General features: G+C 43.2%; 9 protein-coding genes across 23 annotated transcripts; 1 reads left to right on the top strand and 8 right to left on the bottom strand.

Moving 5' to 3' along the window:
* Positions 1-144,530: 144,530 nt before the first annotated feature.
* EBF1 (EBF transcription factor 1) lies at positions 144,531-413,561 on the bottom strand. 7 transcript variants are annotated; one of them, XM_059859778.1, is made up of 16 exons: positions 412,631-413,558; positions 411,166-411,322; positions 410,813-410,876; positions 410,571-410,626; positions 401,516-401,589; positions 394,721-394,789; positions 243,882-243,963; positions 235,898-236,039; positions 213,747-213,880; positions 206,022-206,148; positions 175,462-175,550; positions 156,936-157,001; positions 156,184-156,361; positions 154,553-154,732; positions 152,225-152,419; positions 144,531-147,725 (listed from the first exon to the last, which is right to left on the bottom strand). In XM_059859778.1, the coding sequence occupies exons 1-16, from the start codon at positions 412,762-412,764 to the stop codon at positions 147,694-147,696; spliced, it is 1,779 nt and encodes a 592-aa protein (XP_059715761.1). In that variant the 5' UTR covers positions 412,765-413,558; the 3' UTR covers positions 144,531-147,693. The 7 variants fall into 7 exon arrangements, with proteins under 7 accessions (XP_059715761.1, XP_059715762.1, XP_059715763.1 ...); XM_059859779.1 differs by having other exon boundaries at positions 213,747-213,877; XM_059859780.1 differs by having other exon boundaries at positions 235,922-236,039.
* A 14,685-nt stretch (positions 413,562-428,246) lies between these two features.
* On the bottom strand, positions 428,247-472,909 carry RNF145 (ring finger protein 145). Of its 2 annotated transcripts, none has more exons than XM_059859978.1 (11): positions 472,668-472,909; positions 463,411-463,624; positions 454,680-454,788; positions 445,806-445,897; positions 440,742-440,977; positions 437,072-437,247; positions 435,375-435,515; positions 434,153-434,335; positions 432,414-432,561; positions 431,381-431,737; positions 428,247-429,863 (listed from the first exon to the last, which is right to left on the bottom strand). In XM_059859978.1, exons 2-11 carry the CDS (start codon positions 463,592-463,594, stop codon positions 429,435-429,437), a joined length of 2,055 nt encoding a protein of 684 aa, XP_059715961.1. In that variant the 5' UTR covers positions 463,595-463,624; positions 472,668-472,909; the 3' UTR covers positions 428,247-429,434. The 2 variants fall into 2 exon arrangements, with proteins under 2 accessions (XP_059715961.1, XP_059715962.1); XM_059859979.1 differs by lacking the exon at positions 472,668-472,909 and adding an exon at positions 472,392-472,466.
* Positions 472,910-479,901: 6,992 nt separating this feature from the next.
* Positions 479,902-492,772, top strand: UBLCP1 (ubiquitin like domain containing CTD phosphatase 1). 3 transcript variants are annotated; one of them, XM_059860038.1, is made up of 11 exons: positions 479,902-480,030; positions 482,316-482,509; positions 483,354-483,445; positions 483,842-483,927; positions 484,016-484,131; positions 485,184-485,282; positions 486,235-486,272; positions 488,375-488,473; positions 488,902-489,018; positions 490,337-490,464; positions 491,752-492,772. In XM_059860038.1, the coding sequence occupies exons 2-11, from the start codon at positions 482,356-482,358 to the stop codon at positions 491,777-491,779; spliced, it is 957 nt and encodes a 318-aa protein (XP_059716021.1). In that variant the 5' UTR covers positions 479,902-480,030; positions 482,316-482,355; the 3' UTR covers positions 491,780-492,772. The 3 variants fall into 3 exon arrangements, with proteins under 3 accessions (XP_059716021.1, XP_059716022.1, XP_059716023.1); XM_059860039.1 differs by having other exon boundaries at positions 479,921-480,030; positions 482,319-482,509; XM_059860040.1 differs by having other exon boundaries at positions 479,930-479,972.
* A 12,827-nt stretch (positions 492,773-505,599) lies between these two features.
* Positions 505,600-509,856, bottom strand: LOC132334174 (serine protease inhibitor Kazal-type 6-like). Of its 2 annotated transcripts, XM_059860020.1 has the most exons (4): positions 509,681-509,856; positions 507,572-507,603; positions 506,523-506,635; positions 505,600-505,753 (listed from the first exon to the last, which is right to left on the bottom strand). In XM_059860020.1, the coding sequence occupies exons 1-4, from the start codon at positions 509,736-509,738 to the stop codon at positions 505,708-505,710; spliced, it is 249 nt and encodes an 82-aa protein (XP_059716003.1). In that variant the 5' UTR covers positions 509,739-509,856; the 3' UTR covers positions 505,600-505,707. The 2 variants fall into 2 exon arrangements, with proteins under 2 accessions (XP_059716003.1, XP_059716004.1); XM_059860021.1 differs by lacking the exons at positions 507,572-507,603; positions 509,681-509,856 and adding an exon at positions 507,370-507,565.
* Positions 509,857-512,967: 3,111 nt separating this feature from the next.
* On the bottom strand, positions 512,968-517,184 carry LOC132334175 (double-headed protease inhibitor, submandibular gland-like). Its single transcript, XM_059860022.1, has 8 exons — positions 517,034-517,184; positions 516,543-516,565; positions 515,883-516,010; positions 515,581-515,626; positions 514,592-514,719; positions 514,410-514,455; positions 513,617-513,753; positions 512,968-513,145 (listed from the first exon to the last, which is right to left on the bottom strand). The coding sequence occupies exons 1-8, from the start codon at positions 517,089-517,091 to the stop codon at positions 513,100-513,102; spliced, it is 612 nt and encodes a 203-aa protein (XP_059716005.1). The 5' UTR covers positions 517,092-517,184; the 3' UTR covers positions 512,968-513,099.
* Positions 517,185-522,625: 5,441 nt separating this feature from the next.
* Positions 522,626-524,813, bottom strand: LOC132334253 (ovomucoid-like). Its single transcript, XM_059860172.1, has 4 exons — positions 524,658-524,813; positions 523,823-523,845; positions 523,270-523,394; positions 522,626-522,820 (listed from the first exon to the last, which is right to left on the bottom strand). Exons 1-4 carry the CDS (start codon positions 524,710-524,712, stop codon positions 522,775-522,777), a joined length of 249 nt encoding a protein of 82 aa, XP_059716155.1. The 5' UTR covers positions 524,713-524,813; the 3' UTR covers positions 522,626-522,774.
* A 1,616-nt stretch (positions 524,814-526,429) lies between these two features.
* LOC132334173 (ovomucoid-like) lies at positions 526,430-532,066 on the bottom strand. The gene is made up of 8 exons (XM_059860018.1): positions 531,662-532,066; positions 530,681-530,700; positions 529,772-529,908; positions 529,217-529,274; positions 528,819-528,955; positions 528,211-528,271; positions 527,105-527,214; positions 526,430-526,611 (listed from the first exon to the last, which is right to left on the bottom strand). Exons 1-8 carry the CDS (start codon positions 531,714-531,716, stop codon positions 526,566-526,568), a joined length of 624 nt encoding a protein of 207 aa, XP_059716001.1. The 5' UTR covers positions 531,717-532,066; the 3' UTR covers positions 526,430-526,565.
* Positions 532,067-543,659: 11,593 nt separating this feature from the next.
* On the bottom strand, positions 543,660-554,675 carry LOC132334073 (ovoinhibitor-like). The gene is made up of 16 exons (XM_059859785.1): positions 554,544-554,675; positions 553,727-553,746; positions 552,800-552,936; positions 552,565-552,625; positions 551,951-552,084; positions 551,452-551,509; positions 550,351-550,487; positions 549,914-549,974; positions 549,052-549,188; positions 548,524-548,584; positions 546,739-546,872; positions 546,603-546,663; positions 545,167-545,303; positions 544,786-544,846; positions 544,305-544,420; positions 543,660-543,847 (listed from the first exon to the last, which is right to left on the bottom strand). The coding sequence occupies exons 1-16, from the start codon at positions 554,596-554,598 to the stop codon at positions 543,802-543,804; spliced, it is 1,416 nt and encodes a 471-aa protein (XP_059715768.1). The 5' UTR covers positions 554,599-554,675; the 3' UTR covers positions 543,660-543,801.
* Positions 554,676-560,496: 5,821 nt separating this feature from the next.
* On the bottom strand, positions 560,497-576,513 carry LOC132334074 (serine protease inhibitor Kazal-type 5-like). Of its 5 annotated transcripts, none has more exons than XM_059859786.1 (14): positions 576,366-576,513; positions 575,175-575,200; positions 573,974-574,101; positions 573,403-573,469; positions 571,711-571,838; positions 571,575-571,626; positions 569,123-569,253; positions 568,461-568,533; positions 567,921-567,982; positions 567,046-567,127; positions 564,493-564,623; positions 564,063-564,126; positions 561,143-561,195; positions 560,497-560,765 (listed from the first exon to the last, which is right to left on the bottom strand). In XM_059859786.1, exons 1-13 carry the CDS (start codon positions 576,421-576,423, stop codon positions 561,190-561,192), a joined length of 1,008 nt encoding a protein of 335 aa, XP_059715769.1. In that variant the 5' UTR covers positions 576,424-576,513; the 3' UTR covers positions 560,497-560,765; positions 561,143-561,189. The 5 variants fall into 5 exon arrangements, with proteins under 5 accessions (XP_059715769.1, XP_059715770.1, XP_059715771.1 ...); XM_059859787.1 differs by having other exon boundaries at positions 564,493-564,620; XM_059859788.1 differs by lacking the exon at positions 575,175-575,200 and having other exon boundaries at positions 576,366-576,480.
* Between the last annotated feature and the right edge of the window lie 203 nt (positions 576,514-576,716).

The raw sequence follows: 576,716 nt of genomic DNA, 5'->3' as shown, positions 1-576,716 counted from the left end.
TCCCATCATCATTAATCTTAAACTTTATCTCTGATTAGCGCATCAACAAAACAACCTTTTCTTATGCCAGTGGTTGACATGCTGGACACATGTCAGGAAGACATGGGCCATCCATATCTTATCTTGCATTAAGAAGAGTTATCCAGAAATGTACCTTCATTACTGCGACAGCCACGTCAAAAAGAATCGATTTATTGTCAGCGCGTCTGAGCTGACCATGTTAATGGACTCTCCAAACATCTTCTCCTTCTCATTTGTTTCCTACATGCCCATCAAAGAGACAAAGCGAGATGGTTGCCAAGCTCTGGGGAGTGAGGTGTGTGTTCAGAGAATCCATGGCTGCTCCTTGGGCTGCCTGTAATGAAGTGAGACGGGGATGCAGGAAGAGGAATTCAGAAGAGGCTTCTCTAACACTAGGAGACACCTAGAGTAGAACTTCAGCTTCCTCTGCTGCTGTATTTCCTCAAACTTTAACAGTTCTTTTGGGGATTACTTAGCAATGAGGTTGGTTACTCCATTAGTTAGCAATATCTGGAAAGGATTTACCTGCATTTCACCTCTGTGTGTTTACTTGTGGCTCTCTCTGATTCAGCCAAAGGCTTGAAACAGTGGTGCTGAGCACTGCTGTGAAGGAGAGATGTCCTCTGGAGCTGTCAGAAGGTGAATGTTTGATGTTGGGCAGAAGTGTTTTCTCTGTTGTGTCTTTGCCAAGTCAGTCACTGGGAAACCTATTCTGAGAGACTCTGCATTCCTGCTATGAATGAACTCTCCTTTTGCCAAAGTATGACTGGCTGTCTGCTGCTAATCAGTGGTAACAGGATGACCTTTGCGAGTGAATAGAGCAAAAGGCAATTTGTCTTATAGAACTTGTACAACTGTTTTGTTTAATGAAACAACATGATTATAATCTTCCCACAAAGGCACATAAACAATTAGAGTAAATCTCCCTCACATGTTGCTAGGTGTTTACATAACTCATCCTTCTCTCTTATCAAATAATGTGTACAATGCACTCCTGACTCTGGCAGGGCTTGGATCGTGTAAGCTTAATCAGACCTGATAAACAAATGTGTTTCCTATAATGCTGGAAGAGCATCAGCACAAGTCAGCACACATTTATTTATGCACTCAGGTTCTGTTTTGAAAGACTCCCAGTCCGCCAGTGTGTAGTATTTAAAGAACCAGAGGGAATGCAGAAATGGATGCTATTACCAAGGGCATTGTTATTACTCTCTTGGTGCTGCTATATTCTTCAGTCATTCCAAGATATCAGTTTTTGGGCTGAGTTTGTTATTTGAAAGAAGATTGAGAGGGCTAGGTTGCTGGTACTTATTTATTTCAAATTAAAGCTTTCACAGAATTATTCATTAGCAAGCATTTACTAAGCATATACCAGAGAGGGCACAAGAAGATTTCTGCTATCTACTTTATCTACTTTGGTGCTGCCCTGCTTGTCTGATCTTGGTTCATTTAAATGTCATTTCACAGAATGATCAAACTTCTCATAGAACCCTAAGGTCTGTGTCTTAAAAGTTTTCATTTTCTCTCTCTTTTTTTTTTTTCATCTTCCCGATTTATGTGGGGAAACTACAGAAACTACTTTCAGTGCACAGGAAAAGTGTGTTAATGTGCCAACATCAAGTGAATTCCACGAGTCTTCTATTCATTAAACTCCCTCTTCCTCCACATGTAATTTATGTCAGTTCAGTTATGTTCCTCCAGGGTGTGCTACTAAAAGAAAAAAGAAACAGGTATTTAGCCAAAAAGAGGTGTTTTGGGCTCCAGAAATCAACTTGCACCTACTGACAAAGGAGAAACAGACATGTTTGCCAAGAAACAAATAACCAGGCCTATTTTTTTTAGTGAGAGGTATAACATTTACAGTTGGAAGGTTTAACATTTGCATTGTTCTGTAGTGATTTCCCTTTACTAACACATATGCGAAACAAACCCCAGCCCTCTCCCTGTGGTGACCTTGCACATACATGACCCTGCTCTAATACCTTGTGGTGACTTCGTGCCTGTTCAGGACTGTTTGGTGACGAATCTGACCCAGACCTTGGGCCTGAGCACAGCCCTGCAGCTGGGAGTCATTAACTCTGCGCCCAGTTTCTGACTTGGGCTCCTGGAAACTGAAGCTGACTATTGGATAGTGTGAGAGGGACCGAGTCCAGAACTCTTAGCCAAATACAGTAATGTTACAAACAAAGGGCTAAATTACTTCTGTTCATGGAAAAGTACTTTCACTGGGAGCAAAACTCAGATTCCTGTTTCCCTTCTCCTCTGGTTCTGATCCCCTCCCCAAAACCAGCCAAGTCCTTGAAGCCTCAGATTTGGGGGCTGGGGAGAGCTTGGTGAGGCTGGTTTGCTGGGAGAGATCAGGTTGCACAGTGCTCTTTGTTAGACTCTCTAAGTTAATTATGCTAATTGGAGCCCTGAGATTCCTCTAACATGCCATGTTAGAGTTTCCTTCCCCTCTGGCAGAACCAGGACTGGTGCTGTACAAGGCTCTCTGTGGCCGTAGGGATGCAGGAGCAGATGAAGGCTCAAGGAGAGAGAACAGCTGCTGGTCCATCTTGTGATAGGGGGCGAGGAGAAGATGTGCCATGAGAATATCAGAGCCTGTTTTCTGAGGTCCTGGCTGAATCCATGTTCTTCCCTCCATAAATTCTGGCAGGCACTAAAGCCTCATCTATAAAAGAAAGTGAGATACAGAGAAGCTCTAAAGACAGGCTCTGAGTGGGTGGGAGACTTGATTAATTGCAATGTCAGACAAAAAGAGAAGGACATATTTTAAAGTAGCAGCAAGACCTTTCCACTGAAATAAAGTAATTCTTAAATCTGCTCTGCTACATGGGCATTAATCTCGAGTCCCTCCTAGAAAGCCAATGGAGGTGATGAGGGTTGGCAAGGGGAAAGTGAGAACAAGGTCTGCCCTCTCAGTATTGAGAGAAACAGGGTGAAGGAAAGGAATGATGTCCCTTTCTCTGGGGCATTTCATTGACTGACATTTGGATAAACCCCTCGTGCTGGAGCGACCTGCCCTACTCCATCCTTTACAGCCTCTGCTCTTTATGCTCTGGGTGCTTGTTCCACTTGTGCCACTGGTACAAATAACACTTTAAAACTAAATCTTTAAGTCAGAGAACTCCTGAGCTTTTTATTTCTGGTCTTAGGATTTGGAAGATTCATGTAAAAATTAACAGGGAATGCTAATTGTTCCGAATTATCTTCTCAATGGATTTCTTCTAGGGGAGCTCTGATACAGAGCATAGGGAAAATATATGGGAAAAAAATTAACTGTGGGGGTTGCAGTGCCCCTCCCTTCCCATTCCATAAACAGCTACTAAAAGGACAAGAGAGAAAAATCCTTTTTTACTTTTACTAGTTGTGTCCACAGAAGTCCCATTTCTAATCTCTCCTGAGAGGAACTAAGGAGTAACTCCTTGTAATATTTAGCGATTTATAGAGCTGGAGACAGTGAAAGCATTTACTGGTAATGGGGAGCATCATTTGCAACAATTGTCTGCACTTTGAGAAGTTATATGAGTAAAGCTCACTCAACAGCAAATCCCATTCCAGTGTAAACTCTGGAGCAGACTGTTGAAGAGTAAAAATACACTATGGGAGGAAGAAATGTGTTTAATTTCCAAAAACCTTACCCAAACATGTACAGTTTGAGGTTAGAGTCCTTTATTGTTGAAATGGTATTTACCTTGCTAAGGTCTTCTGGTTTTAACTTCTTTTTGACGCTTTTAAGACAAAGCTGGAGATAAACAAGCATGGTTCTGAGATCACTGGTGTCAATGGGAATTGCTTGATTCACTTCAGTAGACTTTGGTGTTGAACTTAAATGGAGAGATCTGAAGTGGGATGAAATCTACAGCCTGTTGAGGCCAGTGGAAACACAGCCACTAATTTTAATAAGTTTTGAACCAGGTGCTGAACACACCAGATGAAGTTTGACTCCTTGGCTTGGTGGAGTTAAATGCATTTGCTCAGTCTTGGGGATCAAACCTTAAAACTGTGCTCAGGAGGAAAACATGCATGTAATGAAAGTCTAATCATCACCAGACAAATCAAACTCCTTAGATTTCAACTGAACTAATCCAAATTGATGGAGAGTCAGTTTGGCCAAATATCTGAACAGCATTTGCCCCTTCAATAGCTATTAATTAAAATGCAGTCCCCAGTCTGAGTTTCTGATTATTGAGATACAGGTTCAGGATGGGCTGATGACACAGTGTGTACTATACATGCTGGAGGAAATGCACAAAAGTGCTCTCCTTTAGCAGTTAATCAGCTTACCACTTCTTGCACAGAAAATGCTATATTCTGGACTGTGATCCTGTCAAATAACCAAAGGGGAAGTGGATTTTCAAATGCTTATTTTATTAATCTTTACATATCGCCTCGCTGGGGCTCCAGGTGCTGAGTGGTTTATAACACTCTAAATTGTAATCATGGATAATTTTTAATCCTGTGCATACATTCCATGCAGCTGAATGGGGATCTCACTGTAAAATGAAGAGCTGCCTACCAGATCTGTTCCTTGTCTCTGGCACAGCAGCACAAAGGAAATTTCCTGCTAACCCATCAAGTCCTTGAATGATTTGTAAAATACCATAGGAGTCTGAGAGCATTTAAAAGGAGGAGAAAGATAGAGAATTGCACGTTCCTGCCCCTGGCACATCAGCTAAGTGGGATCTAATCCAACCACCCCCTGTAGTTAAATGAAGAACTTGACTAATTTTTGGATCAAACCCAGGTAGTGCACTGCCTCACATTAACAGCAGTTCCACTTATGTTTGAGTTGGATTTTCCTGACTTTGTTTCTCTACAGATAGTTCTTTGCTCGAGGCTGGAGGATTTGCAGGCCAACAATATTTGAGTTTTTCACTGTTATCTTCATGTTTCAGGCACATTTTTGCAAGGAACTTAGGGGTGCTGCATTGTGACAATAAGTTTATTCAGTTGGCACAAGAGATATTTATCAAAGGCTTCAGCTCGCCCTCTATTCAACATTTATTAACTCAGGGGTACGAGGTGCAGACCTGGTTCATCTATTGACTGTGGCTTCCTTCCAGCAGAGTAGTGGTATAAATGATGGGTTTTTTTAAATTACAGAAAAGATTGGATATAGTTCTCTCTGACTGAGGAATAAATGTTGGAGGTGGTGGGATGGGGCTGGCAGCTGGCAGGGTTTGGGGAGATGGGGGAGAATTTCATTGCAAATTGAATTTTAAGAGGATCTATGTGATAAAAGGAGGCCTCCTAATGGAGGTTAGTGCTCGTTCCCTGTGAAAAGCCATCAGGGTTTGGATGGCTGGCATTTCTAATTCTGTTAAGTGTCAAAATCGATGCTTGATGGGTCTGTGGGAGCCAGGCAATGGGCAGCCTGTGCTGACAAACCAATCTGGGACAAGAAAGGGACAAGGAAGGGACTTCCCAGAATAAGAGTGAGATGTCTCCTGAAATTTAATTTGCTTAATAAGGTTTTAAAAGCATTAAAAAAAAAAATTAAATAACAGGGCCATTTCTACCCTCCTCCTTAAAATAAACCTCAAGCTTCGTTTGCAGTTTTCCACTTGTAAGCGACACATGTAAGCAAAAGGCCTGTTGTTGCAACCCTGGAATGCTCCCAAGCAAATGATGCTCCTTTATTGAAAGCAAATGAAGAAAAAAGAGACTCTGTCAAGGGGAGAGAACAGTTTAATTGGATTAAAACCTATGAGCATGTACAGTAGGGGAGGAGAAAGCTCCTCTATCCCTGATTCCTGTGGAGAAGGCAAGGAGATTACCGGGGGGTGAAGTGAGATCTGTGCCATGCAGCACAAGCAGCCATCCAAAGGCTGGAGCTAGCCAGCACCAGGGCCCCAGAGGGATTGCTGGTTCCTTTGGGGTGGCTGGGGAGTTCTCCTTGGAAAAGGGTGGCTGGCAGTGCTCATTAGAGGGAGTGCAGCTCTCCTCTGGCACTGAATGCAAATTAAGGAGCAATATTTGTGTTTGTGGTTCATAAGCAGTCAAGTGGTTTGTCCAAAATACATTTTGTTTTTCCTCTAAAGGGGCAGAATGTAGATTCGAGCCTCAGATTTTTTTATGCATTTTAAATGACTCGCTCCAGCCCTGGTCTTTCATCCCCACACTGTTATTGAAAAGAACTCTGAGTTTTGAATTCCTTTTCATGGGCTCTTGAGGAAGCAGGAACTTTGCAGGGGAAGGCACAGCTCTGCTGAACAGCCAAGTTGGGAGAAGGTAGAAAGTCATTTGTTGGGATGTGCAGGGGATAAAACTTGGACAGAGAGGATCTTTGCAAACTCAGTCTTACTGCAAACCCACAGCTAACGATGGTCCAGGATCAAATCATAATATTCCTGAGGTCTCAGGCTGATATCCTAATTCTAGACCAAAATTTCTGAAGGGCTCAACAATTTAGATGCTCCTCTCAGCAATGAGAAAATGTGGGTCCTTAGCCATTTCTGGAATAACTCTTGGAACACAAGGGGAGCCACAGCAATGTTACTCTTCTAAAGCCCAAATCTTAGTGTAAACTGAAATTTTGAGGCCTGGGATGTGGCTGCTGCCCCTCATCTCCTCACTGGCACCAGAAGGAATGGAGGGGGAAACTGGGCCAGGTAATTGCACATCGAGGCAGGGACAGGGAAGCCAGGAAGTTTTTCAGGCTGGGTTGGGGGAAGGGGCTTTGATTTGAATACGAAGAAGCATTTGGAGCCAAACCAGCAGCAGATTGTGGTACCTTCTTAATTCTGTGAGCCACACATGAATGACCTTTTTGTCTGCCTCCGCCTGCCTGCAGTGGGGGGCTCCCCCCCTGCCCTTCCCCACCGCACACACTCATTGATAATATACATGTGCTAAATAGGATTAACTCTCCCTCATCTGCATGAGTTGTTTCTCTCTCTTGGCCACTCTGCCCGGCTTCCCCCTCTCCTCTCCCGCTCCCTGCAGCCCCCCAGCTCCTTCTGGAGCTCCATGTGGGCCTTGTGTGGAGTTTAGCTGGCTCATTGTAGGGCAGCTGGTAATGGGAGCGGGGCTGAAAAGCCGGCTGTCAGGCTCAGTGCTCGGGAAGAATAGGCGGGCGTCTGCTCCGCAGCTTTCCCTTTGATAGAGGAGGATAATCCCTGCTATGAGAAGGCTGAGTCAAATGGAAAGGGAGAGTGAGCCCAGCGCCCTCCCACAGCCCCGGAGCAGCACAAATTGCAAATCCCGGGATTTGAGTGGAGACGGCTCATCCCGCTAAGCACCTTGTGATGAATCCATTTCATCCTGGGGATGGAGGGAGGCAGGGGAGCCGCTCTCTACAGAAGTGCCCTTTCTGCAGCCTGAGCAGAGAGCTGGGAATAGCTCATTTCCCTCCAGGATATGGGACAAGGTGCAGGACTGTGCCCCTTCCCTCGGTGTTTCACCTGGGAGCATTCCCAGCTGCCACAGGCAATGAGCAGTGGGGGGACACCCAGAGATGAACTCGCCCAGCACGGCCAGGATCAGACCTCCCAGGCTGCTTCTCCACCAGCAACCATCCCATTCTTCAAACTGGGAAACCAGTGGGGGGACAGGTCTCAGGGTGTGGGTCTGGGATGTGGCACTGAGTCCTAAGGAAGGTGCATTGGTGTCTGAGGGGCTCCTGCAGCTGGGTTAGGAATGGGGTGTGAGATCCCTGCAGTGGGAGAAGCATCACTGCAGAGATGGGAAATGGGTGTTTGAATATCAGAGCGTGCCAGCTGTGATGGTTTATTGATATCCCATCACTTAGGGAGTTGCCTTAGGAGACAAAACCCCTGGTTCAAAGTCCCCTCTCCAGCTCAAGTAATCTGCAAACTTGAATTCCCACAGTTCAGGTGGAGGCTTTACCCTCGGTCAGGCACTGCTTGGGTTTCTCTGACCATACCTCACTTTCTGCAAAATAGTTTTTGATTTTGAGATGTTCATCTGTCAAGAATTGATGGCTTAAAATTCAATCAGAGAGAAGCCTTTTTCTCTTCTGCATGTAAGTTTTATGGGTCTGGCATTCCCTTGTGTGTACCCAGAGGTTTGAAACATTGTTCAGGCAGGATGTTAAATAATTTTATTCACTGATGTTTACAAAAATCCATGGTTTAGGATGTGGGCCAAGTATTACCATGCTGCTCGGTAACACCCATGGCCCACTGAGAGAAGAGGATGAGGCAGAGCCAGGACAAGAAACAAGAAATATAAACCAGTGAGAAGCAAGCAGGGTTTTTAGCTGAACTTTGCATTTCTTTTGTATATTATGTTAAATCAACTCTTGATCAAGCCAAGAGTGGTTTATCTACTCTTGGTGCATCGAGTCCTTCAGATGTGTTGAGTTTAGTTCCAGATTTAACACTTTGTTCCCTCACATTCTCCAATGCTGAATATTTACCTGTGCTCACTCAACTCTTTTGATGCAAAAAACTTTGGGTTAATGTTTCCACAAAAGGTTTCCTACAAATTCCTTCTGCTACCAACCAGCCTGGGAGGGCAGTGGGAGAAAAGCAATGTTTCAGGGCCTGCTCTTCCACATGGGATCCTAAAATGGAGCAGCATAATAATCAAAAGGGTGGCACAAACCAAGCGTTTGAGAACCTGGAAGGAACTCTTGTTTCCAATTCAGCTTTCAAAAGAGGCAAAAGGCCAAGGGCTTTCACATTATTTATTCCAACCCATTTTCCCATCCTTACTTGAGGCTCAGACAAAAGTGGCCCACGCTGAGGCCTGCAGATGGATTAGCAATCAAGCACGCAGCTGCACATACCTGGCACTGCAGTGTTTGTGCTAGCCAGCCTTCGAAGAGCAGATCTCATTTTTACTTTTTGGGTGCTGGAATGTGGGAGTGGGTGGAAGGGCCAGGATATGAGCAGCCTCCACAGATGTTTCACAAGAAGGAAGTAAATGTATAGTTTAGGCAATCTGATTTACTTGAATCTCCAGATTTGTTTTCTTGGAGGGTTTTTGAGTTTCTTTGAGTTTTGCTGGATTTTCTGGTGGAGGTTTGGGCTATAGCTTATTTTTCAGCATTGATTTTCCTTTATCTCTTTGGGTAGTATTTCTCTCTCTCTTGGGACTGTCCTGATCATACAGAAGTGAGGAGCTGACCCTGCTGCTTGGGCAGTGAGAAATATGGCAGCTCGCCTCCAATGTAAAAGTCTTCATCATGTCAGTGTCACCAACAGATATATCTTTATCATCCTAGATAGACCTTGGAAGCCTTTCCCTAATTAATTTCAAAATGTTAATCATTATTCATAAGGACTGACCCATTGAATACCAGCTAAGTGTGACAGCTCAGTGTGTCACCGTGCTCTGTTAATCCAAGGGAACAGTCTGCTGGACAGTAAACTCCCCTCCAAAGCAACAGAGAGCTCAAAATACTGACAGCAGGTCAGGTAAAATTCGTAGGCTTTTTGGAACTGTGAGCTTAGCTCTGTTGAAAGGTTTGCAGTTGAAACCTGGCCGATGGTGGGCTTGAAACCACACACCCCACACATGGCTCCACCTAGACAAGGAGCACTGCAGAGGCTGCCAGAGTGGAGTGAGATTTCAGTTGAGATTTGGGCTTTTTTCAAATGCATAAATTCAGGGAACAAGGAACAGAGTGAGCTGGAAACAAAAGGCCAGGGGCTGTATTTGCCCAGGGGAATGTGATGCTGAGGTGGGCAGTGGAGTCCATGATGAGGAGCTTTCTGCTGCAGTAGAAATGCCCAGCCCAGCAGGAATGCTTTGCCCCTCTCTGTGCTGAGCAAAGATCTTCCTCCACAAGGATTGCCTCAAGGTGTGCAAGGTGCCCCCTGTGCAGCCAAACCCCTGGCTCTGTGCTCGTGCAGGGCAGCAGAACGTTGCAGGGAAGACGCTGCACGCCTGTGTGCACACAGCAGGTTGTAAAATCCGTGGAAGCCTTTCACAGAACACTGATGGGCAGGCCTCCCTGTAATGCAAAGCAGCCTGTGGTCTGTTTGCACTTGGAAAGCTTGGAAATGGGAGTGAGGTCTGCGTTGGCACAGGGAAAATCCTGAATGCTCACAGCCAGCAGTGCTGGCAGCCGGAGATGATCATTGTCAATAATGTGCAGGAAGATTGTGCTCCATTGTTGTGGTTCATTATTAAATTACATAATTTTCATTTTTTCCATCCTTAAGCTTTACCACTTAAAATGGTTTGTCCTATGCAATCAAATGTGATCCTTGATCCTCGGCTCAAAAACCCAACAACAATGAGAATTCTCTGGAATGGAAAACCAGAAAGAAAATAAAGGGACTCTATAGTAATTCACTTAAATATGTGTGTAGGATCTAACCAAGAGCCTGATACAAAAATACTGAGTGATCTGCATCCAGACCACCACTTTGAAGGCACTGATACAATATCTTGGTGCTAGGTCAGCCTGATCTCCTGACCCCAGGGAAAAATGCCTCTGGCATAAAGTGGGGCAGCAAGCAGGATAATTTTCTCAAGGATTTTACTGGCTCTCTGATGAGAAATTTGATCACCATTTAAGCTCCCCAGTTTAGTATTTGCAATGGATTTCAAGTTTTGACATAGTGGTTCCTGTGGCTTAGATGAAGAGAGGTAACTTTTAAAGTGAAATTCATGCTTGTGATGATGTCAGTGAAAGCCAAGATTTGGATACTCAAATATTATGAGTTCAAAACTGACAGAATGTTTAATTGGTATGATTGCTTTTATAACACGCTAGGAAGCCATGGGGGAACTGAGCTGAGTATTAGAGAGCAGGAAAGAATCTGGACTGACAAGTAACAGCTTTGTCTAAGCCCAGTTATCCTATTCCACCAAGAATTAGTTGCTAATAGGTCCAAGTAAGTACTCAAATATTTTTTTTAAATTTTCCTCATGCCAGAAGCTCTCTGTGGTACATATTCAAGTGTGCTGTGAAATGTTGCTACAACTCATTGCCCTGAGATTTCAGCTAACCACCAGACTCTGCTGTAGTCAATGCCTTTATGGATCCAGTTTGTGTTTGCTTTAATTTGTGGATTTAAATCCAACATCATGTCCTTCACCCCCACTACTAATAACATGTCTCACGGTCTCTGAGTTTGGATTTCCAGCCAAGGTTTGGTTTCTTGGCCTTGCTGTCCTTGTGTGCCAAGGCCTGAGCTGTAGCCTGCCTTTTCCTGGTACTTTCACTTGCCAGAGTCTGGTTTGTGCTGGCCATTGGGAATTGCCTCCTTCCAGGCCAAATCAGAACTGATGAAACCCAGCAATTCTGCATTAAAAACCAAACTGAAACAAGGCAATATTTTTTATTTTTTTTAATTTTTTTGAGGTGCCCTTGACCAATCTGTTTTTGTCAGATAAAGATAACAGGAAATTTGTGTGCTGTCCCAAAAGCAACATCAGAGATTTTATGAGTTTGGGGGTTTTGTTTATCCTTTTTTGATCAGGGAAAACCCAAAATACCCAAAGTGAAGAGAGGAAGTGACAGTGTGAGCCCACACACACTGAGAGGAGGAAGGAGATCCAGGATTTCAGCAGACCAAGCTGAAGGAAGGATTCACTTAAGCCCCAGTGATTCACACTGGAAAAGCTGTTCTACTTTTTCAGCCATTCTTCCCCTTCCCACCTCTTTGTTTGGCTGGTTGTGTTGCTCCTGGGACATCCAGGGTGACAATAAGGCAATTGTTCCTTCAGGAGCAGGCCTCAATGAAACAGTGCAGAAAAAGAGACAAGGCAAGAAAATATGACAAATATTCTGCACTTCAGTGTGGAGTACTGCCATTTCCTAGTGTGTATTCCTGAGAAGAAATATACCCATCAAGATATTTATTTCAAACAGGGAGTTGCCAGTTGTGTTTCTCTTCTTTTTGAGAATCTAAAGCTCAGATCTCTCCCTTGCCTGCCCTGTAAGGAGCAAACACACCCAATATCAATTATGTTTTTAATCTCTAAGACCCAGTCTCCAAATGTGTTTGTGTCTGTGTATACACACGAACTGTTTTGCCTTTGTCTTCCTATCCAAAATGCAAAAGCATCTCAGATGTTGTGATTCCTCCAGGTTCCCCCCCCCCCCCCGTGGGAGGTTGGAAACATGTAACATTATCTTCTAGCTGCCTACTGCCAGTCTCTGAAATTAGCATTTCAGTGACTGAAAGGTAGTTAGTTTCCACACACACACACAAAAAAAAAAAAAAAAAAAAAAAGGAAAAAAAAGAAAAAGGAGGGTTAGTACAAAGCTGACACTAATAGTAGTAGGAGATGAGGCAGAGGGTACAGGACATGTTGGATTACTAAATGAAAACTGGGATTTTACCAGATGTGCTAACAGAATAATGAAAGGCGCCTTTACAAAATTAATTAACTCTTTGAGTTTTTGTAATTAGCTACCTCAAGAAAAAAAAGCCTCACAGGACACGTTAACACAGAGTTAAAGGATAACTCTTTTACTATCCTAAATCTGGGGTTTTTTTCTAAAGTGTTTTAGTTTTTATTTCTGGGATATTCTCCAGATGAACAAGGGCAGAGTAGGTGCTATTGGATGCAAAACTGAGGAACAGCACAGACACTCTGGTCTAATGTTAATTAATGGAGTCTGTTGTTTATGGCTGTCATGCCAACAAATCACTCGTTGCCCAAAAATTAATCATGTCTCCTGAGTGGGGGTGCAGCCCAGGTGGCTTGGCTTCGCCCTTCCAAGAGGGATAGCCAGGGCTGGAGCTGTGTTTTAGCAGCTGGCTTTGCTAGGCTTGGCTCAGAGAGGCAGGATTTGGAGGAGCACTAAGGAAAAAAGTCTGAAGAAAACTTTAGTTCTTTCTCCTTCTATATCAAAAGACTCCATGTTTTCCATGTGGCTGAAGAAATTCCTGTCCCAATTCAGTAACATAAAGCTTCCAGGCTTCTCCTTTTACTATCAGAAAGTTCACATCTCTTGCTGTGGTAGTGGAGAGGGAATTATGGTGGGTGTCTTGGCCTTGGTTCTTTCTTTCCAGCTGAGCTCTGTTCAGAGTCTGTAGCTGGGTAGAAGAGCTGCTCAGTGCTGCTCTTGTGAACAGAAACCTCAGGGAGCTGCCAGGTGCCTGTGGAGGTCAGAGGGACCTTCCCAGTGGCTGCTAGAGCCCCTCAAGAAGCTTCTCGAGTTGGCATTGTGGGGCACCAGTGGTGTCACATCAGACACAGAAAATCAGTGAGACCAACTATCCAAGGAATGACATGCATCAAGGATGGACTTGAGTATCCACACCTGGAAGGGATTTGGTCACTGAAATAAGATCAGATGCAGAGGTGGGAAATCCCTGGGATTTTTCCATTTGTTTTCAGCTTTTTTATTTTAAAATTCTTGAAAAACCTCTAAAATGCCCTGAGTCCAAGTCCATAGGGGAAAGAGAGGAGAGAGAGGAAGGACCATACTTTTGAAATTCCACAAAAGATGTGATGATGTTGAGGGGAGGGATAAAAAAACCCAAACTATTTTTCCTTTTTTTTTTTTTTCTTTTGGTAGGATTGTAACAGTTTTTGACACATGGTGGAGAAATAGTGAATTAGGCAATCCCCATTTGGAGTGGCCTTCTTTCACTTGCTTTCAGCACCATGTGCCCATGGCTTCCTGCAAAGTCTGAAATAGATGTTGGCTCCTCTTCTGGCATCTACCATGGATCACAGCCTGACGTTATCCAGTGTGGGACTGCACAACACAGGGCATTTTACCCCTGCTGGGACAGTGGCTTCCCAGATGGCCAACAGGGACGTGGTGGGGATTGCTTCACTGTCTGAGCTCCAGTTGTGGAGGGAGCAGACATCTGGTAGTGCTGGAGAGTGGATGAACCAAATTCCTCCGTGTCCCTGTGGCCATGGGAGCTGTCAGCCTGCTGTAGGCACCCTCGGGGGGAGCTCTGAATCAGGAGTGCTGAACTCATGGCTAACTTTCAATAATATATTTCTCTTTTTCACTCTTATTTGAAGAAGGTTCTGCCACCTCCCCAGCTTTGCTAGACAATTCCCATCTTCAGTCAGAGTGGCTGCCTTTTTTTGGGAAAGTTTCCCAGGAGGGAAGAGTAGGAACAGAATTTATGTGTTTGAGGTTTTTTTCCTGGACGATTTTTAGACTTGATTTTTGGAGCATTCACAAGGAAAAATTAACAGTCTCTGCTTCTGGGGGATCGGCTGTCTGTCTCTGCCCCCAGACACGCGTAGGATGGTTCTTGCACGCTGGGCTTCAAAGGATGAGACTGGACGCCAGGTTTTTTCGGTCTTCAGTTTGTTTATTATCTCTTATCTAAAAAGTCCTTTTCCCTGCCTGAAGGATCTGACCAACACGGCAGCCAAAGGCACTCTGCCCACCCCTAAGGCGGCCGTATCTTTTATAACAAAAACTACGTATATCATATTTACATTTTTTCCCCAATACCTATTATCTTCGTCACTAAGTACACCCTCATCCCAGACCAATCCACAGGTGCCAACACCACCCCAGAAGATGGAAGACAGGAAGAAGAAGGAAAAGCCTGGTGGCACACCCTGATTCTTCCATCTTGTCTCTACCACCCCCCTGTACCGAAACCCCAAAATTTGTAATTCACCCTATAATAATATCTTCCCTTCACCATTTACACCTGAGTGGTTCCCGCATGTTCCATTTCCTCATACATCGGTGGCACATCTCTAGATGGATCAAAATCAAGCCACCAAGTGCTTTTGGCAACATTCCAGGGCTCCCGAGCCCCCCAAGGGTTCTCTCGGTAGCTCTGGACATCAGGAGTGATGTGCTGAGCTCCCACATCTCCCCCTTCTGTTTGCACAAAAAGCACTTCCTTTGTAATCGAACGTACAATGCGCCGTACACTCAAAAGGATGCATGGTATGAAGATCATGAGAACTGCAAGAATTAACAAAATATAAAATCCTACCTTTAAAAGCTCTCTCCATATGGGAGAAAGATCAAAAAACTTTACCACATCATCAATCTATGATCCAGTGATCTCACCAAGTTTCTCTATGCTGTCTTTTATCTTTTTGATGTTTTCTGTAATTGATTGTGAATGGTCTGAGAGATTCATGCAACACATCCCTGCAAATTCTTCACATCCATGTCCATGGGCAAGCAACAGATAATCGACCGCTGCCCTGTTTTGTAGAGTTGCCTGTCTTACACTGCTCACGTCTTTCAACATGTCACTCAGTGCAAGAGAGACTGATTGAGCATGTTTGCTCAACCAACAACCCATGTGGTCCAATTGAGTTAAGGCCACCCCCGACGCTGTCTGAGGTGAGAAAATTGCTGTCGCAATTCTCCTTGCCTTGTCCCAAGTGTACACTGTATCATCGCAATTTGTGCTATAATGTTGTAATGTTCTTTTTTCTTTACGTTTTGACTTTTTTAGCATTTTTGAATCTGGTGACAACATTGAAATTTTTCCGATGCTGCATGGACCTCCCATTGCATTCGCAGGAACACCATACCAAATTCTGTCCCCGCAAATCAAAAACAATCCCTTTGGCAATTGCACTGGAACTTGGAGTGACCCTGTAGTTGTTACTGTGTTTTTGCACCAAGCTGATGCATTTTTATAATATTCATGATTCGGTGTGACATCAATGGTCTTATTTTTTGCCACACTTAAGATTCCGAATTGCATGCACAATTCCATTGTCATGGACCCAAAAATCTCCAATTCCTGAGGCTCGGTAGAATCCACAGGAAGAAGATGCGTCCAAGCATGCCACTCCGTCACAGGATCTTTAACAACCTGTGAGATTTTGACTGGAGCGTGCCCTGGAATTGGCCATTCGTCCACCGGCATCCCAATCATGCATGCCGAAAATGGACTCCTTGGTCTGGAGTGAGTTAGACAAATACTATCTAAATTCGCTGCTTGAGCTAAAGCTTCCCAGACATTCTTTTTTGGTTGTTTAACTGGCAAATTTGCTTCGTCATTTGAAGCAATCGATGACAAAATGGAACATATGAGAATTACAAACCTTATGATCCCATCCCCGTAACATAACATTGCCATTTTTTCCTCTCAAACCCTTTTTTCTCCCCAAAGAAAGAAAAATCCCCAAAGTCTTTTATTCTTTTGTCTTCTCCGAACTGCTGTTTGTAACTTCAACTTCCTCTTCTGTCTGAGTACTCGTCTCTCTGCTTCCGGAACTGGTGCTTTCCTGCTCTTGCGTCCGGAACGGTTTCACGTGCCGCGCTGACACCCACTTCGGACCTCGCTCTGTGGAAACACAAGCAAAACCCTTGCCCCAAGTGATTAGTCTGAAAGGACCCTCTATTTGTCCTGACTCGGGGTTTCTGACCAAGACTAAAGGATTCTCCCTTAATCTTGCCTGAGAACTGTTCGAAAAATGTCTCAAGATGGGTGGATTGGGCTCTGAGGATGAACTATTAAGAAAGTTCAACACATACAATGCTTTGTTTAACTTCATGTGAGGCGTGGCCTCCGGCTCACCCCTTTTCTGTCTGTCCAGAAGGGATTTCAGGGTATGATGTGTTCTTTCAATGATTGCCTGACCTGTGGGTGAATGTGGAATACCAAACGTGTGTTTGACACCCCACCTTTTCAAGAACTTGTCAAGCACCCTGCCTGTATATGTTGGACCATTATCTGTTTTTATCTCCTGAGGCACGCCTAACGATGCAAATGCTTGCAGGAAATGCCGACAAGCATGATCTGCTGTTTCCCCTGCATGTGCTGAAGCGAAAACTGCTCCCGAGAATGTATCTACTGAAACGTGAACATTTTTGAGCCTCCCGAATGATGGATATTTTGTGACATCTGCCTGCCATAGTTGAAGACTCTGCAGCCCTCGTGGATTGACTGCCCCTGTTGAAGCTGGCGGCTGCACAAGTTGACAGTCTGGACAAGCACTGATGATCTCCCTCGCCTGAGTTTTTGTGAGACGGAAGGATTCCATCAGCGCTTGTGCATTTTGATGAAAAAATGCATGACTTAATTTTGCCTGCTCAAAAATGTCTGGGAGTGTCTGTGAAATGGGCATCGTCAACCTGTCTGCTCGAGCGTTCCCTTCCGCTAGAAATCCCGGAAGTGTTGTGTGAGCCCTGATGTGAGTGATGAAGTATTTATGTTCCCTGCTCGCGCGTACAACCCCTGCCCCGCCTGTGCCTGCGTGCGCAGCGCAATCCGAGCGGACCGCCGCGGCTTGACTTCCGGGTCCTGCATCATCACGCGTATCCTACGTCTACCTACGGGTGCCGCTTGGAGCTCTGCAGTTGCTCCTCGCCCGTTGCCCGCGTCTGACGTGGACGCTGTATTTTGAGAGCCCTTCCCGGACGTCCCGCGGGTCCCGCCCTGCGCGCGCGTCTTTGGCACTGCGCCAGCTGAGGCTGCCGCTGTCGGTGTCGCGCTCACAGCCCCCGCGCCGAAACTCGCGTCCCCCACTGCCTCCGCGCTCCCCCCGCCGCTCGCCGCCGCCGCCGCCGCGCAGCCACGCTCGCCGCGAGAGAGCAATCCCCCCTCCCCCTCCAGTCCCCGTTCGCCCCCCCTTTCCGATTTGGACGCTTTTCCCGTCCCTTTCCCCTGCTGTTTTCGCGAAATGGGGGGGTCTGCCCCTACAGGGCGTTCTTGCCCCTCCAGTTCGCTAGATGAAAATCCTAATTCATCTGGGGTAAGGACCGTATTTGCGTCCGAATCGGAACCCGAACTCCCCGCTGTTTCTGGGGTTTCAGGGCGTTTTGGAGGCTTCCTGGGCTTTCGGGGTAGAGGGATAGAAGGCGGTAAAGCTATTTGCCACTCCCTCTCATCGGGAGCTATTTCCCGCTCCCTCTCATCGGGAGCTATTTCCCGCTCCCTCTCATCGGGAGCTATTTCTCCAGGGCTGGTCGGGACCAGAGACAATCTCTGCTTTGAGCTTTGCTCTCCTCCCCCCGCCCCTGTGGGATTCACAGTTAATGACCTTTTAGCTCTACTTCGGGATCTTGCCATAATTGCCTCTAACATGATCCTTGCTGGAGACAGTAACTTCAAGGCCTTTCCATCACCCTTCGTAGCCAAAAGATAAACATGTCTATTAACTTCTTGCCAGAAACCCGTTTCAAATAACACACGGGTTTCCAGATGTGGGTAATTAAGTCTCACCCACATCAATAAATCTTTGAGTGCTTTCTTAGAAATTCCCTTTGTGTTTGCCTCAGCCACACTTTGTAGTGCGGACAAAACCTCTATTTGTTCCTGGGAGTATGTTTTCCCCATGTTTTTAATTTTTTGACCTTCTTACCGAATTCACGTCGTCAGAGCAGTCCGAAGGCTCCCGGTCTCTGTCCAGCAGGTCACAGGAGATGGGGTCGGAGGCGCCTTTCCAATCCCGGTCCGGGCTGTTCTGGTACGATTTTCCTTCGGCAGAGGTAGAGTGCGATGTCCTTTTTGGCCGCTGTTCCTTCGGATCCCTCTGGCTGTTTTCCCAAGGAGTTATCAGTGGTCTCCTGGGAACCCGTCCAACTCAGGGAGCTGCCCGCCAGCGAGACTGCTTGCTTAACCGCAGTTCTTGATGGCCTTGCAGCACTGCCCTTGCAGCCCAGCTCTGTGGCCCACCTTTGTGGCCCACCTCTGTGGCCCACCCAGGGACCGCCAGGTCTGGGGGATCGGCTGTCTGTCTCTGCCCCCAGACACGCGTAGGATGGTTCTTGCACGCTGGGCTTCAAAGGATGAGACTGGACGCCAGGTTTTTTCGGTCTTCAGTTTGTTTATTATCTCTTATCTAAAAAGTCCTTTTCCCTGCCTGAAGGATCTGACCAACACGGCAGCCAAAGGCACTCTGCCCACCCCTAAGGCGGCCGTATCTTTTATAACAAAAACTACGTATATCATATTTACATTTTTTCCCCAATACCTATTATCTTCGTCACTAAGTACACCCTCATCCCAGACCAATCCACAGGTGCCAACACCACCCCAGAAGATGGAAGACAGGAAGAAGAAGGAAAAGCCTGGTGGCACACCCTGATTCTTCCATCTTGTCTCTACCACCCCCCTGTACCGAAACCCCAAAATTTGTAATTCACCCTATAATAATATCTTCCCTTCACCATTTACACCTGAGTGGTTCCCGCATGTTCCATTTCCTCATACATCGGTGGCACATCTCTAGATGGATCAAAATCAAGCCACCAAGTGCTTTTGGCAACATTCCAGGGCTCCCGAGCCCCCCAAGGGTTCTCTCGGTAGCTCTGGACATCAGGAGTGATGTGCTGAGCTCCCACATCTGCTGATGACTTTGCTTATTTTAAATCAGCAAGGGAGAGGGAGAGAGCAGAGCCCCTGGGCTGGTTCAGGGGCTTTCCTGCAGGCAGTGTCCCCTGGGTTAGGAAATGTGGCTGCTGGGCACTTAGCAGGGGTTGGGTTGTAGTATCCACTGTGCTGGGCTCCTGCAAATAGTTTAAATGGAACCAGTATTATTTGCTTCCAGGGACTTGGAAAGAAATTTTGGGAAAAAGTAGCTTTGTGAAGACTTAAAAAAATTACTTCTCTTGTCCCCCAAAGTATTTAGAAGTCAGAGTAAATATCAGTGCTGTTCTTACAGAGTCCTTCATCTCAGCAGGACCACAAAACTGATGCCAAATTTTAGGCACCCAGTTTGGAAGTGGGTGAGTCAGCTGCAAGATTTGCAGCTCCCACCAGTGTCCCAGACCCAATAAAAACTGGAACTCCAGAGGATGGTTTTTAACCTTCCTTGCCACAATTAAAAATGTTGTATTTAATATTAAATGCACATTCATTTTTAATCCAGAAGCCTGGCTTTCTGTTCTCAAATAACCCATTTGTAATGGGTTCTTCATCCAAGCAGGGGAAAGAAATACTTGGTCTTGGAAGCCAGCTCCATAAAGAAACACAAAGAGCATCTTTCTGAATAGCACACAAGTGTGAAAGGAAACATGCAACTGCTGGAGAAACGGAATCATTTGTACTCAGTGAAGGGAAAAAGAAGAAGAAAAAAAAAAAAGAAAAAGCTTTTGAAAAGGAGATCTGTGACTGAAGCTCTCCAGAACTGTTTAACCTGTTGGGGATATTTAGCAGATGAATTCTGACCCACGTTCTCCACTTTGCTGTGCCCTGTGACAGAGCGACGCAGCATCTGCCGCTTGTGTTCCTCTCCAGACACGCTCACAATGCCGGAGGAAACGGGGGAGAAAATTATGCAAATTGCTCTGAGCAGATTACTTTGACCAGCTGCTCTTCTTCCTCCTCAATCAAAGGTCTGCCTGGGAGAGCCAATCTAGATTATATATGTCAGTCGCACGCTCCGAGGCTGAGCCGCTGCCTCGCCGCTCCTTTTCCCCAAACAGGGACGTTTCTGACAGCGAGGTAAAATGCAAAGCACTGGGGATATCAATTGCTCAAAGGAGGGCACAAGGGGCTGGGAATTCCTTTTGGGTTTTCTGCAGTAGCACCTCGCCATGTCGCTTGCTGTTTTCTCAGGGCTATTCCCAGAGAAAGTGGTTCATCTCCATGCTAACAATTATTGAATTTTATTATTAGGCATGATGAAATGTGGCAGAGAGGGGGAAAAAAATGAGCAAAAAGACTCCCTAGACAGTGTGTTCACGGCATGGCCTTAGGTGATATTATTAAGCACATGGGTTGAAAGCTGAGTAGCTTTACCCTGTGCAGCCAGGGATGCTGCTGGCTTTTTTTTTTTTTTTTTTTTTTTTTGGTTTTTTTTTTTGTGCTTTTGCAAAGTGAAATTTATTCATGAACACAAACTGGAGGCCATCCTGCTGACGTGTGTTTCCAAACCCACCAGACGTGGCCATGACGTCACCCTCAGAAAGACCCAGAGCTCCAGCCATGTCCAGGCTCTCCCTCCCTGCCCTCTCCTGCCACATGCTGCCTACCCTGTGTCTTTAACAGTGCTCAGAGTCCAGAAAAGACTCCACAGCTTCATAAATGATTAATATATTCTTCGTTATAAAAAAAAAAAAAAAGAAGATAAAGAATGCTGCTGCACCAGAGAGCACCTAACCCTGGCAGAAAAAAATACAGTGCTGTCACAATCTGGTGGCAAGCCAGATTTCACTGCCTTAAATCACCATTAAGGTTTTCCCTAAGTTTGATGGAAACTTCACTTTTTTTAATCCCGTATACAAAACAGAGAAAGTCCCATGTTAGCATGTGATAAAACACACACACATAAATATGTGAGCAGAGTGTGGCTGCAGAGCAGTGGGCATGCATCCTCTGGAGGCTGCAGTGCCAGGCAGGGAGCCCTCACTGAGCTTTAGGGAGATTAATAATTCTCATGCCCTAGTTTATTTTTTATTGGTCCTATCTCACGGATTTTTCCCAGTGCCAGAATTGCTGAAGATTTTAGCATTTCAATATGCATCCCCTCCCCTGAATTTCTAATCTGATTCAGCAGGTGCTGAGGACTCACCAAACAGACACAGAGTACCCAGGCCTGGAGCTGCTGTGCTGAGCTGGAGTCTGGAGTGTGTGGTGTCACAGTTTGGCTCACTTTTTAAATGTTTTTCTGCTCTTTGTTCCCCAGTTAATATGGAAGTGGGTATGATTAGTACCAACAAAAAGGGAGTCAAGCCAGCAAATTTTAATAAATGGGGTGAAGATTTGTAAAAAAAGCTCTGTGTGTTGAGATGGTCAAGGCAGTCAGCACAAAGGTGCAGACCCTCCCTGCTTCCCACCATCCCTTGGCAGTGGTGAGAATGACAGTTTTAAAATTTAAATCAGAAAAAATAATTTAAATTTATTAATCATGTGATGGGAAAACTAGAAAAGTTAATGCAACTGAATACTGCATTCTTTTTTTTTTTTCCTTTTCCTGATCTTTAGGTGCTTTTCAAAATGTGTTTCCTCATATTTTTTCTGTGTTTACGACCATGATTTGATTTTAGCAGAAGTAATATTATTGTTCAGAAGTAATATTGTTGTTTATGCTGCTGTTTCATGTACCGTGCCCTTAACTTTCTTTGCAGAAAATGTTTATAAAAAGGAGACAGTGACAAATAAACCCCGCTGCAGGTTTTCCCTGTTATTTCTGGGTTGTAGATCTTGCCTCAGTGTGAGCTGACTGAGGAGTCTGGGGGACTTGCTGCTCTAATTTCTGTTTGCTGCCAGGTAAGTCTGAGCAGCCCCTGCTTGGGGAAAAGCTGCAATTATAGCTGTGATCTTGACACCAGAGTTCACCTGAATTTCAGGAGAAGTTTGTGGAGGTTTGGAAGCTAATGAGCTGCAGCCAGAGCAGGGGGAGAGATCTGCAGCCACTTCTTTGAGGGGGCTGATGTTCCTCAGCTCTGGGTGTTATTCAACCTTTCTGTCTTGCTCTGAGCTCACAGAGTGCACGTCCTCTCTTTATTTCTCCAAGCCTTGGCTCTATTCTGCATTATCAGGGCTGTCTTGTACAAAGAATATTGATGGAATGAAAGTCAGCAGTGAAAAAAAACCCAACAAAACCAGCCCTTGAGATATGATGAATTAGCTGCAATTTCAGTGGTAAAAATGGTCTCTCGTAGCTGGCTATTAACTACACTCTGGTGAATACATTTTCATGCAAGAGATGGTTTGCTATTTCAAAGGAGTCTCATTGAGACTTGATCAAGTTATTTTCAAAAGTTTAAAGTATTATTAGCTGTAAATTCTGCTGCTCAATTTTACAGTCACGTTTTTTTATTTGCTGTTGCTTCTCTGTGTATATTCTGGGTGGGCACTGAAGGAAAAGTGGAGCTGACTACCCTGGAGAAAGGGGAAACACAGAAATGCTTCCCTGGTACTCTGGCTTTAAGGAAGTATGACCTTGTATTTCATAGTGCTGTGGAGAAGCTGGAAATCACTCCCTCACCAGCATGCCTGCTTTTCTAAGCTGCAGCCAGGATTCTCCTTATCTTTCACAGAGCACAGTCACTGATGTGCCATCATGGGTCATTTGTTAAAAAACTCTGTTTGCTATTTTTAATGCTCAGTCAAGAGGAATTATTTTCATTTTATTTTGGTTTTAGATTAACAAGGAAAGGAAAAATCTAGCCAGCATGGTAGCTCAAAAAGTTCAGCAAAATGAATACTGTCAGATCAACGTCTCTAAGAGAGGTAAGAGAGCAGAGGTTGCTGCCTGAGAGCCCATCAGGAAAGGCTGGTCCTGAGCAAGCCTGGGAGATGAACGTTACTGAAGAGCCACTGATCAAAACAATTAATAATTGGCAATTCAGCAGAGTGGCTAATGAGTTCTGTATGGAACAGCTACCACCTCACCTGAAGAAAGAAGTTTCTTTCCAGGTCTGGACTGGCCTGGACTGTTTCTGCAAATGATCTGAGGGCATCGTGGATGCACTAATGCCATCGGAAATTTGAAATCTGTAAGGTATTGGATCATCCTGCATTTACTGTGGCTCTGCAGGGAACCTTAATTACAGAGAGGAAATGACTTGCCGACATTTGCACTTTCCTGCCTTGCCATTGAATTCATCATGGTCAGTGTTTTCCTTGTCTCCTTTCAGTTTACTCGGGCTGTAACCTCAGTGGATCCTTCACTCAACTCCAGCTAGCCCAGGCTGGTGCCTGCTTAGGAGATATCCAAAGGAAAACTCAGCTGGTGAATAATTTCTGTTGAACCAAAATTTTTAGGGACATGTTTTTTAAAAATACAGCAGATCCATGGTAAAATTCTTGTGCATGTTCAATGAGTAAAGGAACAGCAGTAATTTCTGTGCCCTACCTAAGTTCTTGCTCTGGCCTTTCCTGAAACCTGTAATTTCAGGTCGATAAAACTGTACTTCAGTGAACTATGGCTATTTTTTGCTGCTGACAGTTCTTTGTCTTCCATCCCAGAATTTACTGCATTTCACCATGGAATATTTGCTGAACAAATCCCTACACATACAGACAACTGGATGATCACATGAGCTTGTTCATTCTCAGTTCAGTCAAGTCTTAAAATATTGGATCTTGTTTTCATGTCTTGGGGAAGGCACTGACTTAATATGAACATGTCTGTTGAAAAGCAGTTTTGAGTGTGCCCTGTGCCACTGTGGGCAGGAGATGGAAATGGAGACCTGTTCTGCTGCAGCAAGGCTGCCCTGCTGCACCTCTCCTCTTTTCTTTCCTCCAGACATTGCCAGCATCTAAAGGTAATTCTATCATGGTGGCACATGGTTCTCCCTCTTAGGATGCCTTGTGAGTCAGACCCACGTAGGATGTGAATATTTTCTTTTGAAATTGACATCACTGTCCATGGCACTTCCAGGGGCACAGAGCCAACAGTGAGGGAGAGCAGGCTCTGCTCAGCCTGTCACACTGAGCTGCTCCAAGGTTTGTTTGCTAAGTTCCTCCTGACTTCAGTACTGCAGAGTGGTGTGGACTTACCCCATTTCCTTTTCAGATGCACAAGCTGGAGCCAAAGCTGAAATTGTGGATGCAGCTTTTCCTGGCCTGCAGAGTGAGCTGGTTTCACTGGAGCATCATCAAGGGAGGAGAGAACCTGTGTGATCTTAGTCACCCCTAAAGCCCACCTTGATGCTTCTCAGTGAGTCCTCAAATGAAGCAAGTAAGCAAAAGCTTCTCTTATCCCCGTCCTGTAATGCCTTCGCTCTTCTTTCTCTGCCCCCTCCCCAAAATCCCCAGGCAGGCAGTGAAATCCCACAGGCTGCAGGATCAGTGCTCTGCCCTGTTACCAGGTTACCCACCACTAAATCTGCCAGGGACTTGGGGACATTCTCTGTGACTGAACAAGTGACTGCTCTGTCCTGGGGGTATAAATCTAATGCAAGCTTGTCAGCATAAGCCTTGTATATTTATGGGAAGCTTTCAGAGGAGCTGCACGGGATCAGAGCTTCTGTTCAGCTCCAAGGCACAGCATCCCTGGCACGGCTGGGAATGGAGAGCCATGTCCCAGGCACACTCTGCTGCCTCACTGCTGAGCCCTGCAGAGCAGTGATGCATTTGTACTGATTTGTCACTCCTGGAACCGGTGTAAGAGACCTGGAGTGGGAGCATGAAGGATGGAAGTGACACAAGGGTAAGGGCAAGGAACATTCACACTATATTTAGGGCAGAAGCAGATAGTGGTAACAATTGCAAGGATCATATATAATGCAGTAAAACTGTCTGCCTGAAATATAAACAAAAGCCCTTTCCTGAGGCAGTGAGGGGTGATCAGTCATGTTGACAGTCTCCTCAGCTAAGCAGCCAGGACATCTCATTCAGAAGGCATGGACCAAGTGTAGGGCACTGCTGATTCCTTTAAAAGCATCCTGGAAACAGCATCTTTGCTCTGGTGCAGAGGAATGTCTTCTCTCCAGATGTTTTACACAAGCTTCACGAGTGTGTGCTGGCACCTTTGGTGACTCCTATACCCCAAGCAGCATAAGGGTGGTATGTGCCAGGATGCAGCAGAAAATCAGAGAATTTGGCTTCATTTCGAGTGTGTTCAGAATCTGAGCAGCTTGCTCAAGGAGATATCTTGGTCAGCTAGATTGGATCACAAACCAAAACATAATAATTTAACTCCTGGATACATTCATTCTGCTTCTAGGATATTTCCTTTAGCAAGCGAACCAGCAGAATTCTGTTCTGCACAAATATGTCTCAGAACTGAGGAATGGACTCTGCTTTGATCTGTCCTTTCACATATTTTTCTTTCAGCTCACATGGAGTAAATTGAAAAAATTCAATATCCTTCCTATGTTGTTTTTACCCTTTCCCAAGAAATCCCTTTTTGGCCACTCTCAGTGAGAAGATGCTGGCTGGATCTCAGCTAGCACACTTATACCTATATTGAGCTGAGAAGGAAAATTGCTCTGGTTCTTCAAGGAGCAGAAAGGAAGCAGATGGCACCCATTCCTTCCAAGGTAATACCCACATTCTGGAGAGCATCATCTTTTCCAGGCAGCACCAATAAAATAGTGACAGAGACTCTGTGAGCTCCGGACTGCTCCACGTGCTCCCTGTCCTTTGCTAATTCTTTACCTGCTCTAGTTTTAAAAGCCTCAGAAGAATGAAATTCCACTCTGAGATATCCAGATACAATTCAAGAACAAACCCTTCAAAGCGGTAGGAGGAAGGTAAGAGATACAGGGGGAACCTGATCCCCAGGCTGCCTGCACAGGAGGAAGGCATTTGATTGCAGTTTTATTGTTCCTCACGTCAAAACTGATGGACTGCCAGGAACAAGAGGCTGTCCCTGGGGAAAAGTGGCCCAAGGCTGGGCCAACAATGGCTCCTCTGGGTCCAAGAGCAAGTGGCAGGGTGTCCTGTATTGGTTATATGATGCTGGTATCCCCAGTTGATAAACAGAACTGTTTTCTCCCAAAATTTCTCCCAAAATTGCCCTAAACCAGGACACAGGGAGAGGCTGGGGCTGGTGGCAGCTGTGATGCTGCTGTGCATTACTGAGGCTGCCACCAGCAAAGTGCCCCTTCCTATCTGCTCCCAGCCTTGGCTACCAGCCCCTTCATTTACACATGTAATAAATGCACTTGTTAATTAGAAGAAGTAAATATGATGAGCTTTTGATATAGTTCAAAGGAGCAATAGCCAGTTTCTTGATTCCCAGGTTGGCAGCCATCCTTCCTGTGTGCCCCAGAATCAAAGTGCAGCTCTTGCTCCAGCAACTGTCAGGCTTTTTATATCTTTTGATCAAGAGCCTGGCTGCAGAAAGAGGAAAAACCAACACCCAACTGTTTGGATCTTTTCCCCTACAATTATTATCACATCCATTACTCAGCAGAAGCCTGGGATGCCCTTTCATTCTTCCACAAATACTTTCTTTTGGGATTCATTTAAAGTTTCCTTGTGCATGAAGTGGTCACTTGTCAGCCATCCACCTGAAAGGGTGAGGCAGGGAAAGCACAGTCAGCTAAAAAGGAGCCCTGGCTTCAAGCATTTATAATGAATATTGACAAAAAGAGGGGGTGGGGAGGAGTGGGAATCAAAAGCTTGAAAATTGCTGATTAGGCAAAAGCTGACTGCCTCCTGCCTATGGAGAAAATGGCATCATTAGAGGGATGCAACAGGGCTGGCATTATGCAACGCCTGGTCAGGAGCAGGGAACAGCTCAGCAGCAACTCCCACTCGGACCAGAAAGGCAGGAGATTGCCCTTCTGTCTGACTTGTGAAATTTCAGTCCTGGAAAATCCCAGGCTGTGGTGGTCCTCAAACTGCATCACCTCTGTGGTCTGGGCAGCCAGAGGTGCCCCACAGACCAACCCCAGGAGCCCTCAGCAGGCAGGAGTGGGGGATTCTGCCTCCCTGTCCCAATGACAGCAGGCCCTGCCTTAGGGAAGCCGTGGAGTTTGGTGTTCCTCCTCCTTCTCATGTTTTACCCCTAATCTCAGGGTACAAGTGAGCCCCCAGATCAGGTGACTCGAGCATGGACTGGGATGGAGCAGCACCTCGGGCTCCTGGGGCCCTGCAAAGAGCCAGGGGCTGGGGACAGAGTGAGCTGAGATCCTGCTCAGAGCCTTCCCTCTGGTATTTAATGGTGGATAGGGCTGGGGGTGCCAGTGGTGACCAGCCTTTCCTGGCTACCAGGTGCCTCCCAAGTGATGAATGGTGCTCTCAGGCTGCCTGTGTGCACAACCTAAAGGAGAACCAGGGGGGCTGGGGTCTCCTGGTGCTGCTGTGCCGAGAGAGATGGAGATCACTAATTTTTTTTAAACAATCTCCAAGCATTTACTGCAAGTCAGGACTGGAAGGGGAAGCTGCAAAACTGCTTCCCAGCTCCTCTCCTCTGTGCTGAGCAGACCCAGGCCCCTGGGATATGGATTTCAAGAGCAATAAATTCACTCTAAAAATTTAAAGAGGATGACGCAGAAAACTTCAAAAAAACAAGCAAACCAGCTCCACACAATAAAAGCCATTTCTCTCCTCACGTCTCTCTCTAGTTACAGTGTGACACATCAAGGTCAGAGACCCTGTCCCACAGGAGCTTGGCTTTGTGCAGGGTGAGAATCATCCCCCAATGGTGTGTGGTGGCTGATGCTTCTTAATGACAAACTACTTACATAAAACCTAGGATTCTCATCGTGGGACACCATTTTCAGCAAGTGCTCCCTCTCACAGGGCAGGAAGCCCTGAGCTGAAGTGCCTTCAGGGGGTAGGAAGAGTCAAAGAGAGGTTTAACCTGTGATTGCTGCTCCCAGGCCCTGCTCCCGTATCTGACCTCGTCCCTCGTGCCAAGAAGAGCTCCCATCTGCAGCTCAATAAATCACCCATTCGTGCCAGGAGCTTTCTCTATGGCAGAAGCTGAACTCAGCAGCAAGAATAATAATCCATATGTTTGTAATTGTGATTAGCTCCTCTGGAAGATAAAACCCAGAAAGCTCTTCTGGAGCATCACAAGTGTGGCAGCGCTCAGGGCCCCCAGTGCTCTTGGTCAGGAAAGGGGATGGAGCAGGGAGCCCCTCCCTGCCTGGAGCATTTCCACCCCACCAGTCTCCTCCATGGCTTGTTTGGTTTCCCTTGGTTTAGAAAAATATTTTTTTTTTTTTTTTTCTTTAATGCAGTGAGTTTTCTTGTGCGTAGTCTCCTAAATGAATGCACAGGCTGTTTCTGGCATGCTTTAAACCTTCATGCATTTTTAATGATTTACAAGGAAAAGAATTTTTTCTCTCTTTCTGTCTTTCCTTCTATTCCCCCCCTTTTTCTCCTCCTTGATTCCCTTTTTCTTTCCTTATGAAAAAAAAAGTAATGACTTAATACATATCTAGTGGAATTGCTGGTTTGTGGTGACGGTTTTATAATTCCAGGTTCAAGTTTTTTCTATTTAATTATGCACTATAATTCTCATGAACTATAATGCAATAACAAAAGCATGCACCAGGGTTGGCACAAGTCTGTTCTTTATTAGCCTGAGTATGGGTACAGTGCTTTATGTGTGAAATAAAATATTTGGACCTGATGCTGAGTCTGTTTCTTTAGAATTACACTGAGCGCTTCTTCCTTTCAAACACTGAAGCTGAGGCTCTCTGTTCCCTGTCTGGCCTGTTTCTCCCCTGATAAATTCAGTTGTACTTCATTTCATGAAGCCTTATTTGTCTGTAACTGCCTTTGTAATGCCTTAATTGAAGAGGGTTCATACATTAATCTGAAGTCCTCTACAGTATCTTAGTTTATGAAGGTTAAAAGTGATTAACTGATGAAAGGCTGCTTGCTGTAAATATTGACATTTCCCCAACCTGCCAGGATTTTGATTAGCTCCTGAAGTTGCCTTAACATTTTTGTTTATCAGGTTATCAGCATTTCCAAAAGCTTATAAACATAAGGACTTTTCTCATGCCAATTAATGTTTCAGACCCTGAAGGCAGTGCAAAACAATAAATGGTGAGTACATTCATCACCTTTGAGTGGGACTGTGTGTGTAATATTAAGCTTGACTGTAAATATTTGCACAAACGGGACTAATTGTGCAAAAATGATTCTCACAGGCACTGTATTTCCTTTTCATTCACTTTTGACGATACTGTTTGTAAATCATTCTGGTTTTTGGACAGAATACTCTCTGGAGCAAGCAGGACTGCTTTTTACAGCTGCAAATGGTTTATTTGCAGGATTCTGCCTTGCCCAAAAGCAGCTTGGATTTGACAGCAAGTGCTGGTGAACTTTGTAACGTTTGTAGCTGGTGTTTTAGAGAATTCCTCTGAAATCTGCCTTTGGTCCTGGCTCTGACTTCCTCAGCATTTCCAAAAGTGTTGCTGGCAATGAATATTTAACCCTTCTGCTTACCAGAATCTCATCGAGATTAAAAGCTCCTCAGCCTGTAAGAAGTCAGATTTTGTGAGATGGTTACCTTTGAAATGCCTTGGGAGTAGAAAAATGATATCAAAATCATATCAGGTAACTTAAGTAACCTGTCATGCAGCTTTCATAAAAATATGTATATATGTGTGTGTGTGTATGTATATGATATATTTATATGTGTGTGTGTGTGTATATAAAATAAACAAATGAAATGTACCTTTAGCACTCCTTACTGCAAATTTTCTCACAGGTGACCCAGATTCACAAACATGAGGGGAACTCCTCCCAAACACTCAGGAGCATTATCATGGACAATTAACCAGTGTGGCTGGGTGATCCTTGGGCTGGGAACTGTTGGAATGTGCAGAACTGCTGGGAATCTCAGTTAAAAACTCTCCCTGCTCCTTCCCAAGCAGCCCCCAACAGCTCCCAGCTTCTTTATTTTAAATCAAATATTGTTCTTGGGGGTCCAGGATCCATCCTTTGTGTATGTGTTCCCACACACAGATGTGGGGAGGGGGCTGCCTTGTTCTGTATGAATTTTTTTTTTTTATAATCTGTTTTCATGGTTGTGTTTTCCTTTTAAAATGTGTTTTCACCTGCCCAAAAGTCTTTTTTTTAGTGTTTGGGGGTTCTGAAATTCTTCCTAATGAAGGTGAGCTTTCATCTCTGGCCATGAACATGAATAATACTTCTGAAATACTTGCAAGAGAAACAATTTATAATCTAAAAATATTAAGGCAATTATGTTATTCTGGGTTAGGGAAAGTACAAAGTTTGTGCTTCTATTTTTTCCTACCCAAACAATTTCGTATGCATTTTTTCATTTCTGTCATCCTGGTCTGAACTTCTCAAGGGCTTATGTTGCATTAATGGCATGAATGATGAAAATATTAGTTATGGACTCATAAACCTCACCCTGAAGAGCTGTGCCATGTTGCAGACTCACTTGTAAGTGGACAAAGAATTTCACAGCAATTCCCAGAGCCGTGACACCATCAAGGAGCAGTTGCAAAGAAAGCTGTGTGCTGAAATTTGTGGTGAGGCATAAAACCAAAGAATATTTTTTTTGTATTAGGTGACAAATCTAAGAATTATTTGGTTTACCAATATGTCACTGATTCAGAACAATGTTCAGCAAAGAGAGAGATGTGATGGTTTTGACAGAGTTCTGTTGTCCTCCTCCATCCCTGGCTGCATTTCCTGTCCCACAAGCCCTTAGTTTAATCAAACCTTTTTTGTTCCCTCCATGTCATTCCCACTCAACCACAGGAAATAAACATCTGGACACAGACACCCTTCTGTTCCATCAGCCAGGAGTGCAAGCAAGCACCAGGCCAGGTTCTCCAACCAACACATTGTCCCACGTCTCTGGAGAGGAGGAGGGTAAATAAATCCCCTTCTTTTATGTAAAAATGCCATTTGTACTGAAACTGTGCTGGGTTTTAATAAAAGCACTATAAGGTGTGCTGCTTTAATCTTAAGTCGACAATGTCTTTACCTTTTTTTTTGCTACTTGATGTGTTCCTAAGGGTGTGCTGCACATTCAGCTACTGGTTTAGTGCTGACTGAGACTTCTTCATTTTTCAGCTCTCTTTGATACCTGGTTTTCCTACTTTTGTGCTCAGGCTTTAAAGTGAACCCAGCGGCTGAGTGCTGCAAAGGTGGGGTGGCTTCCTAAATTCTCTCCTTGGGCCTTACAGGTGAGTAAAAGATGTGTTGCTGCCTGCTCTGAGGGGTGGGCACTGTAACTGGGTGGGAAAGCTGAAGGCACTGCCAACATCTGCCTGGCATTAGGGCAGGCAGGTTTCAAAGGCACTGAAACTGCCAAGTTCCTCTGGAAGTGAATGGGTGTGTGCCATCCCTTTGAACTCCTTGCAAAATCCAGGCTCTGTTTGCTGGGAAAAGGAAGCTTAACCTTTTTGTGTCAGCTCCACCTCCTTCACGTCTTTATGATGCACTGAAAAGTAATCCTGCACCTCCCTGGAAGAGAGATCTCCCTGAACACCCATCCTGCCAGGATGAGCCACTTCCCTGAGTCACTGCTGCAGAGGCTTCCCCTCCTTTTGACTGAAAGGTGTTTAATGAATTTCATCTGAAATGTATCCTGAATTAGTAACAGCCAGGCAGATGTAGCTATTCTGGTGTTGGGTGTCAAAAAAAAAGTTTAAAAAAACGAAAAAAGGTGCAACTGAGCCCACAACTGAGCCTCTGGAAGGATGAAGCCAAGGGTCTTCCCTGGGAGCAGAGCTTCTCCTCTGCCACTTTGGGTCCCACCCCAGCAGCAGCAGCCCCCTCTATCCCTGTTACCTGGTGCTGGCTTGCAGCACTGTGACACCCCGTGGCATGGCACAGCCAGCCCTGCTGGGATGGATTATTGATGCTGAGGAAATGGGAGTGTTACAAGGGCTTTGTTCAGAGCTGCTGAGCCAAATAACAGTACAGAAGTAGCTAAAAGCAGGGAGTGCCCATAAATTCACAAATGTGCTTGTTTAGCCATTGATTTAGATGTCTGGCCATTTATTCTGGTTGCCCAAACCTCCAGCTGTATTTTTCTTGTATTTGCAATGGTGACTGTAAGTGTTACAGGGAATCATGTGGGGAAAGCAGGACCTCAAAGGCAGCTGCAGAGGAGCATTGCCTGGAAAGCTGCTCTCAGAGCCTAGAGGAGGTAGGGTGGAAAAAAAAGAGATTTGTGTGTCCCCATGAACCTGTCTTCAGCCACCAGGGAAAACAGTGAGCAAATCCTATAGCTAAAGAAATTAAGGTTTTTGGGGCTCCTGTAAATTAACGTAAGCTGGCATCCAAGCTGGAGAGGGTCCCTAAAGGCACACATACCTGCATCAGGCAGGGGTTTCAGCAAACCACAGCCCCCCTGTCCCCCAAAACACTGATTTAGGGAGGCTGTAGGAGTTTGGAGCATGGTTTGGTGGCTGTGCCAGGGTCAGGTCTTTGGAGCCTGAGTCACGCTCCCATAGACTGCATGTGAGCCTCTCCACGGATTTCAGGGCTTTGTATTGGTCCCTTATCTGTGATTAAAACTTTTTTTGAAATGAAACTTGGCAGGAAAGCCAGGTGTGAGTGTTATTCTCCTGGCAGGGAGCCAGTGCAGCCCCTGGTCTCCAAAGGTTGGTGGCCTTGGGTTTTGCACTCCTTTGCCTATTGTTAGAGCAACATCCTTCTGTTTCAGATTGGTTTTTTTTTTTCCTCTTTTTTCTATTTGCAGAAGTGACTGGCCTTGCTGCACACATGGAAGTTTTAATAATTATCCCCAAGCAGCTCTGAGAGTTTTTTAACATGGAAACAAGTTCTACATTACTCGTTAAATTGGTCAAATTTCAATAAAGTCAGGAAAACATCTTGAAAACAGCATGAATATAATTTACAAAGAAAACAATCCAAGCGTTACTGCCAAAGAGTTTTCCAACAGGAAGGAAGAAAGAATTTCTCTTTCCCCCCACACAGAATGACTGTACTGTACGTTAAATTAGTGGTTTTGGGAGTGAAGGAAACCACCACAGGATCCACAATGTTAATAAGAGAGAAGCTGGTACCTGATGTGAGGATAGGTCTTGATTCTTTGTTACCTTCCTAGGTAGGCTGTATGAATCCTGGCTGCCAAAACTCATTCCTGTAAGTACCTCTGCATCAGCTTTTCATCCTAGAGCAGATCTTGCTTGCTGTGTTTTTAAGTGTAGCAGTCAAACTCCATGCAGGGGCTGGAGTCTGGATTCTCAGCAAGCATGTAAGTGCATGAGATGCTCTCTTTCCCCCAATACCACATTGTCCTTTAATTAATCTGCTGAATCAGAGACTGCATGAACCAAGTCCAAACCCGTGGGCTGACCTGTCCCACTGCAAACCTCTCTGGAGTCCTCAGATCAATGAATCTCAGTGCCCAAACCATGGTGCTCTGACCCTGGCTAAAGAGTCTCAGATGAAACCTTTGTGATTTTCCCACTCAGAGTAAAAAGATGGGCAGTGTAGCAGAGCACTGGCAGCAAATATAATGCTTATCTCTTAACAAAGTAAATTCAGAGGCCTACATGCTGTGTTACATGGCCAAGCCATGGAAAGGGGTTTTTACAAGTAGGCACTGACTGGAGGCATTTTTGTTGTAATTGCTTGTACTATCAACTGCACTACCTGAAAGGGAAATATAAACCAGACCCAAACTTGCCTGATGATAGAAGGAGATGTAAAACTACAACTGTGTCTGGTGACCACATTTCGCAATTTTGAGATGCTTTTGCACTGACATGAAAGGTAATCTTTCCAAGTTTTTTGCAATATGAAACTCAGACCTCAAGATTGGGGTCTGGACTGATTGCACATTCTCCCCTTTTGTTAAGAGGTACAAGTTAGTCCACGCTGAACTTCACCAACTTCTCTGCTGAAATCTCATGTGAAATCAAAGTAATTTTTGCAAAAACATTTTTGTTTTGATAAAAGGGTGGTTTTTGCTTTAAAATAACCTCACTAAACCTTTTAATAAGAACAGCTCCAATGCATTTTCCCTGTCAGTTTTGTGAATAACCTTCCCCTGAGGTTCCTTTGCAGCTGATAAAGAATGGGAGAGTGCAAAACCCACAAACACATTTTTGGAAGAGCTGTGCTTTGCAGGAGGCTGCTGCACTGTTTAGTGCATGGCACTTTCAGAAATGTTGTGAGGTTTAATTAACTAAAGCACTTTATCATCATTAGAGGAATGCAGTTCTACGAGGTTATTACAAGACTTTCTAAGGGCAACATCTGTATAGGAAAGAATTAAAATTTCAAACTGGTGACAAACTATTGTTTTGCCACCAATAGCATTGGGGGGAGAAACATGGAATGGGCACAGCTACTTAATTAAATTATTGTGCACTTTTTTCCCTCTTCACTGTTATTTTAACAGCTGTACTCCATCTCTGAGGCATATTTTTCTTTATCTTTGGCCACTTTGTCAGAGTTGGCAGAAGGAATCTTAGGTGGGGTTGTTCTCTTAGTGAATTAAACAATGACCAAAACTTTGCTCATTTCTTCCATCATTATTTCAGATTTCCATGGCTTCATTTTGACTGAGCAATATATGGCTCTGCTCTGGAATATGGGAGCATCTCAAGGACTGTAGGGCCTTCAAGGGCCTGCCTTTTTCCGAAGAGTGTTCAGGGAATGCTCTGTACCATCCACCTACTCACAAAGACAATACCATAAAATGCTTTCACAGCGTTTGAAAGTGCATAGAAGTGCTCAGGTCTATAGTTTGTGCTCAGGTAGAGTAATGCACTGATGAGATGGATTTTATCTGAGCAAGGTAACAATTAGGGGTAGTAAATACTATTTAATTTAAGCTGTTTGCGATCCAAACAGTTCCAGAACTTTCTATTTCTTCATTTTAGTGCCTGGTGACCATGAAGGATTTAATTTGCCAATAGATGCTACAAGTACCAAAGCCACCTCCATCTGCTGCTGTGACAGAATATGATCACAGGAAAAACCCAGGTACTTGCCTTTGCTAATCTCTAAAGTCTCCTTCTGGTAAGTTTGGCAAACTTGGGTGAGAAATCTGTCTTTGAAGCTCACACTTGTATTCAGGGTTTGCTGTTTGCTTGTGTTGGTCTCAGTGCAGAGTGCAGGCAAAGGGGGCAAGGAGCAGGACAGGTAAAAACAGCACAGAGAAATGTCAAGAGAGGAATCTGAGTAGAATTTAAGGAAGCAGAATGCTCAGGCACTGGGAGCAGTGGGAGAAGAGGATCCCAGAAAGTGGGATCATGGGTGCTCTCTGGATTTTTACAGAAAGTGTACTGTACCCCCTGGGATATAGAGGTGATGGCATGGTTAGTTGCTGTCACAGATTTCAGGAATGTCTCAGGAAAACCTTCCCCTCTGGTGCTCAACTGAGCAAAAAAAGAAGGCCAAGTTCAGATGTTTAAGGAGATGCAGGTTGCAGTGCCCTGGTGTCAGCCCTGTTTGCCCTGGGTCAGTGTGGCTGAAGCCTGTTCACTGCACTCCTGACATTGGTTTGTGGCTGCTGAGGTCTTGGGCAGAGGGAGCTCTGTCACAGGGTGTCAGCCACAGTGTGGGATTCCCTTCCTTTCTCTTTCCCTTGCAAAATTTCAAAAACAAATAGTCAAAACCCTCCTGTGCCAGACAGGCTAAACCACCTGCAAGCTGCTCCAGAAAATCTAAAAAATGCCCATGAGTGTGCTGGGCAAGGTTTTGTGGGCCAGCTGGTATGTTTGGTGTTTTCTTAAAGGACTGCAGCAGGACACAGAGCCTTCCCTTTCTCTGACCTCTCCCTCAGCTGCTGACAGCCACAACCCTGTGAGTTAATTCCAGCTGTACACCCAGAGCTGAGTGTTGGCATGGCTGTGAGGAGGGCAACTGCTCAGGTGCTGTGCCACCTGCCCATCTCCAGTAGAAAATCCAGCACTCAGTGCCCAGGTGTGACCAAACCTTCCTGCAGGAACCTCCTCACCCAGTGCCACTTGCTGGTGTCCCTTACTGCTGGTGTGCTGAAGTGTTATGATGATCTTTTGGCAATCTCTGATAGGAGAAATAGGACTCCAATTTAGAGCACAAAGAGAAGGCTCAAGGAATCTATCATTATTAATCCTGCTGTCAGTTTTAATTTTGGGGACATTACCTCACTCAACACTCGTTGGAGAGAGCTGCCAAAAATGGTGATGTCATCATCACCAGGCACATCTGACCCTGGCTGCTGATTGCCAGTGTTGAGTGCAAGTTAATAAATCCCCTGGTACCTGGATACACTCTGGAGTTTTATTACAATGCAGGCATTCCGTGATACCCCAGTAATTAAACAGTCTGGGCAGGAAAGGAACCAAGCCACCATTTTCTCCTGTATAGAGAAATTGTAAAATATAATTGTCGTTCAGGTCAGCTTCGTACAACTGTCATGTAAACCTCTGTCTGGCTTGTGAGGAAAACTTGGATGTAGGTAGAAATTCAAGATGAAATATAAGTGAGAAATCAGATCTGCTTCCCCAGATTGACATTTGTAGAACAAAGTGGCTCCTGACAGTCAGGGCACTCCATCTCCAAGAGCCAGGAACATTTCCATTTCTAGGGAAAACTGCAATTCTAACATCTACATATGGATTTGGGAGTGAGGATCCCACCACTGCTGTGCCTCAGTCTCCCTGCCATGGCTGTGAGCTCCCTGTCATGGGAATTTTGGGTGCTGCTCTCTAGAGCAGCAGAGCATCCAAGTCTGAACCCTGTCTCAAGTCCTGAATAGGAGCCACATAGATTTCTTGTGAGTGAGGGATCTTAGCCCATCTCCAGAGGTAGCCACGAGATGAGACAGACACAGCATTCATAGGGTTGCCACATTCCCATGGCAGTAGCAGCATAACTTCTCCCAAATTTATAGAGCCCATTGAATAAAGGAGCAATTGAAGAAGTCATGTTGATGAAGCAAAGCCTTTGAAAATGGGAGCAGAGCTGGGGACTTTCACACCAGAGAAAGCTTTCAAGTCACGCTTGTTTGGAGCTGACATCTGTTTACCTTTAGAGGTCTATAAATAATATTACCTTTCCTCTTTACTGACTGCTGGAGATGATGCTTTGCTTCTGTTATAGACCCCCTCCTCCTCTAGCTTGATGTTGGTGTTATCTGGCTGAGCAATTTGACATCATCATCATCACAGAGGTTTCTCTATCTCTATAGCAACGTGTGATGATGCCACAAACAGAGGATTATGCAATCTGTGTAGGCTCAGATGGAAGGAGAGGCAGGGCTGGGACTTCTGGTTTAAGCACAAATGTCTCTAATAACAGTTAAGGGAATACAGAAACTTGTTAGCAAAGGAAATGGTTTTTTGTATAAACATTCTCTTTTCCAAGATTTCCTCTGGTGGGAAGGTCCCTCCTTGAAGTCCTCTTATACACATACATGTATTATACATGCACAGTCATAGAAATGCATATTTGTATGTTAATGACTACATGCAAATACATAATCATTCCTAGGATTTGTAGAGGTGTTGCCAGTTCCCTGCTCACCAACTCTAAAGCATCCAGGACCTCCTGAACTTCATCCATCCCAAGCAAAAAGGTGCTCTGAGTCTGCCCAGACCTCAGACTCCCTCTTCATTAAAGGCCTGCCCTGACGGTCCTGTCCTCTGTGGCATCTGGGGACAGTGGTGTCCTTGGCTGGATTGGACTTCTTCTTTGGATTCTCCTTGTTCAGACCCACCCTGGTCTTTTACCAGGTTTTTCCTGTGGTAAAAGCTCAGCAGAAATACAAGGGGAGTTCAGAATCTTTGCCTTCCCAAAAGCTGTTTGGAAAACCCTAAGAAAATTACTTTGTTGCCCTCTCTATGCCTCAGTTTCCCTAACAATAGGGAAAATAAATCTCATTCTTAGGGAGGCACTGAGGATAATTTTGCTCTTGCTTTTGAGTGCCTGACATTTTGGTGAGGGCATCCATGGAGACTTTGGAAAACATGCTAGTTTATCTTATTTTTATTGAACATATGAATGCATCCTATCTAGCACATGTTGTCAGAATCAATAACTGTGTCTTGTTACCAGTTTTTCCATTTATAGCATATTGTCCTGACATAGCTGTAAAACCTCAATGAATATGGTTTTAATAACCCAATGGTATTTAATGTACAATCGCTGTCTTATTAAGTCTAAATTAAATCCTTACTTGAGACACTTAATTTAAAGTGTGACTGATCTTTTCCTGGCCTGGAAGGAGATACTTAAGTGACACTTCTTCCAATTTGGCTACATGGCTGAGAGGGTGGGATTTAAATAATATATTTTGATGATACCACTCATCTGGTTAAGGCTGAATTGCATCATTTTATGAACACTCAGAGACAGGATCAAATTAAACCCAACTTCCCACCAAGTTAACTCAGCTGAGTTTCAGAGCTCAATAGTGCATTCAAAACACACACTTATTGTGACTATCCACTCATCAGCATCTGCTTGGCTTTTCCAAAGGAAAAAATGAACTGCACCATATTTTTCTACTCAGAGCCTCTTGTGGGGTGCCTTTAGAGTTGACAAAGACAAGGCTTACATTCTGCTGTGGGCACACTAATAAAATAAACCTAATAAAATAAACATTACATGCAATAACGATGCTACTAAATCTAAGTTCAATGTGTAGCTAAAGTGTTACCCACAGATCTATTTAGAGTGATTGCCTGGACTCTTTTTCCATCCTTTTCCAACCAAGAATCACATAAACATTTGCTGAATTGAAAGCGTTGTCAGAACCAATGGGAGCTCCACGAGCAATTTTGGCATATGCAGAGCTGGGGAGGGCACTGAGCTCAGGGATAAATGACATGCTGTCACTTCTCTGTGCCAAGGCCACCACTGAAAAATGGCCAGACCTGAGAGTTTGGAAGGAAATTTCTGAACAAAAAAGCCTGGTCAGACCCTGGACAGCATCATGTACGTTGTGTCTGTGCTTTGCGGCTGGGCCACATGATGATCATCAGGTTGGATGAATGCAAATTGTGCAGCTGAAGGTGCACAGGAAAGAAAACACCCTTTAGTACAGGCAGATGTGGAGTTTCAGTTTAATGTCTGGGAACACATGGCACTGGGAACCAGGAGAAGAAGGGGCAGTGGCAGGATTTTCATTTCCCTCTCTTTTTAGCCTCTAGATCTTTGACAGCACTGGTGGAAAGTTGGGCAGGGCCATGAGGACTGTAGCTCTCAGCTCAGATTCTAGCTGCATCTGAAGCTACTCTCTCTGCATTATTTATTGAAAATAAAGTTTGGAATATTTCAGTATAGAGTGGAAGCTTGTAACAAAGCAAAACAAAAGAAAAAAAAAAAAGGAAGGAACGTTCCTAGAATTTCAGAAATCTTTTTATCTGTGTAAAATATTCTGCTAAGCAGTCTCTGTATTTGCTGGCTGCCATGGCTCTTTGGGCGGTCACTGGAAGGATGGAGTTGCTGAAGAAATGTGCCTCCAAAAGGTGCTCTGGACAGGCTCTGATCCATGTCTGTCTCCATATTGAACAAATTTGGTGATTTTTCTCTTTTTTCTAGTTAGCTTGGTAGTGCTGCCTGCTTTTAGAATGAACTTGCTCTTTGCACTACTTCAGGATCTTTATCAAAGCCCTGGCTGCTGGGTTCATGGGGTTGCACAAGAGCTGCTTCTGTCACTCAGAAAACCAAAGAAAAACCCAGCTCCAAGTGGCTTCAGGGGTAGGGTTCAAATTGTGTCCAAAACCAGAGGTCAAGCAGGGGGACAATGCAAGCCTATTCCTCTTTCCAAGAGCCTCAAAGCTCACTGCAAAGTGTTGTCCTGACTGCTCTAGAGGATGGAAAGTGCTTGGAATTGGCAATAGTGCTGAGGTATGCAATGAGGGGCAGGACAAGGGCAGCTCATGGCAAGGGTCCCTCTAAGGTGAGAGGCTCCAAACAGGTGCTGGAGCTCTGTTTGCAGAGTGCTCAGAGCTGTCTCCAAATTAAAACTTAGAGGTTTTCACAATGCCAGTTACTGTGTGCAGCCTCACAAGGGGCTCAGGATAAAGCAGATGTTTTTGCTATACAATCTTCTGAAAATCACAGCCTGTCCTGAAAGCAAGGAGAATGTGCTCAGTTCAACGTCACCACCAGCAGAGCCTAACTGAGGGCAGTATAACACTTCAAGTGAAAATATTTGTGTTCCTATTATGTCTTCCATCCAAGAACTTAATGGCTATTTGGTTCAGCTCAGTCCTGATGATTGATTTCTCCTGGATGCTGGGGTGAGAATTGTTTTAACAGTTTACAGATGGACAAATGAAACAGGGAGGTGTCCAATGCATTGCCCAGCACTGTGAACTAAGCCAGTGGCAGAACAGTTGTATCCCTGTTTGATCCCAGGCAGGTTTAATCCTTCTTTTTTTCAGTCTGTAACAATTTGACTTTTTCCCTAGCATGTGTACAGTTTAATGACTGAATTGCAGCCACAGGAAATGATGAGGCTGAAGACAGTGATGAAGACCTTTCATAGTGATATTTATCCTTCTTGTTCTAAATCTGGAATAATCCTTATTGCAATAATTTCAGTTCTGTGAGATTTATTAGCTTTGCACTGTTGTTGCTGCTGCTGTGTCTGTGTATTTAACAGTCTACCAAATTATTTACTCAAGCTCACAAGTTTTAGGAGCTTTTCCAGGATGAAAGAGAAGGGAAAGTAGTTTGTTCACCCAGGGTGTTTTCTCTGTCCCTCTTTTGTCTATCATTAATTAGGAAGGGTTTCAAGTGATAAAACCAGCTTGTTGTTATAAGTCATCCACATGCTAAATTAAAGTGGGCAAACTGACATGGCAGTTAAACCCTCAAAGCCTGAAATCAATCAATAAAATCTATGGAAAATTACTCCGAGCAAATTAACATACTTTAATACATAAATGCAATTTTTTTTTCCACGTCCTTGCATAAAAACTAGTCAGAAATTTCCTGTGCATCCCAATCTCATCCCAAGACAGGCACCACACACTCTCTCTCCTCTTTCCACCGGCACCTCTTCACAGGAGTCCATAACTCTGCAGTGGTGATGCTGAACAGCAGCTGAACAAGGTTTGTGTTGTGTCTTCAATTTCTGGTAGATTTTCCCCAAAACCTGTCTTTGACTCTTTCCTTAGATGTGACCATTCCAGCCCCGCTGAATGTGCACACAGAGAGGACAAGTGGATGCACAGAGCTTTGAGGAGCAGAGCTGGTGCATCAGAGAGCTTTGCAGAGCAATGGAACTTAATGGTTTCTGGGGGCTGAGGACAAACACCATCCATCTTTCTGTGTGCTCTTGCAAGCACTCAGCATTAATATCTGAGGGCCTTTTAGTGCCACTGAAGAATTTATTCTCACAACACCACTGGGAGAAGGGATTTCAAGGCTTTAATTTCAGTATCAGTAGGAATTTGAGAAACAGAGCCATAGAGCTGTTGCTTTCCACTCAGCTCCTGTCTATGGGTATTGTCAAAAGATTACCAGATGAGATAAATGAACTAGAGAGTGTCCCAAGAATTCTATTCCCTTCCTATGCATCAGTGTTTTGAGGGCTTTAAAGACTTTGAGTGTGTGTAATTGTTTCAGATTTGGGCTAAGTCACCCCAGAGAGAAAGTGCAACAGGCCAAAAAACTGAGGGGTTGGGGTGTTTTTAATTGAATGGTCAAAAGCTGACAGTTTGCTGAAGGAGAAAAGAATCTGAGGTTGTGAAATGCAGGGGTTCATTTCTCTGCCAATAAAGCTCTGGAATGGGATTTCTAGATGTTTCCTATCAATAAATTGTTCTAATAAAATGTTGTCTTTACGCAAATTGAAAATTTTTGCAGGAAAATACTGACTTTGCTGAGTTGCCCCCTCCCCTTGGGAAAATTTAAACAGGGCTTCCTGGCTTCCTGCTGGGAAGATTTTTGCCAATTTTATTTTCTGCCTGAAGGGAGAAAAACAAATTGATGCATGTTTTCCAACAGCCAGCAGAGCTGGGAGGAGGAAGGAAAGGCCAATTGCCCTGGCTGTCTGCCTGCCACACAGCGTGGTCACCTCTGCCCATTGGGCTGGGCAGCACCTACAGAGGCAGGGGTCCTGCAGGGATGCTCTCCAAAACCTACCCAAAATGCTAGTGCCAGTTTGAATGAATGTTAACCTGTTTTAAAAAGCAATTTTTAAACCTCTTGTATTTTTTTTTTTAAGGAGGAAAGGATGCAAATTGGTTTAAATTTTTTTTCTCCCTTTGGAATGGATTTGCACCTTCTGGACTAGTCCCTTCATGCAACAACTACAAGGAAGTTGAAAGGACAGTTGCTTTTGAGAAGTCTACAATACCTTGGCAGCTGGAATTCCATCAGATAAGCAATATTTGATTAATATTGGACACTAGGAGGAGACAAAATGGGATAGTATGGACGTATTGGAAAAGCACTCACAAGAGCTACTCATGGATTTGCAATATTCCAGCATGGGTTGCCAATGCTGCATTAAAATATTGCCTCAAAAGCAATTCCTTAGACCCAGTCCATGATAAGCTGATGAGCAACCCCCTCCTTCTCCATTCCACATATCTCCTTCAATGATATTTCCACCCATCTCCTCTATCTCCAGTGGCCTGAGCAAGGTTAGTTCAAACAAATTTGGAGCAGGGATAAGTATTGCCAATTCAAACCAGGGGTTTTCCAGTCTGTCCCTGGGACTGTCCCCAGGGCAGGGATCCCCTGCTGAAAGATGTCATTTCCACTCTCTCACTTCTAGGTGAGAAGAATCAGGTGAGTGGTGGCAGGGAAAAGCCAGGATAAGGACAGAATCAGGAGGTAAGCAAAAGGTTTGCAGAGCAAGGAAGATTTTGCATTTCTTGTCTCATTTTATTTTACTCCAAATCCTGCCCCAACCTTCCAGGAGGAGGGGGAAGGGCACGGGCTGATTTGCATCTTATGTTACTGCTGACAGTAGGAGGTCTTAATTGGGGCACCAAAGAGCAGGTGTATGCTAACGTTAATCTTCCCTTTCACCTGTCACTCATGCAATGAATGTGATCTCTCCCTCTCATTAGCAGCCCTCTGTCACATGCTGGGGAGCTTTGGAAGGGTCCCTCTGAAACTTGTTGGGATTGATTTTCCTGCCCGTGCTGCGTTATTATTGCCAGACCCCGGACAAGAGCTCCCAGGGAACACATCTGCCCGGTGGAGGTGTGGATAAGCACTGCCTAATGGCCTCAAATTATGTGTGCCTTGTGGAGAAATGATCAGGAATTCGTGTATTGGCCTGATGATAAACAGATAGAGACCAGCTCGTTTCGAAAATAACGCATTGTGCGCTCGAGTGTTGCAGAGATGACCTTAGGAGGAAAGTTAATTTAGCAAAGATACTCAATTTGGTGTTATCTCCAAATGTTGATTCCTGGAATCATTACTCACTCTGTAGTCAGGCAAAACTTCCCTGGATTTCAAGGACTCCAGCTGGAGCCAAGAGGAAATTGGCCTGGGAGAGGATGAAATAGTAACTCCAGAATTTGGACCTCCATCTCTTGCAGTTCACCTATCACAGCCTAATCCTTTGCTTGAGCTGTGCAGAGCATTAGGAAACAGCTCTGAGCAGCCAAGAGCAGCTAAACCTGCTTTGCTTTGCTCTTTGTGCACCCTGAGCTCTGTGTCTTGTGAGGAACCTGCTGTCAGGACAGCGATCTCTGTCTCCCAGCCACACATTTCTCACAAAGAGAAGGGGAGAAAGGCAAATCACCTCGCAAAGAATTTATCTGAGCTTTTCACATTCTTCTAGTGCTGCTCTGGAACACATTCCACTCTGGTTCACCCAGAGGTGAAATAAATAATTATCTTTTTGGGAAAAAATTCACATGGTTAAAAGTATTATATTCTGAGAGCAACAGTTTTTTGGCTGTGAGTGGGATCCAGGGGGATGAGCATCAGCTGCAGCCTGGGTTCTGAGTCAGAGCAGAGTCCCGTGGGAATCACAGCTGCTCCAGGGCTCCAGTGTTGGTTATTTCCTTCAGGATGATGATGACTGGCCTCTTCTTTTATCATTCCCCTCTGTTGTTGGGAGGTGGCTTTCTTTATCATCAGATTCCTTCCAAAAGCAGTAATACTGTGATTCAATAGAATGGAAACCAAGAAACAAACGGGACTGACATATTACATTAGTAATGTAATTTGAGCTCATAGTCTGTATTTTCCTTGCTGAGGTTGGGTCATGGTATGAGACTTCTCTTTTCTGAGTTTGGGGGGAAAAATCCCTGTAATATCTAATTGTATAGCCCTTTTTGGGATAAAATATTCTATATTCAGCTCTCCTGGAGAGGAAAACAAGCACTTTTAGAGGAAAAACCAATATTCTAATAAGTGTGGCAAAAATTGTGACATCCACCCTGCTCTTATAATTTCTCCATTGGACGATGGAAAGCATTTTATCTAATATTCACAACCCTGTTATTGTCTGTCTTTTAGTGAATTTTAATAAATGAATTCTTCAATTCTTGTGTTTACCTAGTGTCCTTCAATCAAGCAATTAAGGGACAAGCACAGAATCAGGAATAACATGATTGATTTTAAGCATATGAATGTTACAGACTTCATAACTGGGCAAAGTGGGACAGTGCCAGACTCAATGAGATACCTACAGTAAGGATGTGCTTTGCCATGATGCTGGATGGGAGGCTAAAATCTCTGTTATTCCAGGCCATGAATGTGTTGTCTTGAAGTGTACAAGCTGCAATTAAGAGCTATTGGATAATAAGTATGCCATGAAAACGTCCTAAACTATTAAAGAGCTGAAGATGATAGTGTGCTTTTAATGTTTCACATAAACCATTTGGGATTTGAAGAACTTTCAGTGCTCGTGACGAAGTTGGACTATATCCTTGCTTGGGTTGAAGGGGAGGAAGAGAAAGAACCCTGAATTAAATTTTTGAGCTTGTCACCCTCCAATTTCTTACATGTTGCTCAATTCTAAACAAGGAAAATAAAATCAGCTTAGTTCATGAGCATATGCTTTTGACTTTTTTTCTTCTTGGAGCCTGTGAATTATTAATAAACTAATTTCTCTTTATAGTTCAATCTTTGGAGACTTAAAGCTCTCACTCAAATGCACTGAACAAGAGGAATGCTTCAGCTGCAATCAGCTCCCATCTTCTCTGGAAATGCTGGCCTTGAGGTATCTTTGAGTCTTTGAAATCAATCTTTTATTCAGCCGGGAATTTCTGATGGCTTGGAGGTCTGGTCTGTTAACTCTGCCTAATGCCCTGTTTAAGTTTGGGGCATTTCTCTCAGATGATTTTCTGCTTTTGCTTCACTGAAGGACTAAGAGCATCCCTCTCTCCCTTCACTACACCCCTCTTTCTTTGTCTCCAAGTGGAAACAAAAATGTTTGTTGGACTTTACAAGTAAGTGGGGGGTGGGATAATCAAGCAAATACCCAAACTGGCACCTTGGTGAGATCTTGTTGAGTTTTCCAAAGCCAGATTGATACAGCTTGATCTCTAGGATCAGGAGTGCAGATGTCAGAGGGATCCCTGTGCTGTCCTGAAGCTTTCTGTCACTCCTGCCTCACCTGAGGGCTTCTCATTCTTGGTTTATCAGTAGCACTACCACAGCTGAGGGAGAGGACAGGGGGAAATCAGGGAGTGAAGGAGGTCAAGGCAAAACCCTGTGTCCGCTAGGATGTGAACAGCCTGCAATAACTGGGCTGTCCAGTTTTGTCTGCTGTCCTCTGGATCCTTTGGACCAAGATTTGGATCATAGAATAACTGTGTAAATTCTTCCATAGAGGGCTAGCATGAACCAGAAATTACAAGACTGGGAGCCTTTTTATTAAAAAATTGTGATTTCTTCTTCCCCAGAGCCTGGGCTGAGAGCTGGACAAACTCATTTCAGTTGTGATCCTGTGAAACAAAAGCTCTCAATGATAAAGCAACATTGTTTGGTCTTTCCATTCTCATGCTTCTAAAAAAAGCCACTAAATAACTGAAAAGGTCCACATGAAATTTAAAAATAGGCCGAGGGACTGGGTTACAAGTCACTGAGCTCCATGTGGTCAAATAAAAACAACTATAGCAAAAAATTACAGTGCTAATTTAAGCTGTACAACAGAATTTCATTAACAGAAATATTTAACTAAAGAAAACCACATTAAGGCATTGGCCTTCATAAAAAAAAATATCCTGTGCAGAGGTGACTTCCCAGTTAAAATTTTTGGGAAAAATATGTGACTCCTGAAAGAAAATTTAAAACAAAACAGTTAAAGAAAAAATGTCAGGATTTCTCTAATGTCTGATGTGTTTCTCTTCCTCTTCTTACTTCTGGGGCTGTTTGAAGACTCTTGATCTCCTTTGTGGTGGAATAAATCTGGAGAAGCTCCACTGGATGCAGAGTTGGTGCTGACTCTGAGCTCTGGTCGTGCAAAGCCATGGTGTGAGCAGGGCTGCTGGTGGCACAGAGGGGCACAGCAGGGTTTTCTGCACAGGATTCATTTTCCAACTCTCTCTGAGCAGCTCTGAAAGGCTGGGAAAACACATCCAAACCTGGGAAAACACATCCAAACCTGGGAAAACACATCCAAACCCAGGAAAGGGAAACATTTCACTCTGCTGCTGTGCAGGGGGATCCCCAGCAAGGCACAAAACCAATTTGATTCCAGCCTCCCATTGAGGTTGATGGGATTTGTGTACCTCAGCCCATGAAGGTCTTTGGGAAATTCCAGCCATGAAGGTTAATTATAAGCCTTTAATTAATCAGACATTCACTGTGGGCTGAAGTGGTCTGGCTGTCTGAGCTCCGGCAGGTCCTTAATTAACACCACTGGGGGCTGGGGAATGGGGTGACTTTGAGGCAGCTGCAGGTCTCTGGTGAAGGCTGAAATGGGCAAGGCTGGAATGCTCAGGATGGGGGCTGGAGATGCTGCCAGGGGGCCAGGGCTGAGCTCTGGGCTGGGGACAGTGATTTGTGCCATCCATGTCTGGTGCAGTCAGTGAATGAGCCCCACTGGGCTCCCCAAGGTGAACAGGAAAAAAATCAAGGTTTCATTATTCCTTATGCATGAACAATTAGAATAACTTGGCAACTGGAATAAAAAATCCAAACTGGCTGGCTTACTTGGTGAAGCTTTTTAAAACTGGCCTTTTAATTTAAAATTGCCTAAAAAATGAGCTAGCAATGAATGGTGTCTCTGAACTTTTTTTCAAAAATGTAAAGAATAATTTTTGAACTACACAAGAATTTATCACCACTTAGGTTTCCCTGGCCAGTTACACTCTCTAACATGTGGCTGGGGCTCTGGAGGTACCTGGGGCAGAGAGGGCCTTGACTCTCTGCAGAATATGGGAATATGGCCTGAGTGAGAATTTCTGGCCTCCCTCAAACCAAAAGCAAAGTAGCATTAACTTCAAGGGATCTGGGATTTCTCTCAAATAATATTATTAGCAATACTTCAATGGTCTTTAACTTAATAAAAACAAAATGGCAGCATTAGAGAGAGATGCTTATGAGGGAATAAAAAAGCCATTTTGTTTCTCCCAAAATTACAGGAACTCTATTTTTTTTTTCTCTACACACACACTGCATTTCTAGTAAGAGGCAGAAATATGATGTAGGAGAAAAAAACTTTTGGTTGATGCACTGAAACATTTTAAACTATACAAATGATGGAAACTGCATCCATGAGAAAACCAGACAGGACTTCTAAAACACTATGAAGCCAACAGAAAAAAATAAAAAAAAAAGAAAATAAATATCCCCATTCCTGGTGGACGCCTGTTTCTTTAAGCAGCTGTTTCTTGTCTCTGAGGTAACAAAGTTGTCATGTGATGCATCTGTTACCATGGCAATAATCTGTAATTGTGCAGAAAATCCACCAAAGTAGCGTGCAAGTCCTTGGTGAATTGGACAGAGAGAAAAATCACCCCTGTGCAAGCCTTGAATTGTTGCTGTTGTGCAACTGCCTTGGCCAAGGCAGCCCAGCTTCACCTCCAGTGAATTTCCTGGATTTCTTCTCTCTGCTGCTGGTGTCCAGTGTTTGTCTGGTGTTTAAACACCCTCCCCAGAGCTGCCCCCACAGCTGGTGGGTCGTGGGCATCTTTTCCACCCTCTCCTGTCACATTCAGGGCATTTTACAGAAAGGATCTGGAAACTGCTGCTGGTTTGGCCAAAGGTGCAAAAACTGTGACTTCTGAGCCATTTCTTCCAAGCACAGGTGGTAAAATGGTATTAAATATTGTGCCCTGCTGCAATTGCAATGGGGAGGACATTCCCATGTTTATTTTATCCCTCTCTCCCAACAGCAGCCCCCAGCATCTCCATTGGCTCTGCCTCCATCAGGATGCGTCGTTTCACCAGCACCTTGGGAACAGCTCCCACACACCCTCAAATATGTGCACACAATATTTGTATTTATATATAATATATAAATTTAAATAAATCTTCTGCTAGCAGGCCAAGTTCAGAATCCTTTAAAACCAACTGAAAATAGAAACACAGAAGGATGGGAAGATGAAATCTGCAGAAGTTTTTGCCCTGCATTAGTCATAAAATAAACTGCTGGAATTTACAAAGAAAATCCTTGAGCATTTTGAGTCATCTGCTCATGATATCATTGGGCTAAAAGTGCTTGCTACTATCCAAATCAAAATGCCAGGGAAATCTCATGAGAATATGCCTCGTGGGCAAATCCCAAAAGGAGAACATCTGGATTTAAGATGCCATTGCCCTGTACTTAACCCTAAGCCACTGAGAAAAATGACTATTCTCCTGCTCTCACTCTCTCTGTGTTATTAGTAAATATTTATACTATACAAGCACCCAAAGGCCTCAAATGAGAGTAGACTTCCATCTTGAGGCTCGTGCAGGCCTAACAGAGAGAGGAGCCCCCTCTGCTCTGCAGGGCTTGCTCCTTGTAGATTTTTCCTCTCAGCTATGGTGAGATGAGCTGCACCATGCCCAGCATCTCAGTTATTGGAATTAGATGAGACCCTCATTTCTTCCACAGGGAAAAAAAATGTGTTTTGTTAAGTGAGCTGAGGCAGCTTAGAATGAGTGAAACTCTTTTGTGCCACACCAGCAGTGCCACCTTTAGCTTTGCCTACCAGGCTCTGACATAGCCTCTTTGCCCTGAGTTAATAACATAAAACTGCTTTGTCTTCCCTTGTGGTGTAGGTGTTAATTAGACTGATGTGGATGATTTAATACCACTCACACTGATCTTCAAGCCTAAAACCAGACCTTCTCAGAACATATGCAGTGAGTAGATTGAAATTCTCTCCCTCCTATGTAAGTCCCTGCCTCTCTTTTAAGGCTGCCACAGGTGATTCACCTGCAGAAGTGGGGCTGCACCTGAGGCTGAAAGGACCTTACAGAAAGTCGTTTGCTCTCTCATGTGTCCTGCAGCTGAACCCAACCCTCCTGGGTGTGTGACCTGAGATCTGCCTTTTCCCATCTCATTTTGAAAGATGGATTCTGACATTTGAGTGGTGGGAGCCTCGTTTGACCATGACCTGAGTCTTCTGCAACCATTTCTGAAGGGGAGGGTTCTGACCCCAGTGTAAACTAGATGGAGCTTCCAAAAATCCATGGCACCTTTGCTCCATACAAACTTCCCTCCAGACTCTTTTGCTTGGTGGTTTCTGGTGAGATGGAAACAGCCCAGCAGCACCCTGGCTGAACCTCCCCATTGCTGGAGGTGTTCCACAGCTGTGCACTCAACACATCTGACACAGGGCAAACACAATTAGCATAGTTAACTGAAATAGGGCTTGGCTCTATTTCTCCAGGGGGCTTTCTTGCTGGGAGCCCTGAGCTTATAAAAGTTTTGTGAAGAGCAGAAGGGATGTGTGCTCCTTGGTGGTGGAGCTTGGTTTCTGTTTGGGAGCAGCATGAGTGCTGCCTGAGGATTATCCCTACCTGTTGTCCCTAAATTCCTCCTTCCCTGGGGAAGCTGAAGAAGAAGTAAGGGGATGGTGTGTCTACATGCTGAATTTGGGAGGCCTCCAAGGGAAAAGATTGATTTGGAGCAACGCAGGGCTGGGTCTTCCTGGGCTTCTCATCTTGGCTCTGCCCTGAGGATCTGTTGCTCCTCTCCCATCCTTTTGCAACTTTCCTGCTGGACATGCTGAGAGTTTTCCCCTCTGGAAAGAGCCCCCTGGAGATGACTCACCACACTCCCCCTGCCCTGTGAGATAGGAAAGCTGGTGTGGCCCCTGTGGGAAGACAAGAAGCAGCAGCCGAAGCAGAGCTGCTCTGAAATAAGTGCTTAGGAATGCTTTGACCTCTTGCTTCACTGATGCACCTTTTTTTTTGTTTTCTTTTTTGTTTGTGGGTTTGTTGCCTTTTTTTTTTTTTTTTTTTTCCAGAGAGAACACTAAAAGATCTGTTTGTACATAGCTCTAATCTGTATGCACACATACAGAGATTCAGCCTGGGCCAGGGCAGAAGAAAGGGGCTCACAGCTTTGCCAGTTGTAGGTGTTTGGGGCTCCAGACAGCTGTGACAAACTGCAGCCTTTTTACTACCTTAGAAAACATAATGGACCACTTTTGTAATTTTAGCTGTAAATGCACTTCTGCTGTATCACAGGACAGTGCTTGAGTATGAGAAAAGAGAGAAATACAAGAAGTGCAGAAATTATGTGGTGACAGGCCAAAGAACAGAGCTTATAACACACCCACGGAGTGTTTCCTGTGAAAACAATATTCTCCTGGTTCTGTTCATGATGCTCTTGCTTGCCTGCTTTAAGGAGTAATTTCTCAGAGCTATATTTTAGATGTTCAGCTCTTGTAAACTCTTCACAGTTTAATACATTGCAGCCTTTCTGTTTGCCAAGCTTGAGTCACTGGATTAAAATTGCAGCCGCCACCACAGCCATCAATGTTTCTGTTAACTTCCCGTCTCCTCTCTTCCCAGGCTCTACCTAATAATGGCAACCTGTGATCCCAGTCTGTGCTGCACAGATGACTAAAGAACATAAAGATCTCAGTCTCTCCACAGTTTGGAAGCAGATAAATAAGGTGAGATCTACGTGTGTCCAACTGCACTCGGGTGAGGTTGCATTGGGCAGCAGAAGTCCTTGTGATGTGTGGTCGTGGGCTGAAAAGAGTGATGAACTCTGATGGTCCTAAGTGTGCACCTGAGGGAGGGATGGCCCTCAGGGAGGGTGTCTGCTGGTCTAACACTGCTGCTGTAGAGCAGGAGCAGACACTGAGATTCCACACGGACTGCAGTGATTGCTGGATCCAGCTGGGAAGGAATTGTCTCCTGGAGGAAATTGGTTGATGTCCTTAAGGATGCAGTGTGGTTTGTAGGGTTGGATCCCCTAAGGAGGGAGATCTCACCTGCTGGATCTCTGCCCTGGCTGGGGCTGAAGGTATTGCTGTTGCTCCTGTTGCTGTCTGACCCATGGGTGGTGGATGTGGCACTGCTGGTGACAAACCATGGGTGCTAAAGGCTCTGTGGAGTGCAAAACTGTGAATGAGGGATGTGATGGCTCCTTCTGGCCTTAAAGCCTGTGAAATGGAAAACTCTGTCTAAAGAAGAGGCTGAGTTGAGGCTGTGTTGGCTCTTATGCTGTTGGTTGATGGTCAGCTGAGACCAGCTGGCAGTGAGGCCATGGTAGAAAAGGCTCAGGAAGAGCTTCATTAGCACAAGTGCCTGCTGATAGCTAAATGCTCTGGAAACTTGTGCAGCAAGGAAGGAGATGGTACCAGGGGGAGCCTGAAAGGCCAAAACTGAGCTTTTGGAGGCCTTGATGTTTGAATAAAGTCACCTGGGGATGCATCGAGCAGAGCTGGGGATGTGGGAGCAGAGGAGGAGCCTTTAAGGTTGTTTAAATCTTTTAGCAGAAATCTCAGGCTATAAACGGAAACATTTCACTCTAAGTCAATAAAACTGATCCAGTTTTTGTTAGAAAAAACCCTCCCATTCAAGCCATTAAAACTAACAGCTCAAATCCCTCAAGGGAGCCAGCTCCACAGGCTTGTGTTTCCATAGGGTTTACTGGCAGATTGCACCAGTTACCTTCCATGCCTAGTTGAAAGGAATGCTGGCCCTTCAGACACATGGTTCTGGTACAGGTCTTCCTAAAAATGTTTGGATTTGTGTGCAGCTTGAGTGCTGGTGGCTAAAGGAGTCCATATGGCTCCACATCAGGGAAATGTGGGGCTACATGTCCTGGGAAATCATCTTGTCTCCACTCTGGGATGCTCATTCTCCAAAGGCTGAGCACCTTGCTGGGTTGGAGATGTGATTGAGCATTGCATCTGTCCCCGCTGGACTTGCTGTGTCCTGCTGGTTGGGGCAGCAGGGAAGGACAGAGCTGCAAATAATGGAGGAGAGGAAAAATAAATCTTTCTAAATCTATAGATGTGGATATCTAGAGACATCTTTACATTCCCCCTCTTCCCTTCCTTCCCAAGCCCTGAGGTTTGGGCATCATGTTTTTCAGAAATCAATCTGTTGGATAATCTGACTGGGAATAAGTAATGCAGCTACACACTTCTGAATACTTATATGTGCAGGATCTGTTTGTTTGATATGCTCCAGTCTCCCTAACATCTGGTTCTAGCCAGTTGCTATCAGCCTCTTGGTTTTATAAGCACTAAATTCACTCAGTTTTTAATGCAGGGAAGAAAAAAAATTACAGCCCAAAGAGCATAACATTTACAAGCATTTTTTGTGGGAGTGGAGACAGGAGGCCAAGTTCTGCTCTCAGACAGAGTCCAGCCTTTGCATTTTTGGGTGGGCCTCCAAAACCATATTTTTTCCTTAGGATGCCTCCTCTTTAGCCAAACTAAACTGATTCCTGTCAGCTATTATCATTTCAGTATGAATGGGTTTGGCATGGAGACTTGAGGGAGGGTCAGCAAGATGGGTTTTTGGGGTGCTCTTTGAAAGCCAGCTGGACTGTGCTACATGCAGGAGGGGTGTGCCTTGGCTTCTGGAAGGGAGCACAGGGGCAGGGTGCTTTTGTGTTTCTGCTGGCCCAGCCTGCCAGTTTTCTCACCTGGTGTCCACGGAGTGCTGCTCAGTAGAGCTGAGGGAGATGAGTTGTCTCCCCCCAAACCATGCTCAGCATCTGGGCCCCACCTCAGGTGTCTCTTTCAGTGCAGCTCTGAACATGCCAGAGAAGACCTGGGTGCTCCAAAGTCAACTGCTCAGGATAAGCAGAGACAACCAAGGCTGGTTTTTTATTGAGCACATATAGCAGTGGAGGATTCAAAGGCACAAGGCTACCTGACAGGCTCATTTGAAATATATCCATAAAAACCCCAAGCATCTCCAAAATCACTGCTGTTAAGCCAGTTGCTGACACAAGCAGAAAATCCATCAATAGTGAGATGTACAAAAACACTCAAACCCTTGGAAAAAACAAATTCATGTTGTCTAAATGCAGTTTACAAAAGGGTTGACCAGTTGCTATCTTGCTGTTGAGCCAAGTTATCTTTTCACTACCACATTCTCTTCCCATTTTGGTGTTCCCCCTCTTAGGTGAGATTTTGAGACCTGAGAACTCTCCCTAAATAATATGAATAATAACTGCCTTGAATAATTGTAATTAGGTTAAAATTAGGTTGTTAAGGTTATCAGAAACATTAGCCATGCTAATTCTAACGTGGATAGCCCATACCAGTGGTCTTGTTTGCTCTGTAAGAGGAGCAGAAATGAGCTTGGGAGGAAAGGGAGATGGCAAACCAGAAATTGCCCATACTTTTAGTCTCTGAAGGGTTGCAATTCACATATGGATGACATTTAACTCAAGAATAATATAATGTAGCTATAAGTGGAATCAATCTGGTCCACTAATTCTGTTTCTGCCTGTTTTGTTTTAAAGGCAAACTTGCTTCACTTTACACATGCCCATAATCGGTAGTTGAGGCAGGTAACCATATGAGCTGCTGGGTAGGGCCTTGTGGGTTTTCTTTTTGGGCCAATACTCACTTTCTGGAAAGGATAAGAGGGAATAGACACACTCCTTGTAGAGGTCCTGCCCTCATGCTCCTGAACTGCCTGGTAATGGTGTGGCACCAATTCAGATCCTGCAGAATTACAGAGAGGTTTCCACGGTTATTTTTTCTGTTGTTACCAAACACTTGAAGCAAGGCTGTGCTGTGGTCATATAGACAGGAAAATGACATCATGCTGAAAACCACTAATCCAAAAGCTTTGGAATCTGAAAGGCAAACCATATTCTAATTAGAAACAAAAAAACCCCCAATGACATTTGAAATGGAGAAATTTCTTGGATTATTATTATTATTTTTAAATCCTCCCCTGGCTTCCCTTCCAGACAAGGCTGTGACAAGTGCATTGGAGCTGATAATAAACACACACCTCTAAGGTCACAGCTAGGATTTTTAATTTAAATAAATAAATAAGGATGAATTTTCCAGTCTCCAGGGATCCAGCACTCAGGAACAAGCTGCACAAAGTGTGTTCTGCAGGGTCAGTGTGGAAGGTGGCTTTTAAATTTTTTTTTCTTTTTCTATTTAGCATAGCAATGTTTTTTCCCTTATTTGAGAACACAAACCAGCCTTATTCTATACTTCTCCCTGCCAGGTTGGAAGGTGGTAACGATAGGCTTTGGGATGGTGATGCTTTGTAGGAATTACTGACAGTGTGGGAAGATACAGAATTACTCACAGCAGCCACACTGTTTTAAGAGGTCAGCAGATGTGACCAGCTCATCCTGCTATGGATGATGAGAGCTGGCCAGAGAAATGTTAAAGAAACCATATTCCACCAGCTGTTGATGTGTCTCTCAGTGCTGCTGAACCTTCTGGAAATGATTCAACTTTGTTTTCAGGGTAAAACAGGGTGGAGGAATTTCAGCAATGTTAAAATTGACTTATTGATACACACAAAATATTTTCTTAATTTGAAACAAAATTTTTTTCAAATTTCTCTCTTAAATTTCTTAGCATTCTGTGGGACCTAGCTGGGAAGTGGTTGAAACAGAAATTAAATATTTTAATCCATAAAATCTGCCTTTTTTTTCTATTTTCCTTAGAAACTTTTGGAGAAAAATGAGTTTTGGGGGAAGAGGAGGGTGTATTCTTTAGAAGACAGCAACACCTAGAGTTCCTAATTATAAGTTCTTTGAAAAATGCACCCTCCATCCTTAAGCCAGGTCACCTCACTTCCAAACTGAGTCAGTCATTTCTCAAATGCAGCAAAGCCTGCCATCACCTCCCCCTCCCCTGTAATTCCCAAAGATGCACTGCAGGCGTTGGTGTCTATGGAGACACTGGAGCTGCTGCTTTGTGTCATCCCCACTCAAGAAATCCTGTTTGAGTGACCCCTTGTTTTTGCAGGATGGGTTACATTGCAAGCAAAGCAAATGGTGCCTCCAGCTCCATCCTCTGCCTCTGCTCCCTTTACTGCTATCCCCATCTGGAGAATAATATAATGAGAATAGTTATAGAGGTTGTTGCAAGGAATCACCTACTATCATGCACCTGCCAACAGGGTGGATTAACTGTCTGGTTCTTTTAGAGACAGAATAAATCCTGACATATTTTGAAAATGTATCCTCACTTCCTTCTGCATTTCTGTTCTGCTCGGTTTCATCTAGGTCATAGCTGGTTTTCTAAAAGTGCCACTATTCATATTGGATTTGCACCTTGCAAGCACCTGCAGGCTTATTGTTTGGCATGGCCTGTTCTTTATTGATTTGATTTTTTTTCTTGCTTTTTCTTTTGTGTTCTGTTTTGTTTTATAACATTTCGTGGTGTAGACAGTGACTTTACGGGTGCTGGGCCAGCCTGCTAATTGGTTTCACATCTCTCTTTGAGGGTGGATTTAGCAGGGGCTTTGCTGGCTCTTGCTTATTTCTTTTTCCCACAGAAATGAAAGTGAGAAGCAGCTCAATAATGTTACAGTGCCATTCATTTCTTCCTGCAACTGCCTCTGTGCAGACCACTGAGATTATTTAGTGGCTGAGAGAGGCCAGGGTTTGTGTGAGGTTCCCTGGACTAAAATAGGAAGACTTTCCCAGTGTCACTGAGGAGAGAGCTGGAGCAAGGCTCACCTGAGTGTTGGATATGAAATGTACAGATGCCTTTAATGGCCAATGCTAGGACACTTTTCATGCCAGTGGGATAAAGCAGATGCTTAGTGCCAGGTGAAGAATATGGGACTCTCTCAGTGGCTGTTGATCCACTTTGAATCAAAACACTCAATTATTTATTTCTTCTGTGTCTCCTTGAGATGTGATGTGAATTTCTGGAGGACCTGTGTTTGGCTGTGATGTGGGGAGGGGCTGTAACAGGAGCCCCAGGGTAGCCTCATGCTTCTACTGTAGGTTGAGCTCAGTCTCACTACCTCTAGATAAAGAAGCCCTCACCCCGAGGGATTGCTGCTCCAGCTCTGACATTAGCCTTAACTTCTCTTTCTAACCTTATCTAATGCAGGCTTTTTAAAAAGTGAAAACCAGATCCTTGTATTTGTTGCAATTAAGTGAAGAAATTATTTATACTTGTGTATTTGTTTACTGGTGTTACTCTTTTGGGAACTAAGCATGTCCCGATAACACTGTGCCTCCAGCTCTGACTTATGTGGCAAGTTGGCTTTTCTAGAGACTATTTCAGAAAATGAATGCCAGGCTTTTATCACTGGTTTACTTTTGCCATCTAATAATGACAATGGTGCTTGGTTATGGGAAACAAAAGTCAGATGAAACAGGACATCCTTGTAATAGCATATGCTGTTCTTCATGGTACTTAAGACACACACGAACAACAATAAAACAACTTTAGGTGAAGGGCCAGTGAATGAGAACACTGGGCTTCATTCTTTCCCTTCAGAATAAATTCCCTTCTGTCTGCAAGCATCTCATTTGCTGTTTGTACAGAAAGTCCTTTGTTAGCCATTTCTCATTACAGCTATTGATAAGGCTTGTCCAAAAACATGCCAAAGTGCTTTTGTAAGTCAGATATTTTACATCAAGCACCAACAGCTAGTAATCATACAGTGGGTCTCTCTTAAAAACTGTTTCACTGTTGCCTTTTTATTTAGATAACATTGCCACGATACTCACAGCAAGGGAATAGTGTGAACACTTCAGTATGGTGTTTGGTTGGAAAAGCAACTGAGAAGGCTTTAACTGTTAGGAAGGAAACTCCACTTTAATTAGCATAATTTCCAATACCACTGCTTGTACAATATAAATGTCTTGTATTATAAGGACATTTGTTTCAATGAAAATAGTCTTGAAGACTGGAGCAACTTTTTTTGTATGTGCCTAAGATAACATTACAGCAAAAGAAATGTGATTAGTATTTTCTCACATTTATACAGCTTTAAGAAATGTGTATGAAAATATTAATAGTTTGTTTATAAATTTGTATATATGCAAAGTAAGTTCTCCCCTCTGAGTTTAATCTTCACACATTTGTTTCCAATTTGCAATTTCAGTGCTTTCCACTATTGTCTATCCATTGCCCATCTAAAATAAGCAGTAATATGGAAAAATGATTGTTGGAAATGGTTATGAGCCATTTCTCATAACTCTAAGCAATGCCAAATGAAACGATTGTGCAAGAGGCTGTAAACAAACAGAATCTACTTTTTCTCACAATGCATAATTAAATTGTGGAGCTCGTTGCCACAGGATGTTGTTGATATCTGCAGCTCAAGGAGCAACCAAGCAAGTGAGTGGAAGCAAAAGTCTCTGAAGGGCCATTAAAGGAGATGACGCAGATGTAGGCTACGGCTCAGGAAGTCCTTAAACCACAAATTGCTTGAAATGGAGAAGATATTGAGAATTTCATACTTGCATCACTTCTTACAAGCTTTCTCTCAAATGCTTATTACTATCCATTTCCAAAGACAGGATGTTGGATGGACCTTTGGCACGACCTGCTCCAACCTTTGCAGTATTGTGCTTGTGTCCCCTGGGGAGCACAAGATGACACATCCTGGAGCGCAGAGAGAGGAACAAGGGGTTTAATTCATGTTAGACACAAAGATATATTTTTTTTCAGGTGTGGAGAGTCTAAAACATCTTATTTTAGGCATATAAGAAATCTGTGAGTCTCCAGTTGCCAAGTACATTGAGCTTAGCCCCTTAAAGCTCAGCTCTTTGGGGAGACAAAACTAGATGATGTTGCATATCAGACTGGAAAATGTTTATTTGCTTGGGAAAAGCCTACAACAGTAGTGTGTGAGAACCACAAGTAGAATAATGTGTTGAGCTGTGGTAAGAGCAGGAGGAGATGGTGACAGCCTGGCTAAGTTCCTCACTACCTCTGCTCTGGTGGCTGTGCTGTGGCTTCAGGTTCTGACTAAATTCAGGTCCCACTAACTTCAACAGCACATCTCCCTCCAAGGGTTTCCTTACTTAAAAAACTTAATCGTGGGCTGAAGAAAGATGAGGCTTTATGGGATCCTTTCCTTTGCTTTAGAAATCTCAGTCTCAGGTACAGAGAAAGGAAGTCACTTCAAGGAGTATTGAATTTTCTGAATTTTTTTTGATTTTTTAGGGAGCATTAGACATTTTCTCTGGCAGTACTTGTGAGGTACAGTAATAAAGATGGTATTTGCTTTTATTTCTAAGTAACACCATGTACCTCCCTTGAAGAACCCAGACAGGTGGATCAGCCCCATCCAGAGTATTTTGTATTGACTTTAAGCAGACCATTTGTGGGGAGCAAAAGACTTTCTCTCCTGAAAATAAATGTTGATCTCCCCTCATTGGATATAAAGCACAACACTTTCATCTTCACTCTCCAGCTGCCAAGGACACCTATGAGCATTTTCCTACCACAGACATTTTGTAGGCAATGTGGAAAACATGTCAGATGCCAAAGGCATTTAAAGAAGGAGCCAATCATGAATAATTCATTTGGAATCCACTATAATGACATTAGTCATAATGAAACCTAAGCTGGTATTAACATGTGCATAGTAGGTACAGAGCTTCCTGAGGAATCACCCTCTATTAGGAGGGGCTCTTAAGGAGAGCTTGGAAAAGGGATATTGTTTCCATCATCATGATGCCCTGCTTCAGGGGTAGTGAGGTCTGATTGTCTCCAGGAAAGTGCACAAGCCATGGTGGCTGTGATCAGTTATGAGGTCTTCAGCCTCTCAGTAATTTTGTGAGCAACTTCCTTTTAAACCACGTGGCAGCTTCTTAGGGCAGCAGCAGATGTGCCGATAGAATTGTCGCTTAGAAAAATAAGTAATCTGACCATATTTCTGTTCCTTTCTTGTTCCTCCATGCAAATGGGGTGGTTTTGTGTCTGCTTCGCAGCTGCTGAGGGACAGAAGAGGTGTTGTGGGGTGATGAGAGAAAGGGTTGCAGTTTTGGGCTGGCCTTTGCCCTGGCCAGTCCACAGGAGACCCCCAGAGAGGTGTGAGATGTTGCTCTGGCACACTGGGTGCTCCTGTGCTGTCATTCACAGTGTGAGAAATTCACTAGGCAAGGAAAAATCTGTCCAGTATAAGTTCAGTAATGAGGTGATCCAGAATCAGACAAGTGTTAAGGATGTGCTTCTGCTGGGTTGAAATCCTGTGATGATCAGGTTTGGGTTTCACCCTAGATATTGAAATAATTGAGCAGTAGGTGTGTGTTTGGAGCTGAGTGTTCTTAACTGGGACTGTGTGAGGGGTAATCAAAGGCAGAGCTGACAAAGGAGATGGTTCACAGGTCACTCTGGTTGAAATATATTTGCATTAAGTTGTTATCAGGGTCAGTCTACAGAACAAGGTGTGAGTGATTCAGAAATGGGCAAAAGGGCTAAAGCACAATAATTTGCTTTGCTCTAGTCAAGACTGTTCTAAATCTCAGCTTTGTCCAGCCAGTGTGAGCTCTTAGTTCACTGGGAGGGCAGGTTTAGAGTCCTATTTTCATCATTCCTTCCATTGCCATAATCCTTATGCTGTGACCACAGAGCCCTTGCTAGAGATGCCCTGACCTGAAAAAGCAATCTGCTCAGCTAATGAACATGCTGCAAAGTGCCATTATGTGACCTTTGCCTCATGAGGTGGAACTAATTAACCAAATTACTAAAATCATAGTAAAACTTAACAATAGTTTCCTAATGCCATTAAGCCCTGAAAGGTGTGTGGTTACACCATCACACGTGCAGCTGTCAGGTGCACCAATGCATCCAGCCCAGCAGACAAAGCCAGCAGGGTGCCACAATGGCATGTTGGAGCCTTCCCTGCTGCAAATTATTTATTTGTGCTTGCTGCATGTCAATAAATATGGCTCTATTTCTCCTGTGTAAGAATTTGCAAAATAAAGGATGGAGGAAAGAAGAGTATTGTTCATCTTCCCTTTATTTTCCTGACACCAGAGCTACAGCTCTGAAAAAAACAAAGGGCCTGACATTTACCATTCATAAATTCTGCAGAAACTGAGATCCAGGCTCTGAAGCTGCAGGAGTGAAAGAATACAGAGTTCATCACCTGCTGACACTTATCTTGAAAGGAGAGTGTCAGAGACAAATCCTGCCAGTTAGGACTGAGTGCCCAAGAGAAGTGTCAGGTTCCAGATCTTTTGCAGCATGAATAAGATAGGTCTTCTATCGTGAGCCTGCAGAGATGCCAGGACCTGCACATGTCTGGGCACAAAAGGGAAAAAGCCTTTTTTTCCTCCTTGAAGATTATGCCAGCTGGGCTTGGTAAGGATCCTGCAGTCATCACAAGGCTGCTCCTCAACCCACCCTGTTCCACACATACCTGAGGCTCTTGAGCATGAAAATTAAGTGAATTTAGGTTTATTTTATTATTATTTTCTTTTTCCTGAAGAAGATCCCAGGTTATGGTACCTGTCAGGAGACTTGTTGGAAAAAAGCTCTCCAAGAAGACAATTCAGAGCACCTCAGCACAATCCCTGCTCTGAGCTGCTCACAGATGAGTTTAACCCTGCTTGTTAATCACAGTGGCAACCTAGAGAGACAAGTCTCTGAGATCAATTACAAATCTTAGGTCTCTAATGACTTCTCCTGACTGGTTTTCTGTTCACATCAGGAAGCTGAACTCATTTGGAGGTGACAGAGGGACTCTGGGTGGATTTCCCATTGCTGGATGAGACTCTGGGTGTGCTCTGGACACCCTGACTTGCTTGGGGACTCTCTGAATCAGCACTGCTGGTGCTCAGGGGTGACCAGTGACTGCTTCCTTCCACACACCCCCAGGAATGCAGAATTTTCCAAGGAGAGCAGAAGTAAATACGAGCATGTCTTCCATCTCAAGAGCTGACCTGTGAGTTATGCCAGGCAAACACGAGTGCTTCAGGGAATTGTAGTTCAGGTTATTATGAAGCACTGAGTAATTGCCTCTGTTTTATCTTCCTCACCTTCCCTGCTAATGATACAACCTATCCCCCAAGGATTTAAACCCATCAGTGTCAGTAAATCCAGGTAATTCCAATAATAATTTTAAACTTCTGTCTGTGTTTGCATTGTCAGAGTTGTGGTATAATCTTTTACTGGATGGTTGCATGATACAGGCAGGGTGTGCTTTGGCAGAGGTGCAACCTGGGTGGGGTTTGTTATGGAGTGAGGGCAAGTGAGGATTTGGATTTCCTTTCTTCTTCTTCATTCCCATGGGAATCTGCTGGAACTTTCTCTCTGCTGCACTCACTTTGCTTAGCTCAGATTGAACTCAACTCCTTGAGATCATTACTTGTGTGCAGTTCTGAGCTACTACTGATTACAAAGAGCATGTGTAGCTGTAAACATCTTTAATTCCAGTAACTTGAAACAGAATAATTAGTGGTTAAACTGAGCTTCACAACAAATTTTTTAAATAGGAATGACTTTCCCAATTTTTCAGATGTTAATTTGTGGTGTGCATGTTATGTGATTTACTGACACAGTGAAATTGTAGCAAAGCCAGAAAATGCTTCCAAGACTCCTATGAGGAGATGAGTGAGCTGTCTCAACAGAGAAATATTTGCACCAAAAATAGAGCTCAGCCAAACATTATTTTGGTGTGGGTAGGAGATTTTCTTACATTTATCATTCTATGGGGAAAACTGTAAGAAAGAAAAGAAACCAGAACATTATTTTAAAATCAATTTATTTTTTTATTTTGAGACTGTAGAAATTATTATTTTCCCACTTTTGCCAGTGATTGTGTTAGAATGAATTGTACTTTGAAAGTGGGAATCTTGTTTCCTTCTTTCATGCCTATAATTTCCAGAGACTACATTATTTTTATTTGTTTCTTGTTCTAAATTGCTATATGCTTTCCTTTCTGCACTTCTGTGAGTCTCTCTATGAGGGATGTTGGGAAAAGATGTTTTGTTAATGTTCTATTAAAGTTCTTTGAGTGGAATATGTTGTCTAGAGAAAGTGTGATATACATTTAATCCTAGATAATGTTGAATATATTTGAATTTGTGTAAATGGCAATAAAAGCTGGTCATCTGTGTAGAACATTTCCAGTAGTCTGGGCTGTCTCCTGCTCCTTGCTTATCTTGTGCTAAGATTCTTAGCACAGCATAAGCCAGCACACTTTTTGGTGCTGGAAGTTTGAGTTTTGTGGTGTACTGGCTGTTTGATGGATTTATTAATCACTTGGAAGGAGGGATTCCTTGCTGTCCTATGGAACTGCATTAGATGAGCTAAGTTTTTATTTTTATTCCCAAACTTCAAGGCACAGTCCCTTTGTGTTGTTCAACACATCAGGCAGGTAAAAATTCTGAATTTTGATTCAAATGAATGCAAGTTCCTTTGCTCATAAGGAATGGCCAATCCATGAGTCAATGGCTTGGTCATCTTGGGAAGAAAATGTCAGGAGCCTCTCTTCACTAAAATTGAGTCATTTATATCTTTTAGTGTTAATGTTTTTTTTTTTTTTTTCTTATCTCTTACAAGATAAGAAAAAAAAGGTGGTTTTTACATTAAGGTGGTTTTACATTTTTACAAGGTGTTTTTTATATTAAGCTGCACAAGTTGCAGTTGCTGCCCTGTGGAATGTTTTCTTGGTACAATGGCATACACTGAAGGGCTGTGCTTTGTAATGCAGCAGAGTACAGGGGTGTATCTATCACTTCATACATGTACTTTGGACAGCCTCACTTTTTATACATATCCTTAGAAAAATGACACTTTTGGTGCTGCCAGCTCAGTGTTGGATTCCCACACTGAGATTTCAAGAGAAGTATTCAATTATGTAGGCACTGTGCTGAGTTCTAGTAGAACTAATAGTGCAAATTCACACGATTTGTGTGAGCGTAATTAATTTTTCAGTTAATGATCCCATTTGTTATGCTTACAGATTCCACATGTGCTTTGTATACAAGGAAACAGTATACATATGGGAGTGCTGCAAAGGCATGCCTCCATGCAGGGTGCTTAAGGCAGTAGAATGGGGTTCCTGGGAAATTTGCTTTAATGGGAATGTCACAGGAAAATGCAAACTATCTGCAGGGACAGGCTCTGAGCTAAGGCAGTCACAGGTAACTTGTCAGCTGTGAGGCAGAACAGTAAAACTGCAAACTTCAGAAGCCATCTCAGGAACTGATAACCATGTGGTGAAGCTCTGCTTATTTGGAATATTATGAGAAACACAGATAAGTGTGTAAGCATAATCAAGTATTTCCTCTTCTGTGTATTGTACGTTTAATGGACCACACAAGATTTTCCCAGAAAATCCTACTTCACAAATGTTTTAAATCCATAAATGCCTGGCGATGACATAGCCATAAAACAGAGCTTTTAAAAATCCTCCATCAAGCGGATCAGTTTTCTGATGCATTATATCAGCAGCATTGATTTAACAATGAAGAATTGATTAGAAAATTGGATTCCAAATTGAACTCTGTGAGTAAATCCAGATCTGTGCTCAGACCTCCGTTTGAACTGGAAGATCTGGAGTGTGCTTGGTTTGGGAAACAGAACCTCTGGTTCTTTGTTGGGACCCTTTTGCTACTGCTAGAGAAGCTGTTTACATGAAATTAAATGAAAATGGTTCCAGGCAGAGCTTAAGAGAAATCCTATTAGACTGCACATCATGTACAGCACGTAGGTATCCTGCCAACACTCAACCATCCTTTGTAACGCAAGTAAGTGTTTGTAACACCTCGATGAGGATGAAACTGTTAAATTTAGGGAAATACCTTTCTGTGTCAGTAGTGAATGAGAGCTCTGAAAGCTTTACATCTCTGCAGTTGCAGATATTTTCTTTCTCAGTGTTAGCCCAGATGGATCCCAGACAGGAAAGACATGCAAAGCTCAGAGATGAAAAGCCCAAACCATGATGTACAGAGAGCATGCTGCTTCCCAGAGCCATGGGTTGTCTTGCAGGTGGTGAAATTCCACCAAAACCCCTGGAGCTTCCCAGCTTCCACTCCTTATGACCACAGCACCTGTGTTTACTGCACAAGCAGCAGCCTGGCTTTAGCTCTGGTCTTTGCAGTGCTGCTGAAGCTCCTTTCCATGGCAAAGTCATCACTGTGACTTTTGGTCCCTCCAAGTCACCATCTCCTCCTGAAGTCCCCCTTTAGATGCAGGGTGGTTTGCCTGTCACAGCTGGCTGCACCAGATCCTCTTGGTGTGACATTTTCCAGCATGAATCAAATCTCCTAACACTAGGCAGGTGGTGTTTGGTTGCAATGATGTCTGTTGCACAACTTTCAGTTCACTTTGTTCAAAATGCCTTCTCTCTCTTTGGGCCAGTGTATTCCCAGCTCCTCTGTGCAGGTTCCAGTTCAAAGAGAAAGTGCAGGAGGTCCTTTGGACAGTAAGGTTTGTAGGCATGACCGTGATCCCACATTTTGGGTGTGAAATGATGGATCTGTAACACTATCAAGGCACAAGGCACCTTTCTTGGTGTGTCAGGGAAGAGCAGAGGTTGCAGAAATCATTTGTCCCTTTAGAAAGGGTGGCCATTTCCTGTGGGAGGGAGTCTGATCCTTCCAGCCCCTCACTCCAGTGCTTCTCCAACAGGTACAAGTGACCTTGGCAACCCAGATGAAAACCTGATAATCAAAAAGCTTTTATTTGCCTCTGCTGGGTGTGGGGTCAGATGACTCAAGGCACCCCAGAGCCCTGCTGTGGTGTGGCTTAATCAGCCCTGTGGCAGCCTGGGGAGATCTGCCCTTTTCCCTGGAAAACTGATGAACCTGATGGATCTTGAGGAGTTCTGTGCAGCTCCGGGTGTGTGTGGTCACACTGCTCACCTTGTACCCTGCTTTGGTAGCAAAATAAGGCTCTGCCAGTGGTGAAAGGCAGGAATTCATTCCTGACCCCATGAGTCACTGTCCTATGTCATGGAGCATGTGGTTTCATCACCCTTGCCATTATTTTACCTTTCAGCTGAGCAGTTACAGGTACCATTAATCTATAAAATAGATGTAGGCAGACAGGAAGACGTCATGTAAAGTCTGCAGAGACACAACCAACAGACACAAAAAGAAAAAGCAAAAAAGCCAGCTTGAAAACATGACCCCAACTTCTTACTGTTGTGTGTTCCAGGAAAATGATTTATTGTTGGCATGTACCCATGTCACACTGGTACTCAGGACTGAGTAAAAGTCACAGTAGTCACTCAGGCCCTTGCTTCTGTCATTGTATTTTCAGATATTTCAGGGAATGAGGTAATGACTTTTAGATCAAGGTCATTTTCAGCTGCATCAATTATTTCACTTTCTCCTGGCAAAAGCATCTGCATACCTCTGCACAATGTGAACTACCAGGCAAACGTTTCACTGGAAAACCTGACTGCTCTCAGCCATACAGAGTGCCTGGTTCATACATTAAATTGGTTAAATCGTGCAAACTTTTACTATGTAACTTAGAAACTGGTATGCAGCAACACTGCATGTTACCAATTTATTGCATTTAAAACAAATTTAAGTGGGTTCCAATGTTCTTAGTCACTGCTACACAAAGGAGAGACCCCATATTTCAAATAACAAGGCTTCAGCAGAGAGATGACGTTAGTGGTGGGTAATAAGCTGAACTATCTATCAAGATATCAAGTATGAAACAGATGGTGAGGAAAAAAAAAGGGTCCAGATACATTTACAAGCCTTTTAACATGCTCACCCATTTAATTCACTGCAAGGTCACAACTTGATGTCTTAGACATGCAATCTTCTCTTCAGCTGGAAATGAAAGCAGGACTTAAAAAAAAAATAGAGAAGACTGTTACAGAAGACTTTGAGGGGTTTAGGAAGTGTTCCTGGGAAAGGAAAATGCCCCACCATCAAATCCTACAGATCTCTGTTTGCTAGCACTGAGTCTCAAATGCATGATTTGTAGACCTGCATCCATTGATTCCTCCAGTGTTTCAGTATATCAGGAGTGATTTGCTGTAATGATTCAGCTCTGAAAAATTCATTTCCCTTTATTTAGGACAGTAGTTTCGTGGGTTAGGAGTGTTCTTGGTTGTATCTCTTGTCTTTGTCCATGAAGATTTGGGGCTAATCAAATGCTCCCCATTAAACCTCTGTAACTCAGTCTGGGTGGGGTTTTCAGCTGGCCACAAAGACCTGCCCTCTTTTCCTTGTGGGCTTCTCCCTCTTACACCCCATTCTTGGATTCTGGCACAATATAACCTGTCTGTACATACTTTCTCACAGCATAGATTAAAATGTTAAAGAACCTCTAGTAAAAGTTATACTTTTAGTTAAAGCCTTCATTCTAGTGGCTGGGGAATTGATGTCAGATGGAAAATGATTTCCCAATGGTTTGGTTTTTGTAGCAAAAGTCTTCAACTTTTATGTAGATAGTCTTTGAAGTTAGAAATTGTTGTTAGACTATCAAATATTGTTTGAGGTGTCACTCAATTTTTTTTCTCCCTCTTTCTATTATGGGAAAGGGATCTTAGCAAAGAATTATTGTGGTAGAAAACGAATGTATGACTGACACTGGAAAGAAAGATGTTTATGGGGCACATACAAAGGGAATTGTTGTGGAACCAAGGCCTGTCAATATAATCTCGGTTAATTCTCCAAGTGTCTGGTTTCTCACTCAAAGTAAGCAGGGTTAAATCTCCAAAGGCACCATACTTGAATATGTCATCCATGGTGCAGAATATTTTCTGAAATGTCTTTCTGCTGGTGTAATTTCATGCTGCTGCTTTATCTGAGTCACACCCGTAGTTTGAGGCAGAGGGTGTGATGGCTTTTTTGGGCTGCAGTTGGCTTGAACCTGCCTACAAAAATCCCCTTCCTTTCCTTTTCCTTGTTTTCTGGATGGGTCTCTGGCCTCCCACCTCCCTTTCTCTGGCCCTGCATGACTCTCCCACCACTGTTTTTGTCTGGAGAAGGGCTGAGCATGGGTCAGACCGATAGGTGGCACACAGGGAGCTCTTAAATGGGCTGGAGAAAAAATATACAAAGAGAAAATGAAAATAACAACATTCCAAATGCCACCGAAAAAAAAAATACAGTTCTGGATGAGTTGGTTTGTTTTCCATCTTCTGTTTCTATATTTCCCTTCTGCTTTTGAAATTACAAACTGATCTGGTTATCCAAATGAGTCATTAACTGCCTGTCCAAAAGTGAATGTGATCCTTCTGTACAGGTATCTGCAGGACTCAGGTAGTGCCTCAGTTTTTTCTATTACCTGCGCTGTTTTAACATCTCCAGCCAAGCACCAAAATCCTGCTTTACTAATAAAATCCTCCTGTCCTAAAGAGCTCACCAGCAAAGTATGAAACTTCAGGCAATCAGATGTTATCAGTGATCAGAAGAGCACAGGGGAAAACTGGGACAGGCATAATCAGCATGATGGTCATCAACAGTACCTGATTTAACAGCAAACTCTAAAAAATGAGTTAAGGGAGTTATAAGTTACCCTATTACAGCAACCATTAGAAGATTCACAAGCTCTAGGAAATGCCTAGTTGCCCTAAATAGCTACAGAAAATGGTGGCTTGGATTTTTACCAATGTTTCCTAATATCTTCAACACCTTCAGTCTTCTTACATAGAGCTGGAGTTCAAATCATCACCTCCTGGAGCAGAGGGCTCAATGACCTTTCCTTTGACTCCTCTTGGTCTTGGATGGTCAGTAAAAAATGCACAAGCCACTCCGCCCCACAGAGGAGACACCAGAGCCTATTTCAGACAAGCCAAGTTGCCACTGTTGAGATATAGAGAGTCCAGAATAATTATGAAAGAAAATCTGGGTCTGTGTAACACCATCCCCGCAGAACCCAAATCACAAATCTTCAGCCCCACTGGAGTTTTGATGGCATCCTCAGTGAGCCTCCTTGGGAAGGAGTGCAGTCAGGCTCTGTATTTTCACATCTCTAAAAGCACAGGAGACAGTCAATAAAAAAGGGATGACTGTCTTGAGATTACCCCCCCTCCTCCATGTTCCAAAGGCGACAGAACAGAGTGGATAGCGAGCAACCTGCTTGCCTTGGGTGCAGATGGCTTTAATTGTCATTCCCAGATGTTCTGCCTCTTGAAGGTCAAATTCACCTTGTATAAATCGGGCTGGTACCATCCAGGGAAAGCACAGACATTTTATTTGAAAAAATGTAATAAAAGAGTGTCCTTCTTTCTTGTTATTTCTTTCCTTGTAAATTTAAAGGGAACAGATTGAGAGGGAGGCCCGGCTGGCACAGGTCATGGTAATGGGATATAGAAGCTTTTGTCTGGAAGATGCGTGTTCAAATCCAGCTCAATATCACTGTGGATGAAACACTGGGGTATTTTGGCTGCTGTAGCTCAGTTGCTGTTACCAGTCCTGGATTCTCACTGCTGCAGTCGACAGTGACTCTGTTAAAACATGGCAGTACAGAGGCTGTGCTCAAAGAGAGGGGCTGGGTGAGACATCCACCAGGAAAGGACACGTGTCCTAAGGCCAGGCACCCAGGGAAGCCAGTGATGCTCTTGTTTTGTGGCAGTGAAAAACTGGCATGTTGTGCGTCTCTCTCACAAATGTGCCAATCTCCACCCCAAAACTTACTTCAGCTTTTCATTTCCCCCTCCTCTCCCACCTCTGTACAAGTCTGGCTCATCAGCTGACTCCACTGGGGTTGGAATCATTTTCCTTCTGTCCAGCAGCACTGATTAGCAGACAGAGGTAGATCCCTGTGCTTTTTGTGTCAATAATGCACAGTGTATTTTTAAAGTGTACTGTAATTAGGTGCAAACACACTGTTGTGTTGGGCATCACCAGATGGGGCTTTTACACATAGTCTGCATGGCTTTTTTTTCTTTTTTTTTTGTTTAAAGGCACATGTGCAAGCTGAGACTCTGGGGAGGGTGTGCTGCAGAGTTGTGTTCAGTTATTTAGGCATCTGTCAAGGCAGCTTTGGAAGCAAGGCTGTTGAGCGAGTATTAAGGTGTAATTTTTCTTGAGCTTGGATTAGAATCAGTTACTCAGACAGGAACCAAGCTTCAGATTTAGATGTCTTCAGATGTCTCAAGCAGCACCATGAAGGCAGAGGCAGACAGAAACAAGATCTCTTTTAAAATCTCAGCCAAAACCTGCATTTTCCCCAGATGACTGTGTATTCCCCTATCATCTTACTGCAGATACAAAAGAAATAAATTTTTAGGGTTGCAGCCTTAGCCTTTGATGGTTTCTTTGGGCAATTTTGGAAGAAAGGAATGAAGATTACACATATGATAAATGTGGATTTTAATGGAGAAACAGCTAGAAATTCTAAAGGTGATTAATTAAAGGAAAATTAAGATCCCATTAAGCAACTGTTCAGAGCAATTTCATGCTGGAAAATTTACTGATTCAAACACAGCACTTTGTAAATACAGGCCATGAGATGAATAGGGAATTTTCCTACATGACATTTATTCCCTTACTTTTCTTGTGGACTGAGAAATTTTGCCTCCATAATCTCAGAAATTCTGAAACCCCAAATATCTTTGATTCATATTCCCATAGTTTATGCTGCAAGCAGATACCACTGGAATGAGATATTTGGAGGCTAATTCAAGATAGTGAGGAAATAGATCAGAGATTTGTTGTGCACACCGGATCCTGGACTGAAAATTGTGTTCAGAGCCAGAAAACTCTATTTACTGCATGCACAGATCCTAAAATGCTGCCTGAGCCCAGGGCTGGGAGAGTAGCAGGAAAAGCAATGCAAGAAAAAGCTGAAAATCTGGTGGAGGCACCATTCCACAAAAAAAAAAGGGATTTTATACAATTTAATGAGTGTGGTGGTATCTTCATGTGAGCATAAGTGAAACTGGGACCAAGGTGAGAGAGACATCTTTGGATGTCCAGGGAAAACTGGGGTTTGTTGTTCAAGTACTTGGTGGTTACCCATGTTCCACCTTTGCTTTACCAGCTGTGCTGGTGAATGAATATTTGTGCAGGTGATTTGCTGGGAGGGGATGGCCATTAGTGAAGGTCTCAATGGTAGAATCACAGAATCATGGAATAGCCTGGCTTCGAGGGAATCTTAAAGATGATCTTGTTCCAAGTCCCTGCTCACAGGCAGGGACACCTTCCACCATCTCAGGTTGCTCCAAGTCTCATCTGTCCTTGGACACTTCCAGGAATGGGGCAGCCACAGCTTCTCAGGGCAACCTGTGCCAGGGCCTCACCACTCTCACAGGGAAGGTTTTGGTCATAATATCTGATGTAAATTCATCCTCTTCTGTTTGAAGCTATTCCTTCTTGTCCTGTCACTATGTGCTCATGGGTTGCTGCAGTGTATTCTTGTGAGTGCTGTCAGGATGAGATTTGGCTGAGAAGTTCAGGAAGAAAGAAAAAAAGAAGGAATCCCAGCTGCTCTCTTGCTGCTCTTTTATGCATTCATGGGGTGAACTCTAATGCTTGGGGTGGGAGTTCTTGTTCCCACCAGCTTTCCCTTAGAGCAGAGCATTCAAAATGAACCACAAGTTGCTTTTCTTCCTGAGCCTTGAATCATATCAGGTAATCTACAGTGCCCAGCCTTTATTTGAGAGGTGTCCTGAGCAGAAATGTCAGCACATGTGGGAAAACAGGAGTGCTGGGGGATGCCTAGACCTGACTCAAGTGGTCAGTGAGCAGCCACTGTGCTCACACCACACTTGGGTTCCTATTTTCACAACAATTTATGGAGTGCTGCAGGGACAGGCTGATTCTTCATGCTCCTTGGGGACATTATTGGCTTTGCTGAGCACTCTTTGCTTTTCTGAGTGTTTTAAAACTGACCTGGAAAAGAACTTGCAACTTTGAAAATTTTTAAACCATCACCAGACCAGCACAGTGGTCGTCAAATGGATTTGAAGCTTTTTTGGGAGGTTCTCATAGGGGTTAACGTTAATCCTTAAAGTTCTCCAACATCTTGGCACATTAATTGTGAAACCACCATGATTTAAACAAGCAAGGAGGAAAATCCAGGATAGAAAGAACTAATAAGTACACAACAAAAATGTTCTGCTCAGCAGTGTGTTTGAGGGGGAGAAAAAAAAAGATACAAAAAATAAAAAACCCAGAAGAAACAGATGTATCTGCCAGAAGTTAAATACACATCTGTTAAGGATGCTCTTCTCATATTTGGGGTCAGAAAAATATGTACAAATGTAGCACCTTGCTGATTGACAGAAAATCCTCAGTTCTGGCACTGAGAATCTTGTTTTCTTGACAGCACTTTGTTTTAAGGCTAGAGGCAGAAAAATGTCTTATGCTTGTCCTTAAACTGGAAGGCCCTTTGTTCAGGATACTTATACCATTTGCAGATAATGATGTGCATTGCAGTTTCAGCTGTCTGCATATGCATTTTTATGTTTTTTTATGACAGCTCTGCGTACTGAACTAAAAGGCCATTTAGAGCTGTCAGGAAGTGACAAGCATTACCCTTTACATTTACAATTCTGTTAGCATGCGTTGTCAGGTGGGCTCACCATTCCACCGACATACGATTTTCTTTGAAACCTATGTATGACTTTAATTTAATACAGCAGCCTCCAAAAAAATAGGAAAAGAGAAAAAAAAAGAACCTTATTAAGATTTCCTTTTCCATTTATCTACTTTTTTTTTCTTTCGTATAGTTCTTTTTTCCTTACTCTTCCTTTCTTTTTACTGTTTTCTTAAGCAAGAAACAGGGAAAGAGACAAAAGTAGCTGTCTAGCCTGGAATACTGCAGCAAGCTCCTCCATTCCAGCCTGTGATGTTACATAGAAAACAGTTGATTTAGTCCATTGACTTAGGAAAAAAAATGCTACCAGCATATGCTAAATATTGAACCAAGCTGTGAAAGTAGGAAGATCAGAACACCTGTAACTTACAGTCTTTACATGAACTACAGTCAAAGTATATTATTTATTTTTTCTTAGCTAAGTCTGCCTAAGACCGCTTTCCATCCCTATGGATCAATTTTGAATGCACTTGGACTGAGTTGCCCACCAGCCTTTTTTTCTGTTGGCACACGTTGCTTTTCAGTAACTGCACTGTAGCAACCTCTCCAAAGTCGTCTTCAGCTTCCAAGCTGTCCCCCAGCTGCACTTTGAGCTGCAACTGATTTATTAATGATATTAACAAGTCTCTACCTGAAAAAAGCCCACTCTTGGAAGCCCCAAGCATCAGAGCTAGCTTTCCTCTGCTGAGTGAGGAGTCCAAGTAGGTGCACACTCAAAGGCAGGGAAACAGAGGCACAGAGCTGAAAGAAAGGTTCAGCTTTATTCTCAGCTGCAGAGAAAGTGGTTAGAAGCATCCAAGTGACAATTAAAGTACAATCTCCATGTGAACAGATTTTTTGGCTGTATTTTTTTATATGGTGATGATATGGATATATTATTTAAGTGCTGACAGTATGTTCAGTCACTCAAAAGCCCCAACAGAAGATGCATCCACAAGGAGCTTGCAGTCCAGGCAGCAGAAACTGCTTAAACTGCACTCTCTGGACTGCAGAAGTTTGTGATGGTTACTGAGGGTTGTGTTTCAGATCAGCACATCAGTATTGGGTGGTTGGAAGGACTCAACAATATTATAAACAACACAAGAGTTTTTCACACTAGGATTTCAGTTTGTCAGTTGGATTTATCCTGAGGACTTTCAGGATGTTCTAAGCAGGGCAGCCCAAATGGCAGGGCCATTAGCTCAGTAAATCCATGTGTTATTGTGTGCAGTGTGGAGAGATGTGTATGGATGGTTTGCAGTTCAAGGAGGCATCGTAAGAATTAAGGATCAGAGCACAGTGTGCTTTGGAGTAAAGCAGCACATGTGGCTACTTTGACATTGAATTCCTTTCCTGTCACTGCATAAAGGCAAACCCCAAACATTATTTTTAAGCAGCTGTTTTTACACGCTCTGGCTGACACATCTGAATCCATGTTTCTATACTTCCTAAGCTCTTCATCTGTCTTGAATATGTGCTACTGATGTGTTCCACACCCAGGCAAGCACAGACTCTCTGAGGTCATCCCTGAGTGTAAGCCATCCTCCCTTCCTCCTGAGGTCCCTCGTTTACAAGGTATTTTTTCCTCTTGCAGTTTGTGGGAATGGACATTGATTTGGGAACTTTGGGTAGGGCAGCTTGATTCCAATTCTCCTGAAGTCAATGACAATATCTTTAGGGAAAGAAAGCCAGATTCTTCAGGCTTGAAGAAGGAAAATGGCAATAAATATCCAACAGCCTCACTGAGGTAAAGCTTGGTGATGTAAAATACTGAGAGAAATGCTCTGAAGGGGCTGCCACAGTGAGGGTGAAGTGTTATTTTACAGTACATCTTCAAAGATACAGGACCATAATATGAGCTCCTGCAGCACCCCTGGGGCCACTGTGAAATTCCCATTGACCTGCAATGAGATCCCCACCTGCTCTCCTCTGAATGCAGGAAGAAAGTTAAGTAGTCTTTTAAAATTTCTGAGTCTTAGTTTGTTCCCTGCTTGTAAGAGGCAAGAACTCTTTGTACCAGCCTCAGCTGCTTCTGCCTGGACTGAGACTTGCTGTACTTGAGAAAAAGGGAATATTCCCATGTATCCATTCCTTCTCCTTTGTCACTAAGATTTTGCCCTAACCTGTAACACTCTGCAGGGACCAATTACATTATTCCAACATAGATGTTTTCCATTAAATGCCTTTACAAGCTTCTCTTATTCTCTTCATAGACATTCTGACTTTATATCAAATTTCAGCTCCTTGCAAGTAAAGTAATAGAGTCTGTATGTGCAAACAATCCTGTGTCTGCCTAGAAATGTGTATATTGTAGGCAAATATTTGTCTTTACAAGGTATCCTTTTATATGGACCAGATTCCTACTTTGCAGGTGCTCATTCCTCAAGGCCATGAAACACTTAGTGTTTATCTTTCTCTATTTTCCTGTGCATTTTCCTACAGCTAATTCTCATACTTCACTTATTGCTTCCCAAGAGCTTAGCTTGCTCCTTACCAAACTACTGCCATTAAATCATTACAATATTCACCCCTTTTTTTACTTTGGAGACTGGAAATTACATCTTGGACACAGTTCTCTAAAACTAGCTCAAAAGTGTGGCCTTGAGACACATTTTCAGAGGTGCTCCAGTGCCAGAGTTTCCTTCTTGTGGAAGCTCCAAACTTTTTGAATTGTTTCAAGATTTTGTTTCTCAGAAGAGAGATTTCTCTGTTCGGAGGTAAAACAAAGCCCCCATACTTTTCTGGATATTTTAATAAGATCTTGTTGATGTGAGCAACTGTCATGGAACAGGTCACAGAGGAGGGCAAGAAGCACTGAGCAGCTCCTCCTCTCCATGAGTGTGTGGGGAAGCAAAGGGAAGAGGGGGACTGTGAGAGTAACTCTGACCTTACAATAAATTCGTTATTATTATCAGGGTAAGCCAGGAGTGCTCTGGAATACCAGACACTTGGGAGTCTCCATTGCCCAGTGTGAACAGGCCACGAGATCGGGCTCAGAGATGCTCCCAGAAGGTTTTTCTCAGATCAAACTGAAGTCCCAGAGGGAAAGCCCCCAAATGAAGAGGTTTCTCCCCAGTCCTTCCCTTTTTTATTCTTCCTGCTTCCCCTGCAGCCTGGAGTAGCCCTAAGCATCTTTTGCAAGGATGAGGACATCCTCTAAGTGAGACTGAGACTGAACTAATTAACATTTCATAGAAGTTCACTAAAAGTCAGGGTTCTCTTTTACTGCTGACCCATCAAAGAGTCTGGTTAAGGCTTTTTGTGACCGGGCCTTTGTGACATCTCAATCTATTAAAGATAAATTGTAATTTTAATTACATCTAGTTTTAACAGGGAGGCACCCATAAACTGTCAAATACACACATAAATAGTGATGATGACTCAGTTATAACGATGTTATATGATCTTTTCTCTTGGAGACACCAGTTAACTTTCATGAAGTGTGGGGGATTTTTTGCAGAAAATCTGAATTATTCATAGGCTCTCCATGGGATCATAGGAATTGCCATGGTGGATCAGATTGCTTGTCCGTCTAGTTCAGTAACCTGTCTCTCACAGTGAGGAGTACAAGACAAGACATTTCAGAGAAGGATCCAAGAAACCTCAGGGACAGCAGCCATAGGATGACCTGCCTGTGGGGAAAATTTCTTCCTCCCTACCTTCCCCTCTGGCAGCTGGTGGGTTGTGTTTGCCCTGCGGCAGGATGGCTTGGATCACGTATTCAGATTTAATCCCATTATTTTTATTTGTTATTTGGATTGCAGCAGTTTCGAGAGGAAGTCAGCTGGGTCAGGTCCCCTGGTTGTAGGCACTGTACAAACACAGGGAAAATGACAGTCCTTGCATAATGCCATTTGTAGCTACTCTTGTTACCCATATTGGCATCTCTACATATTCATTGCTTAAGCTTCCTCTGCAGTTGCTTCAGCAGCTCAGAGAAATTCATCTTGCTGTTTCTCTAGGACTCCTTGAGCCCTGATGGGGTTTTGTTTGTAAACCACTGGTTACAGATTCCCTTACAGGAGGTGCAGCAGAAGAAGCAGCACCGGTGGTGGAAGTGCTTTGGTCCTTCTGAAAGTTTATTAGTCTGAATTAAGAAGAAGGAAAACACCTGACCCCCAAAGTTGTGCTGACATTCACTCTCTCCAGGAGCCTCTTTTCCTCTCTGGAACATGTGCTGAATTCTAAAGCTGAAGTGATTTTTGCTGCAATACCCCACACTTCCAGCTCTCCTCACTCACATTAAGACGCTAAACTTTCCACTCAGTCATGTTGTGGTTTTCTTTCTGTAGCTCCTTTTGCACAAAACTTGTAACCTTATTCCAAAGCTGCTGTTTGATATCTTTATGGCACTATCTAGGAAAAGATACTTTAGCTTCTTTTATCTACAGGCATTGTCCTGTATTCTGCAAAAGAACCCTAATGGAGAGCTCTGAAAATCCATTAGGAAATTGTCCACAGGCAAAGCTTTGTGAGAAGGCAACAGTTCTACTGCACTGCCAGTTCATTCAAAGAAAATCACCCTTCCTAAGGGTGTGTGCATCTATTTCCTGAGTAGGGAGGGAAGTGGACTTTGGTTGGGTTTTGGGTTGGTTCTCTTTCACTGTAGTGTTAAATCTTTGTGCAGAGAGCTGATGAAGCAGTTCCCTGCCTTCTCACTGTCATTACCTCTTTTGTAAATGGTGAGCATTAGCAAACCTTTATTTCCTATCTGATTTTCAATTCAGTTATCAAAAGAAAGAAATTAAGCTCAGAACTTCAAATCATAACAAGAACAAACAAGCCCAATGTTTTAGATATGATTGGTACTGAGAGGAAGAGGGATAGAAATGAAGTCTGAGAGACATGAACTCCTGCAGTGGCTGTAAAATTCCCTTTCAGAGCAAAAGGGGGGAAGTAAAAAAGTCATTCTTCAAGCCCAGTGGAGCTTCCCCCCTCATGAAATTTCAGCAGATTCTGAGCATCCAGCGCACAGACAGCCAATGATTATTTTATAGGTTTACTTATTAAATGATGTGTACCTCCACAGCTTGTCAGAGCAATTAGAGTAACAGATAAGATGGCTGAAGACCCCTTGATGTTAAAACAAAAGGTTGGCATGATGCTCAGAGAGCAGCTCTGGAGCGTGTCCCCTGGGGCTCTCCCCAGGAGTGTGTGGATGCTCAGGATCAGCAGTGTGGGCTTGGCTCTCCCTAGATAATGTGGTCACAGGAACGTGCACTCCTGCTCAATTATTGCTCTTCAGGCCAGCCTGAACCTAGCAGAGTAATGGCTCAACCTTTCTGCACAGAGTGCCTGTGTCCAGCCTCACTCGCTGTCATGAGAGCAGGGGCAGCAGGGTAGAGAAGAATTGGTGTTGCTGATGGGTCTGGGACACTCTGTGTGGGGACAGACATAGTAAAACCTTTATTTGCTTGAAAAGACTGCTCTCTGTTTGCATTTGTATTTCATTTCTGCCTGCTCATTTTCAGGCACTGTTCTATTTATATCCGCATCTTTTGGGAAGGAGAAAATTGCTTTACTTGGACTTTTCAATCGTGATCTTTTCCATATGGGTTGATCTTTGCAATTTTCCAAGTGCAGGTAACTCCTCCTGCAACAGCCAGAACTTCTGTGTGATGGCATTTTGCTGTAAGGAGAGATCCAAAGGTCTTCTGCAAACATTGGCCAAGCACAGCCTTCAGCAATCTCCTTTTGTCCTCTGGAACAACTGACTGGCACACTGAATTTACTGTGGGGTGTTCCTAATGGGTCCCATGCTTGCAAATTGCCTGGTTGATGTAGAACAGAAATTTCTGCACTGTGATCTAAGAATCAGCACTATTTATTTGTACTTGGCAGCAGCCTCAGCCCTGGGCTAAATTCAAGGTCCTGCTGTGATAAGGGCCAGGCAAACACAGTGTCAGCCTGAGTTGCCCCAAGGATCTGCAGCAAGAAGGGAGAAGATGGAGCCAGGGCTGGAGGAAGGCTTTCTGGTGGTCTTGAGAGCACTTGCTGGAGTTCCTCAAAGCTGATTGATCACCCGGTGCTGGCAGGCCTCCTCCTTTCCAGCTGGTAAATGTCATTAAAAGACAGCTAGAAATACATTAAATACTTTCCTAATATTACTTTTCCATGTGATGTGCTGCTGCTGTTGCTGCAGGGAAGCTGATCAAGAATGTGAGAGGAGGTGATATCTGCAGCTCTGGGAAAGGGGGGGATGCCCAGCTCCAGCATTCAGCCCTGATCCACACAGTGCAATAACCTGTGAAGGCAGGGAATTAGTGCAGGAACATTTGCCTGTTGGTTACTACTCACTGATTACTCAATACAAAAAAAGCTTGGCTTTGGGTCTTTGCTCAGCAAATTATGTCATTCTTGTTCACAAAAGAGAGAGCTTGCAGTATGGTTTCTAAATTGAAGCTGGTGTTTCAAAATTAAAAGCAGACAGGGCAGATGTGCCTAGGAGAAATTTATATCCATATCTTTGGGGAATCAGCTAATGGCTCTGCCAGGACTTCAAATCAGCCTTTCCTATGTAGGTCTTGATTGCACCACACCTATACAAGCCACATTGAATAATGTGGAATTAAAATGTTACCAGATATTTCCTTAACTTTGCCATGTGAAAAATGAGGGCAAATGTTGATGAAACCCAGAAATTCCAAGGCTCCAACAACATGATTTAATATTACTCAAGATGATTTTACAAAGAAAGAGAGAGTTCAGAGTCCAAGCGATCATCTCGAGCTTAATAGGCAGACATGTAAGATACTAAAAGATTGATTAGAACCATCTGAAAGTGGAACATATAGTATTACTGATAATTCCTGCAGAGATATTGCAAGGCAGACACGCTTGTTTTGGATCCCAGGTACAGTACAGTGATGCTATATTGTTTTACAGTAAAACTTGGCCAGAGAAGGTCAACGAAAAGTCATTCTTCTCCTTTACCCCAAAAGAGTCGTTTTATGGAAGATGATCAAAATGAGAATCTGCTCTCAGTTTGCAGAGTTCAGAATGGACTCATTTGCTGTTCCTGTTATATTTTCCCATGTTTTCCCCTTTTAGAATCGCCTAATCCAATTTAGGGTTCATTAGTGAATTGGGATATAAGGATGATAAAAATATTAATAAAATCTGAAACATTCACTAAAATAGAATTTTTTAATAAGGTCAAATATATTTGGAAAATGTTTAACTTTCTATAAATGTCACATTATATTCTAAGAAAGAAATTACTTTTTCAAACCTTTGCTAAGACCCTTGCCTGGCTTATATATCACCATTTAACTACATAAATAAAAATATAGTAAATAGGTAGGTGTACATTTGTGGGCTTCTGATGTTAAGCTTCAGCTCCTCTTGCTCTAGGTGGCTGCTGGTTGGAAATGATGGGAATTTAAGGTACCTCATGATTAATTTTCAGGTCTGATTTGCAACCCCTGCAAAGGATGAGGCTTTGCCTCTTGTTTTGAGCATATACATACATCTCATGTTTCATTACCAAAAAAGAAAAATTTTTTTTTTACTATATTTTAAAAATTACTTAGAATGTTCTTAAAATCTCTCCTTAAAAGTTGTGTAGACTTAGCTCTCTGTCAGGGTTGACAGAGGGTGAAGAAAAGCACAAATGCATTTTAAACACACCTAAAAGAGCTTCTTTATACAGTAAAGATATCACAGCTTTAAAGGCAGTTAGCTCAGACCCTTTCTGGGAATCTCTTCTTTCCAATAATATAAAGTTTAGTGAAGTTTCTAACCCTGATGTTTCATGAGAATTTGAATTGTAAATCTGTTCCTGCTTCAGGAGTCAGACTAAATAATCCAGCCATGGGCCTCCAGCCAGTGTGAGTGCTGGGAGGGGAAAAGTTACTGTTAAAAGATGAAAAAAAAAAAAAGAAAAGTAACTATTTCTACAGTGAGGTTTTTTATTATTTTTATTTTATTTTTAAATAGCAGCTGTGTGAATCTGCTGATGGCCTTGGGGAATGGGTTTTGTGGGCACCATGCAGGTGGAGAGAGGAGGCTGTGGAGCCCTGTGTGACCCCAGCACCCAAAATCACACCCTGCCATTGGGATGTCATGTTGTTAGATGTGCCTCTCTGTCCTATCCATCCCTAAATCTGCACCAGGACCTTTGGCACATGCCAAAAGATCCCCCAACCCCTGTTCTGCCACAGAGCAAGCAGCTGTAATGGAGCTGCCTGTGCCTGGTGACAGCTGCTGGCAGTGCCTGGTGCCCCAGATGGGGCTTTTTTGGCAGGCTGAGGGCTGGCCCTGCTCCTATTTTTTTCTGGAGTATGCAGGTCCCTGTAAACAACCCAGGCTATATGGGAGTCCCTGCCATCTTCTCCAGGGTTTTGGGAGCACGGTGCTGGTGCTGGGGTGTGCTCAGAGCAGGGACAGCAGCCCAGCAGGGTTTGTGCTCTTTGGGATGCTGTCCACCCCCAGCTCCAGCACAAGGAGTGCCTGAACCCCCTCACAGCAGGTGCCAGGGTGCTGCAGGCAGTGTCTGTGCCAGGGGAAGGCCAGGGGGTGAGCAGGCTCCCTGCCCTCTCCAGTGGAGACAGCACGGGGATGTGCACATGGCATGGATCAGGGCAGCCTGATCCCACCAGCTCCTCATTGCTACCTCAGGAATGTCCACAGTGGTGAGGATGCCCAAAAGCCATTGAGCCAAGGGGACCTTTAATCCCAGGCAGCAACTGCTCCTCCCTAGGATCAGTCTGCTGATGTTGCTGAAGTAGATCCACAGAGCTGCAGATGGTTTTTGTTTGGTTTTGGTTTGTTTTTTAAGGGCTTTTCATCACCAGGAGAACTGTCAGTAGGGCTGCTGTGAGCACAGAAATGCAGTCACCCAGCTCTGCAGCGTGAGCACTGACTGCTCCTGCTGGCAGCAAGACAGGCTTCAGAAGCCACAGCATGCAGACCCCGGGGCTCTGAGCCTCCTGTTTCATCCTTCAGAGAGCGAGGGGAGGTGTCCCACTGAAGTCTGATGGGAAGAATGCACATGCCCTTTGAGCAGGCAACAAAACCCTGCCAAGCCTTGCAGGCTCGAGAGGATGCGGGTCCAACACGGACTGGAGGTGGGGAAAACCTTCCCAAGCTCCCTGTCTGGAGCAGACAGAGCTAAGGACAAAATGGAACTCTTGTGCCTGACTCAGGGGGTAGCTTATGCACTGGTGACTGTGATGTTGCATGTGACCCCATGGCCCCTCTGCTCCTTCAGCTGCAGAGTTGGTTTGGGCAGGGCTGGCTGGGGGTACCCAGGGCAGAGCACCCTGCCTGAGGATGCTGTGCCATCCTGCTCCTGACCTCCATGGAGATCAGGTGTGACAAAGTGGTTGGTCACATCCTGTTCATTCATTACCTGAGAGACCTGAAGCATGACATAAATCAAAGCAGCCCTGAGGGACCCCTAACTTAGAGTGGGACTGAGGCTGTCCCTTGCATGGGACAAGATGTAGGGAGTTTTGTGATCGTGCCCTCAATCTCTCAGAGCTGTCTCCAGAAAGGAGGATTTGGACAGCAGAAGGGTGATTTTAGACTAGAAAGACTTTTCCAAACTCATAGGACCCCGCTGTTTTCCTATTTATGTTAGTTGTTTTTGGATAACAATATTATTTGCCATTGGTCTTCTGGGAGTGCCACCAACATCATTAATCAAACCCCCAGGCTGCTTACTGGTACCGAAGTATCTGCACTGCATCATCAATCATAAATGCAGCGAAGGGTGGCTCTGGGTACCTAAAGAGAGAGAGAGATAGCATGGTGGGTGAGGGGAAGGAAAAGGAGAGAGGCTTAATTATCCAGTGGTCTTTGGCCCATCGCTCACATTGGAAACATCTCTACAGCTCTATTTTGGTTGCACCTCCCTTTTAAATCTTTGTAAACAGCAGTTAAGATAGAAGGCTTCAATCCGCTGCTCAGGGTACCCCACTGCTTCTCAAGCTATTATTTTAATAAGGCCTATTTTACAATTAAGGCACCATGGGCTTTAAATTACATATAAAATAAAATGTGGAAATTGAAGCATTAAGCGCGTGGCTGCCGTCGGAGGCTGAGCAGCCTCGCATTAAGCAGCTGCCTGATCTTAAATGGGGAGGCAGAAGGGAGAGGGTTTGTGCTGTGCCTCTGGGGAAGGGTATCGCTCGGGGCTGTGATTCCCTGCAGGCTGGGCTGTGTGGGGACCTCACAGAGGTGTTTTTTGCCCTTGCCCTCCTCCCTCAGCTCCGGCAGTGCCTGGCACAGCCTCGTAAAGCCGGCGGTTTTGGTCGCGCTCGCTGCCGCTGCCACAGCGCGCTGCGGTGCGGGGAGCGGCTCCCGCTCCAGATGGTTGTAAAGGTTAACGAGGAATTTATGCAGAGCTATATACAAATCAGACCGAATCTTCTGGCTGGGAACAACAAGCCGCCGACATAAATTCAGTTTTCTGAGCATATGTAGCTTGGTCACTAAGGGAAACTGGAGAATGGCAAGCTGCTCTGCAGAGCGTCACCTCTCGCTGCCGTGGTGGTGGGGAAGGAGCAGCACTGTCTGTGGCACATGAAGGGTCCTGGGGCTGCTGCCTTCTCCTTCTCCTGGATCTTGGCATCCAGCCTTAGGTGTGAGATGGTCAGGGGTCATGGCTTGTGTCACCAGGACCAGCACAGAGGTCAGAGTTTCATGTGTACCCCTCAGGTGGAACTGCCCAGAGTCAAAGCCATCCCAAGGAGGCTCTTTGCTCAGGGCAGGATGTACCCCTAGGATGAGGGGCAAGGAGCTGAGTCTGGCTCTGAGTAGAAGCTCCAGGCTTTCAGCCCTTGCTGGTAAAAGGCTCCAGCATCTCCTGTGAGGGATCAGGAATGCAGGAGCCCCTTCCTCTACCTGTGTGTGTGCAGATCCGTGAGGAAGGGAACAGCTGGCTCAGCAAAGATAAAATTTTAAAACCTACAGAATTTAAATTTCCAGTGAGCACCCAGGAAATGCTTTGTTGATGGCAAGCAGGCACAGCTTTTCACAGCCATATCCCTGCCTGCCTGCACAGACTGTATCTGCCTCTCTGTATACCCTGTGCATGGATGCCCCTGTGCCAGAGGCTCAGGGAAACTCCCTCTGCCACCTTTGGAAGGTGGCCCAGGTCCCACACCTCTCTCCTGGCTGTTCTATTTGCCTTCTTTTCACCAACCACATTGCCTCAGGGCATTTGTCTGCCACCCCACAGAACCAAAACCTCCCTAGTAAGTCCCGTGCCATCACAACCAGTGCTTGTCCTAGAAACAACAGTTGTGATGGCACGGGCCTTACATTTTCATTTACTTGTCTATTTTTTAACTTATAAACAGATCAAGACCAGGGTACAGCAGAGGCAGCTAGTTTCCCCTGTTGTCTTGTTGCATTCAGGAGCCGGTTATTTAGGGGAAAGGGTAACCAGCTGGAATTTAACCTCAGGATTGTGTCATCCCTGCAAGAGCAGGGCAAGGAGAGAGCAGCCTTCTGCTTTGCCTCCTTTGGATCATGAAAATGTTGGCAAACACTCTTCCCACTGAAAAAGAACTGCATACATCTTTGTGCCTTCTGCTGTGCAATAGGACAAAAATAGTGATACTTTTTATGTATTTCACAGAGCATAATACTTAATGTTTCTGGGCATTTTAACTTAAAGCCTCAAGTGCTTCATTGAATTAATCTCTGCTTACTTAAAGTATCTCCTGCTTACAGTTGTCCCCCTTGCCATGCATGCAGCAGAATGGGGCTGTCAGTACTTTCTTGTGGGGGTCTTTCTGGGGGTGCAAGGCATTGACTGGCTGGGCCAGCGGGATGATGCCTGGAGACTTTACTAGGACTCATAAGTGACAAAAATGTTCAGTCCAAGATTCCCCTCCCAATCTCTTTTGCCTCACACAATAATCTGGATATGCAGCAACCTTCTGAGCCTGTTTTCAAGCCCATGCTCCCAGCACACTGACCACCTTCCCTCATCTTTGGGCTTCTCCAGCCCTCTGCAGCTCTCCCTGCTCAGTGTTCCCTCCTGCCCTGCAGCCCTGTCCACAGCCACCCTGGCATGGAACATCCCTGGGATCTGTAGATATATGTGGAACTTACAGATCCAGATCTGACCATCAGCACAGGAAACAATTTCAATCTCTGTGTCTGAGACTCAGAAAAGCCTCCCACGACCACACAAGCTGCTTATTATTGTACAGTGCTCTGGGCCACAAACCAGATTCATAAAGAGCCCAGCTCCACCCTGTCTGGGCTCACAAGGCTTTTGTGGCAGCATCTCTGTCATTTGCAGATGGGCTGGGGGCAGCCTGGAGGAGGTTCCCTGCTTGCAGAGGCACCTCCAGTGGGAACCTCTTCCCCAGGAGTCAATGGCTGACCACAGGTAGCTCTGCTTCTGCCTTCTCTGCCACTTTTCCTCTTTTGCTTCTAAAGGAAACAACAGACTCCATTAAATACCCAACAGCCCTGGCTCCCTCCCCTGGAGCAGTGAGCCCAGGCAGATTTCCAGTGGCCAGCACTTCCAAGCATACTCTAATTTACCAGGCTTGAGGCTTGTCAACCCAAACAAGACTGAGGCTTTCTTTCTGCAGTATTAAAATTAATAAAAAAAAATCATAAATCCTCCTGGCACTGCTGGCTCACACCACTAAGCTATTCCATGCCAGCCCTATTGTTAAAGTGTAAGCATCAGTTTCAATACTGTAATAAAATACTGCATTTGAAATTTTACTGTTCCCCATTAACCTCTTTTTCTCCCTCTCTCCCCCACCTATTACATCATCCCTCTCTCTTCTCCAGCCGGACATTGCTCTGACATAAAACTTGAAACTTCCCCACCTTTCACTTTTCCATTCTTCCCCTTTCTTTCAGAGCCTTTAGCTGTCACTTGTGCAATAGAACAGCTTAGCCAAAGCAATAAAGTGCTACATACCCATCCCCAAACAGCCTGAACAAGTTGACATCCATGCCAAACACCACTGCTTCCCACACTCACACACAAACCCCATCTTGTCCCCAGCCTTGATTCTGCCCAGTGCATTGACTTAAACCCCAGATTTTTCTCTCTGTGCGTGCATTGTCAGCCAGTCTGAAAACAAACCTCTTTCACAACTTCTCCTGCCAAGGGAGTGTTGTTCTTCTTCCTATTTAGTTGTTCTTTCTGCATGAACTGCCAGGTTTTTACTCAGACACAGGCACCAGACGTTCCAGGGACTCCCTGTTTGAGGATGTCTTGTGGTCCCCCAGGACCTCCTCAAATGGCAGCTTCCTGGAGCTCCACCTGAATCCATCAGCACATCATGCCTCAGTTCTCTCCATCTACCAGACTTCTTCCTCTTTGAAATCAGGGGAGCTTCCACAGGAGCTAGGCCAGTATCTGCTGGTTGGGATCTCCATGAATCATCTTGTTTCACTTGTTCCCTCCTTCTTCCCACTCCCCTAACTTGCCTAATAGGAACCACGTGTAAGGGTAGGCAGGGGGTAGCACTGCAGCACCGAGCCAAGAGAAGACTTTTCCAGTCCCAGCACAATAATCCAGTTGCTCAGATCTTGTGGAAGCATTGCCATTGGCTTATCATTTCAGGATACATTGTCCCTGACTTTGCTGCTTACTGTGGGATGAGTCTCCTGTGCAGTTTCAGAAGGTAAAGAATCCAAAGATGGATTTGGGCCAAAACCCAAGAACGGTCTATGAGGAACAGAAAGTCACTTTGATTGAATGATGGTCGAGTTGTCTTTTCACATTCAAAGAATTCAAGTGGATGTTCACTACTGGAACCTAAAAATCCCCTGGGGTTGTCCAGCCTTGCAGACACAAGGACTGGGACAGGATGGGGAGCAGTTTGTCTTGGGTGCCCGAGTGTGTGGCAGGGTGAGGGTGCCCACACTGAGGGTGCTGCTGTCCCAAAGGCTGTCCCCAGCCTCCTGCCCTCAGGCAGCCTGGCTGCCATGCCAATGATACAAAAAAAAATCACTCCATAACCCCAGCCTCAGAATATGCTCTGACAGCAGCAACAATGAAGAGCTTGTGAAAGTGCTGAACTGAGTACTTTTCTATTTTGTGAGGGAAAATTGGGGGCTTTATTTTTTTTTTCCACTTTACCTTCTCTGATTGGTTCTCTTCCACTTTTGGTGTCAAATAAGAAGAAATTTTTTAACGGCTGCTATTTGAGTTTTGTTTATCCTGCATAAAAAATGAGAATTTCTGAATTTTTTTTCTTGTGCAAGAGTTGGGAATATTGAAGACTGGCTGTATTGTGAGCTCTCCCCATTCCTGCATTTTATACACACACACACAGAGTTTCACTGATCTGCCAGTGATCTCGAGCCTACCTAGACGGACCAGGCTCTCTAGGGATGTGTCTGCTGCATCCGCCTCAGGCTTTTCCTGAAGAGAGACAACTAATTGGCAAAAATTATGTTGCATTACGTGTGGTGGCTCTGTGATGTGGACTGCTGTGTGAGGCCTCCCAAACTCCCTGCAAATGCTGTGAGAGCTTGCAGAGCGTGGAGCCAGCAGGGCAGATGTTTGTGCTTTCCATCCTGAGGTGGAGGATTTTAAAGATTTGGGCTGGTGGTTCCAAGCCTGCTTCACAATTAATTCATGAATGAGCCCTGTATGTGAGCTGCACTGTTAATATCAGGGCTGACAACAGACATTCAGGCTTTTCTAATGCACTAATTGATAAGTTTACTTTTAGAGGCTCAAGGGCCTTGTTTGCCTTTCACAGTTTCAGTCCACACACTGTTCTTATTTTGGGCGGAAAAGAGTGCTTTGACATCCAGGGTGAGCTTAGCTACCTGCATGTGTGTGCTTAGCTGGCTTTGCTTCACTTCCAAGCCTCCCCAAGGGTGTAGAGGGGAGAGGGGGGGATGAAGGAGGCGGTGAGTATCGGATTAATTACAGATGCTGGGTTAACTGCAAAAAGCAGCTGAGAAGGAGGAAGCAGGGGAACACAGTCTGACCTCATCCACTCTTTTTTCCAAAAGAAATTAGCAGGTAGACTGTCACAGAGAGGCTGAGAGTGAGACCCCAGCGCTGCTCTGCTGCTTTCAGCAGAGGATGCCAATTCACACGAGCTGAGGTTTAGCCCACAAAGGTTTCATAGCCTGTAAATATAATTTAAGGCAATGGGGGACGAACCATATGTTTGAGAAAAGGGACAGCTTCCCTCCAAACAAACAAATATTGCAACTAATCTAAAACCAAAAATGGCTTATGTGGCTCCTCAGTTCCTTTGTATGATGTGGCAGGAAGGTATTTTGTCCTCATGTGGAGCTTGTCCCATGCCTCTGACCAGTCGTGGCTGAGCAAGGGGACATTTCAGAATTTATTTTCTTTCAGTTGATTCCAACCAGATTGCCCACGCTCTGCTTAATGTAGTGCCTGCTGGAGAAGTGGGACAAATATTCAGTCACATTAAAAATAAACCCAGAAATAGCAGCTGATAAATTTGGATTTTTTTCTCCTATTATTATTTATGGGTGAATCTTGTCAGAGGCATAAATGCAATATCTTTGTAGGCCGATGCTGGGCTTTATATCAAAGCAGTTCTCAGATATACTTCATGTACTCAGCTGCAACTATTATAAGCTATTGCATGTACAGTTAGAGACAAATGATCTCTCCCATGTTTGTCTTAACTTATAAAATGTAGTTGGGTTGCTTGAATTCACTTCCAAACCTCCTGTGTGGGGGGAGTGGGCAAAAGATTTATACCCCTGTAATATAATCAATTCTAAGCATATCTTTAGACAAATAATTTAGAAATCTGTGCAACAAGAAACACCTCTATTAATTTCAGGATACGCTGTTTTATGCATTTTTATGTGCATTGAAGAAAAGGATTAAATTTTATAAAATAAAAGCCCTTACTCTTTAAAGAAAGCAAATTCTAACAAGAACATTTTGAAATAAAATCCCAGAAGGCAACAATCCCTCCAACAATTAAACTGGGAGAAGGTCCCCTGAGGGCAGACCAACAAAATTTAGTAAAAATAATTGCCGTGCTGGGTCCTTGCTCTATTTTAGCTGAGTATAAGCAGACACACAAAAAATAACCTACTGAGAACAAGAACATTCCTACGAGAAGCAGGCAAACAACAGAGCCATGTAACTACCTGGCCACACCGCTCGGCTTTTGCTGGCACGCAACACAGATTTTTATACTTCAGCCAATATAAAATAACAATCAGGCTATTTACAAGGCTCTGCCAAATATTAACCTTATATCCAATTCTCTTCAAACCTTTCAAAGTCTCTAATGTGAACCATGCAAGTTCCTCATTACTTGATCATATTCTGTAACTGCAATGTTATGGGCTAGTTATATTTTTTAAAAGATGGTGTGTTTATGCAAAGATAATGATGCGGTGCATTTTATGCTGAAAAACTCAATAATTAATTAATTTATAATCCCCCTTACTCTTCATCCCCCTCCCTTCAAAAAGAATAAAATAAAAGATTAATTTGCTGGAGAAAACAGGTTCATGTTTGCCCTTAAGACAGAGCACAAAATTACTTTAGCATGTGTACAGCGGTTAAAGCAAGCTAAATGTGGGCATGTCCACAGCCAGGTGAGAGCTATTGTAAAAGAGAGCTGGGGATGAAGAAAGCCCAGAAGTAGCTCTTAAAAACTGAAGGTTGCCTCCAGAAAGCAACATTGGGCTTGCAAGGAGATATGAATGGTGATTAATTGTGAGAAAAAGGCCTTGTGTACAGGGTAGGAAAGGGGCAGAAGGTAGGATGAGGAGGCACAGAGTGATCCTTTAGCCCTTTTCTGTGTCAGACACACATCCCTGGATTTTAAAAGAATAATTTCTGCCTTGCTCAATTTTTGTCAGGGTCTCTTGGAGCTCTTCAGTGATTTAAGGGGATTGTTTGTGGTAGAGGAGGGAGAGTGGGGCCATGGGAGGCTCTGTCCTGTCCATCTCAGGGCTGGGCACTCTGAGGTGACCAGGACAGAGCATGGCCTCAGCTGGTGCCACACTGCTCCAACAATCAGTGCTGCTCCTGCAGTCATCCAGGTGCCCAGGAAGCCACCCTGGCCACTTGTGGGCTGGCTCTGTGCCCTTCTGGCACAGCCTGAACCCAGGAACCTTCACCTTGTGCAGGGAGTGCTTCTTCCCACAGCTCAGTGAGATCTTTCTAATTTGGCTCCTCTTTTCCCTCTAAACATCTGCAAAGATCATTTTGGATATGATCTGCATTGAATACTGGGTTTCTCAGTTTAAAGGGAGCCTTTACGTGTAATTTTTTGAGACACATTTTTACCAGCACTACTTTTAACAATAGGTTACCAGATCCATCACACAATCTGACTAAAAGCCCGTATTTATTTCCCTAATTTTATAAACATTTAATAGGTCCTTATTAAACACATCAGCCAGCATGATTTAATAACACAATCAGTCTAGAAGTTTAAGAAAATTGAAAACAGGATTTGAATGTAATACAGCCACAATTACCGGAGATTATAGGCAATCATTTCCATATGTCTGCAATGGGGAGCTGCTAATCTCTGTTTGCGTGGAGGTGATTTCCTCTGGAACACTTCCCAGCCTTCAACAGCACTAGTGCTGAACAAATTAGATTTGAAAGTCCCCAATTTTATGACTAAGGTAATATACTCTGTGTATTTAGAGAAACACTGATTTCCTATTTTAACTGGCTTCCAAATGCTGGACAGAGACCTCAGCTTCATTTAGTTTGGCTCTGCTAGGTATATGGTAAGAGATTTTTTTTTTTTTAAGGGTCAGCACATGTATTTTTGGGTGTCTCAGAGACACACCACAAGTTCTCTCCATCCACAGGAGCAAAAGAGTTAGCATCCAGTGACATCATGGCTGAGGAATGTGTAGCAATTAGCCCTGCAGTACTGCAGGCAGCCTATGGCCAGGGGACAAGCAGCTCCCTCCTGCTAAACTTTAGGAGTCCTAACACCTTATTCCCTGACCTACCGCTTATGAGATCCTGAATAGCATCACTTGTGTTTTGTGGGAATTCATCTGGTGAACTGGGCTTTTTGTGCCTGCCCTTGGCTCAGCTTTGGCAGTTACTGTTGAAAACAGGGCTGCTGTTGGGAAAGGTTTCCTGTGCAGGGCAGCCAGGAGCTGGGCTGGCTTCAACAGGAGCCAGTGGAGATGGGAGAGCTGCGGGGCACTCAGAGCCTGGGTGTGATGCCTTGAGAAGGCTGACCTAGAACAGGAACTAGATGGAGCTAAAGAATAAAGTAGGGATTTATTAGGAGGACTCAATGGATCCACCTTGAGCAGCACTAGAGCCCAGCCATGGCTACACCCCGGATGAACCCAAAATGGATGACTGGTCATGAGATCTCACACTTTTTAAAGTTTTGGTCCATTAGCATATCAGAGTTAATTGTCCAGTAATAGCTTTAGCCCATGAAGTCCCATCCTTCTTGTTTTTCTCTCTTCGGCCCACGTTGTTTCTGCTCTTGGGTCTGAGATCTGGATCATTTGTCCTTGGTCCACAGCTAGAGAAGGAATTGGTTTTTTCTCCCTACTCTGTGCAGAGAGCTCACCATCCCCTAATATGAAGCTCACACCCACACACTAAAGCAGTACAGAATCTGAAAAATATAAAAGCTAAAACCTGAGGCATCAGGTGTGCCAGGAGCTTTGGGGATGTCAGGAGCCCACCTGGCCTGGTGGCGTCCAAGGCATTTTCAGAATTTGTCACATGATTCGTGTTTATGAACTGTTTGTGCCAGATTCGTAGCTGAGAGCTCTGAATAAGACAGAAATCTGTGGTAGCCAGTAATGAGAGAAGAGCAAAGGAAGGAGTGGATCCCCTGTGTGCAGCACATGTTACTGGTGTGGCTTGTTTCACCTCCCTGGTGCTGGACCATAGAGTTGGGAAAGCCTTGAATGAGCTGTGAGAGAGACAGAGATGGCTCTACTGGGGAGAGGGGAGGGTGCACAGGCAGCTGAGTGTCTGTGCTCTTATCTGGTGAGTGCTTCTATCTGAGAAGCTCACAGCATTCTTGTGCTGTTACAAGAGCCTTTCTTTGTGGGATCTGGCCCTGCAGATGGAGAATGTCCCTCCTCTATTTCACTAAGTCAGAAAGATGATACTTGTGCACTGGTCTAGGAAATGATAAAGGGGATGTTCCTGCTGGAAAGGCTCATTTGTGCCTAGATTATCTCTTTGAGCTGAAGGAGGGGAAAGTGGCCTTTAACAGCCCTAAGCCAGGACTTCAGCATGGGCTTAACTCCATCACTGCTCAAGAAGCACTCAGGCATGTACCTGATATAAAACATATGCCTGATTCACCTTGCCTCCATTCAAGGGGCAGAACAACACACGACATCTGGACACTGACTTGGCTAAAAATGGCACATCCTCTTTCAGTCAAGCATGTAAGGACTTTCCTGAACTGGAACCCTAATCTGAAATTTAGGTTTGAGTTTACTTTATTCATTTTGATCTTAACAAGAGTTAGCAAAATCAGACTGAGAATCTGAAAGAGTAAAAGAAAGAAGGTTGTTTTCACTCTATGGTTGCTAAAAACCCCACAGCAAAACAAAATACCCCCTAAAAAATGACCCAGACTAAAACAACACATACGAGGGAAATGCACAGAGATTAGGAGTTGGGTTGTGGCATTTGTGAGGAAACTTTTAAGGTGACCAGAGTTCAGCACTTTTCAACTGCAGCAGAGAAGTCACCAAAGGGAATTTTGCTACCTGGTGTTCCACTATTACTGTAATGGAAGTGATGAATTCCAAGGTGTAAGAGTGACATATGACATAAAACCTACCATAGGCCAACCTTGGACATAACTGCTGACCCAGACTGAAATTTTCTACAATGAATTAAACAATGACAGGGTTAAGTAGATAAAGATATTAGGTGTGTCCTTTTCCTTTCCAGCAAGCACAGAACAAGCCTGAACTCCTACCACCATATCCATTTGCAAACTTTACTTCTATAATCTTTCCCCATCCTGGTTAGACCAAAAGGAAAAGAACACATTGGCTCTTGTCATAAAATAAATGTACAATCCCTGCACATTACTGCCTTTGTAGTTGCTTTTACCCTGAAAGAGCCCAGCTCTAGTGCACAGTATATTTTTCGTCATAAACTTGCTCATGTATGCATTCCAGATGGCGTGAAGAAGGGGTTCAGGAATTCTGGTGGCAACCGCTAGTATTACGAAAATAAAGGTAGGGCCCAGTTTTATGATGAACCTTGATCTTAAGGAGTTTATAACTAGACTGGCTCCAAGTTATACTTGGAATACATGGATACATTTATTGCATCAGTGGATTCCTTCACCCGCTTAAAAAAAAAAAATTGCCTTGGCTTTTGGGGTTTTTTGTTGTTCTTTTCCTTTTTTCCCCTTTTGAGTGAAGAGGTTGCTTGCAGTTTTCAGATGTTTCATGGCCTTCATTCCATATAAAAAAAGAATTGATTAAAAGGCAGCTGGCAAGACAACAACCCCCTGGATATTGTAATAATTTTCCACTTGGAAACAAAACATTCTTCCACATTCCAACTATCTAGGTTGATTAACTTTGCAAAGCATTATGGTGTACAACAGTGCTAACTCATTTTCTGGTGTATTTTTGATATGAAATATAACCTTTTTCTTAAAATGGTCCATTAATAATCATTTGCATCAATACACAAAAATATGGCAATTAAGGATGCTGGAGTGGTCTATTAAGCTCAACTTTTATGGGAAAAGTTTTTCCTTCGTTTTGTTTTTAAGTTCTTGCCAACAAGAAATATGAGCTCAACCGAAATATGTTTTAGGAAGAGGGAGGTGATAGGCCCCTGTTCAGGAAAGGCTTTCAGCACATGCTTATGTTCCAGTGCTTTCACTGGGATTTAATCACACTCTTAATTTATTTGTGAACAGAGCTGGGGTTTTTATGAGCAAATCTTTACAGTGGACAATTTTTTATGATAACGTGTTTGAGTTTGCTGTAGTCCTGTAAACTGGAATAAGGGTGGCACAGTGTGAGGCAGGAACCAAAGCAGGAAACAGAAGCCAGGGACACGAGGCTGGGCAGGCTGGAGAGCAATGTGGGGATGGACAGTCCATCAGGAGAGAAATCATGGAAAAAGGACCACTGGTGGAGCAGTCCTCTGTGTTACACTGAAGGCAGCAGTAATTTCTTCTGGTTTTTGCAGAAATAAAATCTACTGCAGTTGTGTGGACTATGCATAATCCAGAGGGAACTCACCTCTCCTGGAGGTGGTCATGACACCTTTCTGAGGTGCATTTTGGTTACAACAAGGAGATGGCTTGGTTGTTCCTGGAGATGCTGTTCTCTTTTTCATGATGAAGGGGGAGCTCAGGTGATGGCTCCAGCTGCATGAATCCCATCCCAGCTCTCTGACTTCATAGATCTTCTCTTCTGTTTTCTGTGAAAAAAGGAATCCATCAAAAAAGGCTTTTTACTCCTCTAGGGTAAGGAATGGCCTTATTTAGGAAATTATTTTTTGTTAAGTAGTTGAGTGCTCTACCTTGAAACAATCTCCTGTGGTACCCACGCTACCGAGCATGAAGGAGCTAGGAAGAGGTTTGTCTGTCCATAATCCTCCCTTGATTTCTGATTTGTCTTCTGGGCCATGGCTAAAACATTCAAGCACGTCTTGGAGTAAGACACAAGCGAGTGAGTTAAACATGAGGCAGTAAATATCCTGGCTTGTGTTATTTTTTTGCTCTTTGAACTCCAAAAGCAGTTATTTGTCATTTATTTGATATCCCTTGACAGTAAACATGATGTCTGTGTGGAACTAGCTCCTGATAAGCTCTCCAATAAGGTCAAGACATGCAAACAAATGAAAGCAGCAATAATATAGATGTTAACCATTGCACCCCCCCCCTTTTTTCATAACTTTTTAGCTTGTGCACTACTGTATTTTTGTTGGCAGCATGTGGTACTATTGCTTCTGCAATAATTCCTCTTCATGCACAGCAAACAGAAAGGATTTCAAGCATTTTATTTCTTGTCAGCTTTGATAAATGCAGAACGATTTACCTAAAAGAGAAAAATACCAGGACCAAATTTTTTAAAGCTTCTTTCTTTTTTTCTTCCTTTTTTTTTTTTAATTTTCTTTTTTATTTTTGTCATTCAGAAAGCAAACTGCATTTCTGTAAGCAGACAAACAAACCCAGGTTTTTTTCTGCATAACTTAGAGGCTTGTTCCCTTTGACTCCTGCAGTGATGTCATGGAGCCCAGCTGCTGGGGCAATCCATGATTTCCCTGCTCATGTTTCACCCAGTCATTTCAGGCCCTAATGGAATTACTCTGAGCGAAACCTGGTTATTCATGGTTCAGCTCCTGCATCAGCTGATGCCAGGAACTCTTCTCTGGGATGTGTGGAGGGGGGGTACAGGCAATTCAGGAGATTTTTAAGACTCTTTTCCCTTTTTGTTTACATCAACCCCGATGCAGATCAGCTCACTGTGGGGCTGTGAGGGGTACAGGCATTAAATTGATATTGTCTAATTTTCATTGCTTGGATTCTCAGTGGAATCTTTTGACTCCCCAGCTGATTTTGGGAGCGTTAAGCCTGTCCTGTTGATATTTGGTGCAGTGGAGAGGATTTTGATAACTAGTTTTGAGCAGTTTTGTTGGCTGTTCCTTGCTAACAAAAAGCATTTTGCTCAGGGCTGGTTCTTGGTTCCTCTCTGCACCTCGGTGCAGCACCTTTGCCTGCTGATGCTGAGGTCTTTCATCTGCTAAACATTTTCTTTAAAAAAATGGATGATGTCACTATTATCCTTCCATAGCACCACCAAAATGGGACAGTATTCCCTGATTTAGGGGGGAGAAACTGTTCAGTGCCCTCTCTGAGTGGCTCAATTTCACACATGTCCTCTTCCAGGAGGTTGACCAAAGCACAGGTGGAGTGGTCTGAGCCAGAGCAGAAGAGGTAACAAATAACAGGGGTGTCTGCCCCAGCATATAACCAGCTTGGGCACCTGCAGAGCTTTTTTAGCTGCAGTGTTTTAGAGCCTGAGACGTAATTTATGGAAAAATTAGTGGTTTTTTTTCTGAATTATATAGGCTCTGTATGTTTTCCCATGTAGTAACTGCATAAAATACCTCATTGAATGCTTCCTTGATGTCCCTCATGTCCAACTTTAGCTGATCTGCAGTGTGAATTCTCTGGACTTATAAGAGCTTGAATTTACAACTCCTGTAGTGTCTTCATGGAGTCCTTTTACATGGAATATCCAATTTTTAGGGGGTGTGTGTTGGTATAAATATATAAATGGGAACTTGTCTAATTTTCTTCATCACTGAGGTTTTTTTGGGCTTTTTAATATTGCTGTTATTCTTTACCCACTGCTGAAATATTTTATTTTGTCATTCTTTGTATTCCCATATTGATTGGAGGCATCAGTGAAGACTGAACATGCCAAAGTGTGGAGACAAAGTGCAGGAAGGGGAGCACCTGCATGGGCAGGGGCAGCGAGAAGGCAGCAAGTATAGAAAACCACTCCTCTCACCTTTATTTTTTACTTCTATTAAGGACATGGATATGTTGTGGTTCCTGCAAAGCCAGGAGGGAGATTGGCAGCTGCAGAGTGACTCCATCCAAGAATCAGATGATGGAATTAGAATGATCTGAGTCAGAGATGCATCTCTTTCCCCTGGTTAGCAGCTATGGTGACTGACCTGTGGAGCCCAGCCTGCTCTTCCACCAGCCCTCACTCAGCGTGGACCCTCTCAGCCTGACTCCTTCCCCATTTATTGTGTGGCCCCTGCCCTGTTTTGCAAAAAAAAGAAAAAAGAAAAAAAGAAAAAGATTACTATTAGAAAAAGATGGAGCATGAAGAATTCCAGCCTGGGAGCGGAATGTAAGTGAATTAATCTCTCCTGGTGAGGAGGAAATTATTTTTGTTACTAGCAAAGGTTGTTTTTTCATCGGTATTTTTCTCTCAAAGCTTTCAGGCATCCATCAAAACCCAACAGCTTAATTTCTGTAGATACAATGTTTCACTTTTTAGTTGCCAAATAACCTCATATATTTAATTTTCCAGATTTTTTAGATGCTTTCAGGAAGTTGTCACAAGAGACCCTCCCTGGATAGATTTCTTCTTCCAAGAAAGCCACTTAAAAAAAAAAAAAATCAGAACAAAGATGATTCAAGCAGTTTTGTCCTACCCAGAGACAATGCTGCAGCAAAGCCTTGACTGCCTTTTATTAAACTCAGCCAGAATCTTTCTGGCTCTTTTCATGTGCTGAGGGTGGGGGCATCGATCTGCTGCAGCCTGGCCTGAGCAGGGACCCAAACTTGGTGTTTTTCAGCTGTGCCTGTCCTCTGCTCCCCCTTCCTTTTTTGTTAAATGGGAGCTGGCGTAACAGAGGAGAGGAGCCTGCCAGGAGGGTGTCAGAGTCAGCAATGATCACAATCAGACACTGCAATCAGATTGCTCCTCCATCTCCTAGGAAGAAATAACCATCTGTTTCAGTGGTTACAGGGGGAGAAAAAAGAAAATAAAAAAAGAAAGACAGAGGCATGTCCAGGGTTTTCTGTTTCAAACCTAATGCCTGTCTGGGAACACTGAAATGGGGTTTGGTAGTGGTGGTGCAAGTTCTGGACCAGACGCAAATATCCAGACCTCCCCTAATGTGCAGGAAAATCAGGTATGGTGCTCATGACACTTTAAGTATTTCCATTTTCTTTCTGGGACCTGAGTTGGATGGTAGCCTGAGACATGAATTGAGTAGCCTTAGCCCATCTGGCCTATGGATTTCCACATTTTAATTTTTTTTTTCCCTCCAAAATGCACTGAGAGAAGCCTGTTGCTGTACACTGGAGCTGCTTGGGGTAGGTGGGACCTGCTGCCCCCCCTGTCTGTGCTCCATCCTGCACAGGTGGCTCCACGTTGGCCTCTCTGTGTGATGTCCTCCAAGCCCAGCAAATATTCCAGGCCCCAGAGTGCTACCGTGCATGTAACAAAGGGAAAATTCATTTATTCACTCAGGCAGGTGATGGATAGTCTGTCAATGTTTATACAGTAGACACAAGCCTAATTTTCAGGTATTAGTTGATTAACACTTGAGTCATAGTGTGTGTCCTGTGTCCAGTAATGTGGAACATCAAATGTGTGAAAAAGATTAATAGTGTGCACAGATGTTACTCAGAGGATCAATTTGTCTGGGGTTTGAAGAGGTGGTACCCTGCAGATCAATAGGAAAGGAGAAAATTAGAGTAATATGTTGATAGAAATCCCAGCCGAGTCTATGCATGGCTGGGTTATCTGCTCCAAATACTTTGCTTCTCGTAAAGCCTTTCAAAGGCTGCAACAAAATGTTAAGCACATTCTCCTGTAAATTTTTGTTGTTTCTTACAGACCTACAGCTTCCCCAAACGGCAGGCCCTGACCAAGGGACACAAAGCAGCCCTTGTGCAAGGGGCTGAGCAGCCCAGGAAAACTTTTCCCTGGCATTTTGTGTGAAGAACGCTTCCCTATATTATAAATAGCAGCAGGGAGGAGGGCAATAGAAATAAATGTTGCTCTGTAAATAAGGGATCCAAAGCTGGGCAGTGGAAGGGCTCTCTCTAGATGAGCTCAGCCTCTCCTAAGTTTTAAAGGAGGAGTATTGTGGTACTTATTTCCCTGCAGTCTCTGAAGCCTGCCCAACGGGAAGTGCATGGCAGAAGGATGGGGAAGGTTGGAGCAGGCTCAGGCACTCACACCCCACAGAAGTCCCTGTGCTGCAGGTGGGCTCCCCACCCCCTGACCTGCCTGTGCAGAGAGGCTGTGAGCCCTGAATGCCCTCAGAACAACCTAGAGAGAGCTTTTCTCTGCATGGCAGACCAATGTGCCTTGGATTTAGTGCCTGATTCCAGCAGCAAAGCTCTCCCACCCCTTCACTGTGTGCAGCAGAGGCTCAGGAGCTGCTGGTGTGCCCAGCCCCATTTCCCATCACTGGCACAGCCTCCAAGAAGGTCTGGAAGGGATGGGAAACGGGACAGCAACAGATCCTTGTTATCTTAAAGACCTAAACCATGTCTGGCAAAGCTCTGGTGGGGTCAGTGCAGCCCCACTCCTGCAGGCAGAAGGACACAGCTCCTTCTCGCTGGGGCTGCAGGGATGTGCAGCTGTAAAGTCTGAAAGGAGGCAGAGGTGGTCTGGAATGGCTCTGAGGTGGGTGATCCTGTGGGCAAGGCAGCCCCATCCCATGGGAGGAGTGGGGCTGGACCCCTCCTGTGGGACAGCTGTGGAGCAGGAGCAGCTGGAGCTCAGCCAATGCTGCCAAGGGACACCCAGAGGTTCTGAGTATCTGTTTATCTGTGCTGCTCTGAAATGGTTCCTTGCCACCGAGATAGAAAGCAGCTTTGGACAGAAATTTCAGCCTATGATGGGAATGTCAGCAGTGTTATGCTCTTTCATATTTTTTTTAAGCCTGGCTTTCTGCAAACTGACATATTTACATGCTTGCTTTACAACATTGGCATGGGATTTATGAAATCGCCTTGAAATTAATGTCTATTTCTAACAAATTTAAATTAAAAATGACCATACCCACATGAGAAATAGGATAGGAAATTTAATTTAAGGGAAAGCTGGGAATGTGTATGTTTCTGTTGCATATATTTCAGACTCTTTCTTTCTGTTGCAACCTAATAACATGTGTGAATGAGCACTTGGTCCTTCCAACACAACCTATGGAGGATTGTACTTCTACAAGAAGTTCCTTTGTGAAATTAGCAGGAAAGCTTGGAAATTAGGAATTCCATTTTGCAGCAGATTTTTTGCAGAGATCCAAATCCCAGGGGCCTGGTGCCCCAAAACAGGGGTAAGGAGGGAAAAAAAGGGGCTTCAAACCCCAGGAGAACAGGGTTAGCAGCAAGCAGGACAGCCATGCCTTTTTCCTTACCTCTGCCTTTTTCCTTACTTCTGCCAGGTCCAGGCCAGCCACTCTGTGCAATTAAGAGCCTTTCATATGCTTTAAGAAACAACCACAACTTCCTTGCTGAGGATTGGCATAAGCTGCTCTGGACCATCATAAAACCAGCATATTCTCATTTTTGTCAGCACAGGCAGTAGCAGCTGAGCTTACATGCCCCAGACCAAAGTCCAGAAGCCAGGCTTGGTGATTTGTTTCCTGCACAATATATTTATATAGACAACTAACCCGTCGCTGGTCTGCTGGCAGTTTTGCATTTTCCTTGTAAACTGCTCTTATAAGCTACAACACATCTGGGCATTCTTAATTCTGCCTCTCACTTCATTACCTTTCATAGGAGACTCTGGATTTACAGCAAAAGAATCAATAGTTTGAAAGTTTTAAAAAGTGCAATATTAAAAATTTAAAAGAAAGCAGGAAATCATAGTCTCCATTCAGAGGAGTAAAAAAAAAAACCAAAAAAAAACCAAACCCAAACCAAACAACCCAGCACAAAAACTTTTTCTTTGGGTAAGGATTGGGGCTCACAATTAGTTATCTTCATACAGAGCTGTTGGGGATTTCTTCTAAAATCTGTGTGTGAGCACACTTGGCTTCTGGAATCCACATTAAAAATATTCAAAGAGCTCAGACACAGCACGGTTTGTTGGCAGCATTTATGCAAAGTGGACTCCAGCAAACAATCTGTTGCTGTTTACAGGACTGGAATGAGGGGTTTGGAGGGGAAATGGGGATCTGTGGGCAAATCCTGCTGCCCACTGTGGGCAGGAGCCCCAGCCCAGAGGGACTGACTCCAGCAGAGGATTCGTCCCCTGCTGCAGGATTGCTCTCCCTTGAGCAGATGTAATTGAAATCAGATCTCTGTGCTGCCTCAGGATTCCTCTGGCAGAGCTGGTCCTGGCATTGTTTTCTTTACCATTTTTCCTATTACTGTTAGTAGCAATCACCAGAACAAGGCAGCGAGGGACAGGAGAGAAAAGCAGCATGCTGTGAAATTGTTGAAATAATTCAAAGGTTTCCACAGGAAACATCATCTCCAAGTGCTTGAATGCAGCCTCCCAGATATAAATATAGTGCAGGGAAAGAGAGGGAGGGGGTGAAAAGGAAAGGGAGAAAGAGATTTAGTGATATTAAGAGGCTAAAACAGTACGAGCAGTTTGTAAATTATACAGGCTGCATGCCCTGAGGAGCACTGGAGAGGGGAGCAGAGGGAAGATGTCTCAACAGGGCTGAAACCCAGGTCTGTGCTCTGCAGCACCCTCCTTGCTTTGCTTCACAGGCATCCTTAGACCCCTTCTGGGTTTTTTTCCTTGCAATGATGAAAGTTTGAAAAATAAAAGTTGATTACAGAGCAAACCCGTGCTCGGTTCAAAGGGGATCCTTCAGCACATGCTGAGAGCAGTGTCAATAACATCCATGTATTTATTGATCAATTGATCCTTTCAATCATTCAAGGAAACATTTTGATTTTAGCAGATGGCATTCTTTCAGTGGAGTCCATTCAAACTGATAGTAGCTGTCCCATTTTACTATCTACAGCACAAAAATATGCAATGTTTTTATATTTTCAAATGAAAATATCAGTACAATTATTTTAAGGAACAAAGCCAACTGATTTTCTAAGCCTGGATAAGGAGGTCAAGTTTCCAAATTAATATTTTGGTTCCTAGATGTGGTATATTTAATTTGTAAAGGTGTACATTTTAGGAATGATGAAATAATTCTGCATTAAAGCTAGTTTTAATGAAAAATAGCTATTCAGTTAATCAGAATTTCTCAAAAGCTATAGTTATTCTTTTGAGAGGGAATTTTGGGTTGTTAGAAGATATGGAACAGCTTTCTGGTTTTGAAACCATGATTTTGGAGGTCTTGTAGTTCGGTTGAGCAAGAAGGAGAAATTCTGCACAGAAACATTTTAATGAAAAGTCCTTTTAATTTCCTTACAGCTGCAATTCTGTAACAAGAGGGAGGGGACCTTTCTGCACTCAGTACTTCTGAGGAGCCAAAAAGTCTCCATGCCATCCATGGGAGTAGCTCGCACTTTGGAAATTAGTATTTCATGCTGAACAGCCAAGTCTGAAGCATTTTTCTGACAAAGTTGCCTTGCAAGAGCAGAGATCCCATCTCTCCTCCTGCCTTCAGGAGCCCAGAAATTCCTGGGAGCTCCCTGCACCCCCCAACTGACTCTTTGTCTAAACAAGCTTCAGCTTGGCCCCCTCTCCATCTCTCTAATCCTTTGCATGAAATCATTGCCAGCTACTTGCAATGAATTTGCCATTCTTCAGCTCACAATTGTTGTTGTCAGCTTCACATAACAGTTCATCCCTTTTCTGCTTAATCAGAGGCATTAAATTTCAGGTATTCACTGAAATAGAGAAGAGTTTTGAGGTTTCCAAATAGTTATTTTAATGAATCCTGTGATATTTTTAATGAAGAGGTCAGAAATACATATTTTCTTCTTTTCTAAATGTTAATAAAAGACAGAAAAAGAAAAAAGGGGTGGGGGAAGCAACTTTCCAAAGATTTTAGTCTGGGGACTGGTTGTCCTTTGTGCATCTGTTCAAGTATTTTGTGGTTTGCATTTACGTCTGAATTTGCCCAATTTACAGCTTAAAAAAAAAATCAATAGTAATGTTATATTTTCATGAAACCAGCATTTTTTAACTGAGATCTCATGAGTAAATTAAATTACATCCAAGCTGGATTACATCCAAGTTGGATTGCAGTTGCAGGCCCTGATCCTGCATATGCTTATGCACACGAATATTCACCCTTAGTTTATGCCTTGGGCTAGGACTTGAGAGACCTGGAACCTTGTTCTAGGTCTGCTGTAGCCTTCCTCTCCCCTGGTCCCTCATTTTCCCTAAATCTCAGGTATTACTGTTAAAAAAAAAAAAAAGAAGAGAAAGAGAGAGAAGAGAAGAACTAATATTGACACTTGATTTGATGTTGCATATATTTTTCATATATATTTATGAAATATCACTTTTTCTGGTCATATGTGAGCTATTAAATCACAATATACACCAAATATATGGTAAAACAGGCCTTGTTTGCTATGCTTGTCCCAGACCTTCCTGAAAAGTATTTAGTCTGTGACAGCAAAGCTCCTATTGAAGTTTCACTGCTTTTCCTCTTGTTTTTTGATATCCTGTTGTTCCTACATCCTCCTGCTCCTGGTACAGGCAGACAGACTAAAGTAAACAAGAGCAGGGCTAAATTCTTCCATGCAGGAACCCTCTTTTTAATCTGTGTTTCTAAAGGACTGACAGAGCAGAGTTGCCACATTACAAATACTGATAATAGGGAATAAACTCCAATACAAAGCTTCAGAGAGGCAAAGCTCTGTCAACAAGGAGAACCAGTGGAGCAGGAGGACAGAAATCCGTGGTGCAGCGTGGAGAACAAAATGGCCCATGTGGCTGAAAGCTGATCTTTGCTGTAGGCAGTTCTCTAGGCTATGACATAAGGCTGTACATGAATTAAAAGGGGATCCTAAGCCTTGGAGACAGTAAGTGTGGTTTAATGTGTTATTGCATGTCAGCTGGGCTGCTGTGGCTGCCAGGGTGTCAGCTCAGCTCAGCGCCTTCCACACTGGGCTTGGGGTGGCCACAACACCTTGAGTTGCCCCAAGAGCTCACATAGGGGTGGTTGCCACAGCTGAGGCACCACAGTTTGTTCTGATCCTGTCATTTGGGTTTGTTCCTGATGCCTTTGTGATCTGGGGAGGTCTCAGAAGTAGCTTAAGGGGAACTGGGGAGAAAGAAGGATGTTTATCAGTGTTTGTTTGCAGCAAAATGAAAGAACAGCTTGTCCAGACCTTTAAAACATATGTTGATGAGGGAGTTGGCTAATGAAAGATGGAAATTTCTTGAGAATGTTGGTTTTACTACTCACCATAGTGCAGGGGATAGCACTTATGGAGAATGTGAGCAGGGCTCTAGACATTCTACAACAGACCCTGTGAGGGCAGGGTAGTAAAAATCCAAATCCCTCAAGAGTTCACAGTCAGCAGTGATTACCCAGCCCAAGGGTCTGCAAAGTTGGAATGAAGCACATGAATTAACCCTTCATTGGTGTGGAGACAGCCTAGTGCATGGCATGCACTGAAACCCTTTAGAATGTTCATTGAAGTTAACATGTTCCTTTGCAGTTGGCAATTTTTATTTTAACAATTTTAACAAACTCTGGCCACTTTGCCCCAAAGTGGAATTGAAGTTCATCAGATTAAGTGTCAGGATATAGCAAATCAGTAAATAAACACACTGAAAACAGAGACTATGAAATTAATTTCTCCTTTCTAATTTTCCCCAAAATGTCTCGTAGTATTGCTGTCTGAGACTGAGCTCTGGGAGATAATACAGCTTATCAGATATTCAGCATTAGGTATGCAAAATTATATGCTTATAAACCTCACCATACCATTAGACTTATATGTATATAAAATAACTCCTTTTCTATTTAAAGCCTATGTATCTGATGGATATTTCCCAGTGCATTACATGCCTCTTCTTCCTCACCAAACATCAATGACTGTAGGACACAGACCTCCTTCCCAATCAATGTATGCTTGTCCCCTCCTTCAAAAAAGACCACTATCCTGTGGTGTTTAGGTGAAAAAGCACACCAGAGGATCTTAGAGTGGCTGTGGCAAAAAAAGATCCACTGTGATTTATGCGAGGTGCATTGGGAGCTGTCTGATGTGAAGTCAGCAGATGAAGGGCAATGAATAATTCAGCACCAGGATCCCTCACATCATCTCTCTTCCCATGTTATTGCTGTTTTTACGTAATTGCAAAGTGAAAAATAAATTGATGTCATAAAGAAAGCTGCATCATTTGTCTGGGAGTGCACATAAGAATTAGAGGTGCAGTTCTGCTGCTTTGTGAGCCCTGCATGATGTTACAGAGTGCAAAATTAAAAATGTGTCTTTGTGAACACCTTCTCTAGGGTTAGGTGGGTGTTCCATGACAGCTTTTACATTGGCATTAGTGGCCCTCACTGATGGAGAGTGATGTCTCTGAATTGCTCCCTTCAAGCACTCCAGTGCCATTGCCCTTGCTCTGTGCTTCCCCAGCAAGGCTCTAATGTGGAGCTGGAACTGCATCACAGGGAAATTCTGTTTGCCACACTGCAGACAGAAATAAAGCCAGGGAAAGGAGTCACCTGCCTCTGGGGAGATTTGGAAGGAGAATTTGTGCACCATGCTGTGCTGGTTTACTCTGTGCACCCCAAATAGAGAACTCAACAAAAAGGGTTTGGTCAGTGGGCTCAGTGATTCTGTGCAGCACAGGAAGCTCAGCTGGCTGGGTATGGACACACACATACAGACATCTCCTGCTCTCAGTGTGCTGAATGTTCACAGGAATTGAGCTGAGGAGCCAGTCCAAGGGATGCTTTCATTGCCTGTGGAGCAGGACAATATTTTGTACTGACTCACAAGTTTTAGGTTGTATGAAAACCTCAAAAGCCCCAAAAAGCCTGCAGTTAAGAGTGGAAGTTTAGGAGTTGCCCCTTTCAGAGGCAGGTCTGAAAAGATGATTATGACCAGTAGCAAAGAGACTGGGACAAGGGCTGGGAAAATTTCTGTCTTATTTGTTCCCCTTTTCTAGTGGAGTGCATTATCCATCCCTGGGTTTAAGTGTGGCTCATGCTCTGTGCCCTTCTTGTTGCTATTATTTCATTACTGGAAAGAAAAAAAAAACCCCAGTGTTGGTATATCTCTGTTTTTTAACCTGCATTGTTCCAAAATACACCCTAATGAGCTCCAGCCTCTGATTCCCCTGTCTCCCTTACAAAGCACAGTCCCTCCTCTGCTCTTGACTTTGTCCTTGCCTCACGTCAGCGAGGCTGATGTGAGCAAGTTCTATTTCTTAGGAAAGTTCTGACTCAACAATGTAAGCTTTTCAAAGGAGAATGAATGCAATCTGTGAACTGAATTGGCAATGCAGGCAGATTAGAAGAAATGCTATGCAATACCCAGATCATGCCATTTTAATATCTAAAGATGATTGCTTTCAGGAAGGAGACAATAGGTTTAGCATAGAGGTGACAAAACATATTCTTTTTGCTTTTGCTCTTGGTAAACAAAGTTCTTTCAGAAATGAAATGAAGCTGTATTATGCAACAGGGATGGAAAGGGAAGACATGGCATGGGGGCTGTCTCCCAGCTGGTGAGATAATAGGTATTTATCAGTGGGAACCAGTGGCTGCAGAGACCTTCTCATGCCTTTTGTCTTGCAAGGGCTTCATATTCTTTGAGTTAGGTTGTCAAAACTGAAGGGTTGTGGGTTTGGGGTTTTTTTTTTTCATTTGTATTAATTGGTTTCCCTAAAGTCCAGGTCAGCTGAAAAAGCCTTCAGTTTCAGGGTGAAGCATTGCTCACAAGCAGCATTTAAAGGGTAGCTGGTGAGTGGGAAAGGGAGAGAGATGCTGAAAGGGAAAAGGAAAAGTTTTCCAGGTTCTCAGTAACATGGTGAAGTTTGGCAGAGCTGCAGGAAGGTTGAGATTTGCAATTTTCTCTCCCTATGACATAACAAACTGCAGGTCCAAGGCAGAAATCACTGCAGTGGAAAGTAACAGGAATCAGGAATTATTTTCCTAGCTTAAGCAAAAGAGTCTTTTTTTTTTTTTTTTTTTTTTTTTGTCCAGGATTCAGGGAATTTACTGATAATTGAAACAAAAACTTGCCCATATGAGCAACCCTACAATACTTCTCCATGGAAATACAGAAGTGTCAATGCTCTGAAGTAAGAAGTAAAAAAAGTTTATAGCTAGATTCCAAAGGTACTATTTTAAAAAAGTAATGGTAAAAAAGCCCCACCAATTAAAAAAAACCCACCTACCTGAAAGTGTCCTTTATAATATCTTTTTTAGAAAAATTGCTTTCCCTTCTTGAAAATAAAATAACAATCTTCTCCTGCTCGCCCCCATACCAGCAATCTTGAATATTTTAGAGATTGTAAATAATGAGGACTCAGTTATCTTCATGGAGACGATGATGTTGTTCTTGAAAACACTTAACTGGGGTCTTGGTTTTAAGGAGAAATATTCCTCAGTGCATTCTTGCTGTGAATTGTAAGTGCTGAGTTTCCAAGTATTTCCAAGCACATGCTTCACATTAAAGTGTAGGGCTTTCTTCTAATTTCTCATCCATTAATGGATAAACTCTACTGGGGTTTTGAATGCAAAGACATCAGAAAAACACATGGATAATTTGTTTTAGCTTATAAGCAAAGTTTTCCTGAAGTCACTTGCATGTGTTTTCTTGCAGCTGGTCAGACAAAAAGTAAAGCAGAGCTGCCACTTGAATTCTGTTTTACTGAGTGTGTATTTAACTCTAAGGGACTGTGTAACCCAACATAGGATGTAGGTGAAGAGACTAAGCCAAACCATAGAGGGTCTTGTATTCCTTTGTCTGGTGCTGAATTTCTAGCAGTTCCATGTAAAATTTTGTAGACACTTTCCTGATGTGGATAATAAATCATGTCAAGTGCACATTACCTGGACTGTGCTCTTGGATCTGAGCAGGATAGTGGGGAAAAACTTCTGTCTGATGGCAGAATTGTTTTGCACAAAATATCAGTGGGAAGGACACCCACGAGAACTCAGCAGTTGTGTTCTGGCAAGGTTAATTTGGAAAGCAATCCTATGTTTCCTACAAAGCCTGCTCCAGCTGTTTGGGGAGGGGGCTGGGGAAGGGGTTGTGGTTGTTTTAATGCCTGGATTAATTCTTGAGAAACCCTTTCCATTTGGCCCAATAAGTGCAGCAAAGAGTTGGTGAATTTTTGGACACCAGTGAGCTCACCTGGCTACTGGTTCCAGCTTGGCAGGAGCCCCAGGGATTAAAAAATGCAGTTGCTGACATTCAGAAAAATCTACCAGGACCAACCATCAGTGATGCAGGAACATATTCTTTCTACTTTGATGACATCTGACCAAAACAGGTACAACAGGAGACTGGAGCAGATGCTTTAAACCAGGACTTTATTTCTTCCCTTGCTGTTGTATTACAGCATGACCACAAATTCTGCAGCCCAGGGTGCAGGTTTGAGGCCCCAGCCCGAGTCTCCATGTGCAGCATTTTCACTGATCCTTATCTAGACAAGCAGCTTGTTTTGCTGCTGGGATTATAATCTTCTTCAAGAGATGATCAGCACAACCCATGTTTTTTCCTCCAGCACAAAAATATACGTTAATTAAAAATGTTTTTTAGGCAGCTGGCACTGGTGTGTGAGACTAAAGGGAGTTCAGCACTTCTGGGGGGAGGAAAGGGAATCCCAGTGACAGAAGAGTTTGTAGTTTAAGGTTAACATGAGTGCTGCAAGGTTTTGGGTCTTTTTGTTCATGTTGCTGATAAGTACCATTTAGAATATGACTATTTCAAGGAAATTCTCTTCCAAGAAAACACACACCAAATGAAACTGGAGCAGTTAATTCAAATCTGCAATGTGGTGTACTAATTAGTCTGTAAAAATTAATTAGTCTAAGGAAAAGTAACCTACCCTGGACTAAATTCTTTGGTGACTTCAATGGGAGGAGTGCCTGTGTACCTTGGGGGTGGTGTTTAGATTGCCCTTTGATCTTCACTTCTGGAGCTGAAGGGCCAAACCATATTAAAAATTCATTCTTTGAGCCCATTTTTAAATACAGGCAGCCATTCCTAGAGGCAGCTGCATGCAGCCTGTGGCTGGGGGAAGGATGACACTGCAAACCTTGCAGAAAGCAGCTTCACAGGGCTGGGGACCTTGGCAGTGCTAAAATGCAGTGTCAGACCCTGTAACCCTTCTTCTTCCACCAAACAAGCACCTGATTTCTGTTCTCATGAGAGGAATAAGTGGTGCTGCCTCTTTGTACAGTGAGAATAAAAGGCAAGTTCTGTAAAGGATTGTCCTGTCTTATGCCAGCCTGCCAGGGCATTTGTAGTTAAAGAAAATAGAACATCCCACTGCATCTCAGACTTGTCTGTAGAGATTTGCTAATTTATTTGGGTTTTAATTCTATGTAAATTTTACTCTTCTTTTTCTATTGCTCTAAGTTATTATTTTTCATCTCCTCCAGCCACTCAATTTTGCCCCCATCCCCACGCCAGGGATGACACTCAGGTGTGACAAATGTAGAATCAGCATTTTGTGTGGCAGTGCTCTCGTGGGCAGCAGTCCATGCTATGGAAGAGCAGTGATGAGAATGTTTTAACCCAGTTTCCTTTCAGATGAATTCTCAGCTGGGTTTGCAGGTTTTAAATCTCTCATATTAGGCAACTGACTTCCCTCCCTCAAATGCTTCAATAGCCTGTTGTTATATTTTGCAGAATACCAGGAAGAATTACAAATTTGGATATTTATGTAGTGATAAAGATATTTCACTGTATCTTTGGTGTAGTATTAAATACAGCCTATCAATATTTGATGTACAGGCTGTCATCACTTTTCTGGGAAATGCTGTTATTCCTGTTTTCAGATGACAGGAAACACAAAAATTTCCCACAGAAATTGAGGCTCAGCTACCCAAGGGTTTTTCTGTCTCTGTCTGTGTCACTTGTCCCCAGTGATGAGGGAGAAAGAGAACAGGTTGCAGGCTGAGGAGGTTCCTCATGACCTGTCCTGGTGCCACTCCCTTGCATGGGGAGCTCTGTTGCTTTGTCTTGTAATCTCAGATTTGTGGTCAGGTAGCTCTGAAGAGATGGAGGAGAAAGTTTCTGCTACAGCAGGTAGAAAATGATCCATTACTACTTTGTGTACCTGGCATGGAAAAGTCAGATGGCTGAGGCACATGTGAAAATAAGTATCTTTTCTCAAGGATTGTACCTGACCCAGTCATGGCTGTGCTCTCTGTGAAGGAACACTTCACTAATGTAAAAGAGCTCCCTTTTTGGCCATACATTTTTCTGGTATATATATTTTATTTATTTGATAAAATAAGCCCTATTTGCTCACTTCTGGGGTAATGCAATTTGAGCTCATAACTCTCCCCTCCCCAAAGAGCATCAGGTTGGAGTGGTTTGGGTGATGATCCCATACACTCTGCAGAATCGTGGTTCAAGGGCTTCTTCCCTCTTCTCCTTTGGCAGATAAAGTATTGGATACTGATCCAACATCTTAGGAGAATCATCCTTTTCTTCCTTCACATATCTCCTCAGCTGCTGAGCAGCTGAAGAGCTGACAGAATTAAATTACATTGCTGCTGCTGCTATTAACAAAGAGTAAAGAGAAACTGTTACATCTGGCTCCACTTCTTTGCCAGAGTCTTCATTTAATTGTTTTCTAATTTGAAGAAAACCACAAATGACAAGATGAAACTGCTAGAAATGTAAATACAAGAGTCAAATTGCTCTTGTCAGATTTCTAGTTCACAAACCTTGGTAATGTGATTCTGCATATCTGACCAACAAATAAGGGTCACAGCCCGTGGATGCTGTTGATTTCTCTGTCGAAATTTGCAGTCCCCTCACTGACAGTCACAAAAATGGTTTAGTTTGAAAGAACATGGAGCATGCTGGATTGGAGAAACCAGCCTCTCAGCTGCAGATTTCTTCAGTGCATGCTCCAGGACAGCATTCCTTGGCAGTAAATGGGGAATTTAGATGGAGCTGGGCTGGAAAAGGTTTCATTATTTATTCTCTGCCACTTTTAAAATAATTTTTTCCCTCATCCTTTTAGTCAGGTAGTGGTGAAACGTATTTGAAGAATAAATAAAGTTTCACAGACTGTGGTATGAAGGGTCATCCAATTTTTAAATGCCGGATCATAAGCCAGTAGTTATGCTGAAAAATTTTTTAAAAATAGTACCATTAGTCAAAGATTTTTCTCTAAGAAATCTGCAAAAAGTTTCATTCTCACAGAAGAAATTCAGAGCAAAGTATTCCCCAACAGATTGTTGGTAAGGAATAAAGTTTATCCTTTGGAAAACCCTTAAGAAGGGTGAAGTCCACATTAGCTTTAAAATGCTTTGTTATTCAAAAATAAGAAATTGTCCATTAAAAACCAGAAATGCAAACAAAATCTGCAAGGAAATGTTTCTTCTCCAATTGATGTCTGACCCTTAGAAACAGTCACAGTCCCGAGCTGCACTGGGCAGGTTTACACAGTCAAGCAGCAAAATCAATCACCACTAAAGGCTTCCCTGGCTGAAAGAAATCCCCAGGTAACGTGAGGACTCTTTATTCCTTTACAAATCCGCTGCAGCCTATCAGGGCTGGCAGGGGCTGGCAGAGAGTGACCCTTTGTGAGGCGTCCCCGCTGCAGCTTTCAATGACACAGTTGGCCAAGTGGCTGAAACCCATCCATTTCCTTTGAAGCTGCCCCATTGTGGAGCAGAAGAAGCTCAGTGGGCTGATCCCTCTCTGCTGCACGGGTCAGCTGCCAGGGCGCTGGCAAGGACGGCTCGCTGGGGCTGCAATGTCGTGTGCACAGGGTTATCCAAGTGCTGCTGCTCCAGTCTGGTGGGGCTGGGGTTTGCTTTTTGCCATGGAGCTCTCGCAGCAAAGCTCAGCATTGCTCGTGATGTGACTGAAACACGGGGCTGTGAGAGAGGGGCAGAGCCCTGGGGAGGCAGAAGGGAGCGCAGCCAAGGAGCACCAGTAGAAAGTGCAGCTGTCACAGAAGAGAGAGGAGTTAAAAAGGGAAGGGAAAAAAAAGCCTTGACTGTCCCTCAGGGGCAGGGGCTGCTGTCGTTCCAAATGCCGACAGCTTTCCAAACCTAAACCAAAGCTATAAAATATGAAATATAATGAACAAAAGTTGGCACCCACCCATGTGTAGCTGTCAGCCTAATAAAAACAAAATTATCTGACAGCTGGCACTTAGGTGCTGGGAGATGCCAGCTCTGGACTCCTGCAGAACAGGTCTTTGCCTTTGCCTTCTACTTCTGGGTGTTTGCTAGATTTTAAAATGTGCACCAGAGGGTGAGGAAAGAGTCATCTCCAGCTAAGGCTGACCTTGGGCATCAAAGTGAGCGTCTCCAAACTGTGTGTCCTTCACATTTTCCTGCTTAGAGAGGACAAACAGAAAAGGAGTGTTGGAGGCTGTATGTTACTGTGTTTTGGTTCCACTTCCCCCATCATTTATTTGCTAAGCACTAGACTGAGCTGCTGAGCCAGCCACAGTAAGTGGAACTGACTTACATTTGATGGAGTCAATTTTTACTCTTTGATGGAATCACTTCCAATGGTTTGGTGGCACAAAGCTGGCAATGGACATAGCCCCAAATCAGGGCTCTAGGTGATTTTCTGCAGCAAATCTCAAAAATTAAAACAAGGTATTAGGAGAACACTTAAGGGTCATTCAGAGTGGACTCAAGGAGAAAGGGAGTGACCAGTCTTTCCCTATACCAGTGTTAGGGCATGAATAGATTCTTTCTATATTAATAATTAAATATGTGCAATTAGGAGGATGAGTAGGTCAAAACAGCTGTTGGTGACAGCCCTCCATCTCCAGTTTTTGAGTCAGGGGTTAGATTTGACTGGACTAGGTGTCCTCACATCACATCTGGTGTGAAGGGGTCTGAAGGACCAGGCACTGACCTGGACTTGATGTTCCACGAGAAGTTGAGGGACATTTGGTGTTCCCCTGGGTCATCTCATGTAGTTTATTTCAAATCACGTCTCACTGTTGTGGAGGAACCCCTCAGTGACTGGAAGCAGTGCAGGGTAGATGGGGATGAGGCAAGGAATCCCTTTGGGGCCTGCACTGGGCTGAAACGTGAGCACAGACAAAATCAGGGTCTGCATGACACGTTAAGCAAAGGAGATTTTTGAGAGCAGCGTGTGCCATTTGGGAAGCAACCAGGCTGAGACAGTGGTTTTTAGGCTCACTGGGGAGTCTGGCTCCCAGCTCTGGCAGAGGCAGACTGCTTTCCAAGCCGACACCAGCAGAGTGAGGTACCATGTGTGGGAGGAATCGTGGCAAACCCAGGCCTTTAATTCCAAAGCAATCCTAAGATATTATACCTGCTTTGCGCCCCCACACTCCAGGAATAAATAGCTACCTGCAATTGCATTGCAGGCATATTGTTTTTACATTTTCTCTGAAAACTCTTCCTCATTACAAAGAGTCTACCTTGAGCGTGTCTCACTCTTGGCAAATTGCTGGGTGGAATCTCCCGTGAATCTCCCCCTCTGTAGGTTAGAAAGTATTTGCTCAGTTTTATGAAGGGTGGCCTCTTGATATTCAGTGCAAACAGTCCATCCCTCAGGCACTCCTGGCAAACAGAGAAGGCTTTTGGTAAATGGCAGTGCCCTGCAGAGGGGAGGGAGCAGTTGGTTACAGATACGTGAGGGCACAGAGTGAAGCTTTTCCATGGCAGGGAAAGCACCTCTGTGGCAGAGTACAGCCTCCTTTGCTTGTTTTGGCCATGGTTTAAGGGTCTGGGACTTGCTCCTCTTTTATCAAACTAGATTTTTTCTCAGCTGCTGTGAATTTGTCAGCCATCCCCTCCCAGCTTTCCATGGCACTGAGGGAGTCTGTACCACTCATCCCACACTGGCTGATGGGCTCTGATGGTGATGGAGGCAACAGGCCTCCCATTAGAAAGGCTTAATACTGTGTACATCAGTTATACAGATCATCACAGTAAAAATAAAACCAATGCTGTACTGACAGAATTTGAGAGCATCTCCTGGTGTCATTGTGTCCTACAATATTTGCATTCAAGGCTTCCCAGTTAAGGGAGTTCTGTGAACAGGCACTTACACATGCAGTGCTCCTCTCTTAAATCTGAAGAGAGTGTGGCACTCAGAGAGTGGCCATGAATTGCTGCTCCTTTCTCCTCTGAAACACATCCCCCATGTGCACATCCACACAAGCACATGTAACCCTATCTAGCTATTTAAGAACATATGCATGACCCCAGAGGTCTTCATGGCTGAAAGGAAATTTTCATTACAAATGATCTATGTGAAGACACAATTTGTCATAGCCAGCCTCCTAAGGGTTAGCTGCAATACACATAAATAGGTGTTCTATGCATTGTTTATCTGGCTCTTATGTGTAATTAAGGTTGTTGTAGAAAGATTTGCTTCCAATTCCCTCTGCCTGTGGGTCTGGGGAATGTCTGCTGAGATCCTGCTTCGTGTCACTCACTGCAGTGGGGAGGCTGCTGGAGTTTGCTCTTGTGTATCAATTATATATCTCATGTCAAGATAATAAAGAAGCAAAAATGGAAGTGTCTGTATAGCAAACACGAAGATGCAAGTGAAGCTAAAGGGCCAGCTAATCTGGCCTTAAACCATGGATCCTTTGCACTTACTGGAGTTTTAAACAATAGCCATTTACCTCCTTTCTTCTCACACCTGAGAGAACCTAATTTTTTCACAGAAGATATGATGTGAACCTCAGGGAAGGGAATTTCAACATGGATAGCAGATATGAAATATTGCCAGCGAGGGTGACCAGCCACTAAAACCTGCTCCCATGAGACACAGGAGACATTGCTCCCATGAGATGCTGGTCTCATTTCAGACATTTAAAATCTGGGTTCATGCTAAGGTAGTCATCCAGTATCCCAAAACGGTTAGTGGTGAAGCAGACACCAGCAGAGTCAGTACAGCCAATCTGTCCTGAGATGCACTGAAATCATTGCAGAAGCACCTGCTTTTCTCCACAGACTGCTGCAGGAGACTTAAGGAGTCATTTAGACCAGACAGTTGACTTCTAGAGAGCTGCATTTATATTATGTTGTGTTTGTGTTGCCCATGGAGGCTTTCCAAGACATGCTTTGACTGCAGCCCTGGATCCTGGTTGAGCTGCCTGGATCACTGCAGACTGTAGAGTGTGCAATACAGGACATGAGCCTGGGTAACAGCTTGGATAATCTCAATGGTCTCCCCTTAAAATCTCAGATTGGAAGCCAGGGCCTGGAGTGCAGCACAGAGTTTGAACATCCCACTGAACGAGTCAGAAGTGAGAGAGCAGACATGTGATGCACAGAGGTGCTGTCTGGAGCTGCAGATGCTTTTCCAGACAGGAGATCTGCATATGGGGAGAGCTTGAACAATAGACCATTCAGGAAGGTCTCTCTGGGACAGTTCATGGGCTGTTTTGCCTGCAGAATCTCCTTTGGAGAAGATATTCTTTCCTCACTCGTGCGAGATTGAGACAGAGTAATGCCACTAAAACAATGCCTTAGAAAGACCTTCTAGGGAGGTTCCTCTTTAGTCTTATTTGAAATGTTAGAAGACCAAATTTTTGTGTGTGTTTTTGTTCTGATGATATATTCTTGCAAGGATTCAATCTGTCATCAGAGGGTGTATGAAATTCCCTCTGACAATTATGGGGGTTCCACCCATAGACCAAAAAAAAAAAAAAAAAGAAAAGGGAGAAAGAATGAAAGAACAGCTCCCTGCCTATCAGCAGCCCCAAGCCCCACATTTACCCTGTGCCAAGGGCTGCACAGCATGGAAGTTGCTGTGATCATTCACATCAGGAATCAGGATTGCTGGCTGGGAAGGACTCAGGAGGTTTCTCACAGGCACCCGGACCAGCAGCCCAGCCTGTGCAGGGTTGGGGTGGAACTTGTGCTGCTAGGTCACCCATGGACAGGGCTCCTCCTCCTCCTCACCCCCTCCACGTCCAGCTCCCAACCCCGTGGATCCCTGGCCCTGTTGCCATCAGCAGCCCCGGGAATGGTTTCCTCTCTCCGGGTGCAGCCGGCCGTGCTCGGTGCCAGAGCTCTTTGGAAGGAAATCATTCCCAGTCAGCCTAATGCCATAACAAGCTCTGCAACAGCTGCAGCAGTGATATGCTGGCAAGCTGTGTTGACCTTTTAAAATGAATAAAGAATGACTATTTCCACAGTACATATAACTCTTGTCCCAAACCCTATCTGTGTGCCCAGACAGCACAGGCATGCTGCTGAATTTGCAAGGAAGCATTTTTTTTTTTTTTGCCTTTTTCTTTTTTTTTAATGTCAAATTTTATCAAAGCCTATAAAATTATTTTACAAAGGTTAATCCTCTGAAGTTTAAAGTCAAAATATCCCGTTCTAGAAGATGGCAAACAGGCTCTGAGAGGTTAAGGAATTTTGTAGTGATCATACAGTGCACTTGTTAAAGGCACGAGAATAAAACCTGGAACTTTCAGGTCTCAGTTCCCTGTTAATCCCAGCTCCATCCTTTAAAGAAATGTGTAATTGAAGAAACAGGGTGTGTATACAGTGATCTTTTCCAGCAGTCTGCAGTCTAGAGATTTCCCAAGCCAGAGAATCTGAAACCCAAATCTTGTTTACTGGCCACTTAACAATCTCCTCCACAGGTTTGCCTTTCATCCAACACCTATTTCTGCCTTATAAGTCAGGATGGAGGTCAAATGTTTGGAGATCTTCACTCCACAGCTGGAAATCTGGCACCATCCCTTGGAGAAGGGCGCCTGTTCTGAAAAAAAATCCAATTAAAAAAGGATGTATCATAATTTAGTGGAGACTAACTTGTTTCACCAGGCTCCTGGCTACATGCCAGACGACTTAGAGAGTTTTTAAAGGTGCTCAGACCTTCCACAAGTTTTCAAATTAGAAATTTTGAAAATTAATTTCAAATTTTTTTTAAAAAGGCCAAGTACCAACCTAGACTTTTCATTAGTGAGTTCTCATGATTGAGAGCAAACTGAGCACTCTCCTTTCTACACCAGTGGCTCTAGCTCTGATATCTGGGAACCCAGCTGATATATCTGCTGGGTCAGAAGCTTCCTGTATGACCCAAGGAAAAATATATACATGTGTGCCTCAGTTACCCTTGACAAAAGAGGAGACAACAGTCCTTAGACTCCTCAGATCATGGCAAAGATAGTGGGACACTCAAATTCTGGAGGCACACAAATGGCCTTGGGTATGTATTGGATTGTAGCTGTTCCAGTGATGCAATAGAAAAAATTCAGCTATTGATTCAAAGCTTAAGAGACACTAAGTTTATAGGAAATAAATATATTTCCATTGGTGTTCTTTCATATTACACCCACATTCAAAAACCATTGGTGAAATTGTTGCAGCTGCATTGTCAGGAATGTGGATTTACTGAAACTGCTATTTTCTTGCTGGAAAGAGGGTTAGCTTAGCAAAGTTTTCATCACTACATAGTTTTTGAAAAGTTCCAGATTTGTCCAAATGCTTCCTTTTAATATTTTCCAAATTAATTTTTTTTTCAAACTTTTTGGAAAAAAAGTCACTCAATGAATGCCTACAAAAATAGTCATAAGTAATTGAACATTTCAAAAGTATTTGAGAGAAAAATTTTCACTTGGCCTGTGCTGTGTCTCCCACTCACAGCAATTGTCATATTGGACTTTCATCTCAGTTCAGGATACAGCTTTTTTTTCTAAAACTATGACTATCTTCATGGATAAAAAAAAAAAATTCCCACCCAATGTTAATGTGCACATAAGGCCACAAAAGCTTTTCTTTAAAATGGAGATGCATTAAAATCAATGAATCATGAAAGTGGGCTTGCTTGTTGAAGTTCCCATAATTTTCTAGGAAAACTCTGATTTTCTACCTCACTCTGGACAGGGAAACAGTGTAGGCTGGAGACATCCTGGTCCATATGGAGAGGAATGTTGAACCCAAGCCAGATGTTTGTAAACGTTAACTTTGAAATGTGGCACAATACCACAAGCTGTCAAGTTGTGTAAAAGCTTAAGCAAAGACAAAAACAGAACGTAATATTTACCAGATGAGATTTCTCTGTAATCTTGCTGGAATTTTGGGAGTATCCAACTTTCATGGATTTTGAAATGAGCCCTGTATCATTTTTTCCCCCTTTTCTCTCTCCCTTTTATGAAGAGGGATAAGGGAAAACCCATGCTAATAAAAAGGAAACATTTCACATGGGCAAGCAATGGACTCAGAATGTCCTTGGGCAATTTCAGATGGGTATATATTTTCTTGAAGGCTGTATCCCATGAAAGATGCACATTTTTGGCATCATATTTAAAGACTTTTCCTGAAAAAAAAATCTATTTCTGGAACAATTTACTAAATTGGTAGTAAGTAGGACAATACCATAGTATTAACAGCATTTTTTATAATGCCTGAATTATTGCAGTAACATATGTTAGAACAGTGCAAAACCATCCAAAATATTTTGAATCTTTTGCCAAAAATAATTTAATTCATCCATATAAAAAAAGATGGGTAAAATATTTCACTACTTCAATTAAAGACATACAACTCCATCCAGAAATAAAATACAAACTCAAGCAGACTAAGGTGACATATATTGCTCTCTGCTGAGAAAATTCTTATCCTGTTTTGCCTTTCAGCTTTTAATTTTTGTGAGGCCCCAATATTTCCACCCTCAATATTTCCTCATTCCTCTATTTTACAGCACCAGGATGGGTTCTCATTAGACCTCTTCTCTCATTAATTAAAAAATAAAGGCCTGTCTGTAGATGTGATCCCAGGGCTTTTTGCACTCCTCACCCAGCCCAGGAGGAGCAGACTCAGTCCAATGAAGAACTGCTCACCTGGGAGCAGGGATGGATTATGAGGACACCATTCCCCACCCAGCTGGGACATTGCTGCCTCTGAGCCTCAAATTAGAAGTGTCTGGGGGACAGCAACCAGTTTCTGCCATTCCCCAGCTGGCAGAGGACCAAGCAGGGATTCTGTCCAGCTGGCAGAATTTGTTGCAGCCACTGGGCTGCTCAGCATCACCCTGGATGGGATTGGCAGGGACCTGGCTGCAGAATCTGGGGCTCCTCCAGTGTTTTGACACACCTCCCTGGGACTTGGGTTTACTGTGAGAGGGATACACAGCATTTATGTTGTGGTGGTGAAGAAAACATTTGTTGAAAGAGTGGTTGAATTGGCGCCAGCACTTCTGACTTTTTTAAAATATCCCCAAGATCCAAAAATAGCAAATGCACAAATCTGCAAAGAATGATGGGCTATTTTGAGGGTTATGTTGGATCCGGTTCCCAGCATCAAGGAAGAGAGAGCAGGACATTCTGTTGAATTTCTGCTAAAACATGGCTGGGAACAGTGATTTGTATCACTTTATACTCACCAGAGTCATAGAAATTGTTGTTTGTGTTGCTTTGTTTTGCTGTTTGTGCCAACAGCAATTGAATTTAAGGACTTCATTTTCCAGGAAGTCTCCATCCAGCTACTGACTCCGTGTGCTCATCATTTAGTGCTCAAACAATAGAATGTGACTGTACAAATAGTGTTTGTGTGCACAAATCAAGTAATTAGCATGTTAGTTAATTTGCATTGCAAATTGAGCGCCAAACTTTCAGTACTTGGCTCTTATTAAGGCTATAAGAAAGAGAAAAAGAAAGAAATACAGAAATACTGAGATTTTCTGTTTTGAATGTTGTAAAACACAGCTATTGATATCTATCCAAGTGTATTTAGTTGCAGGGAAATACAGTTTGTGGATAAATATTCTTACTGATCTACTTCAGGCAGACAGAGCAAAGTTAGATGGCAAAGTCAGGCATGAAGTAAATAGAAGAACAAGTTTGTCTCCAGGTTGTTTATTCAAAATACATCAATTAAATCTCTGAAATAGCCAGCAGTACATATGATATGATGACTTTTCCACTTACCACTGTGTCTAACCAGTACTGAACTACAAAAAGCTTCCCATCTCCCTCCCCTTCCCCCATCTCCTGGAGCACCAGGGTGCTGGGAGATCAGCTAACAGCTCAGGGGTTTTTCAGTACGTGACTGCGGGCACAAAGATCTCCCTCATTCTGAGTAAACAGTAGCTCCCATTTTCCCCAGTAGCTGCTGGTTGGAGGCTCTGATGAGAGTTCCCACACTGCTACCCCCTCAAGTTCCTGGGTAAGATTTCAGCTGGAATAGTTTCCTCCTGATGGAGCACAGCCCTTTATTTGAATGTTTTTCACTTGATTCCTTTTCGCCCAGTGGGACTTCCACAAGAAAAATTCTTGTGGGACTGCAGCTTGTCTGCCTGGAAAAATGAGTATTAGCTAAATGATTAGTTAGTCATATGTGATCAACAGGCAGCTCACTTCCCTTATTTTCAGTAAAATAACTCCTGGAAACTCTCTAATTCTAGGAAAGGATTAGGATCATCTTTTCTGGTTGTGCTCAAGGAACAGATTGGATCAAGGTCATGTATCACTCACTTCAAGATCCATAATCCCAGATATTTTCACAGGGAGTTGGGGAATCCCTGGTGTCTGCAGATGCTGTCCATTTTCTACCAAGAACACCTGGGGATATCTAAGTCCCAAGTAGGTAAAAATGGGCAGAAAACCCAAACCAGGGAGTTCAGGCTCCCTTCTGGAAACTTTTTCTTTTTAAAGTACTTCATTAGCACTCATTATCCATTCCTGCTGATGGATGGAAGTGTCTGTGTTGTTAATGAGAAGCCAGAGGTAAATGTCCAAAATTCCTGTGTTTTGAAAGGGAGCATGCTGGCTCATATTGCTGCTATAGGTACGAAGCTGGAAGAGAAATGTTAGAGCTCAGTGAAGATTTGGGTGTTGTTTCCCTTTGAATAAAGGCTTTCATTCATCTCAAGGTGAGCTAATTCAGCTTGTGCTAAAAGGATGTATAGAAGGACATTGCAGATGGGGAGTGAGGTGGAAGGAGTGCTGTACTAATGCCTTTAAAATCACTTTCTACAAAGTAGGTTTTTAATTTAGACTTGTTTTCTTCTTTCTTCCTTCTTCTTGATATTTTTCAACAGAAGACTGGGACAGAAGATGCATGAGATGTAATAATTACCCATCAAGACTTGACTTTTAGGAAAAAAAAAAGGAGAAACAGCAATCTGAAAACAGAAATAGAAGTTGTGAGGAAAGGGAGGAAAATAGGAAATGTAATTCATTTATTCAATGCTGGTTTTAAGGAAAAGCCAAGGTTAAAAAGAGTGAAAAAAAAGTATGTCTTTGCAAAGCTCTAATAGATATGCCAGATCCTCTCTTTTGCTTTCAGCAATTGTGGTGCATATTGTTGGCAGTGGTTCAAAGAAATGAAGTGCTCGTTCCCTGGGAATTGTCTTTCACACAAAAAAAGTAATTAGGGGAATAAAAGAATATGATGTATTAGAAAATGGGAGCCATAACAAACTACCAAGTAAGCTGCCATGGCTAATTCTTCTTAACATTCTTTTAACCGCTCTCAAACTTGTAACTGCATCCCAAACATCTCACATTTTCTGTCTTGTTGAAAATTTCTGTATGGCCCATCTGATGAGGGCAGGGATGTCAAACATCTAAGTGCGTATTGTGTGTCCTAGTGACAAATATGTTCCCTCGGTGTAGGAAAAGGGCCAGAAGGTACAAAGGGAGAGAGAGTAATCTATTTATAACTTTTACAATGCCTTGTAAGAGGAGATCTTGGGAACTCTTCTCCTGGGGTGGCTGATTGTGCTCTCTCTGATGTGGACTCTGCTAAGTATGGGTAGGAATCCTATTACTGACCACTACAAAGGACTGTGTGGTTTAGTTCAGAATATAAAATTCATATTATGAATGCTGTATGGGGGTGGAGGGGGGGAGGGAAGTAATATTAGCCTTCTGAAGAAGAGGAGACTGTCATGAATAATGCAGCAGTGGCTCTCCGGGAGTCACACAAATAGATCGGATTTAAGATTCCTTTCCCAGTGATAAGGTCATCCATAGGGATGCTTTACATTTCTGCAGCACTTCCAGGTACAGGTCTCAGAGCACCACCAAGCCTGGAAAGAACTGTGATTTCACAGAACCTGAGAGGCTGGCAAGTGTTAATAGAGAAGATGTGGGGAAAGGAAAGGGCAGAGGAACAAAAAAGCAGAGCTGCCCACTGAGTTGGCACAGACAGAGCCAGCCCAGCCCAGCTCTGCCTCTGATTTGTGCTGTGTTTGGTCAGAGGGTTGTTTGCCCAGGCCTTGTCTCAGTGTGAACCCAAGCATCTGTGAGGGTCAGATGGAAGTCCATGGTAGAGACTGTCCCAAAACGAGGGTTTAGAAACACTCCAGAGAAATTTGATCTGTAAAATCAGCCCCTGGCTCCAGTGTCACCCCTGGTGCTGCACGGAGCAAAGCTGGATGCTGCTGGCAGCACCACAGACATTTTCACCCGTGGCACCCCTTCCCACAGCCTGCTCTGCTCCTGCACAGCCAAGAGCCTCTCAGGAGAGCTGAGATGTGCCAGCTGGGGCACCTCGACCCAGGACTGTGGCTGGGGAGGGCAGGCAGTGCTGTCAGGCCACCCACCCCTCCTGAGGCACGATGAGCTTGGGTGAAGCTGCCCACTGACCACAGAGCCAGCTTTGGGCACAGCTCCAGTGCTGTCCCTGTCCATTCAGGCTGGGTAAAGCAGGAATATCCTGGGCTCTGCTTCACTGCTCTGTGACTTCCTCTGCTGCCAACACCTTGGTAGTCATTGCTGAACACAGAGACAGCTCCCTGAGAGAAACTCATAACCCCACGGCTTGGTCCCATCAGCTGAGTGCCAGGACTGTAGCAGTTGCTGACACCAGATTTCTGTGTGCTTTGGGTAGAGAACCAATTTTTTTGTTGCTTTTTTATAAACTTGAATCAACAGCAGCAATAATGAAGTGGGAGCACATCTTCAGTTCAAAAAAGTATCCTTGACACAGTGTCTGCTAACGCCATCTGCAACAATTCATAACTTAATGTGAAAAAATAGAAAGGCATCATCTTCAGACAACTCACTTTCTCCTGTGGAGCTGAGTTTATAAGAAGCAAGACCATTTTACTAAGAAAAAGCATTTAACCCAAGAGAGAATTGAAAGTAAACACCAGTAATACAACGTGCTTTAGATAAAACAGTATTTTTCTGCCCCTTGATCTCGCTCAGTCTTAAGCCAATTTTGGCAGGTACTGCTGTATTAAGTGGTCAGTCCCCCATAGTGGTCACACACTGTTTTACTGGAGGTCTGACAGCAGCTATAGGAGAGATAAAATTAACCCTTTGGCTCCAATGGCTCCAGTGGATCTTACTGCCCACAACTGGGAACACATCAAGAATTTCTAGCTCTCGGCCTCATGGGGTTAATGGCAATCTGTTGCTGATTTCCCTGGACAATCAGAGCAGCAAACACTGGACTGTTTAATGAGCCCCAGAGGACAATGCTGGCACACAAGGCCGTGAAGATCTGGACAAACCAAGGAAAAGTAAAATGAAAACAAACATGGACGTTTATTTTCCTAGCTCACCAGTTGCAAACAAAATTTCATTTAATAAACCATGAAATGTTTCACAGAGTTTCTGTATATTATTGTAAGAGCAGCTGGGCAATGTAAAAGTTACTTTCCCTCCTCTTTGTTATGCTGTTCCATATCCAGCTCTCATCCAAACAAAGTTGTATTTATTTATGTGTTAATATGTTTATCATTTAATTTCTTACCATGTTTTTCTGAAATGAGTTCAGTTGTGACTTAAGGCATCATCATTTGTAGGGTCTCCAACCCAGAGCAAAACCAGGGAATCACTGAGGTTGGGAGGGACATCTGGAGGACTCTGGTCCAGCCCCTTTCTTACCCTGCTCCTGAAGAGCCAAGTTGGAAATTACATTTGGTTGCTCGTAATTCAACAAGAAGGAAAAGCTTTTTTTGGCCATGCAACAGGGCAGGTTTTCTGGTGAACTAGAGAGAGAAAAGTTAGCTGAGCTTCAGTTTGCTTTTTTCCCCCGTATCTGAAACAAACTGGAATTTACATGAATGTTTTTCAATTATCCTAAGGGAGAAAAATCAGCATGAATTTCCTATATCAGGAAATTATCCCTACTTGAGGAACACATAAAAAGTGCTGAATTTGAGCATGTACTTGAGTCCCTACTGTGGTAAACGAGCACATGCTTTGAGTTAATCCCCTACTGAAGCACTTTCCTGATTCAGGATGACATAGTGCTTGTGAACAATTTTTCTTGAACACATCCTTGATGCATACATAATGCTTGGTACCTGCTTTTTTACTGATGTCCCCCTTTTGTTTTTGTTCCTTGATTGGATGAATGTAAACTAGTGGAAAGGGCAATAAATCAAGAGAGATTTCGAGAGGGCAGAGAAAACTCTGTCACTGCAAATCTATGAACCAACAGGAGAATTTCTGAAAGCCTTTTCTGTCTTCCAGTGAACCAAAAGTTCTGCCACATAGGTTCAGGGGTTTCACTTGTTCATGTGTTCATAGAAGCCATAGCATTTGTTTAAAGCCAGTTTGTAGCAAACTGCTGTCCAGAGTGGGTGAATGTCAGCTTTGTCTCACAAGTTTTATAAGGTTGCATTGATATATTTGAACAATTAGTTGCATTCCAACATGGTGAGGTTCTTATTTCCCTCAAAACTTCCCTCACTGCCAAACATGCAAGCACATCCACTTAAAACAACACAATTACTATTGTAATTACTTTAAGATTTTAACTACCCCCCCCCACCCCATTATTTCTAGACTATTTTTATCCAGCATCTCCAAAATTTCCCTGCAGGTGAGGATCAATGGGTGCATTTGTATCAGCTCTGTGTTCTTGAGAACATGATACTGATCTAATTGTGTAGTGTTACTGAAACCCATTTCCACACATCTGGGCATATGAGATAGAACATGAGATAGTCCTGTCCTCCCCTTCAACCACACACTGATCCCACTGGACTGAGAAATGAAGCAGGAGGGAATTGGTGCTATGTGGCAAGCTCAGATAAGCATCAGGAGGCAATGACACCTGTGATTTCATGGGCAATGGCAAATGAATGACCAATTAGCAAGAGGGACAGTGTAATGTGGCACTGTAATTATGCTCATTAATGGCACTGCAGGATTGTATCTCCCACTCAGTGGTTTCTGTCTTTTGGAAGGGAGCAGAGCATGCAGCAATTGAAGGGCATTTTAGTAGGGATAGAGATAAAAGCGAACTCAGTTGTGGTTTTCAACCTGTAAATGATGGAGATTCACGGACTAAAGACCCATGAAAGGAAACTGTGGTCAGCAAGTGTGAGCTGCTGGTGGTCTGTGGCTCAGAAAAGAGCAGAAGAGTCCTGGGTGTTCCATGGATATCAGCAAGAGCAGGAGAAAAGGACTTGGCTCCTGTTGGCAAGTGTTGGAGGTGACGATGGCAGGGAGGCTCAGGGAGGCTCAGCCCCAGCTCTGGCAGCAGAAATGGGTTCCTGTCTGACTGCACAGGGAATGGTCAGTTTTGCTAGCTCCCCCTGAAGCACCTGGGCAAACCCAAGGGGCAGGTGAGGCAAGAAGGTGGTTTAATCAGCTTTCTACACCTGCAGGAGCAGGCTCAGAGCAGGCTTGTCTTTCTGTTTGACACCATTGTGGCTGTTTCATTGGACATACTTGGTTTTAGCCGACTAGAGGCCTCATCTGCCTGATGGACAGGGATCAAATTACGGGCTGGTGACTCCATGGGCTCTCAGACTAAGGAGCACCATCAACCTTCACAGTTCTCACTCAGCAAGAAAACTTTTCTGGCTCTCCACATTCACCTTTAATTTAATTTTTAAACATTTAGTAAACACAGTTGTAGGGCTTCTCATTAACTTTGGAATCTTATAGTCATAATTTTTGATACACAACATTACTTACCAATTAGCTTCTCTTGTTCATTTAAATTTCTTCGCTCATATTTTAATGGGAGCTAATGATGCCTTTGTTGACTTATTTAATGTTATGTAAATGTGGCTATAAACTGTGAAGGGTTTAAAGAGCAGCTCTTTTTTTGCTTACTCATCAGTTTTTTGAGAATGTTTGGCATTCTCACAATCTGCACATATCACCCTGATGAATACAAGTAACTAAGAAAGCAAATAATAATAATAATTTCGTAAGATAAGCAGTGAAAAGTATTCAGTGTAAATTTTGATTTCTTCCCTTTGCTGATGATTACTCTTTCTTTTCTTTTTTTTACTTTTATTTTTTTTTTAATGGAGCCTAAGGGGACTTTGTGACAGCAAATATAATTTATCATGATATTAAGAAACTTTTAAGCTTAGGTGGATGTTTAGATTCGGCCATGCTCAGGCTGCCAGATCTTGAGTACACCTTGTTTAGTTTTTTTTTCACAGAACAGAGCCTTTTAATTCAATGTAAAAATCCCTTCAAACTGAGGTACCAACTCATGTGCATGGGTGGATGTGGAAAAGACATACAAACAATGAGACACACACATGTGTTGATAAATTTAGTTAACTCTATGAAAAAATATATCTTTATTAAAGAAAGCATTGATTCTTGCACAATGTCTCTGATGTCCAGCCCTCTGGATAAAGCAATGCAGCTTATTCAATGTCCCCTTTCTTCTCTACAACTCAGGACTGCTTCCCTTTGTCTGCTCTCCACCGTGGCTGCCAGAGGTCAGCCAGAGGGGATGCTCAGAGGCCAGGGCAGAAGGGCCAGTGCAGGCTGGGTTTGGTTACAGCCACAGCATGGCACAGAAAAGCTGCTTCATTGCTAACGAGCTGAAGTGGGGAGAAGGGAGCCTGTGAAACTCTCCAGCATGGGGTTTGTGACCAATTGAGCCCTGGTTTCTCAAATCTGATGGTAATGCTTTGAAAATGCACTTCAAGCATATCATAGGAAATTTAAATATTTAAATATTCATTTATTCTAATTTTCCTTTTGATAGGTACCAACCACTAGGCATACATTTCAGAAACTATGAAGGTCTACAGCAAACTGTCTATCAATGTGGATTTTAGCACAATTCACTGTAAATTAGGGAATGATTTTCATCTTCTTATCAATGTTTCAGGAACTCCTTCGGTTCGATATTTAACAATTGGGGGCTGAGAAGGAACACTTCAAATAATGAGTGAACAAGTTTTACCTCCTGTTTCTATCTGTTCTCAAACTTTGTGGGCATGTAGAGTTCTTTCTCTAGAACAGATGCTATTTTTACCAATGTGGATTTACACAGGCAACAGGTACAAAAGTACATTCATCACAAACTCTTAAAAAATCTTCAGGGATTTAACTTGAAAAAATAAAAGCCAACAGATGTGACATTCAAATGATTACACATTTTATATGATACATAAAACACCAAAATGCAATATTTTGTTGTTGAGGTGTCCCCCACACTATGTTGTCAAGACTTCAATGTTTCCTACCTTAGTAGTCATCTAATAATGAAAGTAATATAAGTACATTAAGTTTGGCATGTCATAACTGCTAGAGAAACAAATTCAGTGCAGGAGATGTCAATGACACTATAATAATGCTCTCTTTGATTACTGATAAATTGTTTCTTGCATTTTTGCTTTCAATTGCTTTTTGCAACAATTGTCAACTCCTTTATATGCATTTTCAAACTTCCATACAGCTTTTTGTTAATGATGTTGTTCTGCTGAGCAGTGAAAACATACCTCACTTTTGACTTAGTATGACAAGCTGCAAACATATCTGCATATTTTAATAGCAGAAATGTGGAAATATGTATGTATTCTTCTCCTTTATTAATTGTTTGGTGTTAGAGGAGTTCAAAGGCTCGTGTCAAAGGCACAGTGGTGCTATTGGGGTCACAAGTATGAGATTTACTTGCAGAAGGCACAGTGCTCATCCCCATGGGTGATGCCAAATCCTTTCCATCACATCCCAGTGTTACCCATGCCAAACCTGCTGCAAATTCCTAAATCCCCTCTGGCATAGCAAAGCTTTCTAACATGTGTTGCTCAGGTTAGGCTCCCCATGAATGCAACATGTTGGCATGAAGTTCAGCTCAATAATGGTTGGGAACTGTTACCTTGTACTGTCCATTCTCTTTTATTTGTGCAACACAGACACAGTGCCAATTGCTGCATGTCCTGTGTCTGTAGCATAAATCCACTTTCATTTCTTACAATTGCTTTGTAAGGGTTCTTCTCTGTTGAAATGTGGCTTCTTGTGACTGCATCAGTGTGAGGCTCTTCAAGGAGTGCAAAAATATCTGAGCAGACTAATGAAGACTGCAAAACATGAGTGCTTTCTAAAAGGACTGGCACTGCAATGAACCATCTATAATTGATATTTCAAGCAGATTTCTCACCCTCCTGTTTTATTTCAAAATCCAGAAGTTGTTGAGTGAGTAAAGAGTTTCTTTCCTAAAACACTTTTCTCTCATAATTGGCAGGTAACAAATTCTGTGAAGGTTACTATCTTGATTTCTTTTTCTGAAATCCTGATAAAGGTGAAAGAAGGATGTTTAGATATTAGCTCTTGAGGGGTATTTAGCAAGCTCTATGTTTACTAGCAGATATTAGAATTACTGTTCCTTGCTCTCAGATTAAATCCATCCTGTCAGTCAGCTGCCCAGAAGTCCCCTTCATAATATGTAATTTTGGGAAAAAAATGGAATCCCAGTGCATAGTGAGTGGAAGTCAAGTTTGTTTAGCTCACAATTAAATGGAAAATTTCTGGGGCTGTGACTGAACAAGAAAATTTCACAAAGTCCCAGAAGTTCATCTAAATTCATATCAGTCCCCAGGCTTTTGCTTCTTCAACTGGATCTAAAGAGTCTTAATCTCAGGAATTTTCAACATAGAACAGAAAAATCTTTCAAAAATCAGGGCTCTTTTACCAGACAACTTCTGGCTGCTCCTTCTGGGGTTGAAACCTATGGAAATAACAAATTCACCTGGCAGCTTGGCTGGGAGCTGAGTAGAGCTGTGTCACACTTCCCTTCAAAGAGGTGGTGAGAGGCAGAGGTCTCCTGAGCAGACCAGGAGGCTGATGACCAAGAAGGTGCAGCACAGATGGTAACAAATACAGACATTGCAGCCTGTTTAGGTTCCTCTCAGGGGCTTTTGCACTGAGACACCTCCTGTGTGCTGTGTAGGTACTCTGGCAGCAAGGAGAGAGGGAGAAGATTGTGTTTTCTTGCAGGCAGGTAGAGGTGAGCGTTTTTGTAATCACACACTCAAAGGAGAGATAAAAAGTAAAAAAAAAAAAAAAAATCACAACTTCTGCTGTCATTATCAAGCCTCTTACCATAGCCTCCTCCTTTACTTTTTCCTTCCTTTGTTTATTCTACTTCACCACGAAATTCACTCATGTAACAATTTACATGAATTAACTTGTGCCACCATTAGCCTCTTGTGCCTTCCCAGAGCTAGAAACATTCTGTGATTTTAAAGCAGAGTTGTGTTCAGAATGCACTAAAAAGCCACTATTTGGGCTTACTTCTAAACCAGCAAATTGCAGCTGAGATCTGCAGCAGACCAGCACAATGCAGCCCTGCTTACCCTGCTCCATCTGCAGCTGCTGGCAAGTGAAACCAGAGGCCATTAAGAAAGCTAATGCTTAGCCATTTTTGTTGATGGATTCAGCACTAGAACAATATTTTGCAGGGAAGCTGGACAAAAATGCTGTTAGTTCTCATTAGAGATGGAAGAACTTTGTGAAGCTAGAGGTTTTTGCAAATCAATCATATTGCTTTTTAGGTACACAAACTGAGTCTGACTTCACAAACCATTTTTTTTTCCTGTCATTGAATTCTCAGGGGGTTTCCCCCTCTCCACACCACCGATGATTAATAAAAAGGGGGAAAAAAAATTCAAATGTTTTTCTATCTCAGAGGAAACCTATTCCTTGTGCTAGCAATAGTAATGCCACCTTTTAAAAGCATAGACCTTGAAGAAAATAGGATAGGTTCTCTCACCGTTGTTTTTTAAGTTCTGTTTTTCTCAATTATGTTTTTAATTCTCTTTTTTTTCCTTTGTGATCACTCTTTGTTCCCAGCTGTACACTAGTCCAGGCCCTCCTCTTTGCACTCATGCTTTCCTCACTCATAAATAAATTTCCCTTTGAGGTTTCCATTTGAGTCCAGTTCTCAGTTCCATTTTTTCATACAAAATGAGTTTGTGAGTTTACTAAATCTTATGGGTCATTAAGTGCCATTGTAATAAGGCCTCCATGGAAAACACAGATATTTTCTAGGAGCCCATCGTGCTGCCATTGTAGCAGAGTACTCCAGCCTCCAGCAAGAGGAAACTCAAGATGCAGAAGGAAGGGGTAAATGCCAGATAGATTTACTGGGGGCTAAGAGGCCTTTGGAGCCCATAGCACCCCTGATCTTTGCAGTGCTGGCAGCCCCGCTGTCCCTGCAGCTCCTCTCTGGCTGCTCAGTCCCATCAGCTCAGTGCAGCTGACTGGCCCATGACCAATACATCTGGCACAGGAGCTGCTGGAGCAGAGAAAGTGCAGCAAATGCCTCTTTTTCTCCTCTCACTGAATCCTCCCCTCCAAGTTGGCTGAGCATTTCTCCCCAGAGGGAAACATGCCTGCCCTGGCACAGCACAGCCTGGCTTCACGCCGCGCTCTCGGTGTGAGCCTTGCATACCTGACCCAAAAGGTGAGCCTCTGGGCAGGCTGGAGAGGTGGAGAGGGGAGGACCTGCCCTTTTGGGAAGTGGTGGGGTTGTGGCCATGCAGAACAGCCCCTCCTCTGCTTCCAGCAGGGGATAATTCTGCCCATCCTATTGCATAAATCTCATTTATTCTGCAAAAGCCCTTCTGCACGGCTGCCCCTGGCACACTGATGCAATACACACCCTGTGCTGTGATGGCACTGAGTCCTTGGATGGGGGGGTGGAACATGCTCCAGCTTTGCAAAACATGCCTTTAAATATTTATTCTAATTGTATCTGTACCATTGTGTGACTAAACCTTCTCCATTATTCACAGCAATAGATCCGCTTATCATAATGACGTGCTGTCTTTTGAGCATTAAATACAACCCTCAAGTTGCTGTTTGAGGGGGTTTTTTTCCCTCATTCTTTTAAAAAATACTGAGCTATAACAGTCTGTTCCTTACTGAATGAGCTGCTGCTCATAAGTGAGCAATCAGCATTATCTAAATAAATGAAATATTCTTTGGGGCTCAACAAAACGCTTGTTAGGTTGAAACTAATCTGTAGGAAATGAATGGTGTTTGTTGGTCTTTGAGAACTCAGAAGAGATTCAAGCTCGTGTTAGTATTTCCAACAGTGCCAACATAAATGTGCAAGTCTCTAAGATACAGAGCTTGTTATTGTTATCAGATGAGGGCTGGAGAGAAATGTGGTGTTATGTAATTCAGAATTGCTACTTAACATGGAAATAGGCTGCAGAACACGCTCAGAGAGTCTGGTTTAGATGTACTGGGGGTGCTCTTTAGTGGCAGAAGGAACAGCCTGCTAAGCCAGGGGATCCCAGGATGCTGCCAACTCAAATTGCTCCATCAAAGTTCGTGGATGCCACCTGGACTCAGCACCCTTGAAAAATGAGTCCAGAATGTGATTTCTGAGTGGCTGTCGAGTGTTTTGCACTGTTGTGGGCAGGAGCCACTCTCTCCAGGGCTATAAAAAGAGAGTGTTCTTTGATAGCTCACCTGGCTGGCACTGCCACAGCCCCAAAAACTTGGAGAAAGTTCTATAGCTTTCAAGCCTCCTAATTTCCCAGAGACCACCATGCAGCTTTATCATAAAAGTTTTGATTGAAAACATCCCACATCTTTCACACCACTCCAAGGCCCAACTTTGGCTCTTTGAATCTTGGACCACCACTCACCCACAAAATGCTGAAACAGGCAGTGAACCTGCTGGCCACACTCTCACCTTCCTTCCATCAGCCTGGTGGTTTCTACATGGCTTCGAATTTTATGTTCTGTGTTTCTTTTTATGTCCAAAACACCTTCTTCAGGGTAACAGGCAACTTTGTATTTTTGGGCAGTCAGAGACCAGATTCTTCTTCAAGTGGTAGTGAGAGGAGACATGGTCCAGTGCTGTGAGTCAGGGGTTATTCTTGTGTGACAGAATCCTCCAGGGGGATCTTGGCAACTCCTCTAGGCTGAAATAAAGGTGTTGGGGAACATTTGCCAGGTGAGGTGCCCGTTGGAACTGTTCTTGCAAAGAGGAAGGAAGCTGTTTAAATCAGGTGTTTAAAGTTAGAGTTCTGGAGATGGATCCCATCTTCAGGAATTAAGAGGTGGAAGTTGGAGACCTGGACTGGTTTCTGACCATCTGCTGGGGTGAAAGGATCCATTTCCCTTCATATGACTCTGAGCTAAAATATTTCCCGTGACAAACTTTTGGGTACAAAAGCAATTTGCGACTTAGAGGGGAAAAGACCTGACATTTTAAAGGCAAACTATCAACTAAAATAAAGTGAAAGGATTATTATGTGCATATGAAGGATGGGGAATAAGTGAGATATTTGTGACATATACAGATTGTTCATGGAAAAATGATTGCTCTGAGTAACATGAAAATTAGAGTCGAACTGCACTTTGGCAAGTTCATGCCTCTGCTTCTATCTTTAGAGCTTGATTTATACCATGGCCATCTCAGTAGTGCCTGAGGCTTCTCTTACTCTCTCTTTTTGAGGATACTTCTTTGGACATCCAAAATAGCACAATTCCTGGCTCTGGAGTCTCAGAACTGCCCTGAAACCTTACAAAGGTTTCTGCCGCTGTGAAAAGCCTGAAAATCCAGTTGGCAGAATTTCCTGAAGGCCAAGCTGCTGGTGAACCAGTGCTCCCTTCTTTGTCCCCAGATCTACAACACTTAAAATTGAACAATGATGTCCCTAAAATGTGCCCTCAAATGGAGGCACCAATGTGCCTTCAAAGCTCTGCAGCCTGTGCTCAGTGTTCAGCAAGGTCTTATCTGCCATCACAGCCAAAGTGAAGCACATCCCTGCACATTTTGTTGGGCCTTCAGGGGTGTCCAACAGCTCTGCCTTTCCCAGATGTGCTAATTTCCACCATCAGTCTGCCCCTCAAAATAAACACAGTGTATTTCTTAAACTAGAAAACCATGCTGGAAAGAGGATAGAAAACCTCAGAGGAGAGAAGTGTGAAAAACTATGATTATTAGGAGGTCCAAGCCAAAGGAAACTAGAGCTGCATTGTTTCTGAGCAGCATGTTTGTGCTAAGAACTTGTAGCACTTTTTAGTTTTGTTTTGCTATCTGCCATTGACTGTCACATTTCACAACTTAAGAAACATGTTATTTCTTTGTTTATTTTGTCAGTCTTAGTCTCTGGAGGGAAATTATATCACTGTTTCAGTGGAATAGATTTAATTTGTTTGTGTCTTGTTGTCTATAGCATCTATCTAACTACTTATCTCTGAAGTTACCTCTCAGTCAAAGGTTTTCTGTTTCGTTCACATTTTAACAGGAGGGAATTTGCACTTGATTGCTTTGAACACTTCCTAAGTTTGGTCAGCTATCTATGTATTTATTTTTCTGTTCTAGTGAGGGGGAAATGGGAATTTAAAATGTATGGAGCCAGCAGAGGTTTAGCTGTGATTTGTTTCTAATGTAGAGGAAAATTGCCCAAGTAATCTTATCCCATTCATACAACTAATATGGCCATGAGGCTCTGATGTGTTGAACAGTAAACACCACACAACATACCCTTAAGAACTGTGGCTTAAAAGATTTCTTATTTTCCATCACACGCTTCCAGCTTTCGATGAATAAATATCAGGTCCTGCTTGCACTAACGTCCATGGGAGTTTTCATGGGTTTAAATGAGAGTAATAGAAGTTCCTGGTTTATAAGCATATTTTATAAAAATGATAGTTATCATGCATTATGGAGTTAAATGGTAACACTGGGTAGCTATGTGAGGGAAAAAAATTCTGATACAAGCCAGTTACAACAGCCAATTCAGACTGAGAATGTATAAACCCACTATCAACATTTGGGCAAGGGAGGCCATGCATTCTCCAACAAATGAGGGCTTGATATATGGAATAAATTCCTGCTATATTTTCTAATAACCCAAAATTGAGATACCCATGCAGGGAAATGCTCTGACCTGTGTGATGCAGGAGACACTTCAGATGAATGTGACAATTCGTTTGGGCTTAAGAGCCATCAACTGGGTCAGCTCAGTCCCACCTTCACCAATGTGATCTTTGAGCAAAATTAGACAGGCAGGCAGATAGAGAGGGATGCACACATCCACACCCAGAACTACGTGTTGAGAAGATGCAGAAAATGAAGAGGGTTTGAGGAGATGAGGGAGAAGAAGATTTACAAGTATCACCTTCCATACAAGACCACAAGAAGTCAAATCTTGTCCCATTGTCATCATTGGTGCAATTTTCACCTGCCACACACTTAAATCTCTTTAATCAAAGTCAGTGTGAAGCATATAGGTTTGGATTTAATCCAGTCTTCACAGAATTTTAGTGACCCTCCTAATCTTTTTAAATCAAAATATCTTGTGACATTTGGCTACAGTATTTCACGCCTGATGCCAAGGAAATTATTAAATGGTAATTTAACACATGATCTTGAAGGACTTTTAATGGATCAGCACTCAAACCTTTCCTCATCCTTTTGCAACTGTGGGAGAAATAAGCAGTTGATTAACCTGGGGCCCTTGAGAAGGGATCGGTTTAGGCACTATCCTCATTGAATTTTATACTGATATTCTGTAAAATTCTTCCCTAAATAAACAAATATTAAATGTTGCTCATCCCTCTGATGAAATCTACACATGGCTTGACTACAAGCTTGTTTCTTATGTGTCACTACCTCCTTTGCCACATCCCCACAATTCCTTTGAATCTTCTCGAGATCCAGTGGCTGTTGAATTTACATTCTTCTCCGGGCTGTTAATGAGTATATTGATTAATACTGGCTCCGGTATCAATCCCCATGGGAGACCAATTGATACTTCTCTCTCTTTTGACACAAAGCCATTGATGATAAGTCATTGGCTCCTAGCTGTTGGATGGATTTTTGTCTACCTTATTGTGTTATTATGCAGGCTATGCAACTCCAGCTTTCCTATTGAGTTCGTGGGTAGAACAAAACTAACAATTTACTAAAAATCCAGCTATGTTATGTCTGCCTTAATTAATTAATTTCTCAGTATAATTGGGCCTGAGCTTCCTTTCACAGCCCTGTACCAGCTATTATGTGCTTCCACATAATCTTGGCCATTTCTGTCAGTCTTTTTTTCTGTAGAATCATGGAATAATTTAGGATGGAAAGTCACCTGGTCCAAGCCCTGGCTCAGAACAGGCTCTGTTGGATCAGCTTGGTCAGGGTTGTGTCCAGTCAAGTCTTGAGCACCTCCAGTGGTGTGGCTACACAAGCTCTCTGGGCAACACACCCATTTTCATGCCCTGTGACTCTTTAGACTGGGCATTTCATGGCATTACCACACACCAGCTCCAGCTCCCCGACTGGAGGACAGCAGACACAGCAGTGGTGTCTCCCTTTCTCAACGGCAGTGGCTGTGATAAGGACAGAGTTCCTACTTCAAGTTTTAGTGAACCCACACCCTCTGGGAGAGTAGAATGGACCCAGCAGATCAAAGAACTACCCAGGACATCCCTGCTGTGCACTGCCAGTGCCAGCTTCCCCTGGACCTGTTGCCTTATCAAGCACACTCAGCACAGCTTACGTAAATATTTGCTCACTTTGGAGCAAATACTCCTTATCCAATTATCTTCCTGAGTGATGAGGATGTGGGAAAAGAGCCCTTTCTTAACTCCTCTGACATGATAAACATTCAGCTTCAGTAACTGAGGCCTGGTACAGTCAGAGCCCTTACAGGGGAGGAGTGCTTAAGCAAATTGTATCTCAATGGAATCAATAGGACTTTGGCACTTCCTGGATGTTTAAGCACGTGCTGGAGTGTTTACTATTCAGCCCCTCATTTAGTTCCCATTTAATTAAACAAAATCAGATTCTCACAGAAGTAAATCATGGGAGTTTCTCCCAAAGGAGTTTTCCCAGTTTGCAATAATTGAAGAGTTGATCTAATGTCCCGACTCTACATCTTTTTTTTTTTAAACATTCAGATATCTGTCTGTCTATCTACCTAACCTGTATTATTTTTACCTCCAAAATTATAAACTATTCAAAGGAGAGATGCTGTCAGAAGCGGCCAAGAGGGACACAGGTTTCCTCAGTTACAAATGAAGTTCTGAGCCTTTGGTAAATGAAATGAAACTTTTCTGATGTAATTGTTGTTCAAGTCTAAGCTGATATAAGCATCTCTGCTTCTCCTGATACAGGCAAGGATTTCTTTGGAAGTTTCGTGCTTCCACTCCAGATAAAAGCAAGTCATTTGCTGCTTTCATCATGTCACTACTAATTTCCAAACAGTCAAACCTGCTGCTAATTTATTTACTGAACACTGAAGCCCTGTTAGCAGGGGCTGCTACTGAAACTGCTTTCTGGCCTTCGGCTTTTGTTTGTTGACAGCCTGATTTCCCAGTAGGCCATTTCCACCTGTGTTTCTGTTGTTTTTAGTGCATGTCTTTCTTTCTTCTTCCCAGTGAGTGTCTCCCAAATGGCTCCTGAAGGGTTTCTCATCTTCCCTCGCTCTCTCATCCCCTTCTCCCTCCCAGCTGCAAGGACTCTCAGCTCTGCTTTCAGTCATTCTGCAGTTAGTGGTTGTCTACACTGCTGAGCTCCCATGGGGCACTAATTTTTGTTTCAAGGACAAGATTCAAAAGAGTTTGCTACACACAGGTTGCAGGGTGCACCTTCAGATGTGCCTTCAAATAGACTTTGGAGATTTGAATATATGAGCTTCTGAAAATCAGTTTTTAAATTGCAAGGGAGGCCTATTAAGTGCTGTAAATTTTTTTTTTTTTTTTTGCTTTTCTATTTTAAAAGCTGCATTAAAAAAAAGTGATTTTTTTTCCCTTCCTTTCTCCCATGACATTGGGTGGAAATAGAAGTTAGGAAACTGCCATTTCCCTTTAGCTTCATGCATATCAAAGGCAGAGAGATGACAGGATAAAATGATTCAGAGAGTGGCCGGCATAGTCAGTGTCTGGAGGAGCCAGTGAAGAAAGATATTGAGATGTTTCAGTGGTTTCTTTGCAACAAGTCAGTGTGCCAGGAGCTTTAAGTGTGCAAGAAAGGTTCTAAGATGATTTCCATGAATAGAAAAATTCAGAGGCTGTACAGGTCTTAGGATTTATACCTCAAGATGTTAATTTAATTTTGCATTTCTTGATACTCCCTTTATTTCATATGTAACTTCTGGTTTGCACTTAATTTATCCTAACCCCAGCAATGTTAAATCTTGGTGAGGTCCATTTTGAGAGGACTCCCAGCTACTCACAAATACTGTCTGGTACACTGGGCTTCAAAAATTCTCCTTTGCTTGCATGTTAAATTCAGGTGGGATTTTATGCCTCAGTTTTGTAGTCTTGGTTTCTAATAATGTCCATAAAACTCAATACAACTGCTTGTCTTCTGGCTTAAGCCTGGAACTTCAGACTGGGGAGAGTCTGCTGGTTAAAACTGGTGGGCCCTTGATTCCCCAAACTGGTTGTTCATGTCTAGTCAGAACTGCTGATTTTTTTTTTTTATACTATGCCTCAGTTTCTCACTTTTAAAACAAAGGTGATAAGACTGTCCTGCCCCAAACAGACACTGAAATTGTTCAGAAACAAATATTGGTGGGAGAATTTTCAAACCATCCCTGGAGCAGGGCTCAGGGAGGGAAGTTCTGCTGCCCAGTGCTGTGCCTGGAGGCCACCCCTGCACACACCCCCAGAGGCTCAGCACTGCAGCTGTAATCTACTGACCTTGAGTGAGTCTCTTAGCTGCTGTGTCTCTCCATTTCCCAATAATACTGCAATAAGACTAATATTTACTTTCCTCACAGCCACAGAGTAGTCAGAATGAATTAATGTTTAGAAAGGACTTGGGAGTCCTTGGATGAATGGTCCCATAGAAGTGCTAAGCAGAGCGTGCATTGTCATTTCCTTGTAGATAAATACATATCATTTACATGGCTGTACAGAGCTGTTCACACAAGCATATGCAATGTCTCATCCCAGTGCACTCAGGGCAGCACAGGATATAAGAACAAACCCAACAGTCCCTGACAATTCAAGTCATTTTGCTTTGAAACGAGTATATTTTCTGTGAGAACAGAGCTTATCATGTAATCTCCAATGAAAGTTATGTTCTGCCTTTTTACAGTTGCCATGATGCAAATGTCATTTGTACTCTCCTTCTTTATGAAAGTTAACAGTTATTTAAGAGATCAAAGTTAATTATCACTAAGGAGATCATTTTTACCTATCAACCCACTTTTGTAACCCCACTATCACAAGTAGAAGCTTTATGCTAATCAGTTTTCTAATTTCCATAAATTACTGATAGAATTACTTTTTTTTTCCCAGCATGAAAGTAGATCTGTTGGTGAAAGCTCTTGAGAGGTAAAAAGACAGAGAGAAAATGAGGCAAGGTGCATTTTCAAGAGTTTACCAGCTGAGTGTGGTACCAAGAAAATAAAATCCAAATCATTAGTTTCATCACACCACAAAACTTGTAGATGCTGCAGCTTCCCTGCACTGCAGAAATCTGATGCACACACATTGTTTCAATTTAACATGGTGATAGAATGGAAGGGAACGTGAGGATCACTCTGTGACCCTATTACATGTGAAGTGTCTCTATTAGAGCTGCAGAGACAGCATGCCAGAGGAGCTGAAATGTGTTGATAGAAACAAACAGATATACCTGTTTAAAAGCAGCAGTCAGAAACTCTGCAGTGTGATCCAAGCATGTTCTGCTGGAGAGGGCAAAATAGTCTATCCTAGGGGAAGAGGATATTAAGAAAGAAACCCTTTCCACTCCATCACAGCCCTTTCTGTGCACTGAGCTTGCCAAATGGAAGCTGCTGCTGCTGCTGCTGTGGAAGTTGTTACTGCTATGACTGACAGCTGCTGCAAAATAACCTCAGCTACAGCATGGAAGGAACAATAAGAACTCAAAATGAAACAGATGCGGATATTTTGGTTATCCCCTCGGTCTAAAAGTTGAGTAAAATAATTGCTCAGTAATTAACAAGCTTGTTGCTATGCTGCTGCAGCCTTTTAGACTGATGCTGAGGAGTTCAAACATAAATTAAATTGTCTCCAACACAGTCTACAACCTAATGTTGTATCCATGCCTCACCTGAACCACTCCACACTTGTGGAGCTTCATTTGGAGCTGGAAACAGAGCAGTTCACCTTCCAGTGGGCATCAGCAGATTTCTGCTTGACCACTACTCCCTAGAATAAGGAGGGACCTGAGCTGTCATTTTGATCACATTGGAGTCCCGGTGTCTCCTGTCCCCACCTCTGTACCTGTGGCAGTTCCTGAAGCAGCATTTTTAACCAAGCTGAAGAGTCCAGCTGTTAGTCTGCCAGGTGCCTGAAGCCCTTTCCTTGTCCAGGAAGGAACAAGGCAAAGCCCAGAGAGCCCAGTGGCACGAGCAGGGCCACATCCCCTCAGTCTGCCACAGGCACTCCACATCCCCCAGGCACTGTCTGGGCAGCCCCACAGCCCCAACAGGCTCCAGAGCTAAATGCAAGGGACACCTGAAAGCACCCCAGGAACAGGCAGCCACAAAGGAGTGTGAAAGGACCTGAGCTTCCCCCTGGCTGTGAGGTTTTGTGTCACTGCTCAGAGAAAAGCAACACAAAACTATATTCTCTCCTGGCTTTTCATTCCTCGACCTTCACCCCTCCGTCACGCACGCACCTCCTTCTCTTCAAACGCAGGAGCCACCCCATTGAAGTCAGCAGGACTCTCCTGGTGCTTCAAGCCAAGCATGCATATGCCAGGATCCAGTTGATATTTACAGAAGGCTCCTTTTGAATTGGCTTTTGATTATACCACCTGTGTCAGAGGGTTGTTCCTTATTGCATTTGTGGGCAGCGGGATCAGCGTGACTTGTATCCACGTGAGAAAGATGGCAAAAGATTGCAAATATAACCTTTAACATTACAGGCCTTTTTTGGCTGTCATGTACTGCACTGAATGGTGTATTTGTGGTTGAAAGGGAACATAAACTATGATGCAGAACACTAAAGGATTGAGAAAACGTAACCTTTGAGCGGGTGGTTTGGGTTTTATTATCCCATTTATTTATTCTGCTGGATATCCGTAGGATAATATGATCAATGAGTTGGAATCCTTCTTGTTTCTACCAACAACAAATCAAACCATTAATAGGCCAATAAAACCCCAGGATTTGGAGAGAGGGGAGGAGGGGAAGTAATTGCATTGTTCTGATGCTAACGAGGCACATCTATCTTGAAATAACTGATTAAAGCTGGTGTTGACACAAGGCCTTTGCACAAAAAAAAAAAAGCTCAGAACAAGGTGTGTAGTGTGTGTAGTGCTGGGGTCCCAGAGGCAGCTCTGTGTTTTCTGCATGTGCCGTGCAAGTGGGATGTGGGAAGCACCTGTCTGGGGGGAATTCATCCTGCTTAACCCTCTCTGTGCCCCGCAGGGCCAGGCTGGCAGTGCAGTGGGACAGGAGCACGCAGGGTTCACGGGGCATGATGTGTGGCTGATAAATAGTTCCACAGCTGTGTGATTGCATAATGATAGCCACATTCATTCACCTGCCTATCAAGAGAGATGCATTAAAGTTTGAGCTCTCTTCCCCTGGGTCCATGGAGAGACATTTGAGTGTTAGCTTATAGTCTTTAACATTCCTCCTAGCAGTGGGCTAAGTGCAGTGGGGTTAAACAGAGTCCCTTTTGCTTAGTAACCCATTAGCTAATGGGTGTGTAAGCCCATCAATTTGCTGTTTATTCCCTAACCCCATTAGGGTACACCTGCTGTGCATAAAAAATACACCTGACAAATCAGAGTGATAGTTGAAATAAAATAAATATCAAGTGTTGTTATAGCTGATCCATAGTGTTTAAGGCAGAAGGGGCATAACAGTGATTTGTGATGGCAGAACAAAATAGCTCGTGCTGGCTCATGGTAGCTCGAGCAGGTTGATATAAATCCCCCTGCCATCACCTGTGGGCTCCAGAGCTCAGCTGCCTCTTTGCCCAGCCCCAGGGGCCCCTCCAGAGGGCTGCAGTTCACCTTCAAACGCCGTCTCCAGCGCCTTCTGCAGAGCCACAGCACTGCTAAGTGATAAATTAATTATTTGGGGGAGGGAGGGTGAGAGCTCACAGGCTGCTCTCCTGCAAAGGCAGCCAGAAGCTTCAAATCTGTCTCCAGTACCAGGCCATTTGTTTTGTCACTTCATGGGCTTTATTTATTTATTTATCTCACAGCTCACCCTGTGATTAAAACTGTTGAAACAGCTGTTAGCTGGTAGCAACTTTCCTGTTGCTGTTTCCTGCCATCAGTCAGGGGCTGAGGCAGTGATGGGAGCTGCCCCCCTGGGCCAGGGGCAGGAGCATTCCCAGCCACCCCTGTCCCCATCCCTGCAGGTCTGCAGCAGCCCCACTGCACAAGGAGGAACTCCAGCAATGAACCTGTGGAACTCGCTGCTCAAAGGTGTTACTGAAATGGAGATATTGTCAGAAAATGGATTAAAACTGGGCTTTAATTTTAAAAAAAAGAGCACCGTCATCCCTGACTGGGGAGGCTGGTGACCGAAAGATGAGCAAGGTGGCTCAAGGTGGTTGATCCAGTGTAGAAAATTCCCTGGTGCAAATGAATGGGCTTTGGATGAGGCAGGATTGGGCTTTATGGAGAGGAGCTGGATGCCCTCTGCCATCAGGGTGCTGAACAGGTGGAGAACACACAGACAGAGGATTATTAACATCTGGGATAGCAGAGAATGGAGCAGTATTCCAATCTCTCCTAGAAAGCCTCTCAGGCTGAGGAAAGCTGAGAACCAGGTCTGGGCACAAGGTGTAACCTCAGGTGTGCAGGGGGCTGTGACCACAAACGCTTCTGCTGTTGAAGAAAACAAATGTACAGGCTTTCTGCAATCCCTCAGGCACCTCAGGCTGGCAGAAAAGCTCAACTTGTAGTTAAAAACAAAAAGAAGGTGAGTGAGAAATAAAAAACAGGTCATCCCAGCCCTGCAGTGGAGCCAGTGAATTGCCAAAAGTCTCAGACTGTGTTAAGGTGATGGAGAGAGAATTTTGGGTTGCCCGAACTAGACTGCTGATGCACCAAGGAGCAGTGATGAAATGAACAAAGCAAGCCATTGCTCTTGGCTTGCATTATCCACAGGCTTTGGCATTTTCCAGCTGAGTGCCTGCCTCTGCCTGCCTGGCCCACTGCTGCTCTCACTTTTACATCATGCCTGTCGAGGAGTGTATCATTCATAACATCCCCATCACAGAGAGATTCCTTTTTAAATGCTTGGGGAGATGGAGGGCTACAAACCCTGGGAAATCAGCTATACCTAATATATTATGTAGAAGTTCTGTAATCATTATTGAACTAAAGTGCATTGAGTAAGTGGATAAAATCAGTCCCACTGTAGCATAAGTCTCCAGAGATCACAGATAAAAATGCCTCGCACTTAAGCAGAAAAAGGTAACAAAATATTTCCAGTCCCAGCAACAGCATTTTCCCCTCTGTATAAATAGGGAACCCTCAGGAGAAGGCAATGATGCAGCAGAGGTTGAAGGCAAAGTTAATGGGGGTGAGGTGGGGGAGCAAGGCAGTGCCTGGGGCAGGCTGGGTGAGCAATGTGAGCAAAGCTCCCTGGAAAAGGGGCAGAAGGCAGAGCCCTGCCCTGGGCAGGACCCTGCAAAGCTGGGGGCACAGTGTGGGTCTGGCACAGAGTGGAAATGAAATGTTTGTGCTCCCTTTTTCTCTGGACTCTGCAGAAAAGTCAAGTTTTATGACCAGGGTCACCTTGCCATGGCTCTCGAGTTTCCCACCTGAGCACAGGCAGGGGCACAAGCACTGCTGTGTTTTTGTGCCTCCTGTGCTAAGGTCTGCTCTGAGCTGCTGCCCCCCTACAGAGGCATCCTCAGTGGTGAATCAATCCTGAGTTATCCTCAGCCAGATAACTGAGCCCCTTGTGCAGATCTACAGCACCATCAGCCCTTCCCTTTTTCATGCACTTGGCCGAGAGCTGCCAGGCTGCAGTGAACCACCATGGCATTGTCAGACCCTTCCAAACCTGCTTAAACTTTTGTAAGGGCTCACAGTACAAGATACATTTTGACATGAATGAATGTGGGAAAATTAGGGATTCATATTATTTAATGAAAAAAGGGAACTATTTCATTCCCTTGTACAAAGCAGAGTTGAGTTGGGTGGGCCCATATAGAACAGAGTTTATGATATGTTTCAGGGAAGTGTTAAATAATCATCTAAATATTTTTTACATTGAGTTCTTCAGGTGTACATACACACTGGTGATGAAGTTTGGGCTTTTCATTGAAAATTGGGGGGGGGGGGGGGAAATTTGTGTTAGGCCACTGTATTTGCTATTCCTGTTGTAGGCCCACTTTAGAAAAAGCCACCTAGAACTGCAGTCCCTGCTGTTAGGCTGTGACCTGGGCAGTCACTGGCATTCATGTCCTGGAATTACTTTATTAAAGTTTTCTAAGCTGTGTGCTCTTTCTCATGGCCTGCCAATCACGTTGGAGCAGTGCCATAAGCTCAGGTCTAGCTCTCTCCTCAAGGGCACCAAGGGGAGGGAGAGTGAAGAGGGCTGTGGAGTTGGAGCTATTACTTATTTATCTGAAATATTGACCTGACCTCTGCTACTGAAATATCAGCATTAGCTGCTGGGGAAAAGGGATGGCAGAGCCAGCACCTGCTGGGAAGTAGAGGAAACAGAGATGTCAGATGGGGCCCAAATAGTCATTATTTCATGGAGACAATGGTGCTGGGACAGGCAGGAGGTGGCAAAGGACATGAGGGTGTGAGTGCAACAGGTGGGTGGACAAGGAGGCAGTGACCAGCTGACCAAGGGTCTCAAGGAACTCAGTGTCAGGTGCTCAGCACCTCTGAGATGTGGCCTTATTGTGTTTAGTGGGCTTTCAATATTCACTGTTGGGATCTGCACATTTTATTAGTGCAGTGATAATGGTGGTTGTGAAGGGAGAAGGAGAAGCCAGTGAAGCTTCTGTAACTCTGCTGTGGATGGGGAATGTGGTTTTTGCTGAAGCACTTCCCAAAACTTCTGTCCTGTGGAATTGAAGGAGTCTGGAGCAAGAGTTGGGGGCCAGGGCCCCAGTGGGAGGCTGCAGCCCCTCTGCAGCACAGCAGCACAGTGTGAATATTTGTGGGAGGACTGGGGAGCAAGGGGCACTAAACAGGAAGGAGCTCAGGAAATCAAGTGAATGTTGTCAGGAATCAAGGAAATCAACATCTAAAGTGTCTTCAGCTGCCTCATGCCATGACAGAAGATACGGGGGCTGTGGTGCTAAGCAGAGTTACATACATCATTACACAACATGACTGTGGCAAGAGTCTAGAGAGACTCTGAGGGGAATGAGCAGACAGACAGACAAGGCCAGGAAAGTAACAGTGAGGGCATCTCGTCTTGCCAAGCTTTCTTTAATGAAAAAATAGAGAGATGCTCACACAAAATTACAGCCAATCCCACAGCCAGGCAGAGCATTCAGTCAAAAGGACTTCTAGAGTGGCTGAATAATGAAAGAAGCCACTAGGTCAGGGGGTAGCAGTGAGGCACATCATTATACAGCCAGTGTCACATCTCCCTGTGTGGTGACAGATGACTGTCCCCTCCCTTTGGGCACAGGACCCACCATGGACCACAGGTCTCACTCAGTCACACCTGGATGTGCACCCTGCACCAGGTCCTCATCCTTTGGGCTTCAGAGGCTTTTCTTCTGGCACCAGAACCTCCATCACAGCACTGTCCCCCAGCTGAGCTCACTTTGGACTGTCAGACACCTCTGGGGCTGCCCAGCAGAATCCCCAGCCTCTCAGCTCAGCACCCTCCTGCCATCCTAACCCCCCTTTCTTGTGAAATGTGACTCAATTTAAATTTCAAACAAATCCATTGTCTCTGGATCCAAAAGGCTGAAGCAGAGCTCTTGTTCTGCTGAACCTGTTACAGGTTATCCTGCATCCTGAGTTTAATCCCTCAGCTGCTTTTCAGATACACTGACCCAACATCTTTGTAGAGAGCCGAGCACTCACAGAGCCCTCAGCTGCAGTGGGAGCTGCCAATATTCACACCATTTGAAAGAGAACCAGGAGAATTATCTCAGACAGAAAAAACAGATCTCTTGTGCTGACAGAACAAACACATTTGGAGGCTGATTTTGCCAACATCTCTCCTTTCTCTGACAACTCCTGGAGTGGATCTGCTCACATTTAAGAGATACCCAACACTTCACATTGCAAGAAGCCACTTCCAGCTGCTTGTGTTTTAGCACCTTTATTTTTTCAAAGTAAATTTTAATTTAAACTGAAACACCCAGCATTCCTATTCCTTCCTGGGAGCCTTGCATTAGGTCTGGTGCTTTCTTTGTATGACAGAGAAATTAAGTGCCAGCATGTGAGCCCTCCATATACCAGAGGTAAAGTTCCTCTGTCAGAGGGGTACAGGGTGAAACAGAATGCCTGGAACCAATCTTGCAGCTGATGGATTTAGGAAGGGTAGAAGAATGGAAACCCTCTGTAGGAGCCTCCTTCATGGTCGAGAAGCTCAGCAGAGGCAGATGCAGCTCCTGGAGCTGGCCTTGAGCAGTCACTGGACACCTGGACGTGCTGCCATTGACTGAAATAATCCCCAGATAAAAACCCCAACTCCCTGGGTCTCTGGCACAGGGTAGGGTGTGCTTGGTGCTCCATGATCACTGTGTTTAGGGAGAGACAGCTCTTGCAACTGAGCACCTGAAGCTAAATGTGCCCCTGAAATCCACTAGAAAAAATACGTTGGTCCTACTGGCAAACAATACTGTGGAACAATGGAAAGAATGAGATTAACAGGATGAACATTCAGCATTCTGAGTGAGGATCCTTTGAAACCCATTAGAGACAGAGGGAAAGGCATTTCAGTGCACCAGCATTCACCACGTTTCACTGTGTAATTCCATGAATTCCTGTCTCTCCTTAATTTCAGGAAGACGATTCAGTAGCCTCTGGCTTCTATATTCTTTTTTGTCTCATCTACTGACTAGCAGAGGCAGAAAAATAAACACACAACTAGGAGCTGTATTCACAGACAGGAAGTAACTTTAATTAAATATTGTGAAAGTTGAAAAGTTTTTACAGCTTGAATTTCTGCAAAAAAATTATAACAATCTCTACAGTAGTTAGTTTCTCTAACAATAGAACTGTACAGTGTGTGTGTCTATTCAAAAAGATTTAGATAAGAAGGTGAAAGGTTAGTAGTTTCAGAGATGACTTCATTTTAGCTGCATCCTAGTACAACTGTGAGGAAATAGGCATTACTTTATGCAATCCAGTCATTGTGAAGCTTCACCTTGTTAAAACTGAAATCTGAATGTTTCCACTTAAAGCCATATTCTGTAAACAGCTGCATCTTTTACTTTGTAAAAGACAAAGGGTGGTGCAGGGAGATTTTAGACAAATTCCCATTCATCGGATCACGATAAATAGCTGCAAAAGAATGGAATTATGCACATTGTCAAAGGCTCTTTGGACACTGGAGTAGACACTACAAATGTGGCTAAAGTGGTGTCAGAACTGCAAGGACTGAGTGGAGCTCTACAAGAGTAATCAACGGTGTCACTGGACAAAATATGGCTTTAAATTTGATTACATTGTCATGCTGTTGCTTATTATGTGAATTTGAATAATCACTTGGAATACAGAGAAGCAATAAACTGATGTCTCTCACATCTTTTCCAGTTTTCTCTTCTTTTATTTTCTCACCATGAAAAAAAAAAAAAATTCCTGTTGTTCTTTCCCTTCCCCCCAAAGATCACACTGTGACATTCTAGTGAAAACCATTGCAAAATTCATACAGGAAGCATGCACAGTTGCAGCATCGTTGTAAATGATTTCTTGCTCGACTAGAAAAAAGTTATATTGTTTTAAGGTAACAAAACAGTTCTTTTGTGCTTTTCAATTCCTTTTTTTTTTTTCTTAGAATGTTAGTGATGATTGACAGTTCTGGTGCACAGTACAATGTACAAGTGAAATGAATATGATTTGCATTGTTAAGGCATCCAATCTGCTGGTTTATATTTATGTGAAAGACAGAGAAATATACAAGCAGACTTAAGAAAGAAAGTATTTTCATTGAGTTCTATGAAGTTTCTCCCCATATTTAATGCACAAAAATGCGTCACTCCAAAGAGGAGAAATCCCATGCATATTAATAGAGTAAAACAGCATTAGTTTTTGTTAAGCCTCAAAAGCAAAGGATACATTTTTTTTTAAATCTACATAACTAAATGCTACAAGAATAATATGCTACTTTTTGCCATATATTGGAAAAAACTTCTTAACTTACAAATAATACAAAAATAGACAATGGCTTTTGGGTGGAAATTAAAAAAAAATGGAAGCATGGTTTTAAACAATACTAAAAAAAAACAACCCTATAAATGAAATGTATTAAAATCACATTTAAACAGCTAATACAACGGTGAATGACCAAACAAATCAGCACTTTTCACATAGCAAACATACACAATAAAATAAACTTGTAGGGGACAAAAAGCAATGTACAAATTCCAAAGATAAATACATTATTTATATGGATATTTTACAAAATCCCCCGTAAAACAAACAAACAAAAAACAGAAACAAAAAGCTTTTTTTAATTTTAATTAATTTGCAAGTATGTGCAAGCTAAAGGTAGTGAGCTCTTTTTGCAAAATATGCAGTAAAATTCTTTTTTTTTTTTTTTTGTGATATTGAAAAACTGTCTTAAGACATTAAAATGTATAAATAGAACAACAACTTTGGCAAAAAATCACAAAAAATCTACAGTATTTATAACTACATACAAAACACAACAGCAAAGAAAAAATATCAGGTAATGCATCTTCAGAGCTTTGCTGCCTCTTTGACTAATTATTTTTAAGAACACTTCCCAGATAATGATAGCAAAATTGTTTGTGGTAAAACAGAAGCTATGGTTTGATTGGAAAGCCCCAGCCCAAAGTCGTGTTTCAGTACTCAAAAGCAGATCCCTGTCCTGGAGAGAGCGCGGAACGAACCGGGAGGGTCGGCTGATACAGGAACGGCGCCAGTGGAGAGGGGCCAGGAGAGGTTTGGGGTGGGAGGGGGAAACCCCCCGAGGCTGAGCCCCTCCTGCCCCAGCAGGCCCAGCAGGGCAGGGGGAGAGGGGCCAGGCTGGCACCCGCAGGCTGTGCCACAGGGCAGGGCCCAGGGGAGGCTGTGCCTGGGGAAGGGAGCGTTCGGAGGCTCTGAGATTTCACCCCAAAAGAGAGGGGTCCCTGCTCACCTCCGGCAGCAGGTCTGGCATTGCATCTGCAGGCACTGGGTCTGCACTTCCAGAGGAAACAGTTTTTATATTTCCACCCTTCCCTTCCCTTCCACCAGCTTTTTGCCAAGAAAAGTTGGACTTTAAGGTCCCCTTCCAACCTGGTGTTCTGGGATGAACTTTTCCTGTTGTGTGATTTACACAATTTTCCAGCCTGGTATTAAAGACAGAGGTTATTAATCCCACCCCTCACCCCACCTTCATAATCCAAAAATATCAGCTTTTTAGGGAGTGATATCTGTTTAATCAGAACTTTAAAAATGCTTCATATCAGCAAGTCACCACTGGATAAGCAACATATATGAGCCGACCCTTAATTAAATGGCCATAATTCTTCTATGAAAAACTAACTGGCACTTCTATTCTGTCCCATACAGGCTTGTATGTAAATGACACCACTTTATTCTTCTTTACACAGCTTTAAAAAAAAATAAAATTCATAAATTAAAAATGTGGAGTTCCATCTCTAGTGTCCCTTGTGTAATTGTATGATTTATAAAAGACAAATGGTGTTGAGTTAAATCAAGCCTTAAAAAAAAAAAAAACCACAAGAAACCAGAAGGAAATAAAAGGAAGGCCCCACCCCCCAACAAAAAAAAAAGAAAAAAAAAAAAAGTGGATTTTTTTTTTTAATCAACATACAATAAATATATCTCCCAGGTATTTGGGATGGACAACTCGAATCAACACCTTGCAATTGTGGATTGTTAATTTCAGTATTTGCAAGGATGGTGATTTTTGTTTTGTTTAAAAATCTGCAGTTATTGTAAGATCCTTCTTTATTTCTTTTTTTATTTTTAAAAAGGCCTGAGTAAAAAGTTCCACTCTGGGACTTGTATCAGATTCTCTCTGAAGCAGAATTCAACCTCTTCATTAATAAAATTCTTCAAGGCAATTCTTTCACATGGGGGGAACAATCATGCCAGATATAGCTGTTGGAAGGAAAGGGAGGGGGGAGAGAGAGGGAGAGAGAGAGAAGGGGGAAAAGTTAATTTTCTGCATTATTAAGCAACTTTTAAAATTCTCAGAACTTTAAACATTTACCAGCAATGCAGCCAGATGTACTTTGAGTTAAATTTATATATATCACTCATAAGAGACAACTGTGTACATGAAAATCATGAGAAGTTTTCTTTTGACTGGAAAATGATTCAAATTGCAAGAGACTTTGCTGAAATTACTGAATTTCTTGTAGAAAAAGTGTCCTTCCTCCATATCAGTATCAGACCCCAACTTATTTTTCTGCTTTTAGTTTCGAAATCCCCAAATGCTGAGGAAGCTTTGACTGGACCCAGCCATTGCCACACATTCTGTTACTTTTAAAAGCAGAGCAGGTATTTGCACCAAATTAGGGAAAGCAGCTGAGTTCCCTGGCATGGCCCTGCAGGGCTGTCCCTTCAGTGGCACTCTGGGTCATTCCCCTGTGCCAGTCCTCCCAAAGGTCAGGGCTCACCCCTGGGACTCAGGGATAAATTTCCAGGAGCTCAGAAAAGGACTTAAACTCTCAAGTCCAGTTTTGAAATTGAAATACATGCTTGACTCCTGGGTTAGCAGGCCAGCATCTTTCTTATTCCACTTGTAGCAGACACCACCAACTACATCAGGTGAGTCATAGGTGAATGTTAATTCAGGATGTTTCCTCTTTTGCTGGCTAAGCTGAATCATCAGCATTTCTTTATTATGCTTCCTACCTCATTTTCTATGAAACCACCACCTCTCTTAGCAGACAGACATTTATGAAAATTCAACAAGGACAGTTTTGCACAAAAGTTGACCTCCAGCTCAATCTCTCTCCATTATTTGGGGGCTCAGATCAAACATCCCAAGTGTCCCAGTGACACACAGTGAGCAGGACATCATTACAGGGGGGAGCCATGGAAGTTTATGATGGGAACTGTAAAAACAATGTGTCTCTAAAATGCCAGTTGTACAGTTATTTGCAAAAGGCAGAAAACAGATTCTCCTTCAGGTTGGCAGCACTTTCCAGGCACATGATTTAAATGCTGCCTGCCATTCCAGACATCTGGACATGTAATTTCTTAAGGAAGGACTCAACCCCGTGACTGGTGCTGATTCATTGTGCTTTAATTACAGCTGCAATTATTTGATAAGAACAGAGCCAAAGTAAAAGAGTCACAGATTTGGGGTTGGAGGGGGAGAGGAGGGAAATGTTTTCTCCACAAACACCACCATATGTGCAAGAATTACAAGTCTAATCAGCAAGGGGAGAACAGCTCGAGTAAACTGCACTGATTAAATGAAATAAAATGAGGGGAGAAGGAGAGAATGCAAAACACATCCAACATGTTTGCAACAGGCCACCCTCAGAGGTGGCACAGAGCAACAGCTTTTCAATCATTGGGATTTATCGTGTGGAATCACTGTACTGATTGTGTCCCCCCTCAGGAGGGTTCTTCAAGGAGCTAAAAGTGAGGATGAAAAGGATAGAAAGGTGAGTTAAGTTGCTTAAAGTCCTAGAGGAAGACACTTAGGTGAGAGGCATAGAGGACTCTAGGACAAGGTGCTCCTTTCCTTTAGAAAAAGAATCTTTTCTTCAGAAAATGTCATGATACTATTCCAACACTCAATCTGAAAGATTCATCAGAAGCAAATCAATTTCACCAACAATTAGTCAAGAATTGTGTCTCTTGGGACAGGACAGCTGTCTACCCTGGGTAGGAGCCCAAAAAAGGTGAGATAATTGCAATTCCTCTCTTTGTGATTTAGACATTTCCCTATGGTTACAGATCAGCCTTTTGCTGTTGGAAACAAATGGCACAGAGGCAGATCTTAGCTCCTTTTTTCAAAGCATCATTGTTTTTGAAGAGCTCTGAAATTCTGAATTAAATTACAAGGCAAATGATATCTCTTCTGCCTAAAAGCTTTGATATTTCCATTCTTTCCAAGTCTTCATTTAGATCACTCCACTTTTATTCCATAAGTGCTACATCTAGTCATGCAAATTTTCCCAGCTGTAGCCTGTTATTGATCCTGAAAACAGAGATATCAGTGGGAAACAGTGTAGGTATGAGATCACACCAGCTCCAAAAAGGGAGGGAAGAGAGTAGAAAAGCTCCCACCAATGGCCTTTATTTCTTCTATCATATACTAATTTGTATTTGCTGCCAGCAAATTACAGAAATAATGTATTTGGGGTTTTACAAAATTGCATGGCAAAGAGAACAGCAGATAAGCCTGGCTGCTGTTTTAGTGAGTTCTGCTGATATCTAAGCTACATAAGGAAAGCTTGATTGCTTTCTGATGTATCCAGAAGCCCAAGAGAGATAAGACAGCCTCCTTATACATGGTTGTTTATTTAAGCATTAAGGCACAACAGGCAGTGCCTCTCTGAGTGATTATTAGAAGCCTCAGGTGGTGTCAGGAGGCACAGGACCAAAGGCTGTGTGTCTTTAACTCACCAAGAAGTTCAGTGATGACCTAGAAATGAACCATCTCTTGGTGCCTCATTCCCATTATGGAAACTGAATTGCTAAACAAAAATTAGGGGAAATGCTCAGATCTGTGTGGTTTCTGGGCATTGCAGGTGTGGAGGTGACATGATGAGGAGGCAATCAGACAGCTCCAGTTGTGCCCAGTGCTCTTGGCTCCTTCCATAATTGCTTTTCATAACTGAGTACATGGAATCTGAAATTCTGTGTCTTGTGAAAGGAGAAACAGTGCCTGAAAAAGCTTTCTCCTGTTACTTGTTTTTTTCTCTGCATCCACCACAAGATGGGACAAGGTGAAGAGAGGAAAAGAAACATGTTTAAAAAAAAGAACTTAAAAAAAAAAAAGCTTTTGAAGTTTTTTTATTTCAGATAGAAAATATTATTAGCTGTTTCTTTTAAAACTTGAAGCATGTCAGCACTGCCAATTCTTTTAAATGTCCAAAAACAAATCTCCTAAATGCTGTAGTTTACCTGAAAATTTCATTTTGTCTTATTCCTGACACAGTTTGTATTTCTAACGAAGTCCTAACTGAAGGTACCCAAGCTTTCCTTATTAGTTCTTGGTAAATTTACAGTTTCTGCACAGTTTTTCTCTGTGTGTGTGTGCACCTTGAAGGATTCCTCCTCCCAGTTCACCAGTGTAACATGAACTGAGGACAATGCTTTCCTTCAGGCACAATAGATCCAAGCTTTTATGAATGAATTCCTTCCATTCTGCTTGCATATAGATTTTTTTTTTTTTTTGGCTGCTAATGGTGCTATCAGCATTTTGTCTTCAAGCCCACTGTTCCTCTTTCCAGAGGCTGAGTGACATGTGGAGTTTGTGCAACCATCCTGCTCTGCACACCTCCTTCTCAACCTGGCTTAAAAAAGGATGGATTTATTCCCCACTCGATGCCCTTTGGATAATTTGCACAGGCTCATGGAAAGGAAGCAAATCTCAGGTCTGGAGGAAGCACAATGCTCACCATGGAATATTTCCCACCTCTGGCAGCTGGAGGCAGCTGGCTGCATCTGCTTAAGGAAGCCCCTGGACCTAAGCAAGCATGAAAATGCCTCCCTCAGCACAGGGCTGTGCAGTGAGGGAACCACACGGGGAGGTTCAGGCACAGTGTTGTAAAACAGACTCAGCCAAACAATGAGATGGGCAGTGCTGGGCTTGCAGCACCCTCAGTTTGGCAAGATTTTGTCTGTCACTGCCTTGCCTGCAGCAGCCCTTCAAATGGATTTAGACACTAATGCTGGAGAAGTTGCAATGAGAGGGGAAGGGATGCAGAAAAGGAGCAGCCCCTTGATACCAACAGTTCAATAGGCTTCCCAAAAGGCCCTGTGCCTTTTCTGGAATTAATTGGCACAGGAGTGCATTAATCAGTGGAAACTAATGTTTGCCCTCGTGTGAGTTAAAGTGGAAAACGCTGCTGTTAGTTTGTAATGCATCTCCCATTTATGAAAGGGAAGGTTTGTGCCAAGCTCTGTAATGCTCTATTTGCTCTCAGTAGGATTTCTGCACAAGTGTACTTTGACAAAGGACAAAAAGGAAGGGAAGATTGAGTGACGTACTTCAGGAGAAGGCCAGCCCCTGGAGAGACCCTGCAGTGGAGTACTTGCTAGAGTCCACAAAAGACTGGTCTGATAAAGGACGACAACAGGGAATAAGAGAGGAAAGAAAGAAAAAGGATGGTATTAGTAAGCTGAAATATTACTTGTGTTTATCAAAACAGTAGGTCCGTGCTTTAGAAGACACAGCCTCTCAATTCAGCAGCATTAGCTGGGTTAGAGATGGGGTGGTTGCCAAACACCTGCAGGCTACAAGGTGGGCTGGGGGTGGAGTCAGTTACTCTGTACAGGAGGAAGCTTTAGGACAGAGCCCACGGGGATCCCCCATTGCCTTCACTCCCCTGGGGCAGCTGGGAGGCACCAGCAGCTCACAGCTGGAGCAGCCACCTCCTGTGCAGCCTGGGTGCAGCCTGGGTTCCACCTACCTTGCAGGCTATTGCCATTGGTGCTGGTGCAGGTGGGAGGGGGGGAGGTCTGGGGTCTCACGACAGGCGCGAACGCGCTCTTCTGTTTCACCGCTGAGACCATGTTGGCTGGTGAGAAGGAGAAAATCCCAGAGGAGCTGCTACAGTTGGAGGGGAGGCTAGTGGAGGAGGCCATCGTCGGACTTGATGGCACAACTGGAGGGAAGGAAGACCCCAAAAAAGAATTCCTTAGTACTCAATAATAACAGGCTGCAGAAATAAGAGAATTCTCATTCCTGGATGCTCTCGATATTTTTAGGGCTGAACTGAGTGTTCAAAATGCAAATGTGCTATGTGGGAAGTTCGGTCTTTAAACACAGATATCCTTAAACCATTATTTTACTATAAATACAACAAATATTTTTGGTTCGTGTAATTACCATCAAGCTTTTAAACAAATTTCTTTTCATGAAAATAAAGCTAACTACTTTAATGTTCAGAAGGCACTGCTGGATTCCCCTCTTATCCAATAACAACAACAAAAAAAAGACTAAAAGTGTCATCCCATATTTCCATTCTTTGTCCTGTTTCCTGTAGAAACCGTTTAGATACACAAGTGGGCTGTGAATAATTATATATTATAGAGTAAAATTCTGATCATCTGAGCTTTGAATTATTATTTTATTTGCATTTATGTAGATAAAAATCACCCTATTTAAGTTCTTATTTGAGAATCTGATATCATATTTGTTAACACTGAGGAAATCAATTAATGGAAATTAAATGTTCAAAGTTTCACAGTCTGACAGATACAATCTTAGTCTGAAGTCACTCTGTGTCTGGAAGTACTTGCTAAGGGAGAGCAATCAAAGCACCTAAATTGAATTGCTACTATACAGCAATTAGTTTATTGATTTAATTAAGAATGCCACCTTTTAATTTTCAGGTCATGATTGAAGCATTTTCTGATTCAATGGATTAGACATTAGCAGAATGACAGATCAACCAAGAAAACCTCCCAAAATATAAATAGAATAGAGAACCAGGGCTAGGAAGAGAAGTGCTATTCTAAAGAGGACTCCGTTCATAAATATGAAATAATACACTGCCACAGTATTTTAAATGCATTACTGGCATCTGCTTCCAAAAGGAGATGTCTCATCAATCATGTTATATTATGAATTCAGAGTGTGCAGATTCTGTGACAGTAAATCCAACTTAATAAGTAAGGTACTTTGTAACATTACATGTTACATTATTATTAGAGTACAAAAATAATCACTGGTTAGCAATTCCCAGCTTATAAGTACTAGTTATGTGGGTAAATAATTTGTTCTAAATTTGCAGCAGAGAAGAAGCCTTGGAGTTAATTATTTTATTCAGAGTTCCTATCCCCTTTTTTATTCTAATGCAGATCAAAATAATTCATTGCTGTGTTACACCATTAACTTCAGATTTGCTGTGTAAACCTTGGCACCTTCAGCAGTCAGTTTGTCTGTCCATGCTACAGTCCCAGCCTATCAATCTGTTTGTACATCCAGACCTTCCATCCTGATTCTGCTGTCAGCTTCCTACAGATGTCAGTGGAATCCTTTGTGCCTCGTGAGCAATGTCAAAGGAACTGGGCAGGTTCTGCTCATCCAATTTCTCATGTGACCAGGGACTACTGAGCTCAGCTGCAGAAGGGGTTCACTTTACCAATAGAAATGTATTTATATTTAAACAGCTTACTAAACCTTTAATATCAAAATGCAGAAAGTCAGTCCTGCACATGAATATTTCCGTGACTGGGACTGTAGACAATAAGCTCTTCACACCATGGGATGTATGATTTGTATGACTCACATTTTTGTGGCATTCACTGTACTGACAATAAAACACAAAATCTAAGAGCCTTTGTCACATTTTACTGACTCAGTGAAGTCAAAGTAACATTACTTAAAAAGCAAGTGGAATATAAGCAATCAAGCCAAGGCCCAGTAGTAATTCATAACTTTTATAAAGGTTATAAACATATTTGCTCAGAAGTTGAGGACAGTGTTTCTTGTTAGAGTATAAGGTATGTTATGAAACTATCAGACTAAATAACGAGAGTACTCTTTGTAAGCTCTTTTAAGGCTCCCAAATAAATAATAATAATAATAATTAATAAGAGTTTTGTGAAAGCAGAGAGGAGAATTTCTGGCAACACTAAGGTCTTTAAAGCACATCCAAGATCAGTGCCTTTGAGAGAAAAGACCAAGTCCTATTTCAAGTGCTCAAAATAGAAAATAAATATTGAGCATCAGAGAAAATCTACTGCCTCCTAATGAAAATGTGCAAAATACAGAAAAGACATCAAATACTCACTGGCATAGGGAGAATTGGCAGCAGATCCATTCAGGAAGGTTGGAGAACCGCCTAAATTTGACATTCCAGCATTCCCATAGCCATTCATGCTTGTTGTGACAGAGTTGTAGTTTGTCTGCTGCGGGGTGGTGCTTGGCACGTAGCCATGAGGTGACACACTGCTGGAGTTGCGAGTGAAACCTTGTGTGGGGAGGGAACAGAGGCAGAAATTGGAATTAGCCCCACAACAGCTTCCTACACAAACCAAGGGGGAGCTCAGTCCAGCCAGGGAGTGCAGAGAGGGGCAGGACTGACCCCCAGCTCCACCAGGTACCCAGGACTCCTCCCTGCCCAGGTCGCTGCTGGAGGAGGGAGGCTGGAGCCTGCAGAGCTCCCCCGGCAAGCCAGGGATGCCCTGGAGCAAAGATCAGCTCGGGTGTTAGAGGAACACTTGCTCTGAAAGGGCTGCTTGTAGGAAATGGAGTAAACATGACCTAGATTCTCAGAGTGAGGAGTCCAGACCCACTCAAGGTGTGTTAAAAGCACGTGACTGTTGTTAACTCTTTTCTGATGTCACTGGCACTTAACACACCTCAAATGCTCACTGCACACTTCAGGAAATGAAGTGCATTTCTCCAGCTTGTGGGATATCCTCTGTCTTTTTGCTTTGGTCTCATCATTATGTTGGTGGGAAATGAGCATCAAATTTGACAGCAAGTTAAAATTTGAATCTCTACCTAATTCTGGAAATGACATTTTAGGAAACTCATATCCAAATGTTCCAAAGGAAAGATTTGTTTCTAGAAGCCACAGAAATACAAAATATGCATCTCCATTCCTTGAAGAAAAATTGCAGATTTTTCTTCCTAATGCACAGCATAAAATATTTCAATCTAAAAGAATTTTGTATTTTTTTATTGTAATGCAAAAATTTTTGTTTCTGCTCATCTAAAAACAGCCTCATCCTAACACTTTCTCATTCAAATGTATTTTTAAGTTGGATAATATATAGAGCTGAGCAAAGGAGAGGGCAAAATGCAAAGGGCGTCTACAAAAATGATCTTCACCTATTTTTTATTTTTAACTCTTATTTTAAACAAATACTGCTTTTATAGAAAGTGAAAACCACTTTATTTTAAAAATTGGAAAAACTCTGAAAATGTCTTTTTAAATATTTGTATTCTTTGCTAGTTGTAAAATTTATGAAAGTCTCAAACTGAAAAAAAACAGAGTTCCAATACTCTATTTCTTGCAAAACAAACCCAAATTAAATAGATAAACATTCAAGGGATAACTTCATGTTATAAAGAAGTGCCACACAAGGCCCAGACTGAGAGATCATCCATTGTCAGGAAAATACATAAGCATGTACTTAACGTTAAGTACATGCTGAAGCTGATTAAAATTAGTGGGATTTAAACACAAATACAAGTGTTACACAGGGCAGAATGAAAAGCTATTTAGATTTAGACACATGCAGAAATGCTTTTCCTGAGTTGGGGCAGCCCCATCCTGTGTCATTCCAAGGGTCTGGGATGGGCTGCCCAGCCCTGCTCCCAGTGCTGAGCCACCCCTTTGCCACTGCCCTGCCCGTCCCCCTGACTTCTGTCAGAAAAGATCCATAGAGAGAGGAAGATGAGGCTCCTGCTGACCCTGGTTGGTGGCTTGGGAGGCTTCAGAGACATTGACAGCGAGCTGGCCACTGAAGGAGTTCACCCCCATCATCCCCGCGTGGACGGAGGTGTTGGCGAGGGCGGGCAGCTGGTTGTGGTTGCGGGGCACGCTGTAGAGCGCTTCAGCGATGTCTGCAGCTCTCTTCAGGATTATCTCCTGCAGGGCAAGGAAAAAACATGCAAGAGTTACCAAAGAGACTCTGACCAACCTCTCTTACCGACTCAAATGAAACAGTTCCCTGTCCAAAGGCTAAAAGGAGATGCTTTTCTTTCTAAACCAGCTAACTGACAGAGAGCTCATGCTTACAGCATCTTCCTGTTAAATCCTGACATTTATGGTGAGAGCTGGAAGTCCCAGTCCCAGTGGCCACATTTTGTATAAAAAGACCAACTGGCAGGATGGGGCTGGAGCCTGGACTTGCTCCACCCTAGAGCTCTCTTTAAGGGGAAGAGGGAAAAGTCACTGGTGGCAAGACATAATGTACAACATTGCTCATATTATAGAGGATCTGGTGAAAGTGGGCAGATGCCTCCATGGTATTTTTTACAAACACTAAATTCAGACCCTTTAAAATAGAAAACAAGCAAACCAAGCCCCACTCCAGATACGGCATCGCCCTGTACATTTATTCTTGTCTCCCACTGTAGCATCATATCCCTTCAGCCCCTAATCTCTCTATACATCTAAGAAATAGCCATGGTATAGAATTGCTGAAGTAGAATGCATTTACCTGGTTATTATGTGGCATACCATAGAGTGCTTCTACTAAATCAGCAGCCCTCTTAAGTATTACTTCCTGTCAATATAAAAACAGAAGCATTCTGCTGAGTTCAATAAACTCCTTGTGGGGAAAACAAATATTCTCCTCTATTAGGTGCACCATGTTTTGTAGTGTTTTTTTTTTTTTTTTCTTTTTTTCCTCCCACCAGGTAAACCTTAATTGTAACAACTCTCAGCAACCCCTGAATGGTGTTAAATCACTGGTTCATCCTATTCACACACACGCTTAATCAAGTCAAAAGGTGAGACTCATTGGTGCTGCAAAATAAAATACATCACTCAATTGTCTCTACCATCTGCAGTATAAACCACTCATGGCTTTATTGCAGAATACAATCCTGAGGTCATTTACTAGATTACTGCAATCAATGTCATTCAGAGAATGTTATGAATCCTTTCAATGTGTTTATTTTATTCTTAATTGCATGCTGCAGGAATTGTGACCTTACCCAGCAGGCCACATTCAGAAGATACCCAATCAGTCCTGTGCTACTGTAATGTAACCCTTTGGCTTCTCCACTTTGTGTCCTGGTACGAGGGGTCAGGGCAGGATCCACATGCATGGAATGATGCCCAGGAGGAAAACACATGCAGTGTGTGAGAGAACAACCCAGGACCATGCAGCGTTTCCTGGAAAAATTCCTTGCATGGACAGCAGACTTTAAAACAGTCTGAGATTCAGTTCTCCATTTTTGGCATTTTTTTCCCCTCCATTTTTTTATTTGTTCATTTTAATTTTATATTTCTTAGGGTATTTTCTACTGGTATTCAAGTAACAATAGCATTTCCTGTGTTCTTATATTTTACAGCATCCTGATGATAATCCTGATAGAAAATATAAAAAAGCATTGCAGAATTAACCCAGAAGAATTCTTCCCCTTATTATTTCATGGCATCTTTCAAAGCAGATTCCCAAATGCCCAATCCAAACCGGTCAGGAACATCCTTTCAGTAAAACAATGTATTTTTGTAGTTCCCAGCCCCTAAGTACTGCTCTAATATTCTAACATGACGCTATTCACCATGGCATATTTCTGCAAGCAGCTTACAAAAATAGTACCAGTTCTAAGCATTTTGCAGTTTTCTACAAAGTTAAACTTTTAAACTTAAAATATTTTACACAATAGCCATATTTTATACCAAAAAGAAACAGTAATGCTCAATTTTCATATACTGTAGAGTCTGATCAGAAAATAGAGATATAATTGCGTTCATTTTGCTGTCACCATAACCTCTTCAAAAATCCTTGAACAACTCTTCAAATGACAAGCTTTTAGATGCATATTAGCATTTTTTTCAATTTTAAATTCTCTATAATATAACATAAAATAGTTGTCATACTGCAGTAACTACTTATGACATATATAATGTCCTAAATTCAAAAATGAGATGGAGGATTTTTGTTCTCCCAGTAAACATTTAGGCTTGCCTTCTGCTGCACACACCCTGTCTCAGAACACACATTTAAATTATTTTCCACATATGAAGGGAGATGTAATACATAATTGATGGATTTTTAAATCACTACACTTAAAACAGATTCTGAGGAGTTTAAGTTGCTACAGCCTTTTTCTGTTGGTGGGTTTTGTTTGTTTGCTTGATTTTGAAGATTGGTGTTGGTTTTGTGCTGCAATTGTTGGTTTGGGGTGGTTTTTTCCTTGTTTTTTTGACCACAGCAGTGAGCAGTATAATCACAGACAGACAGACACAAACAATCCTCATTCCTCACAACACTGAGTGCCCTGTCTGCCTCATACTGAAGATACAAACTAGAGAAGAACAGAGACATTACTGAAAAAAATGTTCTCTTTTTCATTCCATGATTTTAGATAGAAAATTACTGCACAGGTGTTTGACTTTGCAAAACCAGGATTTATTTCACTTCAGTAGAAACTGTTTGCAGTATATATTTCACTGATGGAAAATTAGAATGTGATACAGAGGCCGCAAACTGCTTTGGTATATTGTTAGCCTAAGCTGTCATTATGCCAAATTACTAAAAAAAAGAAAGTTTAAATAGTCATTTCTGCTCTACCTGACTAATCATAGTTATTTATATAATGCTGAGCTAAAAACCTTAGAGTGCATCTAAAAAGAGATTGAAAACCGTGCTAAAAAATGAGGTAATTACATAGAATCTTACAGCTGCTCCCCCTCATATCAAATATATTTCAGTTCTTAAATCCTGAAAGTTCTTTGATGCCATATCATATTGCATGTAAATAAAACTAATTGTCATGATGGTTTATTGAAACATTCTTGACAAGTAGCATTCAATTTTCTTAGCTAGTCAATGATTCTATTTTTTTTCCAACATTTTCAGGGTCTGTAACTTTGAGTTTCATACTTTCTCTAACAATATTTTCACACAAGAAAAGCATTTCTTTTTTATGAAATTTTCAGATCATACAAACTACATGCTACAGAAAAACCCTCCTGTGTCAAATAGTGGTATCTTCTTTTCCAGAGCTGATGGTACTTTTTATAGACACAAACCAGCTTTAAAAACACACAGCAAAAATGCTGCAAAAGACAGGCTCACGATATTAACTTCTTGTTTTCTGAATGCATCTTAAACCTTTTGCAGCTCTGCCTAAATTACAACAGAAGCTGCTCCACATACAAAGGAGCCCCCGAAGTCCTCTATGAGTTAGAGCAGCAGACCTTGCAAGGTGCTTGGATTGCGGTGACCAGAAAATTGTTCTCACCTCCGTGTCATTACGCTCACAGTGAAGCAGCCCCCGAGCATGTTTGTGTTGGGGATCTAATATATTGCCTTTCAATCAGAGCTGAGAGCCACTGAACACATAGACAGAACATGACGAGCAGGTCAGGAAAGCAATAAAGATTTTACAGAGCTGTCCAAGGTGCTAAATTTACTCAATAATGGGTTTGGCACCATAGTGTTAACCTCTCATTTACTACCAGTTTGAGGGACTAAATTGAAGTAGCTGACTTCATTTACCTTGAAATGTATATTTTATGACATTATGTAAGTAGATTGAAAGGGCACTGCAGTTTTAACAATTTAAAGGCTAGAGCATGTTTAAGATGAAGCTTGAATATTTATCGTATATTGCACTTAAACTATATTGTATATTAAAATGCATTGATTAAATTTGTAAAAGGTATTATAAAAAAGGACAGCTAGTATAAGAGATCTATGTCTTTTAAAATCCAATTGATACTGCATATTACCACTGAGATGGTAACAGATAAACAGATAGAGGGGTGGACAGAGCAGCAGACAGACGGAGCAAAAAGTGAGTGAAACTCACATTCTATGAAAAGAAATCTCTGCATAAGCTCCAAGTCTGTTATTCCAGATATTCTTTTGTTCACAGAAATTTTTCTTTGCCTTCATCTCCAAAGCCTAGATTTTCATAGCAGTAAGTGGGCATCATGTAAGGTCCTTCCAATAGAATATGCAAGTGGAAATATTTCCTGAGAGAGACAGAGTTTGACTAAAGCTAATTTCTAATTTATGGGGGCATTTGTCAAGGAAGATCCACTTTTCTATTATTGCTAAAAGTCTGACAGCCTTTGGTTTAGAATCAAGGACTTAGCAGCATTTAGCTAGACCTAAGTGAGATTCTTCTTTTTTTGCATTTTGTTTCAAATGAAAATAATTTAATTTCTCTAAAAATCACAAACGAGCAAATATTGAGAAAAGGAAAGATTATTTTAGTAATTAAATATTATACATCAGAACTCTGGACTCCATGAATCTGTACACCAAAAATCCATAGTCCATTTTTACTCCAAGCTGAAGCTGATTTTCTACTGAGGGAATTCTACTCTTTAATTTTTGAAACAGGCTCACAATTAAATATTTTGATCAAATCTTCCTCCCAAAGATACTAAGGGGTGTCTACATACCCAAAAGTGGGGCTGAGCAGTAAATTCTACTGCAGCTCTGCATATCCCCAAACTACTGTAGAAAAAAATATTATAAATCATGCTGGAGTAACTGTACTTTTGAACCACCAAGACTGAAATTCAAACTGAATCCACTTCTGACTGAATGAACCTCGAACACTCCAGCACCTCTGTATGTTTTATTGGAAGCCTGCATTCCCTTCAGAAGGATTTCATTAAGAGCATGAAACTTGCATTTCAAGTTTTATCAAGATGAAAACACTTTGTGTCAAGACTTATCATGACAAACACATTTTTTGTTAGTTTTAAAGGAGATGAGGTATTTCTTCTTGTAATATCCGCTTACTTTCTATTCAGAAGATCTTGGGGGAAAAAAAAAATCCACTCTGTGTCCCAAAAGGGCTGTGAGTCTGGTGAGATAAAGGGTATCTAGAGTTACACTGAGTTGTTCAGCTTAAGTAACTAAATTAGATAATGTTCAAGGTACTCGTTAAACCAAAATGAATTTTGTCAAGAAGAAGCTGACCACAATATATAACACTCACCAGCCACACATTGTATTATTGAGACCACCACAGGATTTATGAACTCAGGGAGGGCGTGGGGGGGAAGCTGTTCCAGCATCCTCTGAGGCATTTATCTTATGTGTTGTCTGGATATCATATCACCTTCTAATGCTCTTTAGCATTGTAATACAAGAGAGAGCTCATTCATCTTCTGAGAGGGTACTTAGGGATGATGATGTCATTCATACTTCCTTGACTCTTATGTCTGACCTCCTGCCTCTGCCTTCTAACTTCCTACTCTCATGGCTACTTGCAAGAAAAAACCTCCTCTGCAGACTCAAAATGCTCAGCATCAGACTCAGTTCACTTCTTCACCTTGCAAAGGTCACATTCTGAAATTTCTAGTCCAAATCACATTCATTTGTGCTCAAACTTTCCCTTTGGTTTTCAGTTGGTGAAACAATAAATGTGATCTTTAAGGACATGGGTTAGAAGTAAGTTTTAAACTTACACTTGAAATTTGTGTCTGCATTTTATTTTAAAAGATAAAATTGTAAACACCTCTTTCAAATGAAAAGGCAAAACCAAGAGAGACATTTACAAGAATGCCAAAGATCTAAAATGCCAGACATTGAGCCTGGTACACAAGAGCTTCAGGCTGTCCAGAACCTCCCATCTCTCCCCATCAACAGTGAGCACTGCATTATTGTACCATTTTCAGCAATTATAGCTTTATAAAGACTCATAAAAGCCATTCAAAATGTAAAGATCCTCCATTTACTGTAAGACTGAGGGAACTGTGCCAGTCTAATGGGAAGTATAAAATAACAGGGCCATTTCTCTAAAAAGATATTTGTACTCACACCAAGCTGAAAATTTTTCTAACAAACAAACAACTGGATGGTTTCCATGTATTATGACTGAATCACACCAAAGAAGTGAACACCATATAGATACCACAAAGACAAGAAGGCAAAATGGGAGAGAAAGGTGACATATCTCACTTGAGGGGCAAAAGAAAAAGTTTCAGCTTATCACTGCCTACAGGATGGAAGTGCACTGAATTCCTGCCACTGAATGCCAATGGCAGCTTCCCAGAAAACATGTCTACAGTGGGAGCTAGAACCTTGGTCTTTCCAAGCCACTGTAGTCTTGTCAGCCTCCACCCAAACTGAAAATCACAGCCTAAATGTACAGCACTAAAAACAGCCATGCATAACTTTACCACCTGCTCCACAGTGAGCCAAGCTTATAAATAAAATATAGGAAGCCTCTATGAGGCAGCAGAAAGAACAAATGCTGAAGTGCAAATGGGAGCAGGCATTTAGCCATAAACATTGAGAATCGATGATTAAAACTCCTCCTAACCACAAAGGTGATAAATGCAAACGGGGGAAACACACCCTGCCCAAAGAGTCTTTGCAAATACTGCTGACAAAAGAAGGAACAAAATTGTGATGATCACCTGAAAGTCTGTCCTTGCAAGTCTCCCATCTTACACCTATTAACCTCCTGGAAATATGGTGTAGTTAAATACTAAAAAAAAATCAGCCTCCTTTTTTAGTGCACACCACTCATGCTGGTGGTCCCATTTCCACAAATGATGGGCATGTAACAACAACAGAATTAGCAGCTAACACTGATGTGTTCTTCATCTAGGTACAGGGTGGCATGGAATAAACCACCATTAATATTGTTGGTTTGGAATAACTCTTTGAATAAACTGCTGTTTGAGAGTCTGGATGCTCCCACCATATTATCATCAACTGAAGCATTTGGAAGGTTCTGTTGCTAAAAGTTCTGGACTTGTCTGCTAATGTTGGGTCTCTAAATGAAGGGAGAAGAGTGGGTATAGGAGAGCAGATATGCAGAATTAAAATCACTCTGCTGGGACTGAAATCATCTCCTTCAGGGACTTTAGAGACAACAGTGATATCATGACTCACATCCAAGTCCCTCTGATAGCTGGAGAACTTTGCTTCTCCTAAGCAAATTCATAGCCCTGCCCCCAGCCCCTCTGTCTACCAGGAACAGGCATTTCCAGCCACATGTAGGAACGTTTCAGAGCTGTCAGATTTTACCTCATGCAGCCAGCTCAGGGCTGGTGGGTACCACTGCATTGTACCCTTGTATCTGTTCCCACCCTGCAGCCCAGCAGCTGAGAGCTGGCAGGTGTCACTCGTGTTTGGGACCCACAAACACCTCCCCCTTCAGGAGCCAACACTGGGACAATTCTCTGGCCTCCCCTGCACATTTCCCACAGATTGTCCTGCAGGCTCACACTGTGAGGGTCTAATGACACATCCCCTCAGCCTGGAACAGCCAGATTAGGAGAGGAAACACATTTTATAGTACAAAAACCTGAAGGATTTGTAGCATGGAAAGACCAGTTCTCCTGCATGCACTCCTTTTGTGCCATCCCATCATTCATGCTAGGTTCAGCTTTTCATATCCGGTGAATCACCCAAAGAAAATCTAATTAGATGCACAAATGGGTAGGTCCACATAATTTAGTGACTAACAAAAAATCCTTTACCAACTTCCTTTATGGAAATCCCTCCATCCCACCAGGTTACAGTGACTCACACTATTCCCCTCTATCTAGGCTGCAAAAAGATTATTCCTGATTTATCTATTTGAGCAAACAAATGACAACATCAGTTCTTTTCTTTTATCTGACCTTAAAAGTTTGTTACAATAACCTAAAAGCACATTTTTCCTTCTAAATGTTCCTTATGTGCTTCCACTACCATCAGACCCAGGGCAATTTTGGATAGGAACCTCGGGCATTTATTTTTTGAAAATTTACTCCAAACTACTTGCATGAGCATCTACAGTACTTTAAAGCAGATGTTCATTATTAAGATTAAGGAGTTTTTAGGTTTGGGGGCTTTTTTTTGGTTTTGTATATGTAAAATTTTCTGATAGTTCTTTCTCTTGTTGGATTTAACATTCCTATTTCTTGGTAGAAAATAAAGGGTGTGGGGGGGAAGAGTTATTGCTCAAAATCTTCTCCTGACTATTTTTACCCATATATTTTTGTGAAACTGTCAACATTCCTTAATGGAAGAAGGTTTTGAATGATTTGAAGAGTCTGGACTTAGGTAAATAAACGTTTAAAGAATTTGGAAAAATTAACAGGGACACTGAATTCTGTCATTCAAAGATACTGCACAGGCTGTTTTAGAAGCTTTATTCTATGGATCATATTACTGTGTCCATTAGAAAAATTCCCAGGAATATTGGGGATTAAATAAAGATTACCTGTGGCTTGTGATTTTTGTGTATGGCACAATGCAGATAACAAATGATGTATTTGTAAGAGTGAAAAACATTCCTTGGCAAATGGACAGGCTGATATGTATTTCTATGATTTGTATACACAAAGACTTTCCAAACACAGGTCAAGTCCTAACACCTTTAAATTGATCTCACATTGGGTCAAACTAGACTGTATTGGATGGCTTAATTCACTTGGCTGCATTTAAATCTATAGAGAAATATGCTTGGTAATGCATGGCCCAAATCCTGCTGAGGTAAATCAGAGGAGCTGAGTAGCAATTAAAATGTTAATTGGAGATATGTGTTTTGTCCATTTTATTTTCAGTTTGTCTTATGCATTTTCCCATATAAATATCTAAATATGTCAAATTAGCTCTTTTCTATTAAAAAAAAAACCCCATGAGTTCAATCACATTAATTTAAAGAGCCACCCATGCTTTCTTTTAATGAAGGAGAAAAAAACTCACCAAAGAAACTAAACCAAACCAAACAAAAAACCCAGCCTATAATTAAGATTTGTGGAACTGTCACTTTCCTGGATTGGATGCTTCAGGTGGGAACCATGAGCAGTTAGAAATTGAGAGTTCAGGTTACTTTTAATAGCAGGAGGAAACTGAAAAATAAGACACATTGAAATTCTGACCTACAATAACATTCCACTCTGTTCTGTGGAGAGGGGATGCATAAAAATGTTGAAATAGAGACTGGAAGGATGCTGTTGGGTTTTAGTATTACAGTTAAAACACTGCTCAGTCATAACCCCTACAAATGACTGCTTTCACTTCCATTTTATCATCGGCATAATTAAAAGAAGTCTCTTGAAAGGGGCATTCTCATTACAGCCAAGGACCACTTCAGACCCCATTGAAATGAAAAGACAGACCATAGATTAGGTGCAGATACAAGTGGTAATTTCTAGGGAAGCATAAAATACCAAATGTGTAACAACCATATTTTATGTGCTCAGAAGACTCACAGTATTTTATTGTACAAAGAGACTTTGGCTCAGAAAGACAACTTCAACAAAGTGGCTCCTATCAGATATTCTAAAAAAACTTCAACTTCCTTATCAGAAACAAAAGTTATTTTGTTTCTTGTATTATTATTTTTAATTTACAGTCCTATAATTCAGCTGAAATTATCCAAAGCAAGTATAAATGTTGAATAACTATGAATTTAAGAGATTTATCCAACATTTCACAGAGGTAACACTCTATTTCTGTGTACGGCTCCAGAAAGTAGAAGCAGGCACAGCATTTTACATGATCTAGGGCTCCTTTTTCAGTGTTGAAGGAAAAGTATTACCATTGTCACTACACCAATATATTTTATAGAATTGCTTCAAAATACTGACTTTTCAAAATACATCAGTATTTCAGTAGCTTTTTGATCAACAAAACCTCAGCACTCATGTTAGTTTACAGCTGAATAATGAAAGAAAATCCAGATTATCAAATTATGAGTATTATTTATTTCCTGTTTGTTAAAAATACTTTTAAAAAGATTTTATTTGTTTGTGGCTCACATATGGAAAAATGGGGCACCTCTATTCTGTCAAATATTTGGACTTCAGCATGCTATGAGCAGATGAAGTTATGAATCCAGCATTATTAGTGGAGACACTTAGGTCATACTAAAGAACAAAATCAACAATTTCTGTATCTTGGACTGCCCAAAATATAGCAACAAAAATGTGTTAAATATATGTGGCTATACTTTAAAAATGCTTCTGGGTCTTGTTTTCATTCTCTTCTCAGCAAATATATCATTTGTTATCTGTAGTCACAAATGTATTCCAAAATATTCTTTAAAATAAATCCAAACTGCATTTCTGTGTCTGTACAAGTAGGTTGAGATTGTGCTATTGTACTTAGAGGATATTCCAGTCCAGTTGAGTTATATCACCATAAGTTACATGATTGACTTTTACAGCAGAAAGAAAAGGTTGTACTCAAACAACTGTTATTGCTTCAATGGAGAAAAAAAAAAAAATCAATGAATGTAAAATGAACAAGAGATTTTGTCCAAGTTGCAGTTAATACTACTGAAGAGCTATGGATATTAAAAGGTCAACAAATAAATTAGTCCAAGTGTTATGAAATGAATGATTTGGCTTATAATTGTATTGAGTGCAAATTGTTCACTGCCTATTAGACCAGGTAATTTTTAGCCATGGTGCCTCAATTACTGTTCCATGAGCAATAATACAGTTGTAAGAGCCACCGGTTCGATCGGGTGACCTGGGAGACACTCCAGGACAGCTGCCTCTGCTATGATGGATCACCCAGCCTGATCTCCAAATGGTGCCAAACCTTCCCTTCCTGGGAGGGGATCTCATAAAAGAAACATTACTGCTTGATTCATTTTACCAAAATGCTTGAGTTTTCTAGCGTCAGCAGCTGGGCAGAGATTGTGAGGCTCTGTATTTCTTACAAGAATTACGACAAGAGGCATCCTATTGCTTCCAGCACTCCCTGCTAAATGGCATCGTGATGGTTTGGAGATGCTTTTTCTGCCACTCAATTGGGCTGTGTTGTGAGAAATACACAGCAATCATATTTTACATCACCACGTAAACCACCACATAACACCTAAAAGTAGGCCAGAAATGGAGACTCTAGGTGAGATTATAGACATTACTTCACACTCCTGCAATGCCCCGCGTTCAGGGATCTCAAAGTGCCACTTTAACGGGAGCCAATTAAACTTCACAACACACTTTCTAGGAAAACACACTTCTCTTCATCTTCATCAGAGACTGCCTTGAAGTGCAACTGTTTGGCTGAAATTACAGTGGGCTATGGTAAGAACCAAAGCAGGTTTTGTAGGGTGAGGTCATATCCTTTATTAGAGACACTGATACAGGCCAGAAAAGGTACAGTCAGCACACAAGAAGCAAGGATGGGCACCCTAAAACCTGTTTTATTCCATTTGTATCAGTCAGTCTAAGATATAACCACTCCCTACAAATCTTAATAGCCTCAAAAAGGGAAAAGGAATCAATCTGATATTGCTTTCATGATATGAAGCAACACCCATGGCAGCAGCTGTGTTTCCCCATTGCTCCTTGGGGCACGGTGCTCCCTGTGAGCCAGGGCTCAGAATAAGGCAATAAAGAGCTCACCAGGCTTCCCAGAGGACTGGGCCTCAAAGGATTGTAACTAGGCTGTAACTACACAGACCTGCTCTCTGCCCATATACAAAATAAACTGAAGGGGTAAATGCAAATCCTGAATTATCAAATAATCTGCACAGGAGAAACCACAATAATAAAAGCCTAATTAGAATAGATTGTACCCCATACGACCAAATCCTGTTTATATTATCACTCTATTATATTTCTGATAAATCACTGCATTCAAATAGTCTGTTGGGAGGGTGGTTTTCCATTTCACCTCTCCATTGAGCAAAAAAAATGCCACATGATTGGAGTCTGAATTTCCATTTCACCAGCATTCAGTTGAACTGAATATTATTTGGCACAATACAGTGTACAACTGAGCCACTAAATGGCTGATTTACTAAATTATTATTAGATGAGCTCGTGCTGTTCCAAGTGAAAGTGCAGTCACTGTCTCTCTTCATGGTGTGTTCAAATTGTTCTGTGTTTAAATATTCAGCATGAGGCTAATGTGAACTGATGAACTGAGACTACAAACGTTCACTTTCAATGCAGACAGGGAAACAGAGATGCAACATATCATGTGGCCTGTGGAGGTGAAGATGATTTATGTTTAAGGATGCTGCTGCCTATTTCCATCAATATAAGATATTCTTAATTAGCTTTGTGTTTGATCCAGGAGTGTGGAAATGTAGCTAGAAGCTAGAAAACAGCTCCAAAACTGAGCCTAGCTGTGTGGCTATGGAGGCATCAGAGTCCTGGTGAAAGGGGTACTTGAGCCTGGATCTCTCCATAAAGCTCACGAGCTGCCTCCACAGTTTCATTCTTTGCTCTCTTTAATATTTGAGCTGTAACTTAAAAGTGTCACCTGCAATTCCTACCTGAGCATCAGAAATCCTTGGTGTGTAAAGGATTGACCATGTTGTGTAATTCTATGATTTTCTGAGGTGAGCAGATATGGGGGAAAAGGAAAAATAGCTATTTTTCAGAAAGGTTAAAGAAAAAAAAAAACCAATTTCTTTACTGCCACCTGCTGGAGTTGACAATAACCCTTTGTCCCACTGAGAGAACGAGCTCCTCTCTTGGAGGACAGTTACAGGGAGCATTTAAAATACTGTGATCCCAGACACTTACAGTAGATTAGAATTTTTTATTGGTGCTGTGTTGCCATAACAACATAAAGACAGCAGATGACTTAAGCTAAGCTTGCAAAGCAAAAGGCTGCTCATCTGGCAGTTAAAATGAATACAGTTCACTTCACAAGTTCCCCATATGGACCCTTAGTGTATGGTAATGAGGATACCATATGGTGGGAGAAAATGCACAGAGAACAATTGTGCTCCACTGGATGAGTGAAGTGAGCGGGAAGTTATGAGGAAACACGGGAGAGAGATTTGTGTGTGTGCTCTCTAACTCAAGGGTTTCTTTCAGAGGGGGGTTCTCTCTCTTCTTAATCTTCTTCTTAATATATACATGCATAGAAATGACAGAGAAACATATTGCACATTTTGCAACATCATTCATCATAAACTGTCAGCTGTGTTTGTAAATCAGCTTGGTAAGATCTTAGAAATTTGTAATTCTTAAAAGGTAAAAGTGCTAAGTTTTTAGACAAAGTGCAGGAAAATTTAAGCACTTCTGACAAGTAGAAACATTAGTGGTAATCATTTTAAAAATGCTTGCATCTTCCTGCCTGCATGTTTGGCTGTAAATATTGCCGCAATGAATAAAAGCTTTAAAAAAGGGGAGGGGAGGATGAAATGGAAGAAAATATTTTTTATTTTATTTCCAAAAGGATAAAAAAAGTAATAGATGATCAGAACCATATGCAGGCAAAATTCTGCTGTACATGTACATATGCTATACAGTACGCTGTACTAACCAGATCCCAAACCTGGTAAGACAGCTTGCTAAAGGCTGCAAAGTCAATTTTGTACTACACATGCTTCATAAAAGATGAATATAAATGCATTAGTTAGACACGGTGAGCTAAATTAGAAGGTCAGGCAGGGCTGGAAGGGCTGAAATATCACACAACCAATGACTGTAATTACTCTTTTTTTAAGTCTATTAAGTGGTGTTGTTCTATCAAGGCTCAGGGGTATAGGACATGAAGTACAAGATAAAGTAATGTGTATTTATTACTCCCACGGGATCAATTTACTAGATATTTTCAGCTCCGTGGAGCAAAATACACAAATGCAGCCTTTGTTACTTTCTTCAAACTCTGGCTTTTTCCTTCAAAACCTGCTCCTCGATGGGTCTGTGTTTACTTGTTTGGCGTCCTCCTGTCATCCTCAGTTAATTGTTGTATTTTGAACCAACAAGGATGAGGATATAGGAACAGAGAAATGTGGGGATCCCTCCTACAGGATGCTCAAACAAGTGGTTGGAGTCGCTCAGATGGAATGTGCAGACTAGAAAATCCAATCCCAGGCATGATTTTTACCCCAAGGCAAAGCAGAGAGCGGGACTGGAGAACGGCGCAGAGCTCCTTGTCATCATGTTAGCCCTGATCTATTAAAAGTTTTGTCATAGATTCTAAATTACACCATCTGCTCTAATCATTTGCTGAGTAAATGCTGACCCAGTTATAAAGAAAGCTCAGTGAAATGTGTGTGCACACTGCTGACCTTCAGAAAGGAAAGGGCTCCTTGCCAGCCCTGTGTGCTGGCTCTGCCCTTCACCCAGCGGTGCCTCCGTCCCTCTGCTCTCTCCTTTCAGGCTCTGCATATTCCCACACACCCCTCTGACATCCACCACCCCATGAGGGTGACACTGGCACAGCTACCTCGCCATCTCAGAAGCTTTGAATGCTCTCTTGTTTAATATTTTCTATAAGATAAACAAAATACCAGACCCCCCAAACAAGCTCCTCAACCAACTAAGTGCCCAAATTGTTTGGAAACTTCAAAAACCCAGCTGCTGAGGGTTCAGTACCAACCTTAACTCTGGTCTCACATTGCTGTAAATTTTACAGTAGAATGTGGAGCCCTCCAAGCACATCCCATGACCTCCTTGCTGTACAGATGAACTCCAATAGCTCCTCTTTACATGCTCCCCCCTTCCTGCCCACACTTAGTATTAAAGTTTTCTAATGATTCTTTTGTTATGCTGGATGGGAAAAAAAAAAGAAAGAAAAAGTGTTTTCTTAGCTGAAAATTACTAACTTAGGTTAAAATTCAGTATATGTTGAGTTAGTAGATGGCAGTCCTTTCTGGAATTTCCATTGGGTCTGTCTGAAGCAGCAAACCTGAGCTGCATTGTCTTCATTGCTATTTTAACCTCTGCTAGCAAGCCTGGGCCAACCACCCACGTTTAGAGACAACCTTTATTTGCAATATAAACAATACCCATGTCACGATGGATAAAGGGCAGATCTGTGGGATTTCACATGGAAAAAGACAACTGCTTTTGCCAGCCTCTGATTCCTAATAACCACATGTCTTTTATTAGTGTCCTAAATGAGGAGCTGGGCCATGTCTTGGGGGGGTTTAATGACTGACCAGAGAAAAGGAGCTGAAGGGAAGGAGGATTCTGGTTACCTGTGCTCTCAGCTCAGCAGGGAGTCCCCTGTGCACTAGAGAGAGAAGCTCCACTTTCATCTACATGAAGAGAAACCAGAAGTAAAGGTCCCTTTCAGGAGGGATAAGGGGTCTCCTAGAGAGCACTGAAGGAACAGACTGGGAGGGAGAGGACGTCAGATCACAGAGGGGGCTGGTGCAATGACTCGCTTCTCAAACACAGAGTGAACAATCTTCTGCTTAATCTAAATACAAGTGATGAGTTGTAGGAGTGGTGAAAATGGCAAATAAAATCTAGGAAATTGCATATAAAGAGGAATCGTTGTTATTAAATCATTTAGGATGGATGTGTTTCAAATCTAGCTCACAGCTGAAGCTGTTTTACAGCTCTAGCTGTGGAGTTTTAACAAAATTGCAGAATTGCAACGTGTCTGCCAGGGATTTATTTTAAGGATTGCAGGGTAGTTACATGAATGAACCTTAATAGACTCAACATGTTGTTGTGATCTGAACTCGTCAGTGATCTCCACTGCAGTTTATGTGCACAGGAACCAACAACACGAGTGCATTTGTGTGCACGTGTGCAAACACTCCAGATGGAAATGGGGCACACACACGTGCAGGGCTGCTCCCAGCTCCACACAGGCTCCCTACAGACTGCTCCTGCAGGACAATGACAGCATTTCTCAACCTTAGCATCACAGTGTTCCTTTTCTCTTATCCCCAGAGGTCTCTTGTTTCCTCTGATCTGCCTCCTGTCTGTATTAGAAAGGAAAGACTACACTGCCCAGCACACTCCTGGTACTTGATCTCACTCCAAGCTTTGGGTGCTAATCCCACCACCTCTTGTCTCTCCTCCTGGTGCCTGTGGGTGTGGGGGTGTCTGTACAGACATGCACATCTCCTTCTACTGGCTGCCTTCCCTGACCTGCTCTGGACAAGAAGGGAACAGGATTCTGGCTCAAACTGGCTCCATAGCTCAGCTGCTAACATCAGCTCCCTCTCTTTTCTCCAGAAACTATATACTGCATTTCTGCTTTAAGCACATCAGCTGTCAATCTAGCAGTCCAAAGACCCTCATTTCCAGGTGCTCCCATTCTCCTCGCTGTGGGAGGGCATTCTCTACTAGAATTTGCCTGTTGAAGCACTGGGAAGGATAAATTATTTTTTAAAATCTGTGCCTTTTTTTCTTTGCCTACTTCCAGCAGATAGATGGAACATTTCAAAAAATTCATCCTGAGCATAAATACTGAGCATTTTTGAAAATACTGGTTCTAAACCAGTGGAGATCAAACTTCTCTAACAGCCTCAATGGTTTTAGAAATGCTGTTAACTCCTCAGCTCCGGAGGGCAGAGCATGTGCTAACACTCACTTGATGGTCTCAACAATTCTCCTTGACTGCAGGGCTAAGTCACAGAGCAGAATGCTCTTGATGGTCCATGGGAAGGGTAGCATGCCCTTACGAACACAAAAATTATAACCACTTCTATCTCTGGAAAGATCTCTAATTCATCAGTAATGCTTCAACGGAATAATGGCCACGAACTGTAGCAGAAATTAGAGAATTATTATTTGTTTTGTTTGCTTAATGCAAAGGCACAAGCTTTTTCATGAACAGAAAGTGATGATGTGCCGTCAGGACAAGGGGGGAAATGGAGGGAAGGATTTTGAGAGCTCTGAGCACTGCTCTCCTCTCTTCTGTTTCTCTGGAACATTTGCCCTTTCTGCCCGTGGTTCCACTGAGGGAGCCATATGGCTTCCAACCCTCCTCTAAGTAGCCACTGAGAATTGTCTGCAGTGGAACAGTGCCAAAGCCCTTCCTGGTTTAATGACATGGGGAAGAGCACTGTGCAGTGCTCACCAGCACAGGGGCTCACACGTCCTTGATGCTGATCCTGGAGCCAGCAAGTGATGCTGGGAATTGAACCATCAGTGCCTCAAACGCAGGAGTCGACATGTGCCAACCCCTGCTGCATTCAGCCTCTGTGTGTGGCATATTAATGAGACTTGAACTTGAGGTCCAACCTTCAAGCTTGCACAGAAGGAATTACCCAAAGACAAAAAAAGTCCTCACTTCATCCTATTTCCCTCTAAGTTTGCACAGAGTTACCAGTTTCTTCACTCAGTTTGTCCAACCCTAAAGAAGTGACCTTTTTCTTTTTAGGCTATCAGATCTTACCTCTGCAGACATAACCACAATTTCCCTTGATTTAAAGATTTAAAAAATTAGTTTAAAAGGTACTCCAAAGAAACACATGAAGCCAAGAGGGCAGAGGAGAGGACATATGACTCAGTGCTAACCCTCACTCTCATACCTTATCCATAAATACCTGCTAAATTTCAGAGTCAGGATATGGAGCAAGGAAAAGCTTTCTTCTGCCTGCAGGAATGTGTGGTACCAGTCTCAGACCAAATGGGAAAGAGGAGAGTGCTCATCCTGGAGGCTGCATTCCCACATTTCCACACCAGCACATTGCTGGGAACTCCCTCAGTGCCTCAGGAGCCAAAAAGGAGCCCAATTCCTGTTCCTCCTCAACCCCTAGCCACAAACCTCAATTTGGAATTGCCCAGTTTTATTTTACTTTAATTTCCTGATTTAAATGAAATCTATGGCCATCTACTAGCTGGAATATTTGGTTTAGGGAAGCTTTGCAGCAGTTCTTTTGAGCCTTGCAAATGCCTGGTGCATAGTGCAGGCTGGCTTCTTATTTTCTGAGAAACTATTTTTCTCCAGAAGCACATTTGGCAGCAGAGGCAGGATAGAGGTGAAAAAAAAAGCCCCTACAGAAGGATGCTCTCTTTCTTTGGAAAGGGTTGCATCTCTGGAGTGAAACTTGACAAGCCATGAAAGCTGTGTCCTGCTGCAAGTCTGTCCAAATGTTAGGGAAAGGGACAGCTTGCAGAGGGTGAACAGAGCCAATGGTAAATGTAACTCCTCAGGACAGCATGTTTCTCTGGTGGGAAGAGGGAAGGACAATACATCAGTGACCCTGAAACCACAGCCTGCAGCCTTCCTGGGCAAAGACAAAAGACAGAACAAGCCTGTAAAACAAGTCAGATACTGACTTGTATTTCTTTTAAGGAATTAAACAAATTAAGTTCCAGTGTTCAGGAAATCTCCTCACCTTTCAAACACTTTAGAAATGCAACTAATCAAAGCCTACAACAATCCCTGATGAAAGCCTGTGGAGAGCTCAGGGAGCTACAGAAGAAAGGCCACAAGTATTGCCCAGTCACAAAGGCTATGCTGGATGTACATTAACTGAACAATTCATTTGTCTGTGTCTCAGGTCTGCAAATTCCCTTTTTTTTTCAACAGGGAGTGTTCTAACTCCCCAGCTCACTCAGTAACAGCAGATAAAACTTGTGGTGGCAGCTGGCCACAGTGACTCCAGATCATCACCATTGCTCAGAGCTCCTGTGGGCACCAGCAACACTTAAATCCCCCACCTCATACTCCAATATACCACAAAAGTCACTGCAAATTCTTGCAAGGTAGCAAAACCAGATCTGAATGCAATCCCAGTGTTTTCCCAGTACAAGAAGCCTACCTGAACAATGCTGTCTTTCCCCCAGCTTTTACTTGACAGAAATCAACAAAAAAACCTCATTAATTTTCATGGGAACAAACATCACTTCAGTACACAATGATCTAATTAAATCAGCAATTCTGAAATAAAACAGTATATAATCATTATTACCCTAAACCAATACATGATGCAGCAGCAATGGAGTCACATCCAATTAACTTGATTTTATCAATGGTGAAGTTTTCAAAATTATGCTGGCAAAGTGCTACTGATATCAAAACCAAAAAGCATCATTATTCCATGAAAACACTTCTCAGGTCCCAAAACCCAAAAAACATATTAATTGTTATGTATTTTAGAACATAGAGAAAGATTTGTGTTTAAGAAAGGCAGGACCTGTTTGAGTTAGCTCAACTAACTCAAACAGGTCTCTGTCCTGTGACAGAGAAGATAACAGAATTCTCCTAAGGCTCCAGTTCCTGATTGGGCTTTCTTGGTCATGCCTCTGTTTTAGCTTATCTGGGTTGGGTACCAAACCAGGACCATCATATTCACAGAGCCTTGCACTTTCAGACAAAAACATGCAGTAACCATCTTTACCACATTTAACAGAACAATAAACTTTGTGCTGACCTTTGGCAAGCGTTCGGGGTCACCGGGGTGCCGGGGGATAACCTTCTGTAACCTTTGGAAACCATAGTCAATGGTGGGTTCATTCAGAGCTGAAACAACAACAAACAACAGCGTGAGGTGACAAAGGCACAGCAGGGGGCTCAGGTGACAACGGGCAAAGGCACCATGGGACCATGGCAAAGCCCCCTTTGAACTCAGCACTGACTCAAGTCTTGGTCCAAACACTGCTTGAGGTTGGTCCTTTGAATCCCATCCAAACCTTCCCACTTTGGCTCCTCCAGCAAAGCTGCTGGAAGATTTGGGGATGTTGCATACATCTTCCAAACAGGAAGCAATGATTGTCTCTGAAAGGCACTAGGAAATCAATGTGATAAATGCTTTGTGCCTCATGTTTCATGTTGGGTTTTTCATGTTACAAAGAAGGTGATTGGAAGGCAAAAGTAGCTACTATCCCTGTGCATTTTGCTCCAAATTTCATTATACATTTAATATGCACCATGTGCAAGGTTCACAAATAATTTTGTTGTGAAATACAGGCAATTGTCTTGGCAGAGGATTTATTTTTTACTCATCCACACCGACCTCAGCAGCTTAGTCTCCAATCAGCACTAAACTGATCCAGGAGACCTAATAATTAAAAATAAAATAAAAAAATACATCAATGTTTTTAGTTCATCTTTCCCTAGTCCTTGTCCAATAAAATGGAGGTGAGAAATGGTGAAAGTGGAACACTTTAATCTTCATGAAAATGCTGGTCTGTCTGCATTAATGGAGGCTCTGATTGTGTCAAGCCTTTAAGCACATGCTTATCTGTAAGCACATACTTCAACCCATTTGCTTTCAGCAAAGCAAATTTGAGCATATTATGTTTTTTATATGATTGCCTATAATTACGGGGGACTGCACTGAATGACCTTCTAGCTATATTTCCAGTCATATGATCACTTTAAAACTCAGATGTTAGTGAGACTTCAACATGTGCTTAGAATTTCCTAAGTGCTTTGGTGAACTGGAACAGTCAAGTATTCTCGAGCATCTCTAAACAACAGCACATCTTGACTCTCCCATGCCAATAGAGATGTGGAAATATTCCACAGCAATTTGTTCAAATTTTTTGAGTTAAATGGAAAAAAGATATCAATTTGAATGTGTTTTTTATATTTTCAGCCTTTTTTTTGTGGAGGAAAAAAATAAAAAATCTATGTTTCTTCATGTTTGAGTCACTTTAAAGTCTTTCTTCTCTTGTCTTAGCTTATTAAAAAATAAGCAAAAAAAATTATTTCTCATACAAAGTCTTACAAATTTATGAATATATCATATACCTTGATGAGGATCTTATTATGAACTTTTTTGTGTGGCTAGAATGACAATATTTGAACACTGCAAGAAGATTTAGCATTAAACTCCATCTCCCAACATGGCATAACCTGTCCATATTTCCACCTTTTAAGTGAACTTTTTTCCATACCCCTAAAGATCTTCATGTTATCATGAAACCAGCATATTATCCTGGCTTGTTTGTAATTGGCATTCCATAACAAGCCCACAAAACAATCCCTTTGAATTACTGTCACTTTCAAACCACATTTCTACAGCAGATTGTCCAGCTGGCAAGCAAAGGGTCAGATTTTCATTTCCTCCTGGACCTTTGGCACATCCCATCTCCATAAGCAAATCCAGCAGTGCTGCTGCAGTCTGAGGCAGAGGAAGGGGATGCTGAGGGATGCAGACCTACCCAACATGGTGAAACACAAATGTGGGGCTGATGGGACTGCCTGGAGAGGCACGTGGTCCAGCAGGACCTCAGCATTCCTCTAACATCAAAAAGGAATATTCTGACCACATCCTGAAATGAGTGCTGCAATATTATGGTAACAGCAGACTAGAAATCCTTCAGGATTTTACTTTCTGAGCCTGTTACTAGCCTGGAGGTCATGACATCCCTCCAGTCTCCTTGTTTGTTTGGAGTTTTCTCAGGTATTTCTTTTCATCAGGAATATCTGAATGTGATCTTTTACTTCTATGCAGGTCATTATATGGAAGGAGTGAGCATAAGGCTTTTCCCTTGCTTTGGCCTCTTTCCATTTTGGGATGGTTGGGCCTTTTTTCCCAACATTTCCTTTCACACCCTGGCCCACACTGACCCCTCTGCTGTGTAGTTTTGCAAAAAATATCACAGTGTCTTGGTTTGGAAACCCCTGGTTTCCTTACCTCTGAGTTTACTTACAAGGCTGCTTATTTTGAATCCCTTTTCAAATAAATTAATTGACTGCTATTTATATTTGTTATCAAAGATAGCTGTTCTATGAGAAGATGAAAAAAAAAAACCAACAAAACCCTACAGTTCAAATTTAAATTTCTTTTGCAAATACGTTCAAAGATTTTAGTGTGGTTCTGCTAAATGTGTTTCTCCTCTAATTCAGTCTATGGCCATTTTCCCTTTAGATCCTTTGGGAAAGTAGTTACTAAATTCTGCAATATTATAAATGGAGGCCAGTTCTGAAATCCCCCCAGAGTTAGCAGTCATTTTCTCATATCTTCCTACACGTTCAACACATTTGAAATCCACAGAGTATTTCCTCTGAGTATTTTCTGATCTAAATGGCCAAAAAAAAATGTTAATTTTATGGTCCAATCTCAGAAGGCATCAAGCATACTGTGAGAGTTAGTGAGATAGTGAAAACTTTCTGCTTCTAACAGCTTCAGCTTTATTTTAGTGGTGGGGAGAGGCTGCACACAGCAATCTGCAGGATTGGGTCCTAAACTGCTATTCTTAAATACCACTCCTTAGTCTATAAACCATCAACCTTTCAATCTTACAGAAAATTAAAAATAAAAATTAAAAAAAATAAAAAAAGAGATCTTTAGCTGTCTGGACATCTGACAAGAGATTGGACAATTTCAGCCCTCCATTCCTTGCTCATTTACCACCCAAATGGAATTAACCATCTCTCAATGAAAGAGATCTGTTCACATATTTAACCCACCCTCAGCATTAAACCAGACCAGTTGTGTGTCAGGAGGTGGAAAAACTCCAAAAAAAGGGAATATTGTCATCTCCAAGCACTGCAGAAGAGCTGCTACAAGGTCAGACAGCAGCTCCCTGCAAGGTTTTCCTCTGCCCCAGCACATGTAGCTGGTCTCTGCTGCTGAAGTTCATCCACAATAAGGCATTTCCCAGACCTTGAATTCAAATCACAGTTTTCTTTCCATGATTGGAAAAAAAAAAAGAATCAATCAGAAATCCAAACTCTCTATTTGTGTTCTTGACATCCCTACATTAAAAACAAGCTAACACATATGGTACTTAAAATGCATTCCCATTACCTTATATTTTAAAAGTACCATTGAAAGTACTACTAACTTTAAAATCTGTGCTAAATTCAAATAGGTCCCAAGGCTAATGGAAGCAATTTGTATACCAACCCAAACTGACTGGCCCACTTTTCAAAATACAGGTATGATAATCTTGTGGTTTTAAAAGGACATTTAAATTGAAAGACTGTGAATTTAGTACATAATTATACCAATAGAACCCTTTAACTTGTCAACTTGTAAATCTAAAAGGCTATCAATCATTTCTAAAGAGGAAATAAACCTTAAAATTCTTTGATTGACAGTGCTTATTTTTTATGTGGGAAAAAAAAAAAAAGGAGTAAAGTGGCCAGAAATCCATTTACAAAAGTACATTGTTTTACATAGGTGAGTAAAAAGCCAATAATTACACCTCCAAAAGACATATAAATCAAGGTAAGTACTTTTCCCTCACTTACATATTTTAAGTTGAAGTAAACTTCAGGTAACTTTTTATTAAAATACTTTTCCAAATGCAAAGCTTATTGAAGCCATTAATAGAGTAGCATTTTCATTTAAGCTAATATAATCATTTTTGCAAATACAAGATTTAAGCCATTTTTCTCCTTCCAAACAATAAACTTTCAGCCTGTCTCTTGTGTGAATTAACTAAAATTACACCCAGGTGTACAAAATCTGTCTATCTATCCTAGTGTATGAGTTAAGGCACAATATTTATTATTCTTACCATTTTATGAATTACTTCTTAAACCCTTGAGGAAGAACTTTCTTTCAAATTAGACTCTAACAGAATAAGCCATGAAGCTCTTTATGCAGCAAGTCTAAAGCCATAACTCATAAAATCTAAGGCTTTTAATCAAGAAAATGCACCATGTCTGTAGAAATAGGGATGTGTACATTATAGCCATCTTTTCAAAGTCCAGCTTATGTTTCCAACAAAAATGCTGCTCATGCCTCTGAGAAAAAAATGTTTCCATCATAACCATAATTTCAAATTCTGCACAAATAATTTTAATAACCACATGCAGATAATTCACCATCTTTAAAAGTCTCTCTTTTTTTAACTAGTCAGTGGAGGGCTTTTTTTTTAATATTTCGCATAATGAATTCCTACTGTGTCAATAAAGCTTTGGTTGTTAATTGAATGACTGTCTGATGTATCTGAGAGAGGAATTTGTTTCTCTGGCCATGCTGCCAGCTCCCAGCAGAATGATCGACACTTAATATCAGCAATTAAAAGGACCTGTTCAAATATCATATGGAATTCGTAGCTTGGGGTAGTGCAGAGAGCCCTTCACCAAGGAAAACTCATTCAGCAAATGCAGAGAGTAATTGAATTAGACACATTTTAACATTATTATTCAAAGAAAAATAAACACACACTACATAGCAGCATTATGGAAATATTTCAGAATGTAAAACATATCCAGTTAATTTGTTTCCCATGCATTCATGGTTTCATTTACTCCTTTTATTTTTCAGTCCTTGTTTCTTTTTCATTCTGTTTGACCCAAAACCAGTGAGAAAGCAGCACTTAGACCTATGAACTTCCCATATGCTTTTTTCAGTGAAAAAGGCTGTGAGGAGAGGGAAGGGACTCAGGGCTCAAATAACCCCAAAAAAAAGGCTGAAGGCTACAAAAAATTTTGCCTCAGGCCCACAGGTCTGACCGTCCCTGTCTCAGAGGAGAAATCTGGTCTTGATTTTTTTTAAGTGAAACACTCAGGGAAAGGGTGAATGTGGGAATTCAATATCCCACAGTGTCTGCTCCTGTGGAGCACCAGGGAGTCACTAAGCAGTGGAATGGAAGAAGATGCTTTAGACTCTTCCTCTGTCACTTCACAAATTTATTTTGTAAATTTGGCTCTACAACAAAATTAGACAGCTGGTGACGGGTCCTGAATTGCAGTGTCAAAGAGGTGGGACTTTGGGGTCTGCACAGTTGTTTTGAAGTTTTTCTCTGTCCAATGAGAGAAAACTTCATCAGAATATAAACAGAAGGTGATTCTGTGGCCAAGACACAGAAAGTTTTGTGTCTCAACACCTCACAGCCACAAAAGACTTCTGCTGCAAGCCCCTGACCCTGACAAAATAAAACATTGACTGCAGAAGATGGGAATAGGACAGGACAGACCGTAATAATGTCAAATTCCAGGTACTAAAACACCTCACTAAGGCCCTGCAGTACAGCAGTGCTAGTGGATGGTGCTGTAAAGCAACATTTTGACACCAAACCCACCAACTCTCATGCACAGTGGCCTCTTTCTGCCTGCTCTACAAAGACAGCAACAAAAACCCACTTCAAAACCCCATCAGCAAATGAGAAAAAGTCTGTTCGGCAAATCTCCCTGCAAAGACTTTTCCTTTGCTAATTAAAGCTCCTTAAATGAAAACATGCAAGCATTTGAACTATTGGTTCTTGTTGTTGTTGTGAATTTGTCTTGCTTTTCCTAAAGTTTTCTTTCCACTGACTTTCCCTGGAGTGTTTATTCCCACAAGAAGTGGAAAATGGGAGTGGGCGGGACAGAGAGAGCCTGCACAGAAAGGTCTGGGCTAGAAAGGCCCTTCCAGTGATCACCCAGAATTTCCTCATTTTTCTGGTCTTGGTACCTAAACATCCTCCTGTGCATTGAATTTCCATTCTAAAACTGAACTGTGACATAATGATATTTTTTTAAAATTAGAAATAGAGGTATCCTAAATGAAATTCCTACATTTTACTGCCATGTAATGCCCCAACAGACACCGAGGAAAATGCAGAGCTGAGTCAAATGAGAATCCCAACACAGAGTTCTGAGCTCCCCAGTGACTGCTCTTCACTTGAACTAAAGATGCAATAGGCCAGGGTTGGAGGCAGCTCTTCCATGTTCATCAGTGTTATTACAGACATGATAGACAGCGTGATATTTTCCTCCTGAAAACAATTTTTTTCCAGGAATTTAGAACCAGAGGAGCAATTCCCTTCTCTGCAGCCAGAGGAGGTGCTGAAGATGCAAGGAATGCACGTCTTGAGCCCCACATTTTTATGGAAGTTATGATATGTGATTATGAGATCTGTCTAGCAGGAATTATGTGTTGGTTTCTCCAAACACAACAACTCTGAAAGTTCACTCGTAGCAACCTGCAATCTGGCTTGGGGGGGAAAAAAGTCAAACAATTTGTGAGCTTCACAGTTTCTTCTTCCTCTGACTGCACTGACCTCTTGTCTAATGGGGAAGATTTGGCCTTAAGGGAGTCTGAAACAGAATCCAGTTTCAGGCACTGGAATTTAAACATCCCAATTTCACAACAGGCTGGTGGAATTCACGGGGGATGTGCCTACAGAGGGCCAGAAGGAAATTAAAGCATGTTGGTTACTTCGTCTGGCCGTCCAGGTTAATTGATGCAACTTTGGCAGTCATTATAAAAGGGGGATAAACAGCATTTACATGTCAATATTTTCCAGTTTTTCAGACAAATTCTGGAGGTGCATGTGAGCAGGCAGCAAAAAATTCACTGAAAAGGGCTGGTGCTCAATATATGGGCTTGTCCCCACATTGAAATAAATAAATACATGTGCACACATAAACACAAGCACAGAAATGCATCCAAGCCAAGATTTTCAATAATGGGTGTGTAAGGCTAGTTACAAGATCTATATTTAGACCTATTTTAAAACATTTTAAAAATAAAGACACTGCATTTATTTTTAAACTGTTGGCTCAGAAACAGATGCAGAGATGTACCATTCAGAGCGTGGGAGATGCTAAATTGTCACCTCATGTAACCTCTTCTTTCATTCTGTATTCTGCATATTTTCAACAATTTTTCCTTTGCATGCACTTCTCAAATTCCACGGTGTAGGTGCAGACACCTTTAAAATTGTCTTAGGGATAATTTTGGATAACTTATAGGTAGTTTTATTTTCTTTTTTCACCCTTCTGAAAGTCCTTTGGCATAGACAGTATTGAAAACCATTGTTGAAACTTCTTTGTATGCAGAAATACCTCCTTTTTAATATTGCCTCTCTCACTTTTAACCTTGTTATTTCTCATCATCTCTTCAGATTATAAAAAAAAAACTATTACCAGGGGGATGCATAAATGAAAAACGCAGTGTCCTGTGTGAATTCCTATCAGAAACTTTTTAGCCTAAATTTGGCTCTTTTGTAGACTTCTGACTTGCAAGTGCACAATGGTCAGAGCAAGAAAGAATCTTCAAGAGAGAAAATTGGAAAAAAACCAGCTATCACATCCAAAATCTCTGGAAATGAGATTCACAGGGAAATACAAGTGGAGCTGAATCATAAAAATGAGATGAATTATGCCTACTGTAATGAGTATTATAGGTGTGGTGCTCTTGGAAGGGGCTGACCTGCTGTGAAGTTTAATTTAGGTCTTTAATCCCTCTCCATAACTAATGTAAAATCCCTCGAGAAAACAAAAGTTTCCACACACCTTTATTTCTAAATATTAGCTTTGACTTGTCTACATGAAATTGCAGTAAGACTACTCACCCAAAGGCAAAAGGATCATTTTGGCTGCACCCCAGATGATGCAGCAAATTGTTTAACACAGAAACAGTTGACTTTGCTGTTTTCTAGTTTGTAACATTTAAACAGAAATGTATAATTTGAGAGGTTTGGTAGTCTCTGATTCCAGCAGCAGATGTATCACCTGCTTCCCTGAGTGTTCAGGGGTTGGGGTTTCTTTTCTGCAAAAATGTTGACAATAAATGTTATCAAGGGTAAAAAAAAAATAATAAAAAAAAATCATCCCAGCCTGTCTGATAAACATGTTTCCCTGGCCTCACACCCCAGTGAGCACTGTGACACTCTACTTTTATCATCTAGTGTGTGCTCAGAATGAGCTTAGAGCAGCAATTGCCAGGAATAGGCAGGCGATAAACTGCATTGATTTAACACATCTTGTTTTCAATCATGCTCGGATTTTCTGAGCACGCATTTTTCCTGTACTTCAGCTTGTAGCTTTTATCTGACGAGCTGATCCCTTTTCACTGCAAAATGAAAAGGTCGCACAATAAGACACGGTTTACTGGAACTTGAGCATGCACCAGGGAAAGTATTTTAGATAAATACTGTCAGACATAGTGGAGCTGAATTTCAACAACACAATTGCTAAACAACAATACTTATTACTCTCTAGAACAAGCCTACAAGCAACTTATGGCTTACAGCAGGGGAGATCTCAGAGTTTGGCTCAGTAGTTAAAGAAACCTAATTAAAGGTTGTTTAAAGATGCAGCATTGCTTTTGCCTTACATGCACCCACCAGCCCTACCCCAGGACCAAACTAACATCCCCTCAATTCCTGTCCTAGTTAACTTATAAATTACAGAAAACAGTACCAAAGACTTTTCTTATTCTTTTGTCTTTTTTTTTTGGCAAGAAGGTGATTGACTACATGCTTGATTTAATTTAATCAAATGGAGCACTGGATGCTGGTAAAAAATAAAATTATCCAAATGTGAAAGCAATTTAACTGAAACTAATTCATTAACCAAGGTGAGTCACTGAGGAGGTCAGTAAATAAGCTAGGAGTAATATGGCATGAACCATCCACCAAAGACCAAGGTACAGTAGGCTCAGAAAAATAATTCTAATTCATTTCCCTCCTCCCTCTGAAGTGATTGCAGTGATCCTGACCAATTCAGGACTGGGAGCAAAATATTCTCACTTTTTCCTATCAGAAGGGGTAAAGAAAATTTCCAAGTTATTTTTCACTGCTCTGATTATACCCAAGAAAAGATACCACCTATTCTCCATGGAAGATGCAATACGAAAGGAAGTCCCAAAACCAAAGCTGCATGCCCACAAACCTCCCCCCCATTTCTCAGCAATGTCAGTGCACAATTTATGTTTTCCTTGCTTCTCCTGAATATGCTTATTACTCATTTAGGTCCAGCACAAACTCATCCTAGATTCACTGTGTCCAAGATCCTGAACCACTTTAAAGCAGAACCCTTCTGGCAAATTTTCTGAAACTACACTGACACTGGCTGAAGTTTAGCTAGTCTACTGCATCTACACATCAGACAGCCAAGCCTCCAGCTCTAGTCAGAACCATCCATCTTTTGGATATTCCACTCACATTGTAAGTCTCACAGAAAAAAATATCATCAATATTAAGTTACATTTTTGAATTATAATTTTAAATAGGCAAGTCACAAGCAAAGGGGGAGTACTCAAGAAAAGCATAAAGTAAAATCCACCTGTGCAGGCAATGCCACCTCACATTTAGCTCCATGAGCCTGACTGCAAGAGAACTCGCATGAGCATCGATTTCTCCTTCTCACCTGGCAAGGTTTTTGTTTGTTTGTTTTTTTGCTAGAGCAGTAAGTTGAAAATCCACGCTGCATTTTAGGGTTACCTCATGCAGCACAGGCAGAATTCTGATAGGTCTACTTCATTGAGTGCTCATAATCCCAGGAATGAAAGTAACTGTTTCTTCCCAGGGTGCCAGTTAACCGAGAAACTCATCTTAATTGAATGCAGGGCTCAGTTAAGCATCTTCACACCCGCAGACCATTAGTGCCCCATGGGCAGCTCTGCCAGGCCCTCCCTGCCTGGGGCTCAGCAAAGGAGGGGATGGGATGGAGCTGATGAGCAAACACCGTCAAGGGCTGGTGCTCCTGACAAAATGAGGGCTCTGGGGCTGGACTGGCTTTGGCTAAATTATCAGCATCAGATCACCTTGCCAGTCAATTACAGAGGGATCAACAAATCCTGCAGCTCTGCCCCCAAACACGAGCTCAGCACCCCTGAACATGCCACAGAAAGATCACTGGTCTGGAATCTGCAGCCTCACAGGCAGAAGGGAAGAGGAAGCAAAAATAATTGCTTATATCCCTCCCTTCTCATCCTGCCTCTCTTCCACCCTCCCAATTTACCTTCTAGAATATACTTGGTAAACCAGGGAAAGTGATTATGGAAATTAAAATGTCTGAGGTGCAACCATTTGCCTACAAAGCTGATATCTCAAAAAGAAGCTGTAAAAGGCAAGGAGGTGAGGAACCAGCCTGAAACTCACTGTCCTGTTGTGAAACTCTCCCAATATTTCATTTACAGCAGGAATGAATGATTCTTCAGTGGTCACTGCTGAATTTGGGATACACAGCAAAACATCTGAGCTGGTTGATGGCACCCCAGAGCAGTAGCCACATCCCTGTGCTTGAACTGGATTATTTTTTCCAAAATTGGAAATACTAAAATTTCCCTAATTAACACAGAGGTGGGATGCACAGATTAAAGATTGTGAAATGATCAGTAAATAGAATGAAAGATGCAAAGTTATGATGGATAACCAGTACCATCACATAGGTTTATAATCATGCACTAGTACTTATTTCCTAATTTTCTAGACATTGTTGGCAGCCTATAGGAAAATTCAGATCTCAGCTCTGAAGTTATCAATAAAATACCTTCCAAGTAGCATAGTATTGCTATTTTCTCTTGTATAAAACAAAATCTGCTTTCCATCCAATTCAAAACAAAAGCAAACCTCCTGTAATGGATTACATTATTCTGCACAATTTTTTTTTCCTAGTAGATTTCATAAGAACTGTTGTCATAAAAAATTGCCACCAAAATCTATGTGTATTGTATTAATATGCCTCAAAGTTCAATACCAATACAAACAGTATCATCAGGTGATAAAAACAAAGATACTGCAAGTGTGACATGAAAAAAGAGTATTCGAATGTTAAAATCTAATTTAGCAATTTGCAAATTGCCACTCTAAAAGGAGGAATTTAGCATTAGTCTTGCTGGAAGTGGCATATTTATCAGGAACTGATTTGCAGCTTTCCAGGCAGTAAGCAATGATATAAATACACTTCTGGGTCCATCAGCACTATGCAAGAGTGAGCTTGAACAGACAAACTCAGGGAGGCCCTGGCTGTGGGAAGCTTTAAGCACCTGGCTGCCAGAGCTAATTAATGTGCACAGGGGATGCACTGATGCTCCTGCTCCAAACCAGCTCCAGCACAACTGCCCCGGGGTATCTCTGCCTCCTGCTCTCCTGGGCAGTGTATCCCAGCTCCAGGGAAGCTTTTCCCTCCTCCCACAGGCTCCCTGTGCATGCCAAGTCCATCCTCTCTGTCAGGATCAAACCTCATCAAAGAGGGAAGGGATGGGACTGCAAAAATGTCCAATATCTTGGGTGGGCCTCAGAGAAACCCCTTTGATTCTGCACTGAAGGCCCTGTGTTGATGCTGCACAGCCCATGTGTGCCCCTGGGCAGCTGCAGAGCCTGGGCACAGCCAGGGGGCTGACCACACCTTAGAGGTCTCTCAGGGGAGAATATTCCCACCAGTGGGGTTTTCTCACTGTGTTGATTTTGATTTCTACATTCTGCGTGGTCTCTTCCCTATCTGAGCACGACCCACACTCAGTGGTAAAAGCAGTTATTGAAAATAAACCTAAATTTTAGCTGATTGAGTGACAAACGTACACTGAGAAGGTTCTGTGCATTCTGCTGGAGCAGAATCCTCACTCACCCAAGCTCAAGCTGGGGGAGACACAGCAATGATATTTAAGTCTAGGACATGCAAACTGGTTGATGCTTTCTCTAAAAAGCAAAGGGAAATGCAATGTCACCTTTTTCTTCCCAACTTTCCTTGTTGCACAAAACAAAAGAGCAAAAGAAAAGGAAAAAACTCCCATGGGATTTGCCTGCTCTACCTGCCTTTTCCTTTTGTTCTCTTTCCTTCTGCAATTCCCCCCACACCAGCAACAAAAGAGTTCCCTTCCAAAACAACTATTTCAGTACTTTATCACAAATATAAAGTAAAACACAAAGTACTGAAACAAAAATAAAACTAAATACACCATCTCCTGGGTACCTAGAACAAAACTAGAAAAAAAAAAAATTTTCTTAGCATTCAAATATTCTGAAATGAAATAATTGGAAAGGGAGAGGTGGGACCAATGCAACTCTGTTTTAAAGCTTCTTATACTATGAAATCCCATAATATTCTATAGGCAGCATTCACCATCAGCTAAACTGACCCACTGAACTCTGGTGCAAGTGTCAGATGGCAGAATTTAGTTTCAAGCACTCTTGAAAAAGTACTCAGGGTTGACTTTTATGACATTCAACTACTAAGCATGTAAAGCATTATTTATTATTTCTTGGGCTTTCAAATCTCACTGGATTAAAGAACACATTACATGATTTGGTCAGAATTTTTTTCAGCTCTGTATTTTAATCAGATTATGGCTGTGGAGACCTTAAGTTTCAGGATATTTCCCCAGCAAAGAAGATGCATTTCCACCAGCAAGAATGAAGTCACCCTCTTTGCTGTGAACCTATGCAGTGGTTTTTTCCCCCAGTATAAGAGCTCTTTCCACATTATCTGGCATCATACATTCCCTGTAATTTATAGCAGCCCTGAATTATTTCTCAGTTTCAGAGCTGGGGAACAAACAGCCACAAAGCCATAAAATTTAGGTACCTATGCCTATTTAAAAATCCCAGCAGGCACCTAAATGAACTTTCAGGACTCTAAACACAATTAAAATTCTGACTTTAAGTAACAGGGTCAAAATTACAAAGGAAGCTTGAGACTCAAAAGAGGGTTTTCTGCCACTGGAAGAAAAGCTGCTGCTCTCCAGTGTTTGGACCTGCAGTTTGAGCTGTCTGAGGCATCAGGAGACATTGAGATCCTTCAATCAGTCAAGTTTTAGTGAACTAAATCTGTAAATAAGCACAAGGGACAAAATTCAAAACTTCTTTCTCTGTGCTGCACAAGGGTAGAAGAGTTGCCTGGTGGGCACAATTTTTCAGTGGCAAACTGCAGAGGAAAGGAGCTGTCAGTCCATGATAACCTCCCATTCCAAGCACATAGAGCTTTTCAACTTCAAAAGGCACTAATGAGTAAAAATTAGTATCTGCCCATCCTTGTACTAATGCCTTCAAGTAGAATTTATTCTATTTGAAGTTTTTTTTTTTTTTTAATGTATTTGTATTCTTAATTTATTCCTAGTCATCCTGAAAGCTTTTGGAGACATGTAAGATCACCCCCAAAAAATGACATTCAGTGACTGCCATTAATTTCCCATTTCATTACATGTTTCACAGAGGAAAAGCAGTATTTTCCAACCTGTGGTGTGCAAAACTCCTGGACCCCAGAAGTCCTGCAACTGTTTCTTGGTGGCCCATGAAAGGCAGCCAAGAGAGGGGCAAGTCTGTTGTCAGCTGGTTAAAGCCACTGCACAATTCATTGTTCAAAGGTCTGCATTTGTACTGGAAAATATTTAGGTGTCCACAACCCTAAAAATGTTGCAGAGGCTGCAATAGAAGGTTTGTTGGCACAAGCTCTCCTCCCACTGGAAGATTTCCTACATACATTGAGGCACCAGCTTGGAAGATTGTGGATATTTTCTGCTGAATGGGGCCCTTGGAGAGGAAATATTTGATTTACTGCAGAGTTCTCATTTCCCTGAATTGCAAATAAAGTGTAATTTGATTAAATGTAAATGAATCCTACAATACTTTTGGTGGCTTGTCTGAAACAATTGATTGTAATGGGCATCCATCATTTGGCTTGATTTTAATTCAAAGACAAAAAAGGCAAAATGAGAAAACTAAAGCAAGTGCCACTAAAATTCTAGAGCTGGAGCAGTTGAGATTCCTGGTGTTGGACTGTCATTCCCATTGTTCTCAGAGTAGAGGGGAAATGCAAAAGCAAAAGCAGAAGAATAATGGGAAACACATACATAGAAATAGATCTAGAGGAAAATTCAGCTTTTTCACAACGTGTTCTGTTAAATCAGCTAAAGGGGCACAATTTGTTAAATTTATTTTAACATCAATATTCTGGAATGAATGAGTAAGGAAAATCAACATTGCTCCGTGTTTCTCAGTTAGAAGAAAAGCTTTGTTTTTATACATCACCCAAGTCCTTTTTCACCAAGATAATTTTCAAGTGCATAACACTAACTTCAGCAGTTCTTGTGGTTTGAAATAATAAGAGAAGTGAAATTACTGATACATACAAGCTTGATAAACTTTTGGTGTCACTTTCTTCAAATGTGGAACTACTCCAACCACAGAGATAATAATAGATGACCAGATTGTAACTGCTTTATTGCTTCTTTTTCCTCATAAATTTTAATTTTGGAAAGTTAAGTGAAAAATGTGGTTTCAATTTCCTACAAATTGCACACAATTGGGTTTTAACAAGAACATAGAAAAAGATGGTATGTTCTTTGAAGTGAATTAGGGAGAGGAGTTTGTGTCTTTGTCTTTCAGCATCATCAGAATACCAAAGTTCAAAATGCAAAAAAAATTATTACCAAAAAAAAAAAAAAAAAAAAAAAAAAAAGCAGCTGCACAATGTACTCAGAAAAGCAAGGAGTAATTCTTTACCTAAATAAGGTCTGAGCAGTTTAACATGATAATACCTGCTCTAGACTTTCTCCCCTCTGTTTTATCAGACTAGAGCTTAGAAGAACTCAGGCTGCAGCCACGTGTTACAGGAAAGCCTCTAACAAGCAAACTCTGTGTACATAAAATCCTTTACCAGCAGTACCAGAACTGCTCAAGTGCTCTGCAAAGCAGCTCTGCTCAGGCCATGTTTTAAAGGTTAAATACTGGATAAATGCTTCTATGGGACTACCAAAACAAGAGCAGGAATGAAAGCCACGAGGAGACAGGGATAATATTGATTTTGCCCAAGAAGCACATGGGGCTCAAACCAGTGTGTGTGGCTTCACTCACAGTACCTGCACCTACAACTACAAAACACTGATTGGGATCTTAAATCATACTAAAGGTCACCCAGATCCCTTCAGCAGCAATGGTCCAAGAGAGGTTTTTGGGGTAGAAGATGCCCTGGAGGAGGTAAGGGCAGCATCAAGCAAATGTTGAGAGAGGATCCTGCCAGTGCTGCCAGCAGAGAAATGAGGGGGCTTCACTCAGGATGGACAGGGAGGTGACCCAAGGCAAACCAAACCTATTGGTCAGCACAGCTCTGACATGGGGGATGGAGATTGAAATACAAAATGGAAAATCCCCTAAATGCCTGTAGTCAGGCAGTCAAAACTGTACAGACTGTAGGTATTGTGAGTCTTAGAATAATCCCATGAAAATGTGCAGTGCTTGACAATTAGATTCCTAATTTAATCAAGCACTTCAGTAACCTAAAGAGCTTCCTTGACTTCCAAGTTGTTTGGCTGCTTCTATGTAAGGATGCTCTTGAATCCTAAAGCATATCAATTGATGTACATCTTTTTAAACATAAAATACAGTGAAAATTACGTAGTAATGTATGGAAGTATAAAGCCTTTATCAGTTTTCTTTGAAATGTTTAAAAATACTCAGAACTTATAGAAAAAAAAATAGGAAATAAACAAAAGAGACACATTTTTAATGAATTTCAGTGCAAAAAAAAATTTTCATTATCAAAGTGTATGTGAAAAAAATCAATTTCCCTAAGAAAAAAATCTGGCACTGTAACTAGCACTTCAGGGGGGAAAAAACCCATCTTCCATAAAAACTCAAATTATCAAATTTGCAAAATCTAAAGGGACAAAAGTTATTAGGGAATTACTGCAGAAATTTGAGAAAATATCTGTAATGAATTTCATGCAGCTTTAGACTTTATTACACAAATCCCCAGGAATTTCTTTTTTTTCTGTAAAAAACCTGTGATTGGCCAATAACTGTAAACCTCAAACTGTTCTCTAAAAACACACACAGGTACTGATGGACTGCTCTGCTGACACCCCATGCCATGGCTGCTGCCTGAGTTAGATTTAACACACATTTTCTGTCTGTCCTTCTCACCAAAGGGATACTGGGGACAGCTAAAGGTGATACAGAGACTAGCATCAGAAGGCACGAAAAGACACTTTGTTATTAGAAATCTATGGTTTTTATAGAAACAATGGTGCTCTTAAGACTTGATTGGCTTTTAGGAGTTTTCTCTCACACTATTGGTGAATTATGAATAGTATACTCTGGAGAACTATATCTACAAACAATGGTTACAGAAAGGGAGATAATAATTGTTGGAATTCTTTTCTTCTAAGTTTCTTACAGCTTCTACACAGCTTCCCAGGATTTTCCAGGGAGAACCATGTCTCTCTCTGTTCAGAGGATAAGTAACTACTACATGTCCTATGACTGGAATCACCAAAGGCAGAAAATCCCCACAGGCGTTGCCAGTGCCTTAAAAAGATGCTACCAACACCTCAACTCACAAGAAAAGAATTCTTCCAGTGAATGAAGTGCCTGGTCCTACCTCCTTCCAGAGGCAACAGCAGCATGTCCCCATTGCAATTGTCCCTTCCTGACTGGAGATGCCAAGGGTGCCAGAGAAGAGGGTTTTCTTCACCCCATGTGTCCCCACAGAGCCAGAACACACACCTCACCCATTTATCATCACGCCAGCTCAGCCTGCCAGCCTGACTAGGATTTTTCCCCCAGGGCATCTAAACTAGAGATGTTATTTAGGTTCCAAAACCAAGTGCACGTTTTGTGCTGGCCACATGCAAATGAAAGGGTCTGAAACCTGCCAGGGCTGCGGGCACAGCTCATCCTCAGGCCAGGGAGAACAGGGATGGAGGGAGAGCTCTGGGAGAGGCACCCCGGCCATCAGTGGCACAACTCCTGCTGCAGAGCCCTGCAGTTCACAGAAAGCAATTTCCTTTGGCCTCTGCATCAGCCATAGATTATTTTCTTCCTCTCATTTTTCCTCCCTTCCCCCCCTTCCTTGAGCAGAAGTGTCTGCTTCACTCTGCCCCCCTCACTGTATGGATTAAAGGGGAAAAAAGGACAAACCCAACAATGCTGAGGATCCAGAGCAAATCCTGCAGATCAGTGTTGGCTGAAATTTGCAGGAGGCCTGATCTGTTCAGAACCTGATCATCTGGTCTGGCTCCTATTTCTAGATAATGATCATGGGATGTAGTAAGTTTGCAGCACACACAGAGCAGCTTCCTCACAGAGCAGGATGCACCTTTGCTTCCACAAGTGCTAAAATGTTGCCCTCTTACAGGACTTCACTGGGGTTTTTTTTATCTCACACAATTTCTCCTTAATTATTTCCTTTTTTTCATTTTATAGGCAAATCTTATCTGTGCTCATTATAAAATTCTTGCTGCTAAATTATTTATGCCAAACAATCAAGTGTGGTACCTTTGCAGACGTCAGCAGATAAACAGAAATGCAATGTTGCATGATGGAGTTTAATGCTGTGGAAATGTCGGGGTGATTATTTTGAAACTCCACTGACCTTTGCTGTCCTATTTTCAACTTTTGCTTATTGCCACAGTAAGGAAAGGCTGCAACGAGATAGGGAATTTTTACACGAGGATCCTGAAAGTCAATATTTAAGGGAAGTGTGTTTCCTCAATGACACCATTGCTGATTATGTGCTATCAAGAGGCAGCAGAAAGGCACCATTTATACAGACTATGGGCAGTATGAGATACAGCAAAGAGCAAAACAAGCAAAGCCAAACTCCAGGGTTGCCTCAAGAGGAGCATGCAGGCACAATGCCTGCATGTTGCTACAGGGGGCTGCTGTACCATTAAGATATTACAGGTTTGTGGTTATTTGGGGGTTCCTCTCTTTCCCTGCTGGCACTCCAGGCTCTGTGGGACCTGTGTAACAAGGCAATAGTGTCTGGGAAATAATGAGCAGGGGAATGCAGTGCTGTTCTTTCATTGCAGTGTTAGGTGCGATGTTGCACACTAAAGCACCGGATCAATACTTCCAGCAGCAACCCGTTCAATACACCTGAATTATTGCTTCATTTTTCTTCTTATTATAGATGAGTTGTGTTATTATTTTCCCCAAATCGATATTTTACAACCTTTTTTATCCGTTTCTCCATAAATTTTGTGATTACTTTAAACTGGGAATTCCGGTACACTAAATAAGATGCAGTATCTGAGAGGTAGTGAATGTACCAACACGATTTTTTACTCCAGACACTGCTTAAAGGCAGATCCTAATCAATAGCTCAGTAGGAAAATTTTTACGTAAGAAACTTGGAAGCAGCACCACGCTTACAAAATGAAAATCCAGGTTCCTAGAAAATACTGGCTGCAAAAGAAGGCTACTTTAGAGATCCAGGGAAGGAGAGGCCTGATGGGCACTTTGCGTGGGAAATTTAATTCCAAACAAATATGCTTTTTACTTCCCCTCAGCTAAAGGGAGACCATAATTCACTGAAATTGTTTCTTACAAAGCAGATAATCCTGTGCACCTTAGAGTGATTTAATTAGCTTCCGTAGCTGTCTCCTGCTAAGTGTTTAAAGCATCTGCAAATCAAATCATGTTAACTCATCTGCTGCACCACTTTCTTTGTTCTGTGCATAGGACCTTCCTAATAGCATTAATAGAAGCATGAGTTTCCCTGGAGAGGGGAGTAGCAAAGTGAGTTAATTACATAGTTATTGTAAAATTGTGTACATTATTCCACAGATCACGCTGGGTAAGTATTAAGTTGCTACACAAAAAATAAGGACAATTTTGGGTGATCCCAAGGACCAGAATGGTACAATTTGAAAGGAAAATGCAGATTTCCACCAGAGCTGGAGGAATTCTGCCAAATTCCTGCACGCAGTCTGCCTGGCCTGGCTGCTCATGGACTGCAGTGCAGGATCCTGGCTCTTCCCTACACTTCAGCTGCAATTGCTATCCTCACATTTACTGCAGGATTACAAGATCAAGCAGTGGGAGGTACAGTAATCTCCATTCAATGTTTTATAACACTTTAACATTTTTAAAAGGAAAAATAAAAAAAAAAAATCCCTGAGATTTTCTGCTATAAATTGTATAGATTTCTGCTCAGATCCATTTGATCTGAGACATATTTTTCTCCAATTATTCTGTTCAATTAAAGTATTTCTCAAACAGTTTTTCTGACTAACCTTATCCTTATTGATAGATAATTACAGAGTAGATTGTTACAATTTTTAACTTAAATTCTACATTTATATGTTCAGCAAAGGCATCACCTCACCTGGGTCTTTGCTGCTTTTCAGAAAAATTTCTTAACAACCAACAGTGAGTTTTACATCCTAATGTCCAGGAAAACACCACAGAAAATTCCCTTTCCATAGCACACTCTGAGTTTTTCTCAGAAAGGATTGTTTCAGCACACTCACTTGTTCAAACACTCACAGGGAACAAAACACTACAGGGAAACTGAAGGAAATTCATTGCCAAAACACAAATGAATATTCATGGTCCACAGAAATACCCTTATTTCCCAGCTCTAATCAGCATGAACATCTGTGAAAAAAAGTCTAATGGGGGAAATTGGAGAGGGGAGGGGGGTCATTTCCATCCTTTCCCTTAGGCCCCAATTTAAAGAGGGTTCATTTGTCTTTTTAACAGAACTTGCAAGAGATGTGAGGATGAACAGTTTTGGTGAAGAAAGGAGGTGCAGGCTTGGCCTTATCTTTGGGAAATCTGAACTAAATTCTTCATCCTGGAACAAAAGATACCTGGTGCAGGTTCTTGCTCCTGTTCCTGGCCAGCCAGACCTTGCTGGGAGCTCCTCTATCAGTAACAGCCCCTGAGCTGACAGAAACACCCAGGGAAAATCCAGTCTCAGGCAAATAGGTGAGGCATGGCTCAGTCTCATCCTTTTAAATAACTGACATGCACAGTTTAATGCAGGATTTAAGGGAACAAAAAAGTACCTCAAAATTAAAACCTGTAGAAAAAAAATATTATTGTTTTCAGAACAATGGCCACTTGAAGACCTGTTTTTTGGAACAGCAGTGTCATGACTATTTCTAGTAGCTGTGCACAACATGCCTGTGAACTTTAGGGAGAATTCTTTTTGGAGTGGTGAAAATAGTCAGAGATCTACATTTGGAAAAAATATTTCCCCAGCAGAAGTGACCTTTCAATGTGAATTCATGGTCACTTCTGGCAGCAAAATCTTGCCTTTCATTTTTACAAATGTAAGCTTGCTGCTGGAACTGCCTGAGCACACAAACTACGTATTATTGTTCAATGAGTTGTAGCCTTCTACAGAAACTATCCTGAAAGCTGGGAACTGGGTATAAGATAGGAGGAAAAAAACAGAACAAAAGAAAAAGGGGGAAATAAGTAGAGGTATTTCAGTAATTGCAATATTTGGGGTAATTGTTACTTTCTACACAGCACCTGGCACGTGGGGCACTGAGGGTGAAATGCTTCTCACCCAGCTTCAGCCAAACAAGTTCTTATTTGAGAAGTTGTTCAGAGCCCGTGTGCAGGTAGAGGACAAAATTTCCTGATGATTCCCCCACATCTTAAATGACATCTGACAGTCCAGGGGGTATCAGACCCAGAGCTCCAAGGAGCTCACTGCATTTTTATAAGGTATGAGGGCCTAAAGATGAGGAAAAAGGATAAAATCCATCCTGAAGATGTTGAAGTGCTAAAAAGGGACATCGAATTTCACAAGTTTTCATAGGTATCCCAATTTTTCTCTGTAGTTTTCACAGATTTAAAATGGAAAGTTTGGCACCAATTTCTGTTTTAACAAACGTGTATTTTTACTAGATGGCTGTTACAATATCTTGAATGCCATATGTGTTTTCTGTCCCATGGGGTCCTAAAAAATGCCATATTTAGCTGCTTGTGTGGGGTTTCTCTCTCTGTTTTTTTGGTTGGGTTGTTTTAGGTTTGTTGCTTGTGTGTGATTTGGATGGTTTTTTATTAACTCTCTGTCTGCTGGGTGTGGGTTTTCCTTTTTTTAACCACCAATGCTGGCACCTGGTGCTATCCAACAGCAGTTGAAGTCCACAACTCTTCAAGCATAGAGGTTAACCACAATTTATGGCAACAGGAAAAAGAAGAAAAATCATATTTGGGAGGGAAGAGAGATGACAGAAGTTAAAGACATTGAGAGATGAAACAACAGTAGGTATGACATGCAAATACCTTAGGGCAAACTGTGCAAGACTGCAGCTCTTCACAAGCAACTGCCCAAATCCAGACTCTGTTGTGATACTGCCTGGCTGGCTCACACTTATCTCCCCAAGGCATCAACTGCCATCAACTCCCTCGTTCTTGGCAGTCCAAGATTGGTGTGGAATGGAAGAAGTTCCTTCAAAATAGCTGTGCAAAAGCACAGCCTAATTTACATCATGCTCATATGTTGGGGTTCTAATATATCAAATAACTTCTGTCCTACCTTGTGGAATAAAACATCTGCATGTGCTTGGCTTGGCAGGATTAAGGCATGATGGGTTTATACTTAATTAACTGCTCACAACAGAGCAGGGGCAAGATCCAATGGCAAAACTCCTTTCAGTGAAGGTTATACAGTTAGATGCAGACCTTAAACAATCGAGCTTCAGATTTTTTTTTTTAATTAAACAACAAAATGTAGCAGTTTTAGCACCACAGTGTTGTCCCTTAGCAACAGCAGCAGCTGGACAATGACAGTGACCTGCCAGGAGGTCCCAGGGAAGCTCAATGAGATTGCTGAAACTTTTGAGCAGATTGAATCTTCAAGGAAATTCTGCTTTCTCAAAGACATTAGCCAGCCATTAGCATGAAATAAATGTGGCCCACTGCCACATGTGTCACATAATTTAAAACACCGTGGGTACAACTCCTTTCTGAGTTGGCTCCTGTGGTGTCACCAGCACAGCAGCTCTGCAGCCCACAGGGCCTGGCTGCACTGCAAAGTTTTGTACAAAAGTGCTCAAAATAACTTCTAATAAAGGAAGGATGGACACTGTAACCTGTGCCAGGAGGCAAGTCTGCAGAATTTTGGGGCAGCCTGAGAAGCTGCCAGGATTGAGTTTTGTCACAGTGTGATTAAACTGTTTCCAACAACTCTATCCAGTCACCAGGGCAGACCACATCACTTATGCACTTGATATCTTCATAACTAAGCAGAAGAGTCTGTGTGAGTTCTTGCAAGATAGCAGAAAAGTACAAAGAACTTCACACTCCATGCAATAAATTGCTCTTGCATCCACTGAGATGAAAGGCTACAAGTACAAGATTTTCCTTTTATCTATATATTAGCAAAAAAAGCCTGAATCTGTGGACATGGGCTATATTGAGGCACATCTTCTCTGTAGTCACTGCTGTCAGAAGCTCTAACCAGGCTAGATAAGCACTGCTGGCTGTGTAGAGATGCTGGTACAAGCAGAAGGAACGAGGCTGCCCAAGTCCTGCCTCAGGGGAACGATGCTGCACATCCCAGAGCTGGGCACTTGTGAAACAAAATGCCTCAGCAAAATGGGCCCTCACTAACGAGCACCTCAAAGGATTAGGCACATTTAAGGAGACTCTTTGGCAGGCAGTGCTGTGTGAGAACATTCCTCAGGCAGCTGTGCACTAAATTCAGATCCTGATGCCCTCTCCAGAGCCAGCCTGGGCACCTCTGAGAGCCCGGCCAGGGCTCGGCCACTCTTCAACCACAGCAAATCCTGCCCACCTTTCCAGCAGAAACCAAAACATGCTGCACCCCAGGAGAAGAGCAGGAAGGATCAGTTAAGTACAGGCATTCCCATGAGGAGCGCAGAATTCCCAGTCTGTTAATCATGTCAGTGGCAACAAGTAGTTGAGGATTCTGCTTTCTGGAGCAGCAAAGAGACAGTGTCTTGTCCCTCTTCTCAGGGAACAGCATCAAAATATATTAAGGTGATCAGTTCAGACTGGGCTGCCACTCTAAACTGCCCATTTCTGTGGTGTTTTTCTAACCTGGATACCCACACATTAAAGGCAGTGAAGCCCCCTGTAGAAACAAAGTACAATGCAGACTTTTTAGAAATTCATCTCAGCTCCCTGTTATATTGGCCTTTTTAAAAAAAAAAAAAAAAAAAGAGGGAATAATATCTCATCAAGTGACATGAGGATAAAAGGATAATAAAAAAAGATTAACAATTTCAGTCTGGAATAAGAGTTTTGAAGCAAGGGTATGAAAATTTAAAGGTATTGGGGTGGGGATAAGGAAAAGAATTTACAAGGCTTATTTTGTGAATCCAGAGGGTTAATTTATCATGAAGTCTGTAATTTAGAAAGCAAAAAATGGTTTATTGGCTCTGAAGGTCAGATAACAATGCTATATCATATTCAATGGGCTAAGGTTCCAAGGGTCTACAGGGTTGCATGACAATTGCAGGAATCTTTTAAAAGTCTATTTTATACCTTTATTGTTAATAGCTTTCTAATCCTTTACCACAAATTTATAGTTTAGAAATGGCAACACATCTTAAAGATTAAAGGTATGTGACAAACAGTTCATGTCCTCTAATAATCAAATCACATAGTTTAGATTGGGGGCTTATCAGGCTTTTTCCTACTCCATGGTTTCATAGGTAGAAAATACTTTATATCCCTATTACATGAATGATGAATGGGACCATTGGTTATGGGCTGTTATTTGCTTGGCTGTAGTCAATATGTTTTCTTTGGACAGGGACTTCAGTGATTTATTTCTCTTTTGGCCTTATCACTTATTAACTCAGGGCAGACAGAAACAGCCAAGGTTGTGAATAAGGACTGGTGCCCATTTAGACTTCTAATATCAGAGAAAATATTCTTTTTAATGATCCAGCTACCCTTTGCTGCGTGGAGTCTGATTGCACTTCCCTCTAACTAGAAAATAAAGGTCATATTTCTTAGAAAGTGTATACATAAAATATGCAAAATAATATGTTTCCTTCACAGCCAGCTTTATTCTGACGGTTGCTGTAATTGCTTTCATTTTGAAGCTGTCCTACAGGTACCCTGCACACTTTCAGTGGTTGTTTTTTCCAGTGTGTTATGGTGCTACCAGTGTTTAAGAAATACCAAGGATATGAGGGTTCTGTTCCTATTAGCATAGAATAGGGATTTTCCAGTTTACCTCCACCATCCCCTCCCTGCAAGGATTCCTCTCACCTTCCTTTCCTACCTTCCTGCAAACCACCCTAATATTGCTAATATTCCACCCTGATAACTCTCCACACTTTACTCCACTGGGCATGCCCTTACAAGCTTCAAAACAAATATTTTGGTAACAACATTAACACCCCAAACCACCACCCAAATAGTAAACACTGAAATTATTTCATCTAGAAAATCTTGTTCCAAAACAATTGCAGCCATTTTTTTCCCCCTCAAAGTTTCCAGGCAGGGCAGGTGACTGACTCAGTTAATGGACTGGAACATACAAAGGGCCAGGTTCAAGCTGAACCTCACACTGAGATTTCCTGAGAGCAGCTCTTCTCCTCAAGGGCAGGTAACACCCAGATCACATCACTGATGGGGGCTTGGAGGGAGAGACTGCACCAGCCCCACCCTTGTTTTCCCTGCAGGCTCCTGGGCCCAGCAGTGGTGCCACCAGTCCTTCAGGGACTGTGACAAACACCTCTGGAGTCCCCATGGCAAGCTCCACTTGGGAAGGAACACTTGGCACAGTGAGATAAAGGGGGAACCCAGAGAAATCTGCGTTAGGATATTTTTTTTATAGTTGTTCGAAGGATTTTTTTTGCTTGTTTCCAGAGGAATTAATTAAATTTCCCTGGTAAAAGTTTACATTTACAAAGGTTTGTTTTTGTTCATCCTTACTTGATTGTGCTCTAGAGAAAGGATTTACCATCTCTCCTCCATAGACCCTCTGTGAGATGAGGAACAGATTGTCTAGGGAGCATCCAAAGCACAGGGTTACCTGCTGCACAGGGCTCCCTGCTCTTCAGAACAGACAGCTCTTACTTTAAAATTTTTATATTTCTTTGCATTGAAAGATTTTTTTTCTGTTCTTCTGCAGCACTTTCTGACTATTTAACTTCAAGACATCTGATACTTTTTATTCTGCCACCACTATTAATATTTACTAGTGAAAGGCAGATAAAAACTGCTGTTAAAAACAAATGGCATTCATTTGCTAGCTACCAGATCTCATAGCTGGTCACTCTTCTGGAGAAGTGATGTGCTCTATATTTCATTTCAGCTTAATGATCCTCATATCTTTGAGACTGAAGAATTTTATAAACACATCAGGATAAAACCTGAGACAGCATCAGACATGCTGGATTTTTTCTTTTATTTTTATTGTTCTGTTGATGGTGGCCTTCTCTCCTGATTTATACTAATCAGTTATTTAAGTGCTCATGATTTAATAATAAACACACATGAATGAGGTATTGTAAAACTAATGAGGTTGTGGATTACTGATTTTGAGAATAACTGCCACTGGGTTTTAACATTTCCCAGGAACTAGCAGCCACACAGCTATGGCCAAGGTTAGCTGGTGTAAGGGTCAAACTCCAGTCTGCAAGGATCAAGAAAAGCTCCACTGGGGCTACAGGAACTTCTTGACAGCCAGTCTGTCTCTTATCACCACTTCTTTTTCCTTCCTTTTTTTTCCTTTTTGCTGATGTTCTTTTCTTTAGTCTACAAACTCCAGAACTCTCCATTCTGAAAACTGATTTTCATTGATTATGTACCTTCTGAACTTAGCTATTGGTGCTTTCTTGAAAAGAGAAAAATTTTCTAGCAAAGGAAATCACTGAAATTTACCAGGTTGGAAATTTAAGGGACTCAAGATCAGTTTTTAAATGGTTCCAATTGTGACCATATCTCTGTGTGTGACTCCAACCTCTGCTTCCAGGACCGTGGACTGAAGTTTTAGATGGTAACAGGTATATTTTGTTCTCTTACTCTTAAAGGTATTTGACTTCAAAAAATAAAAAGACAATGATTCTCAGAAGACAACTACTCCTGTACTTCTTTAAATAAAACCATCTAAAATTAAAAATCTGAAAATTAAGTCACCTAATACTGAGACTTTTTGAAATGCTGCCCAAATCACCTGTGATCTACAAGGCCCTTCCTCTTTGTACACAGACTCAAATGTTTTCAGAATTTTCCATGACCATTTCTTCTTCGTAGCAAATACGGGAGTGAAAAGTTCCCTGAGAAGCCCTGTGACATTTCAGAGACAGATGCAGTTTCCCAGAAATTCTGTGAATATGCTGACCTCCACAGCACCAGGATTTCCACATCTCCCCACACAGAGGGGCCAACAGTGTAACACAAACACTGGTCACTCCTGGCAGCGTCCACCCTGTCCTGCCCAGCCTTTGCCACAGTTACCCTGCAGGATCAGAGCTCAGCACGGGGGTTATTCCCAGCCCTGTGTGCCTACACTCATCCTCCATCCAGCCATTCCCATCAGCAGCACTTCCAGAGACACATCCCACCCCAGAGCTCACAACAAACCCCAAAAGGCCCATGGGGCACTGGCCTGCTCCCCTTGGAGCCCTCTCAGCACACAAAGGGTTCAGCCCACAGCCTCCCTGCAAGCCTAATGCAAATTAAAATGGTCCCTAAATTCCAACCTGTATCCAAGCATGTAACCTATTGCCAAAAGGAGGAGCAGTGTTGGGGGTACTGCTCAGCCAAGAATCTGAATTAACCCATGTTGCACACAACCTCAGTGACACAGCTCTGTACTTCTGGCCCCTAGGAAGTCTTTTGCTCTGTTTTGGGAAAAACAGCACAAAATCTTAAACTGAGCAGGTGGTAGAAGACACAGCATAATGCATTTTTATGGGCCCTCCATATGTCCTTTCCAATATGCAGTGAGATAAATTCTCATCTCACTTACAGTCGTGTAGCCCCACTCAAATCTTGCAGCTTATATCCACTGCAAAAGTCATTTATGAAATTCATGTTGTCCATGGTGCATCCATTTTTTTAAATTAAAACAAACCCAAACAGAATCTCAAAGGCCTGTCTGGTATCACAAATTTGTGCCAACTCTCATTTCTTATTTAAGTAGACCATATATGCCCTGAGTCACCTTCCCAAACTACCTATGGATTTGTAGCTTTCATCTCTTCCTTTATCTCAGTCTCTCCAGTCCTAAAATAATGGTAGTGACACAAACTTGACTCCCAAGTTGTGACACAAAGCTGAATTCATTCAGTGCACTCCAGTGCTAGAAGAGACTTAGAGATGAGCAGTGCCACAGCAGGTCTGGGTATTTCTATGTGTAATATGGATTTTTTTCATTATTCCAAAATGAACACACATTCAAGGTGTGTTCAGACTTCTGCATTTCTGATAACGTTCTCTCAGGAATGTCAAAGCTTAAAATCTAAGAAATAATTGCACTCTAAGTGCATGCTAATGGCTCGCTCTGCAGATGGAAAATAAAAAACTTATGTTTTCTTGTAAGCACAGGGTGACACTGGTTTATTTCTTTCAGAAATACTCACAAAAGCCAGGATCTTTCTGTATATATATGACCTTGGTTCCTAGATGGCACATGGGCTACTTAGAGATCATGTTACTAAGTTATTTGCAGTGAAAGAGGAAAAAAAGGCTAAAATTAATGGGTCACTGGGTATTTTCTTCTGAGAACTTAACTACTTAACAGTAAGAAAAAAACAGTTTACAGCCAGGTGGCTTGAGGGGATATTTTGTTGAACACTGATTAAAAATAATTTCTTCTAAATGAGACCTGACCACAAAATGGGACCATTAACGAGCAGGGACATTCTCACCAGAAAGGAAACTACGCTTGATCAACTCCTGCACCGCCCACAAACCCCAGGTCTTGTTCTCTCTCTCTCACACACCCTCTCCTTTGCTTCTCCCCCCTTGCTTTTTCTGCTCTCCCCTTTTCTTGTTCCTAATAGCAGGGTAAATAAGCAGCAAGTGATGCTGAAATGTTTTCGGCCAAAAACAGAGGCCAAACTCCTCTGAGAAAACATTTGGCCTCTGTGGTTTTGTAATATGTTCCAGAACACTGAGTTCACTGAAGAACATTGTGAAAAACTCCCATCGGCTGGAGTGATGCTGGGGAATGTTACTGTATCCCAACTTCCAATTGGTCCATTTCCTGCAGGCCTTGTTAAAAAAAAAAAAGAAAAAAAAAAAAGAAAAAAAAATAGTGCTATGTGGGAGTTAAAACAAGTTCTCATGGGAAAAATGAATGGCAAGAAATTCTAGCTTTAAAAGAAACAGCTAATCTGCTAGTTTGATTGTTCTTCAAAACTTACAATGAACCAATAATCCTAATTAAAACCACTTGGCCTAGTTCTCTAAAGCATCATAGCTTTTTCTATGCTTCGTTTGTACACACCATAGACTATTAGTTTTTTTCTAGTGCTCACTAACAAAGTGCTGACTTTGTTGGGATGGCTGAGCTAATTTCGTGAACTCAGTGTGAAACCTTAGCTAAACAAAATTGTGGTAATTTTCCTTAATTTGTAAAAGTGATTGGAGTGCAAACAAAATTTTCCTCTTGGGTCAATCCTATAATTTTCAGTTAACTAAAACTAATCGGCAGGCATGTACTGAACCTGCATTTTGTTTAAAGGGCTGGAAGGCACTTCTGAAGGTCAGGATGCATTAATTGTTTTTATTTTAGTTTCATTTAGTCCTTTTTAAAAAGCTACATTTAAGTTCAGGCTCTGTCTAAAAGGAAAATGCAAATTGTGTGAGGTAGGATTTCAGTCTCAACACCTTTTCTGTATCTATTGTACCTCTGTAAGTAACTGCATGAGAGATTTGTCCATGGACTGAATCACCTTTGATTTTATCATTATTGCTCAGTATTTCATAACTTCCATTTACTGGATGAAAAATACTGTGTTTTAAAGACCAACCAGAAAATGCATACATGGAAACACTCTCCCTACTGGGACACTTTATTTCCATTCAGCCATCTGCTTCTGGGCAGACAAGCTAAACTGCTGCCCTCATTTTTACTAGGAAAGCTAATTAATGAGGATCTGAAAAGCAACCCCAAAATGGGTCCAGGCCATTTTTACATTTAAAGTCATCAAAAATTTCTTTGCAAAGTCAAGGGAAGCAGGTTTGCTCTTTTTTTCCCCTTCCATATCCACACCTGCCATTTCACTAGCCCCAGGGGCAGCCACCTCAGTGACGTGACAACAGGCAGGACAGCACAACTTCCTGCAAGAAAGAGAGGAGGGAAAGGATTCACCTCAAAGAGCCCAAAGCTCTGGGCAACACCCTCCTGTCATGGCTCACACCATCAACTTGCACCAGCCATCAACTGACCTTTGCTTTTCCTTTTGTTCCAACACATTCAAAACTCTAATTATTTTTTTGATATGCTGTGTTATTGTACAATATATGGATTTCCCACGCATTGCTGAAATCATAATGCTCCCAAATAAACACACACAGCTTCCACAAGTGCCTGCTGCTCAGCCAGCAGGGCAATATGTGAGAATTTTAAGAGTCAGTTTAAAGAAACCCAGTGCATAATATCATCTGGGGGAGAGGGTATTTGAAAAAGACAAAAAAGAATATAACCTTTGTTCAACTTGCTTAGCGTTAACAAAATTCAAATGAGAGTTTCCTGCCCATCTGGAGCACAGAATTCTCTCCTCTGCCTCAAGTCTCTGTGTGTACACTGAGAGTTGGAGCAATGTGTGAGCCCAGTAGAACTCAGAATGCCTTAGTCACAAGTATTTATGATATATCCTAAAGTTCCAGGAGCAATTGAGGGTGAGGAAATTAATTGTACTGAGTTGTACTGAACCACAGTTCAGGCAAACAGCTCCAGCATAGTCCTGTCTGTAGATGTGAACAACAACAAGTGCATTAAAAGCACATCAAAAGCAGGGCAAAGCTGTTAATTCCTGGAGCACACAGCTTCCGAGGAATCAATGACACACATCCTTTTTAAAAAGTTAGGCTGCTACTTGATTTATTTCCCAGGCCATTCTTATAACTACTGAGAGTGGTTTGACACTGACAGCACCTGCAATGTTCCAGAGTGGGGTTTTTTTTGTTAGTTTTTTTGAGGGCAAATCACTCAACTCAGCGGTCTCCAGTTTAGGAGAGCACCCCAAAGCACACTGGGCTCCCTGGAAGCCAGAGAGTTATGGTGAGATGGACTGGCAAACAGGCTTGGAACCCTTGCAACACCTGCTGGACAGCATGAGATGGAGATGTTTAGCAGGATCCTTCTCAAGGCAGGTTTGTGTGTCTGGCTCCTTGTGCTTGCACTCTTCCTCTGTTTGGTTAATTGCTGGAGTATCTGTTTCCCTCCTTCCTCTCCCCTCCTGAGTAAAGAGATGTCCCATTGTGAGGACAAACAAGCAAACAAAAATCCCACACTGGTGTGCTTTCAGATTCATACCTACAGCCCCCAGCTCTGACTCCAGCCTCAAACTGGTGCTTTCAGTGACGTCCTCAGCCAAAACAATAAGATAAAGCAGAGCTTTTAATGACAAAAGCAGAAGCCCTAGCAAGGGTGATATATTGCCTGCCCTATTTTTCCCCCTTACATTTAAAGCATCCATACCTGTGTAAATGAATCTTCCAGGCGTTCCCTTGCAAAACTGCTTAGACTTGTAGGACAATGTGACTTCTACAACCCCTGGGATGTGTCGGGGAGGCGTCTGTACACGGATGGCATGTGGAGTAATCAGCTAGAGAAAACATTGGGGAGGGAGAAGAAAGAGAAAACAAGCACTGTTAGATGCTGAACACTTCTTTAATAACACTTTCCTCTCAGATCACAGTGAATAAGCTTTGAAACATGTAATTAACCTGTCAGTGTTTGAATACAATCTTGATGTAACCCACACAAAAGGCAATGACCACAATATTTACAGGAATTCTCGTAACAGCATTATTCCTGTTTTCATACATGGCAGGCACTTGTTTCCTAGTCCAAGCATCAGCCCTGGTGTAATGCAATAACTGCAGCCTACAGCAGCAGGACACCCACATTTGCTCAGATGAATTCTGGGGTCATGACAGTGTCCAACAAATCAGATCCATAAATGACACATGATTACACGTGTGAACATGGCACAGCACAAGTCCAAGGTTTTAAAAACTCCGGTCCCCAGCTGACATCTGTGCACTGGTAGAGCACCCTGTGCTACTGTTTTAATTTTCTATTCATTTTGTGGAGGTGTAACTGATTCCTGTAGAAATGCAGTCTTGGCTTCTAAAGGATGCTGGATCTTTCCTTCAAAATTATGAGAGCACTCAAAAACGATGTACCAAAGAAAACCATCTAGCCATCACTTCCAGTCTGCCTTCACTGCAAAGACTGACACAATCTGAGAGGGCTTCTTCAGGTGTGGATTTACACAGAAATAAGTAGATAAACTTGACTTTCTTTCTGTTGGGGCAGGGGATTCTGATCCTGCTGGCACAACGGTTGGGGTGGGTCAGTGCTGCACTTTCCAGGCTCTAGACCATTTTTGCTTTTTCAGGATTCTGGGCTGGATTTAAAATGTGGTCCCTGAAATGTGTAGCAGAGACATCTAGGAGTTTACTAATTCATAGCAAGGTTAACTCAAATCTCTGCTGCTCTCAGAAGCTACAGCACTGTCTTCCCCATCACCAAAATGTCCTCTTCTCACTCATTGTGCTCCCTTAGAAAAAACAGTAAAAAGAGGTCCAGAGAAAAGATGACAGGACTGTGTCCAACAATGAAGATACAGCTCTGGCACATGGCTAATACTTCTCTGCCTGTGGCCCATTAATGCCCCTCTAGAGAGGCAAATAAAACCAAGACATAACCTGGCTTGACAGGCTATGAGCAAAGTGTGAGCACCCCATGCAGCCAACTGCTCTATGCTCTTGGTCAAATCATATCCTGGATTAAGGAATAAATTTCAAGAGATTTTTTTAAATAAAAAGCTTATTTTGTTCTTATTTTTACTAGGAACCAAATGTTTCAGCATTGTAGTAAGGCCCTACCAAAAAAAACCCCAGACTTTGATCCAGTTCTTTGTTTAGGGCACGGGACTAAAAAAGAGCACAGAAGGAGAGTAATATCTGTCTGAGAGCCATCTGTGCTACAGAGGGAAATGGCACACACAGTAGGGAGCTCTCCATATTTAAAATAAGAAAATTAATATTAAATCAAGTTGAACGTCAAAACCAAAACTACCAGCATCAAATGCTCCAAGAGTTATTCGTATCCACAGAAGTCAGAAGCCACATGTCATTTTAGAAATTATCATGTAGGGGTTGATGTCTTCTTGTCTGGGAGCTCCAAAAGTATGTTTTCAGGCTCTGCTTTGGAATCATGTGGTTTAGAAACTCACTTACTTTTTAAAGAAACCTGCCTTTTTTCCTAAATTGCTCACTCTATCAATTTGGGAAAAAAGCCTAAAAATTAAAACACAACCCAAAACTAAACCCAAACTTCCACGAAATGCTTTTACTTAAACTGAGTTGTCTTGCAGTTGAGCTGACCAAAGCCTAAAAGTCCAGGCCAATTCTCTCCATGCCCTAAAAAGCCAGCAGAGGCAAAAGGCAATGCCAAGCAGTAAATGATTTCTAGTGCTTCAGAAACCTCTCACGTTGGGATGAGCCATCCCTGGAAGCTTCAACCCTTCCCCACTGAACTACCACAACAAGTTTAGACCATTTGCTCAACTGTAAGCAGCCAAACATAACTGAGATAAATCCCATCCTCAACTGGTTCTGGTTAACTGGGTGAACTGGCAAGATGAGAAAAAATTCATTACATTGTTGGGAAAAAATATTTGTAAAAACAGCCAAGGATTTTAGTAGTAAAGGTTAACACGCTCATCTTACTACATCAGCATGAGCCTTGCATCCCTCACCCTCATTCTGGCATGAGCTATACAGGCAGCTTCTGGTTGTATCTTTGAATTTCCCAGCATTTACTGGTCTGTCACCACTTTAATGTTCTTTAAACATAATTTGTGGCATTTTCCAATACTCATCTTCCCTGGTTCCCAAGAAACGTCTGACCTATTTATGGTCCATTGTTACAGAGAGCTGGGGAGAGTTAAGCAAGTTTCCTGGTTTGTTCTCCACAAACAGTTTGGTTTTCCTTTGTGCTCTGAAGTAAATAAGTTTAACTGTGTTTAAAACCACAAATATACAATAATGTCGCCCACACATTCCCAAAGGGTGAACATTATGTCTGAAGTCCTATGGTTTAGGACACTCAGGATGTATTTTATTCCTCTTTTCCCTACAACTAAAGCTTGGGAGGTATACCAGGAGAGCACACGTGCCTTTTCCTTTTGCTTTTTCTCCATCACATCTGTCATTGACCACTGGCAGGGATTTGGTGCTGGGCCCTTTGTTCTGGGTCAGCCTTCAGGTCTCCTGCACACAGAGGGAACTGGCCAGCTTGGTTACACACCAGGAGTTCCCTAGATTGCTGTCATAGCAGGAGATTGGCTTTAAGGGACAAAAAATGTTCCCTTGCACATCGAAACCTCCCACCTTGGGTCTCAGATTCTGGTTCCACAGCTATGGACTAGGAGCAGCTCTCCAAATTGTCCTGACTCTGGTTTGCAATCCAAGTGACCCAACTGGTGCTGTACTTCTCTGGGCAGTCCAAGCCCATCCACAGCAAAAGCAGATCTGCCCCTGCCTTCCATAACTCCAGAATTATGGGATGCTTTCCTGTCAGCCTGGGGCCTGATGTGGGGGACCTACTCCACCTTTTCTCCTTTTTCACTGACATAGCCTGTTCCTTCTTTAGGGCACAATTTGCCTCATATTTACATGGAAAGCATCTGGAGGAGGTGAGCTATTACCACCCAGGGATATTAAAAGTAAAGACACCACTTCTGGATGCCTCTGAGCCCCAAAGAGATGGAGACTGATACAGATTTTTGGGGAAGCATCACAACGTGTTCACCCTGTTGTTTTTAAGCATCTGTCCTTGTCCAGTGACAACCACAAGACCCTGAGATGGATGAGCTCCCTGTGTGACCCAGCAGGGCCAGTTGTGCATCCTCACCTCAGCTGGGAACTCTTGGTGGATGAACAGACTCCAAAAGAATAACATGCCAGGAACCAAGAATTCCTAAATATGAGTTATGCCCCTTTCTGAACATATATTTTTAAATGTAGGTCTTGAGCAAGGCATTAACCTGTGATTTGGACATGAACCCAGCAGACAAAATTCCCAGATCCATCCTCCTCCTCCTTTCCAGCATTTAGCAAATTGAGAAACGGAGCTGGACATAAAATTAGTAACTGGACCTTTCTCCCAAGGGATTTTCAAGTGATTTGGCCTGATACTTAGCAACTGCATTTGCTGTTTGGTATAAATTCTTACGTGTCAGCTGGGACCTACAGTGGGCTGCACTAAAACCTGAGTTTGGGCTCTTTTGAATGGTGGGTGGTGCCTGGCCTTCAAAATCCAAAACACATTTGGGCTGAGTGTGTACAATATGCCTCTTTCTGTGGTTTGCTAATATATTCTAGGCATTCTTGTGTGATACAGCATCATTTCACACTCTTCAGAGTGCCAGGTTACTTTCTTTTTTTAAAAGTGACATTTTATAAGGAGATGTCATTAATCTGAGTCACTAGTTTATTTTTGCATGCTTGAGCTCTGGTTTGTGGTTAGGGAAATGGTGACAATCAGTCATAAATTTGACTTTGACTCTGTGTGAAGAGGACCATTAGAAGAGGAATGAAGAAAAATCCCACCAAGGGAAGGTAATGACAGCTTTCAGTGAGAACAGAACCCTTAGGGTACCTATATTTTAAAAAACAACCAATGACTTTGCATGCCTCAATTCTGGGCATCCAGATGCTGCTTAATAAGCCTTGGTTTGCAAAAAGAGGGTGCCTACTCATTTTTTAAAAATGAGTCAGAGCTCCAAAATAAGCACTCAAAGCCAGAGACTTCCAAAATCAATAACAAACATAAAAAGCAAAATAATAAACTGTGTTACAGAATTTGATTCAGCAGCAGTTAAAAAAAAAAAAAAAAAACCACAAAAAAGCCACCAAACCAAAAAATCATCCTCTGTTTTTGTGCTGTACAAAGGTAAAAAGAAAAAAAAAAAAAAAAAAAAGATGTGTCAGTGCTTCATGTTTTCTTAATATAAAAGAAAAAGAAGTTGTTTCCAGCTGACTCTGTACAGCTGCAGGAATGTTCTTGGCAGGAAAATGTTTGAAGAAATAGTTCATTTTAAGCAAATATTGTGGAATATTTATAAGAAACTAATTTTGTCTTCACAATCATGTATTTGCCCTGCAAGTCGACTCTCAGAGTCTGAGCACCCCAACGGGAGAGAGAAACGAGAAGGGTTCTTATCAGCAGGGCCAGTTTGGAATATCTGTGACACGCAGGGACCCAGAGCCTGGGTGAAACCCCCCAGATTCCAGCTCTGTGTGTGTGTGCACGGCACAGACAGGCAGCAGAGCCTGTCTGGCACACAGAGTGTTTGCTGGGAGGCTCTGAGCACACCCAGCATGTGCACACGATAGAGCAGCGCTGTTTGTTTGGCGCTTACGAAAGTCCCTCAAAAAAAAGAAAAAGGCATTAGACAGCCCATTCTGCTGTATTCTAAAAATACCAAGGGCTTTTAAAGTCATTTTTCTAAAGTAATATGGGAGGTAAGGATTAATTGAACCTACTGGCTTAGAGTATCTGCATTTCTGCTCAAAATTAATGTGACAAATTAAGTTTTTATTTAGTTCTCCCTGGCTGAGAAAGGTTGCAATTATGTTAGAGTGTTTACAGCTAAAATATATGTTTAAATAATAAATATGTGTTTCAGAAACCATTTTAAACCTCCTTTTTTAACACAGTCAACTCCATTTCAAGCATATAAATATTTCAATTACAAAACTTGAATACATGTAAAATAAATTAAAAATATATTATTTACATTTCAAATTATTTATAACATGCTGCTTGACAGCAACAAATTCACTCTTAAAAGGAAGTTGTTTGGGGTTTTTTGACTCTTAACTTTACTTCTGAATTAGGGTAGCATTTATATTTTAAATATCCATGCAGCTCAGGTATTTACATGGATTTTGCTATAATAAAGTCTGAGTAATATAGGACCTTTATGATAATTACCTTCACAGCACCTCTCCAAAGAAGGTGACTAATCTTATTACTGTTTTAGAGAAAGGGAATTGAACTTTAAGTAGATTATACGATTTGCCCAAGGTCCCATGCAAAGTCTGTAGCAAAATGATACTTAATTTCAATATTAGACTTCATCCCCCAAACCACCTGCAATTATAGCTGAAACTGAAGCTGGAAAAATCCACATGAAAATGCTCTGCAAGACTCATTCTTTTTTTTAGTCTCTGCCTATCTGGTTTTGTTTGGGATTTTCTGAAGCCCACTAAAATGATGTTTTGTTTGGATCCATGAAACAACAGGATGAACTTTAAAATTTGTCCAGAATTAAATGACAAAATAACCTGGCTGAGTTTGCTCATAACTGGGCCTTACTGGCAACTCAGGATGAGCCTGCTCCAGTTTTGTAAAGGATTCAGATTCAGAGGTTTGACAGTTCAATTTTATACTCTATTAAAGTAAAACAAAAATGTTCTTCTTGGGTACTGAAAATTCCTTAGACATTTTTAGAAATGGGAAGGCAAATGAAAGAACTTATTTTGTACTTCATAGGTGGCTTGTATGTGTAACTTGAATTATTTATAGATCACTATTATTTAGGGATCACTCAGCTCATGCATTTCTGCACTTGTTTACCATGTTTGTCTGCTTCTTTTAGAAAGAATGTTCTTTTCTCCTATATGATTTTTGACTGCTCTCACAGGTTATGAAATGAGAAGCAGTTCTGTAAGAGGGAGGCAGTGAAAGAGCTGCAGCCCATTGCAGCGTTCCCACACAACAGACTGGCTTCAGTCCGGACCTCCTCTAACATTATTAATTCCATGACAAGGCCTTGCAACCATCAGCAACAATGTTTTGACCAGCACTCAGTCTCCTGAGATTAGAAATTGACAATTAATGGCTTCCACTAATAAATAGAATCAAGATTTATAATGAAAGATCTAATTCTGCAGCACCGGAATAGGAGCAGTTTCCTCCCAGCCCCTTCACCTTTCCCTGCTAAACGTCTGCAGCCATAATGGCCTCAATGCTAACACACAAAATGCTTACACTGGGCCCAGGGGGCACTTTCATGATCACATAAGGGCTTCAGAATAGGGCTCATTTACTATCTCTCCTTTTCTGGAATGCCCTTTCATCCACACTTGTCCTCAAGTGGAAGGATGAGAGAGAGAGGGAGAATAGTGAAGGACATTAGAGAATACTCTTCACATGGAAAAAATGCTGCCATATGTGCAATGGAATCAGTAGGGGGAACGTGCTGGATATAAATTAAGCTGTGGTGTTGATTTAAGATTTACAGGATGTAAGGTAAAGCATCAGAAGATCCTCTCACTGCTGGGAAGTGTTGCACAGATATTTCAGGGAGGCGGGGGTTTTTTTCAGTATTAATATAATGAAAATTACAATTTCTTATTAAACCTCAAAAATGCTTTTGGAAAGCCCTAAGTTCAAAATATAAACCTTTTCTTGGAGCTGTCTCCCTGTGCCAGTGGGGGAACTCTGCCATGGTTTCTACAGCCCTGGCTATGGCCATTGGGGTGGTGCTGCCTGGGTTTTAACTTTCTACAGGGTTTTGGGGAATGCCAGGCTCGACAAATAATTATCTGCTGGGAAAAGACAGGATTGAAGGAGCTGGAAGGAATAACAACAGCAAAAAAATGGATAAGAAACAAGGAAAGGGTTCCTGTGAAACGACAGGTATGAAGAGTCCACTGTGGATACAACGTGGTGCATTTGTTTGCTGCTATGAAAATTATAATTACAGCAAGTATCCAGGCTTTAGAGATATGCTGTTCAGAGGTGTTGAATTTTGCAATCTCCACCTCATTGAGCTGCAGCTACCAGCAGCCAGTTTCCCTGGAAAGTGGGATCACCTAAACATTTGTTTCCTGTGGGCCCTTAGCTATTGTAGTGCTAAATACAGAATTATTCACACAGGCCCCTTTCCTTGGAATAAAACCCACTGAGCTAAATTCTGGGCCAGCACGAGAAGATGCAAATCACCCTGGCTATAATGGGTTCCTGCCACAGGTAAATTTGACTAATTATTTTCATAAAACAGAGCGAGGCAAGGATCTGTGCGTCGACATTTGTTGCTGATTTAGCATGTGGCCCAGAGAAAGGACAGGCTGGCTACAAGGAGACAAAGCTGTGAGACATTAGCTATGAGACAACACCTACCTCACTCCAAACCAGCATGGTGCCGAATATGACCTGTAACCCATCAAAGAAATTGTCTCCTATGATGATGACAGTGGCACCTCCTGTAGTCCATCCTTCACTTGGACTGATGGCTTTGATACATGGTGTAGCTGCTTTTCAACACACATGAAAAAGAGAAGTATTCTGCTGTTAGAACTGGATTTTAATGATAGAAGAAGTGTGAAAAATAAAATAAAAGGAGCTTTCATTTCCCCCCCTTACTAACACAAAGATTTCAGCAATCATGTTCTTTATAGTACATATGCATGACTTCAAACTCTATCTTTGGAAGCATTTTTTTCCTTAATTAATTTCTGTTTGTTTGTATTATCTGCATTGAAAAATAAATTTTTGTTTAAATTCTACATTAACAAAAAAATCACAGCATGATGGGCAGAGACCAATTGGAAATCAAGACACATCCCTTTTTTTATTGTATGTGAAATGCACAAGACCTAAGTTAATAAAACAATCTCCAGTAAGCTTGCTTTATTATCCATCAGAACCCAAACTCACCAAGGAAACTCCCATAAATATTATGGAAAATATTGGCAAAATAAAAAAGGGTGTAACCCTCAGCATTTCTCTAACTGTTCTGCAATCAGATCCAGGTTGTTCAGTATGAAACCATCCTGCCCTGATTAATGCTTTGGCTACTACAAAAAAAACAACACCCCACAACCAAAGCCACAGCTGCCATCCAGTCATTCCAGTTGTATTGCATCTACAGGATAAACAAGATGTGTGTGTAACACATTTTGCCATATCCATGGAGCCTTACAGCCACTTTCTTGGCATTGTTTCTACTCAGAGCCACTGAGAGAATGCTGAAAACTCAAGTGCTGCTCAAATCTTGGACTAAGAGCTTCTGGTTTAAGAATTTATAGGCAGAAGCAGCTCAGATATTGGTGGGCTGGGGCAGTATAAACATTCACATATTGATTCTCCTCCTCTGCAGCACAGGGGCACCTTGGAATTTAACAGTGCTGAAGCAACAGAAATAATATTAGTGTAAAAATAGGCAGGAAGCCCTGAGTAACTCCACTCCTGCTCCTCCACAATGCTGTGGAGTCTTTGTGTGGTCACACAGGTTGGTGGAAAGAAGCAACTTCACCCAAGATGCTACCAATTTTTCCTTGCATGAGGTGAGAATATGGCACTGGTAATATTAGATAACATTTCAAGTAAAGCAGGTACCTCAATAATTTCATTACTCATGGAAAATAGGTTCAAGGAGCAGCACAGCTCCACCAGCCAACCTCAGGGATGGAAAGAATGATTCTTTCCTGTAGCTATGAAGCCAGAGGGAAGAGGCTGCACTGCAAATTCAGGAATGGATGCCACTGCCCAGCTTTAGGGTTGGTGGCATTTGGCTGTGAATTGCCACTTGATGGAAAGGCCGATTGAGCTGTTAATTTGATTTGTAACTTTGATTATTTGGTGATGTACTCAAGGAAGAGCACTCAGGCACTTCCTCAGGTAAGGACTCAGTAGGAAGATGGGGATATTAAAGCCACTGTGGGTTAGCACCATCCAGGCTAAAGCCCTTACCCTCATGAGTTACTCAGCGTGACAGTGTAGTGAGTTACTTAATGAAGCACAGCCCCTGTCCTAAATTCTTCTAATTGTAAAGACAGGAAATTAATTCATTCACAGAAGCCTCATTCAAAATGCTCCAGACATAAAGGGCTAAAGAGACCCCATGCATCTTTATGCTTCCTCAGTGAAGTTCTGGTTGGTCGGAGCTGATTGCAAGAGCCAGTGTGGCTGCTGGGAAGCTCCTTCCTCCCAGCCCCTGGGCAGGGTGGGTGGGTGGGGAGCTGGGAAGGGAGCAGTTGAGTCACCCTGAGCAGTGTTTCTGTGAGCACTGCCCCAGCCTCACACCACTGGTGGTGGCAGGCACGGATGGGGAGCAAACCGACCCCAGCCCTACCTACAAAAGGTTGCAAGTGTCAGAACAAACTTTTCCACTACTTAAGCTGATGGGGATGCCAGCTCCAGGGAAAAACACAAACAGGCAGCAAAAAAAATCATTACCCTACTCCAAACTTGGCAGAGTACAGCCATTAACTTTTACATGAGCTAACAAAAGAAACATCCTGACATTACCGTCACGAAAACGTAGCGCGCACACAGAAGTAACTTCAATATGTTTAATTTGGATTCAAATTACTTGCATAAAACTGTGCATAAAAACCACTGAGATGTCCAAAAGCAAATGCTTTTCCTTCAGCCAAGCTCACAGCAACAGATTTACAGTGAAAGCAGCTTTTCAAAATGCCATCTAGCCCTTTCACAGAATCAAACTTTTTCATAAATAAAAATTAAAATCACTTCCAAATTACACCCTTTCCAGTATTCCCAGTTGATTGTGGACACATACCCCCCACAATAAAACCCAGAGATAATCAGTTTCCCATGTGTCAGAGAATGAGCTACTTTTCCTAAAGACTACAAGCAACATTTTTTTTTCCTAAATACCAGTGAATAAAAACTATTTGAGACCATAAGCCATTAACAGAAAACATATGCAGGCTTTGCTGAAAGGGTTGTCAAGCACTGGAAGAGGCTGCCCAGGGAAGTCACCATCCCTAGAGGTATTTAGAAGCCATGTAGATGTGGCACTTGGGGACACGGTTCAGTGGTGGGCTTGGCAGTGCTGGGTTTACAGTTGAACTCAACCTTAGAGGTGTTTTCCAACATGAATGACTCTACAATTGAAAATTATAGTAATCAAGTAATCTTTAGAGTGAATGCAAGATACTCTTGTGCAGTTACAGGACCCCACAAAAAAGTCCTTGCTGTTTATGTTGTGATGTTCTTTGTGCTCCCCAAGGTGCACTCAGAGGTTCAAGCTGCTGCCCTGTCTGTGCTGCCTCATGTATTTGATTCTAATATTTTATAAATGTATTTGCTTCATATCAAACACATGCCAAGTCCCATCCATGGGAGCCAGGGGGACTGAGGCAGACACTCAGGGCTCTGTGCTGAGCTGGGACTGTCACTTCTTCACTGGGACACTCTCACCTGCAAAGCCACTGTGACCAAGAGCACATGGCATTTTATTTAAATATGTAGGAATTGTGCTGAATCAGTGCCTCATCAAACCTGCTGGCAATAGCCCAGGACATCTCCTCTGAGGATAAAATGCCAGGACTTGGTGGTTTAATCACCAGGGCAGGATGGTGCCCTTTGCAGGCCCTGCCTGAGGTGGAGCAAGAGCACTGTGCATTCCCAAAAGATTTCAGGGCATTACTTTCCAATGCCACAAAAACCAGAGGAACTCCCCAGCTTTCCCCACACAACCTCTCTTATTTTAAGTGCAAGTGTCTGTAAAGGCTGGAAGGGCTGCAGGAGGTGCTGCCCAGCCAGGGAAGTGGCTCTGAAGGGCTGCATCCCAAGGAAGACGTGCTGAGGGAGGCATGCAGACTGCTACCTGTTTTTGAGGGCACAAACCATGTTTATACAATGACATATTTGCAATAACCAGTGTCATTCAGGACACTGGTCTGTCTAAAACTTTGCCCTTCCCAGGCCCTTTGCTTGGAGCACCAAGGAGGATGGAACTGGGTCCTGTTGGCAGCATCACCACAGGTAACACTGGGAGGGGGTAAGGCAATGACCTCATCTCTATTTCTGCCCCTGGTACAAATGTCTGGCCAGCTCAGGCCCTCTGCTCTTCATACTTCTGCTCTTAATCACTTGGCAACTTTCAAAGCACTGTCTGGAAGGTGTTTACTTCTGTGCAACCCTAGGAAAACAGAGCTAGGCAGAATAATCTTTTCACTGGAAGCATTGATTTTTCTACATTTTGTTTTGGTCAGAAGACAAACCAAAATACAGAACTTTTTTTTTTCTTTTTTCAGAATGCCAAGTTCCAGAATCTCTACTTCAAATTAACTATAACACTTTTCAATACCTCCAAGTAAAACAGAATGCTTTGTTTCAAAATATTATCACTTCTCATACCCTTCTGTAACCCCAAAGCATCATTTCTGAAATGGTGTTTTTAAAACAAATAGAAAAAAAGGTTACATAAAATTTAACTTTTTCTGTCGAAAAAGAGTTTTTAGTCCAAGTCTGAACCTTCACTGATAAAAAAATACAGCGAAGGACTTTAGACCAGTCCTAATCAAGGCAGTGAAGTGTACATGATTGATAACATGAATGGACTTTAAGTCCAGGGAAGAATTATAACAAAAAAAAAAAAAAAAGAATAATTGCTCATTCCTACATATATGAACTTTTCTCTTGTTGTTGAATGAACAGCTGGAAGCCAACTACAATAAGAACCAAAGAGTTTGGTGGCTCAGCTATCAGACAGGATTTTCAGACTCTTTGGTGTGAGTGTGTCACATTCATTGTGTTTTCTCAGAAGAGCTGGGCTGAGGGAAAACCAAACATCTCCCTCCAGCTGCAGCAGGACCCTGCAGCTCCTCACTGAAGGTGATGTGGCCACATCCTCCACCTGCTGAAATGGCCTCAATGAGCTGCTCTTCTTTACACAACACCAGGGCAAGTCAGAGCCCACGCGTGCCACGTCCCACTGTGCTGCTCCCATGGGCCAGGCTCACAGGCAGAGGTGACAGAGGAGGTTCTGCCATGCCAAACTTACTGAGGCCATTGGGAATCCTGCCACTGGCTTCAAAGCTAAGGGCTCCATCCATAAACTTTAAGGATTTATGAGCAAAAACCTTAATGGCTCCAAGGAAAACAACGTTCTTATGAAATCTTCATTTTTCTCAATGTACACATGGATGGCAGGTACCCACTCCAGCACATGGGGAGCAAAAAAAGGAAAAGTTTTTTGTTGTGTGCTGCATGTGCCAGTGTGTTCCTGTGTTCCCACACTTCCCAGCTACTGATACACAGGGATTTTTCTCCCCTCAAACTGTGACAATAAAATGATTACCCCGCCACAGTTTAGCATAATGGTTCAGAAACGCTCGTGGCATATTGCAGAGTTAAAGTGGAAATTATTAGGTAGCTCTTCTTTGTTATAATAATGATCACTCCACAAATAAAAGCTCTTCTCCCAAAGGTACTGCAAGGCACAAAATGCTAATTCTGAAGATTATGTGTGCGCTTTTATTAAATATTACTCTGCCCTGTCTGTTTGAGGGCTTCACTGCTCTGATTGTTTTATGAGTGCCATGTTAATGTCAGCCCCATCTTGCTAGCAGCAGGCACACATTTTAGCTTTTGTATGAGAGTTGATCAAAGGCCACGTGCTGAGGGAATTGCTGAGAAAACACGGACAAGCGATAAAAATCTAACAGATTAATTGGTTTAAATTTCATTTCAGGGCATTGAACTTTGGCTCAGGACACAAGTACTACACTACCAGTCAGGGCCTAATTACCACATTTCCAATTTGCCTCTGAACAATGCTTGGCAGGGAGAATAATAGCGGTACTAATAATACTAATAACAATAATAATAATAATTATAATAATAACAACAACTAAACAACAGCAACAACGTCTCCCCTCTTAGCTTCTTGTGCACATTTAACAACTAACTTGATGTGCAGGCAATTGCAGGAGGAAATTCCTCTCCTCCCACCACCACCCACCTGCCTCCTGAGCATTTCTACCTGCCTCAAACAGCACCTGATGACAGAAAAAATAACAGAGAGCCTCAGGAGCATCTGAACTTACAGAATCAATAATCTACCAACTCCAGCGCCTCACAAACACACACTGGACGTTTCATACTCTTAATTAGGGACCTGCATTTCTAAACAGAGATAGCTTTTTATCCTCCAACAGAAATGATCTGTTTCACTGATAGAAAACAGAGGCCAGAGGGAAAAAAACATATTTACCACAAAGTTTATGGGTGGCCTTGGAATAAGGGTTAATTGAGCTTAGAGGTAAATGTTCACTGAGGTGAATTAGTGGGATGCACAGCTATCAGCAGGGCTCTGGGACTGCTCCTATTTAGCTTCTGAAATGTATTTGCTCTATGATTAATATCCAGTTTGTGCTGGTGACTGTAAGAATGACCTTGCCTGCAGTTTTTATCATGAAGTGTGGTTTCATCCTCTATTATTCCATAGATGAGGCTCTGACAACAGTTGCTGCATCACAACAGGAGTTTAAATGATAGGGCACATGCTTTTATTTTTCTTCTCTCTAAGAGTATTGTGACACGCAAGGAGAGTTCCATAAAGGCAGTTAAAACTGGGAATTAAGAGGAACAGGGAATTTTTGTCTCATCTTAGAGGAAGTACTGAAAATATCTGGAATTTAATTTAATTTTCCTTTTTTTTCCTTGGGTAAAACCTAATTCCAGGCTAAATAAATAAATGAGCCACAGATTAACCCACAGTTTATGGGTCTGATCCTGCAACCCATTAAATGCTTTCACCAAACAAGTGACTTTTCAGAATATCAACACAAATCAGTTTTAAGCACTCAAAACCATAACTTATGGAAGTTGTGATTCAACAAAGCACTCAAGTGAGTGCTTAAAACCCCACTGAAGAAGTTGCAGGATAAGGAACTCCCTTTTTTAAGATAGTTGGGCCCTGTGAAAAGCTCCCAAGAGCTGGGCAGTGGATACAGAACCGGGGTTCCCATTTCACAACAGCCTTGGGACACTTATGGACCACCCTGTGCAGGGCAGGGCTCATCCTGCCTCAGACAAGGACCAGCAGCAGCACAGCCAACACAGCAATGCCAACACCTTGGCCTCAGGACTCAGCACTAATTCTGTGACTTTTTTCCAATTTAAAAGAATAAACCAAATATTTTTTTGAGGGGTTGAGCTGGGTTGTTTTGTTGAGTGGGGAGGGGGATTTTTTTGGGGTTTGTGTGGTTTTGTTTTCCACTAAATAATATCCTCATTCCTGAGAAGTGGGAATTGCCAGGCTGCTCACTACTCTGAACATGCTGAAAAGGTGAACTCTAAAATTTCTGTCTGCCCAGGCAGTAGTGCCATTCCAGGCTGGTTTATGGGGCATTGCTGGGGCTGGCATACAGTACAGGCAGCTGAAAGCAACCGAAGCTTATGAAACCAGCCTGGATGGGGAAAAGTCCTCAGGACCAGCCCAAAGAACACTTCAGGGAAAGGGAATGTGGCAGAGCTTTTATGTATTTTACTGGAGCATTAAATCTTCACTCTTAAGCTAAACAATGTGTTTGCTGCTTATCTGGGTGAAGTGATGATCTTCCTGCCTTCCCTTTGCGTCTCGAGCCAGCTCCGTGTCCCATTCTCTGCTGACAATGAGCAGCTGCTGTGCAGGAAACAGGGCAGCAGAGGTTTCCCCCTGGAGCAGATAACTCCTAAAGCTCTGTGCAGCACAGGCACGAGGATGTGATGCCCTGCTCCTCGATATTTGGGGGTTTTAGCATATGCAAGCCTTAAAGATTACAGCACCCTGCCAAAAATGGCAACCTCCTCCCGGTCCTTCATGACATCTGCACTGGGTGAAATCACTGAACCAAAAATACACGCGCCGTGCAATCCCTCCAGGTTGGGGGAAGGGAAAGGAAGGGAAGGAAGGCTGCATTTTTTTCTGGTTTCCAGTAGTGAAATTAAAGGTCTTGGCTGTGATTTTCTGCGGAACGTTTTGGATGCACGGCTCCCATTAATGGGAAATGAAAATGTAAATTACCTGGGATAATATTCCACCTACAATCAATGCTTAAGCCAGTGTTTCTCTTTTATCCTTGCTGATGCCTCAGCTAGCAAAGTTACATTTCATGGAGTCCTCTGTGTTTCTCTTTCCTTAATGATTTCCAAAGCTCTCAGTTGTTGATCAGTGCCTGAAAAATGACTGCATGGAAAAAGGAGGCAATCCAGAATAATGAGACCTGTTACCAAAAAAAAAATCTGCTCTGTATTTTACTTACAACATTTCCATAAAATAATAATTTAGTTATCTCTGTATGATTGGAAGAAATGTATTTTCATTCATTCTCTTAAATCCTTTCACATCACAGAGGAAGTTCTGGGAGTTTCTTTGCTTATTTGGTTATTTTTTTGTTTTACTTTAGGAGCTACCTCCTACTTTCCAAAAATTAATAAAACAGTCAGAGTCCTTAGTATCTCACTCCAAGTCAGTAAAACTTGACCTCCAAAGAAAGGTCTGTCATGCCTGTTTGGCAAATAATTAATTCCCCAAGGAAAATGCAATGTTACAAACCCACTTAAAATTAGGTTAAATTAAATATATAGGTTCAACCTAAACATTAATATATATATATATATATATATATAAACAATACATGTATTATTCTTCTTGATAAAGATATCTGCACTCTCTCTAAATAGATGATTTCAAGAAGCCTAACAGCTTTATTGTCAATTTTTGATGTGCTGCTCTGATTTTTTTATTCCTAGGAAATTTTGGGCTGGCTTTAAGCTCTAATTTTTGTGCTCATCATTTTTGGCCCTGAATTGCAGGACTTTCATTTTCAGTCAGCCACGAAGAAACTGCTGCAGGTGGCTTTGGCCAAACATTGCTAAACTAGTGCCTGCCCCTCAGCTTAGCACTCCCTGTGCTCTTGAGCAGCTCAGGTGCTCAGGGATGCACAGACTGGGTCAGGAGGAAAACCAGACATCCAAGAACATTGCACAGGGCCTTTCAAATCTTGGCATCACCTCCAGCTCCACAACAGGGATGGGTTTGCTCAGACCTCAACACCAAAGCAGTGACTGCTCTGCTCCCCCAGGGATGCACAGACATATTCTGACCCCCAAGTGAGATAAATGTTTTACCATGAGGCCCCAAAATATTGCACCTCTATTCCTTCAGCCCTTCCTCCCCACCACAGTGCCACTTGCAGAGGAACATGAACAGTGTGTGAAAGCCAAAGGTAGTAAACACCATGCAGGGGACTGAGGTGTGACACACGGATGGGATTGCTGTATCTGAGTATGGGCTCCAAAATTTTGTTAATTAAACAGTGAAAAAAATTGTATCTGCCTTTCCCGTTGCAATTTCAATGGCTTTCCACCCTCAACTTCCCTTATAAAGTTATGGAGCCCAGCTAAGTCTACTACTATGACTACTTTAAAAACAATAGGCATGTCCAGAAAGGAGACTGCATCTGGTTAAGTGCACTGAAGTTTAAAAATAGTTGTACTGATGCAATTTCTGGGTGAGGATGGAGGCAACCTTGCAAATGGAAGTCCAAAATGAGTACTATAAATCAGCCCTAAAAGTTTGTCAAAACAAACATCTCTGAATAGTTTGCATACTCCAAAACATACTTAATTTAACTGACTGGTCCTTCATGCTCCAACAAACAATTTTATATTTGCTGAATGTTAACCCTGTGCTTTACTGCGTTGCAAAACCCCCAACCCAACAGAAGGGCAGGTGGGTACAATTTCAAAATTCCTAGTTTGTTTTACCACCAACCCTGGTCCTGTTTCCTCATTTTCATTTTCCATTAGTACCTTAACAAAACAGTAAATCCCTCATAGTAAATCTCCCTAGAGTGAGAACACAGGACCAGACAAAATCCTGTAAGGTGCAACAGGCGCAGCATCCAGAGCACAACAGGGCTGAGCCTTGATGCTCCAACACCCACTGGTAAATTGTGACCACCCTGGCAAGGTTCAGTTAGTGATACACAGAAACTATTCTAGATTAAACATAGAATTCAATCTAAATCTAAATTCTCACTGCCAAACTAAATACTAGTATCAATTACATTTTTATGACATCTTTCCCTATCACAAGGAAAAAACCAGAACCCCACATCCCTCAAATTAACCCCCCCACATTACACAGCACTACAATCAGAAATTCACCTGAGATGGATTCTACAGGAAACAAAGAATTTATTTTCCTGATATAGACAAGATCCAACTAATATTAATTTTTAGCTGGGGTGTCTTTGTTCAGCAGAATTGAGAAAGTCTGCCCGCAACAGAGAGTTCACAGTAATCGTCTTTCAGAAACAAGAACAACCCGTGCAGAAACACAAAGCAGTTCTGCCAGGGACAGGGAGTGCCTGCAATCCAGTTTCTTCAAGGGAAATTCAAGTATCCTAAGAGTTCTTATTCCTCATCTGATTTCTCTCACAAATCACAGGCTCTCTAATGCAATTTTCTGGAGTCTGAGAATCATAAAGTCAAATATGAACAAGTCTAGTGGAAAATCTGTGACGCTAATCTTGGCCTACGTTGTACTTTTAACAGGCACTGAATTTGTGCACCGGATTATCCAGATGGCCATACAGGAATCATCCTGATAGGATTAAACCTTTGTGCTGAACTCTGCTCCATCTGTTCTGGGAGCTTTGCCTATCGCTATCGGAATACGAATGCTCAGCCTAGGTCCAACACCACGACTGAAAGCACCCGTTTACCACACACACACACATGTGTACATGTGCACACACAGCTCCCCAAGTGCTTCATTAGTAATGTGAGATGAAGTTACCCCAAAGTTTACCACTAAAGAAACATATTGGTTTTATTACCCGTTTGAAGAACAAAGCGCGCTATATCTAAATTCAAACAAAAGAGCGTTTTTGTTGTTGTTCTGGGACTTGTTCAATTCATTAAACCATAATACTGCCATAAATTTATAGATGAAGGCATGACTAAACATAAAGCAGCAAGGCTCTTCATCTTTGAAATCTATTAGTGTATGAGGATGTATGACACAGTCGCACTTTGAAGATGTCATGGTTAAATATTTCAGATTAAAAACCAGCCAGCAACAAAACACATGCGTGCACACAGCTCTGGTAGCTGCTCTTTGCAGCTCAATCTAGTCACAGCCCAAGAACAGAAAAGTAATAATCAGTCCCAGCAAAAGAAAAGCTTATTCCCATTAATGTTTCTTTCTGCTTTTATTATTTATTAACTACAGTGTCCTGTATTCATTGTTGCAGCCTGCCAGATGCAGCAAAGGTCCATATTCATCATGTGCAAAAATTGTGCTCGGGCTGTCTCTGACAGGTGACGTAGAGCTGCCAATGGAGGGACCAAGGTCCGATGCACGGCCTTGGGTTTTCAGGCCCTGGGCCAAGGGGAAAGGTAGGGAATCTGGCTCTGCTGCAGGAAAAGCATCCCAGTGATCAAAAGGTTTAGCTAAATTTCTGTTCTGGCCAGAAATACTCAGAAAACTAATGAATATCTGGGATGGAAAGAGTGGATACGCAAATTAATTAATATTATTGTTATATTATTATATAATTATTAATAATAGTAATAAAAATATTTTTACTATTGTTATTAGATTCAGCAATGCAATATAATCCTCAGCCCCTGTTTGTGATGGCAGTGGGACAGAGATGGAGGCAACATAACCTGCACTGCATTTCAAGCAGCAGCCACGACTGCCTTGCACAGACTGAGACCCCCTTGTCTCTGCTGTGCTGTGTCTCTCAGACTATTCCTTCCTCTGTTCTTTGTGCTGCTCCAAGTGCAGGGTCAGGCACCCCCTCCCAGCCGTTTAGGCTTTACTTGCAAAAACATAAGCATAAAATTATATTTATAGTTCATAGTATCTGTCCAGCAATGACACCACATAAAACCAGCACGCTGAAAATCTGAGTGAATACTTTGGACTCGAGCCTACAAATGCTTAGAGAAGTTGTTCTTTCAATGTCTCTGATAAAGTCATGCTCGGTTTTTATTTATTTATTTAGGGCTGCATTCAGACCACCTACCTCAGGCATTGCAGCCTGTCAAACGTCAGACTCCAGCTCTGGCTGGGTGAGTCAGCCTGCCTAAATTAGGATCCTCTTTCCACTATACAATAAGCAGAAATGGGAAGACACCTCTGCAAGCCTGGAGACCCAGGGAATTCCGTGCTGGCTCAGGAAAGTACCAAGGGATCTCGGCAAGATGATAGCATAGGTAGGGAGCAGCCAGAAGCAACCTCATAAAAAATATTTGGCAGCTGATATTGAGCAGGCACCTGACTCTGGGCTTTCCTGCAGGCACCTCTGCTCAGGCTCAGGGCTGAAGCAGGAGGCAGCACTCACCATCACCTCCAGGGTCGCAATCCCAGGAAAAGAGTAATTTTCCCCAAAGGGCCCCTAATCACAGTAGCTTTACTTTTCAGTGTTTCAGAGAGCCAAACACGGTCAGAAATATTTATTTCACCCCCTCTTCTTCTCCTCAAAGAGCCCAGGGAGTTGAGCAATGTTCTCACCTGAACGTCCTGCAGGAAAGTGCTGTGACCTCAAACCCCAACCCATGCACTAGTGCTGTGGCTGGAAAGATGAGCAGTGCTGTGGTCAGGCTGAATTTGCTCCGAGTGCTGGCCTTCCCTCTGGGCATGGATCAGGTAACACCAAACCTATGAATTCCATATGCAAGCCCAGGTTTTCAGGGAACAGCAACACGAGCTGTCTGTTCAGCCTCGAGCAGCGGGGAGAGATCCAGCACTCTGCTGCCATTTCACAACTCAGGAGGGACCTCTGTGGGAAAAGCACTTTGCTTTTTCATGGGATAGATACTGAACCTCTGAGAAAGCTGCTACAAAACCATAATGATATGGTATTAACCAAACATAATTAATTCTGAATTTCCTTACGCTCCCAGTGCTAACAGGCACTTCGAGGGTAGTACAGCAAACAGCACTCAGGTTCCTGCAGCACCCAGAACCAGATTTTTGGAAGCATCCACCAATCCAGTGGTTCCAGTAAGCAACTAATGGAATTTTCAAAGTACCTCACAGACAGATAGAAATTCTGTAGCCAGAGTTGTAAGAATCCCACTAAACAGCTACCTTCAGCTTTAGGCACCTTGGTGCTTTACGAATTTGGCTTTAGGTCCCAGAATTCGCCAAAATAAATTCCTTTGGGATACCTAGACTCTTGGATGGCCACTTGTCTCGCAAAAAATGGATCAGAAGTCTAGAAAATCCCAAATATCCACATCATGAAGGGCAGTATCTCTTTAAGTGTTTCACTGTGGCCACTGTACCTTAACTTACACATCTAAATGTTTGAATTACTTTTGAGAAATAACCTTAAACTTCTAAATTTCAGACAAGTTTTTCATGAAACTTTATTCTTGATCTTTTTAATAAACTTCCTAAGCCCATTCGCTTTGCTCAGTGAGGTCATAAACCAGCACTGCTTATATTACAGTCACTTTCACGCTAAGGATTTGTTTTGTCACAAAGAGAACTATAAATTCATGGAATGAAGGTGGAAAGCAGAAAGGACTAATTGTGACACACAAAGCTTTCTGGTTATGCTCAGCAAACAGTCTGGGCTAGGATTTTAAAAACCACTTTATGAAGTTCTTCTACTGGCTTTAATGAAAGCACACTTTTTGCAATGCCATACAGTCCCAAAAAATCTTGTACTCTGGATTTGGGCCAAACACAAAGCCTTTCTTCATTCCAATATTAATTATTAGTAGCTTATTTTTTATTCTTTGCTACTAAACATTAATAACTTTCAAATAGCAAACCAGATTAGAGTAACAACTCTTAACATCCCACCCTGGTGGGCTCCATTTTCTGCATCAGTGTCTTGGTTTATGCTATTAACTCATTTCCTTGCATGTGGAGGAGCCTTGTCAAATACTCATTTTTCTGGGGAAACACTTGGCAGACAGAGACTTGAATGCTCACTCCAATCCTCTCTGTTTAGTGACAAGATGAGTTCATTATTTGTGAAGTTTTCTAAACTGAATATTCTAAATGACAGTTTTGTGGAAAATTTTCACTTAACCAAACCTTTAATCCTGAGATAGTTATCACTGAGTTGATTCACAGCTTTGGACCTAAGCAAAAACCTTTTATAATCACTAATTGCTTTGGGGTATTTAAATCCTGGGGTGCTCAACATGAAACATTTGGAAGTGTCCAGATACCTGCAAACTGCTGCGAACACCATTTTCTTTGAAAATCATGACATTTTATAACATCCAGATGAATTCTCAAAAAATCACTAATTCTTGGCCTTCAACTTCCCAACCACAATTCACAAAATTATTGTCCTTCGAAATTTGCTCAAAGCAGCAGGGGAACTGAGTCAAAAAAGTATCTTTTCCCACCATAACACCAATAAATCATTTCTTATAATGAAAAAGATAAATTAGAGAAATTTGTTCAGAACTAATAATAATCATACCACAATAACATGATGTTTTGTCACTTCCTGGAATGCAAATTTTGGAAGTTTGGAAAAACAACACCTGGCAAAACTTCACTGCCACAGTGGAGTGTCTCAAACATTTCTCCAATTCTAAATTCATTCTTCTCCCCTATGATGCCATTATATTTGTGACAAAGTGGCCAACAAAGAAAATTAAAATGTAATGAATACTCATCATCCATGAATATTCATTTCTTATTTGAGTGCTGCTGAATGTTCCCCTGTTCTGGTACCTGTGAAGCTTCTGCCAAACAGGGGAGTTAAGCTTTTTCTACTTGCATGACTGTATTCCAGCTCCTCTGAGGTCTGGAGAGAAATCTCAAACCTCCAGCAAATGGTTGGTCAAGCTCTCCAAATAAGAGTCAACACTTTTGGTGGTTGGAGACCTTCCATCTGAACTTTCCTCCCTTATGGGTCTGCTGTAACAAAACAGTTTTTTCTGTGCAAATCTGTATCAAAATTCAATTCACCACGACAGTTTTCTCTGTGTTTTCTTCTTTTTGCAATTTTGGGAGCACAGTTCTGAAAGCACCTCAGGGAAATTCACAAAATGCTCTCTATCTTCATCCAGGTACTATTTTTCCATGAATTCATGACATCCTCGTAACAATAGAGGGTAACAACATATCACAGCTTGACATCTCTTAGATATTGGTGGGGAAGGGCTGTTTGGGGGCATTTTATTTATTTATTTATTTATTCATTTGAAAAACATAAAGGCTGGTTCCTCATGGGTAGAAACTGACACAGCTTCTCTTTGTAAAATTGAGGTGTTTCGCATTCCCAATTTCCTTTCTCAATTAAACGTGACCCTAAATCTCTGATAAGTGACTGTGAAGGGAAAATCCTTTCTAACTGTGGCAATTGGAGTATTCAAATTTGCCTTTTCAGAAGACATTTCCATGGATAATACGTAACAGCAATCCTTTCAATAATGACTAGAATACCTTAAATGGTATCTCCTAAGTCTCCTGCAGAAATGTTTGCACATATATGTTATACAATAATGTTTAAAAACAAAAAAAAACCAAAAACTCAAACCTCCAACTTCATGCAATAGCTACATTCTAATGGCAGAACTGGAATTCTGGAATCTCCTTGCCTAAACTAGCCATTAAAAATCCATTTTCATTGTTTAAATCTTGTTTTCATTTAGCCACAGACTAAAAATAAATTTTGAAAGATCGGAATTGCTGCAGCCAGATATTCCAAGCTTTTGAGTACCTCTCCATAATGATGATTTATGACCTAGACAAATAGAAACAAAAGATTTTCTGCTTTTTGTTTGGCGTGACTGGCTGTGAGGAGGGCAGCTCCACCTACCCACCCACCCAGTTCTTGTGCAATTCTCAGTAATGTCCAAGGAGGAATAAGGGATCTGGGCCTGCAAACAGTGACTCTGCTCTGGTGAAGATTAAAAAGAAGACATCAGCAAAATTCAGTGGGGCACAATTTAGTTAACTCAGTTTTGTTTGCGTAAATTGGAGCTGCACAAATCCAAGCTCTGCCGTGTTTTGCCGATCTGATGGATCCCAACATTCCACTCCTGAAAAGACCATTTTGATCATCCAGCCTGAAATCCTGCAGAGCACCCATCAGAGAACCTCATCCTCAACCATCTTAGGAATTACTCAAACCTTAACCTTTCCCTGACCTTTTTTTTGGGAAAATACCATGTCTTTACTCAACATTTGCAACAGAGAACTTGCTACAGCACTGGAAGCTTACTCCACTGCTTCCTAGAGTTAAAATCTTGTTAAGATCATCATGTGCCTTTATCTACCAATTCTCTCAAGTAAAGCATCTTAACTCTCTGGTCGTGTTTTGTCTCTTCAAAGGGACAGATGCTCCCACTCCACCCAAGTTCACATGCTGAACTAATCCAGCCCTGGTCTTCTCATTGAATTAGAAATTCCATCTGATTATGAGAAAAAACTTTGGTTTGGGGGTAACAGAGCACTGGACCAGGCTGCCCAGAGTGGTTGTAGAGTCTCCTTCCCTGGAGATGTTCAAAACCTGGCTGGATGTGATCCTGTGCAACCTGCTCCAGGCAAACGTGTTTTAGCAGGACTGGATGATCTCTAGAGTTCCTTCCAGCCCTCACCATTCCCTCATTTTGTGGAACAGAATAAGTCCACAGGGCAGTGAAAAGGTTAATATTATATACTCAGTGAGGTCAAACTCCAAGAACACATAACAAGCCATTATGTTAAAAATTGCCTGAATTTATGAGTCACCGCATTTATGAAGGAACCGATATGAAAAAGACAACTTGGCAAAAATAAAGAAAATTATTTCCAGCTTGAAGTTTTGCAATCCTTCAGTATATCAAGGCTCACTTACTGTTATTACTATCCATGTTGTGCAATGCTCTGAAAGTCACAGTTTTTCCCCTGTGTATGCATAGAGATGTCCAACAACCCAAGGTATTCTTCCCTCATAGAAAATAAATTAGAAAGCAGACATAACTCAGAATAACATACAAGATCCCCTCAAGTAGAGTGGTAGAATCCTAATATTTTTTTTCAATATTTCCCTTCTAAATAATAAATCAAGCCCACTGCATTTCTCTATATGGAATGATATGATGCAGAAAAAGCTTATGTGTTTATATTTTTCATATAATCACAAAAACATTCTTATGCTCAGCACTAAACTATAACAGGTGCTTCCACCCATGGATGAAGCAAGTCAAACTTTAACGTTTCTTTGTTTAAACCTGGCCAGTTTTTTAATGCAATAGTCCCTAACTCTGATGCACAACATGAACCTATACCAGCTAAGGGTGAAATGTAACAAGTTTTGAAAATTAACCCATCTCAACTTGTTAAAATTTTTGCTTCAGTCAGTGTTCTGTCTTGGAGTGACAATTTCATCAACTAGCACAGAGATAGGCACCACCACAGAATTGAGGGATAACATGGTTAAAATGGAGCTGATCAGGTCATCCTCTTCACAACTCTGCACACTGCCCAAAATTCAGTGGTTAGAGTTGTGCCAGAGCCACTTAGGGCACAAGAAGAAGGTCACTAAGTCAGATTTCTGAGCATCTTTCAGGAATCACCCATCACATGCAACTAAATTCACAGTATTCAATGTCTGTCCTCAACAGTTCTGTTACAGGCAGACTAGAAATGAGACCTAAAGGCAGTCAGTCTCAAAGCTTTATTTTAAATATTATCCTCTCAAAATCATTTATAAGGTGAGGGAAATTTTTCCTTTTTTAATAATTCAAACAGAAAATACCTGATTCACTAAGGCACAGCCTAGCAATCATTTTTGCTTTCAAATCTGAGGACTCAGTGGAAAATCTCTGATTGTGTAGTTACACTGAGCTCTTAAATGGCCCAGGATGGGCAGGATTGGCAAGAAAAACTCTTTAAATGCCCCACTACTGACAAAAGGATCTACTTGTCATGTGCAGCTGAGGCACAGCCACTACTGCTTTTTATTTCTTGTAGGAGGTTTTGCACCTGCAGACAAACGGTTGGAGTCACTCATTGCTGTCATGAGCTAAAACAACATTGTAAAAAGCTTGGCTGTCTCAGGTACTACAACAGAGTGATCAAATAACCCAGCCTTGCACTATCCTTCCCAGTTTAAGGCAACCAGTACTAATGGTTGTGCTACATAATGACTTATTTTAGATATAAACACACAGAGATTTATGCATATTTCATATTAAAATACCAGCAGGACATTGCTTTGGAAATCGTGGTTATCTCCACTTCCACCTGCAAACTCTGATATCACATCTAATCATTTGTGTCTATTCCTACCCTGCATCTTTCATCTGCTGCTGCTGTTGAGCTGACTCAGAACCAAATCATCAGCAAACCTCACCATCACCTAATTCTTCAGTGCTCTCCCATGGAGGAGGAAGGAAAAGAAAAAAGAAATAAAACTGTCCCTTTAAAAACCCAAGCATTTAAGCTGCTTGTCAGTCGTCTTCCTGACAAGGCCACTTGAATGTATTCAGGAATATTTGCATAAATGCTCACAGTGAGTTCACCCTGGCAGCTAGTGCTAATGGTACATAAAGTAATTTAGTCACTTCTCTTAGGCATCCTGTCAGGGTGATAAGCACCCCCTCTTTGCCTTGTTGCATATTAGATCATTAGATAATAAAGTGTTAGAGCATGCAAACTGACAGGGTCTCAGGGACTATCATTTTTCGAGGGCATTGCATTCTGCCAGCAAGGAAAAATAATAGAGAAACTGATGCTGCAATTGGCTTTACATTCTTGTAAAGACATTCAAAAGATATGGGGAGAAAAAAAGAATTTTTACTTTGCAATGATATGAGAGTTTTAACTGGAAACTTTGCAGTGGATTTATTGCTGGTAAACTTGAAAAGAGTTGTTGCAAGTCCTGCCAGAACTCTCCCCTTCCATAAGTTCATCACTTAAATTTCATTGGGAAGATTTCGCTTTTAAAATTGACACCCTGGGATGAACTACAAGCTGAAATATATCCTACTGTTGGAGCCTGCTGGCTCTTGACTATACATCTTACTATATATATAATTTGGAAAGGTCAACCACACCAGCCTTCTGGTTTACCAGAAATATAAAACCAGTGAGCATCCAACTATTTGTGAATGAAAAAGTGATAATTATTGAAAACCACAGATTACTGTGGCTTACCCTATTTATACCACACAGAGATGGATGAAATAATAATTGGCCTCTGCCAGTTATTACTTTTAAAGGATAGATATATTTATTTGAAAGGTTAGCTGCTTAACCCACTGGCTTCAAGGGGGCAGCATGTGGACACAAAACCAGGACCTGGGGTCCTGGTTATATTCAGAGAAAGGAGCTACAAAAAAAAACCCCTCACTTTACTGAGTGAAAAGTCTGACAAGCAAGATATAAATAAAGATGTGTCGGATGTCCCAAAAATAATCCAGACTACCTGCTAATGAGATGGTGAAACCCAAATGTGGAGACACCAGGCTCCTGAGTGGCTCAGGAGGTACGGCTCTCTTTCCAGCATTTTGGCCCCCAAAGTGTCTTTTAGGTGTCACACAAACTGTAACTCCGTGTTTCAGAGCAGCAAACACAGGATTTTAAGGAAAAATAAGGTGGATATTGTCTAGTTAAACTCAACAACCAGCACACCTTTCTACATCCTGTCTCCCCTTTCCCCAGCCCTCACAGTCAGCCATTCATCTCTATTGCCATCAGGTATTTGTGTTAAGAAGTTAAACGTCTGGAAAAGTCCACAGGAACACATTTGGTCAAGGGTATATTATAGTCAGATCCCAGATTTTACAAACCTGTGATGAGCAGTTGCTCAGCAGAGCAATGAACCAGAGACAAACCATGACTACATTTCCTTCCCATCTCCCTGCTCATGGATACAGCTCAGGTCAATCTGTCCTTCCCCGAGGGAGGCAGAAAAGCTGGGGAGAGGAGAGGCAAACAAACTGCCTCTGATACTATCCAAAATAAAAATTCCAAAAACTGGAGAAAAAGAATACATTTTGTGACTCAAAGTGAAAACAAAAAATTATTTCAGTGGAGGAAACTGTCATCTGTTCCAATGGGTCTTGTCCAAAATTCAATAGCATTAAACCTTTTTCTTTCTTTTTATTTATTTATTTAGTTAATTGTTTTAGATACCTAATATCATGACAATAGCCACTGGATTATGAAATTTTTTTCCTGTTTCTTGGATTCACATTTTCAGAGAATTCCTGGAGAGCTGGACTGAAGGATTTAGGTTAAAAAGAAAGGCTCCACCAAGCCTTTGGGAAGAGAGCAATTTTGTAGTGTGAAGGTTGCTATTCAAAAGTAAGAATTTACTAGCAGTTGCTTTATGAGGTTGCTTGAGAGGTGCCTGAGAAAGCAGATTAGAAAAATCACCTTTCCCACAAAAAAAAAATGGATATTTTGCAGATGTTGACTTTTAATATCAGCACAGTAACTCAGGTGTGTGCAGCTACGTAAGCAGAGAAATATCTATTTTTTGTTGCTTTTTGCAAACAGAATCCCTCAGGTTGTAGGAGTGGGAACAACAGCTGTGGTAAAATGAGATACCACCGTGCATGAGAATAAGGGCATTTATGTAAGAGAAATTAAGTACTGCCTCAACCAAAAGCATGCACTGAGAAGACTGCAATAGGAAAAAAAGGAAAAAAAAATATGGCAACTACTTTAGTAGGAATATAAGAAAAAAAATATGAGTGTTTTTTTTTGAGACTAGACTTAATGGAAAGATTAAAAAGTTGAACAGAAAGAAGTTTCCCTTTGTAATGCCTTCTGCTAATTAATAAAGACAGAGTTCATACATTCCTTATAAATTTCAGTAGAAATTATGACAGTGGTTTGTTTATTAAATTAGGTTGTTGGCAGGATGAAAAAAAAAATTCTATAACATGAATTATGGCTGAAAATGGCTCGTAGCCTACATAAAAAGTTAGAGCTAAATAAATACAGATGTAAGTTATGTTTATATAATGAGAAACGCTGCTGAGCTAAGAATTTTAGGTTAGTAAGTGTGAACTACAGACCTGATTCTGCAAACACTTATCAATACCCTCAGCTTCTCTGACACAAGAAGCCTCATTGATCCCAACAGGACCATATGTGAGCATAATCTTAAATATATGCATAAGTGCTTGCAGGACCGATGCCTGAAAGCATAAACAGAATAGAAAAGTATTTCCACAGGAATCCACTGAGCAGTAGAAACCCACACATTTTCCCATTTCTCAGCATTAATAATTTCTTTTAACGTATCTAGTTAACATTTCTCTGAGTGGCATTTGCTTTCCCAGAGAAAATTTTATCTGGTTTCTTCAAACTCTTTGGGAAAATCTATTTAATTATTCATCAGATCCTTGGCAAATATTTGTGAAACAAACCAGCATAAAGGACTGGTGCCTTCTACACTCAGCTACTTCAATGGGAGCTGAGGGTACACATCTCTTAGAGGGAGCAAGCACCTATTGAATTTAGGATTACAAACAGCTTTGAAGACAAAGAGCTATTCTACCAAGCTGGAACAGGGAGAGGGGAGTGAAATGCCCTCTGTTTTTGTTTTGTTTTTCAGCAGTAGTCATCAACTTTGAGGACAAAGAGCAAAACAAAACATTAATCAAATCCAGATTTTTCAAAGTACATTTGCACTCAACAACTCCCATTTTAAGCACCTACAGTCACCAGCAGATGTTCCCTTCCAGGACCAGCTGACCTCACAGAAGAGATTACTGTCCCCAGGCTGCTTCCAGCCACGTGCCCCCATCCCACCCTTGCTGGAATTTACTGTGCTTCCAGAAAAGCCAAACTGCCTTGCACCATTTCTCCTTCAATTATTTCAGCAACAAGCCAGATTGGCAAAGAGTGATTATTTAAATGGTTTAATTCAAATGAACTTCATTGGCCTGGAGGAGACCAGGGAGCAAGCACACAACCATCCTAGCTGGCATGTCCATGGTGAAGAACAGCCTGGAGCAGGGAGGGGAGACAAACAGCTGTGGGAAAAGCAATGTCCTCAGCTGGCACAGCTGGAGCCAGAAAAGAACATTCATCCATGGCTTAAGCAGATGGATTTCCAAAAGGGCTCTGCTTTCATTTAGGGCAATTCAAAGGAACAGAAGAATCTCCTAGAGAGCTTAGCACCCTATAGATAGAAGAAATGCAATCCAAAATTTGGGTGCTGAGCACTTCAAAAAATATGCTATATCCTTTAGACGCACAGTCAAAAATAAGGGCAGTCTGGAAAAAAAAATCAGACTCCAATTTTGGGTGCAGAATAAATGCAACCAACATTAAAAAAACAAAATCACCCCACTTCACTGACACACAGGACAACCTCTGCACCCATGTTTGCTTACTTGTTTGTCATTTCACTACATTTAGAGCTGACCTACTTGAAAAATTCCCCCTTTGGTCTGGAGGCCAGTCCCTTTCAAATGTCTGGCCCCAGAGATAATAAACGCTTACAGGACAATTTTGAAAGCAGCAGCCAAAGACACAAACCAAATAAATCCACATTCAAAGTAGCAATGCCAACCAATGAAAATGATTTGCCTACCATGTTCCAGATAAGAAGGCGTACCTTCCGAGGGATCGAGTCTTCGAGCTCTCCGCCCGTGCTTGGAATTGTTGTGCACAAACATATTGTCTGACACTGCCAGCACATGGCCATCGACATTGACTGTTGTAGACACCACGACCTGCAAGCACAAGAGCAAGATGGAGGAAAATTTGGATAAATCCGTGTGTTTTTTAAAAAGCACGGAGTGTAATAAACTCAGTTAAATAAATAACAGCTGGGAGCTGTAGAAAATTGCAAAGCTATTTCACATAATAACTGGTGCTTATGCTGTACAAATCTAACAAGAGGCGCTATTGATGAGTGGGTCTTTGGCATCAAAAGCTTTTGATGCAGTTTTAAGTCAAATTGCAGAGTTTGTAGCTGTGTGGCAGACAGCACACTGTTAACCATCATTTTAACAAGAGGATCTTTATTAAGTATTTTTTCCCCTATATACAAGGGCAGCTGTGTTTCACCCTAAATTATCCTTCAGTTTCCACGCTGAAGTAGATAGAAATGTTGACATTGTGAATGAGAATTAAATCAGAATAAAAGAAAATAAAATTGTATTTTGTGAAGTTGTAACAAGAGTTGTTGCCTGCCTTACCCCCACCCTTTCTCTGCTGCTCTCCCCTCAGCACAGTCACTGCAGGTTGTTGGATTTGCCCAAATTTCTCCCAAGCTCTATCTTAAGGAGTATGTACAGGCATGTTTGTGTACACACACACACACTTGACAGTGGAGTCTTGATCTGGAGAACATAACCCTATTCATCCAGTGTTAGGATTATTTGTATTTCTCAACTTATCTCAATGTCAACACCTGGGATTTGATTTGAGGCGAGGTGAGGGAGACACAGCAGGACTGCACTGGAGGAAAGATCAGACACTTCTGTTCCCCAGAGCTGCCCAGGGCAGGAGAAGAGCCAACCCAGCAGGGGCAAACAGGTAAATGATGGGTCCAGTGTAGAAGATTCAGCTACTCCAAGGTGTCCAGAGGGATTGCTCAACTCTGAGGCTCCAAAAGGAATTCCCTGTCCAGGCAGAGGGCACGTGAACAATGAAATGTCATGGAGAAACAAGTCCCTTGCAGAGCTGTGAGCTCATCGCACCACGTCTCCTCCTACCCCATTCAGACCAAGCAGTCTCACAGCCTCCCCAGCTTTCCTTCAGCCACCCCTCCCACAGCCTTTTCCCAGCAAAAGTATGGCATTCCCAGGGTTTTACCCCAGCCAAAGATTTGGTCTTCAGCCGGCTACTGGTTTGCCAGGAGCACGCGTCGCCTTCGAGAACTTTGACTAAAACAATAAGAAGAAATGACCTACACTTCTCCTTACATTAAACAGGGAAAGGGATTAAAGACTGAAACCCACAGAGATATGTTTATTCATGCGACCTCTTACAACCAAATATAATAATTGTCTGTTAATTGCAGTTTCAGCTCCCACCTCATGCTTCGACATGTGAAACAGCAATCAGCAGCTCCTGTTTAATCCACCTATTATGTTGACTAATTAACTTTGCTCGACAGTTTATTTCTTCCTCCATTATCAGCCGCTGTCAGCCGCAAGCACAGTGCCGCAAAGGGGGACCTCAGCCCTTTTGATTGATCACCGATAGATTGACATGCAGATTAATTTAATTAGAATCACCTCACTTGAGAAATGAAAGACAATGGCAAGGGGGCTAATAGATCTGCTCTTATAATGAGGCAAGCCTCCAGAGCCACGGCAGAGGATTTCTGATTTATTTTGCTGAATTCCCCAGTCGCTCTGAAAGGCTCTCGCTTTAATTGTTCTTGGTTTTGAGAGGCTTTAGCCTCTGAAGAGGTGAAATGCTTTACAAGGATTGGCAAACATTGCTTCAACTCTCTCAGGAAGCTGCTGCCTCTCAAAGTTGGTCAAATGGGGACACTTAAAGGATCGCTTACAACTATTCAATTTCATCACTTGAATTGGAGTTAAAAAAAAAAATAGAGTGAAAGGAAAAATCTTCTACCTATTTCTGGCCCCCAATTAAAATACTCAAAAAGTAAGCAAAGCCACTAAACTGCCCAGAGCAGATCCTGAAGTCTTTCTCTGGAAAAAGAGGAACACAAAAGAGAATATTTTACATCTAAAAGATCCTAACCTCATCCCTCAGAATGGCATTCCAAGCAATAGACTTTTGTGCGTGTTTTAAGTGAAAGATATTAAAATACAGAATAAATGATTCAAGAGCTCCTACAGATGGAAATTTGGGAAAAAGAAAGCACCAAATACTACAGATAAGTTTTTCTGAAATCAAACTAAGGAGAGAAAAAAACCCAAGCCCTATATATAAAATTCCAAAAGGGATTTCAAAAGTAATTTATCCATTGAATTCCTGAGGGGTAGAATAAAGTTTATGATATTTTCAATAAAATATGATCTTATAGTAAGTGGCTTGGGGTTTGCAATCTTATTTGTGCACTTGCAACCATTGTAAATTCTTTGCAAGTGGGATTTTGAGCCAAATCCTTGGCATTGCTTGTCACAGCTCCATGATTTATGCCAGCTCCTTATCTTCTTCTAGGGGTCTCATTAGATGCATATGAAAATTAACAAAATTACAATTAATAACAATGGCTACAAATAAAATATTTTCCCCAATTCCAAAACCCTATAGGTACACACAGACTTCAGGCTGAAGCTGATCAAACCTGGGCTGAACCCAAAACTTTAAACACTTTTAATGGGATTCCAGAAAAATAATGAGTCAAGAGTAGTAACAGTAAGGTAGTTCTCAAACCTGTGAAAATCCTGTATCTAAGTAGCTCTGGCTATGCATGCAACTTTCTAGGTAAGAACTTGAGGAAACAATCCTGGTGAGGTTTTATGTGAGTAAAGCTGCATTTAATTTCCCCCTCCTCAGATTTTCAGAACTGTTGACGCAACATATTTTGAATTACTTAGCAATATCTTCCTACCTCCCTCCTGAACAGTTTGATTTACTATGAAGAGACCACATTGGTGTGGTTCTTTGGTGTCGTTAGCAGCAGAAACTATAAATGGAATCCCCAAGTGAAACTGTTTCCAGTCTCAGGAAATGCAGAAAAAAAAACCCTCTTATGTGTCTGTTAGGGAAAAAAAAAAAGATTATTCATAGCACACCTGTAAGAAGCAACAGGCTCTTGCTGCTCAATTCCTTAAATGAAAATTCTCATTAATAGAGGAACACTGAATGTGCACTGCACCAAGGAAATATTAATGCCTCTAATTATTAATAGTGAAAAAATGCACCTCGAATATTGTGTGCCACAGTTACCTACTTGGATTGCTGCAGAGCACTTACATACTTACAAGTTCTACTCATATTTTTTAATCTAAAAAAATACTACACTCTCCTCATTTTGATTTTGAAATGACTGGGATATGTTCAAGTTAAAGCACATGCTAAAACTAATTTGTGGAGAAATCATAAAATTAGGGGGAGGGGACAGCCAGAGTACATGTGGAATGGGCACCAAGGCATTCTAAAACACAGACTGTAGCAAGAGGGAAAGGCACACTACAGTTTAATAAATGATTAATGAGGTGCTGACACATTAATGTAAGCACAGGGACAACCAGGTCTGCCAAATCTCAAACCTTTCCAAATTTTGTCAACAAAACACAGTTTTAATTTGAGACAGGCAAACACGGAAAATGATTTTGAGCTTTAGCTTTAGCCCTTCACAGATTTTGAATTTAAATCCTGTATCAACACCAGGGGAGACAGAGGTATGAAAGAAACACATGGGTTTACAACTTTCTTCAATGAAATTGGCACTATTGAATGCAGTAACGTGTCCCAGCTCTGTGGATTATTCTGCCTGCCATTAAATAGTTCAGTTTGTGAACACTTTGGAGCTTAGATTTTTTTTTTTTTTTTCAATATTCAGAGACCAGGAGCCTGGAGATCAAGCTATTTATCCACGTTTAGCACTCAGCCTGTTTATTTGGTATTGTACCTCACCTAATACATCAAAATTAAGCATTGCACAACTCCTGATTTTTAACTCCTGATTTTAAAGCCCATTTAAGCTTTGCTCACTGATTAAGACATAGCATTTTCCTTGTGCTTTCAATTTTCTCCACTGTATGGTGAGGGATCTGATATTTTTGCAACATCCCCAATAGCCAGTGGCAAAGGCAGAGAAAATCTAGCTAGGATGATTTCCAGGTTTGAAGTGTGTCCTAAGTGTTAAACATGTAACTCCAGTGCTTGCCACTCTTCTGAAAGCTATAAATGGCTCGAGCACATCTTTATTTTCATCACCACTTGGCGACCTCTTCCTACAATGTGTTGACTACTTTATTCTAGTAACTAAAAATCACTCTCCATTTAACAAGACACTTCAAAAGGTGCCTAACTAAGAGCACATAAGTACAATACATTCAGTAATTTTGCTCACGTGCTCAAGGACAGGCTGGGCACTTAATTACCTTGTTGAATTGGGCCATAGCTCTCACTGCTATTTTTCAGTCTCTTTTTTTTTTTTTTTTTTTCCTTTCCCTTCTCTGGGGATAGAGCCCTGCATGTCCAAATTCCATTATCTGGAATGCATGAAGCATCATCTCTGTCTCTTATGCAAATTTGCAATAAGACACAAGTGGCTTCAATTCAAACATGAGTGGCAGCATCCCATGGAGGCAAACGAGCAGCCTCTGCTGCAGGAGAGGCTGTGGTAGCAGAATCAAACAGCATGGCAATCTCTAAGTGACTTTCAAGGTTTTCATAATAAGTGAATGTTTGGGGTTTCATTCAGTGACACAGCCTGAAAAGTTTCCTCTAAATTAAAACTTGACATGTGTCACTTTGCAAGCAGTTGTGCTGAAACAAGAACAACAAGACAGCTAGGGCACCTGGGTTTCATTAATTACAATAACATACAAAACTGTTTAGGTTGTATGAATGAGTTTTTAGTTATGAAAAATCAAATCTAGGCAGAGTTCAATCATGACACCATCTACTTAGTAGCAGTATTATTATTACCACTAACTGGGGCCCATCCCACCAAGGATGATGAAGAATTCATTATTCAATTCTTCATCATTACTGTGATGAAGAATTCACAACCAGACTGAGCATCTGCTCTGGAGGGTTTCTGGAATCAAAAGGCAAGGTTGGGCAAAGGTGATAATACACAACAGCACCAAATGTTTTGTGCAGTTGGGCTGATGAAACACGGAGATGAAATTATTTTCTCAAGGACAAGCAGGAGTGTGAAGCACAGCTGAAGTGCTGTGCAGTACTTGACTTCTCCTCCCTGACTGTCTCCTTGTGCTAATAGAGACACAACAAACACAGCCAGGGCCAGCACTGCTCCAGCATACACACTCTGCTGGCACTCCACACCACTCCACTTGTCACATGCCTGGACATCTCAAACATGCAGAGAAATTTATTTCCTTCCAGGCCTACAACAGCTTTTATGTTAGACTTATCACATTCCTACATTTGCAAGCAAAGTTCAGGATAAAGCCTCCTAAGTCATTTCTGATTGCAAGCCTGAATCAACACACACTCTGCCTCCTCCCTGTACTTTCTTAACACATCTTATATCAGATGATAATCAGAGAATTCCAAGCTACAGGGGGAAAAAACAACCAAACCAACTCTAAAATCTACTAAGAAAGGAAATTTTCTACAGGACCGATCCTTAGATAGTGCAGGACCCATGTCCTTGACCTTCCACTGAATCTCCCACCAAAACCATAATCTTGGTTCTAAGAACTTCCAGCAACTTTTGGGGACTGACAAATGACAGACCAAAAGTTAGAAATATCTCTTGGCACCGTCAAAGTCCAGCACAAGTAAGGGAATGAAGGAAGGGAATGTCTCCATTTTTTTGTGTATAAAATGAGTATGATACCATTTTAAAGTATCTGGAAATACCTTATCCTTATGGTTTTTAACCAGAATTTTGACATCACCATTGGAGACCTTGGAAGTCACTGGCAACAATTCAAAGGCAGCTGATAGCAGACACAGGGGCACAGATTTCATTTGGTTCCTACACAACGCTGCCTCAAAGACCCAGGAGCATCACAGCATTGAGATACTACATGAACATTCAGTGCTTTTCACCCTAAGAAATGATAAATGAAGTTTGGACTCTGTAGAGCCCAGCTGTTTTATTTTAAGAAGTCTATTGCTTAAAGACCAACAAGTTCAAAATTAAAAAAAAAGAAAAGGGAAGAAACAAAAGCAGCTATTGTAAAACAATAAGCCTGGGCACTGAAGAGAACGCTGCGAGCTTCAATGCCACCCTGTATGAGAGTAGGAGTGGTTCACTCGGCTGAAAGTGATTAATTTCTTGAAAATGCTGAGGTCACGCTAATTGACATGACCTGTGTAATTAAGCAGTCTCTGTTTACACACGGAAAGCTCAACTGCTGTGAAGCTGGGTTTGTATGACAGAATGTCTTTACAAGTCAAGAGATCAACAACCTTTCCTATGTCCTACCTCCCCGCCGACACAGCTCCTGATTGCTGTTCTGAGGGAACAGGCACAGGCATTTCCATATGAAAATCAGCCTCGAGCCTGGGTGAGCACAGCCCCAGCAGAGTGTACATGTTGTGAAGCAAGCTCTGACAGGCCCCAGGGGTGACTGCTCGGACTAAATCCCCGTGCTGGTGAGAGTCCTTTTCCCACATTCTCTTTCTGTGATAATGCCCTCTGGAATCACAGGAGAATCGTGACAGAGGGAGGAGTGTGGGGTGAGAAGCTGAGGGCTCTGCCATGCTAATGCTGGCTTTTACACTGATTAATTTAATCCCTGTGGCCACATCTCCTCACTTCTGCACTTCCCCACTCAGAGGCAAATAGCACCCTTCTGCCTTCCAGCGTTGCTGCAATTAAGCAGTTCAACAAAAGACATTCTACATATAAATAATATTGCCACTTACATAACATTCAACACTTGTGTTGAAGTGCAACAATGCTGGAAAAGAAGCAAACAAGGTCCTGAGTAACTACAGACAGCAGATATATTTTGGAGTTGTCTTTCTCCAGAGACCCATGTGGTCCATGGGACAAATCTCTTGTTTCTTCCTCCGAACGCTGAGGCAAAGCCCCACAGACAGGTTCTACCATGTTTTCTCCATGGGCTGTATTCACTCCTCCCACCAAAAGAGAATGTTCTTTGACTTTCTATCCCATATTTTTATTCAGCACATACCCAGGTAAAGTATTATTGCCACAGTCAAAGAGCAATGTCTTCAATAAAAGTGTTGGAACAATTATTCCTCAGCATTGCCACCACTCCACTCTGCTGCCAGCATTGAGGAAGTGCAGAGGTACAGACCACCTTCCCAAGGGACAGTGATGCTCTTCATCCCAAAATGAGTTGTGACACGGTGGGAGCACAAGAAGATCTCCTTGGCCATCTAAAGCTTTGTTGATATGTCAGCTCCCAAGCCCCAGTGCCACAAGATGCAACAGTGGGTTAATACCAGCCCAAGGCATCCTAAGAAAGAGACACCCAGTGGTAGCTTTTTCCAAGTGCTCACTACAGGGACAGACCTTCATCCCATCGATGCACATTTAGGAGTCTTTACCACTGCTCAGGAGTAACACATGCCTGATTTGATTAATTACTCTTACACCTTTCTCTGCCCCAGCCAATAAACAAGGTGCTCACTTGGTGTCTGCATGAAAACAAATAGTTCCCCATAGAGAGAGAAATATCTCAGAGCAGGGGAGCCCAATAGCTGAAAACAACAGAGAGGTCATTTTGATTTTTCCTTTTCATGCTTTCCCTTCCGGTGGAGATGACATTATCTTCAAGAGTGCTCTCTTCCAGAGCAAGAAAACCCAACTACTTCCTGACAATTCTGCTGTGACAAGAAGTCCTCAGGCATTATTTTGTGACCTTATGTTTTTAGCATCTCCCAGTGAATTACTAGGTTAGTTTGGGTCAAAGTACTTCTGTCCTAACAGCTGCTGATTTTTAAAGGAGGAAGCGTGTCCGACTGACCTGGAATCGACGCATGTCTCGAGGGTTTCCTGCATTTTTTAGGCAATTTTGGTTACACTTGAGGAAAAATTTCAAGAAGAACCTGTGGAGAAACAGAAACGAACATTAATGTCTTATAAATAGGGTGTAGTCTCTATAAATATGACAGTAATACAAATATGATAGCTGCACATTTGGTCCAACAAAGACTTATCAACATCAGTATTCCCAACTCAGACAAATCACCCCCCTGCCCAGCCAAAGGAGGAGTGGAGCTTACATAGGCCTGATCTAGCAAAACATCCTGAAAATTTAAACACTAATTTCATAGCTGTGTTGTGTCAGAGCCATTAAAGTTTGCAGAGTCAGTCCCTCTGTCACGCCAGGCTGGCTGTGCCATCCAGAGCAATGAGGAACAGACACGTTTTTCAGCACAGCAAAAAAGGGACAGAAAAATGCTAGACATGAAAATTCCCTTGGGTATAAATGGGGTTTTGTTTTACAAGTTCGCTGTCACCCTCAAGTTTTGATTTAATACAAAAATACTGAAAATGTTCCATACAGTTGTAATCTCCCCCCCAGGATTAAACCGAGTTTGTGCATAAAATTAATGCTCCAGTAATGGTTAGTGGAGCCCAAATCCCTGAGAGAAGGGGGAAGCCTTGGTCAAAAGAATGACTTCATGGAAAAATGAAATGTTTTTGATGCAGTCTATTTCCTGACCATACACAGTTCACTGAAGTAGCTATATGACCCTGACATATATCTCGAAGAAAAGACATTGCCTTTTACAAAGCCAAAGAAAAAAGCAAACATTTCACTGAAAATATTTCCTTCAGTGTTATGCATCAGTGGACTGTAAACTCATAAAGACAAGTCAATGAATAATAGTGGGTCTCAGATTCCAGGCTTCCTCCCTGAAAGCCAAAGTTTATCAGCCTTTTGTCCAAAATAAACTACAGACTAAGGTCTACTAAAGCTCAGCCATGCAAAGTTTAATCCTACAGCAAGTTTAAAGCCCAGTGTAACCAGACAGGGCAGTATTACACGTGCAGTAATGATCAGTGACTAAGCAGAAGTTCCTCTGCCCTGTTCCCACATACAGGAGTGGGGTGGGGAACAGTTTGATCCTGTTTTACTTTAAATCTGAATGTTAACTTTTGCAAGCAGCCCTCTTTTAGCACCCAAACTGAATGCTAGGTCAGCAGAATTTGAACAGACTGTCACCAAGAAAGGCAACACTGCAGGGTAAACAGCTTCAGAAAATCCCTTTTTGATGAGCAGCATTCTTTGCCCTGCTCTAGTTGTGATGCTGCCCCTCAACAAGGCAAGTTTTGCTGCTTGCTCCTCCATGTCAAGGAAATCATACAAGGCAAACGACTGCAATGCTAAATCGAAACTACGAGGGACTGTTTTCATTAAAGAAATGCAATGTAATGAGGAGGATTATCAAATGTGATGCTTGGGATTATCAAGGAGTAGATCTCCTGGCCCAGGAAGTCTCTTCCAGACCTGAGCTTCTAAATAAGAGCAAGCAATCTACATAAAATAAACACCCACTGCACTGGAACAGGGGTTTGGAGGCAGTGTTTGTTTAAAGGAAAGAGCAGTGCTAGTCATTGCATTTCTCAATCAAGCAGGTTCTGATATTCAATAATGGAAAGGTGGTGCTATTTGCTGTACATGTGTGTCTTTTTAAGCTGCTAATGGCCAGCTGTGACAGCCTGACTCAGATTGTGTAGAAGGAGCTGTCAGCACAAATCTTGGCATCTCGGATCCAGACAACTGCTTGCCACCAGGCGAGGGTTTGTACTTGTGCCAGAATGGATTTTGAGAGACAAGCAAATAGGGCATTAATTCCGCCAAAGAAAAACGAAAAGTGGGGAGAGTTGGGGATCTTACACTTCAGATGATGGCTTTCCTGTCAACAGCTCGTCACTTAGCTCACGAGCTATGAAGGGCACAGACATCAGATCCCTCTTGCCCTAAGCTGGCCCTGTCTCGCGAAACCCTGGCAGGATTCGGAGACCACCCCTCCACACGAGATTGCTTGCTGAAATAAAAAGCCTGGCCATCTGTTCAGAGGCAAAGACATCCCTGTCAGCTGGTGCCTACAGCCTCGAACAGGCCCTTATGTGGCAAAACCTCTCAGAGCCACTCACTCTTTGGGGAGAAGCTGGCACTGCCCTGGGCTTACCACGGGATTTTGGCAGCTTCGCCGAGGGCTGAGTCCAGCAGCTGCCCATCCGGTCTGCCACAGCCCCAGAGCAACACCCCGGCCCTGAGGGGAGCTGGGGCATGGAAAAGTTAAAAATAGCTAAAAATTCCTGGTTTGTATTCGCATAGCACACAAATAACGGGCAGTGAGGGTTGGTGGGCTGATTAAGGGTTCCCCAAAAAAGATGGAAAGCTCTTTGTGAAGCTCTATGGAGAAACACTGGGCCTTCTCTCCCCTTACAAACTCTGAATTCATGTCAACTCAAAGGCTTGGAAAGTCACTCTGAAATACAAGAGTTTGCTTTTTGGGGTCTGCAAGACCCTAACCCAAAGTTTTGCAGTCTAACTCCATTTGCACTGTGCTATAACCCCCAAAGGCTACAGAAGTTTCACCAAAATAAACTGCAAAAGAAATGAAGCTCATCTGTTTAAACCTACCAAAAAACCTCAGGCAAGCAAGCAAGCAAACAAAACTTCTTTTGAATTAAACCAACTCCAGAAAAAAATTAACTTGCAAAAATAACAGCATTTTTAGAGGAACACGAAGCTCACACAGCCAAGTTCGCTCACTGCATGTGAAGAAAAAAAAAGTCACCAGTTTACAGAACACATTCTGCCAAGTGCCATATTTTAATTCTACTGAAAGACAAAACAAACGATGGGGCTGCACTTTGTTTGGGAACACACCAGGGCTGGAGTCCCCCTGGCCACACGAAGCATCCCCCACACTCATCCAGGCAAGAGCTGAGCAGCTCCTGGGCTGGCACCACACCCCCGGCTGATGGAGCCCCCCCATCTTGGCAGGAAGGAGGATGAGAACAGATTAAGAGTAGAGCAGAGCAGTTTGATTCATGGGGCTCAGCCCAGGCTCTTGGTGCCCGCTTTAGACCAATTGTTCAGGTGCCTTCATCACCTCAAGCCTGGTCCTGCCAGCATTGCTCATTAGCAACACTTCACTCTGCAAATATTTCAGATTTGGATTGACAGCACTGGTCCAGGAGAAGTGCCAACAGAGCTGAGCTCTTTGTAAGCATAAATCTCCATCCCCATTTGCTACACTGAGCTTCTTCACAGTGGGTTATTTTTTTTTCAATTCTAACTCTCCCTGCATCTGGCAGGACTGTGTACCATTAATGCTAACCACAGAGGATATATAGCATTAATACTCACTACTGGTGTCTGAAACTCATTTCCAAGATGAAAAAAAAAAGTGCAAAACACAGGAGTGTCAATAAAATCTTCAACTTTCTCTCCAAACTTATGTGACTGCTGAACACCCGCTCTTCTGCCACACAGGAGTCAGTCATCAATTATCCTTACTGCTACCATTGAAGGTTTGGGGTTTTTTTCATGAATCAACCAAAACATATTTTCTGACTCCCTTCCTAACTACTACCATTCCTGGTGTGGAGAGTATTTTTGCATGTGGAGCAGAGAAACACAATCCAGCTCCATGCAAGTCAGCTCAGGTCCAGGAACAAAAACTTGCATTGGTATTAAACCAGAGAATTCCATGCATCACCTTTACCCCACAGAGACATGGCTGGAGTGTAAGGAAGGGAACTCTGGGGGAAACCAGTTAACTTTAGATTATATTTAGGTGTCCTACCATGCTGCTCAGGGCAGGCTGAAAAAACTGCTGATGGAGTGAAGTTGCTGAGCAGTTAACCTGTGCCATGCATGCACTACACATCCCTGAGTAACTGCAAGGTCCAGTGTAGAAATACATCCTCTGGTTAAATACAAACCCATGGGCTGAATCAGGCCCCAAACTAATGTGACCTTCTATCAGCCAGGCAAAAGCCCTAAAAAACGTGCTATTGGCTGTTGGGAATGTTCTCTCCTTTTCTCACAATTCAGTAGAAATTCCTTTTTTGGAGATGAAGTTATAAGGTTTTTTCCTAACAAAACTGCTGCATTTCCAAAAAGATGTTGGTGCCAGTAGGCCTGTGCTCTCACCCTCTGCTAGGGAGGAACTCTACCCCAGGCCTGATTCCTACTGTTACTTCCAGCTCCTGAAACCAGCTCAGGAGTCCTCACTCCTGCCCCATCCATCCTCTGACTCCCTTTGTTCCACTGACGGATCTGGTGAGCACAAGACCAGCTGGAGGTCACTCCACTTGTTTAAAATATTCCCTGCCACTCCCTGCTGGCCTCATTTTCAATCCCACACCAAACCCTTTGGGTTTGTGCAACACCTTCCCCGGCACCATCCTGCTCTTTGCCACCACCACAGGGATTGAAGTTAAACACACGTCAGAAATGGAAGTAATGAAGATGTAAGAGGATTCTGCCTTCCTGCTTTTCTTGCCACTACAAATTATTACTCATGCTTATTAAAAATAACTGAAGAGTTAAATTAAAGAAAGCAAGCTCTGACATGATCTACGTTGGCTCTTCTGTCACTCCCCTGAAGGAAATTTAAAGGAACTCAAACACGAAGGCTTAGCAGTAGGATTTTCTTGCCATTGCCACAATAAATACGTCTGTGGAAGGAGAAAAAAAATAGTTGGAAAGAAGACCTGCTGCATTCCTGATGCTGAAGAAAAGCTTGTTTGTTCCTGATACATTGGAGAAGTTGTTCAAGAACAGTTCCTCCATGTGAAAATACGACAGCTGTCATGGAGCCAAGGTCAGCCAGACCAGTGGCTATCCAGAGTGAGTGCTGGTTATACAGCTCAGACCTGGCTAGGGCTGACAAAACTGACAAAACACACCTTTTCTGTGCTGTAAACACATTTGATAGAAAAAGAGCAACTTCAGACTGCTGGATGAAACACAGCAGCAAGTTTATGTGGGTTTGTAAAATTAGTAAAACCAAAATACACAGGGCCAGGGCAATAATTAGCAACTTTCCATCAGATAAAAGGATTGCATACCCATTCTGTACGGCACACCAATTCAGCAGAGTACTAAATATGTGCATAAATTTAAATACACAAGCAGTTCTGGTGGAGACAAAGGTACCACTCACATACTTGAGCACATCCAGCTCTGCTGTCAGCCTGGTGATGTTACAAAAGCAGTGTCTTGAACAACCTCTGATGGGTATTTTAGCTCTGGTGAAAACCTGGCATATCCAGAGGAACCAAAGCCAGAACAGAGGTGAGCCCAGAGGTCACCAAGGCTGACAGTGCTTTGTTTGCTTCTGCAGGGTTTTCTCTGCATTTTCCACACACTTCTCTCTTTGTCAATCTATAACATCTCCTGCAACTCTTGGTAACTTGATCTACTCAGTAATCTGTCACAAAACTAAAATATAGAGAAAATTCTATTTTATTTGGAAAAGTAAATAATAAAAAGGTAGAGAGAGTAGCTTCAGATTAGGTATGAGAAAAAAATTCTTCCCTGTGAGAGTGGTGAGACTCTGGCAGAGGTTGCCCAGAGAAGCTCCTGGATCCCTGGAAGTGTCCAAGGCCAGGCTGGACAGGGCTTGGAGCACCCTGGGACAGTGAAGGTGTCCCTGCCCATGGCAGGGCATTGGAATAAGATGAGCTTTAAGATCCCCTCCAACCCAAACCATTCTATGATGCTATCATTCCATGATCTATGAAATGCCCTTTTAGAAACTTCAGAAAGACAAAGTTAATCCTTTTCCCTTTTCAAGTTGACTCTTCCTATCCAAACTCCTATTATAAAATGGCAAAATTCCAAACTTAGGCTAAAATAAAGCTTTTTTTTTATTCTTGAAGGATAATTTCTTTCATTTTACAACATTTTAAAACTTCACTTGAAGACTGTTTTTTGGTTTTTTGTTTTTTGGGTTTTTTTTTCCTTGCAGGCTTTTTCACATGCAGCTCCCTGATCATGTCAGGTACCTTATTCACAAAAGAATAATTGAGACTTACACTGATATTTACCAACATGAGGCTGAGCATGGAAATCAAACATAGGCATGGAGAAAACCTCCTATTACCCACATGTTCACAGCTGGATTTTACTTGCCTCTTTAGTCAATAAACAGCAGTAGCTACCTTTTGTGGCATTTTTACAACAGGAAATTTATTCTGCAGAAGAGAAATTAAACACCAGATACAGCCATCTAACTCTCTTCTATACATAACCTCTTGAGTTATCAAACATCCTAATTAGGAAAAAAAAATCTCAAATCTGTTCTCTCTGTATTCAATGTTCCTACTGATTTAAAATGGAAGCCAAATCAGACATGAATTTTGCATTTATGGGATGCTAAGAAATTCACTGGCTTACAAAACAAACAGACAAACACCAAAACTAAAGGCAGGGAAAATTATTTACTAGACAATACAGATCTTCCTCCTGAACTGCAGAAAGGGTCCGAGAAAAACAATGTGATGCAGAGAATAAACCTCAAGCAGTCAGAGACCGTTGACTGAAATTTTTCAGGCAGTGCCATAATAACAGAAAAATAATAATAATAATAATAATAATAATAATAATAATAATAATAATAATAATAATAATGTTATTTTTGTGAACTTGCTGTTGCTGCCAGAGCTCCAGCACTGCCAGGGTTTGCTGTTATCAATACAGTAAATATGCAGCTCAGCACAGCAAATAGCTGAGGAGGCACCCACATAATCACCAAATCAGAAGGCAGGACCACCCAAACCAGCCTTAAATTACTCATTGCTCACTTCAGCAAGTGCTCCCAGTCACTTTTCCTCAGGTCTGTGTGTTCTGCACAGCGAAGCACAGCATATCAATTTTTCATCTTGCATCTTCTGGACTCCTCTAGCTCCCTGATACTGAGTTATATAATGCATCACAGAAATTTAGAGTAGTTTGGGAAAGTGTGTTTGGCATTTTCTCCAGTGAGTGAGTTAAAATCCCAGAGAGGCTGTTTCGGTTTCTTTGCCCAGACTTTTAATAAGAAAAGAAAGATAACACCACTGAAAAACAACATCACAAAACAGAATTAAGAATAGTCCAGAGGCAGGTTTGAATACTCAGTTTTTTGCAATTTAATTTTGCCCCCAGATCAGACATTTTAATATTTTTGTTCCTTTAAAGTAGAGAAAACTTGAATTTTCCTATATATCCTTACTTGTGCCCAGCTCCATTATCTAAAATTTTAATTACACTTGAACTGCAGCTACCTTTCCATCACAAACAAAAAAACAAGTTGGAAGGAGCTTATGCCATCTGTGTGCAGGGGAAACACAGGGTATTTGTTGATCACAACCACTGTGAATAGTAAAACAGTAACAATAAAAGTTAATCAATTTGCTTCAGTTTAACCACTTTTCCCTTCAGTCTCTCCTCATTTCGCTCCCATTTCACCCCTCAAACACTAGGGAATAAAAGTGAGTTAACTATTTTTAATTTTTACTGAAGACATCAGACTTCAGTCACTGGAAAAAACGACAAACCAGCCCTGTGGTCTGTCATAGTTCACACAATGCCAGTGAATTAGCAGCCCTGCCAGAGCCATACTTTAGCAGAAAGAGCCTCTGTTCAGTGTAAGTGCTGACAGATAGCAGCAGTGCTGTTATTGCAATACGATATCAGCATTTGCTTCCCTGCCTTCTCTAGGTAAACTCCTGTAACTTTAGCATGGGCACCAAAAAGCAGCAGAGGTATCAGAGTCAGGGGATGTTGGAGAGCAGGGCTAATCCAACCCTCTGAAGTTACTTTTCTTACAGCAAACATGGGGCCCTAAAATATTTCACCTTGAGCTGGGTTGTTGGTGACATATTTCTTTCACCAGCTTACTGAGAAAGTTAAAAAGATTCACATGGTAAATGCTTCAAGTGTGGGAAACACATTTCCCACCTTCCACTGGACCAGGCACATGTAAATCCCCTGCATGTAGAATTGTGTGCAATCTGCCTGCACATACAATAATTAATGATTCCTCAAATAACCTGACCACAAGAACATTAAGTAACATTGACACACTGATGCCATCACCCAAACCTGCAAAACCCAGAGGCTGAGGCCAATTAAAGGGCAGGTGGGAGCCTCTAAAGCACTGAGAAAAAATTTTGCACAAGCAGAAGATGAAATGTTGCTCAAGGCCCATCTGAACAGATGCCTCTTCCAGCATTTACACCAGGTGTAGACATGATCTTACAATGGTAAAACCTCCCAGGACCTGGCTCAGGACCTGCTTCATTTTGTCCTCAAGATGTCCTTTTTAGGTGAAAGATGCTTTATGTAAAAAAAAAAAAACCTAAAATAATAAATAAAAAGGGGGAGGAAGTCTGCTTAGAGTGACATGGAAATTATTTTGGACCAGATTTCTGTGTAGGAATGATGGCCTGAAGAGAAACAACAAGATGCTGTTAGATCTCTTATTTACAATAACCCATGGTATGCACCAGTAATGAGTCAGAAGAACATAAGACATCAAGAGAGTGATTATTGAGTAAATTAATGTCTCAAAAAAAAAAAAAAAAAAAAAAAAAGCACAAATAAAAAATACACAATCCAAGGAGTTTCCAGAGAAATGCAAGAACTTTTCACAGTGTGCCCATGAGATGCTGACTTTGGGCAAGCTCAGGGGTTCTTGGCTGCAGCTGCTCCAGTGCTTTGGGATCACGGCCAGCAAGATCTACACTGCAAGACTGTGGGATTTACTGTGGGATGACACCTCAGCTTCTGCACCACTAAATCCTCCAGAGAACTGCAACAGCAATGGACAAATTTAAAATGTGCGTGTAAATCTCCTGTTCACACAGTCCTGGATGGAACTTACCTCACCTGAGCCACCTCAGTAACTACAGAGAAGTATTTGGGAACTGTAATATGGAGAGGGATTGATTGCATCCCCTCCTAAGACAACTTATGCTTCAAAGAACACATTAAATGTTTGCTTCAAGTAAAGTAGCAGCAGTGAAGGACATGATGTGTGAAAGGGACATTATGGGGAAGGGAAAAAAAACAATAAATTAATAACTTTAAGCTATTAAAAGCTAACTTTAAATAAATTAAAAACTAAAATTATCTGAGATCCCAGTCAGTCACTGACAAAGGACAATATGACAGAGATGGTGCTGGGAGATGTGATTTTTCACTTTTATGGTTCTTTTGAATAAAATAAAATAAAAATTAAAAGAAATCTTTTAAACAAACTGGTAGGGGTGAGACTAGAATTAGCTGTCCAGAAAAAAATATACATGCAAATGTACATTTGTATTTACACAAGATAAGATGCAAAAATGTTGTGGAAGAAAGTCAAGTGCTGCCTTCAGCTCCTGCCCACAAGCTGGACATTCCATCCAGGGGTTCCCATTGTTTCATGATATTTAAGAGAATAAAGCCCTCGTTTCCTTTGCAGCAGGGAGCTCTGGCAGTGAGCACAGGATCCGGAGTGTAGTGGCTATTTTGAGAGCTGGAAGGAAGCAAGAGGCTGTTCTGTGCAAAGGCAGAGGCACTTTGAGCTGTGTGTGCAGTGGTTCAACAAATGAAGGCATGCCAGGGGTACTTGAAGGGGATCATAAACTACCTCTAAGTATAAAATGCTGCAGATCTGTGTGTGTGTGTGTGTGGACAAGCAACACAAACTGTAAAATTCATTTGGATTTACCACAAATGGGGAAAAACTGAAAGAGGAAGGGGAAAAGAGATGCTGATGTGCTGGGGAAGAGTACCACCCTATATGTACTGCTGGAGATGTCATCAATAAATATTGCATATGTCTGCTACCTTTAACATGACATTGAAAGAGCTTAATTAATGTCAGAAATAATGACCTCTCAGCAAGCATGTAGAATCCAATCATATCTGCTTATATCACAAGTTTTGGATTAAGTGCTTCAGAGCTTTTCTGAAAGCAATGAGCCTTGAATACGTAGGAAAAAAGACTTTTGCTGATGTCCTCTTCCATGTCAGAGAGATGTGGGAAAGGCATTAGCTGCTGTAGGCTGCAGCTGCAAAGTTATCTCTTGTACCATTTCGGAAAGGTGATCCAGCTAACAAGAATATTTTCTCCTGTCCTTGAAGCTCACCATCCAGTGAGGGTACCCAAGCTGAAGGACAAAACCCCAAAACTGGAGGGGAATTCAGATCAGGATGCTGGTGACAAGTTAGAACTGGAGCAAAGCAAAGGCATGAGTTGGCACTTTTAAGACATTTATAAAATAAATCATGCTCGTGGTACTTTGTTGGTGGGAACTATGAAAAACACCACATTTAGAGGGAGTTCAACAAACCAAAAGTAGTGTCAGGGCAGAGGCACAGCATTAAATACCTGACAGAGGGGAATAGGGAACAGCTACAGACAACTTTCATGGTGTTAAAACACAGACAAGACTTGGGATTTCCCCTGTATTTATTGATGTCTGGCTGTGTGCCAGATGCCCTTTTGTGTGAAAGAAGGGATGAGACCTGTGATCAGTCAGATTTACACCCACAAAACTCAGAGCATGAGGGTCTAAAAAGTACTCAATAAGTACTTCAGAATTATGATTTTTCTGTGTTGCTGCAGAGGACAGCATCAGTAATGGAAACTTTACAAAGAGCAGTTAAGAAACATTGCTAAGCAGCCAGGGCAGAAAGATAAAAGTTGTTGTTCATCTGCATCTTACCAATGAAAGTTACAATTCCTTGGACTTGAAAGTACTTGCAACTGAACAACTCTAAACAACTCTAATTCTACTTTATGTTCTATTGTACTTCTTTTGAGAGCAATTGTGCTGGACATCAGGAAGAATTTTTCACTGCAAGGGTGGCAAAGATTTGGAAAGGGCTGCCCAGTGAGGTGGTGGAGTTCCCACTCCTGCATCTGTCCAAGGAATGACTGGACAAGTCATTCAGTGGTTTATTTGAAACTGTGGAAGTCACTCAAAGGTTGGACTTAATGATCTTGGAGGTCTTTTCCAACTTTAATGGTTCTATGATTCTAAGTTATACATCTCTGCTTAATCTCCAAATAAAAATTAATAGAAAATTTGGAGAAATACTGTTCAGTGCCAATGACAAACTCATCACCAGACACGTGTTAGACAACATGCTAAAATACCCTCACATCAACTTGTCAACAATTACCACCAACTAACAGACAACCCTGACAATATAATGCTCAGGGCTTGACTGAAAATACAGTTAAATGTACACTATCACATACAAATTGCATGTGACTTTGAGTCTATTCAATGAAATAATATTACTCCAAGTTAGGAAGTATGGATCATTCTGATTACAACTGAATGACAAAATTTCTATCTGCTAAGATTTCTTCCACTGTGCAGAATAACTGCAGCAAGCACAAATGACTGCACTGCTCCTGCAGGGAAGCCTCTCTGCCACCCTGGAGCTGCAGCATTGCCTGTCTACAGCCAGCTTTACCCTTGGCATCTTCTGAGTCCTTCACCAACTCTTCACACAAAGTCCATGGATATAAAGAGGCAGGTATGGCTCACTGTGCTTAAGAGAGCGTGAAGATCCCTTCATCTTAAAGATTCCCAACTCTCAGTAGAAGCAGCTACCTGGAACTTGCAAGGACATTGAGGAGAACACTTTCATCCTTGCAGAAAGCGTCTTGGGACTTGTTAAGACTACAGGTGGTCAGACACTTGACTTTGTGTCTCTCCTGAAAGACGGCACCTCCAGCAAGGCGGCACTCCCTGGTGTGACACCTCTTCAGCAGCATCTGAAAGGGAAGCCAACCTCCCACTGAGCCACCAAACGCTGCTTCCCACACTAGCAAGGCTTTTCCTTAGAGGACTCTTCTTTGAAAATAAAAAATTGTCAGCCTAGTGATGTAGCGCCAGTAACTCCATGTGCTGTTGCTTTTGTATATCCTGAAGGTTGCTTTTAAAAAATGGGTTTCATTACATAACAGGTTACTGCAAAGTGATGTCTACCAAGTTTTAAATTGAGATTTTTTTAAAATTTTTTTTTCTTTTTTTTGAACCTGGACATGGTTTTCTTGATCTCCATCCAGTCATTTAGAAGGCACATTCTAATGTTCACCTACCTGTCACTTTGAAAGCAGGAGACAGATACATTCTGTATTCCTTGGTAATAGTTTTAAGTTATTTTTTAAAGCCCACTTCTAAAGACCACAAAATAATGGGAAAAAAAAAAGAGGGTTTTTTCTTTTTTCAAAGGAATCTTTGTATCAAATTGTAGGCAAAAATGCATTTGAGATACAGAAACAAAGAATGGAAGTGGAGCTGGCAAACACCCACAGAACACCACCTTTCCTTCATCCCAAAGAAACTTATGTTTTTAAGGTGTCCAGGCAGAACATTTTCTGGAATTTTAAATATGTTAATAGCTCAAAGTAATGACGACTCCAAGCCAAAACCCCAAATTGGAAAGTTCCTGAGCTCCGAGCAACATTCAGTCTGCAGCAGTGAAAGAGTGAAACAAATTCAGATGGGAACACACACACCTTTTGTGAAGTTCTCACCTGAGGCTGGCATCTGACCAGAAATAACCAGCTCAGACCCCATCTTGGAGACCCGAGCTCAGGACCAAGAAGTCTTTAGAATAAACTGAAAATGTCCTCCTGAAGTGCAGGAGAGGCTGGTTTCTCTCTTGTTGCACTGTGCGTTCCCAAACTCTCTCCCACCCATTACCTCTTAAAGGACATTGGCAAATGGCACCCCTTAGGCTGTATAAATCTCTGCAGAAGGAACGGCATAATTTTTCTCCCATCACGAACCTTCCAGTCTAATATTTGACAGCCTAGATCAGGTGCTGTCCAAACATTTATTAAAACATTTTAAATGATGAATATATCCAATTATTACTATTAATGCAGCTAATACTGACTAATGAGGGGGAAACACACTAGCTTGTGTCCCGCAATTCATTACCTCTGCCTTGTCAACAATTCAAAGCCCAAAACCTAATCATCCATACCGGGCCCTGTTATATTTCACACGTCACATTTAATAAGTCACTCAGTGCCTATAAATTAATGTAACATGTCGGCGTTTATGAGCGCGGCTTTGTCGCTGTTAACAAATGATGTGCTGGCCTGGTCTGCTGCAGCTCAGCAGTGACGAATGATGGAGGATGATTTCTCTCCAAACTATAAACTGCACACTGGGGACCGCAGCCACACGTGGGCATGTGTATGCACACCCAGGCTGGGCATGGGAATGGTATAGAATATACAGAATTTGGTACCTGTTACAGGTGTTTTTCCTACATTTTAATGTACTCAATATTTTTCGGTCCAGTCATTAAATTTTATCAGCACACATCATAACTAGTCAGACACCTATAGAGATGAACACAGGTTGCCACACAGTATTATAGAGCTCTTCAGCAAGTTTATCAAAAACACATCTCCTGAGTGTATCACGTTACAATTTCACTCACACCACTTTAAGCCAACCAAGTTTATAGATACTATCATTTATAACAACACAACACACAGGTGGGGCCAGATCTTGGGTTTGATTTACAGTTACTCTGAACACCTGTAATATTTCCATTCTTAGTGCCTCCACAGCCAATCACAGCTTGAAACAGAAATGAAACACCACAGAGTTGTATTGCAGAATGTGATGCTAAACTGCAGATGACTGGCACAGCACCAATACTTCCTTTACTACTTCTTGAGCAAAACTGATTTTTTTTAAACTATATGAATAAAGCATAACTTTAAGTAACAGAGTATATTAAAAATGTACATGTGATATACATGTACTTTTTAAAACCCTTCTTCCAATTTTCCTGAAAAAACTGTAAGCACTGGAAAGCAACAGGGAAAATGTTGGCATCTTTTGGTTACTTTGGTTACAGCTGTGGCAGGTTCAGGATTGAGGAAAAACATCTGGATGAACAAACAACTGCATTAAGTACTATGTGCAGTAATAAAAGTGCAAGTTGCAAATGCACACTGTGGCCAGGAGGGAAGCTGTCACTGGAACCAGCTTTTATGGAGCTCAAGAGGTTTGTCAGCAGCAGAAGAAGACAGATAAGGAAAGGACCCCTGACAGTTGAGCTCCGGACCCCTTGAAAAGCCGACGCTTACAAAGCACAAACCAGGACCCCTGTTTTGGTTTTATAACAAAGCTTTCCTGATAGTAAGGCCAGTTTTACCCATATGGTCTCTTTTACAGTATTGTATTCCATTACAGCAACAGATTCCTTATGGAACAGAGTATCCTGGAATACAAACAATAATGCATTGGGGATGAGCTCACAGCCAGCCTGGGAGAGACAGATTTGACTGAATTCTCTGGATGCTTTTATTGCCTCTGTTGGGAAATGACAGTCTGTAAAAAAGGAAGATTTGTGGGAAAGGATCATGTCTGAAGGTCTGCCAGCACAAAAAAACATTCTTAGAGAAAAACCTCTAGTGTGACAAAACATCATCTTGAGAAAGTTCATAAATGAAAGCTCTTCACTTAATCTCGGCAGCCATGACTCAATGCTTCCATGTCCTACTGAAGCAGAATCCTGAAGAGCAGTGCAGCAGAAAGTCACACTTATTTTCCAAAATCAATCCACCCTGGAAGGGCCATCCCATGGTTACAGTACTAGAGCAGGACCCAGAAGACCTACATTCCTTTCTGTGCTTGGTACACTTTGGAAGCCTCCAAGTCGCTTTCAGGCTGCTAAAGTTGCAATTAAGCCCTCTTAAAAGACCTACTGCACATTTTACTGCATCCTTAGAAGTCAAAACACCTTTAAAAATCTACCTTTAAATCTCTCTGTCTTCTTTTCCCATCTTCAGAATAGGGATCATGACACTTCTCTAGCACACAGGTACCGTACAGATAGATAAAGACAAAGACACTTTCTAAAAGGTGTCACACACATCTAGGATTCTCTCATGTATTGTTGGCATAAAAAAAAATCTTAGATATTTTTAAAGACTTCTGATATATAAAGGGGGAACTATGTAGGATTTCATAGACTTTAAATGTCTCTAAGAAAATTATTCTGTATAGGCTGGATCAGTGAAAGAACCACACTTACCAATTTGTTTTTCTAGGTCGTGTATGGGATTTTTTTGGCACTTCATAGCTTTAGAGCAATAGAGATGGTAAAATTCTGTTGAAAGGCTTGAGCATCACTGCTCCTGCACTCTACACACTACTTGTTGAAGGAAACTATTTGGGAGTACAGTCTGAGATCAGCCATGACAGCAAAGACCAGTTCACCAGTTAAAGCTCAGTGACGCCTCAGTGTCCCCACAGCCCATCATTTGCAAAATGCTAGAGGTCATAAAGACCCTAAAAACACAGGGCAACACATTTTAACAATTTCACTGCAAAAAATTTATTTAGTAATTGCCTAATAAAACACGTAATTTTCTCTAAAAGCAATACTGTATTTCTAGCACCCAACACAGAAATTATATGGTGCAAACCCATCCTCCAAGTAACTCTCTGACACCACCTATGCAAGCAGAAGCTGGGACCACTATTCCTGACCAAAACCAAATTATCAGAGCAGTAAAGCCCAAATAAACAACATCACCATAATCAAATAATGTCAGCTGTACAGCACCCTCAGCACCTGGGTTTGTTTAAGCCCATTCTCCTCCCTGTCATTAATTTACCATTTTTACTCCTTTCAGTCAAAAATTTTCTGGGGCAGCATGATACGATTTGTATAGAAATCCGACCTACCAGAGGTCTTCAGACACTATCACAAAACATATGACAGATAAGAAAAAGCTTCAAAACATTTTGGGGTTTTTTTTCCCTACATTTGTTAACCTTTAAATGGGCAGGAAAAGCAAAAAGTAACCTGAGTGCCAACATGAAAGTTTGGTACTGTCTGCATGCCACAGCAAACACACTTAGCTGTAAAAACTTCTACAATTCAATGAGATGAGTGGAGATTGCAAAGAAATCACCACACAGGCATTGCTGGAGAAAGCATTAAAAACATGTGAAGTAGAACTACCCTATTACAAGGGATTCATGGAAACTCTGAAATCTTGAAAAGGAGAGAAATCTGCATGACAATAACATTGTTTCCTTCTCTGAGGGACCCTTAGGGCTCACAAAATCATACAGAAAAGAACACAGCTCTTTTCAATTCAGCCCATTGTACAGAACGGTGAATGTCACGAGTTTTATTTTATAATGATTCAACATAAGGAAAAATAAGGGCTCAGGCAGAGACATATCTTCTTTAAGAATTTATTGTTCCCCAAAATGGTTTGTTTTGCTGAAACATTTCTTTTTGCTCTATTTTTTTTCTAGCTTCGTTCTAGAGCTGCCTTTGCCCACGCTTTGCTTTGAGAGAGGTTAAATTTCCATTGTCACCTCTTCTGTCCCCTGCAGCCCCTTGACTTCCCCTGAGCAGTTGTTGCTGCACCTGAATCACTGCTAAGCCACCAACCACCTCTGCCTTCTTGCACCACACCTGTCTGGCTCCTCCCTCCCAAAACATCAGGGATCCCTCCGGAGAGACAAGGGAGTAAAGCATCACCAATACCAGAGTCAATCCTCAGGCACCAGAGGCAGAATCAAGCCTGAATTCCAGGCTGAGGATCTCCTTTGATCCCTGCTGGGAACACAGTGGTGGCCCAAGAGGACAGGAGCATCCCCAGCCTGTCAGCCAGAGCAGAGATCATGAACTGCCTCCCTGAGGGAAACAGAAACCCAGCTGGAAGAACATCCTTCCTAATCCCTGTGTGAGCAATGGGATGAGCTGCACTGAAATGAAGGGCTTGAGCCAGCCCTCCTTCTCAGCCAGCAGCAGCTCCAGAGACCCTGGCTGGGTGTGCTCTGTGTGATCCTGGGATATTCCAGTGCCACCACACAGCTCAGCAGCCATCCATTCCCCTCTGTTCCTACTGCACCTCATTACTCCAGCAAGGACACAATTTATCCTCTTTATGTACTTTGTCCCCACTGCCATCAAGCCAGGTAAGGAAATGCCAATATTCTCCTTTCAGAGGGGAAGAAAATAAGTGACTTCACAAAAACATGCAAGAGTTTTTGGTAAAAGAAGGGAAAGTATTCCAGTGCATGGCTCTGCTAGTGACTGAATTTCTACTCCAAGAATTATTTCTTTTAATTAGAAAAGCAGAATGATTTAAAGAATTAAAATAAAACCTAACTCAGCTGCATTTTCCACCAAAATTAGCACTCGGTTCAGAAAGCAAATAAGCCAAAACTCAGCAGGCAAAGAAAACTTCAAGTGCATTGTATGTCCAAGCTACACTGATGCAATTCCACATATTCAGTAAAAAATAAAGTCAAAAGTAGGTCAGAAAAGCTGACAGAATTAATCACAGAAGAGATGAATAGGAAATTTGATGGAAATAAGATCACTTTTCATGATGAATTCACAGTCAGCACTTAATTGACTACAACAAACTTGAAAATACACTTGGTGAATGTCTGCATTAGCTGGACTTGTGAATGTTTGTAGCAGTTAAGATACACAAACTGATCAATAGTGTAAAACAAAGGAGCTCAGGTATGCATGTGTACTCATACATCACTTCAATAAATTACCCTGGGTGCTAACACCAGGGGAAGGAAGGGGGGTGGATTTAGAACAATCATTTTGGGATCAAGAGCTAAATCATTTCAACCACATCTTGATTTCTGCAAAACTCGGCAGGAATTATGAGGCTTAACAGCATCTCAACAATTAGCATATTATAAATACAAAAATGATATATTAAAGTGAGAGGAGAAAAAGGCCAGCATTTTACACCTACAGTAATATAATTCCACTACTTAATGCAAAGTAACAGGCATTGGAGTGTTTGGGATCCTCTTGTATAGTGTTATCTGTTCTATCAGTAAATGAGACTATGTGAACAGTACAACCTATAAATAATTCAAGGCCTGAGATGGCAATTATAGAACCATGCACAACCAGCATGAATATTTTATGAAGGCTAAAACAGCCCTCAGAATGAATCATGGATAGATGAACACACACACATACACACACACTCAGCTGTTGGCCAAGTATTGCTTCCAGACATGGCTCATATCTGATCCTCAGCACATCTAAAAAGAAAATTCCTGAACCCAAAAGTCAGAAGTTGCATCTGTATTTTTAGATATTAAGAGATATTAAAAAAATAAATAAAGAGACTGCAGAAAAAAAAATGTTATATTGGTGAAAGAAAATGTTTGTTTCCTTTCAAAGATTCTGGTAGGAATTCTAAACAACTTTTTCCTGTGCACAAAATGTGGCTGCCAAAAGCCAACCGTGATGTACAATCCAAGGGTCCACAAGGGCTGTGCAGCACCTTGGTCTGCAAAATCTGCCCCTAGAGAAGGACTTGCCTACATGGAGATATTTTCCAGTAGAGCTATACTGGTGTAACTCCCCATATGGGCACTATTATTGCAGCACAAGAGCATTCACAGGGGAGTTAGAGCAGTATAACTACTTCAGCATAATTATACAGGTATAATTATGCCAGTAAATTTCCCTGTGTTAGCAAGCCCAGAGAAAACCTTCCCTGTAAGGAGCAGGGCACTGCTGCATCCTGCCCCAACACATAGCCAGGGGGCCTGCAGAGAAACACATCTGGGAGAAGAGATCCCCAAACCCTCCTCCCAAGCCAGGGCACTCAGTGGCACATGAGTAAATTAATAACACCCTAGGAGATAAAAAATAAAATAATTTTTTACATGTCTATCATGTACACAGTCACGATGCATGTGCACCCATATTTTAGATATATTTATACTGTATATAAATATAGCATACATAAATACACATACTTTTATTTATATGAATTTACATTTTAGAACATGTGTTATAAACACTGTCTGATTAGTCCACAGATCACCTCCTGGAAATGAGGATGTATAATTTCTCCCATTCTCCCACTGGTAGAACTGGAACACAAAGTTAAAACACCACCAGCTATTAAAAGAAACTGGGCTGGAACCTGAGTGACCATCAGATAGCTCTTCTATGCCAAATATAAACATATCTTTGATAGCTTGAAGATTTCTCACGTACAAATATAAATGATGAGACTGGTTTTGGGTGCATGGCAGTCTACATTCATGCATGAGAAATAAAGATTTAGACTGAACACAGAAAAATCATAGAACTGCAGAAGCAGCTCAGACATTTCTTAGTAATCTTAATAGATGTTGGGGAGTTTTTTTATTTTTTAAGCTCCTATTGGGTCTTTCATTTGCATCTAAAAAAGGCTCTTTTAAGGCTACAATTTAAAGCACTGCCTTGCAGACAGGCTGCCGGGTCCTGCAGCAAGGATGTGCCCATGAATAGGGTCACAGTGTCACAGACAGCACGGGGAGCACGAACCCACCCACCTCACGGCCTCTTCCTGCACGACCCCTATAATTTTGTGGGTTTGGCAAACACAAGGGGCAATTGTGTCAGCCAGGGTCAAGCTGCCATTGTGGGGGGTTTGTGGGCAGGATCAGTATCTGAGGGAGAGGGGTTGTGTCACTCTGGGTCAAGAGTCTGCAATTGTGGGTGCCAATTTGGCAGCTCCGAGGTGGGTTGCAGTTGTTTTCCAGGGAGGGAAGAGATGACCATGCTGGCAGCTCAGGAAGATTCAGGTAGAAATGAAGCTGTTTCTAGAAGGTTTGGCAGTGAGAAGAAAGTGAATTTAGTTGATGGAAATGGGGAGATGGCAGAGAGACAAAGCATCCAGGAGCTGGAATGGTTTAGGATGTGTGTAGGGGAAGATGCAGCTCCAAAGAGATTGGTGCCTTCAACAATGTTTACCACTGCGAGTTCAACATTTTACTCAGCCAAAAAGGTGTATTTTCTCCAGCAGAAGAGAACATATGGAAAACAACACACCCCTCAGAACATACACCCATGAGAAACTGGTGTATCAAGGAGATGTTTGGCAAGTGGGTTTTACACCCTAATTCTGCTTTGTTTGCAACCAGGTCCTAACTCAGCCTTTTTTCTCTCACCTGCCCATGCATTTGGAGATACTGAATTGTGAGTTAAACTGTGACTCCAACATGATCAAACTCTGGGTACATATGGACCCAGCAAGGCAGTACTGTGGAGTTTGGTTTTTCTCATTTAAAGACAGCAAATTAAAAAAAAAAAACTATCATGAACAGAAACACATACCTTGAGACCACAGTCCAAAGGAAATACTCTGCTAATTGCAAGGGTGTATTAAAGTCATGAACTAAGTAAACTAATTTGCTCTTGGCATACTTTCTATACCTCCCAGGTTTCTGTTTAGAACCTCTGTTTAGACATTTCACAATCTAAATCTGGTGAAGACTGAAAAAGACCTTCAGAAGAAGGGAGGAAAAAAAAGTCAGGCAATGGTGCAATAAGCAGCTTTTGAAACTTGATCTGGCTTTCTATTAATTTGCAATACAGATTTGATTTCTAACTCTCAAAAAATCGGAATGGTTAATCTTTTATTTTCATTATTTTGACATTTCTGTTTACCTTTTAGAAATGCTATCAGAGGCACAATGTGGCATTGGAAAGCTAAATGCTAACACATGGAGCGCTCTATGACTGCAAAAATTTCTCTCATACTTTTGCAAATACCACAGCCAAAATCAACAGCACAAGTTTGATTTTCTTCATCATGAATTGACAGCTTATTTATCTCTCAGGAAGAACTTTCTAAAGCCCTTAAGCTTCCAAACAACTGAGGAAGGATTCTGCTGACTGTTCAAAAATTTTTGTGCCTCATAAAATTATAAGCTACATTATTCAATTCCTCATGTGTTCTTTCAAAAAAAAAAAAAAAAAAGAGGATGCATTATGAATTGCAACAGATTTCATGGGGGAAAAAAAAAAGTCAAAAGACTGATCTGCCAAAAAACTTTCTTATTAGGACTTGTTTCATCTGATATTAAACCACAACATCCACATTGTGCATGAGGTTCAGCTAAAAAGTCTTCATGATATCAGCTGATCTTAAGTACACATAGACCTTCAAACACTGGGTCAAGTCTCATTAGAGTCAAAGTTTAACACATGCTTCAGCATGTGCAGAACAAGGATGGATTTACATTAAATGCTCAATTGCTTTCTTGAATTACAGCCTTAACCACTTCATACTCCAGTGAAGGTGAACATGATCCTCCTCATCAGGCCGGGCAATGCCAGTGCATTGCTGCAGCCCCGAGAGCTCAGGCTGCCAACCTGCCACAAGTGATGGTTTCTGGGGACTGCTGGCAGAGTGAGACGGTCCTCAAACACTGTCCTGGAGCCTTGGAGAACACAACCCTGGCTGCAGCAAGCCCAGGCTCTGCTGCAGGGCAGCAGCATCTCCCCCAGTCGCTGCCTTCCAGCCAGCTGAGGGCTTGTTTGCAGTAGAGACTTTAAATCAATACACAGCAACGAAAGAATCCAGCAATGCTAACAGATCAAGTATTCAAACGTGGAATCCAGGGAACATTTCTCCTGCCAGTAAAACGCCCAGTGTAACTCATTCACCCATGAAAAGAGCTGTGTCTGAAGTCATCTTTATTTACAATGTGTTTGTGCCATGTTTGTTTGGAAAGTGGAGGACGAGTTGGAGTAGGTGGCATCTCTCATAGCTTCCTTTCCACACACACTGCATTCAGACTCCAAAGGGCTGAGCCTCACAAGGCAGTTACAGAGGAGCACACATTTATTTGCACCAAAAATACATAATGTGCTTGCTGTGAAAGTGGTCTGTTAGCCTGAGCTTGTAAATCAGGAATTCCATATGCAAAATGTGGAGTTACTCTGCTCTAAAACTGGTGTAACACAGAAATCAGACCCTGTGTCACTTTACCTCCATTGCCCAAAAGGCAAAGTGGCTATAAAAATTGCCAAGACTAGGCTACCAGGCCATGTTCTGAGTTTTGCTAAATGTCAAATGATTCAAAATTTGAAATTAGAAGTCTGAAATGTTGACACTTATTTTCATCTGAAATCAAAATAAAAGAACAACACACTATGAAAAACTAGAAATCATACCTTGAATCACGTAATGCATGGCATGACAGAAATACTCAATATGGTGAGAAGTCTCTAATTTCCTCAGACTGTCTGCTGGACACTGTGATAAATACCATGGCCAAGTGAAACTTGATAACAGGAAAAAAAGCCAGACTTCATATTTTCCTGTTTCAAGTTCTCAGCCTACTCTATCCTTGGAGCTAATGGAGAAATCTCATATAGCAGAAAGGAGCCCACAAGGAAAATATAAAACCTCCAGGAGCAGGAGGTGTCTCCAGCCATGTCATACAAAGTATCGTATATAAGATTTTTATCTACTTATTTTTCTAAAGTAAGAAATCCTTTCCCACCACAAACTGTGCATAAAAATATCACACCATAAAATTAAATATTTGCTAAATCCGTGTAAGGATGTATTTGATAAAAAAAACTGTTATCACAAGCACTGCTTCATCCTGAAACTTGTATTTTTGTAAGCAATTACATCCAGAAGGGATGGATTGTTTCTAGGTTATTCTGCAGAGTGGCTGTCTCAAGAGAGATGAAAGAGCAAAGGTAGGTCTTTCCTGTGTATCCCCATCAAGGTAATAATGGATGTGATGGGAGAAAGCCTGAAGTGATGTCACTGGAGGCAGAGTGCACACAGTGCTGCAGGGTTCCATAATGCAGCAAGAGGGACAAGCCATGAACACAAGAGAGGGAAAATCCTGATGAAACAATAGTGAAATGGAAATTCACTTGGAATAGAAGCTTTTGTTAAACTGGATAAGTGGTCCTCAGTAAGGGAACATGAATCGTATGAAGGAGCAGGAAAAAAAAAAACAGCACCCCCATCTACAAAAGAATTCCCTACAACTGACTCCACCATTCAGAGGGTCCTAAACCTAAATTTCCCACTCTGGGAGCCATTCAAAAATGCCATCCTGTAGGGCCTTCCTAAGCTTCCACAATGCAACACATGAGGCATTTCTATAAGTCAGCAGAGGAACTAATTTTTGAGGTCTGTCACAAAGAACAGGAAACGCATCTTGCAGCATAAATGGTCATCCAGCACAGAAAGGAGATTTTGTGTTAAAGTTCCACATACCTACAAGTAAACCCAGCTCCCTGGGGTAAAGAGACATTACATAACACCCCACTATTTACTAAATGTAATTTCTGTTTTACTGAAATAAATGAAGACAGGTAACTACTGTAACCACAAAATCATAATAATGAACCGGCCAACAGATGGCAGCTGAACCAAATCACCTGATTTAAATAAGATCTGCATTCGCTTCAATCTGGCAAGTTTTGCAAACAGATTTAAGTCAACTGCCAGATAAAAATCAAGCAATTTCAGAGTCATGCTTGCTTGTAATGGATTATAACTTTATTATAAATTATGTCTCTGAACCTGCATGTTTAAAAGAACAAACATTACTACTGTGGCACTGAAGGGGGAAGGGGGAACAAATCACTCTATTTAATTTTGCTCACCAATGATATCATTAATACAATGAAAATAATGTGCTGTGCATGAATGTGGCTTCTGATGGCAGCACTTTGGTGAGAGACTGAGAAAACACAAAGCAGAAACAGATTCCTCAGGCAGTCAGTGAATATGAATTAAAAAAAAAAAACACAGGAGAGCTTTTGGCCTGAGGTTAGAGGCAGAGGTTGGCATTATTTTACATTAGAAACAATTCACATTCAAAACTGTAATTGATAGCAGTGAAGTGTTAGGGAAAAGAGACTGTGGTGCTCAGGCAGGCTGACCTGCCAATCAAACTCAACCTTTCTTTGAATGAATAAAAGCTTCATTGCCCTATTATGTGGATCTGGGCAGGCAGCACTAAAGTACCCTGTTTGTCAAGTTTATGTGCACTGCCCCAAGCTACCCAGACACCCGTGCTCAATAATAACTTGAAATCATCAGTGATTTTTGATAGGGTTTCTTTTAAAACATTTAGTGTTAATTTTACTAAGTCCCTGGGACTTAAAGAAACAGGAGAGCAATATTTCCACTCTGCTTTGTACAAAGACTGACAGACAATTGTGCTGCTGCTCTAGTTAAGGTAGAGCGAGACTGTTGGCTGGGGTTTTTTTAAAACATCTGTGAAACCATGTAGTCTGAATGCTGCAGGCAACAGCTCCTTATCATTACAGGGAGGAAATGCTTGTCTTGATACTTTTTTTTTTTTTTTTTTTGCCTCTCCTCCAGGCAGGAGAGCTCTTGTAAATAGAACAATTGGCTTTTTGCTAACCATTTGATGGGAGACTTTGGTTTTTCAGGATTCCTTTCCTCTCCCAGTTTCTGCCAATCCATTATGCTCCTCAGAGCACCAAATCCACTGCTGCTCACATCCTGATGCACTTCTGAGCACTGGAGACGAGAATTATTTGCTGCAATCAAGTTGGTCTTTCTGTTGGTGACCAGACCCCCTTTAGAGGTCTGTGATCTGCTGAGAGAGGCAGTGAGAGTTCTGTGCTGAACTGGGCCAACATGGCTGATCAGTCCCCTAAAATGCAGGGTGCAGTTCCTCCTCCTTGTGTGGTGAACACCACCTTTGCTCATGCAAGTCCTCAGGAAGCTGATCTTTAGGAGATAGCAGAGAGGATGGGGGAAAGGTCTGTAAGCAGGAGATACCCAGGCCTAGGAGGATGTTTAAAGACCCTACTGCCCCGCTGCACAACTGCCCTGTTCCTTTCCTGCAATCCCCTCCCTGCTACCAGAGCTTCTCTCTGAAATGGGAAGGGGGTGTGTGGCCACTGTGCAAGGTCTGTGCTTCAGTGCAGCGAGGAGGGTTAGACCTCTGCAGGGTCAGGTGACAGGAATTTTGAGGACTGCTGTGACACCTCTGTTCACGGAGGGAAGTGCCAAGAGCTCCTCTCTGAATATGAGCAGTGACAAGTACTCTCCGAGCAGAGGATCTGCTGCTGCCTGCACAGCTCACTTCCCATTGTACTCAATTAACTTGCTTGTTCTCACAGCTTCTGCAGTTTCTTTTTACCTCCTAAACCTTCCCATGAGCAAGTACACAAAGCCAGTACATCCACGTGTCCGCATTTCCAGTGTCTTGTAAAGCTGCGACAAAAACTCCTGCTGGGAAATTAGTTCACTGTGCCCAGATATTCTGGTTGATATATAAATATGATAAACACCATATAAATACAAGTAAGAGCTCCTCCCAGAGCACAAGAACAAAACCAGTGTCACCATGAGAAAGTCACCCTCCAAAGACAGCTCAATCTCAGACCTGATTCAGCAAGCAAAGTTTCTGATTACACTCAGCCCCTGCTTTTCCAGTTCTCTTCACAACTGATTGAGGGGAAAAGCTACTTTTGTAAGTGATAAATTAATGTTGCAGCAAACCCATGGGGAAGTAGTCTGTGGCTAGAAAAAGCAGCAAGGAAATCTATTTTGAAATGCTTACAAAACTATTAAAGGAGACATGGAGAAAAAAGTGAAATTAAAAAGAGGAGTTCACCTAATTTCTGCCTTTTAAACCACTGTCCCTCTTCCTTAGCCTATTGTCTCCTGGGCTTTAAATATCTTCTAAGCTGTTTTTTCAAAAGGGAAGCTTTGTGTATCAGTGATCATACAAGTTGGTTGAAAATAGATTCATCAGGCTTCAAAGGATTATTGTTTGCAAAGAGACAGTAAAAACATAACTATTTTGCAGTACAGCTATGACATTATTAACCTACTGTGCAAGGATTTTATTGCCAGATTGGTTCATTTATCAAAAATAAGGGAAATTCAAAGCACCATAAGGAAGGTAACATTTCAGCAGCTTGGCTTTCACTTAACGTCATTAATCTCTCTATTTACACAGGAGGCAAAAGTCTCAGTTTAGTGGTGTCTCAGTTCCATGTAAGAGCCCTGATTCAGTGTCTGAGCTCCAGAACATCAATACTGCACTTGGCAGAGAGGAAATATTAGTATTTCTGCTATGAAATCTTTTTTTTTCTTACTTGCAGGGTCCCTTCCTTAGCTAAGTGCTGGGAGGAAGATGACAGTTGCTGTATGTGAGAAGTGTCTATGTGCACAAATACAGCTAGAACTGGAGAGAAGAAAAAGATAACCAAATACAGCAATATTTGTGTCATTAAAAGAATGAAAACTTTTAATATCTGAGAATTTGTGTCTTCATATCATGGCATCACAAGTAAAAGTAAAGAGTGTGCTGGGGGAGGAAACATCGAACAATGACTGGATTTTTTTTTTTTTTTTTGTAAAGAAACTGATGGCAAACATCTCAATAATTCATGAAGAAGCAATTGATTTTTTTGGCTGGAAGGACTGGCTCCTTTCGACTTGTCCTCTCCAGAGGAAAAGCTCATTAACACAGAGGTGTGGGGGGCAGGGGGTGTGTGCACATGGATGTTCTCCACACATGGACATGCCTGTGCACACACTATTTATGTGCATATTTTTATCTAACTCTTACATATCTCACACAAATCAGATAATATGTTTTTATCTCCATACAGACTACAGATACAAACGCACCAATAGTGAAAATAACCTTAAAGATTTTCATTATGGAATTCAGGCTTCCCTATTCCCAAAGACTTTCATGAAGACCCTAAATTATAGCCTTTTAATTGACCCACCTCCAAAGCATGCAGAGTGCTGAGATCCCAAGATGCATACAGTATTTTTGCAATATATTATGGGTCAAATTCATTTCAGGTACAACCCCTCTGCAGTGACTAGTTATATCTTTTGAGAATGTTAGCCCCCAGAGTATAGTGACAGCAATTACCCCTATTTTCCTGCAGGAAACATTACAATATATTTGAACACTACTGAAAGCCCAGGAAAATGTGCTTATAGTCATGGCTTCCTCAGAAGCCTAATAATGGAAATTATAATGTCTCCAGTTCAGCCTACTGGGTTTTGACCCCAATGGTCAAGACATCAGAGAAAGGCTTTTTTTTTTTCCCCCTCTTAACCCTCTGGTTTTATCATTGTTTTAAAGATTTTTTCAAGAGCTTTCCCATCAGGAAATGTAGCATTCAGCACCAGTACTTCATGATTGGCTTTACTTAATCCCACACAGCCAAGGCACAGAGAAGTTGAACTAAAGCTGTGACTTACCCTCGTGCCTGGATACTGCCAGTTCATGCCCTTGCACATAACATACAGCAGATGTTGCAATAGGCTGGTAGAAAAGGGGAGAGACACAGAATATTTCCTAGCCTTAGGCTCCAAGGACACTCTGCATGGTGTGCAGGGTGGAGGTGATCATCCTCAATGAAGAACATGCAAACCACCCTCTGCAATCTGAGTTTCAGCTGCAACTCATATGGGGAGAAGATACTCCTGGATCCATTAACTCTGTGAAACCAATGAATTTTCTCCTCTGCCACTCACCACTTCACATCTGCCTCCCCAGCTTCCAATCTCCCTCCCTTGCTCCCTTCCTTCTCCTCTTCCCACTTCACCCTGGAACACAGCAGCCCCTTTGTGATGAGATCACAGCAGAGAGTGGGGTGGGCACAGAGAGACCCTGCATGGCCCAGGTGTCCCAGGTCCCTGCAGACAGGACTGTGCTGTGCCCACCCACCCCAAAATGGGCTGGCAGCAGCCCCCAGGACAGGGGCATTGGCCAGGGCTCCTCTGCTCCAGAGCTCCAGTGATGCCTCAGCTCCCAGCTCAGCCTCCACCCACAATGAATCCACTTTTACTGGGATATATTCCCCATACTGGGGAGCTGGCACAGCTACTGCTATACAGAATATCTCACAAACCCAAGGGGAAGCTGTGGATTATTTCTGCTCTCTCCCATGCATGACTGTACCACAGCAAAGCTAAGGGAGCTCCACTCTAATGTAAACATTTCTGGGGTATATAATTGCCTAAATTACTTATTTTTAACAGCATCAGGGAACAAGCAACACCACTGCCTTTGAAAGTTTGAAGTCTAGCAGCATCTTTTAAAACTCAGAAGATGGGGAATTATTTTGGATTTTGCCGACTCTGAATTGCAAACCCAAATGATTAACCTCTCTGCTGGGCTCCCTGTTTCCAGGGGAAACAGCAGAAAGGACGATTTCTATGCTTAAATCTCTAAATCAGATTGCACAGAGTAGTGCTGGCAGGTGATAGCTGAGCCGAGGATACATCCTTTTGTCATCAAAACCTTACAAATTATTTATTTGATCAGGAAGGAAAGCTGCAAAAGGCATCATATATTGATAGTTACTATTTCAGGGCAGGCTGCCATCCTTTCCAGTTGCTGTGAGGATAAAGGAACAACTCTTAAAATACACTCAACTCTCCATACATTATATTTTTGGAGTGGATGAACATTGAACTTACAGCTCAGACCACAAAGCTACTACATCTCTCTGTAATGGATTTGTGCAGCATGTGATCCCATCAGCTCTGCCCCAGAAACCCTGGGCTTGTTTTTGGCTTTGCCACTGATCTTTTGTGTGAGTTTGGGCTAATCACTTTATCCTGTTGTGCCTCCCTGTTCTCCCTTCCCTGCTGCTGCCCATCTTTGGCTACTTATGTACAGTGAGGATGTCTGAGAACAGGGATTGGTTTCTACTGTGTACAGAAAATGTTATTTAGCATCTTGACTTTTGCTAAAGCTACTTCACAATTAAATAATAACAGCATGCCTATCCATATATCTGTTTGTGCACCACCATTCAATCCCAGCTGGCACACTGTGCATTTTGGGACCCATCTCCTCACAGGAACAGCTCACTGACACTGAACAGTTTTCATAAGCTGACTTAGGAAAAGTAATTTGAGCCTGCCCTGGCTCCCCATTTGTCTCCAACACCACTCCAAAGTATTACTTCTAATCCTGACTAGCATTATTGAAATTCACAAAATAATGTTTCATTTACCTGTGATTTTTATGAGGATTTCATCATGCTAGTTTTTAGTGGGGGTTGATTTCTGGTTTTCATATGGCACTAGGGAAACCAGAAAATTCATAAACTGCAAAGTCAACCCTTTATTATCCATCATATAAGACTCCAAAAACAGAGAAACTGGTACTGCTGTGTTTAAAAATCCAATTTCTTATTCAGTCTCATAATTCTGGAGGGAAGTAGTGTTGGAACACCTTGGGTTGTCACACCCCCAAAGTGAGAGAAACAAAATCCCAAGTAGACAGAAAATACTTCAGATCTGGAACAAACTCATTTCAAAGGCAAATGGAAGTCTTCCAAAGTATAATACCAATAATGTCTCCCATCCACACTGAGCCAAGTATCTCTCTGACAGTGGCCAATACAAGCTGTGTGAAAGGAGAAAATAGGAACATGGAAAGTGTATCTGACTGTACTGTCCCAGCCTCTAGCAATGAAAGTTTCAGGGCTCTCCAAGCCCAGAGATTGTATCTGAGCCCTCATATTTAATAGGCTTTGTCAGCTCTATCCTCCTTGAACTTGTCTCTCTTTGAACTCATTTACAGTTCTGACCTCCACAACATCCTGTTGCAATGGGTTCCACAATTTAATTATGCATTGTGTGAAAAAGTACTTCCTTTGTTTGTGTTAAACCTGCTATCTGACCATATAACAGGGAAATTTTTACTCCTTGCGTTGGGAATTGTGAATATTCATTCCATATTCCCTTTGATAATTTCATAGTCTTGATCGTATCTTTTTCCACTCATCTTTCACCCTAAAGATTTCAAGTCTCTACAATCTCTTCTCATATATCATTCTACAATTCTGACTATACTTTTTCCCACCTCTTAACCCATCCCCAACCCCCAAAGATACCAACTTCCTTCACTTGTTTTTGTTCTTCTGATTAAGATGCTTAGAAGTGAAAAAGCAGAAGCTGAAGGAATCACATCAGTAAATGTTTTGTTCACACAACTCTTTGTACTACTAATTTTCTGATTTGTTTCTGTAAGATTTCACTTTTTAAGAATCTGGAAAATAAAATGTTTTCTTAAAATGCGGTCCCTTCCCTCAAAACTGATTCTAACTGCTTGAAACTTTTCTTAAAAACCAAACTAAACAGCAAATCCAATCAAATATAATATTTCCATAATTTCACTATAGGCGTTACAAAATCACCAATTAACAGAAAATGCTGAGTTAAGGATAGGTCCACAGAAGATAAGTTTTTGCAAAATGTATTTTCATAGCCCCTGGAGTCCAGAGTTTAACAAGCAAGGTATTTATACATCTTGCCTAATTTCCATTTCCCTCCTGTAATACAGTAAGTGGTGCTCCTTTTCTTTCCTTGAGCTTTTTGAACTGATATCATCTCACCTGGAGCAAATGGGGAACAGCATCCAAGTACTGGCTCTGAGCTACAGGACTTTGGCCTGCTCCAGAGCCTTGCAGTGAGATTCACAGTTGTCCCCTAATGTGTCCCTCTGCTTCTTCAAACTCCAACTCAGTTTTCATTTTTTCCCCATGAAGACCATTGTGAGCATTTCCCTGCTGCAGATTTCAGAGCTTGCCAGGTGCAGTCACCTGGAGCTCCTTTTCCTGGATTGAGATAAATGAGCAACTTCACAGCATTTTCTACCTTTCAGACTTCAGGAACACCATTTGACTTGTCCAAAGCTTCCCCTACTCTTTCCATGACTCGTAAAAATCCTTCCTATTTTTGTTACTCTGTGTATAGTAGAAGCATATCAGTCAATGGCATCTCTCCAGGACTTTCTTTTGTCATCTGCAAGGGGCAAAGAGATCTTTGAATGCTCTATAGCAACCTCTTGGTCTTCTGTCAAGAAATTCCTTGTCATCTATCAGAGGATCCTGCTTCCTCCTTAAAAGTTTCTTCTTTTGGATGTGAAATATTTCTGACTGTGGGGGCTTTGGGGGATTTTCTATACAGAAAGTTCCTTTGCCACTCGTGCTCATACCATTTCAAAACTTCCCCCTACTTCATTCTCCAGTCTCAGCTGCCACTGTGCAGCCTTCAGGTTTCCTTACCAGACTTTTAATTCTCTTGCTTATTTCTACTGCCTCTTTTATGCTTAGTGTATCGATTAAACAGGAGCATGCACAAATAATTCCTCTTTGGCTGACAGCAGACCTTGCACAGCTTCACTCAAAAGATTAAGACTTACAAATGTCACATCTGGACAGCCACAAGATGGGGACAAAACCCACAGGACCCTCCCTGAATGGGCCATACATTTTTGCAGGCATTAAACTAAAGTGTTAAGGAGTCTCCCTACTATGCATCTTCAAATATTGTAATTTTTCCCCAAATTTATAAAGGTTCAATGTAGCATTACAGCCTCTCTAGTCAGATAACACAACTATCCAAGTATACTGCCCTCCAAAATAAATTCTTTGCATAATGTCAACACTCAGAAATTATTCAATCTAATTTTCTCTCACACCAAGCATTGGTGTGATGAAACAAAGTCATAAGGTGTCAGGCGAATCTGTGAATCAACAAAAAAAACACCCCCAAAAATCTCAACCAAAACTGAAACCGCAGCAAGGATTTTAATACTTGAAATTCAAAAAGGTTTTCTGTCAACTGCTTTGCCATTGAAGTTCCATGTATTTCCTGCTGTCCATAAATTTTCCATTCCTCACAGGCCAGGATTTTTGGCACAGGAAGAAACTATTTGTACCAGGAGAAGCTGCAGCAAAGCTGGCCACAACCAGGAAAGCAGAGGAGATGGCTTAAGTTGTGTGAAATGAAATCCGAAGCTTCTTTTCCAATGACAAGCAGCAAAACATAAACAACACTGCCAGTCATGATGCCATCTCTGGGGTTGAGTCTAGTGTTGAGCTAAATAGGACAAACTTCACAAACTTTTGTTTCAAACTCCTGGCAAACTCCTCCAGAAAAGCTTTCCACCCCGGTCTGCTCACTCAGGGACATGTGAGTTGTCCCTACCAATTTGAGAACTAATGACTGAGGAAAATGTGAAAGGAGGATATTCTGCAACCTGGGAAATGCAATCACAAGGAACACAGGAGACAGAAAATTTCAACCTAGAGAAGGTAAGACTGAAATAATAGATTTGTGCTCTCTTGGCAGAACTGAAGCAGCTGAAAGCATGAACTTGATGAAGCAACTCAAACTGCAGTGGAGAATAAGAAGCAGGAAGGAAAGAGGATGACTCCAAGGAGAAACAGCTCTTCCAGTTTCCAGCAGACCTTTGGAGAGGTGTTACCAAATGAGAAGACAAAAGACTGATCAGAGCAGGAACCAACAGCTGGGAGAAAATGAACAGATCAGGAAAGAGTACGTGTGATTATTCTGCACATGGTCAATGGGGGAGAAGAGGTCCTTGAACTTGTGTGGGGTGAGGTCACCATGGGTGACGTGAGCTCTGCAAAGCAGCACCATTGTTCTCCCTGAAGTCTTCCCCTCTGGATGGTCAAAAGAAAATAACTGTTTTCACCATCTTCTCTTTTAATTTCAAGACACGGTGATTCGGCTCCAGCTGTTTCCACACCCTGCTTTACATCCACGCTCCATGTGACCTTTCCTCCCTGCCCCACCCCCAGCCATTTCCTCTCTGAGCTCTTCAGAACAGCTTATACCAAACAATATTTAGCTCTAATTCATTCTTGCTCCATTTGGTTACTTCTCTCAGCTAAAAAACAGAAAATAGCTGCACTTCCCTAATGAGACAAATACAGAAACCTAATGAAAATATTGGCACTGTTAAATTCTTCTAACATGAAAGTTAATGCTGCCCCAGCCCCCTCTCCCTCATTTTCCATCTCAAGCATATATATTATTAACCACCTTTTTTATTTTGCTGCTTATGAAAGAATACATGGTCGATGTGATCTTGTGTCCCTGGGATTAGGAGTTAAGACATCCCCTATAAATCAGTGTAATCTTTGTAACAGGACGTCGCTGCATTGAGCATTCCTGTCTGTATGATGCATTTTCAATTACTCTACATGTTTTCTACTTAGTAAGCCAGCTTAATTCTTCGCTATGTCACAATATTAGAACATGTCCCAGGTTAGAAAAAAGGAGCAATCTTAGAGCCCTTGTAAGTTGTTTAGCCTCTGGCACTTATAAATCCAAAAACACAAGGGAAATCCCTTTTTCTTGCTTGTAATATGCCTTTAGATTTATTACTTAAAGAATCTGTTCACTTAATCCTCGGCCGAGGTCAGGGTTCATCTGCATTCTAATAAAGGTTTTACTAAAAGTAAGCCAAAACAAAAAAATGAAGGAGCAACACACTATTGCTGCAGTATAAGCAAGCAATACTGCAGATAAAGTATATTCCCAAGTAAATTCTCCACCAGGAAAGAAAACGAAACTGAAAAAAAAAAAGCAGGATGCTTTAAATTACTCTACACAAATCCAGACCATCTATCTTGGGCTGCTCTCTTCGACAGCTTGGCCAGGGTGGGCAGGCAAGGCAGAGGCTAAAGAGCTCTTTAGGGACCAAATTACTGTTTCAAAATGGGCCTGCTGCTCCAAGGATATGACAATATTATCTGAGAAATGTTACAGACATTGTGTGTCCTTCAGAGTTCTGCTAATACATCTCCTGTGATTGGAGGCATGTGTCACTACAAAAAAAAAAAAAACAACAAAAAAACCAAGAAAAGATGTTCATTATAAACAGACTCAAAGATATCTGGATGTAAAATTAGGAAAATGACCAAAATATGGCTATGAAACTTATTAACATTCTATGTTGATGATCACGTTTGGATTTCCAGAAAACTGATGTACAGATGTTTTATGTTGTCTCTTTCTTTTCAGGGGGGCTTGTTTAATTTATTGGGTTTTGTGGTGGAACGAAACAGCGCTACAAATTCCGGAAGAGGTACAGTGAGAAAGAAAGAAGAAAAATGAGGCAGAAAAGTTATCTTAGCCTGTATTCCTAAAAATTTGCATTTGAATGACTATGTCCTTACATCTCAGTGTGCAAAAAATAAAAAAAGTATTTTTTCCATTATATCAAATGAAAAAGCTCTGTTTGTTGAAGAAAGATCTCAGAAAAATCTGTATATACCCTGGGTTCTAGCTGATTCCCCTGAAATTCAGGCAAATCCAAGGCCACTGAAACCCTGGTGATTTCTGTATTCACAGTACAAAGCTCCTTTAGGGCACAGCACACATTCTGCACCTAAACTTTCTGGCTTAGAACTGCTCTCCCCAAAATCACCCCTTTGAAGAGATCTCAGGTCAAATCTATGAATTTGGTAGCAATGCAGTGAGCAGGGTTTGCTTCCAGGAACACAGGCAGGCACTCTGCATCAGAGAACTATTTAACATGAACAAGTACTCCACATCCAACAGATATTTTGTGCAAATACTACCAACACAAAATTCACTATAATTTTGTTACCATGAGGTCCTAATCCCTGCTGTGCAGATAAAAGCACCTTCAGTAGGGTAGCATTTTTAGGATTTCTCCTACTTTTCAACCCAGAGACAAAACAGAACTTTTCACCCTCAGTGCTACAGATGTTTCATCACTGATGAAAATCCAATTGCAACTATCAGCACTGATTGTCACAGTGTTGTTAGACAGAACTCTGAAAGTACAAATTAAAAACAAGCACTTTGCCCTTTTTCCAGATGCATTACAGCATGGAGCATCCCTCATCCATATTATTGTGACACAAAGCAGGGCTTCTGGAGTGGGAGAGAGGAATAATGTGTTGCTTCCCTTTTCCTAGATCCTCCAGACTGCAGACCAAATTTCTACAGGTGTGAACACAAAGCTGAGGCAACATGAGAATCCCCTTTTTTTTTTTTCATTTTTTTTCCACCCACACTTGGTTGTGCCTTGCAGGTCCTGGGCCTGATCTGGCAGTGTGATACTGCCAGAATTTGAATTCCTTTCAAATTGGAATTTTTCTGCATCAGTATAAGGATCCCAACATAGGAACATGGAACTAAGGTAAAAGCTTTCCAGGGAAAGGACTGCACTTAATCATGTTCTCCCCAGCACAAGCCTGTTATCTACAATAACAAACAAAATTTACATCCTTGAATTATACCAGGTGCAACAGTGATTTATTCATCAGGTTAGGAAAATTGTGAAGCTGTCAGAGGGCACCTACTGTGAATGTTTGCACAGAACCATGTTCATCCCTGTTTACAAACAGAAGATAAGAGGATTCAGAGAGAAATTTCCATACCATAAGCATCTATTAAGACTGCTTGTTCTGCTGGTATATCATAAGTTCTTATTTCCATTTACTTCAGTCTGCAGAAAAAAATTCAATTTACGGGGTAAAAAAAAAAAAAGTAAATAAACCACTCTTCACAGGAGAAGATCTCAGCAATCAGATGCTGAGCTAAGAACACCATTCTCCTCACAGCAGCATTGAGCCCTCAGTTCAGCACATGCTGATATTGCAAATGGCCTTTCCTTCCTTTCCAAATGCCAGAAACAGAATCCATCCCCAAATTCAGGTTTGGGGATTTTTTGACACTTATGGGTACTGAAGGACTGGTTTGTTTTTTTCTTGATCTGATCCATGACTAAGCCCATTTCTGTCCTTATACAGATTTATACCACCCCTGACCTCCCTATCACTTCTGTTCACTGACACCACAAGACATTAGGAGCAAGCACATCTTTTTCTTGCTCCTGTGTGTGGTCCTCACTGGCACACACAGAGACTGAGGCTGTTTTATTGTGACTAAATCACCCCCATGAACTGAGCTGTCTTTGTCAGCTGGCACGGGGCCTCTCCAGAGCTCTGTGAGTGCATGAGATGTTTTCAAGAAAATAATGGACTGGTTGAGAAGTATGGGTTATATTAACACTTCGATATGATTACAAATTCGATTCCCCAACTCTTCGATCAGGTAAATTCTTATCAATAAGAACATTTCCACTGCATATGAGCAAAGAGTTTTCTGAGGTATTTCTGATTTTCTGGACATAGTTTAAATTACAACTCTTCCTGGGAAGCAAATTATTCCTATTCTGGTCAGAGCTCATGCTCCAATCCTAAAAAGAGCTGGCTGCTTTCTCTTGGCTGTCTTTCCCCAACCTCTAAAGGCTTAACTCAAGCCACAAAAGTTAGTGTCTGGAAACCAAAGGCAATCACCCTTCTCCCGATTAAATCCCAAATTGCCATCTAAAGTTCCCCACATTCAGCTTTCCAATCCCCTTATTAGACTATTTTAAAAGCAAACCACAGTGGGGTTCCAACAAAGACCACGTCTCATTGTTACAGGCTTGACTGTCAGTAACTAAAGATGTCACACATGCAGAGTGTGCCCTGTGATGAGCAACCGTGTCAAAAGAGGTTCTCTGTTAAAACACTGATACTTTAAGAGTGGGATTTTCAAAAGCACTCAGCATTCACATAACTGTTCAATGGCAATGCTCCCCAGCTAGGGCAATATTGAACACTTTTGAAAATCCCATCCTACGTGTTTACACAGTCTTTTAATCATTTCTGTCCAGGCTGGCAGGCCCTGGGTGCCAGAAAAAGAAGAAAAGGATTTAACAAAGCAGAAATAAAAATAAGGAAAAATACTATCTGAGGTAAAACACCTCCTTTAATAAATTAAAGGGTAAAATAATTCACATTTTTAACCCCCCAAAGAAAGCTAATAGTCAAAAAACAGCTAGAAATAAAGCAGTACTCCAATGATTTGAAATAGTCCAGTCTGGATAAATGCTAAAATTCCACAGCTTAATAATCAAATGAAAGAATACTGAGAATCATTAGAAAGGAAGACAACATGCTCTGTAACATTAGAGAGAGCTGATTAAATGGGCAGTTTGTTCTACAATTTGGTCAGTGGCATTTGGCATTACAGTATAAATGGGTGAGGATTAAGTCATTTCTCAGCTTTCCTTGGCAGAGTCTTTTATTATTTACACTATTTACTTCAGGGAAGTCTTGGCGTATGTCATATTTATCTTGCTGAAAAATGGGCCCGTAAATGCATATCACCTCTTGAACAAAGCAAAGCATTGTGATACTAATTTGGTTCATGAAGTACGTAATTCAGCCTCTCTGCACAGGGGCAACATTTGTCTCCTGCTTTATTAAACAACTATAAACCCATTTTTTTCACTTGGTACTGAAACAGGCCAGGCCACTGCCTGGAGGGCTGCCTGCACATAGCAAACGTCACCCTTCAGCACCCACCAGCACCACGTGAACACAGACAGGACTGAAGGTCCAGAGGGGATGTCTGGACCAAAGCTTTCCAGCACAGGTGGGATAACAGGGAGACAAGTCCTCAGAAACAAGCAAACAGAAACTCCCTGCTCACGTCTCTTCTACATTCCCACAGCAATCAGGTTTTCCCACAAGGAATTCTTAGCTCAGGCAACACCTCTTGCTGCAACGGGTTTGTCTTGCCAGCCCAGCCAACAAGATCTGGCTCCAGAAGGGCTGAGCACAGAGCCTGCACATTTCAGGATGATTTACCACACCCACACTCCCCAACACAGCAACGCACAGGAGCATCACTGGCTGTACCTCCTGGCAAAAACACCCTCCAGCACCAGCAGTAATGCACAGTTTAACAGCCATGGCATCCAGATTTGCCACTGCAGATTACAGGGTTTTACTTTTCAGTAGCCACGTCTCTAAACACCACTTCCCCACCAAGAGTTCTTGTGCTTCATTTCAGACCCAAAGTGAGATCTTCACTACCCCATCCACAACATATCCTAGGAGCTGTACACCTGCCTGGTTTACCACCACCTGCACTATGAAATACATAAAAGTGCTGTACAGGAACGGGAACAAAACAGATGGAGAAGAGGAAATACAAAAAGTTGACTTCCAATTATGAACCTCTTTTCCTAAAGCAGACATTTTATACACAAGTGGTTTAAGAGTAATTTGATATTGCAGAGCAACCAAGTACAGGGGAAGGAGGAATGATGTGTGCAGCTTACAAATGCAGAGAATAAATACACATTTTTAGTGAATTGAGAGTGTTTAAAATAATTTCACAGACAAGATTCACTTATCACCACAGGTGGCCTGCGTAATAGATGTTTTAGTTGAAGATGCAAAAATTCGGAGTAGCAGGAGTTGTTGATTACAAGCAAGAGTGTTTGCACTTAAAATCCTATCAAAACTGATCTTTGTAAGCAAATAATATTAGACTTATCTATTCTCCAGAGGTTATTAAGTGCGTAGGCAGAAAACAGCATTGTCATAATGTTAATTAATTTGAACAAATGGGTTAAGGGGGAAAGGAGCTGCTTTTATGAAAGTTTCTCATTTCATCTTCAGAACTATGTCAGACCGAGAGCTGATCATGATAATAATTACCTAGGTTTTAAGGGTTCTTTTCCATGGGAAGGATTATGCAAATACTTCCTTTACATGCAGAACTATAGTGATTTATATTCTAAGTGAGAGATTAACCAGAAAGAGACCAAAAATTCAGAGTGAAGGCCAGAGCTCTGTGTCCCCTTATTATCCAAACTGCATCCATGTACCAACATGGGACTCTCCATCTGGCTTTTCTGGAATGCTGCTGGGGGACACAGCATTCCACACAGGAGAAGATTACAGGGTCAAGACCCAAAATACCAACATCTGAGGACCTGCTCCTGATGAGGCAGTCACTTCCCATGAAAAACAGCGAGAAAAGTCAAGAAATGATGGGAAAAGAGACATTAAAATAAACCTAAGTGCTTTTGAGTTTTTGAACAAAGATATGGTTTAGATTCGCTTTTATCCTCAGCACCTACTTTATGCAGCTGCCTGAGCAACCCTGCTTTCAGATCCCAGGCTAACAGAGCAAGAATTACCAAGCGCTCTCTACCATTCTCCCCTGCTGTACCTCAGCTTGACAGCCCTTTTTTCCTTGCTTGATTTGTCCCAAAATTAGGATGCCACAGTTTCCTTAGCCACGGTTGAAGATGACAGAACAGCACCTCTCCTCACCCACTACACAAAACCGATTACAGTAACAATTAACTAAAGCTGTTGGCTATCAGTCTAAATAGATTTATCTTTGTGCTCCATCCCAGTTCCCCTTTTATGAAAAAAATGTTGTCCTTTAAGCCACCAAGTTCTTACCACCATGCTGTCTCATAAGCTGTTTCCTCCTGTCAATGAATTTCCCTTCATTAAACAATTTTTACAGGTGGTAGTTACCTGGTGTTTGTTGCACCCATGAGGAAAAGGCACAGGTTGGATAATGATCATCTAGACAACAAAACAATGGATACTGCACTGTGTTTTCCATGAAGCATTTTCAGCCAAACCTGAAAGATTGACTCCTGCACCCAGTTACTTGCAGAAAATTACAGAGGACAAAAGCACACACAAAGAAGGGGCATTAAATTCAATGATGTGTGTGCATATAGGAGCAGAACGGGCAGTTTCATCCTGTAAGTTTTAATTGCCATTTTTCTGGAAAACTCCCGTAACTCAGTCATTAGTTCTAAGTATTACAGCTTTCCTTAAGAGAGGACAAAAGCCAGAACCTTCATGACAAACTCAGCATCCAATGCAGTGGCTTCTCTTAAAGAACATGGTTCTGTTTTTTCATCCTGTTCTATACATGTGGAATATGCCATAAATAATTGCAATAATTCCATGAAAAGATGGTTACTTTTATTATCATTACAATACAAGAGAAATCAACAATTTCCATTTAACTTAGAGAATATACAATCATAAAAGCTACTGTCGGACAAATAAAAATTTAAAAGTGCATTGGCAGTTTTAGTCCTTGCGTGGTCCACAAAGTCTTGTGGGGATCCTATACGCAACCATCTAAAATAGCAAAATCTTCCATGTGCTGCCATGTATCTTAATATGATATTAAGGACAGATAAATATTACATCCATCTTGCAAAGATAAGAAGCAGCATAAATACAAGTAGTGGGAAGTGAGAAAAATACAGATCTAATGTCATTCCATGCTGCAAATTCTGAAAATGCTGCAGAAACAGAAGATGCTATCTGTGACAATTTTGCATCTTCAGACACTGTATGGGATTAGCTTCTGCCATATTTACTAATGCAATGGATGCTGATTTTTCCCTTTGGATTTTCCTATTAGAAACACAACATGCAGTTACCCCATGAATTTATTTTCAGCTGCCAGTAATCAACATCTTGCTCTCAGCAAATATAGTGGGTGTTACATGTGTGACACGTATATCCTGTACCCCACTTGCACTATTCTGAACACAGAAAAAAAAAATAACAAAGGCACAGTCAAGCTGACTTAATAAACTTTGACCGGAATCAAGACTAGAAATGTTTCAGCAAAAAACATTTTTCCAAAAGAAAAACTTCAGAACGGTGCCTATGCAATGCCAACCAAATCCACACACTTTCTTCCATGCATCAATGCCACTTCGTTCAGACTGGCTGGCTTTTTCTGCAGTGACCCCATCTTGCCTTCTGTATTATTTAAAAAGATTTATAGCTGGGTGTCTCGTGTGCTGAAACATGAGCTCTGACCCCCAGGCTTGGAAGTCGTCAGGCAGAAACATTAATATTATGCCACATTAGGAAAGAAAACTCATCAGTAGCAGCAAACCAAACGACAGAGTGAAACATGATGCTTCTTGTCATACATGACACTGAACACTTAAACATACCCAAAAAGTTGTGCCCTCTAATGTTCACCTGCTCTGCTGCACCAAGGCAACAGCCAAGGAGCTGTGCCTCAGGTGGGGCTGCTCCTGCTAAGGGTGATGCAGGAGAACCTACAGTCACTGCGAACAGTAAAATCTCAGTGTCATCTAAAAACACAAATACAGACAATTCTCGCCTAAAAGAACTTCACAGAGATGTTCAGGGTGGAGGATGGAGAGAGACACAACCTACACGCAAGGCACCAGGAGTCAGAACTGAGAGATGCAAAATGGCTTCTCCAAAAACGCCTGAGAAATCTATGCCTGAGCACAGGAGTCTGCTGAGACCCCATCCAGTAACTCCACACCACATGATTCTTCTTCACCAAAATCCTCTACACTATCAGAGCCAGCACAATCATTTCATCAACAAATGTTTGTGTGCCACAAAAGAGCACAAAGCCCTAACTCGAGATTTTAGAAAGGGTTGGCTGATATTAGTGACTCACAAAATCAGTTGTGATGCTTCATGCTAAAAATAGGCACAAACAGCCTAAGCTTCAGGGAATAATCAGACTGCCACACAGGTAAGTAAGGATTTTCCTCACAAATCCCACAGGCAGAGCTTCAGTTTGGCAGAAGGAAGCACATTCACATATATGTGATTTCTATAATCTTCTGTCCAGTTTTATACACATTGATGTCAGTAGTACATAAGACTATATATAGATCAGTAGTATAAGACTATATATAGATCTATAGATTCAAGGTCTGAATTAGGAACACAGAATTTACTATGTCATAAACACGGTCATTAAAGATTCAAAATATTACCCACACGTATTTTGCTCAGATGTGTATTTTGCAAGCAATCTGTCAATAATTTATCCTCCCTCAAAAAAAAGAAATTAAAGAGAAATTAAGAGAAGAGGAAGAGAAGGGAAGGAGAAGGGGCAGGAAGAAAATAGGAAGGAAAAGGCAAAATTAAAAATTTGCTGTCTCTGCTTTCTAACACCAGTCTCAAAAGTCATGTGAGCTTCAACTACCTTGATGAAATCAGAGGAGTAAAGACATATATGTTTAATCACTGAGGCAGATATGACTTTTTCAAAACCATATATTTTATTCAAGTATGATTTCCTTTTCATAATAAAAAATGTATTAATATGTACTTTCTGACTAATCTCAGCAATACCTGGTAATTTTCCCATATCTTTAAATATTTCTTAGAACAAATAGTCTTGGGTCTTCCTATCTGTCACGTGCACAGGTGTATGAGTGTGAGCAAGGTCCTGTTCCTCATTTGACAATCCAAATTTGCTTTCTCAAGATCTGTTCATTTAATGCTCCTTTTATAATGTATGGAAAACCAAAAGCTGAGCACACAGGAGGGTTTATTTCAGACACTAATCAGAAAAACTCTAATTCTTATTGAAAAATGAGGCACAAACAGATTTTTACCAGCTTCACATATTGGTTTTGTACCTTACTGAGCTCTTCTAAAATTCCAACGTGCCAGTTGTGGAGCCCTATCATAATTTGCACCTCTCCTGACACCCTGCTAATACCACAACTTATATGCACCACTAGGCAGGGACACAGCCCCTCTTCCCCTGAAGGGGCTGCTCACGAGATGCACACAGGGACATACATAATGCAGAAGTCTACTGCACCAAAAGGGAGTATCAAAGTGTTTCTGGTCTCTGTAAGGTGTTCAGAGTAAGATGTGATCTTGGTTGCAAGGCAAAAACCTGGCTTCTGGGAGAGGTATATATCAGCAAAGGTTTACATATGCCTTTCAGTAAACATCTACTCTTAAGGAAAAGTCTAAGCCAGCTTGTGGCATAGCCTGTGAATCCTGGATGTTTCTGGGGGGCCGATTGTGGTTGCTTAAATACAGCTAATTGGAAAACCCCTTTTCAGTACAATCAAATTTGACATATTCTCTCGACTTCCAAAAAAATTTAGGTAATAAAAAAAAATTACGAAAGGTTTGACCCCTAAACACAGAGGTTTACAGCATACCAGATTATTCACTTTTGGAGAAAATGAAACAACTAGAATACCAAATTTTCCTGACTTATTCCATCCTTCTTGCAATACTTGTAGCACGATACCTAATTCCTGCCACTTTCACAAGTTTTATATGCATGCCATGCAAACAAAAAAGAGCATATACATGAAGAGAAGCAGGGGATGAAGAGAAGAATGCATGCAAATAACACCAGAAGTCCATTTTGCCTCGAGGTTACTGCACATTTCAGATATATTTTTTTTATTTTTTCCTCAGTGAATATGGAAATCCACCTCTGGGCTGGAAAGTGTAAAGACCAATTTACAAATGTCTCGTACATGCAGAGAAAAAACTGGCAGCCAGAGGACAAATGCTAGGATTTTGTGCTTCCCAGGCCTGCAGACTTTCAATTAAGTAAGTTCTAATAACTGTGAATACATTAGCAAATATCAAAGAGTGAAATCAGAATACAAACAGAAAGGAAGGAAATATTTTTAACAGATTTGTTATTTGCAAAACAGTCAACTGTCAACAATGATGACAACTCAGTTGAAGATTCACAAATGCTCATCAGGGATAGGTTTTTTCATTGATTTTCAGATTAAACAGAGAACTTTGAAAAAATCTACTACACTTTAAAGCTTTTTCTTTCAATAGGAATTTGTGTGCCAGTCTATTTTTTTTTCCTGGGTATTTTTACTCACGTTTACAGCCAGGAAATTGTACTTAACCAAGAAAGACCCAGCAAGCACAAAACTCGAGCAGAGATGAGAGCTGTACAATGCTGATGCCATGTCCTTTGTGCATTCAGAAAAGGCAAATCAGGCCTGACATGTAGTGATCAGAAGGAGCATTTGGCCTAGAGAACTGTGGATAGGGCCAAGACTGTCAATGTTGCAATCAGAGGCTCTGGGACAGACAAACAGCTCACAGCCAGGTCTAAGTTCATCAGAACCAACACACTGCAACTGCTGATCCTGCATGAAGCCCCCCGTACACAAACTGTGCCCCTTCCATGCTGAACTTGTCACACACAGGAAGGCTGAACCCAGGGAAGGTGTGGCCTTTACCAAGGAATACCAACAACAGCCACATAAAAATCAGGAAAAACGAATGGGGCACATGGATTTCCCATATGGTGAAGCACTGGTCCATGTACACATTGAATAACCTCCACCCCTGAGTTCAAGACTTTGTTTCAATGCCGTCCCTCTTCCAGAAATTCTCATCCCAAAGCTGAAGACATTTCCTCCCCATGCTGTAGAAAATTCAGGGCACAGAGGTAGCAACAAAATCTGAGATTTGTTTAAAGAAACCTTAGTCTGACAAAAGGCAACTGGCCAACACTCAAGAGTACTTCACAGGATGGCCAAAATTCTCCAGAATCAAGGAGTTAAGTCCATACACTGCATCCGTAGCTTGAAAGCTCTCAAATGGGTTGCCGGGTTTTTTTCAATTTCTCTTTACATCCAGAACCCCTGAAAACACCTCTGTCAGATGCCCCACCACTAATAAAGAGCTCTTTAGACAATACACCCGCTTGTGAATTTCACAGTTCATGCAGAAAATCAAAGTTAATAGTTTCTCAATACTATTTTCATTTCCTGCCCATGATCCCAGTGCAGCAAAGTATTTAAGCATGTGCTTTAAACTTTGTTCTAAAAGTTCTCAAAAAGCACTGCTACGTGGTGCTTTTCCTGACTTCCCTTAGAAGTGCAGAAGAAGGGCAACCCAAGATAATTAACATTTGCAGTACACATTCCTTTCATTTGAATTTCACTTCCTGCTCAAAAAACACAATTGAAATTTCCACACTGCTATTCTGAGTAACTTTCAATCAATATGACAGTTTAAAAAATTATTCAACATGATACATAAACAGCCTGAAGCAAATGAATTCAACAAAAACAAAATATTTGCAAATAGAAACACCAAAGAGTTTCATTTCACTCTAGAAAATTAAAGAAACCTGCTTAAAAACAAGTTAAATGAGTAATGTATTTTTCCAAAGAAAGTTTTTTTGTTGTTGTTGTTGTTTTGGTTTGTTTTTTTTTTTAAGATGAATGAGTTGACAGATGTTTTACTAAAACCATTAAGGCAAGATGGCAATAATTTCTGGGTATGTTAACTAACCCACTGCTATCATGTGATCATGTGATGCATGACAACACAGTTTTCACATTAGGTACAGAAACAGTTTACCAGTTTGAAAGTCAATCATGAGAGTATCCTGTGCCCCAGCCTTCCCATCCCCAATCTAGAACACCATCAAGAAAAGGACAGATATAAATATACCTGTGTGTAACTTTAGCAACAGATTTAAGGTAGGTGCTTATTAATATCATGAAGATATAATTCTTAATGATGTGGGAGCAGAGCCTTATATAGGTTTGAATAATGACATTGTCTCATTGCATGCATAGTTTGTGCTTTTGTCTGAGACAGGTTCATTTTTCACTGGAGGGGAAAGGTTCATCTCACACGAGGGGGGTAACCAGTTGATGTTACAAGGCTGACGATTAGCCCCCTCGCTGTTCCACATGACACTGGGAAGGACTCCAGCAGGCATCCTTAATGCCTGCTTCAGCATCTTGAAGAAATTAATGAACACAGCTTCGATGGCAAAACATTTCAATCAACCCCAACCAGCTGTGCCTACCATTTACAAAATATAAATTAAAAAAATGACATATTTATTTAAAAACAGCCTTATCAGAAGTTTCTTCGAAGAATACAAGTTATTTTGGAAGAGAGAGAGAGGGAGGAATAAAAAGGAAGGAGGACAATGGTGGTTAGTGCCAAAAGATGTGCGATGGCCCCTGTGTTTGTTGAACAAATTAAGCACGTTCTGGTTTTTCACCTGCTGAAGTAGCAGCAGTGCATATGGCCCAGAAGTTAAAAATAAGGAAATATGCATACATTACCATACTTAATGGACGACCCTCTCCATTTAATATGCAAATTTCCTGAAATATTACTGAATGCCGTCTGTTCTAAATGAATAAATTTGAATTGCAATTAGAATAATCCTTTATAATTAATGAAAACTGTCAATTTTGGTTCATAAGTAATTTGATTAACAGGATGATGGGACACTTATCAAGTTCACTGGACTGCTAGGGTATGAGAAAGCTGACAGGGAAAATAAGGTGGTCCAGGCACTTAGGCACCACTGGAATATTATCCTAAATTATTGATAACACAAGCTAATGAACTTCAGAAAGTGAACTCTGCATGCTTTATTTAAAGGGACAGTGCACTGGGGTGGTAAGGACTGGTTTGGTCATGATAGCCTTCTCCAAAATACAGTCGTGCCATTACCCACTCTCATAGGAGAAAAAAAATATAGAAAAAAAAATCCACAGGCAACAACACACACCTACTTAAACCTGAAATTTACACTTCCCAGCTGCTTCCAGTGAGGGAAAAAATGTTCACACCATAAACGTAAGAAAGGGACAATGCAAGCCAGGTGGAACACAGTTTCTATAATGTACCACAGCCACTATTTTATGTTGTATTTCCATTGGTTAAAAACTGGCACTCACTACACCTAGTTTTCCATGTTTTTTTCTTCCTACCATCTACCATGCAACAGGCCAGCAATATTTTTTTTCAAAATGATCTTCTGCTAATTGAAAACAGGAGAATGTTAATGTATCAGTTTCTGTCTTACAAGAAAAGCAATTTTGAAAACCAGCCACTACACACCCAAGAAAAGCCCCAACTCTGAGCTCACCATTTCCCCCAACCCACATGTTCCCTGACAATGCCATTCTGCCACAAATGGGAAAGATGACTGTAGGCCAAACCTCTGGGCTAATACACCACTCCCTCTCTAATTCCATTAACTTCGGGGGTCAGGGAGGATGTCATCCAATGCAAAAGTTGCCAGTAATGGCATTTTAAATCAGGACAGCCATCAGCATATACAGACTGCAGTTCTGATAATTTACCTAATGAGCCCAAATGTGAATAATATACATGAAACTTAGTAAAAATTTCAAATCCATGACAATGTCTGAGGCTATTAAGTTTTCCAAATCAGTTTAGTTTTTGAATGAAAAGTTCAGCTGGATATGTTTTCCTGCCACAAAATGGAATATGGTGAAATTAGAAGGATATTTTTTTTCTTTTCCACTCAGTGTGTCTTCTTAAAAAGACATTCCTCTAAAACCATGCTTGACTCCATACATATCATTCACCTCTCTTATGAAACTATCTCATATTTTATACATTGCACGTGGCATTTAGTGCATGCAATTATCCCATATCACCATCACAAAACCAACAGAACAATTCTGAATGCAACTTCAGAGTGAGATCTCTTTCCAAACATCCTGATAAAGCACATCCTGGATACACCCACACAGTATAAATGGAATCCAATGCAATCTGGCCTTTTAAATTTTGCAAACAACAAGTTGAAAATGGTAAAATCGCCTGCTGAACGAGCCTCCCCTTCGGCTGAGCGCAGGCACAGAGCCAGGGGATGCTGGGAGATCGTTTGGAAAAACCTGCTATTATATAACAAAAGCCAGGGTGTATGAGCAAGGTTTTTAAACCATTAGAGAACTGAGAACTCAAACCAGATTTTCAACTAATCACTGAAAGACACTTCTGCGACCCAGGGACCAAATCCCTGCTGAATTCCAGGTTCAGACACTCTGGGCAGCAAACCATCGGCACTACCTACAGGAAGGCCACAACTTTGAGTAGGAGGTAAGCATTCACAGATGCAAGAATAATACCTCATTTTTAAATCTAAAATTCTGATAATGTTCACATCTTGCCTAATGCAGAACATTTCGACACAGGAGGTAACATTTGTCAAAAGTACAAGCATCTGGAAAAGGCTTTTTGGAACTGAAATGCTCCAAACCACAGGTGTGTTGTTATAGGTAGACATTATTAGAATTTGCAAAGGCAGAAATTAGTTCACTTCAGTAACCCTGCCCTATATTCTTATGCAGCCATTTTAGCTTGTTTGCACGAGAAAATGTACTTAGTGCAACACTGAGCAGCATCAGAGACACCCAAACACTTCTGAGCTCAGATCTTGGGAGAGCACTCATCAGTATGGCAAATAAACCACATTACAAGAAAACAATGCCATAATTGGCCAGTGGGGCAGTTTCCTGTCTTCTTCCCCTGAGGCAATCAGGCCTTTTTTTTTAGTCTCATTTCCTAAGGAAACCAGGACCTGCGAGATCACATTGTCTGCCCGTGAGTCTCTCCCCCTAACAGTTTTAACCCTTTGTCCATTCCCTACGTAAGTCTCAAAAAAAGTAAAGTTTTGACATTTTCATGTAAATACCTTGACAGGAAAAGTTCTGCCACAAAAGGGAAGGCAGGTACAACTCAGCTAGGCAAGCAGCAAAATGCATCCTTGTGCAGCCCAAGTGGAAGGGAGCACAGGACACGAGGATCACAGTTCAGGGACAGTTCTAAAGGAAGGCAGGAGAGCACTGGATGTTTGCAGCGGAACTCAGGTTCATAGGGAAGTACAGAGAATATTGGAGTGAGGGCTACAAAGGTTATGTCAGTGATCAAAGAACATTATGGTGACAAGCAGACATGATGAATGGAGTTATTGTGATAAAGGAGCACAGGAAACAATACAAATCTGTGGAAAAACAGGGTTTAGTTTCATTAGTTTCACTGCCCATGGAACAAACTCTTACTTTAACAAAGCTATAAATTTTTTTTTTTTTTTTTTTTTTTGTTTTTTGTTTTTTTTTTTGGTATCTCGGCCTTTCCCTTCCTTCTACTGCCCTTTCAAACTACGGATTTTTTTCTTGCTGGTTTCATTGTGGCTATGGAAAAGCATCTTCTACAAGCAGAAAAACAATAGAAGACCTGCTTAAGAAAACACTAAATTATCAGTCACACATGAACATAAGAAAGGCTATGTCTGTGTTCCGATGTCACTCATTAATAAAGGTAGAAATTATGTGCAATTCTGTCATGACCCTTCTCACTGTCTTTCAACTTTCATAAACATTTGCCCCAATTTTCTTAAGAAGAGATGTTTCTAAGAATCCAGCAACAATTTTAAGGAGCATTATTACCTGAATTTAGGAACAGGTTAAGTGTGGCAGTAAGATGCCTGTAACTCACCATGCAACTGCAGAAAGATTAATCCTACAATGCAAATAGCAAAGTTAAGAAGTCCTGTGAATAGACCATGAGACTGCACTTCCCTTTCCCCCAGAAATCTACTCTTCTAAAAGCAAGGGATCAACTAGTATTATCCATCTAGACATGTAAAGGTTAAACCAGAATAAGTAAATACAGCCTAAGCAAAACAATTGGGAAAATCCCCTGTTCTGAATTGTGGTACCTGTTTCTACACATCATGACAGTGAATTCTTTAGGATTCCATAGGAGTGCTAATGACCTATCTTATCTTACTGAGGAAACACTTCAGTTAAAGCACAGATAAAAGTTCTGGTGAAATCTCTTATTTCATTCATTCACACAACGCAGGAGAGTTTCAAGTAACACAGTTCCATAGCAGGGTAAGACTGAACCATCCACTAAATAACAAACAACACTGAGAGGCAGCTGAAGGACACACCAAGATGTTGGACAGAAAAATGTCTCTATTTAATTCTCCATCATGTGAATGGGAAACATAAATATTATATTCCCCTGGCAGAGCTTCAGAACCGTGAAGGCAAAGGGCAATCCTCAGCAGGTGAGAAAAAGTATCTGTTTGGAAAATAACCAAAATTTGGAAGTTCTTCCCTTGGGAACTATCACTAACCATTCAATTGAATAGAACGTATCTATTCTTATCTTATTCCTATGATCATGACATCCAAGAGCCATTATCATTTGCTATTCTTGGTGAAAAATACTGAAACAACCATGGCAAGAGGAAATAGAAAATAAATTTTAAAATAATTCCAATGTAGATTTTAGTGACATAAACCCTTCTGGATATGGATGTAAATAACAAGCTTATTTATTCAGGCTCCTTCAAAATATACAGATATCTTTTTTTTTTTTTTTTAGTTTGCTGAGCGAAGAAAAATTATTTTCAAACTGTTGAGGCTAGGAAGGGAAGGCTGGAAGAAGGTGAGTGTTATACAAGGCTTTGCCCCAAACAAATGAAAATCTTTGAGTGAATTATGGTCTGACTAGTTTCTTTTTTAAGACACATCAAGGCATTTCAGTATGTGTCAATAAAAGCCCACCTGGAGGAAGAAATTACAGAGCACTGGAAAGAACGCCAAGATTACTCAAGTCTTTGTGTTTTCATTTGTTTTAAATCTGTGTGTTGTTAAAACAAATGTAGAAATTAGCCATATGGGAACTTAGTTTTGGTGCAATATCTTCATCTGTCACCGCATTTGGGAAAAAAGCACACACACAAGATCAGTGGCCAGGGAGGGAGGGTGAGAACAGCACACAAGGAAACAATGCTGAACATATGCACAGGATTTCGACCTCGCAGCATGGTGACTAATGATTATTTCATAAATACTGAAGCTGGGATGGGTTCTTATTACTGAAGGGGTACATTTTTAAAGATCAGCTAACAGTTATTGTATAAGAAGGTAGCTCACACCTCTCACTGGGACAACCTGCCCTTCCACTCAGTGTTTCTCACCCAAATGCAAACCACACACTATTTTCAATTCAAACCTTAGACCCAATCCATGTAAGACAGGGGCTTAATAGCTTTCCAAACTCTCATTTGGCCTCAGTTATACAACCAGCTGACACTGAAAATAATTAATGCCCTTTAGGACTCGCATCTGCTCCTATGGTTCCATGTCAAGGTTTTTAATTGGGCTATTTTGGCATTTGGAGACAATGGCAAGGTGAAATAACCTTTCTTTAATATTTCTGAGGTCAGAAGTTAGTCCTGCCAAAGGTCATCCTTCAGGTTCACAAATGAGTCATTTGTATCACCTAATGCAATCTGTGACTTGCAAATTGCACTGGGAGATGTTCTAGTGCATTAATTAGTCCATGTGGTGAATACTGAATTCATCATTACCAGTGAAGCCTGTGCAGGCGTGCCAATACCCGTTTTGGTGGGTTGCAGTAGCTGATTATATCACATATTCTCCCTTAAACCGTGGCCTTTAATATCAGGCCTTGTTTCCTGCTAAAAGCAAAGACAAGGACAAACCAATACTCTCACTCTGAACAGTGCAACACAGGAGACCTGCACATCAGGAATTCTGCAAGCGTGCAAGGAGCCACCTCAGCTCATTCATTTGGGTTCTGCATCCAGACACTGCCATCCAGTACATCCACAACCAACACCATTGCTGGATTGTACTCAAGTCAGCAAGCCAAGTGGAAACTTCAGAAACTGGGTCTACCTGTCTCCTGCTTGTCTGAGCCTAAAGAGTAGTTCTGATGTATTTAATTTTTTTTTTATTTTTGTAAGTTGGTTGGTTTTCTCCATAGCTGTGGGGATTACAAGCTTTAAAAACAGACAGGCATAAGCAGTAATTAACTGCAATTCTCTAGTGACCTCATGTCTACAAAAACAGGGCCTTTTAGAAAGCACAATGAAGCAAGAGCTCTACTAACATCTTTCAGAGAGGATCTGGTTATCAGACAAATGTCCCAAGTTTCCCAGATTTTATTTCCAAAAGTGACGTGTCACTATCACCTTGTACACCTGCACACAGCAGAGCAGCTCTCCTCAGCCCTGAGGATCTCTCTGGGAGCAGAAAGGGGGGTTTCCTCTTGTGTTTTTCCCCACATGCTTCCATGTCCCAAATCTCCCCCTGCCCTGGTGCTCCGTGGCTGGTGCTGTATCCAACATTCCTCACAGCTGCCTGCCCCACACCCCTGCTACATTTAGGGTCCCTCTGTACCCCAAGATAGGACAATACCAATCCAAGGCCACTTTTCAAAAATCAGCATTCAGTCAAGCCTCCTTGCTGCACAGAAACCTTGCAGAGAATTTCACCCCAAGTCACAGTCTGATCTTTCAGCTGGTTGGCAGCTATTGCCTATAATGAAGGGATTATTAATTTCTGTTTCAAAGGGATAGGAGATCAGGATATGGACACGGCATGACTGTACCATCTGTGCAGTTGACATATATTGATTCATACCATCTTCCCATCTGTCCTTGACACTACAGAGCATCAGAGGTCACAATCAACTCTTTGCTGGAATTCCCCCAAAAAACAAGTTTTTATCCAGTTCCCTGTCAAAAAAACACTTCGAACCACATTTACAGAAAATGGATCACCTCTTCAGGTATTATGGTAACAGATACAGAACCCACAGTTTGGCCTTTTAAATATATGCCACACAAGAGGGATAATAATGACAAGTATTATCACACAACAACAAATAGCAGCTTCAACATCTCTTAACAAAAGGCTCAGGCTAAAATATTGCTCTTGAAACAGAAAGGGATTGAAGGAACTATGAAAATTACTAAAGTTCTAAAATTATTTGCATACATACATTACACTAGGTACAACAACCACTCAGACAAGAAGATTGAGAAATGTGAAGTTGGGGGGCATGTGCCTATGGAAAGTGGTGGAGAAAAAGAGAAAACCTGCAGCTGAGTAAATCATGAAATGTATCAAGGTCTCTGGAGACGACCTAGTTTTGTTTTCATGATAGGTATCATTTTTTCTTCCTGTCATCCTATGCAAATTGCTAATAGCTTAGAAATGAAAACTTTTGAAATGGCCATTTTCTGGCTTTTGTCGGTTTAAATATTTCATCTGGCAGAGCCCACGTGTGTAATCTAGGCTTAAGCAGTGCTTATGCAAGACTGTATTTTCTGTGAGTTACAACTGTCCCAAGTTAAAACATGTTCTTTATTCCAAAGAACTGCTTGAAGAAAACACAACCAGATTTGAGAAAACTCAGAATTTTTAAAAGTCTGTGATGGGAGGAATGGCAAGTAAACAACAACTGTTTTCTTGTTGCTGTTGTGACAGAAATGACTGCACAAGTCCTTAAATAATAGAGTTTAGTCCTCACACACTGCTTTCCTCTTTGGGCTAAACCAAGCTTAACTAAGAGAAATCTCAAACATTCTCACACCACCTTTTTTTACACTTAAAAAATAGGAAGGGAAAAGGACAACATGGTCTGGTGGAGTATCAAATCTGAAGTTTTGGGCTCTGATTTGATTTATGGCCATGGCTCACACTACTAAACTCTACCAGGATCAATTTCTTTACCCACAGCATTAACACAACGTGAAATCTCTCTGCTGTTGTCAGAGTGCAGCAGTGAGGTAAAGCCCCAGAGAAAGAGCTCCTGCTGGATCCAGCTTGTACTTCCAACATGGCAACTCCATGTGTTCAGACAACAAAAAAATAGCCAAAAAAGCCATGGATGGGGCCAGCTGGGGATGCTCAGGTGACAACAGCATCTTGGCAGGTACATCCTACCTGGTTACCCATCCCCACGTGCCAGGGCAGCCCGGCCAAGGACAACCTGACACATTTCACGGCAGCTGGGCAAGCTCTCAGATTTTCTTTTTTTTTGAACAACCCAGCCAGGTTCTGAAACTCAACGCCAGCAGCACACCACTGTTGTGGTTTACACCTGATACCTCCCCTCTGCATCATCTGTGCTCGCCCAAGTGAGGAATTTTATGAATCGACTTTTGAGCGAGTCCATCCACAACAGGTGATGGCACGCCAGGGTGCACTGGCTGCTGGCCCTGCCTGCGCCCTGTGCCAGGCAGCTTCTGTCGGCCCTGCCGTGGGCTGTGGGCTCTGCTGGGTGTTTGTGTTTTATTCCAAGGGATTAAACCGCCCAAGGAGGGGAGGGAAAGGGCACCAAACCCACGGAGCAGCGGGCCCGCAGCGCTGACGGGCCGCGACAACATGGCGCCGCGGCCAATGGAGCACGCGCGGCTCCGGCCCGCGCGGCGCTGCCACCTGGCGGCCGCCACCGCGCACTGCACCCACCCCCGCTCTCTTCCAAAAATCCCCTAATTTTTGTCTCTCAAAAACCCGTAATTTTTGTCTTCCCCCCCAAAAAAAAATCTAATTTCTGTCACCCCCGTGGGTAAATATGACAAAGATGGGCTTGCACCACCTCCCTCACACACATCCAGCCATGAGGCCTCAGGGTACCTGGCAGCGCAAGACCCAGGGCTAATAACATGAGGTGGCGGCATTAATGAGGTAAAATATTGCCGCGTTATTGTTAATCTCTTAATAAATGCATTGAAAACCAGGCACCATCCATTAAAAGCTGCCCAAGGGTTGGGATGTGAGCGAGCAGGTTTTTTCCGTGTTAATTTACAATGGGCAAATCGGAAAGTAAAAGGACCTAGGCAAGTTGCAATCCAGTCAACATAAGAGTGCACACAGGAAACGAGGCTTTGGGATTTACCATTTGACTCCTTGCCAACTTTTAAGTTTCACAATCTCATTCCTTTTATGTGCCTTTTTTTTTTTCCATCCCCAAAAATACTTTTTCCCCCCAAATATCCATAACTCTGCTTCCACTGCAGCATGCAAAAAGCAGCACACCAAAAAAATAGGAAAGTGAAGGTTTGGTCCATCTCCATGAAAGCTCGGTGAAATATCAGACACACTCTAAGTCTCTACTTGTATTAAGCACAGAACCCATCTAAAGTGAAACCTTCTGAAAGTACTAGGCCATTAAGTACCTTGAAAATCATGTTTCAAGGGTACATCAGGGGATTTGTCTTCGCTGAGGTGGATGAGAAGCCAGCCCTTTGCTGTAGACATCAGAAGAAATCAAAGTCCTGGCGCCTATAGGAGCTGAGGCACCAGAGTGGCTGATCAGAGCCCAGGGATTTACAGTCACAACAGTTACTGACAACAAATTGTAGGTGCTCTGCAAACTCCCGTGTGCTGACGTGTGAACGCTGCCTGAGACGCAAAGTACCAGGGCTGCCCTCGAGTACAACGCTAATGACACCATCAGAAACTACAGCAAATAAACCAAACAGCAGAGGAGCTGTGGGAAAGGAGGAAACACCCAACAGGTCAGCTTCCATTAGTTTTCATACCTGTCTGAGTTCGTGTTATTTCACTTTGTAATAAAAGGATAAGGAGATCTTTGTAGTTATTTTACTGAGGTCAGAGAAGGTGACGTGCATCTAGAGCAGCCTTCATAACCAAGCAGCAGGAGCATTACTGATCAGCTCAGAACTCACCTGAAGGCTAAAGCCTGAATTGTATTACCATTTACTTTTGTCAATCTGTTGTAATGCCTGCCATTTAGTCTAGCTTTTACCCATTCCTGTGTTTAATCTGTGTGTGCTCTATCTCCACAAGGCAAATAAATGCTTATGTGTTGGTTTATTGTTTGTTTTATTTTAATAAGTAAATGCTTTTTTAATCAAGAAATGCTAAAAACAAACAAACAAAACCCCACTAAACTATATTTCTGTGACTACAAATTCACTTTACCTTTTCTCTACCTCCAGAGCAATAGGGTGGTGATCCAGGAATCAACTATCACTTATCCCTGTAACTTCCTGTAACCTTCCTGTCTGGGCACAGCAAAGATAACCTCTGCCCCACAGGGCTCACAGTCTGAAAAGCTTTGTCCCACACAACCTCATCATAGTAACCCTTTCCGCATCTTCCTCCTCCACCTCTCTGCCACTCATGCTTTAAGAAATAATCTCAAGTGCTCCCTGTCTTCCTTTTTAGTGATTCAAAGGGAAGCAAAGACTTGTTGTGGTCAACAAGTGAATGGTGCAGAATCCCAGTAATTAATCCTTGCATGTAGAACAAAACCACCTCTACATCTACCTATGTGTTCTAAGACAAAGAGACACTCCTACAGCATTCCATGAGCACAAAATTTAACACAAAATCAGTAACACTTGCCACAAGCAGACCAGAACAATATTTTGCCTCCTATGAAGACCTTCAAGCAGTTGCCACTGGCAGCAAATAAACCACATAATTCTCTGTTAAGTAAGTTACCAGAAAATAAAGAAAAGAAAGAAACCCCATTACTTAAAATATTCATCTCCACATCTGGATGATAAAATATAATTCTTATGGCAAAATATAATTTTTAGGCGCTATGTTCCCTATCTGCAATTACATCAAAATCACATTAATTGAGCTATAACACTGTCAGGCCCAGCAGCTGGGAGGCACATCCATACATTCTAAAGAGGTGGCCATTAATTCAGCGCTCCACAGCGTGGCAATGAAGCTGGGATGTCCGTTCCCCAACGTGATTTACTGTCTTTCAAGCTGCTTAAGTGGGAACCTCTACAAAAAGATTTAAGTTAAGTGACTCTTATGCCGAGCTGGAGCTCATTTATTATTGAATTAAGTTTTCATTTCTTTTAAAGGGAAAGAGAAATACAGTTTTATTTGAAACAAGGTAAAACAGTTCAAAGGAATCAACTATTATAATTTAGAAAGTAAGGGTGATGGTGGCATTTTGCTTTTCTATTGCTGTAATGATAAATTTTAAAATAATATGTGTACTTCTAGTAGAAATATACAAACATATGGTTTATGTATATATGTATGTATACAGATATGGAAAAATATATCTAGAAAATTAGAAATGAAGGTATTAAATGTATCTGAAACATTTATGAGCCTAAGTCCCAAAACTAAACATAGGCTTAGTTTTAAGGCTATATATGCCTGTTACCTTAGCATCCTTCTTCATATACCAGCAGTTCAGTCTTTTAAATAATGTATTCAACCAGGTTCCAGTTCAGAAAATATATTGTATTTTATTTCTTTTCAATAATAAAAAAAAAAGACTTGCACCTGGCCCTCAAGCACCTTAGTTAAATGGGGATGGAAAGGGTGGGTGGTGTTTTTGTCACGTACTAAAAACTGAGTCTGAGAGAGAAACAGAAATTTATCCTTCTCAAGCAGCAGGTACCAAATTTCTGCCCTGAAATTAAAACATCAGAACACAGCAATCAGTGCAATATTTGGCCTCTGTCTTCTAACCACATGAAAGAAATATATTGAGCTAAATTTGCTGCCAGCTTAATTTTATTGAAATTAGTGGAGTTTATCCAACAAAATATTTGGCATCTTGCATTTGATAGACAAAATGTGCCAGTGCAGGGAATTGGATTTGAAGGGAAAGCAGTTATTCTGCATGCTTAATATTCCTGCAATGGCTAAATATTTCTGAGTAAAATATACTTTAAAATAATAATTAAAATTTGCCAGGACCCCCATAATGGTGTCATTTACACTCCAGTCACATGAGTCCACAGCAGAAGACCCTTTCATAATTAGGAACGTACACTATATAAGCTCCCTCCCTAATTAGCAAATTATGTTGAAAATAGCATCCTGCTAATTAACGGTTATTATGGCATTTCTGAAGCTGAAGCTTTAATTATCACCAACCTAATGATTGTGTACAGAAAAAAACAACTTTTTTTTCCTTAAATTATCAATAAGGGCAGGAGATTATTATCAGGCGAATCTGCTGACGGCTGATTAATTTGTTTGATGCAAAGTTGCTGTGTGTTTCATATTATTTTATCGGAGTTGCAGGAAAAAGGTACATAATTTGGTTTCATTAGCAACTACTGCTATTTATCACTAGAAGATACCCCTCCCTTTTTTGTTGTTTGCTCAATTCTCTCTGTGTTTTTGCCTGCACCAGCATCAAAGTCAAGAGCAGGAAGTTTTAATTAAGTGACACTAATGAGGTCGTTGAAAATGATACTTCAGCAATTCAGCATGCTGTTAAATGTGTTTATTCTATAATGTCATCAAAGGTGATTGTTTTCCCTTGTAATAGATAAAATTCATTACCATAAGCATTGTACTTTTGAGTGTTAGAGATACAAAATGCGAGTTAGTCAGGTGTGTCTGTTGCACATTTCATCTCATCTACCTCTGTAAATGAATTTGCATCTAAAACTATCCCTTGAAAAGGAAATGTAGCATGAGCTGTAGTTGTAAGGGGCTTTTTGTTTAGCAATAGCTAAGCTGTGAGCAACCTGCTTGGGTGTGATCATTGGAGCCCTCCTTTTAGAGCTGCCAGCCCATTCACAAGCACACCTCAAAATTCTCTTTGCCATAGCCTGTTCTGCAAGTCCTAATCAAACTGTTTGAATGAATTATTTCCAGTTTACAAAGGAGCTGTAGAGTAGTGACATGAAGAATACCTAGATTTTGAAAATCAAAGAAATTATTATAGGTAGATGCAAGATGAAGATGAAGATGCAAAATGTGTTTTGTGAGAAGAGGTTGTCATCTCACAGACCAGCTGAACAACGTGGGAGAAACACACTCTTCAAATCTGAATCAGGACAAGTTGTGAGCATTTATGAGTCTCTGCTGCTCTGTTCCTCACTGGGGATTTGGCCATGTAGAAATAACCTTTGTTTGGCCCCACATTTGCACAGTTAAAAAACCCTTACAGATGTTTTGTAAGGTATGGCTCCTCCAAACATACACACCCAACCCACTGATTCTACAAGCAGAGCTAATGAAGAGATATATTCATGGCTATAGATTTGGCACGAGTGGGGGCTAAGAATTCACAAGGGATCCCAAATGTTTGGGACAAGACAGTCCTTGTTGGAGAAACAATGTTTGCATCAATGTAGCACCTGGTCTGATCAATCCTCAAGTTGTTTGATTCCTTGAACAAATACATTTCAGAATTTTTTTAAAAATTAATACTAATCTTAAATTCAATTTGCAGAACTATGTTCAGTCAGAAGCTGACTCTGAAGTACAAATCTGAACATACTAAAGGAGGGTTAAGCAGACATAAATGGGGCTCACCTCTCCTGACACCTTGCAGTGTCAAAGACACGGACATTCAGCTAAACTCAGAACATAATACAGCCCACAGTATTTCCTGACAATCCCCTTCAAAACCAAAATTTCACTCATATGATTAAGAACATCAGAATGTTGCTTTTCTGCCCTTGTATGCTAAAAAAAATAAGGAACTGGGTACATGTGAACACTAAGGAGAGTAAAAATATAGTTCACATTTGAATTGTATTTTTTTAAAACTATTACAGTTCTGAGATTCTGAAGTTTTCCTTATTTAGAATAACGTGAAACTAAAAAAACTAGAGAAATAAGGTCTATGGGAAAAGTCTCTCTTTTCTTCCCTGAAGAATGGAGACAATAGTTTGTTTTGGTTTGCATCAAATTAATTTTTAAAAACTCTGTTTCTTTCCAGTAATTTTTTTTTAAAAGTCAGATGAGGCAAAACCAAAAAAACTACAAGTTATTCAGAATGCTAAAACACCACAAATATTTTTTAGTGGCAAAAGTCCAGTGTTTTCAATAAATAGCATTTGGACACTGCTCAATTGCTAAGTGAAATACAACATGGCATATGTGGGCTTAATACTGGAAATCTTTACTTACAGTTCAAATTTAGAGCTGCTTTTCAAAGCTTTGGTCTTAGTCAGATCCCGCTTAAAACACCTGGCCCATCCTGCATGGTTTTCCATCTGGCTGGAGGGAGAACTCTCTCCAACTCAAACAATGTTCAGACACCAAATTCACTTGTCCTTTGGTCCATGACAAAAATGGCTAGGGACATTTGCATTTGTTGGTCCAGCCCTCTGGAGAACCCAAAGAACACAGCATTGCCTGACACGATATTGCAAGGAGATGCTCCATTCCGGAAATATGAATTGTGCTTTACAGTGCAAAGCCACTCATTTCCCCCAGCTGTCACCCCTTGCAGTTGCTAACGCTGCAGGGACACATCAGAATGTACTGGAGATAAAAGAGTCTCATCCTTCCTCCCTGAAGTCAATGGCAAAACTCCTATCAATTTCACTGGGGCAGAGCTGGACCTTTAATGAGAAATAAACAGTTCCCAAAGTGATTTTTACAAATAATAGTTACAGTGGCACCACAAACAAGCTGTGATGGCTGGATAAGACATGAAAAGAATTTTTGCTTTACAGGCAGGAGCAGGGAATTAGAAATTGCCTGCAAACTCACCCACCCATCCCCACGGCAGGAGCCATAAATCATCATTTTGTCCACACCGAGCAAAAAGCAGGAATCACAGGAAGATGCAGGGAGAGCCGCCCTTCATGTGGACAGCAGGGGACACGTCTGGGTCACATGACCCCTAACCTTATCTTTATTTTTCCATCAAGCTCTGTGACATTTGTCCTTTTTCATTCAATAAGATGCAGGACTATTTGCCATTTTCAAGTAACCCCATTATACAGTACTTCCCATTGACAGACGCGTCCCCACAGTACAAGGTACTTTAACTCTTTCTAATAGGTTTCTTCCTGACTTCTGCATCCCGAGTGGGATTTTGTGTTTTGTTTGCTTTGACAAAAAGAAGAAAGGGAAAAAAGAAAGAAAGAAACATACCCCCTGGGAAAGTTAACCTCAAAACATAACATTTCTGAAGCAGGATAAACCACTATCGTAACTGCAGAGGACAACATAATTACAGACAAAACCATAGAAAAACAGATGTACTGAGCAAGCAGTCTTGGCAGTCCAAAGTTAGAAGGTCAATAGGTTGGGTTGCCTAGATTGTAGCTTTTTAAAGCAGGGATTAGTTTCTTTCTGCAGATTAGCCACTTGAGGATCTATATTTTGTCTGAAATCACAGGCACTTTCTCATCCAAAAGCCCAGCTTCTCCAGAAATATAAAAATTGACATAAAACTTCATTCCAACTAGCACAAAGGGCTAGGGGAGGAGCTGTGTATAGAAGCTGACAGTTTGCATCTCCAGAAGGTTTCTACCAGCTTCACAAAATGTTGTCTCCTATCAATGACCCAAGCACAGAGCTGCATTGTCCTTCTGTCATCTGAATGGGCTCATCCCAGTGTCAGTCTTCCAAGTGGGAGAGGATATCCTATCTTTATCTGTCCTCTACAGATAAAGATTGAAGGTATCCTCAGGGGAACAAGTACCTTTATATCTGAGCTCTGACTTATTTTTATGGAAAGCTGAAAGATGAACCCACCTGCTCTATCCACAATATTAACATTTTTCATACAAGTCCTGCCAATTTTAATAGATTGGAAGGAGTAAGGAAGAGCTACTCATCCCTTTTTAGTAATAAGAAGCTAAGGCCCAAAGAAACTTTGTAAAATGAGTTATTCTGGCAAGCCAGGACTTTGAGGAAGAATCTCTCAACTAACCATCAGCAGCTTTATAGCTCTCAGCATCTTTCCTCCACCTCCACAAACACATGTGGCCTCCATGCCAGAAAAACTATTGACGAGCTTAGCCTTCAAGGTAGAGAACCTTGGCAAGGGGGAAAGACCCAGACTCTTCAACAGAGAACAAGATAAAATATTTCAGGCAAACCCTTGGCTGCCTGCTCAGTCCAAACCACGCCCTTCCTCATAACAGGTGCTGAGCTGCTCCACTGCAGGATGCTTGTGATAGAAGCAATGAGGACAATGTTCTTCACAGATATGTTTCAACAACATCTCCAAGTCACTAAAGTGTTTTTAAAACTCTGTGATGAAAACTTGTTTATTATGTTAAAATCATATATTCAACCTCTCAGGCAAAGGCCAGAGAAGGGATCCCTCTGTCACATGGTGGAGGCAAAGGTATAGTTGACATCTACAAACACTCAAGAGAGTTTCAATGACTCTGAAGGGCTGAGCTCCCTCCAGCCCTGCCTCTGCTTTGCTGAGAGAGGAGGAAAGCATCACTGTGCAGCACAGAGCTGCCTTCACCATGGTTAGCTCCTCGCCCACACACAGTGTAACCGTGGGTCATTGAGGAGGCAGGATTTCAGCCTGAATGCAAACACGAGATGTGGACCAAGAAAATGCCCTGTGGGTTTTTTTTTTCCCATGTGATTACAGGCACATTGAGATTCTCTGAGAAAAATGACACTCTGTTTAGTCACTACAGGAAGGAAAGCACCACTAGAAGCAGCATCACTGGGGTGTCCAGACCCCATTTTCAAAGGCAGAAGTTTAGTCATTTGTAGCTGACTTCCAGCATATCACTGTGCTCATATGAGTGGATCCACCTCTGTGGCAAAAATCAAAGACCACCAATTCTGGTTCTATTCTTTCCCTAGCTTACATTTGACCAGTAGCAGTCTCAAATGCAACCTTACACCATGTGCTGTAACACAAGAGATGATGACAACCATGGGAAGAGGCTCAATACAAATTCTCAGCCCTCATTCCATCCCAATCCATGACTGTACCCTCCTGAAAAGTACCTGATTAGCAACATTTAGAAATTACAGTACTGAGGTGGACGTGGAAAAGTAAATACTACAAAGAGATCACAGATCAGTATATCAGTAACTAGAGGCTTTCTGTAGCAGCACTTGATAGCAGCCAGTAAATACATCCCAGATGTGAGGTATAATGACATTTCTGAAAGGCAGTTGATGCATGTGTGCACCCAGACGTCCCTACCTAGAGTGACTGTCAATGTGATGACTTCCAGAGAACTTCTGAGATGCCATAAGATCACTGTATGGCTGGTGGACAGCAAATTAAACATGTGACATAGCTGCAAAATGATCAGTGAGCTGGAGCCAGATGTAAGAAGGTGGCTTGTGATGATCATCTGGCACTGTTGGGGATGCACCTACAGCTCTGTGTTTTCCAGACAGCAAGATTAGACAAGAAATATTGGCAAATTAGAGGGAGATAAGAGAAAAGTGACAAAAATTTTTAGTGACATTCAAGGGAAAAATAGACAATGTAAAGTACCAGATAAGCCACAGGCTCGTAGGCATGCCTTTATTTTCTGGTGATAATAATTGAATTTTTAAGCTTCTTTTAAAACTAAAAAAATAAAATGCAACCATAAAGCAGCAGTTTCACAAGGATGGTAGAATCAATAAATGAACTCTAAGGCAGCAGTGGAGCTGCACAGAGAAATTCTCAGAGAAAGGCTGCAATATGTTTATCCTTATCTGACTGCAGTTCAGTGGTTGTGCAGCACTGCAGAGCTGACACATCCTGCAGCCTTGCTCTCAGGGTGGACACTGCCCACATCCCAGCTGTGGCAAGATGTAGCCCACACTCCTTGTCCCTCAGTCATCAAGATTAAAGACCTGTAGAAGCATTCTGCTGTCACTCCTCCCCTTGCCCATAAGAAATCAAAGAGTGTTGAGGTTTTATTCTGACATACACATAGAAAATATCTGTGCTATGGACACAGAAACCCGGGCAGGGCACAGAATTGTCTCACGGTTGAGCCACAGTCCTGCTGAAGTCAGGTGACTGCCAGCATTCATTCAACACGCTCCAGATACTCAAAATGCAGGTCAGGGACAGAGTCTCAAGTGATCAGTGATAGGTTTTCAGCAGCACATTTTACACTGACAGACGAAAGTTTCTCTGCAGTGGCCTTTCTTATAAATATTTCTACAAAATTTTTGTGCACCTTCAACAGAAAGTAGAACTTCAAAGCAAAAAAGAGGACTCTAAGAGAGCTACTGAATCGAGGACTATGGTCAAAATATTTAAAACCTGGACTCAAATCCTTGATCTTAGATATTGCAAAGACTTAAAAATTAAATGGGAAAGCTTCACATTTTTTGCAGATTGGAATTCTTGGTTTTCGGTCAGCACTACTGAACCCTTATAGCTGGGTTCAGCTTCCCAAAGACCTCTGGAACCAATAATTCCCCAATTCCTGTTGAAACTCTTATGACCCCCTACAGTATCAGAGATTGGCTCAAAACCACACAGCTTTCAAAAGACTGTGGTGCCAGGCATGGCCAATGAGTCTTTTCTGCTGCCCAGACCCATCCATGCAGACAATGTCACTGTCCAGTCCTAGGCCACACAAGTGCATAGCTGGCTCCCATTTAATTGCTTCATGTCTTGATTTCCTGTTCTTCACTTTTGTGATTTCTTTTCTCTCAGCTTCCTGCCATGTGTTCTCAGCTTGCAAACGACAGGATGCCATTTGCATTCACAAACTACCAGGAGATTTTTACTGAACTGTTAAAGTTACATCATTGGACATTATTTTGCCATTATCAGCACTGGGCTGACATGCAAAGCTGAAGCTTATAAGACAAGATGCTGTTCATCCCTCTCTTGCATTTGGTTTCCATGTTGGAATACCAGTCCACAGGCCAGGAATATAGAATTTAATCCGGCTGTTAAAGGACAGCAGCACAAAAAATTCAAAATACTCTAGATGGGAAAAGCTTTCAAATATGAAACATATGTTATTATGCATTCAATACATGTTTTATTCTTTATTAATTTTTTCAAACTTCAAGATCTGTATTGCACTTATATCATAACCAGGTTGCACAATTGCCACTTATATTAACCTTACCATACGTAAGACAAAGAAAAAATGTATTAATAGCTTCTATTGATTACCTACTTAATGCAGCTCTGTTACTAATCCCCACACCTCAGGTTCCAAATGCACTGTGCAAACAGTCCATAACAAGGTGGCTTTAAAAAATAGGGAAAGCTTGCAGGAGACTCTTCTAATATTAAATAACAATTTCCAATAATATTTTCTGAACTATAAGGAATAGCAACTTTTTTGTAAATAAGGATTGGTAACACTGTAGCCAAACATCTTCTTTGTGGTTTAACAAAAATTAGATTTTATTTTAAACTGAATATTCAATGCAGACTAAAGGTGGTCTCTCTGACAGAGGGCACCAAAAGTAAGAACCTAGCATTTTAAAATAGTTCTTACAACTACAGGTCATGCTTTAGTAGCTTGAAATGCCTTATTTGTATAATTTCTCCTTCTGGGTGAACAAAATTTTAAAAGGAAATGAAGCATTGTAATATAAACTACCACCTATATATACCTTGTGCTCACATTATAAATATTATCAGATTAAAAAAAAAAAATAAAGCAGCCAGTGCTTTTCCAAAGGAAGAAGACTTTTTTTGTTTCATTCTTTCTTGATCTTTTGTTGTGACTCTCCCTTTGATTGACAGGTGGCATTCTTGTCTTTATGGATGGAGAAGCAAAGCCCTTGATGGTTATCGACATGAGGAAATGTCATGTGTGACTGTGTTTCAGCAGGACCTTCCCCCCCCTCATTTTCTACTCCTTCCCCCTCACTTAATTTAGTATATTTAATGCCAAAAAGTCTCTCAAATATGAATTTATAATCCAAACACTAATTGCAGTCAGGAACCCAAGCCTGACATTTAATTGCCTTTTGCTATTAAAAGTCACATTTGCAACAAGTGTCCTTACAAGGTAAAGTTGACCAAGTTCCCTTTTCCTTTGCCCCTACACAACCTAAACCCTCCTTGGCCTCAAACCTTCAAGCTGACGGTGGAAATGTGCTGTTGGAGGATCAGAGCAGATCCACAGCAGCATGTCATTGTAAATTACACATGGATCAGTCACTCAGAAACCAGAAGTGGGTGGGAGAGGCAGAGCAGGGATGGCACAGCAACACAATAGCCATTCACCTCCATGAAGGGCTCAGTGCCATTCCTGGCAAAGAGGGGCACCACCCCTATTTGTGTCCAAAATAACTCTGTGACACTCCACCAGCACGAGGCCTGACCCAGTGTCAGGGAGAGTGCAGGGCCTGAGGGAATTCTGCTCCCCACGAGCCCAGGTTTGGCTGTGGGAGTCTTTGTGGTGCATCACACAGTGGCACTGACCAGCACGTGCCATTAGCCCACCCACAGCATATCAGCAACATGGGCCATCCTCCACTGGCCCTAAAGGACACTGCTGCCCTCTGTGCTGTCCCCAGTCCTGCCCTGTACAACATTACATTGGGGTTAAAAACCCCACTGTTCATGCCCTCACAGGCTTCAGACTACCTCTAACACTTATTCCTCTCCCCCTCGTGCACCCTTCCTCCTCACTTCATCATGTCTGAAATTAATTTGTTCTCCTCTGTCTCAAGCAGGGATCATATCTTTATCTGCATTGTGAAGTGCCCAAACAGCATAAAAATTGTATCTTTGGTGATGTCAAATAATAAATAATAACAATAGGGCAGACTGGGAATACTTTGTCTGGGGTAATGCATCCATGCTCTCTCTACCATGACCCTAATCTATCTGCATAAATTTCCAACATGTTTTATATGCATTATGCTAACATTTTGACCACTAACCACAGGACGAAGAAATATGACATAGGAGCTGGTTTTCTGCTGTCAAAATTAGGTATCTCTAATTAAAAAATAAAGAACAGGAAACTACTCCCCAAAACACATAGGTCCTTTTGACTGGATCTACATTCCATCCCAGACCTGATTGTATATGTCCATGTTACTCCATGAAAGGCTCATGTCTTGCAACAAGCAGATCTGAGGCAAGTGAATGGCCCTTCTTCTGACATTTTTACAGAAAGGGCAAATTTTCAGTTATTTTCAATTTAAAACCCTGTATCTTGCTTCTATGTTATGAGCAGCATTTTGGGATTGGATGCCTCTATTGAGCACTAAAAGCTTTATATTGAGCACTATAAGAGACCAGCCCTTCACACCAGGCAGCAGGAGCTGTGCAAGGACATCTTGCAAGATTTGGATCTCAAGTTTGTGTTTCACTGAATCACACCACCCCAGGTGCAGAGCAGATGCTGCAGGTGGTACCCATGATACCTGTCAAAGTTCCTAAAAACAACCAAACCTTCCTCCCCGTCTCTTTGCCACGTATCTCCTGACTTTTTAATCCACATGCTTTCAGGCATGCACAGGGCAAATTCTTCACCCAGAAGACTGAATAAAGAATACCCAAGTAATTATATTACTTCCCTGCCATTGGATTCAATCTCACAAATGGAAAAAGAGCATCTGAGAAGAGTCTGCCTGGCCTCTTCTCCGTAGCAGGAGTACAAAAAAGCAAGTTCAGAGTCTGATTTACACAGTCTCAGCCCAGCCTTGTCTGCAGTTACAAGTTTTGCTACCGAAGAATGCCAGAAGAATTCTCTAAGCAGGAGAACAAAGAGGGAGAGAGACCTGAGCCAGTTCTGAAACAATTACATTACTTCAATTGAGGGAGTACTTGGGAAGACAATCACATGTGGGATGCATGAGCATTCCTTCTAGTTAAGTACTCCTGCTTTTCCCTCATCTTGTCACTGAATGCATTTCTACTCCTTTATAGTCAGCCAAGCTATAAAATTCAGCATGAGCTCGAAGTATACTACATGCTAATTTTGTATTGCCCTAATAATGCTCAGATTTACTGGGATCTATTCTCTCACTGATGCATATTTGTAAGTACTATTAACGTTAATGGGAGTTACCAACTAATTAGAAAGGAGAACAAAATCTAGACTATAGGATGCAAATTAGAGTAGTGGCTGTGTCACTTATCTTCCCGCTGAGGAATTACAGAGTAGAGCAATATCAAGGACAGTGACTCTAAATTCTGTTGATTATTTGCCTTACATTTTACATCCTTGAACCCACAACAAAACAAAACACTCAAAGGGAAATATCCAGCCTGGTTATTAAAGTCTATTGCATAATCACAAAAATCTCTAAGCTAGTTCTCAAACTGAGAGGAAGACCTGAAAAATCCTAATCTGAACACCCTCAGCAGAGAACTGTTGCAAGGTGTAGCTAACAATTAATATTTTTAACAAGCTGGTCAAGAGAGTGTAGCTGAGTGAGTCTGTGTATTAAAAGGGCATTGTTAGCACACTGCTTGGCTTTTATGAGGTGAAACAATCCAAACCTACTTCAGTGCATGGAGTGGTTTGGAGAGGTTTTATTTTCATCCTTAAAGTCCAGGGTGGCTCTGGCATAATAAAGGTCATATCTCCTAATCATGGTAATGTTCACACACAGCAATATGAGCTCATTGCAGAGAACTCCAGCACTCAGAAATCCCCGGTTAGAAGGTGTCACCGATTAAACTATCGCATTTCAAAGGCTTCCATACAGTAAATAGGAAAGAAAAGAAGAAAAGGAACCGTGGCCTTTTGTTATTCAAAAAGCTACGGAGAGCGATAATTAACCCATTTTTGTTGAGAAATCATTTGGACAAAAGTCAAGGGATTGCCACCCTGTCAATTGTTAAGTCTAGATAAGGACATTATATTCCACTGTACAAAGAGTGACTGAAGATAGTGAATAGAAAGTAGGCCACTACTATGACTTTCCCCAGTCCATCGAAAAAGAGGTCTATTTTTTTCCACAAAAGAGGTAATATAGTAAAAAATTCTCTTCCTACATTAAAAACATAACTACAGTGCTTGTTTTTTTTTGCATTTTGTTAAATATTCAAAGGTACCATGCAATTAGCATGTCATTAATGAATAATTAATTACTGCTAAAACAGCCTTCAGATTTTTTTGCAACTAAATTATTTAAAGAGCAAATATAACAATGGAATGGAGCTCCCCCCTTTCCTTTACTCTGTATTTTCATCGGTGCATTGGTTTGGAGATGAATTGGGGATTATTAACTATGAGAAAAACTATATTTTGGAACATGAAAAGATTCCACTTTCCCTTCCTGTTTCTCTGCTCTCATTCCCTCAAAGGAACCTGAAGACAAAAAATGATGTAGTCCTTACTAGGATTGCTCGGCATCTACAAGTTTAAATATCCAAGATGTGCTTCAAAAAGCAAGATTTGTACATTTCCTGGGAAAAAAAAAATCAAACTAACAAAAACCCAAAAAATCTTGAACACTAATCCTGCCAGCACTTTGCAGCAGTGAACCCCAAGTCTGAGCAAGTGCAGTGTATTTTTGTTGATCATTTGTCACCCGCTCTAATGACAGTTACTTTATTATTAAAATCTACCCCACTATACAGCCAAGAGCTAAAGAGAAAGTAATTTGTTGCCACTTGCAGATATACATCAGTAGTAAGACGTTAGTTTATATTTATAAGCTGCACATCTGTGAATCAGTTGGCCTACCCATCTGTTAGCTGCACCAGTAAACAGGGAGTCTGTGCGCCGCGGATCCCTGCATCCATCACAAATTCCTTCTTTAATTGTATGTTTATGCAACAAACCTCCACTTAAGTGTATTTGAGAATGTTTTGAACAGCGATAATTAGTTTTTATGACTCAATGCTACTCTTCCTAACACTGATTCAACACTATTATTTTAATAGAGACGGCACTTTTCTCTGACAATGTCAAAGCAGGTTTTCTCCATGGAGCAGAATTTGTCCCTACAAAGATACTCTGGAAAAACAAATCTCTTCCCAGAGTTCCCAAGGTACCATTACTGCGTGCACGTGTGATTCTTCATCTTTTCATAAACTTTTCTTTTAGAAGTTGGTCCCTGAAATAAAATACATTAAAAGCTACCAGCCCACCACAAAAAGTTGCAAAAGAGCTTGGATTGCACTGGTCTGGATAACAGGGCTTGAATTGTAATGTTGGACACATAATTATTTAGACACACCTCACGAGCCAAGGAGACCACTCACCTGTTTAAACTTAAAATCCCTGCTTACATATATTGATTCCAAGTGCTGCTTCATTTCCAAGCAGATTTATGCTTGGGTACTTCACCTAATTTCTGTAAACAAAAAGCTAATGGAGGAAAAAAAAAAGAGCCATAAAGTTATACCTCTTACTGTATCTCATTTTACTCAGGAAATACTGCATGCACCTTTTTGCATAATAGGGGATTTTCACAGTGGTTTTTTGTAATGGCTTTACAGTGAAGTTGTGTACAATATGATGTTCAACTTCATAAAGCATTTAGTTACAGCACTGAGTTTGTTTGAGGAACTGAAAGCACACTTATCTATGTATCATTGTGCTGATGCAAATGGCAAAATTTTCCACATGATTAAACATCATTTTCTCAGGGTATTCTGTGTCCAACTGCCTGCTACTCAGTAAATGTTTAGATCAATGCACAGTTGATTCCAAGGCTTGCAAGCCTAAAACCCTCCCAAATCTAAATAAACACATAGGTTTACTCAAGGCCAAAAAAAAGAAAAAAAAAATAGAAAGGACCCAGGCAGGATCTGGAAGGAATCAGCTGGGTTAAAAAAATGCTAATTTAAAAAAAAAAATCCACACATACTCTTGTGGTAAAACTTTAAACAACAGGTTACGTTTATGTGTATCTCTATTTACTCCTTACCAGGAAAGGGTTTCTCTTAGGGACTCTTGGAGCAGAAAGTGCCACCAGTGAATGGTGGAGCCCTGCAGAAAGTGCCATTGACTGACAGCAGTGACGCCCACTGGCACTGCCGGCCCCAGGAGCTGCCAGGAGCTCCCCTGGAGTTGGTCTTCAGCCACCAAGCTGCTCACAAGTCCAGCATCTGTTCTTTGCTTAACATGACTGGGAGCCGTATGGACACAGTCCTCCTCTCTCATTCCTGGGGGCAGATGCCAGCGTGGTCTTATGTCACTTCCAAGAGAAAAAGCCCTGACCTACACAGTGGCCATCAGACAAACCAGGATCTTAAGGAACAGTGGGCTTGGCAAACCATGATAACAATTTTTGGAGCATGTGGCAGCCCAAAGAGAAATTTCCCTCGGTAAGTATTGTTGTGATTTTGTGTGATTACAGATATGCGGAAAAGCCAGATCGAAATAAACTTACTGAAGAGTGCAAAAAGAAGCAATCACTCTCTTCTCATCCCTTAAATCCTCTGCTCCCAAATCCACCAGACCCATGCACCACCAGTTAGCCTTGGCAGGGAGCTGCAGCTCAGTGCTAAAAGTCACGCAGTCCCCAGCTTCTCTATGAAACTGATGACAAGGGCATCAAATTGATGCTTCTGCCAGAACTGGCCAGAGTACAAAATCTCATTCCTGAGCAGATGTCAGGTAGGGCGAACATTCAATCTCCACAAGGCTTGGACAAAAATGTAGGACAGCAGCACAGAGGTGAAAGAGGTTTGGTGAAAAGAACAGATCCCAAGATTCCAGCCAAAATATTTCAAAGAAGCTTCTGCCGAGAAGACACAATCAACAATTCCAGTGAGAAAGAATGTCGGCTTCAGCACACACAAAAAACCTTCCACTAACATCTCCCAAATGGAAAAGATATTATAAACAACATTCACCTCACTCTCCTCCCTCCCTGTCACAGAAATTACCATGATTCTTTACTACATACCTTCAAAAACAGTCCTTTGCAGATGAAAAGAAATAAAATCTAACCTTAAGAAGTACATTCAGAGACCCCCTTTATGCCACCACTCTGTGTTATGGAAAAATGAAGGTAAAAATCTGTTGAAAAACATTTCCCTGCTGTATTGTGATTGACATCTGACAGTGCTCAGTGGTGTCCTAACTTGGATGAATTTAAATGACAAGCTTTCCTTTATAAGTAACAGAGCTCCTTTTACAATAGAACAGCACGATTACTTCATGGAAAGGAAAAAAGGAAGAATCAAAGTTTTTCTTCAAATCCCTGGGGGCACCCCTGACCTGTCACCAGGCTAAGACCTTCCCTCGTTAATCTATGCAAATCGGATGACTCTAATTTGTGGCGCCGATTGCTTTGCCACACCTTTAAATTCAGAGATCAGCTACGGGAGGATGGCTACATCACACGGAGTTCAGATCACCTTCATGTTGCCAACATTTTTAATGCCACGGCAGATGACTTCCCCACCATTCTGGGACAAGGCAGTCCACGCAGCCCTCCAGACTACTTTTTGATTAACATCGAGACAAAAGGCAGTGGTGTTTTGCCTCCTCGTTTGTGATTAGCAGCATTGCTGCTGTAAGCATTCCTAAGCTAGAACCCCTGGGAAGAGTATCAGATCCCAGGTCAAGGCACAGACTGCCAATATCACGGCTTCCCTAACAGTCACCCAATCGCTTTTATGGACATGAAAAAAAAAAAAAAAAAGAAAAAAAAGAGGAAAAAAAAGGTATTCACTGTAATAAGCACCGGTTCCAACTGAGAGATATTATGTCAAACTCTAAGGCCTGTTTCAAAACTTTCCCCATTCACGTAACTTAATACACTTTGTAAGCCAAAGAGGGCAATATCACAGAAGATGCTCTATGTTCACCTTCCACGTCACACAAAGGCCATGGAAGCTATTTTGTCTGGGTTCGGTGCAGTATGGGGGTTAAGCTTTTTGCTTTAAATTGGGTCCTCGACAAGGATACACTATTTTTTATTTAACCCTAGCCTAACTTATTTTATCCCTTTTCTGCAGTGAAAGTTTTGTCTTCACAGTGCTGAAAAAGTGGAGATTTTCATTTATACTGGAAAATGTGTTAGTTATTTCTGTTATCCACATACACATCTTTCCGTTCAGAAAGTTGTGAACCCCATTTTCCTGAAAACCCAAAAGCACATGGGAGTACAATTAATAGTAAAACATTGCAAGAATTTAATCTGTGCCCTATGTGATCAACCCAACAACACACTCTGAGCAACGATCTTATTTGCTCATGCCTTGCAACTCTGACAATGCTCAAACCTGTTAGCCATCTTTTCAAACAAACTCTGAAGGCTGCCAGTTGTGACAGATTTGGACCAGTGTGGATGGTAACATGGGAGTTAGTTAAAGTGATTTGATAAGCTTGTAGCAGCTTGAGGGGCGGCGTCATTCCAAATAAGTAAACAACGTTGTCAACAACATAGCCCATCAATAAATGCAGCCTCTATCCCACACAGTCATTATTAAAATTTAAAAAATATAATAATGTAGAAAATCAGAATGGAAGGCAGGCAGAAAAGGGGAAAAAAAATAAAAAAGTTTCTTTGTCTGTAGCCACAAATCAATGACATATAGCATCAGGGTTCACTGAAACACTGACAAATGTGTCAGCAACACTTGTTTTTAACATTACTGTATTCTTTACAACTATTAGGAAGCAAGTACAAGGTTATTATAGACACAGAGGCTAAACATACAGTGACATGCTTCACAAGCTCACTCATGCTTTGTATGAGAGCTTTCACTTTCTATAGAAGTGGATTATCCCATTTTCTCATGCTGATCCAAGTGATCTCATTACTTACAGAAGAATCCTGGCATACAAGGATTGTTCTGCCAAAGACCACTTACAGCATCCCAGCAGACCCTATTTTAAAGAAAAACTATCATATTTTTCTTCTAATGGCTCTTCTATTGAAGAAAAAAAAAATTAAAAACTGAAAACAGCTTCCACAGGGATTTCAGCCTTGGTCACTGGGGAGGCCAAATGCAATTATGGATCCAATACTTTTTAACAGCTCCCACTCTGATGGCCAATAAGCAGTTTGGTATTCCCCCGTCTCCATCCCCTAAGTAAATTGCTATATATATATGGATCCAGTGGCAGGCTGCCAGGGACTTTGGAGGCTGTGCACCACAAACATGCTCAGTGACTCCTGGCCATCTGGTGAGCTGGCTGGATCCCTGCTCCAGGATCTGTATCTTCAGGCAGAACCAGCCCCTGGAGGATCTGGGTACAGGCAAGGAGCATTTTAGGGGATAGGCTGCCTGTGCTGATTGACAAGTGGCCCATTCCTCTGCTCCATCCTCAAGAGCTTTTATCAGAAAGTGGATCCCAAAGGTCTTCCAGCATCTCATAATATACAGAAGCCCTTTCCATAAGGTGGGACTTGCCATAGCAGACCTCAAGAAGAGACCTGTAAATTGGCTGGGAAAAGTGCTTTAAAATAAACAACAGCTTTCAAAACAAACCCTAAAAGCATCTAGGCCCCTATCCAACAAAACACTTAAATGCTCATGTGGCTCTGGAGAGGGAAGGCAGCTCACCAAATATGCACAGATGCTTGATAGCCAGAGTCACTTTCCACAGCTCTGCCATGGGCTGATCTGTACACTCGGACAAGGGATTTGAGCCCTGCCCTGCCAGGTTTCATTCCCTCCAGCTGGAAAACTGGGAAATTCATCCTGAGTTTCATCCTTGAGAACACTGTCTTATAAAGATTGGATGTTTATCCAGATATTGAGATGATGAATTATATAGAGGTGCTAGTACATTTAACTACATACATCCAGATCTTCATCCAACACACTGAGTAGAACCTTTGAATTTCATTGAAATTTCCCCTCTAAGCAAAGGTTTTCTAGATCTTTACGTCTTGAAGGACATTGAGTATCATGGTTAAAATTAGCAACAGCAAAAAAAAATTCTATCATGTTTTCACTAATGGGAAATACAAAAATTCTGTCACTGTTTTAGACATTACGGTGAGGCTCAGATCTAAGTTCAGAGGAATTAGTTCCTTAACTTCAATTCAAAGGCCTTTTCACTAAGGAAAAAAACCATATTGGTTTGCCTCCCTTTTTTCAGATGCATATGAAGTCTCTATTAGATATTCATGACCATTCTCACAGAATGATCCTGTGAGATTTAAGAAATAACAACTTGGAAAAAAATTCCAAAGGACTGGCTGCAGTGTTGATTAATATCCAGAGAGGAAAATCTAATGGGTAGGGAGCTGCACAGTGATTTAGGAGATATGGGATGTAGAAAAGATCCCCCAGCTTAAATTCTCCCAGATTTATTTGGAGATTTGTTTTCATCTCCCCTCTAAAATCTCGATAAAACAGCACATCATTACTTCAGAGGGGATATAATCCATTAAAATATCTCAGGTAGGCTTGAAATAGCAGGGGGTTCATCCATGATACTCTTTTTTTTTTCCTGATTCGCAGCCTATCCAAACTCCTTTGATTCCTAAATTTCTGCCCAGACTGGTTTTAAAATCACCTTGGCAGGGCAACTCTAGGATAAAGACATCTGCTTATTCAGAAAGAACATGAAGGCTGCCACAGCTGTGAGAGATTGCTGACCCTGAACAGTGATACATTGGCCTAGGATAGGTCAGGAATAGCAGAGCTCCACAGTTGGCTTTTTTCCAGTCCAGCTAAAGCAGCCTCCCAACAGCAACCATGTATAGACAGAAACAGTCAGGAAAAGCCATCACAAAACTAAGTTCTGCCTGTTGCCAGAACTACTCAAAAAGAGGCAAAATTTACCATCACAGACCAGAGCAACGATGCCTGTTTCCTGTAATTAAATGATTCATGCCACTTCCAAGCTGGGACTGGAGCCAGAGCACTCTCATGGACCATGGAATTCCAGGGGGCTCCGTGTGGAGACCACTGTGCTCATTGCCCTCAGAGAGAGCTGGGGAAGGGCTGCGTTTCACTGGAAGCCACAGTTAGAAACCATCTAACTGCAGCTGCATCAGGTGCTGCTGCAACCTGCACGTGGACAGGGTTTCAGTTCAAGCAGTGGTGATGAATTAACCTGAAGCTGTGTTCCTGCCCCTCCCATGGCATCCCAGCACATCCTGCCTCTGAAACAACAAGGGGTTAAGATTTGCCACGAACGCACCACCTACATTTTTAAGGCTATAAAAATGGGATGCTTACACTTTTCCTAACCCCTCACCAATGACCAGACCCATATGTAAATTTCACACAGTAGTATTTAGTAGCATAATTAATCCCTACTTTATGTTATGAGTAATATTTCCTATTCCCGACCCTGCAACGTCCTTTAAGAAGATCCATGTTCCAATTAGACTAGCCCATCGGCACTCTTTTAATGAGCAGATTAATCATTCAGATGGGTACAATGGTGTCATCACAGGTTTTAAATATGATAATCTACATCCTAATGGTGCTGCAAAAGCCTTGGCTCACAGCAAAAAAAGGTAGGCAAAAACTGGTGCTACTTTCTTTTTTGTTCTCTTTCATTTTCCATATGACTAGAGACATGAGAATTCTTTGGCAATGCAGAAAGTGCAGCAAGAAGCAGCTGGGAGAGAGGAGCTGCAGACAAGTGTGGTAATTCAGGTGCAATAATTGTTTTGCAAAGGAAGAGAGGTCTTCTGATCCCTGAAAAACCTCCTGTCATGATGAGAAAAAGTTTCAGGTCTGCCTTGTCAGCCTAACAGATCAGCTCTGCCCTTAGAGCCTTTTCTCAACACTTATTTAAAGCACATCTAAAATGTGAGACTGTCATTCAGAAATTCATTTAATTTTAATAATAATAGAGGTCTTTTCAGATCATGCCAACTTCACCATTTCCAAAAGGCAGACTGGATATTTTTAAAGCCAAATAGAACCTATTTTATTTATAGAGGGAAAAAAAATAAAGACAAAAATTACTTTCAAACTTCATTATACTGGCTCAGTTCCATGCAAGCTGGCGTAGATACTCCAACTCAAATGGAGTGAAAAAGCTCCTAATACTACCTTCAAACTAGAAGTGCCAGGGTTATAACTCAGGACCATTCTCCATCTCTACTCTCAGTACAACACTTAAAAATATGAGCTGCACCACCCCTTAATTGTGTCTTTCCACTTAGCAACAGGTAGAAGTTTCATCTGCTTTTCCATCTCTCGAGCTTGTGTTGGTGAGACAAACCCTGCAGAAGAGCAGCTCCTTTGCAGAAATACAACATTGATTTACACTGTGATTGATTTTGATGCAACCAAAAAAGAACCAGCAACTCACAATCCAGGCCAAGGCTGTATTTTAAACCCAGCAAGAAAAGGATAGTGGTGGCTACTTATCTGTGAAAAAGTTAACTGGCAACTATGATCCATTTCTGAGCCCTGTGCTCTGGTAAACAGTCCCCATGAAGTCACGACCAAAGTCTGAGTAATTCTTTCATCACTGTCTGAGGATGAACTGAGTAAGGGATATAAAATTTGGACCTACCCCTAATGTGCCCACACACAGTCTATGGCAGAAGGCAACTAAATTCTGCATCGAGATGTCTGAACTTCATTAAAACATGTTTCTGTTACAAAGGAATCTTTATTTCTTATCATTAAAGCAAAATCTCTTCCTCATCTACCCTCCAAAGTCACTGTCAACAGTGTGATTGTATTTTTCAGACCACATTTTTCAGCTAATTGCTGTCCAAAGCCTCCTTGTTTTACTCAGATATGTAACTGTAGGAATCAGTCATGCTACTCACTCAATTAAATAGTATCCTTCTTGGCCCTTCATCCTTTAGGAGCTGATCCAGCTCTCCTTGACTACAGAGACGACTGGATCAGAGCCATTTTGCATAAAGCCAGCAGAGGATTTGGTATTTCAGTCAGGTGCTCAGGTGTGCTGCCTGAACTCAATCTGAAATTGCCTGCTCGAGATAGGCTGATGCAGAGAACTCTTTGCATACAGAAGGAAGCACTGAAATTATAAAGAGCTGTCTTGTGACCAGGTACTTGCTGGGCTAGGAGACATTATTCTCACTAATGCACCTTTGCTAATGTCCACATCACAAGGATATTTTTTTTTTTTACCATAACACTAATGTTAGTTGTCCATTATGGTATGAGGAGTCATAATGGCCAAGGAATCCCTACAGTGAAGGAGCAAAAAGAACATTCAGAAATAAACTCCTACGTTGGTTATGAGAATATTGCTGTGGCAAAATGCTTTTATTATTATTTATTTTTTTAAGTGCATTAATTTCTGCTCATTGTGCAAATTTGGGAAATCATTCACAAGGCAGCACTTCAGAAGCACTTAGGAAGAGCAGCCTCAACCCTCAGATGTTCCCTGTGACATTCCTCTTACAGATATTCCCCTATGCTCATCCTGGCTGCCTCTTCTGCAGCAAATGCATTCTCTGCATCTGACACGAGGATCTGATTGTGGCTGTCACTCTCTGCTGAGGCTTTAACTGTGCAACTCTAGAAACCACATCAAATTGCAGTTTTTCCTGATTTTATTCCAATTTGCATAATAGGTCACTGTTAGCACACTGTGCTGAAGGAGAAACAGCTCAACCAAAATCTGCCTCGAACGTTTCCATTAAAATGTGCTCCATTTTTCCCCTCTGCTCTCATTCCTGTCAGCCCACTAGTGAATTAAGGAAATACATATGTAAACAACTATAAAAATGCAAAAAATAATTATAAAATTAGTTCTAGATGCATAATCCAGTGTGATTCATGTTATGTTCCCACCGTGATCCCAGTTCCAGAAGAGTTAATCAACCATAGCAACCTTCTAATCAGAGCAGTGAACTAATGATCCTATTTCTGAGTAATACCAGCCAGATAAGGCTCTCAAAAGGTAGTTAACATCACTTTGGTGGAAAGGCATGACAAGTGCAAGTTCTAGCAGTGAGTAATGCATCATTCATGCCCCCTCTCGTTCTGACATTTTAACGTTATCTTGTTTTACTGTGTCGGCCTAACACTGCCACTGCTGGCAAATTAAACTGTGAACTTACAAAGTGGGTGGCAATAAATACAAATTATGAGAGTTCAAAAGATGTCCCTGGAGGTGTACTGCCAGACATGGAATGTCTCTGGCTTTTCTGTCACATAGCAATAGACAAGACAAAGTGTAGCATGAGCTGAAAAAAAGAATTAACTACATCATGGTGAAAAATGAGAGGAAAATGAAAAGAAAAAGAGGGGAGAAAAAAGGAAAGCCAAATAAAAGGGAGATATAAAGGCAGGGCTGGAATGAACAAAAGAGCATACCTTTGGAAAATAAAATATAACTGAATTTCACCTTGCAGAACAAAAAGCTATGTAAATTAGGGATCAACAAATGCCCCTTCTAAACATCGACCGACTATAAAATGTTATCAATGTTTTACAAAATGTCAATGCTATTACAAAAGTAAACGTCTCCTCCTGAAGAACCTGCCACAAAAACAGCAGCAGCATGATGTTGCAGCATTTATATCTCCAGCAGAAATTCAGAATATCTCACTTAGCCATACTAACAAAGATTTCACATTTTGCATTGACTTAAATACGTGGGGCAAAATCCTGCTCTCATTGTCAGGAAGAAAAAAATAAAACTGAGAGAAACTGCCTGAGGTGAAAACAAGGAAATCAGAAGAGGGCTCCTTGCACAGCCTTATCCCCAGCCTTTTCTATTTTGTGTAGGGAGATAAGAGGGGCAGTGGGGCTCCCCTCAGACACCCCAGCTCTCAGGGGGCTGGTGACCTGCTCAGCCCCTCCAAGCCAGGGCCCAACACACACTGCATCAGTTGTACTGCAGATTTATCACAGACAAAACACAGAAAGCTAACATTTCTTCCTTCCCACGGGAAGCTAAAACTTTCCATGATATTAATGGGGTCAGAAAAAAACTGATTTTTAATATACCCAAGCCATGAAGCTTATTCAACTTGGTCTAACACCACTAATGAATCTTATAAAACATTTTATCTCCCCCGCCCATGTTCACAAACCACTCACATGAGGCTTGAAATCACAATAATATCTTCCCAAAGTGCAGATATCACTCACACCATATGCAGCACAACTCTTTATTTTTCCCTATAAACTATTGGTTTCATTGAAACTCATTAGCATCACCTGTGTTAATTACACTAGCAAACCAATCAACAGCTCCTTCTTAATTAGGTTTTCTTTATTAAAGCCGGAAATTACCAAGGAGACAAAAGTCAACTGGGGAAATTATGTGAAAAGGAGTGTTTATGCCAAATTACCATACAAAATATAATAAGGAAAGGAAACTCAGTTTGTTTACAGGAATAACAAACAATATTAATTTTCAAGGTCACTGGCACAATTATTAATTACCTGCCTTACATTTTATTGTGATAGTTTAGTCTGCTGAGACAGGAGTAGCTCATAAAAGCCCTTTGGAGTGTGGCTGCTCTGCGTTTCAGCCGCCGCAGTCGCTGCCGATGACGCGGGCGGTGTTTTAGGAAGTTACTTTCATGAGCATTTCCCAAATGGAAACTCTGTCAGGTACATAAAAAGCTCTGTGGTTTGACTGCTGCCTCCCTCAGAGAGGTCCCGTGGGAAGGGAGAATGCAGCCAGTGAAATCCAGGTCGCCCATTCCTGGTGGAAGGAGATTTGGGGTCCAAGAACACACCATGAGAACTGCTGCTGCTGATTTTGGACCTCACAGAGATGCCATTCCCCACCCTTTACACCCCCTGATACCAGTTAAAATGACTCCTGCAGCTCCAGGGAACAGAGCTGGCAGGAGCTGAAACAAATCCCACTCAGCATAACTGGTTTTATGATATTCTGTGGGGAACACAGTCAAAGTGACCCTTCTGCAGAGGAAATCTGCTGGCATACCCAGCTTCTTCCCTTCCATTGCCTGAAAAATGCTACCAGGCTTTGTTTGTGGGTCCCAAGCCAGGCTCAACAGCCTCCTGCACAGTCTGGTTGGCATTGGGTTGATGCCAAGATGAGGTCAGGGTGCTGGGCCACAGAGCAAATGCTGTGGCTGTTGCTGTAGGAAGTTTGCCAGATGCTTTCTCTGCCCATGCCCACCTACCACGAGAGTCCCCTTTGAGTGTTATTTACCACACTGTGCCTCCTTTTCAATTTCCTGTGTGCCCACAGAAACACAGGCTCACACATTCCTGCAGCTTCTCTGCAGCTCCACAGCTCTACCAGGAGTCCCAAAGAATCCTTAGATAGCACCACCAAAGCTGTTGTCTCCAGATTCACCACCTGGCAACATAGACTGGATTTTCAGTCGGGTATATTAAAAATCAGGGTTTTTTCTGACCCCATTCTTGACCCTGACCAAATCTGTCAAAGGAGCCTACTGAAATAAATAAGACATTCATGAACTGTACATTATCTGCTGTCAATTTACCTGAAAATCCATCTCAACAATTGATTATTTCAAAGTTAACCCACTGTGCTGCACAACAACTCAGTTTATCTTTCCAAAAATGAACTGACTGTTCCAGCATTGAACCACTTGATGTATCTACAGCTTTACAGAACTTCTTTTCAGAAACTCCCTTCTAATTCCATAAAAACTCAGAGCCTGCATCCTCCTCCTGTTTCCTAAATGGCTGTGAACAGGTCCTTTTAAAGCTGACAGCAGTTAAAGTAACTTGCAGAAATGTGGCTCTTACATTACACCAGATGTTTTTTTCTGCTGTTTTGAGATTATTTCTACACTGATGAAAAACAATATCTAATTTTTAATTAAATCTTTCTATTCTCTTCTAAATATTTTGCTGCCTGCATCCTTAGTTATTCACTCACCACCTCTTTTCAGTCCTGCTAATACTTGCATTTGGAAAGAATAATATTCTGTAGTTTTACAAATATACAACATCCTTGAAAAAAAACTAGTAAAAAAACCCAGTTGTCTTACCAGAATAACCCTCCCTTAATCCAGTTATCTGTTATACCATCAACATCTCAGTCTGCAATAAGTCCATTTATTAACTTTCAAATGCAGATACCTTAGCTTTATTGCACAGATCTATTACATAATGGGCAATCATCTCGTTTCACAGACAGTTGCTTGTAAACTAAGGTAATGTGGTTTTCCCATGAGTTATTCTTGTACAGATTATGGATTTTCTCTGGTTTTTTTTTTTTTTTTGTGTGTGTGTGTTGATCTTACACTTTGCAGTCCTCATTCAGGCACCAGGGGAGAGGCAGCAGTCACCAGTGCCAGGACACCTGCAGCATCTGCTCTCTGCATGGAAAGCATCTGCCACACTAGGGCCTCAATGCTCATCTCCCAAGTGTGACCATAGTACCAATATTTCACTTTCTCCAACTTCTTTGCAAATTCCACTTCATTCCAGCAAAACTTGGAAGCATTACCACCCCTTCCCTCCAGTTCTGCAAGGACTTGTTCCAAACTGACAGTTCCTTTGATCCTTTGCCTTCGTTTCCTCACTGAAATCGATAATGAAGATGTGACACAGATTCTAGAGGACTGGGCTGCCCCCTAAGCTCAAGCAGCTGATGGAGGAAAGAAAATGGGTATACAGAGGTCCAGGCCTGACTCTTCAGAAAACCAGGGTGCTCACACAGGGGAATGGAAGGACTGGGAGGGAAGTGGCTGCCCTGAAGGTGTCTGTATAATTGAGGACATCTCACTCAGAACTTGGCAGGAGTTTCCTCCTCTCCCCATTGCCTGGGAGCATTTCCCCTCAGCTCATCCCAGTCCCTCCCCTGACACACTGACTCTAATGAAAGCAACACCTAAAATCTGCATTCAAATCACATTTTCTGGTTCAGTCAGAAGATATATCCATCCCTGCTTTGATCTTCACAACGGGCTGCTGGAGAAGAGGCACCCTCCAGTCATTCCCTGAATCTTCCTGGATTTCAGAGTACGAGAAGAACATGGTCTGCATACACCAAGGAACTGCTGGGAGAGCCCCCCAGGTGAACATCCAAACTCTGGAAAAAGTTTTGGGGGCTCTCCACACTCTGTCCTATGAGGAATAATTTGTCAATGCAGCAAAGTCACCACTGGGCCTCTTCCACTCAATGAATGCCCAAAAATAATCTGGAGATGTTGCCTACGAGGCTGCACCAAGCCCTTGCAAGGTGTGTAACATCATGGGATGTGACAGGGCTGTCTCACAAAAAGAGTGGATGGTTTTAGAAAAGCATATTGCACACTAAAGGTGGAGCCTCCAATCTATGTATCATTTAAGCCAGACTATCATATTCTGTTTTAAAAAGAGACAGGCATGTGAAAATGTCCTTTTTTTAATAATAAGAGGGGAAAATGGCCCAGAAAAAAAAAAATCCCCTATGCTAGAAATGCATCACAGTTGCAACAATTCAATTCAAGAATGAGTATTTAAAAGACCATTCTTTTAAGAAGTATATGATTTCCCTGATAAACCATAATGGCTCTTTAGAATCCATCATGGTCTACTATAAAAAATCATATTCAAAACACTTCTAAAATATGTGTTATAAAAATTTTTTTAAATGAAAATTATTTACCCAGAAGACCATAATGGTTCTGAAATGTACTTTGTAAATCTGTATTTAGGGACATTTTTTGTTTAAAAGGAATTTTTTTATAATTTTTTTTTTTTTGGCCCAAGAGATCTTGAACAGCTTCTATGGAACTATCAGGATTTATTGTTTTAATAGGGCTGAAATGAAGTTTGGAATGTGCACATACAGCAGCAATGTTTTTCAGACAAAAATGAGAAAGAGGAAAAAGGAAAAAAAGGCAGTAGAAGTGGAAGGAGGAAAAGAAATGGAAGAGGGAGACGGGGGAAGGAAGACTGCCCACACAACTAAGATGCTGAGGCACAGAAGGGCCACACTCATTGTAGCAGATGCAGTGAGGGGGATGTCTAGAACTTCCTGGAAATCAGGGGGAGAAATTATTTCTCAGCTCAAAGGAAAGCACTGCTCCCATAGACTGCAGCACTGCAACTTGCCAGCACTGGAGGAAATAAAGTGAAAGAAAGGAAACATTGATTTGGGTGAGCAGGAGCTGCAGAGCTGACAGCAACTCCAGGTAAATATTGTAAATGCTTCTACAGCAGCACCCCTGGGTTCAACAGCATGGGCTGTTTACAGTCTGCTCCTGAGTGCCCATCAAGCAAAGCCAGCCCACACACTGGTCCTGACTGCAGAGAAATGATGTGAGAGGAGACCTGGGAGCAGCCAGAGTGAAGCAACATGGCCAACATCCCTCCTGTGCCCAAGCAAAACCATCAGAGGCCACCTCAGAGCCACACCAGGCAGCCCGTCCATGTCAGCAGGAAGGGTCTGGTTCCCACTCTCCAGAAACATCCTCCAGCTGATCAAGAACAATTTTAACACCACTGCCATGGTGCCTCAGAGTGCAGTGCCAGAGACATGAACCAGTCCATCTACCAAGGCAATCCCCCAGGAAGAAATTAAGAAGGGGATAAAAACCCTCCATGAACAACCAGCTGTGGCTGCACAAAACAACCTGCAGCAAACAGCAAGTTCTACACATGTGGACAAACACCAGCACATACACACACATCTCCATTCCCAGGAGCCAGTCAGTTCTACTCTGAGGCATTACTGCTAATTTTTGTTATCCCAGCACTAATTCTCACTTGAGAAGAGAATGCTGTACTTGGAATGACATCCTGGGACCAACTATTTTGGTGCAGGTAAATCAGACTACTTGAAATAAGCTGAATTGAATGAGGAATTTCAGTGGCAAACCCAGCTTTTCTCTGTTAGAAAAGTCAGAAACCAAAACTCCCAGGAGCTGCTGTCTTGCGCCATTCAAAACTCCACTGCTCAGCCACACCAAGGTAACCCTTGAGCAGCAGATGGCAAGTGCCCACAGTTGTCTGTGACTAGAGCAGAGGCTCAGCTTTTGAACCACCTGTAGGGTAATTCTAAAATGTTAGCAGCCATCCTTGCTTATTTTTCCTTAATAATTGGAAATAAGTACCAACTAAAAGCCAGCAAAGAGGGTTTGTCCCAAGTCATGTAAACACATCATCAAATCACAATGTCTGCTGATACTGCAGAGGGCATTAATTTAACTAAACCAACACAGGACACAACACATTTAAATCCCTTTAATCTATGTCTAAAAGAGATTTAGAGAGAAAGACAGGACAGTTCTTGAACTTTTTAATGCAGTATATGATACCTACTGAGTTAGATATCCATAACCCACTCTATCAAGAATTTCTGTGTCCGATCCTCTTTTGATGTTCGTGCATTGCCACAGGTGAGAAGGAAGTCTGGACTGGTAAGTCTGACTCCCTGCAGGAGTCAGTGAAAATGTGTGTTCACATCAGGCGTCCAGCTTGCCCTCCCAGGAGAGCCTCCCACTTACAGGCTGGATGTAGCAATGAAGGGTTGATCTTCCCTGGTGGGTGCCAAACAGCAGCTCAGACTGCATCACCTCTGTTCTCTCTGGATTGAGTTTCCCTGCATCTACAGGCCAGGATAACTGGGGTCAGTGGTGAATTTGGGAGAGCTCTGCACCTGGAGGCTCTCACTCCTCAGGGAATGGGGGATACAAGTCTTTGGAGGGGACGCTTCTTTGGCCACTTACATCAATCTGCCCTAAACTCACAAAGGATAACTTTTGTCACCAGTCTTCCCCATAACACTTCAAGAGCTTAAAATACACTTAGAGGAAGCTTTCAAACAGATTTTTCCCCTCAAATCTGTCTACGTTTATTCACCGTGGATTCCAGAGGGATGACCTGGATTTCCTTGCAGATTCTAAAACCAAATTATATCAGTCCCAATTAGGTCATCTGCTAGCTGCACCTGCAGCTCAGGACTGCAAAATCCCTCCCCCCTGTATCTCCCTACAGCTCAGACAGGGCAGGGAATCCTTCTCTGTTAGAAAAACTACTATAAAACCATATAACATGGCCTAAAAATACAATTATAATTGCAATGCCAAAAGCAAGCCAGTCAATATCTTCAAGATTCTAATAGTTTCAAGCACTATTACCTTAACGGTCTCACATCACAGTACTGATTAAAGAAACATTTTGTCTTTTTATCTGTATTCAATGGAGAGCGTAATCACTGGAGTGTAGAGAGCTAAAATATTTATTAGGAAGTACACAGCTCAGGTCAGGTGGTGACAGGCAATGTTCAAGCAGTGAGCTGCAGCCCAGCCTGGACTCTAAATCACAGATCCCATGCCATCATCTCCTTGGGGTCATCTGCTGCACACAGGACAAGCTTTGGAGTGAGTTCTGCTCCTGCTCTGCCCCTCTGAAAAACATCCACAGGAAAACGCCCCTCAGGAGCTTCAAGGGGCAGCATCACTCAAAGAACAGGTATTTGTATCTGGGTAAGCCAACAAGACCTACACATGGAGATGGGATACAAATCAGCTTCAAGAAAATTCATGTTTGGAGGTTTTTTCAAATAAGCAAATTTGCCTTCACTGTTCTTCATCTAGAATTAAGGGTAAAAAAATAAATAAAAGAGGTTATGCCCCCATTCTTGTCCTGATAAATTTGTTTTCTCTTTTTGCCTAATTGCTTAACAATAAATCCACACATGCTCTCTTATCCATAGCCTACTGCAATACTCCTCAGGGCACATGATCAGCAATCAAAAAGCTTGAAAAATGGCCAACATAATCTTAAATATCCCAGCGTATTACCAAATCAGTATTTCAAATTTAGTGGACATACTCAGATATGTTTTCCTCTCTGCAAGAGGCATCATGTAAGTGGCAAACAAGATACAGAAGATCGATTATTTAGCATAATTGCACAATCTAATTGTATGGATTTTAAATGGAACAGGAGGAGAAAGATTAAAATCATACAGCACAGCAGTATACTTTCACAGACTGCATGAAATAGATTTTCCCCAATTAGCGGAACAATGGAAATATTTACTGTCTATCCAGTGAAGATATTCTGAAACAAGAGTCAAACAACATCCAGAGCTGCACAGGGCAGGAGCAAATAATTTCATCGTTGATGGGGGAAAAACCAAACCACCCAAAGCACTGAAAACTCACACATTCCACTCAAAAAGCCACATTCCTGTGGTACTGCTTCATTCCAGAAGCAGATTTGGGGACCTCATGAACAGCCTGTGCTGACTTCCCAATGGAAGCACGACATCCATGTGAGAGTTTGGGTTTTAGACCTTTCACCCAAACCTGGACCACTCCAGCCCATCCTGCAGATCAACCAGGGGAGCTCCCCTGTCTCAAAAATTAAGCTCCAGCGCTAACCTTGTCATATTCCTGGGGCAGACAAAGGCGGCGCGGCTCCGCTCAGCCGTACCACGGGTTAACTGGCATTTCTAATACTTTTCACCTAGCCCAGCTTGACAGATGCCTAACCTTCGCCGGGAGTGGAGACAGCCTGATGGGCCCTGGCCATACAGGGGGAAAATTTTTGATGCTTCCCACTTATGACATGATTGATTTTCTTTCAGCGGCCCTTCACTTTTGGCTGTGGCGAGGGCTGCCTGCCCGAGCCCCCGCGCGCCCTGACCTCGACATATGGCCGCTGTGAGGCTGAAAACTGATGACGGCAGAAACCTAAAAAATCAATAGGCCCTGTCAGTCAGTGGGGAGGCGAACGTCTCTTAAAAACCCAATCACGACATGTACTTGCTGCACGGTGCGGATCCGCTGCACACTTGAGAACACACTGAATTTCCCGGGGTTTTTATTTATTTTATTTTTTTTTTTAAAACTTCTGCGTTAACACACCATTTACCTATTTATTTCTTAAGCTTTTTTGCGGCAGGAAAGCGCATGAGTCTTGTTAGGGTAGAATCTCCTCAGTATTAACTAGAAGGAAAAAAAAATAAAATCCCTGGAAACTCTTTGGGAATAGTATGAAATAAATAAAGAGCACCTTTCCGTTGCCAATATAAACACTGACATCATTATTTTTGACATTATCTGGAAAGAATTTAGATATAAGGACTTCTAGAGTCTAAAAACATGCGAGTATGAAACTGTTTTAATTTTCGTTGCAGGGGGTGAAGTATTGTTTTGGTTTGTTTTGGTTTTTTAACTTAGTTTTTAAAATATGTAAGAAAGAAACTGAATTCACAATTGGTTCTACACTTCATAGTTCTTGTCATCTTCTGTGCTCAGTGAAGAAAGGAAATTATTGGCTCACTGAAATCAGCTGGAGATGTTGGTGCTCTGTAAACTGCACAGAGCCATTTGCATCCTGCAGGATTGGGCCAACAACATCCAACTGATCCTCTCCTCTTGCCAGCTCAGGAAACAAAGGCATTTGACAAGAGAGAGATAAGCAATGTACCATACAGTGACTCTATTAACATATTTTGCCCCAAAACAGTCTTCCAGAACCCTGATGAAAAGCAAACAAACCAAAATCGAACCACAATTAGAACCATAACAGTTAACCAGGGATAGGCCCCATTATACTTTATTACCTTCATCAAGAGTGCAAATCCCAAACAAGGAATGCTGAGTGATTTACTTAACCTGGCTGAAATTTTAGAGAGAGAGGCTTTATTTGAAAACCATATCTTTGTGCAGGGAAAAAAAAAAAAAAAAAAAGAAAACTGTAAGGAGATGCTGGCTGAGAAACTGATGCATTACCAGGATGCATTTTAGAAATCCACCAAGAGTAAGGAAGATTTTTAAAAAATATTCATTGCACAAATAAACAAAACCTAATGCTGAATTCCCAAATTAAGACCAATTAAAGCTTTCTTTATGACTACAAACCTGACAAGCTTACAATTTCACCCTGTTGCAGTGGGGTGTGTGTGTGTTTTAATGTAATATTAATGAGCCAGGATGGAGGGTCATAAAAAGTGATAGGTTTTTGCGATGGTAAATTATAAATCGGTATTGATTTTTCCCGGCACTAATGCAGCCAGCTTATTGTAAGACACCACAGGCAAAGTGCACTTTATCAGATTAGACTGGAGCCTGGTATCAAATATACATGAGAAAAAGGATGCATTTGTGACTTAGACTAGACTTTTTTTTAATGATACATGAAATTTTTAAGGAAAAAGTCTCAGAATATTAAGAAATTAAATACCATTTTAAAAGATCCCAGATGGTAGCAAATAGATATTAATGTCACATTAGGGTAATTTGTTTTTACACTGATGGAATATAGGAATATAGGAATAAGTACGTGAACTAAATCCTGCTCAGATTTAACCATGTGCTTAATCAGTCCAATTTATGATCATCTCAACTGTTCATGAGAAAAGTTTCTCATTTGCATAAAATGCCTGAAGAATCAGGCCCTACATCTGTTCATACCTATATGTGATATCAAGTCATACATATAGTCACCTGTTCAGTGAATATAGATCCTGTGTGAGGGACTTTTTACATCCTACACTGCTTTGAATAAGTTGATTTTCCTCCCCATATCTCGTACCAGCCCTCCATGCCAGGTAAAGACTAGGAAAGAGCTTTTCCTTGTAGCACTTTTATTGCTTAAATACTGTGAAGCTTTTCTTTCCCTTTCATCTCAAAAACGCGCTGGGAGTTGGCTGTGCAGTAAAACTGGGCGTTATTTTTAAAATCAGCTCTGCTTTTCATCTCCTGACCTTCCTGCAGTCCGGATTTCCTCATTAAAACATTTCAGTGACGTGGATGAGTGACCAAAAAAAAAAATAAAATAAAATTGAGAGGGAGAAAGAGAAAACAACAACAACAACAAAAAACACCATTGTTTTCTGCAGATTTGCTCTGGATGGGCAGCAAACCAGCATCCCTTTCTCTGCACCCAAGAAGGGAAAACTTTGCACAAAGGCACTTGCCCACATTTCCAAGCATATTTCAGGGATTCTGCCGTTTCTCAGTGGCCTCTGCCATCCCCTCCTGGCAACTCCAGACTCTCCTGATGCCCTCTGCCCTCCTCCTCTGGCCTCAAAGGTCCTGCCAGCCTCCCAGGGCAGAGCTGGCCCCCAGCTCCTGCTGCCTCGCTGGCCCGAGCAGCCTGTGTGAAAAACTCCATATTTTTCCCCCAAACCCGTATGTTCCTTGACAGGTTGTTAACAAACAGCCCCACACAGGCTGCCTGCAAAGGACCTGAAGTGAAGTGTGAACCCAAATAAGTAACAGTGGGAAGGAGGAGGGGAAGATGGAGGGGAAAGGGCTGGGCTGCGTTTGGGGGTATTTTCCACAGGGAAGAAGGTGTGGGATTGGAGAAATGAGGATCCTCAAGGGCATCTGAACCCCTTGGGAGATTTAAACAAAGGAGCACTGAAGACAATTCTTTATGTTTCACACAAAGGGGCAGGGGGCCAAGGAGCCCCCACACTGGGTACTGAGGAGAGGTCTCGGTCGGTGCTGGGGACACAGGGAGATGGAAGGTGCTTCCCTTTCCCAGCTTTAAGAACCAGCTTTGAGCCTTTTTGCATTTAAGCCACAAAAATTAATACTTGGCATTGCCCTCTCAAAACCTTTCTGAAGCCATTTACCTTCCTGTATTCAGTTTATTATTCTTACAAGCAAATTAAGAGAGATGAGAAACTGGGAGAGGAGAGGGAGGGGTTGCTTCTTTTTTCCTTTTAAAAAATGCATACAAATAAACTCCCAAACAAGCCCAAAACTCCAAGACTTGCTCACTGCCAGCCCAGCCAGCCCCTCTCTCTGTGTCCAGCCATCCTGATGGCCACCATTGTGGCTTGCTAGAGCTGACCACGGCCCTCAACACCACGGAGCAAGCCCACAGCAACTTACAGGATTTACAGAAGCCTTACTTGGGATTGAAACAACAAAGAAACTCAAACACAACCACTCTCATTAGCAGATTGCCAGCAACCCCACTAGTCTTGCAATGATGCATTAGATCACAGGATAAAAATCTGAGGCTTGATCTTAACAGCCATTTCTCAGACAAAATTCCTATAAACTTCAATGGAAATTTTGTCCGTCTCGGGACCGACTGGGCTCTTTCCTTGCAACTTTTCATACACTGAAAGTAATAAGAGGAAACTTTTCTCTTTTGACAAGACCTCATCAGGTAAAACCTAATAAAGCTAAAAAGGAAATTAGAAAAATGAAAGGCTATTCCCAGAGCAGTCTGATCCTGCCTCAGCCAAAGCCAACGCCTCCATCCTGAAGGAGCCAGATTCCCACTGGCACATCCCCCCAGGATCCCCCACCCAAACCAGCAGCACACCCCAGCACAAGGGTGGGACAAACCAAGGAGTGCCCCACCAGACTGAACAGGATGAGAAAAAACAGCCTCAAACCTGGCCCAGGGAAAGAGAAGCCCCTTCCACTGCCTCAGTGCAAACTCACTGCACTCCCAGTCAAAGCAGCACTTTTAAAGTGATTGCTATAAATGTTATTAAAGTGAAACAAGCCACTTTCTAAATGTATGCTAATTCCACTTTATTAGTGATGCCAAAGTCCTCATTTACATTTTTCATAAAAATTTCGCAGATTTTTTTGCTGCTTTAGGGATAAGACTAATAAACAAATACATAAATTAGTATATTTTAATTAAATGTTATCCCACCAAGTAATATTGTATCCCATTGTCTAAAACAAACAGAAAAAAAAAAAAAGAAAATCTATAAAGCACCTCTAACTTGAAAATTTGTGTTGTATTAAAATATTAGAACTCATTAAAAACTAATTTGAAAATCACTTTACCTAACAATCATAAAAAATTTTGAATTCTATATTCTAGTCGGTGTTATTTGTTTTGGTACAGGAGATTATCACTGCAGCACACATTACTTTAGAAAATACATGTGTTAGAGGCATCACAATGCCCCCAGATCCCCTCAGAAAATAACAAAGTCAAGTACTACCTGCAAATGTATCACTATTTCCATATTAAATTCTGCATTAATGCTCTTCTGTAACCTCACAGGATGCACACAGCCTACACAAGCACATTTTTTACCTTGCTTTTAGTCCACCTGAGCACATAAAAAATATGTATGTATTTTGGGATGGTCTATGGCATGTCATTGGCACTTTAAAATGTTCAGAGTACAATAAAAGGGGCAGGTTAAGGCATTCTGGAGCAGGAAGGGAAAGTCCAACAGGCAGAAAACAATCACATCTTAATTCAATATTTTAAAGCAGTCTGCAGAAATAGCTTGAGTATTAAAAAAAAAAAAAAAAATCAAATGTGCATTAGAACATATTCACCTCATTAGAAGATTTTCCATAACCCTGCTTTACCTCAGATGGGACAAATAGACCTCAGCTCTGCATTTTCATTACTCTCCATCCTCTACTGTAATTTTTTCTAAATGTGAGATTATTGCTTTTCGAGGCAGGAATTTAAATGAAACAAGCACTCTATTTGGCATTTTCACTGAAAAAGCTTTGTCTCCCACTTGGTTATGTTTCCTGGAAATGGAAAGGTTTTTTTAAAAAAGTGAAAAGAAAAGGAAACACAAGGAGTTTTTGTGTATATAAATGCACTTTCTGAAAAGGTACAATCATTTATTGGCCTTCCTGAGAGTGTAATTGACTGCATATTTCTATTAAGACTATCCTGCACTATAACCCCAGCTGCTCCAAGGCCATCCCATCAGGTATCTGATTCCAATATCAGTGAGAGATTCCAACTGCATGGAAGCTGAAGTAATTAAGCAGCAAGTTTGAGGAGTACCCATCTTCAATCCCTTTGAAGGCAATGATCAAGTTTCTGCAGTGTGGAGCAGCAGCTGCCACCCAGGGAAGTGGATCACAGCACTTGGCTGGGAGGACTGAGACTCCCACCCAGGTGAACCCCATGGGATGATCCAAAGGAATTGTGTACAGAGAACCTCAGATTATGCAAATAGGGAGGTTTTCTCCATTAGGATTTAGGGGGTTCTCATCTGCCCCCAAAGAGGGTTTTCCTGTAGCTTAAACTCCCTGAATCCTTCTCATTTGACCAGATGTCAAATATTTTCATGAGTGAATTTTGATTTCTGGAGGTACAAGCAAAAAATTAAAACCTCCAGTGTCCAGTTCTCTTCCAAAGAGTAACAAAAAAAAAAAAAAAAAAAAAAGAAGCTTTCTCCTGAATTTGCCCAGGCAATTTAAAGACTTTAAAAATATTTCCAAAAGGTTCTTTTTAACCTGGTAAGGCTCATAAGCCCCTGTAAGATTAGCCTTAATGTGGAGAAATGACTCATCTGCAATGACATCAGAGAAAGCCTGATGTCCCCTCTCCCCTTACACCCACCCTTATCACCCCCCTTGCCTTGCCCCAAGTCTTCCCCATAAATATTTAAACAAGGAGCAAAGTGATGTATTACAGATATCATATTCAAACCTGCCTAAGTGACTCGCTTCAATCCAAGATCCATGAAAGCATTTAGATACCTAAACTTCAGTTTGGATGCTTGAATTTCCTTTCAAAACAATGGAAAAGCAGGTTCCTACAGAGCAGAAAGATTTTTGTGACTCTGCATTAGGTTACTCACAAAGAGGGTCTTCAGCATCTATCCATCATCTCTGGGGCTGGGAACAGATGGACAGGGGAGGTGCTGCTGCCTGGTAAAGCAGGGCTGGGAGAAACTCAGCCCCAAACATCTGATGCTACTAAAAGCCTCCTCCCGTGGTAGTGACTCCTGAATTTCCTCTCCCTAAATGCAGTGCAGCTGGATCAGCAGCCACACAGCTGTCTGGCATCAAAACCACCCCCCACAGCTCCTCAGGGTGGAAATCCTGGATCAACTCAACACTGCTCCACACATTTTTATGTGGAGGAACTCCAAAGGGATGCACTGCTTCTCCCAGCAGTGCCTCCAAGGTGGCCAAGTCCCCCCAAAGCCCTGTGAAACTTAGAGTAAGAACAAGGATTGACAGATTCTTGCTGGTAATTATGAGTTATCCCCCATTTTGTGCACAGATTTCATGCTGGTAATCCCCTTTGCCTCTGTCCATGTGGTGTGGCTTTGGTCACAGACAAGGCAGGAAGAAAGAAAGGGCTCTGGCCCTGCCATTGCCACCAACGTGTCACAAATTTCCTGAACACAGAGCAAATGCTCAAAGCTAGATATTCCAGCTAGATACCCCATCAAACACATTTTTCCCAACCACAGTCATACCCACAGCTCTGCTTGATTATAGATAGAAGAATCACAAATATTCTTACATATTGTACTACAGCACCATTGACCCCTTGGTTAATGGGTGGGACATTGACCTTGTATATGAAAGATTCCACCTCAGTCTTTCCTGGCACTCCACAACACAAACCAAAACACAAACTTTATATAAACCAAAAACTTGCAATTTTACAATAAAGTCAAGTCATAAAGTCTCCTGAGCATCTAACAATCAATGACAAGAGCACTAAGCAGGTCACCTGCATGGAAGCTTCAGCAAAAACTCTCGTTGTTTCTCTCTCCCTCCCACGACTTCAGTGGAATAATTTGTGTGCTGGGTGCTTGCTGGGACACAGTGCTCATCTGTGCTTGTCATCAGTCCCAAACACCAAATCTCACTGCCAAAGGTTCACACTGAACCTAGAAAATTGCATGATTAAACCAGCCCCTTCACTCAGAATCATTAGGTTAACCTGGGATTTTTTTTAAGGAAAAAATAAGTAGATTTAGGCTTTCTGGACTATCCAACTCAATTGCAGGCTGCCTCAGCAGAGCCTGATGTCCTGACATCCTTCCAACTCAAAAAGCAAGACACCAGACCCACGGCAAAATGTAAACAGGCAGCTACTCCAGCAAAGGGAGCATTTCTCTTGCCATCAGCATGGTGCTGATTTTGTAATCAGTCTGGGAGGTTTATTTTTAACTGCTGTACCAAGGCTTTACAGAGACACAATTGTTCTTTTGAAACCTTGCTAATAGGGCTGATCAGTAATACCAGCACTACACTGAGAGCAGGAAAGCACAGCATAATCAAAACTATGAGCAAGATATTCTTCCTATAAAAGGCATTTTTAACAAAACATGCAATGGCTCCAGAAACTGCTCATCATAATCTGATGAAGAGAGCTGGTGCAGCAATTGGTGAGAGCTCAAAGCCTCCCCATCTCCTCTGGGCCCCCTTGTGCTGTTCTTCCCCTTTGAGAGAGCTTAGCTGGCAATGTGAGGATGGGGATTTTTCCAAGCTACTTTCATGTTGACCACACACTTCATATCACTCAGAGCCTATTCCAAGGAACAAAGTGAGTAGAGATGCTCCTTCAATGCCTCTTAAGTTGATGTGATACAATACAGATGCATTCAGGCATTCTGTGCAGACTGCCATGATTTAAAAATTCAGTACCATTACCAGAAATCCAACTGTGGATCTCCAAAATCTGCATACATCCCCTGAAAAATGTTATTTCCCAAGCACACAACCTAAAAGCTTATTTACATTAGCAGTTATTGATACATGCATACAAAAGGGACAGCCAAAACATGAATACAGATTTTTAGGGGACGTGATTATTTGAGAAAAGTCTATAATTTCTTTTTCTGAGAAGTTTTTTGCTGATGACCTACTTAAAAATTGTTCCTGTTGTTCCATAAAATACATAGAAAAAGCTAATTGTGCAAGAGAGGGTTCTCTGCTGTGAGCAAATTTAATAGCATGGACTAGTTGGTCAAAAGGCATCTGAGAAGCCTTTTTGTCCAGTCTGTGGGCTTCTTGGGGTGAGAATGATCTATTAAACCACACTTCCAAATTATCTGTAAGGAGTAAGAAATAAGCTAAAGGAGCCCATGGTCATGCTGACTGAGCTCCAAAGATGTTTGGAAGTGACAGGGTGCTCCTCTTCTCAAGCCAAAAAATGTGAACTTGGATCCCTACAAGTAATTTTGCCCCATGAAATTTCTAAATGTTCTAAAGCTTGATCTCAATCTTTCTAATCATGTAAGAAATGTGTGTACATATGGCTCAGCTCCTATTCCTATGCCATTTTAACAACTTAAACCATTTTTTTCTTGTTACCATTGACTAGTGTTACCTCAACAGAATAGTCTTTGCTGCTACTTCAAGAGGAGTTTAAAATGCATTAAAAATATATTTTTTAGATTTTAAAAAGTATTAAGCCACTTTGTAGCCACACTGCACAATCCAAATCCTTTGCCAGATTTGGTATATATTTCTAGGTACTTGTCTGACCCTCCCTGCTGAGCCAGGCAAGCACTTCACAGTGATTAGTGGATTTTAACCCCACAACAATGAGGTGGAGGCACAAAACACTTTAAATGACTTGCCCACGTCCATGCCAGGAGCCTGTGGCAGAGCAGTGAGTCACAGCAGGACAGACACATTCACTGTGCTGTCACCCAGCCATAAAAGTAATGTTTCTTGTCACAGAATTAAGATTTTTCTTTCAATTTATATTGGGAGGGGTCAAGAAAGAAATGTTATTATTTAACACAATTGTAAAAGGGCACAGTCAGTGACCCCAAATGTTGTTTTTTTTCTTAACTCAGTGGATTTAAAATCTGTATTTATATATAGAAGAAGTCATAACAGATATAATCCATTTTAAAAACACCCTGTATTTGCCACTGCTGTCTTTCAAGAGGGGGAAGAGGAGAAACAGACAGAATTGTTTTGTTGTCAAGAAAAATACATCTAGCATAAAATGTTAAGGTTGCCAAGAGATGACAGTACTTGGCAGCATCCTAAAATGTTTGTCATTTTAAAAGTATTTATGCTAAGGCAGAAAACAAACTATCCAACATTTTAGTCACTTTAAGTGATTAAAACGAGTCATTAGAATTTTAGTTTCAAATCTTCTTAGATAAAATTTTCCCTTACCTAGCTAGCCAGTTTTCCTTTTTCACAGAACAAAAAAAAAAAAATCCTGCATGCAGGTTTTTTACTTTAAAGCTTGAGGTCTAGCTCTAAGTGCTCTTGAGTGGTGCAGGTAAAAGAAAATGGGGGAGACTTTGAATATCGTTTTCATTTTCATTGGAAACATTTTTGATCACTGCACTGCTGAACAGAAACAACTGGGGAAAAAAGTTAGGAACATTTTAAATGCCCGCCAAAAGTGCAAGGAACTCTCCTTACAAAAAGAAATAAGTGCTTTTAGATGCCTAAGGTTATACTTTAGAATGAATTTGGCAAATTTTCCTGACAGCCACTTGCCTTGCTTCCATTGATTGTACTGTGTTCAAGAGTATTTACAAATGCACATTTCTCATGAAGTTGGAAGTAAATTTGGATCTATTTTTTCATGTTTCAAAGACATTGATGTGTTTTTTCTGACATGCCTCATGAACTCAGTCAATCACAAGTCTTTCTTAATGGAAACCACATGTCTGCCCAGAACTGTGTAATTACAATGCTAGTTTTCTTGGCACTGCCAGGAAAAGGGGCATTGTCAAACCAATTAGAGTTTATTTATTTACATACCATTTCTGGATGAGAATGTTCTTTCTTTTATGCTGATGCCGAGAAAATATATATTTCATCGAGTAGCTGTAATTTTTGCTGGATACTGTTACATTTTGCAGCAATTACATCTCTAGTTTTCAGTTACTTTCCACGTAAGGAAACTTTCCTTACAACGAAACAGCTGGGAACAGCACCATGAATTTCATCAGCCCGGTTTTCATTTGTTTCAGATGATGAAGGAGTTGTGAGGGTGGCTGTTTCCCTCAGCTCCACAGTGTTTCCACCCACTATGTGCTTTTCCTTGTACAAGACATCTTGTTTGTACACCCATCCTCCTGGAATATCACCTCTTTTATGCCTCTGTAAAGTGGTACCTGCAGTTGGCCCTGCTCAAGCAGCACAGAGGAGGGAGAAGGAGCCAGGAGAGAGAAGGAGCAAGGTCCTGAAGGTGATCTGCAGGGCTGCTCTGAGGCAGGTCCCTCTGGACAGCAGTAAAAAGAAAGTTGTGTGGCTCAGGAAAGCCAAATACCACACAGATTTGCACTGGGCTGAATCATGTGTGCTGCTGCTGGGAGGTCACGGGCAGCCAGAGGAGGCTGCGTGGTGGGAAATGCATTCCAGGGACACCCAGAAATGGCCAGAGCTCTGCCACGGGGCACCCTGCACAGCACAAACCTTCACAAACACCACTCCCTGCTTCAGGCTCTCTCCCATGGGCCACGGGAGGCTGCTAGGAGAAATAAGAGCCTCTCTGATGGGGTTTGTCCCCAGTGGTGCAACTGCAGGGGGTGAGGCTGCTACAGCAATAAAACCAGGAGTGAAGGGACAAGTTTAAACTACAAGTTTAATGGACATCCTTCTCTTGGTGTTGTACCCTTCTATATGAGATGGGATTCCCAGACTGACACCTTCTACACTCTGTTCTGCACTGCCTGAGCACCCAACCATCCCAAATGTCCCCAGCCTTGAGCCCCACCCCGGAGGGCTGTGACACCACCACGTTCCTGGGGTGGCAGGGACCCTCAGGGATGTGCCCAGGACACTGCAGCAGAGGAGGGAGGTTAGCACAGCCCCTCAGGACCCAGACAAGGTTGTGCCAGGCTGGTTTTTGGGGCTCACCCACTGGAACCTGTGTTGGGAGGCTCCTCCTAACCCACAACCAGCCCTTTGTGCTTACACACAAATCTGCTGTGTTCCATAATCCTAAACAGCAACCCAGGATGATCCTCTCCTGTGCCAGAGGAGATCAGAGTGTGCACCTGAGACCTACAGGATTTATTAGAGAGAGAGGAGGGACTAAAACCCTTTCCATCTGGACCATGCCAACCCTGCTGGGATTCTCTCTGGTCACAAGAGGCACCTCCTACCCTGAGATTCTGCTACGACCTTCCACTGAAAGAGCAGAGGAAGGGAAACAGCTGTAAAAATCTCCTATTTAAAGCTCCTGAAGCTTCAGAGCCTACTGTGAAATCCCTTGTATGGGATTCTTTTTTTTTTTTAATTTGTTTTTAATTGCTGCTCCAACCTTTCATGACTTCCTTGTCTTTGGAAAGTTCCAAAGCATTAAAAGGAAACATTTAAGTTCTAACGCCCTCCGACATTATTTTTCAGTTTAATCATTTTTCCCCATTTTCCTCCTCTTTCTCTGTGCTGAGTGAGGGTGGGAAAGAGACAATTAAGGGAAACTCAAACTCTCAGATGTTTCAAATATGAAAAAAGTTTAATAAAAGTTTTCCCACACATTGGCACAGAAGTGCCGCATCGGCAGAGAAGCAGGAAAATCTATTTTCTTATTAAATTCTCAAAGCAGAAATCACCAAAACATTCCTGGGGTTTGTGTTCACCATTCCCTCCCCCATTTTCTGAGCCAGCAGTCCCTGTTTTATCTTGCTTTCATACTTGTGTGCATCTCTGAGAGTCAGAGCCCTGCCCTGGTGATCTTACAGTTTGTAGGAACCAGACGAATGCGGGGTGAGGGCTGAAACGGTGGCTTGGGAGGGGAAATGACTTGCCTGAGGTCGTGCACTGGGGCAGTGACTCAAGTGGTTTCCAACAACACATTTGTTCCTGAAAAGGCTTTGAAGAAACGATTCAGTGCCCTGCACTGCTGCTGCTGTGTGGAATAACAGGGCCCTGACAGCACAGAGGAGGTACAGAGAGCTGTGTCAGGCCAAGGGTTGCAGCAAAAGCCAGCCTTGGTTCAGCTGGGAAGGGAGGAGAGGGGGAATGGACACACATGTTTTAAACTACAGATCCTGAATAAATGAGGGAGACTCCTCAAATTAGCATTTAGATGGGTGATGGATGCTACTCACGTCTTCCAGGAAGAAGTGAGGGTGAAGAAAAATTGAAAGGTTAGACAAAATACTCTTTTTCTGCCATGTCAGAACTTTTTTTTCCACAGAGGTCCAGGTGCTGTGACATGTAGCCACACAGCTTTGGGCATTCATAGCCCTCCATCCTCCAGCAGCTGGGTGGCCCATCACCCTTCTCACACAGCCAAACAGAGCAGAAAACTCTGTGGCACCAGCAACCCTGTTGAGCACATGAGTGGTCAGCAGGAGAGGGAACCTGGCACCTTCTCCTTGCTGCAAGCAAATGGCCCAGAAAGAAAAGAAAGGCAAGAGAAAGGTACCCACAGGGAGGGTTTGCTGCTTTCACGGAGCAGGGGACTACAGGGTGAGGCTGGATTATAATCCATGTTATGTTTTTATCTCTGCTCTATCCACAAGGTGCTGCAGCCCTTGGCTGAGCTGTCTCTTGTCTACTGCAGCAAGGTTCATCACCACTTCACCAGGAAAAACTCTGCCACCTTGCAAAGCAAACCCGTGAAAATGACGCAGTGGTGACTGGATTTCAATGCTAATTTCAAATTATAAAGCACAGGAGTCACTTTCTACACACAATTTCTGATTCTGCTTTCTATTCCTGTCGAGCTGCAGCCAGAGTTTTGCCAGTGAAAAGTGCTATAAACAGCCCTGGCCTCGCTGAAAAAAGCAATATGCCGTCAGTCTGACATCTACCTCGCTTTTCCGCTCATTGTCAGCACTTTGATTGATGGTGTTGTTCATTAATGTGGGACGATTGTCAGCTTTTCCTGAATAAATATAAAAAGAAACAAAGAAATCCCCACCCTTTTCAAGCCAGAGTGAATTATTTCCTATTTTCCTTTGCTGCATTCAGGCATGTAACAGTACACTGCCCTCAAAACATACCGGAGCTTTAACCACAAAGTAGGAAATTGGACTTTGGATTGAGGAACCAAAACTTTACTTAAGTAGTAGGTACAGTAATTAAATTTTACTATTATTTATTTTCCAAAAGAAAAAAAAAAAAACAACGGTATGCCCTAAAGGCTTCTGCTTTAATACAGTACTTCAATTTTGCACAAAAAGCTAAAAGAAATCTATTTGGTGAAGACTAAAATGACATGTGAAAAGCAGAGGCAATCACAAGCACGGCAAAAGATAGGCAGAGATTCAATTTAGTACAAGGCTGCATCTTAATTCACACTGGGGAGAAGGGGGGAAAGAGATGTGAAAATTCACATACATTGAAGTATTTAAAAGATGGGCAAGTTTTTTGGGGTCCTCAGTACCCCCAAAACACTCCCCACAATGCCTGCTCAGCAATCTTTGAGGCTTGGACAACGTTGTTGTCTCTGCTGCATCCCCACACACCTACAATTAAAAGAGAGGCAGGGATGCCATAAAACTCATCCTAAACTCTTCAACATTTTCCACTTTCACTGGTCATTTTACTCCTGTGAGTCCTCCTTGTGGAGGCACCCTTGGCTTTCTGCTTGATGGAGTCTTCCCAATCAGGTCATTGCTCTCTTATCATCACAAAAAGGGTCATTGCTCAACATCTTTTTCAAATTGTACATTGCATCAGTGTGGACAAAACACAACAACAACAATGATTACAAAATCCTAACTGGGTGTGGGGGCAAAAAATGGGGAGATTAATTCAATGGGTGACCAATGATTAATTCAGCAAATTATGCTTCGGCATGGATTTCCTTTAGAAGCAACATGCTAACAATAATAATAATATTCTCCACAAGTGCTACATTTGTAGAGTTGAATGGCAAATTATTTTGAATACCTCTGTAAAGAACAGGAAACTGAGAACTGTGGAAAAACTGGCATTACGCCACCGATTGAAGATTCAATCTGACTGTAATAGAAGGTGATTATTGGGGACTAGCAGGCAGATGATGGATGATTTCCTCCTAAAATGACAGCTCTGCTGTGTATCAGCAATCCTCATACAGCAGAAATGTACAGGTCGGCTTTTGTGGCTTTTTAATTCTTACCATTGTGGGAAATGGATTTCAAACCTGTGGCGAGTTATTTCAGGCTGGCAGGGCACATATGGATTGCTCCTCTCTTTCTCTTTCCCCCCCCTTTTTTTTTCTTTCCCTCTTTGCAAACCTAAAGAAAGGTGCTCACTGAAGTCCCCTGGCCATTTGCCTCAGGCAGCCAGGGAACAAAGAGCAGAACCATGCAGTCCTTGCTCCATCAAGCTCCCTGCTCCAGTGGTGGGAGCCCACCTGGGAGGGCAGAGCAGGGGGAACAGAGCCTCCAGCAGCTTCCACCACCGCCCCTGCCCTGGTTACTCTGAAAATTAAAATACCTTTCAATTTTGGAATGCCTTGTTTATCTTTTGCCCTTACCTACTTCAGGGAAAAACACACACCCAAATTATCATTGAGCTAGAATCCAATACCTTGCACTGTTTTGTTTCAAAAATACTCATTTAGGGTTTCCTAGAGAGTGTGGGCAGCCCACCAGCACAACCAGGGACTGGTATGGCTGCAACACCAACACACCTTCCATGCTTCCCTGCAGCAAAACGGCAGCCCAGAAACTCCTACAAGGTTAGAACAAAAATTATTTTAAGTTCATTGCATGAAGCTATAAGCTCTGTAGAACCGTTTGTTTTAAAAGACAAGCTGATCAATAACCCCATCTTTTATTGCTGCGCCCCTCCGCGTGCTGCGTTAATGATCACGCAGCACTTTCAGTGCATCATGAGATCATGGAGAGCAGTTCTAGGAGAGGCTGTCTTGGAGGAGGAAAAAGTGCCATCCAACAAAACCCAGGCCTTCCACTCCACGTCAGGGTGGGCTGGTGTCTGACGACGTCCTGGCTCCCTGGTGCTCACTGTAAATTAGGAGGGACACATGTTCTGGTGTCTGTCAAGACCCAGGCCTGACACTCTGCCAGTCCTGCACAAAAGGACAAGGTAATCCACAAGAGCAGTAAATTTATCAATCCAATCCCCTAAGTGTCCCTGGCTGATAACACACCAGCCCTTTCTCCAATTTAACAACAAAGAGTGATCCAGCTTGGTGAGACGTCACGGGCTCGTTCCACCCATGAAAACAGCCCTGTCAATACTGCAGAATTCACTTGCCATTCTCTGTCTGCAGCCAGTCAGATGCTGCACTGTGTTCAATCTTTTAAAAATGGGGGGGGTTCTACACCAAAGACCAAGGAAAAAAAGCAGTTACATACAGGTAATTAATACTGAGCCTTTTTCCCTAGTAATTAAAAAATAATCACATTTTGGCCTTTATTTATGTCTCACCAATGGGCAGGTAATTAATTGTTAATTTTATATTTCTGTGCAATCTGCATCATTTTTTTTCATTATAAATGCAATTAGGGGAATTAAACAAGTTGGTCAAAGATGCTGCACAACAACTGTGAATTTAAAATTATGCATTTTTGGTTTTCTTGTATCACAGGTTGCAGTCATCTACTTCTGCAGAAAAACAAAGAATATGTTCTGCTGTTGTTTGGAACACTGCCTTCTTGCACAAAATGATATCCCAATAGAGTAGGAGCTGGTGTTTATAGTAAAGTAGAGCAAACCATTATCAGTATGTGATGTCAATTTAAATTTTACTGGAACAGAAGCCTTTTGACCCCTTCCAAACTTGATCCATTACTAGGTTTATACATGAAAGCTTAGGAGAGAATTAAATTAGAAGGAACATGGCAAGAGAACTGTATTTGCATCTATTGCACTTAAGACTGGAGATTAGTTGACCTTTGGAAAAAGGGATTAAAGCAGTTTCACCATCAAGAGAAGACAATCTGTGTTCTTAAGGCAATCAGATTGGGATGGGTAACAACCTCTGAAAGATGAATTGAACTGAGGAAGAATCCATGCTAATTTCCATGGTTTACACTTACAAATGAATTTTGCAGCAATTTCTGCAAAAGGAATTGTGCAGTACTTGAATTATTCCACGAGTCCTTCAGTGCTGGCATGTAAATGTGGAAACTGTGTCCATTTTTACAATCTAATTTTACAATAGATTAACCTCAGAAAGTGGGGCATAAGTAGATAGCGAAGATGCTGTGTGGTGCATACACCTGGAACAGCAAAATGCAGTCACAAGGAAGTTCTCTTCTTTTTCCACAGAGGAAAATGTCAAGAACAACAATCACCAAATCCCAGCACCATAGAAGTTCCTGTTCCAAGATAATCCAAAACCAGGGAACACATAACCCCAGACTGGATGAGGGCCTGATATGGTGCATAAAATGAGGCTTTATCACACAGGTAGCAAGGATATCTTGAAAAATATATGAAGCTGTACACATTTGCTGACATTGTGGTCCTCAGTGAGTGATGAAGCAGAACTAAAAAATTAAAAGAAAAAGGTGAAATTATGTTCTCTATTAAGCATCATTACCACTGTGGTTATACAGAGGGAAAGTCTGTCTTTCCCCAGGTCAGGAAAATACCTGTTAGTTTTATTATCTGTGCCATGAGATTTCACAGGAGAACTCATCAATTAAAGCATAATCACATTCTCATTGAAAATTAATGATGAAAAAAAATTATCCAAGTTGGGGTCTTCCTTACTTTTTAATAACCAGGAAAAAGGAGCAGCAAATGCAGATTTCTCACAGCCTTTTTACATCTCTGCAAAGTTACAGCTCTTCAGACTCCAGTGCAATGGAGAAACCTCTGCACATGGTGTAGCACTGATGCTGTTTTTATCAAGTGTATTTTGGTTTTGGAGTGTAACAGGCTCTGAAATTAAGTGTCAATACAATTTCCAGGTAATCATAAAACCCTAGCAAAGAGCCCACTAAACACAATTCCATCAATGCCACGTTGGACTCATCATCACAGAAACCACCAGTGAGGAGGGGTTTGTTCCACAAGACACACACAGAACTCTCAGGAATCCTTCTAAAATAAAATATCCCCATTTTCAGACAGAAACACACACACACACACAACACAAAACATGCTTAGGAAGCCATTTCCCAGCACAAATCTATTTGTCAGAAGGCTCTTAAGAAATGTGACAGAACTTTTCATGCTGAGTATTTATAATTTAAAGGGGTATTTTGCATTCTCTTAAAAACAGATTGCACAGTTCCTTGCTTACAGTTAGAACACCTCAAAAATAACATCAATAATCTGGATGAAAATACAATTTGTAGCTTTGCATCATGGAAAACATGCATTCTGTCTGTGAAATTTGGGGAGCTTTGTTCAAGGAAGAGAGCAGAATGTATTAGGGCTATCCATCTTCTGCACATCTCAAAGCAAGATATGGGTCAGAAAAGCATTTGTTAAATGTGTTTTTCCCCCTGAATGACCAAATGGCCATTGCATGGGTACCCAAGGGAGTACCTAGAGGGGAAAAAAAAGCAGAAGGAGCATAAAAGGAAACATTTGTACCTTTAAGAAGAAAATAAACACTTCAATGAGAAAAAAAAAATCTCAGTTTTAGCAACAAAAAAATTTATTTCATTAAGTAAGGATGCTGGGGACATCCTTCCTTAGAAGGTAACATTTCTGCAATCTGAACACAGCTAGGAATCAAGTATTTCATGTTGGTTTAAACTCTGAACTGTAGCAGTCCTGGTTTGTAAGGAGAAAACTGGCTGAGACACAAGTCACTGCCTATGCAAAGGGCTGAAGGACAGAGATGGGGACCTGGCCAGGAGACCCAACTTCTTTGGAAAGCAGCTGGAGTTGTCTCGCTCCAGGAGATCACCCTGGATGGAGGGACAAGTGCAAGGACAGGTTTCCAAGTGCTCAGGCATGACAGCTACCTCAAGCCTTCAGCAATTCTCAATACTTTCAGTTCTTCCCCTTTTCAGAAAAACTTGGCATCCAAAATGCTGAGTTTTTCTCAGGAAAACCAGGGGCAATCACCTGAAGCCTAACAGAAAACTAGAGCAGGAATTAGCTGACATCTCCAGAGTGACAAGTCCATCCCGTGTCTCATCTCTCGTCCCCTACCAGCAAAGATTCACTCATATAAACATTCCACAGTGAGGGCATAAGAATGAGATTTAAAGAAAAAGCAAATTCTGTAATGCACAAACCACTCCAGAACCATCACTTTATCTATTAAAATGGCTTCCATCTTTTAAAATTGAAATTATTCAGTGCCCCTAACTTCACTCTCAAAAAATTTTAATAGAAAACAGTTAAGGGAAAAATGATAGGGAAAGATATTATTTTAGAAACCTAAGAAGTGATGGCTTTCTCAGTCTATTTATTAAATTTTTCTCTGAATGCTCAGAGAATTCACAAAAAGGCACTCAGTCCTACTTTGCAGTACTGGCCCTTACACAAGTTTTACAGCAGCTGCAATCATAGGATGAGTCCAGCTCCAGGCCAATTGAACAAATAAATAAAATAAAGATGCACCCCTAGGCTGTGTCTGACTTTTCCCATATAACTATCTCCAGGATGCCACCTCTAAAGAACCTCAACATTTCTTTTATATTCACCTGCAGGAAGCCCCTTCCTCTCCCTTGCATTAAAGATTCAGCCTGCTCACAGGGACACACACGAGGGGTCACACACACACAGACACTATTTTATCAGTTACTGATTTACAGCTTGGGAGCACAATGGGCTGAGGCTGACACTTCAAAGGACCTGGGCACCTCACCCCTTCAGCCTCCTCAGAAAATCACAGCCGTGTCCCCAACAATAACAACACATACACTTGCTCAGGACCCAAAACCAGTTATTACACTTGGAAAACAGGCTGGGGAAACCAATTAAAAGCCCGGTTCAGCATCCAGGTAGAGCAGCAGCAGCAGCAGCAGCAGCAGCAAGCCCAGGCTCTGTAGGTAGGTTTGCGTGTCAGCTGCTTCCCATGGGAAAAAATTATAAATTTTAAGCACTGCCAACTGCCCCTTGTTTGTGGCTGATGGGTCTCAGCAGAGGGGCTGGGAGCTGGTACAGGGACCATTTGCAGTACTTGCACAGAGATGCTCCAGGAGGGATCTGCAGTGGCTGCTGTGCTGGGGCTGGGGAGCTCTGCCGGTGCTGAACCACCCACACACCTTGTCTGAGCCTGCCCCGGCCCCTCCCGCTGCAGCACACATTCAGATAAGCCAAGGCTGATAAAACAAAAAGCTGAGAAGGTCCCTGTCTGAGGACGGGCAGACAGATGGATGCTGAAAACAAAGCTTTTGTGATCCAGATTCCTCACACCAAGAGGAGCAGGCAACAATCAGAGTGGCTAAACATGAGCTAAAGGGGGACAGTAATCCAGCTTGTATTGCAAGAAAGCCCTGCCAACTTTCAAATCTGTTTTCCCTCTTTGGCAGCTTATTAATTAAATGCCCTAAATACCAACAAAATCCCTTTTTCCAATATTAATTTGAGACCACCTGGAAGAGAAGAGCCACTGCTGCCACAAGCAGAATCCTCTGTCCCTCTCCCTTTCCCTGGCTCGGGATGTGACCCCAGGGCCGGCACCCCTGCACCACCTCCAGCATCCCGAGCCCAGCCCCGGCAGCTGCTGCCGCAGCCCCGCTCCCTCCCCCTGCATCCCTGCAAATCTCTGCCAGAGATCCCCAAGGCTGTGGTTTGAGGCTAAGCACCTTGGAGATCACTTTCACTCCCAATCTGTCAGCCCATCATTCGGGATCAGCTGTGGCCCTCTTGTTAATTGTTCCCAGCTCCGAGCAAGCCGGGATGGGAAACAGGCCACGGCGGATACATGACTCCAGGCTCTGGAATGCTCTTTTACCATCAGCCCTGCAGAGACCGAGTTTGTTGAGTTTAAGTCTCAGCTATTTGCCTAAGCCCGATTTTTGGGGAGAGACAGAGGTTTGACTGTCGTGTTTTAGCCGCAGATGGGTAAAGAGCTGTCAAAAGTTGTGCTTGTTGTTTTAAATATTGGTGTACGGGAGTATATTGGGTGCATTTACAATAATTTCTGATTAAAAAGGGGGAAGAGGGATTTAGTGTTTCTAAAAAGACAAGATGTCTGGATCCACAAGGCAATTTTTCCGTGAAAGAACATTCAGCATCTGAATTTAAACCTTTGCATATTATTTCACTGGACATCTGTTGACCACAAAACTTCAGATAACCAACATTAATATATACAGGCTGTTTATTCCAAAAAATAGATTATTCACACAAAATCAGTAAAGCCCTTAAAGAACTGTTTTTCTGTTTGGTTTTTTATCCCAGAAACATTTAAAAAGGAAAAAAAAAAAAGGAACTTTTTTAAGCAAAAAACATGTTTTAATGTATGAAAAATGAGACTTTTGGATTAGAAGTGGAATTCCACACGGCATTCAAGATTGCGTTATCAGTTTTGTGGCACCCTATTAATCTGTTACAATAAAATATGGGGCTTTTTTTAAAGGGAAATTGTCTTTCAAGAAAGGAAAAGCAAAAGGTCCAACCTTGATAGTAAAGCTTGTGCTTACTGAAAGTAACAGGAAGATCTGTGTCATCTGGCCATCTAATTGAAGAAAGATGCTGAACACAGTGCAGAACTGAGTATAATAAACATGATTTCTTTTCTAACTGAGTGTGGAAATGTTTTACAGATTTTTTTTCCTCCTTTTTGTAGGTGTGTGTATGCCTGCGCGGACACATTTTTCCATTTTTTTATAAATATTATTTAGTACTTGTATAAAGCTGTCAAAAAGCACTAACAAACCAGCAGGATTCAATTAGCCTGAGCTTTTTAGAAAACGGCCTGGGCTCCCTGAACGCTCCAGCTCCATCCCAGCGAATTTTCCCAGCGCATAATTTTCACCCAGTGCTCGAGACAGAACACGGCTTTATAAAAGAAAACCTTAAATATTAATGCGTGTTTTGCTAAGGAAGTGGAAGTCGAATCAACTTCCTGATACCCCGAGTATCTGATTTCTGAAGGGGAGCGGGGCCGCTGGTGGCAGCCCCTGCAGATGTGGGGTGAAGCGGAGCAGCGGAAGGCCAGCTCTGCAGCCCACTGCTGGGTCGGACACAGAGCTCCGTGGACTGCATCCTCTGACAGTATATTTTTGTTAGCTGCCTGCCCGGAAACCCTCCGCTGCTCGATTTGTTTTGTGATCCTGCAAGGGCCTTCCCGGTGCCGATGACAGCCCTGAATTCAAGGGCTTGTTTGCTTTGGTGGGGCTGGGGACCAGCGAATGCCTCGGTGTTTCATTTATCCTCGGCAGGAGCGGGATGGGGGCCTCGTCCTGGAGGATGGAGTCTATTTTGAGAGGTTCGTGCTGCTGTTGTTCACCACATACCGAAAAACAATGACTTTTTGTTACCGATCCCGCCTTCTTTTATTGCTTTGTTTATTGACATTTGCAGTGTGGGACTTTTTAGTAGCATTTCCTCATATGAGGAGCAAATGTCACAAATACCGAAATTTGAGTGAGGGAGAGAGAGAAATCTCAAGAGGATTACTGATTTCATTACCTTCATTTTGGCAAAGAAATTGGAAAGCAAAACTTTTGCATTTTACTTCATTTTGTCTCCTGCCCTCCTTCTACAAATAAGTATTGGGGGAGAAACAGGGAAAAAAAAAAAAGAAAAAAAAATATAAAGAAGAAAGCAACAATGTTTGCTTAATCCATCCTAAAAAAACCAAAAACATTTTTAGGACTTGGAGACCAGAAGAGGTGATGTCCATAAAAAGAAAACAACAAAATAAGAACTGTCCATTTGCCCCTTCTCCCAGTTTGGAGCCGAAATGCCTGCCCTGCTACAGGGAACAGCTTGTCTGCTCCAGAGATAATTACCAGTGCAGCAACATCCTGGCAAAGTGGCCCATGTGCTGGGCTGAGGACGGGTGCACACTGTCCTCCTTGACTTTTCACTGAACTGTGCCTTAAATTTCATGTTTTAACTCTTTTTGTGTTTACACTCAGCATTACCACATTTCACGCACGTTGCTCACAGAGGGCTGAGTTCCACTTCTGCAAATATTTTCTCCTACCTCAGTTATACAGAAGTTACTGAACTTTTATTTACATAAATAAATAAATTTATTTTTACTTTTTGCAGGTATTGAGGTGTTAAAATGTGTCATTGTCTACCTAAGCATTTCTGATGGCCTTATTGTTATTCCTGTGCAGTGACACTTAATTGGGAACTCATTACATGGGATCAAATTATTCTCCCCATTTTAGCCCACTCCTCAAGCCCCAGGAAGCTGAGCCAGATGCCTCAGCAGATGCTCAGCCACCCATCCGAGTGATCAACACCACACTTTGGGGTGCACATGATCTATTCAGGTACCTTCCTTTCTACACAACGAATGCTGAGTGGCAGCAAAAGCTGCTGAGAGAAGCATATGGGGCAAAAATATATGGGGCAAAAATTTTCACAGCTCACACCCAGTTTTGTTCGGCCCTGCAGAACATTCAGCAGAAATCCACTCCCCACTCCTCCATATCATTTAACTTTGCAAGATCTTGTCCTCTGTGTGAGCAGCTCTCTGCCCACCTCACTTCCACAGGCACAGTTCTTTGGTTTGGCAGGAAAGACAGTAATCAGCATAAAAAATGTGCTCCATATTCATAGGCCTCACTCTGTAAATGCTTAGGAGAGAATTCCTCCTCTGGTTTCCAGAACCCCAGAAGAGAAAATAGCGGCTGCTCGTTCAATAACACAGGTTGGATTTTGTCAGGTTGCAATCTCCAAGAACGACACGGTTCCAGCCGGTTAAAAGTCAATACATGAAATGACACAGCAGTACATGGCATGACAACAGAATCCAATTTAACACAATGTAACATATCAGGAATGTAATTTTTTCCCTTTTCAGATTGGCTGTCTGCTGGCATTTTGAGTATCAAATGGCCAACAAAAATGTTTTCCGACCTGGGAGCTGTTCCATTAGCATTGTCTGCGGCGCTCCGATAGCTGCTGGCCATGGCATTCCCACTCTGGACCTCGTGGGCAAGCACTCCCTGCTCACTTCACTTTCAATTTCCAAAGCCTTTTCCAAACTTTTGTTCTTTCATTGCAACACATAAAGTAAATCTGTTTAGCATTTTATTTATATGGTTTAAAGGGATTGGATTCCAACGAGCTGTTCCTATTCTCAGCTAATAAACTGATTTAAACCGTGGTGAGTGCTGTCCAGAACACATGCACCTACGGAAGTCACTGATTAACAAGATAACATATGAACAGGCCACATTTTTGAGATTTTTTTATTCAAGTGCCTTCCTAAAACTATTTAGCATCCTGCACGTGGAAAAAATGTATTAACACGGAGTTACAAAACAGGATATTTTTGCTTATTGCTAAAAAACTGCAGTAAAATCAGTAAAGTGCAATAGATAATCCACTGGACCACCAAAGCAAAAAGGCTTTTGCTCAGTTATTAAAACCACAGATCAAACAAGGACAAGAACTGAATTTTCAGAGTGCCTCCAAACACACATCCATAGTGAATGGGAAAATCGGTACACAGAGAGAGCCTGATCTTTGCAGGCTGTTCCTCAGCTCAGCCCTCACCACCTAACTCAAACAGGGCATTTACTACAGGAAAAGTTGAGAGAAGGGCACCATGTGTATGCTGGAAGAATTTGGAGTATTTCCTGGACTACTGCATACAGCATGGGAAAGGTGCGTTGATTGGCACAACACTTCAAAAAAGACTGGAAAAAGTAAAGCAGACAGGATTAAACATGTGGCTTTTCAGTGTCATTTTGTGCTCCACCCCATCTGTGGGATCTCATTGGACTCACCTCTGTCGGGGTGAAGGAGAGAAAAATCTGAGCAATATTCTTAGCCCTGCATGACCACTTAATGACAAGCTTGCATTCCTTTGACCATAATCATTATAGTTCTACTGCTCAAAAAATGCACTTTATTAAAAACTCATTAGGCCCCATTCATTTATATTTATCTAATTCTCCTACAAAAGCATTAATCTTTGCACAATCCCTCCAAGCATTTACCAGACGAATATTTAAAACAAGAGATGTCCTGTGACCATAAATGTCACGTTTATTTGTGTTATATAACTAATTAATATCTCAGACTTCCTGCATGTATCTGGATAACAGTACTGTAAATATAAATGAAAAATGAGTAATAATTTATGAAATCCAATTTGCATTTTCAAATATAAAATGTGCAAAATCCAACTAATTAGCAAGAGTGAAGGCCAAGGTGTTTCTATAGCAACTATAAAAATGCTTTAAAAATGTTTTATATCATGCTCATTAATGTGTGTATTCCTCCCTTGTTTTGTGGGTATTCCCTCTGACACAGATTCTGCTTTGCTGTTCAGTTCTGATCACTGAGTATCATTTACCACGTCTGGCAGAACTCTGGTACTGCTTTATGCTGACACTTTTGTCACAAGCTTAGAGAAATCTTTAGTGTGCTGTACAAAAAATTGTGATAATAATTAGAATGGGATCCAATGGCACAGGAAAAATAACCCAGCCAACTGCCATAGAACAGAAAACAATGATACACAACTCCTGAACTTGTCCTCTTTCTCACTCCTTCCAATTCACTCCTCTAATTCTGACCTGCTGCATGTTGTAGATGGACAGACAGCAAAGTTTCTGGCAGCCCCCAGGCTGGTGCCAGAGCTATTCCTGGCTCAGCACACAGCATCTCCCAGCTCAAAGGCCATGCTGAGGAATTCTGATTTTCCCTTCCTAACCAACCCCCTCCCGTGCAACTTTTCTTGCTTAGTAAATTGAAATTGAGCCTCTCATTTCCATCTGCAGCACAAGGAGCTCATGGCAGATTGATTTCTGCATCAGAGCCAGCCATGATTCCTGAAAGGCTTTGAGATCTACTGCATCCCCATGGCCTTGCTCAGCTGGTACCTGCTGGCCTGAGAGGGGTAGAAAGGTGACAAATGTCCTCATAAAGCTGGGACAGGGTGAGCTGCAGCAAGTCTTCCTTCTTTGCTTTAATTACTGAAAATCGTTTGAAACCTAGAAGTCCATCACTTCCATACTGGTTATTTGAACGCAAAATAAACTTATGCTGAAAGGCAAAGCAAATAACATTTATTTCCAAAGTGGCTCTAATCAAATGCTAATTCCCAGCCCCTCTGCCAACTATTACTAATATTTTATGAAAAAGTCCACAACGTTAGGTCTAAATTATCACAAACAATTGAGATATTCTTAAAGTACTGCAATGTTAACAAAAAAAAAAAAAAAACCAATGCACAGTGGCTGCTCACAGTTGGGGCATTAATTCCTAATGCCACATGTGCAATCCCTGTGATAGCTTCATATCAGACTGCATTGAAATTTTAAGTGACCTCACAGGGCTTTTCAGTCATGGATATCGGGAAAGGTCTAGTCCACTCCTGTTATTGCTGCTAGTCATAAAATACAAATACAATGTGTTTTATACAATGAGGTCATTAAAATTAGTGTCTTTAGGTAGCTTCCAAGCCAGCCCATCCTGAGGGTGCTCACCAGAGTATCGCTGACTAAAAAGGGCCTTTTCCTCATCTCTGTCTCTGCTGTGTACAGCACGAGGCACATATTGTGAAAGGTTCTGCTCTGCATATTATACTTGTAACAAAGTTTTTCTCCTCAAAAAACCTGTTAACAGAGATCTCCTCGAAGGCTCTATTTTGATAGCTCTGGCTGGGGTTGTCACGCTGCTCGATTACAGGCGGCAGAACCGGCAGCAGAAGAAGCTCCAGCACCCGGCACTCCCCAGCTCCCAGCCCTCCCTGCAGGATGAGCTCTGAGTGACCAGCTGCTTTCCCAAATTTGACACCAGGCATACGGAGGGGAGTCAGGCCCGGGGGTAAGGAGCTGGGGCGAGCTCCAGTGAGCAATCAATTAGGAGCAGCAGCTCGGCCTCGGCGCCGCGGCCGTTCCCACCGGCGCTCCCGAGGACTCGGCGTGCTGTAAAACTCGTGGGGAACCAACTCGAGGGAAACTCTTTGAGATGTATGATGAGGAGTAGCTGCACAACACTAATTAAGGATGGACTGTGAAATTATTGGGAAGTTACAAGGCTCTTTGTTTTACTTCCCCATCCAAAAGCTTTGCTGCGCTCTGGTTAATGAAAAGAGAAGTCGACCAAATGGATTTGAGTTTTTTCCCTTTGCTTTTTTTTTATAATTATTAATATTATTATTCTTCTTATTTTAACTTAGCTTATTTTGTAAGCACAAGTCATTAAAGAAGAAACACAGCCAGAAAAAAAATATCCCAGTGAAGGCTCATTACATTTCTCAAGCACAAATAAAGTGTCACTTTAAGAGGAAATCCAGTTACTCTGAAACATTTGTTGCTTTACTTCAGTGCATGTGAAATGAATACAGGGCCCAACGCTGCCCTCAGCTTCTGTAATTTCCTAGCAGCTCAATGCTCAGAGACAGCACGATGTAAAAATATGTATATTGTTTAATTTATTGCAGTAAGTTTCCATTTTTCTCATGAAAACAAACAAACAAAACAAAAAAAAAAAAATTCCAGCAGCTGGTTCCAATACCGCCCACTTTGCTCAAATTTATAGTGAAAACTAGCAGCATCATTAAAAACAAACATGTTGCTCCTCTCCAAGTATCCTATAGAGCAGCTCCCAGAGAGATGTGTAACTTCTGTAAGAGCTCCAGGAGGCACCGGCCAGCTTGGAGCTTAGAGCTCAACCTCCAGCTATGTTTTCCAGGACAGAAATAACTAGAATTTTATTCGTCTAAATAGCTTTCTGGAAAAGAATGTTTTGGATAGAAAAGAACAATCTTAACAGAAAATTTTCCATTTGCTGAAATGTTCCAATTTTCTGGTGAAAATTAACAATGAGTTCTGTAATTGGGGTTGGGAAGCCTGTGTGTGCCCTCCACCACAGCTCCCTGCTCTGCTGTCCCTCCCTTCCCACCCTGAGGAGGGGAGGAATGGAGGATGAGAGGACAGATGGAAGAGGGAGAGAAGGGGAGCAGATAAAAACAAACATATTTTTTGTTTTCACTTCCCTCCTCCAAACTGATAAATGATGTAAACGTTTTCCAGCTCTCCTTCAGCTGAGCAATTAATCAGACGTCTTGGAATGAGGCAGATCCTCAGGCTGCTTTGTGGAGGAAATAAACACAATCTTTTCCTTATTCTTTCCTCTCCCTCCCTCCGAACCAATCTCCCTGGGCAAAAGGAAGGAGATGGTTGTGTGAAGTATTTTGGGATGGGGACAGAATTTTCCTACCACCCATCATTCTGCAAGACCCCCACCCCAGGCTGGGAGATGGCCACGGGTGGGGACAGTCTGGGCTCTCTGCAGCCTCGTGGTCCCAGCAAACAGCAGATGAGATCCAGCATTGCCTGCTGCTGGCAAACTCAGCAGCCTAAAAGCCATGTCAGGATTCATTACATCTTTTCCTTGTGTTTCTCAACCTGATGTCTGCCTGCTGGTGGTCTGCAAGTGATGGCAAGAGAACAGGCAGAGGGGTTTTAGAAATTATTTGTGTACTTTTGAAGGCATGCTGATGAGCAAAGAGAATGGGGAAAGGCAAAAGCAAAGACAAATGTCCAAAGTTTAGCTTGGTTGGTACTTGGCTATAAATTAAAAACATTTGTCAACGATTCATAGGATGATCCTTTGGACTAATATTTTTCCCTCTGAGACAGGTGGAGCTACAACTAAAAAGGTTGAGGTAAAATACTTAGAAAGACAAAAATCTGCTTTCAGGCTCCTTTTTGGTTGTAAACAAAAAAGCCGAATCCATGAACCTCTCCAACAGAAGGCATAACTTGCTGACTGCACTTGCAATAAAATGCTGGATCACCCCAAGAGCAGCTTGTGAGACCTGCCAGCCATTTTAATAAAATCAAAATGCCCACTGAGATCACAGCTAAGCACTTTTTGCAGTCCAGTAGCTCTCACCTGCAAATGCTGCTTCAGCCTTAACTCTAGACAAGGCAATGGTGATCTCCTTGGAATAAGTGAGCTCACAGAAACTGTGCCTGAAGATGAAGGACAGCGTACATGTAAGGAGTTACAAAACTCAAGCCTGGTATGTAAAGCAGGTAGAATACTCCTAACAAAGAAAACAAAATTTAAACTCCTTCCGTAATGATGTCCTAGCAGACTAAAATTAAGATAAAATGCCAGAAACTCCTAGAAGTAATAACATGTCATAGGAGCTTCAAGTTCTATCTTTTCCTACTTTTTACAGATGTGAATTACTTTGGAACTCAGGTACAAGACAGCACCAAAGCTCAAATCAGCTCAGAGGACAATGTCAAAACATGGCTCATATCTAACTTCAGGTGCTTTGCTCCTGTTCCTGGGATTCTCTTATTTAATTACTTACTCCATGTATGCATTTATTCACTCATTTGCATCCCTCCACTTATATTTAGAACATTTAGCAGACTCAACTACATAATTTTTTTTCCAAGTATCTGTGGGAAATTGGGGATTCAGTCCTGCCCTGCAGCATCCTGCACTGCCTGGAGTTAGCCATAGCACCAGCACAAAAGAAACCACATTGCATTATCCTGCTTCCAATTTCTCCAACTGCTTTGCTCCCAAGTTATGACTTTAGTTTCCCCCTTGATATGCCATCCTTTATTTATTAGGGCATATTTATCCGTGGGGTTTTTTCCTTTTTATTGTTGGCCTGCTTTTACTTCTTCTTTAACCTTATTAACCCTTGCAAGTATTTGACAGCTTAACACCCTCCATTACTCTGTAACATTTGCTATAAGAACTGACATGGAACTAATAGCAGCCTTTTTATATCCAATCTACGAGGTCACATGAAACTGCCCTTGTCTGAACCCTGCAAGATTTCCTATAGGTGGTTCTCCTTTTCTCTGGATTTTCTACTTAATATGTCTCTACAGGTCTGTCTGAATGTAAAAAAAATGGAATCGGATTCCTGCTAACTTTAGTTACTGACAATGTACACCTTAGAATAGGAGTAAGTTTTCCCTTTAATGAAAGCTCCCAGTAATGTGATTTGAAACAACTTTGTGATATTCTTTTCAAGCATTATGTATCACTTTTTAATGGCATACCCACAGACCTTCCATTTCAAGGGATCTTTGATTTTCCCAGCAAAGGGCCAGAATGCCATGGTCACAGCCATCCCCTGAACCTCAGCTCTGAGTGTAAGTAGGACATTAAAGCCATAGCGTGATAAGGTTGAGGTGTCTGGCTCAGTTGTTCAGCATGGCTTGATTAAATGTAATTAATTTAGGTCTCTGACTTCAGGGGACACCCATCACGCTGCACTGTACAGAACCAAGCTGTTGTTTATCCTCCTGACCGGGTCTGCTGCAGCCTTCCCCCAGCCTGTGGAGTTTAACTCTGCACTAAAATCCATTCTGAGATTCTTCAGAGACAAAAGGCTGTAGTAAAAACAGCCCTGCAGAACACCTGAAGTGCTGCACAGCTCAACAGCAGCTGAGGGAGGGAAAACAAATCACCAGGGCAGGACTGCTCAGAAGAGATGCAACGAGAACAACAGTTACTTCTACAGTTTTTTCCTAATGGGACACACACAGCAGAAAAAAAGATGTGTTTTCCGTGCATTTATCCTTTGCAAGCATTAGAAATTAACTTTTGCTTAATTGAAAATAAAGCACAATGAGAGCTATACAGCTGAGCAAAGGAATACACGGAGGACAAATTGAAATTTAGGAGAATAGGTTTCAAAGCCTTCCTTGCAGATGTAATACCTGCTTAGATTAGTCTATGATTATCTGTTTTAACATTTAAAAAGTCTTCCTTCTGTGCAAATCAATCATCCTTCTTACTGCTCTTCTAAACGCAGCAAAGATTCTGGGACCAAATTCTTCACTTAAAACTTCTTTGGGGAATGTTTTTTAGTTCAGAAGTCCACTGTTTCCCCCACCCAATTTCAGTTTAATAGCATCTTGAGTGATAAAGTGGGAAGAGACAGACATCTGGTAGAGCTAACTAGTCATTTGCTGGTTCTGTGAAAGTTTGTGCTTCCCCATCAGTGTCACATATGAGAAATACAGATGGTCCTAAGTTGAAAAAAAAGAAGTGTTGAAACATATACAAATGTTATGAGGACTTCAAGTGTAAAATGTTAACCAGCTGTGAATGTGACATCTCTAGTTTTACTAACTCTGCTGAGATACATCATTACTGCACATGAAATCCATATATTTTCTGTACTGATGGCAATTCCCTGTTTTCCATTTGCTTCTAGTTTGGGGCCAGAACCATCCGGATGAGAATATTAAAAAGATAGGAATCCAAAAAGAGAAAGAAGAGTGGACTCTGTTCCTAAGAGCTGTTTGTAATCACCCCAATAATTTCCTGTGTTATGAGCTGAGTATTTACTGGGGGGAGGGCAGAAGTCACAAACATCTAGAGTTAAAAATAATATATAAATGTTAAAACAAAATCAAAAGGTTACTAATTCACACAAAAGTCCTAGAGATTTAAAGTCATCCATTCTATATACAGTTCAGCAATGCCTGGAATGCAATAAGACATTTAAACCACAACACAGCAGTGATCTTGCCCTGTTGCTGGCAGTATCAGTTGTTTCCCACACAAGGGCCTAAATCTGACCCTTTTATGAAACTTTTACATTTGCAAAAATAGAACAGTTGGGAAATCTTGGGCACTTCTAGTTAAATTGCAAACAAAATAACCCTCTCTGTGCTGCTGCTTAAGGGTCTACATAATCATCCCTTATCATGACAATTACTTTCTCCCCACCAAGTGAGTTGACAGAGCTATTCAAATGTTATGTCCAGTGCAACCCGAGAGGAAAAGCAAATGTACATTTCAGGCTGCATGAAAGCATAGGAGAGGGAGGAGAGCCAGGGAAGGAGGTGGATTCCCCTCCCTTTTCCTTGGGTTAAGGCTGGGAATGGCCGTGTCTACCTTTGGCGCCTCTCCCAGGTGTGCTGTGACCGACAGGGGGCAAAGAAACCTGTGGAACCCCTGAGGATGCACAGAGCAGCTTTGGGGTGGTGCCTCTCCTCCCTGGCCTCATCCCATCAAGGATGGGAGGTGGGAAATGGAAAGGATCTGTCTGTGGGAAGGCAGGAGGGCCCCTCTCAGCCCTGCCACCCCTGCCCCACTCAGCTCTGCTGGAAGGAGGTGCTCCCTCCCCAGGAGTGGCTCTCAGGGAGAGCAGAGACAGCTGGGGATGGGTTTTTGGATGTTTGGTTTTGCTAGGAGTGGAGCAGCACTGGAAGGAAGTCAGATTCCCTGCACCCCTTCCTAAAATGTAACTGGGAGCAGGGATCAGCCTTGTTCATCCTCAGCTGCCAGGAGGCTTTTCTGTTCTATTTTTGCTTTTCTTTTTTTTTTTTCTTCCTCTCCAGAGAAAGCAGGAAAAATCAAAAAGAAGCCCCAGTTTTAATAAAAACTGACAAAATATTATACATTTTAGTAGAGTTTTACACCCAGCTTAGGTGAGGATGGGTGACTGCAGAGCACAAAGCCCTCAGCCAGGACCAGGACATCACCCCTTTGGAAACAGTGATGAGCATGAGGGTCAGAGACTTCCTAGAGTGAACAAAACCGGGGGCTTCAGTTGAAATGTAAACCTGCTTTCTTCGGAGTACAGGCCTGCTGGTTTTGGATCCTCTTACTAATAGATTATTTGCCTGTTATTATGGACTTTATTATGACATCAGCTTGTTTTAAAATGTTATTTGTGTAAGGAGCTTTCCCAATGTGACTGTTCAGCTAGCATATTTCTTTCAACACCTTCAGCAGAATTACCCTGAGATGCCACAACAAACTTTTTCAAGTTGCTTTCCTACTGATTTGTGCATCCCATCTATGAAGTTTTTACCTGAATGAAGGAATGGTAGCGCATGAAGTCAATTTGTCTTTTCTGATCAGAGACAGAAAGACTAATTTTGTAACCCTTCTATCACTGAGGGCAATATCAAAATGACATCACTTAACAGCAGAAAAACATTTTCAGGCTTCCCTTTGAGGAATAAACCCCTTTAATACAAAGTTGGGGTAAAGCAGTCACATAAAGACATCCAACAGAATTTTTATGCCTCAAGTTTAGCCAAGGGCCAAACTTGTGCAGGCATTTAGGGACCTGAAGATAGGGAGGAATGCCTGTCAGGATACTCCCACCTCTAGCAGCCACTTTGAAAGCCCCACCAGCGCTTCCAGCTGCTCCATTTCTCTCCAGACTTCACCCACAGGCTGAGCTCCTGCAAAGCATTCCTGAGCAAGCATTACTGGAGCCTCCCTGAACTGAACAGCCCAACAGGGCTTGGTGGCTGCTGCTGAGCCCTCATGGACACCCAGCCCACAGAAATCCCTGCTCTGCACTCCCTGACACCGAGCTCGAGCCGCTCCTGCCCGCCAGGCAGACAAATTGACTTCCTGGCAGTTCATTGCACACAGCACTTTAGCAAGAAGGATATCAATTGAAAGCCCACATGGATGCAAAATTATCTCTCCCCAGTGGCCCTGCCTCGCTCCAGGTGGGACTCTGAGCCTGGGTGCCCCCACATGCCATGGCACTGCCCTTCCCAGCACTGGGGACCCCAGGCACCATCCAGGACAAGCTGTCAGGTTCCCAACTGAGGAGGCTGAAGCACTGAAATCCTCTGGCTGTCACGCCATGCTCAGGGCTCAGGAAGTTGGCCACCTGGGTAAATGTTAGAGGATCTTGTACATATTATATCTCCATTATTTTCTGACAGACTTTTCCTTCCATTATGCGATACAGGAAAAGAGGTTCAGCATTATAACACCACCAGCACAGGCTTGGAGCTCCTGCTAACTGTGAGCCCAGATCCTGGATACAGACACACACTGCTATCAACAAACACAAGGTAGCACCGAGACCACATTAGGTTTTTCCTTTACATTTCATTAAAAAAAAAAAAAAAAAAGGGGTAAAAAAAAAAACCTTCACATAGTTTCCTCCTCTTGACCTAACACAAATTCCATCAAACTTCAAAAACAATACTTTGGGATGCTGGAGGATGCAGGCCGGAAACTGAGGAAAGACTTTACACAAAGTTAGGAAATCTTTTTTGGAGGGAGTACTTCAAGCTACTGAACAATTTTATCTAGATGACTAGATCTTATGGTAAATGAGTATATAATTAAATTTAAGAGCTATGCTATTGTGTTGGAGGTATATCAGCTCATCAACAAAAGAAGGACTGTTTAGCTATGCTAAAAGCAATATGTAAATACCATCCTCTGATAAATAATTGATTATTACCTTAATGTTTGACAAAGCCATAAAATGCCCTGCAGATTATGTCCAAAACATTTGAAGGTGATATGAAATCATTTTTATTGTAATGACAGTGAGCTGTCCATGGTTGACTGGTTTAAATTTTATCTTTCCTTGTTAGGAAAGGTTTCTGTTTTCTTTGAGAATTTAATTATCAGAGGGTGTTTAATATGATAGGAAGATTTACGGCCTTCAGGAGCTATCCAAAAATAGTGCTATAAAAATGGACTTAGATCCCATCACAAGCAATAAAGCTGCTAGGCAGACTTGATGTTTGCAGTGAAAACTTTGCATATGAATATATTTCACCATCACACATAAAAGTTCACTTTGGAGGATTTTGAATTTTGACCCTGAAATGTGACCCGAACAATAGGGTGAGGGGAAAAAAAATCCTTCACAAAAAAACCCAAGCTCTGCTAGTACAGATGCATTCATGTTTATTTTGGAAAATGCTCTTCATTTTCCATAAATATTTGTTTTAACTCATTGCCATTAAGATGCAGCAGGGACTAAGTTTTCCAGGAGGAGATAAAAAGAACAACAAAGATACACTCCTATTGTGTAATAATCAGTCCACATTTCAATGAATAAGTAATATTTCTCACAAGCCAAAGTTAGATAGTGGATTTATTTAACCTCTGAGGGTCAGGTAATAAATACTAAGTGAATTATTCAGACCAATGGGTAATCAATACAATCCAGTGATATATTTTTTGTGTTTCATAAAAGGTTGTACACTAAAGGCAGTGAGCAATTATGGAAATTGGGCCCGAGCGGCACTCAATTCTTCTCTTACTTGAAACCCCAGCACCACTACCTTGACAGCAAATCGATTAGTGTGCTAGTGAAGCAGCTCAGCAACCTCTGACCCCTTCCAGCTCTGTCCAACAGCCTGGAGAGTATTTTATATTTATTTTATTGAATTAACCCCCTCGTGCCTGCACAGTTTTACACATACAGTGACCTGGTGGGAGAAGAGGGTTCTTTCATTAAAATACCTCCTGTAGGCCTGAGGAAGGCAAACCTAACAGACCCATTTGTTCTAGCTTCAAAACACCAATTTTTGCCACAGCACAGGGTTTTCAAGTCCATCCCAAAACTAACATAATTAACAGGATGCAAAGAAAGTCCTAAGTGTACTCAGGACAGTGAATCACTCCTATTTATACCTGCCCTGGCACACGGCTGCCAACTTTATACAATGCTCAAGTCACCAAAAATAAAAGCTCCTCAATAAAAGTGAGTTAATATTGCTATAGGTATAATATCCTGTTTTACACAGTGCGAGGGAGAACACTAGAGATTAACAGCATTTTCCACCAGGAAATTAAAACTAACATAAAGCCACATAAAGCCCTTTTTTTCTGGATGGTTAACTCTGTAGGCACCACTCCTGTGTCCTTTGCCTGACAAACCCTGCCTGAGCCCAGTGGGAGTTTGCAAAGATTCAAGGTACTGAAGGAGAAGACAATTTCAGGTGTAAAATTATCTTTTATGGCATCTTCCTTGGAAGAACTGAGAGGATTCAGCACAGAAGCTTTTGGTGGTGCTGTGGATCAGGAGCCCTCAGCCAGCTGTGGCCACCAAGGTGTCAGCTGTCTGTCACCACTTGCCCAGATCCCAAGGGGAAGTGCAAGCCATGCAAAGGAAAGCATCTTCCTTGCCCAACAAGCAATTGCTTAATACCCCAACTCACATTCCCTTTATATACATCATCAACAGGCTTTGAAAATGATGCACCATCTCCTTTTCCAAACAACAGACAGGACACAGAAAAAGTGCTGCAACAGCTGCCACCTTATCCAGCCTCAAGCACAGGGATAAAAACATTATTTTCTGTGCCTTTAACTGGAGAGCTGAGTACTGCAGTCCCATGGAGGGCCCCCACATGAGGTATCTTACTCAAAGCACAAATCTCTTTACTTTTTCAACATCATCCAGAGGAGTAAGCAGCAGTTGCACCTCTTTGAATACTCTCTATATCACATATAACTGATTCCCCTGGTTCTAGGAAATTTATTCCCAATTTCCACTGGCAGAGTTGAGAGAAGATTCAGACCCCAAAATTCCTAAATCTGATTCCATTACTGTTCCAATACTAAAAAGGATTAAATAGCAGGCAAATACTCAAAGGCTTGCAAGCACTGCATCCCATCTGGTAACGAGTGTGTGCTAAAAAATATAATAGGAAGTCACATGCAAATAACATAAGGACAGATTTCTTAGGAAGAAATCAATCCCCCCAGAAAAAGTGAAGACATGATGCTGTTTCCATTGAGGCTAAATGGGAACCAGATTCAATTTCCACTGTAGCTGATCTGCTCCACACCAAACAATGATAATCAAAGCAAAAATGGCATTTAGTAGGAGTCCAGAAGCTCGTGTGCTCTGTCTACAGGTCGTATTCTGTCACTTCAAGGCTGAATAAAGCCTGCATGCATAACAGGATACATCACTTTTAATAAGACTATTCACAGAAAAAGGGACCACTCAAAGTTCACCACATCTGACCATAAGCAGATACACAGCTCAGTCTCAAGCAGGATATTTCATAAAACCTTTTTATGCTTTTGTATAACACTGCATTGAGTTCTGAATTATTCTTTTCGTCCCTTTTGCTCTCAGAATCCATACAAAAGTGATTACTTCAGTCATTTTTCAATATTACTTTCATTCCTGGAAAATGCATTTTCAAAAGTTATTTATTTTTCACAGCATGTCATGTTGTTATATTATACTAGTTAAAATAAAACCACTGTGGGCTTCAGCATGCATTTATGTTTCTCTTCCAATAGTATGATGTAGGATTTGCAGTTTTTATGCTGAATGTATTCTACATATTACATTATCAATCCTTTATCTTAGGTTTGGTGTAGATTTAAAAAACAAGCTGTTAAATCAAGTTACTAAAGTAATTGAGCTATAAAACTGCCTTCTTATTTATAATCACCATTTCCCTCCAAAAAGGAGTTTTTAAAGATCAGCTGTGATTTCAGTTATGCAATTTTTTAAAACAACTTTATGCTGCTGATTCCACTTAAAACCCAATTAAAATAGTGGAGAAAAAGTATGTTTCCTCCATGGAGCCAGTGAACAGGCTTCATCAGCACATTGCAGGCTGGAACGGCCCCTCAGCCCTGGGACCTGGGTGAGCATCTTCTTAGCCCAAGGGCCAAACAGGGGCACAGCCTGGGTCTCTACCCACCTCTTATCCCTGCCCCAAAATTCACCTTAGGAACCCTTTTCCAAGGGTTGAACTCTGTTTGAGTTTCTTAATACCTAATTCTGGGTAATGCTGGAATGCAGAAGAACATTATTTCTCAATGAGAAAGAGGCTGAAGCAGGAGTTATTTAAAGATTAATCCTTTGCTTGCCCAGCTGGTGGCCAGCAGTGACCATCCTCCCATTCCTTAGTGGCCACTTCTTTGCAACAATTCAGTTAAACATCAGGAAAGTGGCTGTGTTTATCCAGTTATTGGCCAAAAAACCCCTAAGAATCTCTGCCTCCATAAGGAGTTACCTCAAACACAACAGTGTGGATGCCAAAGCACAGACTTTCCAGGGGTGGGGACATGGCAGGAGCTTGGGGACTCCTTTCACCCCTGCAGGGTCACTGCCTACCACACTGCTGGGACACACTGCCACAGTGAGAAAAGCTTAGATCCTGCTGCCCATAGCCACAAAACCAGTGGAAATCCCATGTCCCCAGAGCTGTGATTCCTTCAGAGTGGGCACAAAGGGAGAACCACAGCTGGAAGTGCAGGGAAATACCAGAGTGGGTCATCCAGCCCAAAGGTGGGTGACAGAGGGATAAGACTCAGCATTTTCAGAGCAGCAGGAGCTACAGGGTGGGTTTGAGGCAGCTGAGGGTCCCACATCCCCCTGTCCTGACACATCTTACAGGCTGTAATCCTGCTCCAAGCTTCTGTCCCACCTCCAGCCAAAATCTCTGCATTAGCTGCCCATCCCTCTGTCACCCCACACATACAGGGGATGCCCCACATCATCAGTGGAACCCATCTGTGCTATAAAGGCTCATCCTCCCCAAAAGCCACCTTATCAGGCACCAGAGAATCTGGAAGCCTTTAGAAAAACTGCTCTCCTTGCAGTGCAGCTGAATTAGGGACAGGGGGGAAAAGTAAAGAGGTTAAATATTTAATAAAGAGCTCCACAAAACCTCCAAGAGCAGCTCTGAAATGCCTCCCCACTCCACACCCACGGAGGTGGCCGGGAAATGGCCGAGGGCCAGATGACAGGGGACTTTTTTTCTGAAGTAGCACTGGCAGGGGCCTATCAGGAAATCTTTCAGAATTGCTTTAATCTTTCATTTTAGTTTGGTCTCTGGCCACACAAGTGCGTCCAGCCCTCGGAGACCCTGGAGGTCACTATCTGTGAGTTTTTAAAAACAGGAAAGCCATTACAGAAAAATCAGAAGAGCAAGGGAAAAAAGTCCTCGCTGTAAATATGTACATTTTTAATACAACAGAATGGTAGTTGCATTTTTTGTTCTGCTATTGCTTTTAACTAAAAAGGAAGGGAACCTGGAATGTTATAAACACCTCATAGTTTTTAGCTCTCTGCCAAAGAATTTATCCATTAAATACAACATAAACTATAAATCTGAATTTCAGCTCCTGCTCGCAGCATATGAATCTGTTCTCCCCTTTGATATGCATGTGAAGTTCTCATTGACACTAATGGGAGTTACACAGGCTTATTATGGGATAACTAGACCTCTTGGTGTGAATTTATACTTTAGACAGACAGCTCTTCTTAAGTTTGTAAGGGAAAAAAAAAGGGAAAAGAGATACCAGTGGGGAAAGAAAAATCTGTTATAAGTGTTGTGCAAACAAAAGTACAGTTCTGTGCATTTTTGATCAGCAGGATGCTTGGAACAAAAAGTCATGTATAGGTGTTCCACTGCATCCGTGTACCTCATCCTCCCTGCACACAGGGACATGTGTCAAGATGTGCACCAGCACGTGTGTACTCATGAGGGAGAGTCTCTGCTCAGTCACCCCAAATTTTGGTGCCAAAATTTGCCTCAGCTTGTGCAGTTCAGCTCAGCTCCAGCATTCCCCCTGAAGTGCCCAATTTACACCAGCTGAGCAGGTGACACAGGGTCTGTGGGAGTGCTGGAAGTCCTGGGTCTCTCCTACAGGCTCTGTGTGAAGTCGCTGCTGCTCTGAATGCTAATGGCTGTGGGAGCACAGAGCACTGGCATCGGGGAGTTTTTTCTTTTATGGGAACATTTCCTTAGATGTGTATTTCATTTTTTAGCTTTCCAGCTAGAGGTGTTCCCAGGGACAGCAAATAGAGAGGGAGAGTCATGTTAAATTCATAAACATAATCTGTAGAAAATAAGTGAACCTATAAGAATGTGGTGGGTTGAGTCTGGGTGCCCACCAAAGCTGCTCTATCCCTCCCCTCCTCAGCTGGATTTGGGGACAAAATATAATGAAAGGCTCATGGGTCAGGATAAGGACAGGGAGAGATCACTCAGCAATTACTGTCACAGGCAAAACAGACTCAGCTTGGGGAAATTAGCTTAATTTATGGCCACTCAAGAAAGAGTAGGGTAATTAGAAGTAAAACCAAGTCTTGAAACACCTTAAAACACCTTCCTCACTTCTTCCTAGGCTCAGTTTCACTTCCATTTTTCTCTACCTCCATTTTTCTCTACCTTTTTCTCCCCCCCTCCACAGGGGGACAGGGAATGGGGGCTGCAGTCCCTTCATCACACACCCTCTCTGCAGCTCCTTCCTCCTCGGGGGAGGACCCCTCACACTCCTCCCCTGCTCCAGTGTGGGCTCCTCTCTCCACGGACCCACAAATCCTGCCAGGAACCTGCTCCAGTGTGGGCTCCTCTTTCCATGGATCCACAAATCCTGCCAGGAACCTGCTCCAGTGTGGGCTCCTCTCTCCATGGACCCACAAATCCTGCCAGGAACCTGCTCCAGTGTGGGCATTCCTCTTTCCATGGATCCACAAATCCTGCCAGGAACCTGCTCCAGGGTGGGCTCCTCTTTCCATGGATCCACAAATCCTGCCAGGAACCTGCTCCAGTGTGGGCTCCTCTCTCTGTGGATCCACAATCCTGCCAGGAACCTGCTCCAGCACAGGCTTCCCTCAGGGTCACAGCATCCTTGGGCATTCCCCTGCCCCACCATGGACCTGCAGGTCAAGCACCTGCAGCACCTCCTCCCCCTCCTTATCCACCACCCTGGGCATCTGCAGGGCTATTCCTCTCACACATTCTCACTCCTCTCTCCAGGCTGCAATAGCACTAGAAATAGAAAATACCTTCCTTTCTCATCCCAGACGTGGCCCCACCATCTCTGCTGGGCTCAACCTTGGCCAGTGGTGGGTCCATCCTGGAGCCTCTGGCCTTGGCTCTGTCAGACACAGGGGAAGCTTCTGGCAGCTTCTCACAGAAGCCACCCCGAAACCCCCCTGCCACCAACCCACTCAAACCCAGTACAAAGGATAACATATGAGTGAGTATATACCACATCTGCATTTTTATTGCCCAAATGGAACTCTGTGTGTCTCTGTACAGCTCTGTCTGTATACATGGGTGTCAAAATATTGGCACTTAGAGTAAAATTTATAAATTGTCCAACCAGCCCAGATTATCTTCAGCAGGTTGTTTTTGGTTTTTTTTTAATCAAGAGCTTTTACTGGAAATATTAGTAAAGGGTCAATTCCCTTCCATGCACCAAGTGACATTTTTGAATAACTGTGTTATGCACAGCGCCTTAAGAAGACTTATAGGACTGTCACAATATTTAACTACTCATTTTTGCTCGCATGATTGTGGTTGATATGACCACAGAATACTGATCTATCCAAAAGAGAAAAATTATAGAGTGGAACAGTGGGATTTATGAATGAGATATCTTTGGCTGCAAAGCAGTCCCATTTATAGCACTCAGCCACCACAAAACTGCTGTGTAATTGGAAGAGAAATTTTTCCCATGTACTGAAGCTGTAGTTGAACTGCCAAACAATGAGAGACAGCCTTGTCTGAATTAGAGGAGTCACATACCTGATTTTTCTCCCACTCATTTAGAAACAGACCTTGTTTCCCATCCCTGCTCCTCTTGTGCTGAGATTGGGGGTAGGAAAGCTGTGCTTTGCGAGTGCCAGAGCCAAAAGCTGATTCCATTTAAGCATCATATCAGAATAAATGTGTGGACAAATCAGCAGGACTAGTCAGAGCTTCCAATTTTAACTTCCTGAGTATCTGCATGTGAAAACTGTTATTTTCCCAAGGAGGCACATGGGCTTTTGTCAGGATTATTTATTTGTATTATAATGGGCCAAGGAAGCCACAGAGAGAACCCTGTAATGTGAGAGGACACAGAGCCACAGCACTGCCCCAGGACACTGGGGAGCTGGACAGAGGCTCCCAGGATGGACTGATGCCCCCAGGAAAGATGGATGTTTGCCCACCCACTGACTCCATGAGAAGGCACCAGGCAAGTCCCTGCCACACTCACAAAGGTTCTGGGGCTTTCCAAGTCTGGTGATTGCAAAGCCAACAGGTTAAACCCCCCATGGCAGAGCCCACAGCACTGCACAGATAGACAGATGGACACACTGAGATCCCCCCTATGTGCAGACCCACAGGGCAGCCCCCAGGATGCCAGGCAGGGCAGGTGCCCTTACAGGACTAGCTGCTAAAAGCAGCAGCTTGAGGCCAGGGGTGAAGAGACAATGCAACTAGGGAATTCCTTAGAAAAACAGCAACCAGGTCCTCTCCTCTGCAGGCAATGCACAGGGCAAGGTCCTCCTGAGAGCATTGGATTGGGCACATCCCATGGGGACAGCACAGTGTCACCCCCTTTGGAGCCAGCAGGACAAGCTGCTTTGCCATTGCTCCATGGTGTGAGCCCTTCCTCCTTCCCATCCTCTCCATCTTCCCTTGGGTGACCTCTGCCCTGGAGGAACACAGAACTGTGTCTGGCCAAGTTTTCCTCTCCCTTCCCAGGGCCACTGCAAGCTCCACAACAGCTACCCAGCAGCACAAAACATCAGTTTGAGACAGATTTTTGCAAAAGGAAAGGTCTCAGACAATCCTTTCCATGCAAAGTTCCTCTGACCACATCCCTGATCACAGGCACTGCTGAGGACACCCTGAATGACCCTCAGATCACAGCATGACAAAACTCAAAACTGGGTACCCCAGAAATCTGAGAACCTTGGTGCTCTGGTAATTCAGGACAGCATTCCCCACCAGTGATGAATAGGAAGGTTCAGAACAGCTTCTCCAACTGCCAGTGTGTTGGGACAATTTACATTTTCTCTTTTCACATCATCCACAGTGAAAATCAAAAGACCAAAGTGCAGATGTAACACAACTTTAACAGGTTTCATAAGAATTCTCTAATCCATTTCAAATTCCCTTTAACAACAGGATTTCTTCTATGTTAGCATTTGAACTGTAGGTGATTAAACAACAAGCAGCAGAAAATTAATATGTTAAATTCAAAGCCACAGAAAAATAGATAATCTCATTGTCCAGTGAAAATCCCAGGAATCCTTGAGTTTCCAGGAACAAAAGCTACAACTCACTCAGGCTTAGGTCTTAGCAGAATTAACATTGCTCAATATTGTGGGGTTTTTTACTAACCTACAATACAGAACTTGGCTAATACTTAAACAAATAAATAAACCTTATTTATATTTAAAGAAGGGGGGAAAAAAACTGAGAGAGGTCAGACGTGCCAGCAAGCAATGAATGCTATGGATTCAGAACCACATCTGAAAACCTCTTCCAGGTCCCTAGAGACAACCACAGGACGCTGCTCCCAGCCAGGCAAATTGGAAATGTGAACAATGACTCTGGATTTTCTGTTAAAATTCATTGGGTTTATTACTGGGTTGTGTTTTTGCAAAGGACACTTTGCACATAGAAACCCCAGTGCAGGCTCAGGGTGCCAAAACCTCTCCCTCTCCTGTTGAGCAGCACATATTGATACCCTAACAGAATTTCAAGGACCTGGCTGAGATCCCCCTGACAGAATGAAAGAATTTTTCTTGGGGCAATGACACCATGACCAGACCTCACTGATGGCAGCACAGTTCATGGGCAACGTGGAGAGACAAGGACCTGAAGGAGCTCAGATGCTGGCAGAAGTGATGCCAAGTATTTCTTTGGAAAAAAAGCCAACGAACCAAATATGGCTTCTAAAGTGCTCCTGGAATCTCTGCCTCTAGTGACCCCCTTCCTTGGAGCAAGAGCAGTTTTCCCTCACTCCAGAGGGATGGAATGGAGAAAAGCAGGCAGGAGGCCACCAACCCCCCCACCCACAGCAATGGGCTCAAGATGCATTCCTGCTGTTGGCTTAAAAGGAGCTGGAGACAGATTTGCCCCTGGTAGGAGCAGGGAATCCCATATTCCCTGAGCAGGAGGAGGCAGTGGCACCTCATACATATTAGGGGCAGAGGCTTCTCTCACATGTGGACTGGTGAAAAAGAAATACACAAAGACAGGGCTTGATCAGCCTGTGGACAATTAATGTTAGCACTGGAGCAGCCTCGTTTCTCCCATTGGAGCTCACCCATGGCAGGGAGGCCCAGAACTGGCAGCCACAGCAACAACCTCCCTGTATTTACATACCTGTCCCTTGAATGCCCTGTTGATGTCCCTGTGAGAAAGGACTCAGTAAAACACTGCAAATTAGTGATATAAGAAGCAAAATACATTCTGCACTTCATGGTTTAAACAAAAAATAGTCTCAGATGGGAAGACACAAAGTAACAATATAAAGGCAGAATGAAACATTTTGATCTGCTGAATGCCTTTATAAATATTTGAGTATCATTTATTTATGTTTTCCTTCTTTTCATTGTAAAGCAAGTTTTTCTGACAAAAGCCCTCATTCGGAGAGCACTGTGCTTTATTATTTAACTTCCTAAAAGCAACATCAAAGGCTTGAGTTTAAAGCTTTAAAACAAATGAACTATTTGCAATATTTTAAAGATTTAGAGATGAGAAGAGCAGGAGTTCTCCACAGCTCAGATCTAAAGGCCTCTGTGGTCTGTGCTGGGCAAAGAAGACACAACAGCACTGCCAAACGTCGGGGAACAAAATCCCTGACATCCTTTTGCAAGCACCAGCTGTAGCATGTGCCCAGGGCTGCCAAGATGCTTCAAGTTCAGTCACTCCCCCTCTCACCATTGCATTTCACCTGCAGTCACCCTCTCTCCTCTTCCAGCCATCCCCCCCTGCTGTCAGGACCCCAGGCTGGGTGCTGGGTGTCACCTGAGCCACAGACAGAAGTCCCCAGCAGGGACAGTCTGCATCAGTGGCACTGCTCAGACACGGATCCATTCCTGTCCTGGCTGTGCCATGATGCACTCTGAGGGATCCTGCCAGAAGAAAATTGGCCTGTGCTGTGTCTGGCACCTGTACCTGTCATGGGAACATGTGGCTGTTCCTGGCACTCACACAGAGGATAATGTGACAAATTTCTCCAGGTTTGTAAGGCGTTGAGACTCAGTCTGGAAGCTCTGCTGAGAGGAGCTCCCAGTGCTGCCCTGATGGATCAGGTCCTTAAGACAAGGCACAAAAAGTGTCCCCAACCCTCAGCCACCTCTGGAAGCCTTTCCACACACCAGGACATGGACACTTGCACCCATCCCACCTCAGTCCATCCTCCAGTGAACCAGCTTTGCTCTGCAATCCAGACTGTCACACAAACAATGCCCCTCAAGCTTCTTCACATGGAGGCAAACACAACTGAGCCTTGAGAGCCCCCAGTTCCTCTGGAGCCAGAGGCTGAGGGACTGAGCAAGCAGCAGATCTGGTGTTCATTTCCTAACCCATCCCCTGCTTTCCTCTCTCTGATGCCTAAATCCCTGATGTGCTCAGGCACATCTCCCCTGCATCTTTGGTCTCCAGAGCCAGGGCAGACTGAGCTGTGCTGCACAAATCCTGTTCAGACCCCAGCAAAACTCATAGCACTCCTCAGCCTCAGCTCTCACAACTAGTAAATGGTCAAGAATCAGAATTTGCCTTTTGGTAACACTAATCACCACAGCTGCAGTGAGTGTAAATCTGCAGAGCTCCACCAGCTTCACTTTTATATACAATAAAAATATAAAACCTTCATTAGGTGTTATGCAGTTTGTAAGAAAATCCCTAAATTAATTTATTCAGGGGAGGGAAAAAATTTAAGAGAACATTAACTTACAAACCTATGCCAAAACCATTTCCTTATTGGTTTGCTCTGAGACAACTTAGTTTAGGTCATACAAACTTTAAATCCCTCAAACACGTTATGAAAATCTTAAATTCCACCTAAACCAGCTGAAATTATGCAGGCACCTTTAAAAAAAAAAAAAAAAAGCAGTTTGCGTTTTAAAGCAGAATGGACTCAGCCATCCATTAAATATGACAAGGTCTGCATTTTATTTAGACATTGCCATTAATAATGAAATGATGTATGATTTCCATTCCTGCAGTTCTTCCTTCCCTCCACAATCAATTATGCATTTAAGAAAATATTTACTTGTTATAAAACTCTTCTAATTAAGCATTACTGGTATGAGTTTGAACAAATCAGGAGATGATCTCTAAGATGCATGACAGAATACAATACTGTGCTTCAAAGAGACATTTCTTCCTGTCTGGTAGAGAGAAAAAAATCCTCAAAAGTTAAAGGGATGCAAGGCTCAGTACAATACTGCAGATCCCACCATCTTTCTGACCTGGAGAGGTAAATCCTACTTGTGAGAAGGTCCTTGGGGCTACTCATGTTCCTAAAGCAAATAGAATGTGACCCAAGAAAACTCACATGGGAAACTACATGAGAATGTTGAGAAGGTGAGGAAAGACCTTCCCAAATATTCAGACATTTGGAGGTTGTTCCTGGGCAAAGAACAGGATCCTAAAAATAAATTTAAGAGCGGTGGCAGTGTCCAAACTGTCTTGAGACTGCAAAGATCGTTGCTGTCCTGGTGAGCACAAGCTGGAGCTGGGGGCTGCCCTGGATCCCCACGGTGACATTCACAAACACATCTTGAATCCCCCCTTGCAAATGCAATTCCCTGGTTCCCGAGCAGCTGGCACAAAGGGCTCTTACTGTGGGTAGGGAAAACCCAACTGAGCTGTGCAGGTCACCCAGCTGTGCCCCAAAGTCCAGGAACAAGGAGCAAACCCACGGCATTTACAGCTCCTCTCTGCTCCCCAGGGCTCACTGCAGGCCCTGGAAAGCAGAGCACAAACCCCAGCAGGCTCAGGAAAACCTCTGAGCCATGCCAGGGGAGCAGTGCCCTTCCCAGCCCTACAGAGGCTGAACGCTGCCTCTCGGAGGTGGCTCTGGAGGTAGGAAGAGCAATGGAGAGAAAGTGGCTGGAGGCCAGAAAGCAGCAGCCAAGGAGAGAGCAATTAGGATGCAGGAGCTGCCAGAGATATGGCATCACCAGAGATTTACTGTGAGTACACACCTCCCTCCCTGCTCTCAATGTACTCTCTCTTTCTTTCTGTCCATATACATACAGTAAATCTTCAGTGACTCCTTATCTCCCAGCCTGCTTCTAGATCCTAATTGCTATCTATCTCTGTCTGCCTGCCACTTCCAGGTCTCCCAGCCTCTTCTCTTACAGCTCCCAGCCCCCCCAGCAGCCTCCCTGCTTTTCCCACCCCCTCCTCTTCCACTGCCTGCAGGCAGGAGGGTTCTACATGGCATTGGGACAGGCAGCCAAAATTTCCCTTTCTCAAGGGAAACACTTGAGAAACACTGCACCCCCAAAACATCCAGAAGAACGCTCAGCTCACAGCACAAGGCTGCCCGGGAAGGGCTAAGCTATGGGAGGAAAACTTGCTCCAGAGGAGCCCACCTCTGCTCCTGCCCCACCATCCTCTTCCCTGCACCACCCAATCTCCTTCCCTGGGCATCAGCTGGCAGCACCTTCCCAGCCTGGCAGCACCATCCCAGACCCAGGGCACTCGGAGGGTGCCTCCTGCATGGCGCTCTCTTGGTTTCATTTTTATTTACTACTATTCTTTACTACTATTTATTTATTCACTCCTATTTTTATTTCACTTTGAACATGCCCAGCTGTGTCATCTTGGTTTTGCTGAAAATGTAAACAAAAAGAAGAAAAAAATAAAAAAAGCTGCATTCAAATGCAGCCTTTCATTGCATGAATACATTTCCCATCCAGCACAGCTCCCCTGCTCCCACCCTGGAATTAGAACTTTAAAAAAGGCAATGTCATCACTGTACAGCACATCTATTCCCCCTCCAATGTTTTCTTCATTCATGCTATTGATTTCTTTTTGAAAAACAAAAAATATTGAGACTTTTAATAGCTCAGTTTGCTCCTTGCAAAGCAGGAGAGAACAAATAAATATAAATAAAACTAATTTATATTCCATATGGCAACAAATCTGAGTGCTTCTGCTTTTTCCTAACAAAATGTCATGCCTGCTTTTAGTCTTTGACACAGAATTGGTCACCAATTTTTTTTGTTTTGAGCACTGAGTTCAGTTTTTGTCTTGCGAAATGTAACTTTACTCTAGTGATCTCTAAGCCTGAGGCTTTTTGGTTTGGCTTGACAGTAATTATATGGATGTTGAGAAAGGGAAGAACGTTCCTTACACTTCATAATTCTACCATGCTTCTGTGCTCAGAACAGAGAAGGAATATTTTCTCTTTCACAGAGATGACGATCCAAAAGGAAGATACAGAACATACTGTGCAGAAGAAAACATCCCTGAAGAATCCTGCAAACCACAATGCCAAGGCTGCATTTGTAACTCTGCCTTTGGCTCCTAGCAAGGGAGCAATTAGAGAGGGAGAAGGAAGAGAGAGAGAGAAAAGTGAAAGAGAAGAAAGTAAAAGAAAAATAACCAAAAAAAAAAAAAAAAAGTGAAAGGGAAAAGTGGAAGAGAAGGAAAAATAAAGGAGAAGGCAAAGAGAATAAGAGAAGGGATGAAGGAGAAAGGAAAAAGGAATAGGGAAAAGGGGAAAGGAATTGGAGAAGGGAAAAGGAAATAAGCGAGAGAGGAGAAACAAGAAGATGAGAGAGAAAACAGGAGAGTGGAGAGAAAATAGAGGAGATTAAAAAAGGGGGACGAGGCAAGAAACGAGACAAGAGAGAAAGAAAATAGAAGAAAAGTGAAATATAACTGGAAAAAAAAAAGGGAAAAGAGAGGGACAACAAGGAAGGCGGGGGAAGAGAAGCAGAAAGGAAGAGGAGAGAGGAAGAACGCAGAGGGGGCAGGAAGGGGGGGGTCCCCGCCGCGCCCCCGGCCCGTCCCGAGCGCTCCCGGGCGACACCGCGGAGCCGCCGCTGTCCCGCCCGGGGGTCCCTGCCCCGGGGCGGCCCCGGGCGGGGGGGCAGCGCCGAGCCCCCGATGTGAGCCCCGATTCACGGCCCCGACAATGGCAGCTCTGAGAGCCGCGGGGGGAGCCGGCCCGAGCCGCCCGCTGCCCGCGCTCCGCACAGCCGGGATGCAGAGCCGAGCGCGCTCCTAAATTAGCTTTACCATAAATCTTTTAGGCTCTTAAATAAATAAGTAAATAACACTGCTCCCTTTTGCCCTCTTTTCTTTTTTTCCCCTTTTTTTTTAGCATGTAACTCTTCATCAGCCTCAAGCCCTTGGACTTCCCTGACAGCAGTAACAGGAGACCCGTTGAGTCTGAATTTTAAGGGTTTTGGTCGGGTTTCTTTTTTTTGTTTTTCCCTCTCGGCAGCAACTTGCTACTTTCAAACTTTGCACAAGACTTTGGGTTGGTTTGCTTCCCTGCTTTCAAATGACATTATGATTTTAATGAAAACGGACTGGTTTCTGGAGAAGGCCAGAGCAAACTGGGATGGGGAGCTCGGCTGGGCGGTTTACAGCAGTTCAGAAGAAGGTTTTGTAAACAAACACGGCTCAGAGGTAGAAAAGCAAATACAGTGGGTGAAATTTGGCCTCCTCCAAAGGCAGTGGCACGGCTCAATGGGGCCAGTATTTTCACATCCACACACAGCTTCTCCTCCAGCAAACACAAAACCAACAGAGACACAGGTAATGGAGAAAACAGCCCCAAAACTGCATTATTATTATTATTATTGTTGTTGAAACAACTTGATGCTGTCAGGCAACTAAAACACAAGTAATGACTGAGTACAGGGAGCAAACACCCTGACAGGTTTTCTGGCTAACAGACACCCCCTGCCACTGCAATCTGCCCCAAGCACAGGGCAGCATCATGGTCCCCAAGCTGGCCCAGAAGGGTCACAGCCCCCCTTGGTGCAGATCAGGGCTCCTGCACAGCAAAATCTCAGAGAAACCACAGATACAAAGGTTTAGCTTTCTATTATCCAGATATTTCACTTGTAAAGCCTGGGGAAAAGACTGGAAAATAAAGGAGAACTAGACAAGCTTGCAGAATTGGTCCATTTGGGGCAAATAAGAGTAAATTCCCCTAGGATCAGTGTCAGGGCTCCTCTGGCCACTTCCACAGGCTGTGACTCCAGTGAGGAGCCCAGGCTGGGCTGAGTATGGCTCTTTCCCAGCACACACAGGCAGAGCCCTGAGCCTCTGCACCTGCAGCTCTGTCACACCACGCACAGGCACACCTGAGTGACAGAAGAGAAGCTGTTCACAGGAGGAAGAGATGCACACTCTAACTAAAAAGCAAAAATTACAGTCCCTCTGCTTGGCTTAAACCTCTCCCATTTATTTTCCAGCACACCTAACTGTGCTCACCCACCTGATGCTGCTGGGAAGGGGCCAAACCCTGAACCCCAACAGAGCTCACCCTGTGAACAACCTCACCAAGGTGAGAAAGGGCTCCCAAAGCAAACCCAGGCCTGAATGAGGACCAGGGCAAAGAGAAAAATGAGTCAAAAACTGCCAAAATTGTGGGCCAGATGCTGCCAATGCTTTCAGGGCCAGCCCAGGGAGCTCCAGCAGAAGTGGCCATCCCACTGCTCCTCAAGTGAGACCTCTCCAGACAGGGAGAGCTGCTGTGTCACAGTTTTTGACATTGGAGCCATACCCCATCTACCTTTGTCCCTTCCTTCCTCCAGAAACAGGAGCATCAGATTTAAAAAAAAAAATCAAAGGGAAAACATTAATAAATAATAATCAAGATCATCTGCAGTTTTAATGATAAGCTATTTAATGAATTATAAAGTACCTATAACTCAAAGTATGAGACTGTACATTGTCAAAACTGGCATTAAAGTGTATGGAGATAATTAGGCAATAATGACCTCCACAGAGGGCTTTTCCTGGGAATTAATGACCAGTCAGGAGGAGCTGATGGCTCAAGGCACAAGCAAGGGCCATTAACCCCAGCTGGTCATTAATACTCAGGAAATGCCCAGCTCTGAGGCCCTTATTGTGAGTATATGACAAAATAAAGGGGGAGCTATTATGAATATCTGAATTTGTGGGCTGATGGGAAAGGTGAGGCTTGCAGGTACTCAGGTCCATCCCTCAGCCCTGGTACTCTTGCAACTGAGAATGCTCAGGAGGGCACAAACACTGGATCCCTGACACCAGGTCTGGGGGCTCTACCAGCACAAACAGAGCCTGTGAGGCATCTTTGCCACCAGAAAGAATTAAAAAAAAAATCAGAGGTTTTATTTCAAGTCAATTTTTAAATATTAAATCCTTGTGCTATTAGCAGCTCCAGAGCCCAGGTCTGAGGCTACGTGGCATTTCTTGTAACAGAAGACACACTTTTGGGATCATCACAGTCAAACTCAGCCCCTGGAGCAGGACCCCCGAGGCAGAACAGCCTCATTTCATCCCAAACCCACAGGCATCTCTTCCAAACTCGCCATGACTTCAGGGGGATTTGGAGGAGGAGGAGGAGGAGGAGGAGTGTCACCTTCTGCCGGGGCAAAACAAAAGCTGACGCACAGCTGATGCCCTGTGCAGGACATGCATCCATCCTGCCACACACGGCACTGCAGCATCAACACAGGCAAACACCAAAGCTCTCCTGTCCCCAGGAGGGCGTGGAAGAAGGGAAGGGAAGACAGGAAGGGAATTTGGGGACACAGTCCCCTGGGAGTGATGTCCCGACTCCCCCTCCTCACTGTAAACAGAGAGGGATCAACTCGGGCTGCTTCTCTGGGTAATGAAGCCCAGCTGCCCGCTGCTCCCAGCCCTGCTCTGCTGATCGCGCTGTCCCCTCCCCGACAGCCACCGAGGGATGGGGGTTTGTACCTCTGAAAGCTCGGATCAACATCTCCATCTTCCCCGGCTGGAGAGGGAGGGGCAGGGGTGTCCATCCCCCGGCACAGCGCCCACCCCACTGCAATTATCCAGCCTTGTTCTCCGCCGGGGAGAGAAGGGACTTGATTTCCCACTAAAGCCCCTCTGGTCATTTCTTTCCCCCAGTGCCATATTCCTGCTCTGAACACGCACCAATGTGCCCGGGGTGACAACCCCGGAGCATTTTGCCCTGTAGGATCACAGCAGATGCAAATTTTCACCTCCACAAACAAATCCATGATGGTTGTAAATATTTCCAAATGATTCTCTGCAGCGATCAGCACTAATCACGCTGTTTGTGAGAGCACAGCAGCGATGCTTGTTGGCAAAATAAAGGATCTCTAAGTTTCTTACAATCTGGAAAGGAACCCGGAGCAGCTCAGCCGCAGAGTTTCTCCTCAACTGTTTACAATCGATCAGAAGGAGGAAAAAAAAAAAAAAATTAAGTATCCCACTGGCAATGTGGAGTTCCCAACAATTGTACATTAAAACCCGCTATTGCTCAGCATAGGAAAATCACTACATCAGGAAAATTAGTGCTTGTTAGTACATGTAATACTCAGAATCACGAGGAGAATAAAAGCAGCAATGCAGAAACTGTTATCAGCAGAGGGAAAATTATTCAAGTATGCATTTGAGTAATTCTGCATTTTAATTTAACCCTTTGAAACATTAATCAAACCATGGCTAATTATAGGAATTAAGGAATTAAACGATGGAATCTTCTAAAAGATATTATTTAAAAGGCAGTTTATACAATTACTTGTATAGATGTTTGCTTTAAAGAGGGAAACATTTCTACTGTAATGAAAAGGGTCTTAGAAAATTAAATTAACAAGAGGGGACCAGGCTGATATGAAACTAAATTAGCATCAAATGCAAATTACAGGGTACTTAATGGTAGAAACAGGTGCAGAGCAGGTCCCTAAATGAGATAAATGAATAAAACATCCCTCTGCACAAATGTGGAAGCTGACACAAAGTCAATGATATGAATAATTCAGCAGCCTCAACACTGCTGTTGAGGTCAGCTTTCCTTGACCTTTGAAACAGGAAGTAAAATTCTGTCCAAATTTGAGTGACTGGAAATGCAGCAGTTATTTATTGGGGGGGGGGGGGGGGCGGGGAGAATAAAATTAAATTAAAAAGAAAACAAACAGAAAATCCAGATTTAAAAAAAAAGAAAACAAAAGCCACCAAAAATACAAATCCATGTGTGAAAATGTATATAACACATATGAGAGATTTTAGGTCACGGTATGATCTAAATATGTTCAGAACTAAATAGTTTCATCTTTCAAAAAATAATTTATTTGTGCTAAAGGGGATATTAATAGAGTCAAAGTCATTGCATCCCAGACATTAAAGAAATCAAATCATTTATAAGTAGCTGCTCAAAGCTCAGTGATCAGTCATGTTCTTTGCAATAAACTTTTTTATACGGAACAGAAAGATTTCTTTTCTTGACTTTTTTAGCTCAATTTAGCCACAATTCAAACTATAAACCAACTTAACAACAGTGTGTAGAGAACCACAATGTGCAGGAGTGTGAGAGAACATTGAAAGTAGAAAATATATGTGTAAATGTAAGTTATACTGATATCTTAAAATGTAAATAAACCCTAGAAACAAATCCTTGTATCCCAAAGAATGAATATTTCTTTCTTAAAGAGACAGAAATATGAAGCAGCTGCCTTAAAGCCAGTGGAATATCTCCAAATTTACATCCTTATAACTAAATGAAGATTTCTGTGCCTTTCCCTATGACAAAATACTCAGCTAAAAGCATAGCTCGTGTAATTTCTGACTACATGTATGGTCCTAATTTTATATTGAATTTGGCACTAAAACAGTTTAATAAGGTATGATAAATGACTAATTTCTCCAAACTGGAAGAAAGGAAGAACATCACCCCTGCAGCTTGTCTTCTAGGGCAAAAGATGTTAAGATAACATAAGTTATCTCTGCTCTTCCCTTTGCTGCATTAATCTCTCTTTACCTGCTTAGCTGTCACCTGCAGAACTCGTGCCTGATACAGTTATTTGGATTGATTTCTATGAATTAATTTTATTTTCTCTGTTTTGGGCAGGGGAAGCCAGGAATGGGACTGCAAGGATGCACCTCTGCCTCCAGAAACTTTGGAGAGGAGTTCAGCCAGCTCTGGCTGCAGCCACCCTGGAGATGCATATTAATGAGATAAACAAAATAAAACCCAGCCCTGCTGTGTCCTAATCCCTTGTGGCCCAGGCAGCAGGGGCAGTTTGGGGGCTGAGCTCTGGCTCTGCTCAGCACCAGGGGGTTTTCTGTGCTCCCTCCAAACTCCAGCTTTGAGAACCCAGCTGGTTCTCATTTCCAAACAACCAGCTTCTCTATCCCCAAGTGCTAAAGAAAATAATCCCAGCAATCCATGACTACACGCTTTCACAGGGACAGCAGTGAGAATTTGATTGTAGAGATAATTAAAGTCATTCCTGAAACTTGCAAGGAGGAGAAGCTGGGGGGGAGAGGAGGGGGCCAACAGGGGCAACGATGCTCATGTTTAGCTTGTTTTTAAATTGAATGAAGTTTGGAGAAGTGGGGACCAACAAACTACTTTTGGGGAATTTGTTTTCCTGAAAATTCTCTCTTCTTCACCCTAAGAGTTACAATTTGCAAAGAAAATGTAATAGACTGTGGCAAGTAGGAAGATTAGGATGAGGTTTGGAGCCTGGCTGTTCTTAATTTGGCAAGAGTATCCAGAGGGAAATGCTTTCACATTCTGGTAAACTTGAATAAAATTACATACAGCCACTTCGATTAGAAGGGTTTAAAGGGAAATGATACCATAAAAGCAATAAACCCAACTGCTATCTGCTTCAAACACTGAAAACATCTTTTTAAAATTAATGTTTCCTGCAGCCCTGCCATGAGTTAGGTCTGAAATAATTTTAATATTAACAACACTCAAGAGCAGGTCAATCGAGAGCCAATCACACAACTGCATTAGTCTTCTACATCTTTCCAAATGTCCTCTGCATCTTTCCAAAACAGTGGAGTAATTTACACCACTCCAGCTGGTGTAAATCAGTAGGGTGTCCCTGGCATCAGGAGAGATGGGAAGCACTGGCCTCACTGAAAAATAATCACAATGATGATGATTAAAAGGAAAAAAAAAAAAAAAAAAGAATCACACCAAAACCCAAACAACAAAAATAAAAGCTTGCTCCCAGCAAAGCTAAATTGTACAACCCCCGTGTCACACATCTGCTCTGACCCTCGTCATCCTGAAATGGGTGTGAAATCCAGAGATGGAGAGAAAGAGTTTAAAGCACTTGTAATCTCTCCGTCTGCACTATCTGCCTTGAGCAGGAAGGAGGGATCTGCTCAATGAGAGCTATTCAGGGCCTCTCAATTAACCTGATTAGTTCAGCACGCTGCTCTCATGAATGACACCTTATCTTGGAAATGAAGGAAAAAAACTTCCTTCCCTCTGGAGCTACCAGCGGCCCCTAAAGCCAGCGCAGCGGTGCCCACGGGCCGGCTCCCCATCACCCCGGGGAGCTGCTTGGGGTGGCAGGGCCAGGCAGCCCAGGTGGCCCAGTCGGGGAGGGGGTGCCCTCTTTGAGGCCCATCCAGGCACATGATGGGATTTGGGGGCGGGGGGACCCTCCCGGGGCGGCCGCAGGTACCGCGATCCCGGGGACGCTGCGGAGTGTCGGAGTCTGGAGCTCGTTTCATAGGTGACAGATTAATGAGCAATAACTGGGTTACCATGGCAAAAAGCATTCCCAAAATTCTCTTTTGTTTCCCTGAGAATAGTCTCCCTATTTTTTTTCCCCCTCCAAATCATGCCACTCTGCAATAACACAAATATTAACTAACGTTATTCTTTCATTATTCTTTCAAGTGCGAATGTCAACAAGGCTGATTGTTACACACAAACTCCAAGGATTAATCAGGGAAAATAGGTATCTCAATTACAATTATAATGCTGAAAACTCAAATTTATGAATGGCCAGCCAACTTTGAAGACATTTATTAGGGAAATTCCAATGACTTCAAAAGTATGAATGTACTAATGAAACATTAGGGCATGATGTATTAAAGCTCTTGTAATTTCTGACAAATTGAGTTACCATTGTCACAGCAGGGCAATCCTTCAGGAAAAAATAAATGGAAAGTTCCTCTCTCTTGCCACATGGTACACGACAGATGACAATTTATGTACACATAATGGGGTTCAGCAAGAAGTTTTCCTCCTACACCACAGTACAGTTTATTCCATTTTCAGAATGCCAGAGCTATTATGGAGCTCACTGTGATTAAAAAAAAAAAAAAGCCTTGGGATTGTCTTCCTAAATAGCTCCATAGGGAAGAGACTCTCCCATGGTGCATCCCTCACTAAGCAGCCTCAGGGTCCAGCAGGGCCCAGTAACACCAGGCCATGGTACCAACAGAAAGACCCAGAATAAGAAAAAAAGGTTTACAGAGCTGCTTTTAACACAAAAACCCCAGCATGACAAACAAATTCTTCCCCAGACCACAGAAAACTCCAGGACACTCATTTGCAATGCTGCTGAATTTCCTCATTTTTCTTTAAAAATAAGGGTAAATGCTGATCCAAGTTGCAGGTCCTTTCCTTCTCCTGCCTGTAAAATCTCCAGAAAGATATTCCAGAGTGTAGACTCCCCTCTGCAGCCAAATCCCAGCTCATGCAGGATTGTGCCAGAGATGTGGAGACACCTGGAGCAGCTGGGAGGAGAAGAGACCATCAGATCTTAATAGCTCTGAGTGTGGCTAATTTTATTCTTCTTTCAGAGCAAAGAACATTATAATGAATACAGAATACATTTTTCCTCTCCTTGTGTCATCTTTCTACAAAATTTGAACTAGGTAAAGTGGTTTTTAACATCCACTTATCAAAGTGACTTAACATCTGGGAAGGCAGCCAATGGTTATGTAGTGATGCAGATGCCAAAAAATCTGACTGAAGGATTATATTGAGGGAGTTTACAGAGGAGACCTGACTCAACTGGGTGGAAGCTGATGGTTATCCTGGTCAGAAGAGCCTGAGAGTCTCCCTACAAAACCATGGATAAAAATTAAGCAAAAGTATTATGTTTTAAATGGCTTATTTTTAACCCATTGTAGACACTGGCTGTATCTTGCACCAGTAATTTTTCCAAAGGCAGATTTTGGAATCAAAAGATGAATAGTTTGTCAAAGTCCATAAGAAGATGGAATAGAAAATTATTTTCTCCCTCTAACAGTTGTTGAGGCAACACTAAGAGGAAAACATTTTTTTGATTGCTAGACACTCACATTGGAATATTAAGTCTTTCTAACATTTAGTTGTATAAAATTAATCGATTCCAGGGTCACAATCATGTCACACGAGGATGTCTTCTTTTTTTAAATTAATCTTTAAAAAACGTGATCTAAACATTCTTTTAATTGAATTATGTGTTTAGCTGTTTCTGTTTAGAAAGTCAAGGTGAGAGGAGCACTAGGAAAACCCAAGAATGAAGCAAGCCAATACAACCCTGGCATCGCAGCATCACCTTTTTTTTTTTTCTGGTAGCACTATTTTTCATCTCTTTTTAGCCCAGCACGGCACTGGAAGAATTAAAGAAAACAATAAAAGAACAACTGAGTGTACAGGGTAAGATTTACTGGCATTTACTTTTAATTCCATGGTCCTTTGCTCTGTGGCTTATCAGCCCTATGTCAGCCCTTTTTCCTCCTTTATATTTCATGAGGGGACCCACATGCTGGTACTGAGAGACAGAGCCCAAGTGTCTATAAGCTTTTTGTCAGGTAAAAAGAGAAGAAAAAGGAAAGGAACAAGAGGAAAAGCAAAGCTAAGAGGCATCTATTAGATGTCACTAGGCTTTTGTATTCATGTCAATGATTCAGGATTAGAGTATTTGAAATAATCTTATTGAGAGAACTCAAAAGCCCCACAGAGGGAAAGCCTGCTCGGTAGCATATGGCAGAGCAGCAGACAATATCTTATTAAGGATGTGTTAGCTAACACCATTACTTTTTATATTACATTACTGAACTCTGGTGCCTCAGCCCGTTAGCGAGATGCCGTAGTTGTGGAATGCCGCATTGGACCTGTTCTTACAAACCCTCAAAGATTTGGCTGGGCCTCCTGGCACGGTGGGGGTGGGGAAGGGGGGTGGTAGTGGGGTGCAGCTCCCTCAGCCCTCCCCGGAGCCCTGGGAAGGGGAAATGGTGTCCCCAAAGGAAGGGCAGAGCTCGCAGTGCCCTCCCACCCTCCCCACTTCAGGTCACCTCCCCTCTGGGAAAAACGCGGGGTATAGAGGGCAGCTGCTGCTCCAGCCCCAACAAAAAATCCCAAACTATTGCCAGACTCTGCTTCTTGTCAGATGAAGGGAATTTAATTTTGTTATAGTGAATGCTGTTAGTCTAAAAATCTTTCTTTGCTCTTGGACAAAAGCTTGTAATTGGAGAAATAGCTCTTTTTAAAGTTATCTTCATCTGCCTACACCTTTAGAGGCAGCAAGAAACCAAAGACAAAACAGCACTGTTCATAGCATTTCAATGATTGCTCTGAAAGGCTCTATATCTGGGTCACCTTACTACAATCCAGTATATAACTTCAGTGACTTGATATAAAGCCTTTTAATAACTAATTTAATAACATTCACATATTAACAGCAACAGAAAATTCATATTCACATTTCCTATTTCCAAATGCCGTTTTTAAAAAGTGGGTAGTATATTATTCGTTCCACTTTAAATAGTAAAAACCTCTAAAATACTGTCCTTAGCAAAAAAGTAAACACCCAGTTGATACAGTAATATATTCTGATCACAAACTACCTATGCAAAGTTGCTAATGTGACACACTGGGAACTTTGTATGGGTTTTCTGTACTTTTCCAGAACTGTTACAGAAAAAATATCACGATGTTACAGGGAAAGAGGAAAATTCATACCAACATTTCCCACTACTACTACTACAGAGACTTGCTGCCTTCTGAGGAGAGCGTTAAAACCATTTCTAGAAACTTAGCCAGGATTTGCAGTAACCCAAAAGTGTTTCTTACTCTCTTTTAACTTTATTAGTTAGATGTTGTATTAAAATTAAATACTTCCAGCAGGCAGAAGTGCCTGTGAATTTAACATAGTTATTTAAATAAGTGTGGCCAATTACTTATAAGAATACATTTTGGTGGCTGGAACACGAAAACATTTATGGAAACTCACATGAAGAAAACTACTCACACACCTCAGCTCGTGCAGAATAAAGCTTGGGTTGTGTTTTTATCCAGTAAACACTGGGATAGAGCTGAGATACATTTTTTCATGTTCAGAGGAATTTTAGCTAATCTGCATTAAAACTGAGGATCATCTTTGCAAATACATTTCCCCATTGCTCTTATTCATGTATGCATTCCCACTGCGACAGCAAATATGGAAATAAATCAGGTGTTAAGATGGAAGAGGAAATTTATCCACTCCAGAAACTATGTGCGTATATATATATGCATATGAGAAAAAGACAGGGTTTTGGTTTTTTCCCCCTCAAAAAATCCCCACTCTTGAGAGAGAAGACCTGGCACTGAGCTGCATGGAGCCAGGGAGCCCACTGTGCCCAGCACATCCTCCCTGCTGCAGGACATGCTTTGAAGAAGGAGTTCATATTAAGAAATCGATCGGTATGAAGAACACATTTGAAGTTTTGTGACAAGAAACAAAGGGATGGATCCCCCTGCCAGGCTCTGGGCCCCTACTGGGGCCAGAGCACTCAGAGCTCTCCTGGTGCTGCAGGAGGTCACTGCACCAACATTTTTAAAGCACCTCCAACCTCAAATACCCAAATCCTGACACCAGAATGGAGCGGCAGAATAATCCATGAGGTCTCAGATTCCTTTGGACGAGAAAATTCACAGGGTCTTCAGGATGGACTTTGAGGGCTAAAACAAACCAATTCAGTCTCCTAAAATTGTTAGCCCTTTCTGAGCAGGAGATTTTCAGGAAGAGCCCAAGGGACTTACTGACATGGACAGGCTGACCTTGGGGCAGCAGAGCCACCACATCCCATGTGTGCACTCAAGTCACAGCTGGCCAAGCCCATGGCTGTGGGGGAGCACTAGTAGTCAAATGCCAAAAGCAGCAATCTTGTCTTCAGTTCCCCTCATCCCCAGGACATTTAACACAAGCTTTTTTGTCTCCCTAGAAAAAACTCAATTTTTACTCTGCATCAGGACAACCATTTTTCTTCAGGAATGGGATCATCTCCCTGCTTAGAAATTACAGAGCATTCAGCACAATGAGCCTGCTCTGCAATAGAAGCCTCTGCTACATCACCAATGATATTAAATAGTAATAATCAAACATAAAATCACAGTTAACTAAAACCCCAAACACTAGCTGTGGATTCAAAAGACATCTCTGAGAGAAGTAAGTAACTATTAGAGTAGTGTGAAATGTTTGCAGTGAAACCCAAAACCACATAAGGCTTGCCTGGTTTGGGATTTAATAACAAACTGAAAACTCAGAACAGGTTTGCTAAGAAACTCACAAACCTTCTGAGTGAAGCTCAGACCAAATTAAGGTTTTGCATAATACTTCTGAGATCACACAAAAATTCTTGTACTTGGAGGCAGAGAGAAGAGTAATCAAACAAACAATAAGCAGAAGCTGGTTTGACCCTGACCAAGTTCATTCAGCCCCAAGAGCAAAATAAAGGAATTTATAAGTAGCAGTGATATGTGCCAACCCCAACAGGCTGAAACCAAGAGATTTTTGCAAGAATCCTTGCAAAGTTACCCCCAACTCTAGTGATTTCATCACCAGAAGGAAGGCTGACACCACATGCATGAGGAGCACTCATAGAGAGGCAAGCATGCAAGCCTGAATCTCAGTGTGAGAAGCATCTACTGATCAGTCTCCCATTTATCTCACAACAGCTCAAAATGCCTTTGGTTGCCTAAGTCATGTGGGAAATGTTCTGGGTAATGCTTCTCAGCTGCATCAATCACAAGCAAATCCTGGAGGATGTGTGTTTGGGTCCCTCCCCTCTCAGAAATGTGTGGGCTCACAGGCTCCTGGAGCTCGCATGAAGCGCTCGAGGCCAACTTCTGTCTCTGAACACCCTGCTCAGAGGCCCAGGGGGTTTAGGCAGCACAGCCTGAAAAGACAGCCTGAGAGACATCTCTGTGCAGTGCTGGGGGTAGCTCTGTCACTCAGCTTCTGCTCCCTGACTCCTCCCTGATGGATCAGTAACTCCTATCTAGCTCGGGAAGAGGCACAGCAATTGGGGGGGGGGGGGGGGGGTGGGCTGCTTTCCAGCACAGAATTCCAGATAACAGCCAAATATTCACAGCTAGGTACATTTTGCACCTAGGATGTCTATCAGAGGGCTCCATGCCTCCCTCCTGCTCCTTCTGTGTGGAAAAGCCACCCAAGGAGCCAGCAGTGATGGGACCCCCAGGCTCCCACAGCCCATCCCTGGTGCAAGCAAGGGGGGAGGAGAGCATTGGCAGACATAGCTTCCCCTGACCCCACACAGCCAGGTTCTGGTACTGACATGGTCAGGGGGACAAGGATGGGACCAGAACAGGGCAGGAACCTGCATTCCTGCCAAGGGGCCACTGCCGGAGCACCTGGCATCTCCTGCCACTTTGCTGTGCCACCAGTGCTGTGATGAGCCCAAGTCCCTGCAGGCTGGTAGGGATCAGCTGCACCAGTGACCCCATCCCTTGCAGCAAAGCATCCCTCAGCAGCTCCCTCTCAGCAAAACCCACTTCATCCCCTCTCCTGTAGGGCAGGTTCTGCCTGCATCTCCTTTCCCCTCCCTCCAGACATGGAAAGCTACTGCAAAATGCATTATTTGCCACATCTACTTCAGCAGTGTGTTTGTGGGGAGGATGCAGGGAGTGTGATACAGTCCTCCCAGTCACTTTTCCACCTGCCTGGAATTTAGGATGAAAAGATGATCAGGCTTGTAAAATACAACCCACTACCTGATGACTTGTAAAGCAGTAAAACAGAGGTAATGAGTTTTTCATGTCCTTGCACAGTGAAATTCTACCCACAAACATAAAACTTTTCAGGTTACAGGCAGAAAGATTTCAAACCCATCTGTAGGTAAGCTGACTTGGTGTGCTGGGACAAGTTACAGAGAGCCCAGATGAGCACCCTGCATATGTTGAAAGCACAGAGGCTTTCCAGACACTGGTAGGAGGCCATGCATTAAAATGTACATTGGTGACAACTGATATCAAGGTATAGGAAATATTACAACCTCCAGCCCATGAGCCCCCACCCCTGCTCCATGGACAAGAGCTGTGATGGCACAGGAAAGGCACAAACCTCCTCACTGCCCCCAAACTGCATCCAAAATGCCACATGAAGACCTTCCATGTATCACCAGAGCAGGGCCAGGAGAAGCCCTGGCCAACCCCTGCCACCAAAGGTCACACAGTCCTTTCCAGGAGAGCCCCAACACAAAGCCCCTTGGCTTCTACCTCACCTAAAGATGACCAACCCGAAAGAGAGACAACGGCCAGTTTCTCACTACAGGTCCTTCCTCTGTTGGTAAATATTAGCAAAGCCAATCCCGGGTCACTGTCATCAGCCTGCTCAAGTACTCTGGGAAGAAGCAAAATTTGGGATAAGCCAGGAACTGCCTGTTTTAGCCCTTTTTCCATGCAATGTCTCAAGCAGGATATATATGATATATATGGTATATATATTTTTTCTGCCGCTATATTTGGGGTTGCAGTGGCTATTCCTATTTTATCAGTCAGTAGGACTCCTATTGACTGGATGCAGCCATAAAAGGTAAAGAAGCCCCAGCAGGCACTGGTAACACCATTAAATATTGGTCTTGACAATGGTAAATTGGGTCTAAAAGTTTAGAACAGAGTGCCAAGAGGGGAGCCTTTTTCCTGAACCAAGGAATAACATAAAGCCCCACTTTCTCCCCTATGTGACTTTTGTCATTATCATCTTTTCTGATTCTTACAAAGCAAACCTAATTAGGAAGCTCTCTCATTAGTCTTCCAGAAAAATTAGCACAGCTTATGCTAATTACTCCTGTAAAATTTAATAAACTCGTTGAAATGGGAATAGTCTAATGAGGTTTTATTTATTGAACTAAGATAACTGTAAGGAAAAAGGTTAGGATACCAGGATATCCAGAGTGGTAATAAAACTACAATTTATTCAATTTCTTCACAGGAATTTTATTGCAAACCTTTTAAATTCAAATATGAGTTACAATTTGAAAGTTAAATCAATCTAGAATTTAATTTAATAACAGGAAGTGCTCTGTGTTTTCTTTAAGTGTGATTACAATACAGCCCTGCCACTGCACTCGTAGGAGGAATTGTACATTTGTATTGTGACAATAATACCCCTTTTAAAATGAGTTCCTGTTCATCAGATCTTCATCTCAACACATGTAACTGGATTAGCAATAAAATATACAGGCTATGCTAAGAAGATGATACAGACACACACAGGTTTCCAAGAAACTTCCTTGGGATGACTGCTCTGTAATCATAATAAACTAATTTTATTCTCCAGAGAAAATTTAAATCACTGTTTTATATGAGTATAAATTTCTTTAGGTCCTTTTCACTGCTGTAACTGCTGATACTATAATAGAGCAAAGTATAAAACAATTTTATAAAGAATAAAGTCATATCCTTTTGCAAACACAGCTACAGACTTTCTTTCTTAAAACCCACATTTTCATTAAAGAGAAATATACAACATGATTTCACATATATCCAGGGTTTGGAGGAGAATACAGCACATGTAACTTTGAAGTTGCCAAAGAGCCTTTTCTCCAAGTTCACCAAACCACCACAAAGCCAGAGCCCTCTCTATCCCGAGTCCCTCCAGCCTCATCAAAGAGAATTAATCAATCCCAAATAGTATTCCAACTTGTCAGAAGAGGATAACATTTCCATGTAAGTACATATGTCAAAAATCCCATGGATAGATTCTATGTTAAACTCTATGTTAGGTCAGAGTCTGTGGATTCACAAGATTTGATGCAAGAGTTAGATTAAATCCATAGGCAAAGACTTGATCAGAGCATCAGACATGTGGGAGTGCTTTAGCCCAAATGGTAAATGAGTTCTCTAAGCTCAGTGCAAATAAAAATAACTAAATATGGCTTTGCATACCAATTGACATAATAGTTAAAAACTGTGCACGGAGAAGTGACAATGGAGCACAAGCAAACACATGGCCTGACTTGTGCAGGCAGTTTAATCACAGAACAATTTTAAAGGACTCGTTTTCAGGTAAAAAGGCTCTGTATAAATCACTTCATCCTTTCCAAACCAAAGGGGACAAGAAAAATGAATAGGATAAATGTCACAAGAAACATCACTAAAGCTACCAACTGTATAAAGCACATACTTGCTTGGCCTAAATTGTTTGAACTAGCCCCAGCCAAGAAAAGGTTTTAAGTACCCTACTGGGACAGATGCGAAGCGGCAACAATAGAAGCCACACTAATGCAATCCAGGTAACACAATCCTGTTTCAAAAACACAGGGAGGGCTAATTACAGTACTGCTGAGTCAAATTTCTTATGCCATTGCAACCCACAGGAACAGGTCAAAATCAAGTGTTATTCAAACCACAGTCATATCAACCTCCTGTATCAAAGTCACAATTTAAAACCAAGTGAAGAACTTAAAAGCTTAACCCATTCACAAGCCAAGTGTGATTCAGTGCGGGGGGCGAGGCAGGGTTTGTGTTATCAGCTTGGAATTGTGTTTACCTTGCATTTTAAGAAGAAACTTCAAAATTGGTAACTCTTGCATCAATTCATGTAAAGACTGAGGAATGGATCACTGCTAGGAAGCTACAGCTGTTTTTTTTTCCTGTACCTATTTTCCTCATTTTGCAGGAAGCATGTAACAAACAGCATCTCAGGCTTCCAAAATTTAAAATTATTTGCAACTGGCAGTTTTGCATACTAGATAGTTAAACAAAATATTTCTGTAAACCTGCCATTAGCATCTTAACATCTCACTTTCCAGTACAATGAAAAATTCATGTGAATTTTGTAGCTTTCATGTTGCTCAAAATGCCGCTCTAACACCATGTTTATAGTGTTCAGCTCTGCAGCATGCTTATAAAACACAGCTCTGTACAGGTTTCACTGAGGGGCTTTCCCCCACATACACTTACTGTGGTGTTACCTGATGCTCAGAGAAGATGAAAATATGCCTAGTTAAAATAGAGAGGGATATCTTCTGAGATGTAAACATTCTCAGGATGACTTATTACAGCTAATCAAAGCATCTGCTATAAGCATCCAATGAAAGCACTTTCCTACCCAACCCATCCAAGAACTGGGAGCTGGGATGGGCACAAAGCTCTGGACTGCTCTCCAGTGGGTCCCCCAACACATCAAACCTAGCTCACCTTCTTTCATAAAATGGATGCTCTGCATGGAAGAGTCTAAGAACTTCATACAGCAAACATAATTCAGGCAGCAATGCAAGGAGAGGCAAATGCTCTGTGCCCCCATCCCTGTGTGTTTGGGGTCCCCCTCTTCACAGCTCAGAGCAGACTGTTGCTCTCCCCAGCCCTGACAGACCCTTTTGGTGCTTGGTGGCCATTTAACTCCTCTGGAGTGATGCTGCACAATACCTTGGCTATCCCACACAGCTTTGGACAACACATTTGGACAATAAAAATGTAAAAATGGCTCTTTGGCTACCATTTTGCATAATTGGCAAGCAACAGAAACTACACATGGCCCAGAACAACAGGAATAGATGTATTGTACTACAATGATTTACTCAGTGATGTCAGATTAGCAATATGGATCTGTTTAAAAACACTATAATTAAGACAGGCAAAAATGAATTAATCAACTGACAATACAGTCAAAATAGTATTCCAACCAAAGAAAATAAGAGGAGGGAAAAAACCTTACATTGCAGATCTATTTTCTTAACTGTTTTTATGCATAAATAAAAGCCTTAAAATGTAGATGGATTGCATCCAACAGAACTACAGTAGCTAAGTGATAATGATTCAAACATTTTTCAAATAAAAGTTAAATATTTATAAGGACCCAACCACATTTCATAAATCACAAACTATTATTATTTTATTCCTGAAGCTTCCCTGGCATAGCATGTGAATTGAGTCACAGAAAGTCAGAAAGAAAAATCTCCTCTTTATGCACATGAATCAGTTACAAGAGCTGGAGCTCTCCACAGAGCAGGGCACTCCAGTATCCCTACATTTTCCCACATATGGCCTTTCCAAGGCAATCACAACTGCAAAGCACAACTAATTCTGTATCAAAAAACCCCAAAATCTCATCCACATAGCCTCCTAATTCTTCCCCATTAGCAACACGGGGCAGGTGTTTCATTATAATGAGGAGAGGGAGGAAGAGAAAAAAAAATGGAAGGAAACAATAGCAGTCCTTACCTGTCAATTATCACTGGATCTGATGGAGTCTCATTTCTGTTGCCACAGCTTTTCTTGTCACAACAGCGGCTACAGAGCAAAAGCGAAAGGATTTAGTGCGACCATTACACTGTAAAATCATCATTACGAACATGTTGGGTTCAAATTGCCAGCTCGAGTTACCCTGCCGGCCCTGCCTGCAAATCAGTCAAATGCACTGGGTCACATATGGGTTAATTACGATGTTTAACTTCTTGCACAGCTGGTTAGCAACGGAAAATACAAAAAGAGAGGGGTTTTGCCCCTTTCACAAATAATAATTCAAGGATCGCCCAAAACAGGGAGAGCTGCCTATTTGTAGCCTCTTTTCCGCGGGGTTTAACAGTCGTCCCGCAGACGCTGGCACACAAAATAAGGCAGATTTTTCCCTGCTGAGCCTGGTTTTTACATTTGCTTAACGCTTGTGTTACACATCCACAAGATATTCCTGCTTCCACACAATTCCCAGCTACTGGCAAGCCTCCCCCCCAAACTCCTAAAGCACAATTATTCTCCCTGTAAGAAGCACTGGTGTTAATGGGGGAGCTGAAATGCAAGCAGCAGCAGCAGCAGCTTTTTATGCTCGAGCGCGCCTGTTTCCCCAAGTTTTCCGAGCATGTTAATGATCACTAATGCCACGGAGAGCTCTGCTCCGGCGGCTGCTGCCCTGCGTCAGGTCAGATACAAAGCAGGCATGTGAAACATAAGCTCCGTCTCCCAAAGCTCTGCTCCATGGCTGACCTCGAGGCTGGGATTCTTTTTGAGCTAAGGTGGCTCATTGTTTCCTAAGAGAAGTTAAGTTGGTGGTTTTTGATGGTTCCTTGTCAAGGGCTGTTTTTGGTAAGGAGATATAAATATATTGCTGGTGAGTTTGTAGGTGAGGTACTTGTTCCTGCTCTGGGTGGGAATCCCTCCCGGTGCCTCTGGAGCTGTGGCAGGGAGCTGCCCTGCTCTTTCCACCAGCCCATGTAAACCCACAAGACCAAGTCACAGCCACAGAGGTCAGCAAAGCCTTTAGATTTCACCCACCCACTCATCCCAGGGAGGAAACCCCCAACTCACAAAGAATGATCCTGTTTGCTGATGTTCCTTAATAGAAAATCCCCCACTGAAGTGAAGGATTCAAGAAATAATAATAAAAAACCCAAGAAGCTCCTGACTTTCCCAGGTCCTCCTTGGTCATCAGGGACCTGCTGGACAAAGCCTGGGCAGCTGCAGGGACCCCATCCATGATGGCACCAAGTGTCAGGCAGTGAGGACCACCCCAGAGGCTCTCTCTGGCCAGACCTGAGCACATCTCAGGTTCAATAAACTTTCTGGTCAGCCCCAACTACACTCAACCAAATCTTTGGAAAGCACTAAGTTTGTTCCCAGTGGCATCCCAGGGACCTGCATCTTGCCTGTATTTCAGCAGCTGTCAGGAGGGACCACTGCTCACTCTCCCTCTCAGATGAACTATTTTCCTTTCCCCAGAAGGTGGAAGAACATCAGGGCAGGAAGAAGCCCTCAGCAGTGCCATGCTATATAAATAGCCTTGTTGGGAGTATGACAAAGGTTCTCTTGTGTTCTGAACAATAGAGTGAATAATATACAGTTACCCACCGAGATTAGCAATAAAGCAACTAACCACACTAAAGATAACAAAAAAGGGGTCTTTTACAAAAACAGCCTGTTTAAACATGGCTTTAAAAAAAATAATAATTTTGTTTTCAAAGAGAGGAAAATACATAATTCTTTTCACCGCAAAAAGCTTCAAGGCAACTATTCAGGGCTGAAACTTTTCACAGTTAACACATGTGCGGTATCTTCATTTTGGTGGAAGTTACATTGTTTGGGATTGCCAAAAAAAACTGCTTAATTTTACAGCACAATACCACAATTGATCCACCAGAAAATGCCAGAGCCTTGGCACCCTGAAAGTATTAAAATTTAGGAAGGAATAAAATATGCTGTAGGTAAATAGTCATGGGGACGTTCAGGGGCTTTTTTGCCTATAAAAGGACTTGTCATTGGAGTGCAGCTAGAATGTGTGGGGTGAGAAAATTTACCCACAAACAAGGCAATAAAAACTGCTAATCATTTTTAAATGATTAAAATGTAATTAGAAACAGAGTTGGCACAAGTTAAGACAATGCAATTCTTGTGACTGAAGTGAATCAGGGCTAGTCCTGACATTCTCCCAGCAGACTGGAGGGACAGAAATTGCCACACTTACTCAGGCAAGCAAAGGTTCCCAGGCTCCCAGCACGAGATGGGCAAATACCAGCATCCACACACCACTGGGCTCAAAGGTTGGCATCTTCCTGAGCATTAACCCAAAGGGAGAGGCAGCCATGGGGGCCTGGGGACAGGGACCTCAGTCTCACCTCCTGCCACAAACATCAGGCACTTCCCAGTGGGAACAACCCAGCTTTGAGAGCAGGAGAAACACTTCACTGCTCCTCAGGTGGCCCCTTAATTGAGGTACCCTCCCAAAAGTGCACCCCAATACTCCCAAGTGATAGTAGGAGAACTCACTCCACGACCACAGTCTGAGGGTGATGTGGCGGAGCTGCATGGCTGCCACATCCCACCATCGGGTGCCTCTCTGGCATGAAAGAAGGCCCTGAATGTTCCTCCATGATCTACAGAATTATATTTTAGAATTTAATTTGCCTTTTGTGTTTTTTCCCCTCCCTGCAACAGTAGAATTGGAGGCCTCTTCACTCTAGTTTTTCTATGCAGAGAATTAAAACATCACACAGATCTTGAGTTTCAGACCTGGTTAAAAGTGCTTTTAATTCAATTTCCCTCAAAAGCTTTGGCTTTTAGTGCCTACTTAGCACTTGGAAATAAGTTCCTAAATATTCAGCACCCTTTCTCCTTTCCCTGAAAGAATTTTAAAATTCCCAGGAGCTTCTCCAAACCACTCAGAAACCCTCCAGCTCCCAGCAAGGCTCTGTGCAGGAGCAGGGAGTGCCAGCTCCTTGCACCCAGGAGGACAAGGACTCATCTTTGCAGTTCTTCCATGACACCTCTCCCCAGGTGGGGCCAGGAGCCACGGCTCAGACACAATGCCATGTTGGCCCACAGGAAAAGCCTACAAAAATTGATTAATTTGTGGGGTATGCTTGTTTTTAAAACCAGGAGTCCTTGGTAGTAATGCAGCCTTGCAGCATTTCCAGCTCCCACACCCGCAGTTGTTGCCATCCTCATGGCTCATTCCCGAGCCCCTCACCATCCCTATCCTGCTCCTCCCCAGGCCACCGCCACCCCCTGCTTTTATTGCTGCCTCTCTCAGCTCTCTGGGGACCTGCTGCTCTCCTGTCTCCTTGCTCCCCATCCTCCTCCTCCTCTTCCCTTCCACGTGCCCGAGGATCTCTGCCTGGGCCCTCAGGACGAGGCCTCCTCACCTCAGACCCTCCCTTGCCGGGCCCGGCCTGGCGCGGCCGGAGCGGCCCCGTGCAGGAGCCCTGCTTTGTGCATCCTGGGGACAAGGAACAATGAGGAATTAAGGGCCTGTGGCACGTGGCCAGCGCCAAGGAGACTTTGGCTGCCAGGCTGGGTGGGAGATGTTGCACAAGGTCCCAGCCAGGTGGGATCCCTTCCACCAGTCATGCCATCAGGATCCATGGCATCCCTGCCCCAAACAGGCTCCTCACCCTGCAGCATGGAGGTGTGGGACCCCCTTGCCAAAACAGCTGTGAGATCTTATTTTACACAGACAAAACCCATATTTTACTCCAACCTCGTTCTCAGTAATCGCTGAACCATTTTAGCTGAAACTTTCCAAAGAAAGTCAGCCTGAGGCTGACACCCTGCAAAGGATATTTCAGCCAGAACAGTTTAAGTTTGGCAAAGCTGTAAGCCACTGAAGGTTTCATAATGGAAATTGTTGAGGCAATATTAACTATAGATGTCCCTCCCCATGCTGCCTACAATACTAATAAATTCCACTGAGGTTGTGAATTCTCCCCAGCTATTAACATTTTCACCAACAGTGTAGATTTTTATATCTGACAAAACACAATTAAATCCTTTGAAATAAACAGCTACCTGAAGCAAACCTCAGCTTCGCTCTCCTACCACAGCCAGGACTCTCACACATTTGAATTCTTTGTCTCCTCCGTGCTGTAGCTGTAGTACACTATAAATACCCAGCTTTGTCACATAAATGCAAAGTTTTATTGTGCAGTTAGCCTTGATAGAAAGCGCTGCTGAAAGTTGTTTAGAAATTAAATATCTAAAACAAGCTATTTTAAAATACAGAGCCCTCACTATTTCATGTCTGAAATGAAGAAATTTCATCTTAGGGAGAGCAAGCTGTCTTTCACACCATATGGCTAATGGTAGTGCATAGCAATTAGCTGGGCTGATTAATGGGGAACAGACTCTAATTTTATGCTTATAATTGAGGCTGCATTTGCACCCCTGGTGCAAATTCAGCACATCCCAACTTCCACTTACAACAGGCAAGAAATCAAGAGAAACAGAATGGTGTGGAGAGAGAATTCTTTCCCATTCTAGACCCCTAAAGAGCATCAGATTTGCAATTTAAAAGCGTGTTAGCAGCACAATAGATGACAGATTTGTGCAATAGGGTCAAGCGGCCTGGTAAACAAACAGCACCCTCTCACACACGTATGGGCAGCAAAGGAAATGGGAAATATCTAATATGAGCTGTAAGAAATTTGAATATGTCTCCCCCACCCCGTCAGGAACACAACATTTGCCTACTACAGTCAGTTTCGGTTTTTTCTACTCCTCCACCTTATGGCCATGAAACATAAAGCAAGGGCTAGCAGTGAATAAATAGGAGAAGAATAAAGCTTCTGAATTTTAAGAACAAAGAAAGTGCAAAGTGCTTTAATAAAGGGAATGACTGCCCATCTTTCCACGTTCCCAGAACAGAAATAATTTTGTCTCAGCCAAAGTATATTGAATGGCTATAAATCTGTGATGCGGGCATTTGGTCTTCTGGTTAAAACTCAGCCCACTACGTAAAGTTTTCATTTACTTCTTACACTTTATGCTTCTGAAGTATCTGTAAGGAAATTAATTCTTTAAAGTAGTTGATTCTGGCTCAGTGAGTCATTCCTACCACCAAACCTTGCTGGTTAAGGATCAGGAGGACACATCACCCAGGACTAATGGGAGATTCAGACCCTGACACTGCAGGCACTTGAACTTGTCCTTAATTTTACTCATGTGCCCAGTCCCACTGTTTTACAGGCCTGTTACAGGAGAAAAGTAAAAGGCACTTGAGTCTTATCAGGTCAGGGGCCTCTTTTAATATTTCCATGAATTGTTCCTAGCTAGGTATCCAGTGTGAAAGTCGTGCTAATTGGGCCAATGAATTTTAGGACAATTACAAGTTGTCAACATGACTGGGATTCCATTTGAAAAGGCAGAAGTGGCCTGGAGTCCTCAGCAAAGCAACAAGGCTCCCAATGGCAGCAGAGGCTCAGGCACCTCTTGGAGCTGCTGATTTGGAGCTCTGGAGCTGATTTGCAGCTCTGGAGCTGCAAACCAATGTTTTTGGTTTCCTGAAAGAAGCGGCCTAGAAAAACAAGACATGAAAACTAAAATCCCCCAAAATCCTGCTGCAAGAAAGAATTTGAGGTGGGAGCTGTTCAGGGTTTCACCCAAGCTAGCAGGGCAAGGAGAGCAACTCCTCTGCCTTCATCATGGGCCCCCAGCAGGGTTTTAGCAGGAGGAGCTGTCAGTGGAGGACAAAACATGCAGATCCCAAGAATTTAAGGGGAAAAAAAAAAATTAAAAAATCAACCAACAGAGAAGTTTCCATCTGAGTATTTTGTCAAAGACTCTCCCCTGCCAGGAAACCCTCATCCAAGTTTATTCTTTTAGAAGTGGGTACTAGTTTTTACCCTCAAGTTACTCCTTTTTAGTAAATGTGTTTTGTAAAAGTTACAACGCATGCAATGGCATTTTTACAGTCTTAAAACAACTGATTGTAACAATGAGCTTATGCAAGAATGCCTCGTCTTCCACCCGGGAATTATTTTCTGCCATCGAATAACATGTAACAAATGATCTTTTCAGACATGCAAAAAACACCCACTAACTTTAATGAGACTGAGAGGTCAAGCTCTCTGAGGTGGAGAAGGGGTCTGTGGTGAAAAGGAAGTAGAGGAGGCTTTACCTACTTCAACCAGCCAGAACAGAGAAGGAAGCAGCTGCAGAAGTTTGGGGGAGAAGATATTTGACTGAATTAAAGTCACCAACCCCAGGCAAGGCAAGAGAGCACTGGGCAGACCCAAATCTGCATGGGGAAGTTTAAAGAAAATCAAGAAGATGACATCTTTTGCACAGAGAAGTTTCAGCTGCTCCACTCTGGCCGAGTGGGGACCCCACGTGAGCAGCAACCAGGACAAAAGAACCTCCTGACCTCACTCCTTAATGCACATCCAGAAAAAAAAAAAATTACTATTTTGTCATTTTGCCGAGGAGTTTTTGTTGGGAATTGGGGACAGAGACGTTTATTGCTACAAGACTATAATAGACTGTTAATTTCGGTGAGGGGACCTTTTGTGGGCTACAGTGTCTAAATGAAAACCAGCAGCATTCTGTTAAGAATAACTCTTTATAAATAATTGAAAACTAGTGTGACAACTGAGACCTTGCTGCTAATTACACACACCGAACTGTGTTATTTTGGGCTTGTTTAATGCAAGAAAGATAAATTTAAGTCCAAAAATAGCTGTAGGTTCAACCTAGATTTCGGGAGACAGATTCATCTTCTCATCACTAATTAACTGGAAGAGGGGTATTTCTTACCTGCACATTATTTCATGCGTGAGCAGAACTCGGCACATTTCTGGGTTCTTGTCTTGGCCTTCATATACTATTGCCTAGAAATAAAACACATTTTTAGTTGTACATAAGGTTCAGTTGGGAGAAAATCAAAACATGTCACGGTAAGCAAAAGCTCAGTGAGCTACAAACCACAGCTCAGGCTAAAGAGAGCTGGCATCTCAACCAAACCTGCTCCAAGACCTGCAGTTGTAAAACAACACAAGCTGAGTACAGCTAAATTCCCTCCTCTCTGTTGCACATCTCTCCAGCAGTGTGTAGGATGGGTTTTTTTAGTAGTCAAGACAACCACAATTTTCTTTTCAATTCAGAATAAAATATAAACCTAATAGCATTAAAAAGAGGAGGGGGGGGGGGGAAGGAAAGAAAGAAAAAAAAAACAGCAAGGCTTGGTATACTTTGGGTCCTATTCATTAAAAAAAAAAAAAAAAAAAAAAAAAAAAGACAGAAAAGAGAGCTCATGCATTTTTAATTACAAAAGCTGCACAGGCCAGGCATTTTCCTGAGAGCTCCTGAGAAAGAGCCTGGGCCTGATTCTCCCCTTGAACCCCCTGATCTAGCGTTTTCCAGAGAGCACCTCCGGAGCTACAGGGGTATAAATAAGTGAGGAGAAGGCCCTACCAGAGCAGAGGAGACCAAAACAAACAGAGGATCAACCAGCTTGAGAAATTTGACTCTGAGACAGCACAGGGAGAATCCTTTAAGCTAAAACTGTGGAAAGGCAAAGTGTTCACATTTCAAGAGGAGTCTACGTTTGCTCCCACCAGCAGCACCAGCAGCGAGGGATCGGCATTACCCACGAGCTGGGTTAGTGCCCACAGCCCCTGTGGGACAGGATTTCCATCTCAGCCCCACAGAGTCATATTTTCCAGCCAGCCCTGTTCCCAGGCACCAACCCCCCAGCAGCAAAACAGGAGTGGAGTTTCCCTTGCAACAGCATCTTTTGCTGGCACTGAGGTTTCTAAATCTTTTAGGGTGGCACTCCAGAGCTGGGATCGGAGCCCCAGGCTTGGAGGGATGACCACCCTTGCAGCTGAGCATCAGCACTACCCTTGAGCTTGGTGTGACCTTTTCAGCCTCTAAAGCACAGAATTTAAAACAAAAAACTGGGGGAAAAAACTCAGCAGGTAAAATGACATCTGAGATGGGTCTCCCTAGAGCTAACGATTAAATAGAGACTGAAATTTAAGAAGTGTGCTCTATGGATGAAACACATTTTAGGGAATGAGATCAATTTGAAATGGAAGCATGGAAAATACTAACAGAAAAGTGAGTTACCTTAATATAGAACAAACTGCTTTTCCAGTCCTTACAAATATAACCTATGAAGGGTAAGAGGTGTGGTACTTCCAGAAGGGGCACAAATCTCAAGACACACAAATCTGAAGAAGCATGCACTGACCCTTACACAATTTAAATGGCAACATACAATATTAATATCATGTATTATAAAATTCCTTAATAATTCCATAAATAATATCAGGAATAAGCCTGTTACCTTTGGTAATTTTAATTTTTTAACTTCAGTTTTGCTACAAGACTTCCCCAAAAATCTGAGAGCCTCTGGGGTAGGTTCTTATACCTGATAAAACAGAGGCTGCCACTAATTGCCACTATTGGGCCCAGAGTCTCACCTGACTTCTGCCCCCTCATTTCCCCCAGCGAGGGACAACAGCTGTGAACCTAGCACTGGGAAAAAGGGCATGCACAGAAAGGCCCCCAAGCACAGCACCAACAACACCCTGACCCCAGGTGGAACCCCCACCTTGAGCTACTTGCACATCAGTGCCCAAGAGAGATACAGATGGTTTGCAAGAAGCCTTGAAAAATGGAATTACATTTATTGGAGCAGGAGGTGGACAAATTCAGGAGAGCCTCATTCCCAGCATTAGTAGGGAAGATGGGGAGAAGCTTCTTCCAGGCAAAGCCAGAGAACTGAAGTAACTGGCTGACACCTGGTGGGGTCAGTCAGCGGGGACATTGCAAAGACTCCAGAAAACCCCAGATCAGGTTCCACCTGGCAGTGAGACAGACCAGGCAAGAAGGAAGCTCATGGCACTTCTTGGACTTCACCAACAATTAAAAAATAATCTCCCTCTGAGAATGCGGAGCAGGAGGAAAAAGAGCAGATCTACTTCTGAGGCCTCTGGTGGGGACAAACACCTCCAGCCCCCTGTCACCTCCAGACAATCACAACGTGACATGGGAGGAAAGGGCTGCTGGACTCAGCTCATTCTTCTCATACCTCCAAATATTACAATAAATTTACCCAGGATGGGTTAGCTCGTTGCCAGTGGAGCCAATGAAGTGCTAGAAACGACAAACCAGAATGCAAAATTTACTTTCTTTTTTCCCCTGCCCTCTCTCCTCCTCTCCCCTTCCTGCTGCTGTGCTTACTTAACCTCCAGGTAGCTGCTTAAATAACTCAACTAAATAGCAATAATGAACGGGCAGAGTCAACACTGTGGTACATAATCACCTTGTCTGTTGTGTTTAGCATCAGTGATCCCTTCTTTGCGTGCATGACATTCTTCTGCCTCCCTCCACGTTAAGGATTTGCTTCTCACTTTATTTGCATTCAATTATCGAAGTTGGACCCGTGCACATTTTGTTTTCTCCGCGTCAAACGCGGCTCCCCTTGCCTACCCCGTTCCTGCAGGAATTCCTAGGAAATTCTGGGAAGTGGGACGACACTCTGGGCTCATTTCTGAGCAGCTCATCCCCATCTCCCCACTCCTGTGTCCCAATTTACTTGTGTGAAGCACCAACTGTTTGCCCCCATGAATGGCTGCCCGAGAGCCCTGCAGATACTCGACCGCCTCGCAAACCGCGCCGCTCTGAAGCATTAATTCTACAATTAGTTTCAAAAAGGAAACAGGAACTGCTAAAGTTTCAGATCGTTAGAGCTGCCAGAAGTATTTTTACAGGAAGGGTCTACTACGTTACTGTTGTGAAAATGTTTAACTCTCAGATTTGAGAAGCTGCTCTTTTTAACAAAAATAGCTTGATTTTTTAAATAAATTAGGCGGGTTTTAAGTTCGGGTTTTGAAAGAGGGAGATTGCGTCAGGGTCCCTGTCGTACTAACGTCGTCATGATTTTGTCAAATAGGGATCACATTAATGAGAGACAAAGTGAAAGTTACAGTGCATAAACTTAGACCACAGCAGAGCTAAAAATAAGCCTGCAGATACACATCAGAGTTGCACAACAAAACACCGGCAAAGGAAATGCAAAATTATAGACTTTGGGTTTTTTCTTTTTGTTTACTTCATATCCTTTTAACTCGGTGGTAATTCGTAAGCACTTGAAAATAGTGTTTCTTCTCCTGAACGACTTGAACATTTCCCCACAAAATTTATCTTCCATTTTGCTGCTGTTACTCACCCAAGTAACCTTCCTGAAAGAAGTCCCAGTGAGTAACAGTCGCTCATGCACAAACGGACGTCTAAATCTGGCCCCGAAAAATTTTTGTCAAAAATATGAGACTTCCTTACTGCTATTTAAATAAAGCCACATAAAAAGTTAAATCAAATTCAATTCACTGCTTAACAGCAAAAAAAAATTACTGCACTGAGTGCATCACAGTCAAGTACGTCCAAAAATTCACCTTAACTTTTCAGTGACAGACTTCGGTATTAAAAAAACATAATAAGAAATAAAAAATAAAAAGGAATGGGGCGATATACAAGTCAAGGCTACAGTTCTCATTTAATCTACTTTTTCCCCAGTAGACGCAGTAAGATAAAGCAATAAAATAATCTACAAACAAGCTGGAAAAATACAGAGGCTGATTTTGTTCTTAACCATTCCTGAATAAATCCAGATTTATGCTGGTACAAGTGAGGGCAGAATCGTCTCGTGGTGTCAGTTTGCCAGTCAAGCAATCCTGCTTTCAGAACTGGACGAAAAACAATCTTGAAGGAATGAGATCATGGTCATTATATTACTCAGTTATGTCATGGCCTTGATTTTAAAAGAGTAAGAGAAGGAGAGAAATCACCAATGTGCATCTAAATCCACTTGCTTTCAGATTCCATCTGCCTCACAAAACAAAGTATCTCCCTTACCGAAATAAAAGAGAAGGGAAAACTCATTAAAATTAGGGTCTTTTCCAAAACAGAACTAAAATGATTTGGAATGACGTTTACAGCTGTACACACAGGGAGAAAATAAAATCCTGGCCCCACCGAATTCAATAGGCGCTTTGCAATTGACTTCAGATGGGCCAGAATTTTACCCAGAGAGGATTAGGCTTGTATCCACTGTATATCTACAGAGAAAATACTGTGAATTACATTTATTTGGCTTTGAATTCTTAACCCTCAATTACCCGAGGTTTTACCCCTTCCCCAGGCAAAACCTCGACCCATCCCAGGGAGGTTTATCCCGGACAAGCAGCGCGGAGCTGGTCCCGGGGCGAGGACAGGGAGTTCTTGCTCTGCCTCTCCACACACAATTCAGAAGCATCTAATTATTTTATCCAATCTCCCTCTGCCTTTGATTCACAGCCTGCTTATCGACGTATTCACACAAATTAAATAAATTTATCTCTCCTAATATGTTCATTTTTAATGGTTTTCAAACATTCACATGGAAACAGCTCTAGCGTAAATATCCCAGAACAAATGGCTGTATATTATACAGGAGGGAGCAGTTGGGCTGCCAGACTGGGAATGCACCAGGCCATCTGGCTCAGGCAGTCTCTCCAAAATCCTCAGCTTTGTTTTCACCCTCAGACTCCAAACAACACATTTTCCACTGTGATGAGTTTACATTTTCCCAAACACAGGTCCTGATCATGCATGCAAATTCCAAACTTCTCCATTCCTCTCTGTACAAGAAAATTAAAATCACCTGCGCTTCTGACATCTCACCAAAGGCACAAGAAAGCTGCTAAAATCTGGTGCAATGTAAACTTTCCCCGTCACAGGGGTTAGGTTTTGTTTTATGTTTGTGTGAAATTTCTCCGAGTCTGCTGAGGCTCCTCTGAACTTATTGATAACATTTTTTTTTCCCATGCGTGTAGCTGCCAGAGAAGGGCCATGCCATGCACAGAATAGAGCTGATCAAATATCTGCAGACATCAGAGAATGACAGACAAGTCAACAGAAAAACCATTTGCATCCAGAGTTATAGCTCTGAAAAAAATCCAAATATAAACAGGGTTTAAGTCTGAAGGAAGGATTTTTGACTCATGAGTTCTCTCAGCAATAGACAATAGCCATCGAGCAAAACTTATGATTCTTAAGATGCCTGAGCCATATTAGCATCCGTTATATCTTATGGATGAGAATAACTGAAGGAAAAATGGGTGGGGAACAAGTATTTCAGATTTATTTCCTCCATCTTTCCTAATAGTGAAATACCTCAACTTTATGAAAATACAGCCCAAGAAATAGAAGGCATCTCTTCTCCACAAACATATTAAAATCCCTTGACTTGCCTAAAAACTCCAGTTTTATTAGAGCAGACATATTTCACATTTCGCAGGCAATTTCAAAATGCATCATTGTTAGAGGCAGATCTTCTGCGGGAGGAGCTGCTGCCTTACGGAAAGCAACAGCTATAAAGTTTGGGGTCCTACAGGGTTTTGAGTGCATTAGGAATGTGATCCTGACATAAAATGAGGTGCCAATATAACATAAAAGAAAACGTAATTAAGCCAGTATTGACACCGAATGTTGTTGCCTGAACTGGAAGGAACTTCTCTGCCGCAGGAATGGTTTGTGTGTAACATTTACAATTTTTAAGTGACAGACATTTCAGAAACTTAGCGAGACCCCGAAAGCCACGTAATTCCCATTTCACCCAGCCCTTCTCCGGGGCCACCACCAAAGGCCGAGCGCAATGCCCCAAACACACCCCAAAATGAGGCACTCTGAAACCAGTCCTGGCTGGGTTTCCCATTTGGAGGTCCCACAGCCCCGTTTCCCAAGGAATGCCCGTGCAGCCCGAGCTCCTGCTCGGGGCAGTGAGTGCACAGCTCATCCCACAGCCAGCTCTGCCCTGGGATGCAGCTCCCAACACAGCTCTTGGCTGCCTCAGAAGTGCCACTCTCCAGCCCCACTTCCCATCCTGCTCCACAGCTGACAGAGAAACACACACGCACCAGGACGCGGAGATCCCTCTGTTCCAGGACACAACTCTTGTTACGAGTTTCTTAGCTGGGCACAGCCACACAAACAAATCCCTGACTTAGGCAGAGCAGGAACACTCAGGAGCAGGAATATCTCCTCTTTGGTACATACACGGCCCTCAGCATAGCCAAGCCCTGCCTACCTACTGCTATAACACATGCTGCTAATGGGACATTCACATTAAATCTCTGAGCAGCAATCCTATGCACAGAAATCCAAGTCTGATTTGCAGAAGGGCTTTTATTTTATCTTACCTAGCTTAATAATCTGCAACCGTACAAAACCCTGCAATTTGTAACTGTGACACAAAGAGAATATCTTTAAATCTGATGTGTCAGTATTAAAAAATAATAATAAAAACTTAATATTTAAAAAAAAAAGCCACAGATGCTTTCCTGTATGATCTGGGGAACCTAACTCATTCAAGTTTTGCTTCTGTGGGATTTTTAATTTACCACCAGAAACCTCAGAGTAGCTGTAATTTCAGTCTGGGAATTCACAATTATCGAGTGTGTGAATGTGCGTGTGTGAGGACTGAGCAGATACTTGCCAGCTGAAACGTGTATGCTTCTGCAACAGTTTCATTTAAAAGTAATCATTTCATTATCCAATTTGTTCTGAGCGTCATGCATTAAAATACTACACCTTCAAGTAGACTGACAATATATATTTAACTTTCATTAAAAATTAAAGAATTTTCAGACAGTCTTTGCAATATTTAATTACAGTTTGATGATTTGAAAGTTACTTGAGAATCTTCTATATAATTCACTGTCATAAAATATAAATGATAAATTCAACATTTGGGTGAGCTTCTGTCATGTGTTGTACTTCACTTCCTAATAAGCATTCAGTAACCGACGCGATCCCAACTCTGAAATAATTTCACTTTTGAAAAGAAAGAATTAAAAAAGAAGAAGAAAGAGAATTTAGCGTCTGGCCCCTGAAAAAATTCGGAGTGGCACATGCCACAGTTTTGACATGACAATGCCCTATTTTTCACAAGCAATTATAGTCATGCCTAAAGAAACTACAGATATGAAATTAATATGTAAGCAAACATGATTGCATCTAAAATAGCCTTTTGCTCCCCGTTTTCTAATCTAAGCTCAGAGAGCTTTTGTTCTAAAATCCTCGCTTCTCAACCCCACTGCACTTTTCCCAAAATCTGTAATTTGCACTAACTTTGCTTTTTTAAGACTTCCTGAAATCAGACAGATTTTTTTTTCTCCTGCTTCTTCATTGTGAACGTGCTTTAAAGCTACACGGTAGGTCTTACAAATAAACTGTATCTCGGGGTTTTCTTTTTCCCCTTTCTCTCCAAAGACCCTCTGATGACTTGATAATAATGAGAGACCAAGAGGTCAAACAGTGCCTTAGGATGAACTCTTCATATGCAAGATGCCTTTGTTAAGAAAATTATTTTGAATCCACTGCTCTCCATGAGTTCAGGGCTCTGTTTTCAACAGGATTATGACCAGAGGCTTCTGCATTTCCGTAACGATAGGAAAGCTATTTAAAGATAATATTTATTGATAGTCTCTCTCACACGATCTACACTGAAATACACAAACTCCAAAAGGACTAAAAAGAGTTCACATATCAGGAAGATTTTGTTACTTTTAACACAAACTAATCAATTTGTGCCTGAAAACCAGGGAATGACAGCAACCGCTTTCCAGGATTTTTAATGAAGAAGGGCATGTGGCTGCTGGTTCAATTCCTACAAGGAACGGGCTCCGTTTGGAAGTGTACAGTATAACAGAGTTCAGATGCACAGTGGATTGTCTAGTAAAATTCACCCAAGTTCCCTTTTTCTTTTTTGTTCTTTTTTTTTTTTTTTCTGCTGAAAGACAGTCTTCAATAGCAGGAAAAGATGTTATGGGACCATCAAAGAGAGTTTTGTAAAACAAACTCAGCCCTTAGAGCTTTATGTTTTGCTGTAGAAAAGAAACCCAAATACAAGCCAAGAGTTTTGTCCCTGCAGACAACATACAAGGACTGACGTTTCCGAGCGGTACAAAAAAAACCCTTAATGTTTTTCTTAAATAAAATTTAAGAATTTTCTTTAACAAGTAAAACAGATTAGGAGGGGAAGAAACATATTTTAAGAATTAAAACGCTCAAAAGCGATCCAAACTATTTAAAAGAAACATATTCTAAGAGAAAAATATTCTGACAGGAGCAGAAAAAAAGCCAGAGTAACAATTAAAAAAGAAAGGAAAAAAAAAAAGAAAGGAGAGAGAATCGATTTGCTCAGATAGTCCCTTTGTAAAAATACTGGCTTTAAACAGAAAGTATTTTTTTACAGGTAGGCACACACGTTATTACTCTGTTTGGGAGGCTAAAGAACAGGCTCAAAATGAGGATTAATCCACTGACAAGCCCTGCTGCCCTCTCCGAGTCCGACACCGAGCTCGCCGCTGCCCGCGCCGCGATTCTGGGGTCTATGCCGACACGCAAACGTGTCGCGATACAACCGCTCCTCCTGCAGCCAGCGCAGCCGGCGGCAGCGCCGGGAGCGGGCGGACCGACAGAGCCCCGCGCCGGGCAGCGCCTTGTGCCGGCGGCGCTGGGGGCTGCCGTAGGCCGAAGGTTAATTCGTATTAATTAAGCGGCAAAAGCATCCGCAGCTCTGACTGGGACCGCTGGAGGGTCGCCTGTATTTTTCTCCCGCAGCCCAGCAGCAGGCAGGGTCCCAGCTGGCCACCCCGCAGCCCGGTGGTTGCCCGGAGCGGGAGCGCGGCCGTGCCCGCGGGAGGCGGAGGCTCCGTCCCGTCCCCGCCGGGCAGAGCGGCCCCGCCGCGGGGGCGGGTTTCGGCTCCCGGGGCCGCCCCGACGGCTGCCACCCCCCGCTCGGCGGCCGCCCCGCAGCACCCACCTGCTTGGTCATGGAGTCGATGAGTCGCACGTAGAAATCCTGCTCCGTCCTGATCCCTGAAACAAGGCACAGCCGTGAGCAGCGCAGCGGGGCCGGCCGGCGGCAGCGCGCCGGGGCTCGCCCGAGGGCTCGGGCCTGCCAGGGCCGCCCGTGTCCCTGCAGCGAGCGCAGGGAGAGGAGGGGAACTAGGGGAACCCGGGCGCTGCTGGGCTCTGAACAACGGGGGGACTCCCAGCCCTTACCATTGCTGTAGAGCAGCTGCAGGCGGTAGTGGATCCCGTTGTTGGTCTTTTCGCTGTTGGCTTCCTGAAGTCAAAGACGACACGGGAGGCCGGAGGGAAAAAGAAAACAGTATCAATGGAGCTTCTCCATCACTCGCACGCCGGGTGTCCCCGGGGTTGGATGGGGCAGCTCTCAGCCCTCTCCTCTGCCCCGGGCATAGTGAGGGAGCAGGGGACACCCCCTCCTCCTCTGCCCTCCGGGACAGGGGAAGACCGAGGCTCCCGAGACGAGCCGGTGTCGCGGCCCCGAGGGAGCGGAGCAGGGAGGGCCCCGGAGAGGCAGCCGAGCCCCCACGGGGCACCAGGGTACTCACCTTCTCCTTCTCCACGAAGCCCACGAAGGCGGTGCGCTCGATCTCCACGGGCTGCCCCTGCCGGTCGTACAGAGCCAGGACGAAGTGGAAAAAGTTGGACTTCCTCAGGTTGGAAGGCGGCTGCTTCTCGAAGTGAGCCCGGGCCAGACCCACTCCGCTGGGACCAGAAACACGCGGGTTAGCGGCAGTTCCGACGCCGCGGCCTCACGCACCACTCGGCCGCCTCCCGGGCCCGTGCCTTCCCCCGCCGGGACCCGGCTGGGCCCCCCCGGGGCAGATCATCCCTCCCTCTCCCGGGCCGCCCCGGAGCTTTTCCCTCCGGGCACGGAGAAAGTCTCCAGCTCCCAACACCGCGGAGCCCCGACCCCATCCCGTCCTGCGGCCAGCCCGAAGCCCCAAGGAGCCCCCCTAGCCGGCCCCGGTACCCACCAGCCCTCCCCGGGGGCCGTGCCCGCTCGCAGCCGGCCCTGCATGGCGGGGAAGCCGCGCTCAGAGCCGCCGGCGCGTTGCCCCGTGGAGCAGCATCGGTCCTGCCACTTCTCAAACTCGGCTCGGAGCTGTCACACCAGCGCCCATGTGCCTTATCTTGCGAGCCTTTCCTCCCGCGCCGGAGCGGTGGGTAAACACCGAGCCCAGGAGACAACTTCAAATATTTCAGGGTTGTCCCTGCAGAAACTTTCCCTTCCTTAGAGGGCTCCAAAGGGGGGGGTGCGGGGTGAGATGGGAGACACTGGGAGATGTCAACATTAAACTGATGCCGGATGATGCCGGCTCCAGGGCTCAAGCTGCGAATCCAGCATCAGGGTTTGGTTCGTGTTTGGGGGTTTTTTTCGTGGGGAAGAGGATGGGAAGAAGGAGAAATAAGAGAGAAAACGAGACTGGTCGCAGCTTCGCCAAACCCATCTTATATTTGGAGGGATTTCTTTTTAAAAATCTGAGATAAGTGGCAGTGGTTTTACAAAGGGACTTCAAAATAAATTTCTCCTGGAGTACGCTTTGCAAACTCCCTGCCTATCGGAGGAGAAGAAGAGGATCTGCTGATTCTGACGGGAATAGGAAAGCGAGGTACAGAAATATATTTTGGATACATCCGTGCACAACTCTCTGTTTTCCGGAGGAGGAAAGTGTCATTTGAACATCTTAAGACTAAATCAGCAGCAAACATAGTTTTGAAAACTCCTTCCTCCGAGCGAACACAAGGAGCCAGAGAGATGAAACCTACCTATCCGTACCTAGCGAAACTCGCCACTTCCTTTATTGTTGTTATCATTATTTAATAAAAAGTCATTCCTACGGGACAATAGGGATAAATATTTAACTGGCGACATCTACGCGAAACTCACTGCTGGTAGCAGAGCTCCAGAGCCGGGTTTTTGTTGGCGCGGGGGGAAAGGCGCTGCGGGCGGGGAGCGCCCCGGGGCGCGGAGCGGGGCGCGGGCGCGGAGCGGGCGCGGAGCCTGCCTACCTCTGAGCGGCCGTGCTGGCGTCCAGGACGCCGGCTCCCTGCATCCACGTCCGCACCGCGTTCATCCCCGCGCCGAGGGGCTCTTCCTTCATGCTGCTCCCACTCCGCTGGATGCTTTCCTGAATCCCAAACATGAATCAGAAACAACAGCGCAAATCTTCCTTCTTTATTCAAAATTTTTAAAAAGTAATAAAATCGCCAGGCGGACTGTTATATGTGGGTTTTATTCTTTCTTTCTCTCTTGTTTTCCTCTCTCTGCAGCTGATCGCTGGAATCAAAGCAAGTCGGAGAAAGCAAACACAGGCACGCACATTAAAAAAAAAAAAAAATCCAGAGGCAATCAGAGCCCGGTTTTGTTGCTGCTGTTTGCTGCGTGTGCAGTTTGTTTGGGTGCTTGGAGGGGCTGACGGGGTGCTGGGGGCTGGTTGTAGCGCTCGCAAGCCGGAGGAGTACTTGAAGTCCCTTTTGTATGAAGACACCCCTCGGATGGCAGCAGGCAAAAAAAAAAAAATCTCAGATGGCAGTTTAAGAAACAATAGGACGAACGGGAGCTGCGGCAGGCTCTGCTACATCAAGTGTCATTTTCCAGTGACAAGAGAGGCAAGTCCCCCCCCTTCTCCCCTCTCTCTTTTCTTTCTTTCTTTTCTCCCTCTTTCTTCTCTCCTCTCCCAGCCGAAGCGCTCTCCGCTCCTCTCCTCTCTCCTCCCTCCTCCAGCCGCGCAGGAAGCGAGTTGCCGGAGCCGGGCGCACGCCGGGAAGGGAGCGAGAGGGGCGCACCCGCGGCGGCGGCGCGGACGGACGGCCGGAGGGAGACCCTGGGGCTCCCCGTGCCCCCTCCCTCTCCCGCAGCGCCGGGCGGACTCGCCGTCTCTCCCTATGGGAGCCACTTTGACTGTCCCCGCCGCCGAACACGAGCCCCGCAGCCCCGGCGGGCGGGGGGCGGGGCCTCCGCAAACACGCCCCCTCATTTGCATCGCGTCACCGCCCCGCCCCGACGCCTCCGCCGCCAATGGGCGCCGGTAAAGCGGAGCCCAGGGGGCGGGGGCACACCTCTCTCATTAGCATAGCCCCGCCCCCGGCGCGGACGGCCCCGGGGAAAGTTGCCCCGGAGCGCCGGGGGCGGGCCCGGTGCGGCGCGGCCGCGCCTTTGTTCGGGAGCGCCGCGGGCAGCTCGGGCACCGGCCCCGCGGGGGCTCCCCCGACCCCCGCGCCGACCCCCAGGCGCCCGGGGACGGCCCTCGGCAGGAGGGCGCTGCGCTCCCGCACAGCCCGCAGCCGGCACCGCTGACTGCGGGGGTGGCCGAGCCCTCCCTGCTCTCCCCGGGATCCGCCGGCAGCGCCAGGCTGCCCACCGCGACTGCCGGGGATGCCCGCGCCCGCCGGCCGTGCCCGGTGCCCGAGCCCGGGATTGTCCCTCGCCGGAAGCGCGGTTGGGGCAGCTCCCCCGCCGCAGAGCCCCGCTGCATCCCCGCCGCTCGCCCCGGCTCCTGCCCCGCTCCCGGCAGCGTGCGCTGCTTTGCGGCACAAGCACGCGATTTCCGAACAGGACAGTTCGCGGTGGAAGTTCTTTTTTTCTTTCTTTTTTTCCCCTAGGAAGTCCGATTTTTGTTTTCTCAGGGAAAATATTAATTATAACAAAACCAGTTCCTTCTAGGGAAGAGCCGGGCCGGTGGTGCGGCGGCCAAGCGGGAGCAGTCCCGCATCTCTCCGCGGGCTCCCGCTATCCCCGCATCACCCTCCATCCTTCTCCTGCCCTAGCCGCTCCCGTCTCGTCTCTCGCACGGCCTCTTGCCGCGGACGAGCTCTCTGTGCCGGCGGCCTGGGTTGTGCCCCCTCAAACACAGGGTTGCCCATCTTTCACAAATAACGAAACAAAACTCTGCGCACCCCGGCACACCGGGCTCCTCGCCCTCTCCACGGCGGTGTCACACGCGGAGGGTAACCTCTGAAGTGTCTGGGCAATCTCTGAATTGCTGCCGTGTCCTTCTGTGCCCCGCTCCCCGATCAGAGGTGCTGCCCCGGGAGGTGCAGGGCCGGGCGGCCGCTGTCGGCTCCTTCCAGGGCAGCGGAGCCCCCGGGCTGCATTTCCCAGCCGGGAGCCAGCCAAGGGCCTGGAGAGCAGCCAGCCCAGTCTATCAGCAGCACTCTGCAGCTCCAGAGGCACCCCACGGCAGCCCGACAACTACACAGGACCCTCTCCCAACCAGCTGTACATCACTTTGTGTGGCACAGCCGCCTGAACCCACAGCTTGGGGTAGAGAGCTCGGGCTCCAGAGTAGGCACAGAGCACCTCGCTGGCATAGAGAAACTGCCCCCGATCCTCGGCTTTAGGCGAGTTCACACACAAAACATCCACATCCCCAACATTCTGCATCCTCGCACAGGAACTGTCACTGGCAGCAAGTTTTCACGTTCCCTGAAGATGCCATTCGAGTCTCGACACGGTGCTACAGTGTCATATCTCAGGGAGATGTGGAAGAACACGGACACACAGGCACACATGAATATTTACGCCATAGGTACGGCACAGGAGCAGTTTGGCTCCTGCAGAGCTCAGGCTCATTGGGCTTCCTCCGGCTGCTGCTGTATCAGTTGTATCATATCCAGCCTAAATGCCTCCATGGTGAGATACATTCTGCAATTAAAAGCTATTTGCACCTGCACTGATTGCTCCTTTCCCAGGGCAGGGATCTGCCCAGGGAGGAATAATGCATTTGAATCAATATACTGAGCAGTTGGCAGATTTCGCCCTTCAAATCTGTTCAGGGGATCAGGGGACCATTTCCATGCCTTTTCCAGGAGGCTAAAGGGAAAAGCATCCCAGCTGCAGTCTGAGGGCACCTCCACCAGCAGGAACAGCCAGCCACGACACTAACAGGGACAAGTTCTCCACTGTTTTCCTCCTTACACAAGACTTGTGCCTCTGTGCCCAGCACAGGGAGCTGCAGCTGAAGGGTGGCAGGGAGATGCCCCACCTGGGGTTTAGGGGTATTCTCACAGCCACTAAACAATTGCTAAAAGGATGAAAGAGTTAAACACTGGCTCGACCCTCACAGGAGGAGTGTGAAAGGAAAGCAGAAGGGAAACAGGGAGGGAGTGAGAAAGTCAGGACTTTGCAGAAAAAAAAGCAAAAAGAAAAAAAAAAAAAGCAAGAGACCTGGCAGCAGGCAAGGAGACTTCTGTGCTCCATCCACCCTGCAGAGGCCAACCCTGGAGCACTGGGGCTTTGATTTTAAAGAATTCCCAGTTGCCTTTAGCGTTCCCTTTCTGCCCCCTGCCTGGTTCTGCTCTCTGGACCAGCACCACCCCCCTCGGACTGCATCAGCACACAGATCACTGCCAGGCCTGCTGTGGGGCTGGAGCATATTCCTGTGGGAAGCTGTGTCCATCCTCCCCTCAGCATGGCAAACAGAGCTGGAGGACACTGCACAGCCTGCCACGGGGACACCCTCAGTGCTGGGACCCAGCCCTTCACCCTGCTGCAGGAGCAAACTGGGGCACGCTGCACTGAGGGCTCCCTGCAAGCCCAAGTTAAATGCTCTCAACACAGAATAAAACACACACACAGACTTGCAGGATGTGATTTCTCCCAGAGGTGAGGAAGCTCCCAAAGTGTGCAAGAGCTGCAGGGTTGAGCTGTGGATTTTGGCCAGCAGCACAGAGCCTGGAGCTGGGACTTTGCAGCACAGGCAGCTCACAGACAGCACTGGGACATGGTCACAGTGTCCCTGGCCATGACAGATAGCAGGGATGGAAGCAGAGGAGGGAAAGGCTGGCCCTGGCTTGCTCATCCTATGACGGAACAAACAGGGTTCCTGGGGAACAAGTGGTTTTGAGGCCTTTGAACAAGGGGGGCATGGAAGGAGACCTCACTCTGGAGGATAAATGTAACTTCTGTGAGGGAGGAGACAGAGGTCCCAGAGCACAGGAGTCTCTCTTGCTTAGGGGAAGGCCTCTCCCCTGCCTTGACACCGTTTCCAAGTGAGCCCAAGGCTCCTCTCACCTCAGACCTGGAGTTTATCCAGGACAACTCCCTCCTCCTGCCTCCAGCCCCTCCTCTCCTGCCCTGCTGCTCCCGGCACCACGGGGACAGTCAGGCCTCACTTCCCTCTGCCCAGACCCCAAGGGAGGGAAGGAGTAGCTGGAAGTGGGAATTTCTGAGAGAAAAGCCTTCTGGTCCCTCATCCCTGACCTTTATGCTCTTTCCTGCCCTTCTCGGGAGAAGGCAGAGGAACAACTGAGCTGACCTGTGACAATGGGGGAAAAAGAAAAGCCTCTCCTCTCAAAGTGGGACTGAAAGCAGAGCACTCAGGTGTTGAGCTCATGCCTGCACTTTTCTGAGGGCTTGTAAAGAGTTCCTTCCTGTCGTTCCCAATGAAAATGCTTTCCATAATTATTTTCCTTACGCACTCCTGTGTCAATCCAAAGATTTGCCATCCACAGATAAATCCAATGTCTGCCTTGGCAGGTGATGGCACCATTCACCTACTTGGTGTGCTTTATTCTTCCTACCTGGCTAGCTCCTGGGGAGAAGAGGAGAAAAGGCTCAGAGAAATGTGAATTGGGAGAAAATACTCTGACTGAATAGAATAGTCCTGTTGAGGAGAGGGCCTGGATGCCGCTGCCACCAGCAGGGGACCTGTCCACAAGGTGATGCTGACAGCACCCCACTTTCACTCCTGTTACAAGGAAGAGGCAGCAGCAGGTGACCCAGATGGAAAGGTTTCATCGAGGAACTTTCCTCCTCCTGCCTCTCTTGGGGTTTCCCCTGGCTAGGATGGGGTGTCGGGGCACCCCCGCAAGTCGCGGTTCAGTCCTGCGGGTGAGGAGCAGCGAGTGCTGAGCGGAGCAATTGCTTCAAGGGCCGGGGAAAAGGGGAACCCCCCCGGGGTGCCTCAGGGCGGGGGATGCCGGGCAGCAGCGAGAGGCCGACCGAGCGAACTCCTCAGAGGAAGGACGGGAGGATGCGCCCCCCAGTCTCAGCGCCCCCCATCGCTACCCAGGACAGGCGCCCCCCGTGGCAACTCCGCGGGGAAAGGGGCGAGCAGAGCTGCGAAATTACATGGGGGCAATCCCCGCACGGGGCTGCACGGAGGGGGGCACAGGGAGGGAAGCCCAGCTGCGCTCCCGGGGCCCGGAAGGGATCGGGGATCGGGGAGGGTCCCCCCGGTGGAACCGAGACCCCGGGGCTGGGGAGGGGGGGGGGGGAAACCGGGGCGGCCGCGCCGCGTGCCCACAGCGCCACCTGGCGGCCGCGCCAGGAACCGCCCCCGCCGGCACCGCGGGAACGGGAACGGGGGCGAGCCCGGGGAGGGTCCGGGGAGGGGAATCCCATGGGAAAAGGAGATCCCTTGGGAAAGGGGGATCCCTTGGGAAAGGGGCATCCCTTGGGAAAGGAGGATCCCATGGGGAAGGGGGATCCCTTGGGAAAGGGGGTCCCGGGGGAGGGGAATCCCATGAGAAAGGGGATCCCATGGGAAAGGGGGATCCCTTGGGAAAGGGGGATCCTTGGGGGGAGATCCCGGAGGACGGGGATTGGTCCCGAGGGTGGGAGATCCCCGGGGAGGGGGATCCCGGGAGGGCGTCGGTCTCGAGGAAAAGGTGACCCCGGGGGGGGCAATACCCGGGGTGAGAAGGAGGCAAGATCCCGGGGGTGACCGACTGTCCTGAGGTGGAACATGCCGGGATATCCCGGGAGGACGGCGGTCCGTGGGAGCAGTCCCGAGTGGGTGCAATGCCGAGGAGAGCATCCCCAGGGAGAAAAGCGGCTCTCACCACCCCCATCCCCGGTATCCCGGCACCGGGAGAGCCCCGTTCCCGTTCCCAGGTCTGACAGCAAATGCTCTTCTGAGCACGGAGGGTGCAGCCCCCAGGTTACCCAGGGAAGCTGTGGCTCAGTCCCTGGGAGTGTTCAAGGCCAGGCTGGATGGGGCCCTGAGTAGGATTTTGGTTCCCTGCAGTACTCACACAAGCTTGCCTTCCATTTAAGTGTAGCCTGTATTTATTTGTTTATGCTGGCAGCCACTGGACAGATTACGGTTATTTTATCACACAGAGCCTTGCTATGATTTTTACATTGTGAGTTCAGCAAAGCATTAAACATCTAATCAACTGCTATTGGCTTCAGGGAGAGGTAAGTACTCGTCTCCCATTGAGGAGTGAAAGGAGAAATCCAGAGGCAGTCACTCCCTCCCTCTGAGAGGATGAGCTTAAGCATATTACATGGAATGGATTTAAATACCTACTAAAGTTGTCACACGCTTTGCTGAATCAAGACTGAATATTATCAGAAGTATTTAAGTTGCTCTGGAATCTATATCTCCTTTTAAACACTTTCATAAACTCTGAGGACTTTGCATCTTGGGATTTCGACTTAAAGGTGCACAAGCTCTTTTGAAGGGTGCCCTCCAAAATCCCAGGCAATTTCCCAGTTTGGGAATTGGTTATTCAATACTTGATGGTTTGCAAGCATGAAGATTTCCATGTCTAGGACTGGATTGTTTGGGATTTGGCTGCTCTATTGGGCTGACCATTTGGAAATCTGTTTCCACTGGCATTCTTATAAACATCAGAAAGCCCTATGCCTTCAGCAGAAGCAGAACTAAGTTCATCATCTGGCTCAGAATTCTGCCTGGAGCCACAGGCATACCTTTGAGCAGTGAGATTTTACCTGAACACAGCATGGGAGTGCTTTGCTTGCAATGAAGTTTAAGATACAGAGAGACACTCACGTTTACATTGACTTTCCAGAGCTCTGGACAGCTTGAACATCAAGTCCCAGTTTTGTTGATCCAGATCAGGGGATTTCTTTGTTTTCATCTTTGTCCAGGATCTCTGTCACTCAAGGCAGACCAAAGGCACCCACCTGGATTTTCCTCACATCCCTTCTCAGGGCCTTTTGTTAAAAATATCCAACCTGTGTGAAAAAGAAAAGTTCTGGTAGAGGGACAACTGCACAGTGCTGGTTACACAGGAAGAAAGGGAACTCATTGGGAACTTCAGGTTATTTTGTGTTAGTTAGAAAGTTTGTATCTGTTTTAAAATCTGCATTTCAGCAGAGGTAAAGCATGTTTAAACATTCTCACACATGGACATTTTTTGGAAGTTGCTGTTCACTAACTAACCCTCGTGTGGGGGGTGGGATATCATGGTCCTTGGTGGAGCTCAGCTCCTGCTGACTGTGCCCAGGGAAGGGGCAGCCTCTCCCAGCAGGCATCTGTGAGCACGAGTGCTGGTTCCATACGCACACACATCCATTATGGATGGCACACAAATGCTGCTCCTGCTCCCCGAGCAGCCTCCCATGGCAGGGCTCTCATTCCACTGATCTCACTGCTGGGCTTAGGAAGTGAAGCATTCAGAAGCCTCCCAAAATGTGTTACAAATGATGTATGGAGAAACAACTTCCTCCAGCTCTGAAACAGAGTCATTGTCGTGGCATGATGAAGGAACTGTTAAACAGACACGGCAGCAGCACCGGAGCTGGACTCAAGCCAGGGTATTTCAAGCAACTTGTAAAAAGTTCACTGATTCTTTAATGACTCCACCTGGCCAGAGCAGGACCTCTGGTTTATGTGCCTTCCAGAAGATCTGCTGCAGGAGGAGTGTGTCTGAGCTGATATGAATCAAGCCAGTTCCTCCAGCATCACGCTGGTCTGGAATAGCTGTTGACCTGATGGAGTGTTAATGGGAACATTTATTTGTTTCTTTATCACTACAAAGATGTCATATATACTTACCCTGCTGCTGCCACTGTTCCCAAAGGGCTGTCAGCACCAGAGCCATTATAACACGACTGCCAGACGTAATTTTTTCCCCCCTCACACATTATTTCTTCAAATGATTCTGCGAAGAGAGAAAGAACTCGGATACAAAAATTGCTGGTTAAAAGAACAGTACAGTGTGATGTGAGCCAGAGAAGCTTTCCTAAATGCCTGTCAGTCTCTGCCTTCATTGTTTACAGAGAGCAGCACAGGCACAGCCTGGATCTGTCTTGGCACAGGGGGTGTGTGCTGTGCCTGGCACTCTAAGGATGGATTTGCCACTGGATCTCTCCAGCTCTTGGGGACAGGTGACAACTGCATGGCCTGTGGGACCAGGAGCTGCCCTGTTCCCAGGGCACTGCACCCCATCTTCATATTTCTTCAAATTTCTCACGTGAGAGCACAAAGACTCTCCCAGAGTGTTTTAGTGGCACAGGTCAGTAAATGAAAATCAGGCAGAAGCCCACTGCCTTTACGTGGGGAAGAAAAACAATCCCATTGCATTTCATTGTTGTCACGCCGTGACTTGACAGGTTAAGGAAATTGCTAATGGGACCTTTTACTGCGGGGTCACGAGTTCAAACCTGCCTCTGTCGGTAATGACCAGCAGCATCTGATGAATGTTTGATGGCGTGAGATGAAAATATGGGTCTCAATCCATTTATCAGCAGGAAAACCCTTCAACAGCTCCAGCCCCCTAAAGCTAATCCTCACAGAAAAGGCAGCGAGGCTGGGCTGCGAGCGAGCCCCTCCACAGCCCCACGGTAGATCAAGGTCAGGATGGGGCCGTGCAGATGGAACAGCTTAGAGCAGAGAGGGCTGGGCAGCACCTTCTGTGCACAAACAAATCCTCTGCTTAGTGCTCTGCAACACTCCCACCGCAGCTCGGAAGGAGAGAGCCAGATCCGGGGTTGTTCTCAGAGGGACAATGATCCTGGCATGAGGGGGGAGATGCAAACATCGGGAAATCCGGGATCAGGAGCTGGCTGAAACTAGTGCCAAAATTCAAGAATTCGCCGTTTTGCAAGCTGAGAAGTTCTATTTGAATTTCTCAATATTATAACACCAACATAAAGTTGAAACTCAAATATCAAGGTAACGGGTGAGAAGTTAGTAAATGTCATTTTTAAATGGTTTGTTGTTTTGGTTTGGTTTTTTTTTTCCCCGAGATCAACAGAAAAATAAACTATTGCCTGAATCGGTACTTCCCAGGCTGTCCCTTGCTTTCAAAAAGTGCAAAAGCATCGCTGGCAGAATTTGGCAAGTGCTGAGAGGCAAAGGCTGCCGTGTGAGCGAGGCACAGCCGGGGCCCTGCGGAGCCCAGGTGCAGATTTGGGACGGGTCTGGCACACATGTGCAAGGTCCAGCTCAGCTTCCAGAACCGGCTCTGCACCTCCCGGAGCCCCTGGGTGCTGCTCCTCCAGGGCTCAGCCCAGGGCAGGGGGCACTCGGAGCTCGGGGGTGTCCGTCCCGGCAGCGCCCCGAGCCCGGGCTGACCCCGGGAGGAGCCGGGGGAGGATCCGCACCCCCGGTGCTCGCAGAGCCTTTCCAGAGGCTTGCAGGGAAATGGGAAAAGCGTGAGGGCCATCTGGTGGGAGCGGGGAGGGCATTCCGCTCCGCCTCATTGTTCTCCGCAGCTTTGCCAGGGGCTAATTCCAGCTGCGGGGACCGCCGGCCGCATTCCGAGAAACTGGGGGATGCTGGAGGGGCCGCGGCGTGTCACTGACAGCAGTAGCACGCCTGGCACCTAAAACCAGCCATTCTAAGGGAATTACAGCTCTGCCGACTGTGTCACCAGGAAACACAGCACATGTAAGTGAGGGAGGAGGCTGCTGGGGCAGGGGGACCTGCAAAAACACACGGGAACAGCGGCTGCAGAACAAACACCTCGCGGGGATGGGAAGTCTGGAGCCACAGGGGAAAAAGGCTCCTCAGCAGCGTTTACAGGGTCAGAGCAGGAGGGGTTTTCTGCCCAGGAAAGCTCAGTACTGACTCACTGAAATCAGCAGCCTCCAAACCTTTGTAGCTGCAAGCGCATAAAATAATTCTCTAATTTTAGTGTTTTCCCCATCTGTATGACATTTCTACATAAGACTTTATTCCTGTTCATCTTTACACTTCCTGGGATTTGATCCACATTGATCCACATGTGCTTCCTTCCAGGATTTTTTAAGGCTGCAGAAATGACAATTTCCACACCAGTTACAAAATAATTACCCATAATAATTTAATAATGAGCTTTCCTTTTAAATTATTAACATAGGTAGCCAAGAAAATTGTCAATTTTAACAAGTTTAAATTCAAATGATAAATGCCAAATCTGTGTTAAATGAGACCAGCAAATTAGTAATTAAAATATTTATGCAAGAAGGCAAAAGATATTGTATTCAAGGAGCTGCAGAGCAGGCTCCCATCAGAGTTTGTGACATTAGCCTGTGCTTGCACATCCCAGTTTTAAAATCCTCTGCAAAGGGAAGAGGGGAAAATATCTGACCCCATAATTGCAGCTGGACAGTGCTGACTGGCATCCAGTGGGATTTCACCAGAATCCAAGCAGTTCTCAGAATACCCCTGGGTTTTACTGAGCAGAAATCCTGACCCAAATGAAATTATTTCTGTCATAGAAGTCATTATCTGTGAGAATCTCCAAAGGAAGGAATTGCCTTCGTGGCCCCTCAGAGCTTTGTCACCGAGAGCAGAATCAACTGTGCTGGTTTTTAAGAAAGGGGAGAAAAAACGCTTTTCTTTCAAGCTGAAAGAAAAGTACCACAAAGCAGATTTGTGACGCCCTGTAAATGTAAATCCCAATTTCCCAGCAAACTCAGCAGTGGATCAGCACCATGGAATGAGCCAAAGCAGCTCTGCTGCCGATTTTGGTGGTGAAGAATAACAATAATAGAAGTAATAGATATAATAGCAATAATAGTTATAATAGTAGCAATAGCAATGTGCTGTTCTTCTCCCTGTGCGGCTCCCGGCCCCGTCTGGATCGGCGGAGCCGCTGCCGGAGCTCCCGGGGCCGGTCCCGCACTGCCCCGCCGCGGCAGCCGCCGGCACCGGCTCCTCCTGCCGGCACCGGCACCGGCTCCTCCTGCCGGCTCCTGCCTCCTCCTGCCGCTCCCCTCTGGCACCGGAGACAGGATCCAGCCCTCTGGGAAGCGACTCCGAGCTCCCAGGAAAGCGAGCGTTCCGCTGCACGGGGCGCGCCTCCATCCAGATGTTGGCGCAAACATCTGTAGGGCAGGTGTTGGAGAGCTGGCTCCTCAGAAGTGATGCCCAGAGAAAAGTTTGATCCCACAGAGTGAGAGAGAACATCCGAGCCAGAGCTCACCTCAGCCAGCACAGCCCAATCCCCCAAAACACAGCTGGATACAGAGCACAGCTGTGTCCAAAAGCAGGGGAACAACCCCAGAGCCATCAGTGCACAGACAGACCCACCTGATAAAACCCCAGGAGAATTAATTAGCCTTGTGTTTTCTGCTGAGAACAGGCCCGTTTTGGGGTGAAAATGTTTCTGACAGCATCAATGCACCCTCCCTGCCATGTGAGACAGCTGGGCACAGGGAAGGCACAGCCCAGAGCCCCCCAGCTAACAAGGAGCTGACACACTCACTTAAAAATCAATATTTTAGCACATAATGAAGAATTCTAGCAATACTCCACCATTGTGTTTGAGGTTCTCCCCCACAGATTGTTTCCTTCCACTTGTACTGGTGCAGATCCTTACCAGCCTTTGACCATATCAGCTGCACCCCAAACTCAGCCACATCCTTGCAAGGATTTTTATCTCAAAAACAAGATGTATTTTAGCAGGTTACAATTTTTCATTTTTCTTTACTTATCAACACGTGCTTTCTAACACGGAGGGCTTTTGAGAAATTAATTTCCATCTGAAAACAAACAAGGGCTGAAACTGTTTACAAAGGAACCCATCTTTCAAGGACATTTCCTTTTAAATTGCACAATGTGGCTCTTAGCAAGGAAAATAAATAAAACTTAATCTCTCTGCATTCCAGCTGGCATTTTTTCCCCAAGCCTAGAAGGGAACAATCAATTTAAAGAAAACTTAGATTATGGTCAATTAAGAAACTGTATATAATTCCATTTATAAATACCAGATACCTATTCAATTGATTATTTTAATCCAATTAAGTCAGTTTTTACATTTTAAAATTCCTAGGAATGAAGTAATTTATCCACATTGCAGACCTGGGCTTTTCACATCTGTTGCTGCAAAATTCTGCAGCTCGTCTGGTCTTTGGCTGTGCTGTTAGCTGAGAGTGTTTCAGCTACCAGATTTATTTAAGGATGTGGATTGTAAGCCTCCAGGAAATGGCAACTACTGGGGAAATTTGTGTCTAATTACTTGTAGCACAAAGAAATCTTTTTTTCCTTTTTTTTTTTTTAATTTGGGTTGGTTATTTATTTAAATTATTTTTCTGCCATGATTTCTCTCTTTAACCAGGATGGTCTCCCTTAGGTTTTTGTGTCAGATGTTCTCTGATTGTTGTTTAATGAGCTGGCAGCACCCAGCCCCTGCTTCTCCCCTTCCCAGCCTCCCTTTTCCTCCTGACTCTGCCATCTTCATCCTCCTCTTCTCTGCCAGGGAAAAGGAGAAGGAAAAACCCCCTGGAAAACAACCTATGGGCTTCTGGGGAAGCTGTGGAGAGCTCACCAAGTCTAGCAGGCAAGCTTTGTCTCTAAAAGTGGGGTTTTGACAGAATAACCAATACCTTAGAGCCACAGAATCATTTGCTGCGTGGTTTATCAGCTGGATTACAATTCTTTTTGTGAAAAGGGATGGAATTTCCCTGGCCAGGCTCTCCACACTGGCACTCAGCAGGACAGCACCAAGGAGAGAAGCCATCACACCTGGGTGTCTAGCAGGATCCAGGGAGTAAAATATCCATAACTAAGAGAAACAGGCATTGTCAAAAAGAAAACTGTTATCTCCGGGGTGTGGGGCTCTGAGCTGTGACCTCTAATGTGGCTGCACATGCATGTCACAAAAATGGGGACCAGCAATACTGCCACACTCAGCGTTGTAACATGAAGAAAAATGGAGTTCAAGGTTGCATTGACTGACAACTTCATGCCAGCAAAGCCAAAGAGATTAGTGGGGAAATGTATTTGTCAATCTTTCCCACAAATGTTTTTGTGGGGTGACATCACAGGCGAGGCTCAGAATGAGCAATCAGGGACAGCAGCTCCAGGCACTGCAGAGACTGAAAAGCTGAAAAATTAAAACGTCTCTTCATACAAATTTAACATGCAGGAGGAAAAAAGCCAGCACCAATCTCTGGCCACCTCCACAGCCCTCCTGGGAGCAGCACAGACCTGCAGAGGGCCATGGATTGCTCCTTCTTGAGACCTTCCAGCCCTGCACTCTGCACCATCCTGCTGGCTCCAAACCAGGGAGGCTCCTGCCCTGACCCAAACAAAATCCAGTGACATCAGAGCCACCCCCAATTGGTTCCTGTCATTCTGAATGTTTCCCCAAAACCAGAAAATGCTTCAAATGGCCAGTTCTTCCAAAAATGTGTGTGTGCGACAGGGGAGGCTTACACACTGATATCATTATTCTTGTATTTGTATTTTATTTGCCAGAGAAAATCTGAATTTTGTACCAATTGAATTCAAACTCCTTGACTCTCCCTGCCAGTTAGGAAAAATGTACAAGTCTGTTCTCATTCAGACAGTTTAAGCCCAATTATTTTTGTCTATATTAGAAAACTATTAAGGCAACTTAGAAATTTAATTCAATCAGGAAAAAGGAGACTCCAAAAGTTTTGAAGAGATTTTCCCATGGTGGAAAACCTTGTGCATTTCAAGAACTCTCAGCCTTGGCATAAATGAAGTGTTTCACTAGGAACAAGGAAGGAAACAGATTCCTCTGCTGCAAAACTGCCAGAAACCAAAGGAGCTGAGAGCAATGCAGCTCAAAGAGAGGCTTTCAAATCAAACCCCTCACCACAGACTTGTTTCTCGCCTCATGGAGTCATCCCACCTTGTGTAAATCCATTTATTTCCCTGAGCCCAGAGCTGGGACAGCTGATAGGACTGACTAGACACACACCACCACACCATGTGATCAGCACTCCTATTTCCAACAAAAAACCAACCAGCCATAAAATCCCCAACTGTTCCCATTATATCACCTAGCTGGAAGCATCTTTTTGAGTCCAAATGTTCATCAATCACACCACCATCATGAGTCCACATGAAAACGATTTCAAGCCTCAGCCTACAGTTACACCCTGACCATAAACACTCCAAAAGCATTTTTTTCCCACTTACTCATGCACAGCTGCAGAGAAATAGAAAATCAACTCAAAGCAGTGTCCAAGAGGGAGTTCTGCACCAGACAGAGCACAGAGGTCAGGAGTGTTCACCCAGATGCTCTACAGAGCACTGAGACAGACAGTTCATTTCATTCTTAACCTCCCTGCTCCTCCAGAGCAGCCTTCTCTCTTTTCCTTCTGTTCAAGTTTATTTCTCCTGCAAGATCTAAGCTGGCCTCAGTTTTGGCAGTTCTCACTTCATCCCTGAACTTCCTGACCTGCAAGATATGGCCTGCTTGGCTTATCAGTATTTATTTCCCACCCACCCCCATTCTTTGCAGGCATATTTTTAAGTTTCTCCTAAAGCTAGCTATCCCTAGTTTTCAGAAAATGGTATCCTGCCAGCATTTCTGAGTTGCCAAAACCCAAAAATGGAGCAAAAAAAATGAACACACACACCACTTCCTTTAAATTTTCCAGTCCAGATTTTACCAACCAGTTTGCTGTGCTTCATCCACCCTGCAGCACTGGACACGCTCCACCTCACTTTGCTCTTACAACTCTTTATAAAGAGTTGGCACCTCATGGAGGTAACTCACCTTTCAAGCCCTGTTCCTGTGCCTCTCTCTGCTCCCCTTCCTCTCCTTTCCCTCTTTAAGGTACCATTTTTTCAGTAGGAAGAGCATCAGAGCTGTTTTCATGCCCCTCTTTGCAGGGTGCAGGACTCCCTGAGCCTCCACGTCTTGCAGCACCTTCTCCAGCACAGAACAGTCACTTTTGGGTCACTCCAGTGGGAACACTGCAGCATCTTTTCCTGAAAGATCACAAACCTTCCTGGTCTGCCAGGCTCCCTTCCAGTGCCACTTCCACGTTTCCATCCTGTAATCCTGGCAGGCAGCTGTTTGTTGAACCTGCTGCTGGCCTCTTGATTCCCAAGGAGCCTCCAGGTGCACTCACCTACATTGCTGGAAATCCACAGTCCTTTCTACAGCTCTGGCATTACCAATTAGCTGTGAATAATTCAGGTTATAAATTGAAAAGGCCATGGCCAAAAGGCTCCTTGGCATCAGCAGGGAAAGCAAACCTCAGGGGGTTGTTACCTTTTCGATGCCACTTCCTGCATTTATGAAAATGATGTGACAGTGTGGGATAGGGATGGACCCATGGTTCCTTCCTGCCCTCTGCCCCCAGGTGATCCCACAGGTGAGTTCCTCTCCCTCCCTTCTGATTAATAGACAAGAAAACAAAATTGAGATACAGAAGCAGAAGATGGTGTAGCTGATGTTCCCATCCTGTCAGGGGGAAGAAATAGATTTGGGGTTTGTTTGGGGCTCAGTAGCAGCAGGCACAGCATCCAGGAGCAAATGTGCCTTTGAGTTCAGCATTGGCCAAGATCTGGTGACAGGAACAGGGGAGAGCAAGAGGCACCACCAGGATACAGAGCACTGAAATGGAAATGGGGGAGAACACAGGCCCAGGGAGTTTCATTCATCAGGGGAAACAGAGGGCTGTCACCCAAATCTCTCAATACGTACTTACGGAGTTTCAGTGCAAGAATCACATAACCAGGTGTAAAAATCTTCAAAGGTAATTTATTAAGACATTCAGCTATGTCTGTCAGTCTACATCCAAATTTACTACTAAAAATAAAACAGTATCACATTTCACATTAGGAATACCGACTTTGAAAAACACTTGAGTCAAGCCTATCGTATAAATAAGTGACTAATTTCTCTTCATATCAAAATTCACATAAAAAAATTGCCTGCCCCCTACTCCCGCCTATTTCCCCACCCCAGCCCCTTGTTCTACTTGAAGCCATGATGAATGTAAAAATTTAAGTATGGACATGTCCTTGTCAAAGAAAAAAAGGTGCAAACCTATTAACAGCTTTTAAAAGTGGCATTTGCGGAGTCTGATCATACACAATAATGTACTCATTCCCAAAGTGCAAATATCGCCAGAGTTTAATACTGCTTTAATTCAGCTGCAAGGGTTAACATTACACAGCACAGTCCTGCAAGGCCTCTATCCGTGCCCTAAAACTCATCCCACTTTCCTCCTGCAGAGGTAAAGTGTTCATGAGAGCTTTAGTTTACTTCATGCAGCCCACACTGTGCCCATTATGAGCAAAAGTTTCATATACATCAAAATATTGACGACTCTGTCATAAAAGTCAAGAGTCACTATAGATTACATAAATTGAAATGCAACTGCCCCAAGAACACCCAAAGCATACACACGACGTATTAAGAGTGCTTCCACCTCCTGGTACAATCACTGCTGTTACATCTTTGATTTTTGCTTACGTGCCATAAAAAAATGTCAGCAACCAGAGCTGCCCATCTGCCAGAGACGGGCAACTCACGGCCCCTAAAGCCCCTCAGGAGCTGGGACATGGCTCTGTGCAACTCCTCTCCCTGACCACAACCAAGGCAGCCTCCTGTCCCTCTGGCCACAACGTCTCACAGACCCCTCACTCCTCTCACCCCTCACCTACATCTTGAAAACACTCTAGCACTGCTACTTATTCCCAGACATCCTTCCTATGCCCGCAGTTCAGAGAGCTTCTGGAGTCATTTCTACTACATCTCACTGGAGTTACCACTACCAAGCAGCCCATAAAAATCAGCATGGGAGATTACATTTTGACCAGCATTAATAGCTACACTTCTTTCACAGCTGTGGAAGGACTGGTTTTCTTCTGAGTCAAACGTGGATCTCTGAATTGTGTTTGATCCCACATCATCCTCTGTAGCCTCAGAGCTGGACACAAACCCCCAGATCTCGAGCAGAGCACCCCTCTGGGGCTGCAATGAGTTCTGCAGCACAGGCTGCTCCCTGGCTGGCCTCACAGGGGCTGCTGTCACTGTCCATGCTGTGACACCCCCCCGGGTGGGCAGAGGCCTCGGGGCTCTCGTGTCCATCGTGGCCCCTGCTCGGGCTGTCCTTCACACTTGGCCTCTGCTCACATTCAGCACCAGGCTCAGCTGCCTCTCCAGGCCTGGTGTTTTGCTCTGCACTAGGATTTGGTTGCTGCACTGGCTCTGGTCCCAGTCCTGGGAGCTGTGAAGGGCTCTTCAGTTGGCAGTGGCACAGAGGGCAGGTTTCTTGCACGTACAGCCATTTCTTAAGACAACCCGCATGAAAAAAATGGCTACATGGAGTGATTACAGCAGTTTTCATATCCTGAAAGACACAAAAAAAAAAAAAAGGAAAAAAAAAGAAATACAGTATTATTTGTAATCTCATTCCTCTCCTCTCACCTCATGCATCTAATGGGTTCACCAGGCACAGAAGAGACAGAAGCAGTCCACAGACAAGACAGGGAACGATCCTTCCTTCACACCCACAATGTTTCATATGAGGAGCAGCTGAGGGAGCTGGGAGGGCTCAGCCTGAAAAAAGGAGGCTCAGGGGGGACCTTCTGGCTCTGCACAATTCCCTGACAGGAGGGGACAGGGACAGCCAGGTGGGCTGAGTCTCTTCTCTCAGTGATCAAGCAACAGGACAAGAGGAAATGTCCTCAAGCTGCAGCAGGGGAGGTTTGTTCTGGGCATCAGTAAGATTTCTTCACTGAAAAGGTTCTCAGGCATTGGAGAGGAGGTGGTGGAGTCACTGTCCCTGGAGGTGTCCAAGGAAGGCCTGGACATGGCATTCAGTGCCATGGGGATCAGCCACAGGCTGGACTCGATCTTGGAGTCTTTTCCAGCCTTAATGATTCTCTGATACACACACAACTCAAATACAGGCCAGGTCTTGCTTGATTACAGGCATTAAAAATGAGGCAAAAAAACCTTTGTTTGCAAGATATTATTAAAAATGACCTTTTCAGGATGAGAATCACAGGATTGGTTGGCTCAAGAAACAATCATGCAACTCAAAACAGCACAATGACAGATACAACATGTAACAACACTAGAAATGAAGTGACACCATGAACTCTGCCAGCTGAGACCCACATAATACTAGTCTGGTGCTTTGAACACTGTCATTCAATCTGGCAGTTTTACTTTTCAAAGAATTTCTATCAAGTTTGGAGCCAATCCAATCCCACTCTTAACTGCACACTACTAATGTCAGGGTGATTCTTTCACTGTCACACATAACTACAATTTCTATTCAAGAGTAAGAGACTTTGGAGCTGGAAGTGTGATAAAGATATTACTTTCAGCATTAATGTCTAAGGTCCTTACATCTGCTGGCTCATGTTAGCAAGACCCTTAACCTTTTGATAATTAGGTTTCTGCTACAAAACTGACACTGCACATGAAGCAGCAATGTCTGCAGAGACTGAGCTGCTTCTACAGAACAGTAACAAATCAGCTACCAAGAACATGTTGTCTTTCACTAACAAAATCCTCCAGTAATGAAGAAAGGAAACATTTTCTGCTACTACTGAGACCAGCTCAACCCAAACATGAGAGGTGTCAAAGCAGCTTAAGGACAGAGTCTGCTGTGTAACTGGAGAAAAAAAAACAAAAGGCAGTTTAAGCACATCCAAGCTCTTCATTCCTAAGAATTATCTTGGTGACAGCACTCCAAATCAATCTGCACAAAGCAGAAAACTGGGTGATTCCAGTAACTTACTGAGTTCAGTATTATTCATTACACATAATTCAAGGCACTTATTTTATTAGCTGAAGACTGAACTTAGTCTGGGGGTATTTCCACTTGAGCCAATCCTTTGACACTCCCATTCCTACCTGGTAGCAGATGGCACAGATGTCATTGTGCTGCTCCAGCTGCTCCTTCGTGGCCACAGGCAGAGATTTTATCTTATTCACAGCGTCTCTGCGAAGGAGGAAACTCTTCCAGCCCAGCTGGGCCCGCAGCCACACGTTGTAGTAGGAGTGGATGAAGATGATGACGGAGCCCATGACAGTCCACTCTCCAAAGATGGTTTCTGAGACTCCATAGGCCACCACACACAGAGCCACCAGGAACTCCAGCAGTCGGTAGGTGCCGTTCACGTAGTAGATCACATCATCCATGTTCTCCACTGGCTCCTTCCTGAACTCCTCCACCATGAACAGAACATAAATGAAGAGGGTCCCAAGCACCTGTAACACAGTGCAAGACCATGAGCTCAGCTTTCTGAACTGAAGCTTGAGTCAGTGCTGGCTACCGAGCTCTGTCCACACAACGCTCCTAAGCTGGACAGAGGGCAAGCCCAGAGTAGTGGAATTGTTGCTGAACTTCAAGACAAATAATAGTTGCTCTCTCTTGCAAGGCATTTAAGCTTGTTCCCAAGTACTTCCACTTCTTCACCCTCCTGAGTCCAGAACACAGCTGAGTTGATTAAACAAGAGCGCTGAGCATTTTAAGGGGCAATTTAAAAAAATTAATAATAAAAGGCCCAAGTAATAACAAATACTTATAGTAGAAAACATTCCCTCTGTTTACACTACTGTGTTTCAAACACCAAATTGATGTCAAAGAGTTATAGCTAAGAAATGACACATAAATGAGTACTCTGGGAAAAAACCTTTTTACTATGATAGTTACACACCCTCAAAAGCCTTTTGGCTTTACAATTTGTAGTAGACTTCCATTCACCTCTGTTCTCAGCCCACCCAGGAGCTCCTCAGCCTCAGATACGGGACACAGAGAGAGATTTTTTATCACCCCTTGTAATTCTGCCCTTCTCTCATCCCTGCTCTTTTCTCATCATGTATTTTCCCCCTTAGAATAACAGGATCACAGATAATGCAGGGCTTCACAGGGCTGATTTCTTACCTGAAGAGAGGTTAGAATACTGCTGGAGATAATAATCAACAGCCAGAAGTCCATGTGGAAAAACTGACAAATCATGTAGGCCATGTACGCGGGGAACACGAGTAAGAACAGACAGAGGCTGACTGCTCGGAAGTGCTTCCACAGACTCCTGCAAAACAACACAATAGGTTTTTATTTTTCAAGTCAGATTTGAGTGTCAGAATAAGAATTGAATGACTGCTGGATGTAGGCACGTTAGATAATTGCTCAAGGCTTTAGCTGGTTGAAAGGAGTTGCTGTTTTACTTGGGCACAGTCTCATTCCCAGTTTGCACAGATGCCTACAACTGTGGAAAGTTCCCTCTCATCTGACCTTCGCTGTTTTCAATAGAATGACAAAAATTATGGGCAAAATAAGTACTTGAGATACTGAATGTTACAGATGGAAGTCCATTAAAATAAATTATTAAATGTGTAACTGTTTGGACACCTCTCTAAACAAACAAGTGGTCTCCAAATTAAATAATTCTTGCTACTTTTCTTCATGTCTTTGCCAATATGTGTGGGGCAAAGCTGCATCCTTTCATCACCAGATTTAACCCTGATGCCTTTAGAAGTATATTCCCCAATTCAGGGGTCACTAAAGAAGAAATGTAGCAGGACTTGAACATTTATCTCTGCCAGTCCTTACTCTGCTCCTATCACCTACTTCTTCCTAATCTCCTCCCCAGCCTAAACACACCATCAATCTTTTTACAGCCATCCGTTTGTGAAGGCTTTCAGAATATCTCCAGTAATTTACTATACTACCTCTACTTGTTTCTCAGGTTGTATTTTAACCTCACTTAGCTCTGGAGATGAGGTACAGAAAAAGCCAAACCATTTGGAGGCACAGGACAGCAGCACAAACTGATTAATTCAATACAGTCTGAAGGAACATCAGAGTCACTTTGAGGTCTGCAGTTTTGTGTCTGTGGGTGAGGGAGGAAGAGAGAGCTGAAGTGGAATTTGTCCTGTTTCTTGCTGATTTAGAACTCCCTGGGAGATTTGGCAGAAGAGTTAAAACTCGATATCCCCACAGTCTGCTTGTTTAAGCTGGGCAGATGCTCCTATCCTGGCTCTACTCCCTTTCCCTCTGTTTCTATCCTGGAAGTTAACTTGCTGCACACAGAACACCTCTAAACTAAACAAACTCTACACATAAACCAACCCCTGTTCATTTCTTCACAGGTTACATAAAGGGAAAAGACAAATGCAATTGACAAAGAACAGAACAGATTAATATGAGAACACCAGGTAGCACCAATACAGCTCTTCAAAACACAAATGAAACTGAACAATCCCACACAACCCAAATATGTGGGACACTATGGCAAACCTTACACCTGTTATTTTGATCATTTTGGGATCAAAAAAAAAAAAGGTTTTACAATACCTAACACAAGGTCACTCCTAGAAACTTCCCACCCTCAATAGCTGTGTGAGATCACTGCTTTAGAGGGAAACTCACCCAACTGCAGAGGAGGTTAAAAAAAACCATTCTGCAAACCCACACAATGGAGTGTGGGTGGGGAGAGTACAGTCCTGGATTTGCTTAACTGGAACCACAAAACTAGAGAACTTGGAGTAGAAAAGAAATCTGCACACAGAAAAAAAAAAAAACCAAGGCAACTTTACAAGTACTAAAAGCCATCAATTACTAGTTTATCACCTCCTAAAAGAACATTGAGTAACTCTCAGTTTAGGAAACCAGTCTCTTACTTGTCCCTCGAGGCTCCCAATGCCAAGACAATGGGATCAGCAATTTCCAGCATGGACTGAAGGATGGATGCCACCACAATGAAAAGAATAATACTGAGCAGGAACGCCCGATGCACAACTTGGAGCTCAATCAAACCTGTCTGCACAGCCAGGATCAGGAGTGTGACTCCTTCAGTCATCCCCCTGCAGATCAACACAGTCAAAAAACAAACTATCACATCTCTGTGTCAATGCTGGTTCAAAAGTACATCTAGAAACACCAGGAAATAAACTGCCTGCTTCTGTCACAACCTTTCATATGTCACTGGTTTTAGGTTTCACTGGTGTCCCTTGGAAAGCTTTAACCAGGGAGGGATGTTTTCAGAAATGCTGAAGTGCTGGGCTTATGAATAAGCAGATTTTGCTCCTGACAAGCAGCAGTTGGGCTACATCCAGCTCAGACACTACCCAGCACAAACCATTTTAAGGACCCAGTTTAGGCAAATTACCAATTTTGCCATTTTTCAGTTTATTCCCCCTGTACCTAAACCAAATACAGCTATCCACTCCTTTCTGTCTTGGAACCTCAGAGTGATCTTAATCCCTCTGAGGATCACCACAACTATTTGATGCAAAAAGATGTTTTTATATAGGTTACTCTTATGCAGCCCAAATTTATACCCCTTTGGCTTCTACATCTTGGAAACCAAAATGTAAAACATTCTTTTGCAAATGGTCCCAAGTGTCTACAGAGAGTTATGGGCTGGAGTAACAGGAAAGGCAGTGTCAGGATCCCAATTTCACATCAGACAAGTTGAGACAAGCCTGAGAAAAAGCATTTTGGCTATTTCCCATAACAATTTACAAGCAATCCATACAATGCTGTGTTTTAAATCTCACAGATTAGTAATGTTTCATACGTGATTAGAGGGGACATGAGGAAATGAAAATACAAAGTGTTTATATTATGCAAGCATGTGAAAATTTTTCAGTGACTCATGAAAATAGAAGAGATTGTAAATCCCAAGTAACAGCCCTGAATTTGTGCAGAAATGAACCATCTACCAAGAATTCTGTGACAAATATTTTAACTTCAAATCTTTTCAATGCACACACAAACTGGCATTAAAAAAACCTGTTAAAAGGTCAAGAGTCAAAAAACTGCAATGCCTCCCCTGTATTTTTATATAAATCCCATTTCTATCTGTTTCTTTTCAGACCCTAGGCACAAGGAGGCACTTACCTGTTCATAGCAGGATCGTTCATGAACGCTCGGTAACCCTGCAGGTAAAACTTGCAGAGAGTCAGAACTCCCAGAGCAACAAAAGAGACTGTGAAGACCAATCCCAGCAGTGAGTATGGAGTGCTACAGCATTCGGCAATACTGCCAGGAGAGAGAGGCAAAGGAACAAAAAGAAAAGGTTAAAACTACTGTGATGAGTTCTCCCCCTGTCCTGTTAACTGTGCAAGCTGGTTTTAAAGCAAAATTGAAAATTGGACTGGTTTAATGAAAATGTTAGAAGTTCTACACTGCCATTAAGCCTTCCAATAAAAGAAAAAATGAGTGGATTTTATTACTTCTTTCCAAGATATAAGTTGATTGCAGCTCCCCCTTGGAGGCAGGGCTGTGCTGTGACATCCCTGCAGTCCCCTCAGCACAGGGCCACGTGGTGGCACTGTCCTGCTGCTGCTGGGGTTCGGAGCCACAGGCCAGCCCAGAGCTGTTTTGCCACAAATAGGAGAAGTATAACAATTTGATGTAGGAATAAACTCAACTTCAAGGAAAAGGACTGCTTCTCCTCAACTGTAACAAAAGTAAAATTGCAGAAGAAATGAACTGGAAGAAAAATTTCAGACCCCAGTGGTTTAGTTAACAAGCAGGAATATAGTCAGTTCTTCTGCATAATGCAGGGTGACATCATAAGCGATTTCAATACTATATGCAGTATAAATCCTTGGCATTTCTCCTTAATGATAATTAATTTTGACAGCTTACAGGATGGCACCATAGACAGATACAGCAAGGCAAGAAAAAGCCCATGAACTGGAAAGTCTGACTGGAAAAGTTAGAATCAAACAGCAGAACTAATGATGTATGATCCCTAAAGACTCTGTCCTGTGCTAGCTGGCTGTGTTTAGACAACTATTACCCCTCTTTTCCCCATCCCACTATGGCACTGTACCTATCTGGACTAACCCAACTTCTGCAGCACACCCAGCTCCTCTCTGCCCTGCATTCCTGCTCCCTCTGTATGGACAAAAGCTGCAAAAGGCATGTAGGTTCCAGCCAGGAGACTCCTCAAATGCAGCCTCTCAGTAACAGCACCAACACAGATCTCTATCCTTTATATTACAATCTTTAAACTTCATGGCCTATAAAACCTTTTTATGTTTTTAGAAAGCTTTTACAAATCCAGTATCTTTCTGACCTTTACACCTCTGCCCCATTAACCACTGGGCTCAAAAGCTGCTTTGGGAGTTGGGTGCTTTGGCTGCTTGGATGAACTCAAGAATGTGCCCCCCACCCCAGAATGATGAAAGCAAGACATCCAAAGCTCAGAAAGCAACACGATCATGAATAAGATATCAGATGGACTGAACTTCAGCTGAAATAGCTCAGACTTAAAACAAATTAATATACTGAATACAACTTCTGGACCAAAGCTCTAATTATGGCTACTCCTTCCTCAAAGGAATACTTTGCTTTCTTTGGGAGCTCTCCCACACTTCTATTAATGTCTGCCCTGAATGGGATCCATGCCTTTGCAGGACAAGCCTAACAGAGTTTATATGCATGGTCACTGCAATAAGGACAAATACTTGCTGGGTATCCAAGTGCAATAAAGCCAATACCCACATCTCATCTCTAAAAGAGCACAGCTACTCATTTCAGAAGACAGTTCAAACAGAAAACCAACTATCTGCAGGCTCCTGAATTACCTGGTCAAGAAAAGGAAGAGGAGCCTCTCTCTGGAGGCAGGCTGGTCCCGTGTACTGAAATAGGAATAGATCTGAAGAGCAAATAAGACGAGCCAGAACACCATGAAAAGCACTGGGACCACCAGCTGGTTCCACAGAGACATACCCAGCGCCAGGAGCCCATACACCTCCACCACCTGGGAAGACACAAAAAGACAATTTGTTATTGAGTCACAGCACTTGGGACTTGATAACAAAAGGCAAGTCAACAATACAGTCACAAGGAAGGCAAGGATCATCCCCATGACATCAATCACCCCACAGGAAGAGAGGAGGTGCATCAAAGTACTGTTTGTGACAAAGGAGAGCTCAGGTTCAGCAGTGACATTTCCAGTCTGTCTGGCAGGAGGCAGAAGTACCTGACTCCAGCAGCAAACCCTCAGACCAGCTCAATGTCCCTTCCTACAAACACCTGGCTTGGAGCTGCTCCCTGCAGCCCACTCACAGCTGGAGGGATGAGGACATGTGGCTCAGGGTCATGTCAGCCCCTCAGATCCTCTTGCCCAGTTTAAGTCACAGCAATGCTGTTTTCTCTGTAGCTACTGCCGAGTCACTGCACACATCAGACACTGAAATGAGTCATACCATTAAAAAAGTAGTAAATCTACTTTGCTGACCTGTTTTTAAGGAAAAACCTAACCCCCCCCACACACACATTTTATGCTTAAGTATCTCAAAAGGATCACACACCTATCCACCAAGTGTTTTGAAATTCATGCTTAAGACTTATATTGGAAGACTCTGAAGCTCAAAGTACTTCCTTTGCATTGCAAAGACTAAGTTGCAATCATTTCCAAGATGCTGGAACTTCATATAGCTGGACTTGGGTCAAAAGGAAACTGCTCATAACTATTAATTCTTCATCACCTGCTTCCCACAATGCCATAGAATCCATCATGGCAAGGAAATTTTCAGAAATGCTAAAAAAAGCTGACAAGCATGAGGGATATGACACTCACAGGACCTGCTGCAGCACTGGGGCTGATGGACAAGCAATATGCTGCTGGCAGGGACACAGTGCCAAGCTCCTGCTTTGCTCACAGACTTGTCAAGGAAGTGCACCTGCCCTCAGGAGACTCCCCTGGCCTGGAAGCAAGGCAAGCAATCCTGTGCAGTTCCTGGCACAGTGCTCCACCACACTGGAAAAGGGTCATGCTACACTCATAATGCAGATTCATCACCGTGAGACATTTCTGGCATCTTCAGCTGCAAACAGGAGGCCAAGGTTCTGGGCCTGCTTTTAAATTATAGCCCTGGGCACAGCCTAACATACACACAAACACAAAAAGCTGCCCTGGTCCACTTGTTAGGGCTCTCAGGAAATGCTCCTGGTGTTTAACAACCCAGTACTCACTAAGTTTTGACACTGATATCAAACCTGCAGTCAAATTCAGCCTAAAATAGCTGGATTTGTGGGTAAACTCATAATCACCAGGACAGCACTGAAAACCAACAACTGCTCAGAGCTACAGCAATGGAAATACAAGCTCAAAAATATTCCAGTTGGAATGGCAATATCGTCCTCTGGAATAAACATCTAGGCTTGATTTGTAGCAGAGTTACTACCAGTGGCATGAACACACCATGAGCTGATGCTTTTTCTGCTGTTTCAGCAACACAAGCAAAGAGCAGCAAGTTCTTAAAAAACAAAAATCCCAGGTTTTGCCAGTACAATGTGAAAACCACTCACAACTATTCACTGCAACTCTTATTACATGTATTTAGAAAAGCAACATTCAACATTCTTATAAAGCCAGTGCCACATTACAAATTTTCTGCCATTTTTTCTGTATTCCCAAGGGAAAAACACTTTATGCCCTCTGCATGATCAGTGTCCAAAGGCCAGGGATACAAGGAATACCTCCTCAGGATTATTGCAACACAGCCTGGCAGGGAAACACTTGAAATACTGGGACAGGGCAGGGGAGAGACAAGCAATTCTAGAGATCAGGAGACTTGGGAAACATAAGTATTTAAAACTCAATTCTGACAAACAAACAAAAAATCAGTAAGAAACAACTATTTTTCCTCTTCAACCTGGAATGTATTTGCAATTAAAACATTTTTAAGATTTTTAAGTGTTTTAAACACGTCTAATAAAAAATAGATACAGGTCTCAAATCCACATCTAATCTGAACTTGACTTCAGGGAGCCAACCTGTGCATCCATTCATGTACATGGAAAATGGAAGTGCTGGTTCCAACCTTTTGGAAGGCTTTGACCTGTGCAGACATGCAACTGTTTTACCCCACATGTTGCCACTCATCCCAGTAAGCATGGTATTTCTATTCTCACTGGAAAACAGGATATTGAAGCTTTGCCAGTCAGCTCCCAACTTAATTTTTAAACCAGCAAATCTACAAGCCAGGGGAGGCTTTGATTGGATATCAGGAAAAATTTCTTCATTGAGAGGGTGGTCAGGAATCGGAAGGGGCTGTCCAGGGCAGTGGTGGAGTCACCTTCTCTGGATGGATTTAAAAGATATACAAATGTGGCACTAAGGGACATGTCTGAGTGGTTGGACTTGATGAGCTCAGAGTTCTTTTCCAACCTAAACAAATCTGTGATTCCATGAATGAGGTCAGACCAGTGCTAGGTGCTGTACAAACACAGAAGGATAATCCTGCTCTTAAAACCAACTACATACAAAATAAATAACCAGACACCAATGATCAACATGACAGGCTGAGACCTTGGCACAGCACATACCTCCTGTTGCCAAGTTTTTGTTTGTATATGACAGATATGACAGCAAACAAGAACTTTATAGAAGGCTTCAAAAGAGCTTAACAAGTTAGTTTTCAGACTGCTTATGGACTGAAGAGCAGAAGGCAAAAAAACCCCAGTGCCTTGGTTTGAGAAAAAATCTAGGCAGTGATAAAAGCTGAAAGAGTGGCTCAGTCAAATACCAAGCAAGCATCCATCTTTTTATATTGAAATATACAGAAGGATGTATATATTACATATATATATATATATATACACACACACACACACACATATATATATATGTAAGATAAAAATACAGCAGTGAGAAAGTGTCCTTTGCACTAAACATTTATCAGATGTCAAAGCATTAAGAAAATGGACACGTCAGATCAGTCTTCTTGTTTGAGGTCTCGGTAATGTTGCTGCTCCTCCAAAGCAAATACCACTGACTTTTCAAATCAATGATTATTAGACTCAAAATCAGCTTCAACATCTCTCACAATTTACCACTTCTATAATTACAAACACTTTTCATACAGAAAGTGTTTCTTTAAATAAACAGCAACTACAATGAATGCCCAGGGATTACCTTCCTCACTTAATAAGGCTGTAAATAAATTCCAGTGTGATGCAATCTTGTTTTTTAGCCTGGATTTGGGAAGGAATAAGCAAAGGCCAAGCAAAGTGGCCATGCTCAGCTGGCCAGCAGCATAATTCAGGCTTGTGTCTTAACTGCTCACCCATTCAAAACTAACATAAATTAAAGAAAGAAGATGCTATGGATAGGAGCTTATTTGGTTGGCTAAGAAAGGATGAGTTAGCACACAAACACAGGTGCACAGAAGATAGCTAAAGTGTTTTTTTTTACTTTTTCCTGCATAAAAGGCTCAGAAAACAGAATGGCTGCATCCACCATCCTACCTGGACAAGCTCTCTGTACGCAGATTTCGCCAAGTTATAGGGCACCAGAAGATTGGATGCCAGGAAGTAGAGAACTTCCAATCCGGTGAAAATCATGGCGAATTTGTTGATGATGACGATGGTCTCGAGCGGGACGAGGCAGAGCCGAGCCAGCAGAGGGAGCATGTGCGCGGAGAAGAGCCAGATCTGCTTGGTCTTCATGACGCAGGAGCAGAGCGTGCACACCACCAGCTGCCCTGGAAACGCGACACAGCAGTTCAGAATCAAGCTGATTATCCCCTTCAGGAAAAAGCGTATTTTTAATACGTTATCTTTCCAGAACACCGTTATCAGCATCCAGCATATTATGACGGGTCTAACTAGGACATCTCTGTTATGAAACCAGGCTCCTCTCCGTGTCTTTTGCTGGGTCACTAAAGCTACCCTTTCCAAAATGCTTTCACTTCCCAGATTAGCCAGCTGTAAAGCCAAAACACATGCAGAATCAGATTAATAAAGCCCCAGGAATAAATCATACAGAGGGTAACTCAACAAGCCAGCCCTCTTTTTCCTCATCACCCCCAGCTCAGCTGAAATCCCATCAGTATTTGTACACACAGCAGCTTTTTTGAAGCCCAGGTACAGTATTTCATCCTGACCTACACAAAAAAGCAATCAGAGGTCCCAAATGGCTTTTAGAGCAACAATATTTACACTGTCAAGAGGAATTACTGACCAAGAACAGCAACAAGAGAACAGCCAGGTCAGCAGCTGAGACTTCAATAATTTCATAACGCCCTGAGGCAGTTGCTCAGAAAGATCATTGAAGCTTGCAAGTGACAGATAATTAACAACTAAATTCTCCTTAATAGCTGGTGGGGACACAAGCATGAGCACATCTCCCCCACACACCCACAGATCTGGAGGGTGGTATTTCTGAAGCACTAAGACCACTTCAGTATAACTGCTCCCTTCAGAGACACTGAAGTGGTACCCTCGATCCCAGAGGAAACTGAAAGGGGAAAAATGCACATTGCCTGGACAAGAACAATCCTCACTCATCATTTTGCAGTAAGGAAGATATTTATGGCATATTATTTGAAATTTATGGCACATTATTTGAAAACAGACCCTTCTTCACCATCTATGTTAATTTATATCCAAATGCCACAATACGTGGCACTAAGTTCAAGTGCTAATGCCCTGGTTTGGAACTACCTCCATGCTGCATTTCGTAACTTTCCCTGAAACCAGGAGCTGGATTTAGGAAAAGAGAGGAACCAGACCAAGGCCTGTAACATCTCTAGGTCAGCATGAGCTCCATGTGCTCACATAAGCTCACTGACCTTGTAAGCCCTTCTGGATGGGCTGGGGAGGGAAGCTCCCAGAGGACAAACAGCAGTACCAGGGTTTTGCTTTCACTCTGCCAAGCTCCCCTACCTAGGGAAGGACTTCTGCTTTCAAAATAACTGCAACTGAGCTGAAAGCAATCGCTAATCTCTACTATTTAAGCATACAAAGTTCTCCCTTCTTCACACTGTCCTCTTTCAAGGTAAATTCCAACTGTCAATTTATAGATGTATTTCTGAATTAGCAGATGACTCTGCAGAAGCACCCCTGCTCTCAGCACGACACTATCAGCATACTGGGTCTTCTGAGCCTCCCAGAAAGTTACTCTACTCATCTCTTTAAACGTTCAGCAGACTCCAGCTCTGAAGCATTCTCCCTCTGCTTTGTTGTTCTCTGCCCACACACACATTGCTACAATCCTATTTAAGACACCACCAGCTCACTGCTGTGCTGTCATATTCAGGAGCCTGGCAGGCAGCTTGCGAGGATTTCTGCGACTCACGGTAACTAAGGCAACTCAGCTTCACAAAGGGACACAAACACCAGCATCCAATGTGTTCTTCAGCATTTAATAAGAGTGCTGTCATCTGAAATCAAATACTGCAACAGCACCACATTAAACAATCCAGTGCTCTCTGGGATGACTCTGGAGCTCTCTGATCACAAATTAGTTCATTCTCAGTAAACAACAGAACCTGCTTTCCACCAACAGCCATGTGTGGAGTGTGCTGTTCATCCCTGCTCAGCTCTGGCCTTCCCACCCTTTTAGTTTAAACACTTGTCAAAAGTTACTTGTCATGGAAAGGAGAATTGTACACACCATCAAAGGAAATACGTGGAGCACTTTTTCTGGAGGCTCCAACCTCGTCCCTGAAGTGTGCACCTTGTCAGTTCTCAACTCCTGCAGCAAAGGCATGAATGTCTCCAATGGAGCTTTGAGTGATGGTACTTCCCATTTTAAAGTGAGGTAGCAGCACCTTAGTTCAGGACAGACAATCTCTCTCTGCAGTAAATCACACTTTATCTGCAGGTGGGGCTGCACAGCATCAGTCATCAATGTCGCACAGCAGGATCAGCCAGAGAAAGTAACCTAACATCAAATCACAGATTTTAACACTCAAGGTATCTGCTATGACTATCAAATCCAGGTGAATGTTTGCACCCTGTAAACTGAAATGCTGTGGCCTGAAAACTGACAGACACAGCTAATGAACCCAACAGCTGTAACACCCCTGGAAGACACCAACCAGGGTCCTCTGCTAGGGAATGAAGCAATAAGGAAGAAACCCACTGTGTGAACTTCCTGCCCATTCTTTTTCCTTCCCCAAACCCCCACAGATGCATTAAGCATTGCTGACAGGTAGCCAGAGCCTCTCAGCTCACAAGCTAATGGAAAATGTTCAACAAGAAAGCTGACATGGTACAGCCACTTGGAGTAGAGAAGCATCTTTGTTTCATTCACAGTTTTAGAAAGCTGATGTTACCAAACTCCCTGACTACATCAGTGACTTAGTCAAAAACAAGGTATCCTAAAGCTAATATAACACTCCATTATTGTGCCATAAGAAAAAGCAAGTCTTCAAGGTAGCATCACTTGCAAAACCACACAGCAGCTTTGAAAAGTTCATAGATGATGTGCTCCAAAGTGGCTCACTCATCCAAGAGGCCATCTCCAAAGACATTTATTTCTCCCATCCAGCACTAAGGAACACATTATTATCCCTAGACAATTGTCATCAGACTGAGTTAAATGCAGGGAAGAAATGACTGAGAGATCCCATTCAGAAAGCATTAATGAATAAAAGCATTAACAAAGGTTACTTCTGTGAACCAACTGATATTGTACATCATTCCCTTAATTCTGACCAGAACTTCAGGAACCAGAGCTGTACCACTAGCACCATCATTCCATTCCCTCATGCACCTGCTTTGGTGCCTGCCAGCAGTGCTGCAGCACAACACCCTGTCAGAATGTGTGAGAAAAAGATGGAGCAAAGCACCTGTACATTCATTTTGCTGTGAAGATGACACCACTCAGTGCTGTGTATTCCTGAAACTCCAGTGAATAAACAACCTTGTATACAACAAATCAAAACATTTCGTATTTATACAAAACACTGTCAAGCCTCGAAGACCACTTTCACAAGTCTTCCCCAAAGATGAGTGCTTGTCATCAAGACCAAAATTATATTTTCAAGTTGGCTTTGAAAGAATAAGAAAAATTAAGAATGGGGATATTGAATATGTTAACACATACACATTTGCTAGTCCAGTCACAAGCACCTATTTCTGAAAAACAATTACAGTAAGGGGACACTTTAGTCTGGTACCCACTACAACCCAAAACTGTATTGAGTAAAACCATTATCTTTTTCTCACTTGTTTTTAGTGCATATTAAAACCTAGATGCAGCATGCTGGGTTTGACTCTTGGTTTAGTTTTCAAGTGATACTGAATGACACAATGCCTCCTGATCTCTTCCTGCCCAGGCCTGCACGATGCTTCATGAGGGATTCTGTTTTATCACAGAACCCTGCACTGCACCTGGGAGAGATTCACAGGACTAATTACAAACATTTTCTCCTAAAAAAACATACCAGAAGCTTTAGCTGTACTTTGGCATCATTTGACAAGACAGGAAAGTACACCTAGACATTCAAAAGAGAGAGGAAACTATATCTAAATAATCTTTCATTGAAAATTACCAGTGTTACTTCTATTAAAAATATTAAAATCAAAGACAAATGCCACATTTCAAAGTCAGAATGCAGGCAAACAGGACATGGGTAAATTCTGTCAGACCTAACATACTGTAAAGTGGTAAACCCATTTTTATCTGCCAGTAGCAGCTGCAAGTAAACAGAGAGCAGCTGAGTTTTGCCAACAGTAGTACATGGCTGACTAAATCTGTCAATAATCTGATGAAAACCATGGATCTTAGTGAAAGGAATTAAGGAAGATTTTTCTTGCAAGCTTGTCTCAGGCTTCATTTTAAAATACACATGGGGGGTGTGTGTGTATGTGTATTCCAGTATCCTCTCAGGAGAACATATGGTTTGGTGTAGCAACCTTAACACTGAATTTATTCTCTTCCAGTCAAAGTTCAAAGGGTAAGGAAAGACTCTGGAAAATCCAACTCTTCATTATTTATTAGGGATTTTTAGGTAGGAAAGTCATCTCTGCCATTAATCAAACAATTTAAATGTGTTTGACTTGTTACTCCTTAACTCTTTAATTAGAAATATCCTCAGGACTCTGTAAGAAAACCAGTAGCCTGTAGTCCCACACTCACACCCATCAATGTGTTTCATCAGATTTTGTAAGAGAATGACATTGTTTAGCTATAAGAGCAATGAAGAATTTATGTGTACAACACCTGAACTGATAAAAACACTACAAATGCACATAACTATTGAAATTTCTACAGTACTTTCCACAAAAAGGTTATTATAGACACTCCAGTTGTTCTGAATCAGACTGCACAGTCTGAAAATAGCAGAGGTAGAGCATAACAAACAGACCTGGAAACTATTTCAGAGCTGCAAGTATGGGGTATTGGTAAATCAGTGGCACAGAAAAAGCCAGGCAGGATACAGCTGTCCTCCCATGCCTCTTGCATATTAGTAAGAATCACAACAAGGTAAAGTGATAGAAAGGATTTGAAACAAAGAGGTAAAACATCCATAGGTTCCAATGAAGAGAACTAGAGCTCTCTCAATTATTTGAAGCACTTACCTACTAAAGCAGTCATGAAACGGTTCATGGAGAGAGGCTCCAAGTACATTGGTCCTTCATAGCCTGATTCCAGTTCGCTCCTCACATAATCCCTAAAAACAAACACCCACAAACTATTATGATCCATCTGATTCAGACAAGAAGCAATTTATTCATTCCACATATATGTAACTTCAGTGTACATCAGAGCCAATTAACTAAACTGCAAAAAGCAATATTAACACTGCTGTTCCAGCAGCCGAGCTGATGGAAGGATCCAGCTGAGGCATGACTTAAGCAAGAGCAGAATTATCTGTAATTAGACTCACTGGCAGAGCTGTAAAAATCCTTTGGGACATCTAAGCTGTTCTTCAGAGCGTGGCCTGAAAACTGCTTATTGACAAAGCCTCTTAGGCACCATTCCATTTTTAAGTATCCTTATTAAGTGTTTTTCTTCCTAACAATAATTTCTTTTCCCACAGCAACGTGTGAAAAAAAATTTGAGAGCTTGACAGAGAGATCTTCCAATTCAATGCTTATAGTATTTCACACTTAAGTTCTTTACATTCAATTAAAAGATAAGTATGAAGGAAAAGCAATAGTTATGGAGTAGAGTCAGGAACAGAGCTGCTACACTGCCCTATTGTCCAACACAGTTTAAAAGTTTTGTTCTATCCTACCAGATACCCACAAACCAATAAAAACACTATTGACAGACACAGTAAGAGAGCCTGAAGATCTGTAATTCTCCTCAGAAAAGGTGGGCTAGGAGGGTGGGCTCTGGCAAGCAAAGTGAAAGGTAAGAACCTGAGGACCCCTGGGCAGTTTTCTGTTGTTGCTGGTCATTCATTGGCTCTGCCCTTGAGTAGGCTAACACATGAACAGAACTCAAATATGAACCTCACACTAAGAGCAAGCACTTCACACCTTCAGGAGCTGATCCTGGACCAGCACAGCAGGAATTCTGCAGTGGCTCCTTCATCTGCCATCAGACAGCAGGCAATACTCCTGACCTTCCACATCCAGCCCATTTTTCTGTCATGCCCTGTGACCCTTCCTGCTCCACTCCAGGGCACCACCAGCTCTGGCATCAGCAGCACAAAGCCCCTGAGTTTGTTTCTGGCTGATCCTGTCCAGGACTCACATCTACCTGCATCACATCCTGGGAATGCCAGACAAACACACTTGGTCTGACCCCGTGTGGAGCTCGCAGTCTGTTTGCTCGAGGGGCAATTCAGTTATTCTGTGTTTATTTTTATCACTGAGGCCAGCCACACTTGCTGGGAGCAGATGCAGACAAAGCACAGCAAAACAGGACTGGAAACTACAGCCAATACAAGAAGTGCTCTTTTTATTTTAGTGCAGAAACAGATGCAATTTAGTGCTACTGGGACCATTCACTTCTCCCCAGAAATGTGAGAATATATACCCTGCTCCTAGGATTAACTTGCTACCCCAAGCAAAGGTATTCACATTTCCACTTACAAAAAATCTCTGGAATTCAAGATATAAATCTCAAAGTACTAAAACAAACACTTCAAAGTCTGTTCTTCATAGCTGACAACACTGCCTACTCAGAGCAGCTTTTCAAGTGTCATAGTATATGTGAGGTATGTTGAAATGAGTTCTTTAGACTGCAACCTACAATTAAAAGCACATGAGGACTGAAAAGGCACCTAAAATGACAATCCTAGACAGAAATCTTCCTTCTGTTCTCCAGGTATAGCTAACCACAAGTGCTTTTTTTCCACCTTCCCAAATCCATAAGGTTGTAATACTTTGGACAAAGGGTTGTTTTTATTTATTTTCATCATATGGACCAGGAGAAAGCACTTTCTGAAAGCATCACCAACACAAAGAGGATAATCCATCAGTTACAGAAGAGAGAAAAAAATAACAGCCCTTTCCAGATGCTGGAGATGGCTTTTTGTCTTAGCAATATCATGCTCCATCCTCAAATTTTGGCTGGAAACATTTGCTATTTCTAAAAGGCTGGAAGGAAAGCAGTGCAGACATCAAGTTTCTTCTATATTTGTTAGGAAACAGGTTATAAAATCATCCAGGATACAAAGTGCAGCAAGATGACCTTACACAACTTAGCCAAGAGACACGAACAAAGCTGCACTTAGAGTTGCATCTTCAACACCAGAACGTGCTTGGAGATGACCCAAATTTCCTCAAGCTGCATTTCCTGCTGTTGTCTGATTCAGTCATCTGCACAGAGGTCTGCACTTGGCTGAATTCTCTAAGTAACTCTTAATTATAACTGAGTTTTAGGCCCACCAGTTCGGAGAAGCAATGTTTTAAGATCTCCTAAATTTTTTAAACAGTATTTTTAGCTGATGGCTGAATGAGGAAAGTGAAAGCAATGATTCTCCTATTACCAGTACAAACACAAGGATCTTTTGGCACAGACACCAATCAGAAGATGCCTCAAACAGCTGCAGTGCCATACAAGATGCTGAAAAAAGCAAGTGCCTGCACTCAATTTTGATCAATTAAAACCGTATTAATCTCCAGCTTTTACATTTGAGGATTGTTCACTTTACTGCAGCAGTGTAAGAAAACAAGAATGCTAAAATCTTTACTTACTAGTTAATGAAATGACTGAAACTACATTACTTTGGAAAATTAGAATTTAAGAATAAACCTTAGATCAGATTGCCTGCTGTTCATTCTGCACATTCATTCCCAGCCTCATTTAATCCAACTGCTGGCCTGTTAACAGGTACCCATGGACAGTCATGACTAAATTGCTCCAAAGGTGATCATTTTTCACATGTGATCGTTTCTTTGTTACTGAAGTACAAAAAGGTCTTCCATTACTAAAAATATGCTTTATAATTGACTGACATAAGGTACAGTGGTTATCTGACCTAACTGACTCATATTGCTGACATTTACTTTGGGTGATTAATCTGCACTGTCAACATCAAACACACTCTCATAGGTTTCTAATGTCTACAGACAACCTTAAAATTAAGTGTATTTTAAGTTTGTCCAGAAGAAACAATTCAGTCTCTTGCTCCCACCCTTCTCATTTTAAGCTCTGTGAGGCTCAACACACCTAGGATACAATTATAATAAAACTGCAAAACATGAAATAAGATAATGATGATGTGAACTCCAGATTTAGCATTAACAGTGTGTTTAGTCATATCACTTCTATTCTGCATAACTGCAGCACATATTTTTCCCAAGCTGCTTTTTGCTGGAAATGGGTAAAAGAAATGTGATTCTTTTAAGCAAGACATTTGTGCTACTATCCATGAAATAAAACCAGCATCCACCTTAATTGTCAGGAGCAACAGGACTGTGGTAAATTAATTTAGCTCACTGCATTCTTCTGTCTGAGTAGTTCTCCTTAGCATGAGTAGCTGAAGCTGCTGGAATCTTCAGCCACAAGCTGCAAGCTCCACCTAGGAAAGCTGAACTTATCTTGAACTTCTGCTCAGTTACATGAAGGGAGGCCCTGGGAGCAGCGTGAGCTCTGGGTCACAGCAGAAGCCGCAACCCAGCCAAATCAAAGCAGCCAACACCCACCTGGAGACAGAGAAAGAATCCGACAGGGAGCAAGAAGGTCCCAGACCACCCACCACTGAACCAAGGGGTGTTTGCAAAGCACACCAAGAGTGGATGCAGGATGGGTGCATTGACTGTGAGGGTACAAAGGTTCAGTGATTTTTGTGTTCTGGGTCCCTGGCTGCAGGCACCCAGCTCAAGCTGCTCCTATTGCTGTGCCACTCCATTATTAAACTAACTTTTCTTGGAATTGGAAACTGCTGCAGAAAACCACTTTCACAACTTCTTGTCTCCCAATACCCAAGTGCTGGCATCAGGTGAGTTCACCAGGAACCTCTGGAGCAGGAGGCATTGAAGGGTGAGTGTTAAAACTCCCCAGGCAGATTTGAAGAAGGTCTTGCAGTGGGTTTGAGCCCCCCCCCCACCCCCCCACTGCAGCTCACTCACAGCTGCACAGCCTCATCAGACAGTAATGTGCACACAGAAAGGGGATTCAATTCCATACGTAAGAACAGAGTTCAAGTCCCTCATAGCAATGGGAAATCTAATTCTTCAGATACAAACTGTTAGCCAAATCTGACACCAAGACTGGATCCAGCTGAACCTACCCTCCTCTCTGAACCTCATGACTCCTCAGGAGGGTCTCCCTGACAATCTTTTTTGCTGCTTTTTCTTTATCCTTTCTGGTAACAGGGAACAAACTCAGCGTAGAAAAGAGGATGCCCTTGGTCAAGGTATTGTAAAATTGAGAAAAGATTTATGGTACAGCTCAATTATCTAAAGAGCACACAGTGGCTTTGTGCCAGGAGGAATGGCCATTTATTACTAGGACAGCTGGTGGGGGCCCCAGGAAATTTGGCCACTACATGGAACTCTCAATCAATTAAGACTCACTTATTTACGACTCCGCTTAGAGGATAAAAGCCCTGGACAAATGCATTGCTGCTCTAGGGAAAGAAAATTGGATACACCAGGCTCATGTCAAACGAGGGGTGAGTAACCAGCCAGCTAATGAGTGATGGCACTATGAAGAACTGATACTCTGAAGAGATGAAGTGGGACAGCTCACTCACCACTCTTGGTGCTGTTAACCCAGATGAGCACAGCTGCATGGCTAAGTACATAATCAATGCACAATTCAGTTTGGTATAAAGTTAACAGGACTAAAGAGGAGCTAATTCACATAGATTGTTAGGGGCTGGGTTACCCAGCCCCTAAAGCTCTGTAAAAAGAAGCAGCTCTCATTTTTTGTTATGAATCCAATACAGCTCGTGATCCAACCACTGCCTCACTGCCCAGCACAATGAGCTTAGCCACCAGCCCTCCACAGGTTAAGGGAGGAGCTGATCCCACAATTTCTGAAATCAGCACTAGCTCTTAGCTGCATCCAAGCACAATTGTAGATACAATCTATGGTAGCCACAACCATAAGAGAAGGGGAAGGGTGTATCTTACACATTGAAATTTTTAAAAAATTTGAGAAAATGCAACTGATTTTGAGAGAGAATTCCAATGGTGGCGGTATGCAGCCAATTTCCCATCTAGCTCCAGAGTAATAATGGCACAGCTTTTGTCTCAACAATATGCACCATATTAGAATACACCACAGACCCAATCCCGGTATTAGCACTGAATCATGATGGAACTGCTCTCTGCCCACCAGAGCTGAGTATGGGCCCAACAAAACAGTATCAAATGGCAGAGTCTCAGTGTTGATGTGCATGTTGCTGGAGAACAACAGGGATTTATTTGTGAAAGTAAAACCATCAAAGCTCAAGACATTTGTTTTGACACTGAACAAAATGTCTGTCATTTGAAATACATTCCAAAGAAAGCCCTGAAACTGAACTTGCCTATGTGGGAAAATGATGTGTTCGTGTAAGAACTCTTTGTAATCTTATGTTTGTAAATAATATCACTATAGGGACAAATAATCACTCAATTACTTCTAACTGTAGAAACACTGTGGGATGCAATTTTAATTATTCAGTTCCTATTATGTCCAATCAATGGTTCCAGTCCAATTATACTTAAGCTAAAATTTACTATCTATCCCCATCAGAATAATTCTGCACTGGTGAGGAAGCCACTAAAACCTGATGACCTGCATCAACTGCTGGAACATGGCCAAAATGACGGACAAAAAATTCTAGTCACCATTCAGTGCAGACGAGATGCATCATGTCTTGGAAAAAGTGAAGAAGGAGGCACAACACTGATGGTGGAAAACTCTCTTTGGGTGGTGACCAACAGCAATGTGACCTATATTAAGATGCTCCATCCAATGGTGACCTTGCTCACTCTGCTTGTATTGTGCCTGTTGCTTGTAATAACCTTGTATCTGAGACTCAGGGTTGTATTTAAAGACTGTGAGTTCCTTCTGACACATGAGCAGAAATGCTTAATAAAAAAAGGAGGACTGTTGTAAATCAGTTGTGTTCTTTAACTGTATTCTTTTGTCTGAGTGGCTTTGCTTAGCAAAAGTAGCTAAAGCTGCTGGAGTTTTAGGCCACAAGCTCCAAACTCTCACCAGCTCCAAGCACCCACCTAGAAAAGTCAAACTTATCTTGAACTTCTGCTCAGTTACATGAAGGGAGGTCCTGAGACCAGTGTGAACTGGGAGATAAGGAGGCCATAACTCAGCAGAAGCTGCAACCCAGCCAGATAAATGCAGCCAACACCCACCTGGAGACAGAGAAAGAATCCAACATGGAAAAAGAAGATCCCAGACCAAAACCCACCACTGGACCAAGGGGTGTTTGCAAAGCACACCAAGAGTGGATGCAGGATGGGTGCCTCAACTGGAAGGGTACAAAGGCCCAAGGATCTGTGTGCTCTGGGTCCCTGGCTGGAGGCATCCAGCTCAAGCTGTTCCTATCACTGTGCCACTCACTTATTAAACTAATTTCTCCTGAAATTGGAGACTGCTGCAGGAAACCTAAGGCAAAGAGATTTCATTAAATTGGATTTTGGGTTTTTAAAGCTGACTTCTCTTCTTTCCATAAACAGATGGTATGTTATTTCCACCCAAATTGCCAGGTTAGCATGCCACATACAAATGCAGCATCTTCTGGGGTGCTCCAAGTATTCACAAATATTACCTAAACCATGGTTACACATTAAGGTAATTCTCAGCTCAGCAGGTAAGGAAACAAAACATTTAAAAAACTAAGTAACTTGTCAAGGTCACATAAACCTGGAAGTCTCAAGTCAGAGCTTAACTATAAAATTCAGATGATCTTATTTCCCAGACTTGCAGATGAAGTGCAAGCTATTTCTGGGGTGGAAAAAAAGCACTGAAAGCTGAAGTCTTTCAACAGCTCAGAATTTCCAGGACACTGCAGAGTCATAAGTGCCAGATGATTCTGGTCTTGTTCTATAATTTGCACTAACCAAACTGGCCTCAATATAAGACCTCTTCATTGGTATTAAATAGCATCCCAACTGGTAGTGCATGCAAGCAAGTCCCTGGGCAGTTTTCAGCTCTGAGCAGAAATACTAACAAAAAACACTGAAAAACAGTTTGCACATGTGACTACTGTATGTCTTGTAACGATCAGGCTGCTAAATAGAAACATAAGTTGGAACTGGATAGCTTTGGCAATAAGAAGAATGGCTCTGCCAACAGATATGTCTGTCACATTTTACTATTTCCAGTATGAAAACTAATGGGATTCAAAAATTATTTTGTAGGGCTAATTCAAGAGTCACTCCCCACATATGATTCCCTGACTGTACAAAGGCTTCAGCTGAGAGCCCCTTGCCCTGTGCTTCCTTCCAAACCAAACCAGCCCAGGGAATGGGTAAGCTCACTCAGAAGTGTCAGCAGCTACACTTGCCTTGCAAAATGCCTTGGGAATACTGTTGGACTATTTGAATCCATGACATCTTTTAATTAAATATATTTTTTGTGCTAGTTGATGCAAGATTTAATTAAAGACTTTATTAACTCAATCCAGGAGCACCAAATAGAGAAAGCTTAGTAGAAGCACACAGAACAGTCCAAGCAGTATTTACTAAATATGTTACAATAAAGCCTATTAAGTCTCAAATCTCACAAAGCAACAGAAGTCAGAATTCCTATTACACAGAAATACAAACAAGATATTAGAAGCAAACACAGTACTATCCCTTAATGTATCAAATGCATAACATCTCCCTTTCTTACAAAAATTTAAGACCTGGAGTGTCATAAGCACCTCCAGTAGATGTTCTGCACCAAAGCCCCCTGTCTGATGGGCATTTGTTACTATATTTATTACTTCAACACTTAAATAATGTCTAGGTTGCTTTTTCTAATAAATAAGCCTTTGACCCTATAAGAGACACCCACAAACTCCATCTATAACAAGTCAGGACTCCCCTGAGGATGACAAATAAACCATTTTTTCCTTCCTACCAAGGCAATAAGAGGCTATAACTCCTCTCTGGTACACTCCTCCTTTCCAGGAAATCACTAACTGCAACTCCAACAGCCACAACAGCGACATGTCAAATCATCACAAAACCTTCACTGACACTCCCCTGAACTTCAACATATCAAGAAAAACATTCCAGAAAATCCTCTGGAGCAACAATTTTGATGTGGAAATAACAAAACTATCACTTCCACTAAATCAATTGAAAGCACATTTTTAAATGTTTCCCATCAGCAGGCATCAAAATAAGTCAGGCTCAAATCCATATTTTCAAAACTTCCCATGTAAAGCTTTTAAAGTGACGGCAGTGTCTTTGGTTCCAATAAAACACTGTGTCAGTAGGAAAGTTTACACTGGCTTTCAACACATTTAGCTGGGGCCAAACAAAGATGGTTGATACTGTGTTGTTTGACTTAGAGTTCTCCAGCCTCCTGCTCTGTTTCAGATCCAAAACACCTGCATCCACTGTAAATTCAAATTTGTGTAATACATTTTAAGAATAAATTCCACTACTACTTTGCTTTTACTGGATTCCAGATCTCTATTTGCTCTCTCTCCTGAGGTGCCAGGAAACTAAAAGTAACATCCTGTCTGCTGTGTAAAACACCCCAGTGCTGAAAGCATTTTAGCTGAGCCACTGAGTAACTTAGATTACTGCATCAGAGGCCACATTTAGTCTTGTGGTAAGTGCTTTCTCTCCTTAGATTGGTGGGCATTACACTCCCCAGACAAGAAGCTCCAAATTCCTGGTGTTTTTTCAATGACTTCAAAGAACTACTTGACTGCATATTTAATTCTGTAAATTTTTCCAAAGACAAAGAACAGCAAGATACATTTAGGTGTCTGACATAGAAAAAAGGCCTCCACAAAACCATTTATAGAAAATATTAACAAAATAACTGTTGTTTTTCTAATGTCCAAACCAAGCTAAAAAAATTAATCCATTTATCCTTACCTGGAAATTTGGTGCCCAGCGTAAAGCAGCAGTGCAGTCAAAAAGTACAGGTAAAGCTGAACCAGGTGTTGCCTTGGTAAAGTTAGGAGCACAACACTTAAGATGTAACCTGTAACAAAAAGCAGAAGCTGATACTTAAAAAAAAAAAAGCTAACACCAAATTAAAATAACACTTAGCATGTTCACAATTTAAGATGGAGACACAGAGGCTTTACTCCATATTAGTCACATTAAAGCCCACTCCAGCTATCAGGGTTGCATAAATCAAGGACAAGACATCCTAGGATTTGTAGCTTTTTATCCCAGCAGTTCCTGCACTTCTCATTAGCATTTAGTGAGGCTGTTGAAAATGACCCAATGCAGACCCAGCTTTACTCTTTAAGACCTCTCCTCAGCAGCCTCTCCAACAAGCTGAACCCTGATCCTTATTTTCATAAGGATCTCACTCAGAGACCCACATAAAGCAGTACTCTGAAGTCCACTCATTAATGGGTCGTGCATGTCCAAACTCCTCCATTCCAGACAGGCTGCAGGTCAAAAACCCACTCATGTTACCCTTACAAATATTTGTTTCCAAGCTCTCTCTCCATCACTGCAGTGCACTTGTGCTCTTTCTGAAGGTCAGCTCAAATGCCTGGCACTGAAATCCATTTAGGAAAACAACCCAGCAACAGCCAACAACTCCCCTGAAGCTAAGAAAAAAACACTAGAGAAGAACATATCCTGACCCTCACAGCCACACCAGTCACATCACATTTAAAGTTTCATACATTTATTCAGCAACATCAGCCACAGTCCTTTCAGCTAACTTATATTTTGAGCTTTTGAAATATCTTTAATAATGCAACTCTAGATTAAGCAGTCATAAACAGTGGCACAACCAGGTACTATAAAACAGCTGGGGAACACAGCATGTTCCAGTATTTGAAAAAGATATTTCAGAGTCAGTAGTTATGAAGAAGTATTTCAAGGCTGCTTAGTATCTGCCATGTTCAATGAGCCACCTCTGTAAAATTCTACCAACAGTCTGGTCTTCAAAATCTTGCAAGATGCTCCTAGAAAAGACAACAGACCCACAGGATGGCTAGCAGAGAGAGATCAATTCAGATAAGATAGATTATAGGATCAATGACAGACAAAGCCTATTTACTTACCTTTTTAAAATACCAGTATACCATTTATGTATTTAACATTAAAGATAATTTTTCAATCACCTTCATGAAGTGGATGTGACAAGGTGCACATTTGTCTCAGGATATGCTTTTTAAAAAGCTGAAATAATCGATAATCTTTTATTAAAAATCAAGTGTATACAAGTCACTAATTCTGTACAATATCACTTTGACCAGAGGGCTGGAACACCTCTCCTGTGAGGACAGGCTGGGAGACTTGGGGCTGTTTAGCCTGGAGAACAGAATAATTTTTATTTTGAGCCTTTTTAAAGGGGCCTGAAACACAGCACTTCATCAGTCTCCTTCTAGCAACTGTTTTAGACAGAGTAACTTGCTTCTACTTAGAGCACATCATATGTTCTACACCATCAGTTTTCTTCACAAACACCTGCATTTTCTGGAATTCCCGTTCACCACCTTCCTTCTACCAAACACACAAATGACAAGAGCAGGAACTCCTCAGCATTTTCCATGAAGACATTTCACTACCATCATTACCACAGCCTCACGAGTCAGCTCCAGAGCTCTCAAACCATCTGCAGACATTCCTACATCTCACCTCTGCTACATTCACCCCTGGATTCCTTTGGGATGGACAATTCCCCCTGAGGAACAACCCACAACCATCTATCATTCCAGCACGAATCAAATCTCTCTAAACCTTTCCTTCTCACTGTAGCCTGTGACTCACCTTCAGGTGGAGAACTAAATGGAGTTTATTATGCAGTCTTTTATTCCTCTATTACTCTATAAATAGTTTTAGAATACCTGTTTACTGTATCTGTATTTAAGCTCTGTCATCTTTATCTTATTCTATCACAAGAAAGTCTACTCCTTGGCTATGTGATGATGTACCTGAGCAATGGCAGGATCATTTCTGTAAAAGTAACATGTTTTAGAGGGCAGTAACAAAGATGTGATACATGAAAGGACTTTGGATATCACTGAAGTTCATTCTTCTCTGATCACAAATTTAATCAAAATACTTAGAATCCTTCAGGATACAATGAAGGAGTGGAAAAAAAAAAAGGCTAAATTAAAAGATGAAGCAAGTGCTGTCACAGTGCCTTCTAACCAGCAGGCTTCCACACTGCACAGATGCTCAGATCTGTGCAGGGAAGCAGCAAGAGACAGCCAAGGTTACTGCAGAAGCTTCAGCAATGAACTCCACTGCTCAGGAGTTTGGGCTGGAATGCAAATGTTCACTTTGAAGCAGCCATTTGGTTTAATTGTTAGACTTTGAAGAGGTTGAGAGCAACAGCAACAGACATTTAAAGTAGTTCCCATTCAATCTTATTTACAATTTCCTCTTGTGACTTGGTAAGAGGGAGATTTCAGCACACTTCATACTGCAATATTTGCATTTTTGTTGCAGAGGCCCTATTCTCAAAGTGGTACCAACCTCATTTTTATCAACAAAGCCTCTGCCAAAAAAAAAAAACAAAACCAACAAATAATTCTTTACCAATCCATCCAATTGCAGAAGAAAAGGAAGACAAGCTCAAATTCAGACATACTTTCAATAATATTCTATTTCCTTTGTTCTCATACAGACAAATGAAGTAATTAGTGTACAATGTAAATAAGATTCCACTTAAAAAAAAAAAAAAGATCAGGAAATGAAATTTCTCGCAGTAGCTCTCATCTAAATCATTACACATTCTGTTTTCATTTGCACCTCCTCTGCCAGAAGAAAACACGATGCTGAGAACATATATCCCTTTGGAGAGAGTCCCCACACACAAGGACTTACAATTTGAGAAACAGCTATCTTACTGGGTAACCTCTGAGCAGGGGTTAACAATAACTAACACTCACTCCCATCCAAACGCAGCTTTTGAGCTCTGTGTCAGCAGTGAGCACTCCCCTCCTTTGATTTGGGCTGTGCTATTTTTGCTCTTGGGACTTGGTGCATTGTCCCTTTTGACTCACCATGTACATTTCTGTATAAAGCAAACAGCAGGCTCAGGAATGCCCAATTCCTGCCCCAGTAAAGGAATGGTTCTAAAACATGTTCAAAACAATAAAACAAAAAAGATAAAGAAAAGACAGAATAATCTTTCCTGAATACAGTCAGAGTGCCCTCGTGCCACAACACCAAGAAAGAGACTTGCACCTTTATGCCTCCAGCTGTAAGGAGCATTATAGCAGACACATTCTGCCAACCTTAAAAATACACAAATGCCCCACTCAGCTCCTATTCAGGAGCAAAAGGAAGCAGAGAACTTCTACTGCCTCTCATGCTAGATGGTACAGATTTAGGCTCCACTGGAGAAAATAAACTGTGAAAATCATCCTAAGCAGAAAAGCAAAGTTAAACACTGCTAGACAAGAACATTGGTGCATTAACCAGTTCATGACCTCATTTACAACCTGTTGATTCAGCTCCATGAAAACCTCTGGCTGTGCAGTGCTCACTGTTCAGTGAGCAGCAGCTCACAGACTGCCTTTCAGCAATCTCTCTCCATTTATGCACCACCAAGGTGTTCCCAGCTTCTCTCACCAGAATTACCTCTTTGCCGACTCAGGTGTCTGAGGTTTATTGACTGCACACAATGGAGGCTTCTGGAACATGATCAAAGTCACAACTCATCCTCTTTATGAAGCACTTTAGTGCTCATTTGCATGATTACAGATCCCTTGTGTCCATTTCATATTATCACTCACAGTTTCCTGCACATTTAGTCTAAAAGTGAGAACTCTGCACATCAAAGAGTTCATAACATTTCTTAATAAGGCCACACCAACTCTTGGAGTGCCAGAAAGCACGAGCACAATTGCTTGGATTCCACAGAAATTAATTTGGGGGCCCTACTTTTCAACTTTCTCATATCCTGCTAGGGTAAAGGGCCCATGATTTGCAAAGCAACTTGCTGGGAAGCAGCAAGTCATGAGCCAAAGGCTCCATCCCAACAGGCAGCTCTCCTGCCTCAAAGAGGGATCAGTGCACTCTGAGTTAGTCACTGCACTTCAGCCTAATCCTTGACTGTCCTCATTTCAGCTTGTTCAGACAAATATCTGGCCACTACATGCAAGTGCCAACAGAACAGGACATACTTCTGAAAGCCTGCATTTGAGATGGTATAAGTACTACAGAAACAAGCAGCATCTTTATTTTCAGTGTGTCTTAACTCTCAGAAAGACCAGACTGGTTACACTGCAATTTAGGCAGAGATTTCATATATTGTCAATGTCTAAATCATCCATCTCAAGAGAAGATGATTTTTAAAAGATATACTTTTACATACCTGTCCTCCAGAAAATGCCAGAAAATTAGTTCAAAACTGAAAAACACATCTAAACATACTTGCACATATGGAAATTGGCATTTACTCAGTCTTGGCTCAGAACAACTGAGATGAGAAATCCTGTTATCAACATCTGCACATCTCGGTGAAAATAATGCCAACAAAACAATTTATTCATTACTGGGGTACTGCCAGCAACAGCTGTTTCTTCAGTTTTTAAATGCATAACAGATTGGGTACTTTAAGTATAAATAATCCAAGAAATTGAGTTCTTTACAGAGATTTGCAGTATTTTCTGAACAAATAAAATGGACTTTTGATTCTAGTTCTGCCATATGATTCAGAGGCTCTTTATAAATCACTAAGATAAGCTGCAATGCTGTCATGAGACTGGTATTCAGAATCAAAAATTTTAAGCACCTCCTTTGAAAAAGGCTGCTAGTGGCTCCTTTAAAAAAAAAAAATAGTACTGTGTGTTTCTAAAAAAGAGACATCAGCTTTATACAGAAAAGCTATCTGAAAATATCCATATGCTGAGAAAGCTGCTTAGGAAAAACCTACAACACTTAGGGAGCAGTAGAGGAATCTTCAGTCCTGAGTCAGAAAATAAAAAAGGCTGTGCTGGATTTTGAGCATGGCACACTCTCTACCTCCTCCTGTGTCCTACCAACTGCAGCACACACTGCATTTTATCCAAGAAGAGAATGAGAAGATGTAACAAGTGATTATTTTAAGAAATAAAGACCAAGTCCATGTCATCAAATTGCACTTGATTAAAAATAGTTACAGTTTAAAATTAAATAGTAACACTCAGAAAATAGTTCTACTAGCCATTTAACTAAGTGCTGCTGCCAGGAGAAAGACAGAAGACATGAGGCAGCAATGCTGATTCTAAGCAGGACCTCATCTTTGTATGTATTAACTGTATTTACACATTTAAGTCATGCATCTTCTCTTGTAATTTTAGGAAATTTGTTTCTGTAATGAAACAACTCATTTCTTCTCACACTGAAGCTTCACTTGGCACTTCTTACAGTGTTTGTACCAGAGTAGAGGATCTTTCCCCTTAAAAGGCAAGATAAAAAAAGAAATCTAAATAAAAGATCTTCTACGTAAAGCACAAAAGCTTAAACAGAAGTGGGCAGACCAAAAGGTGCAATCAGCACACAAGGGCAGGAAGTCCAGCAGGTTTCTCCTCCCTCAAGCCCCCCTCATAAAAGCAGCATTCATAACAAGCAGCTTGCACCTAGCAAGTGATGTGACCAAGAGATTAAAGTATTAACCATGCACTTCAGGAAACTGTCATTACAAACAGGATTGTGAAAGATGACACACCTTCCAACTATTCCAAATATTTAAATACCTTTTTTTTACCCTGAGAATTTCTTTTTATTTTTTGTATTGACAAAGAATACAGCTTATGATAGGAGACTGCTCTATTTTTACTCTTGAGTAAGAAAACCCTGTATTTTGTGCAATTCTGCGCCTCACCCATGACAGTGACTTAAATTCCAAGCCTGATTCTGATTATAGGTTAAGCTCATGACTCTTTCCATCTAGCTCAGAGTATTTACCACTTGGCACAAACAGCATTGCTTTGCCCTTCTTCACAGGAGGAAATTACGTGGTTTCAACTTTTTTCCACCTTCTCCACCAAAAGAACACAAAAAGAAGTGTCTGTTTTCTCACAGTTGCTCCACAGTGCAGAAGGCAATGGAAAAGTCTGGCAGTAAGTGCTAATCTACCCTACACAGAGGTCCCACCAATTCTAACCAGAAATTTATCTCTGCTGTTTGCACTGTTCTCCGCATATTTAGTTAAATTTCATGCAGGTGAACTTGTGGTTGAGTGGTTATCAGGACTGAGTTTTTTCCTTTGCTCAAGCAGATAAGGGCTGTTTCATGGAAAGATATGAAAAGGAAAAGTTGTTTCAAAGAACAAAGTACATTTTAGAAGCTTTGCTTTTATTATACTGGCAGTACTGCTAACTAGAATGGGAATCACACAGGAACACACATCATTTCACTTGTTACATTTAAACAGAAAATACATTCCTGGTAACCCCCAGTTCTGAACAGATTTCCAATTCTGTCTCCTTAGTTCCAGGAAAAGGTTCACTATATAAAGATTGGTGAGTTTATTAATTTTTAGGACTCTCTAATCAAATTGTTCCTTGAGCATCTGCCCGAGATAGATGCACCCAATTTCCTCAGCTGCTGGAAGCACTTATATAGCACTATATATAGCACTACAAGATACTGGCTTGTAGAAGAAATTCAGTGATTGTTTGATATTGCAAAGCTGCCACTGCATTTGCTGATAGGGTTTCCTAACTGCAAATATGAAGAGAGGATTTTTCTTTTTCCTAAATAAAGCAGATTAGCACATTGAAACACATCCATGGTGAACTGTTGTTCAAATTATATGCTGGCAGTTAATTTCCTCAAATGTATCTTCAAAGAAGCTCAATTCTCCAAACTGGTGGAAAAGTACTTTGTTTTCCCTACAAATCCAATTTATACATTTTGATACATCATCTTAATTAATGTTATACTCTAAAGCAGTGCAACTAAATCTATATAAAATGTCATGGAGGCATGTAAATTGATTTAGCCCAGCTTCACCCTGACACAGCTTAAATCCCCAACAACCAAGGAAATGAAACACAGCAACTTTATGTGAAAAGTTTTGTTACTAAAAATAGTCTGAAAATCTTTTAAAAAAAGCACCTTGTTTGACAATTTAGATGCTCTTCTTGCTCAGCAACCACCAGCTGAAGAAATAGAAGTGCATACACTCAATGTCATAAAAGCAAGAAGTAAAAGAACTGCTGAGTGATTGTGCACCAGGACAAAAGTACCCCTTGTAAAAGGAGCAGAAAGTCAGATTTCACTGGTTTAGTGCAAAAATAGCAACCAGATGGGAAATTCTTTGGTAACAATAACCACCCCCTCTGTAGTGTTTTTTATTGCTGTATCTCAACATACTTTAACAAGGAAAAGATTATTAAATGCCTATTAAGAGGGGCTTTGTCATAGCCGAAAATTACCCACTGCCATCTTGAAAACCTACTGCAAAGCTTTTAATTCTGCATTAGAACCTGATCTGATAAAGTGATCCCTAAAAGCTTTGTGTATGCACACAAATGCAGGAGAAAGCCAGCTGTAGGTACAGGCCACCACAGTCCTGCGTCACATTCACCAGCTCCAAACAGAGCTGTCCTCTCCCACAGACAGAGGAAAAGGGAACTGTGACACCAATGTTTTATACTGCAAGTACACTGTCATCCCAGCACGAGTGCAGTGGAGCCATAAGAAAGAAAGCTGCACACACTTTTAGTGCAGTAAATGATTTCCAGACAACAGACATTACAAAAAAAGGGAAGCCTCATGCCAACACTTACACAGTAAGGATTAAAGGCAGGACATACTCCTTCAAAAGCCCACAGTTTCCTAACTGCTTAAGTTAAGTGTGTTTCTTTAAGCTGACTGCAGTGCATCTTTATCTTCCAAAACCATCTACAAGGAAGAAACACTCCAGAGCGGTTAATTATATGCCAGCCCTTTCTCTCCAAGCCAGGCAGTGCTCAGGCAGATGCTTGCCAGAGATCAACCTCAGCTGCCCAAATCCAATCCCTAATTTACCCCATGTGCAGATGAATCACACTCTCACCTGGAGAGCAGGTCCCAGAACACCAATCCTTTCATCTCCTAAAAACAGACATCTGGCATTCCAGAGCTAGACTTGCAGGCCAAGGTTCACACCTCAGCTGCCTGAGCTGCGTTAGTAATTTTGTCCATTCATCTGCAACACAAGGGCTGGTTACCTGCTCGAATCCACTCACAGCACAGAGATGGTTTGTAAGGGTGTAAACTGAAGAGCCAAAATGGTGCAGCAGAGAAAACTAAATTTCTAGTGCTGTGGTCAGTCCAAACCAGGCCACCTTTTCTCTAGCCTCTTGTTTAATGTTAAGTTTTTATACTTCTTGTCTGCACAGTATTTCACAGTAGCTTCCTCGTCAGTCAGACACCTGCCAAAGTCCCTGTGCTCTTCTTTCAGGACATCAATTGTGTTTCCAAACATCAGGTTTACTTGTAAAGGCTAAATAACAGCAATCAGTAAAAACCCTGGGCAGGCTTTCTTTTCTGCTAACATAAACTATCCCTTAGGCAGAACTGTAATGAATGCATTGTCATGTTATTCTCTGTAACCAGTATATTAACATGCTGTTACTAAATTCTTAAAATTCTTGCAGCAAGCCAAAAGGTATTCAGTAGAGTAGTATTTTCTCTAGAATAGATCTATACTTACCCACATAATGCATATTAAGGGCCAAGTACTTGTACTGGAAGAGAGGGTTGTTGTGCAGGCTACTTCTTTGGATCTGCTGGAAGAATGAGCTGACATCCCATCTGTACAAGACATCCAGCAGCATGATGCTGGGGACCCTTAGGGCCACGTTTAATACTGCCTCCAACTTCTCCTTTGCAGCCATTCTCTTCCCTTTCTGTGAATTGGCAGCAGACTGTAAATAGCACAAGAGAGAGAAGAGTAATCAGATCAATCCCACTGTACAAACAGCCATTAGGCTTTGTGATCCTGTGAATGGGGCTTCCTGTGTGGCCACAAACGGCTGAATGAATCAACTGAGTTAAACTCAAATCCAGACAGGACAGCTTCTATTTTGGCTAAATAAAGGTCAATTCGCTAGCAGTTTTTTCCATGGTGACACTGTAAAATGGGGGGAGGGCAGGTTAATGACATGAAAATGGTCCATGGGTGTGCACCTTTCTTATTTACACTCATTTAGCATCTGAGATCTCAGTGAAATCCCACAGTGTAGTAGGTACTACATGAAAAGCATCAGAATGTAATACTCTATGTTTTAGACACCAAACACCAACAAAATTCAGACACTACATTCATCTAGCTTAGCACTATTTCTATGTCTCAAATCAAATAATCACCAATTAAGGCAGGTCTTTAAATATTCTGGATTCACTTCCTCAACGCAAATTGCAATAAATAATTTTCAAATATCAAAAAGCTTTAAAACAATTATTTACAGCCTTCATTAACTTCTACAAATTTACCTATTTATATAATTTGAGGACTGTGTGTTTTGAAGATTGGTACCAATAATGCAACTAATTCTATTCATTTCTATATAACTCACAAAGAATCATACAAACAAATGACCATCTCCTCACTCCTGAATACTAGAAGGCAATTTAAATTTGGAGTTTGCCATCAGGTAAGATGGATGATGCACAACAAAAAAGGGCATTTTTTTTTTAAACAGGTGGTCCACAACAGCATCTCAAACGTCACCAACAAAATAATTTTAAAGAGTAAAAGGATCAGTTTGACATCCTGTCAGCTAAGACTGACAGTTGTTCCTAAATGAAATGTGCTGGTTTTACCATTCACCGCCTGCCCATCCCTTGAACATGATTCACTGCAGGCTGCATTAGAGAAGTGCAGTTGAAGATGGGGATGATCCAGCAAGTTTTTATCCACAAGAAGCCACTCAAAGAAAAATCACCTGCAGCACAATCAGCCCCCCGATGAGGTCAGACTTAAGAAAAGGCTCCCAATACCAATTATTAGGGGGACAACTGGGAAGAACTGCAGCCTGAGCAAAGATATGGAAAACCTGCACTTGAACTACACTTTTAAATAAAGTTTTACAGGACTTTATTCATATTGTCCTTCTGTAAGTTATAAAAGCTTTTGCAGCTGTGCAAGTTCTATACCTCAAGCCAGCACATAAGTCCAGCATGAAGTGAAACCATGCAAATACACATTAAGAAAAAAAACCCAGCCCAAACAACCAAAAAAAAACCCCAAGACCTCTCACTTACACTCAAGCCTCATGTGAGGTTTTATTTGTGTTGCCATGGCCTAGGTGACACTCCAAACTGTTCATATCACACCTTCAGCCATGCTCACACTTCTCAAGCCATGATGACATAAAATTAATTCAGCTCAAGAAGTCAGGACAGATCAAAACTGAGATGTGGCTCAATAAACCACAGGTTGCAGGGTTGTTGCTTGCCATTGTCTAGCCCACAGTCTGATTTTTCAAGTTATGTAAATGCTGGCACTTTTTACAGAGCTCTTGCAACAGCTCTACAAACCCCAAGGGGAGCACATCCTTCCCCTCACTCAGGAAGTGCCTTCCAACGACATCGGGCACCCCACACAACACCAGCATTTCACAGAGCTGCCCAACACAAATTTGAAGGTCAGCCAGAAGACTACAAATATTTAGAATGAACAACCAAAACTACCACCCAAGCAGTTACTACAGAATCAGAGCATTCAACATTTTGTGTGAATAAAAGACTGAGTTTAAAGGGATAGTATTGTACAAACAGAAGTTGGGAGTTACACAGGTTGTATACAAAGAGTTACAAAAAAATACAAGTTTAAATATTTCATATCAAAATATTTTAAATGTCCCAGAATTTTCAAAAATCTATGGGTTTGTTAAGTTCATAAATTTAATCAAAACTCTGAAATTAGGCTGCCTCCTAGTTTTTTACTAGGTTCCTTTTCCAAGTAGATCAGGTTGTAGGGATAGGGATGAGCAGGGACTGACAGGTTTTCATTCTGTCATAAAAATACCCACGTAAAGTGACAAGTGCCTGATATCAAATTACATTCTCAAAACTGTCAAACCTTTTTCAGTCCTCAACAACAACCAAATATGCATGACAAAAACATAACTTTCACTTGAGCTTTCACTTTCCTTAATTACTCCAAAAAGAGAATTAAATAGACAATACTGAAAGTTATCTTGAGGATCAGCACATCCAAATTAAGCTGAAAAATTCTGCCTCCCAAACTCATGCACAAACACTTGAGACACAGCAAACTAAAAAGCACAGCATTTAGATTATCTAAAAGAGTAATTAAATTTCAAATGCTGTTAAAACAAAAGCAACCCAAACTTTGAAAACCACATCATGTCGCAACGGAAATGCTGAGGAGCAGCCACTGCAACTCCACAGCATCTTCTGTTCCTGAGTGACAAAAAACCCCAATACTAATAAGAAACCATTTAAAATTAACTCCACTAGAAATGCGGATGTGTTAAATAAAGGCTCAGTTGTAATGGCTGCCAAGTTCTAACAGAACCAAATAGAGACAAGCAAAGCCCATTGCTCTAAGCTCATTATATTGTAAAGAGCTCTCCCAATACATTATTTTGATTGGTGTAAAAACAAACAAAAAAACAACCACAACATTAAACCTCTAAAACCTTTAGATAAATGATGATGACAGGAGTTGCTGGATGCTCAGACATTAGGAAAAAAAAAATAGGTCACTTGTTGTACAAAGCCAAAACATGGACTGGGGAGCCACTTGTTTGTGTTTCAAAATTTTTTCCCATGATTTCAAACATCTCCCTGTTCCAAATCAGAGTAAGAAAAGGAACAATCTCAGGAAGACTGTCACGGTTTAACCCCTGCTGGGACTTAATATCACACAGCCACTTGCTCACCATCACCCCTCCCAGTGGGATGGAGAGGAGAAGTGAAAAAAAAGGTAAAAAACTCGGGTTGAAATAAGAACACTTTAATAAATAAAAAAATGATAGAATAGTGATAATGACAGTAACTGTGGTGAATGGAAGTTAATAACCAAAAAAAGAAAAAGAGAGGACTAAAACCCAAGAGAAACCAGTGCCACAGTGCAGTTGCTCACCACCCACTGACCAATGCCCATCCAGTCCCTGAGCAGCAGTCAATGTCTCCCAGCCAATTCCCCCCTGTTTATACTCTGGGCATGAGGTTCTGTGCTGTGGAATATCCCTTTGCCCAGTTCCCCCAGCTCCTTGTGCACCTGCTCACTGTCAGAGCACAGGAAACTGAAAAGTCCCTGATTTAGAGCAAGCACTGCTTGGCACCCACTAAACCATTGGTGTGCCATCAACATTATTCTTGTACTAAATCCAAAACACAGCAGTGCACCAGCTACCAAAATTAACTCAATTCCAGCAAAAGCCAAGACCAAGAACTTCAGATTTCAGATCATAAGCTGTGCTATTTGGCCAAAAAAAACCTTTTAAAAAATTTCCCATTATAACTGATTGCTCATCGAACACAGGTTGTTCATTTTTGTTTTATAACAATTATATTTCAAAAATCCCTCCCTCCCCGGCACATCCATTTTGTCAATAGCATATTCCTGGTTAGCCTTAAAGAAAACAGTAGAGTTGGCAAAAATCAATTTAAAAAAAAAGGGAAAAAACTCCTTCAAGTTTGTCCCAGCTCATTCCAGCAGCAGAACAGACCATCTTGAGTGTGATCACACGGCACGTACCCTCTCAAAGATAACACACATTTTCCCTTTCACAGAATTTTTTTTTCTGAAGTTTTATCACAACAAAATTTTGCCATTTCAGCTGAAGCTGTGAATTCTGCCACTTAAACCAGTGTAACTGTTGCTTCTGCACCAACATAAATATAAATCCATCACATCACAGGCAGAAAATATGCCCTGGTAAAGCAGCACAAGGGGCAGCAAAAATCTGCACTAATTTATCCAAACAGGTACAAAATTACATTAACAGAGAAAAGTTTGTACATTTAGGAAAGCATTAATCATAAAGTTACTTAATAGTTACAGAAATAAATTGGAATATCTGCAAATATAAGTTATTCCAAGCCTATCGCCACCAATAATCACCACAGAAAATAATCCCAGTCAAATCAGAACCCCAAAACCAAATTTGATCCTGCAACATTCAGCCTCACATATGTGAACAACATGCTCATTCTACAGCATCACAACCTAAGATATTTGGTAAGATTGATTAAAATACGAAAGAGAGAATTTCAACTTCTGCTTCTCACATCTATGAAACTCTAGTTACTCTGGATACATCCGTTAACAAGCGGATTCTGGTCTGTAGTTTAGTTAGATTAACTTTCAGTAATAGATTCTCAAACTAAAAATATCACCAGGAAAACCTTTTGTTTTCCTTTGAAGTAAACCTGGCTAGACAGACTTTGAAAAGGAAAAAATATTTTAAAAAATAAACTCAAACAAAATACAAAACATACAACTCCAATCTGCAGCTGTAGAAAAGTTCAGTGTCACAGTCCAACAACTAAAATTAGACCCATCAGCTGGGTTCTACCCACCCACTCCCTTCTTTACACCTGTCCTGGTCTGAGGAGCAAAAAGAATTTGAATTACAGAAGAATCCCATTCTTCAAAGACACAGATCCTTCTATCATCAGTTTGGGAGGAAGAGAACAAAGGGAAGCAAAGGGAAGGAAGAGGACTAAAAGGTTTATCAAATATGCACTTAGAAAAGAATCTCCCTGTGTGATTCTGTAGAAAAACAAAAACAAACCTAGAACTGAGAGTACGTGAGTCACCAATCCATCAAAAGGGCTCTCTCCCTCGCAGACAGTGCCAAGGAAAGGAAAAGACTGCCTTGCTCCCATACAATTTAAACTGGCTAACAAGGACAGCAATCAAAGATTTCTGCTGAGAAGGACAGATATAGCGAGATACCAGGAGCAGGAACAAAGCCCTGGAACACTGCAGACGTGCACAGCAACACCGGCACTGGCACCCAGTCACTGCTCCCAGAAATGCTCACCCTAGATCACTGGAGTAGTTCAGGAATTTCAAATAATAACCAGAGTATTCAGCTTTCCATTTAAAGGTTTAGAGAGTCAGTCAGCAAACAAAAAGATCTTGCTGTGTAAGCAGTTAACAAGAACAAACAACTTTTTTTTTTCTCCTTATTTTTTTTCTCCTCATTTTTTCCCTTTTTTCCCATCTGGTCTAACAATATGGATTGCTATACAACTGCTGCAGTGGTGTGCCTGAAGAACTGGTACTTCTACCTAGAAAACACAGTAATTCCTACATTCCTACTCATCCAAGACTCATTCAGCTGTGAACTGCGGCACAGCTAAGGTTAACCATTCCAAACAAATACAGCACGTGTTTTGCAAAAGCAAATGTTACTGCAAAATAAATTAGGTCAAACTCTTCTCTGTTCACAGGGACTTCAGTGAACATGAATTCACATTAAAGGCATATTAAAAATGGACAAAAGTAACTATGGAAGGTTAATTGCAAAGAACAAAAAAAATCTACACTTCCAGCTTCCATTAATTTTAGCAAATTTTATATGAGGGGAAAGAAAACCAATCCAGGAAATGAAGATACATATCACAGAGCTGTGAAGATAAAGTCTTCCTTAAAGATTTATTTCTCAAGTACATTTATAGACTATTAACAGTTTCAGCCCATTCTCAATTATATAGCAAGTGCATTATATTATTTATAGGTAGCCTGTAAAACATCCTGTGGCTTTTATTTTTCATAATGAGCAGGTAAGACAAAGGAACTAAACTCAGAGACTAACACGTGTTAACAAAGGTTAACAAATCCACCAGGTATGCAGCAAAATCCTTCCTTCTGTGCATTCCTATGGGATCCACACTCTGCCTGCACATGATCAGCTCAAATCCAGTCACACTAAGAGGGGCTGCATGGTTTTGAAATCACAGCTTAGCTGGGTACCTGAAAGACAGAAAGCTAATTCATTAAAGTTAAAATATAATTAATAATGCCTTTAATTAAAATCTTCAGAAGAAAGTCTAGGTTGACTCAACAAACCAAACTGCTCCGAGGTCCTTTCTGGCTCCCCGGTTTCTCACCAGTTCAAGGTTTGGTTTATTAACCAGTTATTCAGCAGTTTTTTTGCCATCACAGCCCATGTTTGCAAGCCCACACCTACAAGCCTGCCTAACCACATTTGTATCAGCACATTCTGAGAAAATCTGGGCAGCAATCCCAAAGCGCCTCTGCAGAGGAGAAAATACCCAGAGGAGCTGCACACTGAGCATTAATGAGAGCCCGAGATGATGCAGTGACAGCCCACCCCAGAGAGCTGGATCCCAGGAACACCAGACACAGGCAAAGCTCACAAAAAACCCTGCAACCCAAACGTGTTACCAGGATGAAGCCACACGACAGGATGAAATGTATTTCATCCTCCACAGTTGCTCAGGCAGTTTTTAGCCATTTCAGACACAGCCTATGTTTAGAACCTGCAATAACAATAACTAGCTACCAGACTGGTAAGAAGTTAAAATAGAAAATAAGACTTTCAAGATTTCTCTAGGTCAGCACTGATAAAGTTTCCATTGCTGCTGCTGCCTTATCCGTTTTCAGAATCATGTAAATAAAGCTTTGAGGCCTGTGAAACAGGCAGCTCAGCTTCCTACAGCACCAGACTCGCCTGACAGAAATATCAAACACACAGTGGAAATACCCACAAAAGTTCCCTTTAAAACATGCTCAAACTCAAGATACGCAACCAAAGAATTCTTCCAGAAAAGCTCCTCAAGATGAAGTACCCACTTCTGAGTGTTCCTCCCAAGAATGCTACTAATTACAGAGCAGCAGGGCCTCTCTGAAATGAGAGATGCTGGAAGGGCAGGGAAACAGGTACAGATACCTGAATCACAATGAAGGACTGGACTTGAATACACACTTAAAAAGCAAAACGATGGTGAACTGTCCACTCTAACCACATCAAACACTGCCAGGTGTATTTGGAGCTAAAAATGGATTCGGAAGAGTAAATCACCACATGGGTTCAAGAGGAGGGGAAGAGGAGCCATCTGCACTGTTTGAAGAGGAGGAAACGGACCCAAGTTTAGCAAACAGCGGAGAAGGTTTGCCTGAGTGCAACACCAAACACCAAGCAGGCGCACGGAGTTTTCCAGGACACACCCATTGCTCAGAGCTCACGGGCATGATGCGCCTTTCTGCCTCTGCAGCAAGGGCTCCAGCTGCCGAACTGGACTGAGATACCGATCTCTGCCCATGCTCTCCCAAAGGAAGGAATTCCCCAGTATTTCTTCCAACGAACGTTGCTCAGTTCATCTCTCTATCAGAATCAAGTGGCTCTAACCTCAGTAGCTCCTCAAGGCTGATGTACACAAAGTGAATCCTCGTTTTGGATGAGCAGCAGTTTTATATTGCTCTGTAAGATTTCTGATGAACCTTCTATGCAATGATGGTCACAAAGACAGCCATTTCCTAATGCTAATGAGTTCAGCAATTAATTAAATACTTTAGTGATATTATGACTCGAAAACCAGAGCTGATTACCAGTTACTAAAGCTAACTAGAAACAAAAAAGATGCAGTTTCTCATGCACAGACCCCCTCCTATCTAAGATAACCAGCAAAAAAAAGCCAAGGTTACAGATAAACTGAAGTCACGGGGTGCAATAGCTTAGAGTGCCCACCTAACCAAAGTATTTTTTTCCATTTTTAAATCTATCTTCATTAACCCTACAAGAATGATCAAAAAGTAATTATTTCCTTCTTCTCCTACCAAGTTTTATCTCTACAGACACATTACAAACACAAACTCTAACTGAAATATATGTGAAAGTATCCAAGTCTGAAGCACAAGTTAACAGAAACTCCTGTACTAAAAACTGCGGAAGAAATGAATACCGCAACACCTACAGATTTCAAAAGAAGAGTATTCTGAATGAGATCACAAATGGCTAATATTTATGACTCAAACATATTACACAAATCTCACTTTTCTTTGGTATATTTCGCCCATAGCTTCGAACATTCTCCTTCATTTGCTGATACTTGCGGCATTACACAAAAAAAAATTTCGCAATTTTTTCACTTTATTCCCCCAATCACATTATTTATGCACCGGGTCCCACACACACCCCTCCAAAAAGGCAGCACAACCAGAAGGTAAGAATCCCTCTAAGAGCTCCATCTGTCACAAGTATACTTGGTACAAAGAACTACTCCCGAACACAGAAGAAAAACGAAAATTCTCATCACAAACCTTATTTTATAAGGCTACAGAAGGTCTCATAAAACCGACTGACATGATATAAGTAGGGAAGATGCAAAAAGCCCTGTTCTCCACGCCACGGGCAGGCTGCTCCTTACATAAGCATGACCATATGCTCCAGGGCCCGTCTCCAGGAGAGGTGTCCGGCTCCGCTCCGTGTCTCAGCCGTGACGGCACCGGGCCGGGGGATGCTCAGCCGGCTGCGGGCACCGACGGGCAGAGCCCGACCCCAGCGAGGGCACAGCCCGACCCCAGGCAGGGCGGGCAGCACTGCAGCCCTCAGGCCAAGCTGTGTCAGGGCTGCGGGAGCCCGCAGCTCACCCCCGGGGCCAGCACGGGGATGCGAACCGCGACCCCCGCTACCCCACTCCCCAACAGGACACTTATTCCCCGCCCGGCGCAACTCCCGCGCTCACCGTCGGCGCCACGGGCAGCCCCGCGCATCCTGCCCGGCCCCGCTGAACTCCAGTAACCCCGGCGGCTCCCGGCGCCGGCGGAGGAGGGGAGCGGGGAGGGGAAGGGGGGGCGGAGGGCGGGGAGGAGCGGGAGGGGGGCTGAGCGCAGTGGAAGGCCGGGGAGGGAGCCCCGGCACCGGCGCGGACTTGGGCAGGAGCGGAGGGGCGCGGGAGTGGCGGGCGGGGGGCGCCGCGGGGGCGCGCGCGCGTGCCTGAGGCGGCGCGTGCGGGAATCACCTGAACCCGCGGGGTCGCCGCCGCCTCCTCCTCCTCCTCCTCTTCTTCTTCTTCCTCCTCTCCCTCCGCCTCTCGCTCCCGCTCCCCGGTGGCGCGGCGGTGGCTCCGCGCTTCTCACACCGACGGCGGCGGTTCGGTGCCCGGCGGCAGAGCGGCTCCTCGAGGCACCATGGCCGCGCCGCGCCGCCTCAGGGCGCCGCCGACTCCCCGCGGCCCCGCGGACGGGCGGCCATGGCCCCGCTGGCTGCGCGCGCGCGCCGCCCCTCTCCGCGCATGCGCACGCCCCGCCCGCGGAGCGGCTCCTCCGCTCCCCCCGGGCAGGTTCGAGGCGGGGGCGGAAGGAGCGGAGCGGCGTTTTGGGGGAAAAAAGCCAGGATTTGGGCTGAAGAGCGTTCCCCGCCCTGAACGGGTTCTGTCCATAAAGCCGGGAGCTTTTCGCCCGCCCACACCCCTGAAAGGCAGAGGTTGGGATTTAAATTCCGATGGGAGCGCAGGGGTTTGGGTCCTCTCGGGACGTGCGGACTCGCCAGGGCAGCTCCGAGTCTGGGAGATGACTCAGAAAAGTCGGTCAGCAAAATTTCAGGTGGTGTCTGAGCAGATGTTTAAAAGGCAGCCCTGCTATTTTAATAGTAATCCTTACTGGCCTTGTGGAACACAAAGTGCTGTATTACTTTCAAGTACTAAGGCTGTTTTTCCCAGTGTTGTACTGCAGAGCCTCCAGTCACCTTCGTTGTGAGTTCAACCAGAAAAGCACCAGATTTGCTGTATTATTGCACTGTCATTTTTCAGCTGGAGACCCGACCCAGGAGTTGCTCCCTCACAGCCCAGCCCAGCACACTATAGTTTCAATACTTTTCAGCTCACAGGTAGTCTCACCAATATTTACTCATCCTGTCAGGGTTGCTTGGCCGAGCCCTAGAACATATTCTTGAATGATACGGAAAAAATTATGACATGAAAGGAGTAATGCTTTTTACCTTAGTGTTAAAGAAAAAAAAAATACAAAGCCACATTGTCTGGAACTTGAAAAAAAAAAAAAAAAACCCAACACTTTGCTGTGGTGAGGAATGAGGGAATACACTGAACTGGAAAATCCTGTAGTTCACAAGGGTTGGGCTGGCCAACTTAATAATTGCTTTTTTCCTTCCATCTCTAATGAACTGGAGCATTCACAGACATAGGTATTAACAATACCTCAACACAGCATCATTAACTCTGTGAAGCAGAGGTATTAAAATAAAGGTTTGGGTGTCTGTCTGCATTATGCTTTGCAAAATTACTTTGAGTACCTGAAGGTTTTCTAAACTCCAGGAGAGAAGGGTAGTTTGAACACAGCCATCCTCAGATGGTGCATTTGGTGTTCACCCTGGGCCAGTCTTCTCAACTCCAGTCACTCCAGAATGCAGCAGGCAGGAGATCAAATGGCACAACTGACAGGAGTCTCCCAGACCTCTGCAGGTACCATGGAACAGCTCAGCACCATTTTTATAAGCTTCAGATTTTAATACAATTTAAATAAAAATAGCGAGTTTTCTATAACAAAACGTTTATTTCGAATCTATCAGTTTTTGCAAGGGTTCCTAAATTAAATTTAGAAAGAAGAGACTTGCAGACCTAGCCAAACAAAGGACATCCACATGTGGTTATTACTCATAAGCACTCTGTGCTCTGGTCAGGCTTAGGAGCCCCTAAGCCTGAGCCCCTCCTACACAGGGCTTCTCTAACCTGCTCAGTGTCCCCAGTGATTGCACTCTTGTTTTACATATCTGTTTATTAATCATGCCACTGTCACCTTACCCTTTTCTTGTACCTGGGGTAAACACTGCTCCAAACCCTGGATTTCTGCAGAGAACATGGGAAAAGCTTCACCAGTCTCCAGCCACCCCATTCTTCTGGCTCAGCCCACTCACAACTGCATCCTGTTCCACACTTGCCAGTACCCCACTTCTTATCACAGGGAATATAAACCAGCTGTCATATAAGGCATAAGAATTTCAGCTCCATTTCTAGGGGCTGCTTGTCTATTCATGCCATACATGGAAAAAAAAATCATGAGTCACTTCTTGTCTATTCTTTGTGGGCTTGGTTCAGTGCTGACTGAGGTTGGGGTGATCTCTAAGTCCTACCTCTCTGCAGTGCTGCTTGGGAGAGCAGCAGAGAGAGATAAATACATATTCACAGCTGTAGGAAACCACAGCTATCTATAGGAGTTGGAGTGGAAATATCTATTATTATTTTAGAAGTAATTATATAATGAAAATATTGTAGAGTTGCTGCTTCAGTTTGCAAGCAAACAATAGGAAATGAACCCCACATTTCTTTCATTCTGTCCTCTCTCAGGATTTAATTCTGGAAATGTGTTACTTCACAAAAGCAAAAGTTTTCTAATGAGCAGATCAGGTACGTGGCATTACTATTGTCTTGTCAGGCATGGCTTTTTAAATGCACCTCAACTTTCTGCTTCATTCTCCAGAATTTTGAAAGCTTCTCCTGCATCTGACACTGGGTGGCTGGGAATTCTGAACTCAATGATTATTCATCTCTCATTATCAACAAAGACCTTTGGATTCCTGAATTTCAGTGATCAGCAACTGAGGACTGAAGGGCACTGCTATGGTGACATCTCATTAAAACTTTGAAAAGACTTTCTCAGAGTTCAGAAAATGTGGAAGCTTAATTTGTCCATGCAGATGGACACATGCCAGCACCCCAAACTGCTTACAAAGAAAATCCCTCATAAGAATTCTCAAAGAGCAGCAAAATATGCTGACGTGGAAGGACACTGCATGCATAAGGTGGACAATAACATAGGCAGTTTCATTTGAAGCTTTTTATAAACCATTGTTTCAAAAAATATTCATACATACATATGCAAAAGCAAAGGAATGTCTTAATGAGGTTACTGGACAAAAAATTAACCAATGCAAAAATTAAGATTGCCTGTGAAAGCTAATTTGGTACCTCGTGTATAATACTGGTGGCAGCCAGTCCCCAAAGCCTTTGTGTTCCCTTCTTGCAGTTTTATCCCATTCATTAAACAAAGGAACAAATATACTTTAATTAAAGTTTAATTCCTGCAGAAAGCCATACCAGAAAGAGAACTTAGGAGCATTACTGGGCAATGGCAACAGAGTCAGTATATCTGTCTCTGATTTAACTACTCTCACTCTAGAATCCCATCTCAAAAATTCCTGGCTTTCACTATCTGTGACCCTGTTTCCTAAATTTCTCACCATCACTTGGTTTCTCATTATCTCCTAATTTTTCCTCTCATTCCTGCTGCTTTGCAGAGCAGAATTCAGCTGGTTTCTCAATTTCCTATTTGTTTTTACTCTTTTCAGGAAGCCATTCCTGCAGTATCACTGATAATTAAATCTCTCCTTTGAGTACATGTATCTTTACCCCTCTCATGATGCTGGACAGTGCTGAGTCCAAACACATCAACAGCTGCTGTGATTTTCAACGTACCTAAAGGAAAGGCAGAGCAATCTCTGTGTTGGGAAGCTGGAGAGCTGTGTGGTGATGTAAGGAAAGGGATGAATCAGGTTTTGTTCAGTAACAAAAGCATCACAGTTCTTTCCCAAGATCCCTTGCCAGTGGGGCATAATCTAGAATACAAAGAATCGAAGTAAATAAAATAAAAATCATTGGGCTGAATAGTGGCAGAAGAATAACAGTTGCATTCAGGAGGTGGAAAATCATATGGTACAAGGGAACAAGCCTCTGGTATTTACATCATCTTGCAGTGCCAGTATTCACTAAATAATCCTGAAAAAACTCCTGTAAGGAAACTACATAAATGATATTCTAACTTCCCCTTTACTGATTAAGCATCTGAGACGGAGACTGTATTAGTAATAACCTGAAAATGTGCTTCACTTCAAACTGGAGACATTTCCGAGTCTCCCACCGAGCTGGCAGCTCCTGAAGCATCACTGACCTCTGGGAATGCGGTGCTCGGAGCTGTGCCCGGAGTGGCAGTGACTCAGAATCACAGGGAGCACTCAAATGCTGCATTTCTGGGGCACAGGGATGGCAGTGCCCAGCACATCCCTCTGCCTGCTCTGCTGCAGGCGCTGGTGATCAGCAGGGCAGGAGGCTGCAAACACTTGGATGGTATCGGACTTGCAGAGTTTGACATTCTCAGACATCACTGCCTTTACCACCTGCTTAGAACAAATAATAAACCAGAGAAAGGGCACTGGGGAAAAGCAATAAAGTATCAGAGGATATCATAAAAAGAGGGAAAAGCAGAAAGCATAACACAGACTACGACTAAAATACACTGGTACCAAAATGTATTGTAAGGATTATTCTCTTCTCAGTGGAGAATATGGGCTCTGCTCTAGATTTTTTCCAAACATGGGTTCAGTTTAGAAGTGGGGTAGAAAGGCTGGTGCATATTCAAGTGAGCTTTCTGAACTAAAAAGAAATTTGGAAAATAAAACAAAACTTTTAAGATCTTGAAATCTGTGCTGTTGGCCCCTTCATAGTCCGCAGTACATTAACATCTGCACTGACTCTGCCCCATTAAAGTCACTGAATAAACAAATATTTAGCACCTCTCAGCCCTGCAATGTCATCACCTTTTGCTTTCCAAATCCTTCTTATCACAGAGATATGATCTAATCTCTTGATTCTCAAAGCAAACTTTTGAGGTTTCCACAGTTTTCAGCTTTAAATGATGATTTCAAAGGGCTCTTACCCAGCATCTCCCAGAGCTGCTGGTGGGAATTTTGCTCTCTTATATGCAGCATGAACATCAATTTAGGAGATGAGCTCCTGGGCTTCAGTACTTATGCACAGGAGCATACTGCACAAAAGGATCAGAAATGCATGATGTGAACACGAGGCACAGGAAGGGAGCCAGCAGGCATCAATCTGACATGCAGCCACTTCTTTTATTTCACCCTGGAGCATCCCAGGATGTAGCAGTGCACATCAAGGTGAAAGGGAACGTGCATTTGCTTTCTAATTTTCCCACTGCTCTTCCTTCCTCCTTTTCTTGCTAATTTATCACAGTGCAAACCCAGAGAGCCCCACCATGAAACACCTTCCTCAGTATAAAGATTGTGCTGTTTGGACTTTGAATTGTAATTACATGGTTTTTGTCAAATTACCACTTTGCATTTAGTGACATTAGGATTGAGCACCACCACGTGTTTCTCAGTTAAATAAAATGATGTATTTATCTGCACCACATGAATCTTGTCAAGAGCATCTTTTGAGGATACCAAAACACCAGCATCAGACTAGAAATTAAATATGCATTCATATCACTCCTCAAACAAAAAACAAAATCAAACCCAAAATCCTACTGTGTCCTTTTCAATAGAGCTTCCTAAAGGCCAATCAGAGAAGAACAAAAAATATTTTTAACAAAATTGCAAATAGAGAGGTGATCACACTGGATGTCATCTTTGTAGCCTGAATTTTAAGGAGGCCTGGAGGGTGCATATTTTCATGACAGGGTGTGACTTTAATTACCAGTTGCAGCTTTGGAAGCTTTCCAGCACTATTGTAACATGCTGCCTCTGTGCAGAGGACAACTGTGTGTCGTTCAAGCAAAAAGCAAACCCTTGGTGACTGGGATGCAAACAGAGTGACTGGTTTTATGTGGATTTAGGTGCAGTCAGAAACTAAACTTGACAAGGACAGTTGCTACAATGGTCTCCCATTTGTACCACTCTTCTAGAAACCAAAGTGATGTTTTTATACTAAAACTTGAATATAGAACAAACTGAAAGTACATATCCAGCCAGGAAAAATATTAAATTAATGTCCTCTCAGGAAAGAGATCAGGCTTCTACACAGTTTTTGCTTATACAGCCCTTCTCCACTGAGATTCCCTTACAGCAGGAATGGCTCTTGCAAGTTCCAGCAGCCACTCTGAAGAAACTTCTAGTCACTGTACAGCTGTTTACCTCTGCTCTTTTATTCCCTTCCCTACTTATTACCAAATTAAACAGGGAAAAATTATCTAACCTCTCAATACTGCAAGACATAAGGTAATGGAGGACTGAAACATTGACTTCCTTCCTCAAATTTAACACCCTCTCTACTGACACCAAGCTGAACCAGTCTCTGTCACCTCCACGTGATTTCACATAAGAAACCACACTTTACCACAGATAATGTTCTTCCCTTTAAACTATTCTGCAAAGCAGAACCACTGAGTGAAAAAGGTCACATTGTAGCAAAGTCTATTTTTTCCTTCTACATCTGTTGCCTAAGCAGAGAACCACTGCAGCTGAAGGCAGTTCTCAAAAATCCCAACAGGAGTCAAGAAGTGTCAACAGACACCACAATGTGCTGTAAAGAGTCAGCTTTAGGAGAAAAGAGAGTTTTGAGTCATAGAATCACAGAATGGTTTGGGTTGGAAGGGACCTTAAGAGTAATTTCCTTTCAAACCCACAGATGTGGGAAGACACCTTTCCCTGGACCAGGCTGCTCAGAGCCCCATCCACCCTGGCCCTGGACACTCCCAGGGATGGGATAGACACGGCATCTCTGGAAAACCTGCTCAGGGCCTCACCACCTTCACAGAAAAGAATTTCTTGCTAATATCCAATCTAAACCCACTCTCTTCCAGTTTGAAACCAATCCCCTTGTCCTGTCACTCCAGGCCACCATAAAGAGTCTCTCTCCAACTTTCCTGTCATCTCCCTTCAAGTACTGGAAGGCTGCAATTAGGTGGCCCAGAAACCTTCCCTTCTCCAGGCTGAACAATCCCAACTCTCCCAGCCTTTCCTCCCAGCACAGCTGCTCCATCCCTCTGATCATCCTGGTGCCTCCTCTGCACTCGCTCCAGCAGCTCCACGTCCTTTCTGTGCTGGGACCCCAGAACTGGAGTCAGCTCTGCAGGGTCTCAGGCGTGATCCCGGAGCACAGAACAATATGAGTAAACAAAAGGAAACAGACAATAAACTCCTTTCACAGCCGGCAGTGTAAGGCACACTCATGCTAGAAGCTGCCCGTGCTCGTCGCCTCTCCGGCCTCCCCGGAGCGGCGGCGCAGCTCGGCCTCAGGCCGGCGCTGAGGGGGCGAGGGCTCCGCGGTGCCGCGACGTTCCCTGCTGGTCTGCTGCGTGAGCCCGCCGGGCGCAGCCCCGCAGAGCTCCTGCTCCCCGGCCCGGGGCCCGACCCGCGGCACGGCCCGCCCTGCCCGGCGCTGCCCGGGCCCCGCTCGGGGCCGGCGGTTCCCCCGGTCCGGCCCCGCGCACATCCGGGCGCCTCCCGCTTCCGCCGCGCGCCAGTTCCGCTTCCTGCGCGGCGGAGCCGGGACGTAGCCGGTCCCGCTGCCGGGGTGAGCGCCCGCTCCGCGCTGCCAGGGCGGGGGCGGATCGGCGGCCCCGCACAGCCCGGTGGGTGCGGCGGGGGCCGGGGGGAGGCCGGGCCGGGCCGGGCCGGGCCGGGGGGCCGGGGGCGGGCGGGTGTCGTGGCCGGGCCGGTGCCCCCGCGGGGCGGGAGCGGCTCCGCGGCCGCCGCAGCCCCGAGCGGGCGCTCCCGGCCGGGCCGCGCCGCTGCCGGGGCAGCCTCGGCGGGGCAGGAGAGCCCCGCTGCCACCGAGCAGCTGCCGGCCCCAATCCCCGTCCCACACCTGTCACGGTGCTGTGGCAAGTGCGGCCCCGAGCGCTCCGCGGGCACTTGGGGTGTTTTAGGGGGTTCGGGTTTATGTTGCTTAGCGGAACTCAAAGATGTGGGTGCCTGTCTTTGGAATAGTCCCAGGAAAGTGGTGTGGTTCTGCAATTTAACAGCAGAACTGGAATGCTTTCTCTGATCCGTGGCTTTCCAGCCCATTGGGTCTTGGTGGCCCAAGGGTCTTGTAAAGGCTTTGAAAATGAAATTAACCAAAGGAAGCTGTATTAGCTTCAGTTCTGCACAGCGCCAGCCCCGGTGGTGGAACCCTTGGAAATCCCTGTGTCTTTTTCTGCTCCCAAATAATTTTCCCATTTTCCTTGGTTTGGACCCCTGAGTGCTTTGTCAGGGAATAAAAGCGTCTTGTTTCCTATAGCATTTTGTCGTGACAGAGCTATAGATCTGTAAGGATTGAGGGTTGGTCGGGTGCTCAGCCTAGGAGGGATGATCTTTTCAGTTTAGCGCTGGACAGAGACTGCAGAAGTTTTCTTACAGTTCTTGCCCTGTGCATGTCCTTGCAGAATGATTTGAGCTGTATGGTACTGGTAAGGAAACAGACAATAATCTCTCCTTTCTGACTTAGTCCAAGGATTATGGATAGGAATAATTCATGATAATGACACTATGTATCAACACCATACAGCCTTAGCCTCAGAAGAATTTCTTAGTGCTTCTAAGACCCCTTTTTCGTGAGTCTTTTTCACCGTGTCATACCAGGTCCCGGTCTGATTTGACAATTTTTTGGGAAAAATATTAATTAATTTCCCAGTGATGCAAGTTTTCCTCTTCAATCTGTTTCAGGGCTCTTAGAGGCAATAGTGTGGAGGTGAGGTTTGTAGTGCCCTTAGCAAGGAGGTTGTACCTAGACTGATTCTCATCTGCTCTGAGCTTGGTGGCTGTGTCTGAGCAATTACAGGTTTGTTCCCCATAGCCTTTACTGCATAAAAGAAAAAGATTTTTTTCCTGAGTGTGGGTAATCTCTGGGAATACAGAGCCAGAGAGGAAGAAGGATCAGAGTTTTGGCTTCTGAGATTTTTTAGAATTGCCAGACCTGCATTTCTTGAAGGTTGACAACCCTAGATTTTTCACAGATCTGCTCTCTTTTTTAATATCAGTCATTTGAGGACAATTTCACCATCAGTGGTGCAGAGGCCTTCTCTGCATCTCCTGACTGTCTCTAGCAGCCTTTTCATACCTTTCTATCTTCTTTATTCCATTTCTAAGCCCTAACAGAGAAAAAACATGTTCTTCCTTTTGCATTAAGCTAAAAATCTTGTTTTTCTGCTGTGTTTAATGCAAGACTAAACTGTTAAATACAATTTGTATAAACGATGCTGTGTAAATTAAAGATAGTACAATTATGGTTATTTTGTCAGCACTGCAATGAAAGTGCAGTTCTCTGGGTGTAATTGCATTGTGTGGGTGTGTGTTTTGGCTTTGTTTTCAAATTCCTGCTTTGATATTGCTACAGTGAGATGTAACCTGGGGTGTGCATTACTGCAGATATTACACAGTGGAAGGGATTAGAGAAATCCAGTGCCAAAAATGGACTCTTGGGCTCAGAACTGTTTTTATGGGCTTATATGTGCTAGGGATTTCATATTTGCTGTTGTGTTGTTACATCTGTAAAGGCACCCATGGCTGGTTTGGTTGCATAAGTGTTGCAGAGGACATTTCTGAGCTTTGCAATGGCTTTTGTGGTGCTGCAGTGCTCTGCTCAAGTGTGCAGTGCACAGGCTGTACCTGCACAGAACACCCAGCAGATGTGAATGTGACATTGCTAAAAACATCAAAGTGCAACTCAGAGCCCCAGTTTTGACACTGTTCTTTCTCCCTTTGTTTCAACACTTTCTCAACACATTTATCATCTGCTCAAGGGAAACAAACAGCTCTTTGATGTCCAATATAATAAAGAATCAAGAATGCTTTAAGTAGATGTTGTGGTTTGTCTTCTGAGAAGAGTAGTTCTCCTCTTTCTTCCTTACACGATCTTTGTGTTTCCCTCCTGCAGCAGATTTTTCAGACAGTAACACTGAACATATGCTTCAAGGATGTCTCTCTCTCTCATAATAAAATGGGGTGGACAGGAGTACACGATAACCTCTCTGTCAGAAGAAGACACAGTGTTGGACCTGAAACAGTCTCTGAAGGGCCTCACTGGAGTGTTACCAGAGCGTCAGAAACTGCTTGGGCTTAAAATGAAGGGTAACTCCTTATTTACTGCTCTTGGGGATGTGCCTGAGGTGTTTTAGGACAAACATCCCCTAATCCTAGGCGGGGTGTATGCACTAACAGAGCATCCACTTCCCAGTTGTAGCTCTGGAATGACCATCAATGCAGACACTTCCTACATCACTGGATATTGTTTAGCATTAATACATCTATCTGGTCATTTTTTAGTGGTTCACACTGCCCTGTCTTAGTGGGGAGGAGAACTGGGGGGAAAAAAGTAAACCTCATGGGTTGAGATAAGAAGAGTTCAGTGACTGAAAGATAATAAAGTATTATGTAATACTAATTATTATAATAATAGTAATGAAAAGAGGAGAAAGAGGCATAAAACCCAAGAGAAACCAGTGCCACAATGCAGTTGCTCACCACCCACTGACCAATGCCCATCCAGTCCCTGAGCAGCAGTCAATGTCTCCCAGCCAATTCCCCCCTGTTTATACTCTGGGCATGAGGTTCTGTGCTGTGGAATATCCCTTTGCCCAGTTCCCCCAGCTCCTTGTGCACCTGCTCACTGTCAGAGCACAGGAAACTGAAAAGTCCTTGATTTAGAGCAAGCACTGCTTGGCACCCACTAAACCATTGGTGTGCCATCAACATTATTCTTGTACTAAATCCAAAACACAGCACTGCACTAGCTACCAAGAAGAAAATCAACTCAATCCCAGCCAAAACCAAGACACTGTATGTGGAAGATTATGATAACTCAGCTTGGCATAGCTGCTATTTTACAGGGAGCTTATTTCAATTACACATGGAATGTATTGACATTTTTCTAAAATCTCTACCTCAATTAAAGAAAAAATAATCTGCATTACAGGCAAACCTGCAGATGATGATGTTAAGCTTGGAGCCCTCAAGTTGAAACCAAATACTAAGATAATGATGATGGGCACTCGTGAAGAGAGTTTGGTAAATAATTTGCTTGTTTACTAGCTTAAACAGTGTCTCCTAACTGTGATATTAAATTTTGGCTATTCCAGTCATCATTCAAAAAAATGATAGTACAATAGACTTCTATTGGCACTTTTTTATGTAAAGTAAACTTTGCTGCAGAACTCTCAGAGCAGTGTACTCATGAAACTCCTGTGGTGTTCTGCACTTCAAGTACAAACCTATAATTGGGATACTGACTTTTTAAATCTGAACAATCATCAATATACTTTAGTAAATCTTTCCACTAGTAAAATGAAACCATTTTGGTTAAATAGTATTCCTGCCCTGCAATGTGCAGTAACAGAAACTTGATGTCCGTTGTTATTTTCCCTCTCTGATCCTTGTTATCTTTTATTATTTTTATTCCTCTAGGAAGATGTCCTTGGGCCGCCTCCAGATAATGATGATGTGGTCAACGACTTTGATATTGAAGAGGAAGTTGTGGAAGTAGAAAATAGGTTAGGAGTTTAAGCTGTTAAAACAGTTTGTTATTGACTGCAGAGTGTACATTTTAATTAACTGTAACTTTTTGCACTGTTGCATCAGGGAAGAAAACCTACTAAAAATTTCCCGTAGAGTTAAAGAATACAAAGTGGAAATTCTGAATCCTCCTAGAGAAGGAAAAAAGCTGCTGGTGCTAGATGTTGATTATACACTATTTGGTGAGTTTTTATACAATTTATGGTTTTTGTTTAAGAGCTCAATTTATTTGCCAGATCAGGTTTCTTGATTTTTGCTTTGCTGTGTTGCACAACGTAACTTCTGCTTTGTTTGATTTTGTGGTCTTCTGCTCACATTTTGAAAAGCATTTTAAAACATTGCATGTTGTTGATTTTAGTGCAGCAGCTATTTAATTGCTGCAAAAAACCATTAAAAAGCAGCAATTTAGTCTTCTGTCCTGATAGTCTTTCCCTTGATAACTTGTATCTTGACCATCACAGTAGCTTGGCAAGATACTGTAAAAATAATGATCCCATTCTGTACCTGATTGACTCTGCTTTGGGGGTGGGGTGAGAAAACAGCTTCAAGCTATATTTACATGTCATTACTAAACATTCACAAAAGCATGTTTTACTTGAAAATTCCGTCAAGCTGGTTTTTTCTGAGAGCCAGAATTTTCCTTCTGACTTAACTTTCTGGTTTGTAGGTGTGCTATGGCAGCATGACTGTGAGCAGTAAATAATACCTTTCCTTAGCTTTCCTTTTTGATGACATTTGTTTCCAAAACATCAAAATTCAACCTATTTCCAAGTTTAAACTTTTTATTGAGAGATCTTCTGCTGGCAGATTTTGCAGCAGTTTTGGAATTGGAGCAGGAATGTTTGGATCTCTGAAATGAGCTTGATATATGTTCACACAATTAACTGGACTAGGTTTGAAGGAATCTGTTTCATATCTGGCCAGTTACTAATTTGCTAAATGCACAGATGATTTTCCCTGACTCTTCAAAGATATTCACACTCAGAGATCTCTTCATTTAATATTGCTAAGCCCTCAAGTAGCAGTGAGACCAACAGATAAATACTCCCTCTGCTTTGTCTTCCCACCTTTAAAATGAGAATGGGAGTTTGATATCAAATCATTCATGACCTTAAAGTGCTTCAGTGCTCCCCTCATGAAACTCTTTGAGTCTCTGGATATAAAGGAAAATCAGACTGGACTTTAATAAGTAATACTTTAATACTGATTTGCTTATCTCTCATATTCTGTTTAGACCACAGGTCATGTGCTGAAACTGGGGTAGAGCTGATGAGGCCATACCTTCATGAATTCCTGACTTCTGCATATGAGGACTATGATATTGTAATTTGGTGTAAGTGCCTAAGAATTATGCACTGTGCCTAAGAATTTATTGTAAATTGTCATCCAGAGCAGAGACTCCAGGTGGGAGGTTTTTATATTGCTTTTTAGTGTGAGTCACAAGATCTAAAATGATACAGAAACGTTTGGCTGTAATTTGCACAACTATTAGAGCTACTTTAGAAAAATACCAATTCTTATGTGAAAAAGCCCCACATACTGCTCACAAGAATGGGTCTAGTCACAGGATAAAGCTCAGCAGCACTTTACTGACTATTACTTTATAATCAACTGAACTGTATCATCAACATTAGAACAGTGCTTGATACTGATTTTACAAATAATCTCAATGCAGACAGCACATAGTTAACTGCCAAATGACCCAAACTCTCCCGTCTTCAGGGGTGGTTGCTTGATTCTTTGCCTTTGCATTCTAGTTCAATTCCTGTCCAACAGCTGGAGAACAGACTTTAGCCAGTGCAGGGTTCAAACCATATTAAAATTGTGTTACAAAATTCCATTTTCATAGTCTTGAACAATGTTTCTCCATATTCTTAGATCAGCAGGCAGTTTGACACTTTGTCCTTTCCAGCTTTTATGTATTCCTATCATTGCTTCCAGGAGGAAATCCTGCACAGGCAGTGAGGTTCTTCATGCCAGGTGAATCCATGGTCTTACAGGCTGTGGTTCAGTAACAGCTGATCTAGAAAATGGTTTAAATACTTGCAGTGCTTCATCTAGTTGTTCCTTTGAAAAGTAAGCTTTTCCAAACAAAAATAGACTTCCCTGATAAAAGACTTTCTTTGAGGCCCTAAAAGCTGCAACAAAAGTGGATCTTTATAAAATTTAATTTTTTGTAAAAATTTGACATATTAAGTGAACAACTTCTTAGATTATTTCTTCTTTTTTATGCCAATGACTTATTTTGATAAAGTATTCTTTCTGTTTTCTCCCTTTTGTTTCAGCTGCTACTAATATGAAGTGGATTGAAGCCAAAATGAAAGTAAGTTGCTCTGAAAACATGTGATTTGTTTCTGGTCTGGGTAACCCTTCATGCAGTTGTGCTTATGCTCAGCATTGTAGAGCAGGTTAGGAACAGGGGAGGTTGTATGAATCATAACCTGAGTTGTTTCAATTTCCATAGTCACTTGAAATTATCACAAAACTAGATTAAATCCAATTTTAGAATTCCACACAAACTATCAGCAGTAGGTGTTAAATTTAGCAGAACAAAACACAAGTCAGTACCTGCTAAAACGTGGATTCATCATGCAGCCCTGCACAGGTGCTTCCATCTTACCTGTAACTATAGAGCTCCAGTCTTTCAATATGATTTTTTTAAAGGAACAGACAGATGTGACATGCTGGAGTAGGTTACCAAGAGGAAACTCTTTTTATTTTTATCTTTACCTCTTGCAGCTGGGGATTCTGTTGCTTCCTCTGCCTTATTAAACATCCCGTAAGAGCTCTTTCACTTTCTGGTTTCTTCCCTACTGGAATCAGGCAGGAAGCCAGTTTTGAACAGCTGACCTCATGGTAAACATATTTACAGTCAGGCTTAGCTGTAAGTCTAATGAGCTTACTAAGAATTGCTGTGTGTTTGGTTGGTGGGTTAGGGGTTTTTTATGTTTATAAATCAAAAGTTATTTCCATTCCAGGAAAAGCCTTTCCAAATTTAAGCTTTTATTGTGTGCTATTTTTTCAGGCTTTCACAGAGCAAAACACATTTTTCCAGTGTTCTCTTCCTCATAATTAATTGCCACTATTTTTTCTAAACAAAAATGCCTCCTAGAAATTGGAATCTTTAGTCAGAACTGTGAAGTGGAGTTAGTGCAGGTAAAATCAGTGTTGAGCCTTGCAAACATTGCATTCTTGTGTCACATATTTATACTGGGTTGTCACAGTAGTGCTAGGACTCAGTCTTGTGAAAAAACATTGTTCAAAACTGGGTTCTTTCCCCTGCACTGGTCACCTTTCTACATTTCCAGGTTGCTTTTCCAACCCTCCTCCTGGACCCTGATCCATCGAGATTCCTGCCACTAGCTGCCACTTTCTGTTTCTCCTTAAGCTGATGGCACCAGGGGTGCTTCCCTGCCAGAGTTTCACTTTTGGTCAGGGAGCTGTGATTCCAGCAATAGGTGGCATTCAAGTTTCTGGTTTAAAGTACAAAGCAGGAGCAGCATTTAAAAGAAAGGAGTATCAGACAAGCAAATTTAATTTCTCAGTTACCACCCTTTTATGCCTGAAGTTCAAACATTCTAGAAAAGCTGGTTTTGTCAGTGTAACAGGATACTGACCCAGGTAGGTCGAGCATTTCATTTGCAAGATTGCATTTTTAAATAAAAGCAAATCAGGTAAGTGTGGCTGGATAGTTGCAAGAGAGCTGCTGCAGTGGGTATTTTTTCCCTGTTACACAGGTTTGCATATTGCTGCTGTTTCACACACCAGAAATTGTCAGCAGTATCTCTGTTGTACCATGTCAGCAGATTTTACTGGTACTTTTCAGCTTTGGAAAGGATTTGAAATGGAAATGATGCTCCCTCATCTAGTCTTAAGTTTTTTATTTTTAAAAAGGTTGTTGTACTTAGAGTATTTCAGGAGTTACCAAATCTTAAAAGTGCAAATTGACACTAACACTGGTTATCTTGGACATGTGCAGGAGGGAACAGTGACACAGATGTTTCTGGGTATTCCATCTTAGGCTGGGCTGTGATTTGTGCAAATCACTGAGAGGGACAAAGAGCAGCCAGAACACAGTTGCTGTAAAGTTAAGTTGAGGTGTAGAGAACTTGTGAGAAGTTGTGCATGCAGATATGAGCAAAACCTCTCTGTATTTTCCCTTCTCTGTAAAGCTACTTTGATTTTCTGCCAGCATCAGCTGTTAAGTTCCTGATATTAAATGCTAAAAATAAATCCCTGCGTGCACTTTTATGATCCTCATTATGTAACAAATGCAAATTTCCCCAGGTATCTATTTTTAGTGTGTCTCTGGTAAACCTCCACAGCTCACCCCATGACAAACAACGTACTATAATTGTGGTTCCAGTTGTTGAGCAGTAAAACTGTCATAATTAGAAGCTTTAATCATAAATCTTTGTGATGCAGGAGCTCGGGGTGAGTACCAATGCAAACTACAAGATCACTTTCATGCTGGACAGTGCTGCCATGATAACAGTGCACACTCCTCGGAGAGGACTAATAGATGTAAGTGCCAATTTTTATCCTAATCTTTTCCTACATTCAGCTGGCATTTTATCACACCCCTTTAAAATACTCAACAAAAAAAGTTGTTCAGGAGTTTTCATGCAATAAAACTGCAAGAATCTTGGAACCACAGATTTTTTTCTACTGTAAGTCTCTATTAATGTTTTGAATGGTATCTTCAGATGTCACAGCTTTCAAATCAAACAGCAGGTAACTGTTGCACCAACAGAAAGGTTTTCTTGAGTGGAGGGTATTTATGTTATATTATTTCACATTTTCCTTTGTTAAAGCCAAACTACCTGCTAATGGTAAAGCAAAAGAATACAAATTAGGACTCAGTTAGGACTCAGGTTCCTATAGATGGCATTTTCATCTCCTGCACGTGATCTGATTTACCTCAGATGCCTTGTATTGTGTTTTGTTTGCAGGTGAAGCCTCTTGGTGTTATCTGGGGAAAGTTTTCAGAATATTACAGCAAAAAAAATACTATTATGTTTGATGATATTGGCCGAAACTTCCTGATGAACCCACAGAATGGACTCAAGGTAATGGAAACTGGAATTTTCATTTACTGCTACTTTTTCTTGATACTTCAAGTAGTACTTTCTCCTACTTCTTTGCTGTAGCATAAAAAAAGACTATTTCTAACTAGCAAAGATGCATGTTTTGTTAAACCTGTTAACTCACAGTGCTATTTGTCTGGTTTCCTTAAGAGTATTTCCTTAAGAGTAGTATTAAATAAACGTTGTATCACTATTAAGTGAATGTTTCATAGATTACCAAAATCAATGAAATTGTTATTTCTGCCTAAGTTATACCTGCAAGCTATAATCAAGCTGGGCATTGCTGGCAGGCACCATTGAAAATGTGATGTCACATTCAAAAATAAGTCAAATAACAAATGGCTGTACTTCATCATAGTATGACAGGATAATCACAAGTATTCTATATGAGAAATAATTAGTACCTTGAGCCACTTTGACTATAGAACAGCAAATGTTTCATTTTATACAACTGTAAACCATTGTGTGCTCTGTTATTACTGCTGGTTCTGAATAAGAATGCAGCTTAAATTTCTACATACATGTGATAGTGGAGCAGTGTTAGCAGTAAAACAACTTGCATAAATCTGTCTAAAAAGGAAAAAGATGTTTTCAAACGCAGAAGTTCAAGATGGTATCTCTTTGAAAGTCTCCACAATGTGAAGAGGAGAGCAGTTGATGAGATCTAACAAGATTATCTTAACTGGAAGGAGAATCAGGAATAGCAAAGATCTTGCTGGAAGGGGATTATCCAGAGGTCCCTCTAGCTCAGATTGGAAAAATGTTTGTCAAAGTGTTGTTAACAGCTGCAGACAAGAGCACTGAATCACTAAAACAAGGCCCAGGTATAATGTATTCCAAGCTTTGCTTCTGATATCTCATTTCACAACAGCTCTGGTTGTAGTCAAAGGCTTTTTGCTGGAAAAAAGCATCTGGTTCCAGTGATACCACACAACTCACAATGCTGAGCTGAAAACCCCTCCTGCAAAAATCTGTGTGAAATCAAATAGAAAATGTGGCAGTCCAGTCCAGATCATTTTATCAATTTGTCTGGGAGGGGAAGGTTTGAAGAAGTGCAAGAGAAAAGAATTTTTTTCCTGGTTGGTGCAAGGCAAAAACCCCTCAGTCCAGTTTGCATGGACAGGACAAATTGGATCTGACCACTACAGGAAAAGGATTTTTTTTCCTCTTACCTGTGAAAAGTTATAACTTGTCATAGTACTGAAAATATATTTTAGTCAGATGGTAAATGAAAGAGAATCTAAAGCATTTTTTCTCTCTGTGAGCAAATGGTTATACCCAGTTTCTCTCTCTTCTATAGATAAGGCCTTTTATGAAAGCACATTTAAATCGGGATAAAGACAAGGAGCTTCTAAAGCTCACCCAATACCTCAAAGAAATAGCAAAATTAGATGACTTTTTGGAGCTGAATCACAAACATTGGGAAAGGTAAGAAAAAAGGCAAAATTCTTGCTTCCTTCTGTCCCTGACCACGCTGTTTTGCTTGAGGTTCTCTCTACCAAGACCAGAAACAATGGAACTGATGAACTTTATAACTTACAGTTCTAAAGGTCCTTCAGTTTGAGGAGAATTTTAATAGGGCTGCAGTGTTGGGATAGCTTCCCTAAAATGATAAGATTTTGACAGAATGCATCTGTGTTTTCCTACTTCACCAGTATTCAGCACTGCCATTTATGCATCCTAAAAGGAAAAGAATTTTGAAGGAACATGGTCCCTGGAAACATCTTTCTTTCCACCCCAGCAGAGTTAGACTGAGGGTTCAGATCCCAAATCCTTTGTTTTAAGGCAACTTCTCTAGAAGTTCCTTGAAAGCTTTCTTGTGGTAGTGTAGTTAGTGTAGGCGTATCCAGGTTGGCTGGTATTGCAGTATTCATCAGCTCCAAGTTACTGTCTTAAAAAGAGTTTTCCAAGTGCTCAGGGCACCAGTTAGCATCCTAATTCTTGCTAGAAAATGATTAACTGAAGGGCTTAAGCAAAATTCTTGGTTTTATGCAATAGCCAGAAGCTTCAATGCATGTGAAGAAAAACTATTGGAAAACCACTCCTTTGGTGTTTAAAAAATGGAGCCTTAAAGGCTTGATACAATTTTTCTTTTCTGAATAGAACAGAAAGTGAAATGTTAAACCTTAAAAGCAGTGAAATTCGTTGGATTCTTTCTCCTAGAGTATTTGCAAAGCCTTTCTCACACCACACAGGCAGATTGCTCCAGCTCTGGTGCCAAGAGAGCTGTGAGATCAGAATACAGAAAGCAGTTCAGAGTCACTCAGCTTCTCCAGAGAAGCTGCTGGAGGGCTGTTCTTTTCAGGTTATGCTGCATCAGTTCATTAAAGCCCTGAATTTATTTGAAGGAGTGCCATTACTAATGGGCCTTTTCATCTTAAAGGATATAAAAGCCACTTCTCCAACTGATGTAATTTTCCATCCTCTTGGAATGAAACAGGTTTCCATTTCCTTCCTCTCTTTTGTTTAAAAAGCCTGATAGAATCTAACTAGAACATGACTTTGAATTACCACAAGATAACCTTTCATGGAACTGAAAGATGTTGAAATTAAATAAAAATCATAAGTGATATCGATCGCATTTCTAATTTTTGATTATCTGTAGGAGGATTGTTGGTGAGAAAAGAAAGCAGAGTCATACTTTGATCTTAAGATCTCAGGTGTATTTGTGGCCACCTCTAACTTGGTGAAAAACTCTACTTTTGTTTCTTTCAGGTATCTTTCGAAGAAGCAAGGACAGTAACACTAATAAAACTGTGTGGCACTGAATTGAAGGGAACATCACTAAGATCATTGGACTTTTCCTTGCTTTTGTGCTAGAGTATAATAGTGCTGGACACTGGACCCAATGCCAGAACGACTGCTAAACTTGGTCTTCCAGCTGGTTGGTTGTGGGTTTTTTTAAAAGATCACAGCAATAAGCTCAAAGTGGGAGAAACAAGTCAGTTGCTTTTTCTTGCATTCAGTTCTGGTGTTACTTCTCAAAATACTTTCCTCTCCTTTGCTGCTGAAGTATAACCATAACCATCAAAGACCAAAACCATTCTGAGACTAGAAAAAAAATATTTAGACCAAAAATGTTGATTAAAAAGCCAACCTTGGCAGTGTATGAATTGTATAAGTCCTCTATTCCCTCCATCTTTAGAAACAGTCTCCCTCTCCCATTCCAGTATTTAAGTCTATAAATTACAAGTTGTCTAAGTTTGGTATGTATTAGTATGTCAGTGTTTCTCTGTGCAAGACAGTAAGATGGGAAAGTACCACCTCTGTGGCCAGTTTACCCCAGTGTGTGAACTTGTACTATAAAGCAGTGTTTACTGGAAGACAAAAGATTGAAATTTGAGGGAGAGAAACCCACTGTTATTTGATCAGTGAAAAGCAGTCTGCCTGAAAAATCCCCATATCTCAGATAAAGGGTTTAAACCTCAGATGGGAAAGTCACATTCCTAACAAAGCATGAACAAAACCCTTGTTCTCTTCTAGCTAAATCTTGTCAAAGTGCAAACACTGTGTTTAAATACAATATTCAGCCATACTGTTCTTACAATATCATTTACTTGCGCTGCTTATGCCTGCACTATAGAAGTGTGATGTGACTGCTGTTTGGCATTTCCAACACTTGTGCATTATGCAGTTCATGGATTTGAAAGAAGACTGACCCTTTCAAATAAAAAATGGTATATATTGTTCTTAAGGAACTATAGCAGTTGTGTAAATAATAAATACCTTTTTCATACTTTGTGTTCTGTGCTGCCTTCAGTATTTAGCTTGCATAACAGAGGAACCGTCGATAATATTAATTTGGGGGGGATTGGAGGATTTGTTTGGATTCCAGAGACTCTGGGTTTGCATCAGGAGTTGAGTAAGAGCCTGGTTTGTGCCTCTGTGGATTAGGGACGTGGTGCAGCGCCAGGCTGGCCAGGAAAGGAGCCCTGACAGCACATGTCAGGCTGTCAGGACAGCAGGCACAGATGAGCTGCTGGGACGAGCACGCAAGGCTCCAGCTCAGTGACCTGTCAGAAAACATCCAGGTCCTTGTTCAGGGCTCTGTGTGCTTCAGTGCCAACCCCAGGTGCCTTTGACAGAGCAAACCAGAAACCTGATGCATAAAAGTGGTGCTTTAGGTAAGTATGGAGGGTGAAGATCTGCAGTTTTGTCTCTTAGAGCTGATGTCTGATCAAGGAGCTGCCTGACCCCTGTACAGACAGCACAGGGAGAATCCCTGAGCTTACCCCAGTCATCCTTTCCTGGGAAAGTTGCAGCAGCAGAGATCATGGAATGTGGGACTGGTGTATGGTGCACTGGGATTCCTTTGACTTTGAACAGTGGAAAGAAGCCAGGCATTGCAATTAAATCAGCTGTGGAGCTTGTGCTGGGTAGAGAGAAAAAAACCAAACCAAGGGAATGTATTTAAACACGTGCCTGTATTTTTTTTCTCAAAGTTGGCCTACAAACAGAAGGTTACAGTGAATGAGCAATACTCATTTCTTTTGCTTTATACAAGGAAATTTTTAAAAAATCAATCTTGATTTTTTTTCCAGTGACATGGGGGTTTTGTCCTAGAATTTGAACGCACTCACTGATCTGAAGGTGATGTGCACTCCCCTTTCAAATATTTTATAAGCTGAGCTGGAACATGCAAGTGTGATCTCAAAGTGATGGTAACACAGAGCTCTTGCTGACAAGTTGTTATGTCTTTTATGACTAATATAATTTCCCTTACTATATTTTCTGTTTGGAGACTCTTGCAGTTTGATTTGGTTATCTTCTAAAAATGCTGCTGGGATTTACTTGGCTGAGATTTTTAAAATCGTGAAGCTGTGGATAAGGCAAGCACAAGCCTGATGTTCAAATGACTGCAGAAATCAGGGGGCACTGATGGGAGAGTGGGTTAAAATGGTAAAAGCAGCAGGAATGAATCTGGATTTTGTTGCCATGGTTGGTTATGGAGGCAGGAGGCATCAGCAGGTTCAGAAAAGAGTTCAGCACCTTCATAGGAAAGTCCACAGGCAGAAGCTAAAGGGAATAGCACTGAAGGGAACAGGAAGGGCTAATAGCCTGCAATAAAAGATTTGGAGGTGCTCAGGAAGATGGGAGTGGGTCACACAGAGCAGCTCCTGCCTGCACTACAGGGCTGCTCTGGGCTACACCTACAATGTCCCTGTGCCAAACCACCACAGTAACTGCAGGGATAAATGGGTAGTGTTCAGCTTAGCCCCACAACAATGTATTTATTGCTCATAAGTGCAGAGGAAAACACCTGTGCTGATTTTTTGTTTTTCCAGTAGGGAAGGCAGTTTTGACCTACTTGTATTTCCAAAATGTAGTTAAGCTTGGAGAATAGCTATGGACAGCAAAGGTTAAAGGTTTATTCCCTGCTAACATTTACTTTGCTTTTAGATGATATTGAGGTGCCTGAGAAGTATTTGATTAATGGCTTTCACTCTCTCTATTAAAAGAAACAGTATTAAAGTATAATTAAGGAGAGGGAGCGTACAACTTAATTACAGAGCTCATAATTTACCATTCTACAAAACTCTGGAGAAGCATTAAATGGAGTCTGAACTATTTCAAATATTTTCATGTGTCAGAGACTGTCTCAGGCTCCCAGTACATGTCAAACATTTTGTATGTTGTTCTGTCTGATTATTCAGACCAGAAGAGACAGTCCATTTCAAAATGAAGTTATTTCAGTAAGCCCTGGATATCTGACAACTCCAATGCCTCACCATGGCATGAATGCTCATCACTGGAGTTGCATGGAATGACAACTGAAGCCAGGAACTGAACTGCAAATTCAGCCCCACAAATCCTGCTGCATGACTGTGAAATCTACAGCTACTTGCCAATTTTTATTCCTGACTTGACATTCAACTGACATCAAGTGGATGCCAAAGGGTTTAAGACAATTTTCCATTCTGTCTGTTCAGATGTATTTAAGGCTGAGTGAGAAGTGCTGAATACTTGCTCCCAATTAGACAAAGGCCAGGTAAAAACTGTATTTCAGAGGGTAAAGAAAAGCACACAGTTTCCCTGATTCATTAAAGCTGCTTAAAACAAGAAATGCTGGATGAAGAGGCAGAATCCTTGGACATTTCACTGTTGTCACCACAGCAGTTGTGGTAGGTACTGGTGGATATTAGCAACAGCTGCACACAGCAAAGGGTGCCTGCTGAAGTGCTTTGGCTGAGGGGGATTCACAGAGAAAAATTTCAGTGAAAAGAAAATGCTGAGGAAGAGAATAACAGCAGATTATAAAAACACTGCTCTATCCTGGAGAAGACAAGGGACATCTGGCAGGCATTACAAGTTTCCTGTGTGAGCAATATTGGCAATATCTTGTTAGCAGGGACTGGTGCTGATATCTGTGCTTTGAGTGAGCTCTGCACCAGCAAGGACATGCTTTAGATAAAGCAGCCCCAAAGACTCAACAAGAACTGCCTCGTGATGGCAGTGAACAGATCTGGTTAGGTTTTCCTAAAAATGCTGAAAAACAGCTCTGAGGGCTCACAATGCCAAGTTTGACTCTCCTGGCTTTACCTGCTGCACCACACCACCTTAGACATGTATTTCCCAGCCCATCTCTATCATCCCCCATTATCTCTTGGATCACTGATAATCACACAAGGCCCCAATCTCATCCATGCATCAGCCCTTTTCTGATGGTGTTTTATAACAGAGAACTTCAAAATGAACTATTTATATACTGATGAGCTTCCTCAGACAGCCCTGAGCTTCATTATTTATGCTTATTTAGGAGGTTTGCTCATCTCTGGAGATCCTTTGATGCTGCTTTGAGCACTTGGATGCTCATTTAGCTCCCAGGAGTCCATTCCCAGCTTGGCCCGTGTCCTCGCCACACACGGTCACACACAATGCCACACCATTAATTTCTGTGTCTCTCCTGGCAAATGGTTTTCCCACCAATTCATTTTCTGTTAAGAATGGGTACAAGTCAAAGGGAGATTGTTCTCAAATTGCATAATGCTCAGAGCACTATGGCTGGGCTGCTGGGCACAGTAAAAAGGGCATCATTAGCACCCCCTGAAAGTTTTTTGTTCCTTTAAAGTGCCTGGTTGGATTTGCACACTCACTCTGCTCACACCCCACCATTTGTCAAGGTGTTTCTATATCAGAAAAGAGCAGCTTTTATCATTTATCACAGCAGGGGCCAGGTTTGGCTGCAGCTCCTGCATGGAAGGGGACTGGGTGACCTGGAGCAGAGCCTCCACGGTCACTGCTGCTGACTGATGTCCCCTCCTCCCCCTGCAACACCCCAGAAGACTTTGACCTTGGTGTTTGGAAACACTAAAATTGCATCAGATTTTTAGTGCTAAATATCTGTGGTGTTAAAGCATTTGGTATTGAACAGTGGCAGCCTTGTTCTTCACAATTTGTGCTGCTCTTGGGAGGAAAGCAAGTCAAACTCAGGACCAGGGCATCAAAGAAGTCAGAGTTTACTATAAATTCCTGAGTCAATTCTCTCAAGCTTCAGATCTGATTGGGCTTTTCATCTCCAGCCTGTTCTACTTGCTGCAAGATCAACCCCTGGATTTTGAGTTGGATCTGTCACGCTCCTCCCAGAGCACAGAGTGCAGGGCCAGACAGCTGGGCATGAATGATGGTTCACAGCCTGGTCAATAAACTCGTTTAAATTGTTTCACATCAGAGGAAAATGGTCACAGATGGATAAAAAAATGGGTGTCAGTGCCGAGCTCATTCAACAGTTCTGCTTCTGAGCATGTTCTTACAGTAAAAATGTGGGTAAAATCCTCCTTCCCAGCTTTGTTTTTTTAAATTTTTTCCCCCTCACCACTTAAAAGTTTCTTGGTGTGGGTGTGTTGAATCTTGGAATCTCTGTTTCACTGGCCCAGTGGGCTCCTGCTCCATGGCAGGCACTGTGCTGTGGCATGGGAATGGCTCAGGGGCTGGAGGAGCTTTGTACATGATTGATGAGCTTCCAGCCAAGAGCTCCACTGGTGAACACCCAAATTTATCCCTCAGGTGTTTCCCCCTCAGTTTGGGTCATGCTCAGAAAACAAATGGTGGCACAGTAAGAATGTTGTAAATTTAACAAATTCTAGCAGAACTTTCTAAGACCCCCTGGTTCCTAGGGCAAGATGAGGTGGCTCTAGAACTGTATTTTGCAAAACTTACGATTGTTTATGCAGTTTTCTAAATTCAGTTCACATTTCATGACATACAGGGGTGTGTGTGACATTTGTGAGCAGTGAAAGCTGCATCAGTTTAGTGGAGGAGCATGAGCAGAATTTCAAGCAGACACTTAAACTGCAACTGATGCACTTCTGGGTCCCTCTGCTGTCCTAATGATGGATATTTCTTGAATCAGGACCAAAATGAGCACATTTTTGGAAAAGTCAAGTGTATTAAACTGCCTCAGAGATGAAAATGATAAAGTGATGTGGGATTTTTTTTAATCTGATTAATCCCTTACAGATGTGACTAGACAGAACAGGTATGTTGCAAAGTCTTTTTCTATAACAAGTGGTACTAAATTAAAACCAAAATTATTTGTGTCTAACCCTTGAAAGAAATTCTGAGCTTCAATTACAGAGGGTTTGTAATTACACCTAGGCAATATCTCCACTCCCACAAATAGTAAATTAGCTGTGATAAACCCATTCAGAAGCTGTTAAACTATTTAGGTTTGATTTAGTGAGTAGCTGCTGCTGGAAGGCAGCAGGTAAATAATTGAAATTTCTGACTTCTTTAAACAGAATCAAAATATTGTGGTTTGTATGTGCATTTCCTCTTTCAAAATATTTAAGTAGATATAGTTCAGCAAGTAGTAAATCACAGAACATTCACTTTTATGGAGCAGAGATGACATTGTTGTCACTGATAACTGAGTTTATCATAGCTTGTCCTTCACCCAGCCCAGCAATCCCTGACCAAGTTTATGACAGTTTGCCTGGTTTTAAACTGAGAGATGCTACAAAAATAGGTGTCTATTTCAACTCAGATCACTGATGCAGAGATATTCATTGCCCTCTGATGCTGGGAAAGGTGTGTTGAGAGCCCCACAGCTCCCTGCTGGCCCAGGAGCCTCAGCTGGGTGCTGGGATCAAGGAAAAGGATGAACTGGGGAGCAATGCCTGCCTGCATCTCTGCCAGCCCTGCAGTGAGCCCAGCACTTCACACTGAGAGGTTATGGGCAGCCAGCAAGATGAAAACCCCAAAATGGGCACTAAATCTTGTGAGATTAACATATAAAATCCCTTAATGGAAATGTAGGCACCACAGGTAATTACAGATCCACTGACTCAGTCAAATACAGGGCACAATTCCAGAAACTGGGGAAGGAAATGAAATCACAGTATTTTCTCTAAAGACATCTGAATCCAGCCAGAGAGCAGGAGCAGCAACTACTGAGTGGTCAGACTATTCAGGCAGTAAGGAGGGCAGGTGGAGACTCAGGGCAGAGTTTCCAGCACTGGTCCATCTCTCACAAGAATCAGATGAATTTTACAACCCCTCCTGCATTGCCTTTCCAGAAGGGTGAGCAGAAGCCTCAGGACAGGCATGGGACAAGCACTGTTGTAAAGTCTGGAAGGAAACCAGACAGGAGCTGTTCAGCTAAAGCCTCTGCCAGAAGCAATTAGGAGGTGGCAGCTTTACAGGGGCAGGAGACAGCACAGAGTGACCTGATCCCACCTGGCAGGGAGCTCCTGCTGCCCCTGTCCAACACCCTGCAGCCCTGCAGGGACCTGGCAGGAGAGGTGCTCACCCAAACATTCCCCAGGCCCTGCCTCAGTGCTGTTCCCCTGAGTCACAGTGAAGATGGGTACAGCAGGAATTCCTCCAGACAGCACAGATGTGCCCCAAAAGCAACAGGGCAAGGCTAGAGGGGAACCTACAGGTGCTGCCCTCCTGCCTCCCCCCTGCCCCTGGCTGGGCTGAGAGCTCCACACCCACCCCATGTCCCACAGCAGTGTGCCCTGGACACCCAGCTCTGCTTCCATCCCAGCACCTGCTGTCAGGGACCTCCTATTGCTGCTGAGAAACTGCAGCTACAGAACCACTCAGGCTGATCTTGAGGAAAGCTTTCACTCATTTTGATTCCCAGGCTCAGTGCTGAGTGCCCTCAGCTTGGCCAACCCACAACACAGAAAATTCAAGGAACCCAGTTGGGGTCAGCAGTGCCCCTGAGGGCACCAAGAGCCCAGCTTTCCTGCTTGCTGGCACAGCTTTACCATGAGGCTGCTCCCCTACCCCAGACTCCCTCCCACTGACACCCTACCAGTCCCTAAAGTGCACATTCTCTCATTTTAAACAGGAATCCCCACGGGGAAAGCATGGCTCTCATATCTCCATCACCTTGCCAGCATCCAGAAGCAGCAAAGCCATGGCACAGCCAGGAGGCTCAAGTGCTTTTCACTTCATTCTCACAAGAAAACTATCAGCCAAGGACCATCTGCTAAGGGCAGGGGTTGAGGCTCTTCTCTAATTACACCTTGTCCTCCCTCCTGTCTCAGCAGCGTGGAGCTGCTTCTGAGGGCAGGTGAGCTTTGGCTGGGCAGAGCTGAGTGTTTGACTGGAGCAGCTGAAGGAGAAGAGCCCTGTGAAAGCAGGAAGAAGGGCTTTTATCTGAGCTTGGCCAGGAGGATCACAGAGCTGTCCTGATACCTGACATCTGCCAGACTCCTGGAGCTCCCAGGGCAACATTTGCAGGACACGTCCCTGGGCTGATCAGGCTGGGGTTTGGAATTGTTTGCTCCCTCCCCTACAACATCATGCTGGTTTTGCACACAAGTTTCCTTTTCTGTCACCGAGTTCTCTCAGTCTACTTCTTGAATCGGGATTTGACCTCAAATTAGAAGGGCTTAAACTATATAAACTCTTATGCAAATATAGATCAATTTCAGCTTAAACTATATAAACTCTTATGGATCTATTTCAGCTTAAACTATATAAACACATATACAAATATAGATTTATTTCAGGAGATAGACGCTTAGGTCTCACCTAATCAGGACAGCCCAGGAGCTGGGCTTTATGAGGAAAAAAAAAAGCCAAAACAACAATTCAGGTATCACAGCCTGGCGCCAGAACTACGCTGAAGGGACGCGATGAAAGCAGCCGGTCTGTGGCAGCATCCAGTGTCCACCGGCAGTACTGCACCCTGCCCACGCCGGGCCTGGACCCTTCCAAGGGATTGGCAGGACCTGGGAATGCCTCCGAGGCTCGGCAGGGAGCAGCAGCACAGCCTCAGCAGCAGAAGCTCCTCTGAGACCCCCTTGGGGTGCAGGGGATGCAGGGATGCTGCTGCTGTGCTGTCCCACAGCCGGTGGGTGCAGGAGCAGGCACTGGCTGGGTCTCCTTCCTCAGGGGGGAGATCCCTCCCAGAGGCTGAGTCCAAGCCTCAGATGAGCTCAGTGAAAAGTGCAGACAATGTGCCATGCCCAGAGTCCCGGCACTGATGCTAAACCCCAATACTTGCACCTGGCAGAGTAACCAAAAAGCATTCCCCAAATCACAGAGATACGAAACCAACTCACCCCAGCGGCGTTTTTCTGTCCCCAAACTTCATCCTCCAGGGTGTGCAGGAGAGGTGAGCCGTGCCCTGTGGGAAGAGAGGGGATGAGCACTCCCAGGCCAGGGAATTTATTCCCTTTTGCCCCTTATATGAAGGGGACTGTGCCCTGTGCCTGAGCTTCGTGATGGGAGGTGATGGATCCTGCCCAGCAGAGCCCTAGGACCCCTAAAATTGCATTTTGCTCATTTTTCTCGTTCTTGCAGGGCTGACCTTCTCCCAGAGGTGGGGCTTTGGGGCTCCTCTCCAAAAGGACTCCCCAGCAGGAGCAGAGCCCGTTCCCAGCTCCCGGCGGTCACCAGAGGGAGCCCAATGCCCGGGAACGGCGCATCCTGGGCGACGGGAGGAGGGCCAGGTGACCTCCTGTGCCTCCCCTGGCTCCTTCCTAATGGGTCATCACCACAACCAGACAAAACCAGAGCCCCCACTGCTCTGGTGTAAGTGTGCATAAGGATTTAGGGCACGTCTAGAAGCTGAGGATGAGTTTACATCCTCTCCTAGGCAGTGATGGCTTTATCACAGGTGAGTCCCCAAAATCACCCTGCCAAAGAAAGGCACAACACTCCTTGGGAAGGCCAGAGGCATCAGAGCCAGCCCCTGCCATGGCAGCAACATCTCTGTTCATTCACAATTAATTGAGCAATTTTAGCTCCAAAGGGTGAAGGGCATCCCTCTGCCCCTGCAGACACTCCGTTTTGACCTTATTCTTCAACTCCTGATTGAAGCTGTGCCAAAGCCCTGCTGTCTCCAGAATCCAGAGGAAATTACCTTCTTCTTGAAGCCTTTGTCCCTCATTGCCCCATGAGTGACAAAGCCAAAGATGTGCTTGAAGCACCCCCTCATTTGGGGGTTTGAGACAAGCAGATTTCCTGTGACACCTGCATTTCTGTAAAACCTTATTCCTCCCCCATTCCTCCTTTCTGTATTGGGGTAATCTTTGTCTTCCACATTTTCAAAGCCTTCTCCAGCATTTTTAGAGCTGCCTTATAGGACACCTACACCACACACTGCAGCTGCAGCTGCTCCTGTAAGAAGCTCTTAAACTAAACTGTTTATTTCAGGGGAAAAAACCCACAAACAACCCACCCACAAGAGCAGGCAACAAACCCACAAAACCCCCACCAGCTCCCAAAAAACAAACACCAACACTCACACCACCAAGCAAACTCCTCACCTTCTCTTTGCTCTGCAGTCCATGCAAACAGACAAATCCCTCCCCTGAGCTCCTATTTAAGCCCTTCAGCTGTGATAGGGATAGAGGGAACTGATTCCCAACATCTGGCAGCCCTTTCACCCCAGGGCAGGCTCAGCTGTTCTCTAATCCATGAGGGACCCAATGCACTCTGACATCCTCCTGCTGCTCCCTGCAAATGTCACCTTCCACATCTTTTCAGTGCCCTGAAACTCTCCTACAGCCCTCCCACCTGCTCCCTGAACAATCCTCCTCTCTGTCCCCTTGGCTCAGGATCCCCTCCACTGTTCAGTTCTGGGCCCTGCCCCAAAATAAGAAAAAAAAGCTGAAGTGAAAAACCACCGAGAGAGTTGAGGGCTGGAGCATTTGCTCAGTGAGAGGAGGCAGGGGGAGGTGGGGTCACTCAGCCTGGTGAGAAGAAGATTTCAGGGGGATATGACAGCAATGATCAGTAACAAAGCAGGTTCCTGAGCAGGTGGATTCAGACTCTTCATGGTGGTACATGGTTTGAGATGAGACAGGTGAAAGAAAAGGTGCTGAAATTGGGTACACAAGGAATAAATTCTTTGCCACAGTGACAGCCAAATCCTGGCACCGACAGCCCAAGGAGATTGCACATCCACCTTTGAGGGCTCTCAGCTGGGTAAAGCCCTGAGCAGCCTGATAAGATCTCAGCACTAACCCTGCCCTGAGCAGGAGGTTGGACCAAAGTCCTTTCCAAGCTGATCCAGCCTGCTCCTCTTTGGGAAAAGAGGGTGAACCGGAATGATAACCATGTCCAGAGCTTCCTCCCCAGCCAGGTTGTGGGAACCCTGCAGGCAGCACCACCACCCTTGGATCATCCCATGGCAGCTTCAAAAGCCTTGTCAAACACTGTGAATGTCAAGGAAAAAGTAGGGCAAAGGATCCAACTGGGTTGTGTCAGTGCCACGTGCCTGTGCTGGGGAGGAGGAGGAAGCACGGTTGAGCTCACAAGTTAAATGGGCCGAGAGCCTGGACACAACAAAGGATCAGCTGCACCCCCAGCAGAGTCAGGCTGTGAGAGGGAAATAACATCCTTCCCCTTGCCATGGGCATGGCCTGGTCACAGGAGGGTGCTCAGCTGTGACCTGTGGCTTCCTTGCACTGAGACCACGCACAGAATTCATTCTGGCTGTATTTTAGCTGGTGAGGGGACTGAGTGAGGTGTGGGGGGAGCCTGGCCCTCATTCCACTGCAAGGGGGGGCTCCCACCCCAGCCTCTGCCCCTTCCTCCCAGGAGAGGAAGAGCTGTGAAGATGCTCATCTTGGATGTTATCTAAGAGAGATCTCAAATGTATCATGACTCACTCACCTTCCAAAGTTGTCAAAAAAAACCCAAAACAAAAACACAAAAAAAAAACCCAACTAAACAACCCAAACCCAACACAATTTCAAAGGTGTAAGAAGAAAACCAAGGAAAAACAGTGGCTGAAGGCTTGATTTCTGTTTTGGTGTGTGTTTTTGGGGAGGCAGCCAGACACAGATGGGGGCTCAGGCTGGCATCCTGTGGACTCTGCTGCCCAGTCCCAGGGATCCATCAGCCCCACTGGGAAGGTGAATTCATCTTTCAAAACCCAAGAGTGAGCACACCTGGCACCAGCAAAGCATCCCTTCCATCCCAGTTAGCTGGAGCTGTGTGCCTGCTCAGCTGGAAGGATGGGTCACAACTGAAGTGGCTTTTGCTGGAGCTCTGCCTCTCTTGGCCTCTCCTGGGACGTTTTGGGAAGTGCCCCCAAGTGAGGGAATTCATTTCCTCAAAGCAGATTACTCCCACTCTCCACTTCCCTGGCACAGGTGGAGGAGATGGTAGTTGGTCTGTGAGATATGGAGGTGTTTTGTTTGCTATTTCCCCTGAAAAAACAAAGTAAATTATGGTTATTTAACAGTGAACTTCTGCGGTTTCTGTTCTCTTGTGATCTGTCCTTGTTATCTCAGCCTCCACATTTAAAAGGATTAAATATGGCAATATGCTGTGAGAATTTTGGAGCCACTGATTGCCATCTCAGGCTTTAAGATGCCCCATTGCCCTTCTCTCATTAAAATGTCATTTTCCATCCTAAAAATGGGGTCTTTTTGCTCTTGTCCTCTGAACATGGTGCTGGTCCAGTGCCTCACAATGTAACAGGATCATCACAAGTTAACAAGGTAGGAGCTGTGATGGAGGCCATCCTGCTCCAAGCTGGAGGATTGGTAAGGCAAGGCACTTTCCCAATGTGTTCTTCAGGACCACTTGTGCCTCTTGCTCCCCTCAATCCTGCCCATGCTCTGGATGTCCTGTCGAATTTGGAAACATCACATCTGAATTTAAAACCAAACAAGGCCCCAGGCTGTGCAACTGGGCCACAGAGAGGGCTGGTCTGCTTCAAAGAAGAGGTGGCAGATTTTGCAAGAATCTGGGCTGGGATGGGGAAAACATCAGGATCAAAGGCTGCTGGTCTGAGAGAAGCTCCAAAACAGCTCCAACACAAAGCTTTGCCTGTGCAGCTCAGCCACTGGCTGGCTGCCTGGGAAGTTACCAGGTGACAAAGCATTTCCCAGAATTGGGTTATGTGGATTACCAGAGAAGAAGGTGGCATTAGCTGTGCTGAGCACCTGGCTGAGGCCTCTCTTCTTAGGCATTGTGCCCCAGTTGAGTTCAAAGCTGCGATTGTGGCATGAGAGGCAAATGCACAAGCTCTGGCCAAACAAGGTCCAGAGGTTTAGGTGCTCAGCACTTAGGTGCTTGCAAAAGATGTTGACCCCTGAGGCTCATGATAAATCTAAAGCTCCCTTTGAAAGTTAAGTGTTTCACATGAAGGTGCTGCTGTCCCATTGATCTACTGCCAATGTTTTAACAAGAGGATGCCACAGGTATTTTTGTGAGAGTTTTGCACAGTGAAAGGGGAGAGACCGTAAAATGACTTTTCTTATGTTTGCACAAAGAGGGATTTGTCAGCCAGAGTGAAGAAGAGAGAGAGCAGCAGTGTGAAAAGTGAAGAAAGGAATGAACTCTATGTGTATTAAAAACTGTAAATAAATGCAAACATGTGTGCCTAGAAAATCGAGGTCTGTGTATAATTCAGAGAGAATTTATCCTAGAGAAGGGGAGAGTAAGCCCACAGCTCTTCTGCTCCAGGGAATATTTTTTTTTTAAATTATTGACAATTTATACAATCTGGCTCTCTTCTAAATATAATTTTATTAGCATGAGAAGCCACTTGGCAGCAGGAAAGTAATGCTGGTGAGTTCACAGTTTTCAAGACAAAGCGTTCTCTAAGAGGAAAGAAGGGAAAATACTGCTTTGGGAAGAAGAGCCTTGCAGCTTCTGCCTAAAACCAGCCTCCACCTGCCATCTTCTGGGTGCAGGCTTAAATGGAGCAATATTCCCTACCCTCAGCTAGCTTGTCTCTGCTTTCCAAGGGAGATGAGGCATATGCAGTCACGCTGCTCATCAGCTCTCCCATCACCCTCCCACAATAACCCCTGAGAGAGAAGGAACAGGGCTATGGAGGCTGGGAAGGGAACCGAGGCTCCTGCTGTCACCCACCCCCTGGGATGGGCAGAGTCAGGCAGGAGCCCACGAGCAGGAGCAGTTTTTGGCTGCCCAGCAGGTGCCAATTTGCCAGGCAGGAGAGGACAGAGGAGCTGTGGCTGGTAGGGGCAGGAGGACACAGCCCATGGAACAGTGGGAATCTCCTTCCTTCCCAGGAGGAGGTGATGCAACAGCACAGGAGAGCAAAGCCACACATCAGGCTCCAGCATGGCTGGATCAAAGCGTTTTTCTGGGTCTTATGGAAGAAAGAATTCAGCCAAGGAATGGTGCTGAGTGTTATTTTATTGAGCAGAGACAGCAGAGGGAGGACGGGCTGCTCTCGCGTCTGCGGCCGAGGGCGGCTCAGCTCCTGCTGCTCGGTCCAGGGAGGACTCAGCATTTCCCCAGGTGCTTCAATCTTATTTTTCCTCCACTTCTCCTGTAAAAGGAGGGAGAGAGACTTAGACCAAGCAGCAAACGAAACACAGCAGTGTGGGACAGAGCTCACCCATCCCAACAGGCCTGGCTGGTGCCAGTGTAACTCTCTGGTACCTCACAAGGAGCACCCAGCCATTTTCTCCTCTCCTTGCTCTTTTCTGATTTGCCCTAGGATAAGGCAGCCTGGGTGCTTTATCCTTACTGCAAATGTAAGGATTGCTAAGGCAAAAACATTTTGCAAGCACATCCCATCCATCAGGGATGGCTCCTATTACATCTCCTTTAAAAGGTGACAGAGCTCAGGAATAGGAGAGACATCCTGTTCTTCCTCTGAGATCTTGTGTCTTGTTCCACAAAGTTCATTCAGACTTTTCAGGAATAACTTGGCATGGCTCAGCTCCCACATTCCTCCAGCACTTCTCAGTACCCAGGAGTGTGGGCAGTGAGAGCTGCAGCCTGTGGCACATAGTGGGAATTGTGCATCAATTTAGTGCTTGTGGAAGGTACAGGCAGGATGCATTTGCTTCCCAGGCCCTGTGCTGCCTCTCAGCATGGCAACCAGCAGCCTGCAACGCCCAGAAATGAATTAAAATTAACTCATAGCACACAGCCCTGCTCCAAGGAGGAAACATTCCACCTGAAACGGTTCAGAGGCCGGTCCGTACGAGAGGAGCAGCCTGGATACAGGGCTTCCCCTCCATGAAGAACACCCCTAGATCCATGGAAATGAAGGCAAAGCCTGCTATTTCAGTGCCCCCAGTGTCACTTACAGCACTGCCTTGCAGAAGGCACACTTGTTCCCATAGGTGATGCCATCCGTGCCGCAGTGAGGGTTGGACTCCCTCGTGCAGTACACGCTTCTGTTTATGAACTCTCTACAAATCTGCACAAGGAATAATTAAAAAAGAACCCTTTCAGGACCCCCATGCTCTTTGTTTCACTTTCCAAATTGGACCCAAGGTCATTAATGTAAGGATTTTTCTGACAAGTGCTGACGCTGCCTGTTTTCTGACAGAAAAAGCCCTCTCAGAAATGAACAGAAGCAGAGCTTCAGGGGAATTTTGGCCTCATGTTTGAGAAAGGAAACTGTAGTCACCTGGGAGAAGTCTTGATCTCCCAACAATAGGAGTGGATTAGCCTAGGCATGCACGAGAAGAGTCAGCACTGATGCTCTGTCAGGCACTTGGAGCTGAGCTACCTCCCTGCTGCATGACTTCAGGTGTCTTGCGAAACCCTGCACTCAGTCTGGTGCTTGCTAAGCTCCTGCTTTCCCAGAGGAAGGAGGGAGAAACCATAGGGAAGTTCCCTAGGGAATTAAAAGTTATTCTCAGGAAGTGTACAGGTATTTTGTCTTTCTACAAATCCCAGGGATTAACTAAATTTGGGAGAACAGGACGCTCAATAATCCGTTTGCTTCATGAGAACATTGGATAGCGAAGCCAAGTCAAAAGTGGTGCAGCACATAAGCATTTGCTAAATCAACCATTTATTTCCCTGCTCTACCTGCTAACGTGGCCACACAACATTCCCCAGTGTGACAGGCAGCAGTGAACTCCCCAGCACTGGGAATACCTGGAAGGACCCACCTGCTCCCAGCAGACATTAAAAACTGTTTACCCAGCACCAAGATTTTGGTTCTAAAAACATTCCTCCAAAGTGAAACGCCATGACTGGATGTGGCACTCAGTGCTATGGTTTAGTTGACAAAGTGGTGGTCAGTCAAAGGTTGGATTTGATGATCTTGGAGGTCTTTTCCACCAGTAATGATTCCATGGTTCTATTAAATGCAGATTCAGCAAGCAGAAACAGCAGCACTAACCTCTTCAATCTCCTGACCTGCTACATCTGGAACTAAAAGGGAAAAAACAAAAAAAGCAAATAAAAACCAGACAGGTTTTACACATCAGCATTACTTTCTGATAAAGTCTGAGCTAAATTCACAAACCTTTTATGCAAACCACAGTGAAACACACTCCAGGTTTTTCCTACTCCGTCATCCCTCACGGGGGAAGAGGGGGCAGGGAAATACATTATCTGAATTGCTTTTCAGTATTTTGAAAAATGCTACTAAAATGCCATGTAATCATTCATTCAGCTGCTAGCTACACCTCAGACACATAACCCAATCTCCTGGAAGGCAGCCACTCCTGGGGAAGCAAGCTGCCATATCAGATGTGGAGCCGTGCTCCCAGAGATTTTAAACCCATGGTGGCTTTTAAGGTTTTTAGGCTCCTGCACCTCTGAGCAATGCAAGTGGCTGGTGCCGCTGGCAGGAGGGGACTGTGGAGCAGGAGATCCTGTGTTTGGATTCAAGCCATGCTCAGCACAGCCCAGACACCCTCCCAGGACAGGCTCAGCCCAGGTGAGATACAAAGAGATGTCATGGGGTGACAGAGAGCAGAACAGGCGGTACTGGTCAGAACCAGCACCAAAATCCCCTCTGTAAGCACAGGCTCTGGGCTTGGAGCTCTTCAGTCCATGCTCTTCATGTTTCCTCCTGGCAAAGCCAGCAGGCAGGAGTGTAGGTTGAGTCAGAGCTGTGAAATGGTGCGACCCTATTTCATGTCTCTAAGGGGGAGCCTGGCACTCCAGGGTGGGTTGACTGCAGATCTGCAGAATCTGGGTCACAGCAGAGTGGGATAAATACCCAGCATTTGGTGATGCTGTGCCTGCTGGCCAGCAGGGTCACTGCCAGCTGTGGGGCTGCTCAGGTGGCTCTGGGCAGGAGGTGGAAGGACCTTGTCCTACACTCATCCCACCCCAGTAGAAATCCCACCCAGCCCTCAGTCAGCTTCTCTCTCATCCATCAGGCCTTCCTACTTCTTTTGCTATTTCTGTTGTCCTCTGGTGTTTTTTCCTGGTGCTGGCACATTTACCCTCTCCTCAGGTTTGGCCAGGCTGCTGAAATGTTGAAGGCGCTGGTATGGCTATCTGCATATTATTTACAAAACAGCTCATTAAATAGTTTTTATAAATATTACATGCAGATGCAGAAGAATTTGTGATGATGCCTCTTGACATCTGTTTATTTTGCAGGAGATCACAGGGTTCTGCCCAGCCTTGGAAGGAAGAATCAGCCTTCTGACGGAACCCAGTCCCAATTAAGACTCAATTAGAGACAGATGAATATTTCATAATGAATAATGTGTACAAAGCAATTCACCTCTTCTCCATGCACAGCTTGCCATTTTCTCAAGTGACTTCTTTATTCAAATTATTCACAGAAAAACAAGTATAAATAATTCGTGTTCCACATATTCTTCAATAACTGTTGCCACACACCTTGCAGAGCTGGGTCAGCTGGACTCATGCAAGTGATAACACTGACATGATCTACAGGTTCAAAAATCATCACTCAGCTTCCCCACATCATCCACAGAGATGGGTAAATCTCCAGATAAATAGCTGCTGGATCCTTTTAATTTGCCCTCTTTGTTCTGACTCCTTGAGGACATTTGAATTTAATTTTCAAGCTTTTCTCTGCAACATCAACGAAAGCTGAAACTTTCATCTAATTACGTCTCCACATCTCCAAGGAAAACACCAAATACCAAGATGCTTAGGATCAAAACAAGAGCAGATGACCTGGAGGTGAGCGAGTTCCTTCTCTATCTGGTTCAGCAAAACTCTCCAGTGAACACTTGTACCAAAAATTCATAATTACACTCTGTTTTGATATATTTGCTGTAGAAATGCTCAGAATTTGCTCGGTCTGCCTCCCAGTGACACATCCACTACATTATCCACTGCAGAGGCACACGAGGAGTGGAAATATGTCATATGAGTGAGCAAGTCCTGCAGATATTTTCTACTTGCTCAGCTTTATCTTCAAGTCTGTCAGCCAGCGATCAAGACTCTCCAAAATTTGTTGTCAGGAGAGGTTTTGGTGTTTGTTTTTCTTTTCTAGGCTAGGGAAAAGATCACTTACCCGAGAAGAAAGAGAGCAGCAGCAGGCTGACAAGCACTAAGGCACCTGTAGCCCTCATGCTGCAGGAAGCTCTTTAGTCCAAGCCAAGGTCAGAGCAGGAGGTGTTGTCTCAGTCCCTGAGCCCACAGAGTGCACACACAGCTGCCTCTCTGTGTATTTATGTGCCTGTCTGTAGCTGTCCTCATTCCCCACCTTAATTGTGAGAACTTCTCTTGGTTTCTAAAGCCATTATTGGTCCTGGCCGGTTTATGGTGCTTTAAGGAATGCTGCCCTGTCCACATCAAACCTAGAAAGGGATAATTACATGAGTGATAGACGTGCTTGTAACATAATTTTTTTTTTTTTTTCTAAATAGTCACAGGATTCTCACAAGGGTGAATTTTCAAAGCAGTGATTCATCAGGGAAGCTGGTAATTTTCATTCTCTGGGCCCTCTCCGAATGCCAGCACCCAGGCTCTGAGTGCAGCGTGATGACACTCACTAGACGTTACGAAATAAATCACAGCATGAGAATGTGTTGTCTGTGAAACCAATTATACGTTGTTCCCTGGCTATTTTTGAGGATGGTTCTAAATTTGTGGAGTTGGGGTGGAGAGGAGCTGGGCTGTGACATGCTCTCCTCGCTGTGTGCACAGTCCCAGATAGGACGGCTGACTCTCCTCCCTGAACTATTTAAACTCTAGCTGTCAATGTTTTTCCAGTTTTTCACATTCACAAACATATGTTAGGGCTCTGCTCCCACCGCAAGTGGCAGTGGTGGGAATTTGATGGGGAATTGGCAGATCCAAGCTCTATTTCCAGCTGAGGCTGTGCAAGGATTTATGTTCAGGCGCACCATTCGCCAAACACCTCTCCAGATAAGAATAAGCCTAAATTTTAGTATGTTTTCCTAAGGAGGCTAGGCTTAGGAGAGGAATGTGTGTAGATATATCTGGGCTTCAGCTCCCCCAGTGAATTTTGAATACACAACTAGTTGCAGCCAAATTTTACACAGGAGTGAAAAAAAAAAATTAAAAATAAAGATCACATTTTTATACATTTTTTTCTAGCAAGAGGAGGAAGAGGAAAGATGCCACCAGCATCCCCAGCCAGTTTCTGCAAGAGAGCAATGCTATGGGTGCCCTACATCTGGGGAAGCATCTCAGTTTGCAGCTTGCCAGACATCTTAAAATCCACACAGTGGCAGGGAAACTGTGACTGACAGGCGAATCCTGGGCTGTCTATTAAGGGTGATCTCACGACGCAGCCTCTCATGTAATTTAGTTATCAAACCCGTCAGCTGCAGCACCATTCCCAGCCACGCTCAGTTCTGCCACTCGCAGCACTCCTTGTTTGCCTTTTCTGCTCTCAGACGTCACTGCTCGTGACCACAGCCTCGATGCCTCAGTCCCTTATCTGCCCAAATAATGTTTTGGTTGCTGCAGCACAGCTGGGCTGGCTCCAGCCTCAGCAAACACATGGCAGGGACCAGCCCCTTCCAGGCTGAGCAGGGGAAAAGGCTAAATTACCAGCCAGGTGGTTATTGTTATTGCCCGTTTCCACTGCTTTGTGACACCTGAACAGGGACTTGGTGGCAAAGGGAGGGAATTCTGTCCCTCTCAGGGAGAGAAGAAGGGCACCTGGACCTTGCTGTGCAGCCTAAGGGGTGGCTGGGCAGAGTTTTGCTTGTGTCAAGCTGAGTCCTAACCTGTGCTGGCCAATTTCTAGATTTAAATGCTACAAACCTTTCATCTTCTAAAGCCTCCTTGCTAGAGGCTTATGAGACAGACACATATTCACCACTTGCCCTCATTTTGCTCTTCTTTGAGCAAAGAGGTGAGCAGCTCTTCTTTGGGCTTTTCCAAAGCCTTCTGGCTTCCTCAGGCACAAGCTACCTCTGAAGAGGAGGCTCACCATAAGACCCTGACATTAAAGATAATTTCCTGCTATGGCCAGAACTCCAGTGCCTGTGGCCACTATTTGAACCTCTTGTCCAACAAGGAATTATAAAACAGCTCAACAAACACATCCAAACTGGCTACTTTTACTGTTGCTTAACTATTTTCTCAGACACACAAGCAGGTAACTAGTGAGGACTCTGACTCTCCAATTTCTCTCTCTTTTCTTAGAAGCAGGCACAAAGGTATGATGTGATTTGCCTTACCTGTAGTAACACCAAAAGAACCCATGAAAGTAAGAATTTCCATTATTCTTCCTGCTCTCTGTCCTGGCTCTCGGGAAGGCAAGCCTCTTACATTCTGGTGAGGAGCACCTACAAAATTCTTGGTCAAGAAATTATCTACCTCAGGAAACAAGACCAAAAAAAGTGTCTTGAAAGTCACAGATTTTGTCCTAAATATCAGCCTTAGCAGCAGGTGTTCTTTTACATAACAAGAGAATGGGAGGTGGAGAAAGGATGAGGAAGGGAGTGTGTTAGCAATGGCACTCGGGACTTTTTTTGCTTGTGCTGTTTGCATATGAAATCCTTGACTCACCCAAAAAGATGGCACATCATCACCAACAGTCAGACATGTCATTTTTCCTGCAGTGCATGCTTCAGGCTCCCACAAAGATGTTACCTTCACACCTTTTTTCCCCAGAGAGAAAATGCATTTCAGCTGCTAGCACATCTTCTTGCCCTTCTTTCCTGGAGTTAGAAAAAACAAGACCTTTTCCTGAGGGGTCCTCTGCCTCACCTCTGCCTCCAATACCACCAGTACAGATCTCTTCCCCAAGAAGCTGAAAGCCTGAGCCCAGTCTAAATTCTCCTCAGGTTCTCATTAGGCTCATTACAGCCCTGCCTAGCTTGCTGCAATTTTCTGCTGATGGGCACAATCTCAATGGACACACCCTTCAAGGAAGCAGCAGTTCCTAATTTTCTTCCCTGTGAGATTCCTCCTCCCTTCGCCATAAGCCTCCTTTTTAAAAGGCACCACCAGATCTGCCCCTTGCCCAGGTGTGACCAGATAAAGCTGATCACACCCCCTTTGACACTCTCCCAGGACCATCCAACCAGGCCAAGGCCCCTAAAAGGAACAGTTCCTCCAAGTTCCAGGGCTGACAAAGACAAATCCATTTACACTCTGCAAGACTTCAAAATTAGATTCTAAGTTGTGCTATTTTATAGCATTTTCTGATGGTGTGCTACAGAATGACATTTTCTCTTGAGGGCTCAGGCTGGTGTTTTGCTCTTTATTGTCGTTTATTTCACCACTTCTCCTGCCTGGCAGAAAAGTACCCAAAAGCCTGAAGACCATTACCCCGCCTGGAAAACAAAACCAAAATCAAAAACCATTCCATGGCAAAGATTGTGGCTACATTTAGTTTATTGATCAATCAAAGCAGAGACTGATGCTTAACAGTTGAGGGGGCAAGGAAGAGCATGTTTGATTGAGGAATTTGTGAGGAAAATGTCATGTTGAAGGATCCTGCTCGAGCACTTAGCATTCGCCGTGGTGCCTGAAGGACAGACCTCCAATGCCACGTCTGAAGAGAGAGGGAGACCAAAATTAGAGACATGGATCTCATTTTTATAGCCCAACTTAGCCCAAATAACCCAAATGCCATTGTGCTCTCCAAGTACTTCACTTAATGTTCCACCTCTTTTCAGATTCCTCAAGTTACACGCTTTCATACGTTGAGGAAATTTGGGACAAACCCATAATTTTGGACACCTCCTGCAGTCACACTTTCAATCACCCTGACAGGGAGGCAGCCAGCAATGTCATGAGCCTGCAAGCGGGGATCTGCTTTTAATTGCAAGGGGAGGAGGAGAAGACTCACTCAGGCTTAGGATCTGTGGTGCCTGGGGGTGGGTGGCAGAGGAGCGAGCGTTGGAGAGGAAGGAACACGGGCTAGGGATGGGAGCTAACGGGAGCTCTGGGGCTTCCCACCAGCTGCCACAGCTGCATGGGAGCTGCTCTGGTTCCACGGGCACGTGGTGAGCTCTGTACTTACAAGAAAGCGCTGCAGAACTGGCACTTGTTTGAGTAGGTTCTGCCGTCGGAGCCGCAGATGGGGGTGTACTCGGAGGTGCAGACCAGGCTGCCGCCCTTCTGCAGCTGGAAAGAGCTGCAGTCGATCTTTACAGTTTCCTAATGGAACAAAGAACAGGGCTTAAAACTTCTGTTGCCTGTATTTCCTCCATAAGTGCTTTATGTTTGTTTAGTATTTGTGATGTGGCAAAGCACAAAAGCACTTTTCAGGAACGGGGCTCTGTTGTTCCAGCAATTCTGCAGACTCAGAGAATGGGCTTGCCTGGAACAGCCTGAAGTAGGAAGATGGTGGAGGCAAAAAAGAATCCTAATAAATATTATTATAAATAGTGGAATGGCCGTGCTGGTATTTCCAGGCTGGCTCTCCCACTGGCTGCTCTGGTTTAGCAGGCAAGCAGAGGCAAGTGGACAGAAAGGGGGTGGTCACAAACCCCAGGGCACTAAGTTCTCCCACCCAGGGAATCACTGCTACTAATAGTGCTGCTGCATCAATGATGCACCATCTCTTGCTCATCCAGTTTCACGGTAAATGAAGGTCTCAGCACTTTCTGCCTGCTGTTCCCAGATCAGAGAGGGGACCAAATATCTCAGTCATGAATTAGGTTCCATATCCTGTTGACCCTGGCATTACTATTTTCCTCAAGTCCTATTTCCAGGCTAAATGCGCCAGGACAGTGAAGACATTTCTATAATTCAGCCATGAATTTGTGTTGCAAAATGTAACAGCAGTTAAGAGTGCAGATTTCTGGCTTTACCTGGAAGCACTCTCCGTAGCTCTGCAGGTTCAGGTCCAGGCCGCTCCTTTGGGGGGAAAGCAGGTGGAGAATGAATGAGCACAGTGCAGCTGCTTCATGAGCCAAAATACCCCTTATGCTCAAATACCAAAAAGAGAAATACTGATCCAGAAGCCCTGCCCTGACCTGGGCCCTTCACTTACGCCACAGCAGTACAGAAGTGGCACTTGTTCTTGTAGGTGATGCCATTGGTGCCGCAGATGGGGGAGTACTCCATGGTGCAGGGGGTGTTGAAACCACTGCCAGGCTTCAGGAAACCAGTACAATCCATCTGAAACAGTCCCAGAGCAGCATTTCAATCTCTGCTCCCCTTTGCAGCAGCCCTGTGTAATGGAGTGTGGTGCAAGAGACATCCCCCCTCTACCCAGAGCTGCAAGATGAAAGGGGCTTCCAGCCACAGTGTGGTGGATTTGGTGGGGCACAGATGAAATCCTGCCTGTGGGTACAGCATCAGTATCTGTTCTGAGGTGGGCTTCATCCCTGTCATCTTGGGGATTTTCCCCCTGAATGCCACCATGAAGGATCTTTGCCTCAAATACCTCACACCTTTCAAAAATTGCATTTACACTCAGCTCGCTGCTCCTGCAATTACTCTGAGTGTATTGAAATGGAAGTCATTGTATTACATGAAATTGCACAGACAGAATGTTTCTTTACTCTCTCTCTCCAAACTAAAAATAGACATTCTTTGTCACTTCATGGTAGCTCCCTATATTGGTACTAACTTTAACTTAACTTTGTGATAAACATTCTGATAGAATCAGATTTTTTCTGTTACAAAATTACAGTTTAGTTGAAATTCAAACTTCTTCTGGGAATTTCTTAGCTACAACAAGCCTCTAAGTCTAAATGTAAAGGGAAGTGTTTTCATAATACAACAAAACACTCTTGAAATCAAAAAGTTTCCTTCCTAAACTCTGGTGTTGTACAGAATATATTTTGCCTTTTAAAACTCACTGATTTTAGCAGTCCAAACAAAACACAAATTAAATTTCCTGCAAATCTGAAATTCTTCATTTTCACCCCATTTCTGAGAGCTAGCAATTGTGTGGGTTCAGTGCAGCAGGAATCCTAGGCTAGGTTTGTGTCTGGCTGTCACCCAGCAGGGGAAGGAACCAATCTCTGGCCATACCCTGATGCATCTTCCGTCGTGTCTCTTGTCAAGAGCACGGTTGTGGCTGGAGGGAGAGAGGGAGAAGAAAAGCAGGGATTAATCTTTTCATGCCGTGTTGTCATCTCAATCATCAAGTCCCTCCACCCGCAAAGCCCCAGTAATTAATCAGATTCTGGAGCTTTGACACAGAAGATCACGGGCATTAGGGAAGACTGAAACTAAAGAAAATTCTAGTCCACCCCACGATTAGTCACAACCCCGAGGGCTTCTGCCTGCTGCTTGAGCTGGCCCTGTAGGTGATCGGGGGACTTTCTACTCACAAGAATTCCCTGCAGAGGGAGCACTCGTTGGGGTAGGTGCGGCCATTGGTGCCGCACACGGGCTCGAAGTTGCGCGGACAGATGACGCCCATGGTTTTCCCACTCATCATGTAGGCGCCGCAGTTGGCCTGGGAAAGGGGACTCGTCACATCTCCAAACAGACAGAAGGGTGTTCTTGCCCTGATCCTGGTTCTGCTGCACTGGGAGGCTACTGTGAGGAGTCTCTATGGCTCCTCCATGGTGAAAGACAATTTATATGGAGTATCTTACGGCATAATGAAAGCGCCTCTCTGCTGTTAATACTTAAAGTAATTTTGGTGAGAATTATGGGCAAAAATGATCATTCCTTGGGGAATCAAGACAGGGAAGATATTAGGCAGATATTCAATAGTCATATAGATTTTCTACTGGCACTCTGTGCTATGCTGACTCGCATTCTACATTATTAATCGCTGTCTTTTTAATCATCAAAGTACTAAATTATCTCTCTCTGACAAAGGTGTTTTCTTATGCTGGGAAAAGAGGTGCACTTAGGGGCACTTCTTTCTTATTCATTATCTTTTTTTTTTTCCCTCAAGCATTCCCTGACATATAGTGTGAGTATGAATTATTCATCTAGACTTAGAAATCAAGACTTAATGACAAAGATCTAATACTCACCCGTCTTTGAGCAACAGCAAGATCTACAATAAAAATAGAAATTACAAAATGTAAAAATTGTATTATGTCCTTCACTAAAATTCCTTTGGAATCATCAATTTCCCTACAGATCAGCCAAATACACTTTCCCATTACCAAGAAGTGATTATCCTCCCAAATGTTTCACCTACTCCAAGTCAATGCAAAGTGATACACCGAGATTAAAAAAAAAAATCACTTATTGTGAAACCAGAAATTTTGACTCACTAAACAAGAAATAGGACCTAAAATTTTATCCTTCTTTAGCTCTATAATCCCCACTAAGGCTCAAAAGCTTAAAACATAGATCCCATGTGTTTGTCTGCGAAGCTCATTGAAAAGAGAGGTCGCGGATTCCCAAACCATCACATCCCCAAGAGGCTGCGCTCTCCTTCAGGATGCACAGAGACAGGGGAAGGACCAGGAGGTCTAGACCAGCATGGAGTGTAACAAAAATGACAGAAATTACTTACCAGAAAGGCAGCCAAGAAGGACCAGCCCCAGAAGGGCAGCACAGTTGGCCATCTTCATGCTGGCGGTGTTGGTAGCGGCTGTTCCGTGTGGGTCGGTTGCTGGAGAATCCGTGGGTGGTTCTCAGCCTTCTCCCTCCCCACTATATATATGCATCTCCCTGACCTTGTGAAGTCATCACCAGAAAGTAATTATTTGCTCTGTAAACTAGGAAAATTGTATCGATTACCGAGTTGAGCTCCAAAGAGTACTTGTTTGTTAGAGAGATGCCCAGAAGAATTAAACAAAAATGTGAGCTACACCCAGCTTGTTAACAAAGGCGTCTTGCTGTACAATGAGTGATTTGTACTTTCCAAACAGCAGCACTGTCTCAATAGCGGATGTTATGAAATGGAATATGGAAGTTGGGGAAGGGAAAAAAGAGCCCATTTCTTGGAAGTGTTTGACTTGTGCTCACCACATCAGATATGCTAGACAGGAACTGGGCTCTGGGAGACTTTCATGGTACAGCAGAGTGGGGTGACAGGAGCATGCGACACTCTAAGCTTTTACTGACATCACATCTGGGGTCTGGCAAGCATCAGTGCACTTTAAAGATGCTGAAGTCTCAGCAAATCTCTCCACACTGTAATTTCCTGGTACACTGGATTTCTCACCCACAGAAAGTCATCATGAGAGAAAAGCATTACAAAAACCCCCAGAAGTTTATTGGACATTTCTGTGTAGGAGCAGGAGTTATTCATCTGTTGGCAATGAGCATGAGTCTGATTAAGAAATTATGAGGATAAGTAGCCTTAAATCTGTACTGGGATAATGTTTCCTATTAATGGCAAGCAACTGGTATTCTGTGCAGGTGAAATGGGCTTGCTAATACCAATGGCATTCCAGAAAAAATTCCAGTAACTGCAAACAGAAGGAGAGCCCTTGGGCTTCCCCCTTCTCCCTCAATTATATGGCATTAAATTTAGAGTGTCAGCTGAGAGTCGTGTTTTAGGGAAGGTAAGTGATAAATAATGTGCTAGGCTCTGCTAAGTGGCTCGCCTCTATCGCAAGTGTATGGAAAAACAAATAGGGGATATTGCATAAAATAATAAATTTTTGATTTAAGGTAGTCACGGAAGGAAGTGACGGATGGAACTTGTTTGTGCTTCAGAAGAAGCTTAATTCATACATGTGGCTTAAAGGCAGCCTGAGTTTTAAATAGAAAATCAGAATTGGTTTTCTTATTATCCTGGGAGATGTTCAACACTTGGCATGAGCAGATAAATCATAAAAATGTAGCTGAAAGTGTAAGGGATCCGTAGTCACAGAATGGAGCTTGTGGGATTTGGCCTGTTTATATCAATGAAATCATTTTCCTGGAAAATAAATGAATAATGCTATTTGGATCTCTTTCACAAATATCACAAGTTGAAGGGTTCCTTTGAAAGTTGTTTCTGTCGCATTCTTAGCATCCTGAGCGAGTTGACTTTCAGATTCCTTGAGCTGATTGTGAGCACATTTGGAAAGGAAGCGGTAGTCACGGAAGCATTAATATTGATTAATCTCCAGGGGCAGGAATGCCAAAGTCTGGAAACAAAGCTTCCTCAGAACTTGCACCAGCCACCAGTGGAGGTGCTGCTTGCCAGCCCCGTGGCTGGGGGGGCTCCAGGAGCAGAGTCTGTCTCGTCTTCAGCCCTGCCACCCAAACTCCCCCATACCTACCTCCAGACCTTAGATCCCCATTAGCAGCACTGTGCTGCTTCTCCTGTTGTGTTTCCTGCCAGGCTGAAGCCAGCAGGAGCTGTTGTGCCTGGCTGGTGTCTGCCAGGGAGCGGCATCACTCTCATGTTGAGCCAACACCTGCCCTTTCATTAGTCAGATCCTCTGGGAGATCCGCTCTGCCTCACGCGCTGCCCCGAGGGTCTTGGTGGCCATCCAAAAAGCTCTTCTCCTCCAGCAGCCCCTGCCACTTCCCAGGGCAGCAGGGAGAAAAAGAGAAACGAGGAAAGAGCCTTGCTGCAGGGTCTGGGAGAAGGGATGGGAGACAAAGGGCAGTGTGCAGGGCAGGGCAGGAGAGCTGCTGGGACAGGTGTGACAGGGCATTGCACAAGGAGCCCATGAACAGGAAACAGGGAATGGGGCAGCAGCAATCACAGGAAAGCAGGTGGACTGAAGGCAGGCATTAGGAGCAGTGAAAAACAACAGTGCTCACAACAGTGGGCCTTGGGAAATGTCATACACCTGTTGCAAATGGGAAGGGCAAAGAGAGCCCACCTGCCCAAACCCCTGGGATGTGTGTGATGGTGCCAGACTGTTCTCAGTGGTGCCCAGTGACAGGACAAGGAGCCGTGCCCATAGCCTAAAACACAACATGTTCCACCTCGACATGAGGAGAAAATTCTTTCCATTGAGAGCTGCAGAACACTGGAACAGTTGCCCAGGGAGATGGTGAAGTCTCTCTGGAGTCATCCCAAACCCACTTGGCCATGTTCTTGTGTCACCTTCTCCAGGTGTCCCTGCTTTGGCAGGGTGTTTGGACTGGATGATCTCCAGAGATCTCTTCCAACCCAAACTATCCTGTGATTCTGAGACTCAGAAATACCATGATGGAGGGCTCAGTAAACTGACCTTGGGATTATTTTAATGTTTCTACAGACACGAGATCCATACAAAAGCTTAAATAAAACTCTTAAATAAAATGCTTCCTTCTATTTCAGACTCCTAGAGGGCAAACATTCAGGAAGGTTATGGCCACATGAATGGGATAAGTGTTGGCCATCATATAATGGGTCCTCTCGTATTAAGGTCAATCTCCAATAACTCTGGGTTTCTAATCCAGCAGCATTTCTTCCCATGGCAGTGATAATTTCCTGGGAAGATTTTCCTCTGATCTTGAGACTTCCTACCTCAAGTAAGTCCATAGCCTACCACAACCTAAAAAATTCTTCTCTGATGGTGCTCCCTGCTTTGGTTTAAAACTTGTCATAGGCTTCACCTGGCTACAAAGAGCAACAACGGGGTTTTATTATTATTATTATTATTATTGTTAAATACGAGGGCGGATGTGTGCATGCAAGACAGGTTGTCATGCCAGCAGCGGCGTCCCCGTGCTCGCTCCGCTCTGCGGGGTGAGCCAGAACCGAGGGGCTGCAGCCCGGGCAGGAGGAGGGAGCTCTCTGCGGCTCCCGGGGATGTGGAACAACCGCAGGAGATCCCGGCCGAGCTGCTGTTCCCAGACCTCTGCACACGGGGGCAGAGCTGGATCTTCTATGAGAACAGAAATTCAATTTACAGCCCGCAAAGCCCCTGCTCTAAGCCGCGCTCACCCATTATTTCTCCTTGTAGCTCAGCTATCTGATTGCTGCCTGAATATCTCCAGTCTTTTAAGCATAGATGATATCACAGGCAAGGGTGTCTGGAATAATTTGGCTGTCTGGAAGCTGCATGCTAACAGCATAAGGCTGAGGATTCCAATCCCTCAGTGAATCTCAGCTCAGCCTCTCTGCAATAGCTCTGGCACAGCCAGCCCCCCAAAACACCTGCAATTAATTCACTTTTCAAATATAAATTTATTTTTCTCCACAGCAAGTAAGAATGCAGTAATAAACCATTTCTCCTGACAGGAGCCACAGAGAGAAACTGCATTAACAGAAAGGTCTAGACTGGCCTGAGGTACATTTTGGCCAGCAACAAGTCGAACAATGCACAAAAATAGAAGGAACCATATAAAATAAAGCAGAACAAAATAAGTACATGCAATGTGTTAATCAGGTTGTGGGGTAATTGAATGGCATGTCCTGAATCCAAAACATCAGATAATGACATAAAGTGCTGAGGTACTGCTCAAAGAATTGTACCATAAAATACCTTGGCAGGCAGACAATGTTTCCTGCCTTGAATTTCCTGGAGGGAGAGTTAGATTAGTAATGGTGAGAGGATTTGTGCTGTTGTGGCAGGATTTTATTGAGAAGCAATAAAAAAAATTATTTCCAACGAGGTGCTCATAAAGGAGAATTCTCTTCCTCTCCATCTTAAGGAGTATCCAGGATGAACTGCTGGGGTGGGAGGCCAGGGGCTCCACTGGGGTCCTGCTCTGCCCTTGGTCACTCCTGAGCAGTCACAGAGGATTTATCATTTCTACTCAAAGAAATTGCCCGTAATTGCCTGCTGGATTTTCCTGTTTAGCAGACATGTCCCTGCAAGAGGCCCTCTGAGCATCGCAGGGATCTCCAGCACCATCAGGAGCTCTGCTTGTCTCCAAGGCATCGTGGCTCCTGAGGGCCATCCTCATCCTCCCTGCTGCTGCCCTAGGAAAAAATCACTGCTGCAGCTGCTGCTCTCCTAGCCTGACTCCCACGCTCTGCAGAGGGGGAGAAGAAGGAGATTGAATGTGCCCCACACCCCCAGCACTACCTCCCAGAGCCTCAATTTATCCTGGTCCCCAGAAATCACATCTGACACTGAAAAGCCTTCCTGCACACAGACCTCCCCCTCACAGGAGGGACATTCCAGCCCCTGGAAGGGACTTGGCACTAAATGGCTGCAGAGAATCATGTCTTTTGGAAATAAATTGTCTCCTTTTAGAGAGCTGCTCTCTGCAGTCTCTGGGAAGTGACACATTGTCACTTAAGATCATTAACTATTTGACTGTGAGGCTGCTGCCTCTACAGCACGGCACTGGCAGCGCCTGGCTGTTAATGAATAATAAATTAACACCATGACTCTGAGCCCTTCCTTTCATCAGCCGAGCTTTCCAGAGGCCTGAGAATCTCAAAGGATCGTCTACAAGCGACAGTCAAGGTAATTACCTTCAACCAGCAGCTAAGTGATGGGTGAGGTGCCCAGATGGGCTCGGTGGTTGCCAGCATCCCCTGGACATCAGCTCTGTTAGCACTGGCTGCCCACAGGTTTTCTGCAGCGCCCCTCAGCAATGAACCAGCGTGGGCAGCCCAGAGAAAACAGCCTGTGACATTGCTCTGGGGGGCAAAGCAGATTGCAGAAGGCCTTCTCTCAGCTACAGGTGGGTTTTCAATCCTGCTCTCGAGGTGGAGGCAGCTTGGAATGTGACCTTCCTCACATGTTCTCTTGCAGGTGTAAGAAACTGGGGATAACCCTGGAAACTGAAACAGGGATGAGCAGCTCATTGTGCCAGCAAGACCCCTTCTGCATGGCAGAACAGTGCCAGAACACCCCAATTACAAGTCTTGGCACTGTCTAATTATGTTAATGTTCAGGTTTGCCCGGGGCCTCTTCGTGCTGCCAGGCTACAAAGAGTGAGGCTGGGTGAGGCTGCAGGTATTTGAGAGCTGCAGCTGGGGAGGGAGAGGCAGCTCCTCTCAGCAGGCAGAGAGTGTCTGTCAGATCCCCTCAGAGCAGTAAATGCACAGGAGCACCAGGTTGCATTTACTGCCTGGGTTTTCTTTTGGAAAGCTGGATGAAGGCAGATGCCCACAAAAGCTGCCCATGGCCTTTGCAGTTGGGGTTGATGTTTTTGTAGATCAGAACACCCTTCTGCCTCTCCCCTGCAATTTTCCCATGAATTCCCACACCCCAGGGTTGTTGCAGTGGTATAATCATGCAACATGCTAGGTAAAGCCAGAATGAGGCTAAAGGACGGTATAAATGCTGGGTCTTATTTTAATTATCAGAGGTTTCAGGGTTGATAAGAGGTTTTCAAGGGTCAGAGGTTTGGGAAGTCATCTGCCATGGGGAACATTGTCAGGGAGGAATGCTCTTTCTCAGCTGAATCCTGTAGAGAAACTTAACAGGCTTCAAGAGACTTCAAGGAAAGAATTCCACGGCTTCTCCTGCAGAGAAAGAAATCAGTACCTCAGAGAGAGAACATCTGGGCTTTTACTGTTGGTCTGTCCCTCTGCACCACAGAGGGACTTCTGAACTATATTCCACATATTTCCTTTTATTATTGACATGTAAAGACAAGAAAAGTTCTAAATTTAAAAGACCAAATAGTCTGCAGGAAACAGACTTTGTTTGCTGAGAGAAAGCTCTTTTGCAAATCACTTAAGAGGAAAACATAGAACATAATGTTGTCTCTTTATATCTGAAAGAAAGGGGTTCCTAGCAAACTCTCTGTCCCCCCCCAAAAAAAAAAAAAAAAATTACCCTTACTGGTGAGAGAAAAAAACAAGTGAAATAAAAGAACTTTACTCCTCCAGCCAGTGCCCAAGACTGATTAGCCAGTTTAAGCTAAGTTAATTCACCACTGAGGAGGGGAAGAGATTTATTCCCTACGTACAGGAAGGCGTTGCAGAAGGTGCATTTGTTGGGGTAGGTGACACCATCAGACCCACAGTGGGGGACATACTCCATGGAACACGTATTCCTGAAAGTCCTCTGGTTCTTGCAGTAGAGGGGTGCAGCCTGTATTCACAAAATAAAAAAAGAGCTCTCAACAAAAGCTGGGCAAGAAAAGTGACATTAGGAGGCCCCACACACCCCTTGAGCTGCCCCCTTGCTGCCCAGGAGCAGATGCTGAGGAAAAGCTCAGGGACAGGGCAGGATGCAGTGGAGTGCTGCCTCCAACCATGCAGAGCCTGGGTAACCTCTGCAAATGATCCTGCAGTAACTTTGACAACAACTTGGACATGAACTGAATGCTGCCCTACTTGTTGAAGCTATCACCAGGTGAAAATGGCAATTTCACCCGATAATATCTGTGGCAAATATTGCTCAGGCAGCTGGGTGTCTCAGGATTTTGAAAGGCTCCATCATGATGTGATTAGTAAAGATTTATACAGAAACTGCTCTAAGGAAAGAAAGGATGGAGAATAGAAAAATCTGTCCCTTACCTGCAGCTGACCAGTAACTGGAACTGAAAAAAAAGAAGAACAAATGAAATATGTTACAAATGTAATTCCTAGATTCTGTTAAAATCTGAGAATGCATGCCCTGAATACATATCTTCCAACTCCCTGTGTGCTAGCAAATTATTCTTAGACAAAAGGAATTTCAGGCAAAATGTTGTGCCATACTGTATGTTGATTCTGTAGCATTTTTATTTAATGAGGGTTACAGTCAAAATGGAAAAAGCTGTGTAAAATAAAAGAAGAGGAAGGCATTTTCTATGGTTCAAAGGATGGAACAGGACATGAACTCAAAGCAAAGCAAATTATTGAGGTAAACAGGGACACAAAGCTGACAAGTACACAGAGGCAGCATCTTATATGCATTGCCAATATTGTTTTTAAATAAGAATAGTATTTAGTGAGAGGTGAATTTATAAAGCTCCTACAGCATTTCAGGCTCTCAAACTACACCTCGTTTCAGGATGACTACAAGAAATGTTCACTTTCATTCAGTAAAATTATTTGTGTTTCTGCAACATTTCAGAGGTTAAGTACTGGTTGTCTGAGTCTCCGGGTTGCACCACGTACATGTCACTTCTTTCATTATGCATAAACTAGCACTGAGAGTAGAGCTGTTCCCACAGTTGTTCTTACCCACTCAGTTCTGTTGCTAAAATATTACCCCATAAGTGATAGTCTCTGATGTCAAGTCTTTTCAACACTATCTTTCTAGGAGTAAATAAGTCCTTGCAGAACGGAGCTCTTTCCAATCTGAGGATGTTTTTTTTTTTGTGGTTTTGAAGACAGCCGGTGCTTACTCCAAGGCACAGCCACTCACCTGAGATGCAGAAAAGGGCCAGAGAGAGCAGAAGCAGCACCCCTGTGATCTTCATGGTGAATGGATGAGCTGTGAGCAGCAGAGCTTGGCTTTTGCTCAGGAAACACAACCTGGATTCGGTCCTCAGGTGGCAACCACGCTTATATGTGTGCCTGCACCACTGGGGGGGTGTGTGTGTTTGTGCATGTTCATATTTGCCTTATCCACCCTTATCCTGGAGCAACATTTCCAGCCTTTTGTCTCAGTGGCAATATCAGCAGAGGTAAGCTGTGCTGCAAGCCAAGAGTGGTGTTTCTTCATCAACGGGAGTCACGAGAAGTTTAGATGTGTGAGATACACCCTCTGAGTCCTTATTTTAAGTGAAATATGTGACAGTTTCCTTCTGAAGGACCACAGAAAATTCCTGCAGGCAAAAGAGCCACTGTACAAACTGCTGTCAGATTTTCTCTGTGTTCACCTCTCACTGCCTGGTTTTGTTTTTTCACGAGGAAAACATTGAACGAAATGCTTCTGTAGCAGAAAGGCTCTCCCTTTATTTCTGTGCTTCACCCAAGTAAAACATCACTAAGTTATAGTGAAAGCAGGAAAAAAATAAACCAGGAAGGCAAGCAAGAGGGCATCCCAGACACTGAAAGGAGTCCTGGAAAATAACAAGGGATGGAGAAACTTTTATGGGACTACGCAAAAAATAATTTACAATTGCTATTTCCCCTAAAAGCCATTAGCTTTGCAGTAATAGACTTTTAGTATGGTGATGACAGAATGATTTGAGACCCTAGCATGGATCCTAGAAAAGCTGAACCCAATCTGGAAATCACTGCTTCATCCATCTGCCCATCTCTACATAAATCCTTTGTTTTACCGCCAAAGCATTGCTTTTTGGGACAACCTCCATCAAGGAGAGCAAACACCCCTCTCCCTTTGATTCCCAGAAGAAATGCATGTGGGAGATATTACATTTTAGAAGGGATAAGCCCAATTTATTTATGCCTCTCTTGTGTGGATCCAAAAAAAAATAAAACCAAACCCCAATTCAATACTCAAACAGAAGACAAAAGCAAAATAAATTTCATGCACAATACACCAATGACAAGTCACACTCTCAAGAAACAGAAGGATACTTTGTCCTTGGATTTTGAAACACTGCTGAAATACTCCTTGGGCTGGCAAAGAACATTGTGTAATTGAAGACTGAGAGAAGACAAGTAGGCAGGAGTAGGCACCACACCTAGGAGGGCATTAATCTCAAAATACTTGAAGGGTGTTAAAGGACGACTCCAAGATGAGAAAAATCTGGTAATAACTCAGTTGGAGGACTTAGACAAATAGACAGAGACAATGCAGGTGTCTGAACAATATGGGCTTTGCCAACAGAGTGCCCTTGAGAGAGCAGCACTTCAGGTGAGCACAGAGCCAGGGATCAGCCCTGGGCCGTGAGACCAAGGTGTGACTGGGCTTTGCTGACAAGGAAAATGCACCAGGAGAGCCTGAGGAGAGACCCTCCAGTGCCACCACTTCAGCCCTGCCCAATGTCAAGCATTAAAGGGTCTGAGCACTAATGCAGGGACACTGCAATTCATGTGCAAAGACACACAGCTCTGGGGTTGGAGCATCTGTATTTAATTTTCTGCCTTTTACGAGAGGGAGGGGAGCAAGATTATGTTCTTGTTCTATCCCAGAGCTTTGAGCACGTAACCTATTCTGCCCAGTATCATCATCCAACAAATCAAGGCAATGTTTCATGAGACAACACATGAAAGAAGGCAGGGAAATGTTGCTGATTTAGTTTATTGAGAAAGAAAATCGGGAGTGAGCTGAGTTCCCCAGAGGGTGAGATGAACTGAGGTCAGATCTTTATCTGGGATTTTCCAGTGGGGATCCTGTGGTGAACTCTCTTGGCACTGATACTCAGCATTTTCCAAAATGGCTTAAAGTGATAGTCCCATTGCTGTCCCTGAAAGCAAGGAGAGGAAAGAATGAATTAAACACAGAGTCCTGCCTGCTATAATCTTTCTGATGGCTCCTAGAGATGGTGTCAGATGGGATCCTGCCCCAGAGCCAAGGAACTTGCAGACTCGTAATCCCATTTGCCATTTGATTATTAAGACATGAGTGAAACAATTTAACCCATTCTTAAGACTGAAAATATCTGTGGGGAAACTATAGTGGAATTTCAAAAGGAAAGGAATTTCATTTCCTTTGCAACATGCAAGAAAAATTCCATTTAGGTTAAATGCTCTTCAAACCATTCACACTAACAAAGCAGCCATAGCTTTTTTTAATGCTCTAATGAAAAAATAAATGAATGCTTGACACGGTGGCTGGCGTTCCCTCCTGCCCCAAATCCCTAATCAACAGTATCCAGCAAACAAAAAAGCAGTAACTGTGTAAACTTGTGCCCACAGGAGGCAACTGATAACACAAACATCACTGATATTTGTACATACACGACTGCGTTGCAGAAGATACACTTATTGTTGTATGTTGTGTTGTCAGAGCCACAGAGAGGCATGTAGTCGAGTGAGCAGACAGGTTTGGGGTAGTCACTGCAGTCAACCTGTAAAAAATAAATAAAAATAAAAGAGTCTGAAGTGGAGGAGTCAGTAGCACAAGGGCTTGAACCCTGAGCAAGAGCTGCAGTGCTAGTGATAGCAATCTTACCAAAAGTAATTAACTTCCATGCACATCTGATATAAACTGAGGTGTCAGTTTCTCCCATGCCAGGAGAATTTAATAATATAAAAATAGATCATAATTTCCTGTTTGAAGAGATGTATATCATAACCTGGTCATGGCATTTCCAAGCAGCAGCAGTTCACTCAGTGAAGGTGCCGTGCTCTGTGTTCCCAAGCTGGCCAGGAAATTAAATGGATAAACACTGGTGTCTGGAGAAATGGAGATCTGATCCTCTGTAAAGGTCCACTCTCCCTCCTGGAGTCTTAAAACTGGAAGATCAGCACGTGTCTGGATACTGCAAGAGTGGGATTCTGTTTCCTGCAGCAATGGGTGCTACACTTGCTGAGGAGCATTGTAGGGCTAAAAATGTGTCTGGGTGAAGGAAGAAATCTGTCAAGGCTTACTGACTGCCAGAAATCACACCTAGCTGAAGTCCTCCACCTGAAAACAGCTGGAGTTTGGAAGGGTAGAAGTCACTTTTCTCTACATTCTGCACTCTCACTCTGCCCTACACAATGCCCACAGCCCCTGCCAGCAGCAGGCTCTGCACCAAGTTGCCAGAGGCTAGATGGACCATTGGCTGACCCCAAAAGCTATTCCCTGGTCTCATTCACAGTTCTGCCCTGATGGATTATTTCTACTACTCTTTTACTCATCCCTTCCTGAGCAGTCACCTGCTCCTTTCCTGGCACTCACACAAATAACATTTATTACATTTAGAGAAAGCAAAACCTCTCCCCTTCTGCAGCACAGCAGCTGTTTCACTTCTGCAGGACACTGCTGGTCTGGGGGCTGCTGCAGACACTGGCAGTGCTTCCCCTGACAGCAGCAGGACCAGAACCCAGCCCTGATCACCCAGTTCACCCAGTTCACTTACTGCGACAATTTCCTTCTTACATTCACCGTCAGCCTTCTTGGCAACACTGCTTCCAGCCTCCCTGGGAAGGGAAGAGACCCGCATTAGGGAGCTCTGCAAGCAACCTGTTCTGCTGAGCCCCATCACCCAGGAATGCTGAGCAGCCTCAGGCACAACGGATGGGATACAGGAGGCACCCAGCTGAGGTTGTGCCCATGTGGCTCCAGGGACCAGCTCAGGTGCTGTCACTGCCTGCCAGAGAGCTGGTTTAAAGCAAAATGTGAGGGACAGGGGTCAGGGTGGATGAGGAGACAGGCTGTGTGACAATGTCAATGCCCCCTAGGTGAGCTGTTGTCCTCTGCAAGGCAGCACCTGCCACACAGACCCTTTTAACTTAGTTAAGAGCAGCATCCTGACCTGTGTGAGATCCCCACCCAGCCCTCTACTTCTCTGTCCAGACCAAAGGCACAGCTTTCCTTCGAATGACAGAGGACAGCAAGGTTTAGTTGGGAGGAAGAGAGGAGGGTCAAAGTCCAAGCACCTCACAGAAGAGGCCTTGGTAGAAGCCCTGCTGTCCAAAAGAGCAGTTCCAGGAGCAGCAGCCCCAGGTGCCAGTGCTCAGTACTCACAGGCTCCGGGCGCAGAGCAGGCACTCGTTGTCGTAGGTGACCCAGTCGGTCCCACAGACCGGGCTGATGTCTTTGTCACACAGCAGCACCACTTTGCCCTCCTCACTGGTTGAGTTGGGGTACCTGCTGCAATCCACCTGGTGAGGGAACAAACAAAGCCCTGGTGAAGGCCTTGCTGGCAGAGCACAAGTGGATCTGGTGAGTGTGTCTGCCTGGCCACGCAGGACAGCACCACAGCAGGAGAAAAGCTTTTCTGTCAGTCACCATGATGGCACTTCACTTGGAGGTGAGCAGTGCAAGATTCTGGCAGCTCATCTGTACTGTGAGTTATTTCAATAGGCACCTTGGGCCACTCAGAAGCAGGACACACCCCTTGTGTTGCCCTTGGTTTAACTTACAGGGGCAACTTCCTTGCACTCTCCGTCGTGGTCTTTGCTGACATTGGTTCCATATTCTCTGCAGAGGGAAAGACAAACGTCAGGAAATTCAGCAGAGATGTCTTGCTACATCCTAGGTGCTAGAAGTAATATGAGGGAAAACTGACTCTTTCTCAGTCAGGCTTCTTTTAAATCTGTATTTGAGAAGGTAGAGCCACCCTCCCTCCTCAGCTGAGTAGCTGGCAGCGATGTAAAACCCTGGGAAGCTTTAGGACCATTTTGGGCAGCCCCGAGCAGAGCATCTCTATCCTTTTGCTGTGATGAGATGTGCTCTCAGAGCCATCACCTGGCTGCTCCTTGAGACAGAGAAGAAAAAACCTGAATAAATTGCAAAAGCAAAAGAAAGACACAGCGGCTAAAGCTCTGCCTGAGCGCTGTGCCATGATAGCCAAGCTCATTTTGAAGGAATTGACACAGGTGACATGTGACAGAGCACTGCTGGGTGAGCTGTGGTGCTGCCAGGAGCTCTGAGCTGTGCTGCCTGGTGTCCCCACGCTGTCCCCAAGCAGAACATACACGTTGTAGGCACAGAGCAGGCACTCATTGCCGTAGGTGACGCCGTCGGAGCCGCAGATGGGGCTGACGGCCTCGCTGCAGACCAGCACCTCTTTGCCCTCCTCATTCGTGGTGTTGGGATAGGTACTGCAGTCCACCTGCCAGAGGAATCACAGCAACAGGATGAGAAGACCTGAGATGTCCACGGCTCTCACTGTGTGTGAGACACTCACTGGTACAACCAGCCCTCACTGCCGCAGCACAAACTTCTGCTGTGGGTCCCTCAGGAGAATCCTTCCTGTAGAGATGTGCCCACAGAGCAAGAGAAGAGGAGGAAGAGGGAAGAGCTATAACCATTCAGCCCCTTGGATGGGATAAACCAGTGCTGGTCTCTCATGCTCCCTTGACATGATTTTATAAAGGCTCTCCATTGGTTCCTAGATCTTCTATTTTTGTGGCCCCTCCACTGCACTTCTGGTTTTACTTTTTCATTCTTAATACACTGATCATGGTTTTTTTCAGAGCATCAAGACTAAACCTGTGAGGATGCTGGATCAGCTCAGAGCATTTTAGTCTTTCAGTAGGTTGCCTCAGGTAGGTTCTGATACCAGTCTATTGCTTCAGTTTAGAACCAGCTATGTATTTCCAGCTTAAAGCTTAGACCAGTCTAAAGTTGCTGAAAAATTAATTAATCCAAAAACATTGTATCATTACTGCTAAAACATTATTAACATACAGCATAGATGTACAGCCAAGGGCAGAATAATTTAATGTTTTACACTGCAGAATCTGATTACAGTGACCCAAGTGTCACACTTAGGTGAAAAGCAGCTGAGCACGTACAGGCTGGGGGTTTTTCCCATTCCTTTGGTTATGTCTTTATCAGGCAACATACTTGAGAAAGGTGACAGAAAGAAATCTTCCACTTACCTCAATCCCAAAGGCAGTATCTGGAAAAGAAAAGAGAGGCAGAAAGTATGAACAAAAGCCAATATGATAAGACCTCAATTAAAGCTGGAAATATGGATATAAAATTCCTGTTTGCAGGACCAAGCTGAATGATTTCCAGTGATTGTTTTTTGAACTAAATAAACTATGTATGATTTTTTTTCTCTGTGTGATAAGCATAATAGCATTGCTTATTGCTGGCTATGATGAAACACCTTTTTGAATGGCTTTGTTCTTTTTTTGTTCTGAGACACGTAGATTTATTAATTGAAAACAGAAGAGCTTTTCCTTCCTTATCTTTTTACATATCCGTTTTGACCCTAAAGCGCTGCTGTTATGTACCTGAAAAAACACCTGAATCAACAGAGACAAATGCAAATAGTCACCTACAGGATAAGCAAATACGTACAGCATCTGTTGACAGAAATATGCATTTGAAAGAAGGCGAGTGTGAAAAAAATGTCTTTGGCTTTGTAATTTCATCAGTTGTGAATATGCAGTGAGAACATCAGAGCCTGGCTTGTTTTCATCTCTTGCTGTTCCATTAGCAGAAAGAGCATTGCAGGAAATTTGCCAGGGTCTAGCAGAGAACTTGCTTGTGCCATTACAATATTTTCCTTACTAGTTACTGGAGGTCTGACCCCCTTCTCATGGCCTTATTTCAAGTATTCATCCGTTTGCTGCAATTGTACAAGTCTAAGCAGTGTAATGGTTTGAGAACATCAGTGTACAAAGTGTAACAGCACGAGTTGCCAGCACAGAACTCCACTTGCTGTTATTTATATTTGTGACAAACCATCAGCTACAGCAGCAAGCCACTGAGGGCTATCCTGAAACACCCCTGCAACCTGCACGACGCCAACCAAGGCAGCAGAGCCCTCTGAAGGAGATTGTCTCTCTTTGAATCCTCTGCCTTATCCTTTTGAAGGCAGCCAGGACTCAGACAGCTGGAGAGTCACTCACCTGGGGTGCAGCAAAGTGCGAAGGAGAGGAGCACCAGAAGCCCTGCCGTGGTCATGCTGGAGGTGTCTGGAGTCTGCCTCTCTGCTCACGAGATGGTCCCTCCAGGGCTGCCTGCAAATATATACAAATGCAATGTCTAAACTGTTCAACTGTAACATAAAACAACTGCAGAATCTGTCAGCAGCACAATGAGCCTGGCAATATTTATGGAGGTCTTGACTTTTCGGGTAATGGTCTGCGCCTGCCAGGCAATTGATTTTGGCTGGACACCTGGTTAATAGATCAAGGCAAGTATCACAAGTTCTGAGTGGTCAAAAGAAAACAAACAGCCTTTTGGACAAAAGAAACCTCTTTGGGATTCTAGCAGAAGTGTAAGGAGTTCAAGATATTGAGGGGAGTAAAGAGCAGGTCACTGATTTTTCTCCTGCAGAGCAACATCTCCCATCAGGGAGCAGCTTAGGCAGGATGCAGTACCACCCTGCCTGCAGACCAGGCTGTGTGTCTGCTTTCCTTTCTGGTTTTGGGTGGGTTCTTCTCCCCCCATTCCCAGATAATCACCTCTAGGTACAAACACAGGTCAGGTGTGGCTTTGCCATCAGCAGCACCAGTTAAGCTTCGTCAGGCAAGTCTGCCAGGACTGTTTCCAACCTGTAAATCCAAAGGTATTTAGCACCAGTGCGAGTAAAGCCAAGGTCTCATGGCAGTTTCGCTACCCAGGTATAGAAGAGCTCAGTAGAAGACTTGAAAGCAGGTTAAAAATCTGTCAAATGCCACTAAAAATGTCACTTGAACCTTAGCAACAGGGAGCACTTATTTACAGACCCAGTCCCAGTTAAACACACGGATTCAGGGTGTTCTGCCAAGCCATCTGAAGAACAAAAGACGCTGAAGGTTTGGGAACCCATTTACATTGCACCAGCTACACCTGAAAGTACAGTAGGTCCTTTCCTCTTGCAGATATTTTAGAAAATGATACTTAAAATATAGAATCTGTCCCCATTTCCCTGTCTGTCTCGCACCACCAGCCTTTGTGTCATCTCCAAATTGCTCCTGCTTGGGAGCAGGTCTGCACCTCTGCTGTTTTAGTAGCTGTAATTTTGCAGGAGTGGGTTCTGCCTGTAACCTGCTCCTCATCCCTTTCACAGGTTCAAAATGACAAGGATACTTGGGGGTTTTTGGGGGGTTGTTGGAGCTAAGCATTGTGCTTAGGGTAGACTTCAGAATTTTGGGAGGTGCAGAGCAAAAGGTGCTTTACAAGCGCTGCATTTAACAAACCGGGCGCCATCTATAAGACAAATTAAATTCATCTGAAATCATTGAAATTCACCTCAAGCAAATGTGCTGTTGTCTGATCCACCACAGTAGTCTAAAGGGTCTCTTTTGATCCTTGGATATATTGGATATTGCATGGAATCACCTCTCCTGGCACACCCAGAAGGCCACAGCATGGCTGTGTGGATATGCAAGTCACATTTTCACATCCAAGAGATGAGATTCTTCACAGGGAGAAGCATCGAAATAATTATGCTGCTGTGATTGTTTCTATAAATTACAGGGAGCATGCATGAATATTTCAGACAGATTTGGCACATCTTCAGGATATATTGCCCTGATGTGTCTTGTGAGCAACATCTCTGGAAGCCAAACACTTTTCCCTGAGCATGTGCAGGAGTTACTGAAGCTGCTCCCTACGTGTCACAGCTGCTGCTTTCATCTGTGCAGGCTCTGCAGCGTTGGAGAGGGCTGCATCCTTCTGGGTTAAATATGGACTTTGCCACTGCCTCCTCCAGCCAAGACCTTTCCAAACCATCCTCACCAGCCTCCACAGCCCCAACCCTGGACAGTGCTGTCCTTAGGGCAAGACCAGCCACTCCTGATGAGTGGAGACCATTTTCCTGCCAAAGTCTGGCATGTGTTACACCACAGAAAAATTTTCCACTTCAACTCCTGGTTCAGCACTAGGTCTGGCACTGGCCCCAGGCAACTCAGATTTTCTCTGACCACCACAATGCCTGTTGGATGTCGAGTAGATCCTTTCTTTCTCTCTCTTACCTACAGACACTTCAGGGAGACTCAAGTCTGCAACATTTAAATGGTGACTGGGAACACCTGAGCCCCTCAGGTCCCCCCTAGGCAAGCCACAAAAGTGACACCCAGAAATCCCCAGCTTTCAGACACTGGCACAACCTGCAGCCATTGAGTATCCACAGCCTCCCCACGCAGGGTTACAGCTCCAGATTATCCAGCCTCTGATAACAGCATGGAGCAATCCCACAGCTGGCTAAACTCATGCTGCAGGACAGGTTGCTCAGGCCTTAGCTACTCCTGGAAGAACAGTTAGAAAGAGGATTTGGTCTGCAATCCTGCCACTGATCTGCTGTAATCCACTTCATTATGGTCTCCTAATCCTCAAAGCCAGATGCAGCATATGGCTAATGACCATTTGGCTGAAGGAAAATCCTCTGTGTGCAGCAGCCAGCACCAGGGCAGAGATCCTGCAAGAGAGCTGGAGATGGACTTTGAACAAGAGCATGGAGTGATAGGACAAGGGGGATGGAAAGGCTTTAAGCAGAAAGAGGGTAGGTTTAGATTAAGTATTAGGGAGAAATTCTTCAGTGGGAGGTCCTGGCACAGGGTGCCCAGAGCAGATGTGGCTGCCCCATCCCTGGAAGTGTCCAAGGCCAGGTTGGGCAGGGATTGGAGCAGCCTGGGACAGTGGAAAATGTCCCTGCCTATGGCAGAGGGGTTGGACCAAAATTATCTTTAAGGTCTCTTCTTCTCTATGATTCTGTAATCTGCAGGTAAGCAAAGGCAGTGCCACACCTCAGAGGGCTGCCTGTTATAGTCCTGAACACCCTAGGGTCTGTGTGCTGACACCAGGGCAGGATTTGGCCATTATACAACATCCTCTCTGACTTACTCATGTAATTTCTTGTTTCACATTTCCCATTACAGTTTTTTTTTTCAATATCGATTTCATATTCTCTGAAAAAATCAAAACTGAGGTTGAAGAATATTCTTAGCAGGTATGCAACTCCTCAGCATAAATAACACATTGATAAATACATGACAAATCATTTAATACACTTTTCTAAACACTCCTGGGGTTTGGCACATTATTTAATTAACAAATAACTGCTGTAAAAGTGGGAAATACTGATTAGTTGCAGCACTTTCATGAAAATGCCTCTAATCACTCCAAAATGCCTGCTAAACACAATTCAGGCTACAGTTTTCACCTCTGGCTTTCTTTTGGCCACAGTGTGGCCAATAACTGTTTGCACTGAGCCACATGCCTGGGGAAACCAATACAGCACAAATGGAAGCTCTGCCTCTTACCCAGAGCTTAAAGGCCTCATCTGAACTTAGCAATAAAGCAAACAAAGTCACTGATATGATTAAATACATCTTGCTATCAAAACATGTCCATGTGTTTATGAACTTATTAAATAGAACTTGATCCAGGTAATGCCAGTGGATGTTTTCCTGAGCTAATAAGACCATGTGCAGAACTTTGTACCCTGCAGGTGAAGGCTAACATGGTTTCACATTACTTGTGCAATGAATTGAATGAATTTGGCCCCTCTACAAGGGCAGATGTTGACACGTGGGAATGAGTCCAGCAGAGGCAGGCAGGCTGCCCAGGGACAAGGGCTCAGGGCATTCCAGGAAAGCTGAAGGATCTGGGTTTCTTCATCCTGGAGAATAGATGGCTACTGGGATCACATTGCGGTCTGCAGCTCCCTGATGGGGTCAGAGATAAGGCAGAGCCAGAGTCTCCTCTCAGCTGTATGGCAAAAGGATTAAATTCTGAATGAATGTGAGGAATTATTCCTTGTCATGAGTATGATCAAGCACAGAAAGCACAGAGGCCATGCATGTCCTTCCTCAGTGCTATTGAGAACCCAGCTGAAAAAGAGAGGCCTTGGGCACCCTGACCTGCCTTTGACTTTGGCCTTGCTTTGATCAGGGTTTGAGCCAGAGGCCTCTGGAGAGCTCTTACAACTTGAATTATCTTATTTATGTTGTACTTATTTAATTCTCTCTCCTATAAATAGCTGTTATTAATAAAAAAACATATTTCTCTATGACCCAGGAGAGTCTTCTCAGAATTTTCCTCCAGCCTTTACTAAAGGGTCACAGGTAAGCTCTACAAAGAGCTCCCAGAATCTTTTTACAGGGGGTGACCCATAACATGTACAACAGAAAGAGTGGATTGTAGTCACTGTTAAAATAAAACCACACACTAAACCACCCAAATTTCAAGACATTATTAGCTCTCAATGATTTCAAAGTCTCCTAACTTCTGCAGGAACCCAGCACTTTGCCACCACAACCCTTCTCCAGAAAAGCATCAGCATTTGAATCTTAAGAAAAGTTATCTGCACCACAGAAAATCAGGTGCCAACATCCTCCACTTCCCTGCTGTGCTGCAGCCTGGACCAGACAAGGGTCCCAGCAGCAGCTCTGAGGACACATCTCTATCCCTCACCTCCCCAGCTCGTGCTGTGCTCCAGCTCTGAGAAGTTTCTGGATGATAAGGACATCAGGTCAGGGCTCCATTGCAGAAGACAGGAGTAACTCATGAGGAAGCAGGACAATGCTACAATGAACACCAGAAAAAGGAGGCAGCAACCACACAGTTTGGCTGGACACTGACCCAGGTTATTGCTCTTTGAAGTGAAAGTACTGCAGGGAAGGTGGGCTGGAGGTAACACAGAGCTATTGACCTGCAGCTGATCAGGGGAACAGGAAATCATTGGTTTAATCAGTTTCCCTAACACTTCAGTGATCTCAGCTCTGCATCGCTGAGCACTCGTCTCATCTTTGCCACAGCCCAGGCAGGAACAATGAGGAGGTGGCTGCAGGGAAGTGGCAGCTGACCTGGGATTGACACCATTCATGGCTGCCTGGCAGGACAGAGTCAGTCAGGCAACTTCACTGCTAGGGCTGGGAAAGTCTCCTTCAGGAGAAAATCTTCCCAAGGTACAAAAACAAATAATAAAATTCAATAGATTCTTATCTGCAATGAGACATTATTTATAGCTCAATGCACAGTTAAAATAGAATGAATAAGCATGTTCAGCTATGAAAGCAAATTGCTTTGAGGTTATATAAACCAGGGGAATAGCTGAACACATTTTCAAGCTACCAGTCATGTAGCAGCACTCCCATCACCAGAATAGCACACAGCAGGGGGACTGTGGCTCTGTCCCTCGGATTTCAGGCAGCTCTGTGACCCACCAAGGAGTGTCACTGCTGAGAGAGCCTGAGAGGCAGAAGTAAGATATTTTAACTGACTGGCAGGCAGGGCTGGGAAAAGTGATCTAGGGCGGCTGGGATGAGCACTTGCTGCACATTGAGCAGCACAGGGAAGGCCTCAAGGAAGATGGTTTGATCCCTGGACAGCTGCATTGCAGAGATTGTTTACAGAGGGATTACCACCCCGGATGTGACAGCAGCACAAAATCTGTGCCCAGGCTGGCTGGGGAGCCAGGTTATTGTCTCACTCAAAGCACAGGGATCATCTCTTCACAGTGAGCTGCCAAGTCTCATTAATTTATCATTGGGACATGCCTCCAGTGCTCACTCCCCTCAGTTCTGTTTTGTAAGATTGACAGATATGTCCATAGATCACAAAGTGTTCTTGACAAGAGGGTAATTAACCTTCAATGTTTACATCTCCTTCCTTTTGGTAAGTAACACACAATTTGGGGATTTGGGCAGGTCTGGCTGTAAATGAGTTACAGTTTCCTTTCATGCTCTTGATCAGAGCCCAAAAGGAGTGACTTTGCTAAGCTCTACATGGAGCAGTAGGTAAGCAAGGGAGAATTTCCCTGGGTAAGTGGCCAAAGCCTTGGACTCAGGGCTTTTGGACCAGCCCCAGGTCTGCAATCATCCATAAATCTGTAACTGAGCCCTTTGGGTCTGGGATTTGCTTCCCTGAGCTCAGAACAGGATGAGCTGAGGCTCTGCCCAGCTTGGGGGAACCAGAGGGAGGAAGTTTATACACAGACAGAGAAACGTAGCAGAGGAGTTGCTGTAAAGGGGGGGTTAAGTTAGATAAACATTTCAAGGGTATGTCCCCCTGCACAAATCCCATGTGGGAGGAAGCAACCAGGAGGGCCCGTGTTACCTGCAGGCATCACTCTGCCCCAAGAAAAATCAAGGGAGCACATCCCCCTGCAAACCTTTTTTCCATGTGAAACCACAGGATGGAGTGATGCAGAACAGAAGCAAGCAGAGCACCAAACAGAACATACCCCCAGGTCTCACCTTATCAGCCAACAAACCAGCAAAAAGACGTATGAGGAACAATGTTTGGAAAAGACAAGTGAAGGTGTTTGCTTTCCTGTGTGGGAGTAAAACCAGGAGCCCCTGGGAAATGGGATAAATGAGGGTTTGGTTCTTAAGAATGATCTTGTAAATAAAGCAGCAACAAGAGAGAGGTGCAATAGGCTAAGAATGGAAAATCACTGCTCTTCCTGGTGGAAACAGCAGGGAGGAGAGGGTGAGAGGCAGGATATATCATGGTGCTATAGCTTCAACACTTGGCTGGGAGAGGCTGACCTGGATGGAAAGAATTTCTATAGCTGAAGAACTATTAGCATCATAACCACTGAACACATCTTCATTATTAACATCAAAAGAAAGGGCAACAATTTCATTTATTCTGCAGAGCTGAGCTTTAATGAGACCACTGGCTGATTCTTTGCATCTGGACATGGGTGAAGCACAGTTGGTGCTGACAGAAAGGCACAGGATGCCAAATTACAGGATTTTACCATTTTACAGTAAAACTGAGGTAGACAGCAGGAATTCTACCCTCTCTGAACTATTGCAGTTGCACAGTAACCCAAAATAACCAGGTATTTACTTAGTAAGTTATATATGCCTGACAACTGCTGTATTATTTGTGATCATAGGGCCCCTGCATCCCCTGGTTTGGGCACTGCCCCATTTGCAATCTGACAAAACATTCTTATCTCAGGAGAACCGAATGCACTGATCTCTGCAAAGGCTTTGTGTGCCTCCTTTTCTGGTCTTGAAACCTGTTATTCTGCACTTTCCTGCTGCTGTCAGTGGAGGCTGTTTGCGAATGCTTCTACAGCAAAGAAATATTTCTCCTACTTGTCTCATATTTTGCATCATTTTGCACTCCTTCCCTTCCTACTTTGGAATGCAGCCTGTGGAGAACAGCAATATTAGAAAGCTCGTGTTAAATCACTGCCAAATGAAATGTCAACAGAAGGTATCTGCAGCACTGACGTCCAATCCTGCGCTGCCTGCTCAGCACCCGGCTGACACCGTTGGGATGCTGCCACCAGGAGCAATGGGAGTTCAGGCTGCTGCTTCCCTTGCCTTCCTTCTTAGGCACTGCTCCCAAGGCCCTGAGTGCCCCACGTTCTCTGAGGAAGGGAAAATCTGCCATGAGAGGCTCAGTGTGGCCGTTTTCCCAAAGGGACACGAGTGCTGGGAATGTACATAAAACTCCCCAATGATGCAAGTGATGGGGAGTTCACCCGAGTTAACCACCAACAATGAAGTGGTTTTACTGTCTCTGACTATTATAAACCTATCAGTCAACAAACCTCTGCCATCTGAATGTGCTGCATCATTTGAATTTCCACCCAGATACTTTCTTCAGCTATGTTTTTTTTTTTTTTCTCAGCCAAATCTTCGTGATTTACCCCCAAGCACAAACAGCAAGTGGAGATGGAGAAAAGGAGGATAAATTGGAAAAGCACAGGGAGAGGCCAGGGGCTAGGGAACTGTCACTCAGGAAGCATGTTCTTTCCTTCAGAATGACACTTTATAGGCACAGATCCCACATTCACTGGTGTAAGTGGAACCATCTGCGCCACAGATCTGCTCCAGCACTTGGTCAGGGGGCCCTGACTGGCCATCCTCAGCAATGGCCCTGGGGCACAGGCTGCAGCCCAGCTTTAGAGGGAATGCAAGAAAGAGCTGACAGCAATTCATCCAAACATTCCTCGTCCTTCAGGGGGCTTGAACAAAATTAATGTTTTACTTCTACGCATGAAAACTAGGCAGGAAGCAGCACACTGTATGAACACTCATTCTTTGCAGTTTCATGATATGTTTAAAGTCATGGGGCCTCACCTCAGCTGGTGAAAATGTGGAAACCCCTCCTGGGCTGTGTGGATGTCTGCCAGCTGGAGACAGGCTCCTTCCACTGCTGCTCTCTGCTTTTTGCCTCTCTACTCGTTGATCCGCGGAGAGCACGCAACCAGAGCCCAGGGCATGGCAAAGAATCAAATAAAACTGTATCAAACATTAAATTACAGCAAGAGAATGAACATGCCTGAGTGTGAACATAGTGATGGATGAAATGGGTGCATAACAGGGCTGTATATTTCTTTAAATGCAGAGGTCCGGGGAAATATTTTAAGTTCCCAAACTGTTTTCTTTGCCAACTGTCAGTTAAATAGGATGGTGCAATTGATACAATGAGTTTGAATAATTATTTCTGGATTTTTTTTTTTGAGGAACATATGGTTATAAAAATGCTTTAAAAATAATTTAAATATTCTTCTGAAATGAATATTTAAAAATCAGTGGGATGAGCCTTGTCACTCTCCAGCATCCCTCAAGAGAGTGACAGAGTGTCTGAGCCCATCCACATGCCTCACTAACAAATGCAGCACATGAAAAAATAGCTAAACCAAGGCAAATTATCAGCAGACAATTTTGAAAGGCACAGATTTTTAGATAACGGGTTTGAAGGAAGTTTAGGCACAGCCACACTCCAGGAAAAGTTGTGGGGCTTTTTTTTCAAGTTGCAGATGTGTGAATGCTGATAAAAGGTGAAAAAAACTCCCAGCTCAATATGAAAGGACTAAGTATTGTTTTCTACATTCCACTTATCAATCAAAATTCAAATTATTTGCCTCATTCTTCCCCCTCTTTTTGTTGCAAGAAAAATGACTGTAGACTCAGAAAACATTGATAACACTGTAAAGATAAGTCAGACAAACACGGAAAGAGAGAGGACATTTACATTTTCAAAACATGGCCTCTGTGATATGTTCTGGTACATTTACAGGTGAGATCCTGAGGCTGGATGGTAGCAGTGTGAGACACGTCAGAGTTGGTCCAGCCTTGGCAGCTCCATCCCCCTCCCCAGAGCCGAGGGCTGCAGCTGCCAAGGCTGCCTCTGGGGTGGCACCAGCTGCATTCCAGATTTCAGATGCCTCGTGCTGCAGCCATAGCAGGCTCTGCAAAGTCATTTTTCCCTTCACTTCATCCTTGACTGAGGATATAAGGCCACTTCTGTTCATGGCAAGAGAGCAAAAATAAGAGTTCACCAAAGCAGGACTAAGTCTGTGCTTGGATCTGATCCTTTCAGTGCCTCTTTCCAGGTTAAAAACCAAGCTTTCCCAGCATGACTGTGGAATGGTTTTTGAGATAAACCTGCCTATTTTGAACTGCTCAGGCAGCTCAAGGTGAATAAGAAAGTCCCAGTGCTGTGCCCCATCCTGCACCTGAGCAGGGATGGAGCAGCATTAAAGCATCTGTCACCCACACAGCCATGGCTGCTGTTTGCAGCTTGGCAAGAACTGAGCTCATAAGGTGACTGGGGACTTCTTGACAGGGGAGGATGGACCAGATGCCCTCCAGGGGCCAACTTTAACTATTCTGTCACCTCTTTCTCTTTCCCACCACAGTATCATCCACTCATCCAGCCACTCCTCTGTCTGTGCCCACCCAGCTCAGTCCACTGTGCCTTGACATCACCTTTCAAGTCTCTTAGTGGCACTTGAAACCTGGTGTTGTTCTACCTCTCTCCTAAGCCACAGAAATTTAATGTTCTCTCTGGAATGGGCTTGTCTTTGCCTCATCATAGAATTGTTTAGGTTGGAAAAGACCTTTAAGATCATCAAGTCTAACAATTACCATTGCCAAGGCCACCACTAAACCATGTCCTGAAGCACCACATTTATACATTTTTTAAATCTCCCTAGGGTCAGTGACTCAATCACTTCCCTGAGCAGCCTCTTCCAGTGCTTGACAACCCTTTCCATGAATAAATTTTTCCTAACATCTGATCTAAAGCTCCCCTGGTGCAACTTGAGGCCATTTCCAATACAAAGCAGAAAGAAATCATCTAAGTAACACACACTCAGTAAGTAACCATGGAACAGCTCAAAAACAACTCCAAGGCACAGAAAACCACGCTGTCCCTGAGAAGGCTGCCCTATTTTTATAGTTATATTGCTTCATAAAACACCCCCTGAGCCTGGGGGATATTTAAACTCCAATGTCAGGCTTTTCCCATTTCCTGGCCCAGTTTTAGTGATTTATTCCATTATGTACTTCAACATGAAACCTACTGGTGAGTCCTGTGTGGAAACCTCTGTCCTCTAACCCCTTTGGCTGCTTCCTTGGATGGCTCTGACTTAATCTCAACTTCGTGCCTCCTTGAATTCTTGTTTGCCTTTGGTGTCACCAGACAATGAGCCCCACAGAGGAGGCTTTGGCTGTGCCAAGATAATGCCATTGAGTTGGCTCTTGACAGCTTTACTGCAAAGGCTTGCAAAAGCCAGCGGTCAGAGCACAGTCCAAGTGAAAGGCTGCCAAAGTCCACAAGAAAAAAAATATTATCCAGGTCTTATCCCTGAGGATAACCAAGTAACACTTAAACAAGAGTAAAACAGCATGTTCTGCAAAAACACCTGAGCAGAAAATGGCAAAAAGGTTATATAAACTAAAAGAACGTTTACTTTAGGACACAGACCCAAGAAAAGTACAATAGGCCATTGTTAGTTACAAATCATCCTGAAAATGGACACTAATGGCACAGAGGTACTGTGGCCTCATTCCCTGGTACAATACCCCAATACCTCCAAATCAGGAACATTTGCCTTCAGTCTATTCTTCTTGCCTGACAATTCAAAGAGTGACTTTCCAAACTGATCCAAATAATTGTGTTATTCTCTGGTGAACTACAATGGGACATTGAATCAGGGAGGCACCAACTGCTGTCCAGAAGAATCCCTGAAATATTAGACTTGCAACAGCTTTGGTGACCTCGTGTGGAGGCAATGGCACAGCCAACAGATGAAGGGCAGCCCCAAGGTCCCCCTGCCACCCATACAGACCACCACAATGACCATAATTATATCACCAGGTCCTGAGCAACTTGGCCTCAAAAAAGTAGGCAGAATGACTATCAAGCAGGATTTTTTTCCTAGGACTTGTTATACATTTGCTTAAAACTGGTCACAAGTGAACCTCTGCATCTTTTTCCTTCCCAAATGCTTTAAAAAGCAGCTCAGTGATGTACCAGGATTGTCCCCCCCCTCAGGGTTGATCACTGCCCACCTGTCCTGGAGATATTCTGTTGCATCAATAAATTAAGATATTTCATGAGTGGACACTTCTGCTGTGACCCTGAATGGAGCTCAAGATTCCCCTCCTGTAGATTACAACCTTAAACTGCACTTGACATTGTGGACAAATTCAGTGGAGACAGGTTGGGGTCCTCTTTCCTGGCAGCAGCTGCTCTCTGCCACAGGACAGGCTCCACAGGCAGTGGGAATGAGGACAGGGCACCTCTTGCCCAGGCAGCCAATTTCCCTTTCTAGCCCAAGCAAAAAGTTCTCTCCTCAAGAGCAAATCACCACCTACATCCTTGGCATGTCCCCATGGAGGAGGTGGGCCATGCTCTGGAGGCAAAGGTCTCCTTGCACTGACTGCAGAGATGGACTCTGGTCAGGTCACACAGACATATCATGGTTTGAGAAGATTAACACTGACAAAAAGACTCTGAGGAGTAAGGAAAGGACTGAGAGCTCCAAGGGGAGCTCAGGCCCTTATTAGAGCAGGACTGGCACAGACATATGGCCAGAAAATTCTATCCACATTGGCTGGCAGTGGAGAACATCAATAGGAAAATAGACATCCAGCACTTGCAGAACTGTGACAGAGAAGAGATGAGGCAGAAGGGAAGAGATGTGGCATTGAGACAGAGGAATGTTGCCAAGTCGGTTTATTGAACAAGTGCTTCAGGAGCTAAGGAAACAAGGCAGACTGAAGGGATGTTACTAGGGAAGGTCAGCCCATGGGAAGACACGTGGAAGGGAGTTTATCCTCCTGGGCTGAAGTCCAGCACAGCCTTAGCATTGAGACAAGCTCATGAGGTTGAGAGTTTTCCCACTTTCCCTGGTGAGAAAAGGAGAGAGGAGAATTAGACATGGCTGATGCCCCTTTCCTCATTTCACTGGCCCAAGCATTGGCTTAGGGTTCACTGCAGATAAAGAACAGTCTCAAAACCCCAAATATCCCCTTTCATTATCCTCATTTAAAGAAAGATGAATGGTTTCATTCATTTGGTACAATCCAGTTGGTTTGGTGAAGTAATTTCCACATACCCTTGTGAGCTTGTGGAACAGATTGAGTGCTGCTGAAAATCAATAAAATACCTCTAAAGCCAACAAACAGGAGGCCAGGTACAGATCACAGAAATGGGCCCTTCTCATTTTCCCTTACAATGCAAAAAAACTGTAAATGGCCAGTACATGCCACAAGCAGTTAGACAAAAGGCGTGATGAGACAGCCCTGCACTCACAGCAGGTGCAGGAATCAATCATGAAAGGAAAGGTTTCACTCCTATACATACAGGTAGGCGTTGCAGAAGATACATCTGTTGCTGTAGGTTTTGCCATCAGAGCCACAGTGGGGCACGTAATCCATGGTGCAGATAGGAGAGACTTCTTTGAAGTCTTTGCAAAGGGCCTGCACACAGAAGGTAGATATTGAGTCCCTCTGCCTGAGAGCAAACTGTGACCCCCCCAGCATGAGGAATGACACCCCAGTGAGAAATGAAACTGGCTGTAACATCATCATAACCAACTCCAAGTGTCCTCCTGACGGCAGATGTGATCTTGTACTGTTTCTGCTCACTGCCACATCTCTTCTTGCTTTATTGCAGAGCAGTGGGATGGATGCTGGCTATTTTATGAGCAGTGTGAAATTCCCAAGGGACCTCCTCAGATGTGCACACCACCACCTCCTGATTTGTAGCCCAGAGCAGAAGACAGTCCCCCAGGAGTGTAACAGACACTGAATTTCATTCTTCATTCCCATCCTTTCCCACTCACCCTTGTAATATCCTCTTCACAGGGTCCGTTCTTTCTCTTGCCGAGGTTGGTCCGATGCTCCCTGGAGGAAGGAGAGATTGTTATTAACCACAGCCTTCCCTGTTACAGCCAGACAGCAAGAACAAACCTCACTTCCATGGAGTCAGAGAGATTTCCAGATCACCCAGCTCAGCACTAACAAAAACCTGCCCTCACAGACCAGACACTGTCCCACATTGGTGCCCCCCTATGTGGGGCTGAACACCCATACCCAACACTGAGCAAGGCAAGCAGGAAACAGGGGCAGACAGACAGAATCCTTTCAGCACAAGGTTTCAGAGAGAGCCCCTGCAGATTACCCAGCTCCCACAGAGCCAAACTGAGAGGAAGAGGAGCACTGACATGTTGTGGGCACACAGGGTGCACTCGCTGGCGTAGGTGACGCCGTCGGTGGCGCACACGGGGTCGTAGATCATGGTGCAGGCCATCAGCTCCCTGCCATCCTTCAGCGTGGTCCTGGGGAACCGGCTGCAGTTCAGCTGGGGAAAACAAGGACAGCAAAGGCTCTGCCACGGCTCTGCTCTGTGCAAGGCAGCCCCCAACACATCCCCCCTGCCTATGCCTCTGCCAGACCCTAAAGGGATCTGCCAGATGACAAATTGTGGTTATATATTAACTCATTCTTCATGGAAAACTAGCAATTTCCTTTCACAGCCTTCCCTGGAGAAGACTGAATCAAGGCTGGAAGGTAGACATTACTCATTGAGCTCTGCATTTATCACTGTGCCCCTATACCTTACTGAACCCACCAGGATATTACAAAAGGTGGCTCAGAAATAATCTGTAAATCAAAATGCCACGATTTATGCACTTCCTGCAAGGGGGCTGACTGTGACCAAGGTGTTTTTCAAGGCCCACAAGAATGGAGGGGAGATGTGCTGACAGATCTTTTGTTGCAATGGGACAGTTCCGAGTGTTGAGAGCTGCCAGCAGGACTGACAGCAGTAGAAGCTGATTTACGTCAGCTGAGGAGCTGGCCTTGTGTTTTAGCACTCCAAGTTTCTCCAGTGTGAACTCCTCATTCCTGATTTATGTATCTCAACCAGCCTGAGCACAGAGCGTACTCGGGAAACAAAGGAATGGCATTTCATAGTTTGTTTGTATAGAAATGAAATATCTGACTCGGGATGTTGACTCTTTCAAACACATGCTAATGAGGTGGCTTTGTTCTTCTATTCCCGAGTGAGAGTAAATGGTTTAGAGCTGGCCAAATATAGCTAATCTGGTATTTTTACATGATTCATGTTGGTATATATTAGATTACATTGCATTTACCAAAAACAAAAACAACCTACACCAAACCAAAAGCCAGAGGTGGGTTTGAATCCCCTGACACCTCAGGTATCAGCATTCAAAACACAGGCAATTTTCTAATCTTTGCAAAACATCCTTTTGTAAAACACAAGCATTGAGAGAGCACCAGGTTCCCTGGGTCCTCTGCATCCCCTGGCCAAATTGCCAAAACATTCTGCTAAGTTCCTGCAGCAGCTATGACTGAGTGCTGTGGGAAAAGGATTCTCTGTGTAAAGCCTTTAATCATTTATCTTCTCCCTGTCTCATAACTCAATCCTCACCTGTCCTCTCCTCCCTCTTTCCCTGATTGTATGCAGGAAGTGCACAATGTTCCTGCTGATGGGAGGGTGATATTCACCCACAGAAGGAAGGGCAGCACAAGTGTGACCCCCGTGGAGGCTACACCACCCAAACCACCCAGCATTTGCTCAGGTTGTGCAGTTGGCACCTGCTCAAACTCTTCCCTTCCTTGGGGTGCCGTTTACCTGGGGAGGTTCTTCTATGCACCTTCCATCGTGCTTCTTGGCAACCTGGGTCCCATGCTCGCTGGAAGAGAAAGCAGAGTTAAAAGTGCTCAGCAAATAGCCCTGTGTGGCTCTTGGGGGTGGCTGCAGGGCTCACATGTTGTGGGCACACAGGGCACAGTCGTTGCTGTAGGTGACGCCGTCTGTCCCGCAGATCTCGCGCAGGATGAAGGGACAGGCTCCGATGGCCTCTCCGGACTTGGTCCCGCTCAGGTACGTGCTGCAGTCAACCTGGGCAGGTAAAACAGCAACCCTGGGTCAGAGTCCCCTCTGCAGTCTGCCTGTCACAGCACAACACTAAATGAACGACAGGCACACGCTGCGATGTCTAAGGTAAAAAAGGGTTTATTTCTGAACTCTGATATTTATAGAACTCCAAAAGTGACCTTGGATTGGAGGATGAAATTGCCACCTCTCCAACCACACTGGTCAAACTAACAGTCCTTCAGTTCTCTCTTCCTCCAGAAAAGAATGCAAAACAATCATTATTTACATGAAAAGTGCATGAGAAACTCCATTACAAAAATGGAAACATCAGAAGGCTTAGAAGAGCTTGGAAGAATAGGGTAACAGTCTGCCCACTCTGATCCTCTTGATTTTGGAGGTCTTTGCCAGGGGAAAATCAGAGGGTTTTTAAAGTTTAGATTTGCATTAGAAATTAATTATGTAATTGTAGTTAGGTTGTTTCTGCTAGCAGAGGGAACAGCTGGTAAAAGAGATTATTCTGCTAGAGCAGAACATACACAAGTTTTAAATGCAGCATTCATAAAATCATAAAGATTGGAAAAGACCTCTAAAATCATCAAGCCCAACCATTAATCCAGAACCCCCATGTTCACCATATGCCCAAGTTCCACATCCACATGCCCTTTGATCAGCTCCAAGGAATAGCCATTCCCCCAATCCTCTGGTCAGCCTGTTCCAATTACTGACAAGATTTCACTGAAGACTTTTTTTTTTTCCTAATTTCTAAACTAAACATCCCCTAACTCAGCCTAAAGAACCTGATTTGAAGTGTTTGACATTGAGTGCAGCTTGGCATAGTTTACTGTATCCAAGATTTTCTTACAGCATTTCCAAGAGCAGCAAGAACTGTTTCAGCAGCTTCTGCTGCAAAAATATTTACAATATAAAAAAATCTACTGGTTTAAATATTTGAGGATCAATAGACAAACACCTATTGGAAATCACTCAACATTAGCTAAGCATCATTGACACTTCACTGTCATTTTGCACAGTCTCCCCAATGCACTGTCTGTTATTATCCATATTTCCCACGTGGTCCAAGAACAAATTAAAGCAAAGACCACATTTTAACGTGCCTTTTCTACAGAAAATATATTGCAGTCCCTCAGGATGCATGAAATTATTTTTGGTGCTTCAGAGCTGCTCTGCATAAGCAGAATAAATGTGTTGAGATATTATCAGCACATATTGTTACTGTGCAGGATAATAAAGCTATTTCTGTACACATACCTGAGAGCAGATTTGTCCTGGGTGACCAGAGTATAAGGATTTTTTTAACCTGCCTGTCTAGTGCAATGGAAATCCTAGCACTGAATAAATACACAGACATCTAACACAGCTTTCTGCCTCCTCTCCTACTGTGCTAAAATGGGCTGCATGGTTCTAGGGCTGCCTCTGATGATTTCTGTTCAGAGATTGGCAGTACTGGGACATTTTGTTTCTCAAGTCCTGGACTGTCCTCATCCTCTCTTTCCCTCCTGTACAGCACACTGGCAGCTGTGAGCAGCAGAGGAGAAGCACAGCATCAGCATGAGCCCTGTGCACCAACCCTGGGTGCACTGAGATCAGCCAGGGGCTTCCTGGAGACTGCAGAGAGAGTAGATGGTGCTTATTTAAGAGCTAAAAGAACACTTACAGGAGTGCTTTCCTCCTTGCACCTTCCATCGTGGCTTTTCTTAACATCAGTCCCGTGTTGTCTGAAAGGGAGAGGTTGGGGTCAGCACACTCACCACCTGAGCCCTGGGACACCCAGGTGCCACAGAAAGCAAACCAAACCCATAACCAATAGTTATGATAAAGGAGGCAGCTGACTGCCTGATGAACCAGCTTCTCCCTGTCATTAGAGAGTGTAATTCTAAGTGGTAACAGACTAGTCAGGTCTCCTCATTGTGTGCTATATAACAGCTCCATTCACTCTTTCTTCGGCCCAAATACCTCAGTCCCATCCACTCTTTCTCCTGCCTACATATCCCACCCCTCACAGAGTGCTCAGGTTGAGAGCTGGCACTCCCACACTCCCCCAAGGAGAAAAAACATTAGGGACCAAAATTCAGGTGACAAGGGCTTCAGAGGAGCACAGATATGTTAGTACCAAAAGAAAAGCCATCTGGAGCACTAGCCCTGACTTGCCCTTCCAGAAGAGAGTCCTGTGTGCAATACTTACACGTTGTGGGCACAGATGCTGCAGTCGTTGTCATAAGTGAACCCATCTGTGCCACACACTGGGTGCAGGATCCTGGGGCACCGCACCAGGTCTTTGCCACCCTTCACCTTTCTGGCTGGGAATTTACTGCAGTCAAGCTACAAAAAAGCAGCAGCATCAAACCTGAGGAAGACCTTGCTCTCCAGTTAAACAAAAAAATTCCATCATAATCTCCTGCCATGTCTCTAACAACACCAGTGCTACAACTCAGTTCTTACTAAAGCAGGCTGAGTCAGCTCTGCCTGAACCCTCTCACACAGGGAACTGCACAGCACTGTGTGTAAAGTGCCAAATCCCTGTTTTAAGCACCTTGGTCAGTCCCAACTACAAGATATATCAGAAAAGAAAAAAAAATGTAAAACCTGGCCCCTTTTTAATTGTGCAGTGAAAGAACTTGGACTTTGCATTTGAAGGGCATCATCAAAGGAAGATCAAAGCCCAAACTGAATGACTTCCACATTTGTGTGTTAGCATGTCCTACAGAGCAGCTGATACATTCCAATCAAAACTTCAGGTGTGCTCCACATTTCAGAATATGTCCCCACCCCAAAGGCTGCTGCAGGCATGAATTCATCATGAGGACTCTATGCATAGCTCTCATCCAGCCCATCTGCCAGAGCTGCTGGGTAAGGAGGGCCCAGAGGACACCTGCCTCAGGACAGGTGGGATTTGTCAGCATCCTCAACACAAGGAGCTGACAAGACTTTATTGACAGGTGGAGAAAGCCAGACCTCAGGCCAGCTCACTTTCAGAGTAGATGTTACCTCAGGGAACTCTTTAGTTGATGCAGCTAAGAGGAGTAAACCTTATATTGAACACTTACCTCATCAGTCTTCTCTCTGCATTGTCCACTGTGCCTTTTGCCAACATGGGTCCTTTTCTCCCTGGAAGAGGGAAACAAAATAAATGCTTAACCTCTTGGTCAAAGTCATGTGCAAAATGAAGCAAACCGTGGCTTTAGACTCTTTTAAAAGTGTTCAGAATTGCTACTTCACTCATTACCAAGCCCATCCCACCTTCTCATAATGTGCAATTTAAAGCAATATTCTGAATTGTTCCTTCCTCTGCCCAGCCCACAGACCCATCCAAGGAGATGCCTTATGACTCTTCGTGAGCACACAGAAGGCACCAGAAAGAAACTCAAGGCAAACCCAAAACCATCCCATTTCTAAGAAACTTGAAGAAATGCAGCAGGACAGTTCTCAAGACTGCCCAGCACTGCTGGGTACCCAGAAGTGGCACTCAGGGCAGGGCACTCACGCATTGTGGGCGCAGATCGTGCACTCGTTGTCGTAGGTGGTGTCATCTGTGCCACAAACTGGGTTCAGGTCCCTCGGACATAATACCAAGGTTTTTCCATCTTTGGTGGTTTGTGTTCGGTACCTGGTGCAGTCAACCTGGCAAAATAAGGACAAATTGCTCTGGAGGAGCCCTTGCTATGCAAGGGGAGTTGATTCAAAACCTTTTTGTTCTGTATCTCAGCCTCAACTGCTTCTGTAACAGGACAAAGCCATGCTACACTGAAGCTGCTAAACTTCAATCAGAAATTACACTTCTGAATATTATCCTAGTTCTCCAGGAGTCAAGAATAAGGACTATCTTGGAGAAGAGATCCTTCAGGCACAAGAACATGCACAAAATTTTCATCTCATTAAAAAAAAAAAAAATCTTGTATTTAGTAAGAAACATTTTTCAACAGCTGTTTCAGTTCATCTTGGTTTTCTCCACACTTTTCCAACTCTGTGATTACTTCTCACATCAGATTCCCTGTAGTTCAGTACAGGGTTTGAAAGGATAGGAAAGAATGGTTATCTGTCTGTTGGAGAATGGACTTCCTACATCCCAGAATTTTAGCGCTGAAATACAGAAATTTCTTCTGAGGCATCAGACTGTTGGCCTCAGACAAAGATACAATAATCTATGCTCTATAAATATTTATGGTTAGGGCTCTCATGAGTCTCACTACATCTGTGAATACAACCAGCATGGGAGTTTTGAATCCCTGCTGCTGCGGGTGGAAGCACTTGTGGTCTCCAGAGAGAAAACTGCCAACCTGCACAGCATGTTGGCAAGAGAAACCTTCTGTCCCTCCACCTCCTCCTGGGGACATAAGTCAGCTCCTCATCTCATATCCCTCTCCTTTCTCTTTCCTCAGTTTGGTGGGATAAGCATGGGGTGACCTTCTCTCTGGAGCAGAGAGGATGCCAATTCCACCCCCACCAGGCAGAAAAGCAAATAATGGGTTGGGACCCTTGTATACCATGGCCTATGACCATGGTAGGTTCCTAGCAGAATCTGTAAGGTCCTCAGGATTTTATTAGCAGCCCTAAGAGATGGATTTTTGACTTATATTGCACTTACAGCAACAGATTCCTTGCAGGGCCCTTCATGTATCTTGGTAACGTTGGTGTCATGTTCTCTGAAAGGAAGAAAAGTTTTGGTTAGGGAGCATTGAGAATACCTTTGCCCATGACCCTGCAGGCACTGGGACAGCAAAGCAGGGTCCCACCCTCCCTGTGGGACATTACAACTGCCTGAATTCTCTGAATGTGCCCTGCAGATGGCAGCTGCTAACAGTACAGATATTCCCATCTCCCATGGGAATTAAGTGTTAGGAGTAATTAGATGTTACAAGCAACACTTTGATCTGCTCATGTTTCTGCTCTGGTTCTTTTTGTGATTCCCTTCATGAGCACAGACAAAAAAATGGGACAGAAAACTCAAGTTGGCTGAAGAATCATAAGCCAGAAGCAAGGAGACCTACAGAGACACCTGCCTTGAAGCTGGTATTTTACAGAGGTGCTTCTGAGAGCCTCAACTTGCTGATTATCCAGAAGGACCTTCCACGCACACCACTTACGCATTGTAGGCACAGATCCCACAGTCATTGTCATAAGTGAAGCTATCTGAGCCACAGACTGGTTTCATTATCCTTGGGCAAGCTACCAGGACGTGATCATCTACTACAGCTCTATGGTAATTACTGCAATCAACCTGTAAAAATAGCAGGAATAGAGAGAAAAAAAAAAACAACACTTTTTTGATATAAAGATATAACTTCTTATATAGGCTTCTCACTCTCCCTCAGCTTTTGGGGACAAATCCAGCATCAAACCAATTTCACCATCAAAAGTAGAAACCAGAAATTCTGTGGGAATTCTCTCCCAATAAAAAAAAAAAAATGGGACTGTGATTTGGGTTTTGTGAGAACCTTCATAGGATCCTGCTGGAGGTATCCAGGTGGTGAGATCCAACCTTCAGCCAATGTATTATTTTTATTTTATTCCCAATTAGACAGATTTGAAGTCTGAAGTAGAAAATAAGAGAGAGGGTATCAGATAACCTATGAAAACTCTCTCAGCTTTGGTTATCATCAGATTGTATTTTGGGTTGTGCACACCAGCTGTTCACATCCTGTCCCACTTCTGCATGGTCATGGTGTTTGAGTTGCCCCCATTACAGACTTTGTCTTACCACGACAGGTTTTGGGTCGCATTCTCCATCGTGCTCCTTCTCCACGCTGGCGCTGTGCTCCCTGGAAGAAAGCAGACCTGTGTCAGGGATCAAGGAACGGCATCACCTCAAGGCTGGTGCTGCTGTCACTCAGCTGCAAAGGCACATGGGTGCCTCATCCAAGGGGTACAAAGCTGCCACCCCTGCCTGGGACCCCCAGCCCCGAGGCCCCTGCGGGGTCCCCAGCCAGACTCACGCGTTGTAGAGGCAGATCCCGCAGTCATTGCTGTACGTGTTGCCATCGGTGCCACACACTGGTTTCAAGTCCCTTGGGCAAGCCACCCAGGACCTCCCATCCTTAGTAATGCCACCGGAGTACTGGCTGCAGTCAAGCTGTGGAAGCAGCCCAGAATCAGCTCCAAATTGGAACAAAACCCCCCAGCATCCTCCCACCACCACCACGCCTGCAGCTGCTGCTGGGAGGCAAATTAGAGCCATTATTGGGAATCAGCTCAGGCAATCAGGAGGAGGGAATCTTCCCTACAGAAATTTCTGATTATGCACTTCTGGCGGGGTCCAGAGAGGCAGGCTGGCTGTGGGTGAGACAGTGCCTAATGAAGGCAGTGGTAATTGGGAGCCCCTCGGCTCTGCAGCGGATCCTTCCAGATCGTGCTGCACTCTGGAGAGTTCTAGGAGGCTCCTAGCTGCGTGGGAGGAACCTGCAGACAAATCCACAGCTCAGGCCCTGCTGGTTTTCTCTCTGTGATATAGGTGTAGACATTTATGCAAGGAATTCTTTGCGCCTTGCTGTATGGAAGCAATTATCAGAGTCACGGTGTTTGATGTTTTCGAGCGTGTCATCCTAAGACAGTTTTCCTCACAAGGAGGCAAGCTACTGCCTCTGGCTGGGAGTAACTAAATTATGTCTAAGAGTTAATATAATAAGAGTGTACAATTACTTCTTGTTTTTTCATTTTATTTAATGAACCGAAAATATTGCAAAAAATGGGGATCTTTTACTTTCTCGTGAAATTGGAAATGTCGTTCAACCATGCACTGGGAAATATTATTTTAACTGCAAATATTTCATTAGATTTAACCCATGTGCTCACTGGGTAGCTACATACTGCTTCTACTTTACCAGAAGCCTGAACAGAACATGATGAACACATCTGTAGCTCACCTGAACTCCAAAGGCAGCACCTGAAAGAAAAAAATGGAGACAGAAAAAAAAAAAAACAGATTATTAATATGCAGAGAACACATATATAAATATTTTCATGAAACTAGTTAATTCAGTGATTAGTCAACACTCACTTATTTTGTTTAAGGAAATGTGGAATTTTACATTACTCCAGTAAATGGCCATAGGATGCATTAAAAGTTACTAAATACAGTTTTGTTGTATTTCTGAGGGGAAATAAACCTTGTGAGAGCACATATATTTATCCATCCCTAAAATGTTACAGGGAAGTGATACAGGTACTTTTAGTTCTATACTGTTGGATTTTAATCTCTCCTAAGAGACTTTTATGTTTGACTTTAAAAAGTTTGGACGTGCATGTTTAAGATAATTATCGCCACCAGCACTGTCCATCTCCAAATACAAAATTCTCAGTTACCAGGAGTAGCACAGTAAACTGCCAGTGCAATGGGAGTTTATTCTTTAACTTAGAGGTTAAAGTTTGCATTTATATTGCTCAGATGAGTAATAATGCCGTTTTCACAGTTTCATTTTGCCTTTATACACAGAACTGCCATGCCCAAGCCCCTACCCTGCACTAGAACTGCTCTACAAACCAAGAAGGTAACAGCTGTATGATGTTTGCTGAAACCTCAATCTTGAAACCTAATTTCCTTGCTGTGCTCTCTCAGGAAGGCTATTTCTTCATGGAACAAGACTCTCCTCCATGTTGCAAGACCCAAAGGCTTTTACTGAAATGAAAACTCAACTCAGACTCCGCCAGATCGATCTTTGCAGTACCCCAGTGAACACTCACCCAAGCAGCAGCAAAGGGCAAGAGCTGCCCTCACCAAAAGTCCTGTCACCTTCATGGCAGCCAGGGACACCCCTCCAGTGCAGCCTGCCTGCACTTTGTGCGGGAGAGGAAGATTGCAGGGAGGAGCAGGAATATATAGCACACCACGCTATCAAGTGGTCCCACCTCATTAGGTAATGCTCCCAGCCTGTCATCACCACTCAAAGCCAAAAACGTGTTTACCCAGCTCTGGATGTCTGGCTAATGATTGATACAAGCCTGTGTGCCAGGAAGGGGATTTTGTGTGCCTTGAGGTGAGTGGGGACCGTGCCAGGACCCCTCTGCTCCCACATGCTCTGCCCAGCCCTGGGCTGCCCCTCATCCCAGGCTCACATCTCCCCTGTGCCTACCTAAATGCAATTAGGACTTTCTCCTCAGCTATAATTTTCAACTGAGCTGCCAACTGATAGCCAAACCCCCCGTTATTTAACCTCAGAGGGTGGTTTTGTGCTCTTCACCACTGTATTTCAGCACAGTTTGAGCCCAGGCAATTTGAGCCCAGAAGGTCACCCTGTCCTCTGTGGGAGGAATCCTGCTCTTCTCATGTTTAAAAAACTCAGTGGTGCTCTGCTGTATGTGCCGACTTTTCCTGTAATACAGCAAGGAGCAAAAATTCTAAGTTTGGTCTTAAAAATCCATCTTTTTTGGCTATTCACTGAAAACTCCCATGGCACCTTCTGCTCATCTGCTTCTGCCACCTCCCCCATGGCCAGTCCCTGACCCACCTTGCTGAGCCTAAGTGACACCATCCCCCAGGGCAGCAGGCCAAATGCCTTTAATGTCTGCACAGACTAGATGTACTGTACTTCCTTTACCTAGGAAGTCAGCCAACTTTGCAAAGATTGGTATTAGCCCACACATGGTTTGCTTCCTGAAAATTCACTGTGTACGTTATCTCTTTACGCTTTATATCTTTAGTTTTCTTCAAATATCTCCTCAAGGTTTGCCCACTATTCAGGTAATGGAGCTTAGATTGGCCCTGAACTCTTTTTTTGTTCTTTATGTGATGAGATTTTTGGCAATTCTTTGGATTAATCTCAATTGTAGACTTCCCAGTTGGGAATCCTAAATTCTCCAAATCTCTCACTAATTTATCATTTTTCAAATTCTGTATTTGGTAATCAAAATCCTTGCTTGCAGATCTATTTTTTGACACAATTTAAACAGAGCAAGCTTGTGTTGAATCATCACAGCTTTATTTTCTAAGAGAAGGAAATTTCCAACATCTTTCTCACTTGAAAAGCAAATCCACAACAACACAATTTTAGGGATTACCTAGTGCAAAAATATTTGCTTTCATATCCAGGAGCTCTGCTAATATTAGTACTTTGCAGTGTGCATCTGCAAAACTAAAGCCTCTCCAAATGCCAACGTTTCCTTCTATGTTAGGAACACGAGGGACGGTGTCCCTTTTCGTATTCCTCATTTTCATTCCTTCTCCCTGATGTTCTGCCCTGTGTTTCCTGACCTTTCCCTTATCTCAGTTCCACCAAGTGTGTCCGAGACTGCAGACCTTTGGGTTGATGCAGACCTTGGCTACAAGGACCCCTTCTCATCCCGATTACAATATCCACCTCCCAGGGCTTATTCCAGCCAAGGCCAGGATCCATTAATGCTTCCTGGCAGTGGAAAATGATTCCTGACAACTTAATTGCCAGGCTCTGTAAAAGCTGTCACGGTCAAGCAAACTCATGCCAATGTCCACAGCGATGACACCTGAACCCTATTGGAAAGGAGATATTATTTGCAAACCAAATCTGTAGTTAAAGTGGATTGACTCAGCATGTTCTGTCAAGAGCAAAGTAATTCTCTTCCAACCAAGCTATTAAATTTAGGAAGTAGTTTGCAATAGGAGACAGAGTAAAGGGACAGAAGAGCAAACACCTGTCGAGGATCTAGAGAAGGAATTTGGATTTAGAAAACACTGCAGCTATAGCACGTGCCTGCCGTCCCCTGCGTCAGCTGAGGCACACAGAGCTCAGCTCTGGGCTCTTGCCCTGTGCATGAGGAAGATCCATGCTGCGACCCCACCAGGGAGCTGCCTGCTCCACAGAGAGTGATCCAGCGAAACTTTTTCCACCAGGAACTAGGAACTTTTCCTTTAGGACAGAACCTTTTAGGAGCAGAGAGGCAGGTGCAGAACATTCCACCCACACCGGTCAGGGAGACCTTTGGTTGTGTTTACACCCTTCTGCTTGTGCAACTCCCACTTGCAGTGATGCTGTGTTGACATATACCTGTTTATTTTCCTTTGCTGCAAATCCCACCTGGCTGAGCAGCCCAGGACAGGAGCACTCCACCCCTTTCTTCTGCTGCCTCTCCAGGTTACCTCTGGTCCCAGCTGTGACTCATCTGTCTCCATCTCTGCAGAATCTCACTAACACAAGCCAAGAAAGGAAGCAACTCCTTTGAGGCAAGAAGGCAACAAAGCCAACTCTTCTGTTTTTCAGAAATATATGCAGAAATTCTCCATGCTTCTCACCCTCAAACTGCAGGGGTGGTTGTTACTACACCCAGCATTAAGTGTTTCTTTTGAGACCTTCTACCTCAGGGGTCTGTATTCTTAATTTTCAAGCAGTTGCATCTCATTTTTAGTGAATAACTTGAGTGGAGTTACTTACCCTTCCTGCAGAGGAAAGCATTGGAAGTTTTTGTGTTGCAAACCCCAGAGGAAGAGCTGGGCAGCAGGAGAGATCTTGCAGCAGAATAGAGCTGGGAGATCCCAAGGAAATTGCCTGAAGAGCTCCCTGTAGTAGGGAGAGCCTTGCAGGGAAAGACAGATGTTCTAACAGCTGCCAAACAGAAGCTCTAGAGAGAGGAAAGAGAGAGGCCCATTCATGAGTCCCCAAGGTGAAAGCAGATGGGCCATGGAGCAGAAATTATGCTAATCAAGACAAATAACATTGAAATCCCCAGGTACCCATAGCAGAAGTTGTGTGATAGGACTGAGCATCACAGAGATGTAGGGAACGTCAGAAAAGAGAGCTCTGCAGCAGAGCCAGAGGGGCATGCCTGCACAAACAGCATCAAGTTCTCCATGTCACAATTTACCAAGTTCTTCAAGGGAAAAATGCCCCTAAACTGCAAGACTTCCAGTAGTGTCTGCTCTGGCAGCCTGAAAAAGGTGCCCTGGGCAGAGCACACCATGGAGCCATGCCAGGGCTCTCCCTCAGTGTGGCTGGGGAGCAGCAGGGAGCTGCCGGGCAGAGCTCCCAGGCTCCAAATGGACAGAGGACTGAAAAATACCACAGGGAGTTCAAGGTCTGCTGAGGCATCTGCCAGAGTCAACAGTCCTCACTTTCTACCAAGAGCAGCACTTGAGTGCCCTGAAAAGTTGCATAAGTTCCTGACACCTTCTATGAAAAAGAAAAAAAATACTAAGACACTTAAGGCTCCTGCAGAGGGCATTTTAGCTCAAACCCCAATGGCATTGAGAGGCTGGAGACCAAAGTCAGTTCATAATGCCAGTTCTGCAAAACCTCAGGAACTGCTGTGAACCGCACGGGGTCTGTGGTTATTGGCAAACAACACCCTCAATAAAGTGTAATTTACAGCAAACTGAAGAGTCCCCAGAGCTCTGGTACCTTTCCAGTTTCGTAGAGGACTGGCTTGGCCTCGTTACCATTTTAAAGGGGAACACAAAGGGCAACCACGAGCAAACAGAAAAGAAAAAGTGGTAAATCTCCAGCACCTCATGAGCCTTTGCCTCCTCCTGCCCAGGAGTAATGACATGTGGCGTCCTTCTGGAACTCTGCTGTGCACCAGGGACACTCCTCACCAGGCAGCCCTTGGAACAACCTGCAAAAGGGGGCTGAAAGCAAGAGCAGAGCAAGCAGGCAGGCTGCTGGGAGCAGGACAGAGCCAGCCCTGCTGCTCACAGCAGCACAGGCAGCTTGAGCAAGTCCCTGTCCTGTCCCTCCTCAGCAGATGGGCTCAGAATCTGATTAATGATCCCTTATCACCAGCTGTGATTTTGTGGATGGTAATTTCTGCTGGCAGCAGGAGAAATTTAGAAGGTGCTCAAATACTGACAGAAGAGGCTACTGGGGCAGTCTTCATCAGTTTATTGCTTTTCAAGCACAGTTAATGAAGGTTTTAGGGGTCATTATTTGAAAACTTAAATACCTGAAATCACTACAAATCATAGTAGCTTTCAAGTGCGCTGATTTTCATTTGCAAGAATTTATTTTAAGTCACAAAGTGTGCGTTGCTTTTATGAAATCATGTAGATGTCCCTGCACATGATGTTAGCTGGAATCAGTGAGCAGACATCATCAGAGAACATTTTTACTGTCTGACATTCATCACTCTCTGGCTGCATAAATAACATTCAAGAATGTACTTGTTTCATCTCTGCTCAAAGACAAAATCTGCATCTCCCAAAACAGCTAACCAGCCCCAAACTGGTGACTCCCACCCTAACATGACTCTACTTGGTATGGGGATTTTCCATGTAGAAAGAGGCAGTCATAATTTGTTTCTAAATCATAGTGTGTGCTCATGTTAAAAATAAACATATAAACTATTAACAACCACTTATGGCAAAGTCTGCTGATAATTAAATCAATTTTTATTATTATCAGCTGCAATAAAACATGATGCATGCGTAAGCATTTTGAGAGTTCATAATCAATTCTCATTAACTGCAGTAGAAATAGAGGATGTGATAACTTAATTGAAAGAATTCTACATCTTTGGTGGGAGTGAAAATAATCGGTATTAGGTAAAATCCTGTCAAAATCTGAAAGGCACTTCAACCTTATCTGTAAGAGAAAAGTGTTTACAGATCAGGTCACAGCTAAAGTGGACTCAAACACTGCAAATGTTCATTCAAGGTCTTATGGAAATGTCCTGCAATAAAGTTTATACAAATAAAGAACCTATTTGCTTTAAGAAACAGCTATAGAAGAGAGTACAGAAAGTACGTGCAAACCACCATCAGATTTCTATTAACTCACCATCAGTGTCTCCTGTTCTTCAAACTCCACCCCAGACCCAGATCCACTGACTCCAAAAAATAACCAAGGAAACCCTTGGCTCAGAGGCCTGGCTTCATCTGAACAATTTCAGAATATAAATGAATTAGGATCACCTGTAGGTCAGTTACATCTCAGGACACCACCTCTTTTCTCCTTAAGAAGCTTAAGCTGTTCCATACCATGGAATTTCTCACTTCTCCATGTGCCCCAGCAGCAGAGTCCCAAAGGAAGGATCCTCCTCTCCTTGCAGGAGATGGTTCCTGAGACAAGCAGTGACTTGAGCCTACAGGGAACTTCAGGCCAAGGCAGAAGGTGACCCAGCAGCAGATGGTCCATGGGCCACCACAATGGCTGAGCTCCCTGCACAGCCTTGAGGGTGCCATCAGTGCTTCTGCCCTCTCACAGCAAGAAATACTGGCCAAATTGACACTTCCAGATCCCAGAGACCTTTCTGGGCTCAGCACATCTCCTAACATGACCACACAACATGTATCTACTTCCCAGCATTGTTCCAAAGTGAAGGCTGGAAGAGGACACTCAGTGCATCCCTAAACTGCCAGCCCAAGACACAGGGTGCTTTACAACAAAATTTCCTCTGTAGGTTTCCAAATGTAAACCAAACAAATCTCAAACAACCCTCTGAGGTAGGTAAGTATTGTTTAATGTTCATTTTAGAGGCAGGAGAAAAGGGCTGATAGGGCAGTGAAGTGATTGGCCCAAGACCTCATAAAGAGCCAGAGAGAATTGTCCCCTGACCCCTTCTCTCAAAACCCCAGACCACACTCTTCCTCCTTGGGTCCAACATCTTCGCCAGGTATTTACAGCAGCTGCTGCACCTCAGGGTGCTCATTGCCTAAGGAGCACATGGTGCAGAGCCAGAGCAGGGACTGGTGTGTCCCTCCCCTGAGGCTGAGTGAAGAACAGTGACATGAAGCTGAGGAGTTATGTTTATTGGAGAAGCACGTTTAGACACAGCGAGGCAGCAGGGACTGCAGCAGCATGCACGGGGCACACCTGGGAGGCACCACTGAGTGCCCACAGCCTCTTGCCCTCCACCTGAGCAAGGACAGGCCTCGTGGGCTGCAAAAGGGGATGGAGGCAGCTCAGGCCCCATGTGCTGCAGAAGGGGATGGAGGCAGCTCTGGCAGTCCTGGGGGCTCGGCAGCTCCCCTGATGCTCGACATCGACGCTTTCTTTACTCACTCTGCAGAGACAGAGGGCAGACAGTTTATTTCTGTAATCCCAGAAAGGACCACGAGGAAACCTTAAAGCTGTGATGTTCTCATGCTCTGCAGGGGCTCTGGGCCATTCCTGCCTCTCTCTGATGGGGGACCACTCTGCCAGCATCCTCTCTGCTCTGCAGGAATAGCTTGGCTGAAAAAACAGAGCCAGGGAAAGGAGAGGGCAGAGCCCAAGTCCCCACATGCTCAACCCCCCATCATAAGGCTGCAGTGACAGAAAAAAAAAAATCTGCAGCACCCTCTGCCCTGGGCCTGCAGCTTTTCTGGACAAGGTGGGACACAACCTCCAAAGGATAGGCTGGCCAAGCAGGGCTAAGTCACTGCCCTTCTCTGTACATACCTTTGGTCACAGCTGATCCCTGGTATTTGCTGGCAGTCTGAACTCCATTACTCCTAGAAAGGAAGAGCAAAAAAAATGAGCCCATCCCCAAGCTTGACCACATCTGTGTGACACTGGTACCAGTGTGACAGCCCCTCAGGCCAGCTCAGTGCCACACAAGACAACGGCAGCAGAGCCTGCCACGGGGCAGGCAAGTTGGGCCACTGCCAGCTGACGAAAACAAGACTAATTTCAGCATCAAGCTAGGTGCTTCCCACACCTATTTTCTAATCTGGGAAAGGTCCTGCTTTTTTTCTGTCCCTCCTTTCACTGCCTTTAAAAGTAGCATGGCAAAACAGAGCATTGTAAGGAAACTGGGACTTGCCCACTGCAGATATGGGAGTTATCTGTTTGTTGAGAAACAGGTTTAAAAAAGAAAGGGAGAAACCCTGGATAATCCCCTTTTTCCCCTGATCTATTGACCAGTGTGGGCAGGCTGGTGACTACTGCCCAGGTGATTAGTGTGAAAAACCTTTGAACAAGAAAAGGAACTGCAAGATATACAGGATTAAAAGTCAAATGTGCAGGAAAGACCCACAATCAATTCATCCACGTGACACAGCCCTGCAGGACCTACCAGCCAGTTAACTTACCAAAAAAAGATATCTTATCCCACAATGCCGACCTAGATTTGTCATCAGTAAAGCAGAACGGGATCAAAGGAATTCAGTTATGGCAGAGACCTTCCAGGGAAGGTGGCCAGACCCAGTGCTGGCCAGTGGGAACAGGCTCTCACAGTGCTCCCAACCCTTCCCACAAGCATCCTTCCCTGATGGCCATCAGGTCACCAGAGCCACCAGAAACACCTGGAAATCCAGCTGGAGCTCTGCAGGCAGGAGTGGTTGCAGGCACTGGGCTGCAAAGGGATGAGGCAGCTTTAACACACATTTTCCCAGGCAACCCAGCACTCTCCATAGGTAATTTAAAAATACAACTCAAGGAAATACTACAATTTTTGGGTAACAATTTCTTATCTTCTTCCAAAGCATTTCACATTCTGCACATTGCAACTCTCTAAACCCATTTCTGATACCAAAAGCACTGCTGGAGCTGCTTTCCACCAGGTTTTAGTAGCATATATTGAGTGCCTGAATCTTCACCAGAAAGAAAAATTCATTATGCTGCAAGTGAGCATGAATTTTAGTGCTGAAAATAACATTGCTCTGTACATTGTTTATAAGCTCCCATAAATTTCCAGCCCGATTATTCAGGTGACTTTAATAAACATAAAGAATAAATCATTGTGCAGGGGGCTTTAGCTTTTCTTGCCTCAAGAAAAAAAGCTTAGCACTTTGACTTCTAATTGCATCCATCTCTCCTTGGAATACTTAACACAGCTGCAAGCTCTCTGACTTCCAGTAAATGGCATCTCCCTGTTATTGCAAGGGCTTGAAGGCTGTAACAGCTCAGTGAGACAGTAAAGAATTCCAGACCAAGCACAGTTTTTTGGGAATCCTGTCTATTTTTCAGTTGCCACGGTGTATCCAGTCTCATTCTGTCTTGGACACAGTCACTGACAGACTCTTGTAGTGCCTCATCTCCCTGTACCCACAGGCCAGCAGCAGCTGCATCTCCCTAAGGACTGAGACACAGAGGCCTCCAGGACTGTCACAGGCAAAATTATTTCTCTCTGCACTGCAATTTCTTTGACTTTAAGCAAAGTTTAGAGCACTCTGCTGCTTTAGAGAAGAGGGGAAAGGAGCCAGGTTTGCTGTGTTTGGGGGATCTGCTGGTGTCCTGGCACTGAGCAGAAGAAAGCATGGAATGACACTATGGCATGATGGCTCTCTCATGGCCCACACCCCACTGTGCCTGAAAACACATGGATACCACATCCATACTCAGAAGCTAAAGCTCCCACCCAAAACTTCCCAGAAATCTCTTTGGTATGTTCAATATTTGGATTCCCTATGGATTTAGAGTGGGAACCAATCTATTTCCCTGGGGATGAAAATTCAGTTTCTCAAGAGTTCATGACAACAAGCACAGCCCTCCCCAGGTGCTACAGGACATCCCGTGCACAGAGTCACAAACTGAGAGACTGGCTGCAAATCCAAGAGCTGGAGGCTGTCCAGCTTCCCCTGGTAGAAAGAAAAAGCACAGCTAAGAAATGTTTAACTCATCTGCCCTGTGGGATTGCACAAGATGTCAAGGCTCAAGACCTTTCCCAGAAGTGTGCCACCTAGTGAATAATCTTAATTTCCCAACCATCTCCCTGGATATTATCTGGGGAACAAGCCCTTTATGGTTTATACCATTCTGACCTTTCTAGCCCCATCAAAGTGCCAGGAAGAAAGTCAGCTATTTTCCCAGACACATCACACTCCTACCACACAGCCTAGGCAAAACATGGAGGCTATGCCGAGGTTATGCAATAAATCCGAGCATCAACCTCTATTTAAACATCTGGACCATGAGAATCCCTTCCTGGGGCTCTAATCATCCTGTCACAGGTGCAGAGGGCAGGCTGGCTCCCCAGCAGGCACATGGAGTAAAGTGGGGCACTTTCTTTTCTTCACCTCTTGGCATCATTCCACTCTAGGAACAAAATAAAATAGAAATAGGAGCTTCAATACCTCTCTTCCCTCCCAGCCAACAGGGCTGAAGAGCAGCTGGAGAGCATGCCTTTAATTAGCCCACTGTTCCCTGAAGGAACAAGCTAACTCTGTTAACCTGCCAGCGAGGTCCCAGTGTGGACACCCAGCTCCTGCTGAAGGGCACAGTGGGCAGCTGGCCACTGCCAGCCACTCCTCATTCCTCACTGCCTACTGTGGCTGCCTGGATCAGGTCACCACAGGCTGAGACGGTGCCAACTGGGAATTTCCACCAGGGGAGAGGCAGAGATTGATGTCTGGCAGCCCAGCTGTGGTTTGCTGCTTACCACTGCAAGGCCAGGCTCTCGGCACTCGCCTCGATAGTTTACCGTGATGAAGTTTGAAGCTCTCCTGCAAAGGGAGGACAAGACATTGCTTATTATTCACTTGCAGTGCCACAGCTCTCAGCTGCAGGCATGACAGTCCTCTGTGGGCTCCTTAATGCTTTGATGCTACTTCCAATGTGATGGCATTTATTACTCCCCAAACGATTTCATGATTGGGCAGAGAGGGAATAGGGGACCCTGGCAACTTGTGTATCTTAATTAGCTGTCATCAGATTAATCTCAGGCATTTTGATCTATGTTTGCTTAACAGCAAAGCACCAAGGACACACTTGATAGTGAGTCATGATGTATCAAAACAAACACTGTTCTGCAAAAGACACTCGGGAATGGTGGATGGCCCTGTATTACTGAAATCTCTCCACCTACTCACATGGCAGCTGAACACAAGTCACATTCATTTTTGTATGTTTTCCCATCAGTGCCACAGACTGGTTGTGAGGATTCGCTGCAGAAAATCCTTCCACCCTTTACCCCATGCAGAATTCGATCACAGTCCAGCTGCTGAAGAGAGAAAGAAATCACATTTGGTGACAGTTCACTTGCTAGACCCTCCTTTACATGACCTGAAGGAGCTCACAAACCAAGCCTTGCCAGGCCACACTTGGAAAGACATCGTGTCTGCTGTTGGACCAGCCAACCAAGCTTTGGGGGACAGAGCCCTCAGTCCCCGCTCACCAACCCACCCCAACACTACAGTCTGGGGCAAGACTTATTCCTCCCAAAGTGCATCCATCTTCTACCTGCACCGAGCCTTCCTTATGGGTATGCTGACACCATTTATCTCCAGGGGCTGAGCCGCAGCCCATGGGCCGGAGCCGAGGCGGAGCGGCTGGCGCTGCCCGCGGGCGGTGCGGCACGCAGCGCTCCTGCCGCCCACCGCGCCCGGGACACCGGCGGCTGTGACTAACGGGGGTGCCCTCCTGCTGCCTCCAAGCACGGCAACGGGAACGCTCAGACACAGCTTTCCCTATAAACCACACGTGGCACAGCCAGCACACAGCGACAGAACAAGGAGTGACATGTAGGGATCCCCCAAAAAGCCTCTCGCACCCTCGGAGCAGAGGGTGTTTGTACAGTCATAGCAGATTTCCAACAGCAGAGGTCAGGGATAGCACAGCCTGGTCCCTGGCACGCACAGCCCCTTCCTCAGCCCCAAGAACAGAAAAAAAACGAGACGAAGAAGTGACTAATGGGTTCCCAAGCCCTTTCTCCAGTGCTACAAAATGTGTTGCAACGGCTGCAAATGAGAGAACATTCCAGTTCCCCTCCACCTGGAGATGCAGCATTTAGCACAAAAATGATGGTTTATCAGCAACAGGAAGCACCCCAGGGAAGGAGGATTTCATGCCAGGCAGCACAGGGGAGGTTTTGGTGATGTTGGGGTGCTGTGATAGCACCTGCTGGTTAAACGTCACTTGCTAATTTCCATAATGTGCTGCTTCCTCCCTCATCTGGGTAATTATCAGTGACGTGAGAGCAGACAGTGCTGACCTTTGCAATCCTCTGCTGGATGCCTTCCTACGCACCAGACATTGCTGCCTGCACCACAGCCCAGGGCAGGAGGCCACCCCTCCAGCAGCCCCACACATCACAGGTGCCAGCAGCCCGTGCCACCACTCCTTTGGCTCTGGGAATTGTCTGTGACAAAACCCACAAGTGGCCCTGCAAAGAGCAGAGGAGCAGATCTGCTCCCTGAATCACCTCTGGTCTGTCAGGCTCATCGGCATCCACTCCCCCTCCGGTGCTACCAGGAAGTACCACTAAGCCCTGAAGCAGACTGGCCTTATTACATCTAATGCTTCCTCTGGAATGCATCAAAGTTGCAGCACCTGAACTACTTTTTGGGTTTTTAACTCAATTTTTCTCGGAGTGGTTAGTGGCAGAGGCTTCAGAGACAGTTAAAGCAGTTGGTAGTAAGATTCCTCCAAATCCATAGAAACATTTCCCATCTCTTCCAGAATGCTATTTAAATTACTGTTATGAAAAGTCTGGAGGGATTAAAACATCAGGTATTTTTTTAACCATCCTACCTCTAGACAACACCCTGTGATAGCGAGATCCACAGTTTAGTCACCCTTTTTACACTAACTTATTTTCTCTTATTAGTTCACATTTTCCACTTTTAGCTTTGTTGGAACTATTCCATTTTCTTCTCATGAGAAGGGAGAGCAGACACCCCCACCTTACTCCTACAGTATTCCATACACAGTTGTCATCTACCACTCAGTGTTTCCCCCTTTAGCACTCCTTCCTTCTGCCAAACTTGTCCTCATCCCCTGGTCACCTCCACCACCCTGCTCTGACCATGGTCTTTATCTCACACCTTCTCAGCATGGGGAGGTAGCACTTTTTACCCTGTTTTGGCCACATGTGGGGCAGGATTCCAGCCTGAGCTCAAGACCCACACCCCCAGAGCTGGGGGGCTTCCACAAGGAGCCAAGCACTTCCCTCTGTTTCCATGCCAGGTGGTCCAGGGGCTTTCAGCAGGCTACAGATACTTTCAGTCATTCAAACTCTTTCAAGGACATGGGGCCAAGTGAAAAGCTTCAGGGTTAAAGCAAGAAGAGGAAAAGCTGCTGGGAAAGGGGGCTCAGCACCAGCAGAGGAGCACCCCATGGAAGAGGTCCCTGTTTCTGCCCACACAGCTGCCACCCAGGGGCAGGAGGGGGACTGGTGCCCACACAGCTGCCCCCGAGGAGGAGGAGGGGTAATTGGTGCCCACACAGCTGCCCCACAAGGGGCAGGAGGGGGACTGGTGCCCACACAGCTGCCCCACGAGGGGCAGGATCCCGATTGGTGCCCACACAGCTGCCCCACGAGGGGCAGGAGGGGTAATTGGTGCCCACACAGCTGCCCCCCGAGGGGCAGGAGGGGTAATTGGTGCCCACACAGCTGCCCCCCGAGGGGCAGGATGGGGATTTACCATGGGGTCCTCGTGGCTGTCTCTGCTCTGTGACTTGCGGCCTGGTGCCCGGTTGCAGTTCCTGCCTCGCTGCACTTGTGGGCTGGCAGAGAGAGCAGAGATCCAGCTCAGCACCATCTCCTTCCAAACAGGGGGAGCAGAGGGCCAAGCCCCCCTCCCTGCAGACCCCCACGAGGGCTGTTTGCACCATGGCATCCACCCACCCACAGGAGAGGAGAGGGAGAGGAGCCCCCAGGCACGCACTGAAAGGGAGGAAGCCAAGAGCAGGACAAGGCCTTGCCCTGGGCTCAGTCTGAGAGCACCACCACCCCTGAGCTCTGCAGGCCTCTGCCAGCACTTGATGCAAGGGGGACATGAAGGAACTGCACCAGGCAAAAGCAAGAAATCTCAGTGTGGCCCAGAAAAAGCAGCAGCAGAGTCCTGCTCAGGGCCAACAGCGACAAAACAAACAGCTCCTGCCTGAGCAGTGCCCAGAAAGCACATGGTGCCTTTGAGCCAGGGCCAGGCACACACATGTGCAATGCCAGGAGACATTTTGCTGGACAGAGTGTCCTGAGGTGGATTCTGAGCACAGCAATCACTGGTGCTTCGTGCACAGATCATCAAGGTCAAAATGGTTGCATGAGAGACATGCCCCAGTGTGTGTGTGTCTCTTCCCCATCACCAGCTCAGCCCGTGGGAAGAGCTGTAGTGAGCACCAAACAGCACAACGTGCACTGCTCCATCCCAGGCTGTGCTGTCCATCCATTCTTGCTCCAATTAATCTCCTAACCACCCCTAAAAAATACAGGGACATGGAAGGGGGGCAGAACCCACTGCCAGGCCTGGTGGTGTGTGTGGGGACAGGCTGCCAGCCCAGGTGCTGCTGAACTCACCCTCTGCCCGAGGAGAAGGGACGCCTCTCGTTCACACCCTGCCGTGAGCCACCACAGTTCTTCTGCAAAGGGGCAGAACACACTCAACAACCACAGAAACAATTTCTATGCAACTAGGGGAAAAAAAGCTAAAGCAGCTCCTGCCCTGCCCCCTGATCCTCCCAGACCCAAAGAATTCTGTTCGTAAAGTAGCAGGTTTGATGCACTCCATACCCACCAAATGTTATCATCCAAGGGTTTACAGGATTGTCAGGAGTCTGAACCTGCCCTTTATCTCTCATATGGCATCACTGGGAAAGTGAGAGGGGCAGTTCTGTCAGGTGCAAACATATCCAATTTGTATGCTCACACCCAGGTCTATCCCGCAAATGAAGGAGGCTTTGCAAAAGCAAAAGCTTCTCCCCCATGATTAGCTGGCTACAGAATCCTAAACACCTTGCTCACCCCAGGCTGACCACAGGCAGTCTCTGGCTGTCCTGATTCCACAGACTCTCACCAGACCCTTTCTGAGTTCTGCATAGGCTCTGAGCTCCATCTCACCTGCTTTGTCCTCTCTGAAGCAGGCAATTTGTTGCGCTGGAGATTTCCACCCTCTCTTTGAGCTTCCTTTTTGCTGGAAGACAGAAAGAGGAGAAAAAATGGAGTGCTATGGTAGTGTGAGTGCCATCAGCACCCAGGAGCAGTGTCAGGGTAAGACAGTGTAAGCTAGTGTCATGGCACTAGGTCCCACCTCCCCATCCACAGTCCCTGTTCCTGGTGGTCCTGTTCCTAATTCCCACCCCAAGGCTTCTCCCTTTCTCCTTCATATTCCCACTGTATGCTACATCCAGGTTCCCAGTGGCTGCTTTCATATCAGATCTGCTTCTGCATATGCTCTATGGGAGTAGAGAGAGAGAGCATCTGGAAGGCAAAATACACACGTGAGAAACTCCTCAGGAGCTGCCCGTGTCCAACAGTCCCCTGGGAAAGGGGCTTCTCTCTGTCACCCTTGCTTCTCCTCCTCTACTCCACGCTGCTTCTCACCTGCCCTTGGGCTCTTAGTGCTAAAGGGGAAGGGGGAAGAGGAGCCGTACTGCCAGAGCATCTCTTAGAGGGCCAGGGAGTCAGGATTTTCCCAGGCATTGCCTCACAGGCAGAAGCTGCACTTCTGCAGCCAGAGGTTTCCCTCTTGGCTGTTGCTGCTCAGGGAAAGGGGTACTCACAACTTCTCAGCACACATGAGGCATTTGTTGATGTGCTGCCTGCCAGAGGCATCCCGGACAGGGGCATTCTCCCTCGTGCAGGACAGGCGGCCGCCGGCTTCAAACTGGGAGCGAAACTCGCTGCAGTCATCCTGCGGAAGGAGGGCAGGGTTAGGGCACTCTGTCCTCCTTGCCTTATTGATCAGATCCTTAGAAACCTGGGGTTTGCCTGCCAGGAAAGCATGGAACCATCACAAATGCATCACAGGAGAGTCTGGGTGGGGGTGAGAGAAGTGGGTGTGCAGTACCAGCCACTTAGCATATAAACAGAGGGGTGAGTCAGAAAGTTCCGGGTCCTTCTGCCTGCACAGCACGTGTTGGGAGTTTTCTAGTGTGGTCCCACTAATTATTATTCTCCTGGCTGGGCTATCCAAAGCATGCCAGTGATGTGACCGATACAGCAATGAAGTCACTCCCTTTTCTCCCAAACATCCTTAATACACAGCTACAGCCTTTTCCCAGATGGTAGCTCAAGATAATTTTCTTTACAAAGCGTGTAGGATCCTCCAAACCAGCCACACTTTGGGACGTGTCAATCAAGAGGCAGCAGTTAAAACATAAAAGCACAATGCAAACACACTTAATAGCCCACGAGCACAGGAAGGTTGTTTGGAAAGTGGATGATTAATTTGTTCCTTGTTCAAAACTGCTGTACAGAAACTGTGTTAACCTGCCCCTGTTATGTAACACAGATGGAAACATTCAGTCCCCCTAATTTCAACTATTTCACATATTGCAATAGGCAGTTCCAAACAGCAAGTACAAAGGGTAAGGAAGTGACTTCTGCTCACCCTTTTCTTTTTTTAAAAACAGCTTTTAAGACTTGCAATTTTCTGCCCATTTTGTGCACACTTTTGCTGGCTCGCATGAAGGTCCTTGGCAGGTCACTGGCCTCGCCCTTTGCTTTGCCCAGAAGTTTACAACACTACATCCTCTCTGCCAGGGGGAAGATCCCCCCGGTGTTGTTCTGCATCCCATCCAGGCACCCCAGCTCCTCAGCTTTCCCACGAGGGTAATGCTGGCAAACCACTCTGAGTACAAAGCCCCACATTTCCCTAGAGCCACCCCAGCCACAGGTAGCAGTGATGAACTAGCCCTGGATGAGCCTCTTCTGCTGTGCCAACAGCCATAAAGCATTGACCCATCAGAAATCAGTGTTGCACCCACTCCAGAGGGTCTCTCCATGAGCCTCACAGCTTCTCCCCACCACCAGCTCACACCCCTGCACAGTTCAGTCAATGCTTCCCCTTCCCAACAAGCCCAGGAAAGCTCTCCTTGTTCCCTGGGACCAGCCCAGCTCAGCAGCCCAATCCCCTGCAGACAGATCTGCCTTCCCCTAAGAGCCTCTCAAACATTTTCTCTTTGAGCCAGCATTTCTAGAGCCCTATTCAGGCCTGACCTCTGCTGCAAAAATCTCACGGAGTACATCTGAGTCGTGCATTTGCCTTTTTCATGGCCTCTAACATCCCTGACCCACTAATAAATGCAGGGCTTTCTTATCCTTTGTCACTTCCACCCAACGAGAAGGAATTCTTGTTAAGCACTGACTGTGTGATCTTGCACTGCCATTACATTTTATCTTGTTTCTATTACTCCAGGCCTCAGCACTATCCAATTAGTCTTGAGTGATCTGCTGATCCTCCTCTGCTGATACTGCCTCCCAGCTTTGCCATCAGCAAATTTCACTTACACTTCTATTTTTTTGTGCCAAAGTCATTAGAAAAAGCACTAAAACAGGATTATCCCCAAGACTGAAGCTTAAGGGGGCCGCACCAGTCCCTACCATAGCAGGAATCAAGAGGAAAGTGGTGGAAAGCAACTATTTTCCCCTTTACTGGGCTGCTTTTGCCAGCAAAGCATCAGTGCACAGCAACATGGAGGCTGCATCATGCCAGGGAGAAGGTGGCAAATCACAGCTCCATGAGAACAAAGTTTTCAACACAAAAAAAAAAAAAAAAAAAAAAAAAAAAGCGCTAAAACTGAGCCACAGGCCTGGAGAGAGTGCAGGGCTGACATCTCCCAGAACACAATGATCTCTTAAGCTGTGCAGAGTTCATATTTAGGGCTTTTCACACATTTTCCTTTTCCAGCTAATTAGTAGCCTCAGCAGAACTGACCTCTCCACCTGAGAGCTGAAATTCAGGACAGCACAGCACACCTGGCTTCCTGCTCTGTCAGGATTTGCCTGTCCCTAGATCCACGGGTCACTGGGACAGACCATAATATTCAGGCACAAGTTGTTCACTTGAGGGATTCAAGAGCATGAATAAGAAATAAGGAACGTAAGGAAAGTGGATCTCAAAATTAAGTCAGAGGAGAAAGAGCAACAGAGTAGAATAACATTCCCTTTTCTCTGTCTTGGGTGAAAATCCAATAAAGTTCCATATTGACCTGCCTAATACTTTAATCTCACCTTATCTTTTCCTTGTCTGTTTTTAGATAACTTCTGCTCATTCTCCCTTTTGCTGGAAGAGAAGAGATGAGAAAGTGAATGCCAGGGTGCTCCAGGGAGGGAGGAAAGGTTTCCCACGCTCCTCTCCTTTACTCACAACTTCTCTGCACACATGATGCACTTATTGCTGTGCTGCTTCCCAGAGGCATCTCGGACAGGGTCGTTCTCCCTGGTGCAGGAGAGTTTCCCTCTCTTGAACAGATCCCGAAACTCCCGACACTCATCCTGTGCAAACACCAAAAGCATGGGTTGACACAGGTATGCTGACAGAGAGGCACATCTCCCTCAAATCCACAAAGGATAATTCACCCAATGAGTTACATTTCAAATGTTATTTTGCTTCCTTAAGGAGTAACTCGGTGGAAAACCCTAACATGCAGCATAAAACAAATAAATCCGTATGTTTCGATCAGCAGATCTGTCTTTCAAATCCAGGGTTTGCTATTTCTAACAGGTAACATGCAAGAGCCTGCCCGAAGGACCTAAGCTCTGCTCTAAGTATAAAATCCACAATTTCTGTGAATTTTAAATGAGAAAGTCAGTTTTCCCATCTCTCGTGAGAGAACATGCTACTAAAATTAAAGAATTTTAAAATCCATGCACAGAAAAAAAAAAAAAAATGAAGCTGCAGGCATAAGAAAACATAATCCTTGAACAACACCTCTTGCCAGGTAGATGAGAGTAAGAGGTGGGTGTTTTTACCTTCCACTTAACATGATGGTATGTGTTAATTGAACCAAAGCACTCTATTTCACAAAAGGCTTTTGTAGCAAAGCCTGCCTAAGCATTTCAGCCCAGCCTTTACTTTTCTCTGAACAGCTTTCCTATAAGTTTCAGGGCAAGTCTGGAGCATGAGAAACTCATGGAACATGTGAGGTCTTCAGGTTCATTTATGCAGCACTTACAACCTTATCTGTTATGTGATCTGTAATGCATTTTTCCTCTCACACCATGTAGAGGAGATGGCTTGATAGCTTATCCCAGTTCTGCAGATGGGGAAGTCAAGCCTAGAAAATTACTTGCCAAAAGCTAGACAGAAAATCTATGGCTTAACAAAGAAATTCAGTGTAGGTCTGTTCCTGATGCTGTAAAACTGTCCTGCTGCCTTCAGGACCACACTTTGGCAAGTCAGATGTCGAAAAAAAAAATCTCCCTTAGGACAGCTATGCCTTACAAAGCCTTTAATTTGTCCAGACACACAAGAGCTAGAAAGATACCCTGCTTAACCAGATGTAAAAAAATAAATAAATCAAACACCACAACCAACACTATCTGATGGAAACCAATTTGCTCCCATCTAGAATAAAAACCCAAGGCTAAAAGGACAGCTCCCTCCACATAAAGACCTGCTATCTAGAAAAACAGCTACGGCTAAAAGAAACCACATGTGCATCAACAAGATAAACAAGGGACAATTAGAGCCAGCCTATTCCCACACCCTGCCCTAGTCAGAGCTCACATGTGCCAACCTTGCTATTAAATATTTGCCAGATTCCAAGGGTGCCTTATAAACAGGCAGGCATCCTCCTCAGCCAGGCTCTGGGTCAGGCACACACCGGGGCTGCCGTGATTGCCTGGGAGGAGCCGCCAGGAATTTTGGATTTATTATGCTGGTGGATGGCACAAAGCCTCACACTCTTCCCAAGGCTGGGCACGTTTGCCCCGCTCCCCTTCTGCAGGGCCCTTTCCCACGCTGCAGACGAGGAAGCGCCCTGGGCAGCGGGTCAGAGGCAGCAGACGAGGTGCCAACGCCAATAAAACCGGCTTCGACAGCCGTGCTTCACCTCACCTTTCCCAAGGAGTTCACATTCCTGTCCACCTCTCCACCACTCCCTTGGGTTTTGGAGTCTCTTTCCCTGCAAGAAAAGGAGGCATGAGTGATGGGGCAGTGTGCAGTGCTTGGACACAAAGCCAAAATAGGGTGATTAAAGGCCAGCCCAGCCAACCCCACCTCCCCATTGCACAAGGCAGCAGCACAGACCAGCAGCAGGGCTCAGCTCTCTGACACATGTCTAGGGTGTTCATCTCTGCTCTGGGGGCACTGTGCCACCCTTTCTCCCTGCCTAATAGCCAGCTCTCCCCACCCTAAGAAACACCACCTATGGAAACAAGAAATTAATCTGTGGAAGTTTTCACTCTGCATTTCCTCACGCTCTGTGGTGAGCCCCCACCATGTGATGAGCTGGGGAGAGCTACTGGGTTCACAGGTTTGCTGAAGAGCTTCAAACTGGTCTGGCTGAGCAGGGACAACAGCTTTATAGCACAGAGCCTCCAGAGAGCTGGCTCCCTGCTACGGGAGGAGAGGGCATGCTGTGGGTGGGCAGGGCTGCCACTGGAGCCAGCAGGCAGCTGATACTCACAGCAGCCTTTGGCACATCATGCACTTGTTGAGGTCTCCTTTTTTATTTGGGCTGCTGAAGGGCTCCTTGGTGATGGGACAGGAATACTTCCCACTGCGCAGGAGTGACCACATTTTCCTGCATTCATTCTGAAAAGCACAGAGGAGGGCAATCAGTGGAGGCTCCCAGCAAGATTCTGAGAACTGTTTGTTCACACTGAATCTTCTTTGGGTGTGCTGCAGGCTCTCAGCAGCACCGGGTTGCTCACACAAACCACGCTCCTCCTCTGCCCATCCCTGGCCACACACCACACGTGGCACAGGCTGCACCCAGAGCCCTGCTTGTGGCTCCCGAGGCAGAAAAGACAACGAGAAAGTTCAAAACCCATTGCAAGAACCATTAATCACCGGGAAAGGAATATATATTTAAGGAACACATTTAATTTACATACAGCTGCAAATTACTGCCCGCTACAGCAGAGGACTGCACGTTATAAAGTTAGCCAAGAGCAGAAAATACAGCCCTGGAAGTGCCAGAGGGATGCAAGAGGAATGAATGGGCCAGAGTGACTGAAGAGTGATTCACACACAAGACAAGCACAGAAAAGCACAACCCTCTCACGAAGCAGAGCAGTAATATTGTGCAATGTTGCAGCAGCCCATTGCATCTTCTGCTGGGTAACTGAGATGCAGACCGGGGAGAAGCAATGAACCGTTTAGTTATTTTTGGCTACTGTGTTTCCCGAAAGGATCTTTACCAAGGAGACAAGCTTGCTTGATTAAAACATGAATGGAACTGACTTCTAAGTCATTGAATCAAATTATTTTCTGAGACTCAAAGGACTTGCCTTAATTCTTTTAATTATGAAACTCAGGAATTATCAGAAGCAGGGGTTTCTGCTGGATCAGAAGTTACATTCTAAAATATCATTAAAAATATAATTCATGCCATTTCTAACATCATTTCATGAGATTCCAGCCCAGAGCTGTTTGGATATGTTCTCATCATCATGCACCAAACACACACTGTCAGCTGGAGCCATTGTCATATTACCTAAGTGTTGTCTCCAAATATGGAGAGATTCACTGCTTTTTCCACCACTGAAAAAGCTTTATAATATCTAAGTATAGTGCATCTAAATGGACTTTGCTCAGAGCATGCATTAAAGCAGTGTAAGTTGGCAAAACAAAGGGAGAAGCAGAATAGAAAAGGTTGGACTCGCCTTAATCGAAGCTTGACTGGCAACATCTGTGACAGAAAAACCAACAATGAAACCATACAAAAATCTTTGAAGGGAAATTTTAAAGCAAAAGCATTTAATTAAAATACTTGATGCAGTTTCCTAATCCACCCAAATACCTCTTGATAAAAGCTAATCCAATGCATTATTTCACACTGATAGAAATTCTCTAATGCCCAGTCCTTTCTGGAACATTGCACTTTTTGTCATTCAAATGCAAAATCACATCCATTTTTTTGAGTGTCTTTGTGCCCCTCTTTACTGTGTTACTTTTCTCAGGCTTAAAATCCAAGCTCCAAGGATGGCCCAGTAGTTTCTCCATTATTCTATAGCCCTGCCTGGGCAGCTGTATCAAACCCACACAAACATTTTTGGCATTCTTCACCATTCCTGAAAATCGGGATACCAGATCTAGACTATTATTGTTTGTCCAAAATGACAAATTCCTTTTCAAGGCCCATTCCATTTGCAGTACTTCACACAAATTATCAAATTAATAATGAGTCAGCAGGTGAGTAGCTGATACCCATTTCTTTTTACTAAGCCACTTAAAGCTGGTATAATATGTTTCATCCTCCTTTGCATCATCAGTGGCATTGTAAGGAACTGTCAAGAACTCTTCCATTAGCACTTTTTCAATAGAAACTGGCAGGGAATTGAAAGACCATTGCTTCAAACCTAACTCCTGCTGTAGTCTATCTATTGTAGCCAAATTACTGCAGCCACGTGAAAATGCCTTCCTTTAGCAAGTGTTGACAAGACATTACCATTTTTCTGAATTCACAAAAAATTGTATTACATTTTTGTTCAAAGTTGGGCTTTTCATGGAAGAATTCAGTCTGGTTGGAAATTGGTATTCTTCCACTCAGATAAATGGGGGTTTGGCTTTTTTGTTTTCTTCTTAAACTGTTAATTCTATTAAAAATAGATGCTTTCATCTACCAATACAACTTCACTATTTCCACATGAAAAAGAAAGAGTAGTTAACAAGACAGGTTATATCAAACTAATACATGTAGAACAACAAAAAAATATGTGGTCTTCTGCTATACCACCAGGCTTTTTACAAAGCAAGGGCTCTCTAACCCTCTCTCTCTGTCTTTATGGGCACTCCCAGGCTGCGTCCTCTGCCAGTCCCAGATTCCAGCACAGAGAACATCACAAGTTACTGACCTGAGAAGAAGCAGAAAAATGCCAGAGCAAGGACCACCGAGGCACCTCCTATTTTCATGGTGAGGGTGCTGGCAGCTGTTTGCCTACGTTGACTCTACTAGAGCATTGCTCAATGAAACCCAAAGAAAGGGCTCAGGGCTGATCACGTATATATAGGTGACCAGGTTCTCCGCCTTCCTTATGACGTAACCTTCCCAAGAACCATCATTAGCTGAAAAAACCAGTTTGACACTACTCTAAATTCTAATGATCCCATTAACACAATTAATTTCCATAAGGATGGGACATATTTGAGTCACTCCCTGCGTTTTGTCAAGGTAAGAAAATTATAAATAGATCACTTCAGATCCC

Source organism: Haemorhous mexicanus, chromosome 15, assembly GCF_027477595.1.
Source record: "Haemorhous mexicanus isolate bHaeMex1 chromosome 15, bHaeMex1.pri, whole genome shotgun sequence".
Taxonomy (NCBI): domain Eukaryota; kingdom Metazoa; phylum Chordata; class Aves; order Passeriformes; family Fringillidae; genus Haemorhous; species Haemorhous mexicanus.
The sequence above is the reverse complement of the archived record's forward strand: the minus strand, read 5'-3'. Positions and strand labels throughout refer to the sequence as shown.

Excerpts from the sequence above, each read along its gene's own strand:
- EBF1 (XM_059859782.1), bottom strand. The coding sequence starts at position 412,764 with ATGTTTGGGATTCAGGAAAGCATCCAGCGGAGTGGGAGCAGCATGAAG. Across the intron at positions 206,149-213,746 it reads CCATGCTGGTTTGGAGTGAG|CTGATTACTCCACATGCCAT; the intron begins GTAGGTGTTGTC and ends TGTTTTCTCTAG. Across the intron at positions 157,002-175,461 it reads ACCCCGAACGCTTGCCAAAG|GAAGTAATACTTAAGAGGGC; the intron begins GTCAGCACAAAG and ends TTATATTGACAG.
- LOC132334175 (XM_059860022.1), bottom strand. The coding sequence starts at position 517,091 with ATGAAGATGGCCAACTGTGCTGCCCTTCTGGGGCTGGTCCTTCTTGGC. Across the intron at positions 516,566-517,033 it reads CCTTCTTGGCTGCCTTTCTG|ATCTTGCTGTTGCTCAAAGA; the intron begins GTAAGTAATTTC and ends TTTTTATTGTAG. Across the intron at positions 514,456-514,591 it reads CACTTCTGTACTGCTGTGGC|GAGCGGCCTGGACCTGAACC; the intron begins GTAAGTGAAGGG and ends TTCCCCCCAAAG.
- LOC132334073 (XM_059859785.1), bottom strand. The coding sequence starts at position 554,598 with ATGAAGGTGACAGGACTTTTGGTGAGGGCAGCTCTTGCCCTTTGCTGC. Across the intron at positions 553,747-554,543 it reads TGCCCTTTGCTGCTGCTTGG|GTGCTGCCTTTGGAGTTCAG; the intron begins GTGAGTGTTCAC and ends TTTTTCTTTCAG. Across the intron at positions 545,304-546,602 it reads GCATAGAAGAACCTCCCCAG|CTGAACTGCAGCCGGTTCCC; the intron begins GTAAACGGCACC and ends TGTTTTCCCCAG.
- UBLCP1 (XM_059860038.1), top strand. The coding sequence starts at position 482,356 with ATGTCTCTCTCTCTCATAATAAAATGGGGTGGACAGGAGTACACGATA. Across the intron at positions 483,446-483,841 it reads GCACTCGTGAAGAGAGTTTG|GAAGATGTCCTTGGGCCGCC; the intron begins GTAAATAATTTG and ends TTATTCCTCTAG. Across the intron at positions 488,474-488,901 it reads CTCGGAGAGGACTAATAGAT|GTGAAGCCTCTTGGTGTTAT; the intron begins GTAAGTGCCAAT and ends TTTTGTTTGCAG.
- RNF145 (XM_059859978.1), bottom strand. The coding sequence starts at position 463,594 with ATGGCTGCAAAGGAGAAGTTGGAGGCAGTATTAAACGTGGCCCTAAGG. Across the intron at positions 440,978-445,805 it reads TTTCATGACTGCTTTAGTAG|GGCAGCTGGTGGTGTGCACG; the intron begins GTAAGTGCTTCA and ends TCGCGTTTCCAG. Across the intron at positions 429,864-431,380 it reads TCTGTGCCATCTGCTACCAG|GATATGAAAACTGCTGTAAT; the intron begins GTAGGAATGGGA and ends TGTGTCTTTCAG.
- LOC132334253 (XM_059860172.1), bottom strand. The coding sequence starts at position 524,712 with ATGAAGATCACAGGGGTGCTGCTTCTGCTCTCTCTGGCCCTTTTCTGC. Across the intron at positions 523,846-524,657 it reads GGCCCTTTTCTGCATCTCAG|TTCCAGTTACTGGTCAGCTG; the intron begins GTGAGTGGCTGT and ends CTTTTTTTTCAG. Across the intron at positions 523,395-523,822 it reads CAGTTACTGGTCAGCTGCAG|GCTGCACCCCTCTACTGCAA; the intron begins GTAAGGGACAGA and ends TTGTGAATACAG.
- LOC132334074 (XM_059859786.1), bottom strand. The coding sequence starts at position 576,423 with ATGAAAATAGGAGGTGCCTCGGTGGTCCTTGCTCTGGCATTTTTCTGC. Across the intron at positions 571,627-571,710 it reads ATCATGTGTGCAGAGAAGTT|CAAAAGGGAGAATGAGCAGA; the intron begins GTGAGTAAAGGA and ends CTTCTCTTCCAG. Across the intron at positions 567,983-568,460 it reads CTTCAGAGAGGACAAAGCAG|AAGAACTGTGGTGGCTCACG; the intron begins GTGAGATGGAGC and ends GCCCCTTTGCAG.
- LOC132334174 (XM_059860020.1), bottom strand. The coding sequence starts at position 509,738 with ATGAGGGCTACAGGTGCCTTAGTGCTTGTCAGCCTGCTGCTGCTCTCT. Across the intron at positions 506,636-507,571 it reads CAGGTCAGGAGATTGAAGAG|ATTTGTAGAGAGTTCATAAA; the intron begins GTTAGTGCTGCT and ends TTCCTTGTGCAG. Across the intron at positions 505,754-506,522 it reads GCCTTCTGCAAGGCAGTGCT|GAGAAGTGGAGGAAAAATAA; the intron begins GTAAGTGACACT and ends CTCCTTTTACAG.
- LOC132334173 (XM_059860018.1), bottom strand. The coding sequence starts at position 531,716 with ATGACCACGGCAGGGCTTCTGGTGCTCCTCTCCTTCGCACTTTGCTGC. Across the intron at positions 529,275-529,771 it reads CTGCTCTGTGCCTACAACGT|AGAATATGGAACCAATGTCA; the intron begins GTATGTTCTGCT and ends TTCCCTCTGCAG. Across the intron at positions 528,272-528,818 it reads CTGCTCTGCGCCCGGAGCCT|GGAGGCTGGAAGCAGTGTTG; the intron begins GTGAGTACTGAG and ends TTCCCTTCCCAG.